The 509,877-nt window shown below is 44.7% G+C and overlaps 4 protein-coding genes, 1 long non-coding RNA gene and 1 other non-coding gene across 17 annotated transcripts; 4 read left to right on the top strand and 2 right to left on the bottom strand.

Annotated features, from left to right (window-relative positions):
- Nucleotides 1-32,734: 32,734 nt before the first annotated feature.
- TMEM178B (transmembrane protein 178B) lies at nt 32,735-444,989 on the bottom strand. 7 transcript variants are annotated; one of them, XM_055591121.1, is made up of 7 exons: nt 401,520-401,920; nt 328,380-328,479; nt 326,115-326,632; nt 312,223-312,336; nt 147,700-147,790; nt 73,718-73,855; nt 37,780-39,109 (listed from the first exon to the last, which is right to left on the bottom strand). In XM_055591121.1, exons 3-7 carry the CDS (start codon nt 326,391-326,393, stop codon nt 38,859-38,861), a joined length of 873 nt encoding a protein of 290 aa, XP_055447096.1. In that variant the 5' UTR covers nt 326,394-326,632; nt 328,380-328,479; nt 401,520-401,920; the 3' UTR covers nt 37,780-38,858. The 7 variants fall into 7 exon arrangements, 6 of the variants coding, with proteins under 6 accessions (XP_055447101.1, XP_055447096.1, XP_055447095.1 ...); XM_055591122.1 differs by lacking the exon at nt 147,700-147,790 and having other exon boundaries at nt 37,791-39,109; nt 326,075-326,632; nt 401,520-401,888; XM_055591126.1 differs by lacking the exons at nt 37,780-39,109; nt 147,700-147,790; nt 326,115-326,632; nt 328,380-328,479; nt 401,520-401,920 and adding exons at nt 32,735-37,755; nt 444,322-444,989.
- Nucleotides 123,775-125,405, top strand: LOC129659587 (uncharacterized). Its single transcript, XR_008718140.1, has 3 exons — nt 123,775-124,187; nt 124,665-124,731; nt 124,954-125,405. It is a non-coding gene; the product is annotated as an uncharacterized LOC129659587 (long non-coding RNA).
- Nucleotides 170,480-183,250, bottom strand: LOC129658802 (28S ribosomal protein S35, mitochondrial-like). The gene is given in 2 exon segments (XM_055589634.1): nt 170,480-171,474; nt 183,196-183,250. Coding segments are annotated over 2 exon segments (1,035 nt in total). The 3' UTR covers nt 170,480-170,494.
- On the top strand, nt 216,800-216,872 carry TRNAS-GGA (transfer RNA serine (anticodon GGA)). The gene has a single exon. It is a non-coding gene; the product is annotated as a tRNA-Ser (tRNA).
- On the top strand, nt 444,702-446,011 carry LOC129658377 (collagen alpha-1(I) chain-like). Its single transcript, XM_055589392.1, has 3 exons — nt 444,702-444,849; nt 444,947-445,264; nt 445,407-446,011. The coding sequence occupies exons 1-3, from the start codon at nt 444,702-444,704 to the stop codon at nt 446,009-446,011; spliced, it is 1,071 nt and encodes a 356-aa protein (XP_055445367.1).
- Nucleotides 446,012-489,569: 43,558 nt separating this feature from the next.
- On the top strand, nt 489,570-498,394 carry MRPS33 (mitochondrial ribosomal protein S33). Of its 6 annotated transcripts, none has more exons than XM_055591116.1 (5): nt 489,591-489,682; nt 490,957-490,999; nt 493,717-493,828; nt 493,951-494,192; nt 497,954-498,394. In XM_055591116.1, the coding sequence occupies exons 4-5, from the start codon at nt 493,978-493,980 to the stop codon at nt 498,057-498,059; spliced, it is 321 nt and encodes a 106-aa protein (XP_055447091.1). In that variant the 5' UTR covers nt 489,591-489,682; nt 490,957-490,999; nt 493,717-493,828; nt 493,951-493,977; the 3' UTR covers nt 498,060-498,394. The 6 variants fall into 6 exon arrangements, with proteins under 6 accessions (XP_055447089.1, XP_055447091.1, XP_055447093.1 ...); XM_055591118.1 differs by lacking the exon at nt 493,717-493,828 and adding an exon at nt 493,543-493,659 and having other exon boundaries at nt 489,596-489,682; XM_055591117.1 differs by lacking the exons at nt 489,591-489,682; nt 493,717-493,828 and adding exons at nt 489,699-489,825; nt 493,543-493,659.
- Nucleotides 498,395-509,877: the final 11,483 nt, after the last annotated feature.

Genomic DNA, 509,877 nt, shown 5'->3' with positions numbered 1-509,877 from the left:
ACAAGCCACCTAGGAATCCCACCTCATCACTTCAGTTACATCTGAACAGTGTTGAAAAGGGTGCCATCTTATTTCAATTATCTCCACACGGATTAATGCCCTTTCTAGGAATCCATTATCATCTCTTGGGTCCTTTTGGTGAGATTCACTGGATCTGGGAGGGCTTCCCCGGTGGCTCAATGGTAAAGGATCTACCTGCAATGCAGAAGATGCAGGAGACTTGGGTTTGATCCCTGGGTTGGGAAGATCCCCTGGAGGAGGGCATGGCAACGCACTCCAGTATCCTTGCCTGGAGAATCCCATGGACAGAGGAGCCTGGCAGGCTATAGTCCATAGGGTCGCAAAAGAGTCCAATTTGACTGAAGCGACTGAGCACACACCTGCTGGCTCTGGGGAAAGGAGGTGACCGGTTGCCGTTTCTCCGGCCTGCCTCTCTAAGGCTTCAAAACCAAGGCCTGTAGTTCTCCAGGCTGCCTGGGACTACCACACAGGTTTGTGTCCCATTCTTACAGCTCTGCTAAGTTCTCCCTCTCTTTCTTCAGGTCCTTGCTCCTAGCGTCCCTAGCCCTCCCTTTGCTCTGATTCAGCTTATGTAAGTGACTCTTTAGCCTGCACTCTGGAACACCGGCACTAGAAAATCCCCTCACCTTGCCAGAGTTCCAGCCCCAGTCTTGGCAGTCGTAGTCTACCCTGGATGTTCCACTTTACCTTGACCGATACTGATCAGCAGGCTCCAGAGCTGGCAAGTCCCAGCTGGCTTCTGGCTTAGAAATAAACAATCTTTTTTCTTCCTTTTGAACATGTTATTTTGTGTTGGGGTATAACCGATTAGGGCTTCTCAGGTGGCGCTAGTGCTATAGAACCTGCCTGCTAATGCAGGAGACATAAAGAGACCCGGGTTCAATCCCTGGGCTGGGAAGACCCCGTGAAGGATCTTCCTACTCCAGTCTTCTTGCCTGGAGAATCCCACAGACAGAGGAGCCTGGTGGGCTACATACAGTCCATGGGGTCCCAAGAATTGGCCACGACTTAGCGACTTAAGCCCCGCTGCTGCTACTGCTCCTGCTAAGTTGCTTCAGTCGTGTCCGACTCTGTGTGACCCCATAGACAGCAGCCTACCAGGCTCCCCTGTCCCTGGGATTCTCCAGGCAAGAATGCTGGAGTGGGTTGCCATTTCCTTCTCCAATGTGTGGAGGCGAAAAGTGAAAGTGAAGTAGCTCAGTCCTGTCTGACTCTGAGCGACCCCATGGACTGCAGCCTACTGGGCTCCTCCGTCCACGGGATTTTCCAGGCAAGAGTACTGGAGTGGGGTGCCATCGCCTTCTCCGTAAGCAGCGCTACTACCCTACTATACCTTTGGTGCTTTTCTCCTCCATCTTCACTCTATTTCCTAAGATCCCCTGCTTTCCTACCCACCAGTTTGTGGGTAGAGCATGGACATTCTCATCACTTTATATTTACCACTTGCCTTCATATCTATTCCTGTTCGTCTTTCCTGAAGAAGACACCACTCCGATCAGTTCGCCTTCCATCCTGTGTCTAGTTGGCAAACACACACACGTCTGTACAAATATACACATAACAAGATGTTTAATCCTGCTCTTCCTGAGGCCTGCGTGTTCACACAGAATCCCCAAAGGTGCGGAACAATGAGAGAGGTGCCATGCCTCTTACATCCTCACACGCGTCAGATCACTTGCAAGACACCTTGGGAGATAAAGAAGCCAATGCTGACTTAGTCCATCACCTGTCTCAATCCTACGAAAGAGAACCACGGAGTGACCATTCCTTTGGAGAAGTTTTTGATGCTTTGCCCTCTTTTCAAATCAGGCCTTGCTAGGGTTCCTCGGAGAGCCTGGCATATTTCGAGGACATATTGGGAATTAGTATGTAATACGTGCCCAAAATACAAAGGCAGGGCTTCTCTGGTGGTCCAGCAGTTAAGACTCTATGCTTCCACTGTAAGGGGTGCAGGTTGGATCTCTGGTCAGGAAACTAAGATGCCACGTGCCGCACAGTGCAGCCAAAAAATAAATAAATAATAAATACAAGGCAAAAGGCTTGAGGTGGTGAGGAAAGAGAAGTGCCTTAGAAGCAATGTGAAAAAGTGTAAATTGCTCAGTCGTGTCCACTTCTTTGCAACTCCATGGATTGTAGCCTGCAAGGCTCCTCTGTCTGTGGGATTCTCCAGGCAAGTATTTTGGAGTGGGTAGCCATTCACTTCTCCAGGGAATCTTCCTGACCCAGAGATTGAACCTGGGTCTCCTGCATTGCAGGCAGATTCTTTACCATCTGAGCCCCCAGGGAAGCCCTAGAAGCAATGTGCATTTGCACAAGTAACTGTAGAGCAGTGACTTTCCTACCAAACGTGTCACAGGCTGGGAGGACATGGCCTGGTGCCATCTTCCTAGGGACCTGGCTCGTGAGGTCTTTGCCTGGGAGGAAGAACTGGCCCAACAGAGGGGCAGATCCTTGAAGCTGAGAGCCTGAGTGCTGGAGGACTAAGCGGCCATGGGGCGACCCATGGCCAGATTCATTGGAACAGCATTGGGAGGTTTTAGTGGGGCATGTCAGAGAAACCAGGAAACAAAACCTTGAGTAGAGTCAGTTTTCTAATCCTGAAACGCATGTGTGCATAGGAACCATTTTAGGGCTTTGTTAAAATGCAGGTTCCCAGGCCTTATCCTGCCAGGACAGGACCAGAGATTCATTTTAAAAAGCCTTCCTAGCGACTCTGATGCCTATTGACATTTAAGACATTGTTTTAAATTATTAGCGATCATATTGCCACTCATTACTTAACCTCATCTTTTGTTTTACCCTAGACTTGAGTGGAACTAGTTTACCCTGAATCTTTTAAAGTTTTAACATTGGAAGGCCTTGGGTTTTAGCAATTTCACCAAATGTCAAACCTGCTAATATTTTTGTTGTATGGAAATTACCGCCTCTAATTACCCCTCTCCCAGTTTACCTCCTAGAATAAAATTTGTCTTTGTGTGTGTGTGTGGCCCTTGTCTTTGGTGACAGAAACCAGAAATATGACCAGTTAGACTGTAGATTCCCAGTGATTTTTTTCCCCATCAGAACCACTGCCCCAGTCAATCTCAAACACCTCTGACATTTATTTGCTCAACTCTTTACAAGCCAAGATCACACTCTCAGAACTAGAGACAAGTCTGCTTCTGATACCTCTGCTTTAAGAGCTTGGAGTTTAAAAAGCTAAGCCAGCCCAGCCTGTTTAATTGGAATTTAACAATATTTTTGAATAGATACAGTGATTTCTTCACACCTCCAAAGCTGATCAGATAGAAACAGGTGTGACTAGAAGAGTAGAAACCAGGAGGGAGGGAATTCAGGGAGCCAAGGATTTAATCAGGGGCTCCGGTCAGTGACCTTTCAGGTCCTTTTCCTCTTGAGAGTCTGCCATTTTTTCCCTCTATTAAATGCATTCTTGGTTTTGGCTCACTGTTTCAGCCTGCTGAGAATGTTGTGGAATCCAGAGTTGCAAAACACACCTCAAGGACACTCAGGACAGTGGAGTACAGTTTATTACGCCAGCGGGTCCAAGGGGAATCAGTTTCCCACAAGGACCCTGATGTTTCTGAGAGGCCCAGTTTTATGCCCCTGCTATGTGACTGGTTATATGTTAGCCACCTCCTTGTTGTATGTGACTGAGTTTTACAACAGATAGATGCTCAGAGGACAAACAATTAAGGTTAAAGGGGAGGGGGCGGGACAATGATTATACATCAAGGGGGGATGTCTCCATGGTTAACCTAACAGGGGCAGCCTGACCTCAACTACAATCCCTGTCAGTCATCTGCAGGGAGGGAAGTCTCCAGGGAGACCTGGTTTTCATTAGCAACAGTTTCTTCACTCTCGAGCAAGGTTCAGGCCCAGTTCACATCCTGTCTTTAAGATGGACGACAGGCTTCAAGATGGAGTCTCTCCTGCTTTTCTTACACTGGCTCCAACAAAGACATTTAGGGGCTCGGTTTTGTCTTCTAGCATCTCAGTGATTCTCCCAGCGTTGATTCCTCCTCCAGTTTGCTTCACATACCTGTCAAGAGGTTCTTTCAAGCTGGTGAGAAAAACCTGGACCAGGGCAGACCGTGAGTTGGCAATATTACCATCAGACTCATTCCACAGACAACTTGTACACTGCCCCAGCTTACAATAGATACCTGTAGCTGCACCCAAAAAAGAGGGCAGAAAGGGAGCAGGTACATTTGTTTGACATTGTCAGAGACCCAGAAAGGGTGTGAGTTGGGGTCAACATGGGATGGAGAAGCAGGAGGGTAGCAGGGTGGGATCTAACTGAAAAGAGGAACAGGGTCAACTTTTCTTAGTTTGAGGGTAGGAGGTGAGGGCATATCCAAGCCCAGAAAATTTCTTGGGTATACGAGTGGAAAGTTGGAGGATTTCATATCTGGGATGAGGTTATTTCTGGAGTCAAGAGGAAAAGTGAGTATCAGCTTGAGCAACTGGTTCTCCAGTTCAAAGAGTGTATTAGAGTTCTCCAGAGAACCAGAACCAACAAGATGTACATATATCCTAGAGTCAGAGTTATTTTAAAGAATTGAGTCACATGATTATAGAGGCAGGCAAGTCCAAAATCTTCAGGGCAGGCTGGTAGGCAAAAGACCCAGGGAAGGGTTGATGCTGTTGTTCACGTCAAAAGGTGGTATAAGGCAGAATTCCCTCTTCCTTCTGTTAAAACCTTCAACTGATTGGATGAGGCCCACCTATGTCATTGAGAGTAATTTGCTTCACTCAGAGTCTACTAATTTCAGTGTTAATCTCATGTAAAAAAAATACGTCATAAAAAAAATACGTCTCTGTGACCTTGTGGTCCACTGTGTCCCTCTGATACTTTTCACATTAAATAAATTCTATCAAATCTAGTGTCAAAAAAAAAAAAAAAATACGTCATAGCAACATCCAGACTTATGTTTGACCAAATATCTGAATTCTGTGACAGTTGTATCCAAGTTGACACATAAAATGAATGATTGTAAATAGTATTAATGATCTCATTTATAGCCATAGCAAAAACATGAGGAAATGTAGATAAAGAGAAGACTATCAAGTGTGGAGGGAATCCTCCAGATTTTAGGAGGCTCTTATTTTTAGTAGGTGTTCTGTGGACCGTGGGGTTTCTGATGGAGCCAGAGCTGATAATGACAGCACAGAAGAGTTTCGGGGAGAATATCCACCACCCCACCTTCAAGGAGAGCCACCATCAGCATAGGAGCGCAGATCCTATGAAAGCAAACCTTCTACATGCAAATTCTGATCTCAAAGCCCCAGTCAGTAACTGCTGGGAACCCACACTAGCCCCAGGGCATAGATGCTTTCAAGATAACAAATTATAGGACTTGCCTCTTCATTCTTTCTCCTTCCTCTATGTTTACCATGGGTCAAAAGCATATGTACTTATTTCATTGAGATCAGTGTGGTTATTTATTTTCAAGGCTGCCATTTTTCAACAGAATTTCCAGCTGAACTTCTTTCCCCCGCTCACAAGCCCGAGGTCTTTTCACATCCATCCTGTCTTTGGCAAGAATCCTTGGAGAGTAGCCTTGGAGATATACCTAGTGGTAAGCCACCTGCTCTGGATTGAGGGTGGATCTATTCTTGTCATAGGCTTTGTGATCTGGACAAAGGAATTGAGTGTATGCCTGTCAGATTGTCAGGCGATACTAAATTTGGTGGACCAGCTGAATTCTAGCAGAAAATCATGCAAAATAAGGTCAAGCAATTGGGGAAAAACTGGCCCACAGGAAAGACAATTGGATGAAATTCAGAAGGACTATGTGGACCTAGAATTCTAACTGTAGGAATGTGACTAGCTATGTGACCTTGTAATACAGAGACCAAGCCTCAGATATAAGAGCTGTGCAACACTCACGAGTTTCGGAGACAAAGGGACCTGTAGAATAAGCCATCCACCCCTCTCTCCACTACCACTTTATATGCATCAGATAAAAAGGTTTCTTCCAACTTTAAAAGGTTATGGTCCTCTAAGTTTATATCCTCTGAGCTTCCAGGTCCAGTTTCTGATCCTCTCCATCAGAATTCGTCGCCCCTGCCACTTTAATTCACAGGACTGTGCTCAGCATCCTACGGTACTTCCTCCATATGCCTTGAGTTGCTTGTTGTTGTTCAGTTGCCAAGTCATGCCCAACTCCCTTGACCCCATGGACTGCAGGATGCCAGGCTTCCCTGTCCTTCCCCGTCTCCTGGAGTTTTCTCAGGTTCATGTCCATTGCATCCAACCATCTCATCCTCTGCCACCCTCTTCTGCCTTCAATCTTTCCCAGCATCAGGGTCTTTTCCAATGAGTCAGCTGTTTGTATCAGGGGGCCAAAGTGTTGCTTACCTTTCTGATTCCCAGGCTAAATTATCAGCACCTTGACAATGGGATCATGTCTTGTGTATCTCTGCATTTCCAAGGTCTGTCATAGAGCCTGGCACATAATTAATGATCAATTAATCTTGGCTGAATAATAATAAAAAGAAACCCCACATTTGCTCATGCATCACGGTTATCATATATTCTAACCCCCAATGTTCTCTTTATACAGCCAAATTCAGTGTCTCTCTTAATATGGTAAAGGTCAAAAATTGAACACAGTTCCCCACATTTTTGACCAGCAAAAAATATAGGGAGAAAAACATACAATGTACTTGGAATTTTCCTTCTGATAAGAGAAATTGAAGAATGCACTGGCTTATTCTTAAAGCTACATCACATTAAGCTGAAATACCAAGATATTTTCACGTGGATTTCTGCCATGCTGCAGCTCTCACATTCTGCATATGTGCAGTTGATCTTGAACCCCAAATGGAAGACTGTATATTTTGTTGGTTTGGGCTTAAGGTTAAATCCAACCAAAATCACTTTAAATTTGGTGCTATCGGTGACTACATTAGCAATCCTCCCTGGCTTCAGGTCACTGGTAGATCTGACATGTAGATCTTTTCTGTTTTTATCTCCCAGTGTGACAACATTGTTCACAGGGTTGGGACTCGACAAAAGCTCCCATGGTAACCAACCCCTTCCATGTTAATCCACAATCACTCATAGAATTCATGAGTTATCAACCATAAGCTGATAAGTACACTCCAAAATACTGCCAGACATCTCCTATTTCTCTGTCTTATCCACAAAGATCTTATGATATTTGGCATAACTAATACAATTTTGTAAAGTTTAAAAATAAAATAAAATTAAAAAAAATAAAAATAAAAATGTTTTCTAAAGTATATACATACTTTATCAGCAGTAGCTCCTGAAATTTGCCAGCCAAGTAATCCATTAAAATAAATATAACATGGCTTGTATGGTAGAACTTCCTAGCATGTGTATGCTGGCTCTGGTGCCAATGGCATGCTTTTCTAGGTCTCCCAACCCCTGCCCCTTTTAAGTATATCTAATTTAGAGTGTCTCAGTGGTAAAGAATCTGCCTACCAATGCAGGAGAGGCAGGTTTGTTCCCTGTGTCTAGAAGATCCCTTGGAGAAGGAAATGGCACCCCACTCTAGCATTCTTTCCTGAGAAATCCCATGGACAGAGGAGCCTGGTAGGCTACAGGACATGGGGTCACAAAAGAGTTGGACATGACTTACTGACTAAGCAAAAACAATTTAGACTATGGCCTGGCGTTAATACTGAGCTGACTTCCCATGGTTGGGATCCCATCTCAAGGCACATCCAGTCTTCCATGATTCCTCACAAATTACCCACTGTGACTACGAGATCAGAGGACAAGTTGTTTACACATCCTATGAAATACACTTAGACTTGAAAACAAACTGTGGAGTCTGTGGCCTTAACAAGTGTGGGGAACTATTCTTCACGTTTAAGTGGCAAAGGTCTTCAGACAAAGAGATTGATTTTTAGTCCTTCTTATTGTCACCTGAGTGGCAGGATGAGGCAATGGGACAGGTTTCTGTAACCCTGAACTTCTTCAACTATTAACACAACCACCTGGTGTGAAGCTGCTCTTCCTCTTCTCAGGACACATCTTATGTTTTCTCCAGTTAATATGAAGAATCTACACCTGTTGGTATTCTTCTGGTCTTTTCTTTTTAACTTAACTATAGCTGATTTAACTATAATATTCCCTGGTGGCTGAGAGGGTAAAGCATCTGCCTGCAATGCAGGAGACCTGGGTTCGATCCCTGGGTTGGGAAGATCCCCTGGAGAAGGAAGTGGTAACCCACTCCAGTACTCTTGCCTGGAAAATCCCATGGACAGAGAAGCCTGGTAGACTACAGTCCGTGGGATCGCAGAGTCGGACACGACTGAGCGACTTCCCTTTCACAGCTGATTTACAACCCTGTGTTAGTTTTAGGCTTCTGATGTTGTGATGCTGAACATATGAAGGCCATGAATGGTACCACAGTATCAAGAGGCCAGGAATTTAGAAGATCGTCTAGGAAAAAAGATGTCCGAATTTGAGATGGAGGCCACAGGGCAGGCTCACTCCTTCCCTGGTAAGACCCCAGGCTGCTCTGTTACCTCTTGGTTCTAGAGGCCTGAGCCAAGAGGTGACAGGAAACCATCCTGATGGGAGAATGAGTTTTCCTTTCACCCCTACCATCCTTGTTCAGATTATAAGCTTTGAAATGAGGTGGGCAATGGCCATGATTTTGTTTCCATAATATGTCAAAGAATGAGATCAATAAAACACCCTAAGCTTTAGGATAGACCAGGCTTTGTTTTTCCACCTAACTGGAACTCCAAAAAGCCATAAGCTTTCAAAAAGGGACCCAGTAACAAACTCATTTTATGGTACAGTATTAAAGTTTGGGTTTTTAAAAGGTAGCTTAGAGATAAAGTAGTCAAAATGCCTTCTTTATAGATAAGGAAACCAAAGTCCAGAGAGGTTCAATGACTTGCTGAAGGTCACACGGTTACTAAGGATGGAGTTGGTCCTTGAACCCAGAGCTTTGCAGTTTAGGACTCCATTTTGGTTAACTTGCTACTGCCCTTTTGCACACAAATTGTGGCTTCCCTATTACTCTTTATTTCTGCTCTTTTCAATTTGAGGATGTTTTTCTAGCTAGACAAGAGCAGAAGAGAGCAGAGTTTGAATAGTTCTGGCTTCTGCTAATATCATGCCACATTTTCTGAGAATGGGAATGTGGAAGATGGTAAATTTAGAGACAGAGAAGCCAGTAATGGGAAAACAGGGTTGGTGAGGACTGATTAGGTACAAGTGTAACACACAGAGACCAGGGAGGTCACGGCTGACCACAGATGGAGGCAGGCAGCAATGGAGTGCTACTGCTGAAAAGCACTCCAAAGTGATCCCAGGATGTATTTATAGAAGGGTGACATGCAACAGCCAGGAAGCAATCATTAGGCTACAATCTACATTAGTCAGATCTCTATTGCAAATGATGCCCATTTTGTCATGCTTTGAATGTGAGAGCCCTGGAGGAGGCGGGGATATAAAGGGACAGGCAATCATTGCTTAGAGTAGAAGTGAAGGAATCCGGACTGCTGAAAGCAACCACTGCTCCTGTCCCACCTACTTCCTGAGGCTCTAGCAAGTAGGAGGAAAGAGAGGGAAAGGGGAGGGGAGTCATCCCAGCCAGAAATTTCCCTCCAAACTGCTGGCCTCTCAGCATGGAATTTTAGACGCTGATTCTGTCTCCTCTCCTTCCAGTCAAGGTTAAGTTCCCCTGCCGGAGGTATCTCTCTGCAAAGACTTGAAGGCCTAGCATCATCAGCTCTTATTGACTAAAGATGACTTCTTTACCCACACAGAGCTCGTACCGTGTAAGTTACCATTTCCACATGCCGGTTGGAGGGACTTCGAGAGCAAAGTGGTTGAGGAGATTCAGGCTCATCGCTGGAACCTCACGCTGACCACAGCAGCATGTGGCCTCTGTCTGATTTCTGACTTGTTTTCCACCTGTATGTAAAAGATTATCTTTTTTAAAAAAATTTCTTTTAAGGCTTTTCTTTTTTAATAGAAGTATAGTTGATTTACAATGGTGTGTTAGTTTGGTGTACAGCAAAGCGATTCAGTTATACAGACACATTCTTTTTCAGTCTTTTCCATTATAGGTTATCAAAAGATATTGAATATAGCTCCCTGTGCTCTACAGCAGGTCGTTGTTGTTTATCTATTTTATATACAGCAGTGTGTATTCCTTCTCAGTCTTCAGCAAATCATCGTGGGCATCTACATCACTACTAACTTTCCTGCCTACGTGAACTGCGTTACATAACGGCACATCGCGTGTGATGATACAGACATATCAACCTCAAAGCCTAAGCGTTAACTTCCTGAAGTTAAAGACGCAGTATTCACCTGGTTTTAGATGTACCTTATGCCGTAATTCTATATTTTAGAGAAAGGTGGTGATGTCTTTAAAACAATTCCCTGTCATGTCTTCTTTGCCCTTCTACAGAAATGTTAAGCTTCATTTAATCTCTCCTGGAAAAAAAGGGAGAAAAGAAAAAGAAAGGCACACACAGGAGAAAGACCCTTGTCGGTATCACGTACTGGGTTCTTGCAGGCCCAAGACTGCAAGTAGAAAGTCCTTGTGCCGGCTTTCCTCATCTCTCCCCAAAATAAATTTCCAGAAAAAGAAATAAATAAAAGGACAGTGTATTCCACCTGCAGCTGGAAAACTCAAGAAGCCAAGTCCCCAGAGGCTGATGCTGTGGGCCAGATGGTCCTTGCTTCCCCATAGGAGCATGGGCTCTGCTTGCTCTTTCTGGGCACAGGGCTCAGGTGCCCTCTCTTTAACAAAGTGATAGGGGCCAAGGAAGTGGGGAGTATAGCGGAAAGTGACCTAGTCCTTGGGCACATGCCACCTGACTCACAGAAGACCAGGTATGTCAACAGAAAGAGGTCATGAACATTTGGGGACACCAGCTTTGTGGTCAGACTGACCTGGGGTTGAATATCAACTCTGTCAATCCCTTCTCCCAGCACAGGGTGAGCCTCAACTGTGTCCAAGGACAAAGCCACCCACCTTCCAGAAACTGCTGGTCTCCTATAGGATTAAACCGTGTCTGGTGTTTTTCACTTAATACTTGTACAGCTTTCTATACCTACACACAGAGATTGACCTTGATTGCTTTCTTGGTTGTATGGCATTCCACTCTATGGCCATGTTCACTATTGCCACTTCCCAAGAATGAATGTCAATGTGTTTATGATTTTTGCTATGGAAAAACAATACTGTAATGAATATCCTTCTATGAATATCTATACACGAATACAGCTGGAGGAAAATTCCCATAAAGTGAATAGCTGCAAATGCCTTTATAATTTTGATGTTGTCAAATTGGCCTTTAAAAGTGCTTCCACTGATGTACCCACCCACTGGGTGATGTACCCACCCAATGATGCCCAAGGAGGCTTCTTTCTGAAGGTGGAACAATGGGCATGAGGGTGAAAGAACTAACAACGCCCTTTATTATTCTTTGACTCTCTAACAAAGCATCACTGGTACTACTTCTGGGGTCCTTGGGTGCTGACTTCACTGAAGATGAGAGCCCAGCTGTGCTTTTCCATCTGCCAGAAATCTGGACTTATTTTTGGCAACTTGGTGACACGCTCCCTACACGTCCGGGAGATTCTCAGCTTCCCTCCACAATGACCTATTTGTGGCTGAATATTTAGCTGTTCCTTCTATCCTGATGTCTGGTCTACAACGTATTTTGAGATTTGATAGGTTGTTTTCCAGCAAAAACTGTGGGTGCAAACACCAAAATATAATCTTACACCCTGTTATCTGTCTGGGAAGGGTTCGTGGATAAAACATGTTTTTATTTTTATTATTTAATTTTCAAACTTTTATTATGGGAAATTGCAGTTATATACAAAGGTAGAGAAGTAGTATGATGAGCCCCTATATACCTACCACTCAGCTACAATGATTAATTCATGACCCATCTTGTTTATCCAAATCCCTACCAATTCCCCACCTCCTACATTATTTTGAAGCAAATCTCAGACATCTTATTTCATTCTTAACTGTTTCAGTGTCTACCCCTAAAATGTAAGAACTTTAAAAATATTCATATTACCATTACACCTAAAATAATTAACAATATCCTTTTAAAATAAACACAGATAACTCAGTGTTCAGATTTCCAAATGCCTCATAAAATAACTTAAACAGGATTTTTAAATGTTAGAAAAGCAAATATTGAGGACCAGGAGATCTGAGTTCAAGTCTTAGCTCTGTCCCTCTCTCCTTGGGAGACTTTAGGTAATTCTCCTGACTCCCTTTGCTTCTGTTTCGTGGGCTAGAAAAGACCAATCTGGGCACTTTCAGATGATGCTAATGATTTGAGGAAACAGAAAAAAATGGCAATAACTAAAAATAGAGTCAAGTTTGAATTTCTATATAATCGTGACCAGATCAATAAGTGTCTGCTAAATTCAATACAATTTACAAAATCTGTCTACTTTCATCCCCATGAAAAAGATATGTTAGGGTCAGGGGAGCCCTATCTTTTCCTCTCGGCAGACAAGTGCTTTTCAAAATGAAGTAGATATAAGAGGTTCCTTTCATTTTAAAGCACATAATCTTAATATAGTGTTTGTTTAAAACCCACAGATACCCTTTAAAATACCATGTTCTTAGGAGTCTGGAAACAGGTCAAGAAGGAAAGGAAGAAAGAAGATAGACTTGTCATTGGTTCTGGGAGTCAAGTGATGCCTTTGGGAACTCTATTATCCAGTGAGATAATACATGCATGAATAAATTATAAAGTGCCATAAATCTGTGATTAGAAAAATGAGGGTCTCCAGATGGTCTTAAATCACTCCTAGCATTTTCCCCTTTGAATTTCTACAACCAGCAATCAGGTTTCTCTTCTCGAGAAAAATTCTCTTTAAAACCCAAGGCGATACGGAGAAGGAAAGCGAAAGAGACAAAGACACATATTGACAGGGAACTGAAAACGGTGCTAAAAACTCCTGAAAATCTTTTTTTTTTTTTTTTTTTAAGACCATTGCACACAGCTTTTCCTCACTCTGTATATGTGCGGGGGCACAGGAGGTGATGGTGATCATGGTGTGAACGGAGGGAAGGAGAAATGAAGAAAGGAAGACTGTGTTTCTCATCTTGGTTTGAAGGCAGAATGGAGAACTTCCTGAGCAGGTGGCTTGCAGCTGTCAGGAAACCTGTGTGTCTCTATCTTCTCAACAAGGGGGATCTTTTAGCAGCAAAACAGCTTGGGAAGGCTGAGGGGCGGGCACCTTTTCTCTCTTTTGAAGACAGCAGTGCTTAGGATTTGCAGAGGCTGGACTTCTGCTATTTGAACATCTACAGGGCACAGTCTCTGCCTTTCACCTGAACAACCAGTGCCTACACCTGGAGTTGTGATACCTGTTTCCCCTAAGTGTAGAGAAGACCCTGACCAGCTATTCTGCTGTTGAAGGCTGAAGAGTCTACCACTCCCTGTCGGGTCAGGGAGGGAGAGAGAGATTGCATATGGGTGGGGTGGTGGCGGTGGGGAACTGGAGAGCTGAGCTTGGGAGAACCCAGCTGGATTCGGTGTCTAGCTGCAGAACCACCGTCCTTGGCTGCCCAGGACTGGTCAGAGCAACACGATGAAGATGCACAATCACCTTGGCAACCAGCTCACAGGCAAAGCTGTTACTTGGCAATCCACCTAGACCTCTCCCCTCCCCACCCCGCCAGCTACACTCTGTTTCTCCCACTGCAGCTCACACACAACTCTTTCTCCATTTTGTTATGCCTCAAACATCACAGGACTCTTGGTGTGTGAGGAAGTGAGGAAAAATGAGGAAAACAGAGATCCAAGACGTAGGGAAAGAGAAATAATTTTCTAAACATAGGTGGGAAGGACCCCTGTGGTTTGAATGACCTCCTCTTGCCGGTGACTAGAGATAGAGGGATGGAGATTGAGGTCAGGGAGAAAAGAGGGGGCAATGAATAGCAAAGCTGGACAATTGGGCAGTTTATTTGCTCGTTGTTCCCAGAAACCATGAAAACTGAGCAAAATTAGAGGCAAGAGTTTATTCCCACTTCTATTTTCCTTTCTTCCCCCTCCCTGCCTCTCCTCGAAGGGCCTATTGTGGAGACTAAGACTTCCCTGGTGGTTCAGTGGGTAAAGAATCCGCCTGCCAATGCAAGAGATGTGGGTTCAATTCCTGGGTCGGGAAGATCCCCTGGAGAAGGAAATGGCAACGCATTCCAGGATTCTTGCCTGGGCAATTCCATGGACAGAGGAGCCTGGAGGGTTACAGTCCATGGGATCACAAAGAGTTGGACAGGACTTAGCAACTAAACAACAACATCGTGGACATTTGCCATAAGGACTTCTGCTCATATGGTTCCTGTCCAGTGGGCAATGGCCTCTTCTCTTTCATTCATTCATTCAACACACACTGAGCACCTGACTATGGGTCAGCATCATGCTGGGCTCTGAGGCTGCAGAATTAAAGAGATATTATCTCTGTTCTCTTAGAATTTGCAGTGTTTAGCAGAGGGGGCTGGCTGAGGAAAAAACAAGCAGGCAGACTAATACAAGAATTGAAAATTAGAATAAAAGTCTGGTGATTTTTATTTTTAACCACAAATCAAGGGCTTGTGGTTAAGGCTAAGAGGAAAGGGCTTGCTTTTTGCTCCATTGTCTTTATTTTTCAAATATTTTATTTGAGCCTGGCATGTTTTTTTTTTTTTTTTTTTTTTTTTTTTGGCCTGCTCCACATAGCATGTGGGACCTTAGTTTCCTGACAAGGGATCGAACCCACAGCCCCTACAGCAGAAGTGTGGAGTCTTAACCATTGGACTGCCAGAGAAGTCCCTTTCAAATATTTCATTTTTGAAATATTTTTAGGCAGAAGAGTTGAGCTCTTACACACACATACACACACCAGGCTTCCCTGATAGCTCAGTTGGTAAAGAATCTGCCTGCCATGCAGGAGACCCCAGTTTGATTTCTGAGTCAGGAAGATCCCCTGGAGAAGGGAAAGGCTACGCACTCCAGTATTCAGGCCTGGAGAATTCCATGGACTGTATAAGCCATGGGGTCGCAAAAAGTCGGACACAGCTGAATGACTTTCACTTCACTTTGGACATCTACAAACACCTGATACCATCACCCCAATTAAGATAACAGATGTATTCACCACCTTCCAGAATTTCCTTGTGTCCCTTTTGTGTGTGCGGTAAGAATACTTCTTGTGAAATCTATCCTCTTAATAGCTGTATTTTGAAGTGCACAATTCTGCATCGTTAACCACAGGTACTTTGTCCTAGAGCAGATCTCTAGAAGTGATTCATTCAGCAAAACCGAAACTTTGTACCCACTGAACAACTCATCTCCCCTACCTCCAGGCCCTGGCAATCACTATTGTATCACCTCCTTCTATGACTTGATTTTCAATCAAGTGGAATCATGCGACATTTGTCCTGTGACTGTGTAGGTGTGTGCTCAGTCATGTCTGCCTCTTTGTGACCCCATGGACTGTAGCCTGTCAGGCTCCTCTGCCCATGGAATTCTCCAGGCAAGAATACTGGAGTGGGTTGCCATTTCCTTGTCCAGGGGATCTTCCCGACCCAGGGATTGAACCCATGTCTCTTGTGTCTCCTGCATTGGCAGTAGGATTCTTTACCACTAGCGCCACTTGGGAAGCCCGTCCTGTGACTGGCTTGTTCATTTATCCTCCAGGCCCATCCATGCTATTGCAAATGGCAAGATTTATTTTCTTTTGCTTTTTTAAGACTGAATGATGTTCCTTAGTAAACACATATCACATTTACTTTAATCCATTCATCCGTTGATGGACTCTTAGGCGGTTTTGCATTGTGGCTATTTTGTGAAGGCTGTTGTGCAGTGAACATGGGACTATAGGTATTAAATCCTTGCGGATGCAGCAAAAGCAATGCCAGGATTAAACGGTCAAGGAAGGCCTTTATGAAGAAGAGTCATGCAAGCCAAGACCTTAAAGGTGCTTGGGAGTGAGGGAAAGAGGTAGAGATTGTGCCCAGCAGGGGAACTCCATGGGGGGCTGGAGAGACAGGGCCTCCTGGGCATTGTTGGAGGAACAGGAATTCGATGAGCATGTCTTCAGATAAATCTGTAACTTAGGCAGATGGGGATCAATAAGAAAGGTCAGATGAACTAGGACCTCAGAGGCCGTGGAAGGTGTTTGGATATTATATTCTTAGTTCTGTAGCAGGCCACTGGATGGGTTTCAGCTTTAGAGTGGTCTAATCAGACGTACATTTTAATTTCAGTAGGACTTCCAGTACAGACCAGACAGTGGGTGTCAGAGAGGAGGGACATACACCCCTAGGTAGGTTATTGTGATCATCCAGATAAGAGATGATGGGGGCCATGTGAAAGAATACACGATGCATTCACGAAGCAGGACTCCAGTTTTAAGTCCTTTTGAGCTTTGTTTGTTTATCCTTTTAGAAGGAAAAATACAGTACACGAGAAAACAAAGCAGTGAAGAGGCGGGCTCTGTGGTCATATCCTGACACCCACTTCCTGTGGGACCTTTGCAAGTTGCCCAAACTCATGTACAGGAAATGAGAATGCTTATAAACACTGCATGAGACAGTTAATCTAAAGCAATTAGTATGATGCAAGATATACAGGGGGCTTCCCTTGTGGCTCAGCTGGTAAAAAATCTGCCCACAATGCGGGAGACCTGGGTTCGATCCTTGGGTTGGGAAGATCCCCTGGAGAAAGGAAAGGCTACCCACTCCAGTATTCTGGCCTGGAGAATTCCATGGACTGTATAATCCATGGGGTTGCAGAGTTGGATACGACTGAGCGACTTTCACTTTCAAGATATCCAGAAAATGCTCAAAAAGTGGAAGCTACTGTGATTGGTCATTGAGAACTCCAAAGCAAGCAGCCTAGTTTTTGGTCAGGTGTTGGGGGCTGGCGTGAGGCACTCCGCCCATGGCAAAGGTCATGAGGAAGGAGGCTTGACATACGCAAAGGCGGGATCGAGCCTCAGGAGTCCCCCTGGAAATCCTCGAGCATCTACCCCCATAACCAGAGCCTGCCTACCTTACTACTTTGTGCTCTCACCTACACCTCTGACTTTACGGGGGGCTGTCCCCCACCACCTCTTTCGGAGAAGGAGTTAACTTAGAGCTCCAGTTAATAATAATTCCTGGGCGTGATAGGAGTGTTTTAACCTACAAACTCCTCTGAAGGTTCTCTAGCCTGCCTGACAGGCTTGTCCGGCTACATGTGATTGCTCACAGCCTCCCAACTGTGAGAGGCACGAGATGCTTTAAACCTTCTAAAAACAGGTTCCTTAGAGAAGTTAGAAAATTATTAGTATAAGTATAATGGGCTGATTAGAAATTGTATTGGTGAAGGGTTTTTTCATTTGTTGAGCCAATGTTTGTTGCTAAGTCTCCATATCCCCTGCCCTTACACACATTAATGAATATATAAAAGAAATAAGTATTAACCTTTGATATAAATCACGTTAGACCTTAGGCTAAGTAAATTCTTTCCTTAACTAAAACCCACTACACCCTCACCCTATAGGAATGTAACTTTATTTGGGTGGCGTCTGTTTTAAGAATAATCACCCCTGGAGAAATAAGTGTCCTGGTTGACTGACCGCTGTCACAAGGAGAGGGTCGTAAATTGTCAGCAGGCCCCCTGGCCAGAAGATGATGTAACACCCCTAAGACCTCTGTATACATTTGTATGAAGCACCTGACTTTGATAAAAGTCAGGACTGCTGACCCCGCGTGACTTTTGCATAACATCTCAGTGTATAAAAGTAGACCATGGAAAATAAAGAATTGGGATCAGTTCCTCGAAAGACTGGTCTCCCCATGTCTCTCTCACTCTGGTTGAGTCTCCATCTGGAGCGCGGAACCCACCATGCTTACTAATTATGCCTGGGCTTCTAAGATCCGACCGGGGAGGCCTCAGTGTCTCCTCTCCTTCGGGAGAACGGAAGGACGCCTGCGGCCTACGTAAGTGGTGCAAACTTCTTGTCTTGAAGTTTTATTGGTCTCCCGCGTAAACCAAGCTACTCAGCTTCTTTTCTCCACTGAATTTTCCTACTGAGCTATCCTCATTCTATTACTCTTTGTATCCTTAATTAACGTGTAATTAAGCAGTTGTTTCCTGACCCTCGCCTATGCCGTCTCTCCTTCAAATACCCTGGATCAGCTGGGGCTGGACCCCGGCAGTCAGGTAAAATTATCAGGGGGTGAGCATAGGGAGTGCTTTCTTTGGACTCAATTAAAATATGGATCTGTAACAAAATAGGAAAACAATCTGTACTTATGGTAAGAGTCCAAAGGGAATTAATAATGCAAGATGTTTTAGGAATTTGGACATACAAGCCACGTGGCAGAGAAAGTACATAATGGTCACCAAGAACATAAGTTTTGGCTGAGCAATATTCCACTGTACATATATGTCACATCTTCTTTATTACTCAGCCATGAAAAGAATGAAATAATGCCATCTGCAGCAACATGAATGGACCTAGAGATGATCACATTAAGTGAAATAAGTCAGAGAAAGGTAAATATCATATGATATTGCTTATATGTGGAATCTAAAAAAAAAGAAACAAATGAATTTATTTACAAAATAGAAATGCACTCACATATAGAAAATAAACATATGGCTACCAAAGGGGATAGTGATAGGGAAGGGGAAGGGAGGGGAGAGATAAATTTAGAGTTGGGGTTAACAGATACACACCGCTATATATAAAATAGATAAATCACAAGGACTTACTGCATAGCATAGGGAACTATATTCAGTATCTAATAATAACCTACAATGGGCTTTCCAGGTGGTACTAGTGGTAAAGAACCCACTTGCCAATGCAGGAGATGCAAGAGACTCAGGTTCAATCCCTGGGTTGGGAAGATCCCCCGAAGGAGGGCTTGACAACCCACTCCAGTGTTCTTGCCTGGAGAATTCCATGGATAGAATTCATAGGGTCACAAAGAGCTGGAATTGGAAACAACTGAAGTGACTTAGCACGCAAAAAGAACCTGAAGAAAGTTGATATATATGACTGCATCTCTGTACTATACACCTAAAACTAACATAGCATCATCAGTTAATGACTATTCAATTAAAAAATAGTTTGAAAAAAGAATTTAGATAGGGAATCAATACCAGGAAGAGAGCCATCACCAAAGACAACTTTGTTTTGTATAAGAAAGACTGGCAAGGCAAACGTTCACCAAACATTTGCTCCGCCCATCTCCCTGTGAACTGTCTTCTTCCCCTTTGAAATCCCAGACCACTACCCCCTTCTCCTTAGCTCAGAAGAACATTAAAAGAAAGAGAGAAACAAGTTTTGAATCTGGATTTTGAGCCGTAGCTGTGTGACTCCATTGTCTCTTCTACAGAAATGGTGAATGGCCATGCTGTCCGCGTAGGGTCATGGTGAGGCCATGCAGGTCATGGTGAGGTCATATTATTAAAGGGCTTGCTTGGCACGATGCCTAGGACCTAACAAGGACTTGATCAACAGAAGCTGCTGCAGAAATGCATGCTGATGTGTTGGGGGTTAGAAGATCCATCTCCAAGGATGGTAATGCTTTGCTGCAGTGACAAGGACGTCACTGAAAAATAAGAGTCCATTTCCGCTGTGCTTCTCTGACCCTTAGTAGGACTATTATTTTGCTAGGGCTGTTGTAACGGAGTTCCACAAATTAGGTGGTTTCGGGAACAGAAATGTATCTTTTCAGGGTTCTTGAGGCTAGGAGGCTGAGATCAAGGTGTTGGTGGGGTTGGTTCTGCCTGAGGCTGTGAGGGAGAGCCTGTCCTCACCTCTTCCCTCATCCTGATGGTCTGCTGGCCATCTTTGTTGGTCCTTGACTTATAGATGAATAACCCTCCTTGTTTTGCGCCTCCATCTTCACATGTCGGTGTTTCTGCATTCAGAATTCTTCTTTTTTTAAGGATACCTGTCAAACTGGATTAGGGGAGGGGACTTCCCTGGTTGTCCAGTGGTTAGGGCTTTGCACTTTTCACTGCTAAGGGCGTGGGTTCAGTCCCTGGTCAGGGAATTAAAATCCTGGCATGTGGCATGGTCAAAAATATAAACTGGATTAGGGGACCAGTTGATCACGTGATCATCTGAAAAGCCTGTTTCCAAATAAGGTCACATTCCTGGGCAGTAAAGACTCTGCCTGCCAATGCAGGAGACTTGAGAGACACTGGTTCGATCCCTGGGTCAGGAAGATCCCCTGGAGGAGGAAATGGCAACCCACTCCAGTATTCTTGCCCGGAGAATCCCATGGACAGAGGAGCCTGATGGGCTACAGTCCGTAGGGTCACAGAATCAGGAGCACCCTGGGCCTTAGGACTGCCATATCACTTTGTGGGGGACACAATTCAAATCATAACAGTCAGTATACCAACACTGTTTCCTTGTCAGATTAAGAGACTAGTCTAAGCCTCCACAGCTAGTGGGAAGATTGGGAAGGCAAGAGGGGACCTGAGCTGATTTTTCAGAGACAAGCTCTACAAATCATGCTACCTGGGAGAGGCCCATCCTCACTAAATCAAATGCTTCCAAATAGGCAGCAGCAGTTTGCTTATAGGCAAACAACAGTCATATCCATGTCTCCACTATAACATTTGTAGCAGCCCCTATACCAACGAGCAAGCATCCACCCTGCTCTCGATATGCTATGTCTCAAAGTTTGGGGGGATTCAGCCTTGACGTTACACCACTGGGCCCTGTGAATATTGCCCAGGCTATGCACTGCACGCATCTGGAGGGTATCATTTACATGATAGTCTGTTCTGGACAAAAATATGCAGCAACCCTGAGACCACATCCAGTCCCCACACTCTACTATTCAACTGCGTTTTTCCATCTCCCAGCTATGTGTTTGGGCTTATTAGTGGGACTCAGCAATGTGCGGGTGTGCCTATGTAAACAAAGGGAGAAGAAAAAGAAGAGGGAGAGAAGGGGAGAAAGAGAGACAGACTGGAGGGAGGAAGGGAAGAGAAACAAGAGATGTAACAGATCCCAATAGAATAGTCTGTATACAACCCTTGAAAAGGCTAACAATAGGAAAAATAACATTAAGTTCTGATAGTTCCTAGAAGAAAATCCATTAAATTATGGAGAAGTCAACCAGCAGCTTAGCAGTGGGCAGAAAGCTTGTGCTAATTATAAAGGGATAAAAGAGAGTGACAGCGAAAAGCAAAGCTTCACTAACATGTACTTGAAGGCCATGTGTAGGACATAAAACTGAGACAGATTTTCAGATCGAGTCTGGAGCTGATGCTTGGAGTCTGGCCTCATTTCAAGCCAAAACATTTCAATGTTGAAGCAGGAAGGTGACGAAGGATTGAAGGATGAAGCTTCAGTGCAAGGAAGAGCATCTTCCTAATTTTTACAAGCTGGTATATCACTTGTAGGGCTTCCCAGGTGGCACAGTGGCAAAGAACTCACCTGCCAATGCAGGAGACACAGGAGATGTGGGTTCGATCCCTGGGTCAGAAACGGCAACCCACTCCAGTATTCTTGCCTGGGAAATCCAATGGACAGAGAAGCCTGGTGGGCTACAGGCCATGGGGTTGCAAATAGTTGGATACAACTGAGGGACTGAGCATGCATGCATGTTACTTATGCTATATAACCAGCATGCTTACTGCGATTTGAGCAAACCACAGCTAGAAAGAAACTATGCCAAATGTAATTAGTTGGTGTTTATCTTCTTTGGGTGGTAGGGTACAGTAGATCCCCTCCTTATTTTCTCCTCCTCCTCCTCCTTCTTGTTTGTTTTCCTCTTTTTTCTTTTTTGCATTTTCCTCAATGAAAGTAATTTCTTAAAGGAAAGAATCCCTTTTTTAATTGAAGTTCTTTGTGTAGATAAGGTAGCATACCAAATTTTTTTCCTTTAAAATGGCTAAAAGCTATTGTGTGATTTAGTTTCAAAAAAGTGTTCAGCATCAGAGGAACTGGGTTATTCTAGAAGGAAATGTACATGCTGGAATATGTAATATTCAGGAAGATGAATCCACACTTGGCCCCCAAAACAGCTGAGGATAGATTTTATTTTTGCTTAGTCCTAATTTTAGTGTATATGAAGCTCAGTCTTAGGGGCTAGAAACCAAATTCTCAAGCTTGGATAGCCAGAGTACTTTCTGAAGGCCATTTTATTTTTATGACCATTTGGTTCAGAATTAATGAGAACTACTTTGCATAGATATCATTTTATATTCTAAACAGTACCTTTTGGGGATTCTTCCACTCACCTTGTAGATATAGATTATCAAAGTTGATTTTTTTTTTTGTTCCCAACTCATTACTGTTCTAGTCTATGAACCTCAGAGATAATTATCTTTTAAGGTCCACAATTTTAGAACATTTATCAGGTTATTAAAGCCACCAATTATGGTATAAAACACCCAAGGAATTTTGAGACTGTTGGAGGGATTAAGAAAACCAACTTCAAAGATTCCATTGGGGAGGAAGGAGCACATGGGACGAGAAAAGCTTCTTTGTCCTGGTTGAATCCTCATATTTTTACATCTTTTGAAATGTTCCTTTTTTCTTCTAAAAGAAGAGATAATTCTTCTTGTGAACAAGATCCTCAGAAGTCAACTGATGACTCTAAAATTTCAGAGAGATCTTCATGTCCCCAAAGTCTATTAAACCACTAAAATGATTTTTGATCCCTCCAGGTGATGCAGTGGTAAAGAATCTGCCTGCTGAGGCAGGAGACGCAGGAGATGCGGTTCAATCCCTGTGTCGGGAATATCCCCTGGAGAAGGAAATGGCACCCCACTCCAGTGTTCCTGCCTGGAAAATCCCATGGACAGAGGAGCCTGATGGGCTACAGTCCATAGGGTTGCAAAGAGTTGGATACAACTGAGTGAGCACACACACAAAAAGCACACGGTAATGGAAATATATTGGCAGAGATGGAGAACCTTATGCTATAATACAGATGGTGAAGATCTTTGTTGGTCTGGGAGCCACAGTGCCAGATACATTAACTCCATTCAAAAACGTCTTTGAACGGCCATCTCAGTGGTTGATTCTCAGGGCTGAAGGAAGCCAAAAGAATTTCCATTTCACTTGGTAGACTGAGCGACTTTCACCTTCAAACATGTTCTAAAAATACAGTGTCTATTTTAAAAGAGAAAAAACAGGTCTTATATGGCACACTGCCAAAATTTAAAGAGTAGTTGAGGGAAATAAGGGACGAAAAGCTAAGGAGGACCCTCCCCTCCCAAGGTAAACCCCCTGTCACAAACCTCAGTGATAAGAGTGTGAGTTAGTGTTAGTTGCTCAGTCGTGTCTGACTCATTGCGACCCCATGGACTGTAGCCCTCCAGGCTCCTCCGTCCATGGGATTTTCCAGGCAAGAATACTGGAGCGGGTTGCCGTTTGCTCTTTTCACATTAGCTCCACCTCATTTGCAGGAGGAATGAGGTTTCTGAGGCAGGACTTTGTTTCCTCCTCCTAAACAGTAGAGAGATGGAGGCACAGGGAAAATAGAGAGGGGTGGTTGCAATCCCAGCCACCGAGCAGGAGGCAGAACTGTGGACATTACTGCTGTAGGGCCGCAGCCCAATCGGTGGTGCAACACCCTTGACGCAGGAAGTCTCAGCCTGCAGTCAGTGATGCTCATGGAGACAGGTCTTCTGCTGCCTCCAGACCACTGGAACCACCATCAGGTCATAGTGACACCCTGCAGAAAACCCTTTTCCACTGGCATTCTTTATTTATATATTTTCCCCTTAAATTTTATTTATTTTTGGCTGCACAGGGTCTTCACTGTTGCTAGGGCTTTCGCTAGTTGAGACGAGCAGTGACTATCTCTAGTTGCGGTTGTCGGGCTTCTCGCTGTGGTGGCTCCTCTTGTTGCAGAGCACGGGTTCTAGGGGCACGGGCTTCAGTAGCTCTGGTGCACAGGCTTAACTGCTCTGCAACTAAGCGGGTCTGATCCTTGGGTTTGGAAGGTCCCCTGGAGAAGGAAATGGCAACCCACTCTACTGTTCTTGCCTAAGAAATCCCATGGACCGAGGAGCCTGGTAGGCTACAGTCCATGGGGTCACAAAGAGTTGGACACAACTGGGCATGCACATGCTAACCAAGGCTGGTGGATTCTTATCCACTGCACCTTCAGGGAAGTCCTCCACTGCCTTTCTTTTCGAAGGCTCTGTTCCAAGACTTAGTCCCAGACTCATACCTTCTGATCACGTCTCGCTAGTCAGGAGGTCTTCACATAGGCCATTGAATTCTTCCATGAGATTGTAATATGTGTACAGCAGCTAGTACATGCCAGGCACTGTTTTAAGAACATGGACAATATGAACCCTTTTTATCTTCACAGCAGCCCCACAAGGTGGATATTACTAGTATCAGCCTCATTCGCTGAGGGGGCAAGTGAGGCTCAGAAAGGATAAGTATCTTGCCCAAGGTTATACCACTGGTAGATGGTGCCAAATTTGAGCTCAAGCTGCCTGAGTACAGAGTCCTTGCTTATAACCACTAAGTCATGCTGTCATCAACTAAAGCTTGGCATCTCATTCACAAAAAAACATGAAAGGAGGGATAAGGGGGAAGGGCCTCCAAGTCCCCTCACTCCAGACCAACTCTGTCTTGTAGTCCAGACTTTTTCAGCAAGAGGTGAACTCCTCCCCTCAGAGCCTCCCCATGCCTGCTTTCCCTCCAGGGTCGAAACCTCACGGTGTTACACACACCTGCCCCTGCGGCAGCTGCTGCCGAGTTCAAACCTGCTCACTGGGAGAAACAAAACCTACTTACGTGGCTTTGTTCTCCAGTGGTGACCCTAAAAACCAGCATTAGACTCAGCAGAAGGTATTGTTCTCGACGCGTTAGTTAAAAACGATACCTGTTATGAGTCATACACACAGAACAGACTTGCGGTTGCCGAGGGGGAGGCGGAGGGGTGGGTTGGGGGTTTGGGCTTAGCAGATGGAAACTATTTTACATAGACTGGATAAACAGCAAGTCCTACTGTATAGCACAGGGAACTATATTCAATATCCTGTAATAAACCATGATGGAAAAGAATATGAAAAAGAACATGTATAGAGATGTATAATTGAATCACTTTGCTGTATAGCAGAAACTAGTACAACCTTGTAAATCAACGAGACTTCCATAAAATAAATGTTTAAAAAACGATACCTGTTCCGATTGGCGTTAAGACCTCAGACTGGGACAATGTTGTTCATTGTCCTTTGAAATCATCCTGTGACCTTGATCTAGATAAAAGACATCAGCAGAAGTATTGAGACAGATGATCAAATCACATAGCTAGGTGAGTGAGTCTTCAGGTCAGTGCATACAAATCACCTGGAGATCACGTTAAAATGCAGATTCTGATTCGATGGCTCCTGAGATAACCTCTAAGCCTTTGGAACATCGGTCTGGTCAGTGTCTTTGTTTACTGGTTTATCTTGGGCCGTGCTGGATAATTTATGCCAAGAGTGTGATGTATGGTGAAGACCTTGTCTGACTTCTGGAGGCTGGGTAATTAAGGTCAGCTATATGTGTGTTTCATGCTCCCTTGACTGACCCTCTTTCAAGTCAAGTCCCTGGACACTAAGGCTCTGGTCAGCTTCCCTGGTTAGCAATACTTCTATTGCTACACAGATTTGCTGGGAGAATTAAGCACTGTTTGTATGAATCCATGAAGGGAGGACCACTGGAAACTATCTCATCTCTCCTGAACTCTGTCCTGCCTTTTACTTCTGTTGATTTTTGTTGTTGTATTGTTCAGTTGCTAAGTCATGTCCAACTCTTTGCCACCCATGGACTGCAGCATGGCTCCTCTGTTCTGCACTATCTCCTGGAGTTTGCTCCAATTCATGTCCATCGAGTTGGTGATGCTATCTAACCATCTCATCCTCTGCTGCCTTCTTATCCTTTTGCCTTCAGTCTTCCCCAGAATCAGGGTCTTTTCTAGGTCAGAATACTGCAGCTCAAAGCAAACTCATAGGACCTTCCAGTCACAGGCTCCCAGTCCTCCTCACCCCAACCCTGGCAGGGACAGAAGCTTTTCTCCTTGAAGGTAGCTGGACTGAAAGGCCCTGCTCGTTTCTTAAGATCAGTGGTGTTTCTCTTCTCTCTTCCAGGCGACATTACTAACAAGGAGGGCAGGGGACCCTTAGGATTCTGGTCTCCCATTTCTTCAAGTTAAACTTGCCTTCATTCATTCTATAAGGCACTACCTTTAACCTGTACTTACTTCTGAAACGTTATAACTGTTTATTTCCATTACTTCCAGAATATGTTTCCTTTTTAAAAAAATTACACTTGTGATATTGTTATTTATAGTAAGAAACATACATTAGGTCTCCATCCCTGTTGCTGGCACACAGCTCCTAAAGCCCCGAGGATTTCCTAAGAAAAAAGAACAGGAGCATCTTTGGTTCTACTATTTGCTCCTTTGTCATCAGTTTCTGAAATTCTGAAAGACCTCCAGCTCCATAAAGGTGGAAGAAGTATCTTATTATTCATAACAAGCCCTTTTCAACCACACTAGAATTTATGTTAATGAGGTAGTTTTGGAAAGTCACTAAGGATGGGGGTCTGGTTGTTAAGGGAGTCAGCCAGGTGATTAGAGGGTTGGAACTTTCAGTCTCATGCCCCAGTCTTCTGGGGAGTGTGGAGGGAATGGCTAGTAATATAATCATACTTATGTAATGAAGCCTCCATAAAAACCCAAAAGGACATGGTTTGGAGACTTTCAGGGTTGGTGACTCCCCACGTGGTGCAGTGGTAAAGAACTGTCCGCCAGTGCAGGAGACCTGGGTTTGATCCCTGGGTCGGGAAGATCCCCTGAAGAAGGAAATGGCAACCCATTCCAGTATTCTTGCCTGGAAGATCCCATGAACAGTGGAGTCTGAGGGCATGCTACAGTCTATGATGTCGCAAAAGGGTCAGATTGAACTTAGCGACTAAACAACAAGGGTTGGTGAACACAGAGCTTCTGGGAGATTCTGCTGGCTGCAGAGGACACAGAAGGTCTGCACCTTCATCCCCATCCCAGGCCCTATGCATCTCGCCCACCTGTCTGTTCCTGAGTTAAATTCTTTCCTAATAAACCCTTCATCTAGTAAGTAAATTATTTTCCTGAGTCCCATGAGCTGCTCTAGCAAATTAATTGAACTCAAGGAGGAAACCTCCCATTTATAGCCAGTCAATCAAAAGCACAGGTGACAACCTGGACTTCTGACTGGTGTCCAAAGTGGGGACAATCTTGTGGGACTGAGCCCTTAACCTGTGGGATGTAACCCTGTCTCCAGGTAGACAGTGTCAGAACTGAGTCAAATGGTAGGACATCTGATCGGTACCCTCTGAGACGTGGAGAACTGCTTGGGAGTGTTGGATGACACTGACCAGACACGGATTATATTAGTGCCTACATCTAGGCAGGTCTTCTTGTACAATGCCTGTGCATGTGTGCTTACTCACTCGGTTGTGTCTGATTCTGTGTGACCCCCATGGACTGTACCCTGCCAGGCTCCTCTGTCCATGGAATTCTCCAGGCAAGAATACTGGAGTGGGTTGCTGTGCCCTCCTCTAGGGGATCTTACCAACCCAGGGATCCACCCATCTCTCTTACATCTTCTGCACTGGGAGGCAGGTTCTTTACCAATAGCGCCACCCGGGAAGCCCCATACAATGCCTAACACTGTGCATGTCTATCAGCAGAGGCTGCCAGTCATGGTGCTCATCAGTGTCATGAAGATTATACACAGAGCCACTGGACACTATTCAGATGCACCATACAGAGACACAGCAACGTACCTCTTATTCACGGATCCTTCCTCTTGCTCAGATATCCCACCTTCAATGGATATTTCCCCTTTTTGATGCTCAGCATCTACACCTCTTCCTGGGGCTGGAGAACTGTCTACTCTATGACTCTTGGTGGAAGGCAGGGCTCATCAACCAAGAGGGAAGCTAAGGGCTCTAGAATATGTTTTCCTGGTCCCCTCAGATGGTGCCTCCACTTGGGATTCTGACACTGGGGGTACCGACTGGAAGAAGCGGGTACCTGGGGATTCATCCCGATGACAGAGGCAGCCCAGCCATCTTCGGTCTCCAGGGTAATGGCAGCAACCGGCCAGCTGTGGTGTCAAGTTCAGATTGGAATGGGTATGATTCTGGCCAATTTAGCTGCTCATCTCTTCCTGCCTGCACTGTAGGGTTCCAGCTACTCATGTCTTTTCAGTAAATGGCTTTTCCACTTATACCAGACAGAGCTAGTTACTCTGGCTTAAAACTTAAGATACTGACTGACGTTATCCTTAAAAAGCGCCTACCTCCCATCACCTTCGGCCTCCCGCCATCTAGGGAAGATGTCTTCCCCAGGAGTGAGCTAGAAACATTTAAAAGGCACATGGGTGGAAAAGAACCGGAATTCTAAGGTAGGGACAGGGATGATGAAGACTGTTAAGAGAAATTTCTCTTCTTACTAAGCTAAGAAATAGGATGGCAAGTTAAAATGTAACCAGTAAATTGAGCATCTTATAAAGTCTTAAAAAAAATGTTATGAATGTCAACACTAGGAGAAAAAGAACAATAGTTTCCTGGTTTTTCTCTGAATCCCTCCCCATGCCCCAGCCCCCAGTGTGAAAAGCATGTGCCTTTGGCTTACACGTGCTTGAAATGTTCACTGTCTATTTCCTTCAGGGTTACAGTTTTCAGTCTGTTACCTACATGAGTCATTCAATTTATTTCCCTGTACAACGCCTGAGGGAGAACCATCATTTACCATTCAAGAGCACAGGGTTGACCCCTCTTCCCCAAGCAGACACAATCACTTAAAACACACAACATGATCTTCTTTATTTAATTGTTTAATCAGTTTACATTCCACAACTGACAGGTTATTTATTTTTATTTTTTCCATGAACAAGTCATTTAATTAATTACCAGACACTTTTTTTTTCTTCAATCGATGGAAATACAGTATTTCTGCCAAATTCGAAAAAGAAAATTGCAAGATGCAGTCACTGTCAGAAGTCCCCAAATGCTCTCTGCTTCCTCAGTTCTTGCAAAGTCACAGGAACCTGGCAATTTCCCTTTTCATCCCACCCCTCCCACATCCCTGTTAAATTCACCTCTCAGAATAGCACAATAGTTTTGAGATCTGGTTTGGATCACCTTTCCTGTAATTAATTAACTATGAGAAGGAACAGACAGTACAATAGATCTGATAAGATGTAGCATTCTTGTTAAGATTAAACAACACGTATTCACATCGTATCAGAACAAATTAACATAATATTTAATCTTATTTTTAGCACCAATAACCACAGGAATTGCTACCTCCGAGGGCAGAGGTGATGTTGGAATCCTGCAGAACACATCACACCTTGTCTAGCCAATCAGAAAGCACTATGCAAATTAAAGGTAAATCAATGTCTATTGACTGAGCAATAATCTGGTGGACCATAAACACTCCAGGTGTTTCGAGAGTTTTGTCGGCTATGGTCCCTGTCTAATGACCATATATAAAACATACTCACCGAATCAGCTCATTCTCTTTTGCTCAGTAACACAGGGCTCAGAACGTGGTATTTTAAATGAACCCAACCATGTCATATTGGGTCTTCTAAATGCTTTGAGAATGCCCAGGGGTTGTTTGCTTGCATTTTATTCTGTACTCGGCACTAAAGATCTCACTTCTTGTCTCCACCCCCAAAGAGGTTTCTTCAAATCTAAGGAAGGCCTCCAGGCAGGGAAGAGAGGTGGGCAATAGTGGACCCTGAGTCCCAGTGTAAGGGACAGAGCTTGTCACTGCCACCTCCTAGGAGACCCAGTCTGCCTGTGGCCACTGCTCTTTTAGCATTTAAGGAAAGTAAGGGGTTGAGAAAACAGCTCTGAATGTTGGTGAGATGCTATTAGCAGGTGACTGGACCAGGTGACAAGAGATTGTGGAGATCTTTGTTCATGACAAAGACAAGGTCCGTCTGGCCCTCTCTCTACCCTCAGATAAAGGGCATCTAGATAAAGGATAAGCTAGTGCTCCTATAGCTGAAAAAAGTGACTTGCTTTGTGGCTTCTAGAACTCTGATGGGCCATCTGGGGCTGTGTCCAAGGGCAGCACTGAACCTCTGGGCCAGATGTGACATGTTTGACAAGCAGTGGTCCTCTCCTCGGCTAGGATGGCAGCCTGGACATCACTCCTGCGCTTTCTACTCAGGGCCAACATGGATCTCCAGCCTATTAGCCATGAGGTCTGAGTGACTCATAGGTGAGTGGGGATTCCAACTCCTAACCAAGAGTCTAAATATTTGCTGTCTTATATATGGTAGCTGGTGGCCTTGTGGGATTACTGAGCTCTGGAAATGTAGCTGCTCCAAACTGATGTGTTTTCTAAGAGCAAAATTCACATCAAATTTTGAAGGCTTCATTTGGAAAAAAAAAAAATAAAGAACATCAAATAGCTCAGTAATTTTTATACCGAGTCCATGTTGAAATGATACTTTTTGATTCCATGTTGAAATGATACTTTTTTTCTTTTGATATGTTGGGTTAAAACAGGTGTTAAATTAATCTCACCTGTTTCTTTGGACTTTTAAAAATGGGGCCACTAGGATATTTAAGATGGCATATGGTGCTTGCATTGTATTGTATCTGCTGGACAGCACTGCCCCCAGAAATGATCACTGTGGACCATCAGCGAGCAGAAAGGTTTGGATTGATAGTATCATGGAGGAGGAAGGGTTAGGTCACTGGCCAAGTTTGGTGTGAATCCCGCCCCTGAAGCAGCTAGTCTTCTCAATCCTAGGGGAAGGTAGCTCTTTGTATTATAGGATTACCTGCCAATGTTCCTCTTTCCTACTTCCTCTTCGGGGTGCCCAGCCTTTGGGGGATCCTTCTCTGCTGCCATGCTGAGGATGCCCTGTGATTCTGCCATTTCCTCCTCCAAAAGTTTTCTTTATCTTACCTCCAACGCCCCCCCACCCCCTGCTGCCCACCACCTCTCCCCTCCCCTCCCACCAAGGCTTTCATCATTCTGATTTGATCGCATCCTTAGCCAGACCCCCTGCTTCCGACAGTAGCCGCCAGATTGGTAGAGTAAATCATAGATTACAAAGCAATTCACACACATCATCTCCTTTGAGACTCTTCCTCCTACTGACAGCGCTCTGTCAGTAACGACAGTAAAATGAGATCGTCAGAGTGGGTGGAAAGGCGTCTGAGAATGAAAAGGTAGATAAAAGGCTTTGGACTCTGAGCACAAACTGGCTGTTAGCTTGAGGTTACTTTCCGAGGAGTGAAAGCGTGGGGCAAGAGCAGCAAGGAGGGACTCTCGAATGTACCTCCCACAGTAAGCGTGCTCCAGCATGGGTTCGAAGCCTTTCCCAAAATAGCAGCAGGATGGCCAAGGTGACTCGATGCCCCAGGTGCACTGGAAGCCCCCCTGTTTGGCTGAGAGGACACAGAGACAGCGGTGAGGTAACAAGATTCGCCCAAGGCCCTGAGCGAGCCAGTGACAAAGCGATTAATACCACCCCCGGATCGGGCCTCTGTGTTGACCTTCGCGATAACCTTCACCTTCACACTTGGATGATTTACTTTTACTTTTCAGAAAATACGTTTCACTTGAAAGGCCAAAACCTTTCAAACGGAGAGTTCCAAGCAGACACTTGTGACTGTCAGAGAAACAACCAGAAAAAAAAACAAAAACAAAAAACAACCTCCTGGGCCAATGGCTTCCCTGCCTCGGAATCCCACCCAGAGTCGGGGTTTCCGGGCAGTCCACATAAGTCCTCAGAAAACTGAGGGCTACAGCAATGCATTTGTCTAGTCTCAATTCCCTCCCTACTATTTTCATTTTCCATTTTTATTTGTACATTTTTACAGATAGTCTTGAAGAGCAAAACAGTCACACCATGGGTGGAGATGGGGAAAGAGGAGGAGGAGTTATGAAAGCTCTGTATGTGAAAGGCAGATTTATAGTCACAGCGACACAGATACACGGATACACTCAGGCCAGAAAAGGTCTAAGGTGACCCAGAGAGGAAGGGAAACGCGTAGCCAGGAGAGGACAGAGGGGCACAGAGGTCCCCGAGGAGCAAACACCCAGTCCTTGCAAGTGAAGAACAGGGGTTGCAGTTGCTGAGGTTGGTGTCTAGCAGAGTGAGGCCAGGTTTGAGTTACAGCTGTGGGACCCCCGTGCTGATACCCAGTTTTCTGTTTCTCAGTGGTGAACACACACCCCCTGCGGTTGGGTGGTTCCTCCATCCCTGGCTGGGCTCCAACCATATTGGGAGCAATGAATGACTCAGCTTTCCCTTAGAGCAGGTCTCATGGTAACACTGTAAGCTGATCCCCTGCAAAGCAGAAAGCATGCTGATCCTTTGGGAAATGCAATCTTTCCTTGTTTAAAACCTAGGAATGAGTTTTCCCCCAACAGGATCGCGCCCAGAACAACTCCCAGTGAATGCATCCTAGGAACCTATCAGAACCCCTGTGCTTCTGACAAAGCCATCTTCTTCACCAACTGACCGGAGAAAGAAGATCCCAGTGGCTTAAAACTCATTCCCATCTTCAACTTAAAAGACCATTAGAATGTTTCAGAAATCTGATGTGTTCCCAACCCCTTGGGCAAGGACAGCGAGAATTATTAATGCTAGGAGAATGGTAAAAAAAAAAAATAATAAGGCATTGAATATGTGTCTTAGTTAACTTTTTTAGCTCATATATGCTATTTTCTACATATGGTTTACTTATTTCATCACCTCTGGGAATAACAAAGAGGGATTAAGAGTGCTCTTAGCAAAATTGACTTTGGATAAAAGGAAGGAAGCCTGAGAGTGGGTAAATTAAGGAGCCGACTTCTCTGAGGAAGCTGGATGACTGAATAAAATCTGCATGCTTAAGTTGGATAGTGCGTCCTGTTCAGCAGCGGTCCTCTGATTCTAGGTTATCCTTTCTGCAGTGAAGCTCAGAGACTACGTGGAAGAATCCCATTCAGTGGGGGCTTGCCTGCTGTAGGAGAATCGGAACAGTATATAATTTATATGACACTTCTGGTTTGCAAATCACTTTGCAGTGTCTTGGTCACCCTTAATATACCATGAGGTAAAGTGTTATCACTATCCTCATTTTGTGGATGAGGAAGTTCAAGTATGGAGAATACACAGTGCCCAGAGTCACCAATCATTTCAGTGCAGAACTGAAATGAGATGGACAGTAACTGCATTATGCAAGTGTAGCTGAATTAGTGAGTTACTCTGGCTTCAGTACTCTTGTATCTATCATTAGATTGAGATGGCACTCCAAAAGAAAAGAAATAGGAAAAAAAAAAGAGAAGAAAGAAATCACCAAGTAGGAAGCTTTTAGCTCTGTTCTATGCTGCCCCTAAGCTCTGGCATTGAGCCACTTCAAAGGCCTGTTTGCTACCTCTGGGGGCTCAAAGCCCTATGCTCTCACTGCCTTGAACACAGACTCAACTCCACATGACCCCATGGACTGTATCCTGCAGGCTCTTCTGTCCATGGAATTTTCCAGGCAAGAATACTGGAGTGGGTTGCCATTCCCTTCTCCAGAGGAACTTCCAGACCCAGGGATCAAACCCGGGTCTCCTGCATTGTAGGCAGATTCTTGATTGTCTGAGCCACTAGGGAAGCCCTCAATTCCACACAGACCAGTATGGTTCTGCAGTCACGGGCTGCACCCCAGGCCCCAATTGCCAACCCAGAGACACCACCGATTGGGCAGGTATCGGGGCTATGGCCATTATGATGTCTCACAGACATGGAATTATGAACAACCTTCTAAGACTTTTTTTCTTTTGTGTTTTATTTTCCTAATTTTCTACAATGGGTAAGTGTTATTCAGGAAGGAAAACAGTCAAAAAGCCAATAACAACGGAGTCTAAGAACTAACAATGTTTAAGAAACATTTTGCCCCATGGAGACATCGATGGAAAGAGGACAAACCCAGTCCACCAAGGTGACTGTATTGAGGGACATCTGGAGCTTCTGTGACCATCGATTCATGGGGGCTGGTTTAAAACTCTGTCCCCTTACTCTGTTACATAGCAGCTGGAAGACAGCACAGAAGCCAACCCAGCTGTTATGCACCAACTACTTCTATCTGTGGTCAAATCACCCCATGACTCATCATTCCGCCCTGGAAAGGGCTGGATGAGTCCCTGGGAAAGACTGGTCCCTGGAGCAGAGGGAACATACTTTGAAGAACGGCTTCTCTTTAGTTACGAGAAGCAAGCAAACATCCCTCACAAATCACACCAAAGATGACCAGAGTGTACTTCTTCCTACTCCTTCCCTCCCCAGATACTTGAAAATCATTCACTAATGCTCTCATCACTGACTCAATGGACATGAGTTTGACCAAGCTCCAGGAGTTGGTGATGGACAGGGAAGCCTGGTGTGCTGCAGTTCATGGGGTTGCAAAGAATCAGACATGACTGAAGGGCTGGACTGAACTGAACGTGCTCAGAATAATCCAGGTGAAGAGTCCATTCTAAACGCCTCTGGCTGATATACTTGATTTCATGTCCCTGAATCTAACTCAGGTGGGCAGCTTTGGAGCCCTAAGCAGCACATTCTCCCACTAAATCAGGACAACTACATGAAGTTCTTTAATCTCAGACCTCTCATCGTGATTGTGGATGAATATTAAGATGTACAGCCCAGACTCAGAGTCTCAGGGCACCTTCTTTCCTCCTCAAAGGAAAGGCAAGCATTGCTAGGAGGAACCACTCACTCCCAACCAGAGAATATACCCAAATGGCACTGAGGCCCAGGGTGCCACATATAGACATGTGAAGCAGGAAGGCTTTGTCTTGATATGGTGGAGTCATAGAGTCTTTGTGACTTTGTGATCCCTGAAATGAAAAAGGTCTAGTTCTTAAAAGGCTGGGGCTTGCAGGAGGATTGAAGCTGGAATAGGCACACTTGAAATTTTCTTACACTTTGATACCAGGGAAACACAGAATTCATAAAACCTACAGCCCCAACAAACAAGGAATGGGGGTGGGGTGGCACGGGCACTGCTTGGAGCATATGAGCCTCTCTGAAGACAAATTCCTTAATTATTTTAGTTGACTTAAGTTGATGCAGAGGGAAAGTGGAAGTGAGTAGAGAGAAGGGAATAGCAAACAGAAGAAACCAAAACTCTCAAGATGGGGAGAGAAAGAAATAGGACCTCTTTCCAGGCAGACACCCCACTTTCCTGAATCCCCAGGGTCATAGGGCAAGGAACAAAAGCAGAAATAGGCCCTGGGATCAAGGTTGACTTGCATGGAGCTCAGAACACATACACAGTATAGGCTTTGTCTATACTTCTGTAGGGAATTTGACCTGGTGTGTGGGCTGGTGGGTAAGGCTGCTGACCGTGAATCCCACCAGAGGGCTGGGTCCCACTCTGACCTGGGGTGAACACGGTCTGAGCTAAAGAGGCTCACAGATTGAGCCTCCTCCTTCCTTTCTTCCTGGTCTTCTTCCTCAGCCCTCACAGCACGACAGCTTCAGTAGGAGCTTGGGGTGGTATGTCTTCATCTGGGATCAAGTCCCTGTGCTGGAGGGATCGAGGTCATCAGGGCGGTTCTCCCACAGCCAGGACTGGCCACCTGCCCAGGGCTTCCATCCTGTCTGTGTGGCCAGGCCTTTCCCGGCCCTGAGCAGACACAGACCCAGAGTGTGCGCATCTGTACCTTTCTGGCCCCATGACCAAAAAAGCAGGTCCCAGCTCCTGCTCTGCTGATGGTGAGCTGAGCCCAGGCAGTTCCCTTCTTTCCTAGGAGTTCTCCTAACATTTTAGGGACACTTCAAAGGGATGCAGCAGGCTGTGTTAAAGGTCTGTTATAAAGATGACCTGATGCAAAGAGCTGACTCACTGGAAAAGACCCTGATGCTGGGAAAGATTGAGGGCAGGAGGAGAAGGGAATGCCAGAGGATGAGATGGTTGGATGGCATCACTGACTCAGTGGACATGAGTTTGAGCAAACTCTGGGAGACAGTGAAGGACAGGGGAGCCTGGCGTGCTGCAGTCCTTGGGATCACAAAGAGTCAGACACCACTCAGCAACTCAACAACAACGATAAAGATGAGCAGTCGGAGACAGTGGATGATCTATTTATGGCAAGCACGGGATTTTAAAAAAAGGGGTATAAATCACAGGTTGAACAGTACTGGTTCCTTAAGAAAAGTTACTTAAGAAGAATTTAAGTGACTGATTACAAATTGCCCTGTTTGAAATTTCTTTCTCCATTTTTCCACAACTGGGAACTAGCTGAAGTTCGGACCTGGTCACAGACAAGCCCTCTGCCCCAAATGGAGGCTGGTGGACACCCATCTCTCCCTGCCAGGTGGAGCCCAGTCCAGATGCCTGGAAGCGAGGCACAGGTCTCTCAATCTGAGATACTTCCCCTTACCTTTCCTCAAGCCCAAGTATGCCTTTCCCCTGAAGCGGGAAATTGAACTTTTCAAAGAAAATTATTTTTTAAAAATTCCCTAAACAATTGAAACACTGGGTTCTCCTGAAAATTCTCTCCTTTCTCATAGAATAAATCCTCTGTTTTAAAAGTCATCCTTAGAGGTACATTTGGGAGCTAACAGCATTTCCCACCAGGTCATCTCCCAGCACCCCATGCACAGGGCACTCACACGTGAGCCTTTGTGCAGAAGCTGACCCGTGTCGCTAGCAAGGAAGTCTTGAGTAGTACACCCAGATCTGCGTCCAGGTGTGCATTGACACAAATGTACACAAAATGCACCAGAGATACACACACAGAGAGACCCACACTCACACCCATCCGTGCACATCAGATGCCCTATTTGGACGTGATTGCACACACACATACACACACAGTCAAAAAGAGCAGATGAGGAGAGAGGCAGGACTTACAGCCTGGTGGGCGGAAGAGTGAGAAGGGAAATGGTTCATAGGTGGGGAAAGGGGGGAGCCAGACGGGAGACGGGGCAGAAGACAGGGAGATGAAACAGAGGGCATGGCTGAGGGGAAGGCTGCTGAGTGAGAGGCAAAGTGCCTAGAGCACATTCAGTTATGAAGCAACTGAATCCTCGGCTACGTGGTGGACCTATGGCTGGACCGCTCGGGGAATTCACTCTTTGCCTCCCAGGGCTGCTCGGCCCCTGTGGGGTCACCAAGGTGACCACTGGCCACTGCTGCCCACTCCAGCCAGCAGATCCCGTCCCCACAGCTTTCACAACCCTCTAGCCGACATTACAGCTCACCAACACCTGCAGTGCCAACATGCTCACCCGAGCCTGGGACACTGGGCTGGATCGAGGCCACCTCTGCTTGGATGCTAGCCACCACGATGGCGATTTTGGGAATCATGGCCTTGAATATCAAGAGGGAAAGGACGAAGATGGCAAGAGTCAAGAGTTCTCTGCGAATTTACACAATATCATACAAATTGGAGCCCATGGGACATGGCGGCTCTCTCTGCATGGGACCCATTTTCTCTCGTCTGTACAGAGGTCGCCCCTAGCAAAGGGGTGGATGTCCAGTGACAAAGGACAGCTTCCGTGACGGAAAGGGAAAGGTCTCGTTTGGTGTACAGACTTTATCCAGCGGTAACTGAGGCCACTCCCCTTCTCCCTCTTGATCCGTGCTCCCTTCTTTGCTCATGGCTTGTGTGCCCAGATGTGTCTTGAACTTCCAAAGTTAGGGGGCCAAGTCCCGTGGCACCCCAGCCCTGGGACGTGCAGCACCACAGGTCCTCTGCCCAGTGCTCGTGTTCTTGGTTCTGCCCTCGGGGAATTTCAGCTGCACTAAAAATAATAGAAAAATGCAAAACAAATGATAGAAATCCCACACTCAGAAAACACAGACGCACGCACACACACAGCAGGGATGTCAAGCTGCAGAACTGGCACCCACAGAGGCCCACCCTCATGGTGCTTCCTAGTTCCTGGGGCCTCCATCCTGGGCCATGAAACCACCACAAATGATAGACAATGATCCAGCAGTATTTTAAAAAGGTGAAAAGAAAAAAAAAGAAACCATCCAAAGTTGTTGCACACATACATGCACACGCGTGTGCACACACACACACACACACACACACACCAGAGGGTTACTCCAAGGCTCCGATTTGCCCAGGGAGTGCAGGTTGGGTTCAGGGCAGGGCGGCCTCTTGTTTAACTGGGTGTAAGGCAGCTGGAAGGTAAGACTGGGCTTTCTGAGCATCCACGGAAGTGTCCTTTCATTGATGTGGGTCTTGCCTCTCAGCACTACGTTCTCTCCCCCTTCCCACCTCCGGAACTTCATCCAAAAGTTTGGCAGCAGAGAGAAAACTTCCTTCTCGGTGTGTTTTCTCTTCCACTTTCTGGTGTGTCGCTGGTCGGCCAGGAAGGAAATCACAACAGGAAGAGCAAGAGAAGAAAATGGTTCTGGAAATGGCCTCGAAGATCTGGTTACATTCTATGAACTAAGGGCGTTGTTTCTCTGCGATATGACCGGGGTTGGGGTGGTGTCCCCTCCTGTTGGCTCAGGGGAGGGCATTTTCTTGTCTACACCTGTGCCACCCTGGACCACAGGCACCGTCTCTTCCCAGCCTCCCCCCTCCATTCCCCCATCCTTGTGAGTGGTGGGAATTGGGACCCTGTCTTTGAGGGGTGATGCTCACGTTGTCCTCAAGAAACCACGGAGTCAGAAGTTACGAATCGACGGAAGAGCCACGTGAGGGGAATACCTTCCCCCATCTCGGTGATGAGGCGACACAGAGTCCGGCGAGATGTGGGTGCCTGAGCCGACCCCCACTCTGCCTTGGCACTGGCATTGTCTTGATTGAGTTTTGTCATATATATGTATATTATATATATATTTATATATATATATATGTGTGTGTGTGTGTGAGTATGGGCTTGTTGTTTTAGCACACTGTCCCGTTCTCGGGTCTGGATTTGGGGCAGTTGGTCCTCGGGACAGGTTGGACAGAAGGGGCCAAGGTACAGAAGAATCCCGAGATCAGAGTGAGGCCCAGGCCCCCCCATGCACAGAACATGGACCATCCGTAGCCATGGCTGATGTCATCAGGGAGTCCGTACAGGTAGCGGGGGTAACGTGACAGCTCAAAGTTGATCCCGGCCACACAGGTGCACAGTGAGATGATGCAGAAAGTTCCTGGAGGGGGAGGGGAGACACAAGGGAGGGGGGAGGGGGCAGCGGAGAAGGCGAGGGGAAGGAGAGGAAGAGAGAGAGAAGGGAGGTTTATTACATTTTTTTATTTTCTTGAATAAGAAAAATGAAAAGATGCAGGTTAAGGGTAACCTGCTGATGAGATCAATATTTGGAAACATTCACGGAGAGGGGAATAGTATCAGGGCTGCCTCACGCTCCAATAAGTGCCTGGTCTTGGACAAACTCAGGATGTCTCTCCTTTGGGAAAATCCTAACAATAAATCACAGGCCAGTTTATGTAGGGTGAAGTAAAGCAGAAGAGCATTCAGCTCATTTTTCGAAAGCATTTAAAATTCATTGTCTTTCTTTGGAGACACAGAAAACACCCCCTTCTCTACTTCTTTAAAGAGAAAAACATTCCTTTCTTTTCCACATACAACGTCTTACACAATATTGGGTTTTCCTTTAATCCATTTACCAACCAGTCGTCCAATCCTGGAAGCCTTTTCCCGTAAGACAACATTCACCAGAGTATTTTCATGGAACACCAAGCCTAGGAGAAAACTCCTTTATGACGAAGCAGAGGCAGTAACTCTGGGAAGCTTTGTATGTGACTTTTCACCCACGAAGATGCATAATGCACAGTCAAGTAAGTTAACCTGTCCAACTTAGTCTTATGAGGTATTTCACAAACTTATTTTATGATGCTCCTTAAAACAAACGAAAAAAAACCATATTGCTTAGGAACTTTCCTTGTGGTCCAGTGGCTAAGACTCCACACTCCCAATGCAGGGGGCCTGCAATTCAATCCCTGGTCAGGGAACTAGATCCCACAGGCCCCAACCAAAGATCCCATATGCCGCAACTGAAACTCGACACAGCCAAATATGAGACAAAACAAACAAACCAAAAAAACTCAAGAAAAACAAAGAAAACCATTGCTCATATTAACCTCCAGTGAGAAGGCTGCTACAAGAGACAGAATGTTATCAAATAGGATCCTAAGCCCACTTTTAGCCAACAGAGATGTGATGTGCCAAAAATGAGTTTAAGAGCTTTTCTTGATATTCCCTGTGTTTTGTTTGCTCTGTCACGGCAGATGGGACAGTAACAGCCTGAAGAAATACGCAGCGTTTGGGAAGGCTGGGTGGGGCTGATAGTACTGCAGGGGCCCAAGCACTTCAGTGGTGGTGGTCTGCGTTTCCAAAGGTCACTAAGTCAGGAGCAGAGCAGCGGGCAGTGTAGAGGCAGGGAGTCCAGGGAGGACTGTGTCAAGAGGAGAGAGGAGGAAGGCGCAGGGCAGGATAAGTGACTGTTTAGTGAATGACGGTTGGTAGAGGCAGCTGAAAGGAAAGGGGGGACTTGGCGTAAATGAAACTGTGTGTGTGGGAAGCAAGTAGGTATATGTGTTTGTGTGTGTAGCGACAGCCATTGTGTACAAACACATACGGTACCATCACTCCTTGGGAGAACAGTGGTCCCAAACTTGGGGGGTTACAAAGCACCCAGGGTCCCTCCTGCTCTGCCCTGGGGTTCAGACAGAATTCTAAGTGGGTGCCCAGAGTGGATTACATCTCACCCCAGAACTTCTGAATCAGAATCTTGGGGGACAGGATGGGGTGCTTTCCTTTCCAAAAGTTCCTCAGGTGATTTCTGTTGATCAGCCTAGCAAGACCCTGTGTGAGGGCAGAGGTTCTGTGTATAACCTTGAGACATGGATCCAGGTGAGGGAAGAAGCAAAGCGGGTGAGGGAAGGACACAGCAATGGGCTGGGAGAGCCAGAGCTGGAGAATGCTCCATTTTGACACCAGTTTTCAAGAATCCAAATTCTTGGATACTTGGGCCTCAAGTACGTGTTCAATTTCTGGTTTAGAAATCTGGTGTGCATGATATTGTTTACTAAAATTTAGATTTAGGAAAGGAAACAGGGGAGAGAGAGAGACTGCATGCATGTGTGTACGTGTGTATGTGTATGCTGAGTTCAAATCTGAGCTGCCCTTGGGATGTTGAGGCACTTGGGACTACAGGTTTGGAGCCTGGTAGAAATTTCTGAGCTAGAGACGTGGACTGAGTCAACATCTTGTAAATCGAAGCTCTGGATGTGACTGAAGTCACCCAAGAGCTCTCTATAAACTGTACCTACACAGGATACTTTACAAAAGGGAGACATTTCTTCTCATCAAATGGGGCACAGTCCTCCTGATTAAGTCCAGTGATCTGTTCTGGGAGAGAAGGTGGACCTCAAGAAAATCGATCTTGACCTTATGATCTTTACAAGTTGCCAGTAGCTGATAAAACTTGAGGGACACTATTTTAAGCATGTTCTGCAAGCAGAGATGGGAATACCAGACCACCTTACCTGCCTCCTGAGAAACCTGCATGCAGATCAAGAAGCAATAGTTAGAACTGGACATGGAACAACGGACTGGTTCAAAATTGGGAAAAGAGTATGTTGAGGCTATATATTGTCACCCTGGTTATATAACTTATATACATCATTCAAAATGCTGGGCTGGATGAATCACAAGCTGGAATCAAGATTGCTGGGAGAAATATCACCAACCTCAGATTTGCAGATGATACCACTCTAATGGCAGAAGGCAAAGAGGAACTAAAGAGTCTTTTGATGAAGGTGAAAGGAGAGTGAAACAGCTGGCTTAAAACTCAACATTCAAAAAGTTAAGACCATGGCATCCAGTTCCATTACTTCATGGCAAATACATGGGGGAAAAGTGGAAACTATGGCAGATTTTGTTTTCTTGGGCTCCAAAATCACTGCAGATTGTAACCACAGACATGAAATTAAAAGATGCTTACTCCTTGGAAGAAAAGCTATGACAAACCTAGACAGCATATTAAAAAGCAGAGACATTACTTTGCCAACAAAAGTCTGTATAGTCAAAGCTATGGTTTTTCCAGTAGTCATGTACAGCTGTAAGAGTTGGACTATAAAGAAAGCTGAGCACCGAAGAACTGATGCTTTTGAATTGTGGTGCTGGAAAAGACTCTTGAGAGTCCCTTGGACTGCAGGGAGATCCAACCAACTATTCATTGGAAGGACCAACGCTGAAGCTCCAAAACTTTGGTCACCTCATGTGAAGAGCCAACTCATTGGAAAAGACCCTGATGCTGGGAAAGATTGAAAGCAGGAGGAGAAGGGGACGACAGAGGATGAGATGGTTGGATGGCATGACCAACTCAATGGACATGAGTTAGAGTAAGCTCCAGGAGATATAGGAGAACAGAGGAGCCTGGCGTACTGCAGTCCATAGGGTCGCAAAGAGACAGACATGACCTAGCAACTTAACAACAAGAACTGCAAGCAGAGTGGACAGGACAGAAAGAATGTGGTTGATAAATCAAGACCTAATGACTTAATTACCACATAGACCTACTGCTGCTGCTAAGTTGCTTCAGTCGTGTCCAACTCTGTGCGACCCCATAGATGGCAGCCCACCAGGCTCCGCCGTCCCTGGGATTCTCCAGGCAAGAACACTGGAGTGGGTTGCCATTGTCTTCTCCAGTGCATGAAAGTGAAAAGTGAAAGTGAAGTCGCTCAGTCATGTCCAACTCTTCACGACCCCGTGGACTGCAGCCTACCAGGCTCCTCTGTCCATGGGATTCTCCAGGCAAGAGTACTGGAGTGGGTTGCCATTGCCTTCTCCGATGGCCCATTTTGTTGATAACATACATCTTGCTGCTGCTGCTGCTAAGTTGCTTCAGTCGTGTCCGACTGTGTGTGACCCCACAGACGGCAGCCCGCTAGCTCCTCTGTCTCCGGGATTCTCCAGGCAAGAATACTGGAGTGGGTTGCCATTTCCTTCTCCAGTGCATGAAAGTGAAAAGTGAAAGTGAAGTCGCTTAGTCGTGCCCGACTCTTAGAGACCCCATGGACTTGAGCCTACCAGGCTCCTCCGGTCCATGGGATTTTCCAGGCAAGAGTACTGGAGTGGGGTGCCATTAACATACATTTTATTGTTATGTTAATAGGATTAGTTGGGGTATCTTCCTGCCTTCACATCATGTCAGTTGTTCTGTGACTTGGCAACCTTTAAAAATTTCTGTGGTTTGTTAGCTTTTGTCAATGTTCCCATACGTGGGGAAAAACTCTGCGGGCTCTCACTCAAGATGGTCCATTACGCAGGTCATCTGTGCAAGCTGTGGAGAAGTCCTGTGTGACAAAATGGGAAGAGGTGGGGAAGGATCTGTCAGCCTCCACAGACATGGGTGAGAATTTATATTTTTATGTGGGTCTGCACTTCTAAATTCAAGCTTGGAAAAATGTGCATTAGTAACTGGAAATACACCCATGTAGGCACCTGGTGGGTCCTCGGTTGACGGACTGAATGCAGGACATGTTGCCACCACTATTCTGATAGCTGAGATAACAATGCACTTTGATGGAGGCCCAGAGTGTCTGTGGGCTAACAGACCCAGATGAGCAAGGACATGCCAGACTCAGTGTCCTAAGGTGATGAGTCCATCTGTCAGACCTGTGGACCTACAACCAGCTGGGGAGGGTGGGGTACAGAACTTCCACCCCCCGCCGCCACCACCACCAACTCCCTGGGGTTCTCTGGGGAACTCACAGAGATTCTAAATGTCTCTGCTAGAAAACACACCTCAAATAAAGGGTGAGTGCTTCCCTGGTGGCTCAGAAGGTAAAGAATCTGCCTGCAATGCAGGAGACCCAGGTTTGATCATTGGGTGGGCAAGATCCCCTGGAGAAGAGAATGGCAACCCATGACAGTATTCTTACCTGGAGAATCCCATGGACAGAGGAGCCTGGCAGGCTACAGTCCATGGGGTTGCAAAGAGTCAGACATGACTGAGCAACTCACACACACACACACACACACAGATATTACAGCACTGGGGATCACAGCCTCTTTCCATTCACCCAAATACAGTGGTGCTTTGGGTAAGTAATGAAACCTTCCTCTCATGCAAGGAGTGGGCTCCAGCCTGGGTTATCTTATTTCTCGGGAGCACTTCCTGACTGATTAGTGAGGATCCAAGAAAGGCAAACGTTCTAATGCGTGGTCACATCTTCTCAATTATTTCCCCCATGTCTTGGGGTTTGAGCCTAATTCCAATCAGACTTTAAGACTAATTATAGTCACAGTTACCAATTAAGTGAAAAGAACTAGCCGAGCCCTTCCCTTGGGAGCAAGGCTCCACTGTGTGCCCAGAGCTGGCTGCAACACTGGCCAGGCAAGGAGGGACAGCAGAAATGCTGCTGCCAGATCTAAGGGATGTCAAGCCTGGGGAAGGCAGGTTAGCTGCGATGGGGTGGAAGGAGTGGAACATTCCTGTGTCTGCGGGCCCCACAGCGTGCCCGACAGCCGATCAGCAAACATCTGTTGAACTCTGTTTGTACCAAGCATTATGCTAGATGTTAGAGGGATAAAAGGGAGAATAAGATAGGATCGCTGTTCTTGAGAATTTTTAATTAAATCTAAAATAAAAAGATGAAAAAAATCTTATAATCTCATTGGGGATAGGAGACAGACGTAAATGAAAAGCTGAGGATGAAGTGGAAATAGCGCCAGACGGGGGATTAAAGGGCCTGAGTTTAGCATCCACTTGGAACAGTTGGTACCCTCATCGGTAAATCAGGGAGCTGGAGCAGATAGCTAGAAGGTCCCTCCTATATCGAGTCATCTTTAGGAAAAGAAGGACTAATACCCAGAAGTAAATGGTAAGAGACAACTATGCTGGGCCAGAGCAGGTTTCCCAGAGGAAGCAGGGTCTTGAAGAAGGAGCAGGGTGTCTGCAGGCAGTAAACAGAAGGGGGTCCTCACCTGGCCTAGAGAGCATCCTTCTTCAGTCCCAGCACCCCAGGGTCCTGGTCTCTAAGCCCGAGTTGAGAAGGCATATCTGCACCCCATTCCCATCACGCCTCTGACTTCTGAAATGCTCACTGCTGTCCTCCCCGCCAGCCTTTTATCACTTCCCACAGAACCTCTGTAGCAGATCAGTGATGCCCCACCTTCTTCTTCCAGCCATATGTTAAAAAATTTAAAGCCCACCTCTTTACCCTGCCTGTATGCCTCACCTGGGTGGATGCTTCCTACCTACTTGACCTCATCTCTCAGCTTGACCCCCTAGACTCCCAGTATGCTGGTCACACAAGAGAACATTCTGTGACAAATGAACGAAGCCTGTCCTCACCCCAGGGCCTTTGCACTTGCTGTTCTCTCACTAAAATGGCCTTCTTCTTGAGATCTTCTGGGGGTCTCAACTCCAGTTCCATCCTCTCAGAGAGACCCTCTCTGGCCCTCTCCTAAAGTAGTCCCTCCTCCAGGGATTTTCAAACCATGTGCCATGGCGGTGCCTCTGGAGCTGCCCCTGGGAAGCAAGAGGAGTAAAAGAGACTCCCAGCCCTCTCTCCTCCCTTTGGCCAGGACGAGCCCTGCTCTGATCTGTTTCCATGTGAAGTTTCATTTGATCTAAACATTTTTGAAAAGCACTAGCCTTGTCCATTCACAAGGGGCCCGTAAGGTCTGTCATTTTAGGAGCTGTGCTTTGGACAGCAAAGTTCAATGTCCCTTCTATTAGTTTCAAGTCCATGCCTTTGGCAGAAATAGCTAATCAATCTCAACCCTCATTCCTGCTGGTCCTGGAAGGGGCCTCAGACTCCTACTCAGCTGTGCCCTCCAGGCAGCCGACCCTAACTGGTCAGTTGCAGCTAGTCGGAAGAAGAAATGAAATCTAATTACCCTTTCGGCAGCAAGACTCTCACTCGTTTGGACTCAGAGCCCAGTTAGATGAGAACACCACCACCCCAGATTCCCACAGCCTGGGAGTTGGTGCTAACAAGACTCGCTGACACAGATGGGTCCTCCAGACCCCTCTTGAGTCCCTCCTTGCAAACTCCACCTGTGAGCAGGAAGGCAGGACCAAGGGGTGTAACGGTGACCTCTGTAAACATAAATGCTTGCTCTTGATTCACACACAGTATCTGCTTCCCTGGATGACCAGCCCCACCTGGAGCACGGTCAGGAATCACACCCACAATGTCACCTGGCAACCTATGGCCCGGCCCCAGTCACTCTTGTCTGCCTGTCCCGCCAGCACTGGCTGGAAGGGGAAAGGGTGGGATCACTGCATCGAGCCTCCAGTCCCCCTAGCATCGCCACTCTAGACACAGCTAAGGCTTAGTGAGGGTGAGACAGAGGAAACAGCTTTCATGTCCAGACGGCCGACTCCTTGTTTCAACACTAAGTACAGCTTTCTCACCACCCCCTTCGCTGTGCAGCCATCTGTAATTAATGGCTCTCTGGTCACCAGATACCAGATTCTAGCTTTCTCCCTACTTTTAGTTTCCTGGCTGTTTGACAACTTCTTCCTGCTAGGCTGTCTCTTCTCTGCATTTCCAAGCTGTCCCTCTATCCAAGCTTGGTCCCCTCTCCCTCGAGGTCCCTCTCTATTTCCTTTGTCATCTCAGGCGTGGGGCTCCCCCAGTTCGCCTTGGACTTCACATCCTTTCTGGCCACTTCACCCACTCCTCTGACTTGAACCACCACCAGAACATGATTGAGTCATAGGATTATATGATAGTCTGTGGTATCACACACTATGCAATGTGTCCTAATCCCCAGCGGACATCTCTATTCCAGGTACTTGCTTGGCTACACACAGATTCCCAGCACTTCCTCCATAATCTTTAAGTTTCTGACTTTTTTTCTTTCAAAGTCCTTCTTCCTTAGCAGGGTGATAAACCATCCCAGCTTGTCTGGGAGTTGTTGGGTAGAGGGTGTGTCCCTGGGAAGTGTGAGTTCTGGTCCTAAAATGAGAAAGACCTGGGCTAAGTAGGACACATTGGTCACCCTTCCTACAGGTTCCCTCCTGCCTTGTACCCTAGAACCCATCAGTGATACTTCACTGACTACAAAAATGAATCCTCACTTGTAAGTTGCATGTGTGTGCCAAGTTGTTTCAGTCATGCCCAATTCTTTGGGACCCTATGAACTGTAGCCCACCAGGCTCCTCTGTCCATGGAATTCTCTAGGCAAGAATACTGGAGTGGATTGCCATGTCCTCCTCCAGGGGATCATCCTAACCCAGGGATTGAACATGTGTCTCTTAGGTCTCCTACATTGGCAAGCGGGTTCTTTACCACTAGCGCCACCTGGGACTCCTCACTTGTAAGGTACAGAAAACCTAATGTCTGAAGCACAGAAACTTGGATCTTTGGATGGGTTGCCATGTTAAGAAATGCCAGACTGGGAGATCATTGTTTTGGGGCAGTTAATTCTCTTGCAACCGTGAAATGTCACCAGGGAGCACTTATTCTGCAGCCCCCAAATGGTTTGAACCCAGTACCACCTGGAAGGCTGATTACTAAGGCATTTTTAAGCTGATATTCAGAGTTCTGGCATCAACCCCTGCTCAGGCCACTTCGGAGCAGTGCCTGCAGGTATGTGAGGCGGGTGGGATGGGGCCTCCTGTGCGACTGCTGCTTTAGCATCCACAGGAGGAGAGAGGAGAACACTCCCTTCAGGGATTGTCAGAGAAGCCTCAGCAGGAACCCCACAGCCACGGACCCTGTGGAGAAATAGCACTGAAATTGCAGCCTCGGGCCAGGCGGCGGAAGTGCTCTTACTAATTCAAGAAGCCATCGCCTAGGAAACCGAGGGCCTGGCGAAGGTTCTCGCAGGAATGCAGGGTGGTCTCATACTGTGTGCACAGGCATTTTTCCCAAATAGCTATTCCTTCTGTGACCAAGTGGCACCCAAAACTTCACTGGAGTAGAATTTCTTCAGCTTTCCAGGGCCAGAAATCCATCTGGGTGACATTTTCTGCTCTTGGGAGTAAGGAGTGACATGTATCCCTGACCCCCGCGGGGCGCCTTGTTGCTATGGCACTCAGAGCACCTCTGTCCTGACCCCAGTCTGTGCCAATGTGCCCTTGTGGGCGTGTGTGTCAGGGAGGTCAGGGAGCAGCCCAAGTCCTCTCTAAGACCCTCTCCCTTCCGCCCCTCTCTGATCTGGAAATCCATAAAGAAGCAAATCAGCAAACAGAAGAAGGTTCCCTCCTCCTCTCACAGTGCTCTGCATCCCGGGAAGCTGATGTACACAAACCCTTCCTCTGCTTAGATGAAACGCCTCAGCAGCATTTGGCTCTCGAGAGCGCTTTATAGCTTTGCTCAGACCTACATGGAATATAAATCACTGCTGAATTATATACCATTGCGTCAGCATCAGCCAGCAGGCAGGTCACATGGGGCTTTACAGCCAAGGTGCCTTCGGGGTTCACTGGGATGAGGCAGGGGGTGGTGACAGGCTCCGAGGGAGAACACACTGCAGGGGATGGGGCCCTGAGTTAGGACAGAACCACCCTTCTCCACACCCTGCAGTTGCTCTGGGCAAAGTCGCTGAGTGAATGCCACCACACCCCCGGGGCAAGCAGCGTCTGGATCCCCAAGGCGGTGTCTGTACGCTGCAAGGCTGGTCTCCGTCCGGGCATGATGGTGCCACAGTCATGCCACATCCCCAACTCGAGGGACGAAAGGGACTGGCTGGTTCAGCTGGGTTGCCATTGGCTATAAAGAAAAGTGTCCACATTCCTATAATATGACTTGGAGCTTCATCGCTTGGTTTTTCTGTATCTCCAGGGTGGCCACCAAATCTGGAAACACAGGAGTCATGGACTGAATTGTGCCCTCTTAAATTATTGAAGGCTTAATCCCACAATATTTCAGAATGTGACTGTATTTGGAGACAGGGCTGTTGAAGAGCTAATTAAGTTAAAATGAGGCTCTTAGGTGGGTGGTAAGCCAATGTGGGGCTTCCCAGGCAGCACTAGTAGTAACGAATCCTCCTGCCAGTGCAGGAGCCGCAGGAGACGGGGGTTTGATCCCTGGGTCGGGAAGCTGACCTAGAGAAGGAAATGGCAACCCACTCCAGAATTCTTGCCTGGGAAATCCCAGTCCATGGGGTCAAAAGAGTTGGACGCGACTAAGTGCCAGCACCAGGTGTAAGCCAGTGTGACTGGAGTCTTTGTAAGAAGAGATTAGGACATACCAAGAGACACGAGAGAGCCACGTGCACAAAGCGAAGACCATGGGAAGAGCGGCAAGAGGGAGGCCGTCCGCAGGGCTAGGAGGGAGGCCTCAGAGACCTTGATCTTGGACTTCCAGCTTCCAGAATTGTGTGAAAATGAATTTCTCTTGTTTAAGCTACCCAGGGTGTGGTTTTTTTGTTTTGGCAGCATGTGTGATCTGATACAACATGCCTGCTAAATCGTGTCAATCGTGTCCGACCCTTTGCAACCCTGTGGACTCTAGCCCACTGGGTTCCTCTGTCTCTGATACAACAGGTGAATATATAATAATTGGCTTATTAACAGAACATCTACTATACACAATAAAATAAGGCTATGTTACCAGACTTGGGCTTCCCTTGTAGCTCAGTTGGTAAAGAATCTGCCTGCAGCGCAGGAGATCCGGGTTCAATCCCTGGGTCGGGGAGATCCCCTGGAGAAGGAAATGGCAACCCACTCCAGTATCCTTGCCTGGAAAATCTCATGGACAGAGGAGCCTGGTGGGCTGCAGTCCATAGGGTCGCAAAGAGTTGGGCATGAATGAGTGACTAACACTTACTTACTGACCAGGCTTGATGGCCACCTGGTAGCTGAAACAGGCATCTAAACCCAGCCATGCAAAATGATAGCTGCTGGGCATCAGGTGGATTCTTCTCCATCTCATCTCCCTCATCCAGGCGTTGATATTAACTCCCACTCAATCCCATCAAAACACTTACTCTTCTGGGTGTATGTTAGATTTGATCACAAGTTCACTGGTGACCTCTACACCTAAGACAGAGCCTTTTCTTTCTTGGGAAGAGAGCATCAGTGGGTTCAAATGTCAGGATGGGAACTAAGGTCAGAGCACCACTGTCCTGTCTCCTAGACTGGACTCAGCCATTTCCACGCTCTGACCAGTCTGCACAGAGTCCTAGCAGCTGTCCTGGCCCTTTTCCTTCATGGCCCAATCTAAGTCCCGAATCTCCCAAGAAGTCTTCTCTGAGTATGCCTGGCATGAGACAGTCCTCATTTGTTTTAAACTCCTTAAAACAAGAGGAGAGTGGAAAAAGTTGGCTTAAAGCTCAACATTCAGAAAATGAAGATCATGGCATCTGGTCCCATCACTTCATAGGAAATAGATGGGGAAACAGTGAAAACAGTGTCAGACTTTATTTTTGGGGGCTCCAAAATCACTGCAGATGGTGACTGCAGCCATGAAATTAAAAGATGCTTACTCCTTGGAAGGAAAGTTATGACCAACCTAGATAGCATATTCAAAAGCAGAGACATTACTTTGCCAACAAAGGTCTGTCTAGTCAAGGCTATGGTTTTTCCAGGGGGCATGTATGGATGTGAGAGTTGGACTGTGAAGAAAGCTGAGTGCCGAAGAATTGATGCTTTTGAACTGTGGTGTTGGAAAAGACTCTTGAGAGTCCCTTGGACTGCAAGGAGATCCAACCAGTCCATTCTAAAGGAGATCAGCCCTGGGTGTTCTTTGGAAGGAAGATGCTAAAGCTGAAACTCCAGTATTTTGGCCACCTCATGTGAAGAGTTGACTCATTGGAAAAGACTGATGCTGGGAGTTATTGGGGGCAGGAGGAAAAGGGGACGACAGAGGATGAGATGGCTGGATGGCATCACTGACTCGATGGACATGAGTTTGAGTGAACTCTGGGAGTTGGTGATGGATAAGGAGGCCTGGCGTGCTGCAATTCATGGGGTTGCAAAGAGTCGGACACGACTGAGCGACTCAATTGAACTGAAAACATTTTCAGTCTGGAATAGGCAATCCGAAAATTAGCTATAGGAACCTTCTCTTGTTCCCTGTTCTAGTTTCTGTTCAGCTACATTGTAACTTCCTCCAGAGCTGGCATGGCAGCAACGTCTCCTTTTGTATTACACACAGCTCTGTGCAGTAAATCCATATCACTGGAGGAAACAGCTATGGAACTTTTAAGTGAAAATATGGACTTGGAAAGAGAAGGGAATAAAAGAGATACCATGGCTGGCCCTCCCACTCTCCTTTCTCCTAAATCATTTTGTGGCTGGTGAAGTGTGTGTGTGTGTGTGTGCATGCCCACACATGTCCATGCCTACCTACCTTGTGTTTCAGTGGGTACCTTGGATTTCAAGAAGCATTTTTGTTTCTATAGAAATTCCGCATCAGAATAATATACTCTCTGCAGGGTTATTTTGCAGAGCCATAATAATAAATGTGGAAAAGCTTAGAGAAGTTAAAATTGCTTTCTATAGGTAAGGTATAATATTAGAGAGGGAAAGCTTTAAGTGAGGGTGAAGAAAAACTGTTCTGGAGGACAAGAAAAATTGTGCTCACTGCTTTTCATCTCCATCACCTGCTCCATTCTCTCCCAGCCCCATCAAAGGGCAAGTGCCAAACCAGGAAGCACTTATTCTCAGCAGAGACCAGACAAAGTGCTCACTCATGACCCTTAGTTCTGTGTGCTGTGTCGGAACTCAAACCATGGGATCTGGAAGATCTCAGAATACAGTCTTGAGACCTATCTTGGTAAGAGAACTTATCTTGGGGCTCAGAGCAGTTTCAGCATCTACCAGGGGTTACATCCTGACATTGGTGGGTTTGCAACGAAGCTTGTGCTCAACCAGGAGGGGTAAAAGGAAGCAGCCCTCAGAGAAGGGTTGGAAATCGCTAGGTGACATGAGGTGGGAACCTTTTATGAGTGCTATAGACGCTCTGGTTTCTCTGGAATTGCAAAGGCAGCATTTATAGCTATCCCATTTACTAAATTATAAAATTCATTTATTAAACACCTATTGCCTAGGGGACTGAGAGAGCTATATTCTCACTGTTTTTAGTCTACACAGAACACTTTTCCTTCTTTATTCTCCTCCCTTTTTTTTTTAATGTATTTATTTATTTGGCTGGGCCAGGTCTTAGTTGCACCATGTGGGATCTAGTTCCCCGACCAGGGATTGAACCCAGGCCCCCTGCACCGGGAGTATAGGGTCTTAGCCACTGGACCACCAGGGAAGCGCCCCCTTCTTTCTTTTGTTAAAACATCACCATTCTTTCTCCCAAGGAAGCCATTTTGTGATCACAATGATTAAATTCAGGCAGATGCACTTGACTCAAACCAAGTCTCAGTTTTTGTATCTTCTGTACCTCTTGAAGTTGCTGTGAGGTTACATATATTTATGCAAATCATATATGAACAAATCCCATAAATTATATAATTCATATAGTACTTCAAAATTAAATAATCTGCTGAAGGTTCCAAGGTACAAGGAACAGAGCAAATACCTGATTTTGTTGCACAGCCTCAAACTATTTGATTGTGGAAACACTCGAGAACTATTCATCACAATGGCTTCCATTGGCCCCCTTAAAAAACAGCATCCTCCAGGAGAAGCAACCACTGGCCCACTTCAGTTTTGCCCACTGGCCTTGCATATTCCACACCTCAAGGAGTGAAAAGTTGGGAAGATCTGAGTCTGGTGGTCTGTGGTGAGCTGTGAGCTTTCCAAATAGGACAGGAAAGAGAGTTCTAGAGGGCAAATGAAGCAAGAGTACAGCATCGCCTTTTCCTCAATGTGAATCTTTGCAGCTTCCTAACCATCTGGGCCTTGGTTCAGAGCTGAGAGTCAGTGGATCCAGCTGGCTTCTTAACTAGACTGAGAGTGGCGTCCACAGCTGTGCAGAAAGGAACATTCTCAAGCTGTGAATAGTGAGCTTCCAAGCGGAAGGCCGCTTAGAACATGCCATCTTCCTGCTCCTGCTTCTCTTTCCTCTTCTCTTTCTAAGCCAATGCCTTCTGGTGGACAGTGGTCCACAGAGCAAACTTTGAGAACCTCTAGAGCAGATGGCAATCTTGCCCTCGGTTTCTTGGGGGACAATGCTTGAAAGCATACAAAACCTCCTGCAGGCCATCTCTGATACTATACTTCTCTGGTCACTCTACCAGTCATCTTCCTAAGTAGATACAAGAGAAAGCCTCATCTCCACACCTGCCTCCCACCTCACCACCCCCCTCCCACCCACTGGGCCAGCATGAAGCCCAGTACAAACTGATCTTTCATTATGTTTGAGTCACTGTCTTGGTCATCATGAGACTCTCCTGGCCCACCCAGAGGTCCCCCAGGGTCAGCCCACACCAGCTTCCTGGGAGGAGACCTGCTATTGATCAGGATATAGCTTCATGGAAAGACAACTCCATCAAGAATCAGAAAACCCAGGTTCTGGTTCCATTCTTTCCCAAGAAGTGGATTAAATCACCTCATCTCTCTTGGCTATGATCTCCTTGAACACAGAATACAGGGGGTAGACCAGATCTCTAAGATTCTTCTGATTAAGTGATCCTGTGACTCTAGGTATTGGGACAAAAAGGTACCATTCTCTCTGAATTGTTCTAGGACTTGCCGTCGCTTACTGTGTCAGACATGAGCCACCTGGAGAGAAGATGCTGGTTCTCACTTCCTGACATGCACAGAAGGGCTGGTGAATGAAACCATTAGATGTCATTATTTGCCATCAGTGTGCATATGAGGCTCAGCTCGAAATGGCCTTGATTCAAAATGTAGAAGGATAGGGACCCAGCTGTTTAAGTGTCTGGAAGAAATTGGCTCTCTGGCTTCTGCCCTATCTGATCCAAGCCAATGCCATGATCATTAGTAGAAGAAGAGAGAGGCTTGGAGTGGTAGCCAGAAGATAAGGAGAGCCTGCCACCTGGTTTGGTTTGTTTCCACATGCATGGCACATCTGTCGGCTGGGCTTGGCCCATGCAGAAGACCTCAGTTCAATTCCTGGGTCGGGAAGATCCCCTGGAGAAGGGATAGGCTATCTATTCCAGTATTCTTGGGCTTCCCTGGTGGCTCAGCTGGTAAGGAATCTGCCTGCAATGTGGGAGACCTGGGTTTGGCTCCTGGATTGGGGAGATCCCCTGGAGAAGGGAACAGCTACCCACTCCAGTATTCTGGCCTGGAGAATTCCATACAGCCAATGTGGTTCACAAAGAGTTGGACATGGCTGAGCAACTTTCACTTTTCACTTTCACATAATATGATAGGCATTGTTCTAAAAGCTTTAGAAAAGGTAGTTCTTTGAATCCTCAAAGCAAAACCTTATGAGGTTTAGAAAGGGAAAGTAAGACACAGAGAGGTTAAGTACATTGCCCCAGATCACACAGCTGCTATGTACTGGAGCCAGGATTCAAACCCACTCTTTTGCCACTTGTTTCCTCTCGGTCCAGCTCTTTCATGTGTGTGGGTATTGTCTCTGGAGCTGGACGGTAAGCAGTGTAAGCAGAGAAGCTCTTCTCTTCCCCAACAGGACCCTATACATGGTGGTGTTTAAGTAAGATTTATGTACTAGAAGGTGAGATTGGGAGAAAAGGGCCTATCACTATCAAAATGGCCATAAGGAGGTTCTGGGTGACCCTCAGACTCATGGCTTAGTTAATAAAAAATCTCATGGCTGACTTCTCCAGGTAATTAGAAAAACTAATCACAGTCCACATATAACTTCACTCTGGTCTATGTCGGGCCGAAGGGTGACTTCCTCTAGAGGGACATGAGTTTTCCATGAGGATCAGGATGTTTTGGTTGAGAAAGGAAAGGAATCAAGATCTAGAACATCAACTCTCTTTCAGTAAGACTTTTGGTAGCTTCCCAGGAGGCCAGAAACCAAACCCAGTGGGCAGAGTAACCTGGTGGTCAGAAGCCCCAGGGGAGCTCCGTTTGGACCCCCACCCATCAGCAGGCTTCTCCCCACATAGCTGCTGGCTTGTCAGTGGGCCTGTACCTAGCAACCCTTTAGCTCCACTTGTGTCTAGGAGATTTAGGGAGTAGTCCTTATTCACCCCTCTTCATTTTCTGAGTTCAAACTTTGATGAGAAGAAAGACCCAGAAAGAAGGTAGAGAGGACAGAAGACATCAGCTTTTTTACTGTTAAGGCAAGTATGGCGACTGTGGCTTGGCTCTTGGCCACCAACAAGCTCAGTAATACTTCCCCCCGCTAGGCTGACATTTTAGGATCGTTTCCCTAGGGAATGTTTGGTTCTGCAGAGAGATACACTCACCCAGAAGTGACTCACACTGGTGGGCCAGAAAAAGAAAGAAAACTAGGCCTCCAATGTGGCCTCCTGATGCTGGCCTGGGTGGTGGGCCTTGATTCTGGGAATGCTGGCCACTAAAGAGGCCAAGCAAAAGCAGACAACCCAGATGCTGCTGGGCCCAGGAGCTCAGCCTCCTCTGGCAACCTCACCACTTGGAAGTCAGTCACCTCTTCTCCTTTAGGAAGCAGGGCCTTAACAGGTAGAGTTGGGGGGATTTCCCTGGTGGTCCATGCAGGGGGCCCAGGCTCGATCCCTGGTCAGGGAACTAGATCCCACATGTCAGAACTAAGAGTCTGCATGCTGCAACTAAAGATTTCAAATGCCATAACTAAGATCCAGCACGGCCAAAAAAAAAAAAAAAATATATATATATATATATATATATATATATTTTTTTTTTAAAGGTAGAGTTGGTATACTTCTAAAGAGAGGAGAGAAGTTTCCTACTTTACGGGCCCAGATGGGAATGCTGAGATAAAGAGAGAGTGCCATCTCACTGCCCTTGGCTGTACTAACTCAAAGACCCTAGGAATTTGTGACCCAGAGGCTTCTGGGAAATGTGATTTCAGTTGAAAATGTTAAGAGCTAAATGGGAGAGGAATATTTTAATTTATTATTTAGAATAAATTGTAGCCCATGAGGGTGGTAGAATCTTTAAGGTATTCCTGGGTTTTGTTGGCGGGGGTTTGGGGGGGGGGGCGGCTGTAGTAGAAAGGACACAGCTACCAGATTCCTTCCTCCCCAGGGCCAAAATTATGGGTTCAAATAACATATCAAATTTACATTTAACTTGACACAAAGCTGCTTAAGCTTTTTTTTTTAAACGATGAAAGGGATTTTTTTTTTTTTTTTGGCTTCATTCACAACAGAGTTTAGTTACATAGAGATATATAAGAGCGGAAATGTATTAATAACACGTGAAATCCTAAACCAGAATGAATAAATAAAGATCTGATGGACTGCTCCTGAAGAGTGGCCAACTCCAAGCCTAGGAGCAGTTTCATTTGATAAATGGACATGAAAAGCCCTTGAAGGGGCAAGTTCACTGAATTCCTCCTGCAGCTTCAATCCTGAGCCTCTCTGTGAGGCTGCCCTTGAGTCCCCAGAAGACAAAGGCTCCCTTTCTCTGGGCACTCACAGTCCCCACTGATCACTCTGCTTGGGTGGCCCTTAAAGTCTTCTCTACCCGTCTTCCTCCTGTCCTACCCAAAGGGGCATCTACCTGCCCCTTGCAAGTAGGGGAGAGGAGGACCCCTCTGGCCTCCAGACACTAATGAAAGCTGGTGGGTGAGCCTGTGTCTTCCTTCTGCTTCATTTCTTATGCCTCCTTATTCATCCCAGGTGGCCTCGCCTGGTACCCTTTTCTTTTCTCCCACATGTTCCAGGAACAGAGAAGAAAGAGGGGACATCGATCTGAAGACCTTAGATTAAGGCTCCACCATTTACTTAATTGCATGACTCTATATGGAGCAATAGACTGGTTCCAAACAGGAAAAGGAGTACGTCAAGGCTGTATATTGTCACCCTGCTTATTTAACTTATATGCAGAGTACATCATGAGAAACGCTGGGCTGGAAGAAGCACAAGCTGGAATCAAGATTGCCGGGAGAAATATCAATAACCTCAGATATGCAGATGACACCACCCTTATGGCAGAAACTGAAGAGGAACTAAAAAGCCTGTTGATGAAAGTGAAAGAGGAGAGTGAAAAAGTTGGCTTAAAGCTCAACATTCAGAAAACAAAGATCATGGCCTCTGGCCCCATCACTTCATGGGAAATAGATGGGGAAACAGTGGAAACAGTGTCAGACTTTATTTTTTGGGCTCCAAAATCACTGCAGATGGTGACTGCAGCCATCTTCTTGGAAGGAAAGTTATGACCTACCTAGATAGCATATTCAAAAGCAGAGACATTACTTTGCCAACAAAGGTCCATCTAGTCAAGGCTATGGTTTCTCCTGTGGTCATGTATGGATACGAGAGTTGGACTGTGAAGAAAGCTGAGAGCCGAAGAATTGATGCTTTTGAACTGTGGTGTTGGAGAAGACTCTTGAGAGTCCCTTGGACTGCAAGGAGATCCAACCAGTCCATTCTAAAGGAGACCAGTCCTGGGTGTTCTTTGGAAGGAATGATGCTGAGGCTGAAACTCCAATACTTTGGCCACCTCGTGCGAAGAGTTGACTCATTGGAAAAGACTCTGATGCTGGGAGGGATTGGGGGCAGGAGGAGAAGGGAACCACAGAGGATGAGATGGCTAGATGGCATCACCAACTCGATGGACATGAGTTTGAGTGAACTCCGGGAGTTGGTGATGAACAGGGAGGCCTGGCGTGCTGCGATTCATGGGGTCACAAGGAGTCGGACACAACTGAGTGACTGAACTGAACTGACTGAACTGACTGACTGAAACTTGTTTCTTGGATCTCTGGGTCAAGTTCATTATGTACAAAATCAGCGTAGTAATGCCAACCTTAAGGACTGCCAGAAAGATGCAAGGTAAATAATGTTTGGACAGCATCTGCCATTGACACAGCATCGATGCTCCAACAAGTGAGCTCTTCCCTTCCTCACTGCCTCTTCCACCTGTTCTCTTGGGGTGGTGGTGTGTGGGATGTTGAAGGTCAAATGGGAACTTCCCCTCCCTTTGAAGCTCTGTGAACTAAAAATGTCACCTGACTCATAATGAACTGGTAGCTCAGACAGTAAAGAATCTGCCTGCAAAGCAGGATAGTGTGGTTTGATCCCTGGTTTGGGAAGATCCCCTGGAGGAAGAAATGTCTAACCACTCCAGTATTTTGGCCTGGGGAATCCCAACGAAAAGAGGAGCCTGGCAGGCTACAGTCCATGGGGTTGCAGAGTCAGACATGACTGAGTGACTTTCACTTTCATTTTGGGTGACCAGCACCTTCCTTTCCCAAGAATGGTAGATAGGTAGATCAAAGAGGTCCTCATCCTCCTTACTGTTGAAATGACACAGAATTTTCTTGTTTTTAATATTTTGCATTGTAAAGTTGTCAGTCCTGAAAAGGGAAATGGCTCATTTATCAGACTAACTGGTCTAGGTGTCTGACTCTCCTCTAAGATCGTGGGCAACTCTCAGGCAGGCAGGAGTTTTATTTTATTTTTTATCCTCCAAAGTATCATATGTTTTATCCTTAAGTATTTAGCAGGTACTTAAGGGGTTGTTTATTTAATGAATTATGAACATTGGGCAGATCCCAATGGTTCACCAAAGTGGGGAATGGGCTGTCCTCTCTCACAACCACATCTTGGACATCCTTGATGCTCTGATGGCTCCTATAGATGGGGTGAGGGTATCTTCCCCAAATCAAGACACATGGTATGAGACATGATCTGATAAGAGCAAAGCATATTTGAAATCAGGAGACTTCCAGAACATCAGGGAGAGAAACGCTCTACATAGGCACTCATTCTCTAATTATTTTTCTGTTTGTTTGTTTAGTTGATCTGTTGTGTCTGACTCTTTTGTGATCCCATGGACTGTAGCCCACCAGGCTCCTCTGTCCATGGGATTTCCCGGGCAAGGATACTGGAGTGGGTTGCCATGTTCTTCTCCAGGGGATCTTTCTGAGCCAGGGACTGAACCCACACCTCCTGTGTCTTGTGTATTGCAGGTGGCTCCTTTACCCCGAGCCACCAAGTATTTTATACCTGGAGACAAAAAGTGAGTCATTCCCCATCTGTCCCCAAAGCCCCAGTTCTGTTGGATGAAGAAGCAGGTCCAGTAGAGCAGAGCTGACTGACACCTCCGGGTCTGTCTTCACAAAACTTCTCCAGTATCATGCTTTCAGATCTCCCAAGAATCACTCTCCCACCAGCACCTCCTAGACCTTCAAGGCCATCGCCAGCAGACCGTGGGACAATGTATACAGCAACTGGTTTGGGCTTGCTAAGCTCCTCCCCACCTCTACCCACTGGGGTCATCATTCACAGTGAGGTGAAGGATGGTGGAGGGGGTGCAGCCCTGAGCCCAAGGTGTGCCTGACTTTGCACTGTAGGGGCTGCCTGGCCCTGCCCCCAGGTCTCTGCCCTGGGCTGCTTCTCCAGATCACCGCTCTGGTCCCCAGAGGGAGCTGGGGTTCTACTGTGCACACACCCCAGCTCACCTGTTGGTGATGTCCTCTCAGCCTACCTCAGGGTGCCCCTGTGTCTGGTCTGGGACATTTTCCCTGTGTCTGGTACCCTGAGCAATCCTGCACATGTGTATGTACATACTAATTTGCCTCAGTCATGTTCCACTCTTTGTGACCCCATGGACTGTAGCCTAGCAGGCTCCTCTGTCCATGGGATTCTCCAGGCAAAAACACTGGAGTGGGTTGCCATTCCTTCCTCCAGGGGATCTTCCTGACCCAGGGATCGAACCCACTCTACTCTCTATTGAAAGTATAGAAAATAAACTTCCTTAAAATAAGACCTATGTTTACTCAATTTTTAAAGCACTGTGTATGCTCACAGAAATATTTTTTGAACTGAGTTAGAATTTGTTGCAGAAATATGTCAAATATGGCTTAATATATCTGATTACATTATGATTCTTGGTGTGGTGTGCGTGCATGCTCAGTCATGTCCAACTCTTTGCGACCCTAGGGACTGTATAGCCCACCAGGCTCCTCTGTCCATGGGCTTCTTCAGGCAAGTATATTGGAGTGGGTTGCCATAGCTTCCTCCAGGGGATCTTCCTGACCCAGGAAGATCGAACCCATGTCTCTTATGCCTCCTGCATTGGCAGACAGGTTCTTTACCACTAGTGCCCCCTGGGAAGCCCTCCAGCCCTGTACACACTGTGCATCATAGACATCCAGGCAGTAGGGGCGAAGGGAGCCTCTCGAGGGTGGAACTCCCTCCCCCCTTCCCTGGGTGTGGCTATTTCTGATGCCGCCTTTCCGGGTCCTCATTCTCCTCTCTGCACCCAGGACTGGAGAGAGGCCATTCATCCCTTCCACCAGGGCCTCCCTTGTCACTGTTTCTGGGGAGCAGCCTTTAAGGCTGACAGGAGGGGTCTGTGCATTTACTCCAGGAATGAGCATTTTTCTTTGATTGATGACTGATTTCAAGAGGCAGGAGCTTGGCAGCCAAGTTCCCTTTCTCAGAAGCTTGCACACCTCTGTAAGAACATCCTCGAAGAACCACAGGGAGGGAGGCTTTTGAGGCTGCTTTAGAAATTACCTCAGTTTCCATGGCAATCAAGCTCTGTGGCGTTGCCACCACCTTCTGGGCCTTTCTGCTCCCACTGGAAAGGCTACTGGAGAAATCTCTTATTTCTCGACAAGGATTCCAGGAGAGAGATGGTTTTCCAGCTTACCTGCACCACCTCTCACCCCCGCATTCTTCTTGGCTGCCCTTCCCAACCCATTCTTGCTGATGGCCCATTGTCTGGAAGCAAGAGACCCCAATTTGGGGCAGTCCTGTTAGCATTTCTAACCCATGAAAGACAGGCTGTCAGGGTCCCAGCCTGAGTCTGGACTGTATCTGTGCATGTCTGTGTTGATGGAGGCATGACAGCCAGGTAGGCACCAGGGTTGTGGAGAAATCACTCATCCTGAGTAGGACCCAAAACCGTCCACCCAGACACAGCCTAGACACTGTACCAAAACCATGCTTTACCATCTGTAGTAACCTAACCCTGCCATTCCCTTCCTTAGACTTTGACACTTGTGGGTCTGCCCTGCCCATGCAAGGGGTTGGACTGCATTACAGGACCTTCCTAAGAGATCCATCAGTTCTTCCTTGATGGCGCAGCAGGTAAAGAATCTGCCTGCAACGCAGGAGACCCTCAAGAGACTTGGGTTTGATCCCTGGGTAGGGAAGATCCCCTGGAGGAGGGAAGGCATGGCAACCCACTCCAGTATTTATGCCTGGAGAACCCCATGGACAGAGGAGCATAGTGGGCTACAGTACATGGGGTTGCAAAGAATCAGACACAACTGAAGCAACTTAGCATGCACACATGGGAGATCCATCAACTCTTCCATTTAAAGCATCAACAGACAGCATGAGTGCTAAGGCTTTTTCAATCCTGCTGTTTCCATTGATCTGGGATGTTATCAATATTCTCACCCAATCTTAAAGACCTGCATAGAAATATAAAGGTCTTACACCAAGGTTCCAAGTCTCAATAAATTCTGACCTTACCTCCCCGGTCTGAGACCCTGTCAGTTTTGGAAGATGCTCCTCTCCCTGTTGGCAGTAGGCAATACACTCCGCCGTGTCTTATTAGCAGCTTGTGTCGGCAATGTTTGGAGAGGGAGCTTTTGATGTGAGGGAAGGGGGAACACTTGTTCTGCATGATTATCCAGTCATCAAAGGGCAAGGGGTGATTTTCAGCCCAGCGGACTCAGCCTCAGTTAGGGAGGAGGGCAGCTGCATGCAGAACAGGGAAGAGACCTGAGTTTTCAAGTTCTCCGGGAGCCTCTGTAGCAAAAGGCTGTGGTGTCCTGGGATCAGGGAGTCTGGGTGTGGGGCAATGCTGGAGGCGGAGATGGCTCAGGGGCCTGCGACATGAGCAGCTGTGTGCTGGCTTTAATATTCTGCTGTCGCCATCTTGAATTTCTTAATAATGTTTGAATAAGGGGACCACAAAGACGGCTGAGCGCTGAAGAATTGATGCTTTTGAACTGTGGTGCTGGAGAAGACTCTTGAGAGTCCCTTGGACTGCAAGGAGATCCAATCAGTCCATCCTAAAGGAAATCAATCCTGAATATTCATTGGAAGGACTGATGCTGAAGCTGAAACTCCAACACTTTGGCCACATGATGTGAAGAACTGACTCACTGGAAAAGACCCTGATGCTGGGAAAGACTGAAGGCAGAAGAAGGGGATGACAGATTATGAGATGGTTGGATGGATCACCAACTCGATGGACATGAGTTTGAGCAAGCTCCAAGAGATGGTGAAGGACAGGGAAGGCTGGTGTGCTGCAGTCCATGGGGTCACACAGAGTCAGACACAACTGAACGACTGAACAATGAACAACAAAGGGGTCCAAGTTTTCATTTTACCCTGGTCCTCACAAATTATGGAGCTGGTCCCGGTTGGAAGGGATAGATGTTATCAGGTGTGTGGCAATGCAGCACCTTCTGGGGGTGCATGACAGTCCTCCTACCCTAACCTGGCTACCCCAGGCACAGACATCATGCCCTCACTCACTGGAACTGGGCATGGCTGGCTGAAGAAACCCCAGCTGCAGGGACTCCCAAAGGAAGCCAGACCACTGATAAATGTTACATAATATCCAATGATAGCCCAGGGGAGAAGCCCAGAGCAATCTATGAAATAGACAGAGGGTAAGGCAGAATCGGAGAAGGCAATGGCACCCTACTCCAGTACTCTTGCCTGGAAAATCCCATGGACAGAGAAGCCTGGTAGGCTTCAGTCCATGGGGTCGCTAAGAGTCGGACAAGACTGAGAGACTTCACTTTGACTTTTCACTTTCATGCACTGGAGAAGGAAATGGCAACCCACTCCAGTGTTCTTGCTTAGAGAATCCCAGGGATGGGGGAGCCTGGTGGGCTGCCATCTATGGGATCGAACAGAGTCGGACACAACTGAGGTGACTTAGCAGCAGCAGCAACAAGGTAGAATCAATCAAGCCCAGACCATGGCCTACAAGGCCCTACACCATCCATCCAGCTTTGGGCATATCTCCATCTCACTCTGCTCCTGGCACAATCCTCTCCTCTTGCTCAGCTTTTTCAGACCCAAGAAGCTCATCCCCATCCCAGGATGTCCTCTACACCTGCTGTTTGTTCTTGCAGGGACTAATCTTTCCTGAGTCTTCCCATGGCTCAGCACCCTGCCTTCATTCACATCTCTGTCCACCATAACCACCCCGAGGGGCCTCCATCCCCACTCAGTGGCCCTTCACCTACAATGACGGCCCCCCAGGACTCTCCATCTCCCTCCCAGCTTAATTTTTCTCCATTGTTCTCACCCCCTGATATCAGATCATGTGTTTACTTTATGGGACTTGCTTCTTGTCTGTTTCTCTAGCTAGAATGAAAGCTTCATGAGGACTTGATCCTATTTCCTACCACAGCCCAAGGGCTTAATCAGTGTCTGGCACGTAGTATAGGCAATCAATATTGAATGAATGCATGAGTAGTGTGGTGATTAGCCAGAGAAATAATATCTCTTCAACAATTTCATCTTCACCACCCTGTGGTGTGTGTGTCTTTGCGTGCTGGTGGTGGTGGTGGTGACATGGGGCTGCTTAAAGCAAAGCGCCCCTGAAGGTAGTCGTTTTTTTAAAAAGGAGCATCTCAGTAGTAAAAATAATAAGGTCTAGAATTTATTGAGAACAATGGCACCTTTTTGTACAAGTTAACTCTGCAGTATTCACAACTATGCCTCAAATGGGTACTATTATTAGCCTTGTGTTACAGGTGAGAAAATTGAAGCAATGCATGAATTAGTGTCTGCCCTGGATAACGTGTAATGGTGTGGCTGTGTTGAGTGCTTGATGGGCAGGTGACAGGCCATTCTGGCAAGGCCTCCACTGACCAGATTAGGGCTTATAGAGCCAGGGCTGCTTACCATTCTCCTCCAAAGTGCAAATCTGTAACAGAGGAGGTCCCACTGGGTGGTAAGGGCGCATGTGCTTTGGGGTCTATTTCAACTCTTAAGGCAAAAATGAAGCCCCAGCCACACTGTCCTGGCCACTGGTTCTACATCAGGCAAGCGTGCATGTTATTTCCTACTCTTCCTGACAAGGTGCCTCCTTCCCCCAAAGGTCTTTGTTTTGAATGTAATCATCAAATGCTAAAACATATTCAAATATGCACCTTCCAAAGGGCAAGCTATATCCCAGGATATGAAGTAGTCTGTGAATCTCTGCTGAGGACTGTGAGAGAAAGGCTGTAAGACAAAAAAAGAAGAGTTGTGACATTGTAGTGAAATCTCACCTGAAGTTATAGAGGCCGTTTAGCAAGGTAGGTAGATGGGCTTTATGCCCTTGTTGGTCATGACAGATTATAGACTCTCTTCTGCCTATTAGAAGGGAATTCACTTGGGGTACGTGTGTAATATTCACTACCACTTTAGTACCATTTACACAGAAGAGCAACAGCTATCATTTGCTGAGGGTTTCTTATAAGCTTGCATCGTGTTAAGTCATTGGCTTATTGATTGTATCCTCTCTCCCCAGAATAGTATCTAACTTACGTGGTCACACTTCTCTTAACCACATGTCATGAACGTTGAGACACAGTTCCTATTGAACTTAGAGAAACTCAGTCCTAGCCACGTTTCCGAGCAACGCTGGTGCTTGGGAGGACAGTAGGGAGAGGCTGATGGGGAAGCTTGGATGTTGTCCTACTTCACAGCATCCCTAAAACCACTCCACTTACTGCCTGGAAGACACATTCACCCAGTCAAGACATCCATACCTTGGGCTTTGCATTTTAGGCTTGTGTGTGTGCTTACTCACTCAGTCATGTCTGTTTGTGACCTGCATGGACTGTAGCCTACCAGGCTCCTCTGTCCATGGAGATTCTCCAGCCAAGAATACTGGAGTGGATGGCCATGCCCTCCTCCAGGGGATCTTCCCAACCCAGGGATTGAACCTGAGTCTCCCACATTGCAGGTGGATTCTTTACCATCTGAGTCACCAGGGGAGCCCAAGAATGCTGGAGTGGGTAGACTATTCCTTCTCCAGGGGATCTTCCCAACACAGGAATTGAATCGGGGTCTCCTGTATTGAAGGCAGATTCTTTACCAGTTGACCTACCAGGGAAGTTTTCAGGATTGCTGGACCTTTATCAAGGTCTTTTTCTACCAGAAGAGGGGTATCTGGGGGTTTACTGCACAACTGCTCTCTGCTGGGCTTGGTGGAAGGGTGTCATTGAGCATCACTGGGTTGCAGATGACTGCAGTCACTCAAAGTGGATAGTTTCAGCTTCTTTGGGAGCATCCTCTTTGCTCTCCTGACTGACTGGGGAGTTAGAGAAGGTTTTGCTGATCACACAGGTGAGAGGAAAAGGAGCTTTAAAGACTTCCTCTTCCCATGAGAACTTGTGCCCTTAATTCTGGCCACCGTCTCCTCCACACACCCCTTTGTGCTTTTAGAAGGCAGGATACTCTGCAATTCTGAGAGTTGCATCTGCTTAGAAGTACAGAATCGGAGTGATGCCACTGTGGGCAGTCATGTACGGCACAGGGGGTCATGGGGATCTCCCACACGGGGAGCTGGAAGCAGAGAGAGCGGGATGGGCTGCAAGAAGCCAAGCTGGTGTCCCCGACTGGGCCCTGCTTCCATTTCTGCCACCAGACACCCATGCCTCAGCCTTTTCATTCTAGGCTTGTAAGTTTTCAGAACTGCTGGACCTTTATCAAGGTCCTTGTGACCTAGGACAGCCGATGTAACTCCTCTTATCTGGAAATACAAGAAGGTCGAACTGGATGGTCTCTAAGGCCCCCTTCCATTTCTAACTTTCTAGGAGTCCAAATTAAAAACAGAAAGTTCTTTCTGAGGTCATGTATAATTCATACCCTCCATCCAAAAGGAATTTGAGACAGACTCCAGGACTGTTCAAATAAAGATAAAAGGAGAATAAGAAACCCCATGGAAGAGGAGAAGGTCAGACCAGGAACAGAAGATAAGACAGGCTAATTTCTTGAAGGACTGCTAGCTCTAATCAAGAAAAAACAAAACACTTTCTCTGTTGTACATAATTCCCTCTTTTGATACATGCATTCGACAGATATTGGAGGCTGCAGACACTTTTCAGACCCAGGGGGTACCTTGGAGAACAAGGCAGATAAGCTTTTGGGGCTCATGGAGCTGATGTCTATATTGGTGGGTGTGGGGTGAGTTGGGGAATGTTAAAAAAAAGCTGCAGACACCCAGTATCCAGGTCTTGATTTACCATTCTCCAGCAGAAGAAACCAGGCTCCTTGGAGAAATGGCCAGTTCTAAGACGAGGGCAGGAAATAACACTAGATGAGCCTGGAGCACCTCGAAGTGCTCAAAACTAAGGAGTGCTCAAAAAAAGCAAAATCAAAAGGCTACACTGATGAGTACACCAAAGGGCATGGGGCCAACTGAAAGAGCTCCCAGTGGCCAAAACTGGCACAGCTGGACAAGGTAAACAGGGTACTGAATTATGATTCAAACTATAAAATCAACATTCATGAGTCCACACTGAAATGAATAGATAATTTAAAGAATCTGCCTGCAAAGAAGGAGACCCAGGTTCCATCCCTGGGTCAGGAAGATCCCCTGGAGAAGGGAATGGCAACCCACTCCAGTATTCTTGCCTGGAGAATCCCATGGACAGAGGAGCCTGGCAGGCTGAAGTCCATAGGGTGGCAAAGAGCCGGACATGACTGAGTGACTAATGCTTTTACTTTCAATAAACAGGGAAGAATTCCAAATAGTTTATGTAGCTATTCCACCTAAAGGCAGAGAAACAGCCCCCAACTCCTTAGGTGTGTACTGTGCCTACTGACTTCCTTCCAAAGAGGACAGCATGGAAACAGAGAAAGCAGAAGAGTAACTTTACAGTGGAGAAGCCTGACACAAACTCCTTACTCCAGGGATGAAGGCAATCTCAACCATCATAAATCATGGGGATAGCACATACCCTTGAAATGACGTGATGAAAATGGCACCTTACCTGTGTGATCTTCTTCCCCAAACCATAACCCAGTCTAATCACTAGAAGAAAACTAGATAGGGTCCAACAGAGGAGCATCCCACACTACGCATGACCAGTATTCCTCAAGTACTCAACTGGCAAGGTCATTAAAAACAAGGGAAGTCTGAGAAACGGTCACAGTCAAGAGGAGCCCAATGAGACATGACAACATAATGGGAATTTCTGGAAGGGACTCAGAAACAGAAAAAGGGCATCCGGTAACAATAGAAAAAGGAATAAAAACAACTAACTATGGACATTAATGAATAACAACATACCAACACTTGTTAACTGTAATGAATGTATTGTACTAAAATGTTAATAACAGGGAAAACTGTGTTCAAGGGCAAAGGGGAATACGTGAGTTCTCTGTACTAGTTCCTCAATTTTTCTGTAAACCTAAACTGTTCTAAAAAAGAAAGTCTATTTTAAAAAAAGAATCTGAAGGTCAGAGATGGAAGGAGTCACAGACTCTCTCTTCTCCTGGCTTTGCACAAGCAAGCTTCCATGAGTCCTACAACTGCAGGACGTGAATTTTGCCAACAGTATTATGATCTTGCAAGAGGACCCTGGTCTCAGATGAGACCCTGGCTTGGGTGGATACCTGGACTGTAGACTGGGGAGACCCCGAGCAGAGAATCCAGGCAGTTAAGCCTACCTGGAATTCTGATTCAGGGCAACTGTGCAGGATAACAAGGATTGCTGCTTAAAAAAAAAAAAAAAAAGCAACCCAAACCAAAATGCAGTGACGATAAACATGTCATAGAGTAGTGGGCGTGCTGTAGAAAATTAAGTAAAATGTAGAGAGTGATGGGGCAGCTTTGTGAACTGGATGGCTGAGGCAGCCCTCTCTGAGGGGGTGGCTCTTCATTTGGGATCTCAATCCTAAGAGGAGCCGGTCACGAGGCACTGGTGGGGAAAGCACTGTGGGCAGAGATCAGGCAGCTCCAGGACCTTGCGGTGAAACTGTGAGATCCAGGAGAGAGGCGGGTGGTGTGGCCAGAGCAATGTGAGCTTGGGGAAAGGGACAGGACAGGAGTGGATGGAGGGAGAAAGAGCCAGATTAAATGGGGTCGCCACCATGGGCTGAATGCTGTGTGCTCCCAGTTCACATGGTGAAACACTAACCCCTAAGATGATGGTACTAAATGGAGGACGGGACCCTCATGAATGGCATTAGTGACCTTTCAAAAGAGGCCCCAGAGAGCTCTCTTGACCCCGCCATCATATAAGAACACACAAGAAGGGACCATCTATGATGTGAATGAATCAGAAAGCAGGTTTTCCCGACACTGGATCTGCCAGAGCTCCCTGCCATCATTCGAGAACACACAAGGGGGTACCATCTATGACATCTATAAACCAGAAAGAAGGTTCTTCCCAGACAGTGGACCTGCCAGTGCCTTGATATTGGACTTCCTGGCCTCCAGAAGAGTGAGAAACAAATTTCTGCTCTTTATAAGTCACCCAGTCTCTGGTATTTTGTAATATGACCCCCAAGCTAACTGAGATAGCCTCGGAAGAGGGGTAAGGAATTTGGATTTTAAGTTCAGGAGTAAGTTTTTGGCACACTGGTAGTAGATGAGTGAACATCTGATTTATAGTTTCAAAAATATGATGCCAACTGCCCTGTGAAGGACTGATTGCTGGGTGCCAGTCTACACAGGAGGGTCCAGGGTCAACCTTGATGAAAGCTCATGGCAAAGGACGGATGTCTTCCAGGAGTGTGGGAGGATGTGGGCGAGGGGTGCTGAGGGGGTGGGCATGGGCTTAGGGCGCCCCCACCCATTTGTAGACCTGTGTCCATGGGGTGGCTCTAGATACACCTGGTGAGTCAGTTACAAGTGCTCCTAGTAGTCATCTGCCCCCTCACCATGCTGTGCTTCCCCATGCCATCCTGTCCCTGCACATCTGAATCCCACTGGTGATTCAACCAGACACTCATTTCTGGCAGTTGCACCCAGATGCTGCTGTGCCAGTCTGAGCTAGATTCTCCCCAGAAGCCTTGCCAAAGGGGAAACTGGATCCCACCCACCACCCCCAGCCTCCTGGCCCGACAGAGCTGCTGTACTTAACTAATTGCCTCCTCCGGGTTGAGTGTTAATCAAACAATTTGTTGCTAGTCATCTCCTGAGGTGCGGGGCGCCCTCTCTTTAAGCCTGGAAATAGTTAAATCCTGGAAAAGAGAAGCACCCAGGGTGGGCCACCCCTATTCATGTGGGAACAGATAAGAGACTGTGGATAGAACCTCTTATTTTGGCCCTGGCTGGGTCATCTAAACTCAACTGCAATTCCATCTTTGGACTCTTCACTTTCAATTTACCTTTTTTGCTCTTACTGACCCCTTCTTTCCTCTGCTCACCACACCACCCCCACACCCACACCCGGCCAGCTTGGGAGCCCTTTAGTGGTTGGTCGGGTCCCCAATAGCTGTTCTCACTGGCTGTCCAATCAAACCCCATGGGCACTAGTCTGTGCTCAGCTATAGACTGAGCCAATCTGGGTGGTCTGTCTAGTCAAAGCTATGGTTTTTCCAGTAGTCATGTATGGATGTGAGAGCTGGACTATAAAGAAAGCTGAGCACCGAACTGATGCTTTTGAACTGTGGTGTTGGAGAAGACTCTTGAGAGTCCTTGGACTGCAAGGAGATCCAATCAGTCCATCCTAAAGGAGATCAGTCCTGAGTGTTCATTGGAAGGACTGATGCTGAAGCTGAAACTCCAATACCTTGGCCACCTGATGCGAAGAGCTGACTCATTTGAAAAGACCCTGATGCTGGGAGAGATTGAAGGCAGGAGGAGAAGGGCATGACAGAGGATGAGATGGTTGGATGGCATCACTGACTCAACAGACATGAGTTTGAGTAAACTCCGGGAGTTGGTGATGGACAGGGAGGCCTGGCGTGCTGTGGTCCATGGGGTCACAGAGTTGGACACGACTGAGCGGCTGAACTGAACTGAATCTGGGTGAGAGCTAAAGCCGTGGGACATTTTGGTCACAAATATCTACAGTCTGAGGGACAGCTTTGCCATGTTCGTAAGGTGGCTGTCAGAGGGAGCTCACTCTCCAAGCCTTTCCATGGGTCACCCCTAGAAGAGGAACTCCTGGAGGACAGGCACCAGTCCAGTTCTGGTTCCGGGAGTAGTTGGTGCTGAGATGTCTCTTCATGACACACAGGGTTTTCACGACAAGGCTTTGTCTCTGGGCAGACACTTCACCTCTCAGCAACTCGGTGCTGAGCAGGGACAGGGAAGCACAGCTTCTGCTCTGAGTCTGCTCCCTGCCAGGCTCTGAACTAAACCAGACTCCTGGGGTCAGCAGGCAGCAGCTGCTCTGGGCATCAGGACCACCACCCACCTCCCACTCCCCTCACCATGACTGTGTCTGGCTTCCTTGGCATGCATGCCTACTAAGTCTCTCAGTCGTATTCGACTCTTTTCAACCCTATGGACTGTAGCCTGCCAGGCTCCTCTGTCCATGGGGATTCACCAGACAAGAATACTGGAGTGGGTTGCCGTGCCCTCCTCTAGGGGATCATTCCAACCCAGGGATCGAACTCATGTCTCTTACGCCTCCTGCACTGGCAACGGGTTCTTTACCACCAGTGCCACCTGGGAAGACCTCCTTGGACAGAGCACTTATTTGGGAGAGGGTACTCTCCCCCACCTAGAGCTTCAATTTCCCCCAAAGACCAGGGATCAGGAATCAGCTCTTAGTGGCTTTGTCCTTCTTTCTCACCTCTTGGGGCCAGTCTGCAGGTCACCATGAGATGTGTGGACACCCCTCCCCTCCCCAGCATCTTGTTACCTGCAGACACAGGTAACAAAGCTCCAGGGTGGACGCGAGGGCTCTGCTCCTATAATAGGACAATGCTCCCGTCAGCACTAAGCAGCTCTCGGGACAGCAGCTTCTGGATGTTGCCCTTTTATCATGAACTGTGGTTTTTCCATTGAAAGGACCATCGGGGAGTCCATGTGCAGGGAAGCCAGTTTAGCTGGAACCCTTGGTGATCAGGGCTCGGATGGGCCTCCAGGATAATAACCCATGCCCTGTGATAGCACCACCTGTCTATGCGGCCTAAGAGCTGGAGAAGCAGCCATAAGATAGGGCGGGGGAGCTGGGAAGGAAGATAAATTCTGAGAGGCCTTCCTGACTGGTTCATCCCCAGAACCGTGACAGTTCAGAGCTGGAGGACTCTTAAAGGTCACCAGTTCCCCCAGCTCTCCCCCCCACCCCCCCAGTTACCGCACATTAGGGTCACCTCAACCGTTGAGCTTGGATGAGTCTGGGCGAGGCCGCAGCATTGCTACTTTAAAAGCCCTGCAGGCGATTTGACTGTGCAGTGATTACAAACCACTAACCAGGGCTTCCCTGGTGGCACGGTGGTAAAGAATCTGCCTGCCAATGCAGGGGACACAGGTTGGATCCCTGATCTGGGAACATGCCACATGTCTCGGAGCACCTGAGCCCCTGCACCACAACTATTGAGCCTGTGCTCTTAGGGCCTGGGAGCCACAGCTACTGAGCCCGAGGGCCCTAGAGCCCGAGCTCCACCACAAGAGAAGCCCACGCAATGAGAAGCCTGAGCACTGCACTACAGAGTAGCCCCTGCTCTCCGCAACTAGAGAAAAGCCCAAGCAGCGATGAAGACCCAGCACAGCTGAAAGTAAAAAAAAAAAAAAAAAAAAATAGAACCCCTAGCCAGGAGGAAGGGGATCAACACCATCACTCACTCCCCTGTGGGGAGGGGTCTCGGGTCCTCAGTCCAGCCTGAGGTCTTTCACCTGGCATCCCAGAGCCCTAGGCTTCTGGTGGTGCTCCAGCAAATGGAGGGTGGGAGGGGCAGGGCCCCAGGCACCCTCCTGTCCCCCACCCTCTTCCGGGAGAGAGTTCCCACCCAGGTCTCAGGTGAGTGGGGAGTGTCCTGGGGTATGGTGTGTGGCCGACCTGCAAAGATCAGCGCAACCTGCTCTGTCTCTGTCTGTCTAGAAACTGTCAGAGCTGGAAGGTTCAGCACCTGGTGGGATGTGAGGAGGGCTGGTCTGGAGGGATGGGGGAGGGAGCAGCATGAGGGAGGTGGGAGCACCTGGGAAGAGCACAGATAAAAGAGCATCAGCTCCCCCTGCTCCGGATTCCTGCTCTGCCTGAGGCCTGTTTGCTCAGCTTTTCTCGGATTCCTGGGAGGCCTCTCTAGAGCCTTCGAAAAGCCCCGTTTTACTGGAGTCTGTCTTTGTACAACCACAAGAGCCTTAGAGAGAACACGCACTACAAACAGAGCCACTCCACTTTGATCTTTTCACATTTCGGGGTCCAGAGAAGACTTTTGACTGGAAGGTGGAAACGAAAAAGATTCCGCGCTGCTAAAACCAAGCACAGACATCCCAGGCCGTGTGTGACCCTTGCTTCAGTGAGGAGGACTCCGGGGCGCAGGAAAGGTGGTAGGGCTGGTTTGTTTGTTTTTTTCTGGGGAAGGGGGTGGGTCCTGTCTCAGCGGGGGATGGAAGGAAGGAGGAGGGAGCGGTCCATGCCTCTCCCTCCCCTGGCCTCTGCCTCAGTCCAGTTGGGACCCACAGGGGAGGTGGTGCACGGCGGGGATGGCTGACTCTGGTGACAGAGAATTTGAGATTTGCATCTGTTCTTCAGGGGGATAAGAATAAACAGTCCAGTGCCACGTTGAACCCAACAATTCTCCTTCTCTACCAACCCACAGCTCACTAGCCCCCAGATCTCTCTGTCCATGCAGGACAGCCAACTCCAATCTCCAGCAGGACACCACGCCCCTTCCCACCTCTGGGACCTGATCAGAGATCCCAAGTCAGGCGGTTCATGTGGTGTCTGCCATCTAACTAACGCTGGCTTCAGTGCATGGGACTCATTATTGCTGTTGTTCAGTTGCTCAGTCGTGTCCGACTCTCTGAGACCCCATGGACTGCAGCACGCCCGGTTTCCCTGTCCTTCGCCATCTCCTGGAGCTTGCTCAAACTCACGTCCATTGAGTTGGTGATGCCATCCAACCATCTCATCCTCTGTCGTCCCCTTCTCCTCCTGCCCTTACACATTTCCCTGTATACATTTTCAATTCCTTCTGCACAGGCCCAATTCCCCTTCTTACTAACTCCATGCAATTTGTCCATCCACCTCTCTCCAAGGAATGCCTTGTGAAGGGCACACTCATGATTAGCTTTCGCTTTGGACTGAGGATCAAACCAGGAGACCAAAAAGCACACTTGAACTCTCCAGGGAGAAAAGAGGCTGCATAGACGATGAATGAGCTTTTACTTTCCACGGATAAGAACATGTTCCTCACAGCTACACAGCTCTGCTTATGGACCACCCATCAAAGGGCTGGACTGGTCCTATGGCTACACCAGTGATAGAGGGTGAAAGAGACATGTGACAGAAGGTTTAGCCTTATCCCACCAGTTTTAGAGCCTCATTGGAAATGGGAGCAGCAGCCGTAGGACCCAGGAATCAAGGGTGGAGGTAGGCTTCTGAAGAGGAAACCGTCCAGACAGCAGTTGCCTCCCGCCTCACAGTATATACCGTGTATACACTATGTGCTCAAAACACCCAAGTACCTCCTGGGTTCACACTCACTCCATATCTGACACCTGTTTCAATGCCATCACCACCGTCTCTCACACACCAGGTGGGAGACCCCAGAGGGCAAGGACCAGCAGTGGTGAGCAGCTAAGAGGAACTCAAAACACACTGCTGGAATGAGTGAAGGAAAGGGGAGTCTTCCCAACGGAGTCTGGGTCTCCATCCGCACGTCCGCCAGCTGTTCTTTCAGAATGCCAGTAACTGGGACCTCCCAGCCCGCCGCCCCCAAGCCTTACCTCCCATGAGGAAGAGCAGCCCAGCCACATACTGCATAAGGCCTCGGTCCCAGCAGCAGCCCAGCACGCCAATGATCCAGCCGAAGAGGATGATGGCCACCGCCATGCCCATGAAGCCGGCTGTCATCCTGCGCAGGTCTGTGGGGAAACAGGTGAGTACCAGTTAGCATCAGAGCCTGGAACTCAGGGTCTGGTGCACCCCAACCCTGGGCAGGAGGGAGGGGGTAGGGCACCACAGGGGCCCTTTGCAGACAGGTTGGCACAACTGAGCTTCCTTTGCAGAGGACAGAGCCCCTGATGGCAACCGTATGTGTTGTTTAGTTGCTCAGTCATGTCCGACTTTGTGTGACCCCATGGACTGTATAGCCCACCAGGCTCCTCTGTCCAGGGATTCTCCAGGCAAGAATACTGGAGTGGGTAGCCGTTCCCTTCTCCAGGGGATCATCTGGATGATCCAGGGATTGAACCTGAGTCTCCTGCATTGCAGGAAGATTCTTTACCCCTGAGCCAGCTGGGAAACCCCAGTAACCATATCCTCAAGTACAAACACAGCTAGGACAGCCGGTCCACACGCGGAAGGAGGGATCACCACCATAATGGCTGCCACTTCCTCTGCATTCCCTCCTTTGTGCTGGGTGCAGCACTGTTCTTCCCAAGCATCTCTCCCAACCTTCTAAGACAGCTATTCTCTTTATCCCTATCTGGAAAATGGAGCAACCCACGGAAAGCCTACAGAGAGTGGAGGACACAGCATCAAACCCAAATCTTTGCGGCTCCCAGGTCCTAACCCAGCATCACTCACCCTTCAGGAAAGTGAGAAAGAGACAAATGGGCCCTTAGAGCTGGGCTGGGTCTTGGCACTTGTCAAGGACTCTATCCCTCCCATGCAGGGTTTGCTGGTCTCTCAGGAGGTCAGGGGTGAAGAGGAAACTGTATGACGTTCCTCATCCTCCAGCCTGACTCTGGGGGGCTCAGCTTCCCCCGAATGTGTGGTTGCAGGGTGGGAACCATGCTTCCTGCTCTCAGGTTGAACCCTGAGGAGGCCCCCTCAGCTTTCCTGATCAGGCCCTTCTCTGTCCACGCTCTGCCAACCCATCAGACAAAGCCCGGCATGCAGGGGGAGGAGGGCTGTCTGGAAAGGTGATTTTTTTTTTTATTAGTTTTTATTGGGGTATTACTGCTTTACAGGGCTTCCCTGATGGCTCAGTGGTAAAGAACCCATCTGCCAAGGTAGGAGACATGAGCCATGGGTTTGATCCCTGACTTGGGAAGATTCCCTGGAGGAGGGCATGGAAACCCACTCCAGTATTCTTGCCTGGAGAATGCTATGGAAAGAGGAGCCTGGAGGCTATAGTCCACAGGGTCGAAAAGAGTTTGACCTGAGTGAAGAGACTTAGCACATGAATGCTGTGTTAGTTTCTGCTGTAGGCAAAGTGAATCAGCTATGTGTTTACATGTATCCACTCTTTTTTGTTTTTTGTATTTCCTTCTATTTAGGTCTGGGAAGGTGGAATTTTTAGCAGAAGGGAGACGGCAGAGCTGCTGATATGTCTCTGTCAGCCTCACTCAGCATCTTGCTAAGCTTCCTCCCAGCTCCAGCCCGACCCTCTGGTGTATCCGCCCCCCCACCCCACCCGCTGCACACTCCTTCCCTGGAATCATCTGGCTTTCTTCCTTCTGAGTAACACCCCCAATCAGGCTCCACACAGGAGCCGTTTATCTGGCCTCTACCCTGGGGAAGGGGACTGCAGAGTAGCTGGAGACCCCATTGGCATTCCCTTCTCTTGAAGGAAGGGAAGGAGAATGAGGAGGTGGGGAAGGGGGGACTGGACACCAAACTACATGAGTCCCCCCATCTAAGCAAGCACTGATGGTCTCTTCTCATCCCCGGGGAAACAGACACCCAGGTTTCTGTGGGGAGCACCTCTGTGCCTCTGTGCACTCCAGTCTCCGGTAGAGTAAACAGAGGATTCCGGGCACAGTCGGGCTTGAGACGTCCTGCCTCTCCCCCACCTCCAGAGCTGGCTGTGGTCCATGCCCCTGGTCCTGATACTGAAGATCAGACCCTGGCAACCCCCTCCTCAACCCCTGGGGAGGAAGTTGACTGGGGGGTGGGGAGGAGAACAGCAGGTGAGCCTCCCCGTGATGAAGGGGGCCTGACAGGGCCCTGCCACAGAGGCGGACGTTCACAGAGAGCCACGAGCAGGTTCCTGCTCTACTGAGTTCTCCTGGGTCCTTCCTACCCCTGCTGACCCCGGAGTGCCAGCCCAGCCAGAGAGCAGTCACACCCGTTACAGTCACTGCCGTGCACTGCCAAGGAGGCCTAGTTATCAGGCTGCAATGGTGCTCAGATCACTAAACACACCAGAAGGAACTTTGTTGAGGACGAGTTAGATCCAGCGCTCAAATGAGTGCCAGGCTTCCTGAGCGGGCTCCGTGCTCAGGCACCCATGGCTGGCTGGAAAGAAGGGAGGACCTTCCTGCCAGCTGGGCCGCATCCCTTTCTCTTTCAACTGCCTGTGGTCACCCTGGCTCCTCCATCTCCCCATGGCCACGACCCTTAGTCCTTTCACCCCTTCTTCCTTTGTCACCACAACAGACTCCAGGCAGCCAGCTCTGGGCTGCCTCCTTGGTAGAAAAAGGTCCCCTCTCGACTCCACTGGGACTGATTCCTGGCCGTGGGATACTCTCTGCCACGGGGGGCTCATCCACTCTCCACTGCAGTCAAGGGCAAGGAGGTGATGGGAATGGGAGATGAGAGGCCAGGGTATTTTTAGCCTTAAGGAGATTTATTTATACACCCTTAAACAGCTCAGGAAATTTCCCTTCTATGCTCCTGTGAAACCACAGGCTTCCTTTTCAGTAACAGGGCTGTTTCTAGGAAGACTCTCCTAGAATTTCTAGGAAGAATCTCTAGTGGCACTAGAGGGGACAGCCCTGCAGAAGCCACAGAGCCCCTTCCTGCCGCACTTGGTGGGTACTGGCCCCTGGGCTATGCAGACCCAAGGGAGCAAAGGTGCCGCCTGGGGGACTGAATGGATAATGGGTCCCTGTGAGCTATGTGTACTTGGGATGGGGATGGGGAAGAGGGGTGGGCAGGAAAATGGAAATGCAAATCATTACAAGATGGAAAGGAGGAGGAAAGCCAAGTGCTTCACTTAGGAGAAAACAGAGCAAAAGGCAGAAACAGAAATGGAGAGAATAATTCCTCTTCCAAAAGCCCTGAGACAGATAATAGGGTCTGTGTTCCCAGGTCAGGGAGGGCTGTGCCTCCAACACAGACAATGTGCACTCCGCTGTCTCCCAAAGGCTTTGTCAACAAAAACTGAGGGTCAAGCTAAGTTGTTGTTCTAGAAAGAAGGATGAAAACCAGAGGTCAGGCCTGAGCATTCTCACTGAGCCGAGAGGATAGTCACCATCAGCCGGTGAGCCTGATTTTGCTGGAGCCACGTACGTACAGCTATTTATTCTGCCCTCAGACCCACATGGTAACTCAGGGCAGCTGCAGCAACAACTTAAAGGTAGGCCAGACAAGAAATATTCCTATTTTACAGGATTTAGAGAAGTTAAATAATTTATTGATCAACAGTCTCAAACCAGTGAACTAAAAAGGAATGAGTTGGGTTACTGAGTTGTGTGGGAAAATAAAATTAATAATCTAATTAAAGACCTACAGGATCATCATCACAGATGGAAAAATGTAACTAGCATTTTTCCTCCCAAATAAAGCCAGGATTAGAGTTACAAGATTTTTTTTAAAAGACAGAAATTCACATGGAAGGGGAAACCAGAAAAGAAGATGGCAACAACAGAAGACTGGAAGCTGCAAAAGTGAGGGGCAGTATAATTTCTCAACAGACCTAACAAGCCAAGACCAGAGCCAGCAGAGGGTGGGGGGAAGCCGAAAGGCATCCTGCCAACCCCTCCAAAGGCTCAGGAGTTGGCATTCATCACTATGCGTCAGGAAGTCAAGCAGAGGGGAGGGAGATTAAAACAAGGATTTCGAACAAGTTTTTTGGGATGGAATGAGAACCCTAGCTCCCCTCGGCCACTCCACACCTCTGAGGAATAACCCCTTTCCCCCACCCCCAGGGTGGAGAGGGAGTACTTAGGACTGGCAGTCGATAAGCTCAGGTGACGGCTGGTCAGCACAACGGAGGGTCGTTGCGCACAGGGCAAGTGTCTGTGAACCTACAGAATGTTGAATGCTTACCCTTGAGACCCCAGGCCTCTTCTGCCTGGTTCCCAGAAGCAGACTGCTGCGCCTTTGCCCTGTAGCCTGGAAGCTGGGAGAGACCCTTCTGGTGATGGCCAGCACACAAGAAAATATCGAGACACATTACTATTTGTGTGTGTGGCGGGAGGCAGGGAGGCATAAGCAGTTCCTCCAACTATCTACAGCGAAGCTTCCCATTGACAAGCCCACTGCCTACTCAGGGCTTTCAGGCAGCCCCAAATATGAAGAAAATCTATAAGCTGGAAGAAAAAGAACTTGAAGAAGCAAACTGGCAGGGAGGAGAAATTAAAGATTATTATTGGAAATATAAATCAAAATCACAAGGAGATATCATATCACACCTGTCAGAATGGCCATCATCAAAAGACCACAAATAACAAATGTTGGTGAGGATGTACAGAAAAGTGAGTCCTTGTACACTGTTGGTGGCAATGAATGTAAATTGGTGCAGCCACTGTACAAAACAGCATGGAGTTTTCTAAAAAAAAAAAAAAAAAAAAAAACGAAAAATAGAATTACCCTATGACCCAGCAATTCCACTCCTGGGTATATATCCAAAAAAACAAAAACACTAAATTTGAAAAGATACATGCACAAGGCTCATAGCAGCATTGTTTATAATTGCCAAGATATGGATGTAACCTAAGTGTCCATCAACAGATGAATGAATAAAGAAAATGTGATATACATATGCATGTGTGTGTGTATACATATACACACACACATACAATGAAATACTATTCAGTATTCCATAAAAAATAACAAAAGTTTGCCATTTGCAGCAACACGGATGGACCTGGAGGGCATTATGGTCCAAGTGAAACAAGCCAGAAAGAGAATAACAAATACTGTATATCACTTATAAGTGGAATCTGAAAAATACAACAAACTAGTGAATATAACAAAAAGAAACAGACTCAGATATACAGAATTAACTAGCGCCTATCAGTGGGGGGATAGGAGCGGGAATGCAGGGCTGAGGGTGGGGAAACAAACTACGGGGTGTAGAGAAGCTCAAGGATATGCTGTATTTACAACAAGAAGAATACAGTCAATATTTCATAATAACTGTAAATGGAAAATAACCTTTAAAAATTATATTAAATTTTTAAAATAAAATTTTAAATCAATATAAATATCCCCAAGAGACAAGAGAAGAAACATAGCTTGCTTCTATGACATAAGAACAAGAGACTATGGAAAAGGATTCTCTGAAACAAAAATAACACCTTATAATAAAGGAATCAAAATCATTGAAATTTATAGTATAAAATCAATTCTAACTTATGGAGTAAGAGTCCGATCTTGTTCCAAAATATTTAGGAGTCTTACAAATGCACACAGCACAAGGAAATGAAGGAAAGAGAAAATAAAGAAATAAAAGAAGATGGAGCCAGATATCACATTCTCACACAAAATTTGGATCCTAATTAGAAAGGTTATGATAGTCACCATATTTGTATTTAAGGCATTCGATATTATTTTCATTATCTTGAAATCTTTGTTGCTTTTTATTTGTATTTGAGAAAATCCCAAAGGCCACTCTGCCTATGGAATGACTCACATATAGATGGCCCCATCCCATCCCATCTGCGTTATCCTATGTGTTAATTTTATTTCTTTAGCAGTGAGAAATTGCCTTTTTTAATTCTTTGTGATTGTTCACTGCGCCCACAGCAGTACTTTGCACCTGGGAATTTACACAGCTTGCACAGTTAACCACTGAATGATGAGGGGGTGAAGAGGGGCCACCCCTCCACACAGTGGAAAATCCACTTACAACTTGTAGTCAGCTGTCTGTACACTTACAGAAGATAGACGGTTCTACATCCAGGGATTCAGTCAACCACTTATCTTGTACTATGTTGCACGTACTCTTGAAAGCAAAAGTGAAGTGACAGTCGCTCAGTCGTGTCTGACTCTTTGCAATCCCATGGACTATACAGTCCATGGACTTCTCCAGGCCAGAATACTGGAGTGGGTAGCCTTTCAAAATACCCGCAAATAAGCGGATCCACAGAGTTCAAACCTGTGTTGTTCAAGGGTCAACTGTTATTTCTTTCCCCATCTCTTCCTGCTTTTTTGTAGAAAGAAGGGGAGAGGGAAGGGGAAGCAGGAAACCAAACTCATCCACCTGAAGCCTTGGAAAAATGCTATGCAGCGTCAGACAAAGAATAATCCCCTTAGAAAGAATTTGGAATGTTGAGCTGGACTCTGTAGGGAAAGGCTGAGATAAAGAAAAATCTTCCCATGAGTCCTGTTGGGTTTGAGTCTAATATCTGTCTTCCGCGATCCTAATGTTTGAGAGTCTAGTGTTCAAAATGACAAAGGTGCATTCTAATCTTTTTAGAAAAAGGACGCTGACAGCCCAGTGAAAAAGAGTGGGCCGAGGGGGGTGGATGATGATGGGGGTGGAGGAAGAGTGGCCAGGAGAACCATCAAATACAACCAGAAGACACAGTTCTCCCGTGTGGAAAACTTTTGATTTTGAAGTTTACACTCCTATTAACATTTAAATTGAAAGGTATTGCTTGCAACTCTACATGGGAAACCAGGACATCTGCATTTAAATAAACACTACTCAGAGAAGAAAAATATATGTGGGCTATGAATCTCTATTTGCTCTTTAAAGACCTTGTACAAAAAAACTGATGAGGATTGGAATTTTTTTTTCTCATTCAAAAAACAGAAATGGTGAGGGTAGGTCTGAGTTAGAACTTTCTGTGTGAAGTGAAGACAGGAGATGGGAGGGCGGACACTGTGTTAATGGTCCAGGGTCAAGAGCCTGCGAAACCACCAAGGTCATGGTCCCCTCTACTGGCCACAAGGGGCACCTCTGGGCGACAGGGGTGCTGCCTTGGCTACAAAGGCGGAAGAGCATCAGCTGCTCTGGGAGCTAGACATGCATTTGCAAGTTAATCAGTCCCTTTGGGGTGCAAGGCGACTGCTGAAGGGCAGAGGATGGTGGTGAAGACAGAACTCGGTGTTCTTGCCCCAGGGGGTCAATCTAGAAAGTATGAAGTGCAGAGAAAGGGTGGGCAATGAGCATGTTAGCTGTGGCATCAACTCAGGACAAGCTGATTCACAGGGGAAGGAATATTCCAAGAACCAATCACTGCAGAGCATCCATCTCTAAAGGAAGAGGGAGTATTGGTGCTGGAAGAAAAGGTATGACCAACCTAGATAACATATTGAAAAGCAGAGACATTACTTTGCCAACAAAGGACCGTCTAGTCAAGGCTATGGTTTTTCCTGTGGTCATGTATGGATGTGAGAGTTGGACTGTGAAGAAAGCTGAGTGCCGAAGAATTGATGCTTTTGAATTGTGGTGTTGGAGAAGACTCTTGAGAGTCCCTTGGACTGCAAGGAGATCCAACCAGTCCATTCTGAAGGAGATCAGCCCTGGGATTTCTTTGGAAGGAATGATACTAAAGCTGAAACTCCAGTACTTTGGGCACCTCGTGCGAAGAGTTGACTTATTGGAAAAGACTCTGATGCTGGGAGGGATTGGGGGCAGGAGGAGAAGGGGACGACAGAGGATGAGATGGCTGGATGGTATCACTGACTGGATGGACGTGAGTCTGAGTGAACTCCGGGAGTTGGTGATGGACAGGGAGGTCTGGCGTGCTGCGATTCATGGGGTCACAAAGAGTCGGACACGACTGAGAGACTGAACTAACTAACTAATCACACAGAGGGCTTCTCTGGTGGCTCAGTGGTGAAGCATCCACCTGCCAATGCAGGAGATGTGGGTTCGATCCCTGGGTCAGGAAGATCCCCTGGAGGAGGAAATGGCAATCCACTCCAGTATTCTTGCCTGGGACATCCCATGGGCAGAGGAGCCTGGCAGGGCTACAGTCCATGGGGCCAAAAAAAAAAGTCAGATACGACTTAGCGACTAAACAACAACAACAAAGCACACAAAGATTCAACAGATGGGGACGGAAGCATGGATTCTTGGAACCAGGCTGCCCCGGTTCAAATCCGGGCTCTGCCACCTACTGGCTGTGCGAACGTGAGCAAGTCGGTCCCTCTCTCTAGATCTCAATGTCCGCATCTTTAAGTGGAAGCTATAACACTACCTACTTTAATGGGTTATTCAGAGGATTAAACAAGATAATATGCATAAACTGCTTAGAATAGTACCTGACACAAAGCTAGAGCGATACAAGAAGTGGAGTCACCTAAATTAAAGTGGTTTTCTCTTTTTCATGCACTACATCTCTTGCACATGCTGTACACGAGCATACAAGAGCTGAGCAGCATGTTGGGATGAGCCCCTAATTAAGGATTTGGTACCCAGAGGGAACAACTTTTTGAGACCTGTTCCTGCGCCTCTCAGGTACCAGGAGAGGCTGAGGTGCAGGCTTTATGTTTCTGTTTGTTAATAAGAAAAAGTATCAAATCTCGAGTGTGGATGCTTCTTATCCTCGGGGGACCAAAACAGCCAGAGGCCACAGCAGCTAATAGCAGAGGTGCCGGGGGCCAAAGAGGCTGCTCGAAACCTGGGCTCTTGCAGTGAGCACTGAACTGATCTAGAAGGAAGAAGGACGCACAAGACCATCACTCTTGAGTGATCTAGTCAATTAACACTGAAACAGAGGAGTGGCTCACAAATCTGGACCAGGATCCTATCTGGATGTCTTCTTTGTATTTATGATTGAAAGGTTTTGTCTATGGCTTTCTTCCAGGGTGTAAGTTGGTTTGGCATCCTAATGAAGTTATATTTAAGAAACCATTTTTATGTGAAAACAAAATAGTTCTTAAGAAAAACAGCACTAAGATGTATACCACTCTTGCCACCCTATGGACTGTAGCCTGCCAGGCTCCTCTGTCCATGGGATTCTCTAAGCAAGCGTACTGGAGTGGGTTGCCATTTCCTTCTCCAGGGGATCTTCCCAACCCAGGAATCGAACCCAGGTTTCCAGCATTGCAGGCAGATTCTTTACCAACTGAGCTACATGGGAAGCCCAAAATAGCTCTTACGGTTAAGGTTAAGTCACTTTAGTTGTGTCTGACTCTGTGCGACCCCATAGATGGCAGCCCACCAGGCTCCCCCGTCCCTGGGATTCTCCAGGCAAGAACACTGGAGTTGGGTTGCCATTTCCTTCTCCAAATAGCTCTTGGGTTTCCATAAAGAGTGCCCTCTGCCCATCCCTGTGCTTCCATCTTTCTCCAAGCCCCCCATGTGCTCTGGTCATGAGAAATTGCAGTTCTCTGAAAGGCTTGGCACATTTCTCCCCTTTCCTTGATGGCACTGAGCTCTCTGCCAACATGGCTACCCACACATCTCACCTAGCAAGCTTCTCAGCATCCTTGAAATCTCCCAAAAAAGTGAAAGTCAGGGACGCTTCGGGGGCGCTTCTTTAGCCAACACTGGCCTCCAGTGTTTGAGGCTCCTGTAGCACTTGTTGATAATCACCGTCTTACTGTAATCACTATGTGTCCTTCCCTCCGACAGTGCCAGCTTGCTCAGGGCTGTGGTCGTGCTTGGTTTATTGTTCCCAGTTCCCAGAGCATTGCCTGGCATAAGCAAGCGCTCAATAAATGTTTGCTCAATGAGATCACCCCCCACCCCGTAACAACCCCTCAAACTGGATGCGCCATGGACTAAAGCAGGGTGAGGAGGATGTGGCTTAAACGTCACTGTGACTTGAAGCCAACCTCTCCCTCCAATCTTATTTTTAAAAGCCAGCATCAACTTTTGCTTAACAGTTCAACATAGTTTTTTTTTTTTAATTGTATACACAAAGAAAACATCAAAATAAGTTCAGATTCCAGATTGCAAAGAGCCATGTAATGTGGGGGCTCCTTATGGACTGGGTTGCCATTTCCTCATCCAGGGGATCTTCCCAACCCAAGGATCGAACTCAGGTCTCTTAAGTCTCCTGCATTGGCAGGTGGGTTCTTTACCACTAGCGCCACCTGGGAAGCCTCATAAAGTTTAACAAGCCCATATGATACCTCACAGATTACAATCCCAACAGACCTTTCTTTCCTCCTCCATACCCCCAAGTCAGGAAGAGATCACGGGGGAAGGTAGCTGCTATAGAAATGAGGAGTGGTTTCTGGGTCAGAGACGGGCTTGCAGCTTCCTGCTCTCCAACCCTACCTCCGGATTAGAGAGCTGCCATAAATAGGGACATTATGTGATGGTGCCATATACAAATCACATCCATTGTCAAGACAAGGGAAGGCAAATTGCGAAATGTGTACTCGCCTGATGAAAGAAAGCTTGGTCAGCAGCTAAAGCAAGTGCCTGGAGAGAAAAGAGGGGAAAAATCTAGAACTGAGAGAGGCAGAGTCCCAAACCAAAAACCTTCCAGAATGACTCCCTCCTTCCCACTGCCACACTGCTGAGCCAACAGCAGAAACTGCAGACAGGAATGATGAGAAGGAAGCTCGGGCAACCAGATACACCTGCTTGCTGCCTAGGTCTCTGTCCTCGGGGTAGGGATATGGGTGGGTCTTCTTGCCGGGGGTGAGACAAGTACAATCTCTGTGCCACCCCAGAGAAGCTCCCACCTCTCCTCCGTGGAGCCTTATACCGAGGTCACAGGATGACCATTTCTGGAATAAACCAAGCCCCAGAGCAACTGTTACCATAGGCCTCCTGATCTAAACTGGCCAGTCCCCTGACCCCATACCCATCCTGTTGCCCACCCTATAGCATCCTAAGCAATCATCCTAATGCCACCCTTCCAGTAGGAATTTTCCCTCTTGAGGCTACGAAGATTGGCTACTAGCCTACAAAACGAGTTGGCTTGCCCTCGAGCCCGTCCACTGTTCTAATAGCATCTCCTGCTCTAATAAACCTTATTCTCCTTCTCATTCTACCTTCATGTCTGGAAATGCTTTTCCAACCAGCACACAGACCACGACATCTTCCTCTGGATCACATGTCACTGACAGCTGCTCTGAGGTGGAGGACAGAAATCAGGGTGGCCAGACCGTGCCCCTAGAGAGTTCCCACAATGCAATCAGGAGATGGGAGCTCAGACACAAGGGTAGGACTTCCCTGGTGGTCCAGTGGCTAGACTCCTCACTCCCAATGCAGGGGGCCTGGGTTTGATCCCTGGTCAGGGAACTATGTCCTGCACTCAGCAGCTAAGAGCTGGTACAGCCAAATTAGTAAATAAATACAAATAAATATAAAGAAAAGACACATGCGCACCTTAGAGAGTGCTATGCTTTCTAGAAACATGTTGCAGGCACCTGAGAGTTGGTTAATAGCGAAGAATCTGAAAGGCCTAGGAAAGGGGAAGATAAATAGGAATGAACATTTGTTGTGTGTGTTACTATGCATAGGCGCTGTGTTGGACAATTTACACAGGACACACCCATTAGCCTCCCGGTGGCTCTAAACAGGAGATCTTCTTTCATTTTGTAAACTTGAAAATGGAGAGAGTGGAATTTCAGCAGATTAAGGTCACACAGCCAATCAGGCCTGGGGAAGGGCCCCCGTCTGCCCATGCCCTTTCCATTCCTCAGTCATTTTCTGGTTCCATGCAGCTTCAAACCCCAGAAGGGAGTTTCACATTCAATAAAATATAATGGAATATGATTCAGCTATTAAAATTACTCTTCTGAAGAATGTCAGTGACATGGGGGAAAGTTCATAACAGACCGTTAAATGAAAAATAATGCACGGGTGGAATATATGCAATATCAATTATCGATTCCATATGACCCCTAGGCTGTGGGTATACAGGTGTGCATCCATGCATGTCCACCCATGCAGGAGAGGCAAGGGAGAAGGACCCCAAATGCTAACAGGGAGTCTTTCTGGGTTGTGGCATTTGGGGTTTTGTTTGTTCTTCTCTACAAGGAGAATGTGTTACTTTAACAATCAGACTTTGAGTTCTGTGGCAATTGTGAGCTTTATGGTTTCTTAAAGTCTTAAGCACAAACAACGAGGCAAACTGAACAGATAGAAGACGTTGATCTCAGGCCTGGCCACAGATTCCTTTTCATGAGTACTCCCTTCTTAAAGACACACTGCCGCTAACTAGTTTCTTTAGCCTTTTAAAACTGAATACAAAAGACTTGCCATGCTCTTCTTTGGCCAACAGCGTGGACTGTGGAAATACCGAGTTGGCCAAAAAAGATCGTTCCGGATTTGTCCATACCATTGTACGGAAAAACCCAAAGGAACTTTTTGACCGACCCAATACTTGCCATTGAAGGGCAGAGGTTCTTTCACCCGGCAGCTCCAGCTCAGAGCAGCATGTGAATGGAACTCTTAAGATGTCACTGACCCAGCAGCCAATCTTTCTGCAGATGATGCTTTCAGTGAGGTGTGCAGGTCCCCTCAGGACGCTCTGACTATGTCCCATGTTTTAGGGCCTAGGCACTTGGAGGACACCCGAGGACCTCAGGAGACTCACATGAATGCCTCTGTAGGCATCTTCTCCCCTGCTACATGTCCCTTCAACATGAGATTCTCAAGCACAAGCACCACAATTTCTGTTTGAGCAGCACGATGCTGCAGAAACAGATGAAACGCTGGCTGTGGTGTCAGGTGACCTGCATTTAGGAGCCCCCGTTTTCCATGCGTTCGCTGGAACACGTCACACAGGCCACACCAAACACTCAGTTCTGCAGAGAGCACAACAGTGAAGCTGAGAACAGCAGATGGTGAGTGCCCACTCCCTCCATATTCTAAAGCTGTGTGGGGGCCTCTGGCCACACGTGCAGGCTGAGCACTTGAAATCACCATCAAGCACCTGAGCTGTGTACACGCAAAATATGTAGCCAGCTGTCAAAGCCCTGGGATGAGTTTTCATCTAATATCACAATAATTTCTATACCGATTATCTGTTGATGTGATAGTATTTTTAATATACTGGATTAGAAAATTTTTTATTGAAATTAATTTTATTGTTTCTTTTCACATAGTCAATGGGCCTAGTAGAACATTTTAAACCGGGTTCTGGTTTGCATTATATTTCAATGGACAGCACTTTTAAAGAGAAGGGTAAGAACTTGCTGGGCTTCCCTGGTGTATCAGATGGTAAAGAATCTGCCTGCAATGCAGGAGACCCAGGTTCGATCCCTAGGTTGGGAAGATCGCCTGGAGAAGGGAATGGTTAGCCACTCCAGCGTTCTTGCCTGGAGAATTCAATGGACAGAGAAGCCTGAAGGGCTTCAGTCCATGGGGTCATAATGAGTCAGGTATGGCTGAGCAACTAATACTTTAAGAACTTGCTATGAGGGTTTTGAGACTTATTGTGTATTCACCACCTTCAGTTTACACATAGAAGCAGATAAGGGGTAGAAACTGATGAGGAAGGTTTCTTAGAAGAGAGTCAGCAGAGTGCTCTGTGTGTTCCCTTCTTGTATGAGGGCATCCCCCGCTCTCACCACCAGCACATCTCCTCAAGCCAAGAGAAGAAACTTGAGAGAACCACTTGAAGAGCAGCACACAGGTGCCCCAGAGTTTAGAAGATGCAGCGGATTGTACCCAAAATGAGGTGAGAAGCTGGTTAGAGCTTCCTATGGAAGTGGAGACAAAGCTACACATCAGAGTCTGGGTGGGGAAGGGTCCTGGGCTCTCTCCATGGGCCACATGAATGCCAACGAAGACTAGCGGTTCCTAGAAAAGATCCAAGAGCTTCGCCTGGTAGGATGTGTTTACAACACCAGAGTCCCTATGGGGGCACCAGAACTGGGGGCTGAGGAGGGAGTGGGACCAGGTAGGCTGGAAGATAAAGCTGAGACAATGTTGCCCACATCAGGAGACAGTGATGGACATCAGTCACTGAGAAGCTTTTCCAAAGGAATCACGAAGGTGCCCTGCAAGAGACAGAGCAGCTTTGGGGGCTTTGCTACACACAGGGTGCCAACAGAAGCAATGCCATCAGGCAAACTAGATCCCAGGGCCCGTTTACTCATTCTTCTCGCGGCCCCACCCCTAAGAGGAAGCGGCAGTAGTAGAGCTGAAGGGGAGCAGGTGGAACAACGCTGAAGAAACAGCAGAAGTGCACTTCTCTCTTCCTGTAGGCGGCCAAGCCCTTGCGTTGGGGAAGCAAGGAGACTTAGACCAGATAGAAGACTGACCTTCTAACACTAGATCCAACTCAAATGTTAATATCTACAAATGACAGTTTACGAACACCTGAAGGTTACCCAAGAAACCATTAGGTTACCTGCCAGATTAAACTGGGAACAGGAGACCAGAAAGACCAGGCTAAGAAGGTTGTAGTGGGGGAAAAAAATAAAGTCGTAGATGCAGGTTTTTCAATAAATTGGTTAAAAATGATCTTACAAAAAGTCATATTGGAAACCAGAATGATAATAATACAGCTAGCATTTTTTATGTGCCAGGAGGCACGTCCTAAGCGCTTCCTATATATTATCCCATGTAATCTTCTCAATAAATTGATGAGATTATAATGTTCCTTTTATGGATGAGATAATAAGTAACTTGCCCCAAGTCAGGCAGCTTGGAAGAAGGTGCCTTTGGAGATTCCAAAACCCAGTCTTTTCATCACTGTGATCCACGGTCTCCTGGAGTCATTGACCAAATAAGATCTGTGACAATAGCCCTTTGTAAACTGTAAAGCACTACCACAAATGCCAGGGAGCATTTATGCTCACTGGCAGGCTACAAGGCCGAGGAACAAACACAATGGACCCAGTGGGCATTATTGGTATCAACTAACGTATATTTAGCAGTTTCAGGACACATCGGTCATTACACATAACATGAGAAATAAAAGATCAATAGCCTCTCCCCCTCCTTGGCCCTTCCCCAAATCTTTAATTTGCAATCCTAGCAGATTTTGTTTTCTAATTTAGAAGTATGATGAAGGGCCTAAGAAGTATGTGTTTGCCTCCTGTCTTAAGTGTGCTAAGTTCCTTCAGTTGTGTCTAACTCTTTGCAACCCTAGGGACTATGGTCCACCAGGATCCTCTCCACATACCAGCAAGTAGGTTTTCCAAAGTCATGTGCATGGGATGGCAGGAACAGGCAACGTGGCAGAAATAAAGGGTGCTTTGGAGTTCTAAGGACCATGGAACAGCAGCCGACTACTGCCCTGGGCAATAGGAGCTCTGACCTTTGACCTTGGTCACTAAATCTATTACCTTCATTTCAGTTCAGTTCAGTTCATAGGTAAGTCCTATAATTTCAGGGTTCCTCTAGTTTCTGAAATGGGGATAATAATATGTTTCCTGCCCAGAGGTCTGAGGGTAGACCAGATGATTCTACTCTAGTAGTTGTGATTCTCAGCCCTGATTTTGCCATATGCCAGCCTGTCTTTAGCTCAAGAGATGGAGCACAATTTGAAAATAATGAGTGTGTTACTAAAACACTAACACTGCATCCTGGAGCTATTTTTGAGGAGTGCCGAACGATCATAAATCAAGCAGATAACATAAATCAAGGAGGTTGCACGCCTTCCACAAGGCTAGGAGCCCCATGCATGAGGCAGCGGAGCGGCCTCCTCCCGGTGGTCAGTGCTTCCTTCTCCCACTCTGGATGTCTCCCCCGGTAAGGAGATGCTTGGCAGTGACCAGCAGTGAATGCGTGGGCTTGGATGTCCTCTCCTTTCCCCTTGTGCCTTCCTCGGTGGCACTCGTGGCTTGTTTTGTGGAGGCTATCAGTGATCCAGGCTTCTTTGGCAGAGAGTTAAAGCTTAATCAAATAAAGATCTTGCCAAGAAAAGGGCATCTATAAGGAAACTAAAATTAAATTATACCCTCTACTTGAAAACAATTCATCAACAGAAATTCCCTCTTTGCAGTCAACTTATACTCATTTATTCATTCATTTCATGTTTAGCAAGCCACAGCTATGTCCAACAACAGAACTGGGCCCCTGGCTTCCTGAAATGTCATTTCCAAGGAAAGAGACAAATGGTTTCCATATATGTATATCTATCACACCATGATGGGTGGTGGTGGAGCTATGAAGAAAAATAAGGTAGGTAAAAGGGATGAAATGTAATGGGGCAGAAGTGGGGGAGTTGCTAATTAATAGAGGGAGGTTAGAAATGCTCTTAATAAAGGGACATTTAAGCAGATCCCTGAGGAAAAGAGGGAACAGACATGTGCATATCTGAGAAAAAAGCATTCCAGGAAGAAGAAACAACAGAAGCAAAAGCACCAAGGCAGGAATCTGCTTAGCATGTTTGAGGAATAATAGGAAGACTGCAGAGTTTACCCAATCCTGTACGATGATAGTCTTTTCTCTTGGGCTTCCCTGGAGGCTCAGTGGTAAAGAATCCCAATGCCAATGCCGGAGACACAGGTTTGATCCCTGGCCTGGGAAGATCCTACATGCCATGGAGCAACTAGGCCCGTGTGCAACAACAACTGAGTCTGTGCTCTAGAGCCTGGGAGCCCCAACTACCGAGTCCATGTGCCTAGAGCCCATGCTTCACAACAAGAGAAGTCATCGCAATGAGAAGCCTGTGCATCTCAAAAGAGTAGCCCCCACTTACCATAACTAGAGAAAAGCCCAAGAGGCAGCGAAGACCCAGCACAGCCACAAATAAATAAATAAATATTTTAAAGGTATAGCTCTCTCTTCACAATTATTAATGTAACATGTTGACTTAGAGCCACATGATAAATCCTAGTGATAGGTTTGGAAACCAAGAAGTACTTGGTATAACCAGTGAAATTCTTTTAGAACTTAGTGGGGGGAAAGGCAGTAGAATTGATAGGAACTGGTGACTGATGGAGTGCAAGAGATGAAGGAGGAGGACGTGTCACTGCTGACTCCCAGGTCTCTGGCTTGGATAAGGGGAAACGTGGTGATGTCACTGACCCAGATACACAGTAGAAGAAGAGGCAGAGAATGTTGCTTCTCTGTTTAAATCTAGTTTTATTTTTATTTATTTTTATTTTTTTTTTGGAGAGGGGAAAGGAGGGACAATGGGAAGGGCAGATCTTGTAAGAGAAGGGAGGATGCTAAGTTGAGTCTGTTAAGTGTTTAACAGATATCTCATTGGAAATGTCTATTATGGTACTGGCTCTATGGATCTCGTGGGAATGAGATCAGTGCTTGACATATTGATATCAAAACCACAGAGTTAAAACTGTAGGACTAAACACCCACTCTCCCAGGGTAGGTGTATAAAAGAGAAGAAAAGAAGGCTGAAGACAGAACATGAACACCAATAATTAAGGGATGAGAAGAGGAAGAGAAGGAAAATGAGAATGGATAGCCAAGAAGGGCAGGGCAAAATCCAGCGTGAGGGCCATCATGGGAGGGATAGGAAAAAGACTTCAGTAACGGCTGAGGATGCTGAGGTCAAATAAGACCTAACATCATAAAACAGTCAGCAAAGGCTTGCTGAGCACTAAATGTTTGCAAGGCATTATGCCAGCCACAGGGAGCACTGAAATTCATAGGCTAGGCATGGTCTCTTCCACATGGAGCTTGCTAGATTCACAGCTAGAAGGTCCCCCATGACCTTGTCACAGGCTCCTTGTGTGGAAGTCAACCTCACTGAGTTACTAGGAATGAATGGGTGGTAAGGAAGTGAAAGTTACTCTTCAATCCTCTGTTTGCAAGCAGCCTGACTCTAGTGAAGAGGAAGGAAACAGAGAGACCCTGAGGGAGACTTTTCTTTCTCCAAAGTCTGCAAGACTTGAGTATATTTCTGCTCAGAAGAGAAAGAATTAGCAGAGAAGATGAACCCAAAGATACCAGAGGTGACACCCTTTCTCATGCGCTGACTCCTATCCAAATCAAAAGCATAGACTGCACCTGAACCAAGAAAGTCGCTGGTTCCCCTTGACAAACGAGGGGGGCAGAGCCTGGTGGTGAGAAATGCTGAGTCTGGGGTCAGACTACCTGGGCTTGAATTCCAGATGGACCAGCTACTAGCCATGTGACCTTCCTGCCCCCATGCCTCAGTTTCCCCACCTGTGAGCAGGTATAATAATAGTCCCTACCTCAAAGATTTTTATAAGGATTATATTTTTATATCTCTTCGAGCAAGGCTGGCACAGAGTAAGGGCCAAGGAAGTGCTGGGAGAGTAAGGCCTAGAAATATACACACATGTGCACACAGGCCTACAAGTGCACGCACAGCGGATGGAGTGGTCTGAGAGGGAAGCAAGAGAGGACGGAGCCTGGCAGATAGGGGGAGGGTTAGGAAGTGGGTGAACACACAGGTGAGTTTACACCATTCTTCTTCCAAAGCCACGCAGGGCTTAGACTCCCGTCCTCTCTGAAACTCTCGAGTAGTTCTATCCAGAAGCACAGTCCACAGGATGTAGGACATGCGCAGCATGGAGTGTACCTGCAGGTCAATCTCTGTCTCAGGGCACACATCCATTCGCTGACTCATTCATGTGTTCACCACCCGCAGGGCTCCATCCCTCATCCAGGTATCGTTCTGCAGAGACAGGTAAGGCACCAGCCCTTCCCTGGAGAAGGCTGCTGCTCCAGAAAGCCTTGGGTCTCCTATCTTTGCTGTCTGCCATGTCTCGTGTGCTCACCCGATCACCTAGAAACTGGGGGCGGTGTCGCTTCTTCTCCGCATCTGTACCTTCTTCTCCGCATCTCTCACAGCATCGAATACACAGTAGGAGCACCAAAGGCCTCACAGGACGAAGGAATGAATGAGTCTCTTCCATTCTGTAGTACCCATTCAGTCGTTCAGTCTTGTCTGACTCTTTGAAACCCCATGGTCTCCCAGAAGATCAGTTTTCAGGGAGAAAGACGCTGATGTTTATTCTCCACTTACCACACACCAGGCACTGTGACGTACACAGTTCACTTACAGTCAGTCGATGAGAAAGCCTTTTCTACTCCTTTTGTTGAAAAGTGATGCCTAATGGCTTCGTTTTTCTGTTTTCAAATGTTTTCCATTATGTATGGTCTGCTTTCTATGCTTGAAGTGTCTCACGTGACTGGAAACATTTTTCATGCTTCATGTGTAGCCATTCACTTTTAGATGTTGCCAGTGTTTGGCTGTTGGGTCTTTTGTTAAGTAAACGCTTGTTATGTACTTTGTGTCTGGCTCTGCAAGAGAAGAGCAAGCCCACCCCTCTGGCCCCGCGTGCACCTCTCCCTCCCTTTGTCCTGGACGTTACCTTTGTTCTGTGGCAGGCCATCAAAGCTGGTTCTATCAACGTGCATATGAATGAGGCCAAGGTCATTACAGATTAGTAAAAAGCCATTGGGCAGCATTGGGCAAAAACTTTTTTTTCGGTTCTTCCAAGGGAACCAGTGTGTATGATTTACTTCCGGGTTAGAAAAAAGAAATAAATGGATCATGCATTTTTTTAAGCATGATGGAGATAAAATATTTAAGGCAAGATGTTTATATATTGATAGCTGATCGTTTCTACCACTCAAATGACTTCTAAAGGAACAGTACTCAAGCTGTGTAGTGACATCAGCTCATCAGGTCTTTATACTTCCTGTGTCTTCCAGACCAACATCACAGAGCACTTTTCAAGTTTAAGATTCATTTCTGCCATTTAGGATCACTATCCTTGGTACTACAAAAGGGGAAAAGAGTCAGAGCCTGCTGGATTTGTAGGATTTGGGTGCAGAAGTTTGGGGGGTGCATTCCCCTGGACCCTGTGCTATAACTCATGGGTCTGTGAGTAGAATGAACTCTACTGGCAGAGTCATCTAAACGTTTTTGAGCAGGTTATAAACAAAGAACTTATTGTCTTGCTGCTTAGAAGGTTCCAGAGAATCCAGGGCAAGAAAATTTAAGGTTTTAGAATCAAAAGGAGGTTGAAATCTGGCTCCTTCAGGCTCTGGAAACTTGTTGTTCAGTCGTTCAGTCTTGTCTGACTCTTTGAAACCCCATGGACTGCAGCATACCAGGCTTCCTTGTCTTTCACTTTCTCCTGGAGTTTGCTCAAATTCATGTCCATTGAGACCATGATGCCATCCAACCATCTCATCCTCTGTCCCCTCCCCGCTCTGGGAACTTAGGACGCATGAAAGGATTTAAAGAGAGTATTCCTCTTTATTGTAGAGTTAAAGCTTATTTGAACTTATATTAAACTGTACTCAGGATGCTTTGCAATATATTTGTTACCTGCATAAATGAGAACTAAATGTCCCCTACTCCGATGTTTATTAATGCTACGTGGGGGTGCAGACCTTTCCCCTGGGTGTTCTGGACACCTCGGCAAGGGCGGTCTGCCTCCACTTCTACTTCTGAACCTCTAACACCCAATTCCTCATCTTCACCATCAAAGGGCTCCTCCTCTACTTACACTAATGACCTCATCATCCTCATGACTGTAGGCCACACCCCAGCAGCATTTTGAATCCCCCTCTTTTTTAACACCTTCATTTCTGATCAGTTACCAAGTTCCCCCAACCCACATATTCCCCTCTCTCCTGCCTCTGCCTGGCCCTCCTGCACTCGCCCCTGTATAGTCAAATGAGCCTGAACTGTGTTATTAGGGTTAATATCTGGCCCCATAACTTCTAGCCCCACGACCTTCAGCAGGTCTCAAGTTCCTCATCTCCAAGGACAAGTGATAACATTAGAGAATTTCCATGAAATGCACACACAGCATCCAGCCCCTAGTAGGAGCCCAGTGAGCACCAGTTCTTTTTCCTACTTGCTGACCTGCTCCCCAGAGTCCTTCCTCTCAGGATTTCTCTGCTCCAACTCGTTTCATGCTCTGCTGCTAGATTAATTCTCCTAAAGCAAATCGCACTCTCTCCCTCTGTGCTCAAAACCTTGAATTGCGCCACACTGACTCTTGGAGTAAGGTCCACACCGAAAGTCTAGTTTAAGGGTCTTCATAGCTGACCCTCATTACCACCACAATCTCTTTTCTGTTTTCTCTCTTTCACTGACTCTGTGCGGTGGCCATCTGGATGGCTCATGCATCTCCAAGATCACTCCCTGCCCTCCTAGGCTCTTTCCTTTCCTGATGCTTGAGAGACAGCACCTGCTCTGTGTCTAATGCGTCCGGTTCCGACCCATTCAGCTCAGCTCCACTCTGAATCTTCCGCAAAGTCTTCCTGACACTTGACTGTGGCAAAAACCAAGCTATGTAATAACACACACATGTAATTTACCCAACTTTTAGCACCCTGTAGGGATCATTTAATTGTCAAAGTTAAATAATGTTTATGTTAAGGAGATGCCATTACTAAGTACATAAACATAAATTTACATAGCTTAGTGTATTTGTGGGTGTGGGGGATAAACAGAGATAAAAGCCAGACACTAGTTTTTCTACATTGAAATTTCCATATTTCTAGATAGTAAATTAGTTTGAGAAATAAAAGTCATTTGCAGATATTCTCTAGTGAAGTATTAATTTCCAAATGTTATAAGCTGCCCAAACATGTCCTTCTATGTAAGAAGTGTATCACAGACATTAAAAACCCCACTGTGAAAAGGGAAAACAATGACCTAAACTATTCCAATAATTGGGAAAGAGTTAAATAAATTATGATATACTCACATTAGGGGCCATTATACAGCCGTAAACATGATGTTTTTAAAGAAATTAAATGATGTTGAAAAGAGCAAGATATGAAATTGTATATTCTGTCCGCTCCCAGACATATAATAATAATGATTATAATCACAAATGATAATAAGAAGAAGCAAGAAGAAAAGACCATAAGAAAATATACCAAAAGGTTAATCATGCAAGAAGCTTACGGTAGATTTTTATATTCTTCTTTATCCTTTTCTGTGGCTTCCAAATTCTCAATAATAAGCATGTACTGCATTTACAATGAAAGAAGGAAATATTCAAAGAGTGATTCAAAAACAAATACAGCAACAAACTGAAGTCCTCAGGCTTAGGTGAGGCATGTAAGGATGGAGGAAGTTCAAGTGGCTCTTTGAGCATCCTCTGGCCTCCGCAGCCTAATCACAAAGGTTTCTTCATCAATAGGTTCTGAACAAAATCCTCTGAGCAGCTACACACTAAATACTCTCAATGATTTTACCTACAGGCAAGACGACTGAGGATGCCCAGGCAAAGGAACCAAGATCTTACCAAAGAACAGACTTTTTTTTTCCCCTCCTGTAACATCTCTGCCCTTGATGAACGATGCATATTAATAGAAGTCCTTATATTATTTGTTGAGTTTTCAAACTCTTAACACTGTTACGTATCTGTGTACTAAGCAATCTGGGGCTTCTCAGGTGGCGCAATGGTAAAGAATCTTCCTGCCAATGCACGAAACTTGGATGTGGGTTCAATCCTTGGGCTGAGAAGATATCCTGGAGAAGGAAATGGCAACCCACTCCTATTTCCTTGCCTGGGAAATCCCATGGTCCGAGGGGCCTAGTGGGTTACAGTCCATGGGGTTGCAAAAGAGTCGGACATGACTTAGCGACTAAACAACAACTCAGCAGTCTCGCTGTAGGTCACTTTCAAAATCGGAACAGACACAAGAATCTATGAAAGAAGTGCCACTGTGACTTGAAATGATTATAGATTGAGGGACGTGTGCTCTGATTGGGGTGGGAAAACACCAGGAAATGAAATGAAATCAGCTTTCTACAGACAAGTAGAAATAAGACATGTATATGTGTCCTGAAGATGTGTACACATATGTATCAGCTGTAAAATCCTGAATGTTAGAGGATGCAGAACAGTAGAAAATTGCTTTACACTTGGCACCATGCTTGGCACATAGAAAGTGCTCAAGAAATATTATTGGTTGACCCACTGACAATTTTTGTAATGTAGAAGACCATCATGACATGGCAGTAGAGTGCTACTCTCTGTGCTTCTTTGTGACACAGTGAAGCTGAGTGTTCTTCCAAAGGTCTGAAAAGAGCAAAAGAGTTCACCAGTCACAGTGGTGTGTTTTCATTAAGAGTGGAAATTTTGAATCTTGAGACTCAGAAAAGTCTGGAGTCAGACTGCCTGGGTTTAAGCACTGGCTCCTGCCAGCCATGCAGCTTTGGTTATCTCTCAGCCTCAGTTTCTTTACCTGTAAAATGGGCTTAATAACAGGGTCTCCCTCAAAACATGAGGATTAGAGGGGATCACACATGACATATTAGACGTTCCATGAAAATGAGCTATTTGGGACACTGGACACTGGCTGGGCTTGGTTCTGAGTTCCCCAGAACACTCCACGTTTCTGGCAAAGCAGTTTCTTTTCACTCTCTTATCTGAATCTCTCCAAATGCTCTTTTGCAAACAGCTGTGATCAAATAAAACCCAACATCTTCCAGAAGCTCAGTGCAGAAGTTAAGTGAAAGTATTTTTTTTTTTTTTTGGTCAATAAACAGCATGAATCTTATTGTCAACCAACTCACGCTGCTGTAAATCTCTTGGGCCCCTGGGTCAAAAGCAGAAATAGAAGACCCAGCACTGGCCTCAATTCGAAAGCCCGGGGCACATTTAGAGCAGGTTGATGGACAATTTCTACCTGAATGAGGTTGATTCAGAGTATCCAAACATTGGCCAGATTTTATAGCTGGTATGTGCCTTCCACAGTCTCATCCATAGGCTCTGACACTGTGCCTTGCCTCATAATAAGGACAGCATATTTCTGGCACTTGCCATGTGCTGAATACAGCTCTGTCCTAAAAACTCTGCATTTATTAAGTCATATAATTGTCATAACAATGTGATGCTTTGGAGATGACTCAGAGGGATACCCTGCCCAATGCAGGTCACTTCTCACTGAAAAAATAACAAGCTGACTCAAGCAGATCCTCTTTGGTGATCCCGGGATGTGAGGGGCATACAGAAAGGACAGGTCACTCAAGCTCAGCCTGAAACCCCAAATTGTGAAGTCACAGTTGCCACAGAGCCCAGTTTTGGAAGCGCTGGGACCCAGGGAAGGGGTGGAGCTGAACGCATGGCTCTCCTCCACCGCTCCATTTCCTTGTTTCTTTGCAACAGAAGCCTGGCAGCAAGACAACCTGGACTTGCCTCTTTGCAGCAGACCTGAAGGAGAGTCACCAATAAAATCCACAAGAGCCAAGAGAGGCTAGATTCTGAAAGTTCAGCAGCTTGTTCAGCTATGTGTAAGAAAAATGTCGACCATTTTACATTAAATTCAATTAGTGACTTTGCACTGATTATTTTCTCCAGTGCTGAGCACTGTGCCTCCCACATAGGCTCCATAAATACGCTAGATAAATGGGTGAGTTGTCTGAGTTATACTTTTAAATTGAATACACAAAACACGGTAATTTTGTGAACAACCTAAATTACAAATAATACATTTTTACATCCCAAAGCTAGGAAAGTGTCTTTGAATCAATAAGTGGGGCTTTCAAAAAAGTTATTTTTATCTTTTTGTTTTACCACACAAGCTCATTTGGTGCTTTGAAAGTGTTTTCATTTTTAAAACACCAAACTCTGGCCTGGGACCGGTCATCAGAGACCTAGAAATAGCCGGCTCAGGAGGTGAAGCGACTTGTGAAGTTCTTGGCGGAGTCAGGTTCTAATCCAGACCTCCCGACCTCTTTTTTGATATCAGTTCTGAAGGAAACTGATATCAGTTCTGGTACCCGCCCCCCCAGCCTCTTAAAACTGCCTCTGCATAACACAGTAACCATGTAAACTGCTTTTAAGGGTAGAGTTTGCTGACATTAAATACATTCACTTTGTTGTACAACCATCACCACTGTCCAGCTCCAGAACTTTTTCAATCTGCCTGCAATGCAGGAGACGCAAGAGACGCGGGTTTGATCCCTGGGTTGGGAAGATCCCCTGGAGGAGGACATGGCAACCCACTCCAGGATTCTTGCCTGGAGAATCCCATGGACAGAGGAGCCTGGCGGGCTACAGTACATGAGTAAGCACCCATGCACATGCATACGTCATAAAAACTTTACCACTGTGACCATTTTTAAGGACGCGGTTCAGTGGCCATGGTGGTCCATTTTTACTATGACAGTGTGCCAGTGGTGAAAATACATCGCACAGTCTAGGCCTCCCCACTTTTCACACAAGCTCCTTCAGAACTGATATCAAAAAAGAGGTCAGGAGGGTCTGGATTAGAACCTGACTCTGCGGAGAATTTCACAAGTCGCCTCACCTCCTGAGCCGGCTATTTCTAGGTCTCTGATGACTGGTCCCAGGCCAGAGTTGTGTGTAGGGGGGATTACAGCCCATTACTAGCTCTGGTTTATATATTGAAAGTGAAAGTGTTAGTCTCTAAGTCACCTCCGACTCTGTGACCCCATGGATGGTAGCCCTCCAGGCTTCTCTGTCCACGGGATTCTCCAGGCCAGAATACTGGAGAGGGTGGCCATGCCTTCCTCTAGGGGATCTTCCCCACCCAGGGATTGAACCCAGGTCTCCTGCATTGCAGGTGGATTCTTTACTGTCTGAGCTTGTATTGGGTGGGCCAAAAAGTTCATTTGGTTTTTCCTGACCAAGCCAATATATTAAACAAACAAACAAACAAAATGCCTGAGGATATAGTCTCAAGGGAAGTAGGAGAGTGAGAACAACCAGAGCTGGAGAGCTGACTCTTGAGCGCATCTATGAAGGGGTTTCATCTGGGGAAATTGGCTCCATCTGCACTCACACAGCAGGGCTACATGGGGCTTCAGCTGCGGGGCAGAGAGAGGCTCATTATACAGCCCAGGCACCTTGCCGAAGACCAGGGAGGCACGCCAAGTCAAAGCAAAGTGCTCAGAATAGAAATGCAAGTCTCCTTTTATACCGGGGAGAAATCAGGAAATTTTCCAGAAAGCAGGGGATGGGGATATTGGGGTAAAAGAAAAAAAAAAAGAACAAGACACACAGGACAGGCGAGTCTGTGGGAGGCACCTGGCCTTGTCCTGCCAGCCGCTGAGTCCAGGACGAGCAAGGACAAAGGGGGTGGCCCAGAGACACACGTGTCCCCAGAGATCAGATGAGGAGAGAGGCCACAGCGCAAACCCCAAGCCAGAAAAGGCGAGTTTGAGAGAAGCAGAGAGCTCCAATCCCACATTGTGTTAATTAACAGAGCTGTGTTTTGCCAATGAGTGCCCAGCAGGGGCGATCGTCTGCCTGATAGCGAAGGCCTGCTCTCCTGCTTTACTGATGGATTCTCAAGTGCACGAGCCATGAAATTACTTCCTTAAAAAAAAAAAAAAAAAAAAGACAAAGACAGTCAAAGAGGACAAGCACTTATGACTGTGTACTGGGAGAGACTTTTGTTCTCTTTCTTAAAGAAAACAGGCTAATTACGGAGACCAGAGACGAAACAGAAATATCCAGCCTTATCATCTCTCCTAGGAAAGCAGAAAATACTAACTCAAATAAATTAATAAAGATACCAAACCCGTGGGGGGCACTTACAATGTACCTGTGTACCTGGAGGCATTTTACTTAAACACTGTCCTAGATACTCCTCACAAAAACCCAACATCCTCCTCATTTCACAGATATGGAAACAGATGCACAGAGAGGTTAAGTAAGTGGCCCAAGGTCACACAGCAAAACGGAATCAAAAGGAACATTTCATCTTCCTTCTCAAGACCCTCGATAGCTAGTTTATAATTTTTTTTCCAAAGGTCTAAAAAGGAATTAGCAAGGGTCCCAAATACAATGCAGCTGAGAGGAGTTACTTGCCCTCTTCTCTGCAGTGCTGTGCCCTCATCTCTCATGGGCTTTTGCTACTGCTCCTGGCAGGGTTATGTGGTGGACCAGCCTGGGAGTGACTGCAACCTTCTCCAACTCACAACTGATCTTGCTGCTCCACAGCTAAAGATCCTGCAGATGCTCCCCCACTGCCTTTAGGATGAACTCCCAGGCCTTGTCTGGTCTTCCCTCTCCAGCCTCATCTCCTCCATTCCCGAGCCCCAGCCCCAGCATCCCTAGCCCGCAAGTGCAGCTCTCACACTGATGAACAGGAAACCTCCAATTCATCCTGGCTCTCCGGCCACCTGCTCTCCTAACTCTGGACCTTTTCACCTGCTGCTCCTTGGGCGTAAACTCGCTCCCTCCTTCTGTCCGGATGACGTGTCCTTTACCTTCGATCCCCCCAGGCCACCTCCTCCATGAAGCCTTCTCCAGACTGAGATGGCTTATTCCCTCTGCTCCCTGCACCTCCCACCCTGACCCCAGGCATAGCTCTTCCCACACTGCACTGCGATGGTATCTTTCCTCAACTCCCCCTTCTCCCCCACGAGACATTCATTCCTTCCTTCATTCATCCACCCACACGTGTAAGCTCCATGGAGGGAAGGAACTACAGCCGCCTCTGGTTCAATCACTGCATCTCCAGACTCAAGTTCAGTGGTTCTCTAAGTGTGGTTGTAAGTGGGGCACTCACTACATACCTGTGTACCTGGAGACATTGTACTTCAACACAGTCCTAGATACTCCTCGCAAAAACCCCAAATCCTCCTCATTTCACAGATGTGGAAACAGCCGCACAGAGAACTTAAAAAAGTGCTGCAAGGTCACACAGCAAAACGGAATCAAAAGGAACATTTCATCTTCCTTCTCAAGACCCTCGATAGCTGGCTTATGACTTTTTTTAAAATGGCCTAAAAAGGAGTTAGCAAGGGTCCCAGATAAAATGCAGCTGAGAAGAGTTTCTCGCCCCTCTTCTCTGTAGTGCTTTGCCCTCATCTCTCCGACAGCAAGCCTCACCAGCCTGGGAACTTGTTCGAGATGCAAATTCTCAGGTCCCACCACAGACTTACTCACGGAGATTCTATTCTAACAAGCCGTCCAGTTTGGGAAGCCCTGATCTAATTCAATGCTTGGCATAGCGTATTCAATCAACGTGATGTTCCCAAGTGTGTGACATGGAAAAGTTACTCTTTCTGTACCGAAGTTTCCTCATCTGTAAAATGGGTCATTGTTCCACTCACCTCCCAGAGTTGTTTGAATATATAAGATGCTGAAAGTGTACTGCAAGCATTCAACAATGTTGGGGACTCTTGCCACTAAGGTACTACTTGCTGCTGTTAATGATGCTATTTTCATTCCTGAGAACAGCATAAAATAAGAGATCTGGTGGTACACAATCTACAAAGAACAGTCTTAATACAACCTTCTGATTATTTGACACTGAATTGTATGTGTATGTGTGTGTGTGTATGTGTGTGCACACTCCACACTTCAGTTAAGTCGCTCAGTCGTGTCCGACTCTTTGCGACCTCATGAATTGCAGCACACCAGGCCTCCCTGTCCATCACCAACTCCCGGAGTTCACCCAAACTCTCGTCCATCAAGTTGGTGATGCCATCCAACCATCTCATCCTCTGTCGTTGCTTTCTCCTCCTGCCCCCAATCCCTCCCAGCATCAGAATCTTTTCCAATGAGTCAACTCTTTGCATGAGGTGGCCAAAGTACTGGAGTTTCAGCTTTAGCATCAGTCCTTCCAAAGAGCACCCAGGACTGATCTCCTTTAGAATGGACTGGTTGGATCTCCTTGCAGTCCAAGGGACTCTCAAGAGTCTTCTCCAACACCACAGTTCAAAACCATCAATTCTTCCGCGCTCAGCTTTCTTCACAGTCCAACTCTAGCATCCATACATGACCACAGGAAAAACCATAGCCTTGACTAGACGGACCTTTGTTGACAAAGTAATGTCTCTGCTTTTGAATATGCTGTCTAGGTTGGTCATAACTTTCCTTCCAAGGAGTAAGCATCTTTTAATTTCATGGCTGCAATCACCATCTGCAGTGATTTTGGAGCCTAAAAAAATAAAGTCTGACACTGTTTCCACTGTTTGCCCATATATTTCCCATGAAGTGATGGGACCAGATGCCATGATCTTAGTTTTCTGAATGTTGAGCTTTAAGCCAAATTTTCACTCTCCTTTTTCACTTTCATCAAGAGGCTTTTTAGTTCCTCTTCACTTTCTGCCATAAGGGTGGTGTTATCTGCATATCTGAGGTTATTGATATTTCTCCCGGCAATCTTGATTCCAGCTTGTGCTTCTTCCAGCCCAGCATTTCTCATATACTCTGCATACTGATTCTTTGGTCTTGGTTTGCTTTGGTTTTATGTGGTTGGTTCAGACATAAAACAAGGCAGCCTTTCAAAACCTTCGGGTTGAATTTTTCAGGGACTGTTCCTGCCAAGAAGTCCACCTATGGATGCTAAACCCACCCATGGAAGCTAAACCCACCAATGGATGCTAAGCTCACCTGTGGCTGCTAAACTCACCCATGGATGCTAAACCACACAGAGTGTACAACAGCTTAAAGCAAGGCTCAGCCAACTTTTTCTTTAAAGGGTCAGTCAGTAAATAGTTTAGGTTTTGCAGGCCATAGGGTCTTTGTTGCCTCTGCCACTCAACTCCGCCACTGAAGTGCAGCAGACGACATGCAAACCAATCAGGTGGGCTGAATTTGGTCCACGAGCCACAATTCTGGCTTACAGAACCAAAAAACTGAACATGAGAGAATCATGGTCCTTCCTTTCCTCAGCTCCATTCAAAACACTTCATTTTCTTTGTTAATTCATTATAGAGAAATTGGCTATCCACTTCATTATATCTCTAGTTCTTGTAGCCAGGGGGTGTGAATTCTAGAAGTGTATAAATTGGAGCAAAGTCCCACTGCAACTTTAGAATTTGAGGGACATGGATTTTTATCTTATGGCACTGAAGGTACGGTACCCTCCTGGGGTACAAGATGGAGAAGAAGAGGCCAGAACACAGACAGGTGGAAACCAGAGCCAGGGACCTTGCAGGAAAAGGAAGGAGTGGAAATAACCCCTATAAGTTGCCAGGAAGCAGACAAATGAAATTTCGGAGGGTACCGCTCAGGGCTTCTGACACCCTGGTAATGTAACATTTAACATACGATGTGCAGTGAAGAGATGTGAGCTGGAAAATGACAGGGTGGAGGTAAGTGGGTGGCAATTTTATCTGCTATTTGAACCCGAACAGCCCAGTTTTAGGAAAACAGATAAAAAAACTAAATAATGCAGCACACCTCCTCTGTACCCGGTGGCAATGGGCTTCCATTTTAATGAGGATTGAATGCAACATAGACATTTTGACGCCCTGACACAGCCATTAAAATGGAAATCTATCTGTACAGCCTGTCACAGCTGCTTCACAAACCAGGAAGCCCAACCCCCACTTCAAAGAGGCCCAGAGGTTTCCATGGCAGTGGGAGGCACATGCATCCTCCTTTAAAGTAAGCTGGACCCCAGGCACCAGGAGGGCAGGCCCTGAAAAGTCTAGGTTGCTGGCCCTGTCTCTGGGCAGAGGAGTGGGTACACATCCTCCAGAGTTTGGATTCCAGTTTGTGGATGGGGTAAGGGGGGAGTGGAAGGGTAATATCATGATTAATCCTCACCATTTGCATTAAAGCACTTTCGTATACCTTAGCTCATTTGTGCTCCTCAGCCTGTGAGATTGACCAGGAGTATGTTTTTCTCATTCTACATTTGGAGAAATGGGTTCCATGGTCAAGGTCAGGTAAAGTTAAGGAAGTTGTACAGAGAGACTATGACCTTGCCTCTGGGCTTGAGGAAAGGCCTCCAGGATGAGGATGTCCCTCCTCTGTCCCAGGGACATGAGGATCATCAGCGCTACCTGCGCCTGGCCTGCTGTGGACACCAGAGTCTGGTTGCCCATGGTACACTGCATGGAACCCAAAGCCCCAGTTGCCCACATGGCACCAGACTGTCCAAGGAACTGTAATTCCTGTGTCCAAATTTGCTCCACGTGGTTAGGACTCCAGGCCTGCAGATCTGGCTGTGTTCAAGTGCCCCAGTGGGGCTGGGGAGAGCCACAGAAACATGTTAGTTTCCACTGTAAGGAGTTAGCAAGAAGAAGCTGCCCAGGGTGGCCTTCCCTGGTGGCTCAGTGGAAAAGAATCTGCCTCCCAAGCAGGAGACCTGGGTTTGATCCTTGGGTTGGGAAGATCGCCTAGAGAGGTAATAGCAGTCCACTCCAGTATTCTTGCCTGGGGAATCCCATGGAGAGAGGAGCCTGGTGGGCTAGAGTCCATGGGGTCACAAAGAGCCAGGCATGACTAAGTGCAACTGAGGACACATGCACACAGGTGCCCAGGACGGGCCACGTAGAAAAGCCTGTGCTGATGTGGGAGGAAATAAGGATGCCTGGAAAGGCCCAAAGCAGCAGCACCATGTGCCCACGTGCACAGCAGAGGCTGCGAAGGGGAGTGTCATCTGCAGCCTTGCCCGTGGGGTGCTGGCTGTGGTCAGAGGGCTGCTCAGTGTAGTGGACAGGACCCTGGACCAGACACAGAAGGGCTAGGTCCTTGTCCCAGCTGTGTTGCTAAGCAGCCACATAACCCTGGAAGAGAAGGAGCCCCAATATCCTTAATATGTATGACTGCAGCCTACCAGGCTCCTCCATCCATGGGATTTTCCAAGCAAGAGTCCTGGAGTGGGGTGCCATTGCCTTCTCTGATGCGGCTTCTACTCTATTTCTATTGGTCCAGGCTGGCCTAGACAATGCCCTGGGTGGCAGCCAAATGAGGATTCGGGCAGATCTTTCAAATGACCACAAGCCGAGGCAAAAGCAGTTCATACCAGCCACACTGCATAAAGGAAAGGACCCCTGTGCTCTGGTTTGGGCCTGCCTCTGTCTCACTGCAGAAAACAGCACTCGACAGAGCTCTGCCCAAGGTAGCAGGCTCCCCCTTGAAGTGAAGTGTTAAGTCGTTTCAGTCGTGTCTGACTCTTGGCAACCCCATGGACTGTAGCCCACCAGACTCCTCAGTCCATGGGATTCTCCAGACAAGAATACTGGAGTGGGTTACCATTCTCTTCTCCAGGGAATCTTCCCAACCCAGGGCTTGAGCCCAGGCCTCCTGCATTGCAGGTGAATTCTTTACTGTCTGAGCCACCAGGGAAGCCCTCCTCCTTAAGAGGGTAGGGATTCAATGATGAACAATGAAAAGTAAGTATCTTTGTTTCACAGTTCTACTCCTTTGGCTTCTAACCCAGAGTCCACCCCAGATCTGCATTCACTGTCAACACTCAGGCCTCTGAGTGTCTGGCACCTCGGGCCTCTCCCAGGCTCAGCTAAGTGCCTGTAATAATAGGTTGGTGGGAGCTCAGACAATTACAGCCACAAACCGGCCAAGGTTGTAACCTCTATCTCCTTCAGTCTGTCTGTCCATCTAGCCCAGTCCACGCCTGTCCACCCATCTCCAGGCCACTGCTCAGACGCTGACTCTGCCCTGGCTCCTGCAGTTCTCACTCCTGTCCTCCCCCACTCGGTTCTGTCTGCACAATGGAGCAACCGTTAGCTTGATCCTAGGCTGGCGGCTCCAGTAGACAAAACAGAGCGTTTGATCCACCACGATGCAGCTCCAACGGGAGAAACACTGGCAGTAATGACAAGCACTGGTGGGAGGGAGGAGATGAATCGCTGGGAAGCCCGACTTCCCACCCTGCAGAACACACAAAGACAGGCACCCACACCCACCTGGGCAGACAGGCAGACTCCCACACTCCAGAGAGCGGAAACCAGGTTAGCTCAACCCGCAGGCACCAAGGGGCTTCCTCCAGAAGCCCTCCTGCCCTTCCATGGCAGAAGGGAGCTTCCTCTTCCCAGAACTTTAATAATATCTATGGCCTGTGCTAGAGCTTCCCTAGTGGTTCAGACGGTAAAGAATCCGCCCTCAATGCAGGAGACCCAGGTTCTGACCCTGGGCCAGGAAGATCCCCTGGAGAAGGGAATGGCTACCCACTCCAGTATTTTTGCCTGGAGAATCCTGTGAATAGAGGAGCCTGGTGGGCTACAGTCCACCAGGACAGGGAAGCCTGGCATCGCAAAGAGTGGGACCCAACTGAGCGACTAACACTAATAGCCTTTGCTGCTTCTCTTTGTAACCCTTCTTTGTAGCAGCTGTGAGTGTGGAGAAGTCCTGAAGGGCAGGGCTCACCTTAAGCTTCACCATGATGACCATGACGTCTGTGATGTGGTAGAATACCTAGCATATTGAACGTGTTCAATATGTGTTCGCTGTTGTTATTAATGAAGGAAGAAAGAGAGCAAAGCTACTACGAGCTTATTTCTAAGGCCACCTTTCCTGGGGTTAGAAAAAATTGACCAAGATTTAGAAATGGAACAAAGGATTTACTGTAGGTTCCTTTACTGAGTTAGCAAGAGGTATGCAGCTGGCTGCCTGGAGCTATCTGATTCTGCCTCAGTTTGATTTGCTATTTACTATTGATTAAGATATTTACAACTCTGTCCAGGTAGATGTCAACTTTTAGAAAACTGATAGCAAACCAATGATTCCAACCAAGACTAATGCAAATGAATATTGTCCTGTAGAGATGTAAATGATTTCCAGCCTGAAGAAAAGATAAGCCTAGTCAGTGCTTACTGTTTATCGCCCTGTGGTTCATAACCAGTTTTGTATCTAACCTAGCAATCTTATTTCCTTTTCTAGGATATCTTAAATGTCTTTCCCTTGGCCACCTGATGCGAAGAACTGACTCATTTGAAAAGATCCTGATGCTTGGAATGATTGAAGGCGGAAGGAGAAGGGGACGACAGAGGATTTGATGATTGGATGGCATCGCTGACTCAACGGACATGAGCTTGAGTAAGCTCCAGGAGCTGGTGATGGACAGGGAAGCCTGGCGTGCTGCAGTCCATGGGGTCACAAAGTCAGACACGACTGAGCGACTGAACTGAACTGAACTGAACTGATGGAACACAAAGGGGCTTCCCCGGTGGTGCAGTGGTAAAGAATCCACCTGCCAATGCATGAGACACAAGAGATGTGGGTTTGATCCCTGGGTCTGGAAGATCCCCTGAAGGAGGAAATGGAAACCCATTCCAGTATTCTTGCCTGGGAAAGCCCATGGACAGAGGAGCCTGGAGGGCTATAGTCCGTGGGGTCACAAAGAATCGTACACAACTGAGCAACTGATCACACAACACTTGAAACACAAAACCCACTGCTCTTCAGTGGTCTTCAAACCAGATTTTCCATCTCATCAGTGAATAAATTGGATAAATTTTTGAGCCCAGACCATTCCATTCGGCATGGGAGACATGTCTTTTAAGTTTCTGAACATGATTCCTTGGTATGGCAGTGCGGAGATTCAGAAGCACTGGACTCTCAGGCTGTAACTTCCCTAGCTAATCAGTTAGCTATCTCAGTCTTGGGCTGTTTAATGATCACGAGCTCACTCTCGGGCTGCCCAATAGTGCTTCTAGCAGGTCTTTCAGGAGGAAGTGATCCTCAAGCCTTTGGAGATTTTAGAGAATAAAAGTAGGACATTGGGACAACTGGTCACCATCTAATCTGGGTGCAGAGAGGACAGGCCAGAGCAAAGACACACCATGTCCTGCCACAGATTTCATGCTGTCCCACCAATGACTCTCTACAAAGAACACCTTCCCTGCTCTAGCCCCAGCTCAAAGGCTACTTTCTCCTGAAGCCCCCCTTGACCACCTCCCACCTCAGCACCCAGGAAGAGTAGGCTGCAGCCTTTTTTGTGAGTGTTATGCAGGCCCTCACTTTACAACAGAACTTAAATATCTTTTCTCAGAATTGCATGCAACTTAGCTCCCATGTAAAGTTGCCAGCTGCCTTAAACAAGAGTATGGGTAAAAGACACTATTCTGGGAATGGGGTGGGTGTATTCCCAGCTTGGAACAAAGAAGAGGAGAAAGCAGGTTCTAGGAAAGATGAAACAGACTTGGGAGAGGCAGGGCAAAAGTGATCCAAGCTCAAGTGACATGTACGTCTCAGGGCCTGCATCGAAGCTGTGGGATTAGGTAGAAAAATGCAGGTGTGTTTGAGCAGTCAGGGGTAAAGGTTTCTGGAAATTCAGGGCAGATGGAACTGGAAAAAGGAGAGGGAGGGGATACAGAAACCTGTCTGTGCTTCTGAAATTCGATCTGAGTTAATTTGCACGGCTCTTGGTTCCTATCATCTGGTGACTAGATGCACAAATGATAAAAAATAAATAATAAAAAGCAGTAAACTCAGTCAGTCTTGGTCCACAACTATGGAATTCCCAGGGTGTCAGAGTGCCAGCTACCAGGATAACCCCCACCAGTGGGTGTATGATGACCTATAGCGCTTGGAGATAATGTTATAAATATTTCCTTCTACATCTGTAACTTCCACTTGACCATCAACACCTTGGGAAAAGAGTCCAGCTTAAGTTCATCTTTGTGTTCCCAGATTCCAAAAGAATGTGCTGTATCGGAGACTGTTTTAAAAGTTCCTGAATATGTACTTTGTTGCCCATTGAACTTTCTTTACCTGTGCATTTATTTTCAAAAAGAGCGAGGCAAGAAGAGGCAGTGAAAATCCCAAGACCCAAAGTAAGACACCACTTTAAAAATGAGTGCAAAATAGAAAATCTCTGGGACCAGCAGAAGAAAAGAATTCATACAGATGTAGATCTGCCCCTGACGAGTTAGCAGTCTGGAAGTCATCTGACTCTCCCTCTAATGCAGGTAAATATGCAGGCAAAGAAAGCTAACAAATGACCTCCAGAAATCACCTTCTGAGAAATGGTAAAGACACGTATGCGGAAAGCAGGTGTGAAACTGATCTCTTGGGCAGAGACTCTGGGGTGTCCAGAAAACCCAGATAAGGACCAGTTATCTTCCTAGGACATTTATGATTATAGGGAACATTTTAAAAAGCTTTCTTAAAGAATATTATTTAAAATTTTTAATTTATTCATTTGGCTGCACTGGGTCAAATAGTTGCAGCATACAGGATCTTCAATCCTTAGTTATGGCATGTGGTTCCCAGACTAAGGGATCCTGCATTGGGAGCTTAGAATCTTAGCTCCTGAACCACCAGGGAAGTCCATAGTGGGAACATTTTATTACCATAACCTGGAAAGAGGAATCAGAAGGCCTGAGTTCTTCTCATGATTCTGCCTTGACCATCTATCAGCTCATATGCTAAAATATGACCCACCACAACCCGTATTTCCCATGACCTTCCCCCAGTGCTCATCTTGTCAGTCCTGTGTGGTGCCTCCTGAATCAGGGACCAATGAGGTCCAGGGATCCAGTGAGATGCCTGCAGCCAAAATTCAGGAGTAATTAGGAAAACACTTCAACTGGCCATGGCTGGCTGTGAGATAAAGGCAAAGCCCATGTGGTGCTGCTGGTAGGCCCCTGAAGATAAGAAGAAAATGGGAGGGGAGTCAGGATGGGGGAGACAAATCAGGTCTGAATTTACATCGATAGGAAACCTTTCCAAAATTAAAAGAGAAAAAGCAAAGAAAGCACACAGGTGCGGGAGCTGGGCTGCCCGCATCGTCACCAAACACTGATTACAGCTTGATGCTTGCTAATTTGGGATGACTGGGGAGCTGCTGATGAAAACGCCCTTCAGAGTCTCTCTCCTTAATGTCCCTTCTCAGGAAAGGCAGGAGGAGCTTCAGCAATGAAATTGGTGGCGCCATTCCCTGACTCTGTTGCCTCCTAGCTTTGTGATCTTGGAGAAGTCAGATCACCTTTCTGGGGCTCAGATTCCACATCTGTACACAGAGAGCAGAGGGGGATGGACAAGAGCCTGCCTCACCTGGCAGCTCTGGGAGCCCCTGCCTGAGGCTATGAGAACAAGCTCGCTGGGGACCTCTGCAGCCCCTCCTGCTGCTTCCAGAAAACACAGGATTCTCCATCAAACCATTCTAGCGAAGAATATCTTCTGCTCCCCGCCTAACAGTCTAATTTGCCTCCCATGTGCTGTTGCAGATGGCCCAGAGAAAAGTCCACATTGGCGTTTGAGGCACCAAGCTCTGGGGAGAAAAGAAATCCCGCGGTGGTGGGGAAGAGGAGTTGGGGGCGGGGCGTATAGAGAAGGCAGGAGTCAAACAGCGGAGAGGAGGGGTGCCGGTCAGTCCAGCTCCCCATGTGTTAGCTCCCGCGCCTCCGTGGGGGTGTTCCTAGGCTCCAAGACAAGGGTCTGGGTCACAGCATCAGTGTAGCAAAACCAGGATCAAGCATCAGCCTCAGTGTACTGTATCTAGATGCCTGTTTCAGAAGAAACAGGCATAAAGCAGTCTCCTCCTTTTCACTGGAATCAAGAACTTAAATTTACCCTCTAGTTAGACTCCAAGAGGTGCTACAAAGTACTAGCAAAGGTCTTTAGACCAGAGTCAAGCAAAGGTCTCAGTATCCTACAGCTGGTCTTTGATACCACCCTTCCTTAGTGGTGGCGATGGTTCAGTTGCTAAGTCGGGTCTGACTCTTTGGGACCCCATGGACTGTAGCCCACCAGGCTCCCCTGTCCATGGGATTTCCCAGGCAAGAATACTAGAATGGGTTGCGATTTCCATCTCCAGGGGATCTTTCTGAGGCAGGGATCCAACCCTCATCTCCTGCCTTGCAGGCAAATTCTTTACTGCTGAGCCAGCAGGGAAGCCCCCTTGATAGCACCTTTAGTCCTGTTAAAGGCTTCTCATTGAGTCCTCAACATGTTAGAAAGTCCATCTCTACATGCTGTGGCACCTCCCCCGCAGGCTTACCTTAGTGACCTCCTACCTATCCACCCACCCCGGTCTCCTGACCTTGACTCAGCCCCCTGTACAGCCAGAGCTGGGCCCCTTCCCATCAGAGTCCCACTTGCCCAAGAGCTGCTGGAAGCCTCGGTGGCAGGCCAGCTCTGCTTCTGCCCCTCATTGAGCAGATTCATTCCCTGCATTGCAAATTAGAAACTGGAATATAACTTCTCAGGGAAGGATTTATCATGGTGATTAAATTCTGTATAAATCAATATAGAAAGATAAGCAGTATTCAGGACTTCATGGTGATCCAGTGGTTAAGAATCAGCCTTCCAATGCAGGGGATGTGAGTTCAATCCCTGGTTGGGAAACTTAAGATCCCACAGGCTAAGCCTGTGCACTTCAACTAGAGAAGCGAGCGCGCTGCAATGAAAGATTTTGCAATCTGCAACGAAGACCCAGTGTACCTCAACTATGACCCAATGCAGCCAAATAAATAAATAAATATAAACAGCAAAAGAAAAGAAAGAAAATCAGTGCGAAAATCAGGAGCAGTGACTGAACAACTCACCCATGGTCACAGAGGCAGCTAGTGACAGAGCTGAACCCAGGGCTCCTCACTCTCGGCTCAGTTACAGACAGGCTTTTACTCACTGGCTTGGCAACCTGCCTACTGTTTATAGTATGGTTTCTACCAGAATCTGTGTTCTGAGTCCCCAGTCACCCTATTGCAGGGAAAAATTCGGAACAGGCTCCTTCAAAGTTGGAGACCAGTAATTCCATATTAGGGCTGCTGCTGCTGCTAAGTCTCTTCAGTCGTGTCCGACTCTGTGTGACCCCATAGACGGCAGCCCACCAGGCTCCCCCATTCCTGGGATTCTCCAGGCAAGAACACTGGAGTGGGTTGCCATTTCCTTCCCCAATGCATGAAAGTGAAAAAATAAAGTGAAGTCGCTCAGTTGTGTCCCACTCCTAGCGACCCCATGGACTGCAGACCACCAGGCTCCTCCATCCATGGGATTTTCCAGGCAAGAGTGCTGGAGTGGGGTGCCATTGCCTTCTCCGTTAGGGCTGGTAGGAGGGGCCAGATTCAAGGAAGCGACATTCTTCCTGAACTGACCGGCCTCACAGGAGGGTCCTCACAGTGCAAAGGCCCTCAGGACTCAATGTGAAATGTCATCCAGGAACTCCTGGGGAGAGGAACCTTTCCTAGTCTCATGCTTACTTATTTTTTTTCCTCACTGTGCTATTTCTAAGTGAAAGAAATGAATGAGATAGTTAATTACTACTAATATGATTTGGGGGAGAAAAACTCCATGATCTCATCGCTTCAAGCACCAATCAGAGTTCATTTTTTCTTACAACCATCAACCTTCACTAACATGGTCCCCTTCTGATGGTGCTGGTGGTGCTGATACAATGCCCGTGCTCAACTCTCAGAGATGTTCATGAGACAAAAAAAGCGTTCAGTCTGGATGATGTTTTGTCCGCTGGGGGCTCTCTTTTTCTCCCATGAACGACAACAATCACAAACATCTTAGGGCGCTATGGTCCCCACACTGAATTGCTGGAGGGCTTTCAACACCCCCTAAATAGCGGGGATGACTGAGGCGCTTTTTCACTCTGTGACACTGACCTCCTTTATGACCTTTCTCTTAGTGTCAGGTGGCTTCCAGGAGACTGCTAAGTGACTTCTAGGAGACATGCCAACCCTCAGTGTTAAAGAGAGCCTGGAGATACCCTGAGCCTTGCCCATCTTTTTTTTTAATTTTTCACTTAATTTTATTTTTTGGCTGCACCAGATCTTAGTTGCAGCACACAGGATTTTTGTTGCTGAGTGTGGGATCTTAGTCACAGCATGTGGGATCTAGTTCCCTGACCAGGGATTGAACCCAGACCTCCTGCATCGGGAGCGGGAGTCTTAACCACTGGGCTATCAGGGAAGTCTCCCATCTTCTCTTCTTTAAGGTCCCATCTGGAGTGGCTTCTTGTCTCTGAACAGATACAGGTATGAGGAAGAGGAGAGGAAGGCAGTGATCAGCCTAAGCGTTGGTGAAACCTTGAATGGCCACACCCTGTCACTTCACCCTTCTGATACTCTTTTCTTCTCTGTTATGTGACAGGCCCAGGCTGGGCAAGCCGTGAAGATCCTTCTGGCTGCCAAGACCGTTGAGTCTCCAAAGGGCAGCAGGACCAAGGTTTTCCAGGAAGGGAGGGCAACTGAATGGTCAAGGGATGCCCCGGGGAACAGGCTGGAGGGTGGCGTGCGGGAGGGAGGCGTGGTAGGGCATTTGCCTCTTTGGACCTTTGGAAAGAGACTCTGTTTTCTTCCTCTGGAACTTGGACATCAAACTCCTGGGCAACGAGGCCCCCAAGGCAACGATGAGAAGCTTGGGATGAGGACACAGGTGAGGGGCGCTGGCAGAGCAGCTTCCTCCCTGGTGTCATGACCCACCCCTCCTCCACCCTCACCACTCCCAAGTTCTCTGCACTCCCTCACCTCCTGGGGGGCAGGGAAGGGTATCAAGACCCCCAAGCCTCTTGCCTCATCCTCCTGCACAAGGTATGGCCAGACGCCTGGCTGGGAGGAACCCTGGTCTCCGTGATGATTAGGAGGGTGAAGATAATTCCATTACCAGTAATAGGATGTTGTAAACATTCCGTCTCCACCTGTTAATTAGCACCACCCCCTCTTTGCTCCCGAATATGAAGCGATGCTGCGTAATCATGGCATTTTGCTGGTGATGCTGTTTCTCATATGTGGTATTTCAGTGGTTTGTGTGGGAGAAAGAATTAATTATAGCTCTCCGGTTCCAACCCATTCTCAACCCCACCCCCGTCCTCTTCTCCCATTCCCCTGATATAAAAAGCCATATGTGTATATATAAGCAGAGTAAACACATTATGCTGTTTCCTGTTTACTGAGGCAGGGGGAGGGGAGAGCACTGTGGACCAAACACCCACTAAGTCCCAGGTCTGCCTCTGGTACCACCACAAACCAACACAGAAGCCGTGGGGACCTCTGTCTCTGGGCCTTGGCTTCCTGGTCCTAAAACAGGGATAACAAAGCAGCCCTGCTCACTCTGAGCTCACTCTGAGAACCAAAACAATGAAACCCGGGAAGCTGTGTGATTTAGCTATATACATTAACAGCTAAATTCTTAGTAACTGTTCCATGTGCCCATGGAATTCCTTCTATAGAGTCTTCTGCAGCTTATCTAGAGGCAGGTTTCTTTGGAAACCTAACCAAACTAAAGAACTAGAATCAAAATTATTAGATACAAATAAGTCAATAAAGGTGGGGGTGGCTTAGATGCCAGGAGGCTGGAGAGAGGGGATGCAGGGGGTGTGAGAAGCAGCAAGGGACTGTGGGTAGTCAAAGAGATGATGATGAAAGGTTAGGGGATCGCAGGTGGATCCAGACTTTACATGTGTTGGGGAGCACATATTTAAAACATGGAATAGGAACCTTAAAATGGGCTGGCACACTGGGGGAAATTCAGAGTGGAGAGGTGGAGGAGGACTAGGACTGAGAATACATATAAATATATATGCTATGCAATTTGCTTTATCTGTATCTTAGAATCTGAGAATCTATAAATGAACCAGGCATAGATGAAACATGGAAAAGAATAGAATTTGCTCAAAATACCATAGATTTATATTGACACTGGCGGTGGGAAAAAATAGCAGCTGTGTTATGGGCTGTACCCCTGGGGCAGAGGGGCTGTGGACATCATTATTCTATACAGGGGCCATGATTTGGTTTCTGTTATCAGAAACTGTGGACGGTGAGGCATTTTATAATTTATAATCCCCTGAACAACTCCTGAAGCAGGTATTATAACTGATCAGGAAGCAGAGGCTCAGGAAAACAGATGTCTTGCCCAACACCAGACAGCCAGTTAAGTGGAAGAACTGGGATTCAAACCACATCTGACTCCTGAGCTGCCTCTCATGGTAGACGGGGGGGGGGGGGGTGGGGGGGCGGGGGTCCCTACTTTGCTTTAAGCCCCCATAACTAGGACAAGAGGGGACCACACCTAAACCAACCAAACTCTCCTACACATAAAGCCTAAGTTCTTGTCATCATACCCATTTCCTCCTAGAAAAGTTCAACTTGTTTCCATACTGGAAGCTGGAGAAAAATGTACCAAAACCATCAGTGGTCAGGCTGTGGGCCAATTACCATGGAGCTGCTTTCGGTCCAAGTCTTGTGCAAGCCACAGAGGACACTTCTGTGGTCAGAGAGAGAAAATGGTAACTAAACAGGATGGAATCTATCTTCAAAAAAAATCCTCCAGAAATGCAATTGCAAGTCAAGGAGAGGTCAGGTAACACAGCGTGCCCATGATTTAGTGAGACAAGAGGAATTTCCTTCAACATGTCCAGTCTTTAGAAAGTTAAAAAAAAAAAAAACATAAATAAGTAATATAGGGTAAACGCCAAAGAAATGAAGCTATCCTTTTGTCTAAAGAAAAGAAAAAAATTTAGCCTAATAAAATCCTCCTAAATTAAGGTGAAAAGTATGTTGTTGTTGTTGTTTTTTACTAATTCCCCCGAATAGAGTGTTGCACAAAGAGTCACTTGTCTAGTTAGCCTTCTCCAAAACCCATACACAGTGCCCATAATAGAAGCACGTGTGTGGCCTGTGAGAACCACAAAACATGAAAAGCAGTGGAAAGAAAGATGAAGGTCTTCTTGAGAGCATGAGAGCATCTTTGCAGCAGATGGCTGCCATGTTGCCCCAGGGACCCTGCTCCTGGGAGTACCAGCCACTGGAATATCCATCAAGTCACGAGGTGTGGGGGGCTTACACGAAGAGGCTGAGCAGGGCTACAGCTGAGCCCTGACCCCACAGTGCTGAGGGGATGAACCCTTTTCCCTTCTCCTGGCCTCTTAGCCACACCCCCAAATCCTTCAAGTCTCTTCAACTCCCATCTCTCCCTGGAAGTCCTCCAGCTCCTTCTTTCCTCCTTGATCCAAGCATCTGCCACACTCTGGGCTGAAAGCACTGTTTCTGGACCCATTATGCCTCTATTAGTTCTCATTCTCCTGGTGTCAAGTGGTTTCTATTTCCTTTGACTCTTCCTCACTGCTGAGTAAAGAGCTGTCACTCAGTAAATATCCTGCTGATTCAGTAACAGAGGAAGGATTTAGGAGTTCTTGGTTTCATAGTTAACTAAAGATGGAGGGAGGGAGAGAAGGATAAAGACCGTGTTACCCTGGGGAAGAGGAACCCCTTGGAGCACCCAGGACAGCATTCTTCCCTGGTAACAAGCTCTCTTTACAAGGAGGAAAAAATGAATTATCACACATTTTGTGAATTCCCAGCGTCTAAACATACCACAAAAGCACAGGCTCAAAGTGCTGGAACTGGCAAGTTATTTGCCTTAAATAACAGGGCTTGGCGATGGTAAATGCAGAACTTTGGGTAACTTGATAATGACTCACTCTAAGTCTTTTTTTTCAGAAGTGTTGAAAGTTTAGTGAGACTAAATGCTAGATGTAAGCCCCATTAGAACTTGTATCTGGTTTGCTCTGGAGCAGGGAATTCACTCTTCAATCTCTTCGATCCATTCCCAAGAGTTAGATTATGGCCCAGAGGGGCGCCAGAAAAATGCTGCTGTCCACAACACCAGATTTCAGCTTTGATCTCCTCTCTCCCTGCTCAAAACCTTCAGGCTCTCCTTTCCATCTGCTGGACAGAGTCAATGCCTGCTGCAGATGGCTCTTGGCTACTGGATTCTAGTTTGGAAAAAAAGAAATCCAACCACAAAAGACATTTGAGGGACAACTGTGGACATGAGACTATGAACTAGGCATGGGTAATATTAGGAAATTATTATTCATTTTGTTGAATGGGTAATGACAATGTGGATATGTAAGTACTCTGGGGTATTAAGGACCATGAAGCCTGCAATTTACATTGGAGCAGTTCAGTAAGAATTAAACACTTTTGACAGGTAGATAGAGAAGAGAGAAAGATGAAGTAAATACAGAAAAATGTCAGCATTTGTTAGACTTGGATGGTGGACCTATGAATGTCACCTGTTCCTTTCAGAAGGACAAGAGTGTAAATTTTCTTTCAAAGAGGTAAGTGTGAGAAGTTTATGTCTGGTATGGGATTGAAAACTAAAGGCTAGACTAGACATTTATCTTTGCCCCTCAGTTCCAAACTCTTTAAGTAACATCTCTAATGCCAGGTGGTTTGAGACCTCTATTTTAAATCAAGGGGTTACTACATGCCTTTTCTTTCAATTTTTGTTAATGCTTAAATTTTTTGTAATAAAAATGGTATGCTGGTTCCTTAAAACATTAAACAAGGGATTACCTTGTGATCCAGATTTCACCTCCGGGTATACACCCAAAGGAAGGAAGAGTAGGGGTAAGAATAGATATTCGCACCCCACGTTCACAGCAGCATTATTCACGATAGCCAAAGGGTCGAAGCAACCCAGACGTCCATAGACAGATGAGCAGATAAACGGATGTGGTATGTTCACACAGTGGGATGTCCATTTAGCCTTAAAAAGGAAGGGAATTCTGACACATGCTTCAACATAAATGAACCTTGAGGATGTAGCGCTAAGTGATAAGCTGGCCACAAAACAACAAATACTGCATGATTCCACTTATCTGGGATACCTAGAGTAGACAATTCATAGCAATAGAAAGTAGCACAGTGGTTACCTGCCAGGGGAGGAGGAAACGGGGACGTGTTTAATGGCTGGAGGGTGTCAGTTGGGGCCGATGAAAAAGTTCTGCAGGTGGATGGGGGTGACATTTAAATTAACTGAATGAGACAAAACCTTCCACTTAAAAACAGTTAAATGCACAGGGTTCTCAGGGCCGGTGCACTGGGATGACCCTAAGGGATGGGATGGGGAGGGAGGTGGGAGGGGGGTTCAGGATGGGGAACACATGTACACTCATGGCTGATTCATGTCAATGTATGGCAAAAACCACCACAATATTGTAAAGTAATTAGCTTCCAATCAAAATAAATAATTTTTTTTTTAATTTTTAAATGAAAAAAAAAAAACAGTTAAAATGGTAAATTTTATGTTATGTATAAAGTGTTAGTCACCCAGTCATGTCTGACTCTTTGTGACCCCATGGACTGTAGCCCTCCAGGCTCCTCTGTCCGTAGGATTCTCCAGGCAAGAATACTGGAATGGGTTGCCATTTCCTTCTCCAGGGGATCTTCCTGACTCAGGGATCAAACCTGGATTTCCTGCATTGCAGGCGGATTGTTTACTGTCTGAGCCACAAGGGAAGCCCTCTTATTTGGCCACAATTAGAAAGACTTCATAATAAAGAGTTGAAAGCAGCAGCTAAGCAGGCTAGCAGTAAGCCTTCCCAGCCTGGCCTTCGTGGCCCTCGGGCTCTGCTGAGCGCTTCCTGCCCCGCTGGGCCCTGCACACACCCCACTATGCCCGGCCTCTTTGCACCTTTCCTCCTGCTAGCCCTGCATGTGAATTCTCTCTTTCCTTTTCCATCTGTCAAACCCCATCTATTCTGGAAGTCAAGCACCCGTCTTTAGCAAAAAAGATAACATCCTTTTTTTAAAACTCTTCTGAATTCTGACCACAATGATCCTGTCTTTCTCTCATTTCTGCTGCACCTTGTCAGTATTCTCCATAAACAACTGTTTACTCTTAATATACAAAATCTATACTCAGAATCTGGCCAAGGCTGAGTATGCTGCGTGTACAGTTCACTTGAGAGGCCTGGCAGAAGTATAAGGAGTATAAATTTTCTTTCAAGGGGATATGTGCGTTAGAAAGGTCATGGGTAACAAGGGATTGAGAGTTAAAGGTCATAGCTGGGAAATTACGATCTCCACCCTTGATCTCCAGCTAAACATAAAATTTCTGACTAAATGGCATTTAGGGATGCGCCAGGCAGTTTGAGGAATTTCTGACTTTGAAAACCCCAAAGCAACGTAAGCCGGATTGTAATGTGTAGCGTAACCCCACTAGGAGACCCACCAGCCCCCATCAGAGATGGGGGTGAGGCGAGATCCCTCTGGAGGTGAAGAGAAAAGGCAGAAAGCTCTGATTTCCCCAACAAGTAAAAATCACTTGATTCTGAGCGGAAGCTGAAGCTCCCACCCAAGCCACAGTAAAGGATTTTTGTGGACTAGGATATGGTACATAAAAACACACATAAACAAGCAAAAATTTGTCACTTGAGGACAGAAACCATCAAAGCTTGTTCATAACAGGAAAGTGGGCAGCTGGGGCTTAAAGCCCATGGTGCACGTGATAATGAATAACATGTGACCACTTCCTGATGCCAAAGGAGGAGTGTTGCCCCAAAAGCCCGGAAAGAAAGGAGGAAGGTGGCAGAGAGAGAAATGATCTACCCTTTCACTGTTTGGGTTTGTCCTCTCCCACTCTCTCCTCAAAGCCTAAATGATTCTCTCTTCTTTGTTTGAAGGGAATCTTAACTTGAAAAGAAATGGATCTGAGTGCTTGAAGTATTTCTCAGTGAGAAGCTGAAATGTCCCTTAGGAGTAATTGCCTAGGACCCGAACAAGACATGTCCAGCCACCTGCTTGGTCCCTGAAGGCACTGCTCAGCTCCCAAAGCAGCTGTATTTTTAAAAGAAAAAAAAAAGAGACTCTCTGGCTATTTTCTAAAGACCCCAGGCAGATCATCAAGGGGCTCATGCCAGGCACTCCATTCAGAGATGGAGATCTCTGGAAATGTCCTTGCTCCCCCAAATCTCTGAACGACTCCTTGTTCAGGCCCAGAGGTTTCTTGTAAAACTGCAGACCCCACACAATCATCTCCATTCAGATTCACACAGACAACTCTCAACAGAGAATGTCTTTGCCATTGATCAAGGACAGCCTCGGAAGTAATGGGATTGTCACTCTATTGGTGACTTTGGCAGTGGTGCTGTGACCCACAGCTAGTATAACTGTTGTTGTTGTTTCTTCGCTAAGCCATGTCCAACTCTTCACGATCCCATGGACTGTGGCCCACCAGGATCCTCTAAGGGATGTCCCAGGCATGAACACTGGAGTGGGTTGCCATTTCCTTCTTCAGGTGATCTTCCCAACTCAGGGATCGAACCCACGTCTCCTGCATTGGCAGCTGGATTCTTTACCACTGAGCCACGTGTAATATAGGCATGCTATTACTGGCTAATCAGAGGTCTTAAGATGGAAGGAGGCCCTCCGGCACTCACCAGCCACCCTCTGAGTGGCGTGCACGCTAACGGCTCTCACCGCTGTTTCCTCTGCTCCACCCCGTGAAGCCGTGTACACATGTGCCCTCTTTTCCCCATTAGGCTGTATACATGGAAGCCCAGGCCTGGATATGTTCCAGTTTCAAAACCAATTTACTAGAAAGACCACTCCGTGGATCCAGAAGGGGTTATTAGGAGAGCAGATATGACTTACTTGTTATGAGAAGTTGGCTGTAGAGAAAGAGATGCTTTCCCTTTTATGTTAGACATTATCCATGCAATTGACAAGAGGAGAGCCCAGAAAAGCTACACATTTTTTACTATGAATTTTCTACTTATACCTCCTGGACCCAATAAGAGTAGTTGGTATCGTGAAAAAGTGATAAACTTGCTGGCAAGTTCCTGCTGACTGGAGTTCAGGGGAAAGAGTTGATTGCTGCCAGAGACTGTCATATGGAGTGAAGTAAATCAGAAAGAGAAAAATACTGTAATATTAACACATATATGTGGAACCTAGAAAAACAGTATAGATGATCTGCTATGCAAAGCAGAAAGAGACACAGATGTAGGGAACAAATGTATGGATACCCAAGTGTGAAAGGGGTGGGGGGATGAACTGGGAGATTGGGATTGACATATACACACTACCCGGTATAAAATAGATAACTAATAAGAACCTATTGCAGAGTACATGGAACTCTCCTTGGTGCTCTGAGATGACCTCAATAGGAAGGAAGTCCAGACCCCATGGACTGTAGCCCACCAGGCTCCGCTGTCCATGGGATTCACCAGGCAAGAATCCTGGGGTGGGTGGCCATTCCCTTCTCCAGGGGATCTTCCCAACCCAGGGATCGAACCAGGGTCTCCTGCATTGTAGGCAGATTCTTTATCATCTGAGCCCACCAGGGAAGCCCACACAAGGAAGAGGGTATACGTGTAAACATATAGCTAATTCACTGTGTTGTACAGCAGAAACAGACAGCAGTGTAAAGCAACTATAGTCCAATAAAAAGATTAAAAAAGAAAAACACAAGAACCCCTGGATCCTGTCGATCCAGGTCTGATGATACTACCTAGAAACAAATGGACTTTGCAGCCCAGGGTGATCTGTTAACTCCTTACTGCTGCCCGGAGTAAGGTACCACCAGGCAGTTTTAGGACTGCCCCAGGACAGTAAAATAATGTAGCTGCAACTGCAGAAATGGTATATTCAAAACATTTGCAAGTCTGTTTTTTTTATCTGTTTGTTTTGGAAAGGAAAGATTTCATGTATATATAATATCTAATAATCAATATACGAATTAGAAACCAGCAAATTCATAGGCTGCTATGCTACTTACTAATCTCAACTTTTAAAAAAATTTTCCCAGTTTTATTGAGTTATAGTTGACAAAGATTATATACACTTAAAGTGTGTGTACGTGACAAGTCGCTTCAGTCATGTCCAACTCTGTGTGACCCAATGGATTGTAGCCCACCAGGCTCCTCTGTCCATGGGATTTTCCAGGCAAGAATACTAGAGTAGGATGCCATGCCCTCCTGCAGGGGAATCTTCCCAACCCAGGGGTCAAACCCACATCTCTTAAGTCTCTTGCATTGGCAGGTGAGTTCTTTACCACTGGTGCCACCTGGGAAGCCCATACACTTAATACAAATACAATTTGATAATTTGATTGTGCAATTCACCACAATCAAGCTAATGAGCATATCCATCACCTCACAGACTTGTTACCCTTTTCATTTGTGGTAAGAACATTTAAGGTCAACCATTTTAGCAAATTTCAGGTCCACAATACAATAGTCATTAGAGTCACATGGTTGTACTTTAGGTTTCTAAACCTATTTATCTTGCATACAAATAAAAGTTTGTATCACTTGACCACCAGCTCCTCATGATTCCCTTCCCCCAGAGCCCAGTAACTGCCATTCTGCTCTGTTTCTACTTTTAGATTCCACAAGTAAATTATGTCATGGAGTATTGGTTTTCCTGCCTCTAGCTCATTTCACTTGGCCTAATATTTTAACAGTTTATCCATGTTGTCACAAACAGAGAAGAATTTCCTTCTTTTCTGAGGCTGAATAATAGCCCATTGAACACTTCCTTTATCCACTCATCTTTCAATGAAGGTTTAGGTTGTCTCTGTATCTTGGCTATCATAAATAATGCTGCAATGAACAGATATCTCTCAAATGCTGATTTCATTTTCCTTGGGTATGTATACCCAGAAGTGAATTGCTGGATCACAAGATAGTTCTTTTTTTAAGTTTTTGAGGAACCTCCATACTATTTTCCATAATAGCTGTACCAGTTAAGGGGCTTCCCAGGTGACGCTAGTGGTAAAGAATCACCTGCCAATGCAGCAGACACAAGAGACACGGGTTTGATCCCTGGGTTGGGAAGATCCCCTGGAGGAGGAACGGGCAACCCACTCCAGTATCCTTCCCTGGAGAAGAATAAAGAATCCCATGGACAGAGGAACCTGGTGGGCTACAGTCCATGGGGTCTCAAAGAGTCGGACACAACTGAGCATGCAAAGTGAGGAAGGAAGGACCTCTTTAAAAGTCTGAGTAATCAAGCACCAGTTAAACATTTGCAGTTCTTGATAGAAATTCCAAGAAACTCTAGTGTTTGACTTTTACCTACTGTTTTTTGTGTACATCCTTGGAAATGATTGGAAGCCTTGCTGACTCCTACCTAAATCAGCCCCAAACTGTATATAAAATGTCCAGAATTGTGAAACTTCAGAATTGCAATGGAGTTAGACCCATGAAAATTACTGTTCATTGATCAAGCTGCCACGACACGAAAAGTTAATGCCAATTGGAAGCATTTACTATTCCAATCCTTTTAAACTAATTCCTTGGCCGTTCCTAGCATTAGGTTTTGGATACCACAGCAGGATCCTTCTGATGGATAAGAAGAGGGTTAGTGGGGAGGAAGCATAACAACCTCGGGAGGAAGAAATAAAGAATTTGCTCCCTTGTTGGTTAGAAGAATTTAGACCGAATAAATTTAGGTGGTGAGAATGTTTTTCACCTAAAGAAATGCAGCTCCGTCTTCAGTGAGTTCCCAGTTGCACTCACAGCACACCAGGTGGTTGTAATACTCACACCTGCTTTAACATAGAAAGGTATGCCTGCCGTTCACCTTAGAAAAACATCTCCACCTGAAGCCTGACTGATATGATGCAGGCAATTCAGGTGGTGGTGGTTGTTCAGTCGTGTCTGACTCTTTGCAACCCCATCGACTGCAGCCTGCAAGGCGCCCCTGTCCATGGGATTTCCCAGGCAAGAATACTGGAATGGGTTGCCATTTCCTTCCCTAGGCATCTTCCCGACTCGGGGATTGAACCTGTGCCTCCTGCATTGGCAGGCATATTCTTTACCACTGAGCCAACTGGGAAGCCCTAGGCAATTCAGAGAAGTGCCTGCCATGAGCCTGGCATTGTACCGGGTCCAGAGGAGCCAAAGATACATCTGGGCTATTTCCTGCTACCCTCCCAGGAACTTTCATGGTTACCTGACAGATACTCAAGCTGTAATGAGACTCTGTGAGTAAAGCCAGCTGCTTCAGTAGCAAAAATGTCCTATCGAGTCCCCTAGAGATCCCCAAATGCCTCAGTGAACACAGCCTCACAGCCGTGAGAGCACACATCTTAAAGAGTCGGCCCATGAAAAGCTAAAGGGGTGTGTGGCTTGGCACCTTCAGCAGATGACTACAGGTGAGTGGAAGAAGGCAGGTGGGGACTGGGTGAGAAAACAGGTTTCTTATAGAATGGCGTGGCTGGTATGATGACCGTGGAGGGCTGGGTGGAGAATATGCATGAGTGTTGGTTGTGTGGCAGAATAACAGAGCAAGGGTGGGTGGGTGAGAGGCCCAGAAACGGAACAGTTGTGGGTGAGCCGTGTGGTGATGGGAGACAAGGGTCCAGCCACAGGGAAGCACAGCAGGTGGTGGTGGGCGGGCAGACGGAGCCCATGTCACCGGGTGACAGAGTGGGTGAGTGCGTGCAGGCTTGACGTTTTCCCTTTATTAAAACGGGGTCTGCTAAATAGAGCTTCTCTCCATGAAAACCTTTTCTGAGTCCTAGCTGGTGGTGGGCCAAGAAAAGATGGGCATGGCAAGGGATTCATCAGCCGCCAAACCCATTTTAGGCAGGGACAAATGTCATTCTGTGCTTTACCTCTGATCTACCTAGATTACCCAGAAATAAAATTTGGATCTTGAGGAACTCAGAACTAGGAGTAGAATTTCTTTCTCTGAAGGTAAGAAGTTATGAGGACCAGGGATGAGATGGGATTTCAAGCTATCTTTTTCTAGGTTGAGTGTCTCAGTTCCCTTATCTGTAGAATAAGATGTAACATGTACTTGTCTAAAGGAGTTATGGTAGAAATAAAAGGAGATGGTGCATGTGAAATATTTAGTGCAATGTCTGACACATGGATGAGTGTGTGCTTAGTCACATCTGACTCTTTCTGACCCCACAGACTTGTAGCCTGCCAGGTTCCTCTGTCCAGATTTCCCAGACAAGAATACTGCTGCTGCTAAGTCACTTCAGTCATGTTCGACTCTGTGCGACCCCATAGACACAGCCCACCAGGCTCCCCTGTCCCTGGGATTCTCCAGGCAAGAACACTGGAGTGGGTTTCCATTTCCTTCTCCAATGCATGAAAGTGAAAAGTGAAAGTGAAGTTGCTCAGTTGTGTCCGACTCTTAGTGACCCCATGGACTGCAGCCTACCAGGCTCCTCTGTCAATGGGATTTTCCAGGCAAGAGTACTGGAGTCGGTAGCCATTGCCTTCTCCAGGGGAATGTTCCTGACCCAGGGATGTGTCTTCTACATTGGTGGGTGGATTCTTTACCACTGAGCCACCTGGGAAGCCCAATCTTTGGCACATAATAAATGCTCAATAAAAGCATATGTTATCTAAAATTCCTTCCACTCTAATATTCAGAGGTTCTATGAATTCTGTCAAAACTGGTTTTATCTTCCTCCAAAGCAGGAGGTCCTGAATGCCTTGAAGTTGTGTGCAAAGTTAGCTCATAGGAGAGATGCTTGCACACCTCACAGTGATTTCTCCAATCGCTGGAACACCCTCATGTTACATTGAAAAAAAAATAGTCGCTCAATCATGTCTGACTCTTTTGCGACCCCATGGACTATATGTAGCCTTCCAGGCTCCTCTGTCCATGGAATTCTCCAGCCAAGAATACTGGAGAGGGTATCCATTCCTTTCTCCAGGGGATCTTCCTGACCCAGGGATCAAACCCAGGACTCCTGCATTACAGGCAGATTCTTTACCATCTGAGCCACCAGGGAAGCCCCTCATGCTACATAAAGTAGATCCAAATGAGCATCCCACCCTCCTGGTACAGCTGATTGATCTGACTCAAGCTAGGACTTCTTCCTTCTCCTGGGATTTTGAAATCAGGACAGATACAGATGTTAGGAGTTATTGGAGCTGAGTCAGGAAGATCCCCAAACCCTGGGACAGCTCAGATTCTTTTCCTCCTCTGATCTAGGCTGCTTCTCTCTTACTCAGCTCCATGAGCTAGCCTAGCATCCTTTATTATTTCCATTGGCCAGAGCTGATGGCCATTCATTGCAAACAAAGACACAGTAATAATGCACACAGGTAGTGCATAATCAGATCACTTAGAAAGAAGATCCACAGTTTTCATAATAGTCTGAAAGTATTCTTGACTTTCCCCCTCAAAATGATTAAACTCCAAAATACAAGACCTTCATCTAATAAAGTGAAAGAGAGGTAGCTCCACGGAGAACAAAAGTAGCATGTTATTTACTCACTGGAGAGCCAAGTTCCTGAGAGTGGATTTTTTTTTTTTTTTTAATTTTAGACCCCATAGATGGCAGCCCACCAGGCTCCCCTGTCCCTGGGATTCCCCAGGCAAGAACACTGGAGTGGGTTGCCATTTCCTTCTCCACTGAGAGTGGATTTTAATATTTTTACCTTCTCCCATACTTCAGAGTCCATAGTGACGCTTCCTAAGGCCCACTTGACTTCACACTCCAGGATGTCTGGCTCTAGGTGAGCGATCACACCATCATGGTTATCTGGGTCATTAAGACTTTTTTGTGCACTTTGCCGACAAAGGTCTATATAGTCAAAGCTATGGTTTTTCCAATAGCTCATGTATAGATGTGAGAGTTGGACCATAAAGAAGGCTCAGCGCCAAAGAACTGACATTTTCTAATTCTGGTGCTGAAAAGGATGCTTGAGAATCCCTTAGGGAACAAGGAGATCAAACCAGTCAATCCTAAAAGAAATCAACCCTGAATATTCATTGGAAGGACTGATGCTGAAGCTGAAACTCCAATACTCTGGCCACCTGAGGAAAAAGCCAACTCATTGGAAAAGACCGTGATGCTGAGAAAGATTGAGGGCAAGAGAAGAGGGTGACAGAGGATGAGATGGTTGGATGGCATCACTGATTCAATGGACATGAGTTTGAGCAAACTATGGGAGATAGTGAAGGACAGGGAATCCTGGTGTGTTGCAGTTCATGGGGTTGCAAACAGTCAGACACAACTGAGCAACTGAACAAAAACAACAATATTTCAGAGTCCAGGGAATGCTGCTAAAGTTTCTGCAAAGTTCCCAAATGACCCTTTGTAGCAGAATCCCGCCAATGAGGAAATAAGATTTTTAATCAAGTCATCACCCAGGAGAGAAAGGAATTGAAGACACAGAGAGAACTAATTATATCTGTGATAACTCAAAACCTAGACTAGGGGAGCAACATTTCAAAGCCCCTCACAACCCCTGCCCAAGTCTTTTAGAGGTCACTTGCCCTTGAGGCCCAAAGTGGTCCTTATGAGTGTGATGAATGGATGCTGGAAGGGAGAGGAATGTAAGAAGTCCACAGACTCAAGTAAAATCTTGTTATCACCAGGTAATGAGTTCAGAAAGAATCTTAAGAGGAAGAGTCTGATCTCTTTGTAAAATAACAAACTAAGGAGTCGGAAGATTTTTTGGTTTTGCTTTTGTTTTGTGTTTGCCTTAAGCAGAGGATGGGGTAGAAGGAAGGGGCTGTCTTCTATTTGGTCAGAGAGTTGTACTTGTGGAGATAGGAATGGGGCTGAGGAGCTGATAGCATTTGTTCCTAGACTCACCTAGGTTAGGGATAATTAAGACCAATGGGTGGCCAGGGAATAAGATTAAAAGTTCTAATGATATAAGTAGGATTTATGCCTTGATATACGGCTGAAAATAAGCAAGACAGACAGGGCTGGATAACAATGTGGGGTTGATCTCATAACAGAAAGGATTATTTGAAACACTGTTCTCTAACAGTTAAGTAAGCAGTAATGGTAGGCTTTTGGAACTTAGAAGTCTTTTTTCCCCTACTTACTATAAGGTATGAGTTACAAATAGAGTTCAAGATTATATGTAATGTGTTTCTAATTTTTTAAATGTAAATCCTTATATTAAAAGTACAAATGGCTAGATTGAGTTGAATATCTCTGCTAATGCCAAAGTTTGATAATACAAATTCAGTCCGCCTTCAAGGATGCTCCTAGAAAGATCATTGGATGGTAGGGACCATAATGATGCATACAGATCTCCGGGGATCTGGTTTGGCACTAAGGGCTGGTCTTGTAACAGATTCTTCTATTTCAGTGATGGACATGTTGCATGTGCTAAAAAAATGGAATAACTAATGACACTGAAATGTCAGAAACAGGGTCATGAGATTTATATTGAAAAACACGAAAAGAATGGAAAGGAATCTCTTTTGCTGGAAAAAAACTGGGGGACATTTTTGAAGACATATAAATTTGTCAGGACAGTCAACTGGATTAAAGAATGATTTGGGTTTAATTTTGAATTCAGGGATTCATAACAGAAAGAAGGTTGGTTTATCCAAAAATAAAGAAATGGGGAAAAAATAATGTTAGCATGTCAGCATGCTCCATAAGGGACAATAAGTAGACTAATTTCATATGACGTATTTTCACACTACATAGATTATTAAAATACTAAAATTACTGAGATCTCAAGTAAACCTGACCTACAGAAAGTGGTGAGAAGATATTTCAAAACATATAAGCATACAACTCAATAGAAAATAAACATAACCCAATTAAAAAATGGGCAAAGGACCTAAATAGACATTTTTCCAAAGAAGACATACAAAGGGCAAACAGTTAACATGAAAGGGTGCACAACATCACTAGTCATCAGAGAAATGCAAATCAGAGACACAATGCGATATCACCTCACAACTGTTAGGATGTCTGTTATCAAAAAGATAAAGATAACAAATGCTGATGAGGATCTGTGGGTGGAAAGATAAATTCATGCAGCCACTATGGAGAACAGTGTGAAGAGTCCTCAAGAAATTCAAAAAAGAACTATCATGTGATCTATCAATTCCATTCCTGAAAACATCTCCAAAGAAAATGGAAACACTATGTCAAAGAAATATCCATATTCACCTAAGTGTCCAATGATGGGTAAATGAGTAAAGAATACACGTACATCCCTTTAAAAAGAAGGAAGCTTGCCATTTGCAATAACATGGATGAACCTGAAGGATATTAAGCTAAGTGAAATAAGCCATGTAACATGTGGAATCACTTATAGAAAACAAGATATTCACAAATTGGTGGGGGAAATTGTCAGAGGTTAGTAAAAGGGTACACACTTTCAGTTATAAGCTGAATAATGTCTGAGAATCTAATGAACATCATGGTGACTCAAGTTGATAACACTATCATATAATGGAAATTTGCCAAGAGATTAAAACTTAAACGTTCACACATACAAAACAGGTACATACGTGAGGTGACAGATATGTTAATTAACTCAATGGAGGGAATTCCTTTCACAACATATATGTATTACCATCTTGTACACTTTAAATATCTTACAATTTTATTTGTCAATTCTATCTCAGTAAAGCTGGGGGAAATTACCAACAACAACAAAAAAACAACAGAGAAACAAAACACCACCCCACACATATAGGAAGATGAGTAACGCTACCAGTGAACAGTGTCCTCCACATATTAAAAATATAAGCCATTCCACTTGGGATGGACACACTCTATATTTAAAATGGATAAACAACAAATAGCATGTGGAACTCTGCTTAATGTTACGTAACAACATAGATGGGAGGGGAGTTGGGGGGAGAATGGATAGGCCACCGAGTCCCTTCCCTGTTCACCTAAAACTATCACAACATTGTTTGTTAATTGGCTATACTGCTGCTTTGACGTTTCAGTCACATCCAACTCTGTGTGACTGTGGCCCGCCCGCCAGGCTCCTCTGTCCACGGAATTCTCCAGACAAGAGCACTGGAGTGGGTTGCCATGACCTCCTCCAGGGGATCTTCCCAACCCAAGGATCGAACCCGTGTCTCCTGCATTGCAGGCAGATTCTTTACCACTGAGCCACCAGGGAAGCCCTAATTAGCTATACCTCTATAGAAAATAAAAGTTAAATAAAAATAAATAAAAGCCATTCCAAGAGCAACGGTTCAATACCAGTGTGAAGTCCAGCCAAGTGAGGGCATCAGCAGTAAGGAAGGAATCAAGGCTGGACTGCAGCCTCCTATCACGGCCAAGCAATGACATGAGCTTGGGGCAGAAAGGTGAGTTTCCCAAGCTCCCAAGTTTCTAAAGGGAATGGGGCTGGGAAGACAGGACCATGATGATAAAGGTGCCAGAATGTAGGGAAGGTAAGTAAGGGGGCTTCTGTGCATTCCCACTGGCAGATCTTGCTGGAATTTCTGCATTTCCCAGGAGACTTTTCCTCTGCGGCACAGAGGAGCTCACTACTTTGCTGAATTTTGAACTGTGTGCATCATAAGGTTTGTTGGTGGGGCTGAGTCTGTTAGCTTAGTGAGAAAGGCTAGTCTGCTACCTGGCATTCCCAAATCAGTGTATTAGTGCTGTTTTCCCTTTTTGTTACACAGGCATTAACACTCATAAAGTGATTATTTTTTAAAAGTGCCTTTGTTGTGGGGGAAAAAAAAACTTTAATAAAGTAAGCCATTGGCAAATGCTGGTAACAGGTGAGATCGATGAGGAGAGATCTCAGCAAGTGGTATTTTGTATAAAATAAAAAGTGAAATGTTAAATTTGGCAGATCAGGCACATGAAACACATTCACTTACAGGGACCAGGGAAATCAGAAAACAGAATTTATGAGTGTTCCAGCCAGCACAAAAGCTGTAATATATGGGGGGATTTGTAACAATGTAGTAATATTCAAAAATTGGTAGTTTCTCAAATATCTTGAGACCCATCTCTTAAGAGTCCCACCAGATTGTCAGTTTCAGGAGGGCAGACACTCTCTGGTTCTTCCTAGAATCCCAATGCCTAGGATGGTGCCTGGTGTACAGGAGTTTGAAAGACAGCAGCAAAGGCATGCAGTGCCTTGTGGTTCATAATGAAGGATTTGGATATCGACCTAAAGAATAGGAAGACTTCAGACATTTTTACATGAGGGAGTGATACGATTTCAGTTTTAAATGTCACTCTGGCTGCTACGCAGAGAACAGATGATAGAAAAAGCACTGGTAGGAAGTAGACCAGGTGTCCCTATGGAGAGGGCTATTGGAATATATCAAACAAAGGATCATTGTGGCCTGAATTTGGGGGGGTGACAATTGGTTCAAGATAAACTGGAGATTAGAGTCAATAGATTTCTGATGGACTGGGTATGGGATTGGGGAGAGAGGAATCCAGCACAATTTGAGCAAATTTGGTAGATGCTGGTACCATTATTGAGATGGGTAAGACAGAGGAAGGGACTGGTTTAGGGGAGGAGAATTAAATTCTTTTGGGGCACATGAAGTTTGGAAAAGTCTTAGACATTGTGTGGAAATGCCAATTAGACGTCAGTTAGATAGCAGGAGGTATCTGATCCTCAAACTCAGGGAAAGAGGGCTGGAGATTTAAATCTAGGATGAATAAATGAATGCTGGAGACCTACTCTCTGTATTAAAAATGGAAAAGGTTCTAGCCAAGACAGAATAGAAGAGTATAAATGCATTTAGTTCCTCTCAGTTATAAGAGAAAATGTATTATTTCTGTGGGCAAAAAGGAGGGGACTGAATTGTCAATGTCCTAAGACATGAAAGCCCCTCACACACATTTTTTTCAATGTAGGGAATGTTTGCTACTAAGGCCCTCATTTTCTAGATTCACTTAAATATATTTGAGACCCATATGTCTCTAATAAGGCAAGGTTTGAGGGATATATGGAAAGAAGTAAGGGAATATTTAGAAATAGCCTTTTAAAATAATAATTTATAGACAGAAATATTTGAAGCTCAGGAAAGAAAAGGAAGAAATACAAGAAATGAAAGTTGCTCCTTCTTGGGAAGGAAAAATTTCACACAGCACTTAGTTCTCTGACAGACCAAGTGTGGCCCAGGAAAATCAAATGAAAATTACCTCCCCAACAACTTCAGGGAAAGAATCTACGTCGCTATTCAGAATTTGTTGCTGTTGTTCAGTCGCTCAGTCATGTCCAGCTCTTTGTAACTTCATGAAGGTAGCCCACCAGGCTTCTCTGTCCATGGGATTTCCCAGGCAAGAATACTGGAATAGGTTGCCATTTCCTTCTTCAGGGGATCTTCCTGACTCAGGGATTGGATCTGCATCTCCTGCATTGGCAGGTGGGTTCTTTACCACTGAGCCACCAGGGAAGCCCTCCTATTCAGAATGGAGGGCTGAAATTGTCTTTTATGTGGATTAAGGATCTAGAAGAATTTAAGAGGTGTGAACAAGGCCACAGAGGAAAATCAGGAGAAGCCACATACAAGACTCTGATGGGGAGCAGTGGGCATGCCAGGGCACATCATTGAATTACATGAAAAGATCACAGCCACGTGGATGCTACCCTTGCCTTGACTTGTGGGGTCCAGAACACTTCTGTTCACCTTACCTCACTCACTGTACTATTATGAGAAAGTGAAGCAAGCATACAAAAGAAATAATGCTGTGCACACAGGTAAGGTGTGGACCATATTGTGCTACAGGGGATAAGAGTAAGGAGACAGTGATGTACCTGTCACTGGGGCCTCAGCATCCACAGTATTAGCCTCTGAAATACTCAGTTACAGGTCTGATTCCTTCTAGGTAAGTATCTGAGTCCAGAATTTTCAGACAGACAGGAAGGTATAAGTCTCTTTTCAGAGATGATATCCTGCCTCTAAAATACAATGAGATTAGCACACTGAGACAACTTCACTTACAATGCAATGATTGAATATAGCTGCGGATGATTACAATTTATGTGAATAATTATCTTAGGGAGCAGGATGATAAATGCTATCAATTAATATTTGCTTGTAGAAGGGCATAGAATCCTTCCCTAAATAAACACACACACACACGTGCACACATGACAGCAAAGACAAATAGCTGGATTTTTTACTAGAAGCAATGGGCATATATGAATAGGACATTTGGTAAATGTGTATTCCAGGTAGGAAGGTGGAAACATTAGCAACCTACAAAATTTTGCTATGAAACCCACCAAGTTTATATACGACAAAGAAAAGAGCGTGGAGTATCATTTTTTAAAGGGGTAGAAAGGTTCCTACAATTGAGTATCAGGCAAGTGAAGTCTCTGCTTCAACTTCCTTAGAAAGGTCTTCTGTCTCTCCCTCTCTCTCTCTCTCACACACACACAAGAATATAATTGGGATATTCAGTTATTCCAAGTCTTTTGCTATCAATCCAAAACATTCAGATACTTTGTATGTCCAGATTTTTGTGCACAGCCAACAGATATTGACATAATTCACTTTCTGATGTCCCACCTCACTAACCATTACAGAACTATGATCAATTTCAGGCTGTTGGGGTGACCAATACAAATGCATGAAGACTTTAATCAGTTTCCAAAATATACATCTAGGCCTAAAAATTTTGTCATTGAAATATGCATTTTTAAAAATACAACAATTTGTCTTCAAATTTACATTTATGGGTAGGGGGCAGAGTGCTAAGTAACTTCTTAGTCTACACCTAGAGTAGTAAGAATTCATGGGTAGAAGAAGATTGTTGCTGTTGTTGTCTAGTTGTTAAGTTGTGTCTGACTCTTCGCAACCCCATGGAATGTAGCCCACCAGGTTCCTCTGTCCATGGGATTCTCCAGGCAGGAATACTGGAGTGGGTTGCCATTTCCTTCTCCAGGGGATCTTCCCCACCCAGGGATCGAATCCACATCTCCTGTATTGGCAGGCTCTTTACCACTGAGTCACTAGGGAAGCCTCAGAAAAAGATAGCCAATGTAAAACTCTGTAAATATATATCCTTTTCCAACTTCTCCAAAGGTAAAAGAATTTTCAGGTAGAAACATATACCTAGACAATCCCCCAATTTGATTAAAAAAAGAAAAAACTCCCAAGAACATATTCACTGTTAGCCTGAACTGAAACCTTCATTTCTTAGAGTGACACTCATAATCAAGAAGGTGTACAAATTTCCAGTTATAAGAAATGTACAGCAGAATGTACATTATGGCTTAAAGCTCAATGTACAATGGCTTAAATGTACAATGGCTTAAAGCTCAACATTCAGAAAAAAAAGATCATGGCATCCGGTCACATCACTTCATGGCAAATAGATGGAGAAACAGTGGAAATGGCGGCAAACTTTATTTTGGGGGGCTCCAAAATCACTGCAGATGGTGACTACAGCCATAAAATTAAAAGACACTTGCTCTTTGGAAGAAAAGTTATGACCAACCTAGACAGCATATTAAAAAGCAGAGACATTACTTTGCCAAAAAAGGTCTGTCTGGTTAAGGCTATGGTTTTTCCAGTAATCATGTATGGATGTGAGAGTTGGACTATAAAGAAAGCTGAGCACCGAAGAATTGATGCTTTTGAACTGTGGTGTTGGAGAAGACTCTTGAGAGCCCTTTGGACTACAAGGAGATCCAACCGCTCCATCCTAAAAGAAATCAGCCCTGAATTTTCACTGGAAGGACTGATGTTGAAGCTGAAACTCCAATACTTTGGCCACCTGATGTGAAGAGCTGACTCATTGGAAAAGACCCTGATGCTGGGAAAGATTGAAGGCAGGAGGAGAAGGGGACGACAAAGGATGACATGGTGGGATTGCATCACCGACTCAATGGACATGAGTTTGAGTAGACTCCGGGGGTTGGTGATGGACAGGGAGGCCTGGCGTGCTGCGATTCATGGGGTCACAAAGAGTAGGACACGACTGAGCAACTGAACTGAACCCTCTGATCATTTGAAGCCCAGAATTTTCTCAAGTTGACTGTAAGAAGAAGAGGTTGGCCAAATGTGGAGGAGCAGTGGCTGACCAAGGGACCCTATCTTTGCCCCTGAGGATCGCTTTCTCTTAGGGTTCCCACATTTCATTACCAGTTCCACTCATGCCATGCCCCTAGTGTGTGTTATTGTCTGACAATGCTCTTTCAAAAGGGGACGACAATAAGCGCCCTGTAGCACAGTTAAAGTTAATTAGTGCCCTCAGTTATTTGGCGGTGGGGGCAGGGTGGGGGTGAATGGGGGAAGGCGGGGGTCAGTACAGAGCAGCATTTTGTGAAAATCAAAAACATGTGAGCTGAACTCAGTGACTCACTTCCAGAGGATAGAGTATTTACTTTTTAAATTTACTTTTAAGAAAAGTAAGAAACAGTGGCAAGACCAAGTGATCAAGGTTAACGTCACCAGTGATAAGCCATGTTGATGGCAGGCAGCCCCTCATATAACATAGACTCTAAGGCAGGCACCTCATCTCCGGGGAATCCTTCCCCCAAAGCCCATGACCCTGGTCTAACTATTGGAAACATATCAGACAAAACCAGAATGAGGGACATGGTACAAAACACCTGAGCAATATTCTTCAAAACTGTCCAAGTCATGAAAAGCAAGGAAAAACTGGCCCAGACCAGAAAAGAGCAAACACACACGATGACTAAATGCAGTGTGCTTCCTGGACCACAAAAGTGCTTTGGTGGAAGAAATGGTAAAATCTGAATCTCGTCTGGAGTTTAGGTAATACAATGTACCACTGCCCACTTCTTAGTTTTGACAAACCAACCACAGTCATACGTGATGATGACAGTAGGGGAAACGAGAAAGGATGTGCAGGAATGCTCAGTACTGTCTTTGTAATTCTTCTCTAAATCTACTCCAAAATACAAAATGTAAAATACATTTGCATTCCAAAAGAATCAACAGATCTTAACACAAAATGAAATCTTAATTTCTTTTTGATACGTTTTATTTATGGTGATCTCTTAAAATAGCAAAACCAGCCTTCCATACATTATAGAAAATTACAAAATATGTACAAGTAAAAACTAAAAATCAAAATATCACACATGGAGTATTCTCTTTCTGACTCTCGTTCCAATATATATGTGTACATCACATCTATAGTTAACAGTGTGAGGTTTTTACAGTCCATGTTGTCCTGAAGCTTTTTGTTTTTCCAGCCAATGATTTCTTCTTTTTCATTTCAGTAAGTTTTTGTTATCAACTAATACTTTTTACCATATTCAAATTTCCTCCTAAATTTTCTTACAACTTCTTTCTTCAAACCAGACCAGATAATCCAATCTAGGATGACAACATCTGATTGCTGTGTCCTTTAAATATTTTTAAACTTGGTAAGTTTCCCCGATAGACTCATACTAGGCCGGTGGTCCTACAGAATGTCTCAGCCTCTGGACTTATGTAATTACTTCCTTCTGCTGACGCTTAACTTGTTCCTCTATCCCCTGGGTTTCCTAGAAACTGACATTTCTATCTCAGGTTTCATGGGTTAATGTTAAACTCTGTGAGTGAGATGTAGTTGTGTTCAATTACATCAAAAGACACCAAACATCAGGCTGTTACACCATTAGAGCTGTTATGACTGGTCACCAGATGAAGGTGCTGATCCTCTTTTCCTTATATTATACAATTATGCTTTCCTCTTGAGGTAAGAAAGTAATCCATGGGTCAGTGTAATTTTGGCAGTATACAAAATATCCTTTTCCCTAATAGCTACCTATCCAGTGATTTTCATACTAATTAATGACACTTGCCTAAATCAATAATTTCATTGGGATTCACAAAATTATTTTTAAGATTCTTTCTTCTTCTTTTTGGCTGGCTTTCTCTTCGAAAATGTAACATTCCCTAATCATCTGGGTCTATATGGTTACCCTTAAACACAGTTCCTACAGAAAAGACAGGAGAAATGCTGGTGGAAGCATTTAAAAGGTTTTACCAAGCATTAAGGAAGTACAAGAGGAGATAAAGGCTGAGAGTATTACAAATATAAAATAGAAGATGCTTCGGCTGACAGAGATTAAAGGTAGGTGTCCAGAGGACTGGCACAATTTCAAGGTGACCTTGCCTTTGTCCCTGGGCTGTCAGCTCCTGGCTCCTTCCTCATGGCTGCTCCCATCTGACCTCCTCTAGGCTTGAAGCCTAGAGATATGCCTCCTTCTGTGGCTCACCTGAGGCTTGGCCTCTCTGTTTTATGTCTAAGAATCTGCTCTCTTCCCCAAGAACGATCTCTCCCTGTGAGACCACCTCCTACCTCCTAATTAGTATAGCAGCCTATATTAAGTTCTACCAGACTCATCACCATATCTAAATAAACTACAATAACCATGGATTCCTAAATATACTCCAAGAACCACAGCCTCCAACAATCAAGAATTATACCTAGTAACAGGAGGTTCATTTCCTGTGGCTTCCTTAAGAGAAACTAGCAGACAGACCCCTGGAATCAGATTCTTTCCCCTGGAACAGAACTATTACCTACTGCAATAAGAAATAGGATGCAGTACAGTCTGCTTCTAACATAGAGGTTAGTCCTGCCAGCTAAAATCAGCATCACCAAAGGTTTCTACTGTATTTTTAACTCCTTGTCTTTTTCATTTGAAAATAAGGGTCTGACTTTGACAACCTCTATGCAGGTACAATCAAGACGGATGTAATGGACGGATTTACTTTTTGCAATTCACATGACACATCACAATGACCCTGAAATGATGGGGCCGGGGTTTTCCGGCTGCAAGCAGTTGCAAATATGGGCCACATCAAGACCCTTCCATCCTGTCTGAATCCATCAAGGTTATACACTCACAGGCATAATTTACTCATGTTAATTATTAAAATCACAAAGAGATGGAATAACATTTAAATGGCAGAAAGGAGCAAGTGAAAGCAAACAGTAATTCTCATCACCCAATATATAAAGTGGGGTGGTGACCTGTCCATCAAATATGCAGAATCCAGAAGGGGAAGCATCTGCTGGTATCCAAGGAGACATTAAATTATGAAAAAGAAACATATGGAAATAGCAAGACAAATTCTCAAACCCCAGACCTGGGACGTGGGGACATGTATCTGAAGACTCATACAAAGCGACTACTGGGGAGGATGCAGAAGTGTGAGGCACCCTGGGACTGTTTCAGGGCAGCCGGTACCCTGTCCCGGGCATATGTGGAATCTTCAGCGTGGACGGTCTCTGATAATGATCTAGTCTATCAGATTAAATTTTCGCAAATTCAGTTCAAATTCCAGAGATGTACATACGTAGTCACTCAGAGAAAATGGCCCGGAAGAGTAAACGCCTGAGTGAAATCAAGTGACAGGTTGCCAGGGAGGGCAAGGAGGTCCAGGGATTGTCACGTGAGCCGACACGTCCAAGAGCACTTTGAATGTCAGGAGTCCTGTCTGCAAGTGCAGACTGGCATCTTTGAGGTTGTAAAGGTAATCAGCTTAAATAGTGGTTAGCCACTTCGGGCACCAGGGATGATGCTGAGAGAGGTGATGATGCACCCCTCTTAGGGTCATGTGCGTGCTAAGTCACTTTAGTCATATCCAACTCTTTGTAACTCCATGGACCATAGCCCACCAGGCTCCTCTGTCCAAGGGATTCTCCAGGCAAGAATACTGGAGTAGGTTGCCATCTTCTCCTCCAGGGGATCTTCCCAACCCAGGGATCAAACTTGAGTCTCTTTCATCTCCTGCATTGGCAGGCAGGTTCTTTACCACTAGCACCACCTGGGAAGCCCCCTTTGACCCACAGAAGTCCACAGAAATCCCATTTAAATGCTGCTTTTCAGTCAAGAATTGTGGATTAAGCACCATTTTTAACACTGTGAGGCCGTAATGGAAGTACCGCTCCTGAGTGTTCACAGTCCTGGGCTTCCTCTCAAAAACACTGGAAAGGAGCAAAGCTCACCATAGGGACCCCACTCCAGGCTTCCCATGAGCTGTGGTGTGGACCTGAGCTGTTCCTCATAGCCACTCAATAAGGAATAAAATGGGAGGAGGGCGGGTCCTTTACACATCACAGCTGTTTTCTTCCCTGTGTTCAAGTCCCCGCCATAGAGGTGGGTTTATGCATAACTACATGTTGGCCCATGGGAGGAATTCGGTGGCACAGCTGGAGGTTCCCAGTCTCCCTGCTGAGCAAAGGGGTCAATCCCCCATCTCTAGAGTCAGGTGGAAAACAGGAAGCAGCCCTGTGATGGACTGAGAGGTGTGCCACCCAGCTCACCTTCAGGACCAAGCCTGCATTTCCCCAACTTGTAGGGGTGCCAGGTGCTGAGAGCTCCCAGCTGGGTGCTCTCCTGGAGGTGACAGGAACAGCCATCTCGCTGGAGCTTCCATCCCGTGCCCAGGGGCAGCCTGCATCCAATGGCCTTGGTCCCCCGGATCTCAGCTGGGATTTCTCCAAAGGGTCACCTAAGTTATAGAGCACCTCACAGGTGGTGAAACCCCGATTAGAGTGAGTTGGGAGAGAGAGGAAGGAGAGGAAGAGGACAGCTCTTCTGAGCATTGCTGCTAAAAGGAGAAAAGATACGGAGGACTCATCGGCAGGAAGAAAATGGGGTCAAAAGGAGATGTTTTTGTTTGGTTGGTTTTAACAACTGCATTTGTTGCTATTCAATCACTCAATCATGCCTGACTCTTTGCGACCCCATGGACTGCAGCACACAAGGCTTCCCTGTCCTTCACTATCTCTGGGACAAGGGAATGGCTACTCACTTCAGTGTTCTTGCCTAGAGAATTCCACAGACAGAGGAGACTGGCGGGCTACAGCCTATGAGGTTGCAAAGAGAGATATAACTAACAACTTGCCTAGTCATTTAATTTACTTTGGCCACACCATGTGACAGGTGGGATCTTAGTTCCCTGACTAGGGATTGAACCTGCACCCCCTGTAGTGAAAGCACAGAGTCTTAACCGCTGGACTTCCAGGGAAGCTCCGAGGAGATGTTTTGAAAATGAGGAGAGTAACAGATACTTGTATGCTGCTGAGATGGATGGAAAAGAGAGAAAGAAAGATGAGAGAAGTAGAGACCTGGCAGGGCAATGTCATAAGGAGTCAAGAGGAGATGGGATCTGGTGGGTAGGGGGACAGGCTTCAGGAGGGAGGTGGGTGGGGGGACGCTGGTTGGGCAAATGGGCTGAGGTGGCTTCAGTCAGTGGACACTGCGTGTTCTGGTCCCATTGGCAAGACTACCTCTAATGTGGAGATGCACACCAAGGGTCACAGCCTTCAGACCTGGAGTGTTCTGGTCTCATGCACCCTGGTGGTCCAGTGGTTAAGACTTTGCCTTCCAGTTCAGGGGTGTGGGTTTGATTCCTGGTTGGGGAGCTAAGTTCCCATATGCCCTATAGCCAAAAAACCAAAACATTAAACAGAAGCAATACTGCAACAAATTCCACAAAGGCTGTAATAAATGGTCCACAATCTTTTAAAAAGACTCTTATATATATATATGGCTTCTCTAGTGGCTCAGATGGTGAAGAATTCTCCTGCAATGCAGGAGACCCAGGTTTGATTCCGGGGTCGGAAAGATCCCCTGGAGAAGGAAATGGCAACCCACTCCAGTATTCTTGCCTGGAAAATTCCACAGACAGAGAAACCTGGTGGGATACAGTCCATGGGGGTCACAAAGAGTCAGACATGACTGAGCGACTACCACTTTCCCACAATCAACTCCCAAGCAAATGTTTCTGAGCACAGTCTGAAACGCCTTGCCCTTCCTTGGTCTCCAAATCTCATTCACCCCCCAAGACTCAGCATACCTTCTCTTTCCCGGAAATCCGCCTCTACTATTTCAGCCTGAGCTAGTTTCTCCTTGTGCTGAAGGAACAAAAGGAATTTCCCATCCATTACCCACCCAAGGAGACCTTATCACACGCTATTTTCCGGTGAACACTTGCATTTACCAGTCTCCTTAACTGGATTAAAAGCTCCTTGAGGGCAGAGGTCATGTGCTATACCTTTCCATCCCATTTCTCGAAGTTTCAGAGTTGCTCACCTGGAACACAAGCCTGGTTTAGTCACATCCAGTTGCCTGTACCTCTCCCAGCTTCTACATATCCGTCACTCTGTGGTATCACACTGTGAGCCAGTGGAAATCCTGGATCCTTGCTCCCTTTTCTTGGGGTCTCTTTTTTTTTTAATTGAAACATAGTTGACTTATTGATTCAATATTGTACTAATTTTGCAATTGATGGGACTGACAAGGGCTTAATCTCCAAAATATACAAACAGTTCATACAACTCAATAACAACCACAAAAAACAAAAAACCCAATCAAAAACTGGGCAGAAGAAGTCAACAGACATACAGATGGTATACAGATGGCCAGTATGCATGTGAAAAGATGCTCAACAACACTAATTATTAGAGAAATGCAAATCAAAACTACCATGTGATAACCACCTCACAGGGGTCAGAACAGCCAACCTCAAAAAAGTCTACAAATAACAAATATCTCTACAGATAGGGCTTCCCTGGTGGCTCAGATGGTAAAGAATCTGCCTGCAATGCAGGGGACCTGGGTTTAACCCCTGGTTTGGGAAGATTCCCTGGAGGAAGGCATGGCAACCCACTCCAATATTCTCGCCTGGAGAATTCCATGGACAGAGGAGCCTGGAGGGCTATAGTCCATGGGGTTGCAAAGAGTCGGACATGACTTGAGCGACTAAGCACATACAGAGAGAGTATGGAGAAAAGGGAACCATCCTACCCTGTTGGTGAGAACGTAAGGTGGTGCAGCTACTATGGAAAACTGCCTGAGCAGACGTAGAGAACCAACTTGTGGACCCAGTGAGGGAAGGACAGGGTGGGATGAACTGAGAGCATAGCACTGAAACATATACATTACCATATGCAAAACATAGCGAGTGGACCGCTGCTGTGTAGCACAGGGAGCTCAGCTCTGTGTTCCGTGATGACCTAGAAGAGTGGGATGGGGGTGGGGGGTGGGGTGGTGCAAGAGGGAGGGGATATTTATCTACTTATGGCTGATACACACTGTCATATGGCAGAAACCAACACAACACTGTAAAGCAATTATCCTCCAATTAAAAATAAATTAAAAAAAAAGAAAACAGCGTGGAAGCTCCTCAGAAAACTCAAAATAGTTACCATATGATCCAGCCATCCCATTCGCAGGCATATACCTGGACAAAACTATAATTCTTGGGCTTTCGTGGCCACCACTCTTGATATCCTAAGACTGGATCTTCCCTTTGAATGAACCTCTCTGCAAATTTCCTCTTCTTTCTGTGGCCACTCCCATTACTACTCCCTCTGTCTCTGAGGTTCAGTGATACTCTGGGGGCTCCCTCAAAGCTCCATCTCATCCCAGACCCCCCTCCCTGGGGCAGACCTCTGGCTCATCCCTCAGGCCTGGGAGCAGAAAACCCACATGGAATCCACTGTTATTTGGGATGACTGACGTTTGGGCCTGCCTTGTGCTGGGAGAAAGAGGGAAATGGGGCGCTAGTGGTAAAGAACCCTCCTGCCAATGCGGGAGACTGAAGAGACACAGGTTCGATCCCTGGGTCAGGAAGATCCCCTGGAGGAGGGCATGGCCACCCACTTCCTGCATGGAGAATCCCGTGGACAGAGGAACCTGGCGGGCTACAGTCCATGAGGTCGCAAAGAGTTGGACATGACTGAAGTGACTGAGCACAAGATTTGGTCTGCCTTGTGCTGGGAGAAAGAGAGACAAAAGAAATAGAAGTTTGTTCTTTTTTTTTTTTTGGCTTTTATATTATTTTCTTTGTTTTTCTCCAAGGTTTATGAATCCATGAGCCTGTTCAACCAGTAGTCTCCTTCTCCACTTGCTGGCATATTTTTATTTTATGGTTTATTTAAAAGTCCTGTGGAAAAAGCTGTTGTGGAATGAGGTAGGAAGTAATCCAGGCTCCAGGGGACAGATGGAGTGACCCACTGGGATTCTGCCATGTCTGTTCCCAAGAGAGAAAGTGGCAGAATGTATTTGTCTGAAGTGAATTTCCATAAACCTGGGCTCGGGGCCAGTCTGCAGAGGGCGAGCGCCATTAGTAACGCGAATGGAAGCGCTTCCCTGCTCAGCATTCTAGTTCAGGGAGAGAGCAAAACACCTCCCTTTGAATTTTCCCTTTTGCTCAGACACACAAACAAGGAAGTAAACAGGAGGTCAGCCATTTTAAACAGCTGGAGAAGCCCAGAAACTCTGCAAGGAGTTGCTGCTATGAGAGAAAGTCGGTGCAGAGAGGCCAACAGGATTTCATCTTCTCTGTGGTGATCAAGTTACCCTCTGTCCCCTATACACACTCACATGCATGCACACGCACAAGGAGATTGCTAGACAGTATCACTTTAAGAAACATCTTTCTTCATTGATTCAAGAAACAAATCCTGAATATCTATACCTTATGGGAAATAAGATCCAATGGGGATGAAAAGCCAAGTTGAGGCTAACGGGAGGTTTATCCTTTCCTAGAGCTTAGAAACCTCTTAGTGGAACCAGGCAGATGGGGTGGGGAGCAAGTGGGGTCTCCCCACATTATTCCTGGGATCAGCCCCATCTCTACATGGGGCCCATGGCCTTGGGGGGGTCAGGGTTTCCCACCTCAAAGGAAATGAGGGTCCTCTCTGTCACTTCAAACACTCACCCACGTTCCCTGACTTGAGGATTTTACTTTGTTCAGACTCAGATGTAGGGGAACAAAGCATCAGCAGCCGGATCCCCTTGTGAGAGATCGAGACAGAGGAGAAGACGGTCATGTGGAGGGGGCTCAAGGATGCCGCCCACTCCACAACTTTCTGCCATCTTCCACCATGTCTCAAGAGCTTCACCTGCATTCATACCCTTTTTACCTGTGGCATCGTTACGAAGATAACCAAATACCCACCACCGGTTACGTAGAGTAATGTTCAGTGCATGGTCCACAAGACAAACGCTGACATGAGAGACATGCAGACAAACAGAGGAAGTGGAAAACACCCAACAAGGGAGCGGGATTTCATCTTTAGCATCAAATTCTTGACGCCCTTTTAACAGTGTAAAATGTTTGTGGTATGAGGTTTCATTCAGAATAAAATCACAAGTTTGTAAGCCCAGTCCATTCATGTAAAAATTAAATGAGACACACACTTATGTACCCTTCATGCACCTCACTGTGTGTATATTCCAGCTCAAAAAAAGTTCCAAATGTGTAAAAGTAGGATGACGCGGATCATTTTGCCTTGCTTTGTATTCTCCAACATTCCTCTTTTTCCAGAATGACGATGGCCTCTGCCCCCACCTCTCAGCTGATACAGCCCATCCGGCCTTCACGTACCCCTGCTCGCTGGACCCCTGGTCTTCAGGTCTTCGAAATCCCCAAGGTCTACCTGCCCTAAAGGCCTTTTCATTGGTGGTTTCCTCATCCTGGAGGCCCGTGCCCTCTGCCCCTCACCCTTTTTCTCCCACAGCTTCCAACAGCTAAGCCCTTCAAATGTCCACTCAAGGACATTGCCTCACAGGAGACCCTTCCATCCACCTCCTACCATGTAGGTCAGGTGAGAGTCCAGGCTAGTGCTCAGCAGTAGCTGCACTTCCCTGGTGGCTCAGAGGGTAAAGCATCTGCCTGCAATGCAGGAGATCTGGGTTGGATCCCTGGGGTGGGAAGATCCCCTGGAGAAGGGAATGGCAACCCACTCTGGTACTCTTGCCTGGAAAATCCCCTGGATGGAGAAGCCTGGTGGGCTACAGTTCATGAGGTCACAAGAGTTGGACACGACTGAGCAACCTCACTTCACTTCACTTCAGTGCTCAGCACAGCCTCTCATCACACTCCATTTCTCCATCTATCTGTGTCTTTTTTTAAAAATGCTTTTTAAATTTTATTTTTAATTGGATAATAGTTACTTTACAATACTGTATTGGTTTCTGCCATACAACAACGTGAATCAGCCACAGGTAAACATATGTCCCTTCTCTCTTGAACCTCCCTCCCACTTCCTACCCCATCCCACCCCTCTAGGTTGTCACAAAGCACTGGGTTTGAGCTCCCTACATCATATAGCAAATTCCCACTGACTATCTGCTTTACATATGGTAATGTATATGTTTCAGTGCTATGCTCCCAATTCGTCCCATTCTCCTTCACCCACTGTGTCCTGACCACTAAGATCTTCTGGTTTTAAGAGATGGCTTTACCTGACACTAGACTCCTAGCACTCAATACAATGCCTGGCCCCTAACAGGAGCTCAAAAATGAATTGTTGGATGAATTAATGGAGAATCTTCTCATCCTTTTGTAAATAATTGGTTTATAAAAGAAGTTCAAATTTTCAAAGACATCACACGACAGAGTGTCTTCTCCCTTCTCTCTCCCATCCACAGGGCTGTGTTGGGGGTCCTGCTGTCCAGGGGCTGGAAGCCTTTGCTCGGCCCTCTTCCCCAGATGTGTGGCCTAGAATCACAGCAGCACAAACCAACTCACAAGCCAAAACCAACAGGGACATCAGGAAGCTGCTGTCCATGCAGGAGCAGCCTCACCTGCGAACTCCTGTGGATTCAATTCAGCATCAGTCACCATCTTTTGGGAGTAAGAGGATGGAACAGTTTTAAGGCTCATAAAACTGATTATAAACTGTCATGGGAGAGTGACAGAGTGTATTATGGGCAACTGGAGGGGTCTCTAGAAGGAAAATGAGCTTCCCAGATGGCTCAGTGGGTAAAGAGTCTGCCTGCAATGCAGGATCCTTGGGTCAGGAAGATCCCCTGGAGTAGGAAATAGCAACCCACTCCAGTATTCTTGCCTGGAGAATCTCTTGGACAGAGGAGCCTGGTGGGCTACAGTCCATAGGGTCGCAAAGAGTTGGACACAACTGCAGCAACTGAGCACACACGCGCGCTAGAAGGAAAATAAAGCCGAGGTTAGCCAAGGATCACATCCAAGCTGATAAAGACAAGGACTGGATGGGAGTAGGAGAGAGAATGCTTTGGAAAGGAAGCAGAAGCAAAGAAGGAAGAAAGGGAAGGATAAAAGAGAAATGTGGGAGAAATATGGAGATGGATGAGAGGGTTCAAGAAAAGCAGGGGAAACTGAATGAAATGGCGTTAAATAGAATAAATGAAAATCTATGGGAGTTGAGGAGGGTGCAGTCAAGAGAATGGGGCAGTGGGGTTTGAAACACCAAGAAATCTGGGCCCTCTTGTGAAACAAACCACCTCTGAGGTCACATGGGTGTGTAGTTTGTTAAATCCTCAGCAACAAATAGGTCTTAAACACAAGGAAACAGCTCCCTCTGGTATTTTGTGTGTGTGTGTGTGGTGGGGGGGCAGCGGGGGTGTAGTGGGAGAAGAAAGGGAAACAAAATAGTCATTTGCCATTTAGGAAGGAATGCGTGGGCATGCTTTCAGTATGGGCAGGAACTGCAGCGGGTGGTCAGAAGTCAAAATGAGAAGAGTGTCAAAGGATTCCAGTGTGCAGGTTATTAATAATAAATACTACAAGCTTTATTTTTATGATAGCTCCGGAGGAATGCACATGCTTGACAATCATCCTCTCTGACCTTATCACATCCCTTCCAGGCTGAAGACAAAATACCGAGCAGTTATCAAGTGCCTCTGCTTTACAGAAGCATCCCCACAGCATGCACATGACCTCCCAAACAGCCCTGGGAGACAGGTGAGGCGGACGTGTCTCTGTTTGATAAAAGAAGAGACACTACGAGGGTTAAATGAAATGCTGTGGGATAATTGCTGTGGGTCACTGCTGTGGGATAATTTGTGTCTGCTAAAAAGATATGAAATCCTAATGCCTGGTTCCCATGAAAGTATTAGTCACTCAGTCATGTCTGACTCTTGGTGACCCCATGGACTGTAGCCCACCAGGCTCCTCTGTCCACAGAATTCTCCAGGCCAGAATACTGGTGTGGGGAGCTATTCCCTTCTCCAGGAAGATCTCCTGGAGATGGTTCTTGTGAATGTGACCTTGTTTGGAAACAAGGTCTTTGCAGGTGTAATTAAGATGTAAGCTGAGGTTCTACTGGAGTAGAGTGGCCCTTTCATCCAATATGATTGATAGCCTTATAAAAGGAGGAGACACAGAGACAGACATACTCAGAAGGGAGAATGCCATCTGAATACACAGACACAAGAAGAAGATGGCCATGTGACAAGGGAAGCAGCGTGCAGCAGGGGGTGTAGCCGCTGCCAATGCCGGGGATGTAAGAGACAAGGGCTGGATCCCTGGATTGGGAAGATCCCCTGGAGGAGGGCATGCCCATCCACTCAGTATTCTTATCTGGAGAATCCCATGGACAGAGGAGCCCAGCGGGTACAGACCAAAGGGTTGCAAAGAGTCAGAAACGACTAAAGCGACTTTATCTATCCAGAACTTTATACACATTTCCTCTAACCCCAAACATCCTTACAAGTCTGGGGATGGTCATTTATCCCCATTTTATAAGTAGAACTCATGAGGTTAAGGAAATCTGCCTGACTAATACAGATGTGAAGCAGGCAGTATCTGAATAAATTCAAGAGCCTTAATCCAAAAAGCCCCAATACCCTTCCATTAGATCGGAGCTCCAATGGGGCCTCCAACTTAACTGCCTCTGTTTACAGATGAAGAAACTGTCCTTCCTCTTTGCCAAGGTCATATCCCGACTTCATCTTTAATTCACATCACGAGGGCCAAGTGGAACCCAGAATGTCTACAGCTGGGATTTGAAGCCAACAGTCTGGGGGGAAAGAGTGAGGGTTCTCAAAGCTGCACTGATGCAGGGTTTTACTGAGAAAATGCAGAAAGGCCATATCAGAGAAGGAAGCGGAGATGGGCATTCTGAGAGAGGGGCTCCAGTCTTCCCAGGTTGGTCCTTGGCACCATCCCTGGGTCACAGATGTGTTTTGTTTAGTCCACAATGTGAAAAAAGATTTTTTAATGAGTTATGACATGCAAATGTCAGGAGACATTACCTTCAAATCTTGATTCCCAGCTTTTATTGGAAAAAGCAGAAGATCTGGCAACACGTATCCTACATCCTCGCGTGGCATCACGGGGCTTAGGCTAAAAAGGGCAGAGTATGTTACCCTCAGCCTCCCAGGATCACCACACAGGCGCCAAATGCCAGCGGCCTGTTACATCTCTCTCACGGTACCGCGTTTCCTGCATCCCGCCCGCTTCCTCTCTTGGGTCACCTGCCTTGTCTGTAAAGTAGACTTTGTAGGATGTGATCCCAGGCCCAGTTATTTAATTTTTAAGATTTTATTTGAGCAAAAATTGATTCCAAGTGAGAAGCATCCAGTCTAGCAGATAGGAAGGAGCTCCGAGGAGCTGCACAAAATGAAAATCTTGAGTAGGCACAAGGGAAGAGGCGCAAGAAGCTATAGCAGGCAAAAAGCTGGCTGGCGATTGCTGAACGACTTTCTTTAGGAGATCCGGGCCCACTTTCTTAACGGGTGCTTACCGGAAAGGTATTTGCTTTTCAAGTGGGCACAGCCCAGAAGTACAGCAAAAATGAATGACTCCCTAACTGTACCAAGGGGGCTGTCTCTTAGAAATTATTTTAGGAAAGGAAAGGGGGTTTGCTCACCCTGCAAAGTAAGATTAGAAGGAATTAGTTAGAAGACAAGTTAAAGCAGTCACATTTGTTACACGCAGAAAGCATAAATCCATTAACTCCTTAAGACATAAAGCTATAACTAGACCCACAAATAGTTGGGATCCGTTCATGGGTGATGAAAACATAAATAGACATTCAGAGGGTGTGAAGGCAGTTCATAGAGCCTCTTTATCCTTTAAAGGCCACAGGGAAATTGACCACTGCTGAGACCGCTTTTCACCCCGGGCTTATCTTTATTCAGAGGAGCACAAAAGAGATCCAATTTCCACAGAAATCTCTTTTGCCCACCCCTGCACATAAAGGAGAGAGAGGAGAGAAAACTGACAGGTAAAGAAGCTCATCTTGGGGAAACATGCAGCCTTGAACCGAGGAAACAGCCCTGCTATCAGAGTCGGGTGCAAGTCCTGGACTCCCACTTATTGGCCTGACCTTGGCCCATCACTCCGCTGGTCTTCAGTTTCCCTCCCTTCAAAATTGAAACCCTCCTGGCACCTCCCAGGGGTCACTTGGAGGGTCATCCAAGGCCATGCATGGAGGCTCTTCATGGACTGGATTACTATATCTTGAGTAACTAGCCAGCCAAAAGATGTCAAAGCAGACACAGGGAGGAGAATCACGAGTGATGCATGTGGCTCTAAATAATCTGGCTCTCGATGTCAAGATTAAAGGAATTCCTAGCTGTTTACTAAGCCCGCAAAGGCAACCCCTGAGGGTGTCACACTAGCCCCATTCATGAGTCACCGTAGTCTGAGTCACCTTAAGGTCTGCTCACTCTTCTGGCATTAATGAGCTACTCTGTTTTAGGCCCTGGAGACTTTTGCCACGGTTTTGTCTCCCCTGAATGTTCTGCCCTGTCAGTTCTCCAGAGCTCGCGGGCATGGGGCCTCATGGTCTGCTCTGTCCCCAAAGCTGGGCTTTTGCCTTCCCAGCCCCTTGCTCTGTCTACTCAAAAAACGTCTCTTTGTCTGCTGCGGGTCTGACTTCACCAGGGTTTCTCCAGATGGCCAGCCAGCTAGCTGCCTGCTCTGGATGGCAAGAGCTGTCCGCTGAGCATTTGCTGGTGGCTCGGGGAGGGAAGGGTACAGCGTGGGTGATTTCCTGCCCACCTCCTGTAACTTTCAAACTGCTCAAAGCAGCTCTGCCCAGCGGAGGTGGGGAATGCACAGATGCCGTCCCAATTGCTCACTGAGGTCCAGAAGGCAGACCCTCAGCCAGTCCAGAAGCCAGAAAGTCAACAAAGCTACAAGACTGACCTCAAAGTACCAAACATCCAACAGAGCACTCCCCAATCCTGAGAGCCAACTGCCCATGTGCAGGGTCCTCGTGGGTTCTTAGATGGACATTTTGATCATAAAATAACCTAGACCTCCCCATTCTGTGGAGCTCTTTTAGTGGACAAGTTAATAGTCTGGCAAATTAACAGGTCTTTTAAAATACGGTACATGTGTTAAGCTTTCACATTTAGGAAACAATCAAAGAGGGAACCAGCAGTTTCACAGATGCCAAGAGGACAGTATCTTATCCTGGAGCCCAAGAGACAATCAGCTGCAAGCAACTTGTCTGTACATTTCAAAGCCAGAAAGGTCCATTTTAGCATGCCTACTGTGTCCTATGAGATTTTTGTCCCAGAAAATGGCCCTAGTGGGAATGCCCCCCTCCATGGCAAAATAAAGGTCCCACCGCTGCCACCCAGGCCAAGATTGAATGTTATGTCTTCATTTGTAGGGCCTATTGAAAAGCACTATTGTGATCGCCAGATAGCAGGTTCCCTCCTGCGACTTGGCACACTAATTAGCTATGGCATTTGTCAGACTAGCTGCCTTGCAGCAAAAGGGTCTAGAAAGCTGAATTAATTTAGCCATTGCCATGCACTAAAGATGCTTCGTCTTGTAAGAATAATCAACCTCCTCACCTCCCTTTTTCCAAGAAGGATGAGTGTGAAAGTGTCACAAAGACAAGTTTCCATTCGTGGTCTGCACTACAGTTATAGTTGGTTTGCAAATTCAAAGGCCTACAGGTGTTGGTAGGCTGCTAATTTTAATGATGAAGTAGGCTGGGTGTGAGAAACACGCAGCCTACTCCCTCTATTCTTTTGTTTCCCCACTCTTGAGAGAGACAGTCTCTCTTATGAAAAAGAAGAGCATGGGGAGGGTGATGATAAAGTAACCCCCAGCCTCGGTGTCATGTAGACAATAAAGAGAAGGTGACAGCCTCGAACTGGGAAACACGCGATGGGACAAAGGTGACCCTGCCCCCACCCGAATGGCATGCAGAAATGGAGGCCTCGTGTTGCCAAGGTGTCTACATGTTTCCAGATGAGAAACATGAGTTTTTATGCAAAGTCTCTTGATTATTAAATGTTAACAACTATTTTTTTTTAAACACCTGAAGTGGGTAGGTCAAATAACATGCATCTAATCGAATCACCTCTGAGACAGTCTTGCAAGATCAGTTCCAACTATTCTTGTTTACCTCTCCCCCAAACGTAGCATGGACATAGAGAAATGGAAGATTCTTTCATTTCAAACACAGAACTGGTTTTCCAGTACAGTTAGCCCTTGCTATCCAAGGGTCCTGCATCTGCGGATCCAACCAACTACAGACTGGGTTGGTGGAACCCATGGATGCAGAATCCACAGGTTCAGTGGGCAGACTAAGGGACATGAATGCCCATCAGTTTGTGATATCTGCAGGAGGTCCTGGAACCAACCTCAGCAGATACCAAGGGAGGGCTCTACCTTCTCCGAGTCACTTGGCACTGTGACAGGTTGTTCTTCTGCTCCCTCCTTCCTTACCTTAAAACCTAGAGAGATGGTGGAGACAAATGACCTCGTGGTGCCAAACACTGCCACAACCCAGGGAGAGCAGTGAGGAGCAAAGGGGATGCCAGGTCATGTGACCAGCCAGTGGCAGGGCAGTGCCATGGATCTAGGTAGTGTCAAGACCCCTATTCCATATTCTCTCCCTTCAAAGGGACTCTTATTTTGGCACACTACCTGGGACCGTGTCCACAGCAGGCATCACGTCCCTCCTGGTTTAATGACTCTCTAACCTTCTCTTCTCTCCTCTCTGCCTAGAGAAGCTTCACTCATTGTTCCCCTTCTTTGAGGCTTTTTTTGGGGGGGCCAAATTGCCCACAGTGATCAATGTTCTCCTTGCTGTCTTTCCCTTGGAACTCAAAGCATTACCAAATTGTCCTTTTTTTTTTTTTCCTTCCACTGAGGAGGATTAGATGATGTTTTGCTTCTAAATGTCCTCTAAAATGTTTGATTCTTACTTATAACTACATCTAAAACCCAGAACCTAACCTACATCCTGGATGGAAAAAGCAGTCAAAACACTGTGTTTCAGCTCAAATTAGTTAAGAATGCATTTGGCTGCAAGCAACAGAATATCTGAATGATGAGAAGTTGAAGTCGTTCGATTATTCTACACAACACTAGTTCTGGAAGTGAGCCGCTACAGTTTAGTGCAAGGGCTCAAAAATGTTAGGATGCTGGGTCAGCATTCTGTGTTTTTCTTGACCGTTCCATCATGCTTGTAAGACAGTTACAGCCACTGCAGACATTATGCCTGCGTGCTTGCGTGCCAAGCAAAAAGGAAGGGGCAGAGTAAAAACGGCTTGCCTCTCACAAGGATCTCATGTTTTATTTGGACTCAAAATCCTTGCCAGAAGCCCCCAGAAGACTTCCCCTTTCCTCTTATTAGCCATAACGGTCCCATAGACACCCCTAGATGCAGGAGAAGCTGTCAAGGCAGTGTCTGTCAGAGCAGAATGAGACTGTCATGACTGGCTGTATATCAGTCAAGATCCATCCTCCAAGTCTGTCAGAGGAACTACCTTCCCCTCCTTATCCTTACGTGAACAGAGTCTGGGTTCTGTGAGCAGGTAAGAGATGGTCGCATGGCTCTTCTATGAGAAAAGGATGTCACAACCTAAATTTACAAGATAAATAGGTTAATTATATGAGGTGGCATGGACCTGAGAATTCTGAGGGAATTCAAGAATAAAATTGGCCACAGTATGTAACCCACTCATATAAATGGCCACCAGTTCTAAAGGCTGCTTTCCTAAAAACGTACCCCCTCTTCATAAGAACTCCACCCTGGCTCTGAAGAAACGGCTGATGGAGTCTATAAGAAGAAGACATGAGCCACTGGGAGCTAAATTGTTTTTGTAGCCCTCCTAAGAATAGGTTATCACCACAATTGTTTATAGTCATTATGGATAGAATAAGCTAACAATCGACTTAATGATAATGGGTCAATTAGGAGAGACTGGAGTGCAGGTTGAAACAGAGAATCTGAGAGGCTGGATAAGAGCACGGCAGTTACAATAAGAAAATGATAAACAGAAGCTCAATACAAAATTCTGCCAATACCAGCAAGTGTGTTAATTATGCCAGAGTCAGCTACAAGGACACTAAGCTGGTGGGCTGTACCCTGAGGCAGAACTGGTATGTGCATCTCACTAAGACCAGATGTGCCCTGGAAAGGCAGAAAGAAAACAGAGCATCAGTAAAAACCGAGTGAGAAAGCTTTTTAAAAAGATACCAGTGCAAGATTCGGAGAAGGCAATGGCACCCCACTCCAGTACTCTTGCCTGGAGAATCCCATGGATGGAGGAGCCTGGTAGGCTGCAGTTCATGGGGTCACGAATAGTCCGACACAACCGAGCGACTTCACTTTCACTTTTCACTTTCATGCATTGGAGAAGGAAATGGCAACCCACTCCAGTGTTCTTGCCTGGAGAATCCCAGGGACGGGGGAGCCTGGTGGGCTGTGGGGTCGCACAGAGTTGGACACGGCTTAGCAGCAGCAGCGGTGCAAGATTCCTAGATTTTACATGAAAGAGTCTTCCAATTAAAATTTCTTGGGACCAATCCATTTAATGCCAAATGTAGCACCTATTTTATGAAAAACAGCTGGTCAGTCTGAGTCAGTTAAGGTAACTATTAAATATGAACTGTGTATGCAGGAGGACATAAAGAGGTGAGTATGTGTGTGTGAGAGAGAGAGAAAGACTGAACCTCTGGGAAAGACTTAGTAACTAACAGAGCTCTTGAAAATCACAATTCCACATTCATAGATGATTCAACTCCATCTCCCAGATATCTGATATTTATTAAAATATTCATTTTTAATAGTTGACTAGAAAAACTCATTTAGTTTTGTAGATCTTGGATGTTGAGCTTTTGATTTTGATTTTTTGTTTCAGCCCCTCTTGAAGATGGCAAACAATGGGCTGAGGCAAAAGATTAAAACTTAGAGCTTAATGTTTAGAATTTGCAGAACTTAATGAGTTTGGAAGAAATTCAAGTGAACTCTCAGGTGATGTTTTATAAGTTTGTAGCATTTATACTTCTACAAGTATCAGAGCTTCAAATTGCACAAAGACTTCAGGAGGATATCTTGTATCTTTATAGACCTGGCTGCCTCTTTTTAAAATAGTCCTTTGCCTGGGTGGGCTGTTTATCTGCTAGAGCACCGAAGTTTCTTTTTTCTAGATTTGGTAAAGGAATTATGTATGGATGTGAGAGTTGGACTGTGAAGAAGGCTGAGCACCGAAGAACTGATGCTTTTGAACTGTGGTGTTGGAGAAGACTCTTGAGAGTCCCTTGGACTGCAAGGAGATCCAACCAGTCCATTCTGAAGGAGATCAGCCCTGGGATTTCTTTGGAAGGAATGATGCTAAAGCTGAAACTCCAGTACTCTGGCCATCTCATACAAAGAGTTGACTCAGTGGAAAAGACTCTGATGCTGGGAGGGATTGGGGGCAGGAGAAGGGGATGACAGAGGATGAGATGGCTGGATGGCATCACTGACTTGGTGGTCGTGAGTCTGTGTGAACTCCAGGAGTTGGTGATGGACAGGGAGGCCTGGTGTGCTGAGATTCATGGGTTCGGGAAGAGTCAGACATGACTGAGCGACTGAACTGAACTGAACTGAAAGGAATTATGAACAATAGCATTAATTCTCCTGTAATAAATTGAAAGGAATTGGACCCTAATAGTACTCTTGCCTGGAAACTCCCATGGATGGAGGAGCCTGGTAGGTTGCAGTCCATGGGGTCGCTAAGAGTCAGACATGACTGAGAGACTTCACTTTCACTTTTCACTTTCATGCATTGGAGAAGGAAATGGCAACCCACTCCAGTGTTCCTGCCTGGAGAATCCCAGGGATGGGGGAGCCTGGTGGGCTGCCGTCTCTGGGGCTGCACAGAGTCGAACACAACTGAAGCGACTTAGCAGCAGCAGCAGTAGCAGCAGAAAAATCTAAGCATTCTTATTAATAAGAAAGCAACATGTTCAAAAAAGAGAAAACATTCCTACCTACTTGTAGAATTTTTGAGAAAAGAAGAAAGAATCCAAAGCGGAGCAGAATTTCTTGATCATCAATAAAAGTTTCTCCACTCAATGCCTTTCCAGTTTATTGAATGAATTGTGATGGAATTGAGGAGACAGGGATGGATGGGTTACATAGATAAAGAGTTGTTTAGGAAACAAAGTATTTGAAAAAATATCTGTGAGTAGAGAAGCAAAATATGAAGAGCCTGGTTTCTCAAAGATAAGCACCAGGCCAGTGCTCTTTAGCATCTTTAAAGACAATGTTTAGGAGAAAGGACCTAAGTGTGTCTCAAAGATGACACCAAACTGGTATGGGGAGAAAAGATTTAAGCTTACTGGAAAAAGATGCAGGAAACTCTTACAAACCTGTGCATAATATAAAAATATCTATGATAATTATTAGTGGTATTTGTAATGGAATAAAATCCTGAATTTCAATTAGATGTTAGTGGAAATAAAGATGCAATTTTCCCCATACAGTTCATAAACCCCTTGGATTTCTCCCAAAAGCTCCCTGGGCTTTGGAAACCCAAAGCTAAGGATGTTGTCATAACAGCAAGGGCTGAGAAATGATATGACCAATGCTTACCATGAGATGAATAGTGGAGATAAACTAACTTACAACACATGTCTATATACATGAAGATGGGTGGGATGGAAGCAGAAGAAACATGAGTACAGTGAGTTTAGGACCAAAAAAGGCAAGTTTACAACAAGTCTTATAAAGATGTGTAGCTCATTATTTCAGTAGATTGTACTGACTGGAAATACGAAAGGATTCAAAAAGAGTTTGAACAAACTTGTCAATTTTAGCCATAAGCAGCTCCTAAGAGAGGAGAGCTGGAGGCACTTAACCTTTAAGGCTGACATTAGGGAAGACAATAGAACTTTCATTTGAAGACATCATTGGATGCAGAAGATAAAGTTGGAGACAGCTGGGTATGAGCCAATATTATACTATTTCTCCCCTTCTTTAAGAATCTGCCCTTGTTTTAATGAATCGGATTTTTTGCTTTCCTCCATACACAATTAAAACAAATTACAATACAACCTACAATGATTGCATATCTCTATTTCATTATAGATCCCAGTGTCAGAGACAGAGCCCTAAAAAATCATGCTGTAGTTGTTGATTTAAGGTGTATTTTATGAATTGCAAAATATCATATTTGCAGGGAAGAAGGTAGAGGGTGATTTTAGGACCCAGAGACAAAGTTGAAAGGAGCAAAGGGGTATGGTCATAGTGCCATGGGTAGCAAAATTCAAAGTAGTTAAGTTCTTAGGCAGAATCTCTGGAAGATAAGATCAATGTCCAGCAGTTACTTTACACAGAGGCAAGTCAGCACCTTGGACAGCTCAGTCCAGTGTGCTCCTCCCCCACAGCCTCGATTCTATGGCAACTGCAAACCCAAGTAGAAAGTCTATCTGATGGAGAGTGCCAACTCATTGAAAAATACTCACACTGGGAAAGATTGAAGGCAGAAGAAGAAGTTGGCAGAGGACGAGATGGTTTGATACTATTACCGACTCAGTGAACACGAATTTGACCAAACTCTGGGACATAATGGAGCACAAAGGAGCCTCGGGAGCTGCAGTCCATGGGGTCACAGAGTCTGACATGATTTAACAATTGAACAACAATTCAACATATATCTTTAACTGTATTTCCTTTATGTTCAACTTAACTAGTTTATGGTAAAATTCTTGTCCAAAGATGTGATTTAACTCTGCTTTGTAGGCTGTATGTTAGCATCCAGAAGCTTTTGTATGATTATACACTGGGATTGCTGAAAGCTGATACAGTTTGTGAAATAAATGTATCATTTCAACACTGAAAAAAAAAAAAAAAAAGAAAGTCTATCTAAGTTTGCTTGGCTCCACTTTGCCCTTCCTATCCAGTACATACTCACTCTGCCCCACTCAAGAATAAAAAGATCTTAAAATATTTACCATAGTTTCTTTCCCTCTTTAAGAGAATCAGTGGTCTTCATCTGTTCTGGATCTCTCTCAATTCATGTCAGATGCATAACGGAGGAAGAGAGTGTCAGGGGTCCCTGTGGGCCCCAATTCTTAAGGCTCACAGTCTGTTTGGAGGTAGTTATGTTTTTGTCCTCAGACTGTCCATCTCTTTGACTCCCTTTATTTCCTGAGTTAGTCACTGAGTCTGAATAGCAGCCAAATCCCTGACAATAATTAGCAAGAACATTTGATTCTCTCCAATAAAACTGGAGATAGCCCTGAGAAATGATCAGTCTTCACCCTGGTGCTCTCTCTGCCTTCCCAAGGGACAATCCTTCAACCCTCCCACCCTTTCATCACAGCAGCAGAGTTTTGTTGAGGAGGCTGTTTACTTGGTCTGGCTGCTTTTTAATGAATTTATTTTCATTAACATGAATAACTTTGTTTTTCTCTAAGCAAAACAACAAGTTAAACAGTAAAAAAAAATCTTAAATAGAGAGCAGCTAGAATCTCTTAAACCATTAAGGATATTAATGATCAGTTCACAGGAAGATTGAAGAAGGAAGAAGACCTGGAATCCCAAAGTGGTGAAAGAGGGAGAAACTCAGAGAAATGTTTCAGAAGGAGGTGAGGCAAATGGCAATGGCTCAGAAATAAATAAAGGATGTAGAAATGTAATGGAAGGGGGTGCCCAAGTGGGAACCACAGAAACCATTTAAGTGAAACTAGGTGGAGAGAGTGGGACATACAGATGACTTGCCACAGTAAGCCCCTTAAGGCTTAAAAAGATTTGGTTTTGGAGGTCAATAATGGAGAGAATTGGGTGAATAGGTAAGTAGGGGATACAAAAAATATTTTCTAAAAACCCATAAATGAAAATAATTTAACTCTTAAGCATTTATGTATGCACTTATGGATTCCCTCTCCCCCTACTTACACACACACTCTCTCTCTCTCTCTCTTTCTCTTTCTCCGCCCCCCCCCCCCACCCCACTAAACATCTCATTTTCTTGGACTATACAGGGATTAGAAGCTTGCTTCATTATTTTACCAGAACTGAATGGCATAGCAAACTTGAGGTTCTAGGGTCATGGCAGGAAGTGGAAGAGGACTGACTATGTATAACATAAATATCATGGCACCAAAACATTTCCACTGACTTTAGCCTATTTCTGTGATACCATGAATTCTTTAATGCTCTTTGAGGATAGCTTATTATAGCTTTGGGCTTCTCATAGCTTATTATAAACAAGAAAACAAAAACTACAGAGTTTAGAATATAGTATTAAATCCAAAGTATAACATATATTAATACTCAAAGCATATATACTGCTATTACCTACTAGAGATTTACAAGTCATGGATCATAAACTGTGGAGCAAAGCAGTAGGGAAAGACTCCTCAAAACCCGCTTAAGGATTAGGGCTAGTTCTCAGTTTTGCTAATAACTCTATGCTCACATTTCATTCTCTCACTTGACTGTCTTAACACCATGAGGTAAATGGTAGGTTTATTCTTATTTAACTAATGAGGAAATGGAGACTTCTAAGAAGGAATCAGTCTTCCTCAAGGTCAACTGGCTGTGAAGTAATATAGCAACAACTTCTGGCATCAAGGCCAGGGAGCAGTATACAATACCTTGCTGCCTGTCCATCGATGAAATTTAAATGAACTTAATATTTTCACTCCTTTCTGTCTTGACTTCATTTGTTTAATTAATATTTATTAACTGCTAATTGCTGGATTTTAAAAAGTTGAAAAGAATGGGGTGCTGCCCTAAATGTTTCGGATAGTAAACAAAATAGTAATGAGGAGAGACAAAGCCACACAGTATGATTCCAACAGGGAGGAGCAGTGGGGCATACAGTTGAAGGAGGAATAGAAGCCTGAAGTCAGAGACAGCAGCAATAGCATCTGCTTTGAATTTCTTATACAGCGTCTAAAAAATGTAGGTATCTTTCTAAGAATAACCTGCCCTCAAAGGAAGTCAAAATCTTTAGGCAGTCAAGCAGGAGAGAGGTTGTTCTTGTCATAGGGAACAGCATATGTCAGGCAAAAGATTTGAGAAAGACTAGTATATTCACAAAAGTAACAATGGTTTGGCTTTGCTCAAGAATAAAATGTGAGATGGTGGAGAGATGGAATGCCAGCTCAGAAAGGGTCTTGCATGGCACAGAAGACTCTTCGGCTACAAGCCTTTAGGCTGGGGGCGATCCACAGAAGACTACTTACAGGGGAGTGACATGACCAAATGTTCATGTTAGAAGACATTCTGGCAGTAGTGTAGCCCTAGCCAAGCCTGGCAGAGAAGGAGGAATTGAGGCAGGGAGACTAGCGAGAAGGTTGTGCTGTAGTCATGGCAACAGATGAAGAGAACTGAATCGAGGTGGTGGTAGAAGAGATGCCTCCAGGAGGCAAGTCAAAGTGAGATCCCCAGGACTTTGTGCTTAAATCCATAGGGAGAGTGAGCTACGGGAAACAACACTAAGCAATCTGGAAACAACTGTGCATGCCTCAAGAACAAGGTTGTATCGTATCCATCCTTGGTTTTCTTTTCTCATATCCATCCTGGCGCATTTCCATGAGTTCTGTTGTTCTCAAGTTTCTTATTTGCCTCTGTAGTGGCACCTCAAAGGTGGGACATATCAGCTGAGTGCCTAGTTCAGGGATCTAAAGGTAGGAGGTATTCCAAAAGGTCATGAAATCAGGAACATTTTCAGATTGAAAAAAAAAAAATGACATCTAGGAGTGAAGTTTGTTTCCACATCCGTCTTGCAATCCAGACTGGATCTTTGTGGCTTATTTTGTGCAAGAGAATCCAGCAGAAGTGACTTTGCACTTGTACACTGCTGCTTTCTCTCAGAACCCTGCATGGCCACCACTTGAACAAGCATAGGCTGGCCTGTTGGAGGGTGGGAAATCAACAGGAATACAGACCAGCTATTCCATTTGAGGCCATGCTGGACCAGCCATTCAAGTTGAGTCATCAGTCAACCTCAGCCAACTGCAGATACCTGAGTGAGCTCCTGGAGACCAGAAGAAGTGCCCAGCTGAGCCCAGCCCACATTGCCAACTCAAAAACTTGTGAGTTAAATAAATAACTGTTGCTTTAAGCCACTTGAGTTTGGGAATTACTTATAGCAAAAGGTATGGATAGACTGTTTTTGTAAAAGGAAAGAGACAGTTTTCCTTGGCTCCCTACTTTGAAGGAAACTGGTGCTCCAACTGCTCTGGAGACCACTTCCAGAGATGCAGAGTCATGGCTGACCCACCACTAACAGCAACCCCAGTGTATACCACATCATCCATTGTCCACATGGTTATAAGGTTTGCTCAGAAGGATTCCAGAGGGTACACAGGTCATATGTTGTAGGAGTACCCAGGTAGGGTTTCACCACTGTTGGGGGTAGGGGAAGTTCTTTGAGGGATGGACAAGACCTTTATAGTTTTCAAGTGAGCAGCGGGTATTTGTTAGCAAGCATTGCTATTTTGAATCTTAGGCCCGAAGCATTATAAAACCTTCAAGGATGTATAAGGGTGTATGCATGTGCATGTGTGTGTCAGAAAAATAAAACAAAACCCCATGTAAATGATGTATATGGATATTTTATGCACTCTTCTGTTTGTCTGAAATATTTCATAATTTAAAAAATTTTAACCTAGTAAGAAATATCTTACATTTTCTTACTATAATATTATTTTTAATCATTCCTTATACTGTTTCCAGGGGATCTTATGTTAATATTGCTTTTTCTACTCACTACTTTATTAGGAGATACAGGGTCAGCAACTCCATACTTAATGTATCCCTCTTCTATAGGATTTACTGATTTATTCATTCATTCAACAAATCTTATTAAGTGTCTTCTAAATTAAGCTGGGCAAAGACTGATGCTGAAGCTGAAGCTCCAATACTTTGGCCACTTGATGTCAAGAGCTGACTCACTGGAAAAGACCCTGATGCTGGGAAAGATTGAAGGCAGGGGCAGAAGGGGACAACACGGGATGAGATGGTTGATGGCGTCACCAACTCAATGGACACGAGTTTGAGCAAACTCCAGGAGATGGTGAAGGACAGGGAAGCCTGGCGTGCCTCAGTTCACGGTGTTGCAAAGAATCAGACATGACTTAGTGACTGAACAACAACAACAATAAGGATACAGCAATGAACAAAACAACATGTCTCCTTTCAGAGCCTGCATTCTAGTGGGAGAGACTAAAACACAAATAATAACAATGCCAGGAGTGATATGCACCATAAAGTAAAATAATGCACAGTCAGGGAATAGAAAGGCATTTTAGGTGAGATGACCAAAAAAGGCCTCACTGATGAAGGATCCCAGCAGAGCCTGAATGAAGTTACTCAGAGGCAAAGTGTAGTTGCGTAATCACTGGTCTTCCGGTCTTAGTTGTTTTTTCACTGTGACATCTTGAAGGTAGGAACCATGTCTTACTCATCTCTGTATCTTCATGCCCAGAACAGTGCCAGGTATCAAATTAGTCTTACTGCATGGATGGACAAATGGATGGGTGGATGGTAGATTAATTCTTACGCATGGATCTGAGAATAGTGGCTACTGACTCAGGCCATGATCAAGGCTTCACACCACATTGTGCCCCACCCCGACACCCAGCACTCCTGACTCTCACCCTGCTGTATTTTTTCTTTGTTTCATAGCAATGTACACCTTCTGACAGCAGATAATTGACTTACTTGTTTTGTTTATTGCCTGTCTCTCATCACTGGAATTTAAGCCCCACAAGGGCGGGACCTTTGCCTGTTTTGCTCATTATCATTGCCTCATGCAATGCCGAGAACACAGTTCCGAACATGTATGTTCAATGTCTGAATGTGACCTTGCCCATCTGAGTTTTTCTGGAGCCTGATCTAATGTGTGTCTTGGTCCTTTCCCTGTTCAGCTTCTCCTGTGAGAGGTCTGCTTTTAGGAAAATCCATCCCTGGTGGCTCAGACAGCAAAGAATCCACCAGCAATGCAGGAGACCCAGGTTCAATCCCTAGATCTGGAAGATCCTCTGGAGAAGGGAATGGCAACCCACTCTGGCTTTCTTGCCTGGAGAATTCCATTGACAGAGGAGACTGGCGGGCTACAGTCCACAGGATCGCAAAGAGTTGGACCCGACTGAGCGACGAACATTATCAGTTACTTGTTCTAGCCAGAGATAGGTGGGTTCACCAAAGAGAAGGTGAGACAAGCCCTATGAATACTCTTAAAAATATGTGGTTTTGGCAATCTAAAAATTTGAGCAAGATAGATAAAGAGAAAATATAAGTCAGAAATACTTAAAAAAAATACAAAACACTTCCAGTTTATAAATAAAAGCTAAATTGTTTATTATCTATGAACCAATAACAACATTAGCTATGAAATAAAGTGAAGAATTTGGTGGGAAAACTTACAAAATATATTCAAATAACTATCTGCAGACCTTTCTTCTTTGCCTGTGGGTCAGTCACGTGGGGACGAGGCGTGGTCCATTCATCAGTGGTACCCTGTCCCTGTCCCCTGTCAGGAACTCCATGGGTCACTCTTTTAACAGGATTCTGACAAGTCTCTAGGTGTCAGTTCTGCTCATGCATGCTCTGATGGCTTTGTAACCCAGTTAATGTTTCATTCTCTTAACTAGGCTAAAGCTATTCTTTTCCAGACAAAAATCAGTCTTCCATCCAGAGTAAGACACATTATCTGAAATTGCTCCTTTTCTTCCCATGTCCATTTCAAACTCTCATTTTCTGATTTCGTCGTAACCTAGTTAAGGTTTCATTAGCTTAACTAGGCTGGAGATATTCTTGTCAGTTAGAATTTGCTTTCACTCTGAAATTATCCACACTTTCTCTGAAATGGCTGCATTTTTCTCACAGTCTAAATTAGATTAACTAATTTCAGGCTGCTCCCTACCAAAATGACAGTTTGCCAGGATGGCCCAGAGACCCTTTCTGAAGTTCCAGAAATCTGACTCCCTAGTCATAAAGCCATTCGTTTACAGCCTCCTCACTGTCCTGCCTGTCCCCAGAAAAGACAACACCCATTTGACAGATGTGACAAATGTAATGTACACCCTCCCTTCAGATGTGCTTTTAGAAGACCTTTACACAATTTGGGTTTATTTCAGAAGATGTTTTGATTCACTGGTTCTGTCATCTTATTCTTATGTGAAACAAAACAACTTCAAAATCTAGAGGGCTTCCCTGGTAGCTCACCCAGGGATCGAACCCAGGTCTCCCGCATTGCAGGTGGATTTTTTACCAGCTGAGCCACCAGGGAAGCCCTCTCCGGTGGCTCAGTGGTTAAGAAGCCTCCTAAGGAAGGATACACGGGTTCGATTCCTGATCCAGGAAGGGTCCCACATGCTTCAGAGCAACTAAGCCTGGGTGCTACAACTGCTGAGCCTGTGCTCTAGAGCCCAGAGCTGCAACAACTAAAGGCCACCAAAGCCAGGCTTCTATCCCAGAGCCCGTGCTCCACAACGAGAGAAGCCCTCACAGCAACGGAGACCCAGCACAGCCCAAGATAAACAAACAAAGGTTTTAGACACTTAGAAACAAATTTCAAAAATAAAGAAATAAAACAACTCACTAGAGCAAAAGCCAAGACTTTAGCGAACACTAGGAACAAAACAAAACACAATGAAAAGACCTGGTTAGTATAATAAAAATTTCAGAGGATGCACCAGAATATGCGGCTTATTGCTAAATGTGTCCAGGTCTCTTAAAAAATCCTTTTCTCTTCCAACTCGTGTAAATATTGTTCTTAAACCTTCTGCGGTTAATTAGATGGGGACCTTTGGAAATTACATTTTGAAAGGTTTTATGACAGAGGCTGTTTGTGAAATTGTCTTTCCTGGGTAACAACAGTGACAAGACAAGATTGTCAGGGCATTCAGTCTTGGGGTTATACGCACATTTCCACATTTCGCTGCTGGCGGTGGGGGTGGGTGGTGGAGTAGGGGAGGGGGACAAGGAGGGGAGAGAGGAGAAGGCAGAGAAGCGATGGAGAGTGAGAAACAGCTGGTGCATATGCCAAGACTCTGTGCAGAGGGCACAAGGGGCTGAGCTGGACCAGAGCTGGAAGCCTGCTGGCCCTGGAGCCACATCCCGTCACCACGGCTCTCTCAGATAGGAGCATCTCGCTGTGCGGAGTGTGTGATGCTGGTCCTTAATGAGAAGTGTTTTTGCGCAGTGTGGCTTCTCAACACAAACCAACTGTGGCATCTGATGTTCGGCTGAGCAAACATCTGTCTCTCTCTGGGCTAAAGGGAAACCAGACTCTGCTGGACACCTGGGAGACTGCGTGCTGACCTGCCACATGGCATCACCCAAAGGAGTCTCCACGGAGGGGTTTTTACTTGACATCCTAACTTCAGAATCTACTCGGAAGAGCATGACTCTCTGCCATCCTATATTTAAATTTCACAGAAAACCCAGGCAGACCTGGTCTGGAAGATTCCTAATGGAGCAGGAAACACCTCCCTTTTCCTTCTGAGGAATCTACTTTCTAATGGAAATTTATTTTCTAATTTTAAAAATGTGATTCTATCCATGTATGTGTACACAAGAGATAGTCACAGCCTATATCTGGGGTGGCTGGAGTGAGGACAGGGAGGAGATGCAGAGAGTCACATGGGATTTCCACTCAAAAGGTGCTAATTAACAAGCACACTTACATAAAGCTGGTATTAAGTCCTGGAGATGGGTACTGTCCCAAGAAGAACTGCTCTTCAGGTGACATTCTAGATAAATTAGTAAAGGAGAAACTACAGTGATAATACCAGGGCTGATGGATAACACCCAAGAATTGTTTTTGTTTTTTTTTCATCTGTACATTTTTTTGGTTTTTAATGTTTACAACATTGCATTGGTTTCCGGTCATAATATACACATATCACCTCCCTCTTGAGACTCCCTCCCCTCCCCCATTTCACCCTCTAGGTCATCACAGGGCACCAGACTGTGAAGCTGCCTGTGTTATAAGCAACCTCTCAGCCACCATCCACTTTACACATGCTAGTGTATATATATATATATATATATATATATTGCCGCTACTTTCTCCATTCGTCCCACTCTCTCCCTCCCTCACTGGGTCTGCAAGTCCATTCTCTATGTCTGCATCTCCATTCTTACCCTGCAAATAGGTTCATCAGTACCATTTTTCTAGATTCCATATACATGCATTAATATATGGTATTTGTTTTTCTCTTTCTGACTTACTCCACTCTGTTTAATTGGCTCTAGGTTCATCCACTCACTAGAACTGACTCAAATCCCTCCTTTTTATAGCTGAGTGATATTCCATTGTATATATGTACCACATCTTCTTTACCCATGCATCTGTCGATGGACATCTAGGTTTCTTCCATGTCCTGGCTATTGTAAATAGTGCTACAATGAACACTGGGACACATGTGTCTTTTAGAATTGTTAACATCAAAGAACTGTTAAAAAGGATGCCAAATTGTCCTAAGCCTGTATATTTTAGTATTTTTCTACCTGATTTTCTACAGCATGATTTACTGTTTTCCATATCACCTATTTTTGTGAAGAGTTACTTTTGACTAAAGAAGTGGGTAAGATCTGGACCACATGTAACAAAGCAAAGTGAGCTTACCATCACTCACCACTTGGTGATAAGATGCCCAAATTCCAAGCCTCATTTGGCTAACAGCCCCCTTAAAGTTTATTTATTTATTTTTTTTAATTTTATTTTATTTTTAAACTTTACATAATTGTATTAGTTTTGCCAAATATCAAAATGAATCCACCACAGGTATACATGTGTTTCCCATCCCGAACCCTCCTCTCTCCTCCCTCCCCATTCTATCCCTCTGGGTCGTCCCAGTGCACCAACCCCAAGCATCCAGCATCGTGCATCAAACCTGGACTGGCAACTCGTTTCATACATGATATTTTACATGTTTCAATGCCATTCTCCCAAATCTTCCCACCCTCTCCCTCTCTCACAGAGTCCATAAGACTGTTCTATACATCAGTGTCTCTTTTGCTGTCTCGTACACAGGGTTATTGTTACCATCTTTCTAAATTCCATATATATGCGTTAGTATACTGTATTGGTGTTTTTCTTTCTGGCTTACTTCACTCTGTATAATAGGCTCCAGTTTCATCCACCTCATTAGAACTGATTCAAATGTATTCTTTTTAATGGCTGAGTAATACTCCATTGTGTATATGTACTACCGCTTTCTTATCCATTCATCTGCTGATGGACATCTAGGTTGCTTCCATGTCCTAGCTATTATAAACAGTGCTGCGATGAACATTGGAGTACACGTGTCTCTTTCCCTTCTGGTTTCCTCAGTGTGTATGCCCAGCAGTGGGATTGCTGGATCATAAGGCAGTTCTATTTCCAGTTTTTTAAGGAATCTCCACACTGTTCTCCATAGTGGCTGTACTAGTTTGCATTCCCACCAACAGTGGAAGAGGGTTCCCTTTTCTCCACACCCTCTCCAGCATTTATTACTTGTAGACTTTTGGATCGCAGCCATTCTGACTGGTGTGAAATGGTACCTCATAGTGGTTTTGATTTGCATTTCTTTGATAATGAGTGATGTTGAGCATCTTTTCATGTGTTTGTTAGCCATCTGTATGTCTTCTTTGGAGAAATGTCTATTTAGTTCTTTGGCCCATTTTTTGATTGGGTCATTTATTTTTCTGGAGTTGAGCTGTAGGAGTTGCTTGTATATTCTCGAGATTAGTTGTTTGTCAGTTGCTTCATTTGCTATTATCTTCTCCCATTCTGAAGGCTGTCTTTTCACCTTGCTAATAGTTTCCTTTGATGTGCAGAAGCTTTTAAGGTTAATTAGGTCCCATTTGTTTATTTTTGCTTTTATTTCCAATATTCAGGGAGGTGGGTCATAGAGGATCCTGCTGTGATGTATGTCAGAGAGTGTTTTGCCTATGTTCTCCTCTAGGAGTTTTATAGTTTCTGGTCTTACGTTGAGATCTTTAATCCATTTTGAGTTTATTTTTGTGTATGGTGTTAGAAAGTGTTCTAGTTTCATTCTTTTACAGTGGTTGACCAGAGTTCCCAGCACCACTTGTTAAAGAGATTGTCTTTAATCCATTGTATATTCTTGCCTCCTTTGTCAAAGATAAGGTGTCCATATGTGCGTGGATTTATCTCTGGGCTTTCTATTTTGTTCCATTGATCTATATTTCTGTCTTCGTGCCAGTACCATACTGTCTTGATAACTGTGGCTTTGTAGTAGAGCCTGAAGTCAGGTAGGTTGATTCCTCCAGTTCCATTCTTCTTTCTCAAGATCGCTTTGGCTATTCGAGGTTTTTTGTATTTCCATACAAATTGTGAAATTATTTGTTCTAGCTCTGTGAAGAATGCTGTTGGTAGCTTGATAGGGATTGCATTGAATCTATAGATTGCTTTGGGTAGTATACTCATTTTCACTATATTGATTCTTCCAATCCATGAACATGGTATATTTCTCCATCTGTTAGCGTCCTCTTTGATTTCTTTCACCAGTGTTTTATAGTTTTCTATATATAGGTCTTTAGTTTCTTTAGGTAGATATATTCCTAAGTATTTTATTCTTTCCGTTGCAATGGTGAATGGAATTGTTTCCTTAATTTCTCTTTCTGTTTTCTCATTATTAGTGTATAGGAATGCAAGTGATTTCTGTGTGTTGATTTTATATCCTGCAACTTTACTATAGTCATTGATTAGTTCTAGTAATTTTCTGGTGGAGTCTTTAGGGTTTTCTATGTAGAGGATCATGTCATCTGCAAACAGTGAGAGCTTTACTTCTTCTTTTCCAATTTGGATTCCTTTTATTTCTTTTTCTGCTCTGATTGCTGTGGCCAAAACTTCCAAAACTATGTTGAATAGGAATGGTGAAAGTGGGCACCATTGTCTTGTTCCTGACTTTAGAGGAAATGCTTTCAGTTTTTCACCATTGAGGATAATGTTTGCTGTGGGTTTGTCATATATAGCTTTTATTATGTTGAGGTATGTTCCTTCTATTCCTGCTTTCTGGAGAGTTTTGATCATAAATGGATGTTGAATTTTGTCAAAGGCTTTCTCTGCATCTATTGAGATAATCATATGGTTTTTATTTTTCAATTTGTTAATGTGATGTATTACATTGATTGATTTGCAGATATTGAAGAATCCTTGCATCCCTGGGATAAAGCCCACTTGGTCATGGTGTATGATCTTTTTAATGTGTTGTTGGATTCTGATTGCTAGAATTTTGTTAAGGATTTTTGCATCTATATTCATCAGTGATATTGGCCTGTAGTTTTCTTTTTTTTGTGGGATCTTTGTCAGGTTTTGGTATTAGGGTGATGGTGGCCTCATAGAATGAGTTTGGAAGTTTACCATCCTCTGCAATTTTCTGGAAGAGTTTGAGCAGGATAGGTGTTAGCTCTTCTCTAAATTTTTGGTAGAATTCAGCTGTGAAACCGTCTGGACCTGGGCTTTTGTTTGCTGGAAGATTTTTGATTACAGTTTCAATTTCCGTCCTTGTAATGGGTCTGTTAAGATTTTCTATTTCTTCCTGATCGAGTTTTGGAAAGTTGTACTTTTCTAAGAATTTGTCCATTTCTTCCATGTTGTCCATTTTATTGGCATATAATTGTTGATAGTAGTCTCTTATGATCCTTTGTATTTCTGTGTTGTCTGTTGTGATCTCTCCATTTTCATTTCTAATTTTATTGATTTGATTCTTCTCCCTTTGTTTCTTGATGAGTCTGGCTAATGGTTTGTCAATTTTATTTATCCTTTCAAAAAACCAGCTTTTGGTTTTGTTGATTTTTGCTATGATCTCTTTTGTTTCTTTTGCATTTATTTCTGCTCTAAGTTTTAAGATTTCTTTCCTTCTACTAACCCTGGGGTTCTTCATTTCTTCCTTTTCTAGTTGCTTTAGGTGTAGAGTTAGGTTATTTATTGACTTTTTTCTTGTTTCTTGAGGTGTGCCTGTATTGCTATGAACTTTCCCCTTAGGACTGCTTTTACCGTGTCCCACAGGTTTTGGGTTGTTGTGTTTTCATTTTCATTCATTTCTATGCAAATTTTGATTTCTTTTTTGATTTCTTCTGTGATTTGTTGGTTATTCAGCAGCGTGTTGGAATTTTTAATAGTTTTTCTCTTGTAATTGAGATCTAATCTTACTGCATTGTGGTCAGAAAAGATGCTTGGAATGATTTCTATTTTTTTGAATTTACCAAGGCTAGCTTTATGGCCCAGGATGTGATCTATCCTGGAGAAGGTTCCATGTGCGCTTGAGAAAAAGGTGAAATTCATTGTTTTGGGATAAAATGTCCTATAGATATCAATTAGGTCTAACTGGTCTATTGTATCGTTTAAAATTTGTGTTTCCTTGTTAATTTTCTGTTTAGTTGATCTATCCATAGGTGTGAGTGGGGTATTAAAGTCTCCCACTATTATTGTGTTATTGTTAATTTCTCCTTTCATACTTGTTAGCATTTGTCTTACATACTGCGGTGCTCCCGTGTTGGGTGCATATATATTTATAATTGTTATATCTTCTTCTTGGATTGATCCTTTGATCATTATGTAGTGACCATCTTTGTCTCTTTTCACAGTCTTTGTTTTAAAGTCTATTTTATCTGATATGAGTATTGCTACTCCTGCTTTCTTTTGGTCCCTATTTGCATGGAAAATCTTTTTCCAGCCCTTCACTTTCAGTCTGTATGTGTCCCCTGTTTTGAGGTGGGTCTCTTGTAGACAACATATGTAGGCGTCTTGTTTTTGTATCCATTCAGCCAGTCTTTGTCTTTTGGTTGGGGCATTCAACCCATTTACGTTTAAGGTAATTACTGTTAAGTATGATCCCGTTGCCATTTACTTTATTGTTTTGGGTTCGAATTTATACACCGTTTTTGTGTTTCCTGTCTAGAGAATATCCTTTAGTATTTGTTGGAGAGCTGGTTTGGTGGTGCAGAATTCTCTCAGCTTTTGCTTGTCTGAAAAGCTTTTGATTTCTCCTTCATACTTGAATGAGATCCTTGCTGGGTACAATAATCTGGGCTGTAGGTTATTTTCTTTCATCATTTTAAGTATGTCTTGCCATTCCCTCCTGGCATGAAGAGTTTCTATTGAAAGATCAGCTGTTATCCTTATGGGTATTCCCTTGTGTGTTATTTGTTGTTTTTCCCTTGCTGCTTTTAATATTTGTTCTTTGTGTTTGATCTTTGTTAATTTGATTAATATGTGCCTTGGGGTGTTTCGCCTTGGGTTTATCCTGTTTGGGACTCTATGGGTTTCTTGGACTTGGGTGATTATTTCCTTCCCCATTTTAGGGAAGTTTTCAACTATTATCTCCTCAAGTATTTTCTCATGGTCTTTCTCTTTGTCTTCTTCTTCTGAGACCCCTATGATTCGAATGTTGTAGCGTTTAATATTGTCCTGGAGGTCTCTGAGATTGTCCTCATTTCTTTTAATTCGTTTTTCTTTTATCCTCTCTGATTCATTTATTTCTACCATTCTATCTTCTAATTCACTAATCCTATCTTCTGCCTCTGTTATTCTACTATTTGTTGCCTCCAGAGTGTTTTTAATTTCACTTATTGCATTATTCATTATATACTGACTCTTTTTTATTTCTTCTAAGTCCTTGTTAAACTTTTCTTGCATCTTCTCAATCCTTGCCTCCAGGCTATTTATCTGTGATTCCATTTTAATTTCAAGATTTTGGATCAATTTCACTATCATTATTCGGAATTCTTTATCAGATAGATTCCCTATCTCTTCCTCTTTTGTTTGGTTTGGTGGGCATTTATCCCGTTCCTTTATCTGCTGGCTATTCCTCTGTCTCTTCATCTTGTTTAAATTACTGAGTTTGGGGTGTCCTTTCTGTATTCTGGAATAGTCTCTTCACTGATTCTTTGTACTGAGAAAGGGTATTCTCATTGTCCCCCTCATTCTTAAGACTAACAACAGAATTTTTGTAATCTTCAACTTCTTTAGTACTAAGGAGCTCTTCTTTACTTAATTCTGTATTTTTCTCAGCAGCTTTAATTTGGAAAAGGGTTTCCAGAATGTTTTTTTCTGAGGCGCTGTCTTTCCATACATATTCTTCCATATCTGCTTCAGTCTTCTTTTTCTCCCACTCTTCAGTTTTCCAAGACTCATGGTATAAAACTGTTAGTAGATACATTGCATAATCATAATTCTGTCTCTTTAAAGGGCACCTGTCTGTCTTGATGGTAAGCACATCTGTGCTCTTGCAGTATCAATCTCCCACTAGTTTAATAAGTTTCTTCTTTGCATGATCATCTAAATTCAAACTGGAAAGTTTAACCCGTAAGGTCACTACTCGTGCTTTGGGGTTTCGAATAGATGGTCCTAATGAAATATAATCAGCTGTGTCAATTTCAATTGGAAAATGCTTCTCACATTTCTCATCACTGTCTAATGCAGCTGGCCACTCAGTGCAAAAATCTTTAAGAGCCTCACAGTGCTTTTTAATTGCTACAGGAGTCAAATGCAGAAAATTGGGAATCTTTAGAAGTTCCAGATTTCCCTCCTTAGCCATGGGCACTCCCCGTTTTACTGGATAACCCATTCGAACAGGAAGAGGTACTGCGGAGGGTTTAAATGGAGCTGCAACAGGGTAAACACTAGGCCAGTCCTGGTCAACAGACATTTTCTCTGTCCTGGGAGGTAGTGCCTTTCTTCTCGGCGCCCTTTCATGTTTGGAGGTTCTTTCTGTTGTGGGCGGGCTTAGCCTCGGAGCGCCAGTGACAGGAGACACAGCGGTGGAAAAGGCACGAAGGGTCCTGGCTCGCGTCTGCAGCGCCAACCACCCCCCTTAAAGTTTAAAAAGGCCTATTCTCATGGTAAAAGTGGTAGTTACTATAAAATAATCAATAAAGGTATTTTAAATAATCCTTTATAATTTGACTTAATATTTAAGCCAATCTTTTCAGGTTTTTTTTCTTTATAAGATAAATATGAATTTCCTGGACACACTGGGTCACCATTTTCTATGCAACACTAACCATCTGTACCAAACCATTACCTAGTGTGGATTTGGACAAGATCTCCCAAAACTTAACTTTATGTAAAAGGCTAACATGGCCCTGATGCCTGCACCATGGCTTACACCGAGACAACTCTATCACTCACTGCAACAGTGTCATCTCCCCTGTAGTTTGTCAAAGAAAGAGGCCACACACTGGAAAAGTAAGGACAGGAAACAGAATTAAGGTGGAAGGCAACACCCTACTTCTCCAGAATCTCTGAAAAATCTTTACTGCTCAAACCACTGACATTCGGGTTCAAAGATTTTTATCGCAGAATTATCAACCTCCGCTGTAAATGTATTTGTAAAAGTGGGGGCTTTTGATAAGTAACCTGCTATTCATTCAGGTACTACTGATAATGAACCTGTGCCAATTTGACCAGGGTTGGGTTAAAATATAGCTGTCTTCTATCCATAAATGGGAAAAGTGTGGGGAAAGGGGACCCTAAAATAGTACTAATGTTAGTGACAGTGTGTTTGAGACCTTTCACTTTAGGACATAATTTCTCTCCAAACTCTTTTTCATAACACAGTTGTATGTAACGTACTAATTATGACTAGCTCCCTCGTGGTTCAGCTGGTGAAGAATCTGCCTGCAATGTGGGAGACCTGAGTTCGATCCCTGGATTGGGAAGATCCCCTGGAGAAGGGAAAGACTACCCACTCCAGTATTCTGGCCTGGAGAATTCCATGAACTGTGTAGTCCATGGGGTTGCAAAGAGCTGGACACGACTAAGCGACTTTCACACTTGATCACTTCATAAAAGTAAAACCTATTTTTAATTTTTTTTAGCCATTAGCTCAAGTTCATTAATCAGGGTCACAGTCACAGACATGGGAGGACTCGTGTCTGTTTCTGTGACTTTATAACCAAGGCAACTGAGTCCTGTCCTGAGGAGCTTGCTGACTTGCACCAGGTCTCACAGCAGGTGGCAGAGCCATTGGCTGACCCAGGCCTTCTCATGCCCCATGTTTCACCATCTTTACCCAGTCCAGTGGTTTTCAAACTGATATGTGAATCTCTGGGCATTCCCAGAGATTGTGAATGCCAAAAAGTTCATTTGGTTAATAAACGTTATTCAATACAGTTCTTAGTGAAAATGGAAAAAAAAAAAAAAGAAAAATGTGTCTTATATTTTTATTTAAAGCCAGACGAACATTTTAGCCAACCCAATACATCTTTACTGGTCTTATACTTCAGCCTACCTTCTAAGACTAAGACTTAAAAAATCCAGGACTTCAAAGAAGTTTTAAAATCACATTAAATTTTTTTTTTCAAAATCAAAAACAATTTCTAAAATGAAACTTCATAACTCTTCATTGCAGAGTGGAATTCGATAGAAGTTGGATCCCTTAAAACACCATCTGAAGCTTGGTGTCTAAAGGGCCAAGCTCTGCATTGGAACATGAAGTCAAAGACACCTGAGAGCAGTGAGTGCCTCCAACTCGGACCACAGACAAGTGACTCAACCACTCTGGCCTCAGCGTCCTGGTCTGTGAAATGGGATTTACAGAACTTTACAGCACAGAAGATCGATGAGATAATCCAACTTCTGTAGCTGTTGATGTGTTCATTATTAGGTAATGTCACCTACGCGTTAACATCAGAGAACAGAACTTTAGATCTGTGAGGGGCAAATATACACAGTAGTTTCAGACTTGGTGTGGTGGCGGTGGCTTAGACGCTAACTCTACTTTTTCCTACTGCAGAGGATGAGACCGTCTGAATTGTAGTAAGTAGGGAAGATTCCCCTGGAGAAGGAAATGACAACCTACTCCAGTATTCTTGCCTAGAGAATTCCATGGGCAGAGGAGCCTGGCAGGCTACAGTCCATGGGGTCGCAAAGAATCGGACATGGCTGAGCAACTAACACTTTCACTTTCATTGATTCACTTTCAGAGAGGCTTAGGAGTCCCAGGCCCAGACCACAGACACTCAGAGGATGAGACAAGAGTCCAGAGCTTGGGCAGCTGACCCCACAGTTGTCTCTAAAGGACAAGCTAGAGCACAGAAGCTTAAGGAAGTCTTCCCATCACAGCTGCGAACTATAAGAAGACTGAGTCTGAGCCGGGCGCTGCGGGAAGGTCAGCAGCCCTGGCACCAATCTGGCCTTAGATTCTGTGGCTGCCAATAAATCCAACAATAGGCCCCAGCTGGATCTGGGGAATGCCAGCTAGGACTCTCTGGGGGGCCCTCTGGCTTTGGAAGCTCACAGTCAGAATCCAAGGACTAGTCTGAGGTCAGAGAGGTATCTCATTTCAGTTGTCCCATTCAGCATCACACATTCATCGTGCATGGCCTTTTCAGAGGCAGTGCATGGGACAGAGATGAATCCGACTCCTTAAGGGGCCTACATGGTCCAGCCACGAAGCGTAAAACACTGGACGGCAGCTCTCAAAGTGCGGTCCCTGGACCAGCAGTGCCAGCCTCAGCAAGCATCGCTGTCAGAGATGCACGGTCCAGGCCTCATCTGAATCAGACCTTCTGAATCAGAACCCCTTGGGACTGGCCCAGCAGCCCGTGTTTTAACAAGACTCCAGGTGATTCTGATGCAGCTAAAGTTTGCAAGCCAATGATACAGAATGTCTAAGACGGACAGCCACATGTGATGGACAGCCATGTGATCACTGACAGACAAATGGCAGGAAGCTGGCCTTCCATCAGGATAGACAGTGTGTATAACAGACCCCATGGTGTGAAGAACCTACCAGGCTGGGCAGAACAGTCAATCAAGCTGAGAGAAACTGGAGACGGACACAACATGAGGTAGGTAAGGGCATTTTCACACATCACTGCCCACAGAAATTCAAATGGAAAAAACCAGGAATGATTGAGTCGTCCATCTGTGAGAAGAGTCTTGTTTAAAGTGGACTCTGAGCTTGCTCTTCTCTCTGCCCAAGAGACAAAGACTTGCTTCAGCTTACCCAAAAGAGATTCCTTATCAGCCAACGGACCAGCTTAATGAGCACCATCTCAGACTCTGGCTGTCCTGAAGGTTGCCAGGAAGACCTAGGTTGATAGGTGGAACTTGATCTGAAGGATAAAATGGGAGTTAAATGCACAGGTTCCTTAGGCCCATCCCAAGAGATTCCTCACTTCAGGAGGTCTGAGAAGGGGCTCCAGGAAAATGAATTTTCTGAGCAAGAATTTTAACACGGGGCTCCACTTGTCCTGATTTAGGGCAGCAGAGAAATACTTAATGGTTCACTCATCCAACGAATAAAAGGCTGGAACCAATGACATCTCTAGATCCATTATTCCTCTTTTCTTCAACTCTTGTTAGCTTTTAGGTTTTTTTTTTTATGTAACTTGTGAGTTTCTCCTAAAAGACATTGGAGAAGTCAAGACTAATTTCAAAAGTGGCAAAAAGTCACTGCAACCCCAAAGTGAAGGAAATTCCCCAGATCAAGTAGAATGGGGCTAGTGAAAAGGCAGAAGGAATGTTAGGGCTTCCCAGGAAAGGAGCCTTACAATCATATGGTTCAGGGTTTGTTTTTTTCCTAGATAAAAAGAGATGCACTTGAAACTCAGTCCCATTTCCCCTAAATCAAATGACTGAAATGACTAATTCCTGAATCACTAGACAGGAGAAGTGCCTGGGACCTTTGGGTCATTCTGCCATGCCTTGACCTCTAGAGATGAAAATACCCCAAAGAGAAGGCAGGCAGGCAGTCCACTGGTTAGAAAGAGCTTCTTTATACTGAGAAGCTAGAGCTTCCTTCCCTAGAGAGAAAGGAAAGCTTTGCCTTCCAACATATGGGTAGATTCTTTGCTTTTGTAGGAGAGGAAATTGATGGGCAACCAAAGAGAAAAACCTGAACTGGATTATGCAGTTGAAACAAGTGACAAGAGAGAAGGCAAACCTTTGACCTTTGTCCATCTTCCTGTTTTCCTTTCTACATTCCTCGCTGCTCTAATCATAGCATTTAATACAGTCATGTAGCAAAATGGGGAGAGAAGAAGAAAGAACAGCCCATTTTGTTTTGTTTTTCAGTCCTGAGATGTCATCTTCTTCCTTCATTTGCCTGGCCTTTTGTCTCTGCCAGTTTCCATAGCAACAACCAGCAAGCAGTGTGTACCCCTCTCTCCAGCTTGTGCACAGAGAACTCCAAACAGGGTCAAAACCTGCTCTGGGTTGAGAAAGAAAGTGGATTCATTTCCTTCTCATCGATGTTTACATGTGGATTTGTTGTGATGGCTGCTTGTATGTGTTTCTCTGCTTTGATCTCACTCAATACTTTTGACCATGAGTGGTTTTTTGAGAGCTTGTCTTTGTTTCTGATCTGGAGGGAGCAGTGAATTTCATATTTAGCCACATATTTGAGAACATATAGTACATAATCATATAACATTGGTGGGGACAGGAGTATTCAATGATTGTGCAGAAAAAAAATAGCCTACAGTATTCTATATGCACTATTTTTCTCAAAGTGCTCCAGATTCAGGCAATATTTACAAAACCCATCAATGATCCACCCATCTGTTAGGTACAGCTTCATGTCAAGGCAGGATGTTTCTTGTGTTTTCCTTAGATATTTCTCCTGAAGGGAACACTGTACTCCCAACAGGTGATGGTATGGCTACAATTAGGGCCCGGAGAAGCACACATCTTTAGATGTTTTAACTAGGATTGAAATAAGCTTGATTTTACTCCTTTTGCAAATACAAATCCATATTGCAATGTTATCAACACAGCTATACACGCCAAATTATAAGAACAGAAATTACAGATGAAGATTCTAGAGCAAACTTTGGCAAGAAATATCTCAAAAGAAATTGGTAGATGTATTAATTTCCAACTATTATAATAAGTTGCCACAAATTCAGAGGCATAAAGTAAATAAATCAATTATCACTGTGTAGGTCAGAAGTCCAAAATGGTTTTCACCAGACCAAACTCAAAGTATCAACAGGACTGCTCTCTCTGGAGGCTCTAGGGAAAAACTGTTACCATCTTTTCCAGCTTCTAGAAGCCACCAGAATTCCTTGGTTCATGGCCTTTTCCTCCAGGTTCAAAGCCAATAGTGTAGAACCTTCAAATCTCTCTCTGACTCCAACCCTCTTGCCTCCCTTTACTAAGGATCCTTGTGTTTATATTGGGCCCACCTGAATACTCCAGTCTAACCCCTGTCTCAAGATCCTGAACTAAATCACGCCTGCCAAGTCCCTTTGCCATGGAAGGCAACATACAGGTTTCAGAGATGAAGATGTAGACATCTCACAGGTAATTATTCTGTCTAGCACAGCACCGTTCTTAACAAACCATGCCTACCCATCACCACATTTTCATCTGATCCTGGTCTGACTCCAAGACTTTGACAAAATGACCTTTTCCAACTTGCCCTAAATCCTCTTGTGCAGTCAATTGTCTGGCTGTTTGACTTCATGCCAGGATGAAACAAATGTTTGCAGAGCAGACTATCCACTCAAGGGCAGGCTGGCTGTACCAGGTTCTACCTGTTCCTATCTTTCTGATACATCTTCCCCCACCTTCAGACAGGTGCTTTCCAGCAGGTGATAACCTCCCATTTCCAGTATCGAGGACTAGTTTCTGCTACCAAGGGTGAGATGTGGTAAGATGGGAAAAGACCCTGCTTTCATGGTCAGATTTTCCTGTGTGACACACGTGAATGGCCTCACTTTTCTGTTTGACTTTATATTTGGACCTTCAATTTTACAAACTCCTTATTTTAAAAAATCTCCTTTGCTACTCTGAAACCCTTTTTCTAGATCTCTTGCTGAAGTGCAGCCTTGGTTTTCTGATCTCCTACTTGGCCTTTTTTTTAAATTAATTTTTATTGGAGTAGGGTTGCTTTACAATGTTGTATTAGTTTCTAGTGAAGCTAATACAAAATACTGCAAAATGGATCAGCCAAATATACATATATATATTTTGAACATATATATATATATAAATATTTTTTGTATATATCTATATCTCCCCTCCCTTTTGGATTTCGTTTCCATTCAGGCCACCCTAGAGCATCACATAGAGTTCCCTGTGCCATACAGTATGTCCTCATCAGTTCAGTCACTCAGTCGTGTCCAGCTCTTTGCGACCCCAAGAATCGCAGCACGCCAGGCCTCCCTGTCCATCACCAACTCCCGGAGTTCACTCAGACTCATGTCCATCGAGTCAGTGATGCCATCCAGCCATCTCATCCTCTGTTGTCCCCTTCTCCTCTTGCCCCAATCCCTCCCAGCATCAGAGTCTTTTCCAATGAGTCAACTCTTCGCATGAGGTGGCCAAAGTACTCGAGTTTCAGCCTTAGCATCATTCCTTCCAAAGAAATCCCAGGGCTGATCTCCTTTAGGATGGACTGGTTGGATCTCCTTGCAGTCCAAGGGACTCTCAAGAGTCTTCTCCAACACCACAATTCAAAAGCATCAATTCTTCGGCGCTCAGCCTTCTTCACAGTCCAACTCTCACATCCTTACATAACCACTGGAAAAACCATACATAGCCTTGACTAGACGGACCTTTGTTGGCAAAGTAATGTCTCTGCTTTTCAATATGCTATCTAGGTTGGTCATAACTTTCCTTTCAAGGAGTAAGCATCTTTTAATTTCATGGCTGCAGTCACCATCTGCAGTGATTTTGGAGCCCAAAAAGATAAAGTCTGGCACTGTTTCCACTGTTTCCCCATCTATTTCCCATGAAGTGATGGGACCGGATGCCATGATCTTCGTTTTCTGAATGTTAAGCCTTAAGCCAACTTTTTCACTCTCCTCTTTCACTTTCATCAAGAGGCTTTTTAGTTCCTCTTCACTTTCTGCCGTAAGGGTGGTGTCATCTGCATATCTGAGGTTATTGATATTTCTCCTGGCAATCTTGATTCCAGCTTGTGCTTCTTCCAGCCCAGCGTTTCTCATGATGTACTCTGCATATAAGTTAAATAAGCAGGGTGACAATATACAGCCTTGACATACTCCTTTTCCTATTTGGAACTAGTCTGTTGTTCCATGTCCAGTTCTAACTATTGCTTCCTGACCTGCATATAGGTTTCTCAAGAGGCAGGTCAGGCAGTCTGGTATTTCCATCTCTTTCAGAATTTTCCACAGTTTATTGTGATCCACACAGTCAAAGGCTTTGGCATAGTCAATAAAGCAGAAATAGATGTTTTTATGGAACTCTCTTGCTTTTTCGATAATCCAGCAGATGTTGGCAATTTGATCTCTGGTTCCTCTGCCTTTTCAAAAACCAGTTTGGACATCTGGAAGTTGGCAGTTCACATATTGCTGAAGCCTGGCTTGGAGAATTTTGAGCATTACTTTACTAGCGTGTGAGATGAGTGCAATTATGCGGTAGTTTGAGCATTCTTTGGCATTGCCTTTCTTTGGGATTGGAATGAAAACTGACCTTTTCCAGTCCTGTGGCCACTGCTGAGTTTTCCAAATTTTATGGCATATTGAGCGCAGCACTTTCACAGCATCATCTTTCAGGATTTGGAATAGCTCAACTGGAATTCCATCACTTCCACTAGCTTTGTTCGTAGGGATGCTTTCTAAGGCCCACTTCACTTCACACTCCAGGATGTCTGGCTCTAGGTGAGTGATCACACAATCATGATTATCTGGGTCATGAAACTCTTTTTTGTACAGTTCTTCTGTGTATTCTCGCCACTTCTTAATATCTTCTTCTTCTGTTAGGTCCATACCATTTCTGTCCTTTATTGAGCCCATCTTTGCATGAAATGTTCCCTTGGTATCTCTAATTTTCTTGAAGAGATCTCTAGTCTTTCCCATTCTATTGATTTCCTTTATTTCTTTGCATTGGTCACTGAGGAAGGCTTTCTTATCTCTCCTTGCTATTCTTTGGAACACTGCATTCAGATGCTTATATCTTTCCTTTTCTCCTTTGCTTTTCACTTCTCTTATTTTCACAGCTATTTGTAAGGCCTCTTCAGCCATTTTGCTTTTTTGCATTTCTTTTTCTTGTGAATGGTCTTGATCCCTGTCTCCTATACAATGTCATGAACCTCTGTCCATAGTTCATCAGGCACTCTGTCTACCAGATCTAGCCCCTTAAATCTATTTCTCACTTCCACTGTATAATCATAAGGGATTTGGTTTAGGTCATACCTGAATGGTCTAGTGGTTTTCCCTACTTTCTTCAATTTCAGTCTGAATTTGGCAATAAGGAGTTCATGATCTGAGCCACAGTCAGCTCCTGGTCTTGTTTTTGCTGACTGTATAGAGCTTCTCCATCTTTGGCTGCAAAGAATATAATCAATCTGATTTCGGTGTTGACCATCTGGTGATGTCCATGTGTAGAGTCTTCTCTTGTGTTGTTGGAAGAGGGTGTTTGCTATGACCAGTGCATTTTCTTGGCAAAACTCTATTAGTCTTTGCCCTGCTTCATTCCGTATTCCAAGGCCAAATTTGCCTGTTACTCCAGGTGTTTCTTGACTTCCTACTTTTGCCTTCCAGTCCCCTATAATGAAAAGGACATCTTTTTTGGGTGTTCATTCTAAAAGGTCTTGTAGGTCTTCATAGAACCGTTCAACTTAAGCTTCTTCAGCATTGCTGGTTGGGGCATAGACTTGGATTACTCTGATATTGAATGGTTTGCCTGGGAAACGAACAGAGATCATTCTGTCATTTTTGAGATTGTATCCAAGTACTGCATTTTGGACTCTTTTGTTGACCATGGTGGCTACTCCATTTCTTCTAAGGGATTCCTGCCCACAGTAGTAGATATTATGGTCATCTGAGTTAAATTCACCCAATCCAGTCCATTTTAGTTCGCTGATTCCTAGAATGTCGACATTCACTCTTGCCATCTCTTGTTTGACCACTTCCAATTTGCCTTGATTCATGGACCTGACATTCTAGGTTCCTATGCAATATTTCTCTTTACAGCATCGGACCTTGCTTCTATCACCGGTCACATCCACAGCTGGGTATTGTTTTTGCTTTGGCTCCATCCCTTCATTCTTTCTGGAGTTATTTCTCCACTGATCTCCAGTAGCATATTGGGCACCTACCAACCTGGGGAGTTCCTCTTTCAGTATCCTATCATTTTGCCTTTTCATGTTGTTCATGGGGTTCTCAAGGCAAGAATACTGAAGTGGTTTGCCATTCCCTTCTCCAGTGGACCACATTCTGTCCTCATTAGTTATCTATTATATTGTTGTTTCAGTCAGTCATGTCCAACTCTTTGCACCCCATGGACTGCAGCACACCAGGCTACCCTGTCCTTCACTATCTCCTGAAGTTTGCTTAAACTCATGTCCATTGAGTCAGTGATGACATCCAACCATCTCATCCTCTGTTGCCCCCTTCTCCTGCCCTCAGTCTTTCCCAGCATCATAGCATCAATAGTGTATGTGTGTCAATCCCAATCTCCCATCCATACTTCCCCTGCGGCTGGTTCCTGAGCCATCACTGACTCCCGCCCCACCCACCCACATGGCTCTGGGGGCCCCCACTGCAGCCCGGCTGCCTGCAGCATGTAATTTATTATCCATATCCATCTATTGAGCTTTACCAAAGACCACTAGCTTAACCAGTGTGAGGCTGTTTGATGCTGAAATGATTCCTCACTGGCTTCAGATCCCTTCTCTTGGTAGGACCATAGAACCATCTGTCCACTTTCCAGTGCAAAGACCCAGAGGGAAGGAAGGTGGCCCCAAGAGGGTTGCTAGAGCCTTCTCCAACCTGGGTCTGAAGAAACTAGTCCTCTTAGGGATTTACAATGTGTATGTACATGTTAACGTCACAACCCACGCCCCTACTCCAACACACACACACATACACCCCTTCTTTCCCTGACACCTGCCAAGGAAGTCCCTGTATTTTTCTGAAGTAACTATTTCCATTTAAATAGATGGCTCCAGCCTCCTACCAGTAAGATAAATCCCCCAACACACAATATGTGTGATGGGAACAAAGTGTACCCAAAGCAAATATCCTTCCAAGCACCTGCTTCTAAAATATAAAATAAAGTGACTTCTTATGCAGAGGTGTCACCCTGACCAGCCAGGATGGGACTGGATTTGACAGCTGTGAGGCAGAGGGGGTCCCCATCACCCTCGGCAGACCAAAGCAACCAGGCTGGCAGCTGCCAGGGTGACAGCTCGGCCACTGGTCCCCTGACAACTCCAGACCACATCAAATGTCACAAACTCACTCACAAGGCTGAGTGGTCCAGACCTCATGGGCAACATGGTGCTGGCACCCAGAATCACTAAAAAGGGAGATTTCTATTTTTTGTTTGTTTTAAACTATGTAAGAAAGCAGATATTACCCTTCCCTTCCTTCCATCACCACTCAAAGTCAGATAGAGAGCAGGTGCGCTAGAGTTCAGGTATTCCACTACCGACTGTCTTAATGAGATATTAAGGTGCGTCTAGTCAAGGCTATGGTTTTTCCAGTGGTCATGTATGGATGTGAGAGTTGGACTGTGAAGAAGGCTGAACGGCGAAGAATTGATGCTTTTGAACTGTGGTGTTGGAGAAGACTCTTGAGAGTCACTTGGACTGCAAGGAGATCCAACCAGTCCTTTCTAAAGGAGACCAGGCCTGGGATTTCTTTGGAAGGAATGATGCTAAGGCTGAAACTCCAGTACTTTGGCCACCTCATGCGAAGAGTTGACTCATTGGAAAAGACTCTGATGCTGGGAGGGATTGGGGGCAGGAGGAGAAGGGGATGACAGAGGATGAGATGGCTGGATGGCATCACTGACTCAATGGACGTGAGTCTGAGTGAACTCCAGGAGTTGATGATGGACAGGGAGGCCTGGTGTGCTGAGATTCACGGGGTCGCAAAGAGTCAGACACGACTGAGCGACTGAACTGAACTGAACTGAATGCCCTAATGAGATGTTTCTGGCCAGAATAATAGTGCCCTCCAGTCTGAACCCCCAAAGACTATTTTTACATGCTTCTTTGATTTCCAGGGAAGAAAACAAAGTTGGGAGATAATAAAAGGCAGGGCTGAGAGAAAGCTCAATTATATAATTTACAGCATTTCTCCACTGATTATAATCAGTTTTAAATAAAGTTATTATTGTTGAAGATTTTAACTGTATTATGATTGAAATTCTGTCTTCCTTCCCCTTTCTTACACCTTTATTACTCTAATTTCTGTCACAGAACTTTAAAAATCACCCTGCATTATTTTATCTGTGAGATATCTTGTGAATATTTTCTACCTCTGTTATTTGTAATGGACTTAGTCTTTAATAAGGCCACCACGGCCTCCTCAGTGTCAAAACAACAAAGTATGTACCGACCTGCGTAGAAACACATATGCCAGGGACAGACAGACAGACATAAAAGCACGTGTGTAAATAACCTGAACGACGTAGCCAAAGTGTGGACAGCACAGAGGCTCCATCACCACTTACTAACTCTATGGCCTTGGGCAAATTACTGAACATTTCCGAGACAGATCTGTCATCTATCAGGAAGGTAATAATACTGAAAATGAGACTAATGATATTTGAATACCTCTTCTGAGTTTTTGTAGGAATTGAGTGAGTGGATACATGCAAAACACTTACAACAATGCTTGGCAAGTGAGTCCAGCGAGAGTTCCCTATTGCTGATTTTAGTCATGGTGGTGGCTGCGGTGATGACTAGTGATGGAGGTAACAGCAGGTGCTGGCAGGGGTGATGGTGGGGCAGTGGTAACAGCAATGATGGCAGAAGCAACGGTCGTTGTTGTTTAATCACTAAATCATGTCTGACTCTTTGTGACCCAATGGACAGTGGTCTGCCAGGCTCCTCTGTTCATGGGATTTCGGTTGCCATTTCCTTCTCCAGGGGATCTTCCCAACCCAGGGATGGAACCCGCATCTCTTGCATTGGCAGGCAGATTCTTTACTGCTGAGCCACCTGGGAACCCCCAGAAGCAGTGGTAGTACACATTTTATAATATCCAGTTTATTGAGTCAGAGAACATGAATAGTAAAACCACACATTTACACAATTTACATTACTTTTGAAACACACTGTCCTACAGATATCATCCTCATGATAAAACTGACTGAGTCAATCCTTGTGTCAGGAACTTTATAACATTGGCTCTAAGACTCACAAGAGTCTAAACAGGTAGGTATTACTAGTCTCATCTGACACATGAAAAAAACAGAGACCTACAACAGGTAAATAAGTGCTGCCCAAGGTTACAGAGTGGATAGTGGTGGACTCAGTATTCTGTCGTTCAAGAAACATCCTCCTCCCCACCAGTCTCTCTCCAAAGGTCAGCTCTTCCCACTGCCTGTTTCTTCTAGTGAAACCTGTGGCCCAGGATTCCGAGCCCCAGTTTTTAATAGATGAGGAGATGGAGACAGACATGGGGGTCTAGGGACAGAATGCAAGTTGTGCATGGGTGGTAGTGATGTGGTGGTGATGGTGATGATGGTGGTGGTGATGGTGGTGATAATGGTGGTGGTGATGGTAGTGGTGATGGTGATGATGGTGATGATGATGGTGGTGATGGTGGTGATGGTGGTGGTGATGGTGGTGATGATGGTGGTGGTGGTGATGGTGGTGATGGTGGTGGTGATGGTGGTGGTGGTGATGGTGATGGTGATGATGATGGTGGTGATGATGGTGGTGGTGATGGTGATGATGATGGTGGTGATGATGGTGGTGATGGTGACGATGATGGTGATGATGGTGGTGGTAATGGTGATGATGATGGTGGTGATGATGGTGGTGATGGTGACGATGATGGTGATGATGGTGGTGGTGATGGTGATGATGATGGTGGTGACGATGGTGGTGGTGATGGTGATGATGATGGTGGTGGTGATGGTGGTGATGGTGGTGGTGGTGATGGTGGTGGTGGTGATGGTGGTGATGATGGTGATGGTGGTGGTGATGATGGTGGTGGTGGTGATGGTGATGATGATGGTGGTGGTGATGATGGTGGTGGTGATGGTGGTGATGATGGTGGTGGTGGTGATGATGATGGTGGTGGTGATGGTGGTGATGATGGTGATGATGATGGTGGTGGTGATGGTGATGATGATGGTGGTGGTGATGGTGGTGTTGGTGATGGTGGTGGTGATGGTGGTGGTGATGGTGATGGTGGTGGTGTTGATGGTGGTGGTGGTGATGGTGGTGGTGGTGGTGATGGTGGTGGTGGTGATGGTGATGATGATGGTGGTGGTGATGATGGTGGTGGTGATGGTGATGGTGGTGGTGGTGATGGTGGTGATGACGGTGACAGCAGTGACACTCGGAGGCAGAGAGCAGCTGAGGTGATGAAAAGACAGTGAGGGTGAGGAAGAGGAGCAAATGAAGACGTGCAGGCCCCAGGGAGGACTAGATTCATCCAGAGGGAGCCAGCAAGACACTCCCAATTGGCTCGGAAATGGCGACTCTCCAAGTCTGCCCGTGGCGAGTGATGATCACTCTTTTTCAGTTGAAAAGACCGTGAAACACTGTAAATTACAATTGTCAGTAGTGAGATGGTGTTTCATCATGTGAAATGATCTAAAGCCACAAAGCATAAAGGCTTTTTTAAACAGCAAAGTAACGGCTCCCTGCAGAGCACAAAACTTCAAGCAGAGTCGGGGCTCACTGTACCCGGAGACACTGGGAGGAAAAATAGCAAGTTTCCTCGAATGCAAGAAAAAGAACATGGTCTCAGAACCGCTGAGCACAACACACACACACGCATCATCCTTTCGGACCTCTCTCTAGTGCACTGCTCGGGCTGCCACCTGACACACTGGACCAGTCTGACAGAACCACCATGCGGCTCTGCTCCAAACCCATCCATAAGGTAGACAAGTCCCCACCACCTTGTTCTGACGGAGAGAGGTGAAGCGATGGGAAGTTTAGAGGGAAAAAAGCAGCCATCCCAAACCACACACGATATTACTATTTGGTTCAGCTTTTCTCATCTGACAGAAGTTACTAACAAACAGCAAAACTGTATTTGTGGGTTCCATTCTACCCTTCCTCCATAACCACTAAAGGTGCAAATGAGCCACAGATCTGCAAAATGCGAGGCAGTGGGAAGAAAGAGAGCTAAAGGAGCCCCCAAATCTGCATCAGCCCTGGAGACATGCCAAGATCCATGGAGGGAGGAATCCAGAGGAGAGGAGAAGGCGGAGGTAGGAGCTGCTGGACACACAGGGCCCAAGGCTGGGGCAGGAGAGACGGAAAGTATCCATTGCAAGCACCATGTATGACCTGTTCCCAGTGTCTCATCTTCCCTGACCACTCGTCCCTCTGTTTCCAGTCACTCCTTCTGCCCTGCAGCCCAGCTGCCAGGAGTTCCCTGGTGACAGAAAGCCCCTGGACTCAGTCCCTAGAGTGGTCCCCACTACAAGGCTCAGCATACGGGGTCAAGAGGACTGTCCCCAAACTCCCAGCACTAGAAGAGCCCTTTCTCCTCTACACCCTCTGCTCCAGCTCTGGGAACCTTCACAGGAGAACTAAATCAAGACAAAGAAGGAATCATTATGCACTGACTCATTCAATAAACATTTACTGATCACCCACTATGTGCTAGAAAGTGTTCTAAGAACTGGCCATACTGACATGGAGAAGACAAGGAAAGAGAGAGACACCATGAAACAGGAAACTAGTAGCTCCAGCTTAGCTAGCGGGGGTTCTAGAAGTGCTGGGCATTCGGGCAGCCCTCTCAGCTGTCAGCCTTGGTTCCTCCTCAGGGTGCTTGCCCAATTCACACAGGACCAAAACCACGAGGAAAGAGTTCCTGGCCATGCCAGCCACTCCCTTCCCATCTCTGCATCTCTGTTCTCAAGACCCAGCTGACTACACATGTCAGTTGGCTAACCCCATCTCCAGCATCCTCAGGGCAGAGCCAGGGACTGGGGCAGGAAAGAGGAGGAAGGGCAGACATGGACCTCAGTGTGTGGGGTCAGTGGTGCCAAGGAGCTCTTGGAGGACAGGACTGAGCCAAGGATCTGCACAGCACTGTCCCCTCCAGCCACCTCCCATAGGTGCCCCCTGTCCCCTCCAGTTGCATCAGACTCCCATCCCCTGACATCAATTTCCCCTCCCTTATCCAGGCCGCCCCTCTGGGAAGCCATGCCAATATGGCTCATGTGAGACTCACTGAGGCTGCACTAACCATGTCATTGTCTGCTATTGATTCATCCTCCTTGGGAGAAACTGCAGGCTCCTCACAGGAGGCGAAGATAAAGGTGAAACAAAAGAGCCTCCAGACTGTTTGTGTTCCCACCCCTCCTAGGACCTGCCTTGGATTGAGAACAATTTTCCCAATCTTTACCAGCTGCCTGGCGGCTTGCCACAGATCAATAAGTCTTCTTCAGAGTTCCAACTTGCAAAAATATTTACATAATTTAATAGAACCCTCTCCTGGATAAGGAGCTGACACTTTTAATTACCTGGATCAAGTGCTCTCCTTCTATAGGACACGGCACACACGTGGATGGAATGCCAACTACATGCATTTCCCAGGGCTTCTCCCCCTTGATCTGTAAAGGAGGGTCCTGAGATGGTGACCTCCCTGTGGGGCAGCAGGAGAGAAGGGAAAGCCACAGGTATAACTAGTGGCTTTTTCCTAATGGAAATTTCACAGTGCTCTTCCCTTTTGTCCACTGCTTTCTTCTCTACTCCCATAAACAGATGTTTACATATTCAAATACAACAGATCTTTCTCCCATTTCCAAGGAATTAGGCTGTGTATCTTCCTTAGGATTCTGCCTAGGGTAGGTGGCTCCCAGGTTTTCATCTTCAGGTCCCAAGGAGACATGACCAAGCAGTCTAGAGCTGACCATGGTAACAACCACGTGGACGATAACTCACACGAGCAAAACACCGTTGTCACAGGACAAGCACGACACCAACCTCTTAATGTACTTTACTTTTAAGCTGCATAAGAATAAACCTGCATGGAGGTATGATTATGCCCATTTTTCAGATAAGAAAAGAGAGGCTCAGAGATGTCATACAACCTACCCCCAGTCACCTACCAATAAGTTGCCGTTGATGATGTTGTTTAGTCGCTACGTTGTATTCCACTCTTTGCAACCCCATGGACTGTAGCCCGCCAGGCTCCTCTGTCCATGAGATTTCCCTGGCAAGAATAGTGGAGTGGGTTGCCATTTCCTTCTCCAGGGGATCTTCCCCACCCCAGGATCAAACCCACGTCTCCTGTGTTGGCGGATTCTGTACCCCTGAGCCACCAGGGAAGCACAATGAGTTGCTGAGCCAGAACTCAAACGCCCATAAGCCTGAGCGAAATCCTGTGTTGCGTGTCAAGCCAGGACTGAGGAAGGCCCACACATTCCCAGAAAAACTCCAGAAATCTGTCCTCGATTCTGTCCTAGGGCTGTGTGGAGTTAAGATGAATAAATGCCATACGGTTTTGGAGACTGGCCTCCCTGCCTCTGGGCCTCCTCCACCTGGGCCTGGATCCTCCCCCAGCTCGCCTCTTTCCAGGTCCTGGGAGGTGCCCACCCCCCAACCCAGGACAGCCGCTGAGGTCTCAGTCCAGCTCTGTCCAGCCCTGGCCCAGGGTGGTCAAGAATCCCATCTGTAATGCAGGCATTTCTCTCAATGCTAATGAATTTCCTTTTGGCATCTCAGACAAAAGCCATCCCCTGGCAATCATATTCTGCACAGCACCTAAAAATCGGTGGGTGTGAAGCAAATATGCAGCTCCTAACAACAATTTCCACACTTGCTAATGATTGTGTGGGCACATTTAGTTTCCCAGGCAGGAAAGCCAAATAAGAAATTGCTGAGAAAGAATCTGCCTGCAATGCAGGAGACCCGTGTTAGATCCCTGGGTTGGGAAGATCCCCTAGAGAAGGAAATGGCAACCCACTCCTGTATGCTTGCCTGGAGAATTCCATGGACAGAGGAACCTGGTGGGCTACAGTCCATAGGGTTGCAAAGAATCAGATACGACTGAGCAACTAACACTTTTCAGAGACGAGAAAGGGAATGATGGACCCAAAGTAGCTGTCCTGACTGTGACCAGGGGCTGGGCTGGGGAAGCAGAGTGTAGAAAATGGACACCCCCACACCTACACGAATCATAAGGGGTCTCAGCCTGGCTAAGGTCCACCCATCAACATGTGATAGAGACACACAAATGTCTGTGTTCAATGGTATTTTCAAGACCACAGAATTTTAGAGCTGAGTGTTTAGTGAGATGCCACTGGGACTTGTCAAAGGTAGATTTTGCTTCTGGGCCACCCTAGGGACTGCTGACCCTCTAGGAGAGGTGGAGGGGCAGGGAAGAGTGGATACAGCAATAAAGAAGTGGGTTTCTCAGCAGCTGTTAAGTCAGGGTGATCCCAGCCTAGGCCAAGGACATCAAATCTCATTACCCTCCAGGCCCTTCAACCTTCCCCTGGAAGTCCCTCAGTAAAGTGGCTTGATTCCAGGTAGATTCAAAATGGGTAGGGACACTTTTCAGCCACATGCTCTATGGTACTCACCAAGGAGAACCCTTGAAACCTACAAAAGCTGGGAGGAAGTAAGCAACAAAGCACCAAAATATACCTGTTCTCAAAATGATCACTGACGCACTTAGGCTGGGTAGTGTGGAATTTAATCTGCAACACACATGGCAAGATAAGGAAGCACTAGAGAAGGCTCACATGTTTTACATATTCCAGGTGAGATGGATGGATGGATAGATGGATGCATGGAGAGATGCACAGATAGATACGGCAGTGGAGAGCTTCCCCTGTGGGAAGGAGAGCATTGCAGGCAGAAGACAAACTCCTCTGCATTTCATGCTTCCATTTCTCTGGGCAAACTCAACCATCACCCTCCTGTCCCACATGCACACACTTGGCTTCTGTAATTTGAAAGGAATGTCTAGAAGAGATGCTTGTAAACTTCATGGACAAATCACAGGACAGGCACGTGCATCTCTAAACTGATGATTCTGCCCTGAGAGGAGATCAAACCAGTCCATCCTAAAGAATATCAACCCTGAATATTCACTGGAAGGAACTGATGCTGAAGCTCCAATACTTGACCACCTGATGCAAAGAGCCGACTCATTGGAAAAGACCCTGATGCTGGGAAAGATTGAGGGCAGGAGGAGAAGGGGACAACAGAGGACAAGATGGTTGGATAGAATCACTGAATCAATAGACATGAGTCTCAGCAAACTCCAGGAGATGGTGAAGGACAGGGAAGCCTAGTGTGCTACAGTCTATGGGGTTGCAAAGAATCAGACATGACTGAGCAACTGAACAAGAACAACCCTGAGAGGAGCGAGGGGTGGAGGAGGCAGGGAACTTGTGTAAAGAGAAGGAAGAGAATCAAATCCAGGGAGGGGAAAAGACCACCATTCCCACAGCTCCTGGGGGTCACGCTGATCACTGGTCTGAGTGAAGAGATCACGCCAGTAGAATGTGTGTGTTTGTAAGTATATGAGTCTGTGTGTAACCCATATGATGGGAATGGCAGCCCGATGAGGGTGGTAGGCCTATGAGAGATCTTCTTTTTCTTTTTGTTCATGGGTATATTCTAGTTTTTTTCAGTCCGTCTTCTCTCTGCTGTGCAGTGGTGGTCCTGGCGTATCTCTTGGCCACGTGCCTGGATGAGCCCATTTGGCTACCACTGATGTTCTGTACACTGTACTAGCAACCTGTCATTAGAATACTTTCTAAAGACTTGCCGTCTTTGTGTGAGCTTTGATTTCCCTGACCAGACTGGTTTTTAACTCTTTGTGAGCTAGGGTGGCATCTCCTGTTTTATTTTCTTTCCCTTCATTGGCTTCCTGATGATAGCAGGTCCCCTGATACTTGTTTAATTAATGGGGAAGAACAGACAGTGTAACTTGTATAAAGGCGTGCTTGTTAAGGGTTTCTGGGCCGTGGGTTCATTTCCTTCCCCTAACACAACTGCAGTAGCTATCATAGAATGTTCTGTAGAATAGAAGATGTACTAGCAGCTTGGTACCACTCGTTTTTCAGCTCCTTAGAACGAAAACACCAAGAACAAATGTCTTTACCTGAATATGTTGCAATGACAGAAAAGCTTTATCCCCGGGGACAAGGAATAAAAGGCTGCTCTGCTGACCTGATAAGGATCAGGACAAAAGGATGATGATTTGAGACAGCGGTTCCACAGGCTGTCTGCCAGCTGGTAGAATCTACTCCCCAGTCACGGGAGGAAATTGGCAATGAGGACAGTAACCACGGCAGCCAGGCCAGCCGGAGCCCCAGCTCTCCTCCTCCTGCCTTACCCGGGTGGGTGTTTGAGACTCTGCCCACACAGACACTGTTCCATGTCCCAGCCCCTGGTGGAAGGTGGAGTGACAGCTTGAGGGGTGCAGTTATTTCTTTCAGTTTACCACGGCAAGTTCCAACAGAACTCCATACAGTCTCTTGGTGGGCATCTGGGTTAACTGGTGGGAGGGCAGTAACAGAAGCTGCACAGTTTTAGGACATCCAGCATCAATGCCCAAGTCTTCCCAGTCTAAGACTTGGGGGTTGACTCTAAGGACATGAAAGCAATAAAACCCAGGAGGGTATACTATACAAAAGCTCCCCTGGTGGCTCAGCAGTAAGAATCTTCTTGGAATGCAGGAGAAATAGGAGATGTGAGTTTGATCCTTGGGTCGGGAAGATCCCCTGGAGGAGGGCATGACAACCCACTCCAGTATTCTTGCTGGGAAAATCCCATGGACAGCGGAGCCTGGCGGGCTACAGCCAATAGGATCACAAAGAGTGGGACGTGACTGAAGTGACTAAGCACGCATGCACACATGATATATAAACAGGATCAACCAGGGAAGAAGTACAGCTTATCAAAATGATGTGAGAGTCATGAGACCTGATTCTAACCACTAATTCCCTAGGTCACCTTGAGCAGGGTCCTGAAACTTTCTGAGCCTCATCTGTAGGAAGGAGTTAGAAACAAAGCTGATCTTAGGCCAGCTGGTCTTCTGAGACCCTCTGCAGGTCAATCATCCTAGGATACATTTCAGGAAGACAAAATGAAAAGCATCTTTGGCCTGGATCATTCAACCCTGGGGATGGTAAATGACCACGGCCAGGCTCCTTGGCCCACATCAGAGAAGATTCACAAGAACAGCTTCGACCTCTTTATATACAGAATAAAAACTGTATGCTGAGTGCTGCAATGGGACACAGGGAAGGGTGAAGACAGAGCAGTTTCTAAGCCAGAATGTGTTACAGGAGCAGGAACAGCTCTCCTCTCATGACTGGTCTAGACCTGGAGACCCTGAGTGACCAGTCCCATGCTCAGTAGCCCAGGGGTCTCATCTCCCAGGACTGAGCTCTTCCCACCCCATCATGGTGGCTTTTATGTGCTCGGAACTCCCGCAGCCCCAGCCTGCACCAGGGGAAGAGGAGAGGTGGGAAGAACTCCATTTGTTTCTTTTCCTCTGAGCAGATGCTGTGTCTCACAGCCCCTTCTCAGATTCCTCCCATCAAAAAAGGTATCAGATACAAGATACCACTTGTGTGAAGTTTGGACAGAATCCCAAACGGGCATCTCTCTCCACCACTACAGGAACAGTGCCTCCAGAAGAAAAGCAGTGACCAGAAAGAAAAATACACACCTTCTCCCTCAGTCAGCCTCCCTCCTTCCTTCTCCACTTATGGGACAGAAGTGAGTGTGCAACCCAAGGTCTTATGACACATATAAATGATGTGATTCCAAAGTTGGGATGCAAAACGTATCCAACTCTCTGCAACCCCATGGACTGTAGCCTACAAGGCTTCTCCGTCCATGAGATTTTCAAGGCAAGAGTCCCAGAATGGGTTGCCAGTTCCTTCTCCAGGGAATCTTCCCAACCCAGGGATAGAACCTGGGTCTCCCGCATTGTGGGCAGACGCTTTACCCTCTGTGCCACCAGGGAAGTAGTGGGAAAGGTGAGGAGGGATAAATTAGGAGTTTAGGATCAACAGACACACACTACTATATATGAAATCAATAAACAACAAGGACCTACTGTACAGCATCAGTTCAGTTCAGTTCAGTCGCTCAGTCAAGTCCGACTCTTTGTGACCCCATGAATCGCAGCACGCCAGGCCTCCCTGTCCATCACCAACTCCCGGAGTTCACTCAGACTCACGTCCATCAAGTCAGTGATGCCTTCCAGCCATCTCATCCTCTGTCGTCCCCTTCTCCTCTTGCCCCCAATCCCTCCCAGCATCAGAGTCTTTTCCAATGAGTCAACTCTTCGCATGAGGTGGCCAAAGTACTGGAGTTTCAGCTTTAGCATCATTCCTTCTAAAGAAATCCTGGGGCTGATCTCCTTCAGAATGAACTGGCTAGATCTCCTTGCAGTCCAAGGAACTCTCAAGAGTCTTCTCCAACACCACAGTTCAAAAGCATCAATTCTTCGGCGCTCAGCCTTCTTCACAGTCCAACTCTCACATCCATACATGACCACAGGAAAAACCATAGCCTTGACTAGACATACCTTTGTTGGCAAAGTAATGTCTCTGCTTTTGAATACGCTATCTAGGTTGGTTGGCAAGAATACACAGAAGAACTGTACAAAAAAGATCTTCATGACCCAGATAATCACGATGGTGTGATCACTCACCTAGAGCCAGACATCCTGGAATGTGAAGTCAAGTGGGCCTTAGAAAGCATCACTACGAACAAAGCTAGTGGAGGTGATGGAATTCCAGTTGAGCTATTCCAAATGCTGAAAGATGATGCTGTGAAAGTGCTGCACTCAATATGCCAGCAAATTTGGAAAACTCAGCAGTGGCCACAGGACTGGAAAAGGTCAGTTTTCATTCCAATCCCAAAGAAAGGCAATGCCAAAGAATGCTCAAACTACCGCACAATTGCACTCATCTCACACGCTAGTAAAGTAATGCTCAAAATTCCCCAAGCCAGGCTTCAGCAATATGTGAACTGTGAACTTCCAGATGTTCAAGCTGGTTTTAGAAAAGGCAGAGGAACCAGAGATCAAATTGCCAACATCTGCTGGATCATGGAAAAAGCAAGGGAGTTCCAGAAAAACACCTATTTCTGCTTTATTGACTATGCCAAAGCCTTTGACTGTGTGGATCACAATAAACTGTGGAAAATTCTGAAAGAGATGGGAATACCAGACCACCTGATCTGCCTCTTGAGAAATTTGTATGTAGGTCAGGAAGCAACAGTTAGAACTGGACATGGAACAACAGACTTGTTTCAAATAGGAAAAGGAGTACATCAAGGCTATATATTGTCACCCTGCTTATTTAACTTATATGCAGAGTACATCATGAAAAACGCTGCACTGGAAGAAACACAAGCTGGAATCAAGATTGCTGGGAGAAATATCAATAACCTCAGATATGCAGATGACACCACCCTTATGGCAGAAAGTGAAGAGGAACTAAAAAGCCTCTTGATGAAGGTGAAAGTGGAGAGTGAAAAAGTTGGCTTAAAGCTCAACATTCAGAAAACGAAGATCATGGCATCTGGTTCCCATCACTTCATGGGAAATAGATGGGGAAACAGTAGAAACAGTGTGTCAGACTTTATTTTTGGGGGCTCCAAAATCACTGCAGATGGTGACTGCAGCCATGAAATTAAAAGATGCTTACTCCTTGGAAGGAAAGTTATGACCAACCTAGATAGCATATTCAAAAGCAGAGACATTACTTTGCCAACAAAGGTTTGTCTAGTCAAGGCTATGGTTTTTCCTGTGGTCATGTATGGATGTGAGAGTTGGACTGTGAAGAAGGCTGAGCGCCGAAGAATTGATGCTTTTGAACTGTGGTGTTGGAGAAGACTCTTGAGAGTCCCTTGGACTGCAAGGAGATCCAACCAGTCCTTTCTAAAGGAGATCAGCCCTGGGATTTCTTTAGAAGGAATGATGCTAAAGCTGAAACTCCAGTACTTTGGCCACCTCATGAGAAGAGTTGACTCATTGGAAAAGACTCTGATGCTGGGAGGGATTGGGGGCAAGAGGAGAAGGGGATGACAGAGGATGAGATGGCTGGATGGCATCACTGACTTGATGGACGTGAGTCTGAGTGAACTCCGGGAGTTGGTGATGGACAGGGAGGCCTGGTGTGCTACGATTCATGGGGTCACAAAGAGTCGGACACGACTGAGCGACTGATCTGATCTGATCTAGGTTGGTCATAACTTTCCTTCCAAGGAGTAAGCGTCTTTTAATTTCATGGCTGCAGTCAGCATCTGCAGTGATTTTGAAGCCCAAAAAAATAAAGTCTGACATTATTTCCACTGTTTCCCCGTCTATTTCCCATGAAGTGATGGGACCAGATGCCATGATCTTCGTTTTCTGAATGTTGAGCTTTAAGCCAACTTTTTCACTCTCCACTTTCACTTTCATCAAGAGGCTTTTTAGTTTCTCTTCACTGTATTCAATATCTTACAATAACCTATACTGGGAAAAAATCTGAAAAGAAAGCATATATGTACATATATATGTGTGTGTATATATATGCTGAATCACTTTGCTTTGAAACTAACACAACATTGTAAGTCAACTATACTTCAATTAAAAAAATTTAAATTAAAAAAAAAAAGCATTCACTTAGTGACCATACTGAATTACACACACCCTAAATGGGTGTGGTGCGGGTTTAGAAATAGCAGAGAAGATACCCCTGAAATTACTTTCTACCACTTTGCCCCAGTTATGCCATAATTTAGGATACATAAGCCTCATAAAACTCCACGATGTTCACTGCAGTTTAACTTATCCCCATTTTACAGACCACATCTTACATATCCTATGCCAGTCTCATCTTCTCTATTCCTCATTTCAACTGCAAAATGCATTAAAGACTGAGTAATAAACCACCAGGATCTGTGGTGGTGCTAAAATATAATTTAAGAGCATTCCCTGAAAGACACTGAGATTCTTAAAATGCCCTTCCAGTATGTGCATTAATAAAGTTAGACACCGGAGGTGGAGGAGGAGTTGGAGGTTCAGGGTATCAGATCATCACCCAAATCTGAGTCTCTGAATAAAATAAATACGGCTTTCTTTGAAAGACCAAAATATCAAAGTGTGTTGCCTAAAAAAGAAATTTCATCCTGTAGCCACATTATGCATTCATGGCAAAAGGCAGATATTAATCTTGGGCTATACACAGACTATCTGAAAGAGGCCAAGTTCAAAGAACAAAGTTCACAGATCTTATAGCAAGCATGTTCTAGGGTCAGTTACATTGAGAGTTGTAATGTAAAGAAAGCTGAGCGCCAAAGAGTTGATGCTTTTGAACTATGGTGTTGGAGAAGACTCTTGAGAGTCCCTTGGACTGCAAGGAGAGCCAACCAGTCCATTCTAAAAGAGATCAGCCCTGGGTGTACATTAGAGGAAGTGATGCTGAAGCTGAAACTCCAATACTTTGGCCACCTGATGCGAAGAGCTGACTCATTGGAAAAGACCCTGATGCTGGGAACGATTGAGGGCAGGAGGAGAAGGGGACGATAGAGGATGAGATGGTTCGATGGCATCACCAACACAATGGACATGGGTTTGGGTAAACTCAAGGAGTTGGTGATGGACAGGGAGGCCTGGTGTGCTGCAGTCCATGGTGTCGTATAGAGTCAGACATGACTGAGCAACTGAACTGAACTGAAATTGAACACTATCAGTATGAAAATAAGAGCATTGTAAGCTGCCACTAGACCATCCCTGGGAACACGTGTCTCCTGAGGAAAATTAGGCTGGCCGTCTGCATCACCAGCACTGCTTGCCTTCGGGTCCAGGTGTCTCTGGGAATCACATGAAATGAGCTGGAAACTGGGATCGCATCCTTTCTGATCATGGCTGGACATGATGGAGAGAGGATGCCTGGGTGTATAAATTCACATTCACATACGTCTACCTGCCCAGGGCCAGCTTCCAGCAGAGAAAGAGAATGTGTCAAATGGTAAAGCAAACAGTTTTCTTTATCCTCCTCCCTCTCCTTTCAGCACCTCCTCCATCATCCTCAACCTGCCTTTCCAGCTCCATCCCCAAAGTTGTGCCTTCATTTAGAATCTTACAGGTGCTCGTGAGCTTCATCTAGAAATTAAAGGCTAACAGTTGGGTTAGACACCATGTCTTTCTTTTCTGCCCCCAGAAGGGATTTGAACCTGTACATTATACATTGGTAAAAACCCATGGAATACACACCACCAAGAGTAAACCCTCACCTAAACTATGGACCTCACTGTTTGGACTAGAGTTGCGTTGCTCAATTCAGTAGTCCAGGGCATGTGTGACTACTTAAATTCAAATTCATCTCACACGCTACTAAAGTAATGCTCAAAATTCTCCAAGCCAGGCTTCAGCAATATGTGGACCGTGAACTTCCAGATGTTCAAGCTGGTTTTAGAAAAGGCAGAGGAACCAGAGATCAAATTGCTAACATCCGCTGATCATCAAAAAAGCAAGAGAGTTCCAGAAGAACATCTATTTCTGCTTTATTGACTATGCCAAAGCCTTTGACTGTGTGGATCGCAATAAACTGTGGAAAATTCTGAAAGAGATGGGAATACCAGACCACCTGACCTGCCTCTTGAGAAACCTGTATGCAGGTCAGGAAGTATCAGTTCGAACTGGACATGGAACAACAGACTGGTTCCAAATAGGAAAAGGAGTACGTCAAGGCTGTATATTGTCACCCTGCTTATTTAACTTATATGCAGAGTACATCATGAGAAATGCTGGGCTGGAAGAAGCACAAGCTGGAATCAAGATTGCTGGGAGAAATATCAATAACCTCAGATATGCAGATGACACCACCCTTATGGCAGAAAGTGAAGAAGAACTAAAGAGCCTCTTGATGAAAGTGAAAGAGGAGAGTGAAAAAGTTGGCTTAAAGCTCAACATTCAGAAAACTAAGATCATGGCATCCAGTCCCATTACTTCATGGCAAATAGATGTGGAAACAGTGGCTGACTTTATTTTTTTGGGCTCCAAAATCACTGCAGAGGGTGATAGCAGCCATGAAATTAAAAAACACTTGATCGTAGAGATATTACTTTGCCAACAAAGGTCCATCTAGTCAAGGCTATGGTTTTTCAGTAGTCATGTATGGATGTGAGAGTTGGATTACAAAGAAAGCTGAGCACTGAAGAATTGATGTTTTGAACTGTGGTATTGGAGAAGACTCTTGAGAGTCCCTTAGACTGCAAGGAGAGCCAACCAGTCCATCCTAAAGGAGATCAGTCCTGGGTGTACATTGAAGGGACTGATGCTGAAGCTGAAACTCCAATACTTTGGCCACCTGATGTGAAGAGCTGACTCATTTGAAAAGACCCTGATGCTGGGAAAGATTGAGGGCAGGAGGAGAAGGGGACGACAGAGGATGAGATGGTTGGATGGAATCACCGACACAAGGGACATGGGTTTTGGTGGACTCTTGGAGATGGTGATGGACAGGGAGGTCTGGCGTGCTGTGGTTCATGGGGTCGCAAGGAGTCGGACACGACTGAGCGACTGAACTGAAATTCAATTCACTTCCTCAGTCACATTCACCACATCCCAAGGGCTCAACAGACCCATGTGGCTAGTGGCTACTGTATTGGACAGGACCACACCGACACAGAACACTGTTACTGCAGAAAGAACCACTAGACAAGGCTAGCCTAAAGCACGGACCCACAACCTTTTTATGGAAAGGGTTATAAAGTAAGAGTTTTAGGTTTTGTGAGCCAACCAAATTACCCACTATAACTACTTAGCACTGCCTCACAGTGTGGAAACAGCCATAGACAATATGCAAATGAATGGGTACTGTTGTGTTCCAATAAAACTTTATTTATAACAATGAAATTTGGTTCCTAGAGGAACCATTCCTGATCCAGGGACATCTGACTCCCGGGAGGTCTTAAATTACTGCAGGGCATCTAACCACAGGCACCACAAGTAGTAGCTGTGGACTGACTAAATAAATAATATGTCTAGCATATACCTGGACCTTTATTTATCAGACTATCTCTATATTATCATGATGGATAAAATACAAATCCATTTAAAGCCATTACTGCTTTCAAAGGAGCATATGCCGTTGTATATTATTCTCAAGAAATGAACCATGAAGTTTGTCTCTTTTATTATGTTTCTGTAATACAAGTAATACATCTTTGGTTTAGAAAAATGAGAAAGCAGAATTTAAAAAATAGGAAAGGAAAAGGGGATTATCTAAGTTCCTACTCAGGAGATTTTTAGCCACTGTTAATAAACACATATATGATTGCTTTGTTTACAGCTATATTCTTCGTATCTAGAACAGTGCTGAATGCATGATAGGTGCTCAATAAATACTTGTCAAATGAAAAAAAAAGACTATTACAAAAATAGGAGTGTTCATAAACAGATTTTAGGAATTCTTTAACTTTACTACATTAGTAATGCTGGGTGGATGTAAGAGTTTCCGGCATGATCTATGGTTTTTTGATAGACTATCAAAGGGATCTGTGACCTAAGAAGGTAGAGAACCTCCCCCCCACAGTCATTCCCAGGCGTGAACCCACAGGCCTGTACATTTCTGACCATCGATGACTGAACTCCCTAGAGAAGCAGGCATTTTTCCCAGGGCAGTCTTCTATAACTAACTGAAGCCATCCATCTGAATTCAAACCATCCCAGGTGGAAGAGCTGCTGGGTTTAAACAGAATTCACTAGAGAAAAATGGGGAAGGAGGTTTTTATGTCTTTTTCTAAGTCTGGAGACAAGGATCCAGCTACAGAGAAACATTTTCTGTAGTCTTCCCAAGAAGTTCAAGCTTTTTTCACCTTCTTGGGGCCCTGTCAGTTCAGGAGGCTCGAGCATGATCTTAATGAGGTCAGACCATAAGCCGATCCCTGTAAGGACGAGTTAAAGACAGAGGCCCGTCTGAGGACCAGCAGCGAACACGGTTCTTTTATCTCTGGAAGACCCTCCTGGGGATGTTCTCCCAGCGGGTAGGCAGTGAAGACAAAGGCACAGCATCCAGTTAGCACTGTCAACAATGAAGACTTAACACAGAGAGAGGGGGAAAGTTATCTTCCTCAAAACACTTTGATAATCTGGGGAAATGACTTGAGATTTATAGAAACCCATTTAGAGTTCTTTCAGGCATTCTACCTGCATCTGTTTCATAAGGAAGCAAATTGAGGTTTCTTCTCTGACTCTTCACAATATAGCACCATCAAATCAGTGCCATTAATTGCTAAGAGTAAAGGGCTTTCCGATGCCTAATGAGATCTTTAGGAAAGCAGCCTCTTTAGAAGCAGTTCTATTTATAGACCATGCATTTTCCCGGCCTCCCTCTCTGATCAGAGCCTGGGGAGGAGGCAGGAATTTTTTGCTTCTCAGAAAATGATCACCTGCCCCTCCCTGCTTATTCCCCACCTGGAATCCTAAACCAATTATGACATCCTAATCATTTCCAAGAGCAACCACTATGCTGTCACAAAGAGAGGATTATGACTTCAAACCCAGATCTAGCTAAGAGCTAATCATCTGGTTCAGAAACAAAAGGCCCTGTTTGTATGCAAATGGACACAGTTATCAAGAATCTGCAGAAATAACAACTGAAATCTACGATAAACAGATTTACGGCTAAAACGAGATGTGTGCTTCCAAATTTGCACACCAAAAAGTGGCAGATGATTCTTTAAAGGGACATTATACCCTGACTCAAAACCACGATGACAAAAATCCCCTAAAATCTAATAGCTGCATCGATCAACTGTGTTAGAAAGCCAACCTGCACCTTAAATGAGACACTGCCGTAAAAAGAATTTGTTCAAGGCAGACGGCTTCTCACACATTAAGTCTGAAACTCAGCTCCCGACCCCCACCCCACCCACTGTCCTTGTGGACAGAGCATTTATCCTGATCATTCTCTGTTCATGGCAGGGCTGATCTTCGTTACTCAGGACACAAACCCTGAAATCATCTCCTTCTCTTGCTCTCACACTTCACATCTGAGCTGTCAGTAAATGTGCCTGGGTCAGAGTACAAAGTCCTCTCCCTCCTCCTCCCTGCCACGCTGCTAACCCAAGCTATTACCATCTGCAACCTGGACTATTGAAATACCCACAGCTCGTCTCTCTGCCTCTGATTTTGCTCTGCCTTCAGGCTGTATCCTATTAAATATGTCATATTATATCACTTTGATCGACTCTCCAGTGGCTTCCCTTTCAGGAACCAATGGCCCCAAATAATCTGCCTCCTTCCTACCTCTCTCAAATCATCTCCCACTAAGCTCTCCCTCACTCACTCTCCTCCAAGTTCATGACCTCCAGGGAATTTCTTGAACACGCCGATGTCCAGACCTCAGGGCCTTTGCACTTGAATTTCTGTCTGGAATGCCTTTCCTCTCGTATTCCCATGACTGGCTCTCTCATGCCTCTATTTTCAAAAGCCCCTGCTCACCAAGGCCTTTCCTCACAACCCTTCTCAAAAATCTCCATTTCTGCTCCCATCACAGTATTTCCTATCTCTTGCCACATTATTTTTTTCTACTTAGCACTTATAACCCAGCATACTTCATCATGTATTTATCTCGTGCATCATCTCTGTCTCATAATAAAATGTAAGCTCCAAAAGAGCAAGGATTTTTGTCTTTTCTGCTCATGAATGAATCACTGCTCTGGTGCCTGGTACAGTGCATGGCACTCAGTGAATACTTGTTGAATGTATGAACTCTGAAAATATAGTAATCAGCACTCCACATGTTAATTAAAAGTTATAAACAAAATGGAATTGGAAAAAATTAGAAACAACCTAAATGCCTCTGAACATGAAATTGGTCAGATAGGGATGCAGCCATAAACCAATACACTGTTCAGCCCTTAAAATAATGATGTAGTGTTTATTCACTAATGTGAAAGGATTCCCCCAACAGATTAAGTCAAACAGGAAGACTGCAAAACAGGAAGTACAGTATTATCACAGTGTAAAGTATTATATAAGTATCATGTGTATGCATCACCTCTATTTACTACAAAACTCCATTTGTGCATGTATTTGCACGGATAGATTGATGGTTGACAGAGAGATGAGAAAAGAGAGAGAAAGAGATCAAGCGATTATAGTAGAAAAATTTAAGGAGATTTTTTTGCTTTCTTTATTCTTTTTGCATCGGATTTTCTACACTGAGCAGCTTCTAAACAGAATTTTGTAAGGAGAGTTTTCTCTTTTAACATTTACCAAGGGTTAGCTACCTGTGAAGAGCTGACTAGACTTAACACCTCATAACGGCCTTCAAACCATTTCAGTCCAATCTTCCAGAAGCACACAGCAGACTTTTCAGAATTCCAAAGGAAGTCCTAGGCCCTTCCCTGACAATGAAAGCACATGTAAGGAAATGATAAAAGATAAACAGTCAAGCTCATGACTGTTTTGTGAGGAAAGGAGGCCCTCAGAACAAAAATCTCTTGCCTACCTGGCCACACAATCTCATCTGCAGGTCTCATTCTTCAAGATCAGATAATTGAGTCTGCTGGCCGCCCCAGGCACACCCAGCACCACGCCTCTGCGCTAGTTACGGCCATGCCTGGAATGCCCTGTCCTTCTGCACTTGCTCGAGTCCCCTTCCTCCATGAAGCCTTCTGACCCTCTCAATCCCACCAACTCACGCTTCCAGTATTTCTAATTGACACCGAGGACATATTCCTCGGCCTTGTTGGTTGTCATGATGATGATTATTGTTAATAACAATATAAACAGCAATGTGTATTGTGCGCCCATGACAGGGCAGATAGGGAAGATACAGAAGATGAATGGCACAGGCTGGTCCCGGGCCTTGGATCATTTTCGGACTTCCAGCCAGTCTTCGCGCTTCAAATTTGATTTCAACCTCGCTGTTTCCCAGCACAACTCAGAGGCTGTTTGCACAATTTAGGAACTCCACAAATAGATGCTGGTGATAACGATGATGAACCCAGGCTGTCTCCAGTCAGTGGGAAATAGCTTTTGCATCTGTTTAAATCCAAGCCCCGCGGGTTCTGGGGCAAGGGCTAAATGCTGGGGCCTGAGCTTCTCCATTCCTGCCTGCACATGAGACCCATCTGGGGAGCAATTTTTTTAATGCTGACAATTAGGCCCCAGACAAGCACATCAGAAACCCCACTGGGGCCTGGATATCAGTCCTCTTTGAAGCTCTCCAGGTGACCCAGTGGCCAGCAGGGCTGAGAACTATGGCTCTGGCCTGAAGGCTATTCAGCCACACATTCTTCCTTTGTGTCCTACTCAGGCCTGGAGCAAAATCACAGGCAGCGGAACCACCATTGAGTGCTGAAAGCCATTTTCAAGGAATCACGGCCCACTGGGGAGGGAAGCCTGAGCAGGCCACAAGTGATGACCAGTGATTGCCCGTGCCCCCCTCTCTGGCGTGGCTTCCTCTTGAAGCCTGATCTTGGTCCTCAGGGCCTCTGACCAGTGCAGTGGAGGTGTGCATGACAACCAATAAATGTCACTTGCCACGGGGGTTAGTGAGGCTTCACTGTTCACACAGGTGGCACCTTCAACACACGAGGGCAGAGATGCTCAAGACCATGGGGCCAACCGCTTCAGGACAGGCATCATGGAAGTGTCTGACCTCCTGGACAGGATGGACAAGAACCACCAGCCCCGTACTGGAGGTGAGTCTGTAGCTGGTCTGGAGATACTCAGGGCTATAGATCTGGTCTTGGCTGCCCCCGAACACTGAGCCGCACACTGCCAGCCGCACAGGCTTTCAGTGGGTCCTTAGTGGCCAGAAATTCCTTTCTCTATAGAGACAAGTCATACTCCAACAGACTTCACTTTCTCAAGAATCATGTCCATGGGATGATGTTTCACCACTGACTGTGATGAGGCTTATTCTCAACCAAGGACTCTGAGGGAATCCAGGTGAGCTAAAATGGGAAAGCAAATTGCAAGAAGCCTCTTCGACTCTGGAAGCCTTCCCCTGTAAGAAAGGCTAGTGGCTAACCTCATAGACAGGGTGCTGCAGCTCAGAGATTAAAAGCAGGAGCTGGACTCAGACCTCCCAGGTCCAAATCCCTTGCTACTTATTAGCTGTGTGACCTCGAGCCAGTTACTTAACCTCTCTATGCCGTAGTTTCTTTTTCGGCAAAATGGGATGATCCTGGGAATATCTCCATTGTAGATTTGTTTGTGGATTAAATTCAGGGTAAGAGTTGAAGTATTTAACAAATGGAATAGCAATGACATGTTGAATGAGTGAATGAATGAATGCATACATGGCCGGATGAGTGAATAAGGAAAGGATTCCAGGACTCACTCAAGGTGGAGAAGGGTCTAAGGCTCCAGGTACGGGGGCTGCAGGAGACAGGAGTCCAAGGAACCAGAGTGGGATCATCTGGCCTCCGAGGACTGAGGAGACAGACCACCCTTTGAGCTCTCACAAGGCTCAGAAACTGTAAGTCATGTTTCTTCTCTTCCAGAGCTCACTCCAGCCACAGAAGTCATCTGGACTTCTCCAGCTCAAATGCACTTGCCTGATAGAGGTCCCTAAACCAACCTAAGAGCCAACGTGTGATAAATGCATATGCTGTACTGAGCCGCCAATACTTCCAGTCCTCACATCACTCTTCTAAGTCAGGCTTGCTAGATCCCCAGTGGATGGGGCGGGGGGCACTGAGGCACTAGGGTGCTAAGAAACTTGCCTACAATCTCACAGCTAGTGAATGGAAAAGCATAGAACGCATTCCAAATGGCCTTTTTATTTCTTTAATGGACCATTTTTAAAATATCTATTGAATTTGTTACATTGCTTCTGTTTTACATTCTGGTTTTTTGGCCTCAATACATGCGCGATCAGTTCAGTTCAGTTCAGTTCAGTCGCTCAGTTGTGTCCGACTCTTTGCGACCCCATGAATCGCAGCACACCAGGCCTCCCTGTCCATCACCAACTCCCGGAGCTCACTCAGACTGATGTCCATCGAGTCAGTGATGCCATCTAGCCATCTCATCCTCTGTCATCCCCTTCTCCTCCTGCCCTCAATCCCTCCCAGCATCAGAGTCTTTTCCAATGAGTCAACTCTTCGCATGAGGTGGCTAAAGTACTGGAGTTTCAGCTTTAGCATCATTCCTTCCAAAGAAATCCCAGGGTTGATCTCCTTCAGAATGGGCTGGTTGGATCTCCTTGCAGTCCAAGGGACTCTCAAGAGTCTTCTCCAACACCACAGTTCAAAAGCATCAATTCTTCGGCGCCCAGCCTTCTTCACAGTCCAACTCTCACATCCATACATGACCACTGGAAAAACCACAGCCTTGGCTGTGCAATATTAGCTCCCTAACCAGGGATAAAGCCCACACCCCCCTGCATTGGAAGGTGAAGTCTTAACCACAGACCACCAGGTAAGTCCCTCAAGTGGTCTTTAAATGGGCGTTAAACCCCATTGTTCTGAACCCTGATGGTCAGAAGAGAGACACATGGACACAATCAGAAAGACAGTTCTTCCATCCCATTCTTTAGAAGATGGCCCCTCTATGAGATATTTCACCATCAAAAAAAAAAAATGTCTAGTTCTCCCTTTTCTTGGCAAGATACTAAGCTAAAGTTCAAACTACTTTGGGGACCAAAGGCTAACCAAATGGGCCCCAATACTGCCATTGCCACGTCTTTAGAGGAAGATGAGTCTTCTGTCTGTGGGATCAAGCTACAAAAGACAAGAAGCTTCAGAGAAAAGGCTGTCAGTCTGTCAATGAGGGTCTCTTTTCCTAAAGAAAACCTTATGGGAACCACTACACTGGTGGCCAGGTGCTCAAAAGCCAATTTATTTCTAGAGTGACTCTTCTATGCTCTTGTTCTAAATACAGTAGTCCACTTAGGTCACCATCTCTCTTGATTTTATGCTATTCTTAAACCTTCTGCTTTGCATTTTATCTTCTGGAGATCAGAAAGAATCCCATTTTTCAGTCTTTGACAATTCTCTCCATTACAGTCACCAAATTTTTTTGCAATTGCTTAAAACTTGGTAAAAATTGTTCATTTTTTTTGGCACAGTATATCATATTCAAGCTTGGATCCAAGGTAAGCATTTCTGGCACATATGGTTAAAAAAAAAAAAAGATCTCCTTAACTGAATTAAGACAGCATGGGAGATACACATTCATTTAGCCCATTTTCAAACGTTGCTTTCTAGCAGTTTAACAATATTTGACAGTATTATTCTTAGCACATGTGGTGGAGCTGGTGTGTTGCTCTCTATAAGGTAACAGATATTGCAAAAGCAAGATGAGCTGCGAATCAGATAGACTTAAAGTAGCAAAGTTCCAGATGTCTGCTACAGGCTTCTGAGGGGTAGGCTCAGGTTTGGTTGTAAAACAGTCTGGCAACATGGAACAGGGCTGAAGAGAGGAGACACATTTTAGTCCCTAATACATTTCTATTTCCCCTTGAGTGGCAAGTAGTGGTGCCCTGCTACTGCTTGTAATAGTAGTGATGGAGTAGTGCCCTACTCCGAGTGAAAACATTTTAAGCTCAGAAAAAAGAAAGAAAGAAAGAAAGTGAAGTCGCTCAGTCGTGTCCAGCTCTTTGCGACCCCATGGACTGCAGCCTACCAGGCTCCTCCGTCCATGGGATTCTCCAGGCAAGAATACTGGAGTGGGTTGCCATTTCCTTCTCCAGGGGATCTTCCCAACCCAGGAATCGAACCCAGGTCTCCCACATTGCAGGCAGACGCTTTAACCTCTGAGCCACCAGGGGGTCAGACAAAGCATTTAATCAAATAAATGAAAGCAAGAGAAAGACCTGAATGGTTTAATGAATTGACCCACCTGGGTTTTTCCCTCCACTAAATTAACTCAAGCCAACTTGGATATATGGAAACCCAACCTTCTTAGTATTAAAATACGCAATTATTGATTTTTTTCAACCCCATTCCCATCCTCAAAATGGGTTGTAAGGATGACCAGCCATCATCGTACTTTGTTTAGAGACTCAGCATCCAGTACGTTTGTGTGTCACTCACATAGCGGATGCCACATTGTAGGCTCAATGAATCGTCATTGTATGGATGAACGGACAGATGGATAGACAGACAGATGGACATCCTGTACCACTCTAGGTTGTGATCATACTACAATTCTAACCAGGTCTGATAAAGCTTATTCAATAAGAGATGCTTTAACTAAAATTAAAAATAAATCTACATCCCTCTCAAGTACATAATTTTTAAAAGCCAAAGTCTAATAAGATAATCTTTTGAAAAAATGCTCCTGACACTGCGCGCGTGCAGATGCTGCTGCTCTGAGTGCAGACGCCAGCACAGCCATGTTCCGCAGCTCTGACAACCCTGCACCATCACCACACTTGCTGTTTTGTTAGTGGCTCAAAATATACCAAGTGCAATTCAATGCTTGTTGACTGAAAACAAAGAAGCATAACCTAAAAGTTGAGGATTATACTGTATTTAATGAACAAACTTGAGGACTTAAGTCCAGAAGGTACGCTCTCAGATAACTCGGAGGAAATGTTTAGAAGTGTTAAGGGAGGAGCCAGGATATAAATGAGTTTTTGCAGAAAAATCTCCAGGTAGTTGGAACATCAAAAGATGACTATTAAAGAAAACCAGATACTTCAGATTAATGAAGTTAGCACTTTTCTAACTATGGGAAGATGCAAGAGTCTGGGCTCACTGAAATCATTCCTTTGATATGCACCTTAACTGTGTAGGGCCAGTATCCTTTTGCTCCATTCTGAATCCCTGGGGGAGGGGCAGGGGGAGGGGGTGCCATCAGGGGGTGGCTGCAGTGGCCGGTGGCTGCAGCAGCCTTTGATTGCTGATATGGACGGCAACATTCTCTGTCCACATAGTTTATCACCAGTCCTTCACTGCTGGCACCCACGGACAACTTTTGACTGATCCCTAGACTCTGGTAAAATGCTCTTTTCTACCTCACTCTGAAACAGATCATGAAATAAAATCACTTCTGGGACTGGGTTATGACTCTGGATTTCCAATCAGTTTTGTGCCAAAAGTCTGATTAAAACACATCATCCAAAAACCACACTAGAGACTCTCAATCTTGGCATCTGACCATTCCTGGGCAGACATCCCGGGAATTTCTGCTCCAGGACTAAAGGTCATCTTGGCATTAAAAGGTCCCCCATGTCTCACAGGTGCCAGCAGTTTGTCTCCAGTTCCAGGGCTCTTGCCACCTGCTCTTAGTTGTTCACACTAATTACAAACACAGCCTTAACCTGCCCTTCTTGCCTCCTTGTCAGCTGGAAAAGGTCTGCCATTCTCCCTGACATACCTGCAGCCAGGTGGGCAGAGTGGAAAAGGTAGGATTACACCCACCCAGGGCTTCTCTCCACAATAGCAGGACAGCCTGTCATCTCTCATCTCCCATTCAGAAGGCAGCAACCTCCTACCACTCCTGAAGAGGAAAGAAAAGTCCCCTCCCTGTTTAAATACAATGGCACTTTCCAAAGCAGCCACATCAGCAAGCTAAAACTTCCTCTGTGTGCCTTGCCCACCGATTACTTTAATAAGAACTTCCGAAGACCAACTTCCACCAGGACATTTCAGATAATCCTGAGGGGGGGCTCTCCAGCACCAGGGACAAAGGAGGAAGAGTGGCGAATGCCCACCCATAGCTCCCCAGTCCTGTTCCTGGGAGGTTTGGACATGCATGTATCCACGCACCTTGAGAAGACTGTCACCCAGAACTGGAGGAAACTTTAGAAGATGTCACTTCCAAAAATAAAGTGAAATTGATCGTATCAGCCAGTTTCATAAACACACCAACTTCAGAAATGAGTTTTAAGACCCAAAAGAAATGGTCATCCAGAGAGAGTTAGGAAAAAAGAGCTGATGAATGAGATTGATGCTCTTTACACAGTACTGGCCCAAGGATACAGCCCTGTCTATGAACTTCAAACGTGTAAGATTAGCACCTTTGTCTTCAGCACATGGCAGCAAGCACTAAGTAGGTGCTCAATAAATACTTGCAAATAGCAAGTGTGAACATTCAGGATGTGGGGGAGGAAAGTGTATAAGCACAGACACACACATACACACACATGCAGCTATCCAGAAGAAATTCTTCAAGTCTTCCCAGAGTTCAAGACTCCTCCCAAACTACCCTTCTGATTCTCTCACAATCATCAGTCAACTTTCTGATTTAGAATTAGGTGGCCTAAATGTCTTCCTACCTTCCAAGTCACCCTAGAAAAAGGATTAAATACCTCAGTCCCTAAAATGCTTAATTGAATGTTGACTTTATAACCAGCGTTTTAAAGTCTGGTTAACACCAATTTCTTCCTTAGAGAATGCAGTGAGCCGTTACATCAAATTTCTGGATTTGCCAAGCTGAGACCCAGGCTCAGCCTCACTTGCTAGCCAGCCAGTCTCTTTACGTTAATATCCTTCAGTACAAAAGGCATCAAGGCCAAGTGGTGCCTGAATTAGGTTTGGCAGCCTCTGCAGTGTTGCTATTTCTTCCTCTCTCTGGAGTTCAACCATGTGACCACGGGCAAGATTCCACCCTGAGCATCACTCGCACAGCCTCATCAGGGACGATGAGCCAACAACCTGTCGTGAAAAACATGGAGTACGTCTCAGCTGTCAATCAGACATAATCAAGCTCACAAACAAGAAACAGGACACTTTTTTCAATGAGTAAAATTTTGTTTTTACATACTGATGGCAAGGTGGGAGGGATGAACGGGTCAATAAATAATCTTGTAGAGGAAAAAAACTGTTATTTTTAAAATAGATTACTGTGATTGAAATAAAGTAGAAGTCCCAGATGACCTTAAATCTCATTCTGCTCTCAAGTGCCAAGTAACTCCTACCAGCCAAGCTCTGTATCAGTTAACAAGGGAAACACAAGGAAAAAATTGTATAGCTCAGGCCTTCAGGAAGCTTATAATTATGTTTGTGTCATAAAACAGGTACACAAAAAGAAACGCATTAATCCACAAATAATAAATACATATCAGTAAAAGAAAACAATGTCAAAGATCAATAAGTGATTAAATGTAAATGCTGGATATCATGGGCTTCCCAGGTGGCTCAGTGGGTAAAGAATCTGCCTGCCAATGCAGGAGACATAAGTGATGCGGGTTTGATCCCTGGGTTGGGAAGATGCCCTGGAGGAGGGCATGGCAACCCACTCCAGTATTTTTGCCTGGAGAATCCCACAGACAGAGGAGCCTGGCAGTGCACAGGATTGCAAAGAGTTCAACATGACTGAAGTGACTGAGAACGCATGCTGGATATCATTATTGAGATGTTGGAGGGTCAAGATCCTTAAAAAGGCTCAAATATTTATAGGAAATTTCATGAGAAAAGCAGATCCTAAACTAGACCTTGATGAAGGGGTAAGATCTGCAAACGGGAGTGTGAAAGGCCTCCTGGTTGAGGAAGCCAGCACCAGCATGGGTGTGCAGTGGCCTGCCCTTGGTATGTTCTGGGTACACCTTTGGAGGTGTGGATTCACATTGGCTGGAGCCAGGAGTTCCTAGTGACAGCCTATGCATTGCAGACTTAAGGTTGTTCATAAGATAAATTGTTTGGCAAGAGGATGTGGAAACAGTGGAAACAGTGGCTGACTTTATTTTGGGGGGGCTCCAAAATCACTGCAGATTGTGATTGCAGCCATGAAATCAAAAGATGCTTACTCCTTGGAAGGAAAGTTATGACCAACCTAGACAGCATATTAAAAAGCAGAGACGTTACTTTGCCGACAAAGGTCCATCTAGTCAAGGCTATGGTTTTTCCAGTGGTCATGTATGGATGTGAGAGTTGGACTATAAAGAAAGCTGAGAGCCGAAGAATTGATGCTTTTAAACCATGGTATTGGAGAAGACTCTTGAGAGTCCCTTGGACTGCAAGGAGATCCAACCAGTCCATCCTAAAGGAGATCAGTCCTAGGTATTCACTGGAAGGACTGATGCTGTAGCTGAAATTCCAATACTTTGGCCACCTCATGTGAAGAGCTGACTCATTTGAAAAGACCCTGATGCTGGGAAAGATTGAGGGTAGGAGGAGAAGGGGATGACAGAGGATGAGATGGTTGGATGGCATCACCAACTCAACGGACATGGGTTTGGGTGGACTCCAAGAGTTGGTGATGGACAGGGAGGTCTGGTGTGCTGCAGTTCATGGGGTCACAAAGAGTTGGACATGACTGAGCAACTGAACTGAACTGAGAGGGTGGGATGCAGGAAAGCAGTGTTTCCAGGAGATTCATCAGGGAGAGGTGTACAGAAGAAATTGACAGTGATCAGGGTGGCAAGGAGATCAGCACCCAAGAAACAGCAACATTTCAGGTATAACTGGACCGGAAGGGACTGATTGGAGGGACATTCCAAAAAAAAAAATCGGACCTTGGCAACTGACTGCATGCGTGCATGTGTGTGTGCTAAGTCATTTCAGTCCTATCTGACTCTTTGAAACCCTATGGACTGTAGCCCGCCAGGCTCCTCTGTCCAGACAAGATACTGGAGTGGGTAGCCATGCCCTCCTCCAGGGGATCTTCCTGACCCAGGGATCAAACCCATGTCTCTTACATCTCTTGCATTGGCAGGCAGGTTCTTTACCACTGAGCCACCTGGGAAGCCCCAGCTGACTGGATACTGTGCCCCTAAAACAGAACCAACTATCAAGAATGGGCCTTGGCTTTCATGCATGAGGAATATCAGGAAGAAGACTGAAGTGTGGCTGGAGAATGACTCGATGAGCTTGCACCAGACTGAGTCTGAATAACAACGTGATATGGGAATAGAAATGGCCAGTGAGCACCTGGTCCATCTTCTGCTGCAACTCCACGAGACGACAGTGCAGCCTGGAAATATCTGAATACAGCAGGCAGCTTGGCCATTAGGGTGACCGAGATGTCAGAGGGAGGACAGTGAGCACTGAGGATCAGAGAGAGTATCCAGGAAGAGCGGAGAGAGATGAAAGCCACTGATGCAGACTGCGCAGGAGCACCTGCCAAGGCAGAAGGGAAAGCAAGACTGGAGCAGGGCGTGGCGGCCGCAGGAGCAGCACCAAGCACTGCTGAGAAGCAGAGGAGGAGGAGGATGCCCAAGACAGGGACACTGGACCTGAACCAACTGCTCCTCAGAGAGCATCATCTCAGTAGGCTGGTGAGCACAGAAGCTAGATCCCAAGGAGCCAGGGAGACACAAGATATGGGGACAGGTACGTGGTGGAAGCAGACAGCTCATACACGTAAACACAGGGTTGCTCACATGATCACGCACACAGCAGTGAATGCAAGACAGTAGTGAAGGCAGACACAGCCCCCCGGGAGTCCCATGCCCACCCCATTAGGAGGAATACTGCCCTATCTTCAAGAGTAGAGACATCCTGAGAGCCAGGAGCCAGCCTCCTCTCTAACAAGAAAACCAAGAAATCCTACAGGAGAAAACCACCCCACGAGGCCAACAGCATGCAAGGCGCAGCCTGGAAAGCTGTCAATCTGAGGACAGAAGCCACACGGCTGTTCTTTCTTCCCTATAAGGTTGATTCCAGCTGGCAGGGGTTAAACATTTCCAAGAAGAGATGAGAGAAGAATCTCCTGGGTTTCCAGGGGAGAAGCTCCAGCTGTTGCTACTAAATGAGAGAAAAGTCAGGTGGTGGTGATCCTGCTCTGAAATGGCTGCACCACAGGCAACGAAAACTTTGGCTTGGTCTGTTTTCACCTCATTGCTCTCGGCTCTCGCTGGCATCATCGTTTCGTGGAAGCTCGAACTGCTTCCTGTCGGCTCCCTGTCAGGAACTGGATTTAAATCAGAGATTTCTGCACTTAATTTCCTTGTCTCATTGGAGGGGCTCTGATGCAACATGTGCCTCTATGGCTTTCTGAAATTAGACCCTCCCCGCAAAGACACCGGGCTTTCCCAGTGGCACTAGTGGTAAAGAACCCGCCTGCCAATGCAGGAGGTATAAGTGATGTGGGTTCGATCCCTGGGTCAGGAAGATCGCCTGGAGAAGGAAATGGCAACCCACTCCAGTATTCTTGCCTGGAGAATCCCCTGGACAGAGGAGCCTGGTAGACTAGAGTCCATAGGGTCTCAAAGAGTTGGACACGACTGAAGCGATTTAGCATGCACACGTAGCTACCCAAAGACACATATCAATAATTCAGAAGATACACATGCAGACTTTTCAAAAGAAAAGTATAAAAATAAGTCCAGAAGGCCTGTACTTATCCACCGAAAGCCACTCTGATACTCCTCTTTCAGACTGCCAACTTGCAGAAGGAACTTGTATAATAGCAACATTTTTATCTCTAGAAGGCAGCTGAAGACCCCAGAGGGAAGGCATTTCAGCAGAGGTCAAGGAGCATTTGGAGGCCCAACCATTTGGGGGCATAGAACTTTTTGGAGCAATTGTGTGTGAAATAATCTACTAGTTCTACTAAAGATCCATAATAAAGTCTCCTTGAAAGAAAATGTCTGTGGTTCTTATTCATGTTCGCAGGCACTGTGGGGCACTTTCAGCAGAGCTGATAATGAAACTTCGAATGACAATGTCCTGAGCAGGATTCCATTCCATCATGTGGAAGGAGACATACAACCCCAGGGAAAGGCATGGGGCACGTGGGCAAGAGTTTCAAGGTGAGCCTGGAGCATGAATGACCTCAGCACCCAGCAGCCTGGAGAGCAGTGGAAAGGAAGCTTCTCTTTTTGGCGAGCTTAGTGGTTGCCAGAAAGAGCATGGTGAGGACAGGGAAAGAAGACATTGTGGTAAGGTCTTCTCTTCTCCTCTCAGCAAACTGGAAACCTTCTTTTCTACTCGATCAAATGCTTGATGCTGCTTCACTTCTGATAATTTTTCTACTGGCTCTGATGCCTCCAAATGGATGAAAAAATAATACTTTAGGTCTTCTCCTTCAAAGATTTAATTTGTTGCTGTTCAGTTGCCAAGTCATGTCTGACTCTTTGCGACCTGATGGACTGCAGTATGCCAGGCTTCCCTGTCCTTCACCAACTCCCAGAGTCTGTTCAGACTCATGTCCATCGAGTCAGTGATGCCATCCAACCATCTCATCCTCTGCCACCCCCTTCTCCTTTTGCCCTCAATCTTGCCCAGGATATCAGTCTTTTCCAATGAGTCAGCTCTTCGAATCAGGTAGCTAAAGTATTGGAGCTTCAGTTTCAGCATCAATCATTCCAATGAATATTCAGTATTGATTTCCTTTAAGATTTAATAACTAGTCCAAATTTGGATAGCTCTTGCTTGAAGCTTTAGAAAGTTTATCTAAAAAGAACTGACACCCTCCTCTCCTTCTGATCAATCTGTTGTGTCTTTCATTAATAAAAACAAAAATTCGATAAAGAACTAGCTCTTCCCAATTGAGATCTTTGGGAAGATTTTCTTTAAAAGGTTTCCACCTGCTTTAAGAACTGCGTCTGCCATGCTATCCGGACCACCAGCGGAGGGCTGAAACTCTACGGCTTAGATGGGACTCTACAGGGTCTGCAGGTGCATCTTCTTACGAATGCAAATCGGAGGCAAATTTAGAAACTGTTTTGGAATATGTGACCTTTGGAGACTGAACCTGCAAGCCAAAGACTGTGGTGGTTTAAGAGTCTATACTGGAGAAATGTTCAGAAACTTTTGCCTCCCAAATGACCTCTCAGGGCCTGGAAAATATTGAGGGGTTAGGGCTTTATTTCCCAACTCAAAGGACAGTGGGTTGTCTCTCCTATTTTAGCTTTCCTTGGGAAACTAGTACAGACTCATTCTCAGCCACGGGAACATCTTCATGTTGACTCCAAGTTTCTTACAGAGGTGTGAGTCCCTTTCTTCTGAAAGCAGAGCCCAGAAGGAGCTTGCTAACAGAAACCCACTCACTAAGGGAATTCTGAAAGAAAGTAAGTTGGGTTTAGGAAGAGGCCAGAGTGGTAAAGGAAGATGAGTGAAGTTTGGATATTTCCAAATTTGCAATAAAGCATCTAACTGTTGAGTAAATATACTCGGTCTGATTCAAAAGAGAGGTCCAGGTTGGAAAGACACACTGAGGAGTACGGTGGTTGGCACATGGATGGTAAGTGAAAGTGTGGGGGTTGATAAAGTCACTCAGGAAAAGTTTATCAAGTAGAGGGAGAAGAGCTCAACCTTAAGGCAGGGATGGCAGAAGAGCAGAGAAGCCCCCAGTTGAGAAGGGAGAAAGAAAATCAGTAGAGGATGGTGCCATGGAATCTCAGGGGATCTGGTGCTTTGAAAACCAGGAAACTCAAAAGCTGCAGAAGAGGTAAATAAAGGGAAAGTGATTTGACACCTGGCAAGTCCTTGGTGACCGTGGCTAGGGTAATGATAGCTTTTAAACTTACTAATTCCTAATCAAAGTCATCCTAGCCCCACCATCAAGAATAAGCATGTCCTGGGGAATTTCCTGGTGATCCAGTGGTTAGAACCCTGTGCTTTCCCTGCTGAGGGTCCCAGTTTGATCCCTGGTCAGGGAACTAAGATCCCAGAAGCTGTGCGGCATGACCAAAAAATAAATAAATAAACAACAAAAGATGCTTGCTCCTTGGAAGAAAAGCCATGACAAACCGAGACAGCGTATTAAAAAGCAGAGACATTATTACTACAAACGTCTGTCTAGTCAAGGCTATGGGTTTTCCAGTAGTTATGTATGGATATGAGAACTGGACCAAAAAAAAAAAGGCTGAGTGCCAAAGATTGATGCCTTCAAACCGTGGTGCTGGAGAAGACTCTTGAGAGTCCCCTGGACTGCAAGGAGATCAAACCAGTCAATCCTAAAGGAAATCAACCCTGAATATTCAATTAGAAGGACTGCTGCTGAAGCTGAAGCTCCAATACGTTGGCCACCTGATGTGAAAAGCAGACTCATTGGAAAAGACCCTGATGCCGGGAAAGATTGAAGGCAGGAGGAGAAGGGGACGCCAGAAGATGAGATGATTGGATGGCATCACTGACTCAGTGGACATGGGTAGGAGCAGGCTCTGGGAGATGGTGAAGGACAGGGAAGCCTAGCGTGCTGTAGTCCATGGGGTCACACAGAGTCAGACACAACTGAGTGACTGCTGCTGCTAAGTCATTTCAGTCGTGTCCGACTCTGTGTGACCCCAGAGACTGCAGCCCACCAGGCTCCCCCGTCCCTGGGATTCTCCAGGCAAGAACACTGGAGTGGGTTGCCATTTCCTTCTCCAATGCATGAGAGTGAAAAGTGAAAGTGAAGTCGCTCAGTCATGTCCAACTCTTTGCGACCCAGTGGACTGCAGCCCACCAGGCTCCTCCGTCCATGGGATTCTCCAGACAAGAGCACTGGAGTGGTGTGCCATTGCCTTCTCCTGAACAATAACAAATAACAAACAAAGAATAAGCGTATCTGCCCTTTGTGGTTCTCTTTCTCAACCTCAGCTGTGGGTTGTACTTCAACTGTAAGGACTCTACATCTTTTGAGGACGTGTAACCTGAACTTCAAGGTCCAGCGTCACAGTCTCTCTTCTTCCTCTGAAATTTTAGCTCCACATGCAGTCACCTTCTGATGACTGCTCAAACCTGGTCCTCATTCTCCCTTAGAGTCTTGTCAAGACTGTCCCACCTCAGACAGTTCCCTTCTCCAGGGGATCTTACCAACCCAGGGATCGAACTCAGGTGTCCCACATTGCAGGCGGATTCTTTACCATCTGAGCCACCAGGGAAGCCCAAGAATCCTGGAGTGGGTAGCCTATCCCTTCTCCAGAAGATCTTCCCAACCCAAGAATCAAAACAGGGCCTCCAACATTGCAGGCAGATTCTTTACCAGCTGAGCTACCAAGGAAGAGTTTAGAGAGATAGATATTTGCCTATACTTCTTGTGGGCAGTGGCTCAATAATTCCATTTTTCTGAATCAATCCCAAAGAAATGATACAAATAAGATTTATGTGCAACTATATTAAGTGTAGCATTATTTATAGTAGCAAAAACTTGTAAATTTGATATTCTTCATGTATTGATACTTTAGAGGACTAATAAAACAGATTTTTAATTACATACTCAATATTTTCACATAGATGCAAAAAGAGGAAAGATAAATATCTTTCATCTATAAAGAATATTTATAAATCAACAATAATTCTATTTTAAAAAGACAAGACATGGATAGGCAATTTACATAAAAATAATCATCAACAAATATTTTAAGTTTATCACAAAGCAATGAAAGAAGATAAAATTAAGATCTATCCCTAATTCACCACATTGGAAAATACTTAAGTATATGTAATATAACCATGAGTATATTAAGGATGTGTATATCTATATATATATGGGCTTCCCTGATGGCTCAGAGGTTAAAGCATCTGCCTGGAATGCGGGAGACCCAGGTTCAATCCCTGGGTCGGGAAGATCCCCTGGAGAAGGAAATGGCAACCCACTCCAGTACTCTTGCCTGGAGAATCCCATGGAGGGAGGAGCCTGGTGGGCTCCAGTCCACGGGGTCACAAAGAGTTGGACACGACTGAACAACTTCACTCACTCATATATACATGTGTGTGTGTGTGTGTGTGTCTGTCTGTCTGTCTGTAAATAATAGAAAGACTATAAAAATATACACCAAAATACTAAGAAATAGTCAATTTGGGGTAATGAGATTATTGGTGATTTTTATATTCTCCTTAGTGCTTATCTATTTATTTCCAAACATCTACAACAAATATATATTATGTGTGTAACAATAAAGATGTTTTAAATTGTTTTCAACAACACACTGGTGAGAAAAGAAAATGTACATCCTATAATGTTAAAGAGCAAAAAGTGGAAATTAAATAAAAAATTTGATCATCTATAATAGATGCATTATATACAGGAAAAACAGTGGAAGAAAATATACTATCTTTGAGTAGATATCTCAGTTGTCAGTATAAATTATAAGTGATTTTTATTTCATTTTTTCTGAATTTTTAATTATTTTATAATGAAAACATATTATTGTTAACATCATAAATAAAATATGTGAGTTGAATTGATTTACTCTTCCTGTCGGCAAAAATAAAGCCTCTCCTATTTCAAGCTCAAGTTTTGGGTGCCTCTCCTCTATAGGATTAACTTCACCCACTTTCTCGGTCCTCCTCCAGAGCACTTGACAATCAGGATATCTTTGTACCATCTTGTTTTACTTTGGCACTTTGGGTTGATCTGTAATGTCACATCATGGGATGGGTATATGACAGACACGGCCAATTACGATGGAGGCTGGGCATTTAGGAGGCACGATCCTTATGCCTCTCTGGCCCCAGCTCATCACTGTGTTCTTTGGAGACTGCTGTGGGGTGATGGAGCCTCCCTATGGCTCAGAAGTTAAGAAACCACCTGCCAATGCAGGAGACATGAGAGTTGCAGGTTCAATCCCTGGGAAGGGAAGACCTCCTGGAGGAGGAAATGGCAACCTACTCCAATATTCTTGCCTGAAAAAATCCCATGGACATAGGAACCTGGCAGGCTACAGTCCATGGGGCCTCAAAGAACTGGACACAACTGAGCAACTGAGCATGTAGGGCGATGGGGAGACTGAGTGGTGGAGGTTGAGGTCCTGAGCCCCTCCTTCAACTAGAGCAGCTTCACATTTCTCTGTTTTTTTTTTTTTTCTTTTTTTATCTTGGGGTTCCACACAAAATCATGTTGAAAAAAAGGGCTCTGCTTGTTTAAAAGAATGGTTTAAAAAATACATTCCGACTTTCTCCCAACCTCTCCCAACCCCACCTGTTATCAGTCTGTCTCACCTGACAGTCTGGACTGAAGTCTGAGAAGACAGAATCATTTCTTCAAGCTGGAGTTCTATTTCTTAATAGGCAGGTGGAAAAGAAAGGGATTTCAAAACTGGAGAATCTGAGTTTGCATCTTGGTCCTGTCCTTGTCTTACATTTACCTGATGTGTGACCTGGAGAAAGTTATTCACCCTCTTGTTCCTAGTTTCTTCATCTTCAAATGAGGATAAAAGCCAGATTCCCACCACAGAACGTTATGAAGACTCAGATACCGCAAGTGAAAAGTGCTTTATACAAAACATCTGTTGTAAAAGTAAGTTTTTCACAGCAAACATAATCATAGCCTCCACACTTGTATTCATCCATTCAACAAAGATTCACTGATCATCCATTATATGCAGGTTTCATGTTCTCATCAATATGCCTAAACCACAAGACCCTTCTAGGCTGACATTCAACATGTGGATTAAGCGATTAAAGTATGGAAAGCCATTACTCCTGTGCCTAGAATATAGGAAGTTTGTTTCTCCCCCAACCAACATGGACTGAAAATGAGGTGGCTTCCTGGATAATAAAGAAGGGACTGACAGCATGTGTTTCTTAGTCCCTATTTATCCCATTTTCTCAGAGAAGGCAATGGCACCCGACTCCAGTACTCTTGCCTGGAAAGTCCCATGGACAGAGGAGCCTGGTAGGCTGCAGTCCATGGGGTCTCGAGGAGTTGGACACGACTGAGCGACTTCACTTTCACTTTTCACTTTCATGCATTGGAGAAGGAAATGGCAACCCACTCCAGTGTTCTTGCCTGGAGAATCCCAGGGACGGGGGAGCCTGATGGTCTGCCATCTATGGGGTCGCACAGAGTCGGACATGACTGAAGCGACTTAGCGGCAGCAGTATCCCGTTTTCTAGGAAGGCTAATCTGTGTCCTCAAGAGGAGGGTCAAGAAAGACCACCCCCAACTGAAGCACTCCCCCAGCCCATCACATTCATTACTCAGGGACCCTGCGACCAAGAACTGCCCCTGAAAGTCTGGATTCTGGCACGTGTGTGCGCTGATACCATCTGCCTGATGGGAACTTCCTGTTGGGCTGGCGGCAGGGGCTACAAGAGGTGGATACCACTGAGGACTGAGGAGGAAGGGATCTGAGGGATCCCAGGACTGAGTGAGAGCCCCAGGGCCAGAATCCCCCTTCTAGGGTGCCCTCCTCTGCTAGCTGGGATACTGGGTTACACTCATGGACCAGCACCTTTGATATACTGCCTACGGGACAAACTTACAAGAATCACTTATTATGTAAGTAATACTTAAACTTGCTAAATCAATCCACCTTATCCTTTTAAAATAAATTTTAAAATCCTTTTAAAATTAAAAAAATGTTGTCCTCTTTAATGGAGGAAAATATTATTTCAATACTTAGCTAGGCTGCAGACCAATCATTATCTTTAGAACCAAGTAGCTATGAAATGGGCTTCCCCGGTGATTCAGATGGTAAAGAATCTGCCTGCAAGGCAAGAGACCCAGGTTCTAACCTTGGGTCAGGAACATTCCCTGGAGAAGGGAATGGCTACCCACTCCAGTATTCTTTCCTGGAGAATTACACGGACAGAGGAGCCTGGTGGGCTGCAGTCCATGGGATTGCAAAGAGTCGGACACGACTGAGTGACTAACCCTACTAGATATAAAATGGTACCAACATCCTCAACCAATCAGTATCTAAAAGGAAAGAGATCTGTATTTTGTATGCTTAACATGTTGTGAAGAGTTGCTGGGTTCAAGAAGCAAAATGAGATGAGGCCACTATGCTTAAGAAGATCCATATAAGAAACGAATTGCCAGTTCAGGTTCGATACAGGATGCTTGGGGCTGGTGCATTGGGATGACCCGGAGGGATTGTATGGGGAGGGAAGTGGGAGGGGGGGTTCAGGATGGGGAACACATGTACGCCTGTGGCGGATTCATGTTGATGTGTGGCAGAACCAATACAATATTGTAAAGTAATTAGCCTCCAATTAAAATAAATACATTTAAATTAAAAAAAAAAGAAGATCCTGATTCATCTGGGAGATGACAAGCAATCATCACCAACACTCAGGAGTATAACTGAGTGAACTGTGTGGTATCGGCCATATATTCTGTAGAAGTTTGGGGAAAAAAACAACAGCAGCAGCAGTGTGAACTGAAGAAGTCAAGAAAAGCTTCCAGAAAGAAGCGGAAATTGATCTATGGCTTGAAGGCTAAACAGCAGGATGCTGGCATGAATATGGTTTACTTTGGAAAGACCAGAACCTGGAGTGACTGCTTTTTTTAAAGAGAGGGATGGCACAAAGATAGTAAGAAAAGATGAGGCTTGTGGGGGCAGACAAGGTGGACTGGAATAGGCTGAATTAAGGAGACCAGAAGGATGAGAAATAAAACAAGCCCTCAGGGTTATGAGTACCCCATGAACTTCTGCCTCTAACCTCTTTCTAGTTAAAGCTGGTCATATTGATAAACTTGCAGGAATGAATTATATTAATAATATTTGATTTGTTAAAGCTAATTAAGAAAGACGTACTCATATCATATTGGGATACCTCTTCAAAATACAGAACTTCCTTCCTGCTGCTCATAGCAGGAACCTGGATTATTAACACAGCCTCAAAGATGTATCCAACCTCTCCTTCCCCTCACACAAAGGGCATTCCCTCCATAAAGTTCTCTCCCAATGATCTAAGGAGTGCAGATAATTACTAAATGTGGCTCAGTGGTAAAGAATGCACCTGCCAATGCAGGCGACTCAAGTTCGATCCCTGGGTTGGGAAGATGTCCTGGAGAAGTGAATGGCAACCCACTCCGGTATTCTTGCCTGGGAAATCCCATGGTCAGAGGAGCCTGTCAGGCTACAGTCCATGGGGTCACAAGAGTCAGACATGACTGAGCACACACCCATGCACGCTTGGCATCTTTATTCTTCCTAATTTGGTTGGGCTTATCTAGCCATTTAACTAGAAGGGGTAGGCTACATTAAAGACATCAGTCTTTTAAGAATCCAGAATATGAATTCAAGCCTATTAATTTCCGCTCAATATAGCAAACACAGCCAGCACCTGCTATGTATAAGGTACTTGCTGGATGCTACTGAGGAGCAGCTGTGAACTGGCAAATAGATGGAAAAACAATGGAAACAGCGACAGACTTTACTTTCTTGGGCTCCAAAATCTCTGCAGATGGTGACTGCAGTCATGAAATTAAAAGACACTTGCTCCTTGGAAGAAAAGCAATGACCAACCTAGATAGCATATTAAAAAGCAGAGACATGACTTTACCGACAAAGGTCCATATAGTCAAAGCTATGGTTTTTCTAGTACTCATGTATGGATATGAGAACGGGACAAAAAAAATAAAAAAATAAAAAGGCTGAGTGCCAAAGAACTGATGTCTTCAAACTGTGGTGCTAGAGAAGACTATTGAGAGTCCTTGGGACTGCAAGATCAAATCAATCAGTCCTAAAGGAAATCAACCCTAAATATTCATTGGAAGGACTGACGCTGAAGCTGAAACTCCAATACTTTGGCCACCTGATGGGAAGAACTGACTCATTTGAAAAGACCCTGATGCTGGGAAAGATTGAAGGCAGGAGGAGAAGGGGATGACAGAGGATGAGATGGTTGGATGGCATCACCGACTCAATGGACATGAGTTTGAGCAAGCTCTGGGAGCTGGTGACTGACAGGGAAGCCTGGCATGGTGCCGTCCATGGGGCTGCAAAGAGTCAGACATGACTGAGCAACTGAGCTGAACAGAGGATATGGGCTTCCCCGGTGGCTCAGTTGTAAAGAATCCACCTGCAATGCAGGAGTCACAGGAGACGAAGTTTTGATTCCTGGGTTGGGAAGATCCCCTGGAGGAGGGCATGGCAACCCACTCCAATATTCTTGCCTGGAGAATCCCATGGACAGAGGAGCCTGGTGGGCTACAGTCCATGGGGTCGAAAAGTGTCAGATTTGACTGAAGCAACTTAGCATGCACACAGAGGCTATAGACCTGGAGGAGATAGTCCATGGACTCGAGGTTCTTCCAAGAAACCAGAGAGGATAACCCAAGCACACACATGTCTACAGCAGCTGGCAGAATACGAGGAGTGGGATGAGAGAGAAGCAGAAACAAAAGAACCCATTTAACGGGAGAGCACCACGGAACATAGCAAGGAGGACAGGGCACCTATGATAAACCTCAGGATATGAGTAAAATTCAGACCTGGAGAGGTGTAAAGGGAGCAGAGTCTTGTCAGACATAACAGAAGGAGAAAAGGCACAGGAGAGGGAAAGCACAGGGCATGCCCTGCAATGCAAGAGATGCATTTACTAGAATAAAAGGACCTGCTCCCTGGGTGGTTATGAGAGCTAAAGGACTTAATATACATAAAGCAGAGAAGGCACCTAGAACGGCGCTCAGCACACCGTGTTCTGTGACCACTGGCTGCCCCTATATTGCTGCTGCTTTACTACTGGTAGTAGTATTAGTACTACTGGTAGTATTACTACTATTGCTACTGCTCTCCCTGTTTTCAGTGTAGGGAAGCGACGGCAGAGCACAAGACCAGACAGTGACTTGGGGTCACACCATGGAAAGCTCCAAATGCCACAGACCATAAAAGATGTTTGCCCCAGCTGATGTGATCTGATTTTTACATTGGGAATAGTAATCTGGCAATAGTACAGGACTGAGTGGACTGCAAAGAAACATTTGGTGGTGGGGGAGGGCTGGGGACAAAAGGAGAGAGGAGGCATGGGGGCGGGGGAAGCAGGGCACACAGAGCCAGTGCAGCAAATTCACTGCCATGTTCTCAAAAGAACAACAGGACTGGTTACAAAAGATGGAGTTCTTCCATCCTGTGACAACTCTGCCTGCCCACCTCCAGTCACCACTTTCCATTCTCCTCTACCTCCATCTTGACTCACCAATACAGGGTATGAAAGATCTGCAAAGCAGGAAGAGAAAGAGGAGAAACATGTGGCGCTCTTAGAAACGGAATCAATTAACAACCCTATAATGTTGCTCACTGGTATTCTGAACTAACGTTGGTTACCTTAAATCCTAGACATTCAGCTCCTGCAATGAACACTAGTCCCTAAGCAGCTATAAGCTGCCAAAAGAATGTGGACATTTGAATCCAAAAACCTGATTGGAATCTTACTTCTACTAACTTACTAGCTTTGTGATCAGACAAGCCACCAAACCTCTCTGAGCCTCTTTTCTATAAGCTGTAAAATGGAGATCATAATATCCATTACCTCTTAGGTTATTGTAAAGGTTATATAAAGAAATATGTTCAGCACACTCACTATGAAGCCTGGCATATGAAAAATAATAGCTTTTATCTATTATTATTAAAAGAGATCTTGCTAATAAATACTCGTTGTTGCTTTTCTTCCCGCTCTTTTGGGAAGAACATCACATTTTCTCACAGTCATGCTTTCAGTGTCTTTGCCTGCCTTAGGTGGTTCAATTCAGTTGCTCAGCTGTGTCTGACTCTGCAACCCCATGGACTGCAGCACAACAGGCTTCCCTGTCCACTACCACCTCCTGGAGTTTGCTCAAACTCACATCCATCGAGTCAGTGATACCATCCAGCCATTTCATTATCTGTCGTCCCCTTCTCCTGCCCTCAATCTTTCCCAGCATCAGGGTCTTTTCCAATGAGTCAGCTCTTCGCATTAGGTGGCCAAATTATTGGAGCCTCAGCTTTAGCATCAGTCCTTCCAAAGAACACCCAGGACTGATTTCCTTTAGGCTGGACTTGTTTGATCTCCTTGCAGTCCAAGGGTCTCTCAAGAGTCTTCTCCAACACCACAGTTCAAAAGCCTCAATTCTTCAGCACTCAGCTTTCTTTATAGTCCAACTCTCACATCCATACATAACTACTGGAAAAACCACAGCTTTGACTATATGCATCTTTGTCAGTAAAGCAATGTCTCTGCTTTCTAATATGTTGTCTAGGTTTGTCATAGCTTTTCTTCCAAGGAGCAAGCGTGTTTTAATTTCATGGCTGCAGTTACCATTTGAAGTGATTTTGGAGTCCAAGAAAATAAAGGCATTAGGTGGTAGGGACTGGTGGAAGCAAAAATCATAGTCATTGATCCAGAAGATCTCTCTCCACCAAAGCCTGGAGACATGTCTGGCATCCTGGGAAAAACATCAGCAAGGTCACTTGGAGCCTATCAGTCAATCACGATGAGGGTGATGTTCATGGCAAGGTCCAGATACTCAGGTCACTGGGTATGAGAAGGCCATCTCCTGAGGATGGGTCCTTCCTGGAGAGCAGGGCACTGCGTTTTCCTATGTACCAGGCTTCTCCAGCAGGCATCTCACCAGAACGGGACCTGGATGGGTTCTGAATCTCCCCTTAATTGAATGACAAAACTGATCCTCACCCATCACAGCTATTCATGGAAGATGCTACAAACATGGTATCTGGCCCTGTATCTTCCAGAGGCTACAAGAATTCTGCTAAGGTATGTGATAACTCCAGCGAGACACATTTCCAATCACGCAGAAGAGCTACAAGGTCACATGACTGGAGAGGAGGCAGGGTCGCGATCAGCCAAGACAAGCTAACACCTCCACAATGTTGCATATATCGGAAGAGCAGCCTGGCCCCGGGTGGGAAGGGACAGTACTGAATAAAGATGTGATACCTCGAGGAAGAACCAAGCTGCAAATTGGTTAGCCATTTAAATGGCCAAATTACCCAAGACATAATTAGGGCAACATTTTCCCCCTGGAAGTCCTATATGTGAATTAATGGACCCTTCTCAGTGAGCCAAGCTAGCACTAATAGCATTTTCCTTCCCTCAGACCATTTACATCATTAATCCCTTTTCCGAGCTGGCATTTGTGTTTGCATCTTCCACGCCCAGAGGTCAAGTCTCTATCAGGCAGCCTTTTGCTCTCTGGCACATAAGAATGGTGGGCATCTGTCAGGACACAGAGAAACTTGTCTGGTTTTATTTACACGATGTTCCCAGAGAGAGATCCAGGACTAAGTGAAGGGGTGCTGGGCTAGGACAGTAAGGGAGACTCCATGGTGCCTTGCAGCCTGCCAGGACTGTATGTGTCTCTGTGTTGTAAAGTATTCCCAAACTGAACTATTTGAATCATTTTTAAGTACACAGTTCACTTTGACCACCTGATGCAAAGAGCCAACTCATTGGAAAAGACCCTGATGCTAGGAAAGACTGAAGGCAAAAGGAGAAGGGGGCGGCAGAGGCTGAGATGATTAGATGGCATCACCGACTCAATGGATGTGAGTTTGAGCAATCTCAGGGAGATAGTGAAGGACAGGGGAGCCTGGCATGTGCTACAGTCCATGAGGGTCACAAAGCGTCGGACAAGACTTAGCAACTGAACGGCAGCAACAACAACAGTTCGGTGGCATTAGGTACACTCCCATGCTTATGCAACCATCACCACCACCCATCTACAGAATTTTTACATCTTTCCTAACTGAGACGCCACAACCATTAAATACTAACTCCCCATTCCCTATTCCCCTAGGCCCTGGCAACTGCAATTATCCTTTCTGTCTGTGAAATGTGATTCCTCTAAGCACCTCACGTAAGTGGAGTCACACAACACTTGTCCTTTTGGGTCACTATGTTTTCAAGATTCATCCGTGCTGTTGCGTGTGTTGGAACTTCCTTCCTCTTTAAGGCTGAATATTTCATTGTCTGAATAGGCCACATTTAAAAAAATCTAGTCATCTGAATTTTTGTATCTTTAAACTACCGACTAGCAATTATGAAACTTGGTTTTCATTGTGATAAAATACGTGTAAACATTCAACCATTTGAAAATATACAGTTCAGTGGCATTAAGTGCATTCATGTTGTTGGGCAACCATCATCCCATCCATCCCCAGAACTTTCTCATCTTCACAAACTGGAACTCCATACCCATTAAAGAACAACTCCCCAAGGCCCCCTCCTCTCAGCCTCTAGCAAGCACGCCTGCTATGACCCTTGACCATACCCAGCTTTGGCTTCTTCTGAAAAATGGACACTGTGATCACAGCCCTTGGACCTGAGAACTGTTTCAGTGCCAACCGAGTCTTTCCTATTTGGCCCAGGCCCCTCCGTCACCTCCTCAAATTAGTTCTCTTTCTGGGCTGGTGCTTACAGCCAACTCTGGGGTAGCTGGATTGGGTAGACTTCTGGGAACACACACAGGTCCTGCCTGCCAAGGGAGAAGGGGGCCAATGCTCCCCACATGGCAAGGAGAGGAGTTGTTCTACCCTTAATAGGCACCTATGAAACATTTCTCTTGGTATAATTAACCACATTGAGCTGGAGCTTGGGAAACCAAGCACAATACTAACAATCTAAATATAAGTGCCCATTTGCTATTGTTTTTTCTTTCATTGCAACCTTTCTGGACATAAACAAAAGAAGAGAAAGTGTTGCTGGTTTAGATTACTCATTGCTATCGCCTATAAGAGAAAAAGAATGACAAATATCACCCACCCATCCGTGAAACACGAATATGTGAAACTACCATCTCCTTGAAGAAGAGAGAAATAAATCCCTATTCAAATGAGAAAAATCTCACTTTTGGCAGCAGAGCCAGTTTCAACTTTATATATATTGTGTGTGTTTATTAGAATTTAACAAAGAAGAGAAATTTCACGTAATTAGTCACCGGAGGATACCCACACAACCCCATAAATGTAAGAGAGGCATATTGACAATGGCATAAAAGGAAACTCTAATTAAATTCCAATTTCCTCCAAATACTGCCAGATCATTCAGGTATAAGCTCACTTCCTAGGTTGTTGAGCATTTACTCAAATGAGCCCAGATTCCAGATTCATGGTGCTGCGAAACACAGAGGAATCTGGAGCAAAGCCTCTCGTGAGCACAATGACTTGTCCTCCAGGCAGGCTGTGCTTTGCACAGCCTAGAAGAGTACAGTGGAGTCAGAGAGATGGGGAAGGAGGTTTAGTCAAGGGAAGTTGATGGGAACCGCTGAGGAATCTTCTAGAAACACAGAAATGTAAGTCAAGTTAGGAGCTGTGGGTTGGGAAAGACATAAAATGAAGGAGAAAGGTAAAAGGAGATAGAGAGAGGAAGAGAAAAGAAGAAAGGAGAATGGCTGTGGGGGCTGGTGGGGGTTGGACGGGGCGGGGGAGTGGGGAACGCTCGCAGGGACAGAGCACTGGGCTCTGCCATCCTGGGCAGTTCAAAAACCTGGTCAGTGTTGGGAATAAGAGCTTCTCCCCACCATCTTCAGCTTGTCACTCAGCATCTGGCCTTGAAAGTGAAAGTGTTAGTCACTCAGTCGTGTCCAACTCTTTGTGACCCCATGAATTGAGTCAAAAATGGGGAGGGATCCAAGAAGCTAAGAGATAGCCGAAGAAAGAGAAGAAGGTGTCCAAGTTCCTGGAGAGAAGGAACACAAATTCTCACTCTCCTGATACTTCAGAGACAAGGTGCAGGTGGGGCATGAAGGTGGCCGGACTCTTGCTCCAGTGGACCAGGTGGGTGGCCCTTCCTCCCTCGGTGTTTCTCATCCACTCTCCCATGCTGAGCTCTGCCAAATGAAACAGCCTTTCTTCCGGCAGCCCACCATCGCTGCATGAAGCGATATGAGACCCCTGAGGATGTGCCCTGAGGGTAGCTGAACAGAACCAGAGGGGACCATGTGCCATTCCATGGGTTTATGACAGAGGCAGCAGCCTCCCACCCTGCCAGGTGAGGCGGACAAGGGCAGAAACAGAAGCCCAGGTCATGAGACCCTGATCAGCAAGAGAAAGGACATCTGAAAGGGAGCGGCCACCATATGGATCCTCCTCTGAGGAATTACAGTCTGACTTTCTCGTGAAATCTGCCCAATATTGACAGCGAATTTAAAAACAAACAAGAGAAGGCACTATCTCAGACCACCTAGAACTGTCGCCAGGATCCCAGATTTCGGATCTGCTAGTGCATGACCAGGAAAAGGGACAGAGAGAGGGCAATCCCACCTCCCGCCACCAGCAGAGAATCAAAGGGAGACCAGGTGGGGTCTTCCAATCCTGCTTAGAACAGGGAGTCAGGGAGCTCAGAGGAGAGAGGACCCAGGGAGCTCAGAAGGAAGGACCCAGGCCTGGCCTGGACAGGGAGCCTGAGGGAAGGGGAGCCTCAGAGAAGGGAACCCCTGAAGACCCCGAGGGGAGCCTGGGCTCCTGGAAGGTATCACTTCAGCTCTGCCTCAGGAGCTGCCTTGGGTGCCAACAGGAACATTCTGGAAGCCTGTCAGTGGAGCAGGAAATGTCAAAGACCCAGTAAGGAAACCAGCTTTCTCTCTCAGAGGAAAGAGCCATTGGTAAGCCTTCTTCTCTCAAACACCATCCTCACCTCTCTTTCCCAACCAGGCGGCGCTCCTCTTCCCAAAACAGGTCTGTTCCAGTAAACTCTCTCACCGACTCCTCCCCTAAACAGGTTCCTACTCCTGCAGACAAAACCCCACATATTCCTACAAAACTCAGGTAAGCGTGTTAGCCAGGTGGTCGGGTAGGTGGGGAAAGGAATGGCAGAGGGGTCAGCATATCAGCAGCACAGTGAGTTCTCTCGCCACTTCTTTCTCATCTGTACTCTTGTAAGTGACCAGAGTCACTGAGCCATTCTCATTGACCTTTGGGGGAAAATGAGACTTCTAAAACTGGTACATGGGTTACACATCGGCAAATGGATGCTGCCCAAGAGCTTCTAAGGACGTGATTCTCTTTTCACCATATTTACTTCATAGAACCTTTTTCTCCAATAGTACGAGAAAAGCTTATTTCATCCCAGCTCCTAGTCTGATGACATAAACCCCAAATTACTGGAATAAGAACTACTGTGGGACGGGGTGGGGGTGGGGGGTCTTCCCTGAGGCTCAGTGGTAAAGAATCTGCCTGCCAATGCAGGAGGTACACAATCAATCCCTGATCTGAGAAGATCCCACATGCAGCAGAGCAACTAAGTCCGCGCATCACAATATAGAGAAAAGCCCACACAGCAACGAAGACCCAGCACAGCCAAAATAAATTCAAAAAATTGTTTTAAAAAAGAACTATTGGAGGTTGGGCTTCCCTGGTGGCTCGGACAGTAAAGAATCCGCCTGCAATGCAAGAGACCCAGATTCGATCCCTGGGTTGGGAAGATCTCCTGGAGAAGGGAATGGTTACCCACTCTAGTATTCTTGCCTGAAATTCAAGAAGCTTAAAAATAAAATCCAAGAAAGTTCTACCCAAATTTTGTCTGTATATATTATGACCCGCAATCTCTCTTTACTGCCTTGATGCTCTCTTAGTTTAGTATTAGTCGCTCAGTTGGGTCCAACTCCTTGTGACCCCATGGACTGTAGAGGACCAGGCTCCTCTGCCCATGGGGTTTTCCAAACAACAATACTGGAGTGGGTTGCCATTCCCTTCTCCAGACAGAATGCTCTCTTAGAGTTCTTAGTAAAGTGATGTTTCATAAAGATAGGCAGGCCCAGCCTTGGGTTTCAAAGATAGGAAGAGGACAGTGCGGTGTGCTATGGGGAGCATCACAGACTCCTTGTCCCCTGACATCACTCCATATTCCCTGGCTCCTCACAGTCCACCAGTATGGACTCATTCCTTTATTAAGGGGAAGTTAAGAGTGGGGGGGCTTTAGGAATGGATCATCTGGGCTCAGCTTCTCAGCAGCTACGTCACTTAAGCTCTCAGCTTATTAGGAAAGGTCCCAGGTCCTACTCCACAGTCTTGTTCTGCAGATAAGATACGACAATGTATGAAGCCCATGGACAAGGTCATTATAACAATGCCAATTACCATTCATTTTTTAAGCCAGTAATTCCCGATGCCCCTAGTGATAAACTGTGCTGGACCTGTAGACGGTGAGAATCGGATCAGGCTGAGAACGGCCACTTTTCAGCTTTCTCGCTCCAGAACAATGCGAGCCACCAACACAGCAGGAATGCATCCACTAATGAAATGACTTTGCTTCAAGACTGGAGAGACCCTGCAGCATCCTGACAAGGCTGGAGGGGTGAGATAAGCAAGACCCACTCAGAAGAAAACAAAACAGGGGGTGGGATGCAGCCCAGAGGAAACACACTTTTTAGTCTGCCAGATTGGCCTATATTGATACAAGATGTTACCACTGAGTGCAGGGCATCAGGATCTTTCTGTGAATCTAAAATGATCTCATAATAATAAGTTTAAAAAAAAAAAAAGAGTGAGAAAAAGAAGAAGTCAATCAGAAGCCCAGGTCCCCAAGACTCAATGGAAATGAATCTGGTGCCATCAGTAAGCTGGCTCCCACGCCATCCTCACTCTGGGCCAGGCTTCCCAACAGCAGGAACCTTTTTTTTTTTTTCCATCTCTGCATCCCCAGCAGATTAGGGCTTTGCCTGGCATGCCGCAGACTCACAGTAAATGTTACATCAACGCATAAAAGGATTAATCCTCTTTCCCGAGCCCCTCACCCCTGAAGGCTAGCTGAAAGCACTCCTTCCCCTTTGGCTCCAGCACAAATGCTTAGGGTTTTGCTGCATTTCATTTATTTCTGTGTCTTTGGAAACCTCAACAAGAAGAGACACGTGTGCACTGCTGGCAGCTGCAGATGCCCAGCCAGCAAAGGTTAACGGGAATGCAAACCAGCTGTCATTAGCATCAGGAGGTTAATGGCAATAGGGCTGTGGCTGGACCACCTTCAGGTCTCTAGAAATGTGGGACAAAGGTGAGCCACTCTTCCGGGCTGGTATTCCCTCTCTGCTCTTCCACCCGCCTCCAGGTTGCCAGCCAAAATACCCACTCTAATTTCATTCCCTGCTCTTGGCCATGTGCTTTGTGAATTTCCTCTTTTGACAAAAGATAAAGTGAATGAGCAGAGGAATTGGCCCCCTACAGAAACCAAAGGCGAGGCCAAGTCTGTTTGCTAAAACACTCCCTGCTCACCAACCACAGCTTGACAGTCACCTCCTTCTTCTGCCTCATAATAATCATCCTCAGGCATCTGGGACTTGCGAGACCCCGAGCTAAATGTAGTCACAAATAAAGAGACAAGACATCCCCTCCGGGGGCATCCAGCAGGCCCAGGCACAGCGGCTGCCCAAACCAGCCTGGAGAAATGAAATCGCGGATGGCACCTGCTAGATCCGAGGTTCCAGGCAGCACATACAGTCTGCTCACAGCACTGTTCTAGATGGCCTCTTTCCTTTCATCTCTGCACCTTTCCAAGCTGCATGTGTCTGCGTGTGCGCATGTGTGTCTGTCTGTGTGTGTTCAGTCATTCAGTAGTGTTGGACTCTTTGCGACCCCATGGACTGTAACCCATTGGGCTCCTCTGTCCATGGCATTTCCCAGGCAAGAATACTGGAAAGGGTTGCCATTTCCTGCTCCAAGGGATCTTCCTGACCCAGGGATCGAACCTACCTCTTCATTTGCAGGTGGATTTTTTTTTTTTTTTTAAACCACTGAGCCACCTGGGAAGCCCCCAGGCTGCATACCTACACTCTAATTCCCCTAACTGCGCTAGGGGCTACCCAAGATTCACTCCACAAAGCCCAAGATCTCCCCACCCCCATCTCCCTCTGGAATCCGGATGCTTTCATCCACGTCCAGTAGCAAAATAAGCATCACATCCGAAGCCAGCTCCCAGGGAGGGAGGCAGCTCTCTCGGCCCTGGGCGGGACTCCACTAAAGGCAAGGACACATCTCAGCACATCATCCCATCCTATGTCAGGGACAGCAGGCCCCAAACAATCCCTCTCTCTAGAAGGATGTGCATGCCTGCTAAGTCACTTCAGTCTAAAGGGATAAAAACTGCCAAATTCTAGGGGCAAGCAGAGTGTCACTGAGTTATATTTGAATGAAAAGGGCCCATGTCTGAGCGATGTCTGTTCACAGGTGACTGGCCTGCAGCCTGGCAAAGGCATGCTCACCAGGATTTTGCAGGAGATTCTAATTCTCTCCGGAAGAAAAATGAGGGTAAAATGCACAACGTTCAGGACTTATTTTCTTTGTTCTCTTCTCCATATTCTCCAAAGGAGCCTGCTTCCCCAGTGGGCAAGGGGTTTGAAAGCCTCTGTCTTCCCAGAAACCAAGCAGGTCCCTTCTGGGCCAGGCTGGGAGCTGAGGGTGCTGGGCCTACAGAGAAGGAACACCCATCTCAGCTCCTCTCCCCACTTACAGGGTGTTTAACTGAGAGTCTTTGTTGATGTTTTTTGAAAAATAACAGGAGAGAAGGGGATGCACATCCTGAGTCTGAGTTGGTCTCTTTCTTTTCTTTAGCTTTATTTTTTATTGAGATAACATTGGTGTATAACAATATGTAAGTTTTACCACGACATTTCTACTTCTGTATACCCTATGGCCAGCTCACCACCAAAAATTAGTTTCCATCCATCACCATATGCACTTCACCCTTCTCCTGTGGTAACTACCACTCTGCATCTCTGTGTTTGTTTTTGTTCAGTGGTTGCTTCATTTTTCAACTGCCTCTTTTCTCTCTGTTGCACATGTCTACGCACAAGGACATGTAATCACGTGCCAGACAGGCCTGTGAGCACCAGAGGCTGATAGAGACAGTGGTCCTGCTGCCTCTGGCCTTGGTGCTGAGATCCTGCGCCTTGGAAAAAGCCAAGGTCCCCTTCAGAAGAACCATGTTCCCTTTCATGGGTTCAAGTAGCTGAGGTCAACAGGGGTGGGAGGGGGCCTGAGGGACTGGAAACTATACCTGTATTACTATTAATCACTGCAATTAATTTTGTAAACCACTCGAGCAGTTTCCCAATTATTCCTCTCTATAGCAACTTCTTTGATCTTTGTAGCACCCTGGGGTGGGCAAGAACCATCACTCAGTGGACAAAGAGAAACAAACTCGACCAGGGCTGCTCAACTACCAAGTGGCAAGCTCGGGATTCAGCCCCAGGGTGCCTGATCCCAGTTTTCTGTCGTTCACATCACCACCCAAAGCCTCCTTCTACTGACCTCAGAAGTTCAGAGGGCAGAAATGTCAAACAGAAGAACATGAGGTGCTCTCCTTTGCTTCTTTCCAAATCAAAAGTTCAAGAAGGAAGTAACCACATGATGACCTCATACCCTCTTGGATTTCTTACAGTTGTGATGAAAAAAAAATGAGATCTATTATTGTCATTCATAAAGACTCTACTCGCTCTGTGTATGCCAGGCATGGTGCCAGCCACAGGTAGGTAACCTCGACAAGTGTTACACAGGAAACCTCTCTGCTGTTAACAAATAAAGCTCCTTCTTCTCCTCTCCAAAGGCAAATTAAAGAGATGCAAGGAGAACCTTTGCTGTTCATTACACCAAACAACACCAAGCAGATCACAGGAAATGTTTACCAGGACTGAGTCCAGTAAAGGCACCCTGCTGGTCTCTCCCACAGTCTCACCTTTTTTCCTTCCTTCCCATTTCCACCACTGGCACCCACCCTCTTTGCCACTTCACCCTCATAATTATGGGGTTGCAGATGCACTTGTGGTAGATAGGCTCATTAGTACTTCCATCTCCAAAGGTAATTTTTTTGCCGGTGCAGGGGGCAGAAAAAATCCAAGATAGTCAGCAGTCTTAGAGGCAAAGGAGATTGTTTTGAATGAAAGGACTGACAAAGATCTTGACTCCCAGTGAGCTTTGGGCCTCCTGAGAGGGCAACAGGGAAACACCGGGAAAATGCTCACAGGCCATGCCTAAGTAATGCCCAGGAGTCCAGCCGGGTCCTCTTCCGATGGTCCTGGTGGTCCCCAGTCAGATGGGTTGAGGTGCAGTCTGCTTAGGATTCAGACTTCAGTTTGGGATCTCTGAGGCCATTCAAGTTTAAATCTCCCCCAAATCCTATATGAGTCCTCCTCTCCAGATTAGAGTGATTTGGACTCTCCCCAGATCTGTCTCTAAAAATAGAATGATCTCCAGGACAGAGGTGGGTCCACAGATCCCTGTCATATTTTCATCTCATGGGGCCCTTTTTGCCATGACCCTGACAATCTCAGTGTTTCAGACTGTTTTTCCCCAGAGTAGCAGCCAGTGTCCTCAACAAAAAGATCAGAAAGCAAACTTGAAGGGGCAGGGGAATATGTAAAGGCAGAATATAGAGAAGATGCCAGAAAGGATATCGGTTCATTAGTGATGCAAGAACATGGACACCCAGTCAGTGACTTGCAGGATACGTGCGGGGATCCAAACTTGTTTTCCTGCCCGAGGATAAAAACTTGCAAGGGCAAGTTCCTTCCTCGGCTAACAAGATGAAAGGCGCTTGTGGAATGATACTTCACAGTCTGGTTTATTAGACAAGATAAAGGCCTCCCAGACAAGATGGCAAGATGACAGTGAAAAGATATTTCTGAGAAATTAGAATAAAACCAAAGATAAGAGGAAATAATGTCAAAGAAGATGACACAGTAGATCAAGAGGAGGAGGAGAAATCCAATCACTTTGCAACTACGATCCACATGCATGAATATTCCGAATCGTCCAAATAAGAACAGTGTTCTCTCTGCAGAACACTGAAGGAAATGCCTGCATAGGCAGAAGGAAACTCATTAGAGCCCCAGGGCGGGGTGGGGGAGGGACAGGTACAGCATGGCTCTTGGAGGCTCCCTACTGAGAGATACAGGGTGGCTCTTTGTAACCTGACAAAACAAGCAGAGATGCGCTGTCTTTCTAAAATGTGTATCCGAGATGAAATGACAAAGAGCCAATAATGGGAGAAAAATGAGCAGGCAGGGTTTTGATATTGAAATTTGATATTTGAAAAAACTGTATGTCTGGGAGATAACACAAACCAGAGTGTAGAATTCCAAGGGAGGACATTTAGGGGAAGAGCTGGAATCAAGGAGAAATATCAACAACCTCAAATATGCAGATGATACCACTTTAATGGCAGAAAGTGAAGAGGAACTAAAGAGCCTCTTGATGAGGGTAAAAGAGGAGTGAAAAAGCTGACTTAAAACTGAACATTCAAAAAACTATGGATCATGGCACCTAGTCCCATCACTCCATGGCAAATAGATGGGGGAAAAGTGGAAACAGTGGCAGATTTTATTTCCTTGGGCTCAAAAATCACTGTGAATGGTGATTGCAGCCACAAAATTCACAGATGCTTGCTCCTTGGAAGAAAAGCTATGACAAACCTAGACAGCATATTAAAAAGCAGAAACATTACTTTGCCAACAAAGGTTCAAATAGTCAAAGCTTTGGTTTTTCCAGTAGTCGTGTATGGATGTGCGAGTTGGACCAGAAAGAAGGCTGAGCACCAAAAAGTTGATGCTTTCGAATTATGATGCTGGAGAAGACTCTTGCGAGTCCCTTGGACAGCAAGGAGAACAAAGCAGTCAATCCTAAAGGAAATCAACCCTGAATATTCATTGGAAGGACTGATGCTAAAGCTTCAGTACTTTGGCCACCTGATGCTAAAAGACCCTGATGCTGAGAAAGATTGAGGGCAGGAGAAGGGGATGACAGAGGATGAGACGGTGAGTGGTATCACTGACTTGATGGACATGAGTTTGACCAAACTCCTGGAGATGGTGAAGGACAGAGAAGCCTGGTGTGCTCCATTCCATGGAGTCGCAGAGTCAGACATGACTTAGCGACTGAACAACAAAAGGAGGTGACAGGTGAGTTGCCAAGATGGTGGCTTCACCACTGTGGGTTGGACAAGACTGATGTTTCATCACTGTCATTAGTGGAAATTTTAGCACCCTGAAGAGGAAGCTTGGCCCCAAAGTAATATTTTTCCTAAATTTTCCACTACCTGAAGATGAGATTCTTCAATGAACTCCACAATCCTGGGTTGCCATCTTGGGGATGGGGGGATAGGTGGCAAAGTGAATTAAGATGCTCTTACCTCTTATCACCTCCCTTGATGTCAACTTTTTTACCTCATTCTAGACAGTGAGTGGTACAATTTCTGTGTTTTCTAGCAGAAACAAAGAAAGGAAGTGACTGTGATTACTCAGCAGAGAGAGTTTTATAGGGACTCTGGCAGCCACTATGGATGCTCACAACCTGGGGCCACTGCCCAGGTTCTCCTCCAGTATAGGGGGCACACATCCCAGTTTAACCTAGTTAAGAATGACAGGCAACAGGCACTGTTTGTTAATTCCAGCTGCTTTTCATAAGACAGAAAAATCTGTCATAGGGTGATGTCAGAAGGCCTCAAGATCCTCAAAAGATTGCCCAGAGGGTCTCCTAAAAGAGAAGGAATGACCAGAAGTCATTTTAGTGGAGGTAACTGGGTACAGAGCACTCTCCAGCTGCAGGAGATAAATAACACATTCCCAATAGAGATGATGAGACTGTCTCAGAATCCAGACACAGCAGTGCTATCAAGGATGCCGGTATCTCTGGTAGCTCGACTCTATTACACGCAGGACATCATATAGATTCCTCCATTGTCCTGTTAACAATATTATCTCTACAAAGGTAGAGAAAGCAATTAGGAAAACTGCTCTTCGTGACACAATTCTGACCATCAGGGAAGAACCTCCTGGCAATGCACGAGTGGTAGGGATCTCCTAAGTGCCCACTTTATCTCAGGATTTGAAGTAGCTAAAATCACTGCAGATGGTGACTGCAGCCATGAGATTAAAAGATGCTTACTCCTTGAAAGGAAAGTTATGACCAACCTAGATAGCATATTCAAAAGCAGAGACAACAAAGGTCTGTCTAGTCAAGGCTATGGTTTTTCCAGTGGTCATGTATGGATGTGAGAGTTGGACTGTGAAGAAAGCTGAGCACTGAAGAATTGATGCTTTTGAACTGTGGTGTTGGAGAAGACTCCTGAGAGTCCCTTGGACCGCAAGGAGATCTAACCAGTCCATTCTAAGGGAGATCAGCCCCGGGTGTTCTTTGGAAGGAATGAAGCTAAAGCTGAAAACCCAGTACTTTGGCCACCTCATGCGAAGAGTTGACTCACTGGAAAAGACTCTGATGCTGGGAGGGATTGGGGGCCGGAGGAAAAGGGGACGACAGAGGATGAGATGGCTGGATGGCATCACTGACTCGATGGATGTGAGTTTGAGTGAACTCCGGGAGATAGTGATGGACAGGGAGGCCTGGCATGCTGAGATTCATGGGGTCGCAAAGAGTTGGACACAACTGAACGACTGAACTGAATTGATGGAAGGCACAGGTAGAAAAGGTCATCACTCACAGCCAGCATTTATGAGCAGAAATTGGGTTTGGCTCCTGCCTTTTGAGGGCTTCCACTTTATACGGAATATAAATAACTTGCAGGGCATTTTGTCAGTGATAAAGGAGAAGCAGAAGGACCAAGTTCCTGGAAGGAAGAGTATCTGGTGGGGAGGACAAGGGGGTCAGGAAATGTCTGCTGCGGGAATCTGACTAGAGCTGACTTATGGAAGGTGATGGATTAGATAAAGGGTACAAGGTGGGTGTGTGAAGGAGGAACCCAGGTTCCATGTCTGGGCAGTCGGTTGAGAACTAGAATGTGAACATACACGTTTGGCCCAATGAATCCCTTTAGTGATGTGGTCAGTGATGTGACGGATGACACAAGGTTGCACGTGCCTTTTAGGCGTTCAGCAAGCTACACCTGTCTTCTTGGAGCACTGCCCCAGCCCTTAGGGTAGGCCCTCCCCCACCCCCACACCATAAGCATCTTTGTTTCAAGTTACCATTCATACCATCACGCCACAACTGTTTGGACTGGGGTGAACACGTAACGAAAGCTGAGCCAAGCAGATGCTTTCTCCCAGGAATTTGGATTCTCTGCTGGTCGGTTGCTTTTTGGAAACAGAAACTCAGGAGCTCTGGGGGAACCATCTGCTCCTAAGAGCAAGAGAAAAAGAAAGATGGGAAGGCAGTCTGCAGAAGAAGAGTGAAGCAGACAACCAGAGAAAAGCAGAGATGAGCTTTGCCACATTCAGTCCTATCCTGGTCCCTCCCAGGGCGGGCTGGCCTCCTTGTGTTGGGGTCCATGAAAGCCCTGTACTCTGATGCACTTGTTTAACTCCAACCAGATTGTTGAGTTCTGGGACTGCATCCCAGAAGAATTGATGCTTTTGAACTGTGGTGCTGGAGAGAAGACTCTTGAGAGTCCCTTGGACAGCAAAGAGATCAAACCAGTCAATCCTAAAGGAAGTCCATCCTGAATATTCACTGGAAGCACTGATGCTGATGCTGAAGCTCCAATTCTTTGGCCACCTGATGTGAAGAGCCGACTCACTGGAAAAGATTCTGATGCTGGGAAAGATTGAAGGTGCAAAGAGAAGGGGGCAGCAGAGGATGAGATGGCTGGATAGCATTACCAACTCAATGGACATGAATCTGAGCAAACTCCAGGAGACAGGGAAAGACAGGGAAGCCTGGCATGCTGCAGTCCATGGGGTGAATAGAGTCGGACACGGCTTAGCAACTGAACAACAATGAGACTGCATTCCAAAGTCTGTGATGATGACCATGGCTAACACTTTTGCTATGTGTCAAGCACTGAGCTGATCAATTCTACACAGTTGTCTCCACAAACCTGTAGGTAGATACTATGGGCTCCGAGTAACCTGCACACAGTCACTGAGCTTCTAGGATAATGGCAGGGCCAGGGCCAGGGCCAGCGCCAGCACCCATATGGTCTGTCTTGGGGCCTGTGCTCTCAACCCCATTGCCCTTCTCCCCCATGCCTTGGAAAGGCGTGTGAGTTGCACCTAGAGCTTATGATTAAAGACTCAGCTCAGTCCTTAAAACAAGTAATGGAAGAGTTTTGAGCATGGACAGGACAGTCATGGGAGAGAAGATCCTGAGGGTCAAGCCCAGCCAGAAGACAGTTTCGGAGTTGTCTGTAGATGCACTGAGCCTTACTGGGAAGGAGAGGAAAATAAAACCAGAAGGACAGATGAAAGGTTAGCCAGGAAAGACAAGAGCCTGGAGGTCAGCTGCAGGAGGAAGGGATAGAAAGGATGGAGCACAGGAAAGTCAGTAGCCAGGTCAGAAGCGTCAGTGAGGCAGGAGGCGGGGCAAAGAACGGAGGAAGGCAGAGGCACCGAGGAAGCAGGTCGGCCAGTGCACAGTTAGGGCCGGCACTTTTATGCCTGCTGCCTGGATGGGGCAGCTCTTTGCCAGAATCACCCTGGAGCTCACAGCTTCGAAGGCACCAGGGGGCCAGAAGTCAGTCTGCAAAAGACGGTGGAAAGAGTGGATGGGGAGCCCAGTGACGGTGAGGCAGGACTGTCAAGGAACACGGGCATGAACTTGAAAGGAAGAAGAAAAGTGAGACAGTTATTGGAGGGGGACAGTAAAATCAAAGATGGTTCCTCTCTTATCTTTTTCTCTTTACTTTCATTTTTGGTCTTTTTTTTCCTCCTTTTTTCTGGACAAGGAAACTCTGCTTATCTTTGTAGGTGGGAGGTAAGGATCCAGCAGGCAGAACTGAAGCTGCAACAAAGAATAAAAGATGAGGCAGAGTCCAGGCCTAGGGAGGCACCTGGACTTCAGAAAAAAGTGAAATAGAAATAGTAGTGGTGAGAAAAATGGATAGAATTTCATGGCAAGGTGTCCAAGTCAAACCTTTGTGCCAGAAAGGTTCTGAAAAGTGAAACTGCAGCTGAAAAATGACAAAAGATCCCAAAGATGAAAAGGAGTGGGAGATATCTAAAGGAAGCCACAAGGGCACTCAGACCAGATGGCTGTCCACTGGAGCCCACGCATTGAAGAGGCAGGTACAGACATGGGGGGAGGGCTCTGATCCTGGGGTGCACACACTCTGTGGCAAGGGTTTGGAGTGTCTGCTATTTCCAAATGTGCAAGATAATTTTTAAAAGTACTTATGAGCTATGTCTGAGAACACAATCAGGAAAAAATGAACTCGCTGCTTGGGGAAGACAACTTAGTGCTCACAGATGGCAAAAAAGACTCCTATTGTGTCTGCCTTTCCTTAAGGAAATGATCTGGGAAGTGAGGAAGGTAAACATCATAAAGAAATAAGTGAAGCGAGAAAGAGTGAGTGAAATGATAACGAGAGAACAGTTGGTCCCCTTAAATGAGTTCAACTCTTCAAGCCCAGAACTGAAGGTATGGCTCATGGGTCCTTATTTGGGAAAGTTTTCAGAGATGACAGTTGATGGGCGAGGAACAAATGTTGTCCATATCAGGAAAAGGAAGAAGGCACTCCCTTAGGAGCCCCAAGCAGATCCCCAAAGTGGAACAAATCACTAAACTCGTAGGTTGTATTTAGAAAAGAATATGTTAATTACAGGAGAAGGAAATGGCAGCCCACTCCAGTACTCTTGCCTGGAAAATTCCATGGATGGAGGGGCCTGGTGGGCTACAGTCTATGATTTTGCAAAGAGTCGAATACGACTAAGCAACACACACACACGCACACACACACGTTAATTATGAAAGCCAAGGGGGGTCCATCAACTGGGCGAAGTAACCTCAGTTTCATATTTTGAGAGAGAGGGGTGACTATATTTGAACTCATTTACTTACACCTAGTCTCACTCACAGAGAAGGCGATGGCACCCCACTGCAGTACTCTTGTCTGGAAAATCCCACGGACGGAGGACCCTGGTAGGCTGCAGTCCATGGGGTCGCTAAGAGTCGGACACAACTGAGCGACTTCACTTTCACTTCTCACTTTCATGCATTGGAGAAGGAAATGGCAACGCACTCCAGTGTTCTTACCTGGAGAATCCCAGGGACGGGGGAGCCTGGTGGGCTGCCGTCTCTGGGGTCGCATAGAGTCGGACACGACTGAAGCGACTTAGCAGCAGCAGCAGCAGCAGTCTCATTCAAAAAAGAATTGAAGGCTGATTAAAGGGACACCAACTGAAAAATCTACTGAGACATTGCAACTTAGAGATATGAGAAAGAAAAATAGAAAAAGGAAAGGACAGAAGAGACCTAAAAATGGAGCCACGAGTAAGACTAATATTCAAACATGCAGTAGAGAGTTCTACTCACTCATTTGTTAAGGTGAACTCTACTCCCTTATTAAAGACTGACAGTCCTTTGGCTTTCTGTGTTTTAACAGGAAACAGCAAAGGAGAAACTTGATGGATCACTCACTTCACACCAACTAGGAAACTGACAAAGAAGTAGGAAAAAGGGAGAAAGGAAGGTGGGCATGGAGGCAGGCAGCAAGATATAAAGACTGAAAGAAAAGCACAATAAACATTTTAGCACTTATGCACACTTGTGGCTGGGGCAGGGAATAGGCTGTGCAGGACTTGGAAAAATATCTTAAGAACTGAGGCCAGGAGAATAACTCTCTTGAGATACCAAAATGATAGCAAGATAAATGCTAAAAGGCCAGAGTTTAGAGGTTATAGAAGCCACACCCTCATGGCTTGTATTTCTTCATTAAGGAGGTCAGAGTTTTGTATTAGGAATTCTTAAGTTTGAAGAGTTTTTAAGTTTCACAGACTTTAGTTAAATCTTACTTTTCCTACTTTAAACAATTTGAGTTTTTGTTTATTCAACTCTAAAACTAGAATAATTTTATCTACCTCAAAGAATGATTGTGAAAAGTAAATGGGGTGGGGCGAGAAAAGCAATATTATTCCTGAGACTAGACCTCAAGGAAACTTCGCCTGCAAGTCCCCATAAAAGGGAGAGTGATGATAAAAAAGACTTCAAGGAATTTCTTGCAGTTAGATGTAAGATAATCTAACTTGCAATACCTCCAAGAATCCCTTTAATTCTATGTTCCATGATTATTTGTAACTCAAACTAAACTTCGTTTTAACACACTCCCAGTACCATCGAAGTATTCTCAGTCCCCAAATGTTGACCTGATTATTTTAAGCAACATTCAGTACAGGTGAATTTCAGAACAAGCTGAATACTAATTAAAGAAGAAGAAGAAAAAAAACAACTCTGGAGAACTTTCCACATTCTTCTGAATGGGTCCCCCATTCTCTATGCTGGTCCATCCAAAGTTCAGCTCTAAAAAGACTGCGGGTCTGTTCACTGACGGGACCAGCAACAAGCATGATTCTCCCTGAGGTTGGGCAGGCCCAAGTGGACAACTAGTGACCCTCACTGGGGAAGGGGTTGGGAAGTGAAAAGTCCCTGTCTTCAGGTAAGACTCTACTGAGGCCATACGAACCCCACCAACGATTATCTTCAGCTGCCTCTTCTAAGTTACCATCTCTAAGGAAAGAGGTTTCACATGTACCTGGCCAATCTAGAAGATCACCATTTATCTCACAGCCAGTCCCCCCCCACCCCCAGATATGAGCCCTGTAACCTTGACCTCAGCTGTGATCCACTGTCCTCAACTGATCTTAGACTCGACTCTCTCAACTCCTCCAAACCCACTTGGCTCCCAGCTGAATCCCCATGTGGGGTCATTAGTCCCTTTGGTCACTCTATTTCCAGCCGCCTTTGACGTCCTTGAGTTAAAACTGACCAGTTTAGGTCCTCAGGGCTAATGGCCCATCCGACTCACCCTTCATACTGTATCTGAGCGGACGGTGGTATGTGGTGGTCATTCCTTTGTCTAATACACTTAGCAAAGTTGTTCACAATATGACCCTGTATTATGCTTTATATTGCTCTGTCCTAAGACAATTTGGAATAAGACCATGGCATTCTATGATAAATGCCACTTTCATTTTCAATTCTTGGTAAAGCTCTAATGGAATCAGAAAAGGTCTGGAGGAGGGCAGCTAAAATCATCAAAAACAAAAAAGCCTCCTTCATAAGGATGAATTAAATAAATTAGGAGTCTGCAAGACAAATAAAAATGCTAGGAGAGGACAAATGTCAAAGTTTTCCAAATGTCTTAGAATAAAAATGCAGTCATAAACCAAATTCCACAATGCCACACTCAAGCATCATCCCTTGAATCTTAAAGCAGACAAATGTAGGGCAGTTAGAAAGAAATTATGAATAATAACAACAAAACTGGCGACATCGAGAGGTGGTAAAGACTAAAAATGTAAATTGAAGGAGGGTTTGGATAAAGTTATGGAAAAATCTATGTAAGAGCATTAGGAGAAAATTGAACATCTGTAACCTCCAGAGGAAAGCTCAACTCTCAAATCACATGGCATGTTGTCCACCAAAGTTGAGTTTTACAAGCCATAGGCAGTAAGCCTTTGTGTTGTTCTTCTATTGTGATGATTAAATGGGACCATCCCTGTTTAAGTATTGATTCACACAGTGCCTCACACACCAAGACTCAGTAAATAGCAACAGCAGCCATTGTATGGCAGTAATTCATATACAGTTCAGCTGAATGAAGTGGTGCCCAGCTCAATATAACAGTTCTTCCACTGAGCTATTCTGTCTTCAACAGATCAACAACCACCATCTCTCCACCTCTCAGCTCAAATCCTTGGGATCACCCTTGGGCATTCTAGCCCTTCCACATTTAAAAAAAGGATCCAGCCCTACAAATTTTCCAATACTAAGATCATCTGGTCTCAGAAAAAAATCTTTTTATAAAAAATAAATACACATTATTCCATTACCAAATAATTCTTCACCCCAGCGATATTTGGCAAGAAAAGCTTGTGTTCTGAGAAGTAATGAGGCAAACAGCTGGTGTGGTAGTGACCTCAGAAAGAACGTGGGGGATTTTAACAAATGCTTCAGACATTTGTCTTTGCAATAAGTGATGTCAAATGTGAAAGGTAAAGAGTTAAAACGTGAATGGTAAGAAAAAGATTTCTAGACACATACGAAATTAACAGCAGCTCAGAGTCCATCCAGGGAGAATGGTACCCTTGACTGCAGGAGACAGGACGGGAAATCTTTATGAAAAGGGAGACTGCAGCTGGGACACCCACAGCCCTCTGGTGCATCTCATGGGGTCAGGCTGAAAGTTCCCAGGATGCCGACATTCCTGCTCTGAAATTCACCTGCTGCTTCTCCAGGGAAGCTGGCGCGACTACATCCTTTCCCATTGGTCCCTCTTACTTTGAACACAAGCACATTTGCATCCTCAGGTGGAAGGAGTTGGATTTTTCAGGCAAAGAGCATTTTAGGGGTATTTTGAACCAACCTCCACCTGCTGCTGATAAAGCAGCAGAGACCCAAAGCTTTATAACGGGGAGGAGCCAACACGGTTGGTTTGCCCATCACCAGAGATCACAACACCCACTTTGCCAGCCATGACCACTTGGCCTCCAAGTTCAAGGACAAAATGGGGATTATAAGAGTCCCTCCCTGATTACCTGTAGGAAATTCTATCAAATAAATGAGATCATCTAAAGACGATAGTTCATGAACTATACTCAGCCCAGTATCTGGCGCCATCTGAGCATTTAATAAACTATCCCTATTATTAGGGTTCTTCATGATGCTTCCCTTCCCTCTTTTCTCATCCCCATGCAGTTGGGAAGAAAGAACGAGCAACAAGAACATTTTTGGATCACCTGCTGTCAGCTGTGCCTGGATCTTCAAGTGTTCTTTTATTTAATAGGATGTGTCGTGACTACCGTCCTGTACGGGTCTGAATTTACATTCCCAAGTATGTTTGAATTTCACTCGCATTCCTCTCCAGGGAGTCATGCTATGTCAATACCTCTTATCCAATAAGGCTTAAATTGGTGTCGTAAACTACCATTTGGACTCTGTAACAGAATTGTAAATAGAGTGATAATTAACGAATTTCCCGATTCTTCTCCCCAATTCCACATTTACCAGGCATCTCATCTTCAGAACTGTCTTTCACCCTCAGGAATTTGGAACGAAAATAATGAGCAAATGGGACTTTAAAAAAAGGAAAGCTCTATGAATTACAAGCAGGTGGCTTAATTTTACGACTTATCCTGCACAGTTGAATACTATCTTTCTTCTCCCCTTCCAGCCTCTCTTCTCCCACTCCCTTGCTCGTCTCCCCTAGCTGATGCTTTTAAACTGCAGGGTTAGGGTTAGGGTTAGGGGTTACAGAAACCTCATGATGGCCAAACCCGAGGGCACTCTTCAAGCCTAACTACTACTTCCATCTCTAGATTGTCTCTACCTCTGACACCTGGCTTCACTCCTTCGGTCAGAGCATCTATTGCTCTGTTGTATCTTCTGAATATTTTTTTTTTCTGTCAGTTCTTCACTGCAGTGCCCTGGCCTAACTCAAACCTTTCTCATTGCTCACCTGGACCACTGCCAAGGCTGCCAAATAGGTTCCTTTGTCTCCGGGATCAACTCCACACACCCTCCAATCCCATCTCTGGTCCGCTGGCAAAATGGTCATTCAAAAAAGCAAAGTCAATGGGGGAAAGGGATAGTTAGGGAGTTTGGAATCGACAGGTACACACTGCTGTATTTAAAACGGATAACCAAGAAGGACCTACTGTACAGCAAGGAAACTCTGCTCAATGTTATGTGGCAGCCTGGATGGGAGGCGTCTGGGGGAGGATGGATGCATGTATATGTATGGCTGAGTCCCTTCGGTGTTTCACCTGAAACTACCACAATATTGTTATCAGCTGTACCCCAAAACAAAATAAAAAGTTAAAAAATAAGAAGCAAACTCTACCACATCACTCTCCTACTTGATTTTTTTCATCTACAAAATCATATCCAGACAATTCCCTATGGCGCACAAGTCCCTTCTTGACCTGGCCCTGCCTGCCTCCCCTGCCACAACCTCCTGCATTTCTCCACGCTTCCCACTGGCCTCTCCACAGCGCCACTCCCTTCCCTCTGGGCCCATGCTGTTCCCTCGCTGCAAACACTGTTCACCTGTCTCCCCACACAGGAACCCGCACATTACCGGGGTGCATTTACACTTCTGCCTTCACATCCTCCAGAAAGTTCCTTGAGGGGAGGGCCCCCCCCTTACTGGACTGTGGTCCCTGGTCCCTCATGGGCAGATGGTACATGTCAGCCACTTGGTACCCAAGCTGATAAACAACTAAAGAAGATTGAGAAGCCTTCCTTCAAAATGATATTTTTAAACCCCAGAGAAGAAAAGATGACAAAAGCCCTGTGTCTGCTCACGTGAGTGGCATTCTGGGAAGCTTTTGGAAAGGGGGAAAAAAAAAAATCTTGTGGGTTTAACTGATGGTGCCAGAACAAGCCTATCCCTGGGGCGCTATTTAAATTCCACTCAGTGATTTTCTTTTTAATTCATTTTTATTCCAGGTGCAGCCCTGCAGCTATTTTAAAACTGAGACTTAAAGTAATACTAATAGCTGGAGTTATCACAGGCTCCTGCAGTAACAGGGCGCCTTGAATCCAAAAAAAAAAAAAAGCCCTTCATGGAGCCTTGACAAACCACAATATCCAGTGCCTGGGAGACGGAGGAGAAGGAATGAAACAGTGGGCTCCATCATCAAAAGATTATGCTTCCCTTTGCAAAAGCTTTCATTCCTCCAGGCCCTGAAAGAGTTTACGTTGTACAGTTAACCATCTGTTTGCAAAATACTAACAGTCTGAAGAGGAGACTAGGACGCTGAGCAGGGAAGCAGGCAGACACCAAGGGTAGCTTCGTCCACGTGCGGCCACCAGCCATCTGCATCTGCCACCTGAGACCCTGTATTTGGAGGACCAATTCCAGACCCCACCCCAGACTGTGGGGTCAGCATCTCTGCTAGGAAACAAAACAAAGTATAATTTAAATGCATGTTTTCTGGACAGCAACACTCCAGGCGAGAGAAAGCTGCCCCAGGAAATAGGGTTTTGTGAGTGGTGCCCAGAGACATAGCCCTGCCTCTGACCTGCTTGTGTCAGCAAGAACCAGGGCTGTTTCCTCTCAACTTGTGAATGAACAAACTCAGGCTTTAATTACTGGCCTGAGCCAGCAGGGAGTCCACAGAATGACTGCAGCCTAGCCAGGGCTCTCCCCCAGGCATTGACTCATGCACACTTCACGGTCAGTCAGCCCCATGCCTTCCCTTGTTCTGAGATTGGCACTGACCCTCCAACATGGGAAATTCCTATCTCTTCATCCCCCACCTGGATGTATGGCACAGATCTGAGAAGAGCTGGCACCACCTCCGTCATCAGGGTTACAGGTGGAAGGATGGGCATCTGATACAGGCCAGGCCACCTGGAGTTCCTCATTGAGCATGAGCCTAGGAAGATGGGTGGGTATGGCCTGGCACCCCCTGCCCCGCTCCATCCCATGGGAAATGAACTGGTGACCAAGTTTACCCAGGGTGGGTTTGTGTGACTCTTTTGGACAACCATAGAGCCCTGCGTGTGACCCAACGTTATTAAATGGAAAATGAACTCTGAGGGTTTCGACTGCCAGAATCCCAGAAGGGTATCAGATGAGAACTTGCAAATCCGTGGAGCCTTGCAATGGGAAGCCTCCAACAGCCACAAAGAGAGTGATCTAAGATGTACCCAAGCTATTTGCTCACAGCCAGCTTCCCCAGGGGCACCCTGGTTTAGCTCAGTGAGCTGGGTCACCTCGGTCAGACTCGGGATCCATGGGTGGGACCTGCCCTGGCAGTCTCTGCACTCCTTTCCAGCCAGTCCCCATCCAAGGCCACCCGCCGCCCATCCACCCACCAACCTCAGAGACCCAGAGCATAGTCCTTCCCAGCCAGGAGTGTGCACCAGAGTCCAGCTCCTAAATTAGATATTTTCTTTTTTAAGGAAGCATCCCCTGCTGCCTGGGAGGAAAGTGGCCATCTCTGCCTTCTATCAATTTCCACAGCATCTGTGGTGCCTACCACGAATTTAGCACTTATTATTACAATTCATGACAGCCTTTAAGCCAGAAAGAGAATTGGACAGTGTTTCCCAATTTTTTTAATTTGGCAGACCTGTAAAATCTTCTCATAAAAAGAGTGCCAACTTACCATTCACCCACTCCAATGGGTACCGAGCCTTTTTCTTATTTGGGGCTCAGTTCTGCCTCCCTCTCACGTCCATTCTTTGGCCCTTATCTTACCCTTCAGAACCCTCCTTCTACATGGGCCATAGTTGTGTCTAAATTTCACCACAAAGTTCTTTCTTCTCCAGAACAAGTGGGCCTCGTGTAGCATTTTCCAGGACGACAAGCTTCCGTCTGAATCCCTAGCACCTGTTATGGTTCGGCGGCAGACATTCCATAACTGTTTGTTGCAGAATGAAAGGATGGACTGTCCCTCATTTGATGTGTTTTCTAGCCCCTTCACTGTCCAGGCTGTGTCCCCCCAGAGGCAACACCTCATTTCCATGTGCTTCTTGAAATGTCATGCCCAGAACTGTGTGCCATGCACCAGATGGGCTCCGCTGTGCAGAGCGCCAAGGCCCCATGGCCCTCTTGCCCTGGGCACCAAGCCTTTATTCCCGAAGCTTGAGACTGTTCTTGCTTTCTGGCAGCCACTTCATACTGCTGACTCCTATGAAACTGGAGTTCACTAAAACCCTTAGATATTTCCAATTCTGAATTTCTTTTTCCTACATTCTTTTTTTTTTAACTTTTTAAAAACATTTATTTTTAACTGAAGGGTAGTTACAACGTTGTGTTGGTTTCTGCCATACATCAACACGAATCAGTTATAGGTATACATATGTCCCCTCCCTCTAAGCCTCCCTCCCACCCCAACCCACCCCTCTAGGTTGGCATGGAGCCCCAAAATGGAGAGAGTAGCATGGAAATATATACACTAACATATGTAAAATAGATAGTGGGAATTTGCTGTATGACTCAGGGAATCCAATTCTGAATTTCTTAACTGGTATTTTCAATCCAAGAACAGAGCTTTTCCATTTAGGCCAACTGTGTTTATTTTTTGTGGGTCAGTATCTTCAATTCTTATCTGACTTCACATCTTCTCCGTCCAACTAGAGGTTAGGGTTCTGGAGATGGTATCTTATACACTTTGATATAAGGAATAAGTGTAAGTATTTAGCATGGTGGCACCCAGCACTCATTTGACAAGTATGTGTTGGTTCATTAGGTTCCACCCATATCCTAATATCGCCCAGGACTCTCAGTTCCTGATGAATCACACGGAAGTCCCAAGGGCAACACCTAAGGACTTCATCCAACGGCCCCTTCCTACCTACATGCTTCCAACTCTGAGTTGTGCTTGTCTCCATCGGACCCACTGGATGCACCCACAGCAGCCTGCTTGCACCCCAACACACTGCTCTCCATCAATGACCAGCCCCCTCCCCAGTACTCATCACTGCCTTCTGCCTTCTCAAAACTCAATGCATCCACCAGCACCAATTCACTGCATTTCCCCCATGGTCCCTCAGCATTCCTAGTACAGGCCATCATGCAAGAAAAGGGTTTGGAGCAAATCTGGAATCATTCAGATGAACCAAAAGAGAGAATCATCACCTACTTTAAAAATGAGATTCCCTCTACAAAGCAGCTTGTCATAGATATTTACAAAAGCCCCCTTTCAGTTCAGTTGCTCAGTCATGTCCAATTCTTTGTGACCCCATGGATTGCAGCATGGCAGGCCTCCCTGTCCATCACTGACTCCCGGAGTTTACCCAAACTCATGTCCATTGAGTTGGTGATGCCATCCAATCATCTCATCCTCTGTTGTCCCCTTCTCCTCCTGCCTTCAATCTTTCCCAGTATCAGGGTCTTTTCAAATGAGTCAGTTCTTCGCATCAGGTGGCCAAAATATTGGAGTTTCAGCTTCAACATCAGTCCTTCCAGTGAATATTCAGGACTGATTTCCTTTAGGATGGACTGGTTGGATCGCCTTGCAGTCCAAGGGACTCTCAAGAGTCTCCTCCAACACCACAGTTCAAAAGCATTAATTCTTCAGCGCTCAGCTTTCTTTATAGTCCAACTCTCACATTCATACATGACTACTGGAAAAACCATTGCTTTGACTAGATGGACCTTTGCTGGAAAACTGTCTCCACTTTTTAATATGCTGTTTAGGTTGGTCATAACTTTTCTTCCAAGGAGCAAGTGTCTTTTAATTTCATGGCTGCAGTCACCATCTGCAGTGATTTTGGAGCCCCCCAAAAATAAAGTCAGCCACTGTTTCCATTGTTTCCCCATCTATTTGCCGTGAATTGATGGGACCAGATGCCATGAACATCGGAACAAGATGTTGTTCTTGTTCTTGTTCCCACCAGAACAAGACCCAGTTTCCCCCTAAGTTAGTCTCTCCCATCAGGAAGCTTCCATAAGCCTCTTATCCTTCTCCATCAGAGGGCAGACAGACTGAAAACCACAATCACAGAAAACTTACCAATCTGATCACATGCACCACAGCCTTGTCTAACTCAATGAAACTATGAGCCATGCCATGTAGGGCCATCCAAGATGGATGGGTCATGGTGGAAGAGCTCTGACAAAACGTGGTCCACTGGAGAAGGGAATGGCAAATCACTTCAGCGATCTTGCCTTGAGAACCCCATGAACAGTATGAAAAGGCAAAAAGATAGGACATGAAAGATGAACTCCCCAGGTCGGTAGGTGCCCAATATGCTACAAGAGATCAGTGGAGAAATAACTCCAGAAATAATGAAGAGTCAGAGACAAAGCAAAAACAACACCCAGTTGTGGATGGGACTGGTGATGGAAGTAAAGTCCAATGCTGTAAAGAGCAATATTGCATAGGAACCTGAAATGTTAGGTCCATGAATCAAGGCAAATTGGAAGTGGTCAAACAGGAGATGCCAAGAGTGAACGTCGACATTTTAGGAATAAGTGAACTAAAATGGACTGGAATGGATGAATTTAACTCAGATGACCATTATATCTACTACTGTGGGCAAGAATCCCTTAGAAGAAATGGAGTAGCCATCATAGTCAACAAGAGTCTGAAATGCAGTACTTAGATGCAATTTCAAAAACAACAGAATGATCTCTATTCATTTTCAAGGCAAACCATTCAATACCACAGTAATCCAAGTCTATGCCCTGATCAGTAATGCTGAAGAACCTGAAGTTGAACAGTTCTATGAAGACCTACAAGACCTTTTAGAACTAACACCCAAAAAAGATGTCCTTTTCATTATAGGGGACTAGAATGCAAAGGTAGGAAGTCAAGAAACACCTGGAGTAACAGGCAAATTTGGCCTTGGAGTACAGAATGAAGTAGGGCAAAGGCTAATAGAGTTTTGCCAAGAGAACACACTGCTCATAGCAAACACCCTCTTCCAACAACACAAGAGAAGACTCTACACAGGGACATCACCAGATGGTCAACACCAAAATCAGATTGATTATATTCTTTGTAGCCAAAGATGGAGAAGCTCTATACAGTCAGCAAAAACAAGACCAGGAGCTGACTGAGGCTCAGATCATGAACTCCTTATTGCCAAATTCAGACTTAAATTGAAGAAAGTAGGGAAATAGAACATTCAGGTATGACCTAAATCAAATGATTATACAGTGGAAGTGAGAAATAGAGTCAAGGGATTAGCTCTGATAGACAGAGTACCTGAAGAACTATGGATGGAGGTTCATGACATTGTACAGGATGCAGGGATCAAGATCATCCCCAAGAAAAAGAAGTGCAAAAAGGCAAAATGATTGTCTGAGGAGGCCTTACAAATAGCTGTGAAAAGAAGAGAAGTGAAAGGCAAAGGAGAAAAGGAAAGATATATCCATTAGAATGCAGAGTTCCAAAGAATAGCAAGGAGAGATAAGAAAGCCTTCCTCAGTGATAAATGCAAAGAAATAGAGGAAAACAATAGACTGGGAAAGACTAGAGATCTCTTCAAGAAAATAAGAGATACCAAGGGAACATTTCATGCAAAGATGGGCTCAATAAAGGACAGAAATGGTATGGACTTAACAGAAGCAGAAGATATTAAGAAGAGGTGGCAAGAATACACAGAAGAACTATACAAAAAGATCTTCACAACCCAGATAATCACTATGCTGTGATCACTCACCTAGAGCCAGACATCCTGGAATGTGAAGTCAAGTGGGCCTTAAGAAGCCTCACTACGAACAAAGCTAGTGGAGGTGATGGAATTCCAGGTGAGCTATTTCAAATCCTAAAAGATGATACTGAGAAGTGCTGCACTCAATATGCCAGCAAATTTGGAAAACTCACTAGTGTGACAGGACTGGAAAAGGTCAGTTTTCATTTCAATCCCAAAGAAAGGCAATGCCAAAGAATGTTCAAACCACCACACAATTGCACTCATCTCACACACTAGCAAAGTAATGCTCAAAATTCTTCAAGCTAGGCTTCAACAGTATGTGAACTGTGAACTTCCAGATGTTTAAGCTGGATTTAGAAAAGGCAGAGGAACCAGAGATCGAATTGCCAACATCTGCTGGATCATCAAAAAAGCAAGAAAGTTCCAGAACAACATCTATTTCTGCTTTATTGACTATACCAAAGCCTTTGATTGTGTGAACCACAATAAACTGTGGAAAATTCTTCAAGAGATGGGAATAGCAGACCACTTGACTTGCCTCCTGAGAAATCTGTATGCAGGTCAGGAAGCAACAGTTAGAACTGGACATGGAACAACAGACTGGTTCCAAATCGAGAAAGGAGTACATCAAGGCTGTATATTGTCACCCTGCTTATTTAACTTATATGCAGAGTACATCATGAGAAACGCTAGGCTGGAGGAAGCACAAGCTGGAATCAAGATTGCCAGGAGAAATATCAATCACCTCAGATATGCAGATGACACTACCCTTATGGCAGAAAGTGAAAAAGAACTAGAGCCTCTTGACGAAAGTGAAAGAGGAGAGTGAAAAAGTTGGCTTAAAACTCAACATTCAGAAAACTAAGATCATGGCATCTGGTCCCATCACTTCAAAGCCCCCTTTAGTGTATTTAAATATGACTTGACGCGCCCATAGGTGGTTACCAGGCAACTTTCCATAAACACATCTATTGTACAGGGCAACGCCTCTGGACCTTTACAAAGAATTGTTCTCTGCATCAGTGCTGTCTCCACACACCAAACCAAAGCCTAGACATACACTCGGTCCCTGCTGGAGCAATAATGAATTCTTCTAAGTATGTGTATAAAAAGGGCTTTCTCTTCACTCTCTATATACTGCAGTTTTTCCATGAACCTTGGGTTTCCCTTGTGGCTCAGCTGGTAAAGAATCCGCCTGCAATGCGGGAGACCTGGGTTTGATCCCTGGATTGGGAAGATCCCCTGGAGAAGGGAAAGGTTACCCACTCCAGTATTCTGGCCTGGAGACTTCTATGGACTGTATCGTCCATGGGGTCACAAAGAGTCGGACACAACTGAGCAACTTTCACTTCACTTCACTTCCAATGGAATTAAAGAAACCACAGAGTCTTAATATGCGGAAAGGACTTTGGTGGAGCAACTCACATTGTGGGCAAGGAAAATGAAGCTAAGCAGAAAGGTTTACAATTCCTTTACCCTGCTTTCGAGTACCAACAATCCTTCAGTGAAACCCACCTCCTCTGGGAGCTGAAGATGGTGCCCCCGTCCTTCCTTTACAGGGACTCAAGGACCAGTGATCTCCAACTATTTTATTGGAGACACTGGACATCAGTCTCCTTTCATCTGAAGCTCCTAAAGACTAGTGGAGAGATTCATGACAAACTATCCAATCCTGTGTTACAACAGTCATGTGGATACCCCACTGCAACTATGAGTAAAACTGAAGCCATGTGTATCTTGACTTATTCAGATACTGCTTTTGATTTGTCTGCTCTTGGGAGAGGCCTAATACTTGGACAGGGACTTCCAGGGACCCTTCCCAGCTCCTGCGACAGCAGTGGGCACAGAAACCTTTGGCAGACCTGCTTGACGCTTCTACCCAGAGCACACGAGAGCATTATAGCAAAGGCACAGCCTCTCTCCAGCTGTAGTTAATGGTCAGTTCATGGTCCCTGGGATACAATGAATGGGGCTTCTCCGGTGGCTCAGACAGCAAAGAATCTGCCTGCAATGAGGGAGCCCTGGGTTCGATCCCTGGGTTGGGAAGATCCCCTGGAGGAGTAAATGGTACCCCTTTCCAGTATTCTTCCCTGGAGAATCCCATGGATACAGGAGCCTGGTGGGCTACAGTCCAGGGGGTCGCAAAAAGCTGGACATGATTGAGCACACTAACACCTTGTTGAAATAGCATCTGTTTAGATGGCTAATCATTATCAGTTTGTAGAATGCTGTGTTTGGTTGTGGTTTTTTAATCATGTCTTAGATCCATCTTGTATTTGCGCCCTAATGTCTCTACAAAATGTCTCAATTTCTCATTCACTATATCCCTTGTGCATTTGACTTGTGCTCAGTTGCTCAATCATGTCCATGAAATTTCCCAGGCAAGAATGCTGGAGTGGGGTACCATTTACTACCCCAGGGGATCTTCCTGACTCAGGGAACAAACCCGAGTCTCTTGTGCCTCTGGTATTGGCAGGTGGATTCTTTACCACTGAGCCACCAGGGAAGCCCCATTCATTCCATCCCAGGGACTGTGAAAGTTGGAGAATGTTGTTTCTGTAGACTTTCTCTTTCAGCACAAGCCACTGTTGTGTCCACAAGTCACATCCCAGAAGAGGAGGTAAATATGCTGCTCTGGGTGAGGTGGTGAGGGAAGCCCCCTGGCAGGTGACTGGAAGGGAGCTCTCAGAACCCCTGGCTTTTGGAGCAGAAAAGAGGTTGTGCCTGGTGACATAATCCCCAGCACAGGGGCCGTCAGGACTCTGGTGGAGTGACCCCAAATTAGGTTTCAAATGGGAATGTTGTTTTCTATCCAGTGAGACAGCAGAGTTGATACTGAATGTTATTTATATATTTGACTGTAGCTGCCTAAATCATTTTTCTCGTTTGTAATAAATCATTTCAGAGAAATAGCTACAGATGATTCCTTCTTTGTTTTAGAAGTAAATGACTTATTAAATAAGTAAAACCCTCCAATTGTGCTGCTGCTTCTGCTGCTAAGTCACTTCAGTCGTGTCCAACTCTGTGTGACCCCATAGACGGCAGCCCACCAGGCTCCCCCATCCCTGGGATTCTTCAGGCAAGAACACTGGAGTGGGTTGCCATTTCCTTCTCCAATGCATGAAAGTGAAAAGTGAAAGTGAAGTCATTCACTCGTGTCCGACCCTCAGCAGCCCCATGGACTGCAGCCCTCCAGGCTCCTCCGTCCATGGGATTTTCCAGGCAGGAGTACTGGAGTGGGGTGCCATTGTGCTACAAAACGTCAATTCAGCAAAATGCATTCCTCCCTTCATAGGTAAATGAAAGTTGCTCAGTAGTGTCTCTTTGTGACCCCATGGACTATACAGCCCATGGAATTCTCCAGGCCAGAATACTGGAGTGGGTAGCTGTTCCCTTCTCCAGGGGACCTTCCTAACCCAGGGATCGAGCCCAGGTCTGCCACATTTCAGGCGGATTCTTTACCAGATGAGCCATCAGGGAAGCTTGCTTTCATAGGTAAAGGCTCAAATTTAAAGTAACATCAATGACCACGCTTTGTTGAACATGGACTATATGGGAACATATAACCATCACTTCAGGAGAAACAAAAGGCACTAAGAACTGCCTTCGGAAAAATGTGCCACCCAGTTAGAGAGCAGAAGCATGAATGTCAACTAGAGCACAGGGTGGTGAACAGTAAGCAGTGGTAAGCAGTTGAGCTCCATGAACTACAGGAGGCCAAAAAGAGCTCCCTCCTGTCTGAAGTGTCCACACAGGGGCCGGGTGTTGAGCTGGACGCTGAAATACGGGAGCAAGACGGCCTGAGAAAGGGGACAGTGTGTCCAAGGACATTACGGTGAGGCGGAATAGGGCTGTCCTGCCCAATGGGAGAACAAGTTAAATCCTGACACTTGCCAGCTGTGTGACCTTGAGCAAGTGCCTTGGCCTCTCTGAGCCTCCATTGTCTAACTGTAAAACAGGGATACTGGAGGAACTTAGCTCCTCTAAGAATAAAGGAGATCATGCAGATGATGCTCTTAGCAGAACCACCCAGAATAAAGGCTAAACCCTCAGTACTCTATTAAGTACACACTATTAACAGTACATGGTTAACTACTGTATACTTTCAAGGTTATAAGAGAACACAGACAGCCACTGGGTTGAGCTCTATGCTGGAGCCAAGATCAGCGATGAAGGGACCTTGTTTTGCGACAGCATCTTATGGTTGGAGAGAGGAAATGGTTCATGGAGCTCCGTGGTGAGTGTCATGAAAATGAACATGAGGGAGTGATAGGAAAAGAGGGTCCTGGCCCCCTCCCCGTGGTGGCCACTATAAGTGGAACCCACTTACCCTTGCCCAGGTCCTAAACCACTTACGCTCCTTAAAAACCTCATAAAGAGAACGTTGGAAAGACACCAGTGCAGGGAAATACCTGAGGACGGTGCCTTGTGACCCTCAGACCCAGGAAACCAGAAGCCCTAAAGGCAGACACAACCAACAGGCATGGCTGGAAGGTTGGAAAACATGGAGAGATTTTGAAGCATACCTCCTTCCCAACCCCAGCTTCTCAGCAGACGCAGCGATGCAGAAACAATGCTTACTGGAACGTGGATACAGCCAGCTATGGAGCGGATGGGATTTGCCTCATCCAGGAACTGATGTGGGAGTTAAAAAAAAATCAAACTCCTCTGTTACCAGGGCAACAGGCAAACTGAGGACACAGTCAACTGTCCCTTCAAAGTCCCAGGAGAGAATTTGATAGCCCATGTCAGACAGACCTGGCTTAGAGCACTCGGGGACAAGCAAACCTTCAGAGTGGCTGGCGGTGGGCTATGCTGAGACCCACTATAATGGGGTCTAGGAGAAACGTATAGAAATAGAACCAGGATGTTCTGGAAGGCACAGGCGGTGCTCACAAGGATGATCATGGAAGCATTCTTTCTGGGCCGCCCGGCTGACTGAGTGGCCAAAGTGTGGTGGCATTTTCTTCTAGGTACTAGTCAGAATGACACGGCACTAAGGACATGGTTAACACTTAGCAGCACAGGCCAGCATGAGCTATGGCTTCGGTTTTTAGGAGGTTTAGAAAGTTTATCTTTCTTTGCATCATTTTGATTAAGCTTCAGCTGGAATTATACAGTGTTTTTTTAAGCCCACATTTTAATTAGAAATGATGATTTCAGGGAGAATGGTAAAAACAGCAACAATGAAAACAATGAAACTAACAAAACTACTTTTGATGAACATATGTGACAGATAAGAACGATGTTAAATGGTGGCTGAATATGTATGTTGTTTAATTACAGGTGGCGCTAGTGGTAAAGAACCCACCTGCAATGCAGGAGACGTAAGAGACGCAGGTTCAATCCCTGGGTCGGGAAGATCCCCTGGAGAAGGGAATGGAAATCCACTCCAGTATTCTTGCCTGGAGAATCCCCATGGACAGAGGAGCCTGGCCGGCTACCGTCCATAGCGTCACAAAGAGTCAGACGTGACTGAAGCCACTTAGTACACAGCACACAATTGCATGAAATTTTAGTATCAAAAGACAATGCACTCAAAGAAAATTTCTGAATGTCAGTTTCTTATCATCCTGGGGTCTCCTCTTTCCAGGACTATAGACTGCCCACCTGAGCAATGCAGCTTGAACCAGGGACTCCCCAGGGCTGATTGGCCCACATGAACTTCTAAGTCTGAAACAGACACTCCCCACTTGAGCATCTCAGCTTGAACCAGAGCTGAGACTGACCATATAAAAATCAGAAGCTGAACCAGGTGTTTCCCCAAGAGTCTTTACTTCTGCTACCAGATTCTAAAGCCGAACAATTCTTAGAGTACTTCAGGGACCACAGCTCTTTAATCAAAAGACATAAATACACCCTATCTGGGGGAATCCATCCTATCATGAATGTCTAGACAGTCACTGCATTTCTTATTGATGGCCAGTGAGAAATACAGGCCTCTGTGTAATTCTGTAGTGCTCTAGGACACAGTGCCCACCCCGCCTCGCCAAGCTGGGCAAAAACAAATTTCATACTCCCTTAAGAGCTCCAACGTTGACCTTCAGGAGAAACTCTGAGAATATTTATTAAGCACATGCAGGTGCAGGAGCCAGCCAGTTTCCACGGGTGAAATGGTTGTCAGCCCAGCTCCTCCCTCCCCCAGTTACAGGAGGAGGACTAGAGAATCAGGCCAGCACAGCCCTGAAGAAGCTGTTAAAGAAAAGCGTGACCCAGACAAGAACGCAGCATGAATTAACTACGAGGCTCAGCCAGATGCTGGAGAGAGAGATCCAGCAAAGCCCAGAGAACAGTGTGGCTCCGCAGTGGCTGAAGCCAGCCTAGCAGCAGCACAGAAGGCCTGCCCCAGGGCTCTGTAACCACTCCAGTCTCTGCAGACGTGACTTGCTTTTCAGCCTGATGCTTGATGTCAGCACATTAACCAGGGATGCCCACATCCATGCCTGTGCCTTGGAGGATGTCGGCTTGAAGCCAACATGGATGAGAAGGAGGCCAAGGGTAGCTGAGCCCTGAACAAGCTGTATCAGGAAAGAGGCTGCTCAAAGCTATAGCACCATCTAGGGTTCCAAGTTTCAGTATTTTTCTCAAGAAACTCTGTCTTTAAGAGACATTATCTCCTTTAGTTCCCCAAACAGCTACTCTGGTTAAGGTCTCTGCCATCAGAACATCAGTTTCATCACTGAGGTCTTGAAACCCACCATCTTTGTTTCGAGCTATGTGACCCGCTCTTCTCAGTTAGAAAGTACAGCCCATACTTTAGGTAGGAATAACTCCTCAAGCCCCTATTATGACAGTGTGAAGTAAATTAACAAATTATTGAGCTCCTCATTAGGAGGGACAGGAAAACCTTTAAACAGAGAAATTTAAAGCAAGTAGGAGGACCAGACATCTGCGGAAAGGACCAAGGATGGCTGGAGGGTTTCCTTCCTTCTCTACCTTGCCCAGGTCAATGGTGCATTTAGCTCAAGATCAGCTGCGGTGGAAGGAATCTTTCTGATGTCACGTTCTTGTTCCCCTCTACCCACCTCCTTAGGCAGCAAGAGGAGACAGGCAGCATCCCTCCTATTGCTCTCCACCTGGCCAAACACAAAGCCCCTAGGAGCATTGCCTGATTTCAGGGGAATGACAGGCAGGTCACAAGGGCTCTGGAGCAGTTTTAGGAAAAGAATCTGGACAAGTCACACCTTCGGAAAAGTCCCAACTGCAGCAAAAACATTGAACATAAACCATAACTTGGGTCTGAGTCTCCTTTCTTATTTCAGTTTATAAACACATTCCTTCAAATAATTGACACCTTCTCGATGAACCATCAACAAAACTGCAGTGTTTGTGGACAATCTCCTACAAACAACAACCACCTTTTGATGACTTAGTGCTGTACAGCTCCACCGGGTCCGAGACTAAAGGCAGGAATGCCTTGTTATGAGCATAACAAGAAGTGTCAAGATTTGCTCAGAACCTTGACACAGCCCCCTGAGACCACTAGGGGGTCTGCACAGCCTTCCTTAAGCCAAAAGCCAGCAGGAATATCCACTCAGTTACCTTTCCTAGGATAGAAAGGATGGTGTGCTGAACCCACCAGGAACACTCTGTTGATACAAGGTTTTCAAGAACTAACAGTTCCATGTGTACACTGTTTGCTGAGAAAGCAGCTGCAACTAGAATTCCAAGGTATTAACAGAAGATTGATAGACAGCAGAAACTGGGTTATCTCTCTACTCAGTGTTCCAGGGTCATTAGGTTAAGGGGTTCACTCTCAGCCACACCCTCTGCCAACAAGGAGATCAGTTACTGATCAGGGCTTCAGGCTGTCTCAGAAGGGAAATGAATGGCATGATTCTCCCTCAAAGTATTATCACAGAATAAGTCTTATCAGAAGAGTGGCTTTTCCACTAGGAAGAACAGTGTTAAATGGGAATATGGGACAGTGTTAAAAAACTAAAAATAGAGCAACCATATGATCCTGCAATCCCACTCCTGGGCATATATCCATAGAAAAACATGATCTGAAAGGAAACACACTCCCCAGTGCAACACTGTTCACACTAACCAAGACAGAGACACAACCTAAACATCCAGCATCCATGAATGGATAAAGAAGATACAGTATATATACACAACGGAATACTACTCAGTCATCAAAAAGAATGAAATAGTGCCATTTGCAGCAACATGGATGAACCTAGAGATTATCATACTAAGTGAAGGAAGTCAGAGAAACACAAATATGATATCACTTATATGCAAAATCTAAAAAAAATGACACAAATGAAATTCCTTACAAAACAGAAGTAGATTCACAGACATAGAAAATAAACTTATGGTTTTCAAAGGGTAAAGGAAGGGAGGGATGGATAAACTAAAAGTTTGAGATTAACAGATACATACTACTCTACATAAAACAGATAAACAATAAGGATTTACTGTGTGGCACAGGGAACTATATTCAGTATCTTGTAATAACCTGTCATAAAAAAGAATCTAAAAAAGAATACATATATGTATAACTGAATCACTCTGCTGTACACCTGGAACTAAAACAACCTTGTAACTCAACTACGCTTCAAAAAAAAGTTGCTTCTTTGGGGGAGAAAAAAAGAAAGAAGAGGGGCTGCTCAAAGCTATAGCACCATTTGGGATTTCAAGTTTCAATATTTTTCTCAAGAAACCTAGGAGAAACATTATCTCCTTTAGTCTCCAAACAACCACTTTGGTTAAGGTCTCTGCCATGAGAAGCCCTGACCACGTTCCAAGATGGGCCAGTTCATGAAGCAGGAGGACTCCGAGGTGGGGGGAACCTCAGGCTCCCCAAGGTCATGGGGACCCCAGTCCCCCAGCCAAGTCATACCCAGGGCCAGTGCTGGAAAGCTTCAGTCCAGCAAGCAAAGAATCATTAGCTGGAGAAACCCGACCTGTTGTCACAATAATGCACTTAAAAATCAAACTCTGTCGAGAAGGTAGAGTTGTTGGTCATCATGACCACATTAGCAGTCAGGGGGCTGGAGGAACACCATTATAACCTGTGCCCACCATCATCTCTGGGGTCCTAGAAAGCGTACTGGATTTGGGTGTCACAATTTCTTTGTCCTTTATGAATTATATAGCCTTCAGCAAGTCATTTAATCTCAGTGAACCTCAAGTGTCCCCTCCATTTATATAAAATGAACACTATAAAATTTAAGGATCTTGTAAGGATCACGAAAACCCTTGAGAGTCCCTTGGACTGCAAGGAGAGCCAACCAGTCCATCTTAAAGGAAATCAATCCTGAAAATTCATTGGAAGTTCTGATGCTGAAGCTGAAACTCCAATACTTTGGCCACCTGACGTGAAGAACTGAGTCATTTGAAAGGACCCTGAAGCTGGGAAAGATTGAAGGCGGGAGGAGAAAGGGGTGACAGAGGATCAGATGGTTGGATGGCATTACCAACTCAATGGACATGAGTTTGAGTAAACTCCAGGACTTGGTCATGGACAGGGAGGCCTGGTGTGCTGCAGTCCATGGGGTCGCAAAGAGTCGGACATGACTAAGTGACTGATCTGAAGGATCAAATGAAATAATGTACATAAAAGTATGTTAAAACTACAAAGGGCCACTTCAATATCAAGTATGATTTTGAAAGTACCTGGGAAACTTTTGGAAAACACATACAATGGCAACAACAACAAAAAAGCTAATCCTGCTCCTTCATCTGACCCCAATCCCAGATGAGATACATCCCACCTAACCACTTCACATATTACCCATTCATTCTTTCAAGACTCATTAAACTTCCCCAGGGTGCCCTTCACTGTGCTAGATGCTGGAGAAAGAACAATAAATGAGACAGTCTTCTTGGTCTCGGGGAGCATGAATCTAGAGAATTCCAACACTATTCCCACCTCTGTTTTATGTTCTTAATCTGTGAATCCCATCCTAGCAAGACGCCTACACCTCCCTCCTGGTGTGGATGAACAAACTGAACCTGCCAGCCCTGGCTGTGAGCTAAGTCTGAGGTTAAGTGTGTGTCACTGTCATGACGCCATAAAAGTCAGTTTTCTCCCAACTCCTCCCTCCCCTCTCATCATCTTGGCCCTTCCAAAGCCTTTCATGTAGAAACCTGAGCTTCTCGTGGACCTAGCCTCAGTGTTAGCAGATACATCATCTTTTTTCTTTTTTTGGGGGGCTTTCAGGGTCTTAGTTCCCTAACCAGGGATCAAATCTCAGCCCCTGGCGGTGAGAACACCAAGCCTTAACCACTGGATCACCAGGAAATTCCCACATAGTCTTTTGAAGTCGTTATTAAAATAAGCACATTAAATACCAGACCAGTAAACCAGTGGTTTACCTCTACCCTGTAGACCATGTTAATCATGTCCATCTAAGGACCTGTAGCAGGTTAAGTCTAGACAACTTATGTCAGAAAGCCCTGGGTTTGAGTCTTAACTCTGTCACTCATGAGCCTTTAAGCTATTATTGACTTAGCTTAAAGTACCACACTAAGTTTCAATTTTCACATTTATAAAATTCAGATAATAATACCTATCCCGTAGAGAGGTTCAAATAATTAAATGTTATAATGTTGGTAAATAATCTAACAGTACTTGGCACTTAGAAGCATCTATAAATGGTAGTCATTATTGTTTATAATTACGATAGTTATTACTATTGACATACTTACAAAATAGCCAATTTCATCCTATGCCCCTTGATTTCTCTACTGCCTGAATGGATGTACATAGAAAGCAATGCTTCTATTGACTCTGCTGCTGCTGCTGCTAAGTTGCTTCAGTCATGTCTGACTCTGTGCGACCCCATAGACGGAAGCCCACCAGGCTCCCCGTCCTTGGGATTCTCCAGGAAAGAATGCTGGAGTGGGTTGCCATTTCCTTCTCCAATGCATGAAAGCGAAAAGTGAAAGTGAAGTCACTCAGTCGTGTCAGACTCTTAGCAACCCCATGGACTGCAGCGCACCAGGCTCCTCCGTCCATGGGATTTTCCAGGCTAGGGTACTGGAGTGGGGTGCCATTGCCTTCTCCTCTATTGACTCGAGAGCAAATTATTTCTACCTATGGACCCCAATTCATCTTGCTTTTTTGGAAAAACTAGCTCTCAACCTTGAAGGTTAAGATATATTTATCCTTGGTTTAACACACACTTTGTGGACAAAATCAAAGAATAAACCACTACCTAAAACAGTATTTCACAAACCCTTTTGGGTTTCATGTCTCCCGCTCTATATTCATACATAATATTGCAGTTCATGTCTTCAGAGCAGCCCCTCTTTCTTTCCAGTACAGTTTTTTTCTCTTCCCAGTCACTCATTTGTGGTTCTTTCACTTCCATCTTCACAATGGCCAATTGTCTCATACAGATCAGGAACACTCAGCCTTAACTGAACAGATTCTGCAGCTGGCTCAGCAGTATAGACAGGCTGCATAGTAAGGAATCAACCTTGCCCAAAGAGAAGGCTGGCCTTTGTCATGGGCTTCTGGGAGGCAATTCTCTAAGCTCAAGGAATATGACAGCAAATACAGGTCTGTCTGCCTGGGGCCTATGGTCATGCAGTATAGTGTGATGAGGTGACTTAGACTTCAGGTTTCGGGTCATGTGGTATCACCTCAGCCTCAGGAAGGGCTGGAGACTGAGGTCAACCATGAGGTCAGTCAACTCTGCCTAGATGACGGAACCCGAATAAAAACTCCAGACACCAAGACTCAATGGGCTGCCGTGGTTGGCAGTACTCCATGCATGTGATCATACATTGATGCCAAGAAAGTGGTGTTTCCCATGACTCCACAGGGAGAGGACAACTGGAAGCCCCACATTTGGAACTCTCCTGGACTCTGCCCCCTGTGCTTTTTCCCTGGGCTGATTTTATTCTGTATCCTTTCACTGTAATAAACCATAACCATGAGTATAACAGCTTTCAGAACATTCTGTGAGACTTTCTAGTGAATTACTTATGCTAAGAGAGACCTTGAAAAAAAGAGTTTAGTCACTCAGTTGTGTCTCCATGGACTGTAGCCCGCCAGGTTCCTCTGTCCATGGAATTCTCCAGGCAAGAATACTGGAATGGGTAGCCATTCCCTTCCCGACCCAGGGATCTAGAGGATCTTCCCGACCCAGGGATCAAAGCTGGGTCTCCTACATTGAAGGTGGATCCTTTACCATCTGAGCCACCAGGGAGACTGTGGGTGTTCGTAAACTTCCAACTGGTGTTGGAGGTGAGAATAGTATTGGGAGCTGTTCCTCTAACACTGCAGAGACCACTAGGAAAATTCCTATGGAGGGGCAGCCAGGTTCTGTGTTCATCTCTAACAAACTGAAAACCCACATCCTTGGATCATTCCCTGTCATGAGTAGGTAAGCCTCAAAGTCTAAAATTATTATTCTGTGTCCACTTGCAAGACCTCCTGGGGGTGGGGTCTCGATGATCTACACTCTCTGAGTCTGTGTGCACAGAGGACTCCCTCCATCCCACCATCCTCGGATCTGCATGTACAACATGGGTGAGGTCCTGCCTCTGGGGCATCTAGGACTTCTAAGTCTGGCATCAGCTGTCACAGAGGTGGCAGACTGGAGGGAGATTAGAAGGAGTATCAACTGGAAGACCGAATCTGGGAAACCGCCATCTGTGTCCATGGGTCTCATCTGCCTGGAAAATGTCAGGCACCATTCCACGGAGCCTGATCCTCCACTCAAGGGAGGAAACTATACAGACAGAGGAAGGGAAAAGAGGAGCCAGAGGAACGCTGGGGAAGCCAGAGGTCAGTAAGAGTGCCATCCAGGACAAGCTCTGAATCCTCAGGAATCACACCCATTGGGATGTCTTCCCCAGGCTCGCCGGGTTCTCCTGCTGAGAAACAAAACCCTTTTCAAGGTTGTGCTGCTATCGGCAGTGGCTTGGTGTCCAGATAATAGGAGAGCAAGGAGATACATTCTGGTGTCAAGGCTCACAGGGAAGATACAGGAAGGAAAATGTCAGCATTTGTATATCAATGGAAATGGAAAAATCTCAAAAAAAAAAAAAAAATCAAGGAAGAAAATGTACTTTGGTGCTAACAGGGCTGGAGTGAGCTGAGGCTAGCTGAATGCTATATTGCATCTCAGCTGGTCACAGTATCTCTCTTTGTTAACCTTGAATTCCAGTCATCTGCCCCAAGAAGGGGGAATCAAATAAGGAAACAAACTGGACCCCATATGCTTAAAATGAAGAGGTTTCAGGCTGTATCAGTCACTTAAGCCTAATATTTGGATTTCCTTTAAATTGCATTGTCGTCAATGGCTGTTCAGGCTGAGTTGCTTAGACAGTAAATTCTGGTTCTAGCTGCCATTTCACATTATGCTAATGTATGTGAGAAGCTGTCTCCCTGGATACCGTAGCAAATTGCCAGCTGAATCATAGAAATGCTGTCAACTTTGTGTTTTTTTTTTTTTTCAAGTTTTCCATTTTTGCTTTGCCATTGTGTATAGCCAAGAGAAACCAGGAGGTGGGGGGTGGGGGGTGGTGGAGGAGTTGGAAATATAATTTATATGTATACATATATATATTCAAGCTTCCATTGGATTGGCTTTGCCTGTTTGAGAAAAAAAAAAAAATTGTAGCTTTCTGCTTTGTTTCTAAAGCAACCCACATGCATGCCTCCATTTTATTTTAAGTCATTTCATGGCCTAAGTGTCTATGTCAATTTCAGGGAATCAGCCTTGAGGGCCAGCAGAGGGAGCAAGAGAGCACCAAACCTGATTTTCTATAGATTCCAACCAGAGCCTGAACAAGTGGACATTTGCTGACCCCAAAGAAAAACACACAACTCAAATGGATTCACCAGGTGAGGCTACTTTTTAGAAGATGCCTTAAGGTCCCTGGTGTAATACAAACAACCTTGGCTTGCAACATGAGTGCATTCATGCTCAGTCGTGTCCAACTCTCTGTGACCCAGTAGACTGCAGCTCGCCAGGCTCGTCTGTCCATGAAATTCTCCAGGCAAGAATACTGAAGTGGGTTACCATTTCCTCCTCCAGGGGAATCTTCCCAACCCAGAGACGGAATATGCTTCTCCTGAATTGGAGGCAGATTCTTTACCTTCTGAGCCACCAGCAAACAGGTTCTAATTTTACCTTCCCTCTTTGATGACCCTCCAGAAACAGTTCCTTTGTCTGTAAATTAAGAGAAGGAACTGAAAAACCTCTAAGGTCCTTTTCACTCTAATATTCTTAAGCGTCTAAGCCTTTTTTCTGGCCTGAGCTGCCTTGGGGGCCATGGATAATGATACCTTATTTTCTTGGAATTGGGGGGCTGGACCTGACAACCTAGCGAGATTCTTCCAGGTCTAAGAGATAAGATTCTATGATGCTTGCAATACAAAATGGTACTTTCTCCTATTGCCAGATGGTAGAAGAGACTGATACATGCAAGGGTGAAAAATGGCAGCAACAGAGATGGAATGGTGGCTTCCAGGGGCTGAGGCAGGGAAAATAGGGACGTATTAAAGAGAGCAAAGTTTCAATTACACAAGTGAATACATCCTAGAGATCTACTGTACAGCACAGTTCCTACAGTTAACAGTAATGTACCATAATAAATAACCAACAATGAGCTATTGTACAGCACAAGAAACTATACTTAATATCTTGTAATAACCTATAATGGAAAAGAATGCAAGAAAGAATATATATATATATATATATATATATATATATGCAAAACTGAATCACTCTGCTTTATACCTGAAACACAACATTGTTAATCAACTATATTTCAATAAAAAATTTCTAAAATCAAATGACAAAAAATATAAACATACAAACTTGGTAAGAGGACACTTATAGCAAGGGCTCTTATCATAAGATGATGATGATGATAAATAAGAAGGTGGGAGGAAACTATAAGAGATGATGGATAGGTTTGTGGCATATATCATGGTAACGGTTCCACGGGTGTATGCTGTGCTGTGCTGAGTCACTCAGTTGTGGCTGACTCTCTGTGACCCCATGGAATGTAGCCCATGGAGTCCATGTAGGAGTCCATGGGGATTCTCCAGGCAACAATACTGGAGTGAGTTGCCATGCCCTCCTCCAGGGGATCTTCCCAACCCAGGGATAGACCCCAGGTCAGGACCCTGCATTGCAGGTGGATTCTTTACTGTCTGAGCCACCAGAGAACCCCAAGAATACTGGAGTGGTAGCCTATCCCTTCTCTAGAGGAAGAACTTCCCGCCCCAGGAACTGAATTGGAGTCTCCTGCATTGCAGGAGGATTCTTTACCAGCTGAGCTACCAGGGAAGCCCTTCACAGTGTGTGCTGCTGCTGCTAAGTCACTTCGGTCGTGTCCGACTCTGTGCGACCCCACAGACAGCAGGCCACCAGGCTCCCCCATCCCTGGGACTCTCCAGGCAAGAACACTGGAGTGGGTTGCCATTTCCTTCTCCAATGCATGAAAGTGAAAAGTGAAAGTGAAGTCGTTCAGTCGTGTCCAACTCTTAGCGACCCCATGGACTGTAGCCTACCAGGCTCCTCCGTCCATGGGATTTTCCAGGCAAGAGTACTGGAGTGGGTTGCCATTTATACTTATCTCCAAATCTTTCAAATTGTAAGCATCAAAAATATACAGCTTTTTGCATGTCAATCATAACTCAATAAAGTGACTTTTTTAAAGAAAGAAAAAAACAACCAAAAACACAGCTGTGATAGACGGAGCACATGGTCCCTATCTCTCCCACCTTGTCACTCTGGGAACTCCAGCACTGGACTCCACTTTCCCATCCCCTGGTCCTTGTCCCATCCCCTGGAATCGTGATAAGGGTGGAAACAGATGACTGAGGGCCTGGAGAACAGCAGGAGCTCTGGTTCTGGGAGATGAGACGATGATCATGGCTACTCACTGGTCTCAACTACTTGCTGGCTTTAGATTTCCCATCCTGATGTCTGGTTAGCCTTGGACCACAGATGATCAACAGTGTCTGCTCTTGAGGCCCTCTTCTACATCCTCAATTTCTGTGCCTGGTCTGTCCCATTCCCCACTATCCAAAAGTTCCACCCATAGTCTAATGCTCTCTGTTCTTACAAACAAAGATTCTAACTCCAACCCCTGTTTCATCCTAGTCATCCTAGAGTATTAGTCATTCAGTCATCTCCTACTCTTTGTGACCCCATGGGTTATAGCCCACCAGGCTCTTCTGTCCATGGAATTCTCCAGGCAAGAATCCTGGAGTGGGCAGCCATTTCCTTCTCCAGGGGATCTTCCCAACCCAGGGATGGAACCCGGGTCTCCAGCATTGCAGGCAGATTCTTTACCATCTGAGCCACCAGGGAAGCCAGCTTTAGCTTAGAATTTGATCAGTTCAAGGGTAGCCCAGGTGAATGCCTCTACAACATCAAGGCAAGAAGGAGGAGGACACCACATCTGCTCCCTCCCCCTCACAAACTGGCATGCAAACTGTATTTCAAAAACTCTGTACCCCAAACAAAACAATTATGCAGCAATCAGGCTGCACTCTACCAGGTTTTGACTGCAAGGAATGTGTTCATTAAGTTTGGGTTTCTTTTTAATTATAGAATTAAATTCTCAATTCTTTTCAATGACTAAGGCTGAACTTGGATTACCACTTACATTATGACAAATGATCTTCTTTTCAATTTAATAAATCTTAAAGCTTTCTTACCAGAAAGCCTATATTTAAGCCTCATCTCTATAGAATTTCACCCTGGAGAAAGCAATGGCTACCCACTCCAGTATTCCTGCCTGGAGAATCCCATGGAGAGGGGAACCTGGTGGGCTACAGTCCATGGGGTCACAAAGAGTTGGACACAGCTGAGCAACTAAACAAGCTATAGCATTTCTGTAATTTTTTAATGAAAACACTCCCAAGAATGAAGACGAACCTCTAGGGATATCCCAAAGTGGGCAGAATAAGTGTAGAATTTCTCTGAGGTCTCGTGGTTTTATCTAAACATATACAGGATTGCTTTCTTAATTTTGCATTCTACTTTATATCTGTGTTTATTCATTTGGAAATAATGTTTTGTTTTGGTGGTGCTGGGTCTTTGTTGCTGTGTGGGCTTTCTGTAGTGGCAGTAAGCAGGCGATACTCTCTACTCGCAATGCATGGGCTTCTGATGTGGTCATTTCTCGTGTTGCAGAGCTCATCCTCTAGGGCATGTAGGCTCAGTAACTGCAGCTCAAGGGCTCTAGAGCACGGGCTTAGTGGCTCAAGGCATGTGGGATCTTTCCAGACCAAGGATCAAACCTATGTCGCCTGCACTGGCAGGTGGATTCTTTACCACTGAGGTGCTAGGGAAGCCCCCAATACAATGTTTTTTAAATTACTTATCACCTACTTAACTCTTCATTCCAAATATTCAAGTGAAAGGGACGCTTCTGCATGAGGCAACCCTTCTATTCCACTCTACTGCAGGTGGCACCTGGGCTGCCCTGGGCTGCATAAATGGTAAGACTGGTTAGGGAATCCAATGCTGCCCTTTTATGGAGGAAGGATTTTGTTTATGAAATCAAAGGTTTGGAACCACTGTTTCTGGTCTCTGCTCTTCAGCCTTTTTTTCCCCTGTGACCCAACTCTTCAACAATCCCAAGGTCTTAGCAAAATCAACAACAAGCAAAGTACCTCAGTTTCTTCAAGGCTGGACTCTGACCTGGCACTAAGCAGCTTCTCACATACCCAGTATGAAGAGGAGTCAGCTACAGTACCCCAGCCCTGCCTCTAGGGCCCGGATCCCACTGGCAGAGACCCTGCCAGGAGAAGAGAAAAATGAAAAAGACACAGGAAGAGGCTGACATTATGTTCCTGAAATCACGTGCAAAATCAGCCTTTGTATATGAAATCCTACTCGCCTGTTGACCCCACAGTTACTTCTCCACTTCAGTGGTAGCTTAAGATAGTGGATGGGAACACATGAAGTTTCCCTGATCTCCATTGGGTAGAGTCAGTGATTTGAAATACTCAGGGAATATAAAGAATTTTTCATATTGTGAAGCAAAAAAGTGTGGGAAAGGTGTATGTCAAGGCTGTATATTGTCACCCTGCTTATTTAACTTCTACGCAGAGTACATCATGCAAAGTGCTGGGCTGGCGAAATCACAAGCTGAAATCAAGATTGCCAGGAGAAATATCAACAACCTCAGATATGCAGATGATGCCACTCTAATGGTATAAAGTGAAGAGGAACTAAAGAGCCTCTTGATAAGAGTGAAAGAGAAGAGTGAAAAAGCTGGCTTAAAACTCACCATTCAAAAAACTAAGATCATGGTTTCCACTCCCATATCACTTCATGGCAAATAGAAGGGGAAACAATGAAAACAGTGACAGGCTTTATTTTGGGGGGCTCCAAAATCACTGCAGATGGTGACTGCAGCCATGAAATTCAAAGACGCTTGTTCCTTGGAAGAAAAGTTATGACCAACCTAGATAGCATATTCAAAAGCAGAGACATTACTTTGCCAACAAAGGTCCGTCTAGTCAAGGCTATGGTTTTTCCAGTGGTCATGTATGGATGCGAGAGTTGGACTATAAAGAAAGCTTTGCACCGAAGAATTGATGCTTTTGAACTGTGGTGTTGGAGAAGACTCTTGAGAGTCCCTTGCACTGCAAAGAGATCCAACCAGTCCATCCTAAAGGAAATCAGTCCTGAATATTCATTGGAAGGACTGATGCTGAAGCTGAAACTCCAATACTTTGGCCACCTGATGCAAAGAACTGACTCACTGGAAAAGACCCTGATGCTGGGAATGACTGAAGGCAGGAGGAGAAGGGGACAGCAGAGGATGAGACGGTTGGATGTTATCACCGACTCAATGGATGTAAGATTGAGCAAACTCCGGGAGTTAGTGATGGACAGGGAAGCCTGGCGTGCTGCAGTCCATGGGGTCGCAAAGAGTCAGACATGACTAAGCAACTGCACTGAAGACCAATGTCAAATATACTAGTGTGTGTGTGTGATGCACATACATATATGTGTGTCTATGTATATGCACACACAATGGAGTATTACTCAGCCATGAAAAGAATGAAATCTTGCCATTTGCAGCAACAGGGATGGACTTGGAGGGTATTGTGCTAAATGAAATAAGTTAGATTTACCACACGATTTCACTCATATGAAACATTAAAAAATAAACAGAAACAAATGTAGATACAGAGAACATAATAGTGGTTATCAGAGAGGAAGGGGTGGTAGGGGAGGGAACATGGGTCAAGTATACCAGCTAAATGGTGACAAATGGAAAATAAATTTTTGGTGGTGAGCACATTGTAGGGTATACAGATATAGAAACACAATGTACACATGAAACTTATGCTGCTGCTGCTAAGTCGCTTCAGTCGTGTCTGACTCTGTGCGACCCCATAGACGGCAGCCCACCAGGCTCCCCCGTCCCTGGGATTCTCCAGGCAAGAACACTGGAGTGGGTTGCCATTTCCTTCTCCAATGCATGAAAGTGAAAAGTGAAAGGGAAGTCTCTCAGTCGTGTCTGACTCTTAGCAACCCCATGGACTGCAGCCACCAGGCTCCTCTGTCCATGGGATTCTCCAGGCAAGAGTACTGGAGTGGGGTGCCATTGCCTTCTCCACATGAAACTTATATAATGTTATATATCAATGTTGCCTCAATAAAAATAAGCAAAGTCAAAAAATACAACAACAAGATAATTATCCTTCCTCCCCATCAGGAATGTTCTTTTCTACTTTACTAATAGAGTCCAGATGAGCCCCAGTTTTGGAACCATTTTGAAAGGCAAAAAGTAAAACTCACCAATAAGCAAAAAGCTGGAAGGTAGAAAAGAATAAGGAGACAGGGTGATGGAAATCCTTTTACCAAGAGGCTTCTGTCTTTGCCTGGGACCCAAGTGCAGGCTTTAGTAGGACCCAAGTGCTGTGTTTGTGGTGGGATTATAGGTCCCTAGTCTCAGGAGCTACTACTCATCGTAAAAGCATTCAAAACTGAAGGGAAAATGTATATCTAAAATGAAAAATAGTATAGAAAACTAGGAGCTCGACTTAATACCTGTGTAACTTAATGCATTTTCCAGAGCACAGCTATTGTGTAAACCAAGATACACCTACTACAGAGGATTAGAAAGAGCAGAAGCCTGGAGCTGATGAGGCTGCTGACTTAAGATCCAACAGCCCCAGGAGAAGGGAAGCACCTGGAACCGTAAGGACCTAGTAGGGTATGGAACATACTCAAAAGGACTTGACTGAAGGGAGTTTTAGGAAGGGCATTAACAGGTCTATGCAGAATTTAAGGGACAGTGAAGCACTGAGGGATTGGCAACGAGGGGGACTCTATCACTGCCCCTGATGGACAAGAGGAGGGAACTGTGAGACAGGGAAGAGTCAGAGTGGCAGAAGAGGGCTCCCTGGCAGGACCCATGCCTCAAAGAACCCAGCACCGTGGCACTGGAGGACACAGAAGGTGGGGTGCAGTATCAATGGAGACCACCCCTCTTTCCTCCTGCCTCCTCCATCTTTGGCCGTGCCTCCCACTGGACAAACCCATATGGAAAGCTGAGAGTTAGTGAGTGGAGGTAATGCAGCCCATCGAGGTCAGCCTCCCAGGGCCTGGAGAAGGAAGCTGGGCAAGTGGACAAAACCAGCAAAGAGCCCTAGATGGAGGGTCAGGACGCTTGGTTCCATCTATACCACTACTGACTCTGGACACCCTTTAACATGGTTAGACTTCCAGGAAAGAGACGGAACTAGACAGTTTCCACGGTCTCTCCGTTTTTACATCCTGCGCCTCTAGTCCAAGAATTATACAGATGCAAAAGCTAAACAGCTCCAGGAGATGTGTAGACTTAATAGATAACACATGAGCAACTAAGATGATCACAAAGCTTTAAATCTCTACCTTCAATCTGTGGACAGTCTACTTTCTACCTCCAAGGCCCAGATAGAGATCAAGTCCACAGGAACAGAAATACAGGCCCAAGGAATTCTCATGTCGATTCCCAACTTCACTGCTAGAGCTACGCTCACATCTTGACCGGTTTCCCTTTGAAGAGTTCAGTTTCACATGGCTGCCTTGTTCCTTTTGAGAACAGCAAACATGTTCAATATTAGAAGATGAAGCAGTTTGGGTTTCAGAGCTGCTATGCAGGAGAGAGGGCTCAGACACCCAAATGGGGAAGGAGACGGAAGTCCAGACTTCACGTGGAAGCACAGGCCAGCTGCTCCTCCTGCAAAAGTTCCTATTCCTCCGCATCTTTCCCTTCCTGACCTAGTGGCTGCCCCCGGTCAGCCCAGCAGGGAGAGGGGCCGACAGACCAATAGGCTCACAGCGGAGCTCTCTTTCCTCTTTCCGTCTCACCAGCTGCCTCTCAGCAAGTCAGTTCTCTAGCTTAACAAAATCCTTCTCTTGTTATCTCACAGCAGCTTGAAAAGGAACACTAATAAAGAGTAGCATCCCATTTCTTAAGCAAATAGAAATCGTGGAGAAATGTCTTTCTCCTAAGCGAAAAGTAAAAGAACTCAGTGATAAAAAGAAGCATCAAGTTGATTGAAATTTCAAAGAGAAGTGACTTCCCTTGCCCTCTGGGAACAGTCAACCGTGCTGCCCCTCATGTGAGTTCTGGGGTGTAACCGCTGACATCCTTAGATGAAAATCCCAGGTGGAGGCAGCCTGAGAAAAAAATGTCACTTTAAGGTCAAGTCTACTAATAAGTTAAAGAAATGAGAGTGTGTTAACCTTGGACAGAGGACTGTAGGTTGGAACTCACTATAACAAACAGTTAATTACAATTCGGGGTTGATAAATTAAATTAGACCTGGGGTAATAAAAGCTCTAATTTTGTTTTATAAGTTTCCTCTGGAGTTATTACTGTCGTTATTTTACCTAATAAGTATGGCTTCATGAGTTAATAATTTTTCCTTATGCAGGAATCTTGCAGGCTAAGTAGTTACCTGGGAACTCTACATCCTGCACCTAGTAGGTCCTGTCAATAATGTTCATTGAAATGTCTCCAGCCGTAGAACTTCCGGAGCTATGAAAACCTTGCACTTTCTTCACCTTCTCACGCTCCCCTGATCCTGTCCAGTAGCATTTTGCATCACAGCCCATTCCCAGCTGCACAGATCGCATGTTTCCCTGGACATCTGTCCACATGCACTGGCCAGGCCCCTTTGTCATTTTTCTTAACTCTTAATTGCATCTGTTACAATACTGCTTCAATTTTATGTTTTGATTCTTTGGCAGCAAGGTATGAGGGATCTTTGATCCCTGAGCAGGGATTGAACCCACACCCCCTGCATCGCACGGAAAAGTCTTAACCACTGGACCACTAGGGAAGTTCCTACCTGCCATATTTGCTGCAAATAGAGGAAAACAATAGAATGGGAAAGACTAGAGATCTCTTCAAGAAAATTAGAGATACCAAGGGAACATTTCATGCAAAGATGGGCTCGATAAAGGACAGAAATGGTATGGACCTAAGAGAAGCAGAAGATATTAAGAACAGGTGGCAAACATATACAGAGGACCTGTACAAAAGGGATCTTCACGACCCAGATGATCACGATGGTGTGATCACTCACCTAGAGCCAGACATTCTGGAATGTGAAGTCAAGTGGGCCTTAGGAAGCATCACTACAAGCAAAGCTAGTGGACGTGATGGAATTCCAGTTGAGCTATTTCAAATCCTAAAAGATGATGCTGTAAAAGTGCTGCACTCAATATGCCAGCAAATTTGGAAAACTCAGCAGTGGCCATAGGACTGGAAAAGGTCAGTTTTCATTCCAATCCCTAAGAAAGGCAATGTCAAAGAATGCTCAAACTACTGCACAATTGCACTCATCTCACATGCTTCAGTTCTAGCAAAGTAATACTCAAAATTCTCCAAGCCAGGCTTCAACAATACATGAGCTGTGAACTTCCAGATGTTCAAGCTAGTTTTAGAAAAGGCAGAGGAACCAGAGATTCCTCTGGTTCCAAATCAAATTGCCAATATCTGCTGGATCATCAAAAAAGCAAGCAAGTTCCAAAAAAACATCTAATTCTGCTTTATTGACTATGCCAAAGCTTTTGACTGTGTGGATCACAACAAACTGTGGAAAATTCTGAAAGAGATGGAAATATCAGACCACCTGACCTGCCTCTTGAGAAATCTGTATGCAGGTCAGAAAGCAACAGTTAGGATTGGACAGAAAACAGACTAATTCCAAATAGGAAAAGGATGTCAAGGCTGTATGTTGTTACCCTGCTTAATTAACTTCTATGCAGGCAGAGTACATCATGAGAAACACTGGGCTGGATAAAGTACAAGCTGGAATCAAGATTGCCAGGAAAAATATCAATAACCTCAGATATGCAGATGATACCACCCTTACAACAGAAAGTAAAGAACTAAAGAGCCTCTTGATGAAAGTGAAAGAGGAGAATGAAAAAGTTGGCTTGAAGCTCAACATTCAGAAAACTAAGGTCATGACATCCGGTCCCATCACTTCATGGCAAATAGATGGGGAAACAATGGAAACAGTGACAGACTTTACTTTTTTGGGCTCCAAAATCACTGCAGATGATGACTGCAGCCATTAAATTAAAAGACGCTTACTCCTTGGCAGGAAAGTTATGACTAGCCTAGATAGCATATTCAAAAGCAGAGACATTACTTTGCCAACAAAGGTCCATCTAGTCAAGGCTATGGTTTTTCCTGTGGTCATATATGGATGTGAGAGTTGGACTATAAAGAAAACTGAATGCCGAAGAATTGATGCTTTTGAACTGTGGTGTTGGAGAAGACTCTTGAGAGTCCCTTGGACTGCAAGGAGATCCAATCAGTCCATCCTAAAGGAAATCAGTCCTGAGTGTTCATTGAAAGGACTGATGTTGAAGCTGAAACTCCAATACTTTGGCCACCTGATGCTAAGAGCTGACTCATTTGAAAAGACCCTGATGCTGGGAAGGACTGAAGGTGGGAGAACAAGGGGACAACAGAAGATGAGATGGTTGGATGGCATCACCGACTCAATGGACATGAGTTTGAGTAAACTCTGGCAGTTGGTGATGGACAGGGAGGCCTGGTGTGCTGCAGTCCATGGGGTCGCAAAGAGTCAGGCATGACTGAGCACCGGAACTGAACTCAACTCTGATTCCTGTGGGGTGTTTTTGTTTGCATGTTTATTTGGTTTTGCCTCTGGCATAGAATCTTCTGGTAAAGACAGTGCTACCTCCTTGGGGACAGAGGGGGTCCCATCCCAGTTAGACTGAGAGTCTCTTACCCATCACTGTATCTTCAGGGCTGAACTAGGTGGCATGGCCAGCACAAGACGCCTAAGGGAGACTGTTAAAGCTGACCCTTTAGGGCTGCAAAGAGTTGGACACGACTGAAGCAACTTAGCATACACACAGTCATAGGTTTAGGATGGAGAGTCAATAAATTAATGCATGAGTGCCATAAGAATGGCCTGTACCTTTACTAATCTACCTAACAGACAGGACTCAGGTGCAAGAGGAGAAACAAGCAGGCCAGAAACCTGTCCCCATAGAAGGCAGGAGCCTGGGTCAGAGACACCAGAAATAGCAAACAAAAAGACAGCATGCCCAGTTACATTCAAATTTCAGATAAACAGTAAGTTTAGCATAAGGATGTCTCAAACATTGTAGGGGACGTACTTAGACTAAAAACATGTTTGCTGTTTATCTGAAACTCAGATGTAACCTAGTTTCCTGCATGTAAACTGGCAGCCTTAGCCTGGGCAGTGGGCGGTGATAAGGACCAGGAATGCTGGCCCGTAGGTTTGCTGTGCTCCTGTTTCACACGGATGATGTATTGGGTTCCAGCAGAAGGCTGAGGTGGTGGTAGCCAGGACCCTCCACCTGAGGCCTGGAAGTGGTTCCACGGGATCCTCAGAACTCTGAAGCACCTTCCAAACTCAGATTTCTTCTCCAATTATTCCACCACCCTGTGCCCTTATTCAAATCAGAATTCCTCCCTTGCTTGACTGCTTTTGAACTCAACATTCACATTCCTAGGACACAGTTCAGAGAAGGCAATGGCACCTCACTCCAGTACTCTTGCCTGGAAAATCCCAGGGACGGGGAGCCTGGTGGGCTGCCATCTATGGGGTCGCACAGAGTCGGACACGACTAAAGCGACGTAGCAGCAGAAGCAGCAGCAGCAGGACACAGTTTGCTCCTCCTGGGAGCATTCCCAGAACTTCACACATGGGCATCCCTGCTGGTCAGGTGGCCCCCGAAGGAGTGCCAGCTCTCAAGTCAGCAACAGTTGGGTTCAAACCCTGGGCACACCATTCATTGGCCATGTGGTTCATCCAGTCCACGACTTGACCCCCTCCAACCAGCTGTCTCTGGTGACCTGCATCACTTAATATTACTTAACTTACTTCGAATTCCTAAGCACATAGGCTATACTATAACATGCTTTATATATTTAGCCAGATTATTTTTAAATCCTTTTATTTGAGTTATTCTCAGCTCTCCATATAGGCTAAAAGCTCCTGGAGAATGGACATCACCCCCAGATAGCCTTCTGTGGTCCCCACAACACTCTGCCTGATAAACTGGATCTGAAAGATACTTGCTGAAATCATGAATGAAAAACTTGCCACTTTCATCAATGTAAGGAAAGGGGTCACTCACCTATAAGTATTTTTCAATTCCATTTTACTCAGGGAATAATAAATATTTGATGATACGATTTGAGTTGAACTAAAATAAGCATGGCTCCAGTAGAATGAGCATCAACAAAAACAGACAGAAGTTGCTGCCATTCTTCACTGATATCAAGGACCTGCAAGAATCTGATTCTTACTCAGAATCAACCCCTTCAGAAATATATTTGAATAGACTGTAGGCTGAGCCAAACCAAAGTTAGACAGACACTAGTTGAGTCTGTAGAAATCTCCAGAAGTTACAGGTTTAATCAGAATTCAGGAAAAAAAAAAAACCTAAAACATCATTTCCCAAAATGTATTATTTCCATCTCTACCTTCTAACCCTTTTCCAGTCTGACAGTGGTTCTGGAATGAGATGAAAATGGTGCTTGTTTACATAATGGAACTGGATTTACATCTAATACCACGTGACATTTCAGTCAAGCGCTGTAATGAAATTCATTGGACACAGTGAATATGGATCTGGGGAAGGTGTGGAAGCAGATCTGCTGATAGCATGCTGATTCTCTTGCCTCTATTTCAGCTGGCAAATCTAGACACTCCCAAATAACGTAGAACTGTCAGGGCGCTGGCTGATGAGCGCAGTGTGGCCTCATCTGAGCTTGGGGACAAGTGAAAACAATCGCACACTATCTGCAGAAACGAGAGTGTTTGCAGAAGAGGATGCTCAGAAGGCAAGGGGAAGAGCTCTGAGACCTCAGTGATTCCTCTCCATGCTGTAAACTCAATAGGCTCTCAGAGCCCTTTTTGTTGTGTTTTCCTATTTTATAAAATGTACTTGAAAGTTCAGCCCTTGGTAGCAGTCATGTAACACCGAGGTCTCTGAGCAAAATTACCAGCGAGCATAACAAAGAACAGACCTCTTTCCACAAAGTCCTTTGTTCGTCCTCATCCAGAAGGGCCCTGGGCTCTGCCTCTGGCCTTTCTGTGCACCTCTTGCCATCAGGCGGCACAGGTGTCAGCCAAACCAGGAAACCTGACTCCTTGATCCCTCCACGTGATGTTTTCCTTAGCTTTCCTACCATGTGTCCATTTATCCCTTCTCTGTGCCCTTTGCTGACCCCTTCTTCCCCCAAGCGCAAGCCCCATGCACTTCAAATGACTCCAGGCGTCATGCTCCTCTTTCATTTAGGAAACAAAATCCTATCTTATGACTTCATGATCACCTCTATTCCATGACTCTCAAGTCTGTATTCCTCCTCCAGTTTCTCAACTACACTGCAGTTCAGGTGTCCACAAGCATCTCCAAGTGGCCATGTCATCATCACAAACACTACCTCCCCCAAAACAGAAACCACGATCACCATTCTTCTTACTGCAGTGGCCTGACTAGGTTCGGTCACCCAACCTGAAGCCTGAAGTCATTGATACTGTTCATTCAATGACGTACCTATGTATCTTTTACTTCCCTTATACCTACCAGTCTATTGTAATGAAAACTTTAACCCATATTATTCCTACTCAAAAACTATTTTCCTTCCTCTCCACGTATGAGAAATACCTTCATGACTGAATTTTAGTCCTAAATGATCTCTCCCCTCCCTGAATGTCTGAAGCACTTACTGACTATATTATCATTTATGCACTTAAAAAAAAAAAACAACAAAAAACAATGCCTTGGACTCTTAACTGTTTCCTGCAGACATATTATAGAACTCAAAGTATTCTATGAGTTTCTAGATGATAAGAACTGTGTTTGTGACATTTTCTTAAAAAGATCTGTTTATCTTAACATATAAGTCAATGAGCTGATCTTTATAAAAGGGTTATTTTAGGACCTGGCACAAAATATGAGCTTAAAAACATTGGCTTAAAGATAAGTAAGTAGATAACTCAATAAACACTTGGCAAACTGAGTAAGATGAACTATGCAAAATGCTCCCAAGACATCCACATCCCAAGAGGCCCCAGTCTGCCTCTCCTGCCAGCTGCAGAGGAAAGTTCAGGGTGCCAGGCCATAACTGGGCCAGGCATCTGGACGATGTGGGTGTGTGGGTATCTGCTGGTGAATACATGTTTAGGTCATGACCGGTCAAGCAAAAACGACTCATGCAGACGTGAATTATTTGGGGAGTGAAAATGGAACATGGAGATGCATTAGCTCCTATTTTCTCCCTTCTCCCCATTGCTTTTAATAATGGAACTGCTTGATCTAACCTCTTCTCAGGCCTGTAACTGGGTGCTGCCCGGCAGTAGGAATGAGTGCTCTGAGAAGTGGATCTGGTCTCACAGGCCGATATGGTGGAGGAGGCACATTCAGTACAGCTCAATTTGACGATGAGGAAGGAAGCTGAGGCCCAAGGAGGAGACCGACTTGCTCAAGGTCACACATCTACTAGCCCAAGTTAACTTGAGGGCCCTGCCTCAGTCCCCTCTTCCCCCAGGTATTGTCCAGTGACGACACCCAGTCCCAGCTGACCTGTCCCTCAGCGTCATAAACATCTCACATCCTTGGCTAGGATGCTGTTTATCACTTCCCATGGCAACCAGCACCCCACAAAGCAGAGCTGACCTCCCTCCGCCCTGTACCAGGACAGAGGATCTGGGAGATTTCTGTGTTCTTTTTCATCTCAAAACAGAAGTCAATTGTTGGGGTCAGAGCAAAAAAACAAATGACCATTGCAGCAGCCTTCTCAGCAACCCAACACCGAGTGCCCAGCAGATCTCAGATGGATTCAGTAGCAGGGACATTTCCCCCCTTTGTTAGTCCATGACCTTCAAGAAAAGGAAATCAATCAAGGGCTCCAAGGGATCAGTTGTTTAAGTTTGCTTACATTTTACTTTAGAGTGAGGGGGAATATCTACACTACCTTTTTATTTTTATTTTTTTTTACTACTGGGAATTCAAAATGATTCAATACAAAAAATAATTATTTAAAAAAAAAAAAAAGGTGAGCACAGAAAAGCTTTAGGACAGTGAAAATCCTCTGTACAATACTACAGTGACGGATACATTGATTAGACGTTTGTCCAAAACCACTGAACGCACATCATCAAGAGTGAACCCTAAGGTAAACTATGGACTTTGGGTGATAAGGCTGTATCAGTGCAGGCTGACCGAGTGGAACAAATACACTGCTCTGGTGGGAGACGTTGATGATGGGGGTGGGTACAAATGTGTGGGGGGATGAGGTACATGGAAAATCTCCATACATTCCACTCAGTGTTGCTGTGATCCTAAAACCTACCCTAAAAAAAAATTCTATTCTTTTAAAATTACCTTTTGTGACCCATTCATGATGGAAAGCAGGAGAGGGGGGGAATAAAAAAAGCTGGATGGAGCATGAGATGAAAAATGGTATCAGAAAGGAAGGAAATAAAACCCACTGCAGTTAAAAGGTAGGGACACAGCAGTTATAATCCCAGACAGATAGTCAGAAACGGAGTTAATGAAGACATACACACATGCAGGCGTGCACACACTGACGCACATGTGCACCTTTAAAATAAAACCCTTGAAAATAGCCACACACAGAGGTATCGTGGGAAAAAATCACTATAGTTTTGTTCTTTTCAATTCAACGGGGCTTTAAATATTCTAAAGTGGCCCCACGTGATTGAACTGAGCATCTGAATTGTGGCCACTGTGATTGAGAAGGTGAATTTTAAATTTGATACAATTTTTTTTTTTTAAGATTTAGTTAGCTTATTTTGGTATTTTTGGCCATGCCATGCAGCACATGGGCTGTTAGTTTCCCAACCAGGGATGGAACTCGTGTCCTCCACAGTGGAAGAGGGGAGTCTCAACCACTGGACCACCATGGAAGTCCCAACCTGATGTAACTTTCACCAAACCCAAGTTTAAATTTAAAAATGAAAGTAACATGAAATCTTTTTTCATTAAACACAGCCTTATTTGGTAGGACTACTTTTCACTTTGCTCCAAAATCACATCATTTCATTCTTCACTGATAAACCAGTTTTATTACTATGGATATATAAAGGAAATTGACTTGAGAGGGGTACTCAATTTAGTTCTTAAAAAGTTTTAAGTATGTTTCGAACAAGTTGGATAGTGAATCCACATTTTCCATCATAAATTTTTTGAACTCTAAATAAGATCAAGTATTTCTGAAGAAAATTTAGGACTCAAATTCCGATGTGTCCTAAGTGTGAAGTACCCATCATATTTTGAAGACTTAGTATGAAAATCAAGAATGTAAAATACCTCACTAATAATTTTTTATGTTGGTGAGATATTAAAATGAGATTATTTGGGATATATAGGGTTAAATAAAATGCAGTATTAAATTTAATGTCACCTGTTTCATTTATTAAGGCAGTTGCTGGTGAATTAAAAATTAAGTATATGGCTCACATCATGGTTCTATCAGATAGCACTACTCTGAAGGAAGCAAGGCAAAGCTATTTTAAAAGAGATCTGATGAAGAGACTCACAGACTTAGGAAATGAACTCACGGTTGCCTAGGGGAAGGGAGAGTTAGGGACTTCAGGAAGGTCACGTACACACTGCTATATTTAAAATGGATAACCAACAAGGACCTGTTGTATAGCACAAAGAATGCCTAATGTTATGTGCCAGCTTGGATGGCAGGGGGCTTGGGGGGAGAACAAATGCATGTACATGTATAGCTGAGTCCCTTCACCGTTCACCTGAAACTACCACATCATTGTTAATCAGCTATATCCCAATGCAAAATGTTTTTGGTGTTAAAAAATTAAAATTTTTAAAAAGAGACCTGATGGAAACCAGCATCACCACGTGCAACCAAATCTTGCTGGAGCTTGACAGCTGAGAAGTCAAATAAATTCTAAATAGTCTGCCATGTTGCTTTCCGGGGTGAGAGGACTCAGGGGAAGCAGGCACCCACTTCGTATCAAAAAAGAATCTGAGAAGAAGTGACAATGTTCTGACCTCACAGAGAGGGCTATCCACCCAGAGGAGATGCAGGGCAGGAAGTCCCAGAACAACCCTGTCAGTACCCGCCTCTCAGAGAACTTTTCAAAAGCTGGCAAAGTACCCAGTCACCAGGAGGAGGAGAAAAACAGAGACATGAATAAACAAAAAGAACACAGCAACCCAGGCAGTGGAGGGTAAGAAGGCAATCTGCTTGATATAATGATCACAGAAGGCGCCTACAGCTGGAAAACCCGTGTGGTGTTTGCCAAAAACAGAGTAATGTACCTTGAACTCACTTCTGATGGGTATTCTCTTCGGGGTGAAAATGCAATTCAATCCGTTTAAATGTTTTGCTCCCAAATATTTTTAAAAGTAAAACTTCTACTCACCGAAATTCTTGTCCTCCTTTGTTCAGAGGAAATCATTAACTTTCTACTTTGGGAAAGTAGAAGGTATCAAAACCCACAGAAGAGAGAAGGGTATCTTCTACTTTACGGCTTAATATCTCAGCATCTTGGGACTTTTTAAGGTACTGCTGCTCATGTTACTAGGTTCTTTGGTTTTATTGGTTATTGGTTTATTGTTATTTTCAGTTCATCATAAACTATGTCATCTCTTGAAACTTGTCCCAGAGTCCAGATGACCCTGAAGACGGATTGTGTAGATTTAGAAGCTTAATCAGTAAACACTCTAACAGAAGCTTACAGGCTTCTAGGAGGAAGGTATCCCTTCTTAGTACTGCACACACAAAGCAGATCCAATCCTATGCTTTGTGAATTTTAATATTAATGGTTATGAATTTGAATTATCGGCTTCCCCCCTCCCCCACCCAAAAAACTTACATTTTATTAACTAGGAGGGTAGAATTCATAGCGGAAAAAAAAATGGCATTCTAAGCAATTTCTAATACAGTAGCCACTAGTCCCATGTGCCTATTGCACTTGACATCTCACTGGTCAAAAGGAGACTATAAAACTGAGCCAGAATTTCAAAGACCTAGTACCAAAAAAAATTTTTTAACTTATTAAAATGTTTTAAAAAAATAGACTATATGTTGAAGTAAAATTTGATTATTTTAGGTTAAATAAACTCTATTATTAAGGTTAACTTGATCTTTTTCTTTTTTAAAAAATGGCTATTTAAGTTTCAATCTATGGCTCATTATATTTCTACTGGACAGTGTTGTTTCAAAGTGACCAACATCAGCTCCCTAAAAGCAGGGGCACTGGCCTACACTCACTCACACAGGTGTTGATGAGGTTGATGATATACTAGAGTGGGACCACCAAGTCCTGTGGACAAGCCCTGACTCCCTACTTCCCTAAGCCCTCCCTGATGGAGTGGCTAGAACCATCAAGAAAGCTATTCCGCAGCTGGAAACCACCAAGGTGGGCCCAGGGTGGTGGACAGTGGTCAGGATGGAGGTGAACTGTTCTGAGTCTCTCACAGTCCTGTGTAGTGGATGCTGTTGTACGCCACCAAGTCCCCTGCAGCACAGGGGCTCACAGCTGAGACGCTCCCTAGCCACTGCCCTTGGCCAAAGGGAGCTGCCCTGCCCAAGGCTAGACCCTTCCCAAGCAGCAGCCTGTATCCAGTGACAGGTCAATGTGGAGGTCAATTCCTTTCCTCATCTCAGAACACTCTGAAGGGCCAGCCCAACTCCAGAGCCCCCTGTGCTCTATGTGTGACAGAGGCAGAAGCCTCTGTCACAGCTCCATCATTTCTCCTGCTGAATCCTACTTCCCATTCTTCTTCTCTCCCTCCCTCACAGGGTTATTTTCCGATAAACTCTCTGCATGTGAAGGTCAGTCTCAAGCTCTTTGCTATGGACTGAACAATTGTGTGCCCCCCAAACTCATATGCCAAAACCCTCACCCCCAATGTCACGGGTTTTGGAGACAGGGCCTCTGGGAGGTAGTCATGCCATGTCATGAAGGTGGAACCTTCATGATGGCCTTCGCACTTACAAGAAAAGAGAACCTTTCCCTCTCTCTGCCCTCCACTATGTGAAGACGTTCGTAGCAAGAAGACAGCCATCTGCAAATCAGGAAATGGGCCCTCACCAGGCCACACCTGTAGGCACCTTGACCTTGGGCTTCCAACCTCCAAAACTGAGAAAATAAACATCGGTTGTTTAAGCCTCCCAGTTATCATATTTTTGTTATAGTAGCCTGAACTAAGACAGCCTGTCTTCCAGTGAACCCTCAGATGTGAAGAAAACGTTAGAGAAAAAAGGGTATTGTGTGCACACACAAGTACAAGCATTTGGATCCAGAATGAAGTCAGGATATTTAGGTCAGCGACACACACATATTTTAAAAAAAAAAAAAAATGAAGCTTCTATCAGCTTCCACTGGCTCTTCTCAGTTTTCGTGATTATTGTGAAGCATCCATCCATCTCTGCTTTTTTAGGCAAAGAAAAGACATCCTGACACCCAAGAGCTAAGCTGCATATATAGCTGGTGATGTCACCTAGTTAAAATCCTTTGTTAAGAAGTCCAGAGATTGGTTCAGCTATTCCCAGGGGACATATCAATTTCCTGTGTTCCCTGACCACAAGCAGCGCCCCTTGGCACCCAGACTCCTGGCAGCATGCACACACCGTTGGTCTCGGGGAAGGGTGGGGAGCACAGGCCTCTGTTGGTGCTAAGGGTGACCAGGTCAAGTCACGTGCAAAGGCACACGCGTGCCAGGGACTGCCCAGTCACCCTCTGCTGTGACCTGTCCAGGTTCTCTACTACCGCCATCACAAAGACAAGTGACTTCCCCCACCGATGGCTCGTCACACGCCCAGTCTGCACATTTTTTTCTCTTGATACCTCAATAACTCAGATATTGTCCCCCCAGTCCAGAGAATCTTGGGGTGCAGGTTTTATACAGTCGAGACAGAGCACAAGGATGGCCTTTTATTACACCCCAGTTCAGTCGCTCAGTCGTGTCCGACTCTTTGCAACCCCATGAATCGCAGCACGCCAGGCCTCCCTGTCCATCACCAACTCCCGGAGTTCACTCAGACTCACGTCCATCGAGTCAGTGATGCCATCCAGCCATCTCATCTTCTGTCGTCCCCTTCTCCTCCTGCCCCCAGTCCCTCCCAGCATCAGAGTCTTTTCCAATAAGTCAACTCTTCGCATGAGGTGGCCAAAGTATTGGAGTTTCAGCTTTAGAATCAATCCTTCCAAAGAACACCCAGGACTGATCTCCTTTAGAATGGACTGGATGGATCTCCTTGCTATACCCCAAGCTGCCCACAATTCAGGAGACCTGGGTTCAATCCCTGAGTTGGGAAGATCCTCTGGAGAAAGGAATGGCTACCCACTCCAGTATTTTTGCCTGGAAAATTCTATGGATTTAGGAGCCTGGAGGGCCACAGTCCATAGGGTGGCAGAGAGTCAGGCACGACTGCAAGGCTAACACCTTCGCTTTCAAGTCATACCAGGTGGGGATGGGCAGCAGTCTTCCACGGACGGCCTGGTGGCCTCTTTTCCTAAGCCCTGGAGGTTCTAACATGGACCACCCTGCACTGAGTTCTTTGCCTCCATAAAGAAGTAGGGCCTTTCCGACCTGGACTCAGATCTATTCCTGGACTTCCGGACTTACTGCATCTACAACTTGTCCTACGACTGGGCTCTGACCCCGGGAACCAGCTACAAGACTTGCTGATTCAGCTCTCCAGCTGTGTGTCTCCACAGACATCACCCAGTCCCCAGCTTATGGTACTCTATCTACCCCTCTTCTTCTTACTTTTAAATAAAGTATTTGGTTTTCTTGCTGTTATTACTGTTTAAGTTTGCTGAATCATGCATGCTTATAGGAATAAATTTTTTTTAAAGCCTTTAAAAAATCACTCATAATCTCACCTCGTGGAAATAACCACTGTTAGTAGGCTGCAGTCCATGGGGTCACGAAGAGTCAGACACAACTGAGTGACTTCATTTTCACTTTTCACTTTCATCCATTGGAGAAGGAAATGGCAACCCACTCCAGTACTCTTGCCTGGAAAATCCTATGGACGGAGGAGCCTGGTGGGCTGCCATCTATGAGGCTGCACAGAGTTGGACACGACTGAAGCGACTTAGCAGCTTAGCAGCAGCCTTTTCCTTGCATATGTGCATATAGTTCCTTGTAACATTCTAATTGGAAAGAATCTATTTGTAATTTTGCATTTTGCTTTTTTCAATTAGCATTCAATATATAAGCATTTCTTTGTGGCTTTAAAAATTCTGCAGAACCATCCCACTTGCTGGTTACAGCATCATTTACCATATGACCAAGCCATAATTGAACTCTTACCCCATTTTTGAGCATTATGATCATTATTAGTTTTTAGTGATGAACAACTTGAATATAGAACTTTATGTGTATTTCAGACTATTCCCTTAGGATAACAGCCCTACAGTGAAATTACTTAGTCCAAGGATATGAACATGCTGTCTTTGGAAAAATACAGCCAAATATATTTTGAGTAATATTGTGTGTGTGTGTGCCCAGTCACTCAGTCCTGGCAGACTCTTTGTGACCCCCTACATGGTAGGCCGCCAGGCTCCTCTGTCCATGGGGTTTCCCAGGCAAGAATACTGGAGTGAGTTGCCATTTCCTTCTCCAGAGGGTCTTCCCAACCCAGGGATCGAACCCATGTCTCCTGCATTGCAAGCGAATTCTTTACCAGTGAGCCACCAGGGAAGCCCCTCAAGCAATCTTACATCAGCTTAATCTCCCTCTAACACATCAACAATGAATGAGCATTCTCTTAAACTTATTAGGCCAAAAATAAAAAAATATGATATTACTGTATGAATTGACATCTCAGATTGCTTGGTTAAATTGAATATTTTTCACGTATATTAGAATTTCGACTTAACTTGGGACACCTTGTCAAAGCCTTCATGCATTTATTTAATGGGCTCTGAATCTATATGCATGCCCTCTTACCGTATTAAAAAAGCTAATGTTTTGTCTATTGTGTTTGTTGCAAGTATTTGCTCAGGTTTCTCTGCCTTTTAATTTTTCATTAATTTGGGGACTGTGTAGTTTTTGATTTGAATGTAGACAAGCCTATCAATATCTTCCTTTGTGATTTCCCTTAAGCTTAAAAAATCTTTCTCCCATCAGAGCATCAGATAAATATTCACCTGTTTTTCTTTTCTACTTTGTTTAATAGTTTTCTCATGGATTATGTCCGCTCTCAAGGTGTGTCTCATCAGCTTCTTTCCCAGGCCTTTCCTTACTCTGGGTTACTTTATTCTAGCTCCTCACCCATCCCATGTGCTTCAATATTCTTAGAGGGACAGAGACAATCCCTTTGAAATAATCTGTATTGTGGGGGAAAGGCAGGCCCCGGGCAGTTGGCTTGGCTCTGTTACCTTCTTCCAGCTCATGCACAGGGCACTGATGTGCTGGCCCAGTGCCTGCCTCCCCTCCCGCAGGGAGTGTCTATTTGTGTCCAGGGGAGAGACAAGCTCTGCTCAGGACTTTCGGAACTCCTCTTTGGAGCTCTGGGAACCCCATAACCACTCAAACATCTGCTTCCCCTTGCTCTTACCCATCTCCCCCTTTGTCTAGCTCCCCTTCACCTGACCTCTGTAACTTCTCAAACTTGAGAGTGGTTTAATCAGAGATGCTGGAGAAGGGGCTTCCCAGGTGGCCCTAGTGGTAAAGTACCCGCATGCCAATACAGGAGATGCTGGGGAACCCTTCCCATTTCCTCTCCGCCTCATTACAAACCCTTCCTGAGCTCCGAGCTCCCTCCATCCAGCCCCTCCCAACCTTCACAGGGGCCTGGGGGTGAGGGTGTTTGCTTGGCTAGCCTCCCAGAGAACATTTAGAAGCTGGAACTAGATAGCATCACTGCAGCTCTGCTCTGCTTCTCTCGCTCTCATCCAGTTCAATTCTTGCTGGTGATCACACAGAGAGAGGAAAATCCCTCTTGTGCTCTTCAGTTCACTCTCATTAAAAAACCAAACAGCAGGCAAGCTTAAGGAACATCACACACCCAGGATCTGGAAGGCTGAGCTGGGTCTAGGACAGGCCTGAAGCCAGCAGAAAGCGCCATGTGTCTGGGGGAAATACAAGATGCAAATGGCAAAGGACTAAGCCCACCTTGTCCATCAGTTATCCAAAGATCTTGAAGGCTGCCTAGCAATTTCTTGGGGCTCAATGGACAATTGTTAAGGAGCAAGTACGAGTACCCTCTCCAGCATGGACCCGTAGGAAGTATAGTGACTAAAATATACATAGACAATCAACCTGGCATGATCCTCAGAGGGTTTTCAGGGTTCCAATACACTTTTCTTTGTATCCTTGGCTAGCCTGTACCCCACAACACACTTAGTACTACAGACTCCAGATCCTTAACTTTCTCTGGGCTTCGTTACTAAAATGATAAAGTTTGATTAGTCGATCTCTAAAGTTGCTTCTAGCTATAAAATTCCATGATGAGATGCATAAGTGAAAGATGAATGCTTTTACTGATGGTTATAAATTCTGTCCTGTCTACATATGGGCTTAGAGTACATCCCATCATTCACATCTGACTGTACTTTACTGGAAACTAAAGTTCAAAAGGGAATTAGAACCACGAATGGCTTTCCCATGCTACTGTGTACGCTGCAACACAGAGAAATCTGCCTTCGAGCAAGAATTCTACACCAAACAGGAAACTATTATCAATGTAACAACATATCCCTTACCACAACAAATCAGAAGCCTCGATTCAACAATTCTAAGTGTGGTAGAGATTATTCCCAGCTTCATAAAAAATCAATCACAAATGGAGATGTCCAGCTGGGAGCCCATTGGCCATACAAGCCAGGCTGATGGGAGATCTCTTAATGCTAATGCTCCAGAGTACTCTAACTAGTATGAACGTAAATAATTAATATTAACATGAAGATGGATATGGTTTTTTGACAGGGCCTTGCAATTTGGTGGCATTCGTTCAGGGAGTGCCAACTCATTTGAATATCTGCCTAATTAGGAAGGTAAATTAGCTGCTCCTGCTGCCAGCAATCACACCACGCACTGCAAAGCCAAGTATATGTGCCTCTGGTAACACACACAGTCAAGAATTCTTCACCTCCCATGCCTATCCCTCCAGCAGCGCGGTGGACAACGCAGAAATGACCAAACTGTGTTCTCTGTCCGTCCTTTCCTCTCTCACCGAGGTTTGGCTCTATCACGTGGACTCGAGTACAGATGCTTTAGAATTCTGAGGGCTTGAGGGGTGAGGTGACACAAAGGGAACAAAGGACTTTGTTAACCCTGTCGACTTAAAAGAATGCACAACCCGAGAGTTGTGAGTTACATTTTATTTGGGGCAAAAGGAGGACTGCAGCCCGGGAGGCAGCACCTCAGAGAGCTCTGAGAAACTGCTCCAAAGAGGCGGGGGGAGGACACTATATATGTGATTTTGGTGAAGGGGGAATACATGCAATCAAGCACATGTTTTTCCAGAAGGTTCTACTAGTCTTGTGAAGCTTCGCGCACGAGGAACAGTTGTCACCATGAAGGGTTTTAGTGCTTTTCTAGACATGAGGAGACACAAAAATTAGGCTTTGAAAATCATCTCCTGAAAATACCCAGTTATCTGAAGACCTGTCCAATCAGTTTTCCCGCCCGCCTGGAGCACAGAGCGCCCTATTTCTGCTCTCCACCCTGAACGCCTTGCATTGGTGTTGAAGATCAGCAGCTCATTATTTAATCCTTATTGAGGTAGATGGCAAATACCCATGGCAAGTGCCAATTTGCAGGTGACTGCCCAAATAGATGGAGAAACAGTGGAAACAGTGGCTGACTTTATTTTGGGGGGCTCCAAAATCACTGCAGATGGTGACTGCAGCCATGAAATTCAAAGACGCTTACTCCTTGGAAGGAAAGTTATGACCAACCTAGACAGCATATTAAAAAGCAGAGACATGACTTTGTCCACAAAGGTCCATCTAGTCAAGGCTATGGTTTTTCCAGCAGCCATGTATGGATGTGAGAGTTGGACTATAAAGAAAGCTGAGTGCCAAAGAATTGATGCTTTTGAACTGTGGTGTTGGAGAAGACTCTTGAGAGTCCCTTGCACTGCAAGGAGATCCAATCAGTCCATCCTGAAGGAAATCAGTCCTGGGTGTTCACTGGAAGGACTGATGTTGAAGCTGAAACTCCAATACTTTGGCCACCTGATCCAAAGAGCTGACTCATTTGAAAAGACCCTGATGTTGGGAAAGATTGAAGGCAGGAGGAGAAGGGGACAACAGAGGATGAGATGGTTAGATGGCATCACTGACTCAATGGACATGAGTTTGGGTGAACTCCAGGAGTTGTTGATGGACAGGGAGGCCTGGCATGCTGCGGTTCATGGGGTCGCAAAGGGTCGGACACGACTGAGCGACTGAATTGAACCCAAATGTGGTGACCACTCCCAAAGGTGGCTCAGACGGTAAAGAATCAGCCTGCAATGCGGGAGACCCAGGTTCAATCCCTGGGCTGGGAAGATCCCCTGGAGAAGGGAATGGCTACCCACTCCAGTATTCTTGTCTGGAGAATTCCAAGGACAGAGGGGCCTGGCAGGTTATAGTCCATAGGGTCGCAAAGAGTCAGACACAATTGAGCGACTAACACTTTCACCCAAATGTGGGGAAATAGATGGTCATGCAAACCCCTGGACCAGGTTTTATTCCCAGAGGATGTGATCATATCTTATTCTACTAGAAAATGTTTCAAGTTCTCCCACGGGCCAACAGAGGAGAGTCCTAAAGTATGTGAGTTTTACTCCTCCTCCAGTCTCTTCTCCCATCCTTAAGCCTCGCACATTCCAGCCACATGGGACTCCTTCCACTGCTCAGATATCCCAGTATCCTCCTTGCCTCCAGAAGTTTGCTCACACGGCTCCATCAGTCTGGAAGGTCTTTGTTTCCCACATGTGCCTGGGAAGTCCAGCTGCTCTTCAAGGTCCAATTTCAATCCTACCTCCATTAAACTTTCACCAGATCATCCCAACCTCCTAAAATGCTCCCTTCTCCCTGTCTTTTATGGCATTTGATGTGTCCCAATGTATCATGTATTAAAGTGACTCAGGTACGAATATAGACATCTTCTTTTAAACAATATAGGACAGAGGTATCATCTTATTCAGACTTTAACCCCAACAATGCATATCACCAGCTTTATATATAACTATGGATCAGCAAGAAGTAGGCTGTGGAAAGGGAGCAGTGACTATCCCTTGGTCCCACCTGGACCAGACATCTTTTAGGACCACTGCTCCCCAGGAGACCAGCTCCCCCACCCACTAGGGCAGGAGTTAGCCAACTCTTAGGAATAATCATCAGAGTTTGCTAAAATTCAGATTCCTGGGCCCTGCTTACAACTTTGATTCACCAGCTTGAACTGGCAGGACCAGAATCAGATATTTTGCAAGCCCAGCCAGGTGATTCTGGTGCTCGTGGTGCTGGGACCACAATTTGGAAATTCTGTGCAGGGGTCACTTCATGAGACAGGGACAGAGGCACAGTGAAGTCAAAGAAGTCGAACTAGGTGCTGCCTATTTTTCAAAAGAAAGTCTATTTGGTGGAGAATCCAAGTGGCGCTAGTGGTAAAGAACCCACGTGCCAAAGAGCAAGACATAAGAGATGCAGGTTCGATCCCTGGCATGGGAAGGTCCCCTAGAGGAGGGAATGGCACCCCACTCCAGTATTCTCGCCTGGAGAATCCCATGAATAGAGGAGCCTGATGGGCCACAGTCCATGGAGTCTCAGAGTCGGACATGACTGAGCATTCAGCACACGTGCACGCACACACACTTCAGGGACACACAGAATCCTCAACATCCTTTCAACTAGCAGAGGGACAAGTCAAAGTGCTCTGGACCTTCCAAACACCGAGGACCCTGGAAGCATCTGTGTAACCAGAGGCCCAGACTCCTCTCCGGCAGAACACATACCCCACTGGGATGCGGAAGTTCTAACACCCCCACAGTCTAGCTCCCAGCATCTGTTTGTGCTGAAACGCAAAGGAACCCGCAAGAAGGACGAGCCCGAAACGGAGGAAGAGTTACGGTGCAGCCATCACTTGGAGAAAGGTTTCCAGAGTTAATATGGAAAATGGAGAAATTTCTTCCTCAAAACAGAGCTCGCCCAATGAGAGCAATATCAATTCTACTTTCAACAACTGAGTCAGCACCATGATGTTCTGCTCTGTCCCTGCATCCAACAACTCCACTTTCACATTCTGCAACTTTTTTAAAGAAATGTTTTCATGCCTACTACGTGCCAGATACCTGGAGGTGTATAAGACATCTCCCTCGCCTTCGGGCAGACAAGCACAACAGTCAGTGACTGTGATATGAAGTAAAGAGAGCGCTGAGAGGGACATGCAGGAGGGGCTTCCTTGGAGAGAGGAGAACGGGGACCTAACCTCAGAATTGACAGGTTCCTCCGGGATCACCATGTGCAAATCACCACACTCTCTCCATCTGCTCCAAGTCACTCAAAAGAACTTTCCAGTGCAGGAACTGACATCATCCACTTCCCCCTGGTTATTAGAGATGGCAGCTCACAGCTGTGCTCAGATGACCTCTTCACTCTTTTCTCAACCGGGGGGTGATGTCTCCATCACCAGCCTCTTGCTCCCGGGTTTAGGGCCCAACTGATATCTCCCCACAGGTCTCTGAGGGGAGGCTCAGGGTCCCTGATGGGCATGAGCCTGCCGGCAGTTAAAGGCAGGACAACTGGAGACCCATGACACCCCAAGGCTAGAGAATGCTTTCTGGTAGGAGAAGGAAGAAACAAGGTGAGAGAAGGAAGTGGCTCCCCTAAATTTACACGAGTTTAACTGGTGCTGAATTCATACATATTTACATGTCTATTAAAAAAATAAAATAAGAGTTAAGTTGTATGGCAATAGCAGTGCTGACTGGATTGTATGGTCAGCCATGGGAAGCACCAGCTAGCCAGCATGGGAGAACTAGCTGATGGTGAGAGCCACGCAATTCCACGCCTCCCACCAGCAGCAAGAGCTCTCCACTTCACAGGTGTGACGACTGAGGGGTCCTTCTGGCCTCCAAGGGAGCAGGCCTGGCTGCTGTCTCTAAGTGGACATGCCGCAGAGGAGATACCAGGTCTCATACAAAAAGAAAACAGATAAGTGGCTAGTCCTGGGCAGAGAATTTTACTAGGCAAGTGTTTGTTTTTATGAGGCATCAGCAATTTTTTAAGGCTACATACTGAGTAACTACTATCATCGATTACATTAATGGAGTACCTCTGGAGAAGGAATCTAATTACATTCTTGTACAAACTGCAAAATGTAGGTTAATTTCAAACTTGCTTGGCAGCCCCCCTTGTTCTTTTCCTGAGATCAGGGAGAGAGCTGTGGGTCAGGAGAGTCAAATCACTGCAAAGAAGCTGGAAACATGAAAAGGCTTTGCGCTTTCACTCAACAAACTGGCACCAAGTGCCTTGCCTCGTGCGTCAGCTCTGTTCTAGGCACTGGTCATGCAGGTGCGAGCAAGACAGGGTCTCATTCCTCATGGCAACTCCAAGACCACAAAATCCAAAGTGCTCTTGAACCCATTTAAGTAACTACAGGGATTCATTTTCTGAACACCTCTTAGGGCTTGGTACCTGTAATCCAGGAGCTGTCAACCTCTTAGCCCTGAAAGCAGAAATCTTTAGAGGCGGCAAAGGATTAAGGGGGAGTTGATGGGAGGATTAGAGGAGGAGTCAAGTGACACATATCCTGAAGATGGGCTAATTCATTTGAGGTGGAAACGTAAGGCAATAGGAAAGTAAAGACAATTGAAGAGAGAACTTGAAAAGGGAGAAACACAATGGCTAATAACCATTTCTTTCAGCTCAAACCTGTCTCATAGTAATGACAATTTCAAAAATGAGTTACTATTTCTCATCAATCAAATTAGTATATGCTTGAGTGAAAAAAGAATTTTCAGGTAGGTAAATTTAGATAAGATGAAACTGGCCCAAGTTTTCTGAAAGGATATTTGGCATTGTTCATGAAGAACCTAAAAAAAATATGTATCTTTTGAGCCAATAATCCCTGTTCCAGGAATTTATTCTCAACACATTATCAAAAAGATGGTTAAAGATTTACATACAAGTGTTATCATTACAACATTATCATAATAGCCTAAAACTAGAACTACATAAACATTTAATTTTAAAGGAAAAGGTTAAGCAAATTGTGAATATCCATATGGTTGAGTATTATGATGCCATTAAAATTGTGATTAAGAAGAATTTTGATGCCAAGGGGAAATGCTTATGATGCAATTATAAATAAAACTTGGGATAAAAAATTATATGAAAAGTATGATTTATACTATGGAAAGAAATACAAGAGGATATATGCCATAATGGTAACTTGCCTATTGGTAGTAGAATTTTAGATGATTTGATGTTTTTCTGGTGTTTTACACTTTCCTATCAAGTTTTTTTTTTTTTAATCATGTTTTATTTTGAGCATCAGGAGAAGCAAAATAAACTGATGAAAAAAAGACATAAGATAGGAGGAGAGGAAAACATCAATCTAATGAGGAAGAACAGGAACCAGAGTTGGGGTGAGTGGTAAGAGGAAAGGATTACAACCAGAGACTTAAAGAAGGATTCAGATGGTGGGCAAATGTTTGATGCCCAGAATAGCACTTGATGGCGATATCTGTCTCAGACTCCCTCCCTCCTTGCAAGATTAATCAGATTTAACATTCGGTTTCAATCTCCCTGACAACGCTTAAATAAATCTGACGTGGGTCCACAGGATTTAAAAGTCTCATTGGGTTCCCACCATTTTCAGCCTCCAAGTTGAATCCTAGCTGGTTCAAGAAACTTATATATATTGACCCATAAAAAAATGCTCCAAAAGAACCATAGCATTTTCAAAAACTCTTTAGTGTCATCGGATTCCCCCTTCCCCCCAACAAACATAGCACTGACTGTAATCAATTGATCCTTCAGTTTAGATGCTTTCTCTAGAGATTTCTCCTCATTCGAGGAGATGAATTAGATAGTCTTGGAAAGCTTCTAAAAGGGTGCCCTGACTCTTCATCACTTACCTAGAGCACAGTGAACTCTAAAGAATTCTAAATACTTAATGAAGTGGCCAACAATGATGACCAAGTTAATCAATAGTGAACATGGAGATAGCATCCCACTTCCATACACTACCAGGATGGCTGCCAAGGGAATGGACGAAAACTACGGCATGGAGGAGATGCCTGGCTCTTCCTCCCCCACTTTCTTCATTCACCCATGCGTCATCCCCAGCTGATGGCAGCCCAGTGTCCCCAGAGACTGAGCTGAGATTGTTATGAGACCATGTTGGGGCTTCTGGCAGCTGAGATGGAGGGAGCCAGTCAATTCCTCACCAGTGTCCTTTGGCCATGCAATTTTAATAAGCTCAACCTCAAGAAAGGAAAAAGGAGCCCAGGAATGTGTTGAATTATTCACAGCTCCACTCGGGTAAGGCAGAAGAACCCCTCTTCGGAGAGTAAGTAATAGCTCCTCATTGATTTTTTTCCCCCTTCATGATCCCTAGGTGAGAATCCAGTTTAAATACCCAAAGACAGATGAAAATCTAACTATCCCCTTAAATCTGAGTTCATGAGTAATAGGTGTATTTGCCAACTATGTTACGGTTGACAATTCTATTCGCAAGAACAGTTTCAGTGAGCTTGGTATATTTTAGTTTATTTAAATATAACATACATATGAAAACTAATTTTTACAGATTAATGACCATGATCAAATAGGTCTTGTTTAATGACAGAATGAAAACTGTTGTTAGCCTTGAGACTTGAAGGCCAAAGAGATGTATGATTCATGCATTTATTGCATGCCAAGGTTGAATTATCTTTGGACATAATGAATATACCTTATTTCTGCACACGAAAAGAGAAATGTAAGCTCAACAAAAAATAGTTAATTCTTCCCTCCACTTCAAGCAAAGCTTACTTTTCATAATCTGAGTCCACTGCTGCTGCTGCTGCTGCTGCTGCTAAGTCAATTCAGTTGTGTCCAACTCTGTGCGACCCCATAGACGGCAGCCCACCAGGCTCCCCTGTCCCTGGGATTCTCCAGGCAAGAACACTGGAGTGGGTTGCCATTTCCTTCTCCAATGCATGAAAGTGAAAAGTGAAAGTGAAGTTGCTCAGTCGTGTCTGACTCTAGCGACCCCATGGACTGCAACCTACCAGGCTCCTCCATCCATGGGATTTTCCAGGCAAGAGTACTGGAATGGGGTGCCATTGCCTTCTCCGATCTTATTGTCTAGTGTCTGGTGCTGCTGCTGCTAAGTCGCTTCAGTCATGTCCGACTCTGCGTGACCCCATAGACGGTAGCCTACCAGGCTTCCCCGTCCCTGGGATTCTCCAGGCAAGAACACTGGAGTGGGTTGCCATTTCCTTCTCCAATGCATGAAAGTGAAAAGTGAAAGTGAAGTCACTCAGTCATGTCTGACTCTTCGCGACCCCATGGACTGCAGCCCACCAGGCTCCTCCGTCCATGGGATTCTCCAGGCAAGAGTACTGGAGTGGGGTGCCATCGCCTTCTCAGTCTGAGTCCACAGTTAGTGCTAATAAAGTTGTTCTTAAGATAAAGACAGTTGCCATGCCCCTATAGGGAGTGAGTTAGAGACCCACTCATTCAGACTTTGTCTACACATGTCAGAATCTCAACCCTCCTCCATAGAGCACTTACACAAGCACATCCACCTACATCTCCTTATTTCTTCAAGTCTCACATAATCCACTGCTGAGAGTCCAATCCAGATCACTATGATCTCAGGCCTGGGATATTATAGAAGGCCCCTCAGAGTCCAGACTCCACTCCCCTCCATCCCTCCCAGACAGAGCTGGTGGATGCATTTCCTAAGGCTTCCCTGGTAGCTCAGACAGTAAAGAATTTGCCTGCAGTGCAGAAGAGCCACGTTTGATCCCTGGGTTGGGAAGATCCCCTGGAGAAGGGAATGGCAACCCACTCCAGTATTCTTGCCTGGAGAACTCCATGGACAGAGGAACCTGGTGGGCTACAGTCCATGGGGTCACAAAGAGCCTGACACAACTGAGCAACTAACACTTTCAAGATATCATAAAGTCATAACACTCAGGCCACATGGCTCTCAAGTTACCTGTCTTCTGTAAGCCTCAGTTTTCTCATCAGTAGAGAAATCTGTATGCAGGTCAGGAAGCAACAGTTAGAACTGGACATGGAACAACAGACTGGTTCCAAATAGGAAAAGGAATACGTCAAGGTTGTATATTGTCACCCTGCTTATTTAACTTATATGCAAAGTACATCATGAGAAACTCTGGACTGGAAGAAACAGAAGCTGGAATCAAGATTGCTGGGAGAAATATCAATAACCTCAGATATGCAGATGACACCACCCTTATGGCAGAAAGTGAAGAGGAACCAAAAAGCCTCTTGATGAAAGTGAAAGTGGAGAGTGAAAAAGGTGGCTTAAAGCTCAACATTCAGAAAACAAAGATCATGGCATCCGGTCCCATCACTTCATGGGAAATAGATGGGGAAACAGTGGAAACAGTGTCAGACTTTATTTTTGGGGGCTCCAAAATCACTGCAGATGGTGATTGCAGCCATGAAATTAAAAGACGCTTACTCCTTGGAAGGAAAGTTATGACCAACCTAGAAAGCATATTGAAAAGCAGAGACATTACTTTGCTAACAAAGGTCCGTCTAGTCAAGGCTATGATTTTTCCTGTGGTCATGTATGGATGTGAGAGTTGGACTGTGAAGAAGGCTGAGCACCGAAGAATTGATGCTTTTGAACTGTGGTGTTGGAGAAGACTCTTGAGAGTCCCTTGGACTGCAAGGACATCCAACCAGTCCATTCTCTAGGAGATCAGCCCTGGGATTTCTTTGGAGGGAATGATGCTGAAGCTGAAACTCCAGTACTTTGGCCACCTCATGCGAAGAGTTGACTCATTGGAAAAGACTCTGATGCTGGGAGGGATTGGGGGCAGGAGGAGAAGGGGACGACAGAGGATGAGATGGCTGGATGGCATCACTGACTCGATGGATGTGAGTCTGAGTGAACTCCGGGAGTTTGTGATGGACAGGGAGGCCTGGCGTGCTGCGATTCATGGGGTCGCAAAGAGTCAGACACACTGAGCGACTGAACTGAACTGAACTGAAAGCTGCAATAACAATAACAATAACAATAACAACATGCCCCTCATAAGACAATTGAGGTTTAAGTGAAATGAGGCATATTGGGGATGTAGTGTATCTGATGCTGGGAGGGATTGGGGGCAAGAGAAGAAGGGGACAACAGAGGATGAGATGGCTGGATGGCATCACTGACTTGATGGATGTGAGTCTGAGTGAACTCCGGGAGTTGGTGATGGACAGGGAGGCTGGGCGTGCTGCGATTCATGGGGTCACAAAGAGTCCGACACAACTGGGCGACTGAACTGAACTGAATATAGCCATTGACCCAAGTTAAGCTTCACCAATAAGTGGTAGTTATGATCCCACGAGAATGCAACTCCATGAGGGCAGGAATTGCTGGCTCTTTCATCTGGTACTTACAATAGTTTCCAGTAAATGGTAGGAACTCAATAAACTTAACAAGTCAACTATTTTAAGCCCATTTCAATGCCACTATTCCTGCCCCTTTATCCTGGGCTGAGATGGTCTTTTCCTCCTATGGACACTGCTAATAGCATTTGGTTTGTCCATGTCCTGTAGTGCCAGCCCCTGCTGTCTCAAGCTGAAATCACTGCCCTGTGTCCTCTGGGAGACTGTGGGCCCCCCGAAGACCCCTCTCTCACTGCCTGGTTCAGATGTTGTGCACACCACAGGCCCTCAACCCAGCATGAATGAACTTAGGTCATTCCAAGGATGACCAAAGATGGATCTTCATTAACCAGAGCCGCAAAGCTCTGATGGGGAGTTGTAAGCACTTAGATCCCAGCCCCTTTCCTTCAATTGAAAGAGAAGATGGAGTTGAGTTAATCATTCTTTTAATGGCACATTTCTGCTAGTTCTGCCAAACTAAACAGCAGCTGGATTTCAAACCTTAACCACAAGCCAGAGGTCCCTACTCTATGAAGTAGAGAAGTCATCTTGACTTCCAGGAAATGAAAAGATTGCTTTGGGGCAGGAGCTGATGGCGCTGTGAATGGGAGAGAGGGAACAGCAGAACGTAAAGCTCAGGGGACACACCACTACGACGACGCACGACGACGACGACGACGCACGGAGAAAGCCAACCTGGGGAAGGAGGGCATGCTGGCTCGGCGTCAGCACTGCCCAACCACCTATCACAGCCAGGAAGAACTCTCTTCCTTCTCCCCTCCTCCACCCTCAAGGGGGCACGCCCAGGAGCTTAGGGAGGAGATGGCTTTCCTACAGTTCCTTTTCTTGGTTTCCCTGGCAACTGTGCAGCATCTAGAGGCCTCATGAGTGAGTCAGAGGGATGTGGTGGTGTGAGGAATATGAACACTATGTGGGTCCCACGTGGTGTCATCTCCACGCCCATGTTTAGCAGCTTCTCAGTCTCAGGAGGACACACACACACACACCACTGTGACTGCTCATTTCCAATTTGGTGCCAGGTACCCAAGCAAAGAGCCTCCAGGAAACGTTACATAAATAGCCTCATTTTACCAGCATGAACTGAGTTGGGGGCTGGGGGGTTCTGAGACTGAACGATCCCTAGCACCAAGGATGCTCAGTGTCTCATGGTTGGTTTCAGCCAAGCCTACATAGGACATATTATGGAGTATGAATTAACATTAATTAAATGTATCAGTAGCTGGTTATGGGCTGAGAACAAGGGACAGAACAGTCTGAGCTCTCACCCCATTGAGGGTACCTAATTTGGGGGAATCCAGCCTAAGAACAAGAGATGTAAAAAGAGGGGAGACAGCAAGACCATTCAGAGGTAAACTGCCTAGAAAGTAGAAGATACAGTCTCCAGCTCTGAAATGAGCTCCATTCTAAAACCTCATTTGTAAGTCAGTTATTTGGAATTCAGAACCCATTTCCAGAGAAGTCATATCTGTTATAAATGATGATTGGGTTTCTAGGCTGGCCCACAAAAGCCTATTTAACTCATAATGTAGATGAAACACTATACATTTGCAATGAAAAGCAACAGAAAAAAAAATCCTGTTGTGATACCAGTAATTAAATGAAAAAGAAAAACAGAGAAGTGGAAAATAAATAGCTTTCTTTGGTTCCTTTTGAATACCAGAACTCTTGGGTGGAGGGGCTGGGGAGCCTGGTTGCTCAGGGGGTGAGGAGCCTCATTCACTTTGGATAATGAGATGGAGGGGAAGTAGCTGATGGTGGGGGTGCGGGGCTGGAGGATGAATTAGAGTTGTTCTTTGGGATAATGGCGGGGCAGGGGGAGTAAAGCTTATTTGGGAAAACAGGCAGAGAGGGGAAAAGAGAAAGTGAGTCAGCTTATCTTGTAAGACATAGGAAGGGACCCTTGGAGCAAGGAAAGAGCGTGAATCTTGCATTCACAAAGACCCGGGTTCTAGTTCTTCCTCCCAAAGGGACGTGGGCTGAGCAGTGCTGCAGCCTCCTCTCTTTCAACTGGCAAGTCACCAGCTAATCTCCAAGGTTAACCAATCTTCCTGCAATTCTTAGTCCTCCTCAGCTGGTAACAAGGAATGGCAGAAGTCATGACCAACCACAGCCAGCACCACCCCTGGCCCACCGTGGGCACTGAGTTGAAAATAAGGAGTTCCCTGAGGCTATTTCAGTATCTTTTTAAATCTTATTTTTTTCTTCACAGGAGAAAATAAAATTTAATTTTGCATGTTTGGGGGCTCCCTAAGAATATGAGGCCCTAAGTCTTTTTAATATGAACTTTTACCGCAATTTTTGTCTTTGTTTTGGGAGTACATGCAATGATGCATCCAGACCACCATTCTTTAATTGGTTCTTATATTTAAAACATGTAGAAAACGTCAATATAACAGCGAAATATAAAAAGAGATCGTTTCTGAGAACCTATCATAAGCAAGACTCTTAATAGGTGACTAAGAATTTGCTATTAAATTTTTAATAAATGTATGTTGTACTACAAAAAAAGAGAGAGACGAAAAGGAGTTCCCTTTCCCCCAGGACAGGAATATTGTCTCCAGCATCACCTATTCTCTTCCCGGACACTCTCTTGCCTCTACTTCCAACACACTCGCTGCATCCTCTTTGGGGAAGTGTCTTTTCACCTCAGGAATAAGAGAGGCTCTGATCAGAGCACATACTGGAAACTGCAGCCTTCCTGGAAGGCAGGGCTAGGCTGCAATAGTTAAGCGAGAATCATTTTCATATTCCCCTTGACAATTTCAACACAAATGTACTCACAGTATATTTATCTTCAAAGCTCTGAAGATGTTACTTTTTAGACACTTAGCATGTAAATCTTCTTTGTCTAAACTGCATCCCTATTGGACACAACTGACAAATTAGAGACTACTTTTTCTGTGCTATCCCACTGAGGATCCCAAACACTGAGGATTCTCTGCTCTTAAACTTCTTTCACAATATGCCACATGGTTGCCACTCAGCACATAATATACTCAACCACTTCCTACTCCCACATCGGAAACACCAGACGCCAGCTCCTATCACTTACACACACACACACACACACACACACACCTGTGCAGACGGCAAACCCTAAGCAGACCCACCAACATATACAGCCATATACGAGGCACACTGACCCACACAGGCTACATACAGTTGAAGAGAAAAGCCCTTGAGTCCACAAAGTACCATTTCAGAGCCTTTCCCCCATTTCCTATGGGGAACTCAGTGCCAGGCACAGCTCTGTGTTCTAGTAACAATAGCACCTAACGCTGCTTGGTAGGGCTTCCCTGGTGGCTCAGTGGTAAAGAATCCACCTGCCAATGCAGGAGACGTGGGTTTGATCCCCGGGTCGAGAAGATCCAGGGCAACCCACTCCAGTATTCTGGCCTGGGAAATCCCATGGACAGAGGAGCCTGGTGGGCTCGAGTCCATGGGGTCTCAAAAGAGTCGAATATAGCTTAACAACTGAAACAACAGCAACACTGCTTGGTATCAGCCTTTACTGGTTTCACATGAACCATCTTATTTAACTTAAATTTTATAATAACTCTCAAGATAGTATTACCACCACCGGTTTACTAATGACTGTACTGGGCTTAAAACATTCACATAGTTTGCCCAGGGTCATATACCTTGAGAGCAACAGAGCTGGAGCTCAATGCAATGTCCCTTGTCTTCAGTGAAGCTTGAAGTCTGTTTATGAAAGGAGAACACTGCAGATACATGATAGAGATTTCAAGCTAGATAACAGGAGGATGCCCCATAATAGGGGGGAAAAAAGAAAATACACCTCACGTCTCCCATGCCATTTTGTAACAGGAAAGAAAAGAAAGTGAAGTCATGTTCGACTTTTTGCGACCCAGTGGACTGTAGCCTACCAGGCTCCACCGTCCATGGAATATTGTAGGCAAGAGTACTGGAGTGGATTGCCATTTCCTTCTCCGGGGGATCTTCCCGACCCAGGGATCAAACCTGGGTCTCCCGCACTGCAGGCAGACACTTTACCATCTGAGCCACCAAGGAAGCCCATAATTAACAGAAAGAGATATGGAAAATGTTAAATTACCAAAGCTATAACCAAATAGAAACAGACAACACAAGCATGCAAGTAACTTAAAGTCCTGGTTCCGCGTGGGAGGTACAAAACGCAGCATTCCCTCTCCCAGCTCTCATCCAAAGCCCACCCACACTCTTTCCTCCCAGGAGCCTTCACTGACCACTGCAGCCCCCACAACACCCTCCAGACCAAGAGTTCTCAAACGTGAATTTGTTAAGAGTCACAGATTCCTGGGCCCCGCTCATAAAGATTTAGACTCGGTAGGTTTGGGTTCAGGCCCAAGAATCTGCATTTCTAACAAGTTCCCAGATGCTGCTGATGCTTTCCGGTCCATGAACCACAATTGAGCAGCATTGCTCTAGACTCTGAGGAGACCTTTACCACACCAGGGAGAACCTGATTACTTTTTCGTTAAGTGACATTGGTTCCCAGATGCCTCTAGCCTACCCTCTCCATAGTCCTACCATCTTCAGAAGCAGCCTCATCCCCAAATCCCAGGACCAATCCTGATCACAGGCTGAGACGGCTGCTCCAACTAAAGTGGTCTCCTATCGTGTTCAAGCGTAGTTGTTGTTGTTCAGTCACTACATCATGTCCGACTCTGCGACCCCATGAACCGTAGCCTGCCGGCTCCTCTGTCCATGGGATTTCCCAGGCAGAAACATTTCCTTCGCCATCAAGATATGGTACCTTTGACCTTAAAACTGGCTTCTCTTCTCGTCACTTTTCTCTATTTCTTATTCTAATCCCCTAATGCTCCAGATTTCTTGAGAACGGGTGCCTGCCTTCTGCTGGCCAAGCTTCTTCCCTATTGGATCAGGTAGTCTTAAAATCCCCAAAGTAGCACTTAACTATTTGTACCTGCTCACCCACTGTCTTGATGACAAGTGTCTGCAGCCCAGACATCCTTGTCTCATCCAGCCTGGATTGCCTGTCTCTGAGCTGTCCCTGCCTGCTGGAACATCAGCTCCTGGTCCTGCTTCTCCCCCTCACTGCTGCAGCTCCTGTGGACAGAGAGCTCCATTGTCTTAACTATTGGAAAGATGAGTCACCTGCCATATTAAGCTTCCTTTTTAGCACCTAGAGCTGGGACAGCTCCCCCCGAAGGCCAAGCAGCAGCAGATGCTAAACCATCCCCACTTTTCCCCAGCCTAGGAAAAACAGGCCAAGCCTCTGAGATATGGCAGTTTTGTCTTATGCTTTGCTTTTATTTCCCCTGCAATGAGTTCTTGCCCACTTAAGTGTGGAGGTCAGGACCCACGATGTGTGTGTGTGCCAGCGGCATTAGCCTGCGCTCCTTGGGTAATCAATAAATGTAAAGCAACAAGCAGTTTGATCCCTGGCCTAGTTGATACCTCGAAGTATATCATCCAATTTGGAAAGCAGGATACCTTTTAATATCCCGTCCAGTACCCGACACGGGGCTTCCTACAGAACAGGCACTCGATGAATAATGAATGAGCAGAAGAACAAATGGATGAGGAAGGCCAGTGGGGGTGCACCCAGGGCTCCTTTGTGGCGTCTGGATCAGGATGCTCGGCCAGAAGGAAACACCTTCCAATCTGCAGAAGCTGAGAGAATGCCTCTAGGCCAGACTCCCAACTAATTCCCAGCACAAAATCGGACCTGCACATTCAGATGAATTGTGGCCTGAGGGCTGCAATTACATCAGCACAGCGGTTCTCAGGTTTGTTTCAGTACGTGGCTATCCTTAACAGAAAGGGTTGTAGTCTACTCTACACCGCCCCCCTTACTCCAGGCCTCCTCTGTTCCCTACTCCTAGTTGTTGCTGTTTATCGCTTGGTTGTATCCGACTCTTTGCGACCCCATGGACTGTAGCCCCTCAGAATCCTCTGTCTATGTGATTTCCCAGGCAAGAATACTGAAGAAGATTACCATTTCCTTCTCCAGGGGATCTCATAACTCAGGGATCAAACCCTCGTCTCTTGCGTTGGCAGGCGGATTCTTTACCACTGAGCCACCAGGGAAGCCTTACTTGTAAGGCAAAAGTTAAAGTGCCAGTCGCTCAGCCATGTCTGACTCTTTTGCGACCCCTTCAGGCTCCTCTGTCCATGGAGTTCTCCAGGCAAGAATACTGGAGTGGGTTGCCATTCCCTTCTCCAGGGGATCTTCCCAACCCACAGATTGAATCAGCGTCTCTTGTATTGACAGGTGGATTCTTTACCACTGAGCCACCAGGGAAATCTTACTCCTAAGGCCACCTCAAAAATAAACTCTCCCTCTTGTCCACTCCATTTCCACCACTGGTCCCTAGTCAGGCCATCATCTAAGTAGGTGGGATCAACAGCTACACTTGTGTCATGATTTTAGAGTGTCTCCACACGACCTTTAACACTTCATAGTCACTTGGGTGAGGTCTCCTGAAAACAACGCCATCAGGACAGGTAACCCAAGAAGGCATTAACACCTTAACTCAAACAGGTTCACCCACTTAGTAAACCCGCTGTCTAGCAGAAGCTTGAGGGAGTGGGACAGAGGAAGGGGAGGTTTTGACAGGCAGGGAAAGCTGTGAAGGAAAGGAGTCCTGGCCTGGAGTTACAGCTGCCAGCGCAGATGTAGGTGTGGTATCACATGAAGGACTGTGCGTTTCTCTGCCTAGCCTGTTGCAAAAATGCCACGGGAGCTCTGGGAGGACAGGCATAGGGCAGCCTCTGGGCTGCAGGCTGTGGGTATCCTGAAAGGTTGACAATGTTCCCTGCAACGCTGGGGGAATGGGGGACAGAGAGATGTGTGATGGATTACAAAAGGCCAAGATTTCAGAACACCAAGCGACCTATGGGGATGCTCTGTTGGCTGGGTTCCTCTGCTACCAAGCTTCCAGAATTCCAGGGAGGGCATCTGGCCAGAGATGACCCCCATGGATGCCAGGCATGCAAGCAGGAGGCAGCTCACAGCAGATTGCCCACGCTGAGAACTCACACTGGCTGGGCACAGATGCAGGAGAAGGGAAATGGCTGACACTGCAGGAGATGTAAGTTTCCCATGTCTGGGATGTTTACCTCATTAGGACATTTTACGTAACATCAGCCAAAAACAGAAAGGGAAAACAGCTGGAGGGAGTCTGCTGGAGCTTGGACCTGGATTCTGAGTCTCAGATTCTTCCGAGGCCAAGAGGGGACCTCTACTCAGCCCCTTCCTCCCTGGCTTGGTTAGTCCGTCGACAAAGAAGTCAGCACAAGGTGGACTGGGTTCCTAGGAGGAAACTCTTGAGCCACCCTCCAAGGAGCATTGCAGCTGGTATGAACAAAGAGGCAGTTATTATTGTTATAATTACTGTTATCATCATCCCAAGCTCTTGTGTCTACACATTCATCTTGTCATGACCAGAGATGGCTGGGGAATGATGAACCAGAAACCTCGGCAACTCCTGGGCTGTCCAGAGGTCTGAATAGGAGTAAAATTCAGAGGGCTTGCAATCTGGGAGACCTAGGTTCGATCCCTGGGTTGGGAAGATTCCCTGGAGAAGGGAAAGGATACCCACTCCAGTATTCTGGCCTGGGGAATTCCATGGACTGCATAGTCCATGGGGTTGCAAAGAGTCAGACACAACTGAGCAACTTTCGCTTTCAGAGGGCAGATGAGCAGGCCGGTCCGGAATGACCAGGCCAGTCCATTGGGAAAGGAAAAAGCAAGCATCATCAGGCAAGGAGTCCACACAAGTCCAAGGGCAGAAGGCCAACGCCAACGGGGAGAGGCAAGGAGCAGCTTGGGACCCAACAGGTGGGCGGTACCTGGGGGTGGCTGGAGGGAGTCTTAGCACCAGGGAGAGTTCAGGGGCAGAAGGGGTTAATTCTGGAAAGAGGGGAGAGTGTGGAAGAGACTGTGGAAGAGGCTGGAGGAGGAACCAGGTAGGGCTTGACCAAGCAGAGTAAGAGGAGAGTGAGGCACGGAGATCCACAGCAGAGCAGCAGACAGCCTGAGCTTCCCACGGTACACAGCCTGGAAGGGGCTGGTCCCCCACCAGAGTAAACGAAAAACTACAGGCCCCCAGCGTAAACAGCCAGGGGCCTCGGGGTCAGGGATCTAAGTGTATCATCCAAGGGGCATGCATGAGACAAGACACTTTTGAATTTCATTTCTCCTCCTTCTTTGCATCATGTTCGCTGAAATGTCTTTGCTCCCCCGCAAAGCCTTCATCTCTGTCATCCCTCCCCCAATACCTTTCCCCTCCTCTTCCCCTCCCTCTTGAACTACATACATATTGCTTCTGATTCGACTTTGCAAGGCTACCATGTGAGTGTGTGTTTGTGTCCCTGGGGGATGGGAGGGCGGGGTGAGCCCTCAGGAGGACAGCAGGGGGTGGGGGGAATGTCGGGGGCAGAGATCCTCTCTCCTTCCCTCCCTCCCTGGCCAGCTGGAAATGTGCTGTGTGACCATCCAATTTAATTAGCTGAACTTCCTTGATAGTCTTGATAGAAGGAAGCTTTAAAAAAAAAAAAAAAGAACTCACGCTTTTTCGGCTCTCAGCCTCTTGAAAGATAATGGAGAGGATCTGATTGCAGGAACGTGGAGCCCCAGCTCCCTGATTTCCCACTGCCAGGGGCAATCAACTGTGAGCTGAAACCTCCATCTTAAAAAACACCAAGCCAAATTGAGAGGATCTGAGCTCACAGGCACAGAGCTCCAGAGTCTCGGAGCTCGAACCCCCGGGGGAGCCCCTGATGAGCAGAGTGGGAGACCAAGGGGATAAAGGACTGTCTTCCCCACACCCTCCAGCGGTACCTGCTCTGCAGCCCTCAGGCAGGCCCCCCATAGGGCCCCTTGCCACCGCCCCTGACCCTGGGGTCACTGGCGTTGCCCCAAGCACAGCTCCACTCCACGGCAGCTTCTCCTTGCAGAAGTACCCACATCTCAGCACCACCCCCTCCCCAGACCCAGCTTTCTCAGCGCCCCCTTGGCTTCCCCAGGTCCTATCAGAGGGCCCCCCAGACCTCCCTTTACCACCCACCCATCCTTGCCCTGCTTCTGGCTATGTCCAGGCCCTCACCTCCGTGGGGGGCATTCCAAAGGGACACCAGTGACAGAGAAAGCAAAGGCATAGCCACTGGGGATGGCCTCAGGGGCTCCTGGAGGTGGCACGGAGACACAGAATCCTCTAAACCAGCACGCAACCCGAGCCTGAGCTTCAGAGCACGAGAAGCCCGTAGGGATGCATTCTGGCAAGAGGAGGAAGCGTCGCCGTTTAAGATGCCACTCTACTGCCAGCCTGCGTCCCCTGACCACTGCCAATCTTGCCCTGCCACTCATCTCCTGCAGCCACCGGCCCCCCTTCCTGGCCGGCCTGGCCACACGTGCCCATCCTGCTCCAGCCCTGGAGGTGGCAGAAGATCCGGCAGGAGTACAGTGCCCCCTCGGAGCCCACCGAGGCTGGACCAACGCCACTCAGGGTGGCAGACAGGCAGGAAGATACAGTGGACTGCTCCCAGCAGACAGTCCGGTCTGGGCGGGTTGAGGGCACAGTCCCTACTATTGACAGAGTTCTACCTTCTCTGGGGGAGCTCTTGCCGAGGTAGGAAGGAGAAACGGGCACATCCAACTCTTCATCAGCAATTACCATCTAAGACAGATTCAGAACCTTGTCACCAAATCACTCAGAAAACTCAGCATTCAAACCTCCATTGCAGAGACCACCCTACGCGCGCGCGCGCACACACACACACACACACACACACACACACACACACACACAGGTCCGACTCTGACCTTTACTCCCCAGAGTGATGGTTATTATCTCCTTACACTTGGATTTGTAAACCTAGCAACCTACAGATTAATTTTATTCTTTCACCTGCTAGTCACGGGACCATAAGGTGAATGAGCTCTCAGCCAAACAGTTAAGCCTCTCATTGGTGGAATTAACTGTTCAAAAATCACAGCATAGTTTTAAACCAAATGGTGCTTTTCTTACTTGAAAAAAATTTTTTTCATAAGAGTGTTTGATGATCACATGCAAATTCTTTTGTTTAAATTTAAACTTTTTATTCACTATTGGGGTACAGCTGATTAATAATACTGTGATAGCTTCAGATGAACAGTGAAGGGACTCAGCCATACATATATATGCATCCATCCTCCTCCAAACTCCCCTCCCATCCAGGCTTACATGCAAATTCTTGATGAAAATGTATGTAATCAATATAACCTAAGCTTCATCAAAGTCTGAAATATTTTCCCAGAATTGTTTCAGCAGAAAAAAAAATCAAATTTTTTGCTTTAACAGAAAATAATTTACTGAGAAAAATTATTGAATATAAGATATTATGGTGAAATTATAAAACAATAACCAACCTAGCATTAAATGAATTTATTTGATCCAACTAACAATCTTAAAGAATACAGGATTCTCAAATAAGTAAAGAAATCAGAGTCTGATTTTCTTTTTTTAATTTCTAAAGCTCCATCATAGGTGTTTGCTAATCTTTGACCATTTCTACTCTATTTCAAAGGGGGCTTATACGCCCACTTCCTATCTAATGTCATCAATACCTGACCTTTGAAAACTAAAATTGACATTTACTATGCTTCCCCATGGGCTTCCCTGGTGGCTCAGTTGGTAAAGAACCTGCCCGCCATGCAGGAGCCTGCCTGCAATACAGGAAACCTGGGTTTGATCCCTGGGTTATGAAGATCCTCTGGAGAAGCAAATGGTAACCCACTCCTGAAAACTCCACAGATAGAGGAGCCTCGCTGGCTACAGTGCATGGGGTTGCAGAATCAGACACGACTGAGCACAACGCACTCTTTCTTTTTTCTTTCTGTCTATGGTTCCCCATTGTGTCAACATTTCCAATTACACTTAGCAGCAGCTTCAGATACGACTGATGCTCACCTGCCCTCTGATAAAAATAGCTGCCGTGGATGTCGAGAACAGCAGACGCTCTCTGCTGGCTTCACAACCCATCAGGCTGCTTTGTGAAACAGGCAGATGAATCCCACACCAAAGGGGAGCCTCAACTCCACCCAACATGGGGTGCCCAAAATTCCGCATGCATCAGTCGCTGAGACGGCTTTTATCAGTTAAAAATAGATCTGTTCGCACCCCCATTCACCACAGCAGAGGCTCAGGCTGGATTCTGCAGAAGCTAAGGGCACTACAGTTTTAGAACAAGAACCCCGAAGACACAGGGCTCAGAGAAGGTCCATAAAGCTGAGCATCAGCCTCTTCTCTATCTTTGCTAACACCATGTAACATACTTTCAGTGATGTCGCCATGGGTCGTCCATCTGAATTCCAGATTCTCTGCTGTGTGCACAGCCAAAAAAGCTCTACCAGGTCTCCCATGAAGTGCATCTGTGCTATTTACACTAGAATAACTCTCCTTCTTGCTGAAAAACTTTCACAAGCTATCTTAATTGCTTGAAGCAATTACACTATATTGTAATTAGCACATTGCCTTATAATTATTTGCTTTGAGAATGTCTCTCTCCACTCCTCCCCGCCCTCCTCCACCTCCAGACGCGAGCTCTTTGAAAGAGTTCTCTGTGGCCTGGGTGTCCACCATGTGCCCTAGTACACAGAAAAACTTGGTAACTGGGACTGAATTGAGTGGAACTGAATGGAAGCTGCAATACCAACAACTTCTTCAATTCAATGACGACTCCCCCTCCAGTTATATTTAAGTGGTTATTCAACCAAGCTTGTCACGTATCTTGAACATGCATTGTAGGTGTCTATTAAGTGACTATCCTAGACCAATGCAATGTGACAAATAAGCAGTCATGGTCAAGGATTTATATACTTGGCTTCTGGTATGTCTACCTCCAAAAAGGAAATTAATAACCCTTACTAGTGTCCCTAAGGCAAATCTCACATTAAAGTTAAGTATGTGGGAAGCTTAGCTCAACATCTAGTACACGAGGGTGCCTGTTGGACATTCGCTCTCTGTCCTCAGGGTCTGGTTTGTGTATCCACCAATGATAAAGCTTGTAGGAGGAACCATTTGGTTAATGCCTTCCCATCTACTCACACCTGCCCCTACACCATTTGGGGCCAGTGGCTCTAGGTAATACTCATCCAGACACCTAGTCACAATATTTTTCCTGAAACCAATGGATCATTGCTCTGTTGTTTAATTTTTCTTGTTTCTCACCCCGCCCATCAACATATGGTGATTTGATTAAAACCAAACCAAAAAGTGGAACAGACCCAGTGGGCTCCATGCATGCCAAAGATAACTAGGCAACAATCAAGAGAAGAAAGATGGTTTTGGCCTTCATCAAAGCTTACCCACGACAGGATCCTTGTTTTCAATAAAGAGCCTCCTTCATGTATACATGAAAACTGAAACTCAACCTTGTGACATTATGTGAAAAAGCTGGAATCGGGAAGAAATGACAAGCGCACCAGAGGTGGCGTGGAGCTTACTAGCAGGAAGAATGTGTTCACATGAACTGCGCCTGCGACAAAGCAGAGTTATCCTTACACAGACAAGCAGGTGGATCCCCGTGGAGCAGAAAGGTAAAAATAGTCAACCAACTCTGTTTGCTCATTAAGTCATCGTCTTATCATATTAATAATTTAAATCTCTGAGAATCCCTGACCAAAATCTTCCCTAACCAATGAAGGCACATATTCTGATCTTCGCTGAGCCATCACAGGAGAACCCAGGTCCCAAAACCTTTCATTCTCCGGAGATAAATTTGTCAGTGGAGGACCAGGCCCTCCCACTCAGGGGCCCCGCCCAGTTGCAAATTTCCAGTGCGATACTGCCTGCAACCACCAGCAGGTCTTAACCCACACAGAGGATGACACGAGGGATTAGCAGGTTGCCACAATAATGCCCTGAGCAACTTGGAGACAAGCTGGACTAGAATCCCAGGAGTTGGTTCAGTCAGGTAGGTGAAATCTGAAACGCCTACCAGGGTAACAAAGCAAGACCACGGATCATTGTCTAGCTGCTAATCATTTTTTTGTGTCAATTGTAGAAGCAAACTCCTCAAAACTGCAATACAATCAAAACCAACTGGGGCAGTTCAGACCCACAGATATTGAGACTTTAAGGATCGCCACCATGTTCTGAGACTGTCCACAGGTCTCTGACAGAGGTCCATCTGTCCAAACTGCTGATGGGCATCCAACATCCATGCCCTCCAAAGGTCACAGCCAAGGAAAGAGACTCAGGTGTACTTACGCAGAGCATGCCACTCATCCTGGCGGATGGTTTTCGTGATGTTGAAGGTGAGGTTCCTGGGGATGGTGGCTGAGGAGTAGTGGTATTTGATGTACGTGCACCGCTCAATTTCTCCTGGAAAAGAGACAGGAGGCCAAAGGTTAATGAGGCAGCAACCATGTCTGGGGCACTTTCCAGGATCTGCTCTTCTATCCTGGGGAGAGAGACTTGTTTCATATTGGGCCTGGTGACACCAACATTTTGTTAATACAAGGTAGTAACCTCAGCTCCAAAAGAACAAAATCAAACACCATCAATTTAGATGGCGCTAGTGGTAAAGAACCCACCTGCCAGTGCAGGATTTGAAAGAGACTGGGGTTCGATCCCTGGGTTGGGAAAATGCCCTGGAGAAGGAAACGGCAACCCACTCCAGTATTCTTGCCTGGGAAATCCTATGGACAGAGAAGTCTGGTGGGCTACAGTTCATGGGGTCACAAATAACCAGACACAACTGCGCACACGCACACATATCTCCAGCATCATTCAGAGACAGGAAGAGTCCAAGTTGACGCTGATGGCAGCTTGTTAAGAAAGTAGTACCCATGTGTTTAACCTTAAGAAAAATCAACTTATACATCAAGGGAGGATGTTTGGTATCTAAAAAACATTTACAGTCTGCACCCATGGACCAGCAGCGAGCAGGCGCTTAATCACGTGGCCTTAATCACCAGGCCTTAATCACGTGGCACATGCTGTCTGGTGGAAAGGTGAGCTAGAGGGGCCTCTTCCCTCTTCTCTATCCCATGGCCCCCACCAGCCTCCCCTCTAAACATAAAGCACTCCGTTCCATCTGCACCTCCCTGAACCAGTCTCCTCTCAGATTTCTCGGACAAAATCGAAGGCCCATGACACACTCAATTGCCTGGTCCAATTAGGACCTTTTCTGAGACGCTGTTATCAATCAATGCAAGCTTCGCTAGTCAGATCATGAAAATAGTTCTGTATCTCAGAGCCAGAGGTTCTCAAATGGTAGCCCTGAGACCATAGCATCAGCATTCCCTGGGAAGCTGCTAGAAATGCCATTTCCCAGGCCTAGCCCCACACCTGCTGAATCAAAACCCCCGAGCTAGAGCCTGCACTATGAATTTTACTAGACCCTCCAGGTAATTCTGTTGCACACTTGAGTTTGAAAACTGCCGCCTTCGAGAATCTAATAGAATTGCCAATGAGTGAGTTTATAAATCCGCCAGGTTGGCCAAATTCAACAGGCAAGCAAGAGATCTTGGTCTCCTGCAGGCTCTTCTATTGGCACTTACTTATCCGGGGGATATTAAAACTCAAGCGTCAGGGCATCATGAAGAATCAGGAAAGGAGTGATTTTTAAAGGTTAGGGGTTTTAAATTTTGGTTTTGCACCTGAATGGATTTTTATGGTAATCCATTTTGCACCCCACTGATTTTCAATTTATAAGTAGTGGCATCTGATTGAATTGTCTGACCCCTGGCTCACTGTCAGCAGGGAACCTGGCAATAGGTGGAGTGCAATAATTTAGACAGCGCCTTATTGTAAATCACGTCTGGACGACCGCCCACTACTAGTTACTGGCAGACACTCCTGCGATGGGACAGACGCTGTCCAGAGGCAAAGTTTTGAGGAAAGCGTTAGGTACTCTTTTTTTTTTTTTTTTTTAATTTCTCAGCTCCTCTGCCTCTGTCCTCTTAGCCCACAAACATCCTGAAGTCTCTCATGGGCCCACCATCCCTCCCACAACATCCCCCCACCTCTGTCTTCCTTCTTCCCTCACCTGCTACACTTCTAGAAAAAACAGTCTTCCTGACAGTCTCTGCTTCCAGAACCCACATTCACACTTCATTTCCATAACAATTCCCATGGACAGCATCAGTTCCCATCCAGTCTATATCACAAAGCCCACGGCCATCCCCAAGGCTTTCCGGGGCTCTAGTGGTGCCCCTCCTCCCTGGCATCCAACTGGTCACCAAATTCCGACAGTTTTATGTCAGAAATGTCCCTGGAATCCAGCCTGCCTGCCCTCTGTCCCCACTCCCTCCATCATAGCTGTGAGAACACAATGACCGATCTCAACAAACAGCCACAATGACTGAGGACTTACGAGATAGGAGAGACCTGCCAAGTGCCTAGTAGACCAGTGGTTTCCAACTATGTCCTGGAGCACATAGAAAAGATGTGTGCGAGGCACCAGGCGGGCTGCTGGGCCTTGTCCAGCCTCCCAAAGGGCTGAAGTAGCCACATCCCCATAACCCATTTGTGGTTTCTATATGTGTTATCATCCCTAGGTCAGGAAGATCCCCTGCAGAAGGAAGTGGATATCCACTCCAGTATTCTTGCTGGAGAATCCCATGGAAAGAGGAGTCTGGTGGGCTACAGTCCATGGGGTCGCCAAGAGTCAGACACGACTGAGCAATTAACACTTACTTACACTTACATACGTGTGTGTCCCACTGGTGGCACACTCTATTATGAACAATGCCTTACTAATCCTTCTATAACCCACTTAAGTAGGTGCTATTATACGCCTCACCCCTATTTTACAAAAAAGAAAATGGAGGCTCAAGAAGATTAAGTGACTTGCCCAAAGTAGGAGCAGGGCCAGGATCAGAACCCAGGATCGCCTTATTGGAGTATCTCTCCTGTCAGGCCACCCTCCATACTGTACCATAGAAAGAAAATGCAGTCTCTCACGCAGGGGATAAACCCCACACTCCTGGCAGAAAGTCCCAGCCCCAACTTAGCCCCAACCAAGACACACCCTAGGCTCCAGTCAGGTGCCCTCCCACCCTGCCCCATGGAGGGTGGATCTGCTCACAACTCTGTCCCTCCTCTCCTCCCCACCTTTCTTTCACCAGGTACACGCGTCCAGCTCCTCAGGGAAGCCCCGCTCACGTCTAGGACAGCACCCAGCAGCAGGCATCCAACAGCCGCTCCTCTCCCCTCCCTGAGCCGGTAGTCCTGCAGCAGCCAGCACACCAATGGGCTGTGATTTATCTATTTACACGCCTCACTCCTCCACTGGATTACTAGTTTCTGGAGGGCAGGGACTTGTCTTATTCATTCATCTTTATCTCCCTGGCCCCCAGCACACAGCACCAAGAACCTATGCTTTGAAGAAAGCCATGAATAATACAAGGCGCCCTTTATAAGATCTCAGTGGGTAAGGAATCCAACTGCTTCTATTATATGCAAGGGATTAAAATTATGGAGGCAAATTAGAATGTCATGAATAAACGGAGGTGACTGTTGCAGAACTCTGGGAGCCTCTGGCAAATACCTCTTTCCTGTCTGGACCAGGTAAGGAGAGGCTTGTCAATCACATATGAACACAGAATAGCCTCTTACCACACTTTGTAAATGTAACCCAACAGACAACTAGGTCAATGGTTTCAGGGTAGAAAAAAGAGAAAAGAAAGAGAGAGAGATATTAGGGAGAAAGGGAAAATATTCATTTTACACGAATATCAGGAGCAACCACGTGGGGCATACACAGTTGAGCAGGTTGCGCACTGCACAAGGATGCCTCTGGGGGTACCTGTGCGCTGAAGTACAGCCGCTGCTCTGCTTGCGAAGACCTGCACCATGGTGGGGTATGCAGGGGATGTCTCAGTCAGAGAGGCTGCCTTCACCTAATTTGCACAAAGATGGCATGAGAACTAGGAGCCACCCTACACTCCATAATTTCAAGATCGAACAAAATACTCCGTGGGCCCAGCCTGGAAGACACAAGATGGAATCCCACTGGTAACAGCTGGATGAGTGCCTGTCACTCGCATCTGAGAGAAGCACCTGATTTCCTGGCTAGGACCAGGTTCTCTCAGCCTCAAAACATACGCAACAAGCGGCCACAGGTTCCCGGCTTCCTCCCTCGGCCCCAGCCTGCCCACCTGACACTCAACAAGAGAAAGATGCTGACGGACGGGCGCAGTGGGCAGCCGGCCAGGGAGCCTGGCTGGAGAACTTCCCAACAGCCCCGCTGGAGGCCCTCACTATTTGCTTTGCCTCAGGGATGCAAGCATCCTGCCTTTGACAGCAATTAAATTTGAAAGACTCAAATATTGCCTAAGAAGAAAGGCAAAATATTTACCCATGTGTCTGCAGGTCCTGTCAGTGTGCTGGGCTTTTGTCAATACAAGCGCCATCTGGGCACCAAATTCGTGTGCCCAGAATGTGGGCTTCCCAACACAAACAGGTTTTCCTGCGAAGGACGGTGGAAGGTAACAGAGAAGCCTGTGACCTTCCCCAACTCCTGCATTCTAGCCCAGAGAGGGGAGCTTCCCCCTCCTGCAGCCTCAGCTGAGGGGCCAAAAAACTCGTCCGTGAGGCATCGTGGTTGGGGGGTGCCTCCTGTGGGCACCTTGGGACTTGATACCTTCAGCCATGCCCTGCCTTCTGAGCTGAGGACCCTCCAATCTGCGTGTCAGAGTCCCAAAGTGTTAGTTGCTCGGTCATGTTTGACTCTTTGCGACCCCATGTAGCTCACCAGGTTCCTCCATCCATGGAATTCTCTAGGCAAGAATATTGGAGTGGGTGGCCATTCCCTTCTCCAGGAGGATCTTCCTGACCCAGGGATTGAATCAGGGTCTCCTGCATTGCAGGCAGATTCTTTACCATCTGAGCCACCATCAGAGTCCCAGGGAGACAGGATACCCAAACAGGCAACTGAGGAGGGTTTCCAAAGCAGTCAGTTTACAAAGCTGAGCATAGGGTGTACAGGGACCGGCCAAGGCTGGGGCAGGGCCCTGGGGCTGGCAACACAAGGAGGTGGGGCAACCCCAAGGCTGGGCAAGGCAGAGCAGGGACCATCACGGGGATCTGGAGAAGAGGGCCCTGGGAGGGAGGTGATGCAGGCTCCAGGAGGGGGTACAGCCCACCTGTGTGAGGGGCAGGATATAAATGCCCAATCTCTCACTCCTCCCACCCACACCTCCTGCTAAGTCTCCCCAGAGCTGAACCCACCTAGAAGTCAAAGGGCAGGCCAGCCTCCGAGCAGGTAAAGACAGAACTGGACTCAACTGGACTCAAGGGACAAATGCAAGCATCCAGCCCTCTCCCCTTCTACATCATCACTTCAGCTTCCCCTAGTCCAACAAGAGCGCCTCCCCACTTCCCTTCCACCTCTCAAAGTCCTCGGTGGCAAAGGGAGACCCAGGAACAAGAAATAGGGGAACATAGTTCTCATCTTTTCTCTCCATTTCAAATGCTTTAAGACCCAAGGCATGAGTCTGGTAATTCACGTCAAGTCCTGATGTGGTCCCTGCACACAGCAAGTGCTCAATAAATACTATTGGGTTGGCTAAGAAGTTCACTGGGGCTTTTTCTTAACATTTTATGGAAAAACCCAAACTCTCTGGCCAATCTCACAGTCATGATGAATCACTGCTTAATACTACTTACTCTAAGGGGGAAAGACCACAGGAAACCAGAAATAATACCAGCAATGTTTGCATCACATTACATACACACAGAGGCAGGGGGTGGGGTATGGGGGTGGGGAGAGGAAGAGAGAGAAATTTCATGTGCTATAACCCTAGGAGACTTGTAGCTCAGAACCCTGACATGTGCTGGGCATATGAGGAAACAGACTGGAGGGGAGCAGAAGAGATGGCCCACATGATGAACTCCGGATTCTGATCCCACCCTACAAGGAAACCACAGGCGAGGTTCCTTTCACATGCGTCTACTATCAGCAAGGTGTGGTTTCCAGGAATCTACTTCTCCAGAGTTATGCATGGTAAGTGGAAACCTTCTAAGGCAGGGAAACTCAAGAGGCAGGGCTAGGACTCAGCCCCATGCTATCTAGAATCACCTCCCATAAACGGGTGCCACAGAACTTATGTTCATGCATTAGAGAGTCATTCCTTTGGGTCAGACACTATTTTTCGTAGGCCCCTATTTTTAAAACTCTGCTTCCCTCGTGGCTCAGAGGGTAAAGCATCTGCCTACAATGCGGGAGACCCGAGTTCAATCTCTGGGTCAGGAAGATCCCCTGGAGAAGGTAATGGCAACCCACTCCAGTACTCCTGCCTGGAAAATTCCATGGACGGAGAAGCCTGGTAGACTACAGTCTATGGGTCAGACACGATGCAGAGAGTCAGACACGACTGAGCGACTTCACTTTCTTTCACTTTCTAAGTCAGTCCAAATGGGATCATCCCTAGGTATGGATGAGATCCTGAAATCCCTTTCTTTAAACTAGAGAGCTTCCCTCATAGCTCTACTGGAAAAGAATCCACCTGCAAAGCAGGAGACACCAGTTTGATTCCTGGGTTGGGAAGATCCACTGGAGAAGGGATAGGCTACCCACTCCAGTGTTCTTGGGCTTCAATTGTGGCTCAGCTGGTAAAGAATCCACCTGCAATATGGGTGAGCTGGGTTCAATCCCTGGGTTGGGAAGATCCCCTAGAGAACGGGAAAGACTACCATATTTCAGTATTCCAGCCTGGAGAATTCCATGGACTGTATAGTCCATGGGGTCACAAAGAGTCGGACACGACTAGGCAACTTTCACTAGACGAGAGGGACCCTCAGCAGCAGGGCACCCCTAGAGAAGAGAGGCTGAGAAAGGCACAGGATCCCAGCTCACGGGGGCAGGGGGACGTGCTGTGAAGGGAAACCCACAACTTCACAACCATATCTGGCACTGACCAGGGTGGGCCTGAGAAAGAACCAGAGCATGGGAACCCCCTCTCCAGCCCCCACTTTAAAAGTGGAGTGATGCAGGCTGGGTGTGAGATGGTCAAACACATTGATGTTTAGGAAAACTTGGGATTAACAATCTATAAACGCTTTACTTACTGCAGTACTTTAATAAGAGTTTTTCACTTAAACCGTGATTCCTGAGAAGGGACAGTTGTGGCATGCAGGCTTCCCCAGACTCCTTTGACCTCCAAATCCTTTTATATATAAAGAGCAGTTTCTACTACTCAACTGTTGAACTCCTCAGAATCAGAACGCAGGTCTTTTGTTTGCATTTCTACCCCCAAGACCAGGCAAGGGTTGACACAAAGCCCTCACTACATCTATGGATAAATGAGGAATAGACACCAGGGTCTGTTCTTTGATTGAATGGTCTACATGATGAAGTAAGTAGTTGGCTTCAAGTCCATGCTGGCCTCCTCCCTGTAGGCATACCTGGGAGCCACCAGCAAAGCAGCATCAGGCAGGGGTGAATGCCCGCTCAGGTGTGTGCATGAGGCCCTGAAGTTGGTCTGGGGTCTCTGTGGGCAGGACTAGATTCATTGTTCTCAGCCCACTCGGACTCCCAGGCACACCAACAGCACCCACTCCAAGTCTGCAGCCAGCTTTCCACCTCCTCACAGCTCACGGTCCACTCAGCCCTCCTGGGCAGCCCACAGGGTGCAGGGGAGTCAATACTCATGAGAGACCCTCAACCAAGGATGTGAGAGCCAGAGAGCAAGCGCCCAGCCCCCTGGAGGACAACCACGAGGTGCCCTTGGCACAGTTACCCTGAGGGAGGCCCCGAGATCCACACTGAGACTCACAGCAGGAACCAGTTCAGTGCTGCGCCCTCCACTGGCTTCCCCTCCTTCCTCCCTTCCTGGGAACTCCCCCTAAAGTCCTTGACTCAAGCTCTGCTTTAGGGGGACCCAAACTCTGAATCCCAATCCCAAAGAAATCCAATCCCAAAGAAAGGCAATGCCAAAGAATGTTCAAACTACTGCACAACTGCACTCATCTCACACGCCAGCAAAGTAATGCTCAAAATTCTCCAAGCCAGACTTCAGCAGTATGTGAACCCTGAACTTTCAGATGTTCGAGCTGGATTTAGCAAAGCCAGAGGAACCAGAGATCAAATTGCCAACATCTGCTGGATCATGGAAAAAGCAATAAAGTTCCAGAAAAACATCTACTTCTGCTTTATTAACTATGCCAAAGCCTTTGACTGTGGATCACAACAAATTGTGGAAAATTCTTCAAGAGATGGGAATATCAGACCACCTGAGCTGTCTCCTAAGAAATCTGTATGCAGGTCAAGAAGCAACAGTTAGAAGTGGACATGGAACAACAGACTGGTTCCAAATAGGGAAAGGAGTACATCAAGGCTGTATATTGTCACCCTGTTTCTTTAACTTCTATGCAGAGTACATCATGAGAAACGCTGGGCTGGAAGAAGCACAAGCTGGAATCAAGATTCCCAGGAGAAATATCAGTAACCTCAGATATGCAAATGATACCACCCTTATCGCAGAAAGGGAAGAAGAACTAAAGAGACTATTAATGAAAGTGAAAGAGAAGAGTGAAAAAACTGGCTTAAAACCCAACATTCAGAAAACTAAGATCATGGCATCTGGTCCCATCACTTCATGACAAATAGGGAAACAATGGAAACAGTGACAGACTTCATTTTGGAGGGCTCCAAAATCACTGCAGATGGTGACTGCAGCCATGAAATTAAAAGATGCTTGCTCCTTGGAAGAAAAGCTATGACCAACTTAGTTAGCATATTAAAAAGCAGAGACATTAATTTGCCAACAAAAGTCCATCTAGTCAAAGCTATGGTTTTTCCAGTAGCCATGTATGGATGTGAGAGTTGGACTATAAAGAAAGCTGAGCACCAAAGAATTGAAGCTTTTGAACTGTGGTGTTGGAGAAGACTCTTGAGAGTCCCTTGGACTGTAAGGAGATCCAATCAGTCCATCCTATAAGGAAATCAGTCCTGAAAATTCATTGGAAGGACTGATGCTGAAGCCGAAACTCCAATATTTTGGCCACATGATGCAAAGAGATGAGTCATTGGAAAAGACCCTGATGCTGGGAAAGATTGAAGGCAGGAGGATAAGGGGACGACAGAGGATGAGATGGTTGGATGGCATCACCAACGTAATGGACATGAGTTTGAGTAGTCTCTGGGAGTTGGTGATGGACAGGGAGGCCTGGCGTGCTGCAGTCCATGGGGTCACAAAGAGTTGGACACGACTGAGTGACTGAACTGAACTGAAATTGAAACTCTGAAATGCTCTCCTTGACATTCCAGCATCCCACTGGACTACTGGACCACTGCTGAGAGTCCACAGGCTTCCTTCATCCCAGAGCTCCTTCTTTAAAAAAACTAAATATATTCAATGCCTTCCAGACAGTGAGGGCTTTGGACACTCACTTTACCCCCACGTCATGGTCACAACAACCTTGAGAGGCAGATTTTACCTCTCTGATTGTTCTCAGCCCATATTCAGTAGTATTCTCACGTGACTGAAGGAAGGGAGAGTTTGAGAGAGATGAAGGCCTTCTCTGCAGCCAATCAGCCAGAAGGAGAACAGGCGGGGCCAGGCGTCAGCACAGCGGGTTCAGACACCGCAGCTGAAATGATTCCACGCCCTGGCGGGAGGTTTATGAGGAACAAGGATTATTTTGCAGCCACAGAGCCTTGTATGTGGAGAACTTTACATCCACTGACAAGGAAGAGCGGGCAGGGGGGACATCATCCATGTCTTGCCTGCCACTCTTCCTCCCTTGATGCCAATGGCAAGAGCGCCTAGGACACTGGGGTCTGCCCTGCTGACCAGTCCTGGCCCCAGGCCGCCACGGCAAGAGCCCTTACCCTCTCACTCTGACACCCGTCTCATCCATCGAGCTGACGGTTCTCAATCATCGTTCAGCCCTAATAAATGGAAAGTCAAAAGTAGAAAGAACACGCTGGAAAAAAACCGAAAGCCAACCTTCAAAAAAAAAGAAAAGAAACTGGTTGAAGCTTTAAATCTTGGACTTCATCCCTTCCATAAAGGGCATTTCCTCAAGAAAGGAAGAAAAAAAGGAAGGGGTTAAAATTACACCTTAGAAGGGAGAGGAGACAGGGAGATTCTCCTTTGACCAATTAGGAAAGCCATTATCAATTTATCAGCACTGTCAACGTCAAATTCTTTAGCTGCTGTAAGAGCGGAGATGGAGTTTAGGGGGTGAAAGTTTTGAGATTAGAAGCAAAACCATGTCCCTGATGAAAAGGGAGGGAAGCAAACCAGCAAAGTTCCAGGGGTTCAAGGAAGGCAGACAGAGCTGGAGTTTCCACATCCCACAAGACCACATCCCCAGGCGGGGCAGGAAGGGGAGAGGGCTGGGGAGAGCAGCGATATTTACAAGTGATTTCAGACAGCTCCTCACAAAAGCTTCCTGCAACCAACCTCCCCACCCCACCTCCCCCGGCTCATTTTCAGCACCTCCTGCTCCTCCCAGATGTTATGAGCTGAAGGATTTTCAAGGCTTAGAGCTGCTGCTGGCCCAGCAAGAAAGAATGTTTTATTTTCTTCATACTGAGGAAAAGTGTTACCTACTTTTTTATTTTTAATGCTTTCAAACACATTCCACTTGGTGTATTTTGTTTTTTGTGTTTGTGGTATCAGCGTGGCCTTTTAATGTTGTTTTGTATGCAACTCATGGGCAGACTCCTAAATATTTAATTCCTTTCCATTCAGTGTTTCATAAATGTTTGTTAGGAGTCGTGTTCTGGGGGTCCTCTGGACTCACATGCACGAATTGCATTCTTAAAAATCCTACTTCCAGAGGGCAGCCCTCTCATTTCTGAGTCTGTCTCCCAACACTTCTGCCAGCTACTGCTGTAACAGTTACTTGTATATTAACCATGTATTTATCTCTGTATACAGTAAATGCTTCAGGGTAGGGGAGCCTGTGGCTTTCATCTTTGGCCAAGAGGGTGCTTTGAGTGTCGTACAGTTGACCCTTGAACAACATGGGTTTGAGCTACATGGGTCCACTTATTCAGATTTTCCTTTTCAGTGGAAAGACTACAGTACTACAATCAATGATACAGAGGAGTCGCATATACAGATGCTCCAACTCTTAAGTTATACTTGATTTTCAACTACACAGAGGGGCCATCCCAACCCCCTCGTTGGGGGTTGAGGTCAATTACTCTTGACCTCATTGTTCATGGGTCAAGAGTAATTCATTTTAATAATAGTTTATGTTCAATGAATGCATTCTACGTGTTAAGTACTGTACAGAGGATTTTATCCCACATTATCTCATTTAATTGTAAAAGTTAAGGCCTGCTGCTGTCCCCATTTCACAGATGAGAACACAGAGGCTTGGGGAGGTCTCCTGCCTGAGAACGCAGAGCTATTACTGGCACAGGTGGCATGCAAACCCACCTGCCACACTCCCTAAGCACCACACTATGTGTGCTCATGAAGAGAAGTTGGGAAAAGTCAAGCTCTTCAGCAAGAAAGAGACCCTCCAAGGTTTTCCATTAGAAATAAAGCAAAACTTTTCCATTGCAGGGATTTACAGCTTCTACAGACTTTGCTGCTCTTATCAGAACAAGAAAGAAGGTTTGCTTCCAGTGCTCCCTTAAGGAGCTGGCCGGAAGACAGCTTCTAGACACAGTGGAAGGGGACTGAGAATGCATCTACCGGCCCCTGCACTTGGCCACAGCCCTACCCCACTCCCAGGACAAGCCACCCAGCAGCAGGGACCTGGGGCAAGTCACTCAGCCTCTCAGGACCTCATTTCTTCATCTGCAAATGCAGATAATGATAGCGCTCAGCCTCTAAGATGGATGAGGAAGAAATGAGATAACTTATGTAAAACCTGCTCTGGAGTAAGCATTCGAGAAATGCTCATTTATCAGTTCTACCTCTGGGACACACCTGCTCCCATATAACAGCGCATCCATATCTGGTAGCTCAGCTGGTAAAGAACCGGCCTGCAATGCAGGAGACTTCGGTTAGATTCCTGGGACTAGAGAAGCAATAGGCTACCTACTTCCGTATTCATGAGCTTCCCTGGTGTGGGAGACCTGGGTTTGATCCCTGGGTTTGGAAGATTCCCTGGAGGAGGGCATGGCAACCCACTCCAGTATTCTTGCCTGGAGAATCCCATGGACAGAGGGGCCTGGAGGGCTACAGACCGTGCGGTTGCAGAGTCAGACACGACCGAGCGACTAAGCACAGTGCAGCATCATATCTAAAGACGGCTCTCACACCTCTCCCACCCATGGCTCCTTTTCTTCCCTCCGAGGCCATTCAGGTCCTGCGCCCACGGTCACAGAACCCAGCACCACGCTGGTCACCCCAAGGCCCAGGCACTGGGTGACACTGACCACGATCGCACCTGCAGGGGCAGAGCCCACAGCCCGGCTCCCTGTGAGCGCTGTAGCAGCCGTGACACAGGCTGGTCACATGCAGGGGACAAGGCCCATGTGCTTTCCTCCAGAGAAGCTACTTAGCCAGCATGGGCTTGAGCAGCTGGTTGTTTTTCTCATCTGGGGCTGTTTTATGTCGTTTAGTTTGTTACCTCCTGCGGGGTCTCCTGTTTGCTCCAGGCCCCCGAAGAAATGTTTAGGTGGTGAACCTGTCCTTCCATAAATTAGACATCAGTCCACAAACTCCATCAGTGGGGCCACTTCTGGCCTCGTCCAAGCCATCACTAAAATCTCTCAACAGGATGGGTGTTGAGGGCAGAACTGTGCACCCACACACACGCCACAAACTTGCTTGTAATCAGAAGTGAAAAAGTGAGGAAGTGTTAGTTGCTCAGTCGTATATGACTCTTTGCAACCCTATGGAGTGTGTCTCGCCAGGTTCCTCTGTCCATGGGATTTCCCAGGCAAGAATACTGGAGCGGGTTGCCACTTCCTTCTCCAAGGGATCTTCCTGACCCAGGGATCAAACTTGAGTCTCCTGCATTGCAGGCGGATTCTTTACCATCTGAGTCACCAGGGAAGCTTGCAATCAGAAATGAAACCATTAAGAGCTCTTGGGTGGGACCCTGTAGCCTGCCATGAATTCACATTCCCGATCTGCCCCCATCCCCTTGCCCCAGATCCTCTTCTGCAGCTAGTGCACCTGGATGTCAGGAGACCCCATCTGCACTATTCACCCCATCAACTCATCTAGGAACTGTACCCACACAGGGGATGAGGTCACCTCAGCACTGCGCGCTGGTCCCTAGGCATCACCGCCTCCTGGCCGAGCACTCCCCTGACGTCTGCTTTGTAGGCCCTTTGGACAGCCACTAGTCTGGCTGCTTGTCTGTGTCCACAGAATCCCCACGGTCTCCTTTATTGAAAAATTGACACAGCACCCCTACCTCTAAGTCACAGCTCCTCTGACCATCTGGTCCCCTTTCACAAACAGGGTGGCCCCACAGAAGAAATGATTTCCCACGCTTACCACCATCCTTCCACATCCTCTAGCAGCCGACACTCCCATCAAGGAATAGAAAGGCAGCCTCCCTGCTGGGTGACCACCACACACCTGCCAAGTTTACAACCCGTGTCCACGTCCCCCAGTCGCCCTGCAAAACACAGTCTCCACGCCCCTGACTCCTGCTCACCCACTCCGTTCTTCTCATCCATCACCTTACCATGTAACTCCCTTGACTCAACATCATAGCCTCTAACATTTTACCATCTTCTGTGCTAAAGGTCACCTCATCTTCTGTGGGATCCACAACCTTTTTATCCTCATTTCCTCATTCCTAGATTCGGGATGTCTTTTCCCCCCTCTCTGAGTCTTTTCGGATGCTTTAAACAAGACATTCTTAAATGTCATTACATCGTAACATCCTCACGAAAGGAAATAAAAAACGAGGTGTCGTCGTGCTGACCCCACAGCACCCGCCTTCCTGGTAAGGTTTCAGCCGCCCTTTTTCCCAGTTTGCTCATGTATTTTTCCAGCATGAAACAGGCTGCTTGGGAAAGTATGAGAAGGTGAGGTATGGCTTTAAATCACCATTTGGGGTGTAGTAAATAATCTGTTCCCTTATTCCTATCACAGCCCTAACAGCCTTCTGGAGAGCCCCAAGTTGTCACTGCCTTCCCCAAGGCCGCCTCCCGCCCTGGTGCGCCAACACCCCGAGCACAAGCCTGTGGCTCCTCTGGGCACAGTTTCAGCGGGTGGAAGCACCATCCATCTCCAGGCCCTGACAGGCAAACGAGGCGAGAAGACCAAATCTGGTTTTTCGCTGGAAAACAGTGAGCTCATGCTTTCTCTCCAGAGACACAGGAAGTGGAGACAGATCTGGAGATGCGGAGACAGTGATGGAGACAGGCAGGGGTGATGAAGGATGAGCAGGAAAGAGGGAGGAGGCCAGTCTGGCACTTTTGAAATGTCACTTTTGATAAGAATCCCCAGCTCTCGGGCCAGAGGGAAACATCCATATTCTTTAAATTTAGGATCCAGCATGAGGCGGTTGTCCTAAAGGGGAGGAACAGGGAGAAGATGAACCGAGCTGGAAATTCTTCATTCCGACTCCTTCAGAGAAAAGGGAGATGATGGTTCCTGAGTTCCCAGCACTGCAGACGCCAGGGTAGGACTGGCACTGCTGCTCCCAGGTGAGCTCCAGATCGGATGGTGGGCACTGCCAGCTTTTCCGATGGAGGGTTGTATCCTCAGGCATGCATCTCCGTAAGGCCAGCCATTCCCTACAGATGCACCAGATAGAAGGCAGAGAATTCAGATGACTGCCCAGGTATTTCCAAATAGCTGAATGTTTGGTTTCAGCTAGGGGAAAAAAGTCCAGATTACTGAGTTTTCTACTTTGTATTTGAAAAAGGAGTTAGATAATGCTTTTCCTTTTTACCAGTTAATTCAGAGGAGGGGGGCGGGGCAGAGACACTGTGTGTGCGCGTGTGTATGCATGTTTGGGGAAGACTAGGGGAAAAGCTGGCTGTCCTATATGAACAACCAAACCCTGATGGCTGTTCATTATTTTACTCCTAAACTTGCCGTGTGCCTTTGCTAAAAACTGAATGCAAACTAAAGATCACAGAATTAAAGTAGAAAGCCCAAACAGATGAATTATACTTTTCTTTATATATTGTTGTTCAGTCGCTAAGTCATGTCCGATTCTTCGCAACCCCATGGACTGCAGCATGCCAGGCCTCCCTGTCTCTCACCATCTCCTGGAGTTCACCCAAGTTCATGTCCACTGAACTGGTGATGCCATCCAACCATCTCACCTCTGACGACCTCTTATCCTTTTGCCTTCAATCTTTCCCAGCATCATCTCTACTCACAAAATTGACTATTTTCTTGTTTAAGTTAAATGGCTTGGCTAGATGTTAATTAAAGTGTTAACTCCACTTGACTCACTAGTTGAAATAAAATTCAAAACCAGACATCAAAATACAAATAATGAATGATTCACTGTTTCCCACTGTGTCCAGCAGCACTGCTGTGGTCCAGAGACCAGTCATCAGAACCAGCTTGCTGCTAAGTCGCTTCAGTCGTGTCCGACTCTGTGCGACCCCATAGACAGCAGCCCACCAGGCTTCCCCGTCCCTGGGATTCTCCAGGCAAGAACACCGGAGTGGGCTGCCATTTCCTTCTCCAATGCAAGAAAGTGAAAAGTGAAAGTGAAGACGCTCAGTCGTATCCAACCCTCAGCGACCCCATGGACTGCAGCCTTCCAGGCTCCTCCGTCCATGGGATTTTCCAGGCAAGAGTACTGGAGTGGGGTGCCATTGCCTTCTCCGCAGAACCAGCTTGCCTGGCGTCAAACCCCAGCTTTGAGACTCTCTGGGTCAATGATCTTGGCCAATGGATAAAGTCCTCTGTGCTTCCATGCCTTCACTTTTAAGGGACGTGATACAAATATCCACTCCCTCAGGGGTGCAGTGAGAAATCAGTGAATTAGTTTCAGTAAAGTACTCAGCACCTGTGTCTTATACGCGCCACACACTTATTACTATGTCATCACCATATAGGATGCAGATTTACTGTGTATGCCAGACGTCAGATAAGTCCTTTAAGACGTGCAGCAAGCACATATCTGACAGGTTTCAGCAAAAGAAATGAATGTACCACAAGACAGGTTTCTAGCATCCCATCCTTGCCTGCCTCAGGCTTCCTCAGCTATGACTCTAGTGTTCCCTCAACCCCAGCTCAGGGCATTTCTCCCCAGGCTCCAACCCTGACTACATCCCACCACCCTGCTCCTGCCTCAAGGGCTGAGACCACCCCCCTAGATCCAACCCCCTCTAATACTGGTAATACCATCGAACTTCTATCAATAGAATGTGACTCCGTGCCCACCTGTAAGACCCTCAAAGACTCAATAGCACAGGCATCACGGCAACTACACAGCACTGGGGATGCTGACCACCGACACCCAGGAAAGCAACAATTTAGGGGAACCTGTGACGTGTAAGGGTGGCCCCCAGCCCTCACCTGATGGATCACTCACTGGTCCATGCTAAGATGGAATTTCTCATTTTTAACATTCTGGAAATTGGCTCCACATTCCACCTCCCAGTCAAAATAGCAAAACCTAAGAGTCAGATAACATCAAGGTTTAGTAAAGATGGGGAGAAGAAAGCTCCAGACACTATTCTTGAGAGTGTAAATTATTACAAACACTTGACAAATATCAAGTAAATTGGAAACGAATACACCCTATGACCCCAAGTCACACCCTTAGACAAAATCCTACATATGTATACAAGGGGGAGAGAAGTACAAGAATGTTCTACATAGCACTGCTTGTAAAAAAATAATAATAATAATAATAGTGAAGACCTAAAGGTCCATCAATTAGGAGAAAGAAAATATTGGTGATTATATTCACACATTATACAATACTTTATATGAATGTATTGTACATATTAGTACAGAGATAGACCTCAAAATATTACATGAAGTGAAAACAGAACTGTATATTTATACCTACACTAGTTTTTCACTTTTCATTATTCTAGATTTCTATCCTCCTACCAAACATAGTCCCTGGGGGTCCAATGAGAAAGAACACCATCACTTCTGGAGGAGAAATCCACTTGGTCACCTTAACAAAATCAAAGCCACATTATCCGAGTTTTTATAGAGGGAGAACCTCCGGGAGCTCTGGCTCGTCTCCCACTGATCTCCTCCTGGTAGCGACCTATGAGCCTCACCTTCACCTCTACCAAGTGCACGGGAGGTGCTCAGAGGATCCAATGACACAGAGACACGGAAAGCACCAGGAAACAGAGGGCGTGGTGACCGCCGCACTGTGCTGGGGGTGGGGCGGTCATAGATGAGGATGTCAGGGAAGGCTGATGGAGGAAGAAGGAATCATGTTGTTCAGTTTGGGGGATGCAGCATACGAGGGAAGGGGTAACCTAGGCCCAGCCCACATCTAGGGAGTCCACAGTGAACTCAACAAGAAACAGACTGTGCCTCAGCCAGAGTCTGGCGAATCCCGCAGGGAGGAGTGAGTTTGGGCAAGTAGCAGAGCACTGAGGGGAGGACCTGGGCAGGGGGCTGCCATGCTTGTCCAGACCTCAGAGCAGGGCCCAAATACAGCTGGAAGTGTGTACAGGGAGGACATCTGTGGAGACTTCTGGTCTACCCCAGCTTCCTGGACCCTTGACTTTGACCTGCTCCCTGCAGGGGCGGCCTAGCAGCGTCCTTCCTGCTCACTGGACCAGCATTCCTGCTGCAGCCAAGTCAAACAGCTGCCCAACATCCAGATCCCAGGGGCACAAAGGTGGTGAGTGTGCGCCTGCTGGGACCCCAGACATCCAGACTGAATGAGTGGAGAGGTGCAGATTGTCCTAATGGAGTAACCTGCTCCTTGTAAGGCTGCCAACCCCTCCTTAAGGGCAGTGACCATCACTCCCACGTCCCTTGAGGCTCTGCATCCAGGGCTTCATGGAAATCAGCAGCCAGCACACAGAAGCAGAACAAGATAAGATGGACAGACAGCTGTCTTTAATCTAGTTTTGCAAGGACTCAGGGAGTCCTGCATTCACCACAATAAAACAGAACTGGTGCAGCCTCCACCTGGCAAGATGACTTTCTGGAGAGGATCCAGGATCCAGGAGGCAGCCAAGAGATGGAACTCTCCACAGTCAGGGCTGGAGGCAGAGGACCCAGGCAAACCCCACCAGTGGAGAGGCAGGGTGTACAGAGTCGGGTGGTTAAAGGAGGACGGGGCAGTCAGTATTAGAGAAATCTCCATTTGCTGATATTTTTCCTGCTTACAAAAGATGGAACACACTGAGATTCTTTGAAATAAATATAAACATCAACTAGTGAGCTGCCACCCTCCCAGAGTTAGTACTCCAAGTGTCCATTGTGGAATGTCTTTGGAATTAAGAGAAACTAAGGAGGCTGGGGTTTGAGGGCAAGTATGAAGCCAGCAAAGCAACTGCAGTCTAAACTACTGAGATAGACACTGAAATAAACACCTAAGACAAAGAGTACCACTCGGAGAGTCCCCATTCTCTCTTCCCTCCCATATAAGTTGCAGCAGCTCCCAGCTGGCTCAGACGATATCTGCCCTGGTGCTCCCTTCTACTGGGCTAGCCGCTCCCGCGTCTCCCTTACACAATCGTGTCGTCTATCTCCCCTCCATGCCTGGTCGTCCTTCTCCAGCCTCTACTGTCTCTGCGGATCCCAGTCCCTCTCTGCATTCTCTTCCCACTCACCACTGGATCTTCCCTTCCCCAGCATGTCCCTCTGTTCCCCCACCCCCAGCTTTGGGAGCCCTGACTCTCCCTGCTCCTAGGCAGTGGGCAATGTGATGCAATAAAAGAACTGGACCAGAATTCAGAAAACCTGAGGTCAACCCAAAAGACATGGGAATTTACTACATAGTATGTATTAGTCTGCTCAAGCTGTCACAATACCAGAGACTGGGTGGATTAAATGATAGTCTCTAATTTTCTCATAATATGGAGACTAGAAGTCCAAGATCAAGGTGCCAGGGTTGGTTTCTGATGAGACCACTCATCCATGGCTTACAGGAGGCTGCCTCCTCACTATGTCTTCACATGGCCTTTCCTCTGTGATGCAAGGGGAAAGGGCACTCTGGGGTCTCTTTCTCTTCTTATAAGGACACCAGTTCTATCCAGTTAGGGCCTGATCCTTAGAACCTCATTCAACCTAAAGGCCCATCTCCAAGCACAATCACATTTGGAGCTGGGGCTGAATTTCGATGGAACACAATTTAGTCCTTAGCCTAGTAATTGTAGCATCTTAAGTCATAGGGGAAAGACAGCTTATTCAATTAATTATTTTCAGAAAACTGGGTAACCTTCTGGGGAGAAATTAAATTGAAGGTATACTTTGCATCTTAGGCCAGGATAAATTCGAAATAGATCAAATATTTGTCTGGAAAAAAGTTAAATCATAAAAGTACTAGAAGAAACTATGGGAAAACCTTTGGTAGTCTTAAGGGGAAAAAGCCTTTATAACTATGACACAGAATCCATAAAAGAAAATACTGATAAATCTGACTACAAAAAAAAAAAAAAATACAAAATTTCCACATAGCAAAACACACTGTAAACAAGCAAAAGACAAACTGAGGGAAATATTTGCAACTCACATTACAAAGAACTAATTTCCCTCAAACATAAAACGCACCTAGACATTAAGACCAACAATCCAATTTTAAAATGAGCAAAAGATATGAACAGACAGTTGATGAAAATACAATATCTTATACATATGAAAAGATGCTCAAGAACACTCAACATAAATTACAGGACTTCCCTGGTGGTCCAGTGGTTAAGAATCTGCCTACGCATGCAGGGGACATGGGTTCGATTGCCAGTCCAGGAAGAATTCCATGTGCTGCAAAGCGACTAAGCCCGTGTGCCACAACTACTGAGCCCATGTTCTAGCACCCTCAAGCTGCAACAAAAGAAGTCACCGAAATGAGAAGCAAGTGTACTGCAACTAGAGAGGAGCCCGTGCACAGCAATGAAGACCCAGCACAGCCAAAAATAAATAAATAAATAATTTTCTTTAAAAAGAAAAGAGAGAGATAACTAAAAAGAGAGAGATGCCATTTTCATTCTGGCAGAGATCCACAAGTTTGATGATGCCCCGTGGTGAGGTATGAGAAAACAGACACTCTCACAGGCTGCTGTTGGAATGTAAATTTTATAAATTCGTACCGCCTCTCTGGAGGGCAATTCATCAATATCTCTTAAAATTACAAAGACTCAATTTGACCCAGAAATTCTTCTTTTAGTAATTTATCTGAGAGATGTGGTCTCACAGGTGTGAAAAGATGTACGTACAAGATTATTCATTGGCACTTTGCTTACAGGAACAACCCAAATTTCCATCAACTGGAGCCTGGTTAGATAAAGTACAGTATATTCACATAACAGAACACAATACAGCACTTTGAAAAAGACAAAACTGTTTAGAAACTGATGTGGAAAGCCTTACGAGATGAATTAAGCGAAAATAAGCAAGGTGCAGGACAGCAGGTAATATATATCACTTTTATGTAAGGCCAGGGACAGAGATGATAGACATAGATACAGATGTATCGGTACATGCTGGCAAATGCATAAAATAACTCTAGTGGGAAAATGGGCTTCCTCGGTGACTCAGCTGGTAAAGAATCTGCCTGCCAGTGCAGAAGACATGAGACCACATCTCTCATGCTTCAATCCCTGGATTGGGAAGATCCCATGGAAAAGGAAATGGCAACCCACTCCAGTATTCTTGCCAAGACAATCCCATGGGCAGAGGAGACTGGCCGGCTACATTCCATGGGGTTGCAATGAGTCGGAGAGGAACAAGCATACATGCAGAGGAGGAAAATAGTAGTTTTTCCTTCTACAGAAAGAATTGGGAGGTTGGGAAAATGAAAGGGAAAGAGACATTCTCCATTTTGTATTTTATATAATCCTTTTGTATTTTTAAAACAGTGAACCATGTCAATGTTTCACCTATACAAAAAAAATAAATGATGATGCTAAAAACAAAACAAGAGTAGAGATCACAAAAAAGAAAATCCAGCTCTGCCCAGGATGGTTTTGAGGCGGTCACCTCCCACATCTGAACCACAGATTCTCATCCCTGCCCTTCTGGCTCCCACATCACTGTTGCATGGCACTCAGCATCTGTGATGGTCCTCAACAGACACTTTTCCGTTCTCCGCCCTCCAAGCCTTCCTCTCCCCAACAATTTGAGTCACCCCTCTCTTAACCTTAAAAGCAGGGCTGGGCCTTTGCAGAGAGACGTTACAATGGCTGACACAGCCAGTGGGTGAGCCGGTGGCCAGGAGGGCCTGTCTCAGGCTAGGACAAGGTCAGAACTGCCACCTCACCACTCACTCTGCCCTCACCTATTCACCAGTCCTGCCTTGTCCTCTCAGGACCAGGGCTCACAGGCCAGCCACTTACATCACCAGTTCCTCCAGGCTGAGGACTCCACCTGCCCCTTGCCAGGATGGATGGCTGCATTCTTAGCCCTGGATGAGCCAGAGGTGACCCAGACACTGGCTGCCAGCCTCCTGTACATCGACCCAGCGGCACACAGCCTGCCCCTAAGTTCCTATTGCTTTGCCTGTCTTCTGCCAGAATGCCCTGGGCGCTGGGTTTCCTCCACTCCTTGTATTAGTGGCTGCCCCCTGGGTACCCCTGCCCACTGCCGGGAGAGCTCTGTTTCACTCCCACACCTCCCACAGCCAACTTGGCGAAGCTTTGCTCCCAGAAACAGCCCTTCAAGTCTTGCTCTCGGCTATGTTCTAGTACATTATGGTGAGGGAGTGCCTCTCATCATTTGATGTTCATTCTAGGCTACTTTAAAACAGCTCAGAAAACCTCTCGTGATGTCCTCGGCCAGTTCGGGCATCACGGCTATCTGGAAGATGAACTGTAACTACAGTGTGACCCTTCAGAGCTACACTGGGTCCACTATCCTCTTCCCAAAGAACATAGTGATCTCCCTGGTTTGGACTTCAGTTCTTGTTATTGAGTCTCTCAGTTGTGTCCGACTCTTTGTGACCCCGTGGACTGCAGCACGCCAGGCTTCCCTGTCCTTCACTATCACCTGGAGTTTGCTCAAACTCATGTCCATTGAGTTGATGATACCATCCAACCATCTCATCCTCTGTCTACCCCTTCTCCTCCTGCCCTCAATCTTTCCCAGCATTGAGGGCTTTTCCAATGGACTTCAGATTCCTTGTCAATTCCATCACCACCAGTCCTGGACCTCCTCAGGCAGCAGGACTCAGGAACGCCCTCCAGCTCACTTTTTCCATCAGATAACTTTGACTGTTGGCAGGGTTCCCCAGGTTTGGACAAGTACGTGACCTTGATTCTCTCCAGGCTTATCTTCAATCCACAGCACATCCCAGACTTTCCGAGCAGCCTGTAATTTCTGTGTGTCCTCTCATGTGAGTACTCCAAGGTCACAATCACCGCAAAGAGCAATCAGCACTCAAATGACTGTCTTAATGGATGTTGTTTGCAGCTTCTCTTTACTAGAAGGTACGCTTATTTCTTTTTTATCTCCTCGTAACACCTAGGGAAGTACAAGGCTCTGCATACAGATGTGTAACGTATGGAAAGAAAGAGGTACAAGGCTAGAAGTCAGAAGGCTTAGTCCACGCTCTTCCACTTACTCATCGTGCAAGTCTCGCAAATTCCCAGTTTCCTCCCATGTAAAATGAAAGCCACAGCACCTGCTCCACAAGGCCGCTGTGAAGGCTTGAGGAGTTCCGGTGTATGATGGCACCGTTCTGGACATTACCATCAGTGTACTGAGAGTCCTCTTACTAACATCTTATCAAAGGCATACACGTAGAAGATACACGCTCGAGACTATCCAAGTGGACTTGTGATGCTGCCACGTGTCAGATACTCAGGGACTCCTTAAAGATGCTGCAGAGGCAAGAGCCCTGACATGAGGGCAGCCCACGCTATTAGTAGGCCACGTGAGCCTACTCACTGTCCGGAGGGAATCAAAAGAACCACCTTCCTGGAAACCAGAGAAATCCTGCCCTACCCAAACTTCCTTCTAAGAGAGTGTGCATCACCAGTTTTTCCTGACGTTTAAACAGCTGTATTCTGACATATGTGACCCTCAACCCGAAACTGGGCCGGGGATGGGCACCAGCCACCCATGGCAAGGGTCCAGCATAAGATCCAAAACTCAGCCAGTCTTCCCGCAAGTGAAATGATGGCAGAAACACTGAAGGAAAGCAGAGGAAGACAAAGGGGTACCATCAAGTTAAGCTGGTACCAAGAAAAGCAAACAGAATAATATACAAAATAAAATGCAGATTAAAGTTACGAGGGAGGCAGGGAAGTAGGAAGCTGGGTAGAAAGAGCAGATGACGGAGAAGCAGAGGCCCGGAAAGACTCTTTCTTTCCAGTAGGATCCCAGGCTGCCCGGGTTCTTTATCTTCCCAGCTGCGGTCCATCCTCCCAATCACCTCCCTCCACTTGAATACCTGTGTTCCTTGAAGTTAAGCCACTCAGACTAGAAAAACTCCTGGTTCACTGAAAAAGCATCCAGTTTCCAAAATGCAGCTGGAAACTGCATTTTGGTCCCTTTTTTGACCACGGTTGTTGGCACCACCCTGTCAGTTCTTGGCATCTACCCAGACCCTGTAGGATCATCTCTGGTTTCCCACCCATGACCTTGACAATTACGATGAACTCAATGAACTGTCAACTGTCACCCTGACTCACTGATCATAGCCGCCCCCAACTTCTTTTTTTTTTTAATAGCATCAAGTCACAGTGGACAGGAAACAAGACCAAGTTATTAAGGATCCAAAAGGTTAAGAAGCTGAAGTTTCAAAAGCAAAGAATTCTCAGGAGAAGCTGACCTAGGACCAAAGTTTACATTTAATGTCACAATTAAGACCATCTCTGGACGGGGCTCACGAATGAGGTGCTAACTAAACATCAGCACCCCAGAAGCACTGAGAGTACCATGGTAACAGCCTAAGCCGTCCGTGACTGCTTGGGGTGTTAGACGTGTCTGGGCATGTCTGGAGGGTCAGTAAGACAGCTGCCATGCAGAGCAGAAGAAGTGCTAATTGGACTTCAGAACATGTGGTGTAGTCCCAGGATTACCCTCTCTGGACTTTTCAGAAGTTTATTTGCACCAGGGACCCAGGAGACCACTGGAAAAATATCCATCCTAGGAGAAGGGTCACCGTGCACAAGCCTGGCCCAAGGACCACGGCCCAGGGTGGGGGAGGGCGATTCCAAGTACAGCAGGATGTGTCATTCCGGAGTCCCCAGCTCCTGGGATCTGTGCCAGAGCCCTGGGAACAACAGATTTAACAAAATAAACAGACGAGCCAAGTGACACAAGTCCCTGTAAGAAAGTCACTGCCACACACACACACAAGGCCGCACGTGCTGGTGACCCACGAAACGGGGGTGGGGTGGGGGCAACGGAGTCCCTTCCTCTCCAGTGAAATGACAACCAGGAGGCAGGCTCCGGGCAGCCAGGACCATAGAAAGCTGGGCCAGCCCGTGTCTGGAACAGACTAGGAGGGCAGAGGCCCCACTCACCAGATGCGAGCAGCAGTAGGGGAGCCAAGTGGTGGGAACAGAAGAGGCTGCAGGGCAGGAGTCACTGGTGGAGAGCAGAGATCTTGACTCCTTCTGAATGAATCACGAGAGCCCTCTGGGGAGCCAAGAGCCAAGAACATGTGGACATAAACAGATACCTCTAGGATTTCCTGAACCTGCTGAGAGGAATTGGAGGGTCCCTAAAGAACAATATGGACATGAATCTGAGCAAACTCTGGGAAATAGTGAAGGACAGTGAGGCCTGGTGTGCTGCAGTCCATGGGGTTGCAAAGAGTTGGACATGACTGAGTGACTGAACGACGACAAGAAAGAACAATAGTGGGGGAAGAAGGACCTTGAAGATCAGGATGAGCTAATCCATGCCTAAAACCTAAACCAAAACAATAAAGCAATTGCAGGTCTAGCACTCACTCCAATTAGGTACAAGTCAGTCAACAAACGCTTCACAAACAACTGTGGAAGATGATAGAGGAGACACGGCCTCCAGGATCTCACTCTAGAACCTATGTCCTCACAAGTGCTGTTCTCACCGGTCTGTGCTGTTCAGACCCTGTGAGGGAGTGGAACCGCCCAGAAGAAATCCATGAAGAATGTCTGTCCTTTGGTTAAAAAAAAAAAAAGAAAAGAACCCTCCTGAAGGAAAGAGTTCCAAGGAAGCATGGGTACCAAGAGCCCAGTAGGGAGAGCCACCCAGAAGGAGGCTGAGCCCAGAGGGCTCTGATTCCATCATTTCTGAAGATGATATTCCTTTGCTGAGGCCAAACAGGGCTGCTCTGTGCCCCAAGGAGGCCAGCATGTGGGGATGAAATCGGCCACAGGCCAGCACTCAGACAACCCCATGACCCTCTGCTCAAAATCTGCCCCTTCCAGGAAAGAAGTGAAAGTGAAAGTCACTCAGTCGTGTCCAACTCTTTGTGACCCATGGACTTCTCCAGGCCAGAATACTGGAGTGGGTAACCTGTCCCTTCTCCAGGGGATCTTCCCAACCCAGGGATTGAACCCAGGTCTCTCGCATCGCAGGCGGATTCTTTACCAGCTGAGCCACAAGGGAAGCCCAGGAAACACTTGCTTATCAAAGGTCAAAACCTTATCTTGTTGTTGTTTAGTCGCTCAGTCATGTCCCACCCTTTGTAACCCCATGGACTGTAGCCCACCAGACTCCTCTGTCCATGGGGTTTTCCAGGCGAGAATACTAGAGTGGGTTGTCATTTCCTTCTCCAGGGGATCTTCCCAACCCAAGGATCGAATCTGAGTCTTCTACGTCTCCAGCATTGGCATGCAGGTTCTTTACCACTCAGCCACCAGAGAAGCCCACATAACCTTATATGGGTTCACAATTATCCATCACTCCTGACATTAGGTATTGGGCACTGAACTAAGGGTCAGGGTAAGAAAATTAGCAAAATACATTCTCATTTTCAACATTTTAAATCTAATTTGGACAAGGGAGCAGAAAGGAGGAAGAAGAGGAAGGAAGCTAGAAATCATGTCCAGGGAAACATCACATGAGTAAGCAGAAACAATTGTTTGGTGATTAACACATCAATGGTCAAGGTATAAAGAGGTACTTCTAAATTGTTTGAAATCAAGCAATTATACTTACATGTCTAATATGCTCAATCAACTATTTTTTCCTAAGTACCACAAAGAAAAATTCCAACCCCAGACCTGTTTGAAGAATGCAAAGTTCTAACTTGAATGAAGCGCTAATTTTTACCACTGACGTCCATGTGCATTTCTAACAATTAAGGGCAAAACCAAGGATCTGGAATTTGAGAGTGAGCATGTGGATGACAGGCTGAGCTGTGAAGGCTGCCAGAGCCATGTCCTGCCTCCCTTGGTTCACTTAACCCCATGCTGTTGAAAGATTTCAGATCTGAGAAGGGATCAGCAAGGACACAACCCTTATGTTGAGGCTCTCTGACTTACAATCTGTTATGACTTAGCGTCAACGTTGTTTTTATAATGAAGAATTTTAGCTAGTTAGGGTACTTTACACCTCATTCACACACATGTTACTCTCCATTTAAAAACTCTGAAAAGGTGACAAGGTTCAGGACTTTGATATCCTTTAGGACTCTTGTTTCACTTATTTATGCCTCCATATCTTGATGAACAATTGCAACATGCTGACCAATGTTAATGTCCACATCATTCCTTCTATATGTTTCCCCCATTAACTCTTTCCAGCCAGGTAACCCGGTTCTCTTCTCTTCCCTGGGTGATTCCACATGAAGCATGCCTTATAACCGTACCTAAACCCAGTAGGAAGAGGCTAAAAAGGTTCTTGGCTGCAAATGTGTTCTTCGTTACAACTGTCTTCTCAATCATGGGCGTCCTGAGGCCAAGGTGCAGCAGGCATGCATGGGCCTCCCCTGGTGCCCAGGACACATGCCTGATATAAAAAAAGAAAGAAAGTGAAGTCGCTCGGTCATGGCCAACTCTTTGCGACCCCATGGACTGTAACCCATCAGGCTCCTCCATCCATGGGATTCTCCAGGCAATAGTACTAGAGTGTGTTGCCATTTCCTTCTCCAGGGGATCTTCCCGACCCAGGGATTGAACCCTAGTCTCCCACACTGCAGGCAGATGCTTTCACCGTTTGAGCCACCAGGGATAAGCTAAGAGAGAAATGTGCGAAGCTGGGAATAAGAAGGCCTAGGAAATAACTACCAAATTTAAGGTCCAGCCCTGGATGTGAACCATCAACAATCCAAATACTCACACCCCTAGTTAGCAGCCAAGGGGTCCAAGATGGTGATGGACTCTGGCTGTAGGACACTTTGGGTTGAGATGAGTCTCCTAGTTGGACAGCTGGTAGCACCATGATTCTAAGGAATGGGATGACCAAAAGGCCTAACACCCAGGAAGGAAGACATGCCAAGAGTTTGAGAAAATGAGGGATGCAGTATAGTCCAATGACATTCAAGGATCAGACTCCAGGATCAGTATAGAAGAAGCGTACACGCAGCTGGTCCCAGCTCCTGGCTGTGAACCCGAACTCACTCTCACTACAGACTCGAAGTGGCAAAGGCACATGCAGAGAAAATCCATGTTAATGCGTATCACCCTTCCAGAACTACAGCTCAGGCTACACTCACCCAACCCACTTGTTAGAAAATCCCTTCCTCCTCTTGGTAGCCAGTCTACACTGGGCTCCTCCTTACTCATCCAGCCTACATCAACCGTCCCCCAGTCGGCCCCTCTACCTCAGTCACTTCTGTATTGTATATTTCCACTGTATATATCTCATCATGATATACACAACATGTATATATCAATATATCATACATTATCATATATATGTTGATATACATATATATCAACATGTATTAAAAAATTACCATGTGTTAAAGGCCTCAAAGGGCTTACAATCTAACTATACATTTAAGGGTATATTTATGAATACATTGCTGTGGTGATACAAACTGATAGATTTTTCTGGTCTCTGGCTATTTCCTATACCATAATTTTGTCTCTCAAACTAAAATGTAAATTCCCCAGAGAAAGGCTCACATCCTCTATGGCTTTTAATTCTCATTATCCTACCCTATACAGTTCCCTATCAAACTTTGCACATGATGGATGCATGGATGACTGAAAGGATATTGGAGCTTTTCTTCATGTAGAGCCTTTTGGAATTGGATTTAGAAGTGACAGAGGACAAGGAACAATAAAACCTAGAACTTTATAGTTAGAAGTGATCTTGGAGGTATCTGGTCACATTTGCTAATTTCACAGATAAGGAAATTAAAGAGCAGAGGAATCAAATGACAAGTCAAATAACTAGAAATTAGTAATTATGCAATTTGGGAACTAATGGAAACGTCACTGTCTTCTGCCAGGTGATACTGACAAGCAAAAGGACAGAATGGAACACATCAGGTGAGTTTGGATATACCGAGGTGAAATAACTCCTAAAAGCACGACCAACACTAACACAAGCTCCGTGTGACACACCAAGTCTACAGATGGTATAAATGTTGCTCCCGGGAAAGTGACCAAGGAAAAGAGAAGGGGTGACCACCAGCGCAGGGTAGAGAGTACAGGAGAGGACTAGAATGAGTCCGTGTTTTTGGATATATTTATATTTTATTTAAATTCTTAATGTGTTAAAGCACATCCACCAACTCTCTCCGTCTACCATTTTGACACACTGATATGCACAAAGGAAAATAACCTGTCTATATACTATTTCAGAGGCTTTACTTCATGGGGAGTGAAGGACCAGTAGCCACACACATCTTGTTAGTTTCATTCGATCGCTTTCCTCTTAAAATGGGCAGAGATGGGAGGACTCCTGGAGGTGGCATGGGAGCCCAGGGCATGGAAGGTGCACAGGCCTGGGAGAGGTGTACAGTGGAGGGCTTTGGACAATGTGAGCGAGACCAGAGACAGCAGATTACAGAAGGGAGAGTCAAGTGCATTAAAGACTAAATGGGACAAAAATCAAACTTCATCTCCTTCACAACAAAGCCAAGGGTCAACCTGGCCCTGGGCTCTCACGTGGTCCTAAGGACAGAGGACACTTGTCCAGGATGGCCTGCCCTGACACCAGCATTAAAAAAGCATTCCCTTTTACCTCACCCTTAGTATGGCCCTGTCCCTAACCACTTAAATCCCTCTCCGGCAGCCCTCTCTCTTTTAAAGGTCACTTTAAATTCTAAATATCGTCAAACAGAACCTGAACTGCAACTATTTCTCTAGACCTAATCTTTTGCTGTCAGCAAATTCAGAGGGAAAAAAAAAATCAATACAGGGATTAGCTGCGCGTGACATTGCGTATTACAGCAGCGGTCCATTGTGTCCACAGTGAAGGGCTGTCAGCTAATATTACGCAACCATTTCAAATGATGGCTTTTCATCAGAAAGCCTCTCCTCACCCTCTGCCTCGCAAATGGAAAATAAATTAATCAAAACACCTTTTTTCAGGATTTTTTCCATTGGGCAGATTCTGCCACTACTTTGCCTAAATGACTATTAAACCCTTCAGAGCAAGTATTTATACTGATCTTGATACAGCCCTTTATCCAAGAAACTAAATTCTTTAATTATTGGGCTCTAGGCTGAAGGAGAGCATTTTCTTCAAAATGTTGGAGAAGCTAAGCAAATTCTAGCAAGTCAATCTAGATTTTCAGCTTTCCAGTCTGCAGTCTTATTCTCTAGACCAGCAGTTTCAAATCTGACCTTGAAGGCTCGTCCATAAAATCAGGAGATTTTTTTGCAGCATAGTTACACCTCAATTTACCTGAAGGTCACTTATGCAGCAACTTTGACTAAGTAAAAGCCAGCCTCCAATGAGGAGGTCCAGAATTGTCACTGACAACGTGGCTGCTGTTTGTCATCAAGAATAGTCTTCATAATAAAGGACTTCCAGAATGACAAATGAGAAATTGTACATTAAACAACTTCAACAAATATTCTATAAAAAAAAAAAATTTTAAGTGAAATAAGTAAGTGAAAAAAAGTGAAAAGAGGTGTCTGTCCAAGCCCAAACACCATGCATGGGAAGTGTGCTGTCTTTATTCATTGGAACGTCCCTGAGGCCTTCATCAGAGTCCTGCTGTGGCTTCCTTTAGACAAAATTCTAACAGGCTTAATTACATGATTTTAGAGAAATTCACAGAACAGTAACACAAAAAGTCATCCTCCTAAGAAAGCGGGCAAACTGACAGCAGCCAAGAGGTTGACAGCCAATGTCAAAGTAAGACACAGAAAAAACAAAATGAAGACATAAAGTCTCAAAAGCCAGGGCAACCCAGGACTGTTTAGTACAGGGCAAGCAGCCCAATAACCCTTGAGGATATAACTCCATGACAGCAGAATGCTTGACCTGATGATGATGGCAATGTATCACCAACAATATCTTTAATAACAACCCTTGCAAGTGAGTCACTTAAGCAGTAAATTCAACAATCAATTCTATAGTTATTCCCATTTAAATTGTTCTAAGCTGTGTTTAAATTTGTAACACAAAACCTAAGTGATCTGGAAATTTAATCTCCGTGGTTCAGTTCATACCTCAACAACTCGAGAAGAAACAAATTAGACATTATTACATTAATGTGAACAGTGCAAAAATGTCTATGCCTCTATGATGCATAATTCCTTTCTGATAATTAATGTTTTTCAAGAGAACGCCTTCACTAGAATCTCTTTAAAGCCTAATCCATCCAATGAGCCTCAGAAGAAGTTTTTTTTTGATGGAAGACTCGACTAATGGAAAAGCAGAGAACCACTTCTTGCTCCCGTGTGGTCTCTTCCTCTGGCATGAGTTGTCACCAACTGCAATGCCAGGCCCTGTTACCCATGGATCTGCTTTCCCCCTGTGGATGGGGCTGAGGCCAAAGAAAGGAGTAGGGGTATATTTTTTATCGTGGGATACTTACAACATTGTGAAGGATTTTGCCAGACGTCAACATGAATGGGCCGTAGGTATACATATGTCACCTCTTTCTTGTACCCATCTGCCGTCTTCCCCCGCCTCTCACCCCTTTAGGTGGTCGCAGAGCACTGGGTTGAGCTCCCTGCATCATGCAGCAAACTCCCACTGGCTATCTATTTTACATATGGTAATGTATATGTTTCAGTGCTATTCTCTCAAATCATCCCACCCTCTCCTTCCAGAGTGGGGTTATTTTAAAAGCCCAGAGAATTAACAATGTACAAACACCACCAACACCTCTCCCACCCCATGGCAAACACGGCTAATCAATCCAGCCTTGGTAAGAGACTTCCAAATCCTCCCCTCAACACAAATGCAGGCCGTCGTTTGGATCGACTGGGTTGACATTTGGAAGGAAACAATTCCAGGCCTACATCATTGTTACACAGCCTCAAATTAGATCTAAACATGGTCCAAGGTTGTACAATGTTTTCATGTGGGATGGGCTATTTTCTTTGGTATCTTCTCAACCTCACCATGATGACAGTCCAGGCTTGAAGATCTGACTCAAATACCCCTCCCTCAAGGAACATTCCCCAAACATCCGATGGAAAGGGAAGAGGTGGTCAGATAGTAATTGGTTCCATTCTTCCCTTAACAATGTGTCTGTCATTCACTCAACTCAATCAGAAAACGTTTACTGAGTACCTCTGAATTCCTTAAAAGGAAGGACTGTGCTGTATTCACAACAAAGGATTGCACCTAGGATCCTTTGGATCCCAGAGCCAAGCGCAACGTCTAGCAGACTTTGAGACACTTAGCTGGCCACCCATTCCAACTCGAGGCCTTACAGTCTGGACTTCAAGAGCTATTTTCAGGCACCCACACATACTTGTAAGCTAATACGTTTGCACAGATCTCATCTATAACAATACCTCAAGGAGCATTTTAAGTAGGATTTAATGAGGAGAACAAAAGAATTAATTGCGAATGACTGTTTTTGCTTTGGGACAGAACTTACACATAATTATGTACAGCAATCTAGAAGTACCACATACCTTCAATGTCTAATAATCTAATAATGTGTAATTCCTCCTCCCCTGGCCGATGTGGCTGGAAGTGTTTCCATTCGCGTTCATTCCTGCTAACCCTTCTCAGGTCCTCCTCTGCGGCACTCACTCCCTGCTGGGAGGCCACGGAGTCCTGGTCAATTACTCCTGAGGCGGTGCTGTGGCCAAGCCTGCATCTCTGCTGGGCACCTTCTCTGGTGAGAGCGAGGCCCCGCCATCCACTCTTGCTCTCTGGTCTAGGGCCCAAGTCCTCTGGCCAGACCTGCTCAGCCTGCATTCTCTGCTCCACTGCAGCATCTAAGAGGGGTTTGGTGGCTTCCTTTCTGGTGTGAAAAATACCTTTCAGCTTAAATTCAAGCTAACAAAGATCAATTAAGGACAGAGACATGGAGTCTTTAACTTCTTATGGAACACTGTTCATATTCTCCCCAGCAGCAAATCTGGGATTTCACCCTTTAATCTAATACCTCATGCTGCGATTGGCACCTGGCAGGCTCTCAATAAACACGTGCAAATGAATGGTTGAAATTAAATGAATTAGGAAATAAACTACTCACGCTCACTGTCCTGTGAGTTGCAGTCCTGGTTCCAACTTCATAACCGTATTGCAAATATTTAATCTCTATGTGCCTCCATTTCCTTGTGTATTAAAGAATATGGAACATAGAGCATCATTGGGAGGAATGGAGAAAAAATAGATATAAAGTACCCGTCCCAGTGAGTAGCGCATAGTCAGCATACAACAGATAGTAGGTGCTCAACAAATATTTGTTGAAAATCAACAGCAGAGACTCGCACAAGAATTGCAGGCATATAACTCCCTTGCCCCTGCCTCTGGTCCACACTCTTGTGTTCACACAGCCCTGTTCCACTTTCTTCTCTCCCCCAACCCCCACCCAAAGCACTGTCCCCATCACTGCTCTCCCCTGTGACACCTGCCATCTCCCTCTGTATGGGATTTGTAGCATTCCTCAGAAGGCAGTGGGGCTTCCCAGGTGGCTCAGTGGTAAAAATCTGTCTGCAATGCAGGAGATGCAGGTTCGATCCCTGGGTTGGGAAGATTCCCCTGAAGGAAGAAATGGCAACCCACTCCAGTATTCTTGCCTGGGGAATCCCATGGACAGAGGAGCCTGGTTGGCTATAAAACGAGTTGCAGAAGAGTTGGACGTAACTTAGTGACTGAACAACAACAGAGGCAGTATCATAAGGGACTCTATGGTTGCCAAGTACATTCATGCATCTTGATCCAAAGTAAGTTGTGAGTATGGGTCTGGCCAAGCCAGAGCATGAGACACCAGTAAGCAGAATATTTTTTAAGTCCTGAGTTCTAACCCGAGCTCTACCATTGTAACCAAGTGACTATTGGCAAGTTAAGTTTCCAGACAGTTTCATAATCAGTAAACTAGACTTAACATTAGTTCCTACATCACAGCATCATTACCAGGATAAAATAAGATAATGACTCAGTTTCTATCATGCAGTAAAAACTCTAAAATATTTGCTATTTTTAAAATAGACAATAGATCTATATTAAGGTGCTAAGAATAGTCTAAGACTAAAAACTGAGACATTATACCTCAAGCATATTCTAAACATGGGGTATTTATATATCTGTGTGAAATCTGCAATAACTGATTTTTCTAAAACCTTTTATTTTGTATTGGGATATAGCCGATTAACAATGCTGTGATAACTTCAGGTGAACAGTGAAGGGACTCAGCTATACACACACATGTATCCATTCTCCTCCAAACTCCCTTCCCATCCAGGCTGCCACATAACACTGAGCAGAGTTCCATGTGCTATAGAGTAGGTCCCTGTTGGTTATCCATTTTAAATATAGCAGTGTGTACATGCCCATCAACAGGGCCCATGATTCTAGTTGACAGAGGAGCACCGATTTTGCTCTGTGGTTTGGCATGTGTGGTCCACTAGGCTCTCCACCTCCAGCAAGAACTGCTCCACAGGCTTTAGCATCTTCTCTGGTGTCAACCAGTGTGTTGGGCCAGGCGAGAAGGATGCCTCAGGAGAGGGGCCCACACAGGGTCTATGAGAGCACAGTTGGCAAGGAAGGGATCCCTGTTAACTGAAGCCTGACCAACAGAGACTGGTTCTGGGATTATTAGTTCTATCTTAGCTCTTTCAGATCTTTCTCCATTAGTCCATATGCTTGCCCCCCATCTCATCATCTCCTCCCTGGTACAGCCATGCACTGCAGAGTCCTTACAGCTGGTGGGAACTTTGTCATCCATCCTTCCCATTCAGGGGAGCCAAATTCAAAGCAGAGAAAAGGCATTTAAGAGGCAATCAGTTTTACATCACCAGTAACAGCTTACTTGTGGATCATTTACAGAGAAATTCCATAAATTATACTGTTTGTTCCTCACAACCACCCAGAAATAATGGATGGTCCCCACTCTAGTGATGACCAAGCAGGAGCACACTCAGGCTAGGTCACTCATCCGTGATCTTACCACTGGTCACATCACAACTGAGAAAGAACTGAGAATAACGGCAATGAAAGAAACAAGGTTCAATCATAAGATTATTACTCCAAGGGACCTCAAGGATTACTGTTACAATGGAAAAGAACCCATCCAGAGACAATCTGAGTCAAGGACTCACACTTTGTTGATGATGGGATAAATTAACTACCATTTAAATGATCAGTATGACCATACTCATCAAGAACCATGCAAATGTTCAATCTTTGACCAAGTAATCATACTTCAAAGGAAATAACCCAAAATAACTGTAAAATTTCTGGCAAAAGTTTACTAGAGCTCTATAATGGCAAAAAAGCAGAAACCTAAATATCCAGTGGTAAACAAAAGACCAAGTACATAAAATACATACTTGAGTAGTAAATAAAGCAACATGGGAAAAACATTTGTATAATATTGAAGAAAAGTCATAATTCATATTCTTGGAAATGGAACACAGACATTGAGAATAGCTTGATTTGGGGGGTATGGTGAAACTGTGGATGAAATTTTAATTTGGAGTTGTACAAATACTGTTAAACATTTTTGGTATACTACATAAAAGCTTTAAAAAATAAAATGAAGGAAATAGTGCTGGAATCTCCGAGGTCTCTAATAGCTCCAGTCTTCTCAGTGAGTTTATTGAAACCAAGACCAGTGTCTTTTCATCTTTGTGTCTCCCGAGTTTTCTGCAAGTAACCTGACCTCAATAAATAGTGAAAGAAGATTACAAACAATGATGTGGATGATTCTCAGCTAAACCTAGGACCATTTGATCACTCAGAGTCATGTGTCTAAATATTAATTAGATGAATTAGAGGTTTAAGAAAATATCCAGGAGGAAACTTTTTATAAAAATTAAAAAGAGGAGATAAGAGCAAGCTCTGAGAAACAGTGTACTTGGTTGAAATTTTCTAAAGTTCACCCCTTTGATGTAATTCCATAAATTTCATTCCCCAAACACATAAGCCCAGGAGAGCTCCATTTCTCCAGAGTCTGGGGAGCTTCCCCAAGGCAGAGCTCATCTGTGGAAGGAGAAGCCATGAAGCATGCATTAACTTCAATGTCACCAGAAGACAGACTTGAATCCAGAAGTCAACCGAATGACACTGGGTCAAAATCATAAAAGATCAGAGATCTTGGATTAGCAGAGACAGAAGACCCAGCTAAGGATGCCGTTCATTTCACCAGCTTAAGCAAATCACTCACCCTTTCTGAGACTCAGATTTCTGGTCTCTGTCTTGGCCTCTCACGTGGATGTCATGAAAATCGAACATGTTATGAAAACATACATGAAACAGATGGAATAAACTGTAAAGGGCTATATAAGAACCTGGCCACAATCATAAGAAATGTTGGAGCACATGAGTGCATAAAAGGGTGGAAAGGAGCCAAAGGATGCTGTGACTTTCAAAGAAATGTAGAGGGAATTTTTTAATATTTGTTTATTTATTTGGCTGTGTCGGGTCTTAGTTGCAGCACGCAGGATCTTTCGTTCCAGCATACAGGCTCTTTGTTCTGGGCTCAGTGGTTGTGATACGTGGGCTCACCCCACCGTACGTGGGATCTCAATTCCCCAACCAGGAATCATCCAACCTGTATCCCCTGCATTGGAAGGTGGACTCTTAAACCCCAGACCACCAGAGAAGTCCCGGGGAAGATTTAAGGTGGGGAGCAGACCTAGACCTACATTCAGAGTAGCAAGAAATCTGATTCCCTGGACCTCATGGGAAGGAGCATGCAAACTTCAGGCAAACTGGCCCTTGGGGTGGACGGCCCTCTGTGGAGGGGCCTGCACACCGCGCTGCCTGGCCAGGACTGAATTCTTTCACCAGCCCTTGAAGAGGCAGCAGGCTCGGAAACCATAATTACCTTCCTAATTATGCATTTGGGGGCAGCATAGGAACCAGCATTTTTGCAAAAATGTTTTCAGTTTAAGGGATTGGAAGGAAGCCCAGCGTGAGATAGCACATCAGGCACTGTCTCTGATCAATAGGATGAAAAAGAGCGAGGGATGTCAGTGACACAGATACAGGCCCGTGTACACGGCGAAGTGATTAAAGCCACGAATCTGCTGCAGAGTCGCCATTCCAAATAGAACCTGACCAGAGCAAGAACAATGAGATTCTCACGCACTCACGGTGCCCACTTTGTGCAGGCCTGGGCTGCTGCCATGGGAGGATGGAGTGCTCTGTACCAGAGCTGCCTGGAGTCAGAGAAACAAATGACACCAAGGGACACTCTGGGTAACACGTGGATGAAGAGGTGAGTTCTTAAGCCTGTATCAAAGGATAAGATGTAGTCCTAGTGGGCAGCTCTGGACAGCGTGGCCTCCGATCAGGGCAGAGCCCAGAGCAGTTTTGCTGGAAGGGATCTTAGATCACATAGATTCAACACCTTCATTTTACAGAAAAGAAGACTAGAGCCCAGAGAGGCTAAACGACTGCTCTAGACCACACAGCAAGCTCCAGCTATGACTTTGAACACTATCCTTCTCCGAACAAATTATGTTAAAAGCACAAATTCAGCAGGGTAAACATTAGACCATAAGGAAAGCATTTCCAGACACCTGACATCATAGGGCCTGGAGTGGATGCTTGTTAGGAACCACCTGTCAGGACCGGGCTTCAGGAGGTAGGTTGGTGGTCAGACGCAGCACACTGGGCTCTAGCTAGAATCAGTGTTGCGATCCCATCGACAAAGCAGAGCCACTCCTGGTCCTTCCTCTTTGTGTTCTCCTTTCAAACCTGAAAACCCAAAGGCACAACTTGGCAATGACCCAGGCCTTGGTTCCTGGTGCTCTGAAGGAGTGCCTGGTATGAAAGATGGGGTTGGGCAGGTTCTGGGTCATTCCTATAGCTCTTCTGGATTTCAGTCCTCCCATCCCAGGGATGTTCCTTCTCATCCCTTCTGTTGACAGGAGAAGGTGGCTCTGATCTTCACCAAGACATCTAGCTGACCTCAGTCTCTTCCCTTTTTGAGGAATGTGTTTTCAAAACATATAAAAAATGTTCTCAAGAAAGCAAACACTTCCAGATGGATCCACCATTCCTTCCACCACACTCATCCTGGGTGCCCTCGGTTGGGAATGTGAGGCAGAGAGGGAACTGATTCTTCCCAGAAGGTCAAGCGAACCCAACAGGACCCTTAATTCCTGATGACCTCCCAGCTCCTTTCTGCTGACAACCTGTGTTTTTCAATTTCCTGGGGCCCCAAAATGACCACTTCAAGAGCACAGGGGACCTTGTTCAAGGGAGACTTTGTAACAGGAAAGATGCTCAATTTAGCATTCCACCTACTTGTGGTCCAGATCTTGCTGAAAATTACAGCAGACACTGCTAGCTGTCTAACCCTGCCTCCCTTTCCTCCCTTAGTAGGAGCATCCCAAGTTTTAGCCAGGCATGTGGCTTCATGAGAAAAAGACTGTATTTCCCAGCCTCACTCATAGCAGGGTGTAGCCTTCCAATGCCAATAGCTAACAATGACGGTACCTCATTAGGTGCCAGGCACAATTCTAAGCGACTTTACAGGTAGAAACTCACTTTACCCTCACAATGACCGTATGAACAGGCACAGTTATTATTCCTTTTTTGACCAAGGAAACAGACAGAGAAGTTAAGCACTTACCCAATTCATACTGTTAATGAGTGCCAGATCTACAATTTCAACTTGCAGCAGCCTGACGTCAGTTAGAGCTCTTCACCACCAATTACACTCCACTAAATTCCAGCCAATAGAAGTTGAAGCTCTGTGTGGACCTTACAAGAATGTGCCTTGAAGGAGGCAGACCCAAGAGGTGGGGCTCAGTTCTCCTTTCCTTGTGTGTGAGCTGAATTTAGAAACTTAGTTCTACCCAAGAGTGTCTAGAATTGGGAACAGAACAAATTGACAGTGGAAAGGCCTGGCAGACACCAGTTTAACCAGGCGATCAAGGTTAACATCACCAGTAATAAGCCATGTTGATATCATAAACCCTGATATAATGCAATGGGAAAGGGATGTCACCTCTGAGAATTCCCCCCAAACCCCTAACTGCTGTCTAATCGTGAAAGAACAAACAACCCCAGGTTGAGGGACTTTCTACAAAATACCTGACCAGTGATCTTTAAAATTGTCAAGGTCATGAAAAACAAGGAAGACAGAGAAACTGTCACAGACTGAAAGGGCTATGGCAACTAAATGCAATGTGGTATACAGAATGGAGCCCTAGAAACCAAAAGAAACGTTAGTTTAAAAACTGGTAAAATCTACACACAGACTGTAGTTAGACTCACAGTGTTGTACCAATGTTAATTTCTTAGTTTTAATAAATATATCATGGCTATATACGATATGTAATTAGGAAAAGTTGAATAAAAGATATACGGTAATTATCTTTGCAACTTTTCAGTAAATCTAAAACAATTTCAAAATAAAACGATTTTCCAAAAAGCAAGGGCAAGTGCCTTTGCCCTTTCCTCCATGTCTTTCTACTGCCGACATGTTAAATGATGATGCTGCTGGAGCTCCAGCACCCATTTTGGTCCATGAGGCAACCTTGAAGGTCACCTTGGGGATGGGAGTCCTGTCCTGAGGATGCCAGGGCAGCAAGATAGAAATCTGGATCCCCAATGATGCCCAGTGCTATCTTACAAGTCCTGAACACCTAACTCCAAGCCTCTTTTTTTTTTTTTGGTTACGAATAAGAAAGCCTCTATATCACATAAGCCCCTTATTGGGGGAATTTTCCGTCAAGTATGGGCTTCCCTTGTGGCTCAGCTGGTAAGGAATCCACCTGCAATGCAGGAGACCTGGGTTTGATCCTTGGGTTGGGAAGATCCCCTGGAGAAGAGAAAGGCTACCCACTCCAGTATTCTGGCCTAGAGAATTCCATGGACTATAGGCCGTGGGGTCGCAAAGAATCAGACACAACTGAGCGACTTTCATTTTCGCTTCACTTTCTGTCAAGTACAGCTGAATCTAATCCTTACTAACAGCAACATAGGGAAAACCTGTATAATTTCTGGCACTGATACAAAAATTGGAATTTTAGCCCAGGTATTGGCTTTAGATTTCATCTAATCCAACCTGTTATGTTTCACATGAGTATAAGTAGAACCAAAGAGGTGAGCCTTGGGCCCAGGTCCTGTCACCAGCAGCAAAGTAAATGCAGGAAGCCAGTCTGGTCTTGCCCAGCCCCATCTGCTCCGCCGGCCTCACCGCTTGGTGACAATTCCAAACACCAGCACTGCAGTATTGATGCCACGAAATACATAAGAGTCCGGGCGAAATGCTGCAACGCAGGCCTCTTCTCGTTGTCGCACTCACCTGCCTGCCTCTAATGAAAACATCCTTACATTTTCTAAGAATCAATTACTGAATATAGTAATTCACACATCACACACATCCGCAAATTAGAACTCCATGACTTTCCTATTAGGAGTTTTGTGAACCAAAAGCTCAAATATTAAAAATAATGCTGTTGTTATATTTACTTGGTTTTTATTCAAAAGAGGATGCAGGAAGGAAATTGTGTACTATTATACCTACCAAACAGTATTATATTCAGAAAATATAGTTTCAATAGTTAGGGTCTCTGATGACTAAAAACCCTAAGAAAAATCACGTCACCAATCTGGGTTAAAAATTTCTTAGTCTGTAAAATGAGAGGTTTAGTTGGGGTTTAATTTCCTCTGAGTTCCCTTAATAAACCATAATCTCAAAATTCCAAAACACTAAACAATCAGTTTTCAATACCTATGGATAAATGACCTATTCAAATACACACACACACACACACACACACACACACACACACACCTTTGTTTTCATCAAATTTGCTTAGAAACATGTTGTTTACTAGTCAGAAAACACAATCTGTGGTAGACTGCATTTGGTCCCAGTTCTTCAGCCCTCCCAGCACCCTCAGCTTTCCCCATCTAACTGCAGTTCTCCCGATGAAGCAAAGCCTATCCCCTGCCCCCAGAGCCTGGGCTCAGCCATGTGAATTGTTTTGGTGGCAGGAGTGACAGGGTGCCAGCGCCATGGCTCACATGTTTCCATGCACACTCATGCCACTTCCACCACTGTGGTGAGAATGACATGCTGAAGCTAGCCTGCTCGTGCTGAGAGGAGAATGAGAAGCCCAGAAAGAATCAGCCCAGCTAAGGTGCCCCAGACAAATCCCCATCAACCTCCAGAGGCATGAAGGAGCCCCGACAACCAACAGAGCCCCACTGCAGAGACCAGATCACCATACCCAAAGTGTTATAAGCCACTGAGTTTGTGTGGTTGTTTGTTACACAGCAAAAGCTAGCTGATACACCACCTTAAAGCCTCAACTTTGGAGGGAATCTATTTTTGACAAGAATGGGGTTTTTGTATTTGCCATAAAATACTTTGCAAGAAATGGCCTTGGTTTGGTTTGAAATGATGGATTCAGATGCCTTTAGCATCATACTCACAATCAATCCTTTGTGCACAGATGGTTAAAAAGTCTGCCTACCCTGCATGCACACTCTTTGAGTTTTATTCTCCACTCCCATAAAAATACATGCAAATGCTGATTTACCTACACAATACCACCTTTTAAAATCATGATTAAAAACTATTTATATCAGTCCCCATGTTTTCCGGTGCCTGTATTCAACAAAACATTGCCCATTTTGATTAATGAAATGAAATGCTGGTATTGGTACCATGGGAATGATATGATTCTTTTTCTAACTATGCACTGGTAAGAAACGAAATTAGATGTCAGCATCCTATAATGAGCTGAATATTCCTTTTGTCCCCTTAGGCAGTCGTTCTAAAAGGCAAATGTATTTAGTTGGGCCCATTTTGCTTATGTTTAAATCACTCCATGAACACTTATTAAGCATCAAGTTGCTCTCTGCAAACTCTGCTCAGGAGTCCGCCCCAGGGTATGGGCAGCAGCCAGCAACAAGAAGAGCCCAGTGTGTATCACATGCCAGCAACACAGCAGACAAGGTGCCAAGAGGCCCAGCGGGGGTCAAAGGAGGACAGTCGGCCACAGAGCCCGGGGACAGCAGCGGGATGTGAACATGAGCGGAACAAGGCGAGACGCAGTGGCTGGAGAGGAGGAGGCTGCAGGCTCCGGGGTTTGCAGAAGCCAAGGGCCGTCCAGCCTCCCACATCAGCCCCACACCAGAGTCAGCTTCCTGCTTCTGAAATGGGCTTCTCCGTGGCTCCTGCGGGGAAAGGGAATCCTAGGGGAGGTGGCCAAGCCCTGCAGGTGGCACCTGACTGTGGGCCGTCTGGAGAATGAGCTCAGCACTGGGAGGAACTCGTCCCTTGCTGCCAACAAACTCTCACACTCACAAATGCATGTTCACATACACTCTCACGCTGGCACACACAGTCACTCACACACACAGAGTGGTCCACCTTGTAGTCACCTATCCTCAGACCTGCACTGCCTTCTACCTGTTCCATGGGAAGAGGCTCTAGTCTAACTGGGGCCCCTGCTGCCAACCTCCCAACCCACCCAGGCCAACATGCCATGGTTATTAAATGATCTTCATGACACTCAGCTCTGATCTCCTCACTCTTGTGCTCAAGGAAGGCACTGATTCCCTCAGTTTTACAGAACAACACCCACACCACAAACACACACACAGACACCATGGCTGCCTGCCCTTCCTCACCCACATCTCTGGTTCTGCTCCTGCATCATGGTCCAGGCCTATTCTCCACTTAGAGTCCCTCCACCTTTCCAGACCTGCCCCCAACAGAACCTCTCAATGGAGGCTTTCTGGAGCCCTATGGCTAAAAGTAACATCCCCCACACACACACCACTCATCTCCTCCTGCCATTCACCATGGCCCTGACCATGCATATCCTCTCTATCTTGTCAGACTGGAAGCTCTTCGAGACACATTCTGCATCTCATTCATCTCTGTAACTCTCCCTTCCCTAATGCCTTAATCATGAAAGAAATCCAATAAAAATGTGTTGACTTCAAGGTTAATAATTTCATTCTTATGAGGACCAATTAATTTTATTAATTTCACATCCGGCCAGTTTCCATCATTGGGCACAAGTGGCCTGGCCCAGGGATCATGGCTGATTCAGTGTAACTCAGGCCCACGATGAGGAAAACAGCTTAGAGCATATGACCTCTTAATAGCCAACCAGAAACATGCATCAGCAAATACCACTCAGCCAGCAGTTAACCGAGCATCCTTCCTGTGGCACACACTCTGCTGGCCATGAGGGTAGACAAGTCAAACAACAGGTTAGGGAGGCAGCTGGACAAAATCCATCCTAGAGAGCCATGAGCACCCTAAGGGTCCAGAAAGAGTTATAAAGAGTAATTGGGAGAAGGTGGGGTAGGGCCAACATTAGAGGTGACATTAGAGTGACTCACCCAGGAGAAGGCACCAGCCACACTAATTTCCTTTGAGGAGAAGAGAAGATGCAGAGAACGGGGGGCTGGTACCCAGATAGTCTGTATGAGGGGCCCAGCACCATGAGGCTGGAGACTCAGAGGGATGCAGATCAAGTGAAGACTCACAGGTCATGAGAAGTTTGGACTCCTTTTTTTTTTATTAATTTCTTTTTAACTGAAGGAAAATTACAATATTGTGTTGGTTTCTGCCAAACATCAACATGGATCAGCTACAAGTACACACATGTCTTCTCCCTCTTGAGCCTCCCTCCCATCTCCCACTCCATCACACCCCTCTAGGTTGTCCCAGAGCTCTGGCTTGAAATCTCTGAGTCACAGGGCAGAGGCCAAAAGGAAGAAGGAATATCACCTTAAAGCCTGGGAAAAAGAGCCCTCAACCATAGTTAAGTTAGAAAAAAGTGAAAAGACAGGGAAATATTGCACAAAAGAAGGAACAAGACCAAATAAACTCTTGTGCAGAAACTCACAAGACCAAAGAAGCAAAGAGGAAAGAGGCAAACTACCTGAAAAAGAATTCAGAGCAATGACAGTAAAGATGATCCAAAACCTCGAAAACAGGATGGACTCCTTTATAATTGGCAAGTCACATGTTTACCATCTTAACCATTTTTAGGTGCACAATTCAGCAGTGTTACATTCACATTGTACAACCACAACTCCATCTCCAGAACATTTTTTATTTTGCAAACTTAAAATTCTATACCCATTAAATAAGTTCCCATTCCCTCCCCCTCCACCATGCCCTGGCAACCACCCTTTTGCTACTTTCTGTCTCTCTGAATTAGACTCCAAACCTCATATAAGTGGAACCACACTGTATTTGTCTTTTTGTGACTGGCTGATTACACAGAGTGTAATATCTACAAGATTTATCCATGTTGTAGCCAATTTCTTTCCTTTTTGAAGCTGAATAATCATGACCAACCTAGATAGCCTATTCAAAAGCACAGACATTACTTTGCCAACAAAGGTCCATCTAGTCAAGGCTACGGTTTTTCCTGTGGTCATGTATGGATTTGAGAGTTGGACTGTGAAGAAGGCTGAGCGCCAAAGAATTGATGCTTTTGAACTGTATGTTGGAGAAAACTCTTGAGAGTCCCTTGGACTGCAAGGAGATCCAACCAGTCCATTCTAAAGGAGATTGGTCCTGGGTGTTCTTTGGAAGGACTGATGCTAAAGCTGAAACTCCAATACTTTGGCCACCTCATGCGAAGAGTTGACTCATTGGAAAAGACTCTGATGCTGGGAGGGATTAGGGGCAGGAGGAGAAGGGGATGACAGAGGATGAGATGGCTGGATGGCATCACCGACTCGATGGACATGAGTTTGGGTGAACTCCAGGAGTTGGTGATGGACACGGAGGCCTGGCGTGCTACAATTCATGGAGTTGCAAAGAGCTGGACACGACTGAGTGACTGAACTGAACTGAATATTCCATTGTCTATATGTACCACATTTTGTTTCTCCATTCATCTGTGATGAACACTTGGATTGCTGCTACCTTTTGGCTACTGTGAATAATACCACTATGTACATGGGTGTGCAAATCTATCCTTCAAACTTTAATTCTTTGAGGCTATAAAATTAGACTGAGGTGGCCTCAATGCCTTGGTATCCTAAGTAAGCAAACCCCAACCAAAGCGTTTAATGTCTCAAGGTTAAGGAATCAAAGTGGATAAGAATCCACCTACCAATGCAGGTGTTCAACGCAGCTGTTCAATCCCTAGTCTCCAAGATTCCACATGTGGTGGAGCAATTAAGCCCACACAGCCCAGCTACTGAACATGCATGCTGCAACGACTGAAGCCCGTGTCCTGGAACCTGTCCCCCACGACAAAATAAGTCACCTCAACGAACAAGAAAAGCTACCACAATGAGAAGTCCACACACTGCAATGAAGAGTAGATCCCACTCGCCTCAACTACAGAAAGCTCAAGCACAGCAACGAAGGCCCAGGGCAACCAAAATTAAATAATTTTTTAAAAAGAAATCAAAACCTAAGGACAACCAATCACAGACAGCAGCTTTCCTTCTCAAATTACATAACCACTTAAGCTACAGCCAAACACATAACTTTCTCGCTTTCACTATTTCTCTATAAAAGTTCCTTCCCTGAACTCCTGACAGTCGAGTCCTCCTAACCGTTCCTGATTTGGCACTGCCAGATCCAAGCCAATTTTGGCTCAGATAAAGTCCTAAAGTTTTTAATATGCTTATTCAGTTTATCTTTTAATAGTTCAAATACCCCAAAGTGGAATTGCTGGATTACATGATGATACTATGTTTCATTTTCTGAGGAAATTATGCTACATAGCAAAAAAAAGTTGGGGTTTAATTTTAAGTGAAACTGGAGATCATAATTGGATTTTGAACAGAAGAGTGGCATGATTTTATGGCGCTCTGGAAGCCCCCGATCTGGCTGTGATGGAGGTAGGTTGTAAAGGGCAAGACTGGCTCCAGAAAGACAGTGAGAGGACCTCATGGGAGCCCAAGAGAGAGGCAATGAAGGGGCAGAGAGGAGAGCGATAGTCAGACGAGGGTTAGAACACTGGGAGAAGGTGGAACAGGCCACAGGTGGAACAGATGCAGACGGAAGTAAAGAACACTTGGGTTTCCGGCCTGAGCCCCTGAATGTATGGGGACGTCATTTCCTCGAGATGAAGAAGAGCATGGGACATCAGTATCTAAATAGTTCACAAAAGGGACAAAAACACTGCCAAACTTCCCCTCCTTTCCCTTACCCTCCCAAGCACCCCTCACCCCACCCCATTCCTTTCTTTAAACACTCATAAATCTCCATTTAACCTTCATTCTCTCTGGCCTCTCTGTCAAACTCCTCAAGGACAAGGTCATGCCGAGAATCGAGTTCTACGTAGGCAGAAAGCAACTGGTACCCTCAGAAGACAGAAGCAGGCATCCCAGTGCCACACCCAGACACCAGGGGATGCTGAAGCCTTGTGCCTTGGGCATGCAAGCCAGCAGGGGGTCAGACCACATCTCCAAATGGCAACCAGACAGTTGGTCAGTCAGTAGCTCATCAGTGGGCCCCTCGCTCAAGAGGAGCTCCTGAGACCACGTGGTCCAGGGCCAGCTCCAGGCAGAGTACCCCTGTACACAGACCTGGCCTCATCTCAGAGGACCTCCTGAGTCCTGTTCTTCCTGCTGGTCTCCTTGTCCTGGTCACACCCCATAGACAAAGGTGACGGCTCTAGGGAGCCCGAAATTTTTATTTTTTTAATCATTCAACAAATATTTAGTAAGCACCTACCATGGTCTTTGCAATGTGCTGGTATAAGAGATACAGAGATGGATCAGACATGGATTTCTGCCCTTGAAGAACTTTCGGCAGAGACATCAATTGGCAGCATGAGGCCACACAAGGTTAAATACCAATGGTAAAAAGAGAATCTGTTGTAAGCTGATGTCTGTTAGCAAAAAGAAAGTGGGGCTCATGCTGGCCTTAAAAGAAAATGCTATTTTTATAGACAGGGAAGAAAGGGTACACCAAGCAGGGCAAAGCGCCCTATCAAAGGCACAGAGACAGGAAAAAGCAGAGCCATCAGGAGGGAAGCTGAAGGTGGGAAGGGACACAGAGGAGGATGAGATAATAATCCAGCCACTGTGAGATAAGGGTTCAGAGAGGAGAGAGGAGGAGAAACGAAGGTCTCAATACCCACTATGTGCTAGGCATTGGCTTCACGGCCATTACTTAACTCAATTCTCAGAGCCATCCTACGCAGAGGGAGGCTGAAGTTATCATCCCCATTTCATAGATGTGAGACTGAGGCTTAGGACAACTGAAAGTATTTACAAATAAGACCAGCAGCGATGGGACCTGGCTTCCAGCCACTCAGATAAGTAAGCAGCATTTACTCTATAAGTCCATAAACCTTCTCTTTGTGTCTAGGGATCACTGCTGTTGTGTGTTGCTTGGAGTCTTGTGTTCCTATCTCTGTGTGTGCATGCAAGTGCGTGTGTGTGTGTATTGTGTAAGGGCAAGGAAGGGAAGATCTGCTTTGCTTTCCTTTGCTTCTGGTCTGCAAGATCCTCTAAAATGAAAAGCGCTCCTCTCCCAGGACTGCAGGAGGAAGAGTCCTTCCTGATGGACTGCATACCGTTTCCACTGTTCACCCCTTCCCATTTCCGGAGTTGCCATGGGACTGTCCCACGAGACCAAATGAGAGCGCAGCACTGAAACATACACTACCATATGTAAAATAGACAGCCCGTAGGAAGTTAGCTGTCTGGTGCAGGGAGCTCAACCCAGTGCTCTGGGACCCCTACAGGGGCAGGATAGGGTGGGAGAGGGAAGGAAGGTTCAAGAGGGAGAGGACTGAACAGCTGATTCATGTTGACGTACGCAGAAACCAACACAGCATTGTAAAGCAATTATCCTCCAAATAAAAATAAATACTTTTAAAAGTCTGTCCCGTGAGACATGAAGCATACATCCCTGCACGAGGATGTTCAGCTTGTCCATGTGACTCGTCTTGGCCAGTGGATTATGGGCAGAAGTGACCATGAGCCTCAACTCGCCTAAACGCAGAAGCATCCCAGGTTTGCACTTGAACCACTGCTAAGAGAAGAACATGCTCCACTGGTCCCAGAACACTGAGAGCCAGGCCAAGCTGACCTGAACTCCACCTGCGGCTGGGAGCCAAAGCCAAACCAGCAATATTCAGAAATAGCCCCTGGTTGCAAATCTCTGATCTATCCCAAATCCCTCATTTTTCAATAAACACATCTGAGACCCAGACTGGAAAAATGATCGGCTGGAGTCTTATCATTAGAAACAGTTAGAAATTGGGTCCCCTGATTGCTAATCCACAGTTTTCTGACTACACCATCCTATCTCATCAAAGGGATTCCCTGCAGGCTGCAAGAAAACAGAGGCAGTCTGAGATGCCAACCAAGTAAGTAATTAAGCAGAATAGATGCAGTCAAAATGCATGAAAGCAAGATTGAACCTGGATAATCCCTCCATAATTTAGAGTTGATCTGTCTAAAAGAGTTCCTGCTGATTTCCCAGGAGGATCTTTCTTTCCTGAACTGGAGCCACCGGAAGCAACACAGCTGAATCTATTAACTCCATCATCTTTCAAGGTGTCCATCTTTTGTACCTGAGAAATGCGGCCCAATTTCTTTCATTTTTGAATTTGTGTTTTATTACTAGGGTCTTACAGCACTCAAAAATAACTTCTTTCCCAAATGACTTTGCATGTTCTTCTCTGCCTCACATAGACTATGAATCAGTCTAAATATTCTCTAGTCATATCATTGCCTATAAATATTGCCATCATCCAAAGGTGCTTATAACCAGAGCATGTTAGAGCTGAAGAGAGATCTTAGAGGTCAATAGTTCCAGTCCCATCATTTTAGAGATAAGGATAGTGAGGCCCAATGAGGGTAAGTGATATTCCTGAGACCTGGGTTGAATCCCTGGGTTGGGAAAATCCCCAGGAGGAGGGCATGGCTGCCCACTCCAGTATTCTTGCCTGGAGAATCCCCATGGACAGAGAAGCCTGGCAGGTTACAGTCCATAGGGTCGCAAAGAGCTGGACACAACTGAGCAACTAAGCACAGCATAGCACAGATCACAGTCCAAGGGGCACTGATTTTGGTGTGTCTTCCACTGAGGCAGAAAGCCATTCAAGTTCAAGTCTTCAGATTCTGACCTTAGCTAAGGTATTTTCCTCTTTACTTTTACCTCCTAAGGAAGGCAGGGCCACCACAGAGGAGGTCAACCAAGCTCCAGTTGATCTCGTCAAGAAAGACCATCTTCTTACAACCTGTTCTCCCACCATACTTAAAAATTAATTTCAGATGGATGGAAAAGGTCAAAGAGTTGCCCGTCTTGCTTATGTGCTCTCAATGTCTGGAAAGGGTCAGATATAGCACAGGCAAGCAATAGATATTTGCCAAGTTAATGACTTAAAAATGAGTAACAGAATAACATTTTAAAATGGAGACACCTATATCTTCTTGCATAGGACTAAAAGTAAAAATTCTAAAGGCAAAGATAGGTAGATCAAAGATCAAATTACTGAGAGATTTAAAACCTCTTACCATAAAAAAAACTTTGTATAAAACATAGAAATACATGGCAAATAGAAAAAGCATCTATAACATATATGACAAAAGGTTCAAAATCCTTGGAAGGAAAGTTATGACCAACCTAGATAGCATATTCAAAAGCAGAGACATTACTTTGCCAACAAAGGTTCATCTAGTCAAGGCTATGGTTTTTCCTGTGGTCATGTATGGATGTGAGAGTTGGACTGTGAAGAAGGCTGAGCGCCGAAGAATTGATGCTTTTGAACTGTGGTGTTGGAGAAGACTCTTGAGAGTCCCTTGGACTGCAAGGAGATTCAATCAGTCCATTCTGAAGGAGATCAGCCCCGGGATTTCTTAGGAAGGAATGATGCTAAAGCTGAAACTCCAGTACTTTGGCCACCTCATATGAAGAGTTGACTCATTGGAAAAGACTCTGATGCTAGGGGGGGTTGGGGGCAAGATGAGAAGGGGAAGACAGAGGATGAGATGGCTGGATGGCATCACTGACTTGATGGACGTGAGTCTGAGTGAACTCCGGGAGTTGGTGATGGACAGGGAGGCCTGGCGTGCTGCGATTCATGGGGTCGCAAAGAGTCGGACACAACTGAGCGACTGATCTGATCTGATCTGATGCTTCAACAGTTTGTGAACTGAGAACCTCCAGATATTCAAGCTGGAATTAGAAAAGGCAGAGGAACCAGAGATCAAATTGCCAACATCTGTTGGATCTTAAAAAAAAGCAAGAGAATTCCAGAAAAACATCTACTTCTGCTTCATTGACTACACTAAAGCTTTTGACTGTGTGGATCACAACAAACTGTGGAAAATTCCTCAAGAGATGGGAATATCAGACCACTTTACCAGTCTCCTGAGAAATCTGTATGCAGGTCCAGAAGCAACTGTTAGAACCAGTCATGGAACAACAGACTGGTTCCAAATTGGGAAAGGAGTAGGTCAAGGCTGTATATTGTCACCCTGCTTATTTAACTTATATGCAGCGTACATCACGAGAAACGCTGGGCTGGATGAAGCTCAAGCTGGAATCAAGAAATATCAATGTCTCAGATACACAGATGACACCACCTTCATGGCAGAAAGTTAAGAAGAACTAAAGAGGCTTTTGATGTGGATGAAAGAGGAGAGTGAAAAAGCTGGCTTAAAACTCAACATTCAAAAAACTAAGATCATGGCATCTGGTCCCATCACTTCATGGCAAATAAATGGGAAAACAATGGAAACAGTGAAAGACTATTTTCTTGGGCTTCAAAATCATTGCATGGTGATGACTGCGGCCATGAAATTAAAAGATGCACCTTGGAAGGAAAGTTATGACAAACCTAGACAGTGTATTAAAAAGCAGAGACATTATTTTGCTGACAAAGGTCCATCTGGTCAAAGCTATGGTTTTCCCAGTAGTCATGTATGGATGTGAGAGTTGGACCATAAAGAAGGCTGAGCATTGAAGAATTGATGCTTTGAACTGTGAGAAGACTCTTGAGAGTCCCTTGGACTGCAAGATCAAATCAGTCTATCCTAAAGGAAATCATGCTCAGTTGCTTCAGTCATGTCTGACTTTTTGCAATCCCATGGACTGTAGCCTGCCAGGTGCCTCTGTCCATGGGATTCTCCAGGCAAGAATACTGGAGGGGGTTGCCATTTCCTTCTCCAGGGGATTGTCTCACCCAGAGATCAAACTTGTGTCTCTTAAGTCTCCTGCATTGGCAGGCAGGTTCTTTACCACTAGGGGCGCCTGGGAAGCCCTTAAAGGAAATCAGTCCTGAATATTCGTTGGAAGGACTGATGCTGAAGCTGAAACTCCAATACTTTGACCACCTGATGCAAAGAGCTGATTCATTGGAAAAGACCCTGATGCTAGGAAAGATTGAAGGCTGGAGGAGAAGGGGACGACAGAGGATGAAATGGTAGGACGGCATCACTGACTCAATGGCTATGATTTTGAGCAAGCTCCAGGAGATGGTGAAGGACAGGGAAGCCTGGCATGTTGGAGTCCTTGGGGTTGCAAAGAGTCAGACATGACTGAGTGACTGAACAACAATATATTTTGTAACAGAAATTTCAAATCACTATCCTGTGCATCAAAACAAACATAGTTTTGTAGGTAAATTATACTTCAAAAACAACCAAACAAGAAAAAGATCAGATTTGTAGTTACCAGAGTGGGAGAGGGAATTGAAGGTGGTCAAAATGCACAAACTTCCAGTTATGAGATAAGTTCTAGGGATGTGATGTATGACAAGATTTATATAATTAACACTGATGTATGATACATGTGAAAGTTGTTAAAAGTCAATCCTAAGAATTCTCATCACAAGGAAAAAGTATTTTTTTCTTTTGTTAATTTTGTACCTAATATGAAATGATGGATATTCACCAAACTTACTATGGTCATTATTTTGTATGGAAATATACTTGAAAATCCAATCATTATGCTGTGTACCTTAAACTTATGCAATGCTATATGTCAGTTTTATCTCAGTAACACTAGAAGAAAAAATAAAAACCCAAAAAATAAAAGCAATTCACAAGACAACCACATGTAGCTGATAAACATAGAGTATTCAATGTTATTAGTAATCAAAGAAAGGTACTGCTTTTCACTACGCACTTTTACAAAGCTTCAAAATAATGAAATATCCAGTGTTAGCAGTTGTTGTTTAGTTGCTACATCATGTCCGATTCTTTGCAACCCCATGGACTGCAACACGCCAGACTCCTCTGTCTTTCACTGTCTCCTGGAGTTTGCTCAAATTCATGTCCATTGAGTCCATGATGCTGTCTAACCATCTCATTCTCTGTCACCCTCTTCTCCTTTTGCCTTCAAATCTTTTCCAACATGAGGGCCTTTTCCAATGAATCAGTTCTTTGCATCTGGTAGCCAAAGTATTGGAGCTTCAGCATCAGTCCTTCCAATGAATATGCTGGGTTGACTTCCTTTAGGATTGACTAGTTTGATTTCTTTGTGGTCCAAGGAACTCTCAAGAGTCTTCTTCAGCACCACAATCCAAATGCATCAGTCCTTCAGCACTCAGCCTTTTTTATGGGCCAACACTCACAAGCGTGCATGACTATTGGAAAAACCGTAGCTTTGACTATACAGACTTTGGTCAGAAAATTGATGGTTCTGCTTTTTAATATATTGTTGAGGTTTGTCATAGATTTTCTTCCAAGGAGCGTGTCTTTTAATTAGGAATAAATAGGTACTCTGATAGTGAGAGTTGGACATAACCTAGTAAGTAAACAACAACTGATAGAAAGGAAATTATTACCAACTTTCTGGAAAGTGCTTTTTTTCCATAATACCAGCAACCTCTAAAATGTACATGCCTCTTAGTGCAGAACCTCTAAGAATTTATCCTCAAGCAGGCAGTCTTCTGTGATATATGCAAAGATGCATAAATAAAGTTGCCAGCCATAGCATTATTTATACCAATAGAACTTATAAACAACCTGAAGTTCCAATAATAGGGAGATGTTTTTAAATTAAATTATAGATTCCTATATAATAAAATGCTTTGTAGCCTGGGTTGGGAAGATCCCCTGGATAGAAAATGGCAACCTGCTTCAGTATTCTTACCTGGAAAATTGCATGGACAGCGCAGCCTAGCGGATTACAGTCCATGGGGTCACAGAGAATCAGACATGACTGAGCACACAGCACCCAGCCATTAAAAAATCAAGGGGTTAAAAATATTTAACATTGGCAAATGTTTAACTATAATGTAGAATTTTTTAAAAGCAGACTAAGGTCAGTAACTATGTTAACTATTTTTTTTTAATTACATGTTCATGGAAAAAGACATTAAGAGAGGTAATCTATGGAGAGGGAGACTGCAGATGATTTGTTTTTCTCTCATGTTTTGCAAATCTTCTACCTTGAGATTGCTCTTTCTTTGCCTGTTGGAAGCAGCACAGGTAAGTGCTCAGGCTTTAGTTAATTCCTGGTCCATAGCTTACTAGACATGTGATTTAGAACAAATAATCTACTTTCTCTGCATCTCCATTCCACCATCTGTACAAAAGGGGTTCTGCTAGTATCTGCCTCAGAGTGTTGTGAGAATCTGTATAATATAATCTCTGTGAAGTACCTAGCACAATTCCTGGCACCTAATAAATGTCTGGTAAATATCACCACTGCTGTTAGAGAAAATGAACTATCATTTAAAAAGAGAGGGACCTCCCTGGCAATCCAGCTGTTAAGACTCTGCGTTCCCAATGCAGGTGGCTTGGGTTCAATCCCTAGTCAGGGAACTAAAACCCACATGCCTTCACATCCCACATGGCAGGGGCAAAAATAAATAAATACATAGAAATGTTGTAAAAGATTCCAATAAAAATAAATAAATAAGCAATATTTTAAGAAAGAGGAAAGAAAACATTTAGAGGCTTGGCTTCAGCCTTTACTAGGGTCTAACAGAATCTGCTTGTCCAGTTAAAAGGCCGGTTCTGTCCAAGAAGAGATGGCCCCTCTGGTTGGTGGTCCTCCACAGAGCCCCTGGATGGGAGGGACTCCCATCACCACTCACCCACTGCTGATGTCCTAGCGCCTATGGCCACAAAGCCCGCAGCCACCACAGAGCAAGGTTACTTCAAGATTTCTTTTTTCCCCCAAACTTCAAAACCATCCTAAGTGCAGAGTCAGGACAAAGCCTGGTCCGGTGATGTAGAAGTGACTCGTGCTCACACTCTGCCCTCAGGACTCGGATACCCTAGAGTCTGTAAGTGTTCACCAAGAAGCAAAAGGACACCCCAATCTTTGAGGCAACCCTCATTGTGAAGTCTGGAAGCTGAGTCAGCTTGACCTGTGACACCCTAAGGCCCTCCCAGAGATGGGGCCTGAATGCAGCCCCCAGCCCCCAAGAGGGGTCTCACGGCAGAGTGGCCCACTCAAGGGCAGGAGCTCCAGGACAGAGTCAGGCCCAGCCTCACAGGATGTGGCCTGTCCCCCATATCCCATCCTGAGATGCTGACTTCTGCATCCCTGTGTGGAACCCTTCTCTGCCTGTGACCTCATCACTCTGATTGACTCTTGGGACAGTAGTTGCCATGGGCTCCCTCTGAGTCCACACAATGCCATTCCTTTCAGCATGAGATCACACCCTAGCCATGATTCCCTCCTCTGCTAAGAGTCCAGTGATATGCAAGCCTTCCTTTGAACTTAGCACACATCCACCAAAGCACACCGTCCCACAACTGTGACACCACATACTAGCTCTGTGGACGGAACCCAGCTGCCACACCCAAGCTGTGGAGCTCACAGAATGCTGCCCAAGCACCAGGAGGGACCTGCAAGGTGAGGGGTGTTGACTCCGACAGTGGTCCTTGCCTTCCAGCTAACCCCCATCACCCACATGGCTGTGCCATGCACGAACCCAGTACAATGAAAATATACCCTGGAGGGGCCACCCTCCTTGTTAAAGCCTACTTGGGGAGAGAGGGGGTGTCTCTCAAGATTTCACAGGTTGAATTTGTGATGGTATGGGTTCATTCTGCCTTCCCCTCCCACCAAGATCCTGATTTTCCTTGTGCAGAGAGACTGAAAGGCTGTAATTCCACAGTGGTTTTCACCGTTGAGCATCTTTCTGTTCTCCCAATGCCAGTTGCCAACCCAGAGAGGAACTGCATCTGATGACAGAGCCCCCCTAAACCCAAACTAGAATCTGGCCCTATAACCTGCCTTCTTAGGAGAGGATTAGTGGGAAATTAAGACAGCCTGGTAGAAAAGAGAATATATTAAGTCTCCTACATATGAACCTTCAAGTTGCAAACTTTCAAAGATGCAAACGTGTGTGCACGTCCAATCTCGTGACTTAGTTCACATGTCTGGCGTCCACTGTCACATGTGTGCATTCTCTACAAATGACTGTGCCTTTGTGTAGTTTCCTTACAGTAGTCCAGCATCTTTATTGCAAGCTCAGGATGTCCAGAAGAAGTAAGTGTAAAAGCGGTGGTGATCCAGCTATACTTCTCAAGGTACTGTATGGTGAGATTAAAGATGTTTTATTTTTTGCATTTGTTTTTGATGCATTACTTGTCTGAAAAGTATTATAAACCTACTACAGTACTGTGCTATATAGTCCATTGTGTCACTTGGGTACCTGGGGCTAACTTTGTTGGATTTACGAACAAACTGGAGTTATGAAAGTGCACTCGGAATGCAACTCATTCATATGTAGGGGATTTACTCTATAAACCTGGGAGTCAGACACAACTGCTGGTGTAGCCATCCCTTGCCAGCTGTGTGATCCCGGCCAAGCTACTTGCTCTTTACAAGAGCCAGTCTGTTCATCTGCAGAATGGAAACAAATAAGCCCCACACCATAGGGTTGTGGTGAGATCTCAGTAAGATAAGAAAGGGCACAGGACTTAGTGAGAGGTCCACCACTGACAGCCATTGCTAATGCCAACCCCATTCTGTATCTGTGGCCATTGCTAGTCACGCTACGCCCTCAAAGATAAACTCCACACAGGGACAGTATTCTGAACTCCCATCCCCTACACCCCCGTGCCCCTCACCTACTGCCCTGAAGGCATACTGTAGACAGGAGACCCTTAAATATTTGTTGAAGGAATGATGTGTTGAATGCCATTTGGTCTCTGAAATGTGCCTTCTGTGTTTCATCATTTTATGAAAGATGTATTATTCCATGACCTTTTCGATTTCCATTTAATCATGCATCTAGATTAAATCCTGATTCATTTTCCTGACCCTGAATAGCATACAGTTCTTCCCTTTGATATTATCCTGCCTGCATGGATGCAAGCTCTATGCCAAGTGTATCCCTTTACGGGACCAACCAGTTTGCAACCCTGTGGCTTAAAACGACCATCATGTGTCATTCCCCCTGGTTCTGTGGGCTAACCAGGCAGTTCCGCTACTGATCTCACTTGGACTCACTCACTGGCCTGCAGTCAGGCGATTCTCCCATCAGTAGTAGAACCCGGTCGTCCTTCCACGGAGGCAACAGTGGTCCAAGAGGGCAAAGTCAGAACCGCAAGACCTCTGGAGTCCAGGCTCTGAGACCAAACTCAACATCGCTTCTACCACATTCATCATTCAAAGGCAATCCTGTGACCAATACAATTATTTTTAGTGGGGAGGAATTTGGAGGGGGGCGGAATAGATTCTACCTCATGATAGGAGGATGATAGGATTGAAAGGACCTTCAAAATATTTTGGCCAGGGTTTCAAAGCAGACCAAGTAAAAGAAATACACGTTTCATTTGACCCATGTATTAGTAGATGTGGAGGAATAGCACACATCCCCCACCAGAACCCTTAAAAAGTGAGGAGTATCTGACATTGGAAAATCCTTTTTCTCCACATGAGGAATTTTCAAGGCCACTTAGAGTTTCCTGAAACTTCTTCTCCCTGGGTGACTTCATTTACTCTCATTATTTGAATGCCATCTATATGCTAATGACCCTCAAACTTATACTTCCAACTCAGTCTCTGACTCACACATTCAAGTCTTGCTTTTGCTCCCCAAACTTGCTCCAGCCATGGTCTTTCCAGTCTCCGCAGAGAAAATCACCAGTTACCCCAGCTGCTTGGGTCATAAATTTAGTTTGTCCCCAACTACTCCCTCTCCTTCAGAACTCTAATGTTGAATCCATCAGCAAATCTCATCAGCTCTACCTCCAAGCCACCCCGGCCCATCTCCACCACTGTACTCGTTTCCCAGGACTTGCCGTACCAAACTGCCACAAAGTAGGTAGCTTAGAGCAACAGATGTGTTGTCTTATAGTTTCAGAGGTGAGATGTCTGAAATTAAGGTGTTGGTAGAGTCATGCTCCATCTGTAACCTGGAGGGAAGAATCCTTCCTTGACTCTGAGCTTCTCCTGGTGGCCTTGGTGTTTCCTAGCTTGCAGCTTCATCACTCCAGTATCTGCCTCTGTCATCACATGATTCTCTCTTTCTGTTTGTCTCTGTCCAAGTTTCCTTCTATTTATAAAGATATCAGTCATTTGGACTAGGGCTCATCCTAATCCAGTATGGTCTCATTTTAAGTTGATTACATCTGCAAAGACCATATCTCCAAGTAAAGCCACGTTCATCAGTACCTGGGGTTAGGACTTCAACATATCTCTAAGGGGTAGCAGGGGGGCATATGGGCTTCCCAGTAAAGAATTCACCTGCCAATGCAGGAGATACAAGAGATGGGGGTTCAATCTTGGTGTTGGAGAGATCTCCTGGAGTAGGAAATACCAATCCACTCCAGTATTCTTACCTGGAAAATCCCACGGACAGAGGCGCCTGGTGAGCTATAGTCCACAGGGTTGCAAAGAGTCGGACATGACTGAGCACAGCACAGGGAGGGCATAATTCAACCGTAACTACTATAATCCCAGTCTAGGCCACCATCACCTCTTACTGCCCTCACCTTTTTTTTAAAGATTTTTTTCTTGAGGTGGACAGTTTTCCAAATCTTTATAGAATTTGTTACAATATTGCTTCTATTTTATGCTTTGGTTTTTTGGCTTCGAGGCATGTGGGACCTACTTCCCCAACCAGGGATTGAACCCAAGCCTCCTGCATTAGATGGCAGAGTCTTAACCACTGGACCTCCAGGGAAGTCCCTGCAATCACCTCTTTTCCTAGTCTCTGTTTCACTCTTGACCACCAACAGCAAAATCCTGGAACAAAACCTGGCATTCAAAGCCCAAGGTCAAGATCTACACAGCCTTTCCCCACCTCACTCCCCACACACCCTCCTCACCCTCCTGCTACAGCCACACAGAGCATCTCTCTGTTCTTGATAAACAAGGACCCACCCCAGCAAGGGCCTTCTCACTGGCTGCTCCCAGTGCCTGGAGTGCTGGCCCCAGGATTCAGTGACTCACTCTTGTCGATCAGATAAGGTTTTGACGTCACCTCTTCACAGGTCTTCCCAGCCATTCTCTTTCACATCTCCTAACTCAACTCCTTACATAGCACTTATAGCTATGTGATTTGCTTTCTTGTTGATTCACTGCCTGTCTTTCCCACGAGGATGTAAGCAGGGACTGTACATCATCTCTGCTATATTTGCCACACCTGCGAGTGCCTGGCACAAAAGAGATGCTCAATAAGTATTTGTTGCAAGAATGAATTTCTTCCTTTGTCACGTCCAATGGACAATTTTCTATCTTTATCCTGTAGAATCTAGTGTATGTGATAGAAGCAATCATTTCCTCTTTGCATAATTCTCTACTTATCTCCTCCTAACCCCGGCTGACCTCAGGCTACAGTCTCCTCATTCTAATTCCTCTCTGCCTCCTTTGCACAATCCTCTTCCTCTGTGTCTTTAAAGTTGTTAAACTTTGGGGTTCTATTTTAGATCCTTGTGGTAGACAGGATAATGGCTCCCCCGAAGATGCCCATATCCTAATGCTTGGAACCTATGAATAGGTTACCTTCTGCAGCAAAAGGGACTTGACAGATGCAATTAAGTTAACAATCTGCAGGGCTTCCCTGGTGGCTCAGTGGTGAAGAGTCTGTCTGCCAGTGGGGGAGACATGGATTCGATCCCTGGTCTGGGAAGATCCCATATGCCTCAGAGCAACTGAGCCCATGCGTCACAACTACTGAGCCTGTGCTCTAGAGCCCACATGCTGCAACTACTGAGGCCCACACACTCTAGAGACCATGCTCTACAACAAGAGAAGCCACGGCAACAAGAAGCCCGTGCACCACAACTAGAGAGTAACCCACACAGCAACGAAGACCCAGCACAGCCAAAAATAAGTTAAAAAGAAAAAGTTAAGAATCTGCGAAAGGGAGATTATCCTGTATTTATCCAGGTGGGCCTGATGTAATTATAGGGATCCTTATGAAAGGGAAGTAGGAGGATCTGAGCCAGAGAGAAAATTACGATGACTAAAGCAGAGGTGACAGTGATGTGGCCATGAGCCAGGGAATGTGGGCAGCCTCGAGAGGCTGGGAAGACTCCTGAGAGTCTCCAAAAGGAATACAGGTCTGCTGACACCTTGCTTTTAATCCCCTAAGAACCATGTCTGACTTCTGACCTCTAACACCATAAGGTAATACATTTCTATTGTTTAACCACCAAGTTTGTAGTAGTTTGTTACAGCAGCCTTAGGAAACTAATACAGTTCTCTTCTCTTCCATTCTTGCATGTTCTCTTGGGGCAACTTCATCTTTACCCATGGCTTCAGTGACCATCTATAAGCAGATGTTTTGCTTCTAAAATTCAGACTCACATATTCAACAGCTTACTTGACATCTTTCATTGGATGTCCAATGGATACCCCAAACTCCATAGGTCCCCAGCTCAGTCCCTCTGCCACACCATCCCAACCTGTTTCTCCACCTGTATTCTCTGTCTCAGCTGATGGCAGTATCATACACCCATTGTTCCAAGCAGGGCACCTGGAGGACTCCCTATTCTTCATCCCAGTGTCTAACTCATCTCTAAGTCCTGTTAATTTCATCTCATAAACTTGTCCCTTTCTCTCCATTGTCTCTTCTTGGTTTCCACAACAGTCTTCCAACCATCTCCCTCAATTCCATCCTTCACGCTGCATTTTTCTTTTTGAAATACAAATATCTTTCCACATCTCTCCTTTCTAGGTTCCTCTGGGATAAAAATCAAGTTGCTAAATGTGACTTACAGGGCTTCCCTGTCTGCCTCCCAATCCATCACCCAAGCCTCACCTCCTCTGTACCACAGCCCAGCTTTCCACTCCACCAAACACATTCCTCTATTAGAAGATGGGAAGGAGAGAGGAAGGAAGAGGAAAGAGAGATGAGGAAGAGAGATGAGGAAAAAGCTTGATCTCACTCCCAGTCTTTCCTTCACTGAGTTTACCTCTCCAAAACCCCAGTCAGATGGACTCTCAACACAGGGGGAGTAGAAACACCTCCTCCATACAAGATACTTTAAATGTATATATCAGCAATTATACATTCTCATTACTCAAGACACACCCCCCAAAAATGCAAAATCACACCCCAACTTGCAAATTCATACAAATATTCATTCCCTCACAGATATGCCCACACATAGAAAGACAAACACAGATGATCCAGACAGATGCTCATCCAACCACACGTGTTTTTCCATAACCACCCCTGAGGTCCTCACAGACGCAGCCTGAAGACACGAACATCCAAAGTGAAGCAGATAACTTCTGTGGCTTAGAGAATGTGAGAATAAAGAAACAGGAAAGGTGGGAAAGGATGGTAGAAGGCTGAGGGTCAATGGAAGAAAAAAGGAATGACCATAGAAGAATGTGTGTGTGTGTGTATGTCACTCAGTCCCATCCATCTCTTTGCAACCCCATGGACTGTACTTGCCAGACTCCTCTGTCCAGGGGCTTCTCCAGGCAAGAATACTGGAGTGGGTTGCCATTTCCTTCTCCAGGGCATCTTCCTGACCCAGGGATCAAATCCAGGTCTCCTGCATTGCAGGCAGATTCTTCACCATCTGAGCCTCCAGGGAAGCCCACAGAAGAGTCGACTGGGATATATTCATTCACCAATATTCCCTTAGTCCTAACAACAGGCCAAGTGCCACGCTGGTAACAGAAAGTACAACGATCCACACTAGCAGCAGCCGTTATCATCATCGCCATCAAAGAGCAGCTAACGTTCCAACTGCGCTCACTACACACCAGGCACTAAGGGTTATACTTATATTACCTCATTTAATCCCCAAAGAAATTGCATGAGGTCGATATTATTATCCTCAACTTAAAGATGTTGTAATGGGGTCCCAGGAAGTTAAGTGACATGTCCAGCATTATCCAGTAAGAAGTGAGAAGACCTGGATTCCTAGCCAGGCCATCAGGTCCAGAGTCTGTTCTTACCCATGTCCCAAGTCAAGACTCTGCCTGTGAATAGCTCACAGACCACTAAGAGCTACATGCTGGAATTGGGGCTGTGTGTTTTCTTTCCTTGGAAATAAAACATGGAATAAAGCATGGAATAGAAGGCAGTGACAGGTACCAGCGGGATGGATACTGGCTTTGAAGTCAGGCTGACCTAGACCCAAATCCTAGCTCTGCCACTGAAGAGCTGTGGAAACTGCAGCAGGGTACCTTATAAACCTCCCTGAAATGAAGATATTAATATCTACTTTGATGAGCTTTATTAGAATTAAATAAGATACTACATATAAAAGTGCTAAGCGCAGTACTCAGTATTCGGTGAGCACACAATAAACAAACCCCTTCCTCTTGTTGCTTCTTGGGGTTTTCCTGGTGGCTCAGCTGGTAAGGAATCTGCCTGCAAGGCAGGAGACCCAGGTTCAATCCCTGGGTTGGGAAGATTCCCTGAAGAAGGGAATGGCTACCCACTTCAGTATTCTTGCCTAAACAGTCCCATGGACAGAGGACCCTGGCGAGCTACAGACCATGGTGTTGCAAAGAGTCAGACATGACTGAGCAACTCACACTTTCTTATTGCTTCAACAAACAATTACTCTCCAACACTCCTCAAACCAAATGCTTTCCAGAAACATTGGGACAATTGCAAATTACAACCCTTGGGTATATATTAGTCAGGCCAACAATGTTTGAAAAGTCACAGTAACTGGGCAGGAGCTATTGTTACCACAAGACAAGCAGCTCAGCACCTCGTAGCTTTTACAATGACAATCGCCCCCCTCCCCTGAGACATCAGAGTTCTAACTCTTGCTTAGAATCAAGGTGGCCTACATCTGCTTCAGACCTACAGAATCCGACTTGCCCAGAGCAGGGCCCTGGACTCTACTGTTTAAATTCTTGTACACCCTCAACTTTGAGAACCACTAAATTAAAAAGTAAAGAGACATTCTGCAATTTCCAAATAAATGCATGGCCCAGGGGTGAATGAGTCGACCTGCAATGCTGCCAACTTTGAACATCTCTTTTATACAAGACAGGATATAAAGGCCATTTATGTCACTGCAAAGAAGTGGCCTCTTAATCTAGGATTTTCAGAAAATCTTCCAGAGGAAACCACTGTACCTCCTTCACCCAGATTTCACAAGTCAGAAAAGTTAGGCACAGCAGGGAACATGAAGGGTTAACTCTACCAGGTCTGCCCCTGGCGGGGGATCTGAGGTTAGGGAGCAAATTCCTGGGGGGTAGAATGTAGAAGGTGAGGACAACAGTCCCCATTTGCCCACTCCTCACAGGAACCAGGAAGGGAACTCCAGAGAGCAGCAATGTGGCCCCCGCCCGGCAAAAGAGCTGAGCCAGGGCAACCCAGTGTCTGCTGGGGCTGGTGGAACAGTCTTTTGGAGCGGTTAGGTACTGAAGTATAGTTGACTTACAGTGTTGTATCAATCTCTGCTGTGCAGCAAAGTGACTGAGTTATACACATGGTATCACTTCGATATGGAATCTGCGCTTCTCTGGTGGCTTAGATGGTAAAGAAATCAGCCTGCATTGCAGAAGACCCAGGCTCCATTCCTGGGTCAGGAAAATCCCCTGGAGAAGGAAATGGCAACCCACTCCAGTATTCTTGCCTGGAGAATCCCATGGACAGAGGAGCCTGGCGGGCTACAGTCCATGGGGTCCCAAAGAGTGGGACACGACTTAGCGACTAACACTGACGTGCATGCAATCTAAAATATGGCACAAATAAACAAACCTACAAACCAGAAAGAGACTCACAGACGTAGAGAACAGACTTGTTGCCAAGGGGCTGGGTGGGGCAGGGAGACGGATGGGCTGGGAGTTTGGGGTTAGTGGCTGCGATGTTTTTATTTTTAATTGGAGGATAATTGCTTTACAATGTTGTCTTGATTTCTGCTGTACAACAGTGTGAGTCAGCTATAAGCACATATATACCCCCTCCCTCTGAGCCTCCCTCCCAGTCCCCATCCTGCCCCTCTAGGTCATCCACAGAGCACCGAGCTGCGCTCCCTGTGTTATCCAGCAGCTCCCCACTAGCCATCTACTTTACACACGGTAGTGTATATCTGTCAATGCTGCTCTCTCAATTTGTCCCGTCCTTGGAACATCGTGTTTATGCTGCACAGGATGCAGACCAAGAGTAAGCCTTGCTGGCTGCCTCAGTAAGCAGCCAAAAGTGACCTTCGAATAATTCCCTCCCAAAAGCAATTACACCAGAGCTAAAGGTCAAACAGTAACCAAAGATCCTCCAAGCCAGGCCTAGCATTTCCTCCCTACCTAAGGCTGTAGTCACATGACCCACCACCCCAACCCCAGACACTGAGCCCTGCAGCCTCAACCTGCCCTGAGCCCGGTTAAGGACAGGAGACAATGGAGGGGCACCCGCTCACATTAGAGCTGAACCTCGAGTCCGCCCTGCAGCTGCCCAGTCCTGGCACCACGCTCTGCTCCCTTGTTCCCGCCGTGGGCTCCGGTTCTGGCAAATGAGCCCCCAGCTCCCTTGTGTCCATATCTCTGAGCCCAAGATGCTCCCTCTCCTCTTTCTTTCAAAGAAGGGCTTCTCCTGAGCTCCTTGGATGAACTGGGGACCTGCTCTTTGCAAGCACCCACAGAATGTTCCCACACCGAGGGCTCAGACACCCAGCATTGGTTTGTGTCTGGGTTCCTCATGGTAAGCACACTGTGGTCTCCCATGGGTGCACTCTCCCAGGCTGACTACCAGAAACTGGAGGTCCCTCCAGTGCTGACCACTGCACCCGGAGTCCCTGAGCAACCACCCCCACAGAGCATTTGCTCCAGGCCCCAGACCCTCCCAGCCTATTCCAGCTCTCTGTGCTTTAGCATGTCTTTGTTCCAAAGTGTCACTTTTGACAGAGAAAAAGTAATGAGCATATTTATTGTGCCTCTACTTGCACTTCTTTGCCCACAGCTATTGGGGATGGAGGGGAGAAGGGGGCGTTAAAAAACAAACCAAAAAAAAACTGTCTTTACTGTAACTGTTAGCAAATAAACACGCGTTTTCACTATCTAGCTATCTCACCTACACTAAGCAATACTTAGCTAGAAATCATACATACTTTTTCTGAGTGTAAAGCTAATAAACAAGTTAGTAGAGAATTAGAATGTAAACATCAACACAATTAATACATTAAGCAATGGCACCCCACTCCAGTACTCTTGCCTGGAAAATCCCATGGACAGAGGAGCCTGGTAGGCTGCAGTCCATGAGGTCGCTAAGAGTCGGACACGACTGAGCGACTTCACTTTCACTTTTCTCTTTCATGCATTGGAGAAGGAAATGGCAACCCACTCCAGTATTCTTGCCTGGAGAATCCCAGGGACGGCGGAGCCTGGTGGGCTGCCGTCTATGGGGTCACACAGAGTCGGACACGACTGAAGCAACTTAGCATAGCAAAGCATAGCATAAGTAGTGCATATATAAAAGAAATCCTTAACGTCACACGTTCAGCTTTGGACTAGGCTAGCTTTTCCCTAATACTTTGTATACCGAAACACAGTAAGTCTGAACAACACTTATATGTTAAATTGCAGCTTTAAATGGCTGTTAGATGAACACTCAAGCTCTCTGTTAAAAGTCCTGCTTTCCAGCAAGTATTCGTGTTTCTTGAGGGCCAGCTATGCGTCAGGCACTGTGGGTGAAGTATGGTGTTCAACCTCAGGGAACAGCCAATATAGGTGACAGACAGAAGACAGACAGAAGGTGAGCAGACAGACAATAAATAAACCAAACAGTGTAAAGCAATTATACTTCAATAATAAAAGAAAAAATAAACAAAGACCTACTGTGTAGCACAGGGAAATATATTCAATATCTTGTAACTACCTATCCTGGGGGGAAAAAAATGCATATATATCCATGTACATGTATATGGATATATATACATGTACATATATATATATATATATCACTGAATCACTTTGCTGTACATCTGAAACTAACACAATACTGTATATCAATTATACTCAAATTTTTTAAAGTACATGCAAATAAACTATTTTAATACGATTTTGTAAAAAAAAAAAAAAAGATCCTTGTCAGGAAGAACTGCTTTGCATTATGGTAAAGAGTAATGCCTTTTTAGAATCTATCCTGTTCCCAAAGAGACTTGAATAATTTTAAAAAATATTTACATGAATAATTAATTATTAGTGTGTCTCTAATTGATGGAAATGATCATTCTATAAATAGAATTAAAGCAAGTTCTAAAACAAGCAAACATACGATCTAATTTATGCTATGGAGGAAAGAATCAGCATAAAAATAAATGGGGAACATCCAGTAGCGATGAGCATACCTAGCACCTAGATCTTGGTCTCTAATATCATTCTCCACCAAAAGGAACCCAGGCTCCTTGGACAAATAGCCAATTCTAGGGTTGGGGCAGGAAACATACAAGATGACCCTTGAAATGGCAGAAAGAAAGGTGTTGACAAATAAATATCTAATTAATGAACCAAGCTCAAAGAGACACAGGAACCATCTGAAAGAGCTCCCAACAGCCAACACTGGAACAACTAGAGCAACAAAATAAATAAAATAGTATTGGCTTATAATCCAAAGTATAAAATTAATACTCATGAATCCATACTGTTATGAGTAAATGGTTGAATATATTAAGAAATGGAGAAGAAAGCTCTCCCATGCAGAGAAATTTCAAATGACTTATGTAAATACTCCACCTTAAAGGACTAGGGAGTTATGGTCCCACTCCTTAGCTATGAAGTAGTTACTTCCTTCCAAAGAAGGCAGTAAAAAGAACTTTAGAGAAATCTGACAAATACTACTTCAGCTAGGTGAGCAAGGTCAATATCAACAGTCACAAATCATGTTGATAGGATGTACCGTTAATATGACGTGATGAAAATGGCACTTCACCTGTATCATTTTCCTCCCAAATCCATTCAGTTCAGTTCAGTTCAGTTCAGTCTCTCAGTCGTGTCCGACTCTTTGCGACCCCATGAATCGCAGCACGCCAGGCCTCCCTGTCCATCACCAACTCCCAGACTTCACTCAAACTCACATCCATCGAGTCAGTGATGCCATCCAGCCATCTCATCCTCTGCCGTCCCCTTCTCCTCCTGCCCCCAATCCCTCCCACCATCAGTCTTTTCCAATGAGTCAACTCTTCGCATGAGGTGGCCTAAATACTGGAGTTTCAGCTGTAGCATCATTCCTTCCAAAGAAATCCCAGGGCTGATCTCCTTCAGAATGGACTGGTAGGATCTCCTTGCAGTCCAAGGGACTCTCAAGAGTCTTCTCCAACACCACAGTTCAAAAGCATCAGTTCTTCGGCACTCAGCTTTCTTCACAGCCCAACTCGCACATCCATACATGACCACTGGAAAAACCATAGGCTTGACTAGACAGACCTTTGTTGGCAAAGTAATATCTCTGGTTTTTAATATGCTATCTAGGTTGGTCATAACTTTCCTTCCAAGGAGTAAGTGTCTTTTAATTTCATGACTGCAATCACCATCTGCAGTGATTTTGGAGCCCAAAAAAATAAAGTCTGACACTGTTTCCACTGTTTACCCATCTATTTCCCATGAAGTGATGGGACTAGATGCCATGATCTTAGTTTTCTGAATGTTGAGCTTTAAGCCAACTTTTTCACTCTCCTCTTTGACTTTCATCAAGAGGTTCTTTAGTTCCTCTTCACTTTCTGCCATAAGGGTGGTGTCATCTGCATATCTGAGGTTACTGATATTTCTCCCAGCAATCTTGATTCTAGCTTGTGCTTCTTTCAGCCCAGCATTTCTCATGATGTACTCTGCATAGAAGTTAAATAAGCAGGGTGACAATATACAGCCTTGAGGTACTCCTTTTCCTATTTGGAACCAGTCTGTTGTTCCATGTCCAGTTCTAACTGTTGCTTTCTGACCTGCATACAGATTTCTCAAGAGGCAGATCAGGTGGTCTGGTATTCCCATCTCTTTCAGAATTTTCCACAGTTTATTGTGAGCCACACAGTCAAAGCCTTTGGCATAGTCAATAAAGCAGAAATAGATGTTTTTCTGCAACTCTGTTGCTTTTTCCATGATCCAGCAGATGTTGGCAATTTGATCTCTGGTTCCTCTGCCTTTTCTAAAACCAGCTTAAACATCTGGAAGTTCATGGTTCACGTATTGCTGAAGCCTGGCTTGGAGAATTTTGAGCATTACTTTACTAGCGTGTGAGATGAGTGCAATTGTGCGGTAGTTTGAGCATTCTTTGGCATTGCCTTTCTTTGGGATTGGGATGAAAACTGACCTTTTCCACCCATTACCCAGTCTAATCATGAGGGGAAAAAAAAATCTGACAAGTTCCAATAGAGGAGGATCCTACAAAACGTCTAACCATCACGCAACTCTGTGGAAGTCATCAAAAACAAGGAGAATCTGAAAAAAACTGTCACAAGCCAAGAGGAGCCTAAGGAGACATGACAACTTAACATAATGTGGGGTCCTGATTGGGGTCCTGGAACAGAAAAAGGACAGAGAAAAACTAAGGAAGTCTGAATAAAATAGACTTTAGCTAATATCATCAATATTGGTTCATTAATCTCCATTAATGAGCTCCACTAGATGTTGATAATAGTGGGAATTGTGCAGAGGCTATCTAGGAACTCCATACTATCTCACTCAAGTTTTCCTTAAATCTAGAACTCTCCTAAAACTCAAAGTCTATGAATAAAAATACACAGAAAAATAAATAGGGAAGTCTGAGAAAGCCTCACTGGAGAGTAAAGTTTAAGCATGGACTTGAAGGTCTAGGTCCCATGAAAAAAAGGAGCGTGTTCAGAGCTTAGGAAGCAGTATGTGCAAAAACCCTCTAGCAGGAAAGAAGCCAATACATCTGAGGAACGGAGAATGTGTTAGCATGTGTGAAGTGGTGTGAACAAGAGGAGGAGTGGTGAGAAATAAGGGTGTTGGGGTGGGTAGGAGACCACTCAGGGCCTCAGTTCTTGTAAAGAGAAGGATCTTGCTCTAAATGCAGAGAGAAGCAATGAAAGGAGCACAGTGTCTTCAGCACAGTCATCTTATTTAGCAGAGCAATGTCTGCTCAACTATGGAATATTTTATTATATCCATCACTTTATAAAAGAGTAAAAGGGAAATGAAATGCTGAACATAAAAATCAGAGGTCTCAAACACCTCTGGGCAAAGACGGAAGCTTTTACACAGACCGAAAAGGAAAAGCAAAGGTGAAACCAAACACATCTTTGGATAGTCGATGGATTTAAGCTGGCTGTGGCATTAATTGTGAAAGAAGAGAACAATGTTAAAGAGCATCTAGATTGTTTCATGGAAGATTATGTCTAAAAGATAAAGTTTAACTTACGTGTTCATAATGTACTGTATCTGAGAACAAAACTGCCATTAAAATACATAAGTCATCTTTTGTATGTGATTTTAGAACTGAAAGAAAGTATGGCATAGCTTTTATAGTCTCTACACATCAGTCTTATATTTAACAGCTTGACTGATATTAACTAAAATTTGACAGAGGTCATGCTTCCTTCCAACACCTTCCCTTCTGCACTCTGTTTCTCAAATTCAGCATTAACTCCCCTGCACACCCCGAAGCACACACAGATTCACACACACACGCTTCTACACTCAGGAGAGAAAGCCCTGGGTTGAACCCCCTGGTCCCACCTTCTCCCTTCCTATGTATCCCTAAGCCATGTGAATGGGTGAAGAGATGGAGAAGTATAACAAGTTCATGCATTGGAAGAATCAATATAGAGAAAATGACTATACTACCCAAAGCAATTTATAGATTCAACACAATCCCTATCAAGCTACCAACGGTATTCTTCACAGAGCTAGAACAAATAATTTCACAATTTGTATGGAAATACAAAAAACCTCGAATAGCCAAAGCTATCTTGAGAAAGAAGAATGGAACTGGAGGAATCAACCTACCTGACTTCAGGCTCTACTACAAAGCCACAGTCATCAAGACAGTATGGTACTGGCACAAAGACAGAAATATTGATCAATGGAACAAAATAGAAAGCCCAGAGATAAATCCATGCACATATGGACACCTTATCTTTGACAAAGGAGGCAAGAATATACAATGGATTAAAGACAATCTCTTTAACAAGTGGTGCTGGGAAAACTGTCAACCACTTGTAAAAGAATGAAACTAGAACACTTTCTAACACCATACACAAAAATAAACTCAAAATGGATTAAAGATCTAAACATAAGACCAGAAACTATAAAACTCCTAAAGGAGAACATAGGCAAAACACTCTCTGACATACATCACAGAAGGATCCTCTATGACCCACCTCCCAGAATGTTGGAAATAAAAGCAAAAATAAACAAATGGGACCTAATTAAACTTAAAAGCTTCTGCACAACAAAGGAAACTATTAGCAAGGTGAAAAGACAGCCTTCAGAATGGGAGAAAATAATAGCAAATGAAGCAACTGACAAACAACTAATTTCAAAAATATACAAGCAACTCCTACAGCTCAACTCCAGAAAAATATATGACCCAGTCAAAAAATGGGCCAAAGAACTAAATAGACATTTCTCCAAAGAAGACATACAGATAGCTAACAAACACATGAAAAGATGCTCAACATCACTCATTATCAGAGAAATGCAAATCAAAACCACTATGAGGTACCATTTCACGCCAGTCAGAATGGCTGCGATCCAAAAGTCTACAAGCAATAAATGCTGGAGAGGGTGTGGAGAAAAGGGAACCCTCTTCCACTGTTGGTGGGAATGCAAACTAGTACAGCCACTATGGAGAACAGTGTGGAGATTTCTTAAAAAACTGGAAATAGAACTGCCTTATGATCCAGCAATCCCACTGCTGGGCATACACACTGAGGAAACCAGAAGGGAAAGAGACACGTGTACCCCAATGTTCATTGCAGCACTGTTTATAATAGCCAGGTCTTGGAAGCAACCTAGATGTCCATCAGCAGATGAATGGATAAGAAAGCTGTGGTACATATACACAATGGAGTATTACTCAGCCATTAAAAAGAATACATTTGAATCAGTTCTAATGAGGTGGATGAAACTGGAGCCTATTATACAGAGTGAAGTAAGCCAGAAAGAAAAACACCAATACAGTATACTAACGCATATATATGGAATTTAGAAAGATGATAACAATAACCCTGTGTACAAGACAGCAAAAGAGACACTGATGTATAGATCAGTCTTATGGACTCTGTGGGAGAGGGAGAGGGTGGGGAGATTTGGGAGAATGACACTGAAACATGTAAAATATCATGTATGAAACAAGTCGCCAGTCCAGGTTCGATGCACGATACTGGATGCTTGGGGTTGGTGCACTGGGACGACCCAGAGGGAGGGTATGGGGAGGGAGGAGGGAGGAGGGTTCAGGATGGGGAACACAGGTATACCTGTGGCGGATTCATTTCGATATTTGGCAAAACTAATACAATATTGTAAAGTTTAAAAATAAAATAAAATTTTAAAAAAATAAAAAAAAGAAGTCTATTAAATTAATTCCCTATAAGGATGCCTATGAGCCTTCCTTAAAATTTTGAATTAAAAAAAAAAATGATCTCATGAAAATAAAAATACCAAATATGTTAAGCCAAGAAACAAATCTCTAACATACATTTTAGTTCTGCCAACCTGGTGGGAAAGATATTTTGCAGAATGAAAACTTTTAGTAGCCCCCTTCTCTTGTACCATATGGAAGGCAATACTATGCCTGCACAGAAATCTATCTTATTAATAACTTCAGTCTATTTTCTTTAGTTATCTCTATACCCCTCTCACTAAATCATACTCCATTTTGCTTTTAAGGAAAAACAAAGTATTAACTGTGGCACTATCAGAAACTCTAATAAATTGTTATATGCTGACTAATGTATAACATGTCTACTACATTCATAGTCTTAAAATGTCTTTATTAAATAAATATTTATTATGTACTAGCACTGTTCTGGAAGGTAGGCATATAATGATGATCACGTCAGATAAATTCCCCACTCTTGAAAAGATTAATTTCTAGCTCAATTCAGCTAAAGCCAAAAATCCAATAGAGAATGGTAGTTGGGCCTTAGATGCTCAATAGGAACTTAACATCTGCCAAATAAGGACAGGAAAGCTGAGATGAGTTAAGAGTTTCCTCTTCTAAAGCAGAAACCAGCAAATATGCAGCAAGGGTTCAAGCTGGGAAGAGCTAAGGAAATTCTCAGACTTGTCATTCAAAAAAAAAAAAGGCCAGGGCTGTAAATAGAGGCTTGAGGTACACATTGAGAGAGAAAAAAGTGTGGAACTGCAAAAAGACAAATGTTGGGGAAAATCAGAGCTTGTTAAAAATAGAGCTCCATGACAACACCAAATGTTGATAAATATGTGGAGCAACTGGAATGTTCATACATGTTGATAGGAGTGTAAAATAATTCAACCACTTTCGAGGTTCTTATAAGTTGAATAAACACACTTACCAAATAATTCCACCTCTATATAATTACCCAAGAGAAATTAATTTATGTCCACAAAAGACTTGCACAAAAATGTATGTGAAAGATGTACTCAAAACAGCCAAAACCTGGAAATGACTCAAAATGTCCAACAAGAAAGTAGATCAATTGTGAGATACTCATACAATGGAATAATACTCAGTGGCTCAGTGGTCAAGAATCCACCTGCCGATGCAGGAGATGAGGGTTCGATTCCTGGGTCAGGAAGATCCCCTGGAGAAGGAAATGGCAACCCACTCCAATATTCTTGCCTGGGAAATCCCCTCAACAGATGAGCCTGGAGGGTTCCAGTCCATAGGGCCACAGAAGAGTCAGACACAACTTAGGGACTAAACAACAACAACAATAAAAATATATACAATGAGGGTAAATTTCAAAACACCACGATAAGAAAAATCAGTTGGTCACCAAAGAGCACACACTGTATTTCCCGTGTATATGGCAGTCCAAAACGGGCAAAACTAATTCATACTGAAAGAAGGCAGATCTGTGGTTGCCTGGAAAATGGTGAAGGGTTGAGGAGGAAGTATGGGGGGCTAGAGAAATTCTGCATCTCCTTTGGAGTGATGGCTATACTTAACTATCAACACATATCAAGTAGAACACTCAAGACCTAGGCATTTTATTATATGTTAACTAAGGCTATGGTTTTTCCAGTGGTCATGTATGGATGTGAGAGTTGGACTGTGAAGAAAGTTGAGCACCGAAGAACTGATGCTTTTGAACTGTGGTGTTGGAGAAGACTCTTGAGAGTCCCTTGGACTGCAAGGAGATCCAACCAGTCCATTCTGAAGGAGATCAGCCCTGGGATTTCTTTGGAGGGAATGATGCTGAAGTTGAAACTCCAGTACTTTGGCCACCTCATGTGAAGAGTTGACTCATTGGAAAAGACTCTGATGTTGGGAAGGATTGGGGGCAGGAGGAGAAGGGGACGACAGAGGATGAGATGGCTGGATGGCATCACTGACTCGATGGATGTGAGTCTGAGTGAACTCCAGGTGTTGGTGATGGACAGGGAGGCCTGGTGTGCTGCGATTCATGGGGTCACAGAGAGTCGGACACGACTGAGAGACTGAACTGAACTGAAGACTCAAGTTGACTTTTTTTTTTTTTTTTTAGGCTGCTTAATGAGGTTAACAGTGAAAAATGGCACAAAAATACTAGGAAACACCTGAGTTGAAGAGCTGTTCTCTTTGAAATTAAGAGCGTAGGAGGTCCTGGTGACCATCACTGGCACTCCAGTTGACAGGCTGCATTAGACCAGTCCAAGATAATTTTGTGACAAAGTGTGTCTGAGACTCAAAAACAACCTGCTCACAAATAATCTTTTTAAAAAATCAGCTTTCTTGTAAGTAAGCCTATTGATGCAGTTTATCAGTGCCAGGCACAGAACTGCTTACTGGGGATTCAGTCCCAAATCTTCAGGGCTCCCATTCTAGTGAAGAAAGCCATGGTAGCAGGGAAAGTGTTTAGTTGCTTCGGTTGTGTCCAGCTCCTTTTGTGACCCCATGGACCGTAGCCTGCCAGGCTCCTCTGCCCATGGAATTCTCCTTGCAAGGACACTGGAGAGGATTGCCATTTCCTACACCGGAGGATCTTTCTGACCCAGAGATCGAACCCATTTCTCTTGCTTGGGCCTCCTGCATTAGCAGGCAGATTCTTTACCACTAGCGCCACCTGGGAGGCCCCAGCAGGGGACAGGGGCTGCTTTAAAACAAACAAAAGAGTCAATTAGATAATTTCAGATGCTGACTAATCAGGTACACAATGTGTACTAAAAGGTTATCTTGCTTTTAAGGGTTTTTTTTTTCTAATTAAGGCACAAAGTGGGAAGACAGAATGGTATGGCAATAAAAAACATGAATAGACTACGCTACAGAGTATTTGCATAATCGCTTACTGTACTTCCTGGCATTTAGTAACCTTTCAATAGCATCAGTTATTATTATCATTATTATTTCCTTCCTCTCCTTCCCTTATTAGTAAAACATGAAATTTTAGGACATATGTGCAATTAAAGACATGTACAAAAACATTTATAATAGCCCAAAATGGAAACAGCCCAAACACTCAAGTGTATAAATAAATTGTGGTATGTTCATATAATGGAATACCTCCTTGCAATAAAAAGAATAAACTGCTGCTACACAGCAATTAACAACTTGAATTAATCTCACAGACATAATATTGAGTGAAAGAAGCCAAACACGAGACCACACACTATAAAATTTCATATATAAGACGTACATGGGCAGACAAAACTAACCTATGATCACAGAAGACAGAGTGGTTATGTTTGACAGAAAGCTGTTAACTGAGGGGGCGCACGGGAGCTTTCTTACATGTTAAGACGTGTTCTTCATTCTCGATCTGAGTGGTGGTGACATAAGCGTGTACACGTACAAAAATGGAGCTGGTCACTACATATGTGAGCATTTTACATATGTTATTCCTCATACCATCGTGCAATCAAGCTAATAAAGAAGCACACTTGAGAATATGAGTATTTCTTATGCAGTGTCTCGAAGTTTTAGCCACTGATAGGACTTCAGTGGATAGAAATGCTGGACCTTTTCTAGCATCACTCATTCATTCAGGACACATCTCCTGAGCATCTCCCAGCTGCCTCGCACCACACGGGGTGTGCAGGACACATGAATGAACATGGCAACATAACCCCTACCCTTAAGGGCATCCTTGAAATGGGCAGTCAGACATGAGACCTACTACCCTGGGGCAATTGGCGGTAGCTTCTCAAATGTGGTTACAGGGTCCTGCAGAAGTTCACTGTCTTCCAAAAGAGCTCTCTTAGACTCTTATTCCAATCTAGTAACTGAAACATCATGCATGGCCATTCATTTCTCCAGAGGAGCAATATGGCTAATATATCTCAGAGCATGGTACTTAATTGTAACTGACATTTCTAGGTCATTGGTGGTGATGGCAAATACCCTCCTGGAAGGCTCCTTATTTGCAACAACAGCAGAGGAAAAGAGGCTATTTTAGAGAACGTGGCCTAGCTTCCACCCCGCAGAGGAACATCCAACAGACGACTCTTTGTTCTCTCAGCAGTGGCAGCGGTGTGGGAATCATGAAACAACTTCAGTGACTGCCTTCAGCCCCTATCATGGGCCCCCGGATTCTGTGCTCCAGATGGTGTCAGAGCCCCATGCAGTATTAATGTATGAAACATGACAAACTCTTTGCTCCAGTTTCTGGTGTGAATTAATAATTTAACATATTTTAAGACTTACTTTAAAGGATTCAAGTTAATTGATGGTCCATCCAAAGGAGTCCCAATCTTCTTACTCACTACAGAGAAGCATATTGAGAGGCAAAAATGAGAATGAGGAAGAGGTCAAGGGGCTGTGTTACCTTACAAAAGAGGTCTGAGGACAAAACAGGGTTATCAGACATGAAGCTAAAAAGGAAAAGAGAAATCAAGCCTCTGGAGAGAACACTAGAGCAAGAGAAAAGAGACTAGGAAGGCCAGCGATTCTGAACTCCCTGCATTTCTCACTCCCAAGGCTTAGCCAGCAATTATACCAACAAGACCAGAAAGGATGCCCCACAAGTCCAGTATTTAGAATTGAGACATGACAATAAGAGAATGACCAGATGTCCTGGTTCACCTAAGACAGTCTCAGTTTACATTTGTTATAAATACCAGCAGTACCCCCCTTTCCTGGCTGGCTCAGATGGTAAAGAATCTGCCTGCAAGGCAGGAGACCCAGGTTCGATCCCTGGGTTGGTAAGATCCCCTGTAGGAGGAAATGGCAACTCACTCCAGTATTCTTGCCTGGAGCATTCTGTGGACAGAGGAGCCTGGCGGGCTGCAGTCCACGGGGTCACAAAGAGTCAGACACAACTGAGTGACTAACACTTTCACTTTCTTTCTGTGCTCCTTTTAACTCTCACAAGTGTCTTAGTTTTAACAACATACTATATAGACACCTTAGTAAAAGAAACAAGAGCAATAAGCTGAAATTGACAGCCTTTGGAGGAAAGAAACCAGGTCCCCCTGATATCCTAGGGCTCACTCATCAGGTGCAGACTCCAGGGCCAATAGACCCCGGAGGAAATACAGTGCAAAGGAACTGGACCTAAAACAGGAACTTCTAACTCTACCTCGCAGAGAAATATAAGTGAAAAAATTCTAAAGAAGCAAATTACTCAGGGAGCTTAAAAGGGCTTGGACCACAAAGTGGAGATGGAGCCTTCCCACACAGGTGCTATACGAGTTTCTTGGGGCTGCCAAAACAAATTATCCTAAACTTAAGCATGGTTTAAAACAGAATTTACTCTCTTCTGGAGGCGAGGAATCCAAAATCAGAGTGTGAGCAGGGATGGCTCCTTCTAGGAGGGTGCACTCTCTGCCTCTCTCCTAGCTTCTGGAAGTTTCCCAGCAGTCCTTGTCAATCCATCATTCCCATCTCTGCCTCCATCTTCACCAGGCCACCACTCTGTGTGTCTCTGTATCTCTGAGCCCTCTCCTTTTCTCACAGGGACACCTGTCATTGGACTTGTTACCCTAAATCTGGGATGATCTCATCATGAGATCTTCAATTACATCTGCAAAGATCTTTTTCCAAATACACAGGCTCCAGGGGTTAGGACTCGGGAGTATCTTTTTGGGAGCCACCATTCAACCCATTACACATGTGTACAAAGTAGTGCCCAGGCGAGTCAAAGTTCACCAAATAGTCTTTTAAAAAAGGGTTAAAAAGTCTTTCTAAACTAAATCTGGAGGAAGAAGAAGAAACAGGATTAGACTCTCTGCAGGAGAGAAGATACAAGAAAACCAAATGTCCAAGGAGCAGACACCCTCCTCTGTGTCTCCGTTTTCGGCCACTGTGTCCAACAAGAGGCTGGACCCCCGACAGTCATTCCCTACCCCATCTCTTGCCAGTGGGGCTTTCCCTGGTGGTTGCTGCTGCTGGCCTATGCACTCCAACACAAATCACAGAGCTGAAAGGAGCAGACTGGCATCCGATGCAAATCTGCCTAGTCCTCAACCTAAATGTCCATTGACACAGGAATGGATAAGGACGATGTGCTACATATACACTGGAATGCTATTCAGCCATGAAAAGAATGAAATAATGCCATTTGCGACATATTATCACACTAAGTAAGCCAGTTAGAGAAAAGTAAATACATCATATCACTTATACGTGAGATCTTAAAAAAAATGATACAGGGACTTCTCTGGCAGTCCAGTGGTTAAGACTCTGTGTTTCCAATGCAGGGGGACAGATTCAATACTGGTCAGGGAACTAAGATCCCATATGCTGTGCAGTGTAGCCAAAAAAATTAAATAAGAAAAAAAATGATACAAATGAACTTATTTACAAAACAGAAATAGACTCACAGACATAGAAAACAAATTTATGGTTACCAAAGAGAAGGTGAAGAGGGACAAAACAGGAGTTTGGGATTAATGTGTACATATATACATTACAACATAGAAAATAGATAATCAACAAAGACCTATTGTATAGCACAGAGAACTATACTTGATATTTTCTAATAACCTATAATGGAAAAGAATCTAAAAAAGAATTTATATATATATATATATATATATATACATACACATACACACTCTGATGCTGGGAGGGATTGGGGGCAGGAGGAGAAGAGGACGACAGAGGATGAAATGGCTGGATGGCATCACTGACTTGATGGACGTGAGTCTGAGTGAAGTCTGGGAGTTGGTGATGGACAGGGAGGCCTGGCGTGCTGTGATTCATGGGGTCGCAAAGAGTCAGACATGACTGAGCAACTGAACTGAACTGAACTGATTATATATATATATATACACACACACACACACACACATACACACATACACAGACATAAGGGAGAAGGAAACGGCAACTCACACCAGTATTCTTGCCTGGAGAATCCTGTGGACAGAGGAGCCTGGTGGGCTGCTGTCCATACGGTCACACAGAGTCGGACATGACTGAAGCGACTTAGCAGCAGCAGCAGCATATACATATAAATTTATATATATATAACTAAATTACTATACTGTACACTTGAAACTAACACAACATTGTAATTAACTATATTTCAACTTAAAAAAAAATCTGCCTGGTCCTAAAGCCTCTGTACCTTCCACTTTGTGGTCACCAAATATATTGACTAGTACATGTGCACTCGCGCATGCACACACACACACACACTGGAAGGATACCAAAGAGGTCATCTCAGGCCACAACCATCAGGCACAATGGGTGGCTGCGATCTCAAAACTCTCCAGGGTATTTCTAGACCAAGATCCCTCCTGACCGGGTGAATTAAACAGCAAACACTGATCCCATTTAGCATGTCTACTGTCCATCAAATAGCCACAGCTATAAACAAGACATGAAACAATTAAAACTATATTAAAAAATAAGTTCTTACGTAATCCTCTTCTGAGACATGCCATCCTCTGATCAAAGCACCATTGACCACTCACTGTTTACAGCAGCATTTCCCAACCAGTTTCTGTGTGCGCCCAAACAAGGGGAAGGGTGTGGAGAGCAAAGGATGGAGGAGACTGAGTTCAGGGAAGACATTCCAGACTCAAACAGCACCATCTTTTCACCAATCAGCCCCTGCTCAGCTTCCCTGCCTCACCTCTCATGAGTCACCTCCACATACCACTACCCCCTACCCAGTGTGCCAATACACTGCTTGCCTTCCAGCTCTGGCTCACACTATTCCTCAGTTTTGAATGCCCTTCCGAGTCCTCTCTGCTCAGGCAAACAAGGCACCCCATCAGGCACCACCGGCCAGCCACGGTATCTCTTTTCTGGACTCCAATCCAGCCTGGCCCCTCCTTTCTCTGACCTCCCAGCACACTGAGGATCGGATCCGTCATGCCACTAACTCTGGTTCTCTCTCAAGTTGTCTTGTTTCCTTCCTACTCCCAGCAAGCCCAGAGTCCTTTAGAGAAGGGAGCTCTCTGCACCAGCACAGAGCTCTCTGCTTAGCAATCACTCAATGTCTACAAACCAAAGGTTACCTGAGGGTCCGTGAGAAATTCCAGAAGTGTGCTTTAATCGGTAAGTACCACTTTGTCCTCGGTTCTTTCTTATTAATTTCCTGAGCTTCTAATGCCAAAAGAAATGTTCCAGCAAGCTGACTTCCTTCACCTGGAGAGTTGCAAATGCCAACTGCAATTAAAACAACTCTATTTTCCAGTCAGTTTCAGACAGTCTAGGGCACCAGACTTCCTTCCGAGCAGTTAGGGAGCTAAGTTCTTTTTGTGAATTGTTTTCCAGATTTTATAATAGCTTTCTTCCTCCTGAAGGGATATATTGCATGTATGTTTTAAACCAAAGCAAACTAATTTTCACTTTGAGATTTTTTTTTTTTAATGGTGTAACACCTCTTGAGCTAATTGGAGATACCTGGGGACATCATGTAAAACTGGGGTGAGACAAAAGTTCTCTTCCAAATCAAACAGACATTCTCTCAGAAACATCTTTTTAATTCCTTTGACAAGAAAACAACTAATTAGCATCCCGATATGGGACCCCAGATATTTCTTTACTCTTTGGTTAATTTCTACCAAACCAAAGCACAAAAGGGACACACGTCCAACAAGGAGGGCGTACAAAGCCTAGGTAATTCTGGAAGGTTCTTACATTTTACTCTTTTCACTGTTTGGTGAGACAATAGGAATTGGAATTCTGGGGAGGAGGAAAGTGATGAGTAATGAGAAAGAAAACAGCTTTGTAATCTTCTTTGAAAGGTTTCATTCTGCACTGTTATTTTTACCTTAGGAAAAAAAAAAATACAATACCAATACCCTCACCTTGCTTACGCTGCAATTTCCACCATTCACAATACTTGGAATACCATATGTTAGGCATCAATTCAACAAATATTTATTACATTCCTGGCACTGTGCAAGGTGGTAAAGAAACAAAACAAATAAAATACGTCCAACTTCCACTTCCAGTCATGTGAACAGGCAGAGCTCTGAGAGGTCTCTTAAATAAGACAAACAGGAGTCCTGCCCTCATGGAGATTACAGTCTAGGGGACAACGCTTGTCACTCCTAAAAAGGGACCCGGCTGGAGGATCGAAAAAGCTCATTGCTTCTTGATGTTCGATGTTCCCTATCAGAAAAGCTAAAACGGGCCCACATGAAGAAGATGGTCATTCCTTTCAAACTTTAAAAAAGTGAATGTTTAATGTCACTCTAGGGAACTAGATGGGCAAACAGTGGAAACAGTGTCAGACTTTATTTTGGGGGGCTCCAAAATCACTGCAGATGGTGATTGCAGCCATGAAATTAAAAGATGCTTACTCCTTGGAAGGAAAGTTATGACCAACCTAGATAGCATATTCAAAAGCAGAGACATTACTTTGCCAACAAAGGTCCATTTAGTCAAGGCTATGGTTTTTCCAGTGGTCTGTGAAGAAAGCTGAGCACCAAAGAATTGATGCTTTTGAACTGTAGTGGTGGAGAAGACTCTTAAGAGTCCCTTGGGCTGCAAGGACATCCAACCAGTCCATTCTAAAGGAGATCAGTCCTGGGTGTTCATTGGAAGGACTGATGCTGAAGCTGAAACTCCAATACTTTGGCCACCTCATGCGAAGAGTTGACTCATTGGAAAAGACCCTCCTGCAAGGGGACGATGGAGAATGAGATGGCTGGATGGCATTACTGACTCGATGGACGTGAGTCTGAGTGAACTCCAGGAGTTGGTGATGGACAGGGAGGCCTGGCGTGCTGCGATTCATGGGGTCGCAAAGAGTTGGACATGACTGAGCGACTGAACTGACTGACTGACTGAAGAAAGGAGATGTAACCAGTACAGGCATGCCTCACTTTATTGTGCTTCTCAGGTACTGAATTAAAAAAAAAAAAAAAATAAGTTGAAGGTTTACGGCAACCCTGCACCAAGCCAGTTTATCAGTGCCATGCATCCAACAGCATTTGCTCACTTCATGTCTCTGTCATATTTTTGTAATTCTTATACTATTTCAAACTTTTCTATTAATAGTACTATATTTGTTATGGTGGTCTGCGATCAGTAATCTTTCCTATTGCTTTTGCAAAAACATTTGACTCCCCAAAGCCTCAGATGATGGTTAGCATCTTTTACCAGTAACTAAGGTAGGTGTGTTTTTTAGACATCATACTATTATGGACTTAAGACTACAGTATGGTGTACACACAACTTTTACATGCTGGGAAGCCCAAAGTTTGTGCAACTCATTTGACTGCAAAATTCTAGAATGTCTAGATCAGAACCCACAGGATCCCCAAGGTATTCCTGCACACAATTCTAGAATACGTATCTGCCACTAACTTCACAGAATGTTCTAGTTCAAAGGATTGCCGAGAGTTCTAGTTTCCTTATTATACAACCTAGGAAGCCGAGGCCCATGAGGTCAGTGTCTGAGTTCATAGTGGCCACTTGTCACAGTGTAGACATGGGGACTGGACCCCATGTCCTGGGTCTGAAGTAGGTACATTGCCACAAGCACCTCCCATCCTCTCTGCAGGATGCTAACCTTCCTCCCTGGACTCGAGGAATTCAAGGGGATGATGTGCAGGAGCTGAGAGGAGAAACTGTTGTTGTTCAGTCGCTCAGTCATGTCCAATTCTTTGTGACCCCATGGACTGCACGGTGCCAGGCTTCCCTGTTCTTCTCTATCTCCAGGAGAAGAGGAAAGACCATTCATTTTTTTCTTTAGAACTTTTTTATATTGGAGTACCCCATGGACAGAGGAGCCTGGCAGGATCGCAAAGAGTCAGACGCGACCGAGCAACTAACACACTCAAATAGCCAATTAACAAGCTGTGATAGTTTCAGGTGAACAGAGAAGGGATTCAGCCATATATACACATCAATCCCCGCTCCCATCCAGGCTGCCACGTAACACTGAGCCGAGTTCCCTGTGCTGTATGACAGAGGAAGGACCATTCTTGTTCTGTTTCCCTACATTTGCTACTGAAGGACACAGTGGTGCACGCCTCAGGGGATCCTTGTAAAGACAGCCACACCACTGACCCTGGCACAAACCACAAAATGAGGGAGGAGGGAGCCTCCCAGTCACCTGGACACCCACTAAACAGTGACTATCCGGCAAGGCTTACGGCTGCTCTTCCTGCCCTGTCAATTCTGAAACTCGCTCTTCCTGCAACTCGGGCATCATTCCTACTTTCTGCATCTCTGATAGCACAACATGAGACAGAGAAGACAGGCCAAGACAGGTGGGGCAGCATTCAGGACACTAAAAACCTTAAAACCAAGGGGCAATAAGAAAATAATTAAAGGAAAAGAACCAGGGGAATCATCAGTGTTGGACATAGCACATGAAACCGGCCTGGAATTCAGTCTTGAATTTCCTTTTTTTTTCAGTGTTCTTTTTTTTTTTTAACAATATTTTATTGGTTTTGCCATATATCAACATGAATCCACCACAGGTATACACGTGTTCCCCATCCTGAAGCCTCCTCCTTCCTCCCTCCCTGTACCATCCCTCCGGGTTGTCCCAGTGCACCAGCCCCAAGCTTCCAGTATCGTGCATCGAACCTGGACTGGCGACTCATTTCATACATGATATTATACATGTTTCAATTCCATTCTCCCAAATCATCCCACCCTCTCCCTCTCCCACAGAGTCTAAAAGACTGTTCTGTACATCAGTGTCTCTTTTGTTGTCTCGTATACAGGATTGTCGTTACCATCTTTCTAAATTCCATATATATGCATTAGTATACTGTATTGGTGTTTTTCTTTCTGGCTTACTTCACTCTGTATAATAGGCTCCAGTTTCATCCACCTTATTAGAACTGATTCAAATGTATTCTTTTTAATTGCTGAGTAATACTCCATTGTGTATATGTACCACAGCTTGCTTATCCATTCATCTGCTGATGGGCATCTAGGTTGCTTCCATGTCCTGGCTATTATAAACAGTGCTACGATGAACATTGGGGTACACGTGTCTCTTTCAGTTCTGGTTTCCTCAGTGTGTATGCCCAGCAGTGGGATTGCTGGGTCATAAGGTAGTTCTATTTCCAGTTTTTTAAGGAATCTCCACACTGTTCTCCATAGTGGCTGTACTAGTTTGCATTCCCACCAACAGTGTAAGAGGGTTCCCTTTTCTCCACACCCTCTCCAGCATTTATTGCTTGTAGACTTTTGGATCACAGCCATTCTGACTGGCGTGAAATGGTACCTCATAGTGGTTTTGATTTGCATTTCTCTGATAATGAGTAGTGTTAAGCATCTTTTCATGTGTTTGTTAGCCATCTGTATGTCTTCTCTGGAGAAATGTCTAGTTCTTTAGCCCATTTTTTGATTGGGTCATTTATTTTTCTGGAGTTGAGCTGTAGGAGTTGCTTGTATATTTTTGAGATTAGTTGTTTGTCAGTTGCTTCATTTGCTATTATTTTCTCCCATTCTGAAGGCTGCCTTTTCACCTTGCTAATAGTTTCCTTTGTTGTGCAGAAGCTTTTAAGGTTAATTAGGTCCCATTTGTTTATTTTTGCTTTTATTTCCAATATTCTGGGAGGTGGGTCATAGAGGATCCTGCTGTGATGTATGTCCAAGAGTGTTTTGCCTATGTTCTCCTCTAGGAGTTTTATAGTTTCTGGTCTTACGTTTAGATCTTTAATCCATTTTGAGTTTATTTTTGTGTATGGTGTTAGAAAGTGTTCTAGTTTCATTCTTTTACAAGTGGTTGACCAGTTTTCCCAGCACCACTTGTTAAAGAGATTGTCTTTAATCCATTGTATATTCTTGCCTCCTTGGTCAAAGATAAGATAAGAGGAAGAGATAGGGAATCTACCTGATAAAGAATTCCGAATAATGATAGTGAAATTGATCCAAAATCTTGAAATCAAAATGAAATCATAGATAAATAGCCTGGAGACAAGGATTGAGAAGATGCAAGAAAGGTTTAACAAGGACCTAGAAGAAATAAAAAAGAGTCAATATATAATGAATAATGCAATAAATGAGATCAAAAACACTCTGGAGTCAACAAATAGTAGAATAACAGAGGCAGAAGATAGGATTAGTGAATTAGAAGATAGAATGATAGAAATAAATGAATCAGAGAGGAAAAAAGAGAAACAAATTAAAAGAAATGAGGACAATCTCAGAGACCTCCAGGACAATATTAAACGCTACAACATTCGAATCATAGGAGTCCGAGAAGAAGAAGACAAAAGGAAAGACCATGAGAAAATACTTGAGGAGATAATAGTTGAAAACTTCCCTAAAATGGGGAAGGAAATAATTGAATTTCCTTCTTGATAAGTCTCTATGAAGTCCTCCACTGACGCATCATTTTTTCTACTGACCCCTCTCTCTTCCTTCTTGCCTTTTTTTTTTTTTCTTCCTTTGCCCTATCTTGCCTCTCTCTTTGGTCCCGGCTGACAAAAACTAGAATTTCCAGAGTTCAATTTTTCTTCCTATTCTGACCACTGGCCTTGATTCACCTCTAAGTGGGCAAGACATACAGTATCTGGCTATGGGAACAAACTAGCTATAATGGTTGTCTTTATGGCTACGTAAACAAGCTATTATCATTATCTTTCATTCAGAGCTTTCAGATTCACAAAGAAAAGTGGTTTCTAAACAAGAAGAAGAAAAACAATGGACAAGATGAAAAAGGAAAAAGTCCTTATCAGTAATTTTCTCCCTCACCATGATACATTTGTGTAATCACATTTAAGGTTGAGTCTGCAGTCTCCATGCAGTACTGGGGGATGGGGTTCGTTTTGCATAATCTACGCCCTTTGCCCTCTGAAGCTGACAAGCATAAAATTCTTAAATGCAACACTCTCATGGCCCGTTGATAAATCCATTATCAATAACAATTCCTTGGTCCACGGTGGACAAAGAACCTGCATTAGACAGGACAAACCTGGGTTTCAACTTTCCTTCTTGATATGTTGCTAGAGAGTCCTTCACTGAGGCGTACAGAAAAGGCAACATCGACATGTGAAAGATGTCAACAAATTTTTGGTTTGGGAAGGGTTTTTTTGCTTTTTTTAATTGAAATATAAGTGATTTACAACATTTCAGGTATACAGTAAAGTGATTTTGTTACACATATTTTTCTTCAGATTCTTTTCCTATAATGGTTATTACAGGATACTGACTATATTTCCCTGTGTTATACAGTAGGTCCTTGTTATTTATTTTGTATATATTAAGTAGTGTGTGTATCTGTTAATCCCAAACTCCTAATTTATCCCTCTCCCCTTTAACCCCTTTGGTAACCATAAGTTTTTTCTATGTCTGTGACTCTGTTTTTGTTTTATAAAGTTCCTTTGTAGCCACGTAAGTGATATCATATATTTGTCTTTGACTTCATTTAGTATGATAATCGGAGAAGGCAATGGCACCCCACTCCAGTACTCTTGCCTGGAAAATCCATGGACAGAGGAGCCTGGTAGGCTGCAGTCCATGGGGTCGCTAAGAGTCAGGAACGACTGAGTGACTTCACTTTCATGCATTGGAGAAGGAAATGGCAACCCACTCCAGTGTTCTTGCCTGGAGAATCCCAGAGATGAGGGAGCCTGGTGGGCTGCCGTCTATGGGGTCGCACAGAGTTGGACACGACTGAAGCGATTTAGCAGCAGTATGATAATCTCTAGGTCTATCCATGTAGCTGCAAATAGCATTATTCCATTCTCTTTTTATGACTAATACTCCACTGTGTGTGTGTGTATACATATACACACATATATACCACATATACCCCACACACATACACCACACCTTTATCCATTCATTTTTCAATGGACACAGGTTGCTTTCATGTCTTGACTACTATAAATAGTCCTGCTATGAACACTAGGGTACATGTATCTTTTCGAAATATGTTTTTGTCTGGACATATGTCCAGGAGTGGGATGGCTAGAGCATACAGTAACTTTTTAGTTTAAGGAACTTCCATACTGTTCGCCTTAGTGGCTGTACCAATTTACGTTCCCACCAAAAGTGTAGGAGGGTTCCCTTTTCTCACACCCTCTCCGGCATTTATTATCTCTATGTTGCTATAGAGTACTTCACTTTAAAAAAAAGTTTTTTAATTTTTAATTGGCAGATGATTACAATATTGTAGACTTTTTGATGACAGCCATTCTGATCAGTGTGAGGTGGTACCTCACTGTAGTTCTGATTTGCATTTCTCTAATAATTAACAATACTAAGCACCTTTTCATGTGCCTGTTGGCCATCTGTATGTCTTTAGAAAAATGTCTATATCTTCTGCCCATTTTTTACTGCGTTTTTTTTTTTTTTTTAATATTGAGCTGTATAAGCTGTTTGTACATTTTGGCAATTAAGCCCTTGATGGTTGCCTCATTTGTGAATATTTTCTCCCATACTGTAGGTTGTATTTGTTTTGTTTATGGTTTCCTTTGCTGTGCAAAAGCTTTTAAGTTTAATTAGGTTCCACTTGTTTATTTTTGCTTTTGTTCCCACTACTGTAGGAGCTGGATCTAAAAAATATTGCTGCATTTATGTCAAAGGGTTCAACAAATTTTGAAAGACAGAGAGCAGGTGGAGGAGGGTATCTGGCTAAACAGTGTAAAGGAAGTTATAATCTCAGCAAGTTGAAAGCGGGGATGGTAACCAAAACAGAGTGATTCTCTACCGCAGAGCCCTGGAGAGGCTCCCAGCTGAGGGTCCAGGTACACAGGGAGAAAAAACAGAAAGTTTTGTTTCTCAGGTCTCAAAGAGAAGCAATCTAAGCAGCATCACACCTTTCATTACCAACGGATTCATTCTTTCAAATTTTAGACATAGTTCATTTCAACTTCGTTTGACCAGGTAGAGGATTCTATCAACCAAGAACAAAAGCATTTTCAAACAAACATGGACTCAAAAAATTACCCTGTTTAAAGAAGTTGCTACTGGATGTGCTACAGCAAAAAGAGGAACTAAACTAAGAAAAACAAAGGCAGGACATTAATGAAAAGGGGATTTTAAATACGAGAGTGGTCAAAGTCCTTGGATTACTGGGTTTGCACTACCGGCCTAAAGAAAGAGCCTCCAGAGCAGAACGAAAGAGGGATGTGAGAAGGGGAAACAGAACTTACAGATTCTCTCTCCTGGTGAGCTGTTTGGAAAACAGGATTGATAGATATTTACAGCTCTATTAGAATCTCAGGGAGAGGGAGGTGGCGGGCGGGTTCAGGATGGAATGGACCCATGTATACCTGCGGCCAATTCAAGTTGATGCATGGCAAAAACCATCACAATATTGTAAAGTAATTATCCTCCTATTAAAATTAATTAAAAAAAGAATCTCGAGGAGAAATTAGCAAAAGATACATAAAACACTGAGCAATTTTTTGAAAGGCAGTTTTATTACCTCTAGGAAAATAAAATGTATGAGAAGTAAATAGAATCTGAGTACACTATCTAGCTCAGAAGTATTAATAAATGATATTTACAAAGTCATAATAACGTAAATACTGATAAGGGATTTTAACCAAAAATTGTGATATAATTATATTGAGATAAAGAGGTGGATGAAGCAGCATAGGATATAAGGACTAAAATTCAATCGATGATATCAAAGTTTAAATGTAATATCTAACACATCATGACATAAGTGTATCACTTTAAAATGAGGAAACAATTAAAAAACATCCAAAGTAACTAAAAAGTTGGCTTGGAAAATAAGAGGCAAAGGACTGGCCTTTTTTCTTTAGGACACTTTTAGTTGTATTTTATTACCACTTTTACTTGGATTAAAAAGTATTAATAAAAATAAAACTAAATTTAAATTTTGCATCCCATTAATATATACTCTGAATTAACATTTTTATAAAACCTGAAATTATCGTGTAAATAGAATAATTGCATTAGGGTGCATTATTTTATTAAAACATTTAAATAAATGTAAACATTTAAAACATTCTATGCACAAGAAAAGAACATGACTTCTTTTTTTTTGTTTTTCCCCCCATGGTAAGTATATGTTTAATTTTATAAGAAATTTTCAAAATCTTTTCCAAAGTGGCTGTACTAATTTTTACATCAGTTTTTTTAATTGAGGTATAGTTGATTTACCATGTGTTAATTTCTGCAATATTCTGTTAATTTCAGCAAGATGATTCAGTTATACATTCTTTTTTTATTCTTTTCCATTATGGTTCATCATAGGAGACTGAATATAGTTCCCTGTGCTGTACAATAGGATGTTGTTTATCCATTCTATCTATAAAAGCTTACATCTGCTAACTTCAAGCTCCCATTCCATCCCTCCCCTAGCCACGTCGCCATCAGTCTGAAGAACATGACTGCTTTGTAACAGACACATCTGCTCACTTGATCATAACCTGGTAAACTGCATATTACCATTTCTTCCTTCAGATGAAGACACAGAAGTCAACCTGCCCAAAGTCACAAGTCTCAGAACAGTTTGAACCTCCCCCTAGTCTCTGCCTCCAATCATTGATGCCACATCCCTGTGCTAAGCCAGATCCCTCAATGCTAATACCCCCAAATTTTGAAGAAAGACCTTGCCCATCTCAAAGCTATAGTCGCAAGCTCCATCTTCACCCCAAGCCACTCTCCTGCCCTTATCTAAAATCTGCCCCTTTACCATTACAGAGCCTCCAGAAGGTGGTTCGGACAGTAAAGAACCTGCCTGCAACACAGGAGACCCGGGTTTGATCCCTGGGTTGGGAAGATCCCCTGGAGAAGGGAATGGCAACCCACTCCAGTATTCTTGCCTGGAGAATTCCATGGACAGAGAAGCTTGGCGGTCTACACAGTCCATCGGGTCGAAAAGAATTGGACACAACTGAGTGACTAACACTTTCACTTTTTTTTTTTTAACCATTACAATTGAACTCTTTAGCATAAGCAAACCACGTCCTGCTGACCCTTTTGATTCCATGGCAAAGGCAGAGGCCTGCCCTGATCCACATCCATGATGGCTGCATCTGCAGGAGGGGAGCACCCAGCCCCTTCACTTCCAGGTACCTCCATCAACCTCTCCCCACCTGCAGGGCCCTGGCTGGCTCCCTTCACCGGCCCCTGCCTCCCTTTATCTGAGATGGGACCAAACAGGGGGATTCCCCACTGAGGATACTTAGCAAATATATCTGCAAAAGGCATCAAAGCATGTTAATAAACGCTTAACGTGTGTTTGTCGAGTGCCAACCCAAGATGTTAGTGTAGCACAGAGCACAGAACGTGAAAGAACGACGTCCCAGCCCACATCATCCAGGGCACCTCGGTACCTGCAGGCAATCCTAGTCTTCCACCTGCCAGGACCTGACAGTTCATGTCTGAAGAACCACTCTGGCCACCTCTCTGGTCCCTCTGGGACCCTGTGAGAGACCTGAAGTGCCGGATAGCTAACCCTCCACCCCGCCTGCGCAGGCCTCCACGAAGGAGCTTGGAGAAATCAGTGGATGAGTAGCACAGCAACCTCACAGGTCAGCCTCAGTAACTGGAAGCGCTTTCTGCACCGTTCCTCAGAGCTCTGCAAAAATTGAGCCCTGGTTGCCCACAGCAAGAGCGCACCCACCAGCCTATCATTGTCCCATTCCCTCCCCATACCTACTGCTGTGACCCCCCCAACCCCCCCTCTAGCCATCTCCCTGTCTTGGGGTGCACTTCTGAGGGACCCCGACTCACACAGGGCCTGACTCAGCAAAATGTCTTCAGAGACCCAAGTGTGCCAAATAATTTCCCCTGGGGACCTGTTATAATTAATAAGACTGACAGCACATTATTAGCACATCTGTTTTTTTAATGCAGGATAAATATTCTTAGAAAGCAAGGTTTTCTGAAGCTCCTCGGACAAGGCCCTTTCAGTTCCATTCTCACTGCTTCTTCATACCCTTCCTTCATCACCCTTTCTTTGCAACGGCAGACCAACTGACCACAAATGAACGAGGGCTAAAATAACCAAGGTTCGTGATTCCTAATATATTTTTATATCCTGCTGTTGCCTCTTTAGCAGAGACCTCACGACGGTCAGCCAATCATCCCTCCCACAGAACCTGTAAAAAAAAAAAAAAAAAAAAAGCCCTTCAAACAGCAGCCCAGTGCTTCCCTGCGGGGTCAAACATCACAGATTTAACTAACACCGTCACCATCACCGTCATACACTGTTACACAGCACGTACTATCCACCAAGTGTCCTGAACACTTCACGTATCTTAACTTGTTCATCCCGCAAAGCAGCCATTATTATGAAGAGACTGGGTCTAAAGTCCCACAGGAAACAGAGAAGCTGAGATTGAAACCCAGGCCACCTTACCTCCAGGCCCTGATTCTAAGGGAGAAGGCAGACTTCCAAACAGCGTCCAGCCAGTGCTGGCGGCATCCTCAGGTCTGGAGTCAGCCCCAGGTGAGAAGCCCTTGAATAACTGGGGTGGAGGCCGGCCCACGAACAAGCCACAGGTGAAACGTTTTCATGCCCTCCTCCGGGGGATCTTCCTAACCCAGGGATCGAACCCACATCTCTTAAGTCTCTGGCATTGGCAGGCAGGTTCTTCATCCCTAGCACCACCTGGGAAGCCCCAAACTGTATGGGAGACAGTAAATAATGAAATATTCCACAAATACTCTACTCTATCCACAGATGCCGTGGCAGGGGCAGGGGCAGGGATGTCACTTAATCCAGAAAAATTTCTCTGAAATCCCCCCTTCGCTGGAATTTAATAGTTGAAGAAATCGACATCAGCGTCCCAGCTGAACTTAATATGGGATATTCCAGCATCCCTCTCGGTCTCGTGAGATGCTGACCGTTTTCTCCCAATTCTCTACCGACCTCTGACCTCCATCACTCAGCTTCCCTCCAGGGCCCCCTTCCCACCCCCCACCCCCCACGCCCAGAGCTCAGTGCCACTTCTGCTTCCTGCTTGGGGCCCAGCTGGCACAAAGGATGCCACTTTCATTGTCTCTGGCTAACGAGAAAAGAACAGAGGCGGTCTCCGTGGGTAAATAATGCATTCACTCGTGGCCAGCTGTTCAAACAAAGGTTTTCTCGGTGGTTCAAACACAAACCGGCAGCAGGATGGAGTCTTTGCGGGGAACACTGCAGCCTGAACTCGGAGTCTGAGCTGAGGCTGCCAGGACCATGTGCATTCATCCACAGCAATTTTGTTTTAGCCAAAAACATCATCCATCACGTTAAATTAATGGTGGTAGTTTGAATTTTATTGATTTTGTCATTTGATTGGTTTTTAATGTGTAAATCTCTTTAAGGTTTATGGGTATATAAGTACTAAGGGTTTATACCTCGCCTTTTTTATATTTAAATAAAATTATAATAAAAATGGGCTTCCCAGGTGGTGCTAGTGGTAAAGGACCTGCCTGCCAATGCAGGAGACATAAGAGACGCAGGTTCAATCCCTGGGTTGGGACGATCCCTTGGAGGAGGGCATGGCAACCCACTCCAGTATTCTTGCCTGGAGAATCCCATGGACAGAGGAGCCCAGTGGGCTGCAGTCCATGGGGTTGCAAAGAATCAGATACAATTGAACATGTACACATGACAACAACAAAAATAATTGAAGTCAACTCTGGGGGTCCATGAGAATTTTTCCTTTTAAACACCACTCTACTCATACGTGGGCCTTTTCCTCAGATGTGAACGCCCCTTGTGGGTTTTTGGTTTGTTTTTATCTTTTTAAGGATGGGAAAACATTTTTTTATACAATTTTAAGGGCTAACTGCCATTCATAGATATTACAAAATATCAGCTATATTCCCCCTGTTGTATAATACATTCATGAATCTACCTTAAGCCCAGAAGTTTGTGACCCCCACTCACCCACCCACACACTGGTAAATATTGGTTTGTTCTACCTGTGAGTCTGTTTCTTTTGCATTTTATTCACTAGTTTGTTTTATTTTTAAGATTCCACATATAAGCAACACCACACAGTACTTGTCTTTATCTGTCTGACTTGTTTCACTCAGCATAACACCCTCCAGTGAATATACCTTGTTAAGGTTAATCTCTGTATTCCCCCTAGAATCTCACTTCTAGCAGAATGCTCAATGGAGTTTGCAATTGATTGGGTCACTGAACTTTGCCCCTCATTCACCCGATTCCACTTCAATGTCCCGACAGTTTCTCGTCCCTTTCTCTTCCTTCTCCAGACTATACCCCCCCAAATTTTCAAATTTCCAGAATGCCTTCTCATCAAAGGAAAATTGGGAATCCTACGCCTGTCATTCATGACTGCACACAACCAGATAATTCTAAGTGTACTTTTCACTCTCTCGCTACAATAACCCTAACCCAGCTTTTCTGCTCACACCTCCCATTACATAACACCAGAGCGTACTCTGCCTTCCTCCCGGCCCACTCAGCTCCTTCTCGGGACCTGCCTAGTACACAAGTTACACACACACCAAACTTCCCTTTTCCTTTCTGCAGCAGCACCCACTCTGTCTGAACCACCCATTTTGGCCTTCTAAAGTAACCAAATGTTCCACAAGACTCCCCAAGCTAATAAGCTTTTGGAGGACAAGGAAAAGATCTCACTACACTCTTTAATCCCTTAACTTGGCCTCAATTCCCCACTAAAAGCCGAGTCTTTACTAACAGCTTATGTGCAGTAGGTTATTTGGGATGGATCCCAGGAGCGGGAGTGAGGAACTAGGGGAGAGAGAAACACAGCAGGGGAGAGAGCCGATGTAGATGTGTGTGAATGAGTGGTCGCTGTTGGGTCCCTGCATGGCTCACTCCATCGCACTGGACCCTCTGAGGATGAACAGAATATGGCTCAGACTCCCCACCCAAAGGACAAAGAAGGAAGCAATTCACCACCAGCTCCCGCCCCTCACTGGTAAGGGTTAACCCAGGGATGTTGACTCCTTCACACTCCAATGGGCCTTCCAGTGATGGTCCCCAGAAACCCATGGGTAGAAAGGAACAGCTATGTGATACAACTGAAGCAAGATGCTGTCCTATGACATTCTGGGAGGCTCCTTGCCCAGTAATGGCTGGAGTAAAAGATGGGTTGAGAAGGATGTAAGGCAGGACACAGAGATGTCTGATACAGCTCAACGGCACCTAGCGCAAGGCTATACTTAACATAGATGTGCCGTCCTTAATGGTGTTAAGTCCAGTCGCTCAGTCATGTCCAACTATTTGCGACCCCATGGACTGCAGCACGCAAGGATTCCCTGTCCATCACCACCTCTCAGAGCTTGTTCAAACTCATGTTCATCGAGTCAGCGATGCCATCCAACCATCTTATCCTCTGTTGTCCCCTTCTCCTCCTTGCCTTTAATCTTTCCCAGCATTTGGGTCTTTTCCAGTGAGTCACCTTAATGGTGAAATCAACTCAAACACTTCCTCCTTGAGGACCTTGCCCACCAATCAGTGATATTCTGTGGTCATCCACTTTCAGCCCTGCAAAATTCAAGGCTTCCTCTTTATATCAATTATAAATGCTCTTTGAACCCCATACTAAAAGGGTGTTAACTGTGAAAACAGCAAGACAATACAATCATTAGATTTTTACATAACATTTCTGAACAATTATCTAAATAACCTTCTCCCCCTGCCTCAGGAGGCACAGTTAGCATACCCAGATATCAGAGGTTATCCAACTCAAATGGTGGTTAAGCAGATAGCAAATAAAATGGTCTCTTCAATTCCACAAACATTTGCTGAGTCCTCATCATTTGCAATATACCATTGTAGGTGCCAGGGCTTCCCTGGTAGCTCAGCGGTAAAGAATCTGCCGGTGCAGGAGACACAGGTTTGATCCCTGCATCAGGAAGGTACCCTGGCGAAGGAAATGGCAACCCACTCCAGTATTCTTGACTGGAGAATCCCATGGACAGAGGAACCTGGCAGGCTACAGTCCATTGGGTCGCAGAGTTGGACACGAATGAGCGACTAAACAACAGCAACATTGTAGGTGCCAAAGAGTGAAATGAGTATGCCATGGTCCCTGGCCTTGGGAGGCTTACCCTCGGACTGAAGATGGCCCAAGTCATCAGCGAGGTAGACAACAGGAGGCGCCCCAGGAAACAGATGCACTGGATTCAGAGGGAGGGGGCTCCCATTCCAATGGGGGGACTGGGAATGGCTTCCTGCAGAAGATGTTGAGATGGGCACTGACTGGTTGTTCCACCTGGAAGGATGCTCCCAGAGAGAAGCATGAGAATAGGAAGAAGAAGACCGACTCCGCAGACTCGTTTGGCTGGGCAGTGCCCTCGCCTGAGCCCTCCTATGCCCTTCTAGTCCAACGGTTATCAAGTCTCCTAGTTTTCATGCTGTGTTATGTGGAGTCCCAGGAACCTGGGAACAGATGGACAGCAATCTGATGGGATGGACAGGACAGAGCCCGGGACTCAGAGGTCCCCTTCCCACTTCAACTAGAGCAGCTGAGTTAGAACAACACGAGCTCCACAGTTAAACAAGCATTTGGAAAGTAAAAGCTGCTTTTGGAGTGGGAAGCACCAGTGTATGAGGCAGGGACCCACTTGATATCACCAACCAGCCACAGGAGCAGGGCCTGGGGCCTCAAGGGGCCTCAGTTTACTCACCCGCCACCTCAGCACTTCTTGAAATGTCTCCAGCTATTCTGCCATCACAGTATTGTTGGACAGTTTCAGAGGAAACTGCTTCACCCTTGGAGGCCGGTAGGGTATGCACTGATAGCCAGTGATCTGCCTCAGGCTGAAATGCAGAGCAAGCTCCCAAGTCGCCATATATGTCACCTCCTTTTCCTTCTCTTCCCCAGAAGAGGCTCGAGCAGTAAGATTAATGAAATGTACTTTCTTGGCAAAAGTCATTTATCACTCAGGCCAAGTGGGTAAGTGGGTACTTGCAGAATGGAATTTGCAGGATTTTGAGGGGCGTCCTCACTTCTCTGATAAACAAGAGAAAGACCTTTGATGTTACCTCCCTGGAGCTCCTAGGGAGTCTCCATGAAGACTGGAAACCGTGGAGAGAGGTTCTTGCTAAAAGGGTAGGAACAGAGAAGCAGGAAAGAGGGGAGATAACTGATACCTTGACCTGAAACAATTAGTAGATTTTTACATTCTAATCCAGTAACAGGACAGAGTTAGTGAGGTGATTTCTGAAGATAAATTGCTTTGAGGCAAATAAATCTTCCAGAATAGAATGAGCCCAAAAATCAGATGAAAACATCCTGCATGAGTTAATTCATCCTGATGACCTACTACACACATGGGCAAAAAGGAAAGATGAAATACCAATAAATGGCAGGAAAAAACAATTATTGACTTTGTAAATTATGCATCCTTAATACTTCTAATCTAAAGACTAATGTTTCTGGCTTTGTCATGAAATGCCAAAAGTGTTAACTTCATTCAACTACTTCTATAAATTAGTATACACACTTTAGTTTACTGATGGATGTAATCAGAATGAAAATATTGATATAAGCAAACACTCATTGCTGGCAATAGAAAAATAAATAGAAACACAGTCCATGACAGCAGTCATTTGTCCTACTCTTTTTTTCTCCCAGGAAAAAGTTATTATAAAGTAAGATGATGGAGAGCCATTTAGGTTCTGACCTTTTCTCCTTCTCTTTATATTTTTTAATCCAGAATTAACATCAGAAAATACCCTGAACCTTTCAACATTTGTCTTCTCAGATTCTATGCAAGCTGGCTTCTCCACACCTGAGGGGAGAAGAAGCAATTCATATTTGAGGAACATTCCCTAGGCAAGGGAATTGTCAGCAAAGACACTATTTTTGAGGCAATCCTGTATAACATAAATGGGAAATTAATGTATTAGATAAACAGAGGATGGCAGATGCCATATTCTTCAAGTTGTAGGCAGCTTCATGTGCCTGTCTTACTCAGCAAAGCACCATAGACAGGGTGCCTCAAACAACAGACACGTATTTTCTCCAAGTTCTGGAGGGTAGAAAGTCCAGGATCGAGGTCCCACAGGGTTCAGTTTCTGCTGGGCTTTCCTTCCCCACTTGTAGGCAGCCACCTTCTTGCTAGGTCTTCATGTGGCCTGTCTTCCCTGTGTGCACATGGACCCAGAGCCAGTGAGCTTTTTGATATCTCTTCTCATAAGGACACTAATCTTTTTGGATCAGGGTCCCACCCTTACGATCTCATTTAACCAGAAGTACTTCCTTACCACAAAGATAGTTATACTAGGGGTTAGGGCTCCCATATATGAACTGAGTGGAACAGGGGAGATCATATACATTCAGTCCATAAAAATACCTATGAAGAAATTTGCTATTCTCTGGAACTTAGGTAAATTATTTACTCAGTCAGTTCAGTTCAGTTACTCAGTTGTGTCTGACTCTTTGCGACCCCATGGACGGCAGCACACTAAGCCTCCCTGTCCATCACCAATTCCCAGAGCTTACTCAAACTCATGTCCATCGAGTCAGTGATGCCATCCAGCCATCTCATGCTCTGTTGGCACCTTCTCCTCCTGCCTTCAATTTTTTCCAGCATCAGGGTCTTTTCTAATGAGTCAGTTCTTTGCATCAGGTGGCCCAAGTATTGGAGTTTCAGCTTCAGCATCAGTCCTTCCAATGAATATTCAGGACTGATTTCTTTTAGGTTAGGAATGACTGGTTAGATCTCCTTACAGTCCAAGGGACTCTCAAGAGTCTTCTCCAACACCACAGTTCAAAAGCATGAATTCTTCGGCACTCAGCTTTCTTCATAGTCCAATTCTCACATCCATATCTGACTACTGGAAAAGCCATAGCTTTGACTAGATGAACCTTTGTTGGCAAAGTAATGTCTCTGCTTTTTAATATGCTGTCTAGGTTGGTCATAGCTTTTCTTCCAAGGAGCAAGCGTCTTTTAATTTCATGGCTTCAGTCACCATCTGCAGTGATTTTGGAGCCCCCAAAAATAAAGTCTGTCATTGTTTCCATTGTTTCCCCATCTATTTGCCATGAAGTGATGGGACTGGATGCCAGATGATTCACTCAGTCAGTCAATATTTATTCCTACTATGTGCCAGGCATTTCCTTCATGTCAAAAGGAAAAGAGGAAAAAGGAGAAGGAAGAGAAAGAGGGAACAGACATTCATGTCGTAACAATGCCTGCCTTGCTTCTTTAGATCTTCAGTTTTGCATATTTACCTTTAAAGTGAGCTTACTGACTCTCAAACTGCTGTTTCTACATGTTAAGTATGAAGCCTCAGGAGGAAGTAGTACAATTCAAATCACTATTTGTGTGTTCTTCCCAAGTTTTGATGCAATTATATATTCTGAATTGTATCACTGAATTCCACTACTCATTTATACAAAAAAGTTCTATCTTCAGTCAGTTCTTAATTCTGTAAGCCCTTGGGGACCTAGACCTTGCCCTGTTCCAGTGAAATTCACAGCTACATAGTGTGTGATACACAGGGACATTCATACAATTGTTGAATGAATAAAGACACAATAACCTCACTCAAAAGTTTAAAACATTGTTTTAATAAGATTGTTAAAGAAATAAGCTCCTAAAACTCAATCCTCATCTTTCCTACCATGTGTCTTCTTTTTCCTGTAAATTAGCTTTCAAAAACAATGCAGAATTTTGTCTTTTAATCAATAGAACAGAGGTTTTGTCAAATCCTATTTGATTTTTTCTTAGGAGTCAATGTTTTGATTCCTGTGCTGGAATCATCAAAATCCATAGGGCCCAAGTGAACATCATCCTCCCAACTTGGGTCACATTGCTACCATCAACGTGGGTCTTACCTCTTATTCAACAATTATTTATGAAGCGCCTACAATTTGCCAAGCACTGAACTAGACACACAGTGACATAATGGTGTGAAACAGACAAGAAACAGACACAGTCACAGTCCCTGCCCTTATGATGCTCACACTTTAGTGAAGGAAACTATCACAATAATAAATGCATAACTACTAGCTGGATTAAGGGTACTGAAGGACAGTAATCCAGGTCTATAAAATCCGAGAACAGAAAGTCAGGTAAGAATTCAAAGGCCTTGTCCTTACCAATAATGCACAATTTCAGGGGTCACACTCTTTGTACACCACCTCCTGAGTTTCCACTTTACTGCTTCTAGTGATCCACCTCCAAAAATATTTTGATCCCACCAGGACTTACAATCCATCCATCCCATCACTTTTTCACTGTCCCTCATCTGCTCTTGTCCTTTCTCTCCACATTTTCCAGTTTGGATGCCACAGCCAATCATTCCTGTACTCTCCATCTCTAGGACCCACTTTCACTTCTTCATATTCTATTTTAGCAAACTCTTGATTAACGCTAATTCTTTGCCAGGACTTCCCTGGTGTTCCAGTGGTTAACAATCTGCCTTGCAAAGCAGAGGATGCAGGTTCAATCCCTGGTCAGGAAACTAAGACCCCATATGCTGAGGAGCAACTAAGCCTGTGCAACGCAGATCCCATGTGCCACCATTGATGTGGCCAAATAAATAAATATTAAAAAAAAAAAACTCTTTGCTTTCTCCATGAGTTTGCCCACACAGCAAAACACCCTAGAGAAAAACACACAATCATGCCACACTAGTCTCACATTAAATATGATACCACAAGCCTCAACTGAACCCTTAAGGCTGCTTGCAAGGATATCATATTTCCAAGTCCTCCCCTTCATCACCTGCTCCCCATCCTCACAGGTGATGATCTTGCATCCTGTACCACTGAGATTTGAAGCAATTGACAGAATTTCCACTAACTCCCATGACCGCATCTGTCTACCTACCAGCACGTGCCTAACTACCACACATTCTGCCTTGCCTCCCGTTACTATAAATGAGCTGCTCATACACCTGTCTGATGCACACCTGTGCACTAGATCCCATCCCTGGGTGCCTAGTTAATGATATCACTGTAAGGATCCACCCCCCAACATCGGTAAATTTCCCTTCCCTATTGGACCGTTCCCATCATCATGCAAATCTGCTATTATTTCTCCCACCTTTAAACATCCCTATCCCAGGGCCACTTCTCAGTCCAACTAATCTTCCATTTCTCTACCACCTTTATGACAAACCATCTTTGAGAAGTTCTTTATACTCAAGGTCTCCAATATCTCCTCTTCTATCCTCTCGTGAACCTAGCCCAACTGGACTTCTGCTACTCTACCAAAACAACCACCAAGGACCTCAAAATAGTCAAACCCAGGGGACAAATCTAATTCTTCATTTCATTTGCTCAACCAGCAATTTGTGACACAGACTGCTTCCTTCTCCTGGAAACACTTTCTTTCACTTAATTTCCACTGACCACTCCTCCTTGGTTTTCTTTCTCCTGGACCTCTTTACGGTGCAGTGCCCAAAGCCTCAGTGTTTAATCTTCTCTCACCCATTCCCTTGTGGTCTCATCTAATAGTTTTAAACAACTAGTCTATGCCAACAACTCGGAGAAGGCAATGGCAACCCACTCCAGTACTCTTGCCTGGAAAATCCCATGGACGGAGGAACCTGGTAGGCTGCAGTCCATGGGGTCGTGAAGAGTCAGACATGACTGAGAGACTTCACTTTCACTTTTCATGCATTGGAGAAGGAAATGGCAACCCACTCCAGTGTTCTTGCCTGGAGAATCCCAGGGATGGAGGAGCCTGGTGGGCTGCCACCTATGGGGTCGCACAGAGTCGGACACAACTGACGCAACTTAGCAGCAGCAGCAGCATGCCAACAACTCTCAAGTTTATATCCCCAGTCCAGATCACTCTGCTGAACTCCAGACACATATATCCATGCGCCTCCTCTGCAATGTTTACCAGACATCTCCAACTTAATACACCCCAAACGAAAGCCCTTATCTCCCCAAAGTCTGCTGGATCATTGAGGTCTCCATCTTGGTTGACAGCAACTCCATCCCTGGTCAAGCAAAAACTTTGGAGCCTTCCCTGAGTCCTCTCTTTCTCTCACATCCAATCCATAAGTAATCCTCTTCACTCTACCTTTAAAATATCTCCAGAATCCACTTTTCACCACTTCCTCTGCTAACACTCTGCCCCAAGCCCCCATCACCTGTCTGTGCTGTGAACTGCCTCCTAACTGATCTCCTTGCTTCTGTTGTTGTTCCCCTACAATCTACTGTCAGCACAGCAACCAGAACGACCCCAGTGGTTGTGACCCCTCCTCAGAGTGCAAAAAAAGACCTAACGATGGGCCTATATGAATACACCTCCTACTGCTCTGCCCCTCCCTCCCTCACTCACTCTACTCTGCTGGCCTCTGGCTATTTCTCAGGCAGGCCAGGCATATGCCAGCCTTAGCCATTTAACATGGCTGCTTCCTCACTCTTCCTCCTCTTTCCCCAAAATCTATATGTCTTGGTCCTTTATCTCCTTCAATGTCATCTATTTGGTGAGTCCTTCCCTGTCCCACCTCCTTGAAATCCCAAGCCCAGTGCCCTCCTCCACATTCCCTATGCTCCTTATCTTGTTCCATTTTTTTCCCCAAACACTCATCAGCTTCAAACACAACATCGGTGCTGTTGTTGTTCAGTTGTCAAGTTGTGTCTGACTCTTTGCAACCCCATGGACTTCAACACACCAGACTTCCCTATCCTTCACTATCTCCTGGAGTTTGCTCAAACTCACAATATTATCATTGACTTATTCTGATGACTGTCTCCCTGCTAGAATGTAGACTCAGCCATGGCAGGTATATTGTTTCTTTTTTACTCCTCTATCTCAGGTGCTTAGACCAGTGCCAGGCACATTGTCAGTGCCCAGTGATATATTAATATGCTGAGTGAATACATGAAACAAGAGGCAGAGATGCGCTCACTCAATGGCCACAAGTGAAACACCCAAGGCTTATCCAGGCATGAAGAGGGTGATGAGTACAAGGACCACTGTGTTCCCATTAACGAGTTGGCATTTATTAGAGTATTAACACATATAGTTTCATCAAAGTACCTGGTAGTGACTTTGGAAAGTGGCCTGAGGCCAAAAGAAGGCTTGAGACACCTGGTAATTGCAGAGAGTTTAAGAATTTCTAAAACTTTCTTACAACCTATCATGTGCACATGCCCAGCCGCTCAGTCACATCTCACTCTCTGCCACCCCCACAGACTGTAGCCCACCAGGCTCCTCTGTCCAAGGGATTCTCCAGGCAAGAATACTGGAGTGGGTTGCCATTTCCTCCTCCAGGGTATTTTCCTTACCCGAGGATCAAACGTGCATTCCCTACATCTCCCTGCACTGGCAGGTGGATTCTTTACCACTGATCCACCTGGGAACTTACTCCAAAGAGTAAAAGACTATGAACTTCTCTTCCTAGGGAAAATAAAGAGTCGGCATGACCTATCAAAGCCCTAAATGCCTTTAAAGTGTCAAGTTTCAGCTTTAAAAGTCATGTACATTTTGTGCTCTTCTCTGTAATATATCCATTTGTTTAAGTATAAAAATAATGCTAAATTATTTAATAGTTTAATTACTTGATTTTCCAAATAATCATAGAGTTAAATTCACAAATGACACAGGGGTGCCATGTTTTTCCTGGGCATCACATCCTCCTAGGAAGTATAGGAACCCCACTTTGAGAATCACAGGACACTTCGGAACTACCAAACAGCAACCAGGAGGGTTGCAAAGCTGAATGGAAGCACAAAAACAAACGCATATTTCACAGTTTTGCCTTGTCGAACCCTAACTGACCCTTCTTAAAGGTCCTGTTGAGAAGCTCTTTTGAGTTAAACAGACTCTCTATAAATTTCTGTCTTTGCTTTCACAGTCTTCTAACGACCACATACTTTGTTTCAGAGCTATTTGAGAAGCTGCCATGTCGCATTTTATGTTTTCCCTCTAACATCCTTTAGCATTCTAACTTGGAAGAGGTCATTACAACTGATGAGGGAAATTAAGGAGAAGAATAATTGTAATGAAAATGACATTAACATGCATTTCCATTTGTGGCTAAGTAAAGCAAAAGAAATAAAATGTTCCATCTTTCAGATTACAATCTTGGGATGGAGGCTGAGTTCAGACACTACAGCTCAGCCAGCTAGCCCTTCCCTGGCTGCATTCTGATTTCTACTCTTCTCCCCTCTTTTTCTCCTCCATTCCTCCTCCGTCACGCCCTAACATTTAGACAAAAGCCCACAAAGGGCTTAGGTCATACCTACTGTAATGGATTTAAGTCCAGCTTCTGACTCTTTTCCCCAGTCTCAGATGGTAAAGAATCTACCTGCGATGTAGGAGACCCAGGTTTGATCCCCTGGAGAAGGGAATGGCTACATTCTCCAGTGTTCGTGCCTGGAGAATCCCATGGTCAGAGGAGCTGGCAGACTATAGTCCGTGGGGTCTCAAACAGTAGGACACGACCCAGCAACCAACACTTTCACTTTCTGACTCTTTCAGTGCAACTGTCCTTGAAGTTCATGAAGAGTTCTGACTTTCAGCCCATGTTATTATAAGCCGAATTGTGTCCTCTCAAATTTATGTGTTACAGTCCTAACCACAGGTACGTCAGCATGGCCCGGGGCTAGGGCGGGCCCTAATCCAATATGGCGGACACCACTGGAAGAAGAGGAGCCTAGGACACCGGCCCCGAGAGGGCGCACCGTGTGAAGACACAGGGCGGAGATGGCCATCTACGAGCCAAGGAGCGAGACCAGAAGAGCTGGTTCCTTGATTTCAGCGTTCTAGCCTCCAGAATCGCGAGAAAATAAACTTCTGTTGTCACACTACCCAGTCTATGTTCCCAAAGCAGCCCCGGCAAACGAACACAACCCATTAATACTGAATAATAGATGGAACTCAGTAATGATGAAAGCAAGGGTAAAAGGAGGAGTGGAGATAATTGATGATGGTGCTCAGATGGCAGAAATAGAGCAACGGACAGAGGAAGAATAAAACTCTGGAAATCTGAGTGTTGTCTTCAGACCTAGAAAAGACCTTGGCTTTATTAAACAGCAGTTCTTCCCCAACACCCACCAATACATCCGTGCCTCTGCAAAGGACCTTTACCTCTTTCGCGGGCAGCGGAAGTCATTCCTGAGCCCCACTGGAGGCCGAGGTGCAAAAAATATGGGCTGACAATGAAGGCCCCTTTGTCCCCACAGTGGGAACCAAGACAGCCCATTTCCTGTGAGCCTCCAGGTAAGAAGACAAAGGCTATGCCACCTGCCCAGATGCTCTTCCTGCATCTCAGGAGGCTGGGGGAACATGAATTCTGTTTGTTTTACACTGAAATCTGGTCAATATCTGACCTCACTCAGATTCAACTAAAACACGGGTAGCAAGAGCTTGAAAAATGCATGAATGTGCTTCCAGTTGTGCATTGCAGGGAGCGGGGATGGATGGAAAGAAACAAAGACAATTGTTTCTAGTCTGATACCCAGGTGAGGAAGACTCTCTTCTCTCAACAGTGATTATGCAGACAACCTGTGAAGGATCTGAATCCAATCACCCCTTTTTCCTTTGCTATGATGAGATTTACAAGGGAAAATCCATAATTCCAGCACTAATACAGTTAGTAAAATCTGCCAATAAATCTTCAAAGGAAATCTGTCAGCAATGCTGTTATTAAATAAACGGAACAACATATTGCATGGTACAAATTCAAACAACACACCTCATTACTGCATGAATTCAGATTTCTTCCAAGTCAAATTCTGTCCCCTGAAGCTGCATGAAAGCCAACACCACTAGTCCTCCATTCAAGCCCAGCGCTGAAAGTTCACTCAGTCCTTCAACCAACATTCAGAGAAAGCCTACTACATATTGGGCAGGGTGACAGAAATGGAGATAGACAGAGGAGATACAGTCCCTGCCTTCAAAGAATTCATTATCAGGTAAGGTAGACAGACGAATCAATAGATTATAATGTGTAGATGCTACGCTAGCGCCAAAGCGAAAGAAAGGTGGGAACTGAACAAAAGGTGATCCTTGCATTCAGGTTTCTGGAGGCGGCTGATTCGTGACTTCGGAGACAAGAGGGTGAAAACTACAGAGCACGCTGGTTTGAATGCTTTAACGTCGCAACCCAGTCTGGCCAGCTACGTCCACCACCCGCTGCTCCTCTCTTTCCTGCCCCCAGGATCCACGCCACGTGATTCAGCAGGTCCAGACTGGTCACTGCCTTCCCAAGTCCACAGAAAAGATGAGCTGGCACCACCTGGGGAGTGATCATTTTTTTTCTCTCTCCATTTGAAAGAAAACTAGGTAGCGGGGGAACGACAAATATAACACAGAGGAAACTCACAAACGGCACGAAGGCTATTCTGGGCATCTTTTGGCTCCTGGATTTAGCGGTCCCTGGGGATAGAAGTAAAGGTGGCGGGCTGTGATGGACAGAGTTCCAGATGGAGACTCCAGAGTCCTGGCTCCACCTACTTCACTGGACACATTTTCTGTAATGCCATCAGCTTTAACTTTCTCTTCTTTAAAATGGGGTCATACCACCTACCCTGCCTACCGCCCAGAAAGCTCAGAAAATCAAAGGAACTGTGATAAGTAGAAATGTTCTTAAGCCTGTAAAACACTGTACAAATAGAAGAGAGGGTTATAATTAACCTAGCCACAAAGCTGCCTTAGGGCTTGATTAAAATACACTGTACCTCTCTGGATCGACAAAGTGTGAAGATGGTTAAAAAATAGGGATAGCTACTCCTAAACAGAGACAGTTGGTGTGTGGGCAAACCCCCATCAGCTTTTTCCATGCCAGGAACCCTGCATATGCTTAGAAACTAGCACGTTTCTGTTGGTCTTATAGCGGCAGTGTAGGAGAGCTCACAGAATGAAATCTGCAACAGGCAAACACCACTGCCAAACACAACCATCCCAACTCCCAAGAAATGTGTTAGCCTCTATCAGTGGAATAAAATGTGCCCTGCACTATTAGGTAAAGAAACCCCACTCAGAGGACATAACTCATGATAAATGCAAACAGAGCCCTAGCAAAGTAGCCATGTTTTGAACACTGAATGTTATGGACTAAATGTTTGTGCCTCTCCCACCCTAAATGCATATACAGCATCCTAACCCCCAATGAGATGGTACTGGGAAGTGATTAGATATGATGATGGAGCCTTCATGAAAGGGATTAGTGCCCTTATAAAAGAGATCTTGGTACCATGTGAGGACACAGTGAGAAGATGACTGAACCAGGAAGCAGGCTCTCACCAGACCTCAAAGCTGCCAGTGCCTAGATCTTGGACTTCCAGCCTCTAGAACTGTGAAAAATACATGCCTGATGGGTAAGTCATCCCGTCCACGGTATGGCTGCTATAGCAGCCCAAAGGGACTAAGACACTGACCTGTATACATTTCAAAGACTATGAGGAAAATCATCCTTTTAATAAGAAAAGACTTTCAAACACTGCAACGATTTCTTCAACCTGACAAATGATTCCCTAAAACAGTACTTTTTCTATCTGATTACAGTAAATTTTCCAATACAATGAATGCTTTGTTTGCCTGAACCATTTAATAGTCATGCACACTCTCTAATGAAACTACTAATTACAAAATCTCTGCATTGCAGGCAATAAAAAGGGGTTGCTAACCTCTTCACAGTGCTTTAGCTCTGCCATCAAGAAGCAATTACTCTTCAATGGCCCTTGCTCTTCTTCACCGATTCTCACCTCAAACATCCCCAAAAAGCCTACTGAAGGACTAAAACTCACTCAGACATATAAGGAGGCATGTGGCACATGTGTGCACATGCACACACATGCAACATGCACACAAATACACACACTCCTACATACACTATCCAGGAACCAGAAGAAGAAAGACAGAGGTGATGACAAGGATGCTAAGGCGACTCTCATATTCTGATTTTTCCCTTGCACTGGATGATTCAGAAAGAGTGGGGCTTCAGCTCTGCACGCTGGAAGTATAATTTTTAGTAATACGGTCATTAAAACTCAACTCCACAACAAAAATATTTGATACCTAATAGAGTCGGCTGTATCAAAACATGCTAAATATATTTTTATTTCTAGATAGTTGTCTGTCATCCATCAGTCTCTCAAAACAAAACATCAGTCACCACACAAAACATAAAGAAACACTAAGACATCAAGAGACATGTTTGTTTCAGACTTGTTATCATCACAGCAGCTTCCAAGCCACCAGAACCACCTCAGAGAACTAACACACCCTAGGCCCCAAGTTCTGGGGCTTCCCTGGTGGCTCAGATGGTAAAGAATCTGCCTGCAGTGCAGGAGACCCAGGTTGGATCCCTGGGTCAGGAAGACCCCTGGAGAAGGGAATGGCAACCCACTCCAGTGTTCTTGCCTAGAGAATTCCATGGACAGAGGAGCCTGGTGGGCTACAGTCCATGGGGTCACAAAGAGTCAGACATGACTGGGTGACTAAAACACCCTAGGCCTCAAGCTCCAAGGACAGCTCCACTGTACCAGGGAAAACACAAAGTGATAACTTCAACCATTTCCACAAAAGCTCTTAAACAGCAGTGAGGTCCATAGCTAAAGAAATCCATTGCTTACTACCTGAACACAGGCAAAAAGATAGGAAGAGGTAAAAATCTATTATTCTAATTTTTTAAAGTTAAAAGAAAAAACAGAAAGATTGCATGAAACATTTTATTGTAGTTCATTAATTAATTAATCAAGAGTTAGACAACAGGCAACAGATTTGGAGTGATTTTTGCCAAACCCAGATTAGGTTCAAAAGAGCCAAAATAATTTTTCCCACATTTGCAGGTTACAGACTTAGAATTTGATGCCTTATCTAATGTTCCAAGGAATGTATCTCAAAGGATTATTTGATAACCTATAAACTACCTAAATCAAGCCTATGGAAATCAATTTTTTCTCCCTTCCAAATATCCATGAAAAGGATCTTTGAGGGCACTAAGTCAGAACTTGTCTATTTATAAAGTAGCCAGACTATTTAAAGATATGTTTGTTTAAACAAACACAAAATGTACTCGTTCAGTTTACTGTCCTGTAGAGCCCTTTAATGCTTTACCTTTGCAGTTAATATAATTATTCCACTGCTCAAAACACTTTTGGAATGCTTCTTTTGAAATAAGCTTACCAGCCATGCAAGGAAATCAGCTTATTGCCATGCAGTATGCATGCATGCAGATGCAGTCAACCCTCATTTATATCTACAAGAAGAACTTCAGAGTGAATGGTCTAAAAATAATTTCAATTTGGTTGAGCATGCTTATTGTATTTTCATGTTAGAATGTAGATGTTTTGGAACTTCTATAAATTTATGTCAACTGAAATAACAAAACACATAATGATGAGGGAGCTGGGTTAAATCAGGAATATCTAGAAGGCTGACCACTTCTCCTGTACTCCCCACAAAATCTAGCTGATTATCCACTCAAAGCAGGTTTTCAAAGATGTTAGCATCTCTCACACTTTACAAGAAGAAAGTATGTGTGTAAGTGTTTGCACTTAAAGAGAGGACAGACTAAGAGCTTTCAGAGAAAAAATTATTGCTCACTCAAAAGACCCAAAGGACCTTAAAAATGGACCCATCCAGTAATTCCCAACTCAGTCTTATTAGAGACCACCTAGCCCACTCAAACATACTAACTTAGCAGTTAGAGAGTTGAGCTCTGAGAATCTGCATGCTGCCCAGGTGATTCTGAGTGCAGCCTGAATTAAGAGGCACCATTTTCTTTTTACAGACAGAAGATGTAAAGCTAAGGGGCCAGTGACCTCAAGTAAATGGCAGAGCTAGAAGAAGGAGCCCATGCTTTGACTCAACCTAGCATGGAGGCTTTTCAACTAAATGACATCAGTAGCTGTGATTAAGGACAATAACAGTTGATACATATGAAATTGAAATTTGCTACAGATCTACAGTGGGGAAAATCAAGCTCCCATGCCCAGTCAGGAGACCAGCACATTACTGAGTGCGGGCACTCTGTGCTGATCTGCCACCCTCTTTGAGGGCCTCCACTTACAGTTCTTTAACAGTAAATTGCTAGCCACATATAAGTCCATTCAGAGGTTGACAATTCAATTCAGAATGAATTAATGTATAAACCTTTAAGAAAGAGGAAAAGGGTAGCAGTTTATAAGGATGTTAGGGAAGGCTGTATGACCACAAACTAGTCATCCCATCTAGTTGTTATTAATAAAATTTCATGTTAGAAATGTATTCCTTTAGCTTAAGGCTTCATCTCCATATCTGTAGCACATTCCTCTGAGAAGGACAAAGCATGGAACTTGATTGGTCATTTACAACTGATATAATAGTAAAGAACCTACTCAGACGCTTTCCTCAGTTGAAGAGCTATGATAAGAAGGAAGGTAGATTAATGTTTTAATTGATACAAAACAGGATTCTATCAAGGGAGCAAAAGATTCTGAAAGGGGAAACAAGGGTCTCCAAAGACAGATTTCACAGCTGCATCTAATTCCAGTTCCGCTGTGGATGGTATGCTCAAGCTGGCTTTAGTAAAGTTGAAGAGTTGTTTCAGGGTATTTTTAAACAGATTTTTTGTTTATTTTGGTTTTGCTTTTGTAAATAAAGATGACCAGCACTTGGATCAAAGATAGGTTAGTAAAAGAGCAAACATCATCTGCTCTTGAAAGATAAACAGAAAGCCCAAAAGAAATTTAAAACTGGAGACTCAGATATGTGCTTGCCCATAAGGTACTTCTGGCAACAGAGATCATTTTGGCAATTATCTAATACAGAGATCTACATATAATTTATCTTATTTAATCCATTCTATTATTTTTGCAGGTTTGAAATATAGTCATAGACAACACTCATTATGTGCCAGGAACTGTCCTCAGATCTTTGCTTATATAACCTCACTCAATCCTTATAATCTGGTAGGCTGCAGTCCATGGGGTTGCTAAGAGTTGGACACGACTGAGCAACTTCACTTTCACTTTTCCCTTTCATGCATTGGAGAAGGAAATGGTAACCCACTCCAGTGTTCTTGCCTGGAGAATCCCAGGCACGGGGGAGCCTGGTGGGCTTCCATCTATGGGGTCGCACAGAGTCGGACACGATTGAAGCGACTTAGCAGCTGCAGCAGCAATCCTTATAATTACTCTATGAGGTGGGTTAAAAATAAAGTCTCCATTTTACAGATGAGGAAACTGAGATCTAGAAAAGTTAAGCAATTTGCTCTGAGTTACACAGTGAAGTTGGACCTTGGAGATAGTATAACTCTAGGGCCTACACTGTTACTACTCACACTCTAAAAAAGATATCTACAACTGAAGCCTAGATAAACCACTTTACATGTAAAGTATAAAATAGAAGCTTAGATAAACCCATTTTACCTGTTTTTAAATTGGGTTGATATCAAAATTATTTTTTAAACTGTGCTATGACAAACCTGATAAGCTTTAGATTTAAAACTTTAATCTGATGAGCATGATAAGGGTTAGAAGAACATTCTCCATCTGCACTGGGAAAGTTTTTCAACACTAAAAGTTTCAAGTGGCATAGACTCTAACTTCAAGTGAATAAAAGATGCAATAAATTGGAGAGATGCCTCCTCCTGATTGGGAAAAAGTCACAGAGACTCATATTGTTGAGAAGGGCACTGGCAGCAAGGAGCTCTTTGGTAATGTCGATGAATCAGAACAGAAAATCACAAGCAGAAAATTTTGGCAAGCTGACACAAAAGGAACACCTAGCTGTTTAAGAAAACTAACAGTCTAATGGATACATTCTATAAGAAGAAGTATTGCACACATTACTGTGAGATGAGATTTGAAGGAGACAATTGTAAATTTAACACAATGACAATGCTAAATTTTTCAGGACCATGGACAGACTCTCATGGAGCTCCATTGGCCAAAAAGACTCGAGGTGAGTTGGTTCTCTTCAATATTGAAATAATAATCAAAAATCTAAGTTAAGCAATCTTTGACAATACTTTAAAATTTGGAGAAAAAAGTAATGGAAAATAATCTTTTATTTCTACAAATCTTTTTATAAACATATATGTAAAAGTCTCTCAGTCATGTCTGATTCTTTGCAATCTCATGGAATTCTCCAGGCCAGAATACTAGAGTGGGTAGCCTTTCCCTTCTCCAGGGGATCTTCCCAACCCAGGGATCAAACCAAGGTCTCCTGCATTGCAGGCGGATTCTTTACCAACTGAGCTATCAGGGAACAGAAGAATATATAAATTTGTAAAACTCTATTGTACTGCTGATATTGGTCAAAGGATCTTTAATTTATTGTGTTGACCTGGATGTAGATATGTAGATGTAGTTTATATGTTGTCTCAAGACAGGTTTTCATGTTAGACCTGAAAATGGATACATTAAGTTATTATGTATTTGTGTATTAGTCGCTGAGTCATATCCAACTCTTTGTGACCCCATGGACTGTAGCCCACCAGGCTTCTCTGTCCATGGAATTCTCCAGGCAAGAATACTGGAGAGGTTAGCCATTTCCTTCTCCATGGGATCTTCCCAACCCAGGGATTGAACCTGGGTCTCCTGCATTGCAGGCACATCCTTTACCATCTGACCTACCAGGGAAGCCCTAAGTTATTACCTACATAAGTAAATAATGAAATACTAGCCACTTTAACATATAAATTCTAGAATTTAAATGGCTTAACTAAGAAATTTATTTCTTGCTCACTAAAATTCAACTGGCCAGCAAGACAGGAAAGACTACTATTTCCAGTCATTCTTCCTGAGGCTTTACCATCTTCATCCTTGAATTTCAATGTAATCCAAATAGTGAGAATCCAAATAGAAATGTAGGAGAAAGTAGGGGATAACACAGGAAGATTTCATAGCACAGACATAGATGTGAAATTTATCACTTATATCCACATATCATTGGTCAGAACTCAGTCAAATGGCCACACCCAGCTGCAGAGATCTGGTGGGAAGGGAACAGTCTGGCTGTGCACACACATGGAAAGAGATAAATCTGATAAACAGTCACTTTATGTTGGATGGGCAATCATTTGACCTACGGTACAACTGAAAGTGTAGCGTAACAAAATATTTAAACTGGAAAACTACTCTCCCCTCAAGTCTGGGGAAATGTCCATCATAAAGAGCCAGAGCAAGAATCTTGCCAAGAGGCTAATCATGTTGTACAGAATGTAGTTCTGAGTTTCTTCAAGTCTAGATACCAAGTCTGAGGCTGTCAAGGCAAGTGGAGAGATATGGTTTGGTTGCCTAGAGCTACCATCAGCACTTGCACCTCCCTTTACACACCTGGTCTCTCTGATGGATGCAGTGATGAAGGAGAACGAAGCAGGAGAATACACAGGCACATCCCCAGTTCAACCCAGCACTATGAGGCAGTATCCTGGAGTGTAGAGGTTGAATGAATATGGAAAAAAGCAATAGTCCAGGTATGCTCTCACTGTTTACTAGTCAGGCAACAGATGATAAACCTTTTTGTGTCCAGTGCCTCATATGCAAAATGATGAAAATAATCACATGCCCTACATATTGGTGACGGTTTAGTAAAAAACAAAAGTCCTGATGAAAGGTATATATGAGAGAATAAGCAGCTACTGAAAGAGAGAGGAAAAGTAAGTGACAGAAGATTAGGGAGGAGAGCATCCTTTGAATAAACCTATCACTGTGATAGTTGTGAAAGAAAGTGGCAATAACCAAATAGAAAAATGTGATAAGCTTAGAAATTTCTAAGAGCTTGAAAAAATAAAATCGGTCATGGCATACACCCTGAAAGACATTTTGTGGAAATTCAGAACCTACTTGCTTCCAGATGGAACCAAACATGCTCCCAACCACAAGCCAGAAGGGTAAAGAAAAAAAACAAAAGTTATGTGCAATTTTAGGTAGCAATGAATGACATTTCTCACATGGTTTCCAAATTGGGACCTGATTTCCCCTCTACTTCTGAGTAGGAGGCAAAGGTGAAATTATACACCACCTGCTCCCCTAACTTGCACCTGTTACTCTTTGTTTCTAGAACTTTTACAGTTTTTCTTAGATTTTTGAGTCTTTACAATCTCCAAAGAAGAAATCAAAGAGACTAATGATATCCATGTGTGTTTTTATGCTAAGTCGCTTCAGTCCTGTCCGACTGTTTGTGACCCCATGGACTGTAGCCCTCCAGGTTCCTCGGTCCATGGGGATTCTCCAAGAAGAGTACTGGAGTGGGTTGCCACACCCTCCTCCGGGGGGTCTTCCTGACCCAGGGATTTAACCCACGTCTCTTATGCCTCCTGCATTGGGCAGGCAAGTTCTTTACCACTAGCGCCACCTGGGAAGCTCAATATATTCATACCTTCTCAAAAAACATGCAGACATATAATTTGATGCGTTCTTTTTCCCCCAAGAAAGGAAGATTTTTGTGACTTAAATTCCTACAGTAATCATAGAAAATATCTGTAGCTGAGAGGTTCCCAGACGTTCTTGGGCTTTGTTTTCCAGAGAAACTTACAATATAATAGACAAAGAAGACTAATTCCATACCACCATAGGTCTTCACTCATTTAATCAGTGGCTCTGAAATGCAGACATAGTGCAGCATTTTTAGCATGACAAGGCAAGAATGTGTCTATTCAGCCTGAAAATAAAGCAGCTTTATCTCAAAAATGACTTGAATGTCATCAGCACCAAAGCACCCTAAGATCCTAATTAAAGTGATGCTATTAAATGAAAATACTGCAGAAACTGTTCTTAAAGATCACTACAGCAGCTAGTAGAAGAGGTTCCAGAATGGGTTGTCCTAGCTTTTAAAACTGAAACCTTTTGAACTTTTCAGAATACCATACTTCAAGACACAACACAACACATTTCAATGAACACCTAAGTGCAATATGTCTCAGAGGGTCCAAACCAACCACCAACCAGCTGATGCTTAAAACAGGCTACCCTGACCAGTTCCTTTTTATAAAGCAAAAAGCAAAACCAACATGCATTACCAGAGTGTAGTCCACTCTCCAATCCTGCTTTCTTCAGAGAAAACTTCCATTAAATGTTCAATGCCAACAAGATGCCAACATGCTGTAGAAACTCTCTTCTAAGAAGCTTAAAGCTCTTGGCTCAAATTATCTCACAAGTAGTGTGAGCAAGAAGATAGATAACTTGCATCAAGAAAGATAGTCTCACAGATGCATGTAAATCAGTGAAGTCAGAAAACTCTCTCACACCCAGACACAAAAATAAACTCAAAATGGCTTAAAGACTTAAACATAAGACCTGACATCATGAAACTCGTAGAAGAGAACAGAGGCAAAACCTTCTCTGACATAAATTGTACCAGTGTTTTCTTAGGTCAGTCTCCCAAGGCAAAAGAAATAAAACCAAAACTAAACAAATAAGACCTAATCAAACTTATAAGCTTTTGCACAGCAAAGGAAACCATAAAATGAAAAAACAACCTACAGACTGGAAAAAAAATGTTTGAAAATGATGCAACCAACAAAGGCTTAATTTCCAAAATATACAGATAGTTCATATAAGTCAATAACAAAAAAAATCCAATCAAAAAATGAGCAGAAAATCTAGACAGTTCTCCAAAGAAGACATACAGATGGCCAACAGGCACATGAAAGGATACTCAACATTATTAATTATTAGAGAATTGAAAATTAAAACTACAACAGAGGTATCACCTCACACTGATCAAAATGGCCATCATCAAAAAGCCTACAAATAATAAATGCTGGAGAGAGTATAGAAAAGGGAATCCTCATACACTGTTGTTGAGGATGTAAATTGGTGGAGCCACCGTGAGAACAGTGTGGAGTTTCCCTTTAAAAAACTAAAAATAGAGTTACCATATAATCCAGCAATCCCACTCCAAAGCATACATCCAGAAAAGACAAAACCTCTTATTCAAAAAGTTACATGCAGCCCAATGTTCATAGCAGCACTATTTAGTATAGTTAAGACACGGAAGCAACCTAAGCATGCATTACCAGATGACAGATAAAGAAGATATGGTATGCATAAACAATGGAATATTATTCAGCTATAAAAAAGAATGAAATAATGCCATTTGCAGCAACATGGATGGACCTAGAGATTATCATACTAAGTGAAGTAAGTCAGACAATGACAAATACTATATGATATCACTTATATGTGTGTGCTAAGTCACTTCAGTTGTGTCTGACTCCGTGTGACCCTACAGACTATAGCCCACCAGGCTCCTTTGTCCATGGGATTCTCCAGGCAAGAATACTGGAGTGCATTACCATGCCCTCCTCCAGGGGATTTTACCAATCCAGGGATCAGACCCATGACTTTTACGCCTCCTGCTTTGGCAGGCTGGTTCTTTACCACTAGCGCCACCTATCACTGATACGTGAAATCTAAACAATAGTACAAATGAACTTATTTGCAAGACAGAAACAGACTCACAGACACAGAAAACAAACTTATGCTTACCAAAGGGGAAAGGGGCGGGGGGAGAGGAATAAATCTGCCACAGGGGATTAACGATGCACGGTACTATATACACAACAGAAAAACAGCAAGGATTGACTGTGTAATATATTATATTATACCATATGCAATTCCCTATGGAATTATATTCAATATCTTATAACAAACTATAATGGAAAAGAATTTTAAAAAGGAATATACATATGTATATATACACATATATATGTATATATGATCACTTTGCCGTTTACCTAAAACTAACACAATATTATAAATCGACTATACTTTAACAAAAAAAGGAATAAATAAATGATCATCTCAGATTTTTACTTACTCCCCTAAAACATATGTTTCTTCCTGGGCTCCATCCCTTCCTTTCACTCTTTTCTCCACCTTCCTTTCTGCCTCAACCTTCTCCAGCAATTGCTCCAGCAGTTCTTCCTTCTTTTTTCCCTGCACCATCAGTTTTGTCCCTATCTACTGAGTCCCCATCAGCCTACAATTATGCTAGTATTTCTCGAATTAAAAAAAAAGTTTTAGTCTGAATTTCACAGTCCAGCTACCTTTTCTCTCCTTACTTTTACATGGAAAACCCTTTTAAAAGTTGTCTAAACTCACTGTCTTCAATTCCTCCCCTCTTCTCATTCACTCTTGAATCTACCACCAGAATCAATTAACTTCCGTGTTGTGAAAGCCAAAGTTCAAGTCTCAGCCTCATCTCACTGGACTCACGGGCAGCCTTGCAAACTGTTGATCACTTCCTCCTCCTCCTTAAACCACGTCCTTTATCTGGCTTCCAGGATGCCACACTGTCCTCATTTTTCTCTCTCTACACTAGCTGTTCCTTCTTGGTGTCTTTTGCCAACTCCTCCTCATCTCCCTGAGGTTTATAAAGCCCCAGGATTCAATCCTTAGACCTCCTCTCTTCTCTATTTACACTCACTCTCTAGGTGATCTCATTCAGTCTCATGACTTTAAAAATACCATAAGCTAGCTGATGACTCCTAAATTTACATCCCAAGTGAGATTTCTCCCCTGAACCCAGGCCCATATGTCCAATTAGCTATAAACATTTCCACTTGAACATTCAAAAGGTATCTCAAACATTATCATGTCCAAAAGAATGGATTCCCAAACCAAGATCTTCCTCCAGTCCTGGCCATCATATTTAATGGCAACTCCATGCTTCCCAGGTGGCACTAGTTGTAAAGAATCCATTGCCAATGCAGGAGACATAGACATGCAGTTTCAATCCCTGGGTTGGGAAGATCCTCTGGAGGAAGGCACAGCAACCCACTCCAGTATTCTTGACTGGAGAATCCCACGGACAGAGGAGCCTGGTGGGCTACAGTCCATGGGGTCACAAAGAGTAGGACACGACCGAAGCAACCTAGCATGCACGCACGCCACACTACCAGCTACTCAGGCTAAAAACGTTGATGCCATCTTTGACTTCTCTTTTTCTCACAGGTTGCATTTGATCCATGAGCCAATGCTGATAGTTTTTCATTCTAAATATATCCAGAACCCAATCTCTTCTCCCATTGCTCTAGTTCCAGCCACCCTCTATGTGGGCTGCTGCTGCTGCTAAGTCACTTCCGTCGTATCCGACTCTGTGCAACCCCATAGACGGCAGCCCACCAGGCTCATCCGTCCATGGGATTTTCCAGGCAAGAGTACTGGAGTGGGGTGTCATTGCCTTCTCCGCTATGTGGGCTAGTCTCCCTGATTCCATATGCGCCCCCACTGTAATCTGTTATTAACTTTGCAACCCAAGTGATCCTTTTAAACCATAAGTCTAGTCTAATTACACCAATCCTCTTCTCAGAGGCTTCCCATCTCATGCCATCCTATGTCTTCAAACCCTACAGGAGGTGGTTCTTCGCTGACATCGGATCCTACGACAGTGCCCACCTTCATCCCTTCCCCCAACCCCAGCCATTCTTCCAACTTTGTAATTTCTCCAGCATGCTAGCTGTTCCTCCCACATTAGGGCTGGTGCCCTATTTGGTTCACTACAGTACCTTAGGGCTTCCCTGGGGGCTCAGACGGTAAAGAATCCGCCAGCAATGTGGGAGATCTGGGTTCGGTTGGGAAGATTCCCTGGAGAAGGGCATGGCAACGCACTCTAGTATCCTTGCCTGGAGAATCCCCATGGACAGAGGAGCCTGGTGGGCTACAGCCCATGGGATCACAGAGTCAGACATGACTGGGCGACGAAGCACACTGTACCCTAAGCTCCTAATACAAACCCTGACATGTAAGTATTCACCAAATATGTGTTGAATAAGTGAATATATACTTTGTGTAATTTATTCATGGCATCAGGAAGGAGAACCACAGAGTAGAAATTATCACACACACACCCTAGAAAAAGTCACCATCCTCTCTGACATCATACCCTAGGGACCCACCTGCACATAAGTACACTCAGCTCAAACAAAACCTTGACTCCATGTGTCCACAGCCTTCAAGTCAAGAACTTTAGCCAAGGAACTCTGTACCATCTTCTGGAAGTTTCCACTGCTCTCAAACCCCACTCATATCACTTTGTGTTTAGGGTCACTAATCTTCCCAACACATCACAGATGCTGTACCCAAGCCCACCTGAGTCTCTTAGAAATCAGTGTTCAAGACATGAGGACTTTTAAAAATTAACAGGACAACCAAGCTGCAGAATAACTACAATCAAGTCATGTTTGAGGCCAAGAGAATCAATTCTGTAATTCGCCACCTAGGAATTCTTCTACTTAAACAAACTGAATCTGTTTGGAACAGAAACTCTGTTGGAGTGTATGTTTAGCATGTTAAGGTCTGCATCATAGGACTCATCACCTTGAGAAAGTCCGTTTCTCTCTTCTAAATAATAAGGAGCTCAGTACCGGGATGTCGCTGTTGCTCCTGAGTGCACTTCACTAGCTGGAGACGATCTATCTTCTGTGAAGGAGCCATTATGGTCTCTGATGCGTCCCCCTTTTTAGCAGCTTCTATTGATCTGCAAGCGCCCAGCCAGCCACCACACCACTACGGATATGTGTAATAAAAGCTGATACCGGCGTGCTGCCAGAATGGTAACAACTCTGCTGACCCCAAAAGATGAGATGCCACCTTCCAGTTTGAAATAAACCTCTGGATTCCTATAGGTTTTAAAATAAGCATTTATGACAAGAGACGATTTGCTAGGGTAAGGGCGACCCGCCATTTTATAAGACTCGCATTGCTGCATAGATCACTTATACTTTTTATAATCAGTTTTTACAATTAATCTAACTCTTCAGCAAGTTCAGTATTTAGTTGGGATGCCTACCCAATGGTTACTACTGAATGTACAATCTGAATTTTGGTCTATGGTGCTTTATGCAGAGGGTTCTGGAAATCATTTTTCTAGTTTAAACTCAGCATAGACTTAACCAATATAACTCCAGGAGATACAGTGGTCATAGAAAATGTTTCCTCGATAAGAATCATTTATTCAGCTTAGTTAGAGAGCCAAGCAATGTAGCCAGATGTATATTTGTCTGCTGAAAAACAAAAGAATTATTCTACTATCCAAATGACAGCAATGGTCTGCCCTTAGTAGATCGCATAGCTAAAGGAGAAGTTCTCTAAACCTTCCCTGTGAGATGACCAGCCTGAACAACAGTCACTGCTGTTTGGGAAGAGAATCCACTTCCCAGTGACATGGAGAGTAAACGTGTCTCTCATCCATTGTCAAGCTGGGACGCGGTGGTCTTCACAAGCAAAGATGGGTTGGTTGGCCGTGATGTCTTTCTGTCCCCAAACCATTCTGTAGAGGATGCATGCTTTCTACGAGCAATGTTGCTCACCAACCACAATGGGGCCAGGTGCACCAGAGACTTGGAAATAGATACTGACCCTGTTTACCCAGCATCACTGACCCACGCCAGCTGGAAGTCATGAAAAGTGAACTGAGGTATGAACCAGAGAGGCATTCACAAAGACACAGTCTCTATCTTCTGGCCGTTTTCTGACCAAACTCTCTATGAAAAGAGATTTGAGGAAGCTGCCCTTAGTAAACAGTGGAGAGGGAAGTTTTGACAAGACAGCCTGAAGACAAGCCTGGTAAACACTCAGAAACTTGAGGGAATAGTCACATATGCCAGACCCAGAGGTAATCCACGATGGGGACAAGAAATGGAGATATGGGACTTCCCTGGTGGTCCAGTGGCTAAGACTCCACGCTCCCAATTCAGAAGGCCTGGGTTCAGTCCCTGGTCAGGGAACTAGACCCTGTATTCTGTAATGAAGATCCCATGCAGCCAAATAAATACATATTTTTTAAAAGAAAAAAAATGAAATGGACCTAGCCTTCTCTTTATCCAATATGCTGCGGGCAGGAGGCAGGGGCAGGTGGTGGTGAGGACCAGACTAAGAAAAGCATGCCAAGAAGAGAAAGTGGGCAAGATCATAATGAAGAGGTCCAGTCCAGGATATGTGGAACAATCCCCACTTGAAATTCTCCTCATGTGAATCGGAGATATGGGCGCTTTAAGAAAATACAAACCTTAACAAAAGAAATAAATCAAAGTTTATCGTATGCATTACAGAGCAACTCACAGCAGGTTTCCTTTTAATAGTGAGTTTCCCTAGTCCAGTGAAATTATGGCTCTTTGTTAAATAAGACTTCCAGATCGACTGCATTAACGGAAATAAACCTTCATTCATCCAATAACTATGTATTAAATACCTATTATGGACCATGCATTATGCAAAACACTGCAGATAAAAAGATGAATAATAAGTAGTTCAAAAATAGTCTTAAAAAGGAGGGAAACATATGGGGAAACAAAATGTCACTGGTGCTAGGAAGATGTCTGTTGTGTGACAGAGGGCTAAGGAGGAAGAAGGCAATTCTCCCTGGGAGACAGAGGTGATGGAACCCAAGCAAGACTAGGAGGAGGGGCCCGTGGCTGATCCCTGAACGATAAGCAGGTGCAGGCCAGGCTGAGTTGGGGGTGGGTATAAGCAGGGACAGAGGCTTCTAGGCAAAGGAAGAAGCTTCATTATCAAAGGCTCTCAAGTATCAAACAGTTTAGCCTGTTTGGGGACCAGGAGTCCTTCATCAGAGCTGGAGGAGAGCAAGCTGGAGAGAAGCAGGCAAAAGGATGAGATGGGCAGATTGCAGGCTAGGGGGTGGGGAATGTTGCCAGACCTGTGAGTCCTCACACGCCAAGACGACCTTATTGTGGACCTCTTGTGATTGACGGGCTGGGAGGAGCCACTGAAGAATTTTGAGCAGAGTGATAACATGATTAGATTTACATGTAAGAAAAATCACTCTGAATGGAAAGCACTGACAGGAGATGAGATTAGAGAACAGGGGAGGCTACAAGAACACAGGAGATGTGACCTCACCACAGCAGCAGTATCGGAATAGTGGGGAGATGAGCAGAAGAGTATCAGGAGGAAAAGTGACTTCACTGCTCCAATGAGTAGGGCAAGAATGAAGAGATCTCTAAGGATGACTCCCAAGTTTCTGGTTTGGGCAAGTAGGGAGGCAGTGAGGTCATTTCCCGAGATGGAGGAAAATGAAAGAGCAATGACTGGGAGAAAACGAAAACAGGTTCTTTTGGACCAATGGAACCTCCAAGCAGAGGTATCCAACAGGTGAGGTGTTTGGGTGGAGGGTCTGATTGAGAGATTCCCGGTGCAATAGGTTGTGAACATCAAGGCCAAAATCAGTCACGGACGTGAGATGGCTCAAGGGGACAGTGGGGGAAAGAAAAAGAAGTGGTACCCTGGAGAACACTCACATGGGCTGAGAAAGAAGAGGTAGTGCTGGAGAGGAGGTAAGAAACAAGACAGAAACAGACCAGGAGAGGACAGTGCCCCCAAAGCCAGAGAAGGTGACAAAGAGAAGGAGAGGAGTGACCCCAGCATGGGAGCTAGGGAGGAAACCCCGGGGCTAGGGCCTCAAAGTGCAGAGGGTGAAGAAGACAAGAAAGCCAGGCGAGGAGAGAGGCCACACCTGGAAAGAACAAGGGCCGAGCAAGACGAACTTCTGTTTTGTGTTAACACATTCCTGAAGGAGGAAGTGAGGGGAAGAGGTTGAAGACATAGAGGCCAGCCCTTCCCAAAGTCACTCATCTCAGGAAGGGCCGGAAGAGCATCCTTGCAGAGCACAATGAATAAAGCAGCTCATCCACATGGGACCTGGAGATGCAGGCCTTCCCAGAGTGTCACATGGGCATCTCTTCAGCCCTGTGGTTACTGAAATATGAGCGTGAAAATTATTCTGCTCCAACGTCCCTGAAATCCCCTAGGACTTTCATGACCCCTAGTAACTTCAGGTCCAGCTCTGGTGCTTGAAAAGCATTATCAGGTGAAAATGGGACCCCTGCTGTAATTCTGATGGGCCTGTCCCATTCCAGCTGGAGCCCGTATGGCGTGGGAACATACCATTGCTCCTGGCTGAAGTCACCCGCACAATTCTAATATAATTTTGACTCCTTCCTACCAGTTCTCAGCTTTTCCTTTCCTAGTTCATCTGAAGTCCTCCGGTAGGGTCCACAGGCCTTCCCAGGGGCTCGTGCTCAGTCTCTGGTGGGCTGTGCTCTCTCTGTCTCCGTGCCTTAGCTGCTAATCTTCAGTGTCTGATTAAGTTCATTGGAGGAAGGGCTTTGGTTTACCTTGCTGGCCCTTAGAGTGCTGGGTTTTTCTCCACAAGCTGCAAGAAACCTGCAAAGCAAGAATTGATGTGCACATTCGTCTCTATCTCAGAAATAAGCCATTTTAAAGCCTTGGCTTCCTCTTCTTACACCACATCAGAAGGGGGGAAAACATGACTTTATCCTTTCTAAACCCTTCCCCAGGAGCACCTCTCAGTGCAAACTGTTGGTTAAGGGTTACCTGATTCTCCTCTTTGTTACTACTTACAAAAGTCAGTCACAGACTGACTCAAAGTTTTCCAAGAATTTTCTTTAAAGAACCTGCCTCCTGAACACTGAACAGTAGAGTCTGAATAAAATGTGAACTTTTTTTGATCAGAACAGCAACAATCTTTCAAATAGCTTCAGTGTGCATGCACACGTGTGTCCCATTTGCTTCAGATCTGTTTGTTATTGTTGTTTTAAGAAACAAAATATTAATATCACAGATGATTTGAAAGCTCCATCCCAATTCCATTTCCTCCGTTGTCCTGAGAAAGATAAACATCATCCTTCATTTTGGGTTTATCAGTCACATGCATATTTGTATAAAAACAAATAAACCATATCTCATGTTATCTGATCTGTTTTTGAGTTTCATATAAATGACATCATTTCATTCTGCACCCTGATCCTTTCACTCCAATTTCATCTTTCTCCACTTGGAAACACGTAGGTCTAGTAGATGTCTTTTAAATATACAGTGGTAGTTTCCATCATATGAACAAACCATACCTATTTTCCATGTCCCTATTAATAATGAACACAAAGTTTTTCCTTTTTGTTGACTTATGTATTTTATTATGATAAGAGAGTGCTGCCGTGGCGACTCCTGGATGTGTTCCATGGACTCATGAGTGTGTACAGCCTGGGGCAGAAGTGTCAGGAGACAGGGCAGGTACGTCCTCAGCCTCACAAGGCAGCATCTAACGCTGCATTAATTAGCGTATAGCAGCACAGGAGGCCGGAGCTTCTTTAAGGTAAAGATAAGCCTACCCCATCTAGCTCTACAAAACACCCCAGAGCCTTGGGGAATAAGAGTTGTGTCTGCCTAAATAGAACTGCTATTACAAATATGAAGAGAAATGGAGGGCAAATCTGAATGAGAGATTGCTCTAGAGCAAATAAAGAGTCCAACAGAGAGAGCTTCAGAATATAGAACAGCAGGGCATTTTCAAACGCAGGAAATGATATAAATTTATGAAGATGACCTAATATAAAGTAAATTGGCTTTTCTTGGCAAAATACTTGGATGCCAAAAAAATCAATTGAAATAATTCAGATACTGCAGTCCCCCATAAAAGCAGCAAATCTGTCAAACTTCTCTGAATGCCAACAGCAACCTCCGCTCAGAATAAACATCACCTGTACAAGATTGCTAGTGACTCCTAGAATGGCCCTTTAAACATCGTCTCTGTGTATACAGATTTACGAAAAATAAACTTTTTTCATCCTTAAATCACCTGTGTGTTGCCTGACATATTTATACTTGCTGGTATTTTAAAATATTGCTGAACAGAGTATCTCTGATATGATTTCTTAAAATCTGAGAGCAATAGCTGCTTTTTGGGAGAAGGACTAGGTGTCTGGGGGACAAATGTGGGTGGAACGCAGACTCGACAAGTATTTCCTTGTCATTATTAATTAATCACTTTTCACTGAAGCTCAGACTTCATTTTATCAACCCACAGATAACCTAAGTACATCTTAGGACCTACTGTCTGCTTTTTGGCAAATCTTCCCCTAATCGCTCTAGAACTCAAGAATCACTCAGGACCTCAGCACATAAATCTCTCAAAGAACCAAACCTGGATCTCCAAAACATACAAACAGCCCATCCAGCTCTATATCAAAAGAACAAACACCCAATCCAAAAATGGGAAGAAGATCTAAACAGACATTTCTCCAAAGAAGACACACAGATGGCCAAAAGGCACATGAAAACATGCTCAACATCACTAATTATCGGAGAAACGCTAATCCAAACTACAATGAGGTTACCACCTCACACTGGTCAGAATAGCCATCATCAAAAAAAAAAAAAAAATCTACAAACAAATGCTGGAGAGGGTGTGGAGAAAAGGGACTCCTCCAACACTGTTGGTGGGATGTAAACTGGTATGGAAAATAGTATGAAGGTCCCTTTACAAACTTAAAATAGAGTTACCATAGGATCCAGTAATCCCATTCCTGGTCACATATCTGTACAAAACCATAATCTGAAAGGATACATGTATCCCAGTGTCCACTGCAGCACTATTTACAATAGCCAAGACATGGAAGCAACCTAAATGTCCAATGATGGAGGAATGGATAAAGAAGCCATGGTACATATATGTGATGGAATATTATTCAGTCATAAAAAATGAAATAATGCCATTTGCAGCAACACGGATGGACCTAGAGATTATCATACAAAGAGAAGTCAAAGACCGATATCATATAATTTTACTCATGGGGAATCTAATTTTTTTTTCAAAAAGTTACAAACAAACTTATTTACAAAACAGAAGCAGACTTATAGACAGCAAAAACAAACTTATGGTTACCAAAGAGAAAACATGGAGGAGGGGGATAAATCAGAGCTTGAGATGAACACATGCACACCATTACACATGAGATAGATGAGCAACGTATAGAACAGGGAACTCTATCCAATATTCTGTAATAACCTATATGAGAAAGGATGAGAGGAAAAGAATCTAAGAAAGAATAAATATATGTGTATACACATATATCAGTTCAGTTCAGTTCAGTTGCTCAGTCATGTCCGACTCTTTGCGACCCCATGGACCACAGCATGCCAGGCCTCCCTGTCCATCATCAACTCCCGGAGTTTACTCAGACTCTGTCCATTGAGTCGGTGATGCCATCCAACCACCTCATCCTCTGTCATCCCCTTCTCCTCCCGCCTTCAATCTTTCCCAGCCTCAGGGTCTTTTCAAATGAGTCAGCTCTTCGCATCAGGTGGCCAAAGTATTGGAGTTTCAGCTTCAACATCAGAACTTCCAATGAATATTCAGGACTGGTTGGATCTTCCTGCAGTCCAAGGGACTCTCAAGAGTCTTCTCCAACACCACAGTTCAAAAGCATCAATTCTTCGGCACTCAGGTTTCTTTATAGTCCAACTCTCATATCCATACATGACCACTGGAAAAACCACAGCCTTGACTGGATGAATACATATTTATATGTGGGACTTCCCTGGTGGCTCAGTGGTAAAGAATCTGCCTGCCAATGCAGGAAACACAGGTACCATCCCTGGGTTTGGAAGATCCCCTGGAGGAGGAAATGGCAACCCACTCCAGTATTCTTGACTGGAAAATCTCATGGATAGAGGAGCCTGGGGGCCTACAGTCCATGCAGTCATAAAGAGTCAGACACAACTTAGTGACTAAACAACAATATGTATAACTGGATCACTTTGCTGTACACTTGAAACTAACACAACACTGTAAATCAACTATACTCCAATAAAATTAAAATATTTTTTTAAAAAGAACTAAACTTGGGGTTTTTATTTGTCGGTCTTCTGCATACTGCCTGTTTTCTCTTTGAGGACAGGAGCTATTAATACCTGTCTCACCCAGGATCCTCCAGCCCCAAGTAATGTGCCTGAAATAGCTGGAACTCAAAAGGCATTTTTAGAATAAACACAGAGAAGTGTTCTTTACCATACAATGGTTTTTAAATGACCCAAGGAACATATTCATTATTTTTACTTGTTTTATATACTCATATTCTTAAAAAGTTTTGTTTAGCAAAAAGGTACAATCCTCGAAGGCGTTTCAATGGAAGACCTATGGGGGCAGATATTTTGCCTGTTTCATTAACTTTTATGTCCAAAACATACCTGAGTCAGTGCCTGACACATAGTGGGCGCTCAAAAAATGTGTGGAATAAATGAAGATCCTCAGTTATGAAGTATTCTACACACCAGGAATCCAGTTCCTTTCTCTATTACGTTTCTTAATTCTTTTAATTAATTTCTTTATTTTAATTGTGGTAAAACAGAGTTAGTGATGGACAGGGAAGCCCAGCAAGCTGCAGATGATGGGGTCCCAACGAGTCAGACACGACTGAGTGACTGAACTGATATGTAACATAAAATCGATCATATTAAGCATTTTTAAGAATACAGTTCTGTAAAGTATGGACACCAAGGGGGAAATGAAGAGTGGGGTGAATTGGGAGATTGGGATTGGCATATACACACTACTGATACTATCTATAAAACAGATAACTAATGAAAACCTACTGTACAGCACAGAAACTCGACTCAGTGCTCTGTGGTGACCTCAATGGGAAGGAAATCCAAAAAAGAGGGGATATGTCTGTAGATATAGCTGATTCACTTTGCTGTACAGCTGAAACTGATACGACATTGTAAAGCAACTATACTTCAATGCTGCTGCTGCTGCTAAGTCGCTTCAGTCACGTCCGACTCTGTGCGACCCCATAGACGGAAGCCCACCAGGCTCCCCCGTCCCTGAGATTCTCCAGGCAAGAACACTGGAGTGGGTTGCCATTTCCTTCTCCAATGCATGAAAGTGAAAAGTGAAAGGGAAGTCGCTCTTAGCGACCCCATGGACTGCAGCCCACCAGGCTACTCCGTCCATGGGATTTTCCAGGCAAGAGTACTGGAGTGGGGTGCCATTGCCTTCTCCCTATACTTCCATAAAAATTAATAATAAAAAAAGAAAACAGTTCTGTACTTTTAGTACATTAAGTACATCCATATGGTCATGCAACCAACACGACCTTTCTCCATCAAGTTTTTAGATTTTTTAACCACAGTCTGCAACATAGCATTTTAAATCATCAGAGAGATGGTGAGTTTTTATTACACAGTCCTAGATTGGAACAAAATGAGCTGCCTCATTTTCCACCTCTTCCTTTTACAAACTAGCACCCTGCCATGATCGTTTCTGCAACATCTCCATCTCTCTCAATTTGCTCTTTCTTTCCCCTGCCTCACCCTGCTTTCTTTTACCTCTCTTTTACCTTCTGTCAACCATATGCCCATTATTTACCCTCTGTCACCTACATTTAACTTTCTCATCAAATGTGAAAGGGTTTGACGTTCATACAATCCAAACCCACTCTTTTATACATGAGGAAACAACGTCCTTTAAAAGAATGTATGTGAAGATCATGGCATCCTGTCCCATTACTTCCTGGCAAATTGATGGGGAAACAGTGGAAACAGTGACAGACTTTATTTTCTTGGGCTCCAAAATCACTGCAGATAGTGACTGCAGCCTTGAATTAAAAGACGCTTGCTTCTTGGAAGAAAAGCTATGACCAACCTAGACAACATATTAAAAAGCAGAGACATTACTTTGCTGACAAAGATCCATATAGTCAAAGCTATGGTTTTTCCAGTAGTCATGTATGGATATGAGAGTTGGACTATAAATAAAAGTGAACGCCAAAGAATTGATGCTTTCGAACTGTAGTGTTGGACAAAACTCTTGAGAGTCCTTGGACTACAAGGAGATGAAACCAGTCAATCCTAACCTAAAAGAAATTAGTCCTGAATATTCATTGGAAGGACTGATGCTGAAGCTGAAGCTCCAATACTTTGACCACCTGATGTGAAGAACTGACTCATTAGAAAAGATCCTGGGATCGATTGAGGGCGGGAGGAGAAGGGGACGACAGGGGATGAGATGGTTGGATGGCATCACAGACTCGACTGACAGGAGTTTGAGCAAGCTCCCAGAGTTGGTGATGGACAGGGAAGCCTGGCATGCTGCAGTCCACAAGGTCTCAAAGAGTTGGACACAACTGAGCAACTGAACTGACTGACTGACTGGATACATTGTCTCAAAAACAGCAGACATCCAGTCAGTTAGAATAAATGTGCTTGTCCACTCATCCACCAACTCATGCACAGCCTTCTCTCTGTGTGTATTTTTGGGGGTAAGGAGTTATAAAAGTATCTGCATCTGAATGAACACTTGTGACTCTACTATCCAATGTCTAGACGTATACGTGTGTGGGGTGTGTGTGTGTGTGAAGAGTCTAATCCAGAGTGTGTTTAGGATTCTGCCTGAAGGCCTAGGATTACCTATTAATAGCAAAGAGGGAGAAAATATTTTTAACTGACAATCCAAAGTGGAATATAGAATCGATCCTCTAATTGATCCTTACCAACCCTACAGTAAAAGAATAAATAAACTGACCTCTGCAACAGAAATAAGGCTCTTGACTTCATTGGCTCAATAAGATGAGCTCACCCCTGAGTTCCCTGACCAGATGATTCCTGATCCAGTTGAAACAGACGTGATCTCCTGCAAAAGAGCCTGATCCACTCACACATGACAATGAACTTGGGAAACCATGAGCTGGAGTATAAGCTCCCTGAGGACAAGAACCACATGATGACTTTGTTCTCCCCCAACACACATGTAACATTCATGCACGGAGATGCACACCCTATACAGATATCATGGGTTTTGTATGTATGTGCCTGTGAGCAGGTAAAGCCTCCAGATATTATGAAACCAAAACTAATAGAACTATTTATTCTTTGGGCTTATTATTTCATCTTCCCCTTTGTGCTTATCAAGGGCGAAGACATTTCATAGAATTCACTACTGCATGTTATATTATACACTGATTAGCTCATTAGATGTTATTTTTATTTCATCTGTATTTATTTATTGTCTCTCTCCACTGCCCACCCCACCATGGAATATAAGCTTCTCCACAATGCCCAGCCTGTAGACCCTCAAATATTTGTGGAATGAATGCATATGTCATTCATTTCTATAATCTCAACATCTACCACAGTGAAAAAAAAGAAAAAGAAATAAAAAATTACAGCACAAAGGTGGATGAAATTCTGTTGGCGGGTCTCAGGGCCAGGTGAAATGTTTTGCTTTGAAATGACCTTCCTCTCAGTGCTAAGCTGAAGACTTACAGCAGGTCTCACCTTTGTGAACTCTAAATTACTTCCTAATTTTTTGTATCTTTGAAAGAGCAAGTTTATTTTTATTGAAGAATGGTTGATTTACAAAGTTGTGTTAGTTTCAGGTAAACAGCAAAATAACCCTATTTTTTTTTTAATTTGGGGAATCAATACACCAGCCTCTTCTCTACCCACCACCCCCCTCAACAGACTCTATGGCAACAGTAGAGGAGGGTAGATAAGTCTCCAAACCCAGAGCCAGAACTCAAAGCCTGACACCTTCATTTTCTTATCATGAGAATGTGACAAATTAATGGAGCTTTGTGTGTCAGTTTCCTCAACTGTAGAATAGAGATAAATAATAAAAATACCCACTTCAGCGCAGTATCATGAAGAATAAGTTAGCTAATAAACGTAAAACTTAGAAGAGTATCTGGCCATCAAGTTTGATCACTATTAATCAAATAGTAATACTATTAATAAATAGTAATACTAATAATAAATAGTAATACTATTACTTCAGCTGAGCGCCAAAGAATTGATGCTTTTGAACTATGGTGTTGAAGAAGACTCCTGAGAGTCCCTTGGACTGCAAGGAGATTCAACCACTCCATCCTAAAGGACATCAGTCCTGAATATTCATTGGAAGGACTGATATTGAAGCTGAAACTCCAATATTTTGGCCACCTGATGCAAAGAGCTGACTCATTTGAAAAGACCCTGATGCTGGGAAAGATTGAAGGCGGGAGAAGGGGACAACAGAGTATGAGATGGTTGGATGGCATCACTGACTCAATGGACATGAGTTTGAGTAAACTCTGGGAGCTGATGATGGACAAGGGAGGCCTGGCATGCTGCAGTCCATGGGGTCGCAAAGTCGGACACAACTGAGCAACTGAATCGAACTGAACTGAAATACTATTACTATCTGAAATGATGGCCATTAGCCACATATGGCTGTTGAGCATCTGTAATGTAACCAAGGGAGTGATTTTTAAATGTATTTAAGTATGATTATTTTCAGTTTAAACAGACACATGTGGCTGGTGGCCACCCTATGTGCAGCACTGCTACAGGGGATCTCAGTTCACAAGCTCCTTAATGCAGTCCTCGCCTGCTCTCCAGCTCCTGGTCTGCTCCTCTCCCTCGCCCCATAAATCAACACTCACAAGGCCAAACGGAAGGGTCGCACGTCCAAGGCTGGGCCTGTGCTGGCCTCTTTGCCTGAAATGCCCTTCCTCCCCAGCCGCCTCCAAACTTCCTGAAGATCTTGTTCAAATTTCATTTCCTCAGGGCAACTCTCCCCAACTCCCTCCCTCCTGACCTCATCCCACTGCTAACACAATGAAGCCTCACCTTCTCTGGGTTTCTCTGCATCTGTTTCTGTCAGTCTCGTTATCCCAAACTCATCACTTACTCTATGTGATACTAACAGAACAATGGGAATTCTAAGGACCAGTCTGTCTTTGTTCCAGTGATATGGGCCCATTTGCTAATACCTGTGCAGTAAATACTCGCTGAGTCCATTATTAATCTGTGAATATGTACAAGGTTTTATTAACACAAACTTTAGAACACTGACTACCACTCCATAATTATTTAGGTCAAGTTCTCCTATAAGGCTTATTTTCAAATAATAAGGAAGTTCTTAGCATGTCAGTTGAAGGTCTACAGATTTCAAGCCGTATCAACATAACATTTCAGTACTAACCAAAGAATCTGAATCTTCCCTGGAACAAACTCCTACCTGTGTTTGCTCCTTCTAACAGTCTGGAAGTCTCTAGGATTTCAGAAACTGATCCTGCCATTTATCTGTCCCCAGTGCTCACAGTGACTTACCAGGAAGACACAGATGAAATTGAAATGAAAGAAGACGAGAGGACCTGATTATAGACACAGATGGGAATTCAAGGATAAGTGATCTTTGCTACATCCTCTACTCAAATCCTACCCTCAAGAAGGAAAAAATTAAAATCTTGTCTAACGTGAAAAATAACGATTGTGGGTGATATGTATCTATTCATTGACATGTGTTATCCAAAACTGTATTGTGTTGCTCTTACTCCTTAGCAAAGCTTTTGCTCAAGAAATTTCCCTTGTTAAATTATGAAGCCTCTGTTGCAATATTAAACTGCCCTGAGAGTCACACTGGTTCTTTTTCCCTATCACAATTTTCTGACTAATTCTTTATTTGGATTCCCACACAGTGTTCCAGCAATTAGAATAAGCTTTTGATGGATACATTTCTGGGAACCTAATTTGTATGAGTTATTTCCCAAGTACCAAGCAACGGGTGGATGTATTTTACAAATGATTATCTTTCCTGCCCTCCAGGAACTTATGGTTCAATAAGACAAACAAATAAATACACAGTGATCAGAAACGTCTTCCTGTGGGCACAGTCATGTCAGCAGGGCAAGAAACGGATTTCAGAAAGCATATGAATCCAAAGGACTTTGTCTTCAAATCAGATATAGATTTGATTTTTTTTCCTTATTAATTATGTGGTATTATTGTAAAATGCACAAACAGCATTTTCTAATGTAATGAACATTGACTTAATAAATGATTGAGTTCTTTAGGACTCTAGGATAAATCTCTAATTTTCACATAATATTGACAGATTTTACATAGTATTTTTCCTGATTTCCCTTTCCCCCTGCCCAACACATATCTCCAGAATTTTAATCTAAGATGCTTCCCAAAAAAATAAAGGTCTAAGATAGGTTTTGAGACTGCTAATAAACACCGTGAGGTAAATATCTTTCTCTACGATGTCTTAAATTTAAACAAAAGATATAAACTTATTTTTTTTATTTTTTAACTTCCTGCTAAAATCTGCACATTAGAATTGCTTGTGAATTCTCCTAACATAAGACACACTTATTTCCACAGTGTGTCCATCCCTGCTGAGGGAAAGCAGATCTGGCTTTCAAAGATTATGTTTTGAGATTAAAAATGAAGATAGTGACCATAAGTCTTTCAAGATTTGTAAGTCTGGCATGCTATCTATCTCAATAATACCTAACAAGGATGTCAAATGGATAGAAATGGCCATGGTAAGCAGGAGCTTGCTGCTGACAGTGATTGCTGTATTCTGGGTGATGGGAAACAGTGTTTCCATTAGTTCAAGTGACATACAATGCCCTGCCAACTCAAGGAATCAGTGTGTTCAATCCCCCTGCTGTGCCCTGTCCATTTTCTGTTGCTTCCATTCAAAAATCAGTCCATACAAAGTCAAAATGTTGTACATTCTTCCCCTATCCCTTTCCCTGTCGCTGTTTCCAGCTTCACCGGAAGAACATGTCACTATGGTAACCAATCCCTCTGGTGCACAGACCAAGTCAACCTTTCTAGTCCGACTGCCAAGCAGAGCAACATGGAATCAAAGCTCTCAATGGAGCTACCAGAAGTCATGAATTCCAGCCCCCTTTTTCTCAGTGGGGTTAACCAATATCAGGCAGAAGGATACCAGTCTTGTTCCACAAGATGTTCAAGAAAGAAAATTTAAGAATGTCCTTCAGCAAGTCCTACCAGTGTTTATCAGTCGTGATTAACATGAATCCTTCCTCACATTTCCGCTAACTTCCTATCATTCCAATTTTAATGAAAGCAGAAAACGACACATAAAGTAACATTTTCCTGAATCTGAAAATTTGAAAACTGTTACAGAGTCAACCATTGTCAAAATCTATTTTGCTTCCTCTTCTTTCCCAAACCCAAGATGCTCTCTTCTGCAAATCTCTAATATGCTGTACAGTTTGACAAAGTTATAGAGCTCCAAGCAGGTCACCCTACTTTACTAAGAGTCTAACCATGAAGCAGATGTGATGCTTGTAATAGAAACACATTCTTAACAAAATCATCTAAAATCCCTAGTCATTCTACAGAAGATGCACAACAAATAGGAAGATGGATTCTCTTTCTGAACCTACCCACCTAAATCTGAGTGGCCACCCAAACTATACCCACTGTTTGTCTTTCTTAAACAACTTTTTTTTTTCAAATTAATAATTTTTTTCTGATCCACTTCAACATTTTAACAAATCGAAGAACATCAGTTTTCACATACAAGATTTTAAAATAGCAGCAACCCTGCACTGTAATTATTGACATTAGGAAAAACTACCTCATATGGTAGCCACAAAGACTTTTCAGACAACAACATTGTTTTCACCTTGGTATTACCATTAAACAGGTGAAGAAAATGAAGGGGGTGGAAGGAACTCCTGAAACAGCACCACAACTTCCAGGGTGCAGCTATCATTAATGCATGTTCCAGCACGCACATTCCCTTCTTCAAAGCAATATTACTATACATCCAAACAATATTTCAGTGAGCTAATGGAACAGGATGCGCCCCAAAGTATAAATCATGCAAGATCTACAAACTGCATCAGATGAGCAGACTTTAAAAAAATTTTGTGATCATATTAAAGTATCAAGTAAATTTTTATCATTAGCAAATGCAGTTTGTTTTCTGCCTTCATATACTCTGGATATTTTTTCTACAAATCTTCTGAAAATAGTATTTTTTTCCTCTCTTAAGTACCCATTCTGGTGTTACTGGGGTGGGGGGGGGGACCTACTTTCGTGTGCTTATTAGATCCTGCTAATATTCAGTGTGCAGGAGACATTTTTGTCAACCACTCAAAAAGAGAAATCAAGAATTGTGGTGTGCTGCTACAGGTTAACAGGCTTTGGGCTGAAATAGGGCCGGGGCTGTGATTTATTGATGTTTCTATGACTAGTGCCTGCATTATGCAGGGCAGAGTACAGCACTTCAACATTTCTGGCAGGAATAAGGCCTTCCCTGTGAGATGTTTCCCCAGTTGCTTTTGATGAATCAGTTCAACACGTAAACCAAAGATTAAAACTAAGAGCCTGTCTACCCCGACATAACACTCTTAAAGGGTTTCATTCCTCTGTTAACCGCACAAGATTACAGATTCCCTTCCTTTTCAGAGACTACTGAAGCATCTTCCTGGGTTAAAACCCCTGGACCATGAGATTCTATCGGAATCCCATCAGACAAACGCAAGACCAGAGGCTAAGTAAGGAGAGGTAAGCCTCATTACGAGCTGTTGGGAGGCAAGATGTGGCCACTTCAAGGCTCAGCCGAGCCTGGATAACCTGACCTCCTGATACCAAGAGATCTGAGAGGCTGCGGCCGGGCGAAGGCAGGAGAGGGCAGCCGGGCCTAGAGGCGCGCGGCTCTCCGCAGCGCCGCGCCACGCCTCGCCTCTAAGCGCTTACCTTTCCGAATCAAGGCCGCGATCTCAGGGTCGAAGCCTTGTCGGTGGCACTTCCTCCAGAGGCCCATGTTGGTGGAGTTGTACTGCCGGCTGCACTCGTCGGCGGGGCTCATGGCGAAGAGTTGCCGGCGATTCCGGGCCCGGAGGAGCTTGCCCTCCCAGCGGTCCAGGCGCGAGCGGCTGGCCCGGAGTGGCAAGTTGTTGTTGTTGTTGTAAATGAAGCCGGGGTCGATCCGGCGAGTGTTGAAGGCCTTGCACCTGTCCCGGTGCTTCCTGGCGTCCGTCTCGTACCAGTGGTCCGAGCATATGGCCACGGCCAGCATGCCGAGGGCGCAGAGCGCTAGCGAGAGGCCCGTGTAGAGCAGTAACCTTCCGGCAGCCATGCCTCCGCTTCGCGGCTACACCTTGGGCATGATCCGCCGCAGCCTCGCCTTCCCTCCGCGCACCCGGAACAAAGCTGCGGGCGGCCGAGCCGAGGAGGGGACGGCAAGGGGACTCCGCAGCGGCGCCCCTCGGCCCCTGCCTGCTGGTGAGCAGCCCAGGGACTGCAGGGGATGGGGGCGGGCAGCGTAAAAAGTTCTGATCGGGAGAGGCTCCGGCGATCCCCTGGGCGTCCTCCCGAGCAGGCGCAGCCTCGGGCGGCGGCGCGCCCGGCCAGACCGCCTCCCGCCCCCTCCCTGCCCCGCAAGAAGCTGCTGCCCGGAACCCGCCGCGTCCGCAGCACTCAGCCGGGTTTCGGGCGACGCTGCCCTCGGGCCGGAAACTAAACACCAAGTGCCCTCCGCTGCGGTGGGACTCCTGGGCTTTCTTTGTGCAGAGTGGCGGGACCCACTCGCTTGGCTTTCTTGGGGGAAGGGGTTTATCAGGAGGAGATGGTAGGCGACGGGATAAATTGAATCACCCCCGATGCGGCCGGCCAGCGCAGGAAACCTCCAGATGCCAGGGTAGGCTGCCCTGAGTCCCGCCTGGGTCTCCCTCTCAGCGACTCTACCCTTCCTGGTCTGCAAGAGAAGAAATATTCTTCTTCTCTGGATCGGGTCTTTTACCAAAAAAATAAAAAAAAATTCTCTGTCCTCTGGTCACCAGCAGGTCCTTTGCTCCTTCTGGCCAGCGCGGAGCGTTCAGAGGCTGGCTCCCAGTCGGTGCACGGTCTCGGCCGACCTTTCCCCGCGAGCTCCCGGGTCGTCTACCTCTTGCTTCGCCATTTAGGCGGCCCCTCGGGCCGACAGTGCGGTCACCCAGACGGCGTTACCGGACGAGCCTTGGTCGGGGCTTTGGGGCGACTGGGCGGCAGCCCGCGGGCGCGAAAGGCTGGCTGCGCTGAGGAGGATGCACCTGGCGGGGCGCACAGCGCGGGGCGTGCGGGGCTCGACGCACGGCGCCTTCAACACCATGGACAGGTCGCGCGACCGCGGCGCCCGGCCCGCCCAGCAGCCAGCCCCCAGGGCGTCATGCCGCCCCCACCACTGCCTTCTTCTTCCCGAAGTGTCCACCCGGCCACCTTCAAACCCGCCTCTCCCGCGACGCCTCCGCCTCACTTCATTGGGCTCCCGTGTAGCCCCGGGAACGTGCTGCCCGGGTGCTGCAGGTACCCAGAAAAACAACGGCTCCGGCCCTTCGACGCAATCCGCCCCCTTATCCCGCCACCTGAGCACCGGCACTCCAGCACTCCGTCTGCTCGGTCCAGCTAGGGTCAGCCGCTCTCAGACTGCACCATTTTCTTCGCAGCCCACCCAGGGGTTGAGATGCCGGCTCAGTCGGCAGCGCGCAGAGAGTCCTGTCCGGCCTTGGCGTTCTACGATCCGGCTCCAAGAGCGGTGGTCGCCGAGGTGAATGGGGCGAGGGTGGGGGAGGGAGGCTGAGACTCCCAGCTCCCCGTCCCTGCCTCCTCCTCTAGCCGCGGCAGCTCCGGGACCTCGCGGTCTCCGCCGGTGCCAGGGAGGGAGAGCCCAGGCTGCTCCGGGGAGGCTCGGGAAATCGCATCGCCCGGCTGCGGGGCGCTGGAGGAAGCCGCGGCTTTGCTCTCTTGCTCCGGCGCCGGGCGCTGCAGCCTTGGCTGAAACCCACAGACGAGAACACGGAGCGCGCAGCCAAAAGCTAGTGATGTCATCCGTGCAACGTGAGCCTCATCTCTTATTTTTCTAGCATCCTTAAAGATAAAGTGCACCATTTCCCAGGCACAGGATGTCTAAGGCTTATTCTGTGACCAGGCAAGTCAATGGTGTCTGGCTAGGTATGTGCACAACCACATCCATATTTATGCACATATACATATATGTGATATGTAGCATGTTTACGGGCATTAGTAGAAATGTAAGGATGTTGCCTCCATCTCCGTTTATCTCTTTTCAGTAGTGCGAAATTCCCTTAAATAGACCAGAGTTATTGAAAGAAAAGACTGCTTATTGCTGAGTGGGCCTTCAGAGGGACTAGGAAGTTCCCCTGCGTCCCCGGATTCGGTCGTCTATGTCCTGGATTGTATTTGATCTTTGTTTTCCCCCAGAAAGCCGCAGGCGCTGCCCTAATCTGCTACAGGCGTTTCCACCCCGGTCCGAGCGCATCCGCGGGGTTGTCGGCACCAGCCCGGGTCCAGCCCCACGCCAGCGCCAGACACTCCGACATACACCCACCTCCACCTCCCTCCTCAGCGGGAAAAGAAAACTGACTGATGCTTTCTAGACAAGAGGGACAGAATTTTCCGGGGGCGGGGGCCGGAGGGTGCTTAATAGATTTTGGAAACGCCTAGGGGGCTCACGCTTTGAGGTGGGGAAGTGGGGTTAAACGACAAACGACACCTCGGCTCGGGGTTTGTCCTTATCCAGGTGGCGGCTGGATTTAGGCTTTCCGAGGACTCTGGGAGGTGGCGGGGAGAGACCCCAGACCTTAAGCGAGCAGGCCCCAAGCGAGCCAGCTTCATTCTCTCAACACAACCGCCCGGCTCACGTGAGATGCCGCCGCAGGGCTGGGTGCCTCCCTCCCAGGTCGAAACCTTAGGTTCTCCGCTCTAAGGCTCACCCCTCCTTTTCACTCTCATTCCAAAGCCGATAGCCCGCACTGATGAGTGAAGGGCTGCCCTGGGGAAGGGCACGATGGTGAGAGGGTCTGCACACCCTGCTTTGCACAACTGGGCCGGCGAGTCAAAATGAGCGCACCTCCACCATATTCTTTTTGTCTTTTTTCCTAGCTTCCTGCATTCTGAATATCTCGAACGAGGCGTTTCAGTGCCATCTAGTGGGGGAGGGGCGTGCCTCTCTTTTGGTCCCTGATGCTGCAATGGGACTTGTTGAAGCGCCCGCAGAGCCCGAGGATGTCCGCTCAGGTCCTTGGGTGTCCGGCTGCCTGCGGGCTGCAGCATGCCCCCGCCCCCAGCCCGCTCAGGCCACATACCGGCCCCGGGCTCCCTGGAACGATGAGGGGGAGCTAGGCCGACTTTGGCCACAATGTCTTCTCACCTTTCTCTCCACCCTCCACTTACCTGTTTTCCCTCTCTCAACAGTGAAAAAACGGAAACAAGTGTAGGCACTTCCTACCCAGGCAGACAATGTCTTAAATTCTGGACCTATTTTCTCTGGTAAAGCCCAGAGTACTTTTAGGTTAGCAGTATACCTGCTCTTGACAACAGGGAGGAGGCAGCAAGGTGAAATGACATCCACAAGGTCACTCAGGAAGTTGGGGCACGCCAGCAGTAGAGCCTCAGTCTCTATTGTCTGGTACCCACCGCTCCTGCCCCCTGAGACCCAGCTGAAAGAGGAGCCCCTGGGGCCTCTGCAAACCCAGGCAGCTGCTTTTTGTAGTAAACGTGCCTGTCTACTGTGCCCTATCCTTCCTCCCTCTGCCATTACTCCACTCCTCTCTTACTCTTGCTTTTTAACTTTTTCTCCTGGCCTGTGCCTTAGGCCCGCTTCCAGTGGCATGCCGTGCCCCTCCCAGTGGTCCTCAATGGGACTGTGATGATGCACTGTTATCATATTTTCTGACCACCGTTAAAATTGTATTTTGAAACGACTGTCCTTCATCACATCCCAGAAACACTATAAAAGGTACTGATTTGAGGCCTCTTTTAAAGTGCAATGCTCTTGGACAGCTCTAAACCATTTGAGGATGATCCTGGTCTTTGCAGTTAAAAAAGACAGTGATTGTTCCTCTAGACTATATGACTATATGATTTTCTTTTCTTAAGTAAGTGATCTACATGTCTTTCCACTGTCTTCTTCAAGCTCCTTCTGCCCCATTATGTACAACTTCAGGGTCTCTATTATTTCCAACCTAATCCTTCTCATTTGCACCTACACTGGCCTAGGATCACAGACGCTCAAAATTGGAAAGGCTTTGGGGCTTCCCTGATAGCTCAGTTGATAAAGAATCCGCCTACAATGCTGGAGACCCTGGTTTGATTCCTGGGTCGGGAAGAGCCGCTGAAGAAGGGATAGGCTACCCACTCCAGTATTCTTGGGCTTCCCTTGTGGCTCAGCTGGTAAAGAATCTGCCCGCAATGTGGAAGACCTGGGTTCGATCCCTGGGTTGGGAAGATCCCCTGGAGAAGGGAAAGGCTACCCACTCCAGGATTCTGGCCTGGAGAATTCCACAGACTGTATAGTCTATGCGGTCGCAAATAGTCGGACACGACTGAGCGACTTTCACTTCCTTTGGGCTTCCCTGGTGGTTGAGACAGTAAAGAATCTTCCTGCAATGCAGGAGACCCAGATTCAATCCCTGGGTCAGGAAAATCTCCTGAAGAAGGGAATGAATGGCTACCCACTCTAGTATTCTTACCTGGAAAATCCCATGCATAGAGGAGCCTGGTGGGCTACAGTCCATGGGGTCACAAAGAGTCAGACACAACTAAGCTTAGAGTTATCCACACAATAACACATGAATCTCTTCTAGAACATTTACCAAAAAGTGATCGACCAGCTTCTGCTAACACACTTGCAGTGATCCAGAAATCACTGGCTTGGAAAGCACTGGGTTCCACTGCTGGATGGTATGCGTGGTTAAACAGGTCTTCCTTATACTGAGTCTCATCCTAGGTCCCTGGAATCCTACCCACTGGCCTTGGAGAAGTCCACAGATACCTGACCCCTCTTCCATATAATGATTCTTCTCATATTTAACATCAGCTATCATGTTCTCTCTATACTCTCTTCCTTCCGGCTAAACATTCTTTGTTCATTTCCTCCTTGTGCTTGCTCCTACTGGGTTTCTGATACCTCCCCATTGTTTGTGCTTCTTGGAACCAACAGTGATCCTTGATCTAACAGTCATGGCAACCGATGAAGAAGAAAACGTGATCAGCCAGTTTTTTACATGACCCATGTAGAGTTCTAAGGATCCTCACCTCCTCTTCTAGAAGTTCACATGCCATCCCTTTAGAATGCTGTCCTAGGATCTTGCCCTGACATTAAGATCACTATGGATTTGCAGTTTGTGAAATCTATGTTTTTGAAATTTGGAATTCCATTTGCGCACATGCACACAAGCACATACACATATACTTTTCAGTTCAGTTCAGTGGCTCAGTCGTGTCTGACTCTTTGCAACCCCATGGACTGCAGCACGCCAGGCCTCCCTGTCCATCACCGACTCCCGGAGTTTACTCAAACTCATGTCCATTGAGTCGGTGATGCCATCCAACCATCTCATCCTCTGTCGTCCCCTTCTCCTGCCCTCAGTCTTTCCCAGCATCAGGGTCTTTCCCAATGAGTCAGCTCTTCACATCAGGTGGCAAAAGTATTGGAGTTTCAGCTTCAACATCAGTCCTTCCAATGAACATTCAGGGCTGATCCCCTTTAGGATGGACTGGTTAGATTTCCTTGCAGTCCAAGGGACTCTCAAGAGTCTTCTCTAACATCACAATTCAAAAGCATCAATTCTTCAGCGCTCAACTTTCCTTATAGTCCAACTCTCACATCCATATATGACTACTGGAAAAACCATAGCCTTCTAAGTTCACATTTTCCAGGCTTTCTCAAAGGTCAACATCAGAGATTCAGAGATATCATTAAAGTTAAAATATAAAGATATCATTAAAAGTTCTCTCAGTTTCCCTGGGTACACTTTACACAGAGCAGATAGATGCTCTTCTATAATTTCTCACCCTCTGTGAACTATCTTCAGTTATCATAATTGTTCTACCCTACACTCCACCTTCAGTCTGAAAATCACTCTCTTTGACATTGTCAATTGGAAATAAAAGTTGATGAGGTGTGCTTTCTCTTAGCCTTCCATCAGTATTACATCAGTGCCCAGAGAAAAGGCCCTCTACATATTCTTATTTCTATTTTCCTAAATAACTTTGTGCAACTTGGACATCGTCTGAAACCCAAAAGTTATCTTCTACTTTAGCTCTCCTGACAAAGTCCCCCAAGTCTGTGACATGCTAGTTCTTATGCTTGAATAGGTACACTTCTTTTCCTATAAAGACCTTCTTCCTAAATCACTCAGCAGAGTTACATTGGTGTACTTACCTACCTTCGGTCTTTTCTTCCTTATTAGGTTATTTTCATCTTACCCCTGAGTATCTAAGTCCTCTCTTTGCTTTGATTTTCTTCTTCCTCCACCACAGCAACATATTCGTCTTCTTAAATTCTTCAGTCCTTTACTCCAAACACTGCAGTGATTTCATCTCACCTCTGCAGTAAAGCTCAGACTCTGTACTCCACCGTTGACCATCATATTCCCTGAGACACACTCTCTGTTCTAACTAGGCAGCTCTCTAAACATGTTCTGAAAAGCCCCACATTGGCATCATTCCTCTTGCCCATAAAATATTTAACTGGTCTGCTTTTTAAGGTTCTTAAGTTACAGGTGCCCCATATCAATAGGTCAAATAAATATCATTTGTTCATCTCACTAGAAGCTGAAAAGACAACCAATTAAACCTAATAAACATTCTCGATATTTAAAAGCTCTTCCTATACTAGAAATGGTTTTAAATGAATAAGATCATCTCCTGTGTAAAGAAATATTCATGATTGGTATCACAACAGGAAATCAGGCAGAGCTTATAAAAAGACAATTTACAGAAGAAGAAATTCAAGTGAAAGATTAACAAATGGGAAAAAAAACTCAATCTCACTAATAATCAGGGAATACGATTTTTTTTTAAATACTGCTTTTTACCCATCAGATGGGGAAAAAATTACATGGCTGTTAATGTCAAGTGTTGGCCAGAGCAAAGGAAACGTGCTCTCATGCACAGCTGGCAGGAGCATAAACTGACACTGCTGCACTGGAGGGCAATCTGGAGTACCTGTTAAGATGAAAAATACAGGTTTGTTATGACCCAGAGGATGTGCTTCTAGGTACTCAGCCTGCAGAGCACTTGTACAACAGGCAAAGAGTATCTTTAATGTACTACCTCTATTAGTTTCCTAGTGTTTCTATGAGAAGTATCACAAACTAGGTGTCTGAAAACCTCAGAGATTCATTGTCACACAGTTCTAGAGGCTAGAAGTTCAAAATCAAGGTGTTAATGGGACCAGGATTCCTCTGAAACCTGTAGCGGAGGATCCTTCCTGGCTTCTTCTAACCTCCAGTGTCGGCTGGCAATTCTTGACATTTCTCAGCTTATAGAAGCTTTCTCACTCCAATCTCTGCCTGTGTCAGCACATGACCATCTTCTCTCACATCATCCTTTCCTCTGTCTCCAAGTGTCTCTCTTCTTATACGGACACTAGTCATATTGGATTAAGAGGTTACCCTGCTCCAGTATAACCTCATCTTAACTAATTACATCTGCAATGACACTATTTCTAACTAAGGCCATATTTTGATGGCATGAGGATAAGGATTCAACATTCATTCCAGGGGGACACTCTTCAACCCATAACTTTACCTTTCGTGTAAAAGAGAAAGTGACATTTAAGAAAATATTCATGTGGTTGCTTATCTGTGCAAAATGAAAGGATAATGGAAGAACCAAGAAGCCAAGCAGGCAACAGGAAGTTGATAGCGGAGTTCACTACCACCCCTCAACAAAGAGGCTCACCCCTAACAAAGAGCTCAGGGCAAGCATACAAATGGAGGCCCACATACCATACATCTAAATGTTGAGGCTTCCCAGGTGGCCTAGTGGTAAAGAACCCACCTGCCAATGCAGGAGACACAAGAAACATGGGTTTAATTCCTGGACTGGGAAGATCTCCTGAAATAGGAAATGGCAACCCACTCTAGTATTCTTGCCTGGAAAATTCCATGGACAGTGGAGCCTGGCAGGTTACAATGACTGGTAACTAAAAATGTTCTATCTTTCTACCTGACAAATATCTTTATGACAATAAAATTTTCAAATATGCATAAAGTCATGATTTTTGTGTATGAAAAAAAGTTTTTTGTATGGCAAAATATTAAATACAACCAAATTAATTACTATTGTACATGCATTGATGGGCCAACAATGTGTAGATAAGTAATAAAATAAAGATGTTAATAATTGATTTGTAATATGTGTATCATAAGACTTATTCTTCTTGATTTTTGTTTCAGAAAAATCACTATTGTTATAATCAGGATTTTCACATAACATTATACACTATAGATGGTAATGCCAAATGTTTTTGATAACTGTTTTTGATTCAGTGTATTTCCTAGTTTTTTTAAATGATTTTAATTTGGAGAAACTTTACTGAGGCACTAGCACATCTATTGAAAGTGTCAAGAAAATTCTTAAATCAATGCTTACATTTGGAATTTTATATGGTACGGTCAAGAATTGTAACAATCACATATGACAAATTATTGTTAATGCAAAAAATGCTATATTACATCTACCATATAAATCATTATCACATACAGCATGATTTTTACTAGCTCTCAAAGTAACTCCTAGAGCCACACAATACTTATTAAGTTCTTCTTTCAAATGCCAGAATGAAGAAAACCAAAAATCACAGCACGTTGCTTAATTGATCCAAATTTCTCTACAAGACCATAACTTGATCAGTAATGACTGGAAATAGTTACTACAAACATTACTTTGGGATTAATCGTATGTAAATTTTCTTTAAAGTCACAAAAACATTTGCATTTCCTTGTTCTAATTTCCTTTTATTTTATTAGAATATCACTTTTGGTTATAAATAGTTTATTTCCATTTTCTTTACAATTTTATAATATTTTTAATTCTTCTGAGAAATTTCCAAATTTAGATATGCTTTTGTTTATATTATAAATAGCAAGCAATAGTTCATATCAAAACTGTGGATAGCACAAATCCAAAATTAATTTCATTATCCACCAAAGACCATATTTTGTTCTGTATTTAAGGATCTTCTATTATTTCATTTAGCTCTCCTAGTATATCTTATATCCTTTCTAAATTAAATTTAATGGCTTTAACAACATTTAATCGACATCTCCATTATGTGTCTTAAGTGGCTATAAAGTCAAATTTAAATGTATTTCATCTACAGATAGATCCAAGACATATAATAAATAATCTCTGAGTTTCCCTAAAGAACTTCATGACTATTTGCTCAGTTGAGGCCACATCACTAGAAACAAATTCAAATCATGTTCTACACAAGTTATCAAGAATGTTTCTGGATTTTAGGGCAAAATGCAGGTTGGATCTAGAGAAATATACTTGTAGTTTAAGAGCAATATGACCAGCAGGTGAAGAATCTGTCTGCCAATGCAGCAGACATAGGTTCAATCCCTAGTCCCGGAAGATCCCACATGCCCCAGAACAACTAAGCCCGTGAACAACAACTACTGAGCCCTCATGCTGCAAGCACTGAAGCCCACGCACACTCCCGAGAGCCCATGATCTGCAACAAGAGAATCCACCACAATGAGAAGCCCGTGCACTGCAACTAGAGAGTACCCACTTCTTGCTACAACTAGAGAAAGGCTGTGCACAGCAAGGAAGAGCCAGCACAGAAAGATAAATAAAAACAAATGAACTTTAAAAACAGCAATATGAACTGCAAGAGCATAATATTGTAAAACGTTCTTTAGTCACTGTGTGCTACTGTTCAAAACACTGCCCGAATTCATATATAACTCTGAACCACAAATTGGAACACAATGGGAAGCAAGAAAATGGATGCTCATCACTGCTGGCAAATGATACTTCCTTATTCAAAAATCTACCTGGGAGGAAGAATTTGACAAGTTAATCATTTCATCTTTTCTTTTATCAAAGTGCCTCCACCCTCAGATCCTCTCAACAACTCAAAGCAGCATCTATCACCAACAATATCTATCACCAGCAACTCAACCCACACAACTGAAAGGCACTCAGATGCAGGTCTTTTGCTTTGAGGACACAGAGCAAAAGGTATAGGAAAGCATCTCCTTGGAGCCTGTTCTGTGTTAACAAGAAAAATAGATGTTTAAGGCTGCAAGCCATCCTGTGCCAGTACTGATACTGGATCCCAACACATAGAAGCAACCATGAGGTCTTCAGCCAATATTTTGTGTGTTTGTGATACGTGGGCCCTCTAAAACAAGGGGTCGAGGGACTTCCCTGGTGGTCCAGTGGTTAAGGATCAGCCTTCTAATGGAGTGGGTGCAGGGTCAATCCCTGGTCAGGGAACTAAGATCCCATACACCAGGGACAACTAAGCCCATGCACCACAATTAGAGAAGCCCAAGTGCCACAAAAAATAATAAAAATAAAACAAGGAATCTATAGGGCAGTGTCTCTCTTGCTGGGGACACAGGGCAGCCTAGCTGGAGGAACACAAAAGGAAAGATATTTCCTGAGCTTAAGGACCAGATTCACCCAACAGAAGCGGGACCGTGGAGACAGCTGTCCAGCAGAGCCAGAACCATGAAACTGAGGCAGCAGCAGCTGCAGTTATTACCTGCGGAAGAAAACAGGGGATAGATGCTCTGCCCTTCTCCCTACCTTCTGTTCATCAATCCTTCCCAGGGCCTCCTGTTGGCCGAGCCTAGATGGACACCAGTTGACACGGGAGCATTGGAACATGCAACCCACAAATGTCAGCCCTCTGCAGCAGAACTGAGCAAGGAAAGTCAAGGAACAAATATGAGGGAAAACAGGCTACAATGGACTGGCACAAGGTGGATAGTGCCATAAAATCAAGACCAAGAAAAATATGCACTCTCTACCATCACTATTTAATGGTGGTGGGGGTGGGGGGATGTGGAACTCAAGAACAGGGCAGGCAACAGAAATAAGACTACAACGACCGGAAAGAAGAGTGTAAAACTATTATATGTGGACAGTATGACTGAAAGCTCAAAAGAAAAAACTTTAAAACGGTTAATACTAATAAGAGAGTTCAATAAGGTGGCCTAATATAAGAAAAACACATAGGAATCAATGCATTATAATAGCAATTGTTAGAACAAATATGGACAACTATCCCATGCACAGTAACAACAACAAACAAATAAACAAAAAACACCCTAGAAATTCCCTGGAAGTCCAGTAGTTATGACTTTGAACTTCCACTGCAGGGGGCATGGGTTCAACCCCTGGACAGGGAACTAAGATCCTACATGCCATGAGAAATAGCCAAAACAAAAATAAAAAATTTTTTTAAAAAGATAACATACTTAAGTATAACATTTACAAAGAAAGTGAAGGCTTTATATGAAGAAAACAATTTTACTGCTAGACATGAATGACCCAAAAAAGATGTAGAAACATACCATGTTCCTGAATGAAACAGCTCAGTACTGTTAAAATGTCCATGCTGTATGAAATCATTCATAGATTTAACACAATTCCAATCAAAATCTCAAGAGATTTTATTGGAACCCAGATAGTTATTGGAAAATAATTCTAAAGTTCATCTGTAAAAATCTACTAGTGAGAATAGATATTTTTGTGTGATAATTTCTCTTTCAGAAGTAAGTATTTTAGAAAGTCACAATATTTTAAACAGTGTGATACCTACTTCTCAGACCCTGTACTCCCTCCCCAGAAGCCCTGGGATTTTCTTTTTTATAAATAAAAAGAATAGGAAACCTGATCTAATCATTCACCAAAAATCATGGCACACTTGATTTGTGTGAGATTAGACCTCCTGGGGACAACAATTCCACAAGATCTGGAAATGGGACAAGTAGACACACTTCTCCCAGGCAGCTTTTGACCAATACAAGCACGCCCTGATGTCATCTGGTCAATGCAATACCCAGATAGTATCCAGGCATTTACCTCCTGACTAAGGAGTCATGACAGTGTCCTATTCTCCTCTCTGACCTGACATCTCAGAGTCCAGATTCTGCAAGTCCTTGATCATTTGCTACTTTATCAGCTTTGGACTGAATGTTTGTATCCCCAGAAAATTCGAAAGTCTTAACCCGCAATGTGATAATATTCTGAGATGAGGCCTTGGGAGGTCATAAAGGTGTGGCCCCCATGTTGGGATTAGACACTAGATGGCTTGCTTCCTCTTTCTCTGGCCATGTAAGGACACAGAGAAGGCAGCCATCTGCAAGCCAGGAAGAGAGCCCTCACTTGAACCCAACCCTGCCGGCACTCTGATCTTAGACCTCCAACCTCCAGAATGGTCAGACACTGAAGCTCTGTTGTTTAAGCCTCCCAAGCTAATGGCATTTTGTTTGGGCAGACCAAACAGACTAAGACACCATAGTTTCCATAGCAACTCAAAGGAACTCATAACCCTCAATGTGACTGTATCTTGAGATAAGTTCTTTAGGAAGTAACTAGGTTTAAATAAAGCCATAAGGATGGGGCCCTAACCCAAACGGACTGGAAAAGGAGGAAGCCCTATCTCACTCTCTCTCTCTTCCTTTGATCACAGAGAAAAGCCATTTGAGGACACAGAGAGAAGACAGTCATCCACAAGCCAGGCAAAGAGAACTCACCGGGAACCTAACTGACCAGCACTTTGATCTGAGACTTCCTGGGCTCCAGAACTGTGAGGATATAAATGTCTGTTGTTTAAGTCAAGCAGTCTATAGTGCTTTGTTATGGCAACCCAAGACTAACACAAAGAGGAACCACCTCATAAAAGAGAGGAATTTGTATCATCTCTGGAGGGTGCCAGACACCCAAACACAACCTGGCTTACTACAGCATGGCCAGGGCTTATCCAGGCAAACCCAGACTCCAGCTTGTTGGCAGGGGCTTGTCTAACCACGGAGAACCTGGGGTATAGGACTCTCCATTCCTCCACCCCTTCTACAGATGCTGGGCTGGCTAGCAAGTAGCCCGTTCAGGAAAAGGAATCACTGGCCAACTAATGCCTATGCAAGACATGAAGGTAGGGACCTCCCTGGTGGTCCAATGGTTAAGACTCTCCCTGCCAATGCAGGGGACATGGGTTCGATCCCTGCTTGGGGAGGATTCCACATGCCACGGAGCAAATTAGTTTGCACACCACAAGAGAAGTCACCGCAGTGAGAAGCCTGCGCGCCACAACTACGGAGTAGCCCCTGCTGGCCGCAATGAAAACCCAGCACAGCAAAAAAACAAATACATACATAAATTTTAAAAAATAAAAATTAAGAAAAGAAAAAAAGACTTGAAAGTACTGCCTAGGATATTGCATTACAGGGTGTTCACATGGCTGCAGCCTGTAGTAGATCACACAGATGTAGAAAGCTGTTCTTTTATAAAAAGCCTTTTCATGTTTACCATTTCATTTGCACAAGCAGCTAAGCCCACAGGGAAGAGCCCCCTCCTAGAAGGTAATAAAAATCCTCTACCCAGAGCGTCTTTGGTCATTTAGCCCCACTGAAGTTGATCTCAGTGGTACCCCGAGGACAGCAACCAGAGGACCTTGGAAGTGTAAAGTGCTCACAAAGAATCTACTTTAAGGGTATCACTGGATATGCACTCAAAAATGAGAGTTCAAATATTTACATTGAAGTATTATCTGCAACAAGATTAATTCCACTTGCAGGTAGGCTTCCCTAGGTTCCAAAATGACAAATTCATTCAAAAAGTACAAAATCAATCAAAGAGTCATCGACATCCAAAATTAAGAGTATTCTCTTTAGAGATAATTCTGTTTCTCAGTGTTTTGAACTATATATTTTTGCTTTACATTTTTTGACAGTGAAGATTCTTTACAGGAGAATTAAAAAAAAAAAAGAGTTATGGTTTTTCCAGGGTTCTCTGCTCACTGTGAACCACACTCATCTTCTGGATCCTTATGGTTCAGCCTGACAAGCACATGCCATAAAGAGGCATAGATGTGGTACAAGACTAGAAATGATTTTGCCAAGGTTAGAAGGCAGGTTGCTGAGGAACCGAAGGGACATGGCGCTCTTACCTGGGCCAAGTGAGAGCACCAAGAACCAGAATCACAGGAACACAATAAACAGCAAGATGATGGGACTAGAAACATCCACTAAACAAGGGAGAGCAAACAGCCAGAGAGGAATCAGGAACTGTGGTCCGAAAGCAAGATACTAGACAAGGACAAAGATAGCCCTGCAAGGAAAGCCAGAACCTCTGTAATTAACTCAAATAACTGGAAGGGAAGGCAGGTCAGAGGACAGTTATGAGCATCAGGCTCCCCCATTTGTTGACCGCATACTTGGTGCCAGGCATTGCACAGAGGACTGTTCATCTAATCATCAAAATTTCATTCTCATTATTGTTGTTCAGTCGTTCAGTCGTATGCAACTCTTTGCGACCCCATGGTCTGCAGCATGTCAGACTTCCCTGTCCATCACCAACTCCCAGAGCATGCTCAAACTCAGGTCCATTGAGTCAGTGATGCCATCCAACCATCTTGTCATCTGTCGTCCCCTTCTTCTCCTTCCTTCAATCTTTCCCCGCATCAGGGTCTTTTATAATGAGTAGGCTCTTCACATCAGATGGCCAAAGTATTGAAGCTTCAGCTTCAACATAAGTCCTTCCAATGAATGTGTAGGATTGATTTCCTTTAGGATTGACTAGTTTGACCTCCTTACACTTCAAGAGACTCTCAAGAGTCTTCTCCAACACCACAGCTCAAAAGCATCAATTCTTCGGCATTCAGCTTTCTTTATGGTCCAACTCTCACATCTATACATGACCACTGTAAAAACCATAGCTTTGACTAGACAGACCTTTGTTGACAAAGTAATGTCTCTGCTTTTTAATATGCTGTCTAGGTTGGTCTTGGCTTTTCTTCCAAGAAGCAAGTGTCTTTTAATTTCATGGCTGCAGTCACCATCTGCAGTGGTTTGGAAGCCCAAGAAAATAAAGTTTGTCACTGTTTCCATAGTTTCCCAATCTATTTGCCATGAAGTGATGGGATCTTTGTTTTTTGAATGTTGAGTTTTAAGCCAGCTTTTTCACTCTCCTCTTTCACTTTCATCAAGAAGCTCTTTAGTTCCTCTTCAGTTTCTGCCATAAGGGTGGTGTCACCTGAATATCTGAAGTTATTGATATTTCTCCCAGCAATCTTGAATCCAACTTGTGCTTTATCCAGCCTGGCATTTCACACAATATACTCTTCTGCATGTATGTTAAATAAGCAGGGTGACTGTGGAAAATTCTGAAAGAGATGGGAATATCAGACAACCTGACCTGCTTCTTGATAAATCTGTATGCAGGTCAGGAAGCAATAGTTAGAACTGGACATGGAACAACAGACTGGTTCCAAATAGGGAAAGGAGTATGTCAAGGCTGTATATTGTCACTGTGCTTATTTAACTTCTATGCAGAGCACATCATGAGAAACACTGGGCAGGATGAAGCACAGGTTGGAATCAAGATTGCCGGAAGAAATATCAATAACCTCAGATATGCAGATGACACCACCCTTATGGCAGAAAGTGAAGAAGAACTAAAGAGCCTCTTGATGAAAGTGAAAGAGGAGAGTGAAAAAGCTGGCTTAAAGCTCAACATTCAGAAAACGAAGATCATGGCATCCAGTCTCATCACTTCATGGAAAATAGATTGGGAAACAGTGGAAACATGAGTGAGAGAATTTATTTTGGGGGGCTCCAAAATCACTGCAGATGGTGACTGCAGCCATGAAATTAAAAGATGCTTACTCCTTGGAAGAAAAGTTATGACCAACCTAGACAGCATATTAAAAAGCAGAGACATTACTTTGCCAACAAAGGTCCATCTAGTCAAGGCTATGGTTTTTCCAGTAGTCATGTATGTATGTGAGAGTTGGACTATAAAGAAAGCTGAACACCGAAGAATTGATGCTTTTGAACTGTGGTGCTGAAGAAGATTCTTGAGAGTCCCTTGGACTGCAAAGAGATCCAACCAGTCCATCCTAAAGGAAATCAGTCCTGAATATCCATTGGAAGGAGTAATGTTGAAGCTGAAAACTCCAATACTTTGGCCACCTGATCCAAAAAACTGACTCATTGGAAAAGACCCTGATGCTGAGAAAGATTGAAGGCGGGAGTTCTCAGGGGATGACAGAGGATGAGATGGTTGGATGGCATCACCAACTCAATGAACATGAGTTTGAGTAAACTCTGGGAGTTGGTGATGGACAGGGAGGCATGGCATGCTGCAGCCATGAGGTTGCAAAGAGTCGGACACGACTGAGCGACTGAACTGAACTGAACTGGTGCACTCCTTTCCCAATTTGGAACCAGTCTGTTGTTCCATGTCAGGTTCTAACTGTTGCTTCTTGATCTGTATACAGGTTTCTCAGGAGGCAGGTAAAGTGGTCTGGTATTCCCATCTCTTGTAGAATTTTCCAGTTTGTTGTGATCCACACAGTCAAAGGCTTTAGCATAGTCAATAAAGCAGAAGTAGATGTTTTTCTGGAACTCTCTTGCTTTTTCAATGATCCAATGGATGTTGCAATTTGATCTCTGGTTCCTCTGTCTTCTCTAAATCCAGCTTGAACATCTGGAAGTTCTTAGTGTACTGCTGAAGCCTGGCTTGGAGAATTCTGAGCATTAGTTGGCTCAAAATATAATCAACTTTACATAATACATCTACTTTATATAATCTACTTTTATCAGGCTGAAGGGAGGGAGCCACTAAGAGAGTAACTTGCCCAACTTCATCCAGCCGGTGGACGATGGGGCAGGGATTTAAATCTAGCTATTTGTTGTTGTTCAGTCACTAAGTTATTCTGATTTTTTTGAAACCCCATGGACTGCAGCAAGTCAATCTCCTTTGCCCTTCACTATCTGCTGGAGTTCGCTCAAACTCATGTCATTGAGTTGGTGATGCCATCCAATCATCGCATCCTCTCTTGCCCACTTCTCCTCCTGACCTCAATCTTTCCCAGCATCAGGGTCTTTTCTAAGGAGTCGACTCTTCACATCAGGTGGCCATCGTATTGGAGCTGCAGCGGCAGCATCAGTCCTTCCAATGAGTATTCAGGGTTGGTTTCCTTTAGGATTGATTGATTTCATCTCCAAGGAGTCCAAGCAACTCTCATTAGTTTTCTCCAGCATCACAATTTCAAAACATCAATTCTTCAGTGCTCAGCTTCTTTATGGTCCAACTCTCACAGCTATACATGACTACTGGAAAAACCATAGCTTTTGTCTCTGCTTTTTAATATGCTGTCTAGGTTTGTCTAAACTTTCTATTTAGAAGGTTATTGGTTCAATAAATGTTACTGGTATTTTGTTTAATAAATGTAGGCAAATCCAAATTCTCTCTTCTGGTATGAACTTGTATATCAATAGTCACATTAAAGTGATTATTGATACAATCAAATTAGTATTTGCCATAGTTGTTACTCTTTTCTACTCATAATATTCCTTTATTCTCCTTTTAGTATCTATAGGATCAGTAGTGATGGCCCTTCTTTCATTTCTGGTATCAGTAATTTCTGTCTTCTCTTTTTCTTAGTTAGCTTAGCTGGACACATCAATTTCATTAATCTTTTCAAAAAACCATCTTTTAATGTCATCATTCCTGTTTATAATTTTATTGATTTCTGCTTTTTTATTACCTTTTCTTCTGCTTACTTTATTTTTCCTCCTTTGTCTAGTTTCCTAAGATGGAAGACTGAAGGCAAAAGGAGAAGGGGGTGACAGAAGACAAGATGGTTAGATAGCATCACTGACTCAGTGGGCACAAATCTGAGCAAACTCCAGGAGAAAGTGGAAGACGGAGGAACCTGGTGTGCTGCCGTCCATGGGGTTGCAAAGAGACGGACACGACTTAGTGACTGAACAACAACAAAGATGGAAACTTAATGATTAATTTTAGGTTATTTTTTCTAATATATGTATTCAATGCTATAAATTTTCCTCTAAGCAGTGCTTTTACTGTATACAACAAATTCTGGAAAATTGTATTTTCACTTTCATTTAGTTAAAAATGCATTCGAATTTAAGAGTTCTTTAACTTATATGTTACTGAGAATTGTGTTGTTTAACCTCCAAGCATTTCAGGACTTTTCAGCTATTTTCTGTTGATTTCCTGTTTACTTCCATTGTGAACTGATAGCATGCATAGTGTGCTGTCTATTTTTTTTTATTTGTTAAGGTGCATTCTGGGACCCAGCATTTAGTCTATCTTAGCGAATGCTCTGTGTGAAAGAAAGGAAACACTTTATTATTCCGTCGGGGGAATTAGTCTATAAAAGTCAATTATATCATATTGATTGATGGTGCCATTCACTTTGGCTATGTCCTTTCTAAATTTCTACCAATTACTGAGAGAAGGATGTTAATGTCTCCAACTATAATAGTGAGTTCTATTTCTCCTTTCAGCTTCCAAAAAAAGAACTTCTTTCAGAAGTTCTGAAAGAATTTCTAAAGTTCTGCTTCTCCCTTCAGCTTAATCAATTTTTGCCTCATGTATTTTGATATTTTGCTTTTGGGTATGTACACATTAAGAATTATTATGAATTCTTAGAGAATTGAGATCTTTATCATTATGTAATACCTCTCCTCTCTTTATCTGTGTTCATTTTCCTTGCTCTGAAATTAATGTTATTAATTTTAATATAAATTAATAATTTATTGATACAAACTAATGTTAATAATATTAATATTTCCTTGCTCTGCTTTGTCTGAAATTAATACTACTACCTCAGCTTTCTTTTGATTGGTGTTACCATGGTATGTCTTTCTCCATCTCTTTACTTTTAACCTATCTATCGTTACTTTTAATCTATCCAGCCTATGTTTAAAATGAGCTTCTTATAAACAAAATATAAGAGCTTGTTTTTTTTAATCCACTCAGACACACAATCTCTGTTTTTTTCAGTTGGTGTATTTAGACCATTGACATTTAAAGTGATTTTGATATAATCAAATTAGTATTTGCCATAGTTGTTACTCTTTTCTATTCATTGCCCTTCTTGTTTCTTTTTTTCTCTCGTATTTTTTTAATCTTTTTTTTTTGTTTTAATTGAGCATTTTATATAATCCCATTTTTTGCACTCTCTTAGGATATTAGTTACAATTCTTATTTAATTTATTCTTTTAGCAGCTGTCCTATACATTTATTCATCCAAGTCCCTTTTCAAATACAACTATACAATCTCATGGGTAATGCAAGTACTTTGTAACAGGGTATTCCCAATCCCTTCCTCTCATCTCTGATAACATCACTGTCATTCATTTCACTGTGCATAACCTACAAGCACCAAATACCCTGGTTCTATTATTATTTTGAGCAAACTATTATCTGTTGGATCAACTGAAATTTTAAAAAAAGACTTATATTACCATTATTTATTCCTTCTCTAATGCTCTTCCTTTCTTTATGAAACCTAAAGTTTCAGAACTATATCATTTTTCCTTCTAAGAACATCTTTGGTTGGGTAAGGGGTGGGAGCAGGTTGCAGAGGGAGGGTTCCTGATGAACTTAAAGGGGTCAGGCTTCCCTGGTGGCTCAGTGGTAAAGAATCCACCTGGCAATGCAGGAGATGCAGGTTTGATGCCCAATCCAGGAAGATCCCACATGTCGCGGAGCAACTAAGCCTCACAGTTATCAAGCCTGTGCTCTAGAGTCCAGGATCCACAACTACTGACCCCAGGTATCACAACTTCTGAAGCCAGTGCACCCTGGAATCCATGGTCTGCAACAAGAGAAGCCACCGCAATGAAAACCCCAAACACCGCAACTAAAGAATAGCCCCCACCTGCCACAGCTAGAGGAAAACCCACACTGCAATGAAGACTCAGCACAGCCAAAAACTAATAAATAAATTTTTAAATTTTTTAAAATAATGTGGGTCTACTGGCAACACATTCTCATCTACCACTAATCAACCAATCATTAACTGGACAAATTATTTAACTTGTTGCTTTCTGCAACTTCTACAAATAAAAAATTATCATCAAGCAAACATTTTTCCTGTTCTGAAATTCCAGAATTCTAAGCACAGTCTTATAGGTTCAATTCAGTCGCTCAGTCCTTGAGACAAATAGGGTGAATATTAATGGGAAACATAGAAGAGATTTTGTTTAAAATGAAAAACATCTTTTATGCAAATAATCATTCCTTCAAATAGTTATTTCATAAATATTACTTCTCAAATGCCAGCTTCTCTTAAAGTGAAACTTATTTAAATGCCTCTGCTTTTCCTGTATCAGTAAGTACAGAAAATCTACAATGTAAAGGTCAGTAAACTCTGGACTTTAGGGAAAGGTTTAAAATTTTTTTAACTAAAAAACAAGCTGGAACATTTCCAATATTTTCATTTTGCTTTAGTGGCTAGCAAATACATTTGGACCCAGAATTTACTCTGGAGCATGGATGTTGGAAAAGTCTGACTTAATGAAATGGAAGGGAAAGGAAAAAATCGCAGTAGGACAAATTAACACAGTAAGCCAATATAGTTGATCCTTGAAATTGTGGATTTAGCACTGAAGTTTCAGTAGACTAACGATCCTAAAGTCTGCATCCTGTAGTAATAGATAACTTTGCTAAAACGTTAATTTTTCAGAATCCTATGCCCTACATGGCTGTGCATGAGCCAAGCATCCAAATCCCACAGTAGCCTCTTCAGTCTTTGACATGTCACTATGAACACATGCATTCTCATATGCACTATGCTTCATTTAGGAAGGAATTATAAGCTACAATCTGTTGCTGTTGCTTAGGCTCAAGTCGCCTCTGATTCTTCTGCCACCTCTGCAGCCCGCCAGGCTCCTCTGTCCACGGGATTTCCCAGGCAAGAATACTGGAGTGGGTTGCCATTTCCTTCTCCAATATGTTACAATGGTAATTAATAACTAGGGATCCGTGAAGGTCTCTAGGAGATCTCAAAAAAAAATGTTTTACTCTATTTTAAAGAGAAAAAGAAATAGGTAATAGTAGATATAGATTTTTTAAATATTTTTTTAAGTGGTACAAGCTACTATGAGTAATACAAAGCTCCATAGTCTCTTTTCGCTATGTCAGTTAAGACTCTTCCTGTTGCAGGTAACAGAGACTCACCTCAAACTGGTACCAGCAAAGAGTTTTGGGTTTGTTATTGAAAAGTCTCAGGATGGTTTTTGGGCATGACATGAGCCTGGAACCCAAATGGTGTTATCAGGATGACAGCTTCCTTCCCTCTCGGCCCTGCTCTCACTGTTGTTCATTCTCGTTCTCCACTTGGCAGCTCTCTAGGTTCCCATCCTCCCAGGTGTCTTCCAGCTGAGAAGACAGTGCCATTTTTTAACCTCCTTCATGAGTCCTGGAATCACACTGATTGGATCAAGTTGGGTCACTGTCCACTCCTGATTAGTCAGGCATTGTTCATATGTGCCACCTCTGGGGCCAGAAGGGAGCCCTACCCAATCCACAGTCCATAGGGTTGAGTCACAGAGAAAAGATTCACCAGAGGAAATTCAGGATGTTCTGACCAGGAGGAAGAGCAAATGTGTGATGGGTGACCAAAACAGTCACTGCCGCCTATGGGTGTTTAATACTGAAGTAACCTGTGGCTGCTATGGGGGAGAGCTGGGTCCTAAACAACCATACTTTCAGTATCAGGCTCTCCTGTTTGGAAAGCAAGGGACGGTCCAGGGCTTTGGCGAACACAAGGGTTCCAGGAACTGTGGCAAAGAGTAGCTGTTCTACGGCTTTCCCAGGAAAAACATCCTAACATCCCTTGAGTATCTGTTGCTTCTCTGTGCTCAGAAATTTAACTATTAATGTAATTGTCAGAGAAATCCTGCTGACAGGGAAGCATTCTGTCTGAACTGGTGACCACATTTTTTCATTAAGCCAGCTTTTAGTGAGTTCAACCCATGAACAACAAGAGTTCTTCGTACTTACAAAGATTCTTTTCAGTAAATGCATACCACAGTACCACACAGTACAAGGCTGACTGAGTCCAAGAATAAGGAACTGGGGATTTGGAGGGCCAACCATAAAGTTACACATGGATTATCCACTGTGAGGAGGGTCGCACTTCTAGCCTCCACGTTATTCAAGGGTCAACCGCACTTTCAAATTTATTTGTTAACGTGTTTATTTTTGTATTACTAGCCCAGGACTGCCTACATTTATCACATGCTCATTTTTGTATAAACACATCTGGGATAAACAGACAAATAAATGTTATGGGGGATAAACCTATTTTATGTTATTTGAATGTTTGGACTAGCATTAAGCTATGCAGAAGACTGACCCTCTGCTTTAAACTTGCCGGCCCTAAACTTACTTTAAACTTACTTGTATCTCACGAGGGTGAGTGACTCAGAGTGTGAAGATCACTGGCCTAAGCCCATGATCTGCAGAGCACCATTTTGCCCATCTCACTGGGAAGGGAACTGGGCACCAGAGTGACATGAAGGGCTGCGGAGACAGATTCAGAGTTAACCCAGCTCCACTCTGTGACCCAAGGCAAGTTACATAGTCTCTCTGTGCCTCATTTCTCTTATCTGTAACATAAGGATAAAACAACTCTTACTTCACAGGATTGTGGTAGAATTAAATGAGATAATTCATGTTTAATATTTAAATCAGCAGTTGATATGTAGTATTTCACAATTATTAATGAAAGAAAGTGAAAGTGAAGTCGCTCAGTCATGTCCGACTCTTTGCGACCCCATGGACTGTAGCCCACCAGGCTCCACCCTCCATGGGATTCTCCAGGCAAGACTACTGGAGTGGATTGCCATTTCCTTCTCCAGGGGATCTTCCCGACCCAGGGATCGAACCCGGGTCTCCCACATTCCAGGCAGACGCTTTAACCTCTGAGCCACCAGGGAAGCCCATAATTATTAGTATATACCTATATATATTGGTCTTCATGTTTCTCTTCTCTAAGTTTTTAAGCTCTGTTTGTAACGACATAACTTGCCCACAGTTCATCCAAGTTCAATGTCAATCACTCACCATATATATTACAAAATGGAAACTTATGCACTTGGAACTAAAAATTGACAAATAAAGTATCTTTTATTTTATATACAAATATATAGTACTGACTGTGTTGAGGCTGTTATTAAATACTTCACTATATCAAACAATTTAATCCTCATAATAATTTTATGAGGTAGGTTCTACTATTATCCTAACTTTATAGATGAGGAAACTGAGGTACAGAGAAGTTACATAACTTGCCTAAAGCCACACAGCTAGTAAACTTTAGATTTAAGATTTGAACCCTGACAGTCTGATACCAGAGTCCAGGTCCTTAACCTCCTTACCGTTTCCTTTTCATGTTTGTTATTCAGTTGATAGAGAAGGAAGTGTTGAAAGAGAAAAAAATAATTATTGACTTCTCACATTTATTAAGCACTTACTCTGCTGGAGCTTTCATACCTACTTATTCCAATACTTTAATCACCATTAGTACTTTTAAGAATAACCATAAAGAGACTTTTAGAAAGTGCTTAAATACCAGAATTTATTTCATGTAATCCTCTAATAGCCCTATGAAATAGATGTTATTAGTACTGCCATTTTACAGATGAAGAAAGTAAAGCTTTAAAAGGTTAAGTAACTTGCCCAAAGTCATGTGGGTAATAAGTGGTAAAGCTGATCTTGAAACCTAGATTGTCTGGCTCTAAAACGCTTGTGTCTAACCACAATGCAAACACTCTCCTATCTCTGTAACCCTATGGGGTAGGTATTATGGTGCTATCATTATGACTAAATCACACGAATGCTTATTCAGGATCTACTCACAAGATACCGACCACTGGCATTATTATCTATCAGTTGAAGATGGGAAAATGAAGCCACAGAGACTAAATGGATATGAGGCTGCCCCAGTGAAACTTCAGTCCAGTCACTGGGCAAGCTAACTGTAGGCAAGTTTGTGAAGTGAATGACTATTTCCTTTGGGGTTTCCAAACTCTCTTTCAAACTCTTTTCTCAAATCCTAGTAACTCTAATTCCCCATGTTGGAAAATAATATATTCTTTCCAAATTATTATGACTCAATTAAGAACACAGAGTGGGTTAGAGAGGATATAATGAAATATAAACGTGGAGTTCTAAGAATGTTAATGTTGTCAGTAGACAGTTTCAGTTAAACGAGAATTTCTAACATTCTGACGTGTGGCTAAGGACAAGAACTCCCGCCACCCAGGGCAGAATGGCGGAGAAACTAGAAACTTTGAGAAAATTTTTGGATTCAGAAATTAAGAAATATGGAAAACATTCTCAGAGCAGACAACTCAGAGGGTCTGGTATAATGAGAACAAACATCCAAGTAGAGTTTAATTTATGGAATTTCTGTTGACCAAGTCCAGAGATACATACTAAGGTTCAGGTAACTCCAAGAAAGGCAGGGTCAATCTTAAATTGAGAGGAAAGATTAATAGCAAGCACCATGTGGTTCCCATATTATTGTTGTTGTTCAGTCACTCAGTTGCGTCTGACTCTTTGTGACCCTATGGACTGCAGCACACCAGGCTTCCCTGTCCTTTACTATCTCCTGGAGTTTGTTCAAACTCATATTCATCAAGTCAGTGATGCCATCCAGCCATCTTGTATTCTGTCGTCCCCTTCTCGTCCTGCCTTCAATCTTTCCCAGTATCAGGATCTTTTCCAATGAGTCAGCTCTTCACATCAGGTGGCCAAAGTATTGAAGCTTCAGCATCAGTCCTTCCAATGAATATTCAGGACTGATTTTCTTTAGGATTGACTGCTTTGATCACCTTGCTGTCCAAGGGACTCTCAAAAGTCTTCCCCAACACCACAGTTTGAAAGCACCAATTCTTTGGTGCTCAACCTTCTTTATGGTCCAACTCTCACATCCATACACGACTACTGGAAAAACCATAGCTTTGATTATACAGATCTTTGTTGGCAAAGTGATGTCTTTGCTTTATAATATACTGTCTCAATTTGTCACAACTTTTCTTCCAAAGAGCAAGTGTATTTTAATTTCATGGCTGCACTCACTATCTGCAGTAATTTTGGATCCCAAGAAAGTAAAATCTATCACTGTTTCCCTACCTATTTGACATGAAGTAATGGGATCGGAGAAGGCAATGGCACCTCACTCCAGTACTCTTGCCTGGAAAATCCTATGGACGGAGGAGCCTGGTGGGCTGCAGTCCATGGGGTCGCTGGGAGTTGGACACGACTGAGTGACTTCACTTTCACTTTTCACTTTCATGCACTGGAGAAGGAAATAGCAACCCACTCCAGTGTTCTTGCCTGAAGAACCCCAGGGATGGGGGAGCCTGGTGGGCTGCTGTCTCTGGGGTCCAACAGAGTCGGACACGACTGAAGCGACTTAGCAGCAGCAGCAGCAGCAGCAATGGGACCGGATGCCATGATCTTTATTTTTGGAATGTTGAGGTTTAAGCCAGCTTTTTCACTCTCTTCTTTCACCTTTATCAAGAGGCTCGTTAGTTCCTCTTTGCTTTCTGCCATAATTAATTTTCATAATGGCCTTGCCAAGTACCCATCGCCAACCTGTTTTACTGATGATGAAAACAGCTGCAAGAGTATCTAGATCTCTTCAGTGGGGTACACAGGATTCAGACCTAGTTCTGATTCCAAAACCTTTTTTTAAAAACCATGCTGCCCTTTGGAGAAGATAAAGGGCACGCCTCTTCCAGGATCACAAAATCTACCCCAGGGGTGGGATACAAAGGTGAACTACCAAAAGCCAGAGAAGGAGTGGATCAATGCAGCAGAAACTGGGCCAAGCTAACACTTTACGCAACGCATCATGCCCCTCAAACAAAATCCCTTCCAGACTGCCTGTGGGCTATGCCAGGTTGTGCTGATTTCCTAACAAGTGGCCTAAATGATAAGATTCCTGGTCATTAATGGAAACATGTTTTCCAATGACCTCTAAGATGACATCTTTGGACCCTTCTTCTCTCATACTGACAGGTGTGACTTTTTGCTCTATCAGAGTTGTAACAGTTCCAGGATTTGAGTTTAGGTTTCAGAGTAAGAAGGCCATGTGACCCCAGATTTGCATACTCATGAGTCCTCAGGCCAAATTACCATGATAATGTTACTGCTTATTAGCACCTCATTACAAAGTCCTCAACAGGCTGATTTTATTTTAAATAAGCAAAAAAGATTCCCAATCTTTTAGACATGCACGCTGAAATATAAGCATATGAAATCATATGCCATCCATGATTTACTTCAAAATAATATTAGAGGAGGGGGAGGTGGGTACACAGCGGTTCATTATATCGCTCTCTCTGCATGTGTATATGTTTGAAATTTTCTATTAAAAATTTTTAATATATTCTTGCCATAAGTTTTTGTTTACAATATCCTATCAGTCTGCTAAGCACTTCAGTTCCTCTTTCTGAAACTGCAAGTCCCAGCTTCTGTGTGATTCTTTCTCTAGCCACTCTGGCCCATGGGGTTCTCATCCTCCTCAGAAGTCATCATTTCTTCAACTGCATATAGTAAGAAAGAAGACAGTTTAAAATCAATATGCCAAACTTCCACATTATAAGTAAATAAAAAAAACCGAACCAACAAATTCGACCCAAATAGAATAGAAAAAGATAACAAAAACAGAAGGAACCAGTAAAATAGAAAACAAACACACGCAGAGAAGATTATCTAAGCTAAAGGTTGGTTCTTTGAAAACTAATAACCCATAGCCTACTGTGGCAACAAACGTTAAAAGTTAGGCTATATGGACCACTTTCTAGAACACATACAACTTATCAAAGTTGACATAAAGAAAGAGTCTTGTTTCAGATGGCCAGTGAGTAGAATTTCAAAAAAAATAACACAAAAATAATGATTATCAAAAAAAAAACTGTAATTCAAAATTTTTGCACAAAGAGAACGCAAGCCTAGATGACTCTACCAGCAAATTCTACTAAACATCTGTGGAAAAAATAATGTCGATCTCAAAACTATACCAGGGAATAGAAAAAGAGGAGAAATTTATGAACTAGCATAACCTTGATACCAAAACCGAATACATTTTTTAAAAAGTAAAATTATAGGTTAATAATACTTATCAGTATACATGTAAAATCCCTAAACAGTATATTTGCAAATGAACACAAAAATATATGAAATAACAGTAAATATATCACAGTCAAGTTTGGTTTATTCCAGGAATAAAAATTAAATCAATCACTATAATTTACTGCATTATAGGAAAAAGAATTTTTTAAAAAAATATGATCACATCAATAAATATAGAAAAGTATTTGATAGATTTAAACATAGATTCATAATTTAGAAAAGACTCTTAGCAAAGCAGAAATAAAAGCAAAAAGCCATCATCTGATAAATAATGTCTACAGTAAACTGCAGCAGGCATTATATTTAATGGGGAAGAAAACTGCAAACTTCCTCTTTGAAATCAGGTACAAAATGAGATTCCCATTAACATCACTTCTATTTAACATTTTATTAGCATCCCTAGACTCTGAAGAAAGGCTATAAAAAAATAATAATACGAGGATAGGAAAAAAGAAATTAAAGATATGTGGGCTGTTAAGGGGGATTCCCAGGTGGCGCTAGATGTAAAGAACCTGCCTGCCAATGCAGGAAATGTAAGAAATGTGGGTCAGGAACCCAGATCCCTGGGTCAGAAGATCCCCTGGAGGAGGGCATGGCAACCCACTCCAGTATTCTTGCCCAGAAATTCCCATGGAAAGAGAAGCCTGGCGGGCTGAAGCAACTTAGCATCATTCGGCATGGACTGTTAAGGAAACTAACGAGGGGTGGTAAACCACCCCAATCACCAGAACAGCAAGCTGTTACTGCCCATAGGCCTGCAGAGCCCAGAGGAGGAAAGCAGTTAACAAGCTCAGCACGAACTGCGGCTGCAGGGGAGGGCTGCCCGAGGGCTCTGGGGAAAAGAGCCACCGAAGCTGGAGGGACTCAAGGGAATAAATACCCTACCACACTCTAATCACTTGCTGGTGCCTCTCAATGCCTGGGTCCAAAGAAATACAGTCTTAGGAGGTCAGCTCCTAAAGCACAGAGCAGGGTAGAGAAGAGTGGAGAGTACATACGGAGGTGCGAGCGGGAATGTCCAGCACATGGTCTTTGAGGCAGCAGTGGGACACTCGGGCAAAAATCACCCCCCTCCCCATCCTTAAAGATGTGAGACTGGAACTCAAAGAGAGCTCCAGCAGGACACACTTCCTGCTCTCAGAGAAGTTAGACTGCAGCTAGAGAAGGGGAGGCCAAAAGACTTCAATACACAATTGGTTAAATGACGTGGGTCAGGTTATAAGTACCATATGGCTATAGAGGGGAGGGATATCAGTAAGAACCAAAACAGTCAGGATGCATATACACACAACTATGATGAAATAGACCACTAATAAGGACCTATTATCTTGGGTTGTTTCGTTGTAATAAGGGTTGTATCGTACAGGCAACCCTTCTCAAACTCTGTAATCACCTATATGGGAAAGAATCTAAAAAAGAGTGGATACATGTATAATTGATTCACTTTGCTGAATACCTGAAACTAACCCAGCATTTAAAATCAACTATACTCCAATAAAAATTTTTAAAAAAGAAAAAACAGTCAGGATGAATTCAAGTCAGACATGGAAGTAACCTGAGCCTTCAGGATAGATGGCTTGGTTAAGTAGAAGGCAGAGGACAGGACATTCCAGGAAACAGGAACACCAATATAATTATTATTATAATTCATTTACTATTAGCATTTGAAAGTGAAAGTAAAGCTCAGTCGTGTCCAAATCTTTGAGAACCCAAGGAATTTTCTAAGCCAGAATACTGGAGTGGGTACCCTTTTTTCCCTTCTCCAGGGGATCTTCCCAACCCAGGGATTGAACCCACAATCTCCCACATTGCGGGCGGATTCTTTACCAACTGAGCTATCGTTTACTATGAGCTAATTATGTATCAGGCACTGCTCTAAATGCTTTATAATATTACATTTAATACTCAGAACAATCCTATGAAACAGGCACCAGCATCAGTCTGATTTGACAGAGGAAGAAATTAAGGCACAGAGAGGTTAAAAATTTCCCAAAGTTTAGGCACAGAGAGGTTAAGTAACTTGCCTGAAGCTGCACAGCTAGTAAATGGTTCAGCCACAAGCTGAATCCAGGAAGCTCAGCTTCACAGCCTATGTTCTTAACCACTCTGCTACCTCACTCTGTGAGAAACACAGTAACAGGCTTGGGAGTGAGATTATTTTGGAAGAGTAAAGCAAGTCTGCTAAAGCTATGTGGCGTCTGCCCTGTTTTAGACGGATGGGATTGAAAACCCACTTCAATGATGATTGAAAAACCACTTTAAGGATGATGATGGTGGTGGAGGTGGTGATGGTGGTGATGATGATGTGATGATGGTACTTACATGCTGCTGCTGCTGATATAATGACAATGACGATGATGATGATGATGGTTTCTAGAATTCCTGTGAGCAGACAGAAATCAAGATTCCCTGTGAAGGGATGAGTTAATTACCCCATTAGTAAAGTTCTAAGAAAAAATTAGGGGAAAGTACTGAACCAGCGAATACTGGGAAGAATCAACGATGGGCTGATTATACCCTGTTTTATTAAGAGAAACTGGCTAGGGATCCAGAAAGAGAAGCAATTCAATTAATAACATTAGAAATAGCTAGAGAGAAAAAAAAAGAAATAGCTAGAAAGAACACTTTTTCAGTCAGATTGGTTTCAAGAATATCTTCTTCATTTACACACACACATTCCTTCACATTTCTCAGTTTGGACGATCATAAATAAGACTGTTTATAAACATTTGAGTATAAGTCTTTGTGTAAACATATTTTTTAATTTCTCTTTGGTGGAAATCTGGGGGAATTCTGGTAAGGATATATTTAACACTATAATAAGCTGCTGTATTATATTCCAAAGTAGCTATACCATTTTCCGATTCCGCTAGCTCCACATCCATATCAACATTCTTATTCTGTTTTTAATTTTAGCCTTTCTAGTCAATATGTTGCCTTTAATTCACATTCCCCTGATGTTAAACATCTTTTCACGTGCTCATTTGTCATCTGTATATCTTCTTTGGTGAAGAGTCTGTTCACATCTTTTGCTCATTTTTTTAATTGGGTTGTTTATCTTCTTACATTTTAGTTGTAGGAGTTCTTCCTATTTTCTGACTGGACACAAGTCTTTTATCAGGTATAATTTTTGCAAATAGTTTCTCTCAGTTGTGGCTTCTCTCTTCATATTCTTAAAAGAATATTTCAAAAATCAGAAGTTTTATATTTCTGATGAAGCATAATTTATCACCTTTTATTTTATGGCTCACATTTTTCATGTCCAACCCAGGAAGACTTTGCCTAGTCTAACGTCACAGTAGGCTTCTTTTTTTTTTTGGGGGGGGGGGGAGGGTGGAGTTTTGTTTTTGTTTTTTTTTTAATTTTATTTTATTTTTAAACTTTACATAACTGTATTAGTTTTGCCAAATATCAAAATGAATCTGCCACAGGTATACATGTGTTCCCCATCCTGAACCCTCCTCCCTCCTCCCTCCCCATTCCATCCCTCTGGGTCGTCCCAGTGCACCAGCCCCAAGCATCCAGTATCGTGCATCGAACCTAGACTGGCAACTCGTTTCATACATGATATTTTACATGTTTCAATGCCATTCTCCCAAATCTTCCCACCCTCTCCCTCTCTCACAGAGTCCATAAGACTGTTCTATACATCAGTGTCTCTTTTGCTGTCTCGTACACAGGGTTATTGTTACCATCTTTCTAAATTCCATATATATGCGTTAGTATACTGTATTGGTGTTTTTCTTTCTGGCTTACTTCACTCTGTATAATAGGCTCCAGTTTCATCCACCTCATTAGAACTAAAACAGTAGGCTTCTTGTATGTTTTCTCAAAGAAAGTTTATAGTTTTGGTTCTTATATTTAGATCTACGACACATTTAGAGTTGATTTTTGTACAAAGAAACACCAGGTCTCTGGATTATACAAACAGACCAGTTACTACTCAGAGAGCATCTCAGCACCAGTTGTGATACCCAGTTCCCCAAAGAACAACAACAATGAGGGCCTGACATGACGCTGAAGATGCGGCAGTGCTGAGACCAAAGGTGAAGACGGCAAAACTACGAGACTCGGAGTCTACAAAGGGACTGATGGCATCTCTTTTCCAGAGGATGGGAGAGACTTTCACTCTGGAATTTAAACAAATCATCTCTGGGTAAGACGTGATGAGTTTCCTTTTGTTTTTCCTCTTGTATCTCCCAGATTTCACCCAAGGGTGACCCAAGGGAGGAACTTGGGTCTGGTAGCAAATAAACTCCAAGAGAAACACTGCCTTACTGTCTTGAGGACCAGGAAAAGGAGAACCTGAGAGCCTGAGAGCCAGCTTTACCACAAGATTAGCCCCAGTCCTGGGGCTGTAGGACAATGCCGGTAGAGTAAGCATCCGAGACCTCCATAACTTATCATTCTACACAGAGGACGTGGGGAAAGGGACTGCAGAGGAACCCCTACCATTTTTTTCTGTCTTTGTTTTTTCTCCCTATTCGGCCCCATGGGTGGCCCCATCATGCAATGCAGGTGACTAAACTCCTAACAGAAACCTGTCTTTACAGCCAGATGATGAAGAAAAGGGGCCCCTGGACTCAGAGTGTGAGGGAAATCTTAGAGAGCAGAAAGATAGACAAAGGGATCCCTAATTCTCTACATGCATAGACTCACCCATGACTAGGCTTACTCCCTAATCTGCACATGCTTAGAACTGACCCAAAGCAGCATTGTAAAGGCTTTGAAAATTGAACTGACATAGAAGGCAACACACAACTTACAATCCAAATATAACCAAGCTGATTGGGTACCAAAACAAACAAAAATCAACATTCACCAGAGAATTTTAACAGGGCTGAGAGACTCACCACCTAATACTCAAAATACAAGATATAATCCAAAGTTATTCAGCATACAAAGAACCAGGGAATTATGATCAGTTTGTAAGGAAAAGAAAATTAAGATATGCCAACCCCAAGACAACCTAGATATTGGAAATATCAAAGACTTTAGTCATCATATCCATGCTTCATGAGGATAAACCTTCCTTAAGTGAATAGAAACAGAATTTTTTTGCAAAGTAATAGATTCAACAGAAAAGACTCAAATAGAAATTTTAGGACTGAAAATAAACATTTTATATGAAATAAAAATGTCGATGCACAGCTTGATAAAAGAACAGAGACAATGAGAATGGAAAGGGCCAGTAAAACTAAAGATTAGACTGAAAATAGATAATAGCAGTTATCCAACCTGAAAGAGGGGGAAATAAACAGAGCATTATCAAATAATCTAACATTTGAGTCACTGGAGTCCTAGAAGGACAGGAGAAGTAAATTAATACAAAAAGAATTTTTGAAAAAATAATGGCCAAAAGTTCCCTAATAGAATGAAGTCATAAATGTACAGATGTCAATTTTTAAGTTTTAAGAAAAAAAAATTTGGTCTTCAGAAGTTTGATTTATGAATCTGGCATGATTTTTATTCTTGTCCTAAAAATATAAACTTCCGAAAATCAAAGATTTTTTTTCTTAAATCTTAAAAACTGACACATTACATATAGGGGACAACTGCTGATTTCTCCTCAGCAGCCATGAAGACCAGAAGACACTAGAACAATATTTTTGAGAGCTGAAAGAAAACAACTCGCAACCCAGAATTCTATATTCAGTGAAGATACCTTTAAGGAATGACAGTGAAATAAAGACATTCTCCCATCAACCAAATATAAAAGAATTTGGCACAAGCAGATCCACTCTTTAAAAAGTGACAAAAGAAGTTTTTCGGGCTGAAAGGAAACTATACCAGAGGGGCACCTGGACCATCAGGCAAGAAGGAAGGACAACAAAGAGGGTAAATATCTAGGTAAATATAATAGACTCTTTGTCTTCTTTAATTTATTTAAAATATGTATAACTGCTGAGAACAAAAATTACTAATATTCTCCAAATTTCAATAAATGTACATGTAATACTTCAGACAACTACAACTTAAAAGAGTGTAGGATAAATGGATAAATATGCTTTTAGGCTTGAGATAAAGGGCTGAGAAGCCCAGAAAATAGAGGGCCTTGGCTGCAGAGATCCTTTGGTAATGGGTTTTCACATGATACCAACATGCTACTAAATCCTTTTGCAAACTGTTGATGTTTTTAAATGTACTGATGTAGGGGAAAGTGCACTTAAATTATTCTGATAAAGAGAAAATACTTTCCTATATTTCTAAGCTTTATTTTTCCCTTAGTCATCACCTTCTTTGTCTGAAATGATACGCAACAGCCGTACAAGGACTGGGTGATAGAAACAGCAGAGAAGGGTGAAGTCACTGGTAGCACCACAGGGAGAAGGCGATGGCGCCCCACTCCAGTCCTCCTGCCTGGAGAACCCCAGGGACGGGGGAGCCTGCTGGGCTGCAGCCCATGGGAGAAGGCGATGGCGCCCCACTCCAGTCCTCCTGCCTGGAGAACCCCAGGGACGGGGGAGCCTGCTGGGCTGCAGCCCATGGGAGAAGGCGATGGCGCCCCACTCCAGTCCTCCTGCCTGGAGAACCCCAGGGACGGGGGAGCCTGCTGGGCTGCAGCCCATGGGAGAAGGCGATGGCGCCCCACTCCAGTCCTCCTGCCTGGAGAACCCCAGGGACGGGGGAGCCTGCTGGGCTGCAGCCCATGGGAGAAGGCGATGGCGCCCCACTCCAGTCCTCCTGCCTGGAGAACCCCAGGGACGGGGGAGCCTGCTGGGCTGCAGCCCATGGGAGAAGGCGATGGCGCCCCACTCCAGTCCTCCTGCCTGGAGAACCCCAGGGACGGGGGAGCCTGCTGGGCTGCAGCCCATGGGAGAAGGCGATGGCGCCCCACTCCAGTCCTCCTGCCTGGAGAACCCCAGGGACGGGGGAGCCTGCTGGGCTGCAGCCCATGGGAGAAGGCGATGGCGCCCCACTCCAGTCCTCCTGCCTGGAGAACCCCAGGGACGGGGGAGCCTGCTGGGCTGCAGCCCATGGGAGAAGGCGATGGCGCTCCACTCCAGTCCTCCTGCCTGGAGAACCCCAGGGACGGGGGAGCCTGCTGGGCTGCAGCCCATGGGAGAAGGCGATGGCGCCCCACTCCAGTCCTCCTGCCTGGAGAACCCCAGGGACGGGGGAGCCTGCTGGGCTGCAGCCCATGGGGTCGCACAGAGTCAGACACGACTGAGAGGCTTAGCAGCAGCAGCAGCAGCAGTTAGCGCCACCAGAAGAGAGCTGCTTTCTCCTGTATCTCCATATCCGGGAATATATATAAATATCCAAAATATATATAAATACCCTACATACCCATGTACTTATAAAAATGAGACAATTACCCAGATAAGTGACAGGTATAACTCTTTTTCTACAATGAGTTCTCACAAAAAGAGATATCAGAAAGAAATTGTAATTAATAAAGGAAACTGTAATTAATAAAAGAAACTGTAATTGATAAAAAGAAACTGTAATGAATCCTAGACTACCACCTTAATTCTCCAGTTAGCACTTTTGGAAACAGCCTTAGAAACTGTTAGCATAAAAAAATAAAATACAAATGATCTTTGAACTTTTGCTTATGACCCACCTAAGAGAAAGCATGTGCTCCCCTGCACATTTTAAGTTGACATCTAAAATTTTTCATCATAAATTTAAAGAATGGCAAAGTGTATTGCCAACATGAAAATTTTAAAATAAAAGCATTACATCATCTTTTCAATGTCCAATGGAATAGTAATTTCATATCCATCATCATTTTGTTTATAAAATACACAAATATGACCTTCTTTGATACTAGAAAAGTTTATACCATTTCTTTTTCTCCTTGAAGTTACATTCTACTTACCTCATGAAATGTCACCTTATCCTAATATATTTTTATACTTAAAAGACATTTCTTGATCATCTATTCTATTTCTTTGCAATAAAATATTTGTAAATCAAATTTTAATTTTTTTAAACTTTTGTGACTGAAATTCTCTGTTAAAAATAGTTTTCCCTTTGGGTTGATTTAGGGTTACAATGTTTTGATATACAAGCAATCAAAACAAATTAAACATATCATGAATTTTGGAGAGTGCTTATGTTGTTGTTCAGTCACTCAGTCATGTCCGACTCTTTGCAACCCCATGGACTACAGCACACCAGGCTTCCCTGTCCTTCACCCTCCCCCAGAGTTTGCTCAAACCCATGTCCATCAAGTTAGTGATGCCATCAAACCATCTCATCCTCTGTCATCCCCTTCCCCTCCTGCCCTCAATCTTTCCCAGCATCAGGGTCTTTTCCAATGAGCTGGCTCTTCACATCAGGTGGCCAAAGTATTGAAGCTTCAGCTTCAGCATCAGTCCTCCCAATGAATATTCAGGGTTGATTTCCTTTAGGATTAACTGGTTTGATCTCCTTGCTGTCTGAGGTGAATGCTTATAAACAACAAAAACTTTAACACATCTCTTGACAGAAGTTTTCCCTATTGATTTAATATATTCATGTACAACTATTACTTATTATTGAATGAGACAGCATCAATTCTACTTTTACTTGTATTGACATAAGTACTGAGAAACTTTCACAGGAACAAGTAGATGAGAATGGAAAAAGCTAGGTCATAGCAATATCACCCAAGTCCTTAAATTCATCCCAAGTTAGAGGCAAAAGATTACATAGAAATCTATGATAAAAATTATTTGTGATGATCTATCAACTGACAGTTGTGGATGTGACTGGTGATAGAAGCAAGGTCCGATGCTGTAAAGAGCAATATTGCATAGGAACCTGGAATGTTAGGTCCACGAATCAAGGCAAATTGGAAGTGGTCAAACAGGAGATGGCAAGAGTGAACGTCGACATTCTAGGAATCAGCGAACTAAAATGGACTGGAATGGGTGAATTTAACTCAGATGACCATTATGTCTACTACTGTGGGCAGGAATCCCTTAGAAGAAATGGAGTCACCATCATGGTTAACAAGAGTCTGAAATGCAGTACTTGGATGCAATCTCAAAAACAACAGAATGATCTCTGTTCGTTTCCAAGGCAAACCATTTAATATCACAGTAATCCAAGTCTATGCCCCAACCAGTAACACTGAAGAAGCAGAAGTTGAACAGTTCTATGGAGACCTACAAGACCTTTTAGAACTAACACCCAAAAAAGATGTCCTTTTCATTATAGGGGACTGGAATGCAAAAGTAGGAAGTCAAGAAACACCTGGAGTAACAGGCAAATTTGGCCTTGGAATACAGAATGAAGCAGGGCAAAGGCTAATAGAGTTTTGCCAAGAGAACGCACTGGGTCACAGCAAACACCCTCTTCCAACAACACAAGAGAAGACTCTACACATGGACATCACCAGATGGTCAACACCGAAATCAGATTGATTATATTCTTTGCAGCCAAAGATGGAGAAGCTCTATACAGTCAGCAAAAACAAGACCAGGAGCTGACTGTGGCTCAGATCATGAACTCCTTATTGCCAAATTCAGACTGAAATTGAAGAAAGTAGGGAAAACCACTAGACCATTCAGGTATGACCTAAATCAAATCTCTTATGATTATTACAGTGGAAGTGAGAAATAGATTTAAGGGACTAGATCTGATAGATAGAGTGCCTGATCAACGATGGATGGAGGTTCATGACATTGTACAGGAGACAGGGATCAAGACCATCCCCATGGAAAAGAAATGCAAAAAAGTAAAATGGCTGTCTGGGGAGGCCTTACAAATTGCTGTGAAAAGAAGAGAAGTTAAAAGCAAAGGAGAAAAGGAAAGATATAAGCATCTGAATGCAGAGTTCCAAAGAATAGCAAGGAGAGATAAGAAAGACTTCCTCAGCGATCAATCCAAAGAAATAGAGGAAAACAACAGAATGGGAAAGACTAGAGATCTCTTCAAGAAAATTAGAGATACCAAGGGAACATTTTATGAAAAGATGGGCTCGATAAAGGACAGAAATGGTATGGCCCTAACAGAAGCAGAAGATGTTGAGAAGAGGTGGCAAGAACACACAGAAGAACTGTACAAAAAAGATCTTCACGACCAAGATAATCACAATGGTGTGATCACTCACCTAGAGTCAGACATCCTGGAATGTGAAGTCAAGTGGGCCTTAAAAGCATCTCTATGAACAAAGCTAGTGGAGGTGATGGAATTCCAGCTGGCCTATTTCAAGTCCTGAAACATGATGCTGTGAAAGTGCTGCACTCAATATGCCAGCAAATTTGGAAAACTCAGCAGTGGCCACAGGACTGGAAAAGGTCAGTTTTCATTCCAATCCCAAAGAAAGGCAATGCCAAAGAATGCTCAAACTACTGCACAATTGCACTCATCTCACACACTAGTAAAGTAATGCTCAAAATTCTCCAAGCCAGGCTTCAGCAATATGTGAACCATGAACTTCCAGATGTTCAAGCTGGTTTTAGAAAAGGCAGAGGAACCAGAGATCAAATTGCCAACATCTGCTGGATCATGGAAAAAGCAAGAGAGTTCCAGAAAAACATCTATTTCTGCTTTATTGACTATGCCAAAGCCTTTGACTGTGTGGATCACAATAAACTGTGGAAAATTCTTCAAGAGATGGGAATACCAGACCACCTGACCTGCCTCTTGAGAAACCTGTATGCAGGTCAGGAAGCAACAGTTAGAACTGGACAAGGAACAACAGACAGGTTCTAAATAGGAAAAGGAGTACGTCAAGGCTGTATATTGTCACCCTGCTTATTTAACTTATATGCAGAGTACATCATGAGAAACGCTGGGCTGGAAGAAACACAAGCTGGAATCAAGATTGCAGGGAGAAATATCAATAACCTCAGATAAGCAGATGACACCACCCTTATGGCAGAAAGTGAAGAGGAACTCAAAAGCCTCTTGATGAAAGTGAAAGAGGAGAGTGAAAAAGTTGGCTTAAAGCTCAACATTCAGAAAACGAAGATCATGGCATCTGGTCCCATCACTTCATGGGAAATAGATGGGGAAACAGTGGAAACAGTGTCAGACTTTATTTTTGGGGGCTCCAAAATCACTGCAGATGGTGATTGCAGCCATGAAATTAAAAGACGCTTACTCCTTGGAAGGAAAGTTATGACCAACCTAGATAGCATATTCAAAAGCAGAGACATTACTTTGCCAACTAAGGTCCGTCTAGTCAAGGCCATGGTTTTTCCAGTGGTCATGTATGGATGCTAGAGTTGGACTGTGAAGAAAGCTGAGTGCCAAAGAATTGATGCTTTTGAACTGTGGTGTTGGAGAAGACTCTTGAGAGTTCCTTGGACTGCTAGGAGATCCAACCAGTCCATTCTAAAGGAGATCAGTCCTGGGTGTTCATTGGAAGGACTGATGCTAAAGCTGAAACTCCAATACTTTGGCCACCTCATGCGAAGAGTTGACTCATTGGAAAAGACTCTGATGCTGGTAAGGATTGGGGGCAGGAGGAGAAGGAGACAATGAGGATGAGATGGCTGGATGGCATCACCGACTCGATGGACATGAGTTTGGGTGAACTCCGGGAGTTGGTGATGGACAGGGAGGCCTGGCGTGCTGCAATTCATGGGGTTGCAAAGAATCGGACATGACTGAGTGACTGAACTGAACTGAACTGATCAACTGACAACTTCACTAGTTTCTCAAATTTTTCTGAAAACAAAGAATTTTTTTCAATCTGATTTTTAGAAGAATATATTGACCTGGAGCCATTACGGTCTGCTGCTAAGATTCCTACTACAGATGCTAATATAAGGAAAAACATAAAATTTCTGCAACTCAAAATAACATAACTAGTAAACAATGGAGAGGCTGTTACCCTCCAAAACAGAATCTAAAATCTGAGTTAAAAGAAAAAGAATTTATTATCCAGGCATCGTTGCTATTCACTTTCACAATGTCTGGGCAATAAACCAAAAAAGCAATACTAAGATTTACCAAATCCATATTTCTTTTGTTCTCATTTAGAAGTATCTTGCCTTACCTGAAATAACCTTTAAAGGATTAGCAAAATGGAAACATTATTAATTTAATGCAAAATATTTTTTATAAAACACTTTCATTACATCATGTACTCTATATATTTTTGCTGAACCCTGGAGAGGCTGCAGATATAATTTATTCAGTTTGGAGAAAATGTGCTATTGACCACATAATCTAATTAAAAAAGTCAATCTTCATTTTCAAACCAATCATCTAAATGAAATTTACTTTGAGAAAAAGTGTGACAATTTTCAATTCCAATAAATGTGTTAGTATGTGTATTTGATGCAAATTTTCTAAAAACTGGGAATAGATTATAAAGTATATCTCATAAGTTCAATTATTAAAACCAATCAAGACTAAAATGATATATTAATAAGAACTAATAGAGTTAGTTTATACATTTTATTATGTTATAAAACCAGGAATAAAAATGTATGTGCATTTTGTCATCACTTAATTCACAGTTCAGTTCAGTTGCTCAGTCGTGTCCACCTCTTTGCAACTCTATGAATTGCAGCACGCCAGGCCTCCCTGTCCATCACCAACTCCCGGAGTTTACCCAAACTCATGTGCATTGAGTCAGTGATGCCATCCAATCATCTCATCCTCTGTCGTTCCCTTCTCCTCCTGCCCTCAATCTTTCCCAGAATCAGGGTCTTTTCAAGTGAGTCAGCTCTTCACATCAGGCGGCCAAAGTATTGGAATTTCAGCTTCAGCATCAGTCCTTCCAATGAACACCCAGGACTAATCTCCTTTAGGATGGACTGGTTGGATCTCCTTGCTATCCAAGGGAATCTCAAGAGCCTTCTCCAATACCACAGTCCAAAAGCATCAATTCTTCGGCACTCAGCTTTCTTTATAGTCCAACTCTCACATCCATACATGACTACTGGAAAAACCACAGCTTTGACCAGACAGACCTTTGTTGACAAAGTAATGTCTCTGCTTTTTAATATGCTAATTCACAGTAGTAAAACAAAATAAATACTATTTATGAATTAGAAATTTTTTTTAATCACAGTATCCCTTTAATAAGTATGTCCGTGTGTATACTGAAATTCTTTTTCAACTTTCAGGAATAACTAAGTAAAAATCACATAAAAGTTCTGTAATACTCTAAGCAGTTTTTTTTTAATAATAATAAAAATTTCCCCTTATATTTAATGAAGAATAAAAGTACATGCTGTTAAAAACAAATCAGTCTAGCAGCTAGCACACAATTTTATTGTTAATAAGAGGCAGAAATTATTAAACAGGGATGTATTTATGTACTTCATGACAGAATTTGATAAAATAAGTGTATCAGACAGGATGGGCTATGTTATGCTGCCATAACAAAAAACAAAATTGTATGACCTCAAACAACAAAGCCTTCTTTCTAACCTAAGCCAGGTGCACACTGTGGCTGGCAGAACAGGATGTGTTCCTCATAATCACAACTCTCAAGGCTGACAAAGCAATGATCCTCTGTACCAAAGGGAAAGGAGAGCTCCAGAGAGTTTCATATGGGTAAAGGCAACACTTCACTTCTGTTTATAACCCATTGGCCATAGGTAGTCACATGGCCTTCCCCAACTCCAAGAACTGGCATGAAATGAACTACAATCTTATGCCTGGAAAGAGAGGGAACAGGAAGTATTTGGTGATCTGTGATTTTCACAATATGTTTTAAATTTCATTGAACAACACATGCCAAATCTAAAATAAAATTAAGGCACTGATGGGTGTACACAAAATGATTTTAGGTGGTACCAAAAGTGGTCATCAAAAAAATAAGCAAATAAAATTATGCATGATGTTTTTGCAGATTATTCTATGTAATGGGAAAAAAATATGAAGGTCTTTTAAAATAATTCATTTTATATTTAAAAGAGGGCTTCCCTGATAGCTCAGTTGGTAAAAAAAATCTGTCTGCAATGCAGGAGACCTGGGTCTGGAAGATCAGCTGGAGAAGGGATAGGCTACCCACTCCCGTATTCTTGGGCTTCCCTTGTGGCTCAGCTGGTAAAAAGTCCGCCTGCAATGCAGAAGACCTGGGTTCAATCCCTGGGTAAAGAATCAGTGTCACTAACCTTCACTCCTTCAGTTGTTTAAAGTCACTTTCCTTTCCAGATAACAATACATCCTACAGATAAGCATTGAGACTAGCTGAAAAAAATTTTTTGCTTATGTTTACATACATGAAAAAAAATTAGGGTTCAATATTTTCTTCAAGGCCAGTTTTGCTCTGCTCTTGCCAGATTCTCCTTCAATAACAATACACTTCTTAACCACAGAAGATAAAAGAGATGTGATGATTAAAGGAAAATTACTATCACTCCCAGCATTCACACTCACACAGTCTATCTGATTTCAGAAAGTCACAACGAATATCCAATTACCATATCTAAGAGTTTACTTCACCCTTATCTGGAATATATGTAAGATGGGAAAAGACGGAAGCCTAAGAAAGATTTACGTTGTCTTGACTGATCATTAAAGAAAGATTCTCCCAAAGGGAACCCTTCTACACTGTTGGTAGGAATGGTACAACCACTTTGGAGAACAGTATGCTGCTGCTGCTAAGTCGCTTCCGTCATGTCCAACTCTGTGCGACCCCATAGACAGCAGCCCACCAGGCTCCACGGCCCCTGGGATTCTCCAGGCAAGAACACTGGAGTGGGTTGCCATTTCCTTCTCCAATGCATGAAAGTGAAAAGGGAACGTGAAGTCACTAAGTTGTGTCTGACTCTTCACGACCCCATGGACTGCAGCCTACCAGGCTCCTCCATCCATGGGATTTTCCAGGCAAGAGTACTGGAGGGGGGTGCCATTGCCTTCTCCCTGGAGAACAGTATGGAAGTCCCTTAAAAAAATAAAAAATAGAGCTACCATATGACCCTGCAATCCCACTCCTGGCAATATATCCAAAGAAAAACATAATCTAAAAGAATACATGTACCCCAATGCTCACTGAAGCACTGTCTGCAGTAGCCAAGACATGGAAGCAACCTAAATGCCCATCGACAAGGGAATAGAAAAAGATGTTGTACATATATACAATGGAATATTACTCGCCCATTAAAAAGAATGAAATAATGTCATTTGCAGCAACAAGGATGGACCTAGAGAGTGTCATACTGAGTGAAGTAAGTCAGACAAAGAAGGAGAAATATTGTATGATATCCCTTATATGTGGAACCTAAAAAGAAATTATACAAAGGAACTTAACTTACAAAATAGAAAGAGACTCATAGACTTAGAAAATGAACTCATGGTTGCCGGGGGAAAGGGATAGTTAGGGAGTTTGGGAAGGTCATGTACACACTGTTATGTTCAAAATGGATAACCAGCAAGGACCTATTGTATAGCACATGGACTCAATGTTATATGCCAGCATGGATGGGAAGGGGAGTTTGGGGGAGAATGGATACATGTATATGGATGGCTGAGTTCCTTCACTGTTCAGCTGAAGCTTCCACAAAACATTGTTAATAAGTTATACCTCAATACAAAACTAAAAGTTTTTAATAAATACAGATAATGATCAGGGGGAAAAAGAAGCTTCTCCCAAAACATCTTGAAAATCTTTGCTTGTCATACTGGAGGGTTTTACACCCTGGGTGAGGAATGCATCTTTCTTTTGTAAATTGAGAAAAGAACTATTATAAATGTAGAAATAAGATAAAAGAACCTACCCAACACTGGGGAAGAACACTTATAGAAATAAGGCTCTGTAAATTAACTTATACTTGAGGGAGTAGGAATCCACCTGCCCCGTGGACTATTCCACACAATAAGAACTTCAATTGATGTGAACTTTAATTCCGGCTGCAACTTGCCATAGAGTATGATGAATAGTGAATTTGCCTACAGCAGATGCCTACTACAAGCCTAGAGTAAGCAGTATATTTATATCATGACCCAATACACACATACATATTGTTTCATGAAACAATGATTACCCTTACTACATGCAACGCACTCTGATATTTCCTATTCCAGCATCTTTTAATGCTGTTCATGACCCACTAAATTGATTTCACAACCAACTAATGATTCATAATCCATAATTTTAAAACACTGGGTTTCAGAAAAGAGAAATATATAAGGCAATCTCTACCTATAACAAGTGTCTTTAAGGATGCTTTAGCTTGGAAGTACAAGTTGGTGAGCAAAGGTCTGGATGTTAATGTCCACAGGAGGTTAAATTTTATTCTGTTCCATTAGTTTGCCCACCCTAATATTTAAATTTCCCCATTGGTCAGTAACAGTTTCTACAGGTCAGTACCATAGACTTGCTGTTTCTAACTCTGTGGTAGACAGGAAAATGTCCCCCCGAGGTTGCCAGTCCTAATCCCTGGAAGGTGTGAATCCCACTATATATGGGAAAGGGGTCCTTGCAGATGTGAATAAATTAAGAATCTTGAGATGGGGAGATTATCCTGGGTTATCAAGTGGGCCCTAAATGCAATTACACATATCCCTCTAAGAGGAAGGCAGCAGGAGATCTGATACACATCAAGAAGAAGGTGATGTAAAGAGGAAGCAGAGAGCTATTTGAAGATTCTGGCCTTGAAGACTGGAATGATGTGGCCATAAGTCAATGAATGCCAGCAACCACCAGAAGCTGGAAGAGTCAAAGAAATGATTCTATTCCAGAGCCTCAGGAAGGAGCACAGCCTTGCCAACATCTTGGTTTTGGCTCAAGGATACTGATTTTGGATTTCTGGTCTCCAGAACTGTGAGAGAACAAAGTTCTGGTGTTTGAAGCCACCAAGCTTGTGGTATTCTGTTACAGTAGGCTCTAGAAAAGAGTATGATCCCTATGAAATTGACTTAATAGGAGTCATAGTGTAAAGTGCCCCAGAGTACACATCCACCTGTAAGCCTTATTATATTTTAAGAAAAAATTATGATAGCTGAGAGATTCACAAAACATTCTGATAACACAACCAATAAATAGGCCGAAAAAAAGGGGGAAATCGAAGACACACAAAACAGCCAACAAAATTTATATTTATGGAAATACTCACATAATGGCTCTTGCCATGAGTCCATTGCAAATTTGGTTTTAAACTTTCTAACAGCCAATATTCAGGGGAAGCAACAAGCCAAGACAAGGTGAAATTCCCACCCAGTATATTTTTTGGACTGAGTTATACACGCTATACTCATTACACCCTGTGACAACTTCTTAAGCCAGACCCAAGTTAACAAGGCTACTTGTTATCATAGGTTGATAACATGTCAAAACTTAACTTGATAGAAACAAACTCTAAAGCACATATTGATAAGACGTCAAAACCTAAGTTAATAATACAAAGTTCTGTAGAAGGGAAGAGGGTGTCTAGGTATATATAGCACGCTGCTGATTTGCCTTTTCCCAGGGTACATTTTTAGAATATTTATGACAGGCCTTGAATAATGCTCAGAAAATAAGTAGTGTTTTCAGTTGAACTATCAAACATTCAACAAATGCTTCAATTCAATGCCTGTGTGGCTTGCTAGAGAGCAGATCTCTTACGGAGTGAAATACTGCCAAGAGGGTCTAGATAACCACTGAAGAGTCAGACAGATACCCTGTCTACTCTCTGAAGAAGCTTCCAGGGCAGTGGGGGAAAGAGAGAGAGAGTGCTCCAAACAGCGCCCCTAACCCAGCAAAGGGGTATCAACAATAGCCTCCCGGAGGGAGGGGAATGGCACTCCTGGTGAGTCAGAAGATTCCTCAGCCCCTAAAGTCAAGCAATGCGCTTGGAGCACGTCAAGGCCTAAGCTGGATGAAAAGAGAAAGAAAACACACAGAAACAAAGCGGAAGGAGGAAAAGAAAAAACAAACGCATTTCATTCTCCCCGACAAGGAACACGTATAAACACTACTTCAGAGGTTGAGCGGTCCGCGCTAGAGCCATTTCCAACAAAATACAATTAGCGAACCCTGCAGGACAGTCCATGAAAACCAGGCCTCTCGCACCTGAAGCTGCATCCCCGTCAGTCCTCCGCGCACCAGGAGGCGCTGTTCTCACTGCGCAGGCGTCAGGTACGACATTAAGAGTTCCGGGTCTTTCCCTAAGACTCCTCTCTAGCCACCACGCTTACGTTTCTCTACTGCTCTCCACTGGAGTCTCCGGCGAGCACTTGGGGGCGGGCTGGGGGCTGGCCTTCCGGGAAAATGGCTCACAGGAGAGGTCACAAGTAGGTAAGGCCGTACATGACTTTTAGTGGGGGCTCTGTAGTGAGTTGTGGGCGATGGCTTTAGAGACCGAACGGGGGTCTCCAACCTTGTAGAGTCGCCAAGAATAGGAGGAGTCAGTTTCATTAACCAGCTCGGAGATTTCACAGGTATCACCCAAACAACTTGGCCTTCTCCTGCTTAACTTGGTGAATTTACCAAACTAAGGGCCCTGGCGTAGTTTCCTCTCCGGCCCAATTACTCTGATCAGGCAGCATTCAAGTCTTGGTTTCTATGCTCATCAGTCGGCCTTAGGTGTGTGGAAGTCGGGGGTAATGCAGACAAGTTGTATCAGCTTAAATGCATTAGCGGAAAGCCCAGCTTGACACTGTTGCTTCCGTCACAGGAGAGAGGTGTGATCCAGGCAGTTGGAGGGGGTTGTTGGGGATGTTCTTGTTGAAATGAGTAAAGCTTGACCTACATTCAGAGCCGTTCATGTCTCTGAGACCCAGTAAAATAATTAGCGCCAAGCTTTAAAAATAATAAAGCGTTGTGTCTAGATTGGCTTTGTGTGTGTGTGAAACACGCGTGCACAGTGTGCGACTTCCTTGACTGATGACTATTAGGGCAGGCATTGTGCCATGACTTTTGCCTGTCACCCTGGCAAGACAGTGAGATAGTATAACTGGCCTGTAGTAGATGAGAAAAGGAAGGCAAAGAATACATACTACTACAAACACGATATGACCATTAAAGGAGAAAGGCAAAATTCCAGCCATCTTTTTGTACTCCAAAGCTGGCGCTGTCCACTAACCAGTGGTTTTTGAGAAGCCTGCCTCTGCAGCAGAATTTACACACACACACACCTTTCAGCATATGCTTCTAAATACAGCTCCTCGAGATTCACCACACTGAGGGATACCCAGATTAAGAACTCTTGAACATCATCCACACTTTTCAAAGAAAAAAGGCAAACATAATCCAAAGTCAGTCACTGTACAAATCTGACCTTTTTACTGCATCAGACCTATCAGAAAGATACAGAAACTTACCCTTATATGCTAAAGCAAAAATATGGACATTTTCTCCTGTCTTGCTCCAGCACATTTCAGTAATTCGTTTTTACTTAGCATTTTCAGTCCAGGTAATTTTTCTTCATGATACCGTTTTATTTAGTTCACATTTAAAGAAAATTTGATATTTTAAGTGGCCTCATGTGGATAAAAATCTAATTTACTTGCCTTTTACCTTAATGTCTTTCACACAGTAATCATGTTCTTTTTTGTTTGTTTGTTTTTAAGATAAAGTTGAAAGTTGACATACGAGGATCCTGAAAAGTCCTAGGTAAGGCTTTCCCAATCTTAAAAAAAAAAAAATCAAAGCTAGTGAAGAGTGGCAGTTTGCCAGTCTCAGGACCAGTATTTAGGGACAGCATAACTCTTGAGCTGTTCTAATCTATGTGAAAGAAAGGATTACCTAGCACCTATGCCATCCTTCATCAGGAGCATATAGGTCTGTGCTCTGTAAGAGGCTACAAAGCAGTAACTGGCAATTGTTACAGCCATTTTGTTTGCTTCTATTTAGCAAGTGCTTCTTTGTTTCTAGTAAATGTTTCAGGTTTGGAGAGGCTCATTCTCTTTCTCCATCAGAAAAGTTCTAGGACTTGAGTTTGTGATATGACCATTTCCACAGGATTCTTCTTCTTATTGTTTTTTTAACAACTCTTTCTATTTATTTACTTATGTGTTGCTGCACTGGTTCTTCATCGCTGCATGTGGACTTTTCTCTAGTAGCACCGCTCCGTCTTCTCACTGCGGCGGCTCCTCCTGATGCAGAGCGCAGGCTCTAGTGCGTGGGATCACCAATTGCAGCACATGGGCTTAGTTGCCCCGTGGCACATGGAATCTTCCTAGACCAGGGATCAAGCCCATGTCCCCTGCACTGGCATGCAGATTCTTAACCATTGGACTACTAGGGAAGCCCCCCATTGGATTCTAATGAGACCTTATTATCCATGAGCCATGTCCCAGCACTTTGCTGCCTCCAAGGCTGGCATGGAGATGACTTAGCGTCCTGTGTTGCTTTCAGTGACCACAGTCCTGGTGAGTCCCTTCCTCCTTACTGCCAAGCTGTGGTCCCCTCCCCTGTGTTCCCTGGGTGTCAGTGTCTGTAAGTGAGGATACCTTTCCAGGGAGGCACAGGTTCAGCCGCATGGGGTATGCATCTCCTTTTGTGTGTGGTTAAATGAGGACAAGGAACAAACAAATGTGTCTGTATATAGAGTGTATGAACACCAAGCATGTTTAGGTTTTTGCTTTTTTTAGTTTGCCATTTATTCAGTGCCACTGTCTTATTTCTCACACAGTCCTGCAAGCTTTGTTTTCCGAAAGGGAAGCTCATATTTAGAGACAATAGGTAATCGTTCACCCAATTTTGGTTGAACTCCGGGAGTTGGTGATGGACAGGGAGGCCTGGCGTGCTGCAGTTCATGGGGTTGCAGAGAGTCAGACATGACTAAGTGACTGAACTGAACTGAAGGGTGGAGGGAAGGGAAAAGAATGCATGCAAAGAAACTTTTTGTAGCTTCTGAAGGCAACTTCTGGTAATGTGCAAAACCTGATAGGTTATTATATTCTCTTTATATGTTCAACTGTTAGTGACTTTTTCTCATTGATGAAATTATAAACCTAGCCCTAACACCACCAATCCATCCCCATCCACAGTGGAGCAAGAGTTAGGAAAGAAGGGAATCCTGAAACAGAGTGCTGAGAGGAGTAAGGCTTGGAGGGGAGATGGGCTGGGAGACCTTGGACCTGACCGTTCTCCCATTGCTGGCCTTCAGGTGGCACTGTTGACCCAAGATTGCTTGGTTGGTTTTCAGAAGGTAACTGGTTAGAGATTGACCTGAAATTGGTTTCAGGTCATCCTTTAGGCTCTTTCAGTGGATCTTGGAATGGACATGAAAAGTTCTTTAAATACTGGGTATTTAAATTACCAGAGCAATTTTGAAATTTACTTGGCAGCATTCCTGTTTAGGAGAGTTTTTTTTTAATATATTTCTTCCATTGGTTTTTCAAGATAAGTTGATGCCTTTTTTCCTATTCAGAGGTCAGCTCCTTTTCATCCTAGATGAACTGTCCCCCAGGATACTGTCTTAGTCAACAAAACTCGCATGTCACTACAAAAGTTTATGTAAATTAGTATACTCTGCTGACAGTTACACTTAGATTTGAACTAAAATGGAATGAGAGTTAGTCCGCTAGCATCATTCTTTTTTCTAATATAAGAAACTCGCTACTGCTTTTGTAATTGAATTATAGCTGATGTACAATATTATATGTTACAGATATACCCTATAGTGATGCACAATTTTTAAAGGTAATATTCCATTTATAGTTATAAAATATTGGTATAGTACTTGTGAACGGTCTTGATTTTTAATGTATCATTTTTTTAATCTTCAATATATATTACCTGTAATTTCTGCATATTGCAGATATCATTCTTACACTATTTCACCATTTTATGCCTCCAAAGAAAAAGTTACTGTTTTCAGCTAATACGAATTTAGCAAGTTTTCATTAAAACAGAATATATAAGATGGAAGATAAGACACATCACATCACAACTCATAAATGCCTTTTATTCAGGAATAAAATGAATCTTATGAGCCGTCGAGTTAATTCCTATAAGACTACTATCTCTGTTTTTCCCAACTGGCTCTCCGTCTCTAGGCAGAATCCAATCCAGCAACCTAGAGGCTAAATGACCTCATAACTCATTAGCCGTTCTGAGAGCCATCTGGAGCCCTTGAGGAGAACAGTGTTCAAAGGGCTGATAATAAAGACAACAGCATAATTATTTCTCCACCATGATTAAACCTTTAGATGGCAAGCAGTCAGCATGTTTATTCTGCAGAGTGCTGAAGTCGGTGTTTTCTGAAGGTATAATAGATGCTGTGGCTGGATGACTTGTTTCCCTGTCCTCATCTAGCCTACAAATAGGTAAGCTGACTATCAGTAAATAACCTATTAAATCACAAAACTGTTCATTGTAAAAAGGGCATTACAGCACAGGAGTAATCATGCGAACACCCAGCATAAAAGATGCAAGTGGAAAGCATGCAAAGGAACTGTGCCTCCCCTCCAGCTGTGGACATTTCTCAACCCCAAGGCATGTCCTGCCAACAGGAGCTAAGTCATGGGTGGCTCTCTGTGTTTTCACTTTGTAAAGCATTCCTTAGATAATCTGGGAATTTCTTAACATGAACCATTTGTGTTCTCATTTTTCTATAGGGCTTCTTGTTCCTTGCTGCTCAAGAAATGTCTTCACTTTCAGAATATGCCTTGCGCATGAGTCGTCTGAGTGCCCGGCTATTCGGTGAGGTTGCCAGGCCTACTGATTCCAAATCCATGAAAGTGGTGAAGCTGTTCAGTGAGCAGCCTTTGGCCAAGAGGAAGGAGACTTACGACTGGTATCCAAATCACAACACTTACTTTGCACTCATGGGGATACTACGTTCTCTTGGCCTCTACAGGTAATGACAAAAAAAAAAACCCCACAAAGAGTAACCTATAGGAGGTTTGTTTAATAGATCAGAAAGGGAAAAAATTAGCCTTTCTACTTTCATAGTTTTTTGGTTCTTATAATAGTGCCCAGGTAGTTCAAAAGGTACAGTTGTGGGAGGGGAAAGCTTTCAAAATGTCCATAATGAGTATACTAAGAAAAAAAAGGGAACGTGCACTTACTAGAAGACATACCTTAATTATGTCTAAGATGTGACTAACAGTGACTAGATACCGAGCTATAGAGAGACCTTGAGTTAGTCGTTAATCTAAGAGCGCTCAGTGGATGCAGGGGAAACGGGTCCACACACTGAGCAGATCCCACTGGTCAGATGAAAAGGGCACAGCCGACCTGCTTCCTAACTGGTGAGGGGGAGCCTCCTTTCCTTCCTGATGGCAGTTTTGTTGGATTTCTTATTTCCTTTCACCATCTTTGGGCATTTTTAATTGGTACCCTTTTTGGTATACTAAAGCTGAAGTTTACCTTTACGGGTAATAGGTAATCGATATTATAATAGGATAATGATATGTAATAGTAAGAGTAGCGGGCTCTTTCCACCATGCATTTGTATGTTCTTGCATGTGTAGGAAGTGGGCGCTTAAGATAATATGCTGCTTTAAAAAGAAAAAAGATCAAATACCCCTGTGATCGTTTTTCTTTTAAAAAATGTCTTAATTACCAAACGAATACATGCTCATTATACAAGAATTTAAATAGTACATAATTGTATCAAGTCAAATGCCTACTTTTTTTTTTTTAATTTAACATGTTTTAATTGTCTTAGGGCGATGTTACAAAAATTAATTTGGGATTGTTCGCTCTAATATAATAAGATTAACAGTTCATTCCAAATAACTAGAGATTGGTACATTCATTTACCCAACAGATTTTTTTTCTTTTTTAAGTACCTTCCATATGCAGGCATTTAAGATGGGCACAAGGGAAACATTCTATGAACAAAATTTTCTTAGTTAATAGATCACTAGAGATAATCCATGATGTATTTTGAATTTCTGGAATTGCTTTTGGGATTATCTCACTAAAGTCTTGGCTCAAAAAATAAAAATTAATTTTATTCTTACCCCAAATAAAATATTGAAAGACACATGTCCTGAGTAGAAAATCATAACCCATATCAAAATTACCTTCAGTTATTTTAATTTACTTTTTTGCTGCTGCTCCCCATTTGTTTGAAAAATAAAGCCTCAACTGTCTTTGGGGACAGAGGAAAAACACTTAGCTTTAGTTATCCATGGAGAAGCACAATTATTTTCACGTATGTAGTCACTAGGTACAGTAAATGGAGCCTCTAACGCAAGGCCTCCTGGGGAGTCAGGCAGGATGAAAGCAGACAGTCTTCCATAAAAAAAAATCTTACAAAATCCTACAAAACGGGGAGGGAATCAGGGTCTCAAAAACAGTGACTCATTCCATCAAGCAGGTGCTTGGGCGGTTCATCCACAGAGACCCCTGCCTATGGAATTTTCTTTCTGCCTGGGGGCGTTGTCAGAAATGATTGACAGGAGGGAAGAAGAGAGGGAAAAACATACTAAGTAAGTAAATTAGGTGGTATGTTACAAAGTTGAATGTGATGCAGGGGGAAAAAATAGTAGAGCCAGCTAAGCAGGATCAAGAGTGCTGACTGGGCCCTCAGTAGGCAGGGAAGGACGGATCACAGTATTAAACAGAACAGTCAGGGTAGCCTCACTGAGAAGACGAGGTTTCCGCAGAGACTTGAGGGTGGAGAGTGAGCCGGGGGGACCCAAGGAAGAGCTTTCAAGGCCGAGGCCAAAGCAGAGCAAAGACCTTGAGGAATACGCCTCGTCTGTTCCAGGAGCCTCACAGGCTGACGGGAAAGCCGTGGGACAGGAGGCAGGTTGTGAAGGGGGCTGAGAAAGCAGAGAGTGATTTGCCAGGCTGTGAACAGAGAGGAGTGACATGATCTGACTTATGTCTCAGAAGAATTACTCTGGATGCTTTTTTGAGAGTGACTTACTTGGGGGCAATCACAGCTAATCCTGAGGAGGGCATGGCAGCCCACTTCAGCATTCTTGCCTGGAGAATCCCATGGACAGAGGAGCCTGGCAGGCTACAGTCCATCAGGTCGCAAAGTGTTGAACACAACTGAACGACTAAGCAAAGCACAGCACATAGCTAATCCCAGAGAGGTCTGTTGTAGCTATCATGTTCATGGAATGAAACATCCAACCCTATAAAACCTATCTATTTTTTAAAACAACCTGGGGGAACTCCTTGGTGATCCAGCAGTTAAGACTCTGAGCTTTCACTGCCAGGGGCTCCGGTTCAATCTCTGACTGGGGAACTAAGATCCCACAAGTCACACGGCACAGCCAAAAATTAAAGAATAAAAACAATTTTAAAGCAGCTGTGCTGTGTGTGCTTAGTCGCTCAGTCATGTCAGACTCTGTGACCTGTGGACTGTAGCCCACCAGGCTTCTCTGTCCATGGGGATTCTCCAGGCAAGAATACTGGAGTGGGTTGCCATGCCCTTCTCCAGGGGATCTTCCTGACCCAGGCATCGAACCAGGGTCTCCTGCATTGGATTCTTTACCAGCTGAGCAACCAGGGAAACCCTAAAAAAAACAGCATCAGGAGTTAAAAATTGGGCCCAGGAAACCACTCTCTTACATGTAAATAGTTTACCACTATCCACACTCATACAGGTGAAGAGACCAGGGTGCAGAGAGGGAAGGATCCTCACCCAAGGTCACACAGCTACTAGATGGTGGAGCTGTGGCTTGAACCCAGGGTCACATGGGTTCCAGAGCTTACGTATTGAAACATGATACTGTTTTAGGCCCTCCTTATCCACAGGTTAGTTATCTGTAGATTCAACCAACCACAGATTGAAAATATTAAAAAAAAAAAAAAAATTCCAGAAAGTCCCAAGAAACAAACCTTGAATTTGCTGTGCACTAGCAACTCTTTATATATAACATTTACATTTATTTTATTAAGTATTGTAAGTAGATGATTTAAAGTACACAGGATATGTGTAGATTATATGCTATGCTATATAAGGGACTTGAGCACCAGTGGATTTTAGTGTCTATTGGTGGGGGGCGTCTTAGAGCCAGTCCCCCAAAGATACTGAGGAATGACCATGTTTAATTGTAAAATGCAGACATTTTTATACAGTACAGGCAGTCTTCAGCTTACACCCTATTCATATGTACAAACAGCCCTGGCCGCCTTGATTCCTCAAGGTCTTGTCTGTGGAGTTCCTCTCTGCTGACGAAGCTTCCTTCTGCTGGAGACTCCCCAGCAGCCTTCTGTGTGACTCATCCACTGTCATCCAGGCAGCTTCCTCCACACATGTCCCCTTAGGTGCTGATCCCTGGGCCTCCCAGGGTCTCATGTAGCTACTGAAGCTTATACCCACTTTCTGGCCCCATCACTGTGTAGTCTTGGTGTTACAGGGAAACCTGGGGCAATTATTAGTGTTGAATCCTAGTTATATCAGTTTACACAGATGGGCTTGGCAAGTAACTGCTCTTCGTGACCTCGCTTCTGTAAGCGGAAACTGACTTAGAAATGAACTCTGGGAACACAGCCCCTCTGTACATCAGGGGCTCCCTGTCCTTTCTGTTCATTAAGCTGTAGAAGTCAGAGTTTGATAACCAGAACCACCTGAGGGAACATTCTAGACAGGTGTACTTCTCCAGTCTGGTAAAAATACTGGCTAATTATTTTTTTCTTTTCTCCTTTCAGAGACGAACATCAGGACTTCAAGGATGAGCAGCTGCGTCTAAAGAAGCTTCGTGGAAAGGTGAAGCCAAGGAAAGGAGAAGGGAAGAGAGCAGCAAAAAAGAAATAGTGCTGGTCCGCCAGGGGAGGACTTCTCTCTCAGCGGCTGAAAGTAGGAGGAAGTGTATTTACGGTCCATCCACATCCTGGAGGAGTGTCAGCTTTGCAGGTTGAAGACTGTTTGGAGGAACACCATCATCTCCATGTTGAAATCTAACCCAGTTGAACTGTGACTGGTTTCACTGTAATTCTGCAAAATTATCTGCCTTGGTTCTATAATCTGAAGTTTACCTTATTGCCCAAAGAAATGGAATGCATGACTATTTATTGTTGAATGACTGGTTTGGGAGGGGATGGGATGTTGGGGGAGTGAAGGGGAGACTCATTAAATGAACATCCTCATTACTCCCTTCTTGCCTCCCCACCTAAACCACCCCTAAACTCTTTGATCTCTCTGGCTGTTCAACCACTGTCTCCACCACCAAGCTCACAAACTTTATGTTCCTCTCTGCCTACTCCTTTGAGAATATCTGCAAGGTAAGTTTGTGGGATAAAAGGCTGTGCCTGGTAGGAGAGTACCGAATACCTGCTTTATACAAGCTGCCAGAGCCCTGGTAATACAGTGGTTTGCAGGAAGTAGTCCCTACTTCATGGAACTTTCAGTCCTGTGTGAGAGACTGATATTACACAGTTACAGAAATACAATTGTATTATATGCTACAAAGGAAAAATCCAGACTTCTGTGAGAATGTGGATGGGTCGATGGATTGATCCAGAGGGATACCAAGAGGCCAAAACTTCGTTAGGCCTTCGTTAGAAGGCCTCCCTAAAGAGCTCTGAAGAATAAATTAGGGTGGGGCAGAATAAAAACGGTGGAAAAGCATTAGAGGCATAGAAAACATCCATTGGCAAAGCCCAAAGATAAAAGGAAATGCTCCAGTTTGAGGAACTGAAAACACACTGACTCATATGACTTTAGGTATGATGAGACAAAAGCCAGAGGACGAAGGGTTTTGCAGGTTCTTTGAAAAAGCCTGGACTTAGCCACATTAACTTGTACACATTTAACTTAACCAGATTAGCTTTTTATTGTATTCTAGAAGGCAATGGCACCCCACTCCAGTACTCTTGCCTGGAAAATCCCATGGATGGAGGAGCCTGGTAGGCTGCAGTCCATGGAGTCGCTGAGAGTCGACATGACTGAGCAACTTCACTTTCACTTTTCACTTTCCTGCATTGGAGAAGGAAATGGCAACCCACTCCAGTGTTTTTGCCTGGAGAATCCCAGGGACGGGGGAGCCTGGTAGACTGCCGTCCATGGGGTCACACAGAGTCGGACATGACTGAAGTGACTTAGCAGCAGCAGCAGTGAGTTTCCACTGAGATGCAAGAGCTTCTCTGATTTTTTTTTCCCCCAAGTATTCTGAAGATCTCAAGCACTGTCTAGGAAATTTTTTAAATACTTTATTTTTACTGTGGCAAAATCATAAAAGTTACCATCCTGACTGTTTTTAAGTGTACAGTACAGAAGCGCTCACTATATGCAGATTATTGTGGAAAATAAAGCACCTTTAACCCCTGTTCCCCACTGGCAAGGCACCAACAGCCACTGCTCTAGCCGTAATTTTCTTTCCCTGCAACACTGGCAGTATTGGCAGTAACTGCCCTGTGAATAATTCCTGAACTAGTAGGAATCTTGCTCCATATGTTTAGATAAATGGTATTTTTAGAGATACTTATCCAGATGGTATGGCTAGGGCCTATATTACAGTTGATAAAAATAAGAAATACCTAAAAATGGATAATTCCATCTGATAGACATGAATTTCAACAGAAAGCTGAGAATCCATTCAGTTAGAACTTTGCTGAGCACCTGGCCCATGCTGATTGTAGAGGACACAGACGGATAGCCTTAGTCACTAGGATCGTGGGAATGAACAGGCGTGTGTTGTAAAGTATTGACCAGATCCTGGGGACTCGCTCAGGGAAGTGCAGGTACACCGTTACTCTTGGCCAATGCAGAGCAGCCTGCTGAGTAGATGGGCTCCAGGATGCTGGGCTGAGAAACAGGCTTGCAGCCTGAACCCACTGTAGCTAAATGGATGTTCTGAATCACGCCATCGCCACCTTTTCAGGGAAAGACTATGAGGAACTGAGGAGCATTAGCTTGATACTTTAAAGAGAGTGAGTGCATTAGATGTCAACAGCTCCCCTGAGTCAGGAAACAAGCCAAGGATCGGTGTGCTGGTGCGCTGATGGTCCCTGAGCCTCCAAAGAGCCTTAGCACTGTTTGACAGGAAAGCTGTAGACAAGTCAGCAGATTAGCGTGGCACTGCTCCATGCTGAAAGTGAGAAACTAAGGGTAAAATGCATCTGTACATGAGCTGCACCCTAAAACCAGACAATAAGGAAACTGCAGCTCAAAACAATCTGTTCTGAACCGTGGATCAGATGGAAAGTAAAAGATGAGAGGGAAGAGTCAATTCTTAGGTCCATGGAATCAACACATTTCAGGACACCAGTGACCAGCAGTTAAGAACTAACTGCAACTAGAAAAAATACCTTTTTGGGTTTTGGCTGGCCAGGTGGTTTAATTTCTCTGGTCACAACCAAAACTGTTTGTTTTCCCTCTAGTGTTTGATGTGCATGGAGGATTTCACCCTTGAATGCCTTAGTAGAAAGAGACTGGGTTTCTCAAACCCATGATTCAAAACTCGCGGGTTTGTGACATAGTTCTACTCAGCAGCTAGGAGACATTAAGTCCCTTACAACCTCCAAGACTCTCTGCCTCTGTAAAATCATGATAGTACTTCATGGGATTAGTGAAAACATTTGTGAAAAGGACTAGGTATACTGTAAGAGATTAATCAAATATTTTTACAGCTATTTGTATGACTAAGAATTCCTTTTGTCTTACTAGAAGATTTTTCCAAGGCAATGTTGATAAATACCTGCTAAAAATATGAGTTCTCTATAAGTAGCATGGTAGGTTCAGGAAGATGTGAGATGCATTTTACTGTTTTCTGTAATCATGGGTTCCACTAACTTGTTTAAAAAAAAGGCAAAGCACACACATACATAATAATGCTTTTATTTATGAAGCTCCTCCCACAAAAAGTCATAATTTAAAATTCCACCCTCGAATGGATACATGTGTCTGTATGGCCGTGTCCCTTTTCTGTTCCCTTGAAACTATACAACATTGTTAATCGGCTATACCAATATAAAATAAAAAGTTTAAAAAAATAAAATTCCACCCTCTTCACATTTTTCCTCTCTCCTCACACACTTCTCCCAAAGCTTTTAAGTCTCAAAAGTTTAGAGAATGAGAGACAGGAACAAACTTTAAGAGCAAAAGGCAGAGGGAAATGTCTTTCAACCTGCCAATCCTGACTTCATGGTCCTTCTTAAGTACTCTTAAGTTCAAAAGGAAGCATTTCTTTAAATATATATATATATATATATATTTTAAAATACACATATATTAAAATATACACATTTATACAAAATACATATTTTATATATATTTAAAATTACATATAAAATCACCAAAACAAACGGCAATACATTCAAGAAGCCTTAGATAAAACAAGGAAACAAATAGTAAAGCCCTAGATGTGGAGATAACTGGAAAACCAGTAAAAAATGTATGCTGAACTTGAAACGTTTTGAGAAATCAATGTGGTTTGCATTTTACAAGCAGGAACTTTACAAGCAGTGACAACCATGATTGCAAGTAATAATGTGTTAGAGCACTTACCAGATGCCAGGGATTGTGCTTTGTAAGCCTAATATTTAATTCCCATATCATAAGTATCCCCCCTTTTACAGATGCAGAAACTGAGGCTTAGGTCTTTGGCCAAAAATCGCACAGCTCCAAATGTCTTAGACTGAGGGTTCAGTCCGAGCCACCTGACTCCAGAGCCTGTGCCTTTTGTGACATGACAGCATAGCACAGATCTGCTAAGTGAGGATTACCGAAACAAAAACTACTCTGTCCAGTGTTCTAGCATTTGCTAAGCACCGTGCTTGGGCTTGCCAGGTGGCTCAGTGGTAAAGAATCCACCTGCCAAAGCAGGAGTTACGGGTTCAATTCCTGGGCAGATCCCCTGGAGAAGGAAATGGCAACTCACTCCAGCATTCTTTCCTGGAAAATCACATAGGCAGAGGAGTCTGGTGGGCTACCGTCCATGGTGTCGCGGAGTCGGACACAACTGAGCACAGCAGCACAGAACGGCAAGTACTATGCTTAACTCCATAAGCCATTTAATTCTACAACCACCCTGTGAAGTATCGCTTTTCCCATTTTATATGTGAACTGCAGCTTATAGAGTTGTGGTCCTCAGCTCCAGCTTTGCGTTAGAGTCACCAGCAGGAAGTTAGAAGAACCCTGTACCTGGTTCCACTCCAGACCAATTCAGTCAGCATGGAGGTGGGAAGGCAGCAATGACTTCACAGTATTTTTGAGAAGCTCCTTAGATGGCTGTACTGTGCAGACAAGGTTAAGAATCATTGCTTTAAAGCAGTATTCCTCAGGGACTTCCCTGGTGGTCCAGTGGCTAATACTCTGAGCTCCTAATGCATGGGGCCTGGGTTCAATCCCTGGTCAGGGAACTGGATCCCACATGCCACAACTAAGACTACGTGCCCCAACTAAAGATCCTGCATGCCCCAGTGAAGATGGAAGATCTTTTCTACCACAATTAAGACTGGGCCCAGCCAAATTTAAAAAAAAAAAAAAATTAATTAAAGTACTAGTCCTCAGACATTGCTGCTGCTGCTAAGTGGCTTCAGTCGTGTCCGACTCTGTGCGACCCCATAGACAGCAGCCCACCAGGCTCCCCTATCCCTGGGATTCTCCAGGCAAGAATATTGGAGTGGGTTGCCATTTCCTTCTCCAATGCATGAAAGTGAAAAGTGAAAGTGAAGTCGCTCAGTCGCGTCCAACTCCTAGCGACCCCATGGACTGCAGCCTACCAGGCTCCTCCGTCCATGGGATTCTCCAGGCAAGAGTACTGGAGTGGGTTGCCATTGACGTTAGTATTCAGCAATTATCATCGAGCGAGCTTGTCAAACATGGATGGGCCCCACCCCAGACTGTCTTATTCAGTAGGGCTCCCAGGGGCCCAAGAATTTGCATTTGTAACACTTCCTGAGTGTTGCTGATGCTGCTAGCCTGGTACTACACTTTGAGAACTATTAAAGTCACTTGACCAAAGCCCACCAGCTGGCAAACTAGTGTGGCTCTACCTCAAATGAGATTCCTTAGCCACCCTGAAGCCTTCTCCTAACCCAGAAGGAGCAAATCTCTAGACCTTGACAGCAGTAGAACAAGGTGTCCATTCCAGGTAAGGAGAAAGTCTTAGTATGAGAAAGTTCACGAAACTACTGAATGTTGTAAAAGAAAAATTGAATAATGGAGCAGAATCCCATATACCTAAATAGGAAGATTATGTGTTATTAAGATGTTAATAGTTTATATTTAATTTATATAATTTATTTTATGATTTCTATCAAAATTTCAATATACATTTCTGGTATTTGATAAAAGGATTTAAAATTTCATTTGGAATGAAAAATAGAGAACACAAAAGAAATTGTGAAAAGGAAGAATAATGTGAAGACCTATATCAGATGAAATACATAGTTTAAATTGTTTTTAAAGATACTGGTATCCATACAAGAGGGCTTCCCTGGTAGCTCAGATGGTAAAGCGTCTGTCTACAATGCAGGAGACCCGGGTTCGATCCCTGGGTTGGGAAGATCCCCTGGAGAAGGAAATGGCAAACCACTCCAGTATTCATGCCTGGAAAGTCCCATGGACCGAGGAGCCTGATGGGCTACAGTCCATGGGGTCACAAAGAGTCAGACAAGACTGAGTGACTTCACTATTCACTATTCATACAAGAATAAATCATGAAGGGAAAAAAGAGGTAATCTAGAAATAGATTGTATAATAGTGAACATATAATAAAGGATGCTTCACAAATTTGTTAATAAATGGTATTGGGACAATTAGTTAGCAACTGGGTAGGGGAAGAACAACTTAACACCTCATACCATACACCAAATAAATATTGCATGGGTCAGTAATTAAATACAGGGGGAAAAAATTTAATGGAAAGTGTAAGGGAATAGAATGGAATTATTAGCTAAACTTGGACAGATGTTTACTTCTGTAACCTCAAAGCAATAAAAGAAGCCCAAGTGAAAAGGCCAGCCAATTAAAAACAGAAATTTAAAAATTTAAATTTTTAAATGGCAAACAAGACAAATAAATTGGATATTTTTTAAGTTATATAAAGAATTTATACAGATTTATGAGAAAAACATGCAAGTAACAAAAATGGCAAATGACACAAAAAGAGCAACTAGAATTAGTAAACAAGTACATGAGGACACACACTCCGCTCTCAGGGCCTTTACACTTCGCCTCCAAACACACTCTCCCCAACTGTCCTACCTGGCTCTTAAACTCACTTTTTCCAGTCTTTGTTCAAAGGTCACCTCACAAAGCTTTCTCTGACTACTCATTTGCAAATCACAAATATTTATTCACTAGTGAACCTCACCTCCTTTTCTGCTCCATTTTTCTACCAGGCGCAGTGAATAGTTTATCTATTGTCTCTTCCTCCTGCAAAAATCCAGCTCTAAGTGGACAAGAATTTTACTCACACTCATTACCATATCCCCAGTGCCTAGAACAGTACCTGGTTTGTAGTCAGAATCTCTACATTTTGGCTGAATCAATGAAAGACCCGAACTTACTTATAATTGGAAAATTAATAAAGTAATTTTTTCTCACTATATTAGAAAAAAAGAGAAGGAAAGAAGGGAGGGAGGGATGAAGGAAGAGAAAAATAAATGAATGATATTTCATTTGGATTGACGACAAGATTTAGTAAAACTGGAAGATTGCTGTTGGTAGTATATTTCAGTTCAGTTCAGTTGCTTAGTCATGTCCGACTCTTTGCGACCCCATGAATCGCAGCACTCCAGGCCTCCCTGTCCATCACCAACTCCAGGAGTTCACTCAAACTCACATCCATTGAGTTGGTGATGCCATCCAGCCATCTCATCCTCTGTCGTCTCCTTCTCCTCCTGCCCCCAATCCCTCCCAGCATCAGAGTCTTTTCCAATAAGTCAACTCTTTGCATGAGGTGGCCAAAGTACTGGAGTTTCAGCTTTAGCATCATTCCTTCCAAAGAACACCCAGGGCTGATCTCCTTCAGAATGGACTGGTTGGATCTCCTTGCAGTCCAAGGGACTCTCAAGAGTCTTCTCCAACACCACAGTTCAAAAGCATCAATTCTTTGGCACTCAGCTTTCTTCACAGACCACTGGAAAAACAATAGCCTTGACTAGACGGACCTTTGTTGGCAAAGTAATGTCTCTGCTTTTGAATATGCTATCTAGGTTGGTCATAACTTTCCTTCCAAGGAGTAAGCGTCTTTTAATTTCATGGCTCCAATCACCATCTGCAGTGATTTTGGAGCCCAAAAAAATAAAGTTTGACACTGTTTCCACTGTTTCCCCATCTATTTCCCATGAAGCAGATAGTAGTATATTTAGTTTAACCTTATTGAAAAAGAATCTATTGACAAGTATACCGAGCCATTAATGACACCCATATCCTTTGACCTAAAAATACAACTTGGCATCTAGATTTTTATTTTTAAATACCATTCTATAACACAAGAAATCCCAGCTCCTTGGAGAAAGTGGACTCCAAGGCTGCAGTTGGTAAAACGCAAGAAAGTAAAATAATGCCCTTTCAAAAAAGAGGGAACTTGCTCAAAAGGCACAGAATTTAACCTAAAAGAGTTCCCAGTGGCCAAGGCTGGAACAATTTGAGCATCAGAACAAATAAGAATAGTGCTGGTTTAAAACTCAAAGATTAAAATAAATATCCTTGAGTTCATACTGATACAAATAAACTGGGGAGAAGTGACAATTGTTATTACTTATAGAAGAATCTGTTCATTTCAGTTGCTCAGTTGTGTCTGACTCTATGCAACCCCATGGACTGCAGCACACCAGGCCTCCCTCTCCATCACCAACTACCAGAGCTTATTCAAACTCATGTCCATTAAGTTGGTGATGCCATCCAACTATCTCATCCTCTGTCATCCCCTTCTCCCACCTTCAATCTTTCCCAGCATCAGGGTCTTTTCCAATGAGTCAGTTCTTTGCATCAAGTGGCCAAAGTATTGGAGCTCCAGCTTCAGCATCAGTCCTTCCAATGAATATTCAGGACTAATTTCCTTTAGGATGGACTGGTTGGATCTCCTTGCAGTCCAAGGGACTCTCAAGAGTCTTCTCCAAAACCACAATTCAAAAGCATTAATTCTTCGGCACTCACCTTTCTTTCTTTTTTTTTTTTCAAACAGCATTTATCTTTATTATTTTTTTTAATTTTATTTTATTTTTAAACTTTACATAATTGTATTAGTTTTGCTAAATATCAAAATGAATCCACCACAGGTATACATGTGTTCCCCATCCTGAACCCTCCTCCCTCCTCCCTCCCCATTCCATCCTTCTGGGTCATCCCAGTGCACCAGCCCCAAGCATCCAGTATCGTGCATCGAACCTGGACTGGCATCTCGTTTCATACATGATATTTTACATGTTTCAATGTCATTCTCCCAAATCTTCCCACCCTCTCCCTCTCTCACAGAGTCCATAGGACTGTTCTATACATCACCTTTCTTTATAGTCCAACTCTCACATCCATACATGACTACTAGAAAAACCACAGCTTTGACTAGATGGACCTTTGTTGGTAAAGTAATGTCTCTGCTTTTTAACATGCTGTCTAGGTTGGTCATAGCTTTTCTTCCAATAAGCAAGTGTCTTTTAATTTCATGGATGCAGTCACCATCTGCAGTGATTTTGGAGTCCAAAAAAAATAAAGTCTCTCACTGTTTCCTTTCCCCAACTATTTGCCATGAAGTGATGGGACTGAATGCCATCATCTTCATTCTGAATGTTGAGCTTTAAGCCAACTTTTTCACTCTCCACTTTCACCTTCATCAAGAGGCTTTTTTGTTCCTCTTCACTTTCTGCCATTAGGGTGGTATCATCTACACATCTGAGGTTATTGATATTTCTCCCGGCAATCTTGATTCCAGCTTGTGCTTCTTCCAGCCCAGCGTTTCTCATGATGTACTCTGCATAGAAATTAAATGAGCAGGGTGACAATATACAGCCTTGACGTACTCCTTTTCCTATTTGGAACCAGTCTGTTGTTCCATGTCCAGTTCCAACTGTTGCTTCCTGACCTGCATACAGGTTTCTCAAGAGGCAGGTCGTGTGGTCTGGTATTCCCATCTCTTGAAGAATTTTCCACAGTTTATTGTGATCCACACAGTCAAAGGCTTTGGCATAGTCAATAAAGCAGAAGTAGATGTTTTTCTGGAACTCTTTTGCTTTTTCAATGATCCAGTGCATGTTTGCAATTTGATCTCTGGTTCCTCTGCCTTTTCTTTTTTTTTTTCCTCTGCCTTTTCTAAATCCACCTTGAACATCTGGAAGTTCACGGTTCACGTATTGTTGAAGCCTGGCTTTGTGAATTTTGAGCATTACTTTGTAGTGTGTGAGATGAGTGCAATTGTGTGGTAGTTGGAACATTCTTTGGCATTGCCCTTCTTTAGGATTGGAATGAAAACTAACCTTTTCCAGTCCTGTGGCCACTGCTGAGTTTTCCAAAGTTGCTGGCATATTGAGTGCAGCACTTTCACAGCATCATCTTTCAGGATTTGAAAGAGCTCAACTGGAATTCCATCATCTCCACTAGCTTTGTTCGTAGTGATGCTTCCTAAGGCCCACTTGACATCGCATTCCAGGATGTCTGACTCTAGGTGAGTGATCACATCATCATGGTTATCAGGGTCATGAAGCTCTTTTCTGTAGAATTCTTCTGTGTATTCTTGCCACCTCTTCTTAACATCTTCTGCTTCTGTTATGTCCATATCGTTTCTGTCCTTTACTGTTCCCATCTTTGCATGAAATGTTCCCTTGGTATCTCTAATTTTCTTGAAGAGATCTCTAGTCTTTCCCATTCTATTGTTTACCTATATTTCTTTGCACTGAAGAATAGAAACTTAAAAATGTAAAGAATGAGGAAGAGAGAAAATCGCCATCAGAACACCACATAATCATTGCTGCAGGCAAGATCCACTGATGGGATGCTAAAATTGGCAAAAGTATGTAGATATTTGTATGCTTTCAAAGTATCTCCACTAAGTAACTGTTATTTACAAAGAGAAAAGTAGTAGCTTTAAGGTAAAGAAACCTAACAGACACCATCTTAAGCAGGAGATCCAGGTTAACATCAGTAATAAGACACACCAACACTGGGTCCTTTTGATAGGATTCACTGAGAGGGCCATACCACACTGTGAAATTCTGCCCCATAATGTAGAACTGGGGGTTCCGTCAGGTGCCCTGGCAAGGTACAGATGGGCTTAGGGGTGCAGGGCTATGACAACACGAGATCGACACACATGGCCGCTTACATGTCCCCCAGAAGGCAGAGCAGGAGTACACGGGTTGGGCAGCTAGGGAATACGAGTGAGCCTGGAGTGAGTAGAGAGAGTGGAGTGCCAAGGTAAAACCAGGCTCAGGATGTGGAAGCCTGAGGACCAGAGGGGCTAAGAAAGAAGCAAAAGGCGACCAGGCAAAGCTGGATCAGGAGGAAAGAATCTAGCCCAGAGGTCAGAGGCGGGTAGCTTACAGCCCATATTTGGCCCATGAATATGATTTGTCTGGCCCCCGTGATATTTTTTAAACTATGAGTTAGATATCAATGTTTTGTAATTAAGAGACTACACATAAAACCCAGATATTAGCTTCTCTTTAAAAGAAATCAAAAGTTGTGGGAACACTGGGTTTACCTGGGCTGCCCTTTCAGAACAGAGAAGCCAGAGGCAGCCTCCGTTTACCACTGGGCTGTTGCCCTGCCTGCTTCTCTGGTTTCTCGTCACCTGCCTGGCTTTCCTGTAGGCATTTCAGTCTTAAAATATGTCTCAGGATCTCACTGAAGCAGCGGAGTCCCTGTGACAACACAGGTTGGGAGTGACTGCAGGATCAGTCACTGCCTGTCCCTGGCCTGGGTTTGAGTCAGCCTCCTTGGTGTTGAAGGAGCGGCGCTGGTGAAGGGTGCCATCTGCAAGCCCCCAGCGCAGCCGGAGCACTTAAGTAAGCCCCGTGGGCAGGTCTAACCACGCCTGCCGTCAGCAACTGAGAGACAGGAAAGTGTATTCTACTGAGGAAGAGACGAGCAGGCTTGATGGTTTCTGCTCTTTCTATCACACTTGATTCTGCTCGAAGCAGTAAGACACCTGCTTCTCTCTGGGTTTCCTGGGATTTTGTGACAGGCAAGGGAAAGAATGGAATAGGATCCAGTGGGCTTTGCATGGACAAGACAGACATGTTTGTGTGGTTTGAAGGCAGAGGTGGGCGGAAGCAGGGACCATGCATTTCAGGAGGGGCCACTCTTAGGGAACAAAAGTTTTCTGGTTTTATTCTTCTGCTGTGAGTATGCGCTTTACCTGCATGCTAAGTCTCTTCCACCATGTCTGAGTCTTTGAGACCCCCATGGACTGTAGCCCACGAGGCTCCTCCGTCCGTGGGATTCTCCAGGCAAGAATACTGGAGTGGGTTGCCATTCCCTCCTCCAGGGGATCTTCCTGACCCAGGAATCATACCAGCATCTTTTATGTCTCCTGCATTGGCAGGTCGGAGAAGGCAATGGCACCCCACTCCAGTATTCTTGCCTGGAAAATCCCATGGACGGAGGACCCTGGTGGGCTGCAGTCCATGGGGTCGCTAAGAGTCGGACATGACTGAGCGACTTCACTTTCACTTTCATGCATTGGAGAAGG

The sequence above is a fragment of the Bubalus kerabau genome, chromosome 8 (genome assembly GCF_029407905.1).
Source record: "Bubalus kerabau isolate K-KA32 ecotype Philippines breed swamp buffalo chromosome 8, PCC_UOA_SB_1v2, whole genome shotgun sequence".
Classification (NCBI taxonomy): Eukaryota; Metazoa; Chordata; class Mammalia; order Artiodactyla; family Bovidae; genus Bubalus; species Bubalus kerabau.
This window is presented reverse-complemented; position numbering and strand designations above follow the sequence as displayed.

What these genes read in the sequence shown, in the direction of transcription:
- TMEM178B (XM_055591120.1), bottom strand. Translation starts at nt 444,703, where the DNA reads ATGGCTGCCGGAAGGTTACTGCTCTACACGGGCCTCTCGCTAGCGCTC. An exon ending in GGATGAGTGGCATGCTCTGC is followed by an intron (nt 73,856 to 312,222) that starts GTAAGTACACCT and finishes GTTTCCCCACAG; the next exon opens with ACCTGCGCAGGATGACAGCC. An exon ending in GCTGCTCTTCCTCATGGGAG is followed by an intron (nt 39,110 to 73,717) that starts GTAAGGCTTGGG and finishes CTCCCCCTCCAG; the next exon opens with GAACTTTCTGCATCATCTCA.
- MRPS33 (XM_055591114.1), top strand. Translation starts at nt 493,978, where the DNA reads ATGTCTTCACTTTCAGAATATGCCTTGCGCATGAGTCGTCTGAGTGCC. An exon ending in CGTTCTCTTGGCCTCTACAG is followed by an intron (nt 494,193 to 497,953) that starts GTAATGACAAAA and finishes TTCTCCTTTCAG; the next exon opens with AGACGAACATCAGGACTTCA.
- LOC129658377 (XM_055589392.1), top strand. Translation starts at nt 444,702, where the DNA reads ATGCCTCCGCTTCGCGGCTACACCTTGGGCATGATCCGCCGCAGCCTC. An exon ending in CCCTCGGCCCCTGCCTGCTG is followed by an intron (nt 444,850 to 444,946) that starts GTGAGCAGCCCA and finishes CCTCCCGAGCAG; the next exon opens with GCGCAGCCTCGGGCGGCGGC. An exon ending in GGAAACCTCCAGATGCCAGG is followed by an intron (nt 445,265 to 445,406) that starts GTAGGCTGCCCT and finishes TCTGGTCACCAG; the next exon opens with CAGGTCCTTTGCTCCTTCTG.